The 506,973-nt window shown below is 41.9% G+C and overlaps 4 protein-coding genes across 5 annotated transcripts; 2 read left to right on the forward strand and 2 right to left on the reverse strand.

Annotated features, from left to right (window-relative positions):
- The first annotated feature begins 25,129 nt into the window (after positions 1-25,129).
- On the forward strand, positions 25,130-43,157 carry CKMT2 (creatine kinase, mitochondrial 2). Its single transcript, XM_065406189.1, has 9 exons — positions 25,130-25,281; positions 26,939-27,137; positions 28,982-29,077; positions 30,944-31,165; positions 35,364-35,449; positions 37,826-37,949; positions 40,115-40,249; positions 40,615-40,740; positions 43,038-43,157. The coding sequence occupies exons 1-9, from the start codon at positions 25,130-25,132 to the stop codon at positions 43,155-43,157; spliced, it is 1,260 nt and encodes a 419-aa protein (XP_065262261.1).
- A 15,450-nt stretch (positions 43,158-58,607) lies between these two features.
- Positions 58,608-71,427, forward strand: ZCCHC9 (zinc finger CCHC-type containing 9). Its single transcript, XM_065406392.1, has 6 exons — positions 58,608-58,663; positions 61,636-62,027; positions 62,880-63,030; positions 63,277-63,369; positions 65,622-65,690; positions 71,268-71,427. Exons 2-6 carry the CDS (start codon positions 61,662-61,664, stop codon positions 71,384-71,386), a joined length of 798 nt encoding a protein of 265 aa, XP_065262464.1. The 5' UTR covers positions 58,608-58,663; positions 61,636-61,661; the 3' UTR covers positions 71,387-71,427.
- Positions 71,428-76,710: 5,283 nt separating this feature from the next.
- On the reverse strand, positions 76,711-120,051 carry ACOT12 (acyl-CoA thioesterase 12). Its single transcript, XM_065406757.1, has 15 exons — positions 119,916-120,051; positions 115,137-115,206; positions 110,112-110,172; positions 108,939-109,040; positions 106,097-106,241; positions 98,484-98,640; positions 95,128-95,247; positions 92,879-93,029; positions 91,316-91,371; positions 89,831-89,894; positions 88,636-88,719; positions 83,758-83,891; positions 78,077-78,205; positions 77,460-77,586; positions 76,711-76,860 (listed from the first exon to the last, which is right to left on the reverse strand). The coding sequence occupies exons 1-15, from the start codon at positions 120,049-120,051 to the stop codon at positions 76,711-76,713; spliced, it is 1,686 nt and encodes a 561-aa protein (XP_065262829.1).
- A 24,647-nt stretch (positions 120,052-144,698) lies between these two features.
- SSBP2 (single stranded DNA binding protein 2) lies at positions 144,699-428,836 on the reverse strand. Of its 2 annotated transcripts, XM_065406923.1 has the most exons (17): positions 428,761-428,836; positions 355,389-355,461; positions 350,152-350,213; positions 341,144-341,228; positions 209,414-209,503; positions 196,165-196,224; positions 193,178-193,244; positions 192,886-192,956; positions 187,537-187,604; positions 181,429-181,477; positions 176,131-176,166; positions 167,661-167,715; positions 164,674-164,744; positions 163,250-163,328; positions 160,955-160,983; positions 148,052-148,150; positions 144,699-145,170 (listed from the first exon to the last, which is right to left on the reverse strand). In XM_065406923.1, exons 1-17 carry the CDS (start codon positions 428,817-428,819, stop codon positions 145,141-145,143), a joined length of 1,083 nt encoding a protein of 360 aa, XP_065262995.1. In that variant the 5' UTR covers positions 428,820-428,836; the 3' UTR covers positions 144,699-145,140. The 2 variants fall into 2 exon arrangements, with proteins under 2 accessions (XP_065262995.1, XP_065262996.1); XM_065406924.1 differs by lacking the exon at positions 209,414-209,503.
- Positions 428,837-506,973: the final 78,137 nt, after the last annotated feature.

Consider the following 506,973-nt stretch of genomic DNA (forward strand, 5'->3'; position numbering starts at 1 on the left):
CATTTAGCCATATTAAAACACCTATTAATTTGCTCACATCCAGCTTACCAAGAGCTCCAGCTGACACTGTATCAGTCACCTGTCCTCTTCATTATTTACCACTCCCCTCCATTTTGTGTTACCTACAGACTTTATCAGTGATTTGATGTTTTCTTGCAGCTCATTAATAAAAATGTTAAATAGTGTACAGCTAAGAACCGCTTCTTGCAGGACCCCACTAGAAACACATCTCCTTGATGATGTTTCCTCATTTACAGATACATTTTGAAACCTATCAGTGAGCCAGTTTTTAATCCATGTAATGTGTGCCATATTAATCTTACATTGTTCTAGTTTTTTTAATCCAAATGTCATGCAGTATCAAGTCAAATGACTTACAGAAGTCTATTACATCAACCCTATTACCTTTATCAACCAAACTTGTACTTTCATCATTTAAAAAAAAAGATATCTAGTTAGTTTGACAGGATCTATTTTCCATAAACTCATGTTGATTGTCATTAATTGTATTACCCTCCTTTAAATCTTTATTTATCAAGTCCTATATCACCCAACCCATTATGTTGCCCAGAACTGATGTCAGGCTGAAAGGCCTATAATTATCCAGGTCATCCCATTTACTATTTTAAAATATTGACATGACATTAGCTTTCTTCCAGTCTTCTGGAACTTGGCCAGTGTTCTAAGACTTACTGAAATTCATCATTAACGGTCCAGTGAGCTCCTCCTCCAGCTCTTTTAAAACTCTGAGGTAAATAGCTTTAAGAATAAACAGTGAGAGAACGTCAGACCTGTGTGGGATGGAGGTAAATTTGGCTCTTAAAATGAATGACACACCTCAAAATCAGGAGCTATTATATGTTGTGCTTTGCAATAATATTTTCCACAATCTTTCTCACTTTCCAGAATGTCACATAAAAACCAGAATCGGTTGAGAAAGCAACTAAGCCTTGATGTTTGTCAAATCTTTACCGTGTAGGGAAAAAATTGAAAGATGTGCCAGATTGTTTTGTTTAAAAGTACTTGGGTGTTAAAAAATGATTTGATTTTCAAGCTTTTTTCCCCTTTTAACCATTAATTGAATCCACTGCTGAGGAGCTGAATTGTTTTAAGTATCTTTCTCACTCTCTCTCTCTTTGTTTAACATGTCCATCACTTATTTAACACACATTTATCAAAGAGGGGTATCATTTTATATATTTTACTTTGTTGCAAGAAAATGACTACTAAATGCACTGTAAAATTATATAGACTTGCTAGTACCATGAAATATCCTTCTAAGATATCTGACAGCCCACATTTTCAATCCTACTTTGTGAGAAGGCAGAGACTTAGTTAACATGAACTGTGTGAAATACTCAACTTGAGACAAAAAAGTAGTTGAAATCAGTCTTTATTTGAGTCTGAGGTGCTTGTGCAAACATGATGAGCCTCGTTAGAACTCAGGATACATCCCGAAGAGGCTGGACCTGAAACTTTTGGCACTAGCAGGATATCTGGGGGCATGGTGGCGGGGGAATACTAAGGCAGGGAGTTGTACATAGGATTTCTAGTGTAGAACTAGACTAGCTGGGCATGGTCACATGGTATTTATTCTGGCTCCCTGACTGGCTGAGTCTACCCTCTGTGCACAGGAGGGCCAGCAGAAGCCATTTTTAATTTCTGTTCTCAGAGGACGAGGCTGCATTTTGTGTGCTTTCTCTAAGTCAGGCACTTAAAGTTCAGATCCACAAAGGTACTTAGGTACCTAACCCCCAGACGTTGGGGGGAGGGCAGCCCTATTGGCCTGACTGGAGCTGCTCTCCCAAATATAGAAGTCAAACTACGTCTATGCCCCCAGATTTAGATGCCTAAGTCCCACTTTTAGACTCCACTGAGATGCACAAAACTCCGATTCAGCTGCAGGCACCCAAACTCACGTGGCACCTAAGTTTTTGCAGTAAAAGTTCCCTTCGTGCCTAAGTTTCTGCTTCTGGGTGTGCACTCTGCTGCTTTATTCTAGGTGTCCAGACACCCATGTCCTGCCTAAGCCCCAGAGCAATCCACAGACTAGAGGAAGATAGATGTTCATCTGCCTAACTCACATATGGATCTCTGAGCCAGCCCAGGGCCCATTCAAAATCTGGCTGGAGGAATAGGTGTGAGGCTCACCTCATAATTTTTAACTCAGTGGTTAATGTTCTCACCTGCATTGTGGGAGACACAGGTTCAATTCCCCCTCTGCCTGATGGGGAGAAAGGATTTGAGCAGAAGTCTCCTCCATCTCAGGACAGTGTTCTAATCACTGAGCTATGGGATAGTCTGATGTGAATAGCTCCTTCAATCTCTACTGCCGAAGTTGTTCCAATTTGGTTCAATAACTAAAGCGTCACTGGAGCAGGGGAACTGGATCCTGGCCCACCCATTTGGGAACCAACAGGCTACAGTGTCCTTCTCCTTCTGGCCCAATGACTCTTTATTTATCCAAAATGGAACAGCTTCAACAGGGGAGATTGAGGGAGGCCCACAGCAGAACACCTTATAACGCTGTGGTTACAGCAATTTCCTGAGAGGTCGGGAAGACATATGTTCAAATCTTTTCTCTGCAGGCAGAGGGGGTAATTGACTCTGGATCTCCCATATCCCAGATGAATTCCCTAACCACTAGGCTAAAAGTTATCATGTGAGTGTGTGATGGGGTGTCCAGCCCACAGAGGACTAGAAGGGATTAAAGTGGTCATGTAGGCCTATCCACAGGCTGCAGCTGGAGGAAGAGCCAGGGAGCAGGGAATTGATTGCAAAAAGGTTCAGCTGTGCAGGAACAGGCAGGGCCTATAAAGCCATGAAGCTGGCACTATATGGCAGCTACTACTGGGAAAGGGCAGTCAATCCCTAGGAAGAGGGAGGAGTGTTTGGAGGCTGCAGGGATGTGGAGGCTGCACTCACTCCATGGGAGGAGGGTTTGGAGATGGTACACCCAGAGCAAGGAGGGGAACCAGGATTTGTAGGAAGCAGTCCAGGGAAGGAGCAGTGAGGATTGGGACAGGACAGCCTAGAACTGCTGGGTGGAGGGTCCCTGGACTAGAGCCCTGAGTAGTGAGCAGGCCCGGGTTCCCCTACCAGCCACCGAGAGCATGGCAGAGATCAGACACGGGGCAGTGAATTGGAAGACTGCCTGGGTCACTGTGGGAGCAACAGAGAATTTGGAGAACTGTACCTGAAAGAGGGGGAACATTGAGTGACCTAGCTGGAAGGCTGAATCAAAAAGAGGATACTGTGGTCCCTGGGGCAAGAGAAGAGCTGCAGACCAGAGAGAGACATTGTGATGTCGTGCAACCATGAGAAGGGGTGTTGACCTTGAGAGCTAATCCCCAGAGTAACCAGGAGGAGACACCAGACAAGTGGTGAGTGGAGCTCCCCGTGACAGGGTGATGGCAGCATTGGCACCACCACTTCCTTCTCCTCCTCAAGCAGTTTTGTGTGGAATGAGGCAGGCACCTAACTCATTCTCCCAAGAAATGACATAGCCACCTGACTCCAGAACAGGGGTTCCTGGTTGTGGATGGCTAAGCAGAGGTAGGTGTCTCCCTGAAACCTGAAGTTAGGTGCCCTCTCCATTAGAGGGGAGGGGCTTAAGACACTCCCCTCTATCATCCATTGTCTCTCCCCATGCATTGTATCGTGAGCTTAGGCATCTAACTCAAGTTTTCTGGATTGCAGTGTTGTTCCTCTGATTTCCTAGGCACCTAAAAGTTAGGAGTGTTGCAACAACTATGTCCCTTTGTGGATCTGGGCCTCAGACACCAAGGCAATGAGCATGGTCTAATGCCTATATAGTCAGAAGCAAACTGTTTTCTCTGCTTGCTCATGGAGGCTTGTATCCCCTGAGCTACTCTCCTTTGGAGTTCCTTCATTTATATAGCCTGGAAACTGGTTTGTTTTTCTATTCCACACCCCACATAAGCCTCACAATAATACTACTACTACTTATTCCATTCCCGCTCTTAAATAAGCTGCATATTTTTACTATTTTATATTTTATTATAATTCCATTTTCCAAGGGAGCAGCTCTCTGAGAAAGATCTTAGGTCTCTTCTGTTGTTGCCTCAGAGGCCTGCCCTGATCATACAAGCTGGTTCTCAGTGTTTTTGTAGAGCTCCTTTCGCTGCAGCAAAGAGCATGGGTGTAGAGTTCCACCTGCATGGATCAGCTTGCGGAATCTGGGCCTTGGATCCGTCACCTGCACTTGTGTAGGCCACTACCTTTTCATATACCCTCATGTTTGCAGCCTAAGAGCTGATTTTTTGCAGTGTTTATAATTCTAAATGAGCCTCACATTATCGTTGTGATTCTGTTCTACAAGGGAAACAGTCTCCCCTGAGAAATATCAAATATTGGAGAAATAAATCTGTTCCTGGGATGCATAGTTAAGAGAAGAACAGTGGCCTGGTAGAGTGCTGGCCTCCCACAGAAATGCTAGGCCTTTATGCATAAGGAACAGCACTGTAATCCTTCTCAGGCCGGGGATATTGCTTTTCTCTAGCAGAGCTATGGTCTTCATTTGGAAAGACCCAAAGTTTCAAGAGCAAAAAGGGGTATGAAGCAAAATGACAAAATTGTCACCCCTTTCAAGGACTTGAGTTGACACCAGCCTACTTCCACCTCTGTACCTTAATAAGGGAAGTAAAACAATGGTACTACAATACTCCAGTGCTAATGGTTTGTAACACAACTTACAGTAGCATGGCTGGTTTTTTAGATAATCACTATAATGTGTACAGTATTTTTTTAGTTAGAAGGGTTTGGATGCTCCTGATTCTCCACAGGGAGTACAGGTCAACTCCATTTTTAGGAAAGGCCATTCTCCGCCCATTTTTTGTTGTTTGTCCAATGTATAACTAATGGAATTGAGCTCTCCAGTCACTACTGCAATACATATAATAATGTGATAATAACTGGTCTCTCAATACTGTCCTAATTCCTTTGATTACTAATAAATTCTCTCTCGTGGAGGTTTGACTTTATAGAGGTTTTCTTTTAAGCAAACAAGTCAATTAGAAAGGCTTTCCCATGAAAAATGAATAACCTGATTCACTATCCATACTGGTACCTTTTCTGTTCACCAGGGCGCATGGCAATATTTTCGTGGTGCACACACTGTTGCTGAATTGTGATTGAACTCCCTGTGCAGGGACAGATGGCATTTATCTGAACAGCAGCTGAATTAGCACCACTCAGCTATCACTACCTCCTCAGCACAAGCTGCTGAAGCAGAGCATTTTAACTGGTAAATTGACACAAATATTTAGGCTAGGTAGAGATGAAAATGTAGCAGTGTTGACGGTTCCTTCTAAATATTCCAGTTGTTTCCTTAGAAATATAATCAAAGAATTGTTGTAAGGCCAATGTTGTTTGTGAAGCATCGATTTTAATATTCTTTGGAAATCTGTAGTGCAGGGGGGAACCTCTGAATATGTTTGCCAAATATTTCTGTTGTCCATGATCACAGGTTGTGGGCTTTTTGGTATATCTGTTCTCATAGTCTCCAATTTAACAAAGTACTTAAGCATGTGCTTAACTAAGGGCTAGTCTACACTGGCAACACTAAAGTGCTGTTGTGGCAGCACTTTAACATGGTTGTGTGGTAGCAGAATAGCGCTGGGAGAGAGCTTTCCCAACGCTCTTTTAAAAAACAAACCAAAACCTCCACAAGGGACATAGCTACCAGTGCTGGGAGTGTGGCTCCCAGCGCTGGTGCACTGTCTACACTGGCGCTTTACAGCGCTGAAATTTGCTGTGCTCAGGGGGGGAGGGGTGTTTTTTCACATCCCTGTGCGAGAAAGTTGCAGCACTGTAAATTGCCAGTGTAGACAAGCCCTAAGTGTGTGCTTAAGGCCATTCCTATTCAGTATTCAGCAAAGCTCTTAAGCACACGTTTAAGTCCTGTTGACTTAAACTTAAAGTTCATCATGTACTTAAGTGCTTTGCTGAATAGAGATGGACTTAGTCACGTTTAAGTCCTTTACTTAATCAGGGCCTTACTATGTGGTGCTTGTATTATGAGCCCAAACATGACCAAATGAGTACAGCCCAAGCAAAAGGGCCAAAACCACCTGAAACTCTAAAATTGAAGAATGGAGTTCTCAGGGCCAAAGATAAAGTAAAGGCTCAAGACTTTTGCACAATAGTAATCTCTTTCTGGATATGGAAGAGAGGAGTGTTGTAGTAATTATGGTGTATTTGCCATCTAAATTAATGCAACAGGAGCCTGCTGTTCCTCTCCTTTGCTGGTTTCTATCAAAGCAGATATGGGCTCGGTGGCCATCCTTTATAGGTCCAGTGACCCCACTTCATATGGCCAGATAGTTTATCTGGGGTGTGCACAAGGGAAAAGGGGATTTCTGCATCCAGCACACAAACATTTTTCAAAATTTCCTATGAAAAATTAAAGGTGTTTTTGACCACCTCCATAAGTAATACAATATGCTATAAAAATTAGTACAAACATTGAAACTTGCTAGCAAGTTTATGCTAATTCCAAGGGAAGTATCAGGAGTTCCTTACTTGCCTGACACTATGGCAGATGGTGCTAATTAACCTCTTGTTCATCTCCAATAGACATAGGTAAATCACAGGCTGGAGATGTGTCCTTCACCAGTGGTTACTAACAGTGCCCCATCTTTTATATGCCTTATATCACTGGACTCCTCTGCCTAAGGAAGAGACAATTCAAGGAAAGGGAGGTGACTGCAAACAAGAAACAGAGTGTTTCTGTAGATTCTTTCCTTTCTGCTTAAGGTTACCTGAGCCCATTTCTCTGTGCTGGCCAAGTTCCACTCAGATCAGGACTAAGGTTGGGTGGAGGTGGCTTATGCTATCCCTGTGCTCTCTATTCAATGCCAGGCTGCCTGCAGCCCTAAGGGACTGTTCTGGTAGATAGAAACATTCAGAGCCCAGCAGGGGTCCAGTTATGCCCCCCCTGTTCTTTGGCCATAGCCCCTACCTCTGGAGCTGTGAGGAAGGGGCAATAGAGTTGCTATACTGGTTCCATTTCACCAATGATCTCCACTGTAGCTGGGGATTCCCAGGTGGTTGGATATACACTAGTGGAGCAGCACAAAGGACCCTTATCACAATTAAGAATCAGGCCTCTTATTTTCTTACAATATTGTGGTCTCTGGTGGCTCAGCCAATTAAAGAAAATGTTGATTTCATAAATGTAAGAAGGGAGCTACATTGCCTCATCCTTGTTATGTCTTCAAGGGTACAGCTGGGTGAAAAAATGTTATCAGTATCACTAAATGAAATGGGATTGGCCAGTGGAGTAATTATTTTCCCCTTCCCCCACCATCCCTTCCTCCTCATATGACCTGGAATCCTGGCAGTACACAAACTGACCTTGAAGCTGAAGTTAGACACGTCTTGCTGCCCACAGTGAACCCAGAAGCGTAAAGTGAGTAAGTAGTTTAACTAACTCCTCTTGCATTTTGTTCTCCACAAACAGTGGCATTTAAAATGGGAAGCTTATTAAAAATGAATTCAAAGCACCATGCATGGTGGTGTAATTTGAATATAACTTACTGATTTGCATAACTACTAAGACAGCAATGACAGCAAACTGTGTCAGCCCACTATGCGGCTGCTTCAAATGGTGACACTTAAGTAGCACTTTAAATAAATAAAAATAAAATCTGGCAGAATCATAACAACATTTCTACAGTCACCCTGCAGAGAAACCACCTTAAATTGTCTGTGTTGTCTGTAAATGTCTGGAGTTAGCAGAAATGTTTTGTCTTTATTTACATATTAGATACATGTTTTCTTGCTATATGGTGCAGCAGATCAGCTTCTTAGAGGTGATCAATATCCACAACTCACTGGCTTGTTTGGGACTCAGCACCTCTCCAGAATAGACACCCCCCCCCCCCCCCGGGCCTGATCCTCTGCTGGTCACCCTCAATGGAACTATGCCAATTTGTACCCAATGAGCATCTGTCCCAGAATTTTTCTTTTCTTTGGACTGTTCAACATTCTTTACCATCTTTTCCCCCTTCTTTCTTTCAGTGTAAGCTGATTTTGAATTCATCTAAAAATTTAATTTTATACAGGTTCATGGATCAATGGATTTATCAAGAGAAATGCAATCCTGGCCTCTCTGTTCATGATAATGCATGTTAAAATTAAAAGTAAAATTAGAAATACACCTCTATCCCAATATAACGTGATCCGATATAACATGAATTCAGATATAACGCGGTAAAGCAGCGCTCCGGGGGGGCAGGGCTGCGCACTCCGGCGGATCAAAGCAAGTTCGATATAACGCGGTTTCACCTATAACGCGGTAAGATTTTTTGTTTTTTGTCTCCCGAGGACAGTGTTGTATCGGGGTAGAGGTGTATGGTTGTTTTCTGGAGATTTGTTTTAACCTTTCAGATGGAGTTGGTTTAACCGGCCCATTAATGTGAATAGGAAAAATTCCCAATAACTTCAGTTGGCTTTGGATCAGGCTTTGTCTGACACAAGTGAAGTGTTATCAGGTAACAGAATAATTTTGTTCTTTTTGAACCCCATTTTTATCACTTATGAGGGTCTATTTACTGCAATAGCATCACTATCAAGAACAGCTGATTAACAGTTTGAGTTCAATGTATGTAGCTACATCATGATTAAATGATCAAAACAAGCATAGCTTGAGTAATGTCACATTTTAGTTTTCTAAAGACTGAAAGGTCAAGCATGGCCACATACTGACATTTTATTCAAATCTGTTTTATTGTTTGCTATTTAAAATATAAATATATACATTATCTGTGTGAACTTTAGCTATGGCTCTGTGATGCCTTTCAAATGTCAGCCAGGATCACATGGTGTGGTAGTTAATACCAGCAGTGACTGGGCTCCAATATTTAATCTATTTCTATTTCTAGAAACATCACTTTTCCTGTCTGCAGCCCTTCTAGCTTTTCCTCCTTTGGAAAAAACACATGCTTCCTAATATAAACTATAAATATAAAAGAATCAGAAATTTGTCCTCAGCTACATTAATACCTGCCTAAGAAAATAGTGCTTATAATGACGACTTCTTCTTTAGCAATTAACTCTCTAGCTTCTTTAGTCCTCTAAAGAGAACTCCTTTTTTTTTTTTTTCTAAAATAAACTATTAGTAGTGACTGCAAGATACTTCAGCTTAAAGGATAAAGTGGTTTGTACTTTTAGAATCACAATTTGAATCTCCTCTGAAATTTTCAGAGGCATGAATATAATGGTTTCGCCTCCCTGCAGATCACAAACTCACGGTCCTTAATCTGACACCATTAGAATAGACTGAAAGAGCCTGCTGCCAAAAAGTCAACTGACCTGGAAAACCCTGCCAAAAAAGAAGGTGATCGCTATAGGTCAGATGTGAAGCTGCTGATGAAAGTAGCATGGGGAGTTTTTGCATGTGTGGATTCCCACAGACTTTATATAAATTTTTTTAAAGATCTGATTTACAGTTTTCAAACATTAATATTAGAGATGGACCCAAACTATAAAACCATAATCTTTGGAGAAGTTCAGATCTTTGAGCTTTAAAACAGTGTCTCCATATTTATGCCTGTGTAAATGAGAGCAGGGTTTGTTTTAAGGCCTTTAAGTAAACATTCTTCTTCTTCATAATAGTCCTAAATGCAGCTAATCATGTCAGGTCCTCCTTAGATGTAATGAAGAATCCTTTGAGCTGGTTCCTAGTGGGTACAGTAACTCCTCACTTAAAGTCGTCCCAGTTAATGTTGTTTCGTTGTTATGTTGCTGATCAATTAGAGAAACGTGCTCATTTAAAGTTGCGCGATGCTCCCTTATAACTTTGTTTGGCAGCCACCTGCTTTGGCCACTGCTTGCAGGAAGAGCAGCCCGTTGGAGCTAGCTGGTGGGGGCTTGGAACCAGGTTGGAACGGCAGCCCCCCGATCAGCTCCCCCCTCCCCTAAGTTCCCTGTGTGGCAGTAGCCCAGCAGGCTATCAATTACCGGCAGGTCAGCTGTCCCTCCCCCCACTGCCGTGTGCTGCTCCTGCCCTCTGCCTTGGAGCTGCTCCCCGGAGCCTCCTGCTTGCTGTGCAAGGGAGGGGAAGTGGGCGGCTAATGTCAGGGTGTCCCCCTGCTCCTGCCCCTGCCCCCTGCTTGCCCCATTTCCATAGAGCAGGGGAGGGGGAAACACCAGGTCTCAGGACAGAGGAAGCTTGCTGGCAGCAGCTGCTGTCAACTTGCTGATCTACTTAAAAAGGCAATGTACTTAGAGTGGCATCAGCGTACTTAAAGGGGCAATGAGCATCTCTCTCTCTCTCTCTCTCTCACACAGGTTGTATGTGTGTCCTCTGTCTGACATGCTGTCTCCCCTTCCCTCCATTTGTACTGCCTTGTAGAGTGTGAGGCTACATTAACAATAATGTGTTAACCCTTGAGGGCTCAGCCGAGTGCTAGTTCATCATTTAGCAGTAAGGCATTCCCTGGGAAATATTCCACCCTCTGACTTCACCACCTCAACCAAGCTTCACAATAATCATTGCTGTGTACAGTATTAAATTTTCTGTTTAAAACTTATACTATGCGTTTTTTATAGAATGTCTTTTGTCTGGCAAAAAAAATTTCCCTGGGACCTACCCCCCCCCTTACATTAATTCTTATGGGGGAAATGGATTCATTTAGCATCATTTTGCTTAAAGTCGCATTTTTCAGGAACATAACTACAACATTAAGCAAAGAGTTACTGTATTACCAGAATTGCTTCAATGGCTTCAGTAATTTGTCACAATGGGCTTTGATCACTTAACGTATGCAGTATAGCTGATTTTTCTAGTATTCAAATATCTTTTTAAAAAAATAGACTCCAGAAGATTGGATACAAGCAGTTGAGCAAATCTCTCTCTCTGGAGAGACTACAGAAAAGCTGTAACCTCAAAGCTCCTAGCCTTCTAGGTAGCTGCTGTCGATTTTTCCCTGGGGGTTTCAGGTTATCCACTGGTTAAGAACCATTGCTCTAGAAAAGGTAGTTCCAAATTGGCTCTGAGGTTTGATTACCCTTGTCTAGTGTGAAGTGATACTGCAATGGAAGAATAGTGACAACTACATTTAGTTCTGAAGAAAGCTGTAAAATTTATGTACAGACTTAAAACTGTATGCTATGTTGTTTAAGCAGTATTGCTCCATTGCACTGTTACACTTATTCCCACACAAAATTAACTGCTTTGTGGTGGAAATAGCTGTTCAATATATGCTTACTCTACAACTCATTGTATATTGTGGATTATTGATCAAAGTCTGAAGAACCCTCATGCAAGAAATGTTCTTAGCAACAGTTGCTCTGCTGGGTGCTCTTGTATCCTTCTCTGCTGGAGACTAGTACTTTTACCTCTTTCAAGTGTTACCACAAGTGAAAATGACCTTGGAGTTGTGTCCGGTCCTGAAGGTGTTTTTGTGCCAGTGGCAAATCCCACTCTCCAGACTTTTGAGTGTATTCCTGACTGTGCCAGTGGCCCAGGAGCTTGGGTAAGTATCAGCCTTTCTGAGTCAAGTCCTGTGGTGATATAAAAGGCTTGCTCAAAGGCATCAGCCAATGTAGGCATCTCTGCTACAGATTTTACAGATTTTATCCCACAGGCAATTTTTTACATTGATCCCATTGCTCAAGAACATTTCTTGAATATATGCACTGACAATCAATTGGTCATAATTTTCAACTCCTTTTTCTTTTACCCATATTCTTATTAGGTCACATCTTATAAACATAGTCACTTTATGACTCATACCATCACTCCTTTTAAGATTTCTAAATTTCACCCTCACGTTTCAGGAGTAATTTGGAACCTTTGAAAGGCAGCTTTCTTAAATTCAGAATATATCAAAGCTTCCCAAATTGGCTTTCATGAAATACATTCTGAGCTTTACCAGACAGTTTTGCAATCAGTGCAGGGACTCTTTCCTCAGGAATCTTATGAACTTCACCTAGCTTTTCAAAAGTGAAGTACTCTTTTCAATGCAGTCTGTCTCTTTGTATGCAGGACACAGCTTCTTTGAGTGGAGGGAGAGGTTGGTGACTCTGGATCTTTCCATGTTTTCCTAACAGTTCCAGATTGTAGTTCCTCATCTCTCCTCCTCCTCAGCCTCTCTGTTCCTCAGTTCCATGGCTCGCTTATGAGCTTCAGCTTCCTGTTCCTTCTGCTCCATGGCTCTCCTATGGGTGGCTTCTTCAGCTTCCCATGCAGCAGTTGCTTCTTTCATTTCATTTCTGCCTGCCACATCTGATATTGGTATTCATACTCTTTTCTGCTGCCTCCAATCTGGCCAGCTCTAACTTTGCAGTTGTGTCACAGTCGCTCATTTTTATGTTTTACTGTTTCTATTTCCCTCACCTGAAATAAGGTGACTGTCCCCAGCCACCACATGTGAAACTCACTTAAAATCACTGTAACCAGGACTCAACATATAAACTGCACTTAAAATAACAAACTGTGCATATACCCAGCTCACTGTGCCAATTTGACCTTACCCAGTGTACAATCTGGACTGTTGAACAGCTGTGTCCCTTCAATTCTCCACCATGGGGGAGGGGGTGCTTTTTATACTGCTGTGCTGTGAGAGCAACCACTCCTGGTCTGCTCTCTCACAGCCTCCAGCATGTAAATGACTCCCAGCTATACTGCATGAGTGCTATGGCCAGCCACTCTTGAGTTACACTGCAGACCAACACCAGCAAATTCCCATTCCCAGACTTTCTCCCAGAAATGTTTGTCTTGTACTGCCCAGCCCTCTCTTGGACAATACAAGCTGACATAAAGTCTGTCATTTTATTAACAGGATTTGTGCATATAATTTTTTATCTCAAATGGAGTTGGCCAAACACTTCAATTCCAGCACACACTGGTTAAGATAAAACAAATTTATTAACTACATAAAGATAGATTTTAAGTGATTACAAATAATGAGGCATAAAAGTTCAAATTGTTTCTTTGTTTCTGAGGTATTGTAGCTGCCGGGGGTAGAGAGAAAGGTAGGAATAACGGGGGTATATTCGCCATTCTTATATATTTTTTCCTTTTCTATGAGAATCATCTCCAGCTGGGATTCAGGAGATGGAAAGTCTGTGGGGATGGGAATCTCCAGCTGTTTCTTTGAGAAGATGTAATTTTTTTGCTCACCCCCTCTTTCCTGTCAAAGAGTGACCACTTAACCAGGCAATGGTCCATTTGATTTTGTTGACACCTGGCCAAGGCATCAGTTTGCCTTTTGTCTATGAGGCACTGGTTTGTGGCTGCTTTTCTAAAGTTGGAACATGTCTCAGTAATGTCATACAGTAGAATTTTATAACTTTACATACAATGTTGCCATACATTTTACCAAGACAATCAATAATGCTCAGGAGCTTTTGAGTTTTCAAATGATACTTCAGAAAGCATATTTTATACAAAATGTATCATAGTCTTGTAAAAGAGGTGAACCGAGGGGTATAGACTGTCACAGTAATCAGGGCCGGCTCCAGCATTTCTGAAGCCCCAAGCGCGCCAAAAAAAAAAAAAAAGCCGCGATTGGCGGCTGCAGTTCGGCGGCAGGTCCTTCGCTCCTAGAGGGAGTGAGGGACCTGCCGCCCCCGAATTGCTGCACGTGCCGCCCCTCTCCCTTGGCCGCCCCAAGCACCTGCTTGTTAAGCTGGTGCCTGGAGCCGCCCCTGACAGTAATATATATACTTAGTGCTTTAAAAAGGCTAATTTAACAAAGCTGAAACAGTTATAAGCCAAATCACCAAGAGAGAGAATTTAAACAGAAAAAAATTAATAACAAATGGGAACTGTTCAAGAACCTTTTACTAAATGCCCCAAAAGCAAAAATCCTACACTCAAGAAAGAAGACTTCACTTGTTTGTTTTTTGTTTTGTTTTTTTTAAAAACAGCCTGGATTGGAGGGGAAATGAGAGCATCTGTCTTTTTAATAATAAATGTAGAAAAGGGAAATTGATAGCACCAAATTAGGAGCTAGGAATTGTAGGAAATTGATAAGGAAAGCAAAAGACCACAAGGAGATATTTATGGCCAGCAGAGTTAAAGACAACAAAAAGTAATTTCTTAAGTATGTTAGAAACAAAAGGAATCCTAACAATTGTATTGGTCCATTATTAGGTGGAAATGGTAGAACTGTCAATAATAATGCAGAAAAGGCAGAGTTCAATAAATATTTGTCTGTATTTGGGCAAGATGTATTTAATAAGTTTTGGAACACTTTCCAGAAGAAATGACTCTTCATTTGGATTGCGTTACACTTTGTCTTCTGCATTGGATAGAAATTGAAGCTAGATAAATTCAAACTACAAATAAGGTGTAAATATCTAGCACTGAGGGTAATTAACCATTGGAACAACTCACCAAGGAGTTGTAGTGGATTCTCCATCACTGGAAATATTTATATTAAGATTCGATGTTTTTTCTAAAAGCTATGCTCTAGTTCAACCACAGCTATTGAACGTGAAGCAGGAATTAATTCAGGGAAGTCCTATTGACTGTGTTATGCAGAAGGTCAGACTAGATGATCACAATTGTCCCTTCTGGCCATAAAATCTATGAAAAACATGTGCTTCCTCTCCTCTTTAGTTACAATCCACCAAACTCAGAGACCGCTATGAAAAAATAGCTCCTTTACCACTGTGAGTATGGGGAAGGGCCATACTGTTGGAAAAAGCCCTATGCCTGCCCAGTTTCCTGATAGCCTAATGAGCACAGATGAACTGCATCAGTTTGACCATCTGATGGGATGCCCCGCCTGATTGGCTGAGGAAGCTAGCAGGCTCGCTCTTAAGCCCAGCAGCAGTTCACTGGTTTAGATGTAAAGTTATATCTATATGACCAACAGATAATCTAGTGAAAAATTACAAACTCTTAAATGTGATATTTGATAACAAGCTGAATTAACTTACTTAAAACTATCTCTGGAACATCCTGGGAAGTGGATAAGAAAACGGTGGTAACACTGTATAGAGTGCTTATTAGACCAATTATTGAGTATGAATGCCAGGTGTTTGGACTGGGACCAAACAAAGCTGAGAAAACCAGACTATATCCAAGCACAGGCATTGCGTATCACATATGGTACCTTCATTTCTATGCTTCTGTGTGTACTATTAATAGTAACTAGTGAAATGCCTATCAGAATGAGGCTCCTAGACTAACCTTTTGGGCCAAAGTATGAGGTAATGGTGAAGATGACAATCTGAAGCTAATATATAATGATTTTGGGGAATTAAGTGGAGGCCAGGTAGGACAAAAAAATCAAAATTCTCAATGAAAATAAAGGATTGAAAGAGACCAAAATCTATAGCTCTGGGAAAATACTCTTATCACTGGAAACCATCCACTCTGAGATAGACATGGAATTGCATAATGAAATAAATAAAAGGAGAAGACTGATAGATATTTATTTGCTATATCTTATATATTTTTGTGATAAGTGGGAATACTACTGCCAAATATGGCTCCAAAGAGAAAGGAATAGGAAGAGTAGGAACAGCTTTCTGCATGCCTTCACTTGGACTCAAGTAAGCCATAAGGCCATAACTAACTTTGTATCCATCTTTAGGCTGAGCTAACAGGGATTATGCTAGTACTAAACTGGGCTTTAGATGTGTGGACAGCTGCTGTGTCTATCCTGTCTGACTCCTTATCAGGGCTGCAGGCAAATTACAGTGGTAAGTCTGATAGCTGAAATAATATTCTTAATAAAATATTGCTAACAACTGAACTGGTGCCATTGGATATAACCATAGTGATAGTATGGATCCTGGCGCACGTAGGGATAACAGGAAATGAATTGGAGGAAAAACAGGTCAAAAGTGCCATTAATCATGGACAAACTAACCTAGGAATCCCCTGAAGCAAATTAGAATTTAAACACCCAATAAAAAATGAGCTAAGGAAGGAATGCCAAGAACTGTGGGCAAACGAAACACTGAGGAAAAAATTCCGAGATGCATTCCCACTAGCTGACAATGTTGATATAATCCAAGGCACTGAAAGGAAGAACGAAGTGGCTTTATTTAGAATTCTAACACAGAATTGTGGATTAAATAGTAACTTATTCCTAATTAACATGCCCAAAGGTGGATTATGTGTAACATGTAAAGTTCAGGAAACAATAGTTCATATCCTTTGGGATTATAAAAGTGTACCATGAAAGGAGGTGTTTATATAGAAAACTCAGAGGCCTTGAAGTAACAAAATTTTCCTTGCAACATCTGTCAGGAATACAAGGAAAATGGGGCCCAGTGAAAAATCTCTTCTGCTGTTCTTCAAGAATAGTGTGAAAGGTGCAAGACTCTAAGTCATGAACAAGACCAAGTACAGTGCATGGCAGTCAGAGACTCAGGAAGCAAGTCTGCTATGCCACAAAACTGAAGAAGTTCACTGATTATTCAAACCATTTGTCATGGCTGCAATAGCTCCTGTGTCTGCTTGTTCCTAGCCTTGCTCCTACCTTGTTTCCTTCCTGCTCCTGTCTCAGACTCCGCGCCGCCTCTGCCTTGCCTAGTTCCAGGTAACCTGGTTCTGACCTTGACTCCTATTCTTGATTTCTGACCTCCACTGTGACCTTTGGAATCTGGCTTCTGACCTGAGCTCAAGCTCTGACCCTCAGCTCTGGCATCTGACTCTGTCACTGATCTTAGACTCCGATTCCTCGTGCTTGATGCCTGGTCTAACCACTAGGCCTGATTATCCACATCCCAGCCCCTGACACAGACCAATCTTCCTTGAAAATTCTGCACTCTTTGGATTTCAATGAAACCAAAGATTTTGGTTCTATACAGTGAAATGTACAAAGATGTACTGTGAAATATACCCAAAGTGAAATCCCTGCAAAGAGGGATGAGTTAGGTTCTGCAGGAAAATCTGCCTTACAGAATGGTGTTTCTGATCAAGAGAATTCTCAAAGAATTAGGGACATTTCTAACTATCCTGCTGAATATAATGATTACCATTTCAACTAAATGGTGATCCTATGGCAATACAAATAATCTGATTTATAATTAATATATGAATTGGACAGATTATACACATGCACAATATTTGCAAATTCAGTGTGTACTGCAGTATCATATGCATTTATATTCTGAAACAACATCCTGCCTACACAGCAGAGAGTCATTTTGTTTTATTAAGTAAGGTGACATACATTATTAACAAAAATGTGAATAAGCCTCTTTTTCCAAGGCAATCCAACAGTGATTTTTATTCCTCTCTTTATCAAAAATGTCTGTCATGTTCTGTTTGACCCTTACAGTTGGGTGAGATTGCCACTCGGAGCTGAAGTCAGAGCTCACTTAAAGTGCAAAAACCACAGCCAATTGAATTCTTTAAATTACTGCTGGCAATGATTGCTTGCTGCTGTGATTGACACGTGTCAGATGACTTTCTCAGTTGAGTAATCTGGGCTAGCAACTACTATCAGCGGTTTACAAAGTACAGGCACGTTATACATTAATGAAGAAAGCCATACAATGGACTCCTGTTCACAGAAACATAAAGAGAGGGGAAGGAAAGGAAAGATTCAACAAGACCGTGTCAAGGGGCAGTACACAGGTAGAGTAAGAGCAAGACCCCTACGAAGACAACACCACCAAAAAGGAAGATACTCTGATAATAGAGCATACCTTTGTTTACATTCTAGCAGGAAAACAATCCCACTTAGCACAAAACTTGGCTTCCAAGAGGAGCATTTTGGTCTCTTGATCAATCTTATAGACCTGCCCAACCTATTAGATCCTGGCAACAGGGGAGAAGACTGCTCAGCTGCCTGAACATGGTAGGGAGGGACAAGATGATTATTACCAGACAGGCAGTATTGCCTAGTGGCTGAAGTTGTGGCTGTTCATGTGGCATATAGCTAGATGTATTGTATGTGAGGGAGGGGTCTCCCACATTTTTTACAGAAAGAGAGAGAGGGTTGGCCAGCAGTGCATCAATCTTCCCAACAGCAGGTTTATTGCATTTTCTAAACAGTATCCGTTTGTGCTATAGCCACGCTGATATTTCAAAAAACGTCTCTTCGCCTGTTCTGCTTGCTTCTCGGCTTTGCTCTTTTGAGATAGGTGCTTTGTCCGCCGGCCCTTCCTTTTCCATGTCCTTTCCTTGAGCATTTATTCTTCCTTCTATTGCCAGGTTGTCCACTTTACACAGAGCACAGCATCTGTCCACCTGAATCGGGGCTATCTGTTAGCTGAAGATCCAAATTATACACAGCAGCACAGTTTGCTGTTTATGGACCAAAACTTGTGAGGTGTTTAGTAATCCTGGGTGGAGGGTGCTCAGCTCCTCACAGGATCAAGTGCTACCATATCTGATAATGTCGTAAGGTTCATGAGACAAGAAGAAATGCATTGAAATAGGAGTTAAAGGACTATTTAATCAACTATTACCAACTTTAGGAAGTACAGTACATGCTAGTTTGAGCTTTTTGAAGATATTACGGAAGTGAATAACTTCAAACATATGTCACAATCACACAATTCCATCTAGTGCCTAAGTCCTCAACTGATTTTGTATGTCTAGCTAAGAACATAAGAACGGCCATAGTGGGTCAGACCAATATCTTATGTTCCAACAGTGGCCAATGCCAAATACTTCAGAGGGAATGAACAGAACAGGGCAATTATTGAGTGATCCATCCCCTGTCGTCCTGTCCCAGCATCTGGCAGTTAGAAGCTTATGTATACTCAGAGCATGAGATTGCAACCCTGATCATCTTGGCTAATAGCCAATGATGGACCTATCCTCCATAACCTTATCTAATTCCTTTTTGAACCCAGTTATAGTTTTGGCCTTCACAACATTTCCTGGCAATGAGTTTCACAAACTCACTGTATATTCTGTGAAGACATTCTTCCTTTGTTTGGTTTGTTTTAAACCTGTTGCCAATTAATTTCATTGGCAGACCCCCGTGTCTTGTGTTATATGAAGGCATAAATAACACTTCCTTATTCACTTTCTCCACACAATTCATAATGTCACAGTCTTCTATCCTATCCCCCACCCCTTAGTTGTCTCTTTTCCAGGCTGAACAGTCCCATTCTTTTTAATCTCTCCTCATATGGAAGCTGTTCCATACCATTAATCATTTTTGTTCCCCTTCACTGTACCTTTATATAGTGGCATTATGATATTTTCTGGCTTATTATCTATCCCTTTCCTAATGGTTTATAACATTCTGTTAGCTTTATTGATTGCCATTGCACATTGAGTGGATGTTTTCAGAGAACTATCTGCAATGACTTCAAGAGCTCTTACTTGAGTAATAACAGCTAATTCAGAACCCATCAATTTGTATGCATAGTTAGGATTATGTTTTCCAATATGCATTACTTTGCATTTAATTAATCAACATTTAATTTCATCTGCCATTTTGTTGCCCAGTCACCTAGTTTTGTGAGAATCCTTTACTCTTCGTAGTCTGCTTTGGACTTGATACCAAATTACTCAAGGTAGTTATCTGTAAACTTTGCCACCTCACTGTACACCCCTTTTTATAGATCATTTATAAATATGTTGAACAGCACTGGTCCCAGTATAAACCCCTAGGGGGACATCACTATTTACCCCTCTCCATTCTGAAAACTGACCATTTATTCCTACCCTTTGTTTCTGTCTTTAAACCAGTTACTGATTCATAACCATGATTGCTTATTTTGTTTAAGAGCCTTTCGTGAGAGACCTTGTCAAAGGCTTTCTGAAAGTCCAAGTACTCTATATCCACTGGATCACCCTACCTACATGTTTCTTGACCCCCTTAAAGAATTCTAATAGATTGGTGAGGCACAATTTCCCTTTACAACAGTCGTCTTCCCCAACAAATCATGTTCATCTATGTGTCTGATAATTCTCTTCTTTACTATAGTTTTCAATCAATCTGCCTCGTACTGAAGTTAGGCTTACCTAACTTATCCTGTAATTGCCAGGATCACCTCTGGAGCCTTTTTAAAAAAAGTGGTGTCACATTAGCTATCATCCAATCATGTGGTACAGAAGCTGATTTAAACAATAGGTTACATACCACAGTTAGTAGTTCTGCAATTTCATATCTGAGTTTCTTCAGAACTCTTGGGTGAATACCATCTGGTCCTAGTGACTTATTACTGTTTAATTTATCAGTTTGTTCCAAACTTCCTCTATTGACACCTCAGTCTGGGATAGTTCCTCAGATTTGTCACCCAAAAAGAATGGCGCAGTGTGGGAATCTCCCTTGCATTCTCTGTAGTAAAGCCCAATTCAAAGAATTCATTTAGCTTCTCTGCAATGGTCTTTCTGCCATGAGTGCTCCTTTAGCACCTTGATAATCCAGTGGCCCCAGTGATTGTTTGGCAGGCTTCCTGCTTCTGATGTACTTTAAAAAAATTGCTGTTAGTTTTTGTGTCTTTTGCTACTTAATCTTTAAATTCTTTTTTGGTCTGCCTAATATACTTTTACACTTGACATGCCAGAGTTTATGCTCCTTTCTATTTTTCTCACTAGGATTTGACTTCCAATTTTTACAGGATGCCTTTCTGTCTCTAACTGCCTTGTTTATTCTGTTGTTTAGCCATGGTAGTATTTTTTTTTTGATCCTCTTACTATTTTTTTTTAATTTGGGGGATACTTTTAGTTTGAGCCTCTATTATGGTGTTTTTAGACAGTTTCCATGCAGCTTGCAGGCATTTCACTCTTCTGACAGTTCCTTTTAATTTCCATTTAACTAGCTTCCTTATTTTTGTGTAGTTCCCTTTCTTGAAGTTAAATGTTACAGTGGCGGGTGTCTGGTATTTTTCCACTCTCACACACACATGTTAAATTTAATTACATATGGTCATTATTACTGAGCAGTTCAGCTATAGAACACATTGTGATTGGTTTGCAGATATAAACCACAACATGTTAGTAATGTCATAGTACTGCGAATAGTGACCTTCTTAATGGAGTGGTGTTATTATTTGTTGTGCATGCTACATCTGTGGAAAGGGCTTCAAGGTGAAAAAATATACAGTCAATCAATTGCTGCTGGAACAAAGCATAGGACTTATGTGTCACATCCTATTAATATAAGGAATTGATGGAATGTGAAAACAGCTATCAACATAGTGCATCCTTGCCAGCAGAAATCATATGAGATAGCTAAATATGATGGCCTGCCTAATGTCATTACCATTACCTGTTACTGGCGGAATATCCTGTAGCCAGCACAGACAATACCCTGGTTATTCCTGAAGGACTAAAATTATATTATTGTGTCTCCTTCTATGCTCTACACATACAAGGCACATCAATCCTCCAGTCTGATCAAATGCACCGAATGTATTTGTCCCTTGGCGAAGTGACAACTCTCAGTCCCCAGGTTAGGAGATGACTTCGGTGTGCTTTAAATGCCTGATTCAATACCACTTGGAATCAGCAGAAATACTCCCATTGAGTTCAGTGGGCTTTGGATCAGGCTTTTAGTTTCTAGGACAGGGCTCTGGGTGTGAGCCATCTGCCTGCTCACCAGTGAAGAGAAGAGACACTGACAATATCTGTAAAATGGGGATATTAATAGTGCCCTCGCTCACAAGGCTGTTATGAAAATAAATTCATTGCTTGTGAGTTATTTAGATACAACAATCATGAGTTCCACAGAAAAGCCCACGAGGAAATTAATATTTCCATATTCAATGCAGAGTCTGGATGGTGTGCTTGTAACTAAGGCATAGGGCCACATGCAGAATGATGAGGACAGAAAGGAGTAGGAAAAATCCCATTGTATCATAAACTGCATATTTAATTATAATTTATGATAAAACACTCCACCAATGACAAGATTTTTTCCCTTCCGACATGTATTAAGGACCGGTCCTGCAAAGCATACTCATGCAAATTAACTCTTTGACTTTAGTGGGACCATTGAAAAATTACTCATGTGAGTAACAGTTGAGGGATCAAGCCAACAGGGAAAGTTCTGACACATGGGCATTTTCTTAATCAATATATATTTTTAATAGTTTAAATAATGTGCATTCTGTAACATTTTCTATGGCACGGTTTCAGGGTAATCGAAGATCATCAGAATCAGTTCCTTATGGCTGATCATGTCAAAATGATGCTCTTTAAATGCGGTCTTTTCCCAGTACTCTGCTTTTGGACAAATTTTTACCATTGAGCAACGAAGAAAATATTGAATCTTCTTTCAATCAATATATCAGAGTTTCTCTCCTTCTAAGTGACAAAACCCTATTTTATATCATGTGTGTACTCAGGAAGTAGAGGAGACAGCTAAGACTTTTATTAGTTTTAAAATGCCCTTTGGTACTGCCTAATGTGCATCAGTATAGAATATTGGAAAGTTGATATCAAACTATTTGATCTAGACACAGGACATAAGACAAATCTGCCTTCAAACCTGTAAAGAAATATGCAAGAATCATGCAAACTCAAACACAACACAAAGGCATGGAAATCTACCAAAATAATTCAAACCCAATGAAATGGCAAACATACAAGGTCACAATCATCATTAGACATGAATGGAAAGGGAAGTGAGATGCTTGACCATGATCTGATTAACCCCAGGGCTTCAGGGTGGTGCTCAGAAATGAAAGCATTGTTTTCACTGAACAGATATGAAATGTTCTGAGGTGTCTTGCTAACCTCTTTAAATCCCTGAAATAAAAAAGGATTAAGGAATGATTAAACAGAAGAAATATATCCTAGAGAACACTGAAAAGGGCAACTGAAGGATTGCACACTGGGAAGATTTATGAGCAATTATTGTCCTTCCACTCCTAACTTCATGTTTTCTTACAACCTGCTCCATAGCTATGGAACACCCTTCCAAGCCAGATTTGTCAGACCCCCATCCACCTAAACTCTTGGGGTGAAATCCTGTCCTCATGTAAGTCGGTGGGAGTTTTGCTAGGCCTGAATTTCACTCTCCAACCTTCTCTGAGGCCCACAATCACAACAAAACAAATCAAATCCATTCAAAAATAATATCCAAGTTATTTCCCTTTTCTGAGTTCCCTAGCACATGCCATGTTCTCTATCTGCCTTGTAGATTGCCAGCACTCTGGTACTGTATCTGTACAGCTCTGAGCACTTTGAGACACAATTAGTAATAACAGACTCTGTGTGAGCTCCTAAAAATATTTTGAGATTAATTAAACCCTCTTGGGCCTGATTCTCATTTACACCGAGGCTATGCCAGACCACTCCTGCAGTGCACGGGGACCTGGAAGTGGGCGAAACTTACACTCGCACTCACTTTAAGGCTCCTTTACACTGTCAGATCAGTGAAAATGAAAATGAGAATCAGGCTCCTTTTCTTGAAGCTGTGTGTTTTAATGAGGATATCAGGTGGAGAAGAAGCACAATTTTTACTGGACTGTTTAAAAATATCCTTATGCAGAAGTGAGAATTTGTTGTGTAAATACAGAAACCTTCTGAGGTGTCTTAAGGAGGTTGGTATGAAGGATGTGATCTGTGAGCCATTTAAGTAATTGGGATTCATTTTATCCTAGTTTATCCACAGGACTATTTTTACAAAACTCAAGGTAACTCACAAAATCACAGGATAAGAGAAATTTAAGCATCACTTACAAGTCTGCTTTATTTCTTGCAATTCCCCATGTACCTCCATGAATAAATAATCTCTGTAAATAACTGTTTGGAGATCAAATGAGAGAGAGGTGAGAGTGAGAAAAATTCCCAGTTGTATCCTTTATAGGATAAAAGACTTATCAGATCACAGCTCACTGGTTACTTCAGATTTATATAATTATTTACTAGGCATTTATAGCCCGTGGTCTTTGCAGAGAATATGGCTATCATGTGGAGTTATTTTCTATATGTCTATACTTTCACTTCTCATGAACATATGGTGGATTGAAGTCTATCAAAAGTTTCCTGTGCAGCTATCACTAAAAGTAATGACAGAAGCCCCAGTCCTTGGATCTGGCTCAGCTGTGCTTGGCTTAGAACATGTGGGGATAGGGAGATTTAGGTGATCTATGATTTCCTTTGATCCCCGTTTCAGTTAGAACAGCCTCAAGGGACTCACCAGCTGGGCTGTTAAGTCAAGTTTAAGGTTGCTTTATACCACCAGTGCAGTGCAAAGCAGCCGTAATGGGGCCAAGGATCCAGCCAGGAGATTTGGGAGATTTATTTGGCAGTGTTTAAATAAAACCATGAAGGATGTTTGTGGATTTTATCAGATCAATGTCTGTCCTTGTCAAAAAAACTTTTCTGACTAGTTGTAAATGATTTTGGGAGAAGTGATTTTAACTCAATTGCTTCTGGCATCCTGTTGTGTTTTGAAATCAGCATTACTGACCCAGTGTGCAGGCCCTCACAGTACTTATTTGGGTAATTGTCATTTCCCTGAGTAGTCCCATTGATTTCTGTGGGAATATTTATCTGAGTAAGGGATTGCAGGGTCAGGCTTTAACATTTCCCCTCCCCCCCCAAATATAGGCACCTCTTTTTGGTGCGTCACTAAGGTACTGGTTACAGGCAATGCCTGTCTTATATTGTGTATCATTTATCCATCACAAGAGACTATAAAGCTCCATTCATGTAGTGTTACATAAATGATAATAATATTTAATAATATTTCAAACAGAATCTAAACCTCCTTGATATTTCAATCTCATTTTCAGTTACACATTATTTGCAGTGTTTTGTCTGCTATGTCTAACTTTAACATTATAACCTTCCCATGTGTCATGAACAGATATCTCCATGTAACTATATTACTGCTATGAAGCAAGCTAAAGAATTGAATTTTCACCCTAAAAGCCTCAAAACAGTTAATATGCATATGAGAGAGAGGGTTGGGTTTAGAATGTTGTGTTCAATATTGCACTGAACAGATCCAATGATTTTTCAAGTCTATCAAAGGTTTATGTACAGAAATAGAGTGAATGCTACCAATCCTTCCTCTAGGCACTACTGCAATACACATAAATAATAATAATAATAATTAATAATTGCCTTTTTTATTGAATTACTGTGTGTTCCAGTTGTGAGAGTGAGTGTTTATTTGACATGTTCAGCATATTTGAACTTTAAGTTCAAATAGCCATCAAGTATGGTTTCATATAGGGTTATTTTGCCTTCTAGAAGCCTTAACATAGAAGAAGAATGACTAGCACGTTTTCTCGTCTCCTGGCTGGCCGCAGAACAGCTGTGCTCTTTGCAACAGTTAGCACAGGGGCCTTAACCACCGGATACCTATTGAATCATCAGAATGTGAGAGCAGGATCTCATGAAAGACAAAAACTCTTTCCTCCAAGGTAAGTCATTTGGGTTAAACCTTCCACTGAGCACCCAGCCCAAGTAGCTGCTGAAGCTCACTGGGGGACTAAGAGAGAAGGAATTGTCCCCCAACAAACTGCAGAGCAGCTGCATAAGTCATCATGTCCCAAATGTGGCACCTATGCATGTGGGAAAGGAGGAGCTGAGGATGGGAAGATCCTTGTAAATTCAAAATCTGAGAACAGGATCTCTCACTAGTAACCCTGGTTTTAGATAGATTCAAAATAGCATGAACAATAGCCTTCAAAATCAGGAAGTGCAGACATGGATGAAAATGTAAAAAAACAAAACCACACACACAAAGATTGTCAAACCTCAAATAAAGTTCAGTTTTGGTTCACATTTCAGGCAAAGGTTCAGGATGGTTCTCATTAACTTATCAGTCATCTAATTCCTAGGAGCCAACTATCAGTGTAGACTCTACTGAAGGGAAGTTTTTTATATTTTTATGTACAAATGATAAGGTGTTGGCCATGGTAAATACATGGAAGAGACACAACTGCTCTGCCTGAAATATTCCCACAGCAGCTATAAACTGATTGACGGAGCATAGAAGCTAAATACAGCCCTGATAGGACTAAGTTGACTTCACTGGACTTGTACTAGCTTGACTTTGGCCCTATTTTTGAAAAATGACAATATGGGCCAGTTTCTGATCCCCTTATTCATAGTGAATAGTACCATATTCCACAAATAGGCCCACTGAGGTTGCTGAGATTCCTGTTAGAGCCAGGTGCTACTAAACCAGGGTAAAGATATCACAATCTGACCCCTTTAAAAGCATTACCAATGCTTTATCAAAGGACTTAGCAACATCTTCACAGAGCCGTAACTAGGGCATTTTTGCATCCAGGGTGAGTAAGCATATTTGCACCCGCTACCTTTTTTTCCACTTCATTTTTCCGCCCCATTTCCCCGCCCCTGTGGCTTTGTGCCCTGGGCAGCCGCCCAGCTCACCCTGCCCTGGTTACGGCCCTGTCACTTCACATGCTACGAGCTGAAGATTTCTTTACTGATGGATTATAATACTATACAGCTTTCTTTAAATAATAAGATAGTTCTGAGTTGTTTTAATTATTATAATAGGGTTAGATTTTCTGCAGGTATAAATCAGAATAGCTCCACAGATGTCCACAGAGTGACACTGATTTACACTAGATGGGGATCTGGTCCACTAACTTTACTTGTACCTCAAGTTTTATCAAAAGCACAACCAAATGAATTCCGAACATTGTTCATGTTCCTCCTATCTGTGCCAGTGCTTCCCACTTCCATTGTAAAAATCTTTATGTACTGCTAATGTAACTGGCAGCCAGTGCAGACTGTGGGGGGTGTTGATAAGAGCTTGTATGCTTTTGTTTCCTTTCTAAATTTTAATGCCATGCATATACCAAGCACCAGGCGTGCTTTTAAACTCTCTGCTATTTACCTCAAGCTTCCTGATCTACTGCAGAGAATAATATCCATCAATGCGAGGTAGGATGACACAACTTTAGTTTAAGAGAGGGAAACAAGCAGACCAAGTAAGAACTCTTTCTGTCCCCTCTCCTTCTGATGTGTTCGTAACCTGGCAAAAAGAACCAGGAATTACTGTTTGTTACCATATTAAATGCATTTGTCTTTTTCACCCCTCAGTGCAGACTATCCTGATCTCCGCAAACATAACAACTGCATGGCTGAATGTCTCTCGCCAGCAATATATGCTAAACTAAGGGATAAGATGACTCCAAATGGGTATACCCTGGACCAGTGTATCCAAACTGGCGTTGACAATCCTGGCCATCCTTTCATTAAAACTGTGGGCATGGTCGCTGGTGATGAAGAGTCTTATGAGGTGAAACATTTTTATTACACTGTAATGTTTAGTTTGTACATTATACTTCATGAGAGCTTGTTAGTACAGCACAGATCTTTCATGAGAAGTTCACTTTTAAGGTAAATCGCACACCAGAGTGTGTATAAACCACAAACCATATGGGTAATACTGGTGTTTTCTCAACAGGAGGTACAATGAACAGGAAACATCATTAAAAGAGCCATCTATAATGTTATCAAGGGTAATGAAGTGTGGGCTCACAGGAACAATATTTTATTTGCTTGCAATAGCTACACTCCCTCCTGCTGTTAAATTCAGTTTGTGGCAAGACTGTGGAAACATGTCACCAAACTGAAATGATGTAGAAATTATATTGTAAAAAAACCAAACATGGTAGAAGTGAGAAGAAATTTTCTTCTGAAATATGTGGGATGCTTGGCAGATAGACACTAGGGCTTTAGAGGCATGACACATACCAAAGATAGAAACATAGGATTAGGCTATTTTAATTCTGAAATAAGAAGCCTGAGACCTGGAAAAAAATGGCTGATTGTTATAACGCCTTTCCAGATAGTTAACACTACAGTCAATGGGTCCCTGCCTATATTATGCTGGAATTTGTATTATTCGTTCTCTTAATAGTATCAGCCAACATCCCAAATACTGGGCTGCTAAGGATGGGGTTATGATGCAGCTGACTCTGTTTCATTGGGCTTGGAGCTGTGACTGAGCCTCCTCTGTGGAAAGTGTACATATCGTCTTCAGTGCTCAGTCATCAGGATGCATACACATCAGACCAAACATTATCCAAAAATCACTTCATTCCATCCAGCCAAACTAAAAAATACAACAGAGCTCTAATTCTCTACTCAGAGGAGGTGGGGCAGGGGAGGAGAAAATAATTGCAGCTAAAGTTAACCACCTTAGAGCTCTATGCTCAGGTATTATCAGCCTTAGAATTCTCGGGGGAAGGTGGGAGCCAAGTCTATTGACCATTATTTCTCTCCTCTTTTCCCAACATTCCTATACTAGCCCCCCTCCCTAAGTCCTTCCCCTCTCCCTCCCCCGTTAAACTGCTGATTTCATTCACCTACTGTTTTGATATAAGGTGAATATTCTATCAAAGAACTACAAGTTAGAGAGGATATTGGAGTCTAATGGATAGGGCCCTGGATTGGACTGGGTCTCAGGACACCTGGGTTCTATTCCTGGCTCTGCCACAGACCTGCTGTGAAAATCACTCTGTGCCTCAGTTTCACCATGCACCCTTTGTCTGACTTTATTTAAATTGTAAACTCTTTGAAGCAGAGATTATCTCTTACACAGACATACTATGTTGTTTCAGACTCCAGTCTTCACTGGAACTACTAGGTGCTATTGAAATACAAACAAATAATAATAAGTGAGAGCCTGATTACACCAGTTTTAGACTAGCAGAATTCTGCTGACTTCAGGAGAGTTCTGATTTATTCTAGTTTAATAGAAAGGAGAATCAGGCCCCATGTATCCTCTGATGATCTCTGGAGAGCTCTTTTGCTCCAAAATCTCAAGCTGGCTATCAGAGCAGTTAGAATCAAGAAGAAACGTAAGTATACAATTATGAGATGTTATATGAGAGTGTAACACACATCCCTAGAAGGATCAGCATGACTGGGGACTCTGGATCACAAAGCATGAGCATCTCCTGGCTGAGCTAAAAGACGCTTTCTTGTCAGCACACCAGCTGTAGCAGACTCAACCTGTCTGTAGTCCAGCCACTGCAATGGGACAGAGATCCACGCTGTGTAACCATGATTACAAGAGGTAAGGAAAATGGTGTTAAAAATACTCAATGCTGGATTAATACATCTTTAACTCCATAGGTATTTGCTGAGATTTTTGACCCAGTTATTAAAGTGAGACACAATGGCTATGATCCATATGTAATGAAGCATCACACCGATCTGGATGCATCCAAGGTAGGATCAAATTTTGAATCCTTAATCCTTCAGCTTCCTATCATGACATTATATTGTATTTCATAGTTCAAAAAATGTTCCAATCTCCAAAGAAAATAAACTTAGGGATAACAGAACTGTGATGTCACAATGGCTGAACTTATCAATGCTTTATTCCCCCTTCCCAAGCAACTTTTTATATACAACGTGGCACATCTAGAAAAGAAAGAGACTAGGTTAAGTGATGTCTGATTCTGTCCCCTGTACTCTTATGCAAGGCCCTGTGTCCTAGGTGGTACATTAGATTTAAATTATGTGATCCTCCCCTTCCTTAATGTCCAGGCAGAACAGTATCCCTTCTATTATTTATTTAAATCTTAAATCCAATTTATTTTTAGGCTGATCCCAAATTTTAAAATTTCAATGTGCTAAAGATTTTTAGTACTGGCCAGAGTAAATGAATTTTAGAACTAGAGATATGGTGGCTGGGTAGGGGACAATTATGGCTTTTGGCACCCAAAGAGTCATGGGAAGTGGTTTTATGTGCTTTGGTAAATAGGAGTCAGTTTTGAGGATTTTGGTCAGGAGCTGATATGTATTCCTCTCCCCGCCACACACACTTTGGGCATGGGCAGAGGTGACTTTAAATGTCTTCCTGGAACTGTTTTCCTGATGCTGTTGTTATTGCTCCTTCATAATTTGCAAAGAGACCTGTTGAGCTGAACTCTGCTGTTTTTTCTGCTGTTCCACCAATCATTTTGGGACCTCTTCCATTTTTCTCTGTGCATACAGTGTTCAGTGCCACCCTGAGAACACATGTAAGCAGGTCACATTCCCCCCTGTCCCTAACAGAAGGCTGCATGGTGCTGAGCACCTCTATTTGGTTCTATATAGGTTTTTATACTACACTTACCACTGTAGTGTCTGACTGCCACTTTGACCCCAGGGGCGGCTCTATGTATTTTGCCGCCCCAAGCACGGCGTACCTGCTGCCGAATTGCCGCCGAAGCCGTGGGACTGGCGGACCTCCTGCAGGCATGCCGCCAAAGGCATCCTGACTGCTGCCCTCACGGCAAAAGGCAGGCCGCCCCCCGCGGCTTGCCGCCCCAGGCATGCGCTTGGTGCGTTGGTGCCTGGAGCCGCCCCTGTTTGACCCCAATCTAGCAAAGCACTATGGGACTATTCTTACTTAAGTTAAGCATGTACTTAAGTGTTTTGCTGGAACAGGATCAGAGGTACTTTGCAGGATGGAGCCCAGAGCGCACGCGCACACTATATATGATCTCAACTTACCCACTTCCTTGGGATTTCCTTTATTGTTGTCTTAATTAACAACAAATATAAGCATCATCTTGGGTGTGACTGTTTCTAAGCAACTTCTGCCCTTGTCCCTACTTCTCTGTCTTTCAGGGAGCTATTGAAACAATGTGATATGTCTGGGTTGGAGTTAAGAGGGCCCACCTGATCTATTTGCCACAGTGAATCAGCAAAATCACTCGGGATCTCCATGCATAGTGCTAGAACCTGACACCCTGATGCACCTGTCTGTTGCATTTCTGAGTACCCAAGATTAGTTGTAATCATTTGGCTGAAGAGAACATATAAAGGGACATTCTTTATGTAGAAAGGCAAATTTTAAAATTACTATATGTAAAATGGGATACAATGTGTAGATTTTCACAGAATCATAGCATATCAGGGTTGGAAGGGACCTCAGAAGGTCATCTAATCCAACCCCCTGGTCAAAGCAGGACCAATCCCCAACTATTTTTTTTTTTTTGCCTGAGATCCCTAAATGGCCCCCTCAAGGATTGAGCTCATAAGCCTGGGTTTAGCAGGCCAATGCTCGAACCACTGAGCTATCCCTCCCCCCATTTCTTTCATTAGATTACCCAAGGTCAGTTTGATGAGCGCTATGTCCTATCATCACGTGTACGTACTGGTCGCAGTATCCGGGGTCTCAGCCTTCCCCCTGCCTGCTCCAGGGCAGAGAGAAGAGAAGTAGAAAATGTTGTGGTCACTGCTTTGGCTGGGCTGAAAGGAGACCTTGCTGGAAAGTATTATAGCCTGACCAATATGTCTGAGAAGGATCAACAGCAGCTTATTGATGTAAGTACAGACTCCAGTCTGGAGACTTAGAAGATTTTCATTAATGTATATCATTTAATCACATTTATTTTTATTCCTGTCTTTTTCTCTCATGCATACTTTCCTGCTTATGTAATGAAGATACTTAATTATAACTGTATTCCTGTAGTTAATGGTCAGTGTGAATTTCTATTCTAAATCCCAATTGTTTTGGCTAAAATATTGGCTTGGGCTAAAACTTTACACACATGGGTTTTATTCCAAAAATGATTTTTTGAACCAAATTAAAATTATATAACTAGGGCTACAGTCACCACCTTGGTCAATCGGTAGCTGAAATCTGGGACCTTGTGAGTCAGTTTCCAGTTTGGGGCAGAAATCAGTCACACAGAATCAGTATTTTTTTAGTGTGATTTGTTTGTTTACAAAATGTCTACCAGTCCTATTTTCTTGAACTGTGATAGGAACAAACACCATGCAGGCAACATAAGCCCCACCTGCAATCACTAAAACATGTGATTTAAGGATTTGTATGGAGGAAGCATAAAGATTTTGGTCATGGATTTTTGTCATATCAACACATTGCTGTATTCAGATGATTTGAGATATAAAGGTTTGCAAGTGCATTACTGGCATAACAGACAATAAAAATGTATTGGGTAAACGATCTTAAAAATCCACAAGATAATCATTAATATTTTGAAGTCCCTAAATATGCATTTTTGCAAGCCCCAAACAATGATTATATCCTATCAGCTGTATTTAAAGAACATTAGTCCATAAAATAATAACCAAAATTATGTTAAAGTATTGTAATATCATTAATGCTGCTACTTGGTATCACATTCAGATTCAGTCCAAAGGAACTGTTAAATCAGCACAAAACCAAAAGACTGCGTTAAGAGTTTATTTCATAGAACCATAGAAATATAGGGCTGGAAGGGACCTCAAGAGGTTATCTAGTTTATCTCTCTGTGCTGTGGCAGGGTTAAGTATCCCTAGACCATCCCTGAGAGGTGTTTGTCTAACCATTCTTAAAAACTTCCAATAACAGGGATTCAACCTCCCTAGGTAACCTGTTCCACTGTTCAACTATATAGTTAGAAAGTTTTTGCTAATATCCACCTACATTTCCCCTGCTGCAAGCTAAACTGATTTCTTCTGTTCAGCAGCTCCATGGGGAAGGATCAGTTCTTCCGCTAACTTAAGCATAGAAGGGAATGGTGGTAGAGAAAAGCATTTCATCCATAACTGATTCATGCTCGTTCCATCTGTCTGCTGGTACCTACAGGCGAAACTGGTACTGGGTACAGGTTGCACTAGGAGAGAGAAGGGGAAACACAACAGGAGTAGAAGTGTAGAGTTCTTCTGGTCTAATGGAAATGCAGTTTCATCATTCATGTAATGTGTATGATCAAGAAATGACTGTACTAAGGCCATGAATATACTAAGGCCTTGCTCCTGCAATGTAAGATAAACAGATGGACCCTGCACCTTCCTGGGTTCACTTTTAGTTCACTTTTAGTTCAATGCTCCATGCTAGCACCAGCGGGGGTCCAACAGGTACAGGAGCCTAAAATCCAAAATGGAGAAAAGAGTAAAGCTTACTATCCTGTCTACATCATCTTATTTATACTGGACATCCTCCCTCCTCACCCTGCATCAGACCCTAGATAAGTCATTTAAAATGAAAAAAATTGACACGATGGTCATTGAGGCAATGAGAGCTAAATACACCCCCTTGTTCATAACCTTCCAGCACAAATGTGAAAAATCAAATACTTATTTGCGGGGGGTGGGGGGAAACAGGTCAGTGAGAAGAATCAGTTGAATGAGATTAGGTCTTTCGGCATGATACATCACAAACTGTGCTGCCTACTGCTACAGGTGTTCAAGCAGAAATAGAATCTCCCTTTGAGAAAAAGAATGAATTGGTGGTACCAAAAGGTACCAAGCCACACACTATTTTAATTTCTCGCATGATAGCCTACTCAAAAGAAATTGTGAAAACAATACGCTCGAGATATCTTATTTGCAGGGTTGGCACTAGACATTTTGCCATCCTTAGGCCCCCACTCTGAAAACTCTCTGTACATTATGGTTTGCAGTAATGTACATTAACACGGTGCTGATCAGGCCTCAGCTGGAGTACTGTATCCAATTTTGGTCACCAATGTATAGAAAGGCTCTGGAGAAACTGAGAAGGATCCAAAGGCGAGAGACAAAGATGATCAAAGGCTGAAGGAACTGGGTATGTTTAGAGGACATGACAGCGGTCTTCAGATACTTGAAAGGCTGCCATTAAAAAGATGGAGAAAATTGTTCTCTCTTGCCACCGAGGGCAGGACAAGAGGCAATGGGTTCAAACTCCATCATAGCAGATTGAGATTAAATCTCAGGAACAACTTCCTAACTGTAAAAACCATAGGACAATGGAACAGACTGCCTAGGGAGGTTATGGAAGCTCCTTCCAGGTTTTCAAAAGGAGGCTGGATAGTCATGTGTCTTGGATGGTTTAGACCTTCATTTCTCAAATGCGGCCATCAGCAGATTTTTTTATGGCCATGGGAGCCACCAAAGCATGGGTGGAGATTGGGGGGGGGGGCAAAGCATCTGTACCTCCTTGCAGCGCCCAGCCATTGCTCCTGAATAGCTGTTATCAAGGGCAGCAAGATGCACCACCTTGGTGTTTGCTCTGGCGGCACCAGCAGTGATCGGTGCCCTGAACCGCGTAGCCTCCTTGGGGGCTCTGGACAGTGCCTCTGGAGACACATGGGGCTGCTATGCACAGTGCCAGAACTGGCTCGACAGTGGAGGTGGCTGTGTTTGGTTGCCAGGGCACTCCCCTGCTCCCACCCAGCCGGGGCATGGGGAACTTGAGACTCCACAGGTAGCTGGTAAGTTCCTAACCCACCTTCCCCAAGGCGGGCTCTCGGTGAAGGGCTGTGGAGGGCAGAGACAGAGAGACGGCTTTGTCAGAGCGGCCATCAATGAGAGTTGGTAGCTGCACTCTGAGACCACCAAAAAAATCATTGTTTAGACACATCAAATCCTCCATCTTGGCAGGGGGTTACACTAGATGACCCTTGTGGTCCTATGATTTTAACTCCCTGTGGGATGTCTTCTCTATTTTTTGTGGTGATACCCACCCTGCATTCCCAGGAGACTGACCTCACATTAAGTAGTAAGAGCCATTGTCTGGCTTCTTGGAAAAGGTGTGTGCTCTTTTAAGGCCTAGACAGCCAAGGAGTGACTTTCTACTGCAGACTAGATCAGTGTGGAGATGCTGACCAACCCCCCCCCCCACCCCCACCCAGGGGACTGGAAGAGAGGGGGGGAAATATAGGTCCATTCCAGTGCAGGAAAAGCCCTCTTTTACCTGGACCAGGTGGAGCAGCACCCACCCTCCTACCCATGGAAGTGGTGAAATGTCGAGTTTTGTCAGGATCCGCTATGGGCATTGTACTAATTGCTCCTTTCTTGGGGGGCTGGGAAGGAAATTTCCCCTCCCTACCAGATTGGCCAAGGTGAAGTGTGGTTTGGGGGTGCTTAGTTGGGCAAACATGAAACAGGAGTTACACATCATGTAAACATGGGGCAGGTACTCTGTAAGGAAGGAATACAGTGATCAGATAAAATGGACTGATAAGGAGTTAACAGAGGTATTCTTTAAAGGAGCAAAAACGGGGGGGTTTCAGGACTCCCATGACTGGTACAGCCACGAGCCAACCCCTTTATAGCCCACCTTAACCCACATTTGGCGAGGTCCCAGCAGCAGGTTGGCTGGGGACCAGGATGGGTAAAGGGGAGGGCTGGCAGAAGCCCCCGGATATATGTTGAAATGATTATGAAAATACCCGCACTGTGCACATTTATCTGCCAGGTACTCCCAGACATTTAAGAATAATGTCGTGGCCTAATTAAACCACATCCAGTGTTTCCTGGCCTTCTGCTAGCACAGCCGGACAACTCTCCTTTATCACACCTAGCCAAAAATTAGCAGCACTGAGAACTGGTCGCCACCAAGCCTCCGTCTCCAGAAACACATCTGAGTAAAATGCTTTCTACCTGCAGTCAAGGAACTTCAGCTTTATGCAACTTATTTTTATACCAGTGACTTTCTTGGCAGTGTTAAATGTTCAAAACAGCATTACTTCCCTGAATTCAGTTGCTTCTCTCTCTCTCTCTCTCTCTCTCTCTCTCACATTTTGGCTTTCAGGACCATTTCCTCTTTGATAAGCCAGTGTCCCCTTTGCTAACATGTGCTGGGATGGCACGTGACTGGCCTGATGCCAGAGGAATCTGGTATGGCATTTGAAGTGTGGAAGTTTGTATCATGTGCAAGTGATTTTATTACGTCTCTCCTTGCTTGTCCTAACACTGCAGCTGCCATTCCCTGATACTGACTGCATACTTAGCTAACATTTTTCTTTATTAATTGTTCAAGGAAATATAGAAATAAATAAACAATACAATAAGCAAACCTTTCCATTAATGCAACAGTCATGATCATCAGCCACAACACAAGGGACTATAAATAAGACTATTGCTTTAGGCTTTTAGTTTCTGTTTTCTTTTTTATAAATAAAAATTTGGCACAAAAAAGGGCCAGCAAATGATCATAAAAGACGAGTTATAAATGTAAGCTAAAAAACATGAATGAGCTATCTTAAATCATAGGTATGTGACATCAACGTTGTGTCTTTCCCCTCACTTTGTTGCTGATGTAATATTTTTTCTATCAGAACTGTGCTTAAGAATTCCTTCACACATGCAGAATAAACTGAAGGAGTGTTACATTTCCATTTTTTATCATTATATATTTTGCTACTTAATGAACACACCAATACCCATCATTTCTTGGAATTTGTTGGAAGATGCAATTCATACGCTTTTAGTGAGGCAGAGCTTTGTGTGGAAAAACCTTTGCATATATTGCTCCACTCCAAACGTTTTTGTAAATTGTGTCAAGAAAAAATTGTGGGACAGAGTAGCTGATGCTTGACAGCATCTGCAGCATTTATTGTGAATATGGCCAAACCAACTTTATGTAAGGAAGAATACAGTGATCAGATAAAATGGACATCCAAAGTCCACCTGAATCCCACAGGAGTTTTCAATTTCAATGGGCTTTGGATTAGGCTCCTGGTGCCCAGAACAAAATCTTAAACAAGTTTTACTAGAAGAATTATAAGGATAACGTGCATAGATTTTATGAACTGAACAGAACATGTGCAAATAATGCATGTAGCCCCAATGCATCACCTGAATAAACCAGATCTGTGTTTGCACATTTTGCATGTGAAATATAATTTATATTGCATATGAAATATAACTTGCTGTAACTGGAAAGTGACACGATGAGCCGGAATTTTAAAACTTGGTCTCTCTTGTTGCATCACAATTTGTAGATACAAATAATTGTGGGTTATATGTTAGGACAATTTAGCCTCAGAATGAAATCCTGGCCCCACCGGAGTCAATGGCAAAACTCTCATTGACTTCAGTGGGGTCAGGATTTCACCTTATGGGTGGGATTTTCAAAAGCACTCAACATTGGCCTCACTACTCTCCTTATGGTCAATGATACAACTTCCATTTAATTCAGTGGGATTTAATTCAGTTAGGCCAACACTGATCCCTTTTGAAAATCCCATCCTAAATGCCAGATGGTGACTGCAAAGCAGGTACTTGGATATTTAAGTATGTCTAATTCCACCCACAAATAACTGTCAGGACACATTTGCACCTGCAATTATTTGCATCAGCAAATTTCAAGTACAAAAAAGGAGGCCCAGCTAAAGCCAGGCTGAAAGTCAGTCCCTCTATGGGCTTTAAATCCTAGACCTACTGTGCTTTTCTCCTGATGTATTATTCAGACTGTTTGTATGAACAAGTCTCAACCTATTCAGGAAGACTAATCCAAAGGCAGAGAAAGTAGAGAAAAGCAAACAGTGATCCCAGTTCCTACTTGTCACTTTAAAAGCATGACCATGACTTATCAATTTGAAGCAAAAGTGGATACCTTGTCTCCAGGCACTTTATCTTGAAAGACAAGTCAGCATCTTTGATTAATGTAGTGTCTTGAAGCAACACTTAGCTGCCGTCTCCCAGTGCATAATTTGATTTATGTGCCAGTCGTGTGTTACCAAGTGATATAAAAGCAACAAGGATTTGATTTAGAAGAGAATACAGTTAAATAGGGTCAGGTTGCCAGGCCCCAGGTAGCATGTAAACATCAGATTTTCTCACTTCAGAAAGCTCTAAAATCAGCGAATAACTTCCTCAATGATTAAAGATGCAGAACTCTGCTTCTCCAGTTCCTAGTTCCCCTAGCTGTGTTCCTATTGATATGTTCTTGTTAGAAGACAAAGTGTACTTTCTAGTGCAGCATCAATACAACACCAATGTAATCAATAAAGAGTGCTGCTGTCATTGTGACCTAAGGAACCTGAAGGATTATGTTACCGGTGGATAGGGGAATGAAATTGAAAAAGGCCTCAATAGCTCTTATTCTTAGCCCCGTCACTCTGATATTATCTTGCAGCACTTGTCCTGTGCACAATCATGAAAGATTACGAGCTAGGAAAGGAAGGAATTGAAATTAAACTGAGAATGATGAGAATTATTTCTGAAGGCTTATCCCATTCTTTAAAGACACCATTTTCTTCTCTCAAATAGGCATAACCATGACAAAACATTTCTTATCTGGATTAATGAAGAAGACCATACCAGAGTGATTTCCATGGAAAAAGGTGGCAATATGAAAAGGGTGTTTGAAAGATTTTGCCATGGTTTAAAAGAGGTAACAACTCAGCCAGTTTGAGTTTTCATTTTTATTATTCCTGTTTGTTAGCAATTAGAGTAGTGTCACCACTCCTTGATATGGTTAATACTGAATTCCCTTTCACTATTTTTAGCAACAAAATTTTAAAAAATCAATCCAAATTATACCCCCCTTGAAAAGCAACAGTACCAAGGAAGTAAAGACACAGTGTTGTCATATTGTTAGCCACAATGTAGGGACAATTAAACCCTAACAGTACCAGAAGTTTTACAAAATCTAAAACCAACTGAAATTTTTCTCTTTTTCTAATTTCAAAGGCAATATTTACTTATAAACAAATATGCAGCGCCTTGCAGTGTTTTTTCACCCAACCTGTAGCACTGAGAACCTGAAAATGAAATTTATTGGTAGAAAAATGAAACGGATTTCATTCATTTGATGAGAGAAATGCATAAAGGAAAACAAACAGCCAAAAATAGAAAATAGATTGGATTTTTTAAATTCTTTAAAATTCTGACATAAGGAAAGATGATATGTGTTGGTTTAAAATTACACACCAAAATCTGTGATTTTTAGGTCAGCAAAGTCTTTTTAAATACAAAAGTTGCAACCTTAGGCACTGGGCTTGGGATTAATCTATGTAGGCTTTTTATTTCAAGTTTATCAAAAACATATAAATATGAAGAAAAAAATCCATGTTAAAATGCTGTGAAGGTTATAACATAACCTACATCCAGTTGAGCTAGGCAATCCAGCTAGGACTGTAGGATGGATCTGGTCCCTGATGTAGCCCATTGCGCTGCTCTGACCGTGAGAAAGGGCCATCAAAGCTGCCTTAACTGAGCAGGTCAGGATTCCACCCTACCCCTTGCAGCAAGGGTATAAAGTGCATGCTAGGGGTGTGGCCAAGGGGACAGGATATTCCAGAACACTGCTGCATTCCAGCTGATCCGTAGATGGTGCAACTCCCACTTGGGGGCTATTACCAATTGATGTACTGGGGACTGGCTTGAAACATAGAGGATCAAGCCAACACAAAAGTGACTTACAGATGCCTTTATGCCCCTCCTCTTCTCTAGAACTGTGTGGTCCCCAGTATCTGGTCCATGTTCTTCTCAGAGGCATTTACGACACTGTACATGTTGTACAAGGAGATAGTGCAATGCAATGCTTAGAGCCAGGGACTAGGAGTCATGGCTCCTGGATTTTATTCCCAGCTCTACGTTTGACTCTGTAATTATAACTCCTAGAGTTAGCGGCTATGAACCCCTGTCATTTGACACAGGCATGAACTTTTTGTAACTCTGACACATGGCATATGACTGAAGCCAGGAAATAAAGACTAGTCTCTTACCAGCAGTCCTGGTGTTGTTATAGACTCCCTATGTGACCTTGGGGAAGTCCTTTAACCCCTCTGTATGTCAGTTAACTCATCTGCAAAACAAGGATACTTAGTTACCTTCCAGGGATTTGGTGAGCCTTGAATAATCAATGGGCCTGATTCTCCTCTCACATCAGAATTACACTGAAACTGCATTGTATTCAATGGAGTTACTCGTGATTTGCACTAGTGTTAGCAGTACTGTCAAACTCAAGGATTCAAAATTCAAGTGTCAGGGCTTGAAAATCATGAATAAATTTGGGGTCCTTTTATTTGCACTCAGGTGTTTGAGCCTTTAGGGTTCATGATTTACAGCTCTTCTCCACAATCACAAAAGCTAGAAACTTACTTTGATTTCAAATGAAAGCTGAGATTCTTGTGTAATTACCTGACTCCATAATTTAGGCTTTAAGAAAAATATCAAATATCACAAGATTTGCAATAAAATCATAAGATGACAACACCGTGTATGTGAGAGGAGAATGTTTATAAAGTTCACTGAGGACACTGGATGAAAGGTGCTGGATACATGCAAAGATTTATATCTTAATCATAGTTTCATTTGCACATAATTTTGTGTGTTTTATATACTTAATGGGCCAAATTCTACCTTCACTTACACCTATGCAATTCCATTGACATCAGTGGATTTTTGTGGGTATAACTGAGGGCAGAAATTGGCACTGTGGGTTTAATATTCAAATTCATGAAAGGCAGCAAGTATTTCAGATGTCAGCAACATTGTCATAAGATGAGACATTTGTATGCAGCAGTTTTTTCTGTTGTTGTTTTTTACCTGCAGGTTGAACGGTTAATTAAAGAACGGGGCTGGGAGTTCATGTGGAATGAACGCTTAGGATATGTTCTGACCTGTCCTTCCAACCTGGGAACAGGATTACGTGCAGGAGTCCATGTTAAACTTCCAAAACTCAGCAAGGTACGTAAGCTATTAAAAGGGCTGTGATGTAAATCAGCTCTTCACCTGACTCAAAGGGAACAAATGAAAAAAGGATAATTCACAGTGTTAATGCACTTAATATTATGTGTAACTATGAGGTCTCAGGGACAATCTGTGACAAATTGTGCATATTTTTATCCATCATATTACTGTATTTATGTGAATGAATCTGTTCAACCAACATCCACTCAGGCAGCCCATATACCTAAGGCATAGGAAAATATCCATCCCTGCAAGTCTTTCTGGAGAAACTATTGAAGTAACTGATAACAGTATTTCCAGGAGTCAATACAATATATAATACCAGTATATCCAAAAAGCCTGCAAAATGTCTCTTGTGCTAGGATCCCAGGTTTTCAAAGATTCTGGAGAATCTGAGGCTGCAGAAACGTGGCACTGGTGGTGTGGACACAGCAGCTGTGGCAGATGTGTACGATATCTCCAACCTGGATCGCATGGGCCGATCAGAGGTAATATGATTTTTCTAGTTTTAAACTCAATGAGGCAGATCCTCAGCTTGTGCAAATGGTCATAGTCTCACGGGAGTCAATTAACTTCAGTGGAACCATTTACTTCAATGGAGCTATGACCATTTACACCAGCTAGGATTCACACAAAGTCAAGTTACTCACATGTGTAAGTGTTTGCATCACTGACCCCTAAGTCAATCAAAATATACAAGACCATGAAAAAGGTCTAAGTATACAAGAATGAAAAGCATATTACAAGATGCTATACATATATGTGTAAGGAGGTAGAAAAACTGTATGATACATTGTGTTGTTTGAGAAACGGCATGTCATCATGAACTATATAACATTCTGAAATGTTTGTGTGTTTTTGCTAAGTTATTAATACAAATATTTATATTGCATTGTTCATTTACACAGAGTTTTAAAAACATATGATTTAAGCCTATAATCCCTTATTCATGTGAAGATTTCAACTGGTCAATGAGGCTATGTGTGAGTAAGGACTAATCATGTGAGTAAGGATTTGAAAGATGAAGCCTATAGCTCAGACCTATTTCTACCCTGAAGAGCTTTCAATGTAAATAAGACAAGGCAAACACACACAAGAGGACAGAAATGTTTTATTATAGAATATATATTTTTCAGTACATAATAAAATAGATTTCATTATGTAATAAACCAGTTTGCAGAACTAAATTATGTCCCCAATGGCGCAACATAAAGTTGTTTGGGTTTTGTTTGTTTCAGTTACTGGTCAATGCAAACTTAATACAAAATTCTTTTCATCCTCACAGCTGCAAAATCAGACCTCTGATTTCCCTACACAGCTGGTCTGTAAAGACAATAAAACAAACTGCTAAGCCACTGAAATGCTTTATAGTAAAAAACAAATCCCTTCAAAATCCATTATTGTCCCAATGAAGAGACATTGGGATTTAGCTTGGGTAATCAGTTTTAACAAACCAGTTATTAAAGGTTGCTAATGAACCAGTTCATGAAGATTTTTTTTAAAATCAGTTACATAGTTTACTACCTACTCTAAAGTTCGTAACACCAGGGGAGCTGGTGCTATCATGCCACAGGGTTTGGTAAAACTCTCCTCTCTCAGCTTCATCTTGTCTTTTTTTATTATTATTATTATTCTTTAATAGTTTTTAAAGAGATTATACAAACGCATCTGTTGCTTACTGTATGGAATTGGAGTTTCTGCTGCTGCTTTTGGGATAAGACACTGGGTCTGATTCTGATCCCACTTACACCAGTGTGACTCAGGAGTAACTCCACTGAATTCAATGGAGTTATTCCTGTTGTAAAACCAGTATGAGTTTAGAATCAGGCCTATTGCTAGAGAAATGTGGATGAAGGGCTTGATATTACAGTTGCTATAAAGGCAAAACTCCCTTTAGAGTCAATGGGAGTTGTTTTCTGCATAAGAGCAGTTAGTCACTTGTTGTGGTAGCATCAGAACAGCTCATTGGCAACTGCAAGGGCTTTCCATTCTGAAATCATGGAATAAAAGGATGACTGTAAAGTAGTCTGGTCCTATCCTGACAGCTGATAAGAGGAAGTGTGAAACACTCCTTTCCATTCTGAATTTGAAAGATGTTTCATTACTACACCCACAAGACAACAGCCCAGCAGCCATTTTGCTCACATTAATAGTTGATGATACTGAAAGAACAGTCTAATGATTTTGCAAATCCATGACATCTACATTCTATCCTTTATTTTTAAGTGTATCTTGGGCTTAATATTTTTCTCTTGTGAGGCTGAGTAGAGGTGAAGACTCTCACAAAAGAATCCTATAGAACTTGATAGGGATGAAACCAACAAGTCTGTAATAAGGGTCCAGTGAAAACCTGTAATATGTAATAGAGAATAACAGTCTTCCCATAGGTTTTCTGGTTCATCCTATAGCATTCTACAGAAGGGCTATTGTTCCTTATTACATTCTATCTATAGGCTGGTTCAAAAAGTCTATAGATGGGCTATCATTTTCGATTGAATTCTATAGAAATTTTCCATCAAGGGAGTGGGGGAAGGTGCAGCACCCTAGCAGAGGTGGATGGATGGAGGCATTAAAACTGTGAAAGATATGCCTTCTGGGTAATGGTCCGAGTATGCTGGGAAGTGTGTAGGCAGCATTCCTCCAGCACAGATATCCTGACATATGGGCAAATGGGAGCCATGGCTCTACTTAGATATGCATTATTTGGAGCTGCTAGCTCTGTTGGCAGGACTCTCCTCACATAACAATGTAACCTAAATAATTTGGGTATTTTTTCCTATCTAAGGTGGAGCTTGTCCAAATAGTTGTTGATGGGGTCAATTATCTGATTGACTGTGAGAAGAAGCTGGAAAAAGGTCAAGACATCAAGGTACCACCACCTTTGCCCCAGTTTGGAAGGAAGTGAGCTTGTTACAGATGATTAATAACTGATGTGAAATATGTCTGTTGTTCTGACAGAAAATTATCTCTGTATATCTCAGTGTATAAATAAGATCCTGACAACTTGTGAAATAAAACATTACCTGATGCCTTACAGATTGTCTGTCTGTTTTTTAGTAGCTGGTAGGGTTGGCAACAGTTAGCATTCAGAAACCAACACTGTAAGTAATATAGCAATGACCAATAAGTTGATTTTAATGATATGAAAATGCTCATGTTATTTTCTAACATTACCATCCAAGTCTCCTATGATTAGGTATCATTTAGTAGATGAAATACCTTTTCTACTAGTTCTACTTGGTATTATACACTAACAGGGAAAGTCAGGGAACTCCTGCAGAATGAAATAAACAGCCTAGAAAGTTTACCAGAGATTAAAGAGATTTTATATGGATTATGGATGATCTCATGCTGTTCTTCCATTACTGTGAACTTCCCATCCCCCTGCTGATTTGTATGTAAATGGAGCTTCCATTGTTTTGATTCCATAATGCTTCATTTATATTGAAGATAGGTAGATATCTTCTTTCCCTACTGTCTGGGATCAAAAACCTGGTTCTCCCTTTGTTTGGTTACAGACTTCAAAGCATACTATCTGTAAGTATTCCAATTTCCTCAGACAGTATTAATACATGCATTTCACAATATTAATAACCAGTGTGACATTATCTTTCATAAAAGACCTTACTTGATACACTTTTATAATACAGTAATATACATAATTGGTTGATTCAGTTATTTATTGTTTGAGGTAAAAACCCCTGCAAGAGGCTGCCTCCCGCACTTGCTAGGTTGATGGCTTTGTTTACCTTTTATGTAAATGTACCTTCATAGTATTTGCCTGGCAAACTACAATACATCCTTTGTCTAAGGCAGACTATGCTTCTGCATTGCTTGCCAAACACAATTCTAGCACATATCCATAACTCTTTGCTCGTACCTCATGTATACATTATGCAAGCATACTAATACCCAATGAGTTATTTGTTTTCCAATGTTATCGTACATGACTTTTAGATACAGATTATGAAAACAGTGTGTACACTAACCTGTTTTTGAAAACCTCCAATGTTGAGGCTTCTACAACCTCCGTTTGAAGCCTATTCCTGTCCTTAACTATCATTATCGTTAGAAAGCTTTTCCTAATATCTGACCCAAAGCTCCCTTGCTGCACATTAAGCCAATTACTTCTTGTCCAACCTTCAGTGGACATGGAGAACAATGAGGCACTTCCTCTTTATAACAGCTCTTAACATATTTGAAAACTATCAGATCCCCCTCAGTCTTCTTTTCTCAGAACTAGACATGCTCAGTTTTTTTAACCTTTCCTCATAGATCAGGTTTTCTACACCTTCTTAGTCATTTTTGTTGTTCTCTTTGGGACTCTTTCCAATTTGTGCACATCTTTCTTAAAGTGTGCTGCCCAGAACTGGACACAGTACCCTAGCTGAGGCCTCACCAGTGCCAAATAGAGTGGGAAAGTTACGTATCGTGTCTTACATATGATACTCCCGTTAATGGTGTAACCTGATGTTTTCATAACTAGTGTAAAGAGGAAGGGGAAGAGGGAGCAGCCTTATCAGGTGCCTCTTTAAGGAGAATCTCTTTGTATCAAACCTAGAGGGATAGCTCAGTGGTTTGAGCATTGGCCTGCTAAACCAAACCTTGAGGGGGCCACTTAGGGATCTGGGGCAAAATCAGTACTTGGTCCTGCTAGTGAAGGCAGGGGGCTGGACTCGATGACCTTTCAAGGTCCCTTCCAGTTCTATGAGATAGGTATATCTCCATATATTATAAACCAACACTTTGTCAGGTGGGGCCATGTGCATAGAGTTGATGTATCTTCTAAATGTTGATTCATAGTTAAACAGTCAAATCCATTATTACAGAAGTTGCAACTGATTCCACTTATCACACGTTACATCTAGAATCATCCATTGATCTAACCGAATCTGGCTTAACAGACAGCATAAAATGCTTATGTAACTGTCTACCTTGTTAACTAACATATGTCTGAATAAAAATGATCATTTTCTATGGAAATATTACCAAAAAAGTAGCAAATAACATTAGCAGTAATTCAGTTCCCATATTTATATATGGAACTAATTTACTAATATAATTTGTTGGAATTTAATTTAAGATATGGCAAAATACTTAATACAAATACTCTTCCTACTAATTCTTCCTATAGCTGCTTAAGACTTAATTGGGAATTTAAAGTCTTTAAGCAGCAATTTTTTTCTCCAAAGATGTTTGATGACATGACAGCTATTGAAGTGCATTAGGTACAGAACAAAAATCCTATTAAGTCCAATGGTCTAAAGGGCACAAATATCTATTGCACATGCATGTTGCAGCTGTTTGTCACTTCATTTTAATCTACTTACAAGAAAATAAGTTAGTCAGCATATAAAAAGATTGGATTCCTAATGGAGGAACATTAAGAACTGAACAATAAGTAGTTCTAATAATGCTATCAGACAAGTAGATTGTGTTTAAATGTTAATCATTTAACAATTTTCCAGTAATTTCCAAGAGACAAGAATTATGAATACTCACAGATAAACATGCTTTAAAGTCTGTGACCAAAGGGTAATGAACATTTTCTTACGAATGACAGTGCATAAATTGACACTGATTATTATTGTTTTGTTTTATGAAATGATACAACTGTTTATAGGATTTCTATCTTGCTGGCTTTTTAAAACTTTCCTCTTGAACCAAATTCTCTTCTTAATTTCATGGGTGCATCTCAGTTGACTTCAGTGGGGTTGCACCTGAGTAACCGAGGGGAAAATTCGATCCTTAATTTTTTTTGCAATCATTAATGGATTAATTTTTTAAAAATGCTTCTGAAAGGCTAAAGATGACCTGTGGGCTCCTGCTATATTGTTTAAAATATCTAGTCTTCCACCTTATTATTGGACTTCTATTGCAGGGACTTTCTTCCTCTAAGCCAAAGCCCATTTCATGCCCAAATACTAACGAAGCCAATGGAATGTACTGATCTCAGAGGCACTAAGAAAAGATGCATGTCCTGTCTACTACCTGGAATTTGGTAATGACATGCAGAAGTTATAGGCACTTTGACTCTATTTAAGGAGGATGGTTGAAGGTGTCTTTTCTTAATGAACAGGAGTCCCGGACAAGGGTCATGCTGACATGGTTTTGTTTTTATGAGTGAACTCTGTCTTTTCTATGGAGCTCTTCTTTACTGCTTAAAATGCTTAAGGACTCTGTAGCCATAGGGTTGCTATTGCTGCTTGACACTTTACGCATTTGTTTTCTCTTCATTCTCTGAGGCTACGTCCTCACTGGGGGGGGGGGTCAATTTAAGATACGCAAATTCAGCTACGCGAATAGCGTAGCTGAATTCGACGTATCGGAGCCGACTTACCCCGCTGTGAGGACGGCGGCAAATCGACCTCCGCGGCTCCCCCGTCGATGGCGCTTACTCCTACCTCCCCAGTGGAGTACAAGCGTCGATTCGGGGATCGAATGTCGCGTCCCAACGAGACGCGATAATTCGATTCCCGAGAGATCGATTTCTACCCACCGATTCAGGCAGGTAGTGTAGACGTAGCCTAAGACAGAGTAGCCTTATTCTAAACACTGCTGGTACCAGAATGGAAAGAACCCAGCCATCCAACTGATGTGCCAGTGAATGGTAATGCAATAATCCATTTTTGTGTGAGAGCTTTGTACATCATCATTGTAAAACTTAAAATTATTTTGCTGCAATCTGTGGTCTACATTAAGACTCTGAATGAAGTTTAGTGCATTCCATTTATTTTTTAGCCTTTCCTTGAATGTTTCTGAAAAAGGAAAAATAATGTCTCCCAGTAAGGAGATACCAAAATCACTGAATGGATAATTAGGCACATTTCTCTTGCTATTATGAGAATTTTTTGTCTAATATCCTATATCATCTCTTACATTGTATCTTCCAGTGTTCCGTTTGATTCACAGTTCTCAAAGAAAGGGGCATATTTACTGCACAATGAAGCTAGTCAAAGGATATGTCTATACTGCAGTAAAACATCCGCAGCTGGCACAGGTCTGCTAGTTTGGGCTGTAGGGCTATAAAATTGCAGGGTAGATATTTGGGTGGACTGAAGCCTGAGGTCTGAGGCCTTCCCCTGTCGCAGGGGCATAGAGTCCAGGCTACAGTCCCAGCCCAACTGTCTACACTGCAGTTTTATAGACCCCCTCTTCTCCCTCCCCCCCCCCAGTCCAAGCCACATGAGCCCAAGTCAGCTTATCCAGGCCAGCCATGGGTATTTTATTGCAGTGTAAACATATCCCCAATATCTAAAATGTCTAACCTTAGGCTAATCCTTACATGCCTCAATTCAGCAAAATACTTAAGCGCATGCCTAACTTTAAGCATGTGCGTAGTCCCAGTAAGATACTTAAGCATGTACATAGTCCCACTGAAATCAAAATTAAAATTAAGCACGGGCTTAACCAACTTGATGAATCAGAGCCATAGGCAGCGTAGCCCAATAGACTGAGGGCAAAACTGGAGCGAGGAACAGCTGATTTCTATTCTTAATGTTGTCATTCTTTTGCTTGTGTGGCCTTGGGCAAAATAACCTAAAAAAAATGTATACTTTGAAATGAATTACAGAGTATGTAACCATTTGCCACTGACAGATAACGCAGATAAATAGCAGCAAACCAACATACCTTTCAACTATGGAAATAAAGAACGTTGTAGAGAAGTCTTCAAAACACTGTAGGGGTATATATAAATGTAAGCAAAAATTGGCATTACTTATTCCTTTCTCTCCCCAGGCTTAAATAAAAATTATAACTACCAGATAAACATCATCCTGACACTGTGGCATGTAAGATTAACTACCCAAAGATCATAAACACAAAAATGAACAAAGATACCATCAATCATACTCAAGTACAAATGAACCCTCTAGCACTTCCTCCTCTTCAGCAGACAAACCTTTTTTATAGAGATTCCTGATCACAATCAAGGTCACTTGTCAACCTCTCTGCATCTCAGTTTCTCCAGCTGTAGTATGGGGATACTACTTCCCTGCCATTCACAGGTATTGTGAAGATTAATGTGTTTATATTTGTAGAGTGATTTGAAAAATTAAAAGGACTTAATCAATGCTGTATTTTATTATGAGTTTGGGTGTGTCTTAGACACAACCAAAGCAAGGTAAGCAACCATGTGTGGACACAATTCTGGGGAATGCTTCAGTCCAGCAATGCTTTGCAGCGAACAAGCTAGTCCTAGCCACCACTCTGGTTCTGCTGGTGAGGAAGAGAAATTTTCCTGCACAATAAATTGCTCTCTGTTGGCAAGACTGAAGGGGATAGCCTGAAAATTTAGGGGAGTCCTGTGGTAACTTGGTCCTTGCAAACAGCCTTGACATTGTATACAGTTTCCACATTGCAGAGTACAAAACAAAGCAAGGTGAGACCTAGCTGTGTCCATTTACTCGAAGTGGTGTGGCTGAGACCACATCAGATTTTTTCTGTTTTAAAATGAAAGCCTGAGTCTCCCAGTATTTTTTCCAGCTTATTAAAAATGGCTCTTAAATGCCATTCATTGATTTTTGTTGATATTTTTTACCTGCAATATATGCATTCTAATTAATTCTATATCTGTGTTAGTTCTTACTGGCAATAACGAATTATTTAATAGCAAAATCAATTTATGCTTTCTGCACAGCAGTAAAGTCCTATAAATGGGGGAAAATACAGCAAGACAATTGCATTGGAAAAAATATATTAAAGTTAGCCAGTAATAAAGATATATTTTTCTTCTTTTTTAACATTAGAAATTCAGGACCTGTCTACCCAGCAAGGTTTACGGTAACTCCAACTCTACATCTTAAAACCTCTAACGACAGGAATACCACAACATCCCTAGGTTACTTGTTCCATTGCTTAACTATCCTTCTCGTTAGAAATGTTTTGCGAATATCCAAACAATACAGCCTTGCTGCAAACTAAGCTGATTTCTTCTTGTCCTACCCTCAGTGGACATGGAGAACAACTGCTCGCCATCCTCTTTATAACAACCTTTTGCTTATTTAAAGATGTATCATGTCCCTCCTCAGCTTTCTCTTCTCTAGACAAATCATGCCCCGTTCTTTCAACATCTCCTCATAGGTCATGTTTTCCAAACCTCTTATCATTTTTGTTGCTCTTCTCTGGGCTCTTTCCAATTTGTCCACATCTTTATTAAAGTGTGGTGCCCAAATCTGGACATCATATTCGGCTAAGGCCTCACCAGTGCTGAGTAGAGTGGTACAATTACTTCTTACAACACTCTTGTTAATACATCCCAGAATGACATTTACCTTTTTTTTTTTTTTTGCAACCACCTCACACTATTGACTCATGTTCAATTTATGATTCACTATAATTCCCACATCCTTTTCTGTAGTATTACTGTCTAGTCAGTTATTCCCCATTTTCTAGTTGTGTGTTTGATTTTTCTTCCTAAGGCTACATCTACACTATAAGCTAGGGCTATGATTCCCCTGCTTATGTACACATACTTGTGCCAGCTCTCACTGAGTACAACATGAGTATAAATAGCAATGTAATCGCAGTAACACAAGTAGTGGCAGTGGAGACACAGCTGAGCCATGCTGAATACAACTGTACCTGCCTGAAACCAGTGGCTATGTACTCTGCACGGCTCAGCCATGCCTCCGCTGCTGCTACACGTGCTACTGTGGCTACGCTGTTATTTATACTGGCATTAACTCAATGAGAGCTGGCGCAAGTATGTGTACACGAACAGGGGAATCACACTCCTAGCTCATAGTGTAGACGAAGCCTAACTGTATACTTTTCACTTCTCTTTATTGAATCTTATTTTATTGATTTCTGACCAATTCTCCAATTTAACAAGAGTATTTTGAATTCTAAACCTGACCTCCAAAGTGCTTGCAGCCCCTCTGAGCTTGGTGTCATTTACAAATTTTCTAAAGTATACTCTCTACTCCATCATCCAAATGACTAATGAAAATATGGAATAGTACTGGACCCAGGACTGACCCCTGCAGGATATGTCCTCCCAGTTTGACAGCAAACCATTGACAACTATTCTTGGAGGGCAGTTTTTCAATCAGTCGTGCGCCCACCCTATAGTAATTTCATCTAGTAAGTGGTTCTCAAACTTCATTGCACCATGACCCCCTTCTGACAACAAAAATTACTACATGACCCCAGGAGGGTGGAGCAAAGCCCGAGTCCACCCAGCTCCCCCCCCACCCCCCGGCCAGGGGGGCCAAAGCTGTCCAAGGGCTTCTGCTCTGGGTGGGCACATGTAACCTTAGCCCCCTGCCTAGGGCTGAAGCCCTCAGTCTTCGACTTCAGCCCTGGGCGGTTGGGCTTGGTCCCCAAGCAGTGTGGGGTTCAGGCTTCAGCTTCGGCCCTGGGCCCCAGCAAGTCTAACATCAGCCTTAGCAACCCCATTAAAATGGGGTTGCAACCCACTTTGGGGTCCCTACCCACAATTTGAGAACCCCTGATCTAGATCATATTTCACTAATTTTCACATGAGACTGTCATGTGGGACTGTATCAAAAACCTTACTAAAGTCAAGATATATCATATCTACTGCTTCCCCCCATCCAATCGGCTAGTTACTCTGTCAAAGAGGGAAATTAGATTGCTTTGACATATTTGTTTTTGACAAATCCATGTGAGCTATTACTTATCCTATTATCCTCTACATACTTGCAAATGTATTGTTTAATAATCTGCTCCAGTATCTACCTGGATTATCAGGGTGCATTGATTTAAATCAAAGCGATTTAAATCACGAATTTTAATCAACCAGGAAACTTTGATTTAAATCATCAATTTTAATTGCATTTTGCATTTGCACTTTTTAGTTATTTTCCTAAACAAGGTTGATTCTCATTGGTTGCTAACAATTAACACATGTTGATTTGCAACCAAATATAGCTTTTAAATTAAATTTGGTGTTTCTTTTTGCTAATCAGGAAGATACACTATATCTATGCAAATTTGTTAAACCAGTTATATGGTTTAATTTATATTTATTCATATTCTTATTTTTTACAATTTTTTATGATATAAGAAAATGTGGAATGATGGATTTCTTATTAGATGATTATTAATTTTTACTTGTGATTTGTGTCAACCTCTATTTCAATGGAAATTCAAATTCAATCAAAAATGCATAAAAATCCATTTTTATTTTTTTTGTATTAAATAAAACTACTTTAAATGTGTTGGATACATAAGAAAAAAGTTTATCAAAATGTTTTTAACATTTAAAACCAAGTGATTTATAGTTAGTGAATTCAACTAATTGTTTCTGGTCACCGTGTCCTGAAAGATTTTAGAACGAGTAAATCTTATCCTCTACACCTACTTTTTATTCATAGATTGGAAGAGGAAAACAAGCTTTTCTGCTTTTTCTACTCCCAATTGGTTTAATAAGTTATTGAACTGAACTAGCTGAATAAACTGAAATGAAGGAAATATTCTCTCTGCACCTTTAGAAAAGGCTACTGCTGTCAAAAGCTTGTTTAGCATTTCAACAAACTATGGTCCCCGGTGCTCAGCCAGGTCAGTGTTTGATTTTGCTTAAAACTTGGACGCAAATATGTGCTGCTTAACATTTTTTTGTATTTAATTTAAATAATTTTAATAGATGATAAGTTTAGGTTGGCAACATGGGTTGGCAATTTCAAATTTAATTTTAAATAGGTGTATTTTAAAAAATAAACCTACATTTAATTTAAATGAAAAAAAATCTATATATGTATTTAAATCATCAATTTTTATCCACCCTGATTGAAGACCCCGGGGTCTTCCTTTCCCCCTTTTGAAAGATAGGTATTATATTTGGCCTTCTCCAGTCCTCTGGGGTGTCACCTGTCCTCCATGAGTTCTTGAATAATCACTTAAGTACTCTGGGGTGACTTTCAACAGGCCCTATCAATTTGAATACATTTAACTTATCTGAATATACTTTAACCTATTCTTTCCCTATTCTGGCATGAGTTCTTTCGCCCTGGTTGTTAATATTAATTGTTTTAAGTATCTTGTCATAATTAACCTTTGTAGTGAAGAGAGAAGCAAAAAAGGCATTCAACACTTCAGCCTCCTGTGTTATCTGTTATTTGCTTTCCTTCTCTCTTAAGTAATGGACCTACACTTTCCTTCATCATCCTCTTATAATATATATATACTTCTAATATGTTTATAGAACCACTTTTTATTGCCGTTTTTAACCCTTGCTTGTTGTAACTCATTTTATGCCTTAGCCTTTCTGATTTTGTCACTACATGTATAAACCTGTTGCCCTTGAAGCTCTAAATTGTTGCCTTTAAGGGTGACCACATAAAGGAGAAAATGTGTATTTGATTATGTCTTGAAAATTTGTTCTTAGAGCTGCACCCTGTAATTTTTCTGCTGCAGTATTTGAATCAGGCTGTTGCTATGGGGGAGGAACTAGGCACTCCTACCGCTTCCCCTGCAGTCCCGGAAACAGCTCTGGTATGATCTGGGAGCACTCTAAGAGCTTGTCTACATGGGAAAACCACCAGTATAAGCTGATATAGTTATACCAATATAACTTCCTGTGTGGACCCTTTTATTCTAGTATAAGAGTGCCTTTTTCAGTTTGGCTTGTGTTGCTTTTGAAGAAGCTTTAGCTAAACCAAAAAAAGGCACTTATTCTAAAACGGTCCCATGTAGATAGATAACCCTAAAAGCTGCTGACCCTTCCCCACTCCAGCTGCTCAGCAGCTCCCCTACTGACTGACTGCTGCATCACAGAGGAGGAAGATGAGAGTAGAATTGGTTACTCATTATTGTCTTACCTGTTGGTGTGTGGGAGCCACAGGAACAGCAAGATGGGAACTTGGCTGGCTCTGCCTCATTGCCTGCAGTTAGGGGAGCTGTTAGCAAAGGACAACACCCCTTCTCCAGACAGCCACCCAAGGCAGCCCAGAGTGGAAAAGGAGAAGTTGAGAACCAACAGACAGTTATGGCTCCATGATTCTCTGCCCCAGCCCAGGTCCAAGCAGCTGGTCTAGGGGCTGGTGTAACTTGCACAGTGGCTAGCAACAGTCTGCTAGGGACCATACAACACCTGAGGATAGCTCTCACCTCCAACATGCTCTCTGTGCCACAGGCTGCTTGGAGGGAAGTACAGGAGATGGCTATGCCAACTCTGTGCCAACTGAAAATTTTCTCACATCAGGAAATCTAAATTGGGGGATTTGCAAGTGACTTCTGCTCCCATTGCACTGCTTGAGCAGTGAAAAGGGAGCAAAACAATATTGATTGTGGTCCCTTGAGCTTTTGGAAATAGGGTTTGGCCATTAGACTGAAAAGGTTAGACACTATGCCACTAATGTTTAATTAGCACTTGGGAGAAAGAATGTCTTTGTTAAAGATTCAATGGCCCGCTCCCAGTAAAAATCTGAGAACTCACAGTCTTAATCTCCTGAGACTACCTCCACTGCCAAGAAATTCTCCAGCAAAACCAGGGAACATTAAACTAGACATCTGTGATAGTACTAAAGTAAAAAACAAGTAGAAAAAGAAAAACCTTTGGAAAAAAACAACCATGCAGGTCTTTTTAGAAGTCCTGAAAGAAGTAATAATAATATAGAGATATACCTGTCTCATAGAACTGGAAGGGACCCCAAAAGGTCATTGAGTCCAGCCCCCTGCCTTCACTAGCAGGACCAAGTACTGATTTTTGCCCCAGATCCCTAAGTGGCCCCCTCAAGGATTGAACTCACAACCCTGGGTTTAGCAGGCCAATACTCAACCACTGAGCTATGCACAAACCCCACTTAGAAAAATTATTTTCCGGTAACCTTCATGGGCCAAATTCTCAGTAAGGGTCATCCATATACAAATGCAGCCTAAGGCTCCCACCCTGCAGTTCTGTGGATTACTCATGTGTGTAAAGTTAAGCACTCTCCAGATTTGCACATGTAATTACTGTAACCATGCACACAAATGGATAATTATATATTTAATTACTAATTATTATGATTTCTTTATTATTTATTTGTATTACATAGTACCTAGAGCTCCCAGTCGTGGGTCACGCCCTCACTGTGCTAAGCATTGTACAAGCACAAAACAAAAACATGGTTCCTGCTATGTTTACAATCTAAATATGAGAGAAAACAAGTGGAATCAGCAAACAGACAGACAACAAGGAAACAATGAAAAGATACTGGTTAGAATGATAGGCAGCGATCATAGCACCCCAACCATTATGTAATCATTTAACCTCCTAACCATCTAACTGGCCACTTGTGCATGTAGTTGTGAATTTTATGCAAGCACTGAAGGTAACTGCATGCAGTTTTGAAAGGAGACCTTACACCCCAGTTACTAATACCTGGTCTACATTAGAAAGCTGTACTGGCAAAACGCCTTTTTTGGGGTCGGGGGGGGGGAATACAGCCTGGTTGACATTTAATTTTGTCTGCTCCTGACAACAACTTCTACTTTTGCCAGCATAATTATTCCCCCTTTTGAAGTAACATAAGCCCCCCACCCCCCACTGGTATAGTTGTGGTGCACAGTCCTCACAATGCAAAATTTCCTTCAAAAGGGGGCTATCTGATGGCTTTATTTGAACTCCGCTGTGCACCACAGTGACTGGAAGTTTGGCCCACAACGATATATAAAAACAACTTTAAAAAAAACTCATTGGCCACAGTACAGGACCAACTAGTGGCCAATTACATGGCACCTACTGTCTGGAAAACTCTATGGCCATCTCTATTGTGAAGAGATCTGCTTAAAAGATTCTCCCTAGCTGGTGAGTATCTGAACTATGACTTTCTCCATTGCTACAACCAATGGCCTTCAACCTGTGTTAGCAACTGTGGAAAATATTCTCCTGCTACTGCCGCTGCAGAAAATGAGCTGGCTATTTCCACCAGGGTCAGACTACACGATACCTAGATGACTGCCAGAAGCTGAGACTGAACGACAGGGGATGGATCACTTGAAAATTTCCCTGTTCTGTTCATTCCCTCTGAAGAATCTGGCACTAGCCATTGTGAGAAGGCAGGATACTGGGCTAGATGGACCATTGGTCTGACCCAGTATTGCCTCTCTGTATTATGCATAGGCCTGCGCACGGGGTGTGCCGGGTGTGCCCAGGCACACCCTAATGCAGGGATGGGCAAATGGCTCCACTCCCCGGCGCGGCAAGCCGCGGGGTTCGCGCTCCTGGGCTGGAGCACCCGGCCGAATGCAGCAAGCTGGTGGCCCCTCCCCCGCCTTCCCCTCTCCCCTGGAGCCATGCCGCCGTGCATGCAGCACTCTGGGGGCTGGGGCTGTGTGCTCCCGCAGGGCAGTGTTTGGCTCCGCGGGGAGGCTAGGAGCCTCATCTCATGGTAAGGGGTCCGGGGCCAGGGGGGTTGGATAAGGGGTGGGGGCAGTCAGGGGACAGGGTGGGTTGGATAGGGGGTGGTTAGGGGCGGGGGATCTCTGGAGGGGGCAGTCAGGGAGCAGGGGGAATTGGATGGGGCATGGGAGTCCCAGGGTCTCTCAGGGGGTGGATAGGGGTCAGGGCAGTCAGGAGACAGGGAGCAAGGAGGGTCCTGGGAGGGGGTGTCTCTGGAGGTGGTGGTCAGGGGACAAGGAGCTGGGGGGTTGGATGAGTCAGGAGTTCTGGGGGGGGGGCTGTAAGGAGGCAGGGGTGTGGAGAGGGGTTGGGGGAGGCAGGGAGCGGGGGGTTGTATGGGTCGGGAGTTCTGGGGGTCCTGACAGAAGAAAAAAGGCCATTTTCTAATGGTCAGAACCTGGTGGAAATGACCCCCAGCTTGTTCCCTGTAGTATTAATACCTAGAGAGTGGCTGGTGCTTCTAATCCTGCTTGTTCCACCAGGTTCTGACCATTAGAAAATGGCCTTTTTTCTTCTGTCATATATATTACTTTTATGCGGAGATATTCCTCTTGTTCCTTTTCTAGGACTAGATTCTCTGGGAATCTCCTGCAGTAAGCTCTATTATAAAGAAGCACTTCTAAGGAAGAGTCAATGGGAAAATATACCCAGTCAAACATAATCTTTCATTTAAAATTGTAAAAAGCCCAAATCTGTTCCAGCAGTTCACTCTACTTTCAAAGGAGAACTATAGGTCCATACTCCCTCTACTGGTACATTTGCTTCAATAGCATAATACAAACTGTTCAGTAACTAAAACAGAAAACTTACAGGGTGCAATACTCTCATCTGACAAGAAGTAAAGATGAAATTGAAATAAGCTGAGACACACAGAACAAACATAAGCTGTTTTGAGGAATTTTTAAGAAGCACAAGCTTTCTAAGTATCCATGAATATGTTGTGACAATTGGATCATTTTTGTAGTTTACCATAATACAAGGAAAGAAAATATTCTGAATATTTCATCAAGAACTACTTCACACTGTTGTGTTCGGAATATTTTAAATAAGAACATACATTGGCATAGTAATAAATAAACAAAACAAGCAAAGCAAAAAGCACAATTCTCTCTGAGCAAGTAATATTTTTCTAATAAGAAGTCTTAAGTGCTGAGAATCATGGAAATATGGGAAACTTTGGGAGAACTTTCCTGTGTGTTCCTTCCTCTTGAGATCATTGTTTGGTGGGGTTGAGCAACCCCAAATAGAAAAAAAACAGGAGAGAATATTTGTCAGCTAGTGACACAACTAGATTGTTTTTCATGGTCAAACGACTGTGGTAGGGACTTCACGTCTATGCTATTCTAGTTCTTATACCATACCCATCACAGTATTGATCTGCATGACATGGTATCTGAGGGTACGTCTACACTACCCGCTAGATCGGTGCGTAGTGATCGATCTATCGGGGATCGATTTATCGCGTCTCGTCTAGATGCGATAAATTGATCCCCAAACGCGCTACCCGTCGACTCCGGAACTCCACCGCTGCGAGAGGCGGAAGCAGAGTCGATGGGGGAGCAGCGGCCGTCAATCCTGTACCGCGAGGACGTGAAGTAAGTCAATCTAAGTCGATCTAAGATACGTCGACTTCAGCTACGCTATTCTCATAGCTGAAGTTGCGTATCTTAGATCGATTTCCCCCTCCCCCCCCCCCCAGTGTAGACTAGGCCTGAGTGCCTTCGCTTAGCATTTAGATACTTTGGTGGAGGCTTTTTACAAAGGGGTGTAGGTAGGAATTTAAAATTTTGATCCATATGATTTATTCATTGCCCTGTGCCCACAGTATACTTCATAGGCTCCCGGGGTAGACATGCCCGCATATGGTATGAGCAGTAACCCAGGCGGCACAGATGCATAGAGACAGTACAATCAGTAGCGTAGCTAGCGGGGTGCAGGGGAAGCAGCCGCTTCCCCATAGCACATGTTCCATAAGCGGCGCCTTTCCAAAAGCGGCGGGAGGAGCGAGGGGGGGGCGCAGGCTGGCGGCCGGCAGCTGCGGCCGGAGGAGCGAGGGGGGGGGCGCAGGCTGGCGGCCGGCAGCTGCGGCCGGAGGAGCGAGGGGGGGGAACAGGCTGGCGGCCGGAGGAGCGAGGGGGGGCACAGGCTGGCGGCCGGCAGCTGCGGCCGGAGGAGCGAGGGGGGCACAGGCTGGCAGCCCGCAGCCATGGGGGGGGGGGGGCAGTCGCGGCCGGAGAAGCGGGGGGGGCAGCATGGCGGCTGGAGGAGCGGGGGGGGGGGGCCACGGGGGTGGCACGGCAGGGCCGGAGGAGCCATGGGGGGGGGCGGTGCAGCCAGGGAGGAGGGGGGGGCGCCTTTTTTATGTTTGCTCCCCCTCCTTTTAGAAGCTGGCTACGCCACTGAGTACAATGTTTATAAAAGATCGTCTAAGGAAGCCAGAAATTCTGCTAGTCGCACAAGAAATGCACCCCTTCACTCCCCGCCATGCCGGAGCTGTGTTTGCTAAGGGATACGTGGCATGTACTAGACTCACACCTGTACACACCGCTGTCCGCGTAGCTTTGCTCTACCAACAGTCCCCGTTCAGTTACAGAGAAGGGAAAATGAAAACGCGAGGCGCGCCTTTGCATGCCGCGTGCGCCTTTACACTCGCGCCTTGCTTCCCGGCTGGAGCACCACAGGGGCTCAGAACGTGTCCGTGTAACTCGCCGGCTCGCACCGCAGCACGGGGCTGTGCCCAGGGCAGCGGGCTGTTTTGTCCCGCCGGCCGGAGCGCGTTCCGCGGTAGCTGCAGACGTAAGGCCGGTCTCGTGGCGGAAACTGCACCTAGTTGCAAAAGGGGAGGGTTGCTATTTGTGTCGTCACACCTGTCTACAGGCACCAGCTGCAGCGTGACCACAGCGGCCCGGCCAATCCAGGGGCCCCGCAGGAGCGCCGGAACCTTGGCCCCGCCCCCTGCTCCTCTGCTGCCCCCGCCCCCACCCCCTGTTCTGCCTCTTCCCCCTCAGGCCCCACCCCCTGATAGCCAGGCCGGAAGCTGGAATCCGGCTGTAGACAGTGAGGTGAGCATGTTCCCCCAGCCCTCCCCCCCACCCCGCGCGGAGCTGGGCCGAGCCCCTCTGCGCCTCCCCCCCCCCCCCCGCGCGGAGCTGGGCCGAGCCCCTCTGCGCCTCCCCCCTCCCGCGCGGAGCTGGGCCGAGCCCCTCTGCGCCTCCCTCCCTTTGGCAAGCCCCACACAGTGTTCCGTTGTCCCTTTGGGAAACATGGTCACCCAACCCTGGGGGCTCCATGCTGCCCGTGGTGGCTGTGGCTTGCCTTGCTCCCTCTGCTCCCCCGCAGGGGCAGCCAGGGCTGCACTGAGATCGGCTGCTGAAACCTGGACTGGGATCAGGCCCTAAACGTTGGGCCCTGTGACTACCTCAGGCCTGCTGGGCTCTGCATCCCTGCAGCGCAGCAGGTGGGACTGGCTAATGCCCAAATTGTGGGGTGGGGGCGCTGATAACCTCGCTGCTGAGGTTGCTTCCACACCCCCTCGCCCCGACCATGAGAGTGGCTCCAGCACCTCATGCTGCTCCCTGGGGAGGAGTCTGTGTGTGTGCGGGACTGGGTGGGCCAGATTAGCAGTGCCACACCCCTGCCCCCTGGTGAGCAGCCCTATATCTGGAGCTCTGTCCCCAGGCTGGGGAAGGCAGCACAGCCTGGTACCTGGGGAAGGGTCTGCTGGGAGCCCTACACTAGTGCCTTAGGCCAGAAGGACCAGATTAATCTTTTGTGGGCACTACCCCTGCTTGGTGTTTTCCCACCGCTTGCACCAGGTGGGAGGGGGGGAGAGGAGTGAGCAGCAAGTGGGGCCATGGGGAGGAGAGGCTGAGCAGGGGCAGGGCCATGAAGCGTGGGCAGAGTCGGGAGCAGGACCACGGTCCAGGTGCTGAGGCCCCTTCTGAGTGTGGGCCCAGCGCCCTTGTAAACCTGGTACTGTAGGCTAGGGTTACCATACGTCCATATTTTCCCGGACATGTCCGTCTTTTTGGTTCTCAAATCGCCGTCCGGGAAGAATTTCCAAAAAGCTGAACATGTCCGGGAAAATAAGGAGGCATGATAAGCCTAGAGTTACCTGCAGGAGCTGCGTGTCTGGGATGCTCGCCCAGCCCCGGCTAAATGTGTAACCCACTTCGCCCCGCTGTGCAAGGGGGCGCTGCGGCTTTGATGGGCTCCGGCCAGCCAGGAAGTGATGTCCTTCCTCTTCCAGCCCCACCCCAGCCGGGGGCGTGGCACTGTGGGAGCGGGAGCCATGCAGGCTGCTGCCTGGCCTTGGGCACGGGCTCTGTTGCTGTGCTGCTCCCCTGGCCCTGGGGCTGCTGCCCGGTGGGTCCCCGGCTGCTCTTCTAGCCTGGGCTGAGTCCTGTTGCTCAGCTCGGGCTGCTCCGTGCGCTGCTGCCCCGAGCCGCTCTCCCCGTGAGTACCCGCCACCCTGCCCGCAGCCAGCCCCTGTCTCCAGCCCCTGCCGCATCCACTGCTCGCAGCCAGCCAGCCCCACGCCCCTAGGCGCCAACTTTACCCGGCGCCGGTGGGTGCTTGGGGGCCCCCCGGTCTCCAGCCCCTTCCCCAAATCCCCGGCCCTGCCTCCTCTCCCGGGCGTGCCGCATTTCCCCTCCACCCCCCTCCCTCCCAGGCTTGCTGTGAATCAGCTGTTTCTGCAGCAAGCCTGGGAGGGAGGGGGGAGGAGCGGCGACGCGCTCGGGGGAGGAGGCGGAGTGGAATGAGCTGGGGGGGGGAGGGCCGCAGGAAAGGAAGTAATCCTGTGGGGGAGGGTGTGTGTAGAGGAACCGCTCCCAGCCCCAGCTCACCTCCACTCCGCCCCCTCCCGCGAGCATGCCACCGCTCCGCTTCTCACCACTCCCTCCCAGGCTTGCCACAGAAACAGCTGATTTGCAGTAAGCCTGGTAGGGAAGGGGGGAGGGGCGGGGGGGCACCCACCAATATTTCCCCGTGGATGCTCCAGCCCCGGAGCACCCACGGAGTCGGCGCCTATGCCCACACCCCCTGCCCTGTCTCCAGCCAGCCCCGCACCCCCTGCTCTGCCTGCAGCCAGCCCCTGCCTGCAGCCAGCCCCTGCCCGCAGCCAGCCCTGCACCCCCCTGCCCGCAGCCAGCCCTGTCCCATGCCCCTGTCTGCAGCCGGCCCCACGTCCACTGGTGCCCTGCAGTTCCCAGGGTAGTAACCCTGCTCACCTGCTTCAATGAGGGAGGCAGGAGCAGCTGGGACCCACACATCTGAAATGGAGCTCATTTCTAGTTCAGGCCCATCTTTTTAAAAAAGAATTTTAGGTAGGGTTACCATACACACACACCCCCTCCCCGCCCCCGTGGAGTGTCCTCTTTTTTGAATGTTCAAATATGGTAACCCTACTGTAGGCCAGGGCTATGCTGCAGTGGCACAGCCACAGCCCTGGGGCCATGCCGCAGTAGCTTAGCCATCTCCTGTGTCAACAGGAGGGGTTCTCCTGTTGCTGTAGTTAATCCACGTCTCCCACAGGTGGGAGCTAGGTGCACAGAAGAACTGTGCTGTTGGCCCAGCCATATTTACACTGGCGGTTAGGCAGACCTAATTGTGGCACTAAAGGTGCAACATTTTTCACAGCCCTGACAACATAGCTAGGTCGATCCAATTTTTAAGCATTCAATCTGGCCCAAAATTGGCTGAAACAAAAGTGTAGATTATACAAAAATGTGATGGTTTAGCTCCACCCACCCACCCACCCAGCAGGGCAGTAACCTAGTGGTCCCCAATGTTTGAGCAAAGAGACTTCTCAAGCTGTGGTACAAATGTAGAATTTTGTTTTTCTTTGGTTGGTGCCTTATGGGGTGATTTTACATGATTTTATTTATTAATAATGTTTTGCAGAGTAGTAGGTCTCAGAGTCCCCTAACTTAAATTTAAATTTAGTCCTATCATGCTAAATTTTGTGCAAACTGATGAAAAAGTCATACCCTGCCCAAAAGAACAAGTGTGACCTTCTGTATTTGCTTTAAAGGCTTGTAAAATATTCCAGAAGAAATCATGACAAGGTGGGCCCGTACAAGTACCACTCATAGCAAAAAGCCTCTAGACGCTACACCATGGGAAGATATGAAAAATGGATCCACCAGTGGAACAGTGAGGAATAAACAGCAAAATTATTCAAATACGCTTTCTTTAAAGAATGATCAAGTGAAGAAGAAGAATAAAAAGAAAAAGGACTATTTGAATGAAGATGTTAATGGATTCATGGAATACTTAAAACAGAGCTCACAGGTTATACATAGTGGAAAGGTGAGAGCAGCAGACAGCCATGAGATGAGGGAAGAAGTAGCAACAGCCTTGAAGAAAGATAAGCGTCGGGAGGGAAGAAGATTGAAGAGACAAGAGATGAAGAAAAACACCATGGTAAGATCTCTGTCCTGTTCTGCCCTTTCTCTTCAAGTTTTTGTTCATAAGTGTATTCTATGATTAAGCTAAAAGTAATATAGGTAAAGTGCACTCTTTTTTCAACAAATTGCAAACATTTATAGAAAAGTCTTAAAGCCTGCAGAATTTCAGTGTAACTAATGTTAAGTGGCTCACCTGTTTGGAATCCACAAAATGTACCAAACTTACTTTTTGAAGGAGGATGCACTCCTATAATGATCAGCTGTTGATCAATGAATGCCCAATATGAAATTCCTACATACACCTTTGTACAATCTTATAGATGGGTGAATAATGCCTATAATATTGGCGCTTGATCATCTCATCGGTTGTGGGTGCGGGTCTGTGACAACTATTCTGTGGTTTGCTAGGCAAATTGGATTTATCCCCATTATATTCTAGGAATTTTCCCCTTAAGACTGACTGTCTTAAGATTCAAAAAGTGCTTATTAGACTGGAATTTTGTGGTCTTGCTTTCAGTGCCAGTTATTGAATCTTAGACCTTGAGATCATATGTCTTATTGGGCATTGATGTGACCTTATTTTAAAGATGTAAGGACCAAAACTTATCTTGATTCCGAAGTGTAAAACTAAACCTTGCGAGTGTTCTCTTACCCTAAATATGTGTCTATGACACAGAGATTTCAGGTAACTTTAATTTTAATATCAAAATAGGTTAAAGAAAATAAAATTCTGGTGGAGGTAAATGCTGATTGTGTGGTATTAGCAGTAAGTGTATCCTTTTAAAATATTCCTGGCTGTAAAAATACACAGCAAAACATGTAATGAGTTTCCATAGTCAGTTTAGTAATCCACATTTTATTTTCGAAGGTATGTTTCCACTGTAGGAAGCCTGGCCATGGAATTGCTGACTGCCCAGCTGCCCTTGAAAGTCAGGATATGGGTACTGGAATCTGTTATCGATGTGGATCTACAGAGCATGAAATCACCAAGTGTAGAGCAAAAGTAGATCCAGCTCTTGGTATGTTTTTTTAACATCTACTTTTCTCTCCTAAAGGAAGTGCTTTGTAAGGGTTTTCTGATCACTGAGAGAGTTTCATTTTTAGTCAGAAAGTTTAACAGTTTTGAGGACATCCACTTTAACAGGTAATGCTTCCACATTACTGCAATATTGATTTATTTCTGTAAAAACACTGTGATATTATCTGTAACTTTGTTGTGAAGGTTTAACATACATCTTAATAGAAGAACAATTGGAATCTTACAGGGGAATTTCCATATGCAAAATGTTTTATTTGTGGCGAGATGGGGCATCTGTCAAGGTCATGTCCAGATAATCCTAAAGGACTATATGCTGAAGGTGAGTATAATTATTGCTGTAAACCAAACATTTGCCCTCTTATAATGGTGGTTAAATGTAGCAAAGAACAAGGCCTTGGCTACACTTGCAGCTGTACAGCGCTGTGAGGTAAACCTGTCTTCGTACAGCTGAGTAGGGAAAAGCGCTGCAGTCTGTCCACACTGACAGCTGCCAGCGCAGTGGTGTGGCCACACTTGTAACATTTGCAGCTGTGTTGGGAGCGGTGCATTATGGGCAGCTATCCCAGCATTCATGTGGCTGCAACGTGCTTTTCAAAACAGGGGGGTGGGGTGGATTGTGACAGGGAGTGTGGGGGGAGAGAGAGTGCTTTTTGGAGCATGTCAGCTCTCTATTTTGCAAGTTCCGAACTCCCGGACCCCTGCTCGCTCATTCACTCACTCAAAGCAAGCTGCAAACTGTTTGCTTTTCTCTGTGGTACGGGAGCTTTGAAACCGGCACTTCCGCATTCCTGCAGCCGGTCACAACAATGGAGAGGATTGGCCACTTGGCGCTGCAAGCGTTTACACTCACACCCGTCTTAGACACTCCGCTGCAGCTGTTATTCCTCTCGGAGATGTGGAGTACCTGCAGTGGTGTACCCAGGGAGATACAGCACTGTAAGTGCCCTGCCAGTGTGGACGGGGAGTGAGTTACAGCGCTGGGGGAGGCTTTACAGCGCTGTAACTTGCAAGTGTAGCCAAGGCCCAAGGTGGCAGCTGCCAGGTACGAGAGAGCGTAGTGAACAGAGCTCCTTGTAAGAGGTGTACTTTGTGTAGAAAAAGTATGTGACAACTGTAGAGTGTCTAGTGCATATCTTCATTAGCTAGTGATTGCCTCAAGTAACTGAGCATCAGCAGGATGAGTAGAAGAGCATGGGAGCTAAATTTAATTTGAAATTCAAAAAGGGGGTGTTCTCAATGATTCTACAAGGGAAAAAACCCTTTGTATTTATGCATGCAATGCATTGAAATATACACCTGGAGAAAGAGGGACACTCTAAACCTGTGAGGAGGAAGTGTATAGGCTCTTTTGACTAGAGAGACATTTTAAAAGCTAAATGCGCTGTTCTGTCCTCCCATTATATGTTGGATACATGGGTCTCTTCAGGTATTCCATGGCTGTTAGCCAAACAAAAGTTATTACTGCACTAAAATTCTATGTTTAAATATGTGATGATGCTGCAAAAGAATAAGGAAATCAAAGTAAAGGCAGACACTGCCTTTAACTTGTGCTTTTTGATTGTAATTAATTCAGCCTGTGACATCACATGTAGATCTGAAACATGCAGTGCCTCGGCATCCTGGTAATTGCAACATGCTCTTAGTGAAGCCTTTATTCTAGAAAAGGGACAACCTCAATTTAAATCACACTTCTGTCTGAAGTTGTTTAACGAAAGAGAGAGATTAAAATAGTCTTTTTAAAATTTGATAATCCCTTTTTGTGTATTTAACTTTCATTTCGCAGTATAATCAACTAGTTTGTGGATCTTTCACACAGTAACTTGGCAAAAATAGAAAAGTGACTGTAAAATCTCAGGTTAGTAAGAGGACTAAGTCAGATGTATTTAAAATTGCTTTTAACCTTTTTTGAATTGACTAGATCTCAAGTATATGTTGTCCCTTTAAAGGCCGGATTTTGTCCTCAGACATCCACATGCAACTCTCATTAACTTCAGAAGTAGTTGGTGCATGCTGGTATCTTGGAACAGAATTTGTTCCTAAGAAAACAATGTAAGAATTTCAAATAGCTACTCCTCAATATTTCTAGGCGAATATAATTCAAATGACTCTTTGCAGTAATGTTAATACTGGATTTGTATGTATCATTCGGCATCCATAGATATGAGTGCTTTACAAAGGAGAGTAAGTATAATTATTCCTATTTTATAGAGGGGAAACTGAGGCTCAGAGGTCAAATTACTAATCCATGCTCACAAAGCAGGTGGTCTATACACTGGACCACGTTGTCTCAAGTTAACTTGAATTTTAGTCTATGAAAGGCCACTGAGTTAGTCTCTAGAGGGAATTTTTATCTTTATTTATGCTATACCTTTGGAAAGATAGAGATAGAGATATATAATTCTATTTTTTATATATATATATATATATATATGTTTAACTTCTAAATTTTCTTGTTTCAAGCAAAGATCAGTTTTTATAACATGTTGACAAGTGATTAAAATATGCATAATGCTAAAGCAAATATTATTTCCAGTTGTTAAGAAATAGCTTTGGATGTTGCTTTCTTAATAGGAGGCTGCTGCAGGCTTTGTGGATCTGTGGAACACTTTAAAAAAGATTGTCCAGAAAACCAGAACTCAGGTGAGTTCCAAGGGAATATAGCTTGCATGTCAAAGTTTTAAAATATAAAGACAAATTATTCTGTTGTAATGATGAGACCTATAAAGAGGGCTTGAAAAATACTCACCTAGTAGCAAATATGAAACTGTTTGGGAGGAATGGGGAGTGTAGGTGGATAAAGTAAACAGCAGAAATTGACAGTTTTTATTACAAATGGTTCTAGCCCTTAACACATATGAAAATAGTGTTCCAATATAAAATGAATGTGAACCAATAGAATGCTGTCTTCCTGAGTGCACCAATGCCTCTACTTTCTCCAGGGGCTGCCGGGTGAAACTGACAAAATGATCATTTTCCTGTGGGTAGCAGTGAAACTGAAAAAGTCAGTTTCAGAGTGGGAAAGCTTTGAGTGGCGGTTGGGTACTGGAGCTATTTGAGGAAGAGGATAAACCCAAAAATGGAGACTAGGGATCCTCCCTGCCCTAGAGCAGTCAGGAAAGAGCGGGTCTGATGAAGGGAGAATAGTGGGTCCTATAGACTTCTCAGTAGGGAGAAAAGAGGAGATCTCTCTGGCTGCTCTAAGGATGTTTCAGACTAGTGAAGGCTGATATGAAAGATGGGGCCCCTGAGCAGGATCTAGGGACTCCAGCCTGGTATCAATCCAATAGCTGAGGTTGGAGGAATGGACAGCTTGCTGTGGTGGTGCTACTCGATTGCTGCTGGTAGTGGTTGGGGAAGATACTTTACCAGGCTCTGGCTAACTGTTTTAGTTCTGTGCTAAAGGTTGTTGGTTAGCCCTTCTAAGCCCTCCAAATTCTGCCAAAGTTAGTGTTCGTTCAAATATCTGGAAAAAATTAGTTGAAAAATATCCTTACATTGTCTACTGATAACTCTGAAAATTCATCATTAGGTTTTATTTTCATTTACTTTTCTTTTCCCCCGTACTGACCAGTGTTTGTTTATTATAAAATTGTCTGCATCTGGGAGATGTGACTTAATGATCATGCAGAGAATGGAGTCCAGGTATTCCTAACTTCTAGTAGCTGTTAGGCTGCTGCTTTGTTTTCTGACTATCTGTAGTAGAGACTACAGGAAGGTGAAATCACAGGAGAGGGATTGTATGCTGTTATAATAACAGGAGTACTTGTGGCACCTTAGAGACTAACAAATTTATTAGAGCATAAGCTTTCGTGGGCTACAACCCACTTCTATGCATCCGAAGAAGTGGGTTGTAGCCCACGAAAGCTTATGCTCTAATAAATTTGTTAGTCTCTAAGGTGCCACAAGTACTCCTGTTATTTTTGCGGATACAGACTAACACGGCTGCTACTCTGAAATCTATGCTGTTATAGTGACTCAGTAATTTTGAGTTGCACGCATCCATTATTTCCACTTCCCCCTCCAAAAGCCTCTAGTGCCATTGGCTCTAAGATGCTGTCAGATCTCAATCATCAAATCCAGTTTCCTTCACCAGGATCTCACACAATCTTCATCCATCACTACTAAATATATATCTCTTGATCATATAAATGTTATGTCAATTATTCTCAGTGTGCAGGTAGTACCTTTACGCTGGCATCAGGTGTACGTGAATGGCTGAAGTGTTCTAGTTGTTGAAGCAAATTTTTGCCAAATAGGATTTGTTGTGGTTTTTTAACTGGTGTATGATTGTCAAAGATTTGTAGTGTAGAAGGGGCACTAGTGATACTTGTGGTAATTTGTTCATTAAATTTTTCCAAAGGTTAGCAGGCAGTACAGATTTTTGTTAGATGTAGTTTAAACAAAAGCCACTTCTGGTAATGTAGAACAAAAGAGATGTTTCTTTAATGTTGGGGAGATCTGAAATGATTGATTCCAAGGCTCAAACCAAACTCATGTCACATAGCAGACTTCCGTGGAGTGGAATTAATTTTTCAAGAATCTGATTCCAACCCACTGAAAACTAAAACATTGAAACTGCCCAGTTCTAAATTTAAAGCATGGCCCAACCTGGAATGGGTTGAGGCAGTCCTAGAAAGAATTACACAGAAGTAAACAGGATATGGAGGCACAGGTAAGGCTTTGTCTACACTATAAAGTTTTGTCTGCAAAAGCTGCCTTTTGCCAATCAAATAGGGGAGGTGTACACAGTACAAAGCTACTTTTGGTGGCAAAACAAAACCACCTCAATGAGAGGCATAAAGCCTTTTGTGGCAAAGTTAAAGCGACAAAGCATTAGTGTAGACACTGCTGTTTGTTTTGACTACAGAACTGGCTTCCACCAGTATCCCACAATGCCTGCTAGGATGGCTCTGCTCACTGTTTTGATCTCTGCTGCCCTGCAGGCATGCGTCCCTCCCCTTTCAAAGCTCCGGGGAAGTATTGAACAGCTGAGCCTGCTGCTCCCTTTGGGGAACAAAGAGCAAATCATTACCTGGAATGCTCCTGTTCTGCCCTGCTCTAGGAACTCAGCAGCAGGCAGACTGCTGCTGCAGGGAGGGGTGTGTGTTCAGGGTGGGACTGCTGTGCTGCTTTGACATTCTTCAGCAGGCTCAGGATGCTGCTCCCAGCTGCTGAGGAGGCTGTGGGAGAACTCAGAGGGAATCACAGAACCATGGGCAGGCAGGCAAGCAGAGCGGACTGCTTCAGGAGAGACTGCTGTGCTGAGCAGAGCTGAGGGCTTATGTGAGGAGGGTGTTCCCCCCTCCCACTGCCTCAGATAGGTCAGTAGCCTACTTTCTCCCCTGCCCCAGGCACACCACTCTCCTCTCCTTCCCCCCACACCCTTCAGTTGAAAAAGCAGCTAACAATCTACTAGGATGCCCCTGGAATGGTGGGATTAAGAAATCTGCATCATGTGATGCTGTACCTGCCCCATGAGGCATTGCAAGCCCTTCCCAAAGCACCCTGCTGCCAGTTGCACAGTGGGATACTACCACAGTGCACTGCTCTCTGTGTCGATGCAAGAGCTGTTAGTGTGGATGCGCTCTGCCGACACAAGGAGCTAGTGTGGACATGCAACAGCGGTTTTAAGTAGAGCGCTTTAATTAAAGCAGCATAACTTTTACTGAGAAAACTTTGTAGTGTAAACAAGGCCTAAGTGTGAGATCTTCTAGGGCAAACAGAATCTAGCGAGTGCTACTGAAAGCTTGCCTGCCTGGAACCCCACTGTGAGAGATGCACATGACTTGGGAGTGCAGCTCGAAACTTCTGAATAGCTGTGTATATTGGTACTGTCTATACCCCATGTCCATGCCCTTGTGTGCTTCTCTACCCCACGTCCTGGTCTATTAGATTGCAGTTGTGATTGCTATGCTGTTCCTTTTGATCACCATAAGTAGTGAATAGAGGAACTCCTTAATATATTTCAGGTCATTGTTTTTTCTTTGATTTGTTTGTGGGATGGTCGGATAGTGTTAAGATTTTTAGTCCCATTGGATATTTCGTTTCAAGGCTGAGCAATTCCCACACTCTTGTGGACCTTATTTAAGGTGGCCAAAGCCAAGTCTACCCACTTCAAGTAGTGACCCCTCTTGTAGTGGCATTGGATCAGTCATCAACAGGCCTACTCAGTGATGACGCAGGCGGATCACATTCCTAGTTACTGTTCTAGCCCAGACCATTTTAGAGGGGGTTGTGAGTGTGTCCTATGGCCCAATGGAATACAGGACTCTCCTAGATACCATGCCTATCAGGGTGTCATGGTATTGGTGTCTGGACACTCTTTGACACTGCTGGTGTTGATGCCTTGACGGTGAGCACCACTACATTGCCCATACTGATATCAGATGCTTGTGGGTTGATTGGCTCTGGAGCCCTGATGTCAGACTCCTGCTGTCTAGTGTCTCAGCGGCAAGTTCTTCTTTTATGTAGTTGTTCTGCACTGTGACTCGTCAGGAGGGAGTCCTGAGAATGTAGGGAGGGTACATATGTGGCCCTAATGGCTGGGTACTGTTCAGACATTCTGACCAAAGTGGTCGTATCCCCTACAACATTCACTCATGCGGGCAATAGTCTTGGGTTACTTCATTTAAGTAACCATTTTTTATATACCATGAAAGAACACAAACTTTCTGTCAGGCTGGCACACACGTGGAAATTGGAGCAGTTTCAGTAGGAGAGAAGGAATTTTGTAGTGAATAAACAGTGGTGCTCTGTGAACCCTTGTGAATGACAGACTATCACTGTATCAGTGGCAACCTTTAGTTGATGAATTTGGTTTTCATTTAGCAGTATTGGTATTCATGTATGGCAGAAGGCAGGAGAGCAACACTAAACAGTGTGCTTACCCCATGCAATTCCTATGCTGCAGCAGATATGACAAATACGAGAGTCAAAGATTTAGTGATCAGATGCCTACTCCTTGAAATATATAGCTTCTATGAGATACATAATGGCAACTGACAAATGCCATTTTGAATGCAGAAGTACACTGCATATCCCAATCTAGAAAAATATGGATCTCTCTCAGGAGACTAAATTATATATATGAAGCTGAACTGGAATTCTCCATGGTTGGAAAACACATCCATAATGAAGACTGACAGTTAGATGCTGTGTAATTTCACAGGAGACCTGTTAGAACTAACACTGATATTTAAAAACAAGCACTGCTGCTTACAAAGCTGTTAGAATTCACTGAATCGATAATGATATGCTGTGGATAAGAATGAAAAGAGAAAATTTTGTAATCAGTTTGCTTCATGCAAAGTACTCTTTGTGAGTGGGATAAATTAAGATAACTGATACTCCCAAGACTCAGGGTTACAGGCAGTTACTAAAACACACACCATTTCCCCTGGTGACTCTTATTCAGATGCAGTTAGGGTATGCCAAAGCTGTTTGTTACTTGTTTTAGACTGGAACTGCCACATATGCACTGAAATTAGTATAGGTTACTGATAACTAACTGGTCCATGTAATATTTTCAGCATATTCTGACTAGCTGGCCTCCAAAAATTGAACTGCTGTACAGAAGAGAAATATAGCATGCCAGTGTGCTAAGTTTTTAGGAGGGGTATGTTAACTGGTATTGAATGGAGTCAAGTGTGGAAAGATGTTCTCATGATTAAAGAGAGTCAAGAGATCAGCTGTGCCACAAACTTCTTGCATGACCATTGGCAGATCATTTCTGCCTTAATCTCCCAATCTATACAATGGAGATGATATTTACCTACCCTCTAGGCGTGCTAAGGCTTAATTAATGTTGGCTAATTACAATGAGGCCTTTGTGGAAGGTGTTGGAGGGGAAAGAAAGTATTATAGTTAACCCACTTTGGTGATGATAGGAGAGGGCCTAATTTGAAAATCTTGGTGAGTCCCCTGCTGAGAAAATATACCTTTATATAGTGTGTTCTATGTTTTGGTTTTTTTTTTTTAAAGTTACAATATTTACTGAACCCTAATAATGCTTTGGGAGATAGCTGAGTTTGTAGAATAGAGGTTAAACAACTTGCCTAAGGTCATGGAGAGAGTTTGTCAGAGCTAGAATTAAAATGCAAGACATCCTGATTGAGAGAATGTGGCCCAGTAGTTTAGCCACAAGACCGGTCAAAGTGAAAATCTTGGATATAACAAATAGAGTTTTACATAATCTTTTTTGCCTCTCTTGCTCCACAGATCAAGCAGTAACAGTTGGTCGATGGTCCTATGGAATGAGTGCAGATTATGAAGAAATTCTAGAGAGCCCTAAACTACAAAAACCAAAAGTAAAAGTACCAAAAGTTGTTAATTTTTGATAACTGCTCTCAGACTACATTAAACATCATTTGTCTTCTGAGTGGTCACTGGGTTATACAACTGCAAGATAAAGCTGGGTTCCTTAGGCCAAATTCAGCCCTAGCATAGTGGGCATAACTCCACTGACACTTACTTGCATTGATTCTGGCTTCAGTAAACTAGCTGGATTGCAGTTGCCACATGACTTCTTGTGTATTCACAATTTTCTACAAACCAGCCCTCCCTTGCCAACCTTAAATGGTGATCACTTAAAAACCTAAACAATGCTTAAGTGAAGGTGTCCTGAGGAGAGAAGTAATACAGCAAACAAATGTTTTTTTAAAATGCTGTCATAGTTCAGGGCTAACTGCACCACTGGCCCCTCTCCAGTCTCTCTAAATGTGCTCATTAAATCGCAGACTTCATGCTTTCAACTCTCCAGGGTGGAATCGCACGATTGGGGATCTAGGCTGCAATACTCCGTGTACCAGACATTCTCATCCCTACAGGTCTGCTTGCGTTCAGCACAGGCTCCTTAAAACGAAGTATTGTTTATGAACACGTTCCTTCAGCGAAAAAAAATTGAAACAAAAAAAGGCCAACACATATGAAACCTCAATTATGCAGCTTCACTTACTGTCCCCAATAACACCTGGATAGTCAGTTATACTCTACTGCAAAACTTCTAGAAGCCACCCCAGATTTATTAATGCTTTACACACAATGGTGGGTCCAGAACCACAAAATGTATCTGAATGGGAAATTTGGCTTTTCAGTGGTGTACTATCGGTGCCAAGACCGATTTGATGCATTCAGTGTTAAATCTGAATTGCTAAAGCATTTACAGACAAAGTACTTCTGTGCACCTTAGAAAGTGCTTAAGGGTGCTCAAGGATCCCCGTCTCATCAAAATCTTAGTTTGATTCAGAACTCTAATTATGAGACACTGTACTAAACTTTTAAAGTAGCTTTGTCATAGTTAATCTTTAAAGGATAATTATGTAGTGATCAAGATGTTCACTTAACTTCCTATTTTAACTTGTCCTTTTATGAATGTGTTATGACCCTTCTTGAAAGATGGCATGGCTTAGCAAACTCTTTTGGGCCAAGTCATGGCTTGTTGCTGCCTTGGAATGTACGGTTTCTTGTGGTAAATCAGAATACACAAACTTATTGTTTAAATGCTTCCTTATTTATACATTTTCTTAAAATTGACTTATTTTTATAAAATATATTAAGTTTGAATTTTCTATCATGGTAGTTGCATTTTTCCTAATGATTTCCCTGGTTCTGGTCTTATTCTTCCACAGAATAGCTTTCCTTTTAATGCATCTTTGGACTATGCCTATCTGGACTTTAGGAAATAAATGCTTATGCATCTGGCTCATCAGCCTCCATAAAGTACATAAATACGGGTTGCAAAAACCAAACGAACCCAAAATGGAAGTAAATACTAGTAACCTCCTGATACCTTATAGCAGTTAACTACAGAAACAGCAGGGAGGGAAAGCACAGAATAAATACTAGGTTGAATCTTTTAAAGGTAAAAACAGCTTTGAGATTTCAGCAGGTATATTGGTATTTGATGTACAGTACTGATGCTGGAGTGGCAACTGTGAGAGAACATTACAAATGTAGTGGAAGTAGATGGTGTATAGCAGAACTCTATGCATCCCCTATGCAAGGAGCAGCTAAAACAGCCTGAGGATTGCCCAGATTTGTGCCCCCTGCTGCCATAGTCCCCAGGAGTGTTTCAGTAGTGGGGAAGGGACAGGGCACAGCACTGCTCTGGCTATATCTACTCATGTTCCCAACATGTCCCTCCAGGCCCATTCCTTCACCAGTGCTATCTAGATGGTGATGGGCATCACAGAGCTGAGTTGGCACCTTTATAGGGAACTGTGCTGGGTCATGAGTGGGGCCATGCAAACACTTTGCAGAAGCACCTCTGGTGTAAAGTGGCTGTAGCCCAAAACTGCATTCTCTCTCTCTCCCCCTCCTCACTAGTAATTGACCACTCCCACTATATTATACACTAGGCAAATGCAAAATTAGAAGAAGTAACCAATGTTAGTTTTAAATCAGTGCTTCAGTGTGCCAGGAGCACTCCTGTGTGGCTGTTTAAAGTAAGAAAGTGGATAGTGTAACGGTAACCTACAGGAAGCACTACTGGATGTTTACGGATCTATTTCACTTCTGATGTAAGTTGGAACAATTCCTCTGTGGTCTGTAGATTTACACCTGCTTAAGGCAGTAGTGACTGGTGTGTGAAGTCACCAAATGCTTAGGCTGTTGTGGAGCAACCTGACAGTATCAATGGGAAACATCTATGCAAGAACTAAAGAACCCCTAGAAACACTAGATTTTACAGGTTCTCTGCCTGAGCTTCAGGGTACCTGGACTGGACTGGGAGCCGTAAGTTGCTGGGCCTTTTTGGCTTTTGTATAGTCAGTGCAAAGGGTTCCTGGGACAACACTTAGAGCCAAATTTTGGCATTGAAGAAGCCCCTTGTTGTGGTTCACCTGGGATTTGGTGGGGGGTTGGTCCCTTCCTCTTCCCTGCAAGTTTCCTCCCAGTTCTGTGTGATTTCCCAACCATGTTTTTGCTACCCGCAGGTCATTTACAGACAACTACCCACAGCTAGGTGCTATAGTGGTGCCTTGCACTCAGGTAGACTCCTTACATCCTCTCACACTAATTTGCACCCCCTTGCACAGTGAAACAGCTGTGTGTGTATGGTGTGTGTGTGTGTGTGTGGGGGGGGGGTAGGGATAAAACCACCCAAATGACTGATGATGAGCCTAAGGGTACCATTTTTGAGGGCTTCTCAGACTGATTTTTCAAAAGTCACTGGGGCCCATATTCTCAAGGCTAGTGAGTTAGGTGCATAAATACTTTTGTGGAGCTGGGCCTAGGTGACTTTGGAAAATGTGACTCTCATATGTCGGTGGAGTGGCTATAAAGAGGCCTAAAGGAGTCTACTTGAGTGTAAAGTATTCTGAATTAGTGTTAGACGACCCGATCCTAGCTCCTGTTCCATAGTGCAAAATGGGGTGGAAACTGGTTGCATTTCTGAAGATGGGGATTTTCCCAGCAGGGAGAAGATCCCATCAGGCCCAGAGCTGATGTAGCTGACACCTATGCCAGATGCTCCTACAGCTGTCAACATAGGGGGTGTGGCTCAAGTACTGTGTGTTCTGGCTATTCCAAGCTGCTGGACAGCTCCTTAGGAGACTTGCCAGACAGCCCCATGGCTGCTCTAAACTGCTCAGGGCATAAAGCTGGGATGAAGATCATGGAGCAGTAACCAGCTCCCTTGTATTCCCCCCGCTCTCCCATCTCTGCTACCTGCAATAGAGGAGCTGGGGAGAGAGGTACCAGTAACAATCCCCTGTTTTCTGAGGGCTTGATCTAGCTCTAGTTGAAATCAATGGGAGTCTTTCCATTGACTTCAGTGGGCGCTGGATAGGGTATTAACCGCTCCGGTCTGAATGCACCAAAGCATAAGCCTCTAATGTAGGGGCGGGCAAACTTATTGGCCTGCGGGCTGCATCAGGTTTCTGAAATTGTATGGAGGGCCAGTTAGGGAAGGCTGTGCCTCCCCAAACAGCCAGGCGTGGCCCACCCCCCGCTTCTTGCCCCCTGACAGCCCACCGGGGACTCCTGCCCTATCCAACCACCCCTGTTCCCTGATGGCTCTCCCGGAACCCTTGCCCCATCCACACACACACACAACCCCATTCCCTGTCCCCTGACCATCCCCGTAATCCCCGCCTCTGACTGCCCCCCCGCCCCCACATCCAACCCCTCCTCTCATTCCTGACTGCCCCTGGAACCCCTGCCCCTGACTGCCCCCTGCTGACCTATCCAACCCCCCACTCCTTCCTGACTGCCCCCCCGGGATCCCTAACCCCATTCAACCACCCTGTTCCCTGCCCCTTATCCACACCCCCAGCCCCTGACCACCACCACTCCGAACTCCCCTGCCCTCTATCCAACCACCCCTGCTCCCTGCCTCCTTACCGCGCTGCCTGGAGCCCCGGTGGCTGGCGGCGCTACCTCCGCGCCACCCAGAGCACCAGGACAGGCAGCCATGCCACCCGGCTGGATCCAGCCACGCCACCGCGCAGCACAGAGCACCGGGTCAGGCCAGGCTCTGCAGCTGCGCTGCCCCAGGAGCTTGCAGCCCCACCACCCGGAGCATTGCGCTAGTGGCGGGGTGAACTGAGGCTGCGGGGGAGGGGGCCGGGGGCTAGGCTCCCGGGCCAGGCAGGAGGGTCCTGCGGTCCGGATGTGGCCCGTGGGCTGTCGTTTGCCCACCTCTGCTCTAATGCAATCCTGAGGTGCACCAACATGATTCCTGAACTTTTATTCTTTAAATCCATTCAAAGGTATTGATTCAGACTAACTGCCAACAGTATTCCATTTTTTTAATCTCAAAGCAGTTTAGAACAAAAAGCCTCTAAAACCATCATTCCTTTAAGTCTATAATTTAACATGGCCAAAATAGTTTATTCATCGTTATTATTTATTGGTCTGTATTTTTTCAAAGCTATCATAATATTAATACCCAGTGCTTCCCTGGCACTTGTCATCGGTAGCCCTCACAGCACTTTACAAAAGATGAAAGCTTCATTATTATTGCTATAGACCAGAGCAGATTTTTAGAACTGAGTTTAGAAGTGTTTGTAATAGAAACTATGTCCTCATTGATGCCTGGGCAACTCCACCAAATTCAAGTGAGTGGTATAAATAAGAACTTGTCTCCATTCTATTTAAAATTAAAAATATGAATCAATCAATTCCTAAATCAGTGGGAGTTGTGAGTGCTCAGATTCTCTCAGGATCAGGGCTGAAATGAGGTGTGTGGCTTAAAGTAAATATTTCAGTCTGGTAGATCGGGGTTCTCAACCTTTTTCTTTCTGAGCTCTCCCCCCCCCCCCGCAACATGCTATAAAAACTCCACCGCCCACCTGTGCCACAACTGGTTTTCTGCATATAAAAGCCAGGGCTGGTGTTAGGTGGTAGCAAGCAGGGCAGTTGCCTGGGGCCGTACACCACAGAGGGCCCTGCAAAGCTAAGTTGCTTGGCCTTTGGCTTCAGCCTTGGATGGCGGGGCCCCACGCTTCAGCCCTGTATGGCGGGGCTTTGGCTTTCTGCCCTGTGCCCCAGTGAGTTTAATGTTGGCCCTGCTTGGCGGCCCCCCACTAAAATTTGCTGGCAGCCCCAGACTCCTGGTTGAGAACTACTGTAGTAGATGATATAGATATTGAGAATCCTCATGTTTGCATGCAGCACTTAAAAATGTTTTATGATAATCTTTAGAGCTCCCCTGATACGTTGCTTAAAACAAAATACTGTAAATCTTGCTACTGTCCATCTCCAAGAACCTGATGCATGCAGAAGCGGTGTCCTCAATGGATTTTGATGAGCCAGTGAGATTTGCAGCAAGGTAAGGCAGAACACCAGAGGTAACTTGGTTAAAGTAAGACACCTGGGTAACAAATTAAAAATGAAAAACTCAAAACTTGAGGAACGTGAAGGTCATTTTCTCAGAATCTATATCAGCATCAGTCCCTGAGAGGATTTTAATACAAAAAATAAAAGCACTGTGAAGGCAATATTAACTAGAAAATAATCACCTTTTAAAAAGTATGTTAGTGATCTTAATGTCTCCACATCAGCTAACTGCTCAAGCATGTGCTAAATGTATACAGCAGCGTAGCAGAGAGCAGAATTTGTTCCATCATCTCTAACTTGTTAAATACCTTTGTTTTAGAAACACAAATGTTGGCTGAAGAAAGGCGCCTTAGACCAGTTAGAGTACCCAAACATTTTCATAAGTACATGTTCTTATATAGTAACCTTCCCTTCAAAGTGAACACACACGTTCCTTACTCTCAACGTCAGTGTAATGCTTATAATTTAACATCTTAATATCCACAGGAATTCAAGTGTTTAAGCAAATTTGGGAATAAAGTGATTCCTGCCATTGTGTCACTGGCCTGTTTTAGACAGTGCACTTCAATGAGATGATGCACGTGTAATACTGGAGGGACAGCAGATACCATTGTGACTTGTAAAGCTGCTTACCGTACAGGAGTTGTTGCCATCACTATGGATCAGGAATCCTGCACATAGGATTTCACTTCTGCAATAGGTTGGAGAAGGTGGCACAGATGTCAGGGTAACTGACCTCACAGCTATTATGTAAGGGTCACTGTAGGGAAAAAAAAACAAGTGTCTCTTCAACAAGCTGTAAAAAATATGTATGAGTAACTTGAATTATATTAAATGTAGTTTACTGTCTTTAAACCATATAAATAACTATGACATATTTTCTATGAAAACATTAAACAAATTAAAGTTTCAACACAGCTGGCACGTGTAAGAAATGAGAGCCCTAAGTGTGATTTGGAGTGGCAAGCTTATAAGAGGGAGTGCATGCCCCTATTGTGTCTAACCAACAGGTGTACGCAAAGGGGTTGCAGTGAATCCTCAAATTGCTCATTAAGACCACTGACAAACAGTGCCAGGTGAAGATCATAAAGCTGATGGTCCAAAAGAGTAGTCTATCCAATTCTTATGTGCGGCAATAATATCTTTACTACATTTATTATTCTCGGACCTGTCTTCTAGATATGCATGGTAATAAAGAGTTATAGCTCCAAAGGTTTTGCACCAGCTAAACTTGAAATTCACTTACTCACCCAGTCTTACAGGGCTGTCTTCGAGACACAAGAACTACAAAATCTTTGGATTTATCTCCATTCACTGATGGCGATGTAATGTGATATATCTTCTCATCTTCATTCACATTCTCTATGACCTCACAAGTTCTGCAAGTACATTTAACATGCCATAGTCAGGATAGTTCAGCACCTGAAGTGTGCAATAAGCTCTCTTAAAAAACACTGCATCAGAAAGAACACCTTACTATTTTAATGTAGGCTGTTCAGTTTTTCTTTGGATGTTTGCATGTTAAAACTAGGCTGGAAACTAATTTGCAGTTCAGTTGGGCTTGTGCCACAAATAACGTTACTTTTCTGCAAAAGGGGGCCCAACAGCAAGTTCTCAAAGAATGGGGGTGTGATGAAACCGAATGAACGAGCCGTCTTCTTTGCAATGCCTCACCTATGGCTCTGCCCCCCATGCTCTAAAAAAAAAAAATCTCCAGGACCAGCTGGTGCTGGAGCAAAGCAGTACAAGCAACTCTCTCACATACTGTCAGTTCCTCTTTGGAAAAGCATCAAACTGCATTCAGGGCTATTTTCTAGGTATCTAAATGTTACCCTGTATCACTGGATTTATGGCTGATTACAACAATCTATAACCCACTAACAACTTACTCCCCCTCCCCCCGCCAGTTGCCTTTCTCCCCCATCTTCCTTTTGCTCCTATGACTGGAGGGGTGTTCACAGGCCACTTTACCTTGACTGGTCCCTTGAAATATGTGTTAACTACTGATGCTAAACAATCTGTTCCACCTTGTATTTAGCTGTGACACTCTGAGGCCATTTCCCAGCCCTGAAAAAGAGCTCTGTGTAAGCTCAAAAGCTTGTCTCTCTCTCTCTCCTCACCAACAGAAGCTGGTCCAATAAAAAAGATATTTACATCACCCATCTTGCCACCTGCCCTATCTTAACATACCTGGGAAAGGCAAAGACCCAGGGGCGTGGTCCCCTTACAGATCTAGTTCCCTGATTAATGAGGATCTTAAAACACTGGCTGAAAGACTGCGTGCAAGACTAGAACATTTTCTCCTGAAACTTATGGGCCAAAATCAAACTGGCTTTCTATCGAACAGCTGCTGTGCCTGCAATGCCGCCTGCTATGTCCCTGGAGCTCTGTGGGCCTCCAGCCACGCAAAACTTGAATCTATTTCAGTCTTTTTAGAGGCAGAAACAGCATGTGACAGAGCATTTTGGAACATTCTCTCTGATGTTTTGCATGAATTTGGATGAGATGATGTAGTCCTCCAGTAGCTCAAAATTTTATACTCTCATCCTAAAGCATCTGTACTAGTTTTTATTTAAAGTTGCCGAGTGCACTGTTTAGGAATAGCCACCTGCCAGGGTATCCTTACTTGCTCTCTTCTTAGAGCCACTAGCCACTTACCTTAGTGATTGATCTTTATTTCAACATAAAAACATAATCCTCACTCCTGGGGGGAAATCCTGCGTGACTGCAGAAAATGCCCCCCCCTCCCCGCAGAATTCCTGTGCTTCCCTGCAGAACACGGCAGGGAAGCCACGGGGGGGGGGGGGGGGGGGTACGCCCATGGGTTCAGTTTTTTGGAGGCATGGGGGGGGGCACATAGGGTTATGTGCCACTGCCCCCCCCACCTCATTTCTGCAAGTGCAGAGCTGTCCAGCTGAAGGAGGTTGCATCTTGGCTCCACTGACTCTGCTGCTGAACGCTGCCTCCTGGGTCCTAGTTCCAGTCATGCTCCCCGTCTGTGGGCTGGGAGCCTTCCTGTTTTCTGTGCAACAGTGAGTGCCCGCGGTGGGGCTGGGTAAGGGGGTGGGTGGGAGAAATGGGGGGGGGGGGGGACGAGAGGGTGAGGGGGAAGAAGCCGTGGGGAAGGAATGGGGTGGAATAGGGCAGGGGGCGAGGAATGTGGGCGTGAGGGGAGGGGGATAGAGAAGAAAAGGGGATAGGGGAACTGCCGGGGAAGCGGGAGCCCAGCATGTGGTGTCTCCTCAGCAGCAGCTGCGGCTCCCCCCTTAAGCAGGCCCATCGACCCTCTCAACTTGACAAGCCCTACACTCCTACACCTGGACCCCTCTGATGAGCCTCCCCCACCCCACTGAGCCCCAACCAGCTGCACCTGGACCCCCATCCCATCAAGCACCATTCCCACAGCTCCTGGACCCCCCCCATCTCTCCATCCCCAGATCCCCTGTCCTGAGCCTCAACTACCTTCACCTGGATCCCCTGTAGAGGCCCATTGCCCCTGCACCCGGAACCTCCCAACGAGCCCGTGATTTAAATTTCCCACTGAGCCACCCATACCCAGATTGCCCCACACAGAAACCTTTCACCCCCACACCTGGATCCCTCCACACTAAACCCCTCCACACTTGGATCCTGCTGGGTTGAGCCTGCCCAGTCACACCAGGTGTGCCTGGGGCAGAAAGGCAGGGCTCTGGGGTGTTTCTGGGGCAGGCCTGGCCCTTGTACTATGTCAGGGTCAGGTGCAGCCTCACTGCTGAGTCCCTGTACCGGTGGACATGGGGGCTTCAGGGTGATCTCCCACCTCAATCCAGCCAGTGGCCTGTGCTCCCCCCTGATAAGTTGGAGCCACATTTATTTATTGACAAATAAATTTTGAAGAATTTTAAAATATTGTGTGCATAATGTTTAATTTTTTGGCACAGAATTCCCTCAGGAGTAAATCCCAGGGCTGCCCAGAGGGGGGGAGCAAGTGGGGCAATTTGCCCCAGGCCCCGCAGGGGCCCCCAAGCCCTGGCCGAGAATCCCTTCCCTGGCGCAGGGGGGCTAGAGGCTTCTCGGAGACGCTGGTGGCCGCCGCACGGAGCTGCAGGACATGCCTCCGCCTGCAGCGCAGCCCTTTTCCAGGGGCTCGATTGTCTGAGCTGCCTGCGGAGCAGGACCCAGGTGCTTCGGACCCGGGCGGAGGTACGCGGGAGGGAGGCACTGGTGTGGGGCAGGCTGGTCCTGTCCTGCGCAGCGCTTAGCCACGCCCCAGGCCCTACGGGGAGGTGAGGATGGGCGCGGGGACGCCCGGGCTCTGTGCCAGCCCTGCCACGGACTCCCCGCCGGCAAGCGGCACCACCCGGCTGCGCCCCATGCGAGTGCTCCTGCTGGGCCCGCCGGGCACGGCCCAGGGGCTGGGACAGGGCGGCTCTGTGCCCACAGGGGAGCTAGGGGGCTCCCCGCGCTCTTGCAGCACCGCTAACGGGCAGCTGCTGGGGACGGGGTGGGAGGGGGCAGGCGCTCTGGCTGTGCTCGCAGCGCATCTCCCAGGCAGCGGCAGCTTCGGCTAGAAGGAGCGCTGCAGGTGGCTGGAGAGAGCGCACAGAGCGTATCTGGTGGCTGTGGGGTGACTCTGGCTGCAGGGGGCACACAAAGCTGGGGTGGCTGGAGAGAGTGTGCAGAGCACGTCAGGTGGCTGTGGGTGACTCTGGCTGCAGGGGGCACACAGAGCTGGGGTGGCTGGAGAGAGCGTGCAGAGCGCGTCAGGTGGCTGTGGGTGACTCTGGCTGCAGGGGGTGCACAGAACTGGGGTGGCTGGAGAGAGCGCGCAGAGCGCGACCGGTGGGTATGGGTGAGTGACTGCAGGGAGTGCGCAGAGCTGGGAGTGGAAGTTGGAGCAGTGGTGGGGGCATTTAGGAGTATTCTCTGCAATGAGTTTGTCAGGCCTCAGCGAGGGAGTGCAAGCCAGTCATTTGGCAATAGTTCCCGCTGTGCCTGGACAATGCTGTGTCCTGATCAATACTTGTCTGGAAAACTTGGCTTGTAAGCACAGCGTTGACTTTTAGAAGCAGAAATTCTCCCCCTCAAGAGGAAACAACCCCTTTGCATTTCTACAGTCCAAAACTCAGTCCGTTTTTTTCTTCAAATAGCCCTTAAAAATGTACTGTGGGGGTGAGAGCTTCCCTACAACAACCTTCAGCTTGTGTATCCCAGTGATGTAATGACTGGCAAACCAGGCAGATTTTAATGGAATCCAGGACAGTCTGCAGCCTGACAGACAGGAGACTTCACTGGCCTCTGCACCATGCTAATGGTCACACAGCACATTGTGTGGTAACCTAGTGCCGTGTCTGTGTACGTAGCTCTACGGTGAAAACCCAGTTGTGCTGTTAACTTGCAGGGCAATAATTTTCTGCCATAAACCTTAACTCCAGTCAATAATATACCCTTTGGCGTGTCTTTGCACTTGGGTTATATGTACTCAACTGATTTACAGTAGTAAATACCGTGTTCCCCCCAATTGACACAGGATCAATAGTTCACATTGGGCAGTAACAGTCCACTTATCCTCATCATGCAAGTTCTGAGCTCAAATTAGGAGCCCTGGTCATGGACAAAGGCCCATTGCGTTAGGTGCTGTGCAAACACAGAACAAAAAGACGGTCCCTCACGTCCCCACACAGTGGTTCTCAAGTTCATAACCAGCTCTAATGCAAATGCAGAGCATGAATAAAATGAACTAGCTGGCTGGTTTCAAGAGCTGTGGGGCAAGATAACTGATTTGAGTTTGAGATTTTGTTTAGTTTTTCATTTGCTTTCTTCCTGGCAAACATTGCAGTAACTTGACTGCTGTGTCTAGACCAGGCGGGCCTGCTTTTAATGCTGTGGAGAAGTGCTCTAGCTGCTACAGCAAAGGGCCCTTTATAAATGCAGAACATAATAATCAGATCTATTACAATTACTACCAGGTGGCAGGGTCACCCGGGGGGGAGGGAGGGGCAAGTGGGGCAATTTGCAACCTTTTTTTATGGAAGGGGCCCCCAAAATTGCTTTGCCCCAGGCCCCCTGAATCCTCTGGGTGGCCCTGGTAAATCTTCAAATCTGCTTTTTCGCAGACAATATTTTTTGCTTTATTTCTACTCCTAATGGCTGAGTACTGTGGAGCCAATAGATCATTTTGGCCAGTTCTCGAGGCTATATATCAGTTATAAGAAATCTGAAGCTCTGGATATATCGCTACTTTCACTTTTCTTCAGACTTTCCTCTTTGTTGGGCCCAAAACTCAGCCAGGCAGGCCTGCAAGTCCCCTCGAAGCACCACTCGGAGCATAATCAGAACATTTATCCTCTGATAAAAACCTTTAAAGATACAATGAATCACTGGAAAAGCCTCTCGTTTTCCTTAAGTGCATCTATACACCTAATTAAAATGGTACCACATCCACCTGTTTTATATCATCTCCCACTATTTCCTATTCTATTCTCTGTGAGGGATATTAAGAAAATGAACAGTTCACAGAGTTTATTTGGATTAGAAAAGACAAGAATTACTCTAAAAAAACATGAAATTTCTTTGGCATTTAGGAGGCTATGACTATGAGCTTCCTGATCTCTGACATTACATTCAGCTGTGTCACACTGTGAATTGGTCACACAGCATAAACATGTTTAATTAGAGCAGACTATGACTGAGTGAACTGCTCTGCCTTGCTTCTTGCACTGTGAATATACACTATTAGCCTATACGATTAAAGTTGAACCCTTTACTATACACCATGTTTAGGGCATGGAAACTTGCTCACTCTCATACAGGATAACCTCTGGCCCACCCCCTTCTTTTGTCAATCCATGGCAATCCCAATTTTAATCCAGAAGAAAGTGATAGCATCTGAAAAGATTAGTTAACAGCAGAGTCAAATAGTGCTAGAAAAAAAATATTGAGTTGCTCTTACAAGTAATGTTTGTCCCATTGCCTGCGGAGTCTGAAGTCAGACAAAAGGAAGAAAGCTAGATTTGATGGTATCCTCACTTGCATTTCTACCTTGACAGACAAGGTATCACTCTCCTCATGTGTGAATATTTTTATCTGAAACGAATGAACAGCATTTTAAAAATACAGAATGAAGAACATAAATGGACAACTTCACCAGCTTTTCACTTGGCAAGAGAACATGCAACATTTGTCTGACAGGCAGTGAGATGCAGATGAGTATTTAAGATTAGTTTCTAAATCATTTTTACATTAAAAAGTATACATTTATGAAGAAAAGGATAATACATGATGGTGTGAAATAGTACTAAGGGGTTTAATTTCATAAATTGGGGGTAGTTGAATTGCTCATGAGTGATAAGCATCAATACAATCTCACATCCCACGTCACCATGTAGTCTGTATAAGCCAGTTATAGTATTGAAAAGCTGTTTCACAAACGTTTTAAATTTTTTTGGTATTTCTCTACTGCGGAAGCCAGGCCAACTGTACATAGGGTTACCAGATAGCAACTGTGAAAAAAATGGGACGGGGATGGGGGGTAATAGGCGCCTATATAAGAAAAAGTCCTAAAAAACGGGACTGTCCCTTTAAAAACGGGACATCTGGTCACCCTAAACAGATCTCAGGGTGTTTGACAGAGCCCACTTCCTGTGTGATTTCCACAAACACTAGGACACCCTATTCTGGTACAGAAAAAAAGCCTCTTCATTAAGGCCCCCAGATGCTCAGGCCACCTATTCAAAACAAAGGGCCAAATCCTGGGCCCTCTCAAAAATCCCTTGTGTTCCACTCAAGTGCAGGGACCTAGGATATTGGACTTAAAAGTCATGACATTTTTATATATCGAAAAGCTGTTATTGGCCCAGAATTCCATCTTGTCCCTGGGCATTGAGCAGGTAAAAATATTGGAAATATTGAGGGGGGGGGACGGGGGACAAATACCTGAGCACCTTTCAGTAGTGTATGAAGCCACATGGCTAATGCCTGACATGTATTGTTTGTTCTCGCTCTCATCCTCTCTCCAGGAGGAGAACTGTGTGCGCAGTGGAGTATTTTGTTCCAGTAAGGTTTTGCTTTTGTTTTTCTTTAAATGTACATGTTGCTCTGGGTTTGTATTAGAGCTCTCCACACAGAGACTTAGTGCGCATCAGGCAGTGTATTGCAGATTCACACCCCAACTCTAAGTGTCCATGTGGACAAGCCCTTAGAGAAGCCAGGTGGAAGAAGTACTCAGACTAAATGTTTACTGTTAGGAGTATGTACTGTGCCTTTAAGAGCAGAGCACATGTTAGAGGGAAATAGACTGGGGTTAGTGAGAAGGGGTTGGAGGCAGTCTAGTGGCAGCTCCACCAGACACACAGTTAGGAGCTCATGGCTCTCCTTTAGCTTAGGTAACTCAGTTTTAATAGGGTTACCATCCGTCCGTATTCCCCGGACATGTCCGGCTTTTGCGTCTCTAAATAGCCGTCCGGGAGGAATTGGTAACAAGGTTAAAATGTCCCGGGTTTTTTTCTCCCTCGCCTCCCTCCCTCCCTTCCATGCAGAGTGCGGCTGCTGATTGGGCGGCTGGGCCGATTGAGCTGCTCCCATTGGCCTCCAGCAGCCAGAGCCCTCCCCTGCTCCCCCCTCCCTCTGTCTGCAGCCCTGTGTAACACACAAACCGACCCACCGGGCAGCGTGTTTTGCAAACATGTGGAGCCAGAATGGTAAGGGGAGTCCGGGGGGGGGGGGCAGTCAGGGAGCGGGGGAGTGTTGGATGGGTCCCCGGCCTCCACCTGCCACCCCCCCCTTCGCGCGTCCCCCCCCCGTGGCCCCCTCCTTCCCTCCCTGTCCCTTGCCTGCTTGTACTGCCAGAGCCAGCAGCAACTGCTGTCTGCTGCCCCCGGGTCCTAGCGTCCCCCATCCACTAATGGGAAGACAGGCTGCCCTTACCCTGCCCTTCCACCCTAGCCCCGAGCCTCTCCAACGCCCCAAACCCCTCAGCCCCAGCCCTAGCCCTCATCCCCCTGCACCCTAATCCTCTGCCCCAGCCCTGAGCCCCCTCCTGCATCATGAACCCCTCATCCTCAGCCCCAAACCTCATCCCCCCGCACCCTAATCCTCTGCCCCAGCCCTGAGCCCCCTCCTGCATCATGAACCCCGCATCCTCAGACCCACAGCCCTCACCCCTGCATCCCCTCCTATCCCCAAACTCCCTCCCAAACCCCCTCCCCTTCCCACACACCCCCTTCTGTCCTCAAACTCCCTCCGAAAGCCTGCACCCCCTCCCTTTGCACCGCCTCCCACCCCAAACTCCATCCCAGAGCCTGCACCCCTCACCCCCTCCTGCACACCCACCCCCTGCCCCAGCCCAGAGCCTGCACCCAGCACCCAAACTCTATCCCAGAACCTGCACCCTGCACCCCTCCTGCACCCTAATCCCCAGCACAGGACCTGCACCCCAGACCTCCTCCCCCCACCCAACCCCCCTCCCAGAGCCTTAGGCAGGTCGGGGGGGTGGGTCTGGGCACCACCAAAATTTCTACAACCCTGCCACCCATGCGAGTGGATAAGGGTCGGGGCAGTCAGGGGACAGGTAGGGTCCTAGGGGGGGCAGTTAGGGTGGGGGGTTCTCAGCAGGGGGCAGTCAGGGGACAAGAAGCAGGGAGGGCTGAGGTTCTGAGGGGGGCAGTCAGGGGGTGGGAAGTGGGAGGGAGTGGATGGGGCGGGGGCGGGGCTTCCCCCCCCAGTGTCCTCTTTTTTGATTGTGGAAATATGGTAACCCTAGTTTTCAACCTATGGTCCGTGGACCCCTGGGGGTCCACCGACTATGTCTAAGATGGCCAAAGGTGTTCACACCTCCATTAGAAATTTGTTAGGGGTCCACAAATGAAAAAAAGGTTAAAAACTACTGATCTAGGAGCTGTATCTTGAGAGGAAAGAACAGATGAATGAACAGTTTCCTTATAGACTAACAGGACTCTTACATTTTGACACTGGTGCTCTGGTAAATGTTGTTTCAGATATTAGTTTTAAAAGGTTAAAGAAAAAAACATGGGGAAAAAATGGTGAGCAAACAAGTTAAATTGAAAGTTTATAATGGGGAACTCATTCCTACTAGAGGTATGTGTGTACCAAGTGAAGGTAAAAGATATAACTGGCGCAAAAGTATTTTACTACTTTAGATGCATTGTCTGGATTCTAGCAGATTCCCTTATATGAGAGGAGCACTATATGGAAGATATTGCTTACTCAGATTACCGTTTGGTCTAAAATCTGCTCTAGAATCTTTCATAGAAATGTGCAGCAAATATTTGAGGGAATTGAAGGCACAGAAAGAAGCACAATAGAGGATCAGAATTACAGGTTAAAGAGAGCATTGGACAGGACTAAAGCAGAAAGCCTGAAGCTAAATAAACAAAAATGTAAATTCAGGCTCAGAGAAGTTAACCTATTTAGGAAAAAGGTTAACTGAATAAGGGGGATGTATTGATCTTACCAGAACACAAGATACAACAAATATGTTACATCCAGAAAATTAGGAGGGAGTACAGCGGTTCATAGGGATGACTAATTTTGTTGGTAAATTTAAACCTAATTTGGCTGCAGAAACCAGCAACCTCTGTGCACTCATGCAAAAGAATAACCAGTTGACAAAGGATGCTAACTTGGACAAAGAGTTTGGTAATTTAAAACAACTGATTCAGAAAACCCCTGTTCTAAGGTATTTTGACAGCAGGAGGCAGACCTAACTGTCCACTGATGCCTCCAAAGAAGGCATAGGGGCTGTGTTGCTACAAAAATATGATGAGCATTGGAGACCAAGGCATATGCATTCAGGGCTCTTGCAAAAACAGAATGCCACTATGCCCAAATTGAAAAGGAAGCTTTACCTCTGGTGCATGGTTGTAAAATATTTCATGTGTTTATTTTAGAAGACTGTTGCAGAAATAACATGGTTTATGGCCCCGGGGTAGCCTGCCACACAGACTACTTTGGATTTGGGAAGCCCAGGGCTTTTAGGGTCCAGAGCTCTGGAGCAGCCTGCACTTGGACTGCCTCAGATTTGGGGAGCCCACAGCTTCCAGGATTCATGCCTCCAGGGCTGCCTGCCAGATGAGGCTTCATTCCCTTTTCTTGGAGAATGTGACAGGGTGTATCAACCCCTTTGGACAGGCGGGGGTTAAGAAGCAACTCTGGGCTCAGGGGCCCCATCCCTCTGCCTGTGCTGAGCATGCTCAGGTTGGAGGTGGGGTTTAAAAGGCTGCCAGACATCTCACTCAGATGCTGGCAAGCCAGGGAGAAGGATGTGCTCTGGGATCTCCAGGGAAGGATGTGACCTGATTCCTCCACCAAGCCAGGGAATGGGGGGAGCTGCCGCTCCCAGAGACTGGGACCAGGGCCAGAAGCCCGGAAGGCAGCACTCCCCATGGATGAACGGAAGCCAGCTGGGATGCAGTACGAGGGACAGCCTCTGAGAGCCCTGGGTAGGAACCCGGTGGAATGGGAGGTCCTGGGTTTCCCTACCCCTTCTGTGAGCTGCACCCATGAAGTGGAGCAACAGCACATGTGGCAGAGCCATCCACCCAGTAGGCAAGGATGTTACTGGAGACAAACCATTGGGCATAACTGCTGCCTTGGGCTCTAACCGCCAGGCAGGAGATGCTGCCTCCCACTCACAGAGAATTTCAAAAAAATTGTTTTCCTTTCCTAATCAGAACTAAACCAGATTTTGAAATATCATAATCATTCATGAAACAGAATACACTTTGTCTGCCCAGTTCTAATGGTGAGCATGATCTGGCCCTCCAAATGTTACTGAAGTTGGCATGCAACTGTTCCACAATTCTGTACTTACATTATCCAGAGTGCTGGTTATTTCCCATCCACATTTTGTTGCCAGGACTGTCAGGGTGGCTACACTGCTGTAACTCAAGCATGCCTGAAATGTAAGATATATTATTAAAAATGAAGGGCTGATATAAAAGAGAATCTCATTTCTGTACCATAGTTACCCCAGAATCACAAACCAGGCAAATGTATTTTTTCCCTTAAGTCGTCTTCTTCCAGAAAACACAGTCCAGTAGTTTCTGAATTAAATACTTTCAATAGCTGGATTGTGTTTTCACATGGCTGATGGCAAAAGAACCCTAATTAAAAACACTAATTTGGGTTTCTTTGATGGATAAAATAGAGCAAAAAAAACCCTCTACTGCCAGAGAGACAATACTCCTCACCTATGAGGCTACTAAATGAATGGTATGCTTCAGTTTTCTTCTAAGTAATCAAAATCTGCTAGCAAATTAACCTCTTCACTGCTGTCAGATTGTGCACATATTTTGGCAGCTGCTTGAAAACAGAAGGTGCTATCAGAGGAGTGGATATCTGGACTGGATGCCTATTACTTGTGTTTGACAACACTGGATAGGTACATGTCCAGGATGGAGCTGATATTTGGAAGTGGTAAAAAGAGAATAAACAGTGCAAGAATCTTTAAAGACATGTTTCAATTTCATCTTAAAAAAATTGGATCATTCAGTTTGTTCAGATCTACTGTCTGTTTATATTTACTTCCCTGCAGAAAAAAATTTCTACATCCACAGAATTCAAACTCTGATAGTGACACACTCCAGTGCTGCCTCAGTCAATGGCAAATCATTTCCCACATTATACATGTCCAATTATTATTTATTTACTTTTAGATTTAATTATAAGGACCTAATACAACATCAAGGAACCAGTGGGGATTAAAAAAAAAAACTTTTGTACAGAACATTCTGCAATAAAATAACACTAGGGATTTGTATAAATACACAAAATAATGGAAATTCAGGGTCGGTATTGCTAATCCATCCTTAGTTCACCCCACTGTGCGTAAATATTGCTACACATACACTATACACATTTACCCACTCTTCAGACATTAGGTACAGCAGGTCAAGTTAAGATGCTAACTGTTTGGATCAGATCTTTAGAATTGTTTTGACATATCCAAAATGTCCATATGCACCTCTCAGACTATGCATGTGGATGAATTCAGATGATGTAAGTACCTGGTTGCTTGTATCCCAGAGATCAGAGGAGGGAGTGTCTTCCTTATTGGAAAGGATGTATTTTCTGAAATACATATTATGTATACAAAGAGGTCAAAACAAAACAAACAGTGTTCACTGTCTTCCGTCAGTGTACGACAACCACTTACATAGTATTCAGCATCTTCTGAATGCTTTACAAATATTAATTAATTAATCCTCACAACAACATAGTGAGTTAAGTAAGCATTAGCACCTCTTTTTCCCCCCAAAAAGGATGGGGAACACACAAGAAAGCCCAAATATTTCTTGACTTACTCAAATGAATAAGCTTTCGTGGGCTACAACCCACTTCTTCGGATGCATATAGAGTGAAACATATATTGAGGAGATATATATACACACATACAGAGAGCATGAACAGGTGGGAGTTGTCTTACCAACTCTGAGAGGCCAATTAAGTAAGAGAAAAAAAACTTTTGAAGTGATAATCAAGATAGCTCAGTACAGACAGTTTGATAAGAAGCAAGTGTGAAAATACTTACAAGGGGAGATAGATTCAATGTTTGTAATGGCTCAGCCATTCCCAGTCTTTATTTAATCCTGAGTTGATTGTGTCTAGTTTGCATATCAATTCCAGCTCAGCAGTCTCTCGTTGGAGTCTGTTTTTGAAGTTTTTCTGTTTTAAGATAGCCACCCGCAGGTCTGTCAAAGAATGGCCAGACAGGTTAAAGTGTTCTCCCACTGGTTTTTGAGTATTATGATTCCTGATGTCAGATTTGTGTCCATTAATTCTTTTGCGTAGAGAATTAATGGACACAAATCTGACAGACCTGCAGGTGGCTATCTTAAAACAGAAAAACTTCAAAAACAGACTCCAACGAGAGACTGCTGAGCTGGAATTGATATGCAAACTAGACACAATCAACTCAGGATTAAATAAAGACTGGGAATGGCTGAGCCATTACAAACATTGAATCTATCTCCCCTTGTAAGTATTTTCACACTTGCTTCTTATCAAACTGTCTGTACTGAGCTATCTTGATTATCACTTCAAAAGTTTTTTTTCTCTTACTTAATTGGCCTCTCAGAGTTGGTAAGACAACTCCCACCTGTTCATGCTCTCTGTGTGTGTGTATATATATCTCCTCAATATATGTTTCACTCTATATGCATCCGAAGAAGTGGGTTGTAGCCCACGAAAGCTTATGCTCTAATAAATTTGTTAGTCTCTAAGGTGCCACAAGTACTCCTGTTCTTTTTGCGGATACAGACTAACACGGCTGCTACTCTGAAACCTGTCAAATGAATAGTAGCCATTGATTTCAACATGACTTAGGCAAATAGGATCAGGTCCAGAAATGCTAAGTGCCAATAGCTATTGCATCTGAGAAGACTTAAAATAATGAGCACAGTATATGTAAAAAAAAAAAAAAAAAAAAAAAAAGTTCACTTCTGCCACACTGTGAAAGATAGTGCCAAGTTACCTTTGAAATTTATTCATACCTGGTTAGTCTAATTCTTCTGCGTGCAATAGCTCCATGATATCTTCTCAAACCATCCTTCACAAGAAGCAAAACAAAACAGAAATAATCTGGTTGAATTATGATACATTCTACTTCGATCATGTTGTGCAAATAAAAGACAATTAAGGATTATTTACCAAATGTAAAGTATGTTATTTAAACCTCTCTCCCCCAAAATAACTGCACTTATTACAATGGAATTTCCCCAAGTATGAACTTGATCAATTTTTTTTAATGTGATGTATCCCTTTACATAGCAAAAATAATCTAAGTACCAGTCTGGAGTATCCTAGTAGCATAGTGTTATTATATGGACTTTTGTACAGGAGCGATAGAGAAGTACAATGCTAAACATTCTGCACTTGCCAAAAGTGCCACCTTTTAGATAAAATATTAATCCAAGGAACCTTCTACACAGTGCTCAACATGGAAAGCAATATTTGAGGGATTTCTATACCGCTTTAGCACATGTCTGAATTGGAGAGAAGAGGGCAGTGCATTATGAAAAATTAGAAGTGAGCACTGCACAATAGGTTTGATCACCACCTCAAACTGACTATTCAGTCACTACTTTCTTCCATTGCTATTCCATTTAGAATAGAAATTTCAAAAGCAACTGAGTAATTTAGGAGCACAAATCCCACTGAATGTCAATGGGACTTGTGCTGTGTGACTTAGGTGCTTTTGAAAATACCACACCTAATCCTCTATTTTAGTCTGCTAGTCTGCATATTTTTTCTTCTTCAACTGCAGCAGAAAGAAGCTTCTTTTTTTATTTCTGCTTCAGAGCTGGTACTCTGTTCCTGTTAGAAAAAGGGTACTGGAGTTAATGCCCTGTGAGCTGCTGCTTAGTTGAAGCATTGCTTCTCTGGTTGAAGTTAAGGTGCCATAGCATTTTTTGGAAGAGTGGAGATAATGCTGCCATAGGAGTCAGTTTTCCCTTTTGAAACAAGATAGAGTTTAATGTGCAAGGTAGTGCGTTGGCTAGTGCGGAGTGCATATGACTCCTCATTTCCTTACAAAGTCATTACCCTACTAGTCATTAATTCACTATTTTAGTAGCTCTTTTATTCCTGCCCTGGTACTTTATGGAATTCTGTGATAAGAGAAAGAAAAAAGCGCTAACGAAAGATTACATCATAGCAGACTATTCAAAACAACAGTTTTATAGTCATGAAGGTTTAAAAGCTCAATGAACCACTTTAAGGGATCCATGTACTTGGGCTGGAATTTTCAAAGGAGCCAAAGGGAATTAGGCACTAACTCCCATTGAAATTCAATGGGACTTGGGTGCCGGACTCCAGCAACTTCCTTTACAAATCCCCAGGCTAGTTAGGAGTTGTTCAATTACCCTTCAAGCTTTCTCAAGTTCAGAATATCCTCTTGAGGAGGAGGAAGAGAAAGTGATTCAGTTTATAACCTTGTTTAGCTCTTCACTTCCCTGGAATGTCTGACAGTGATTGGCTGTGTGATATGCATTATTCTGGGTTGGACTATATAAGCCATCTCTATATTCATTCTCTCTCTTGTGTAAAGAGCTGACCTTTGTAGTGGGTTTGATTCTGGGAAAGGTGAGGAGCTCTCCTTTGTCATTTACAGCATTAAAAATCAGAAAAGCGCTGTTAATATGCCGCGCATGGCCTATGGTCCACTCCTCACAGTTGTAGGCCTCAACACGAACGCCAACCTCAACACTGAAAGAAGAATTTAAATGAATTATTTAACCACAACAGAATGACACAGAAGCAGCAATGAGCAGGGCCGGCTCCAGGCACCAGCTGAGCAAGCTCGTGCTTGGGGCGGCAGATTCTAAGGGGCAGCATTCCGTCCAATCCTAGGGTGGCATGGCTGCCCTTTTTTTCGGTTCACCGCTCCGGCCGCCCTGTAGGGGGCGGTGGCGCGGAGGAGGGGAGCGCCCTGCTGGGAGCGGGCTGCGCGCTCCGTCTGCCCCAGCCGGTGCCAGGTCTGCAGCAAGCCCGGCAGCCCGCGTCCTTCCCTCCCCGCCGACCTTCAATTCACCTGCAGGCGGGAGTGGTGTGGAGCCCTCCCAGCAGGCGGTGCGGTGGGAGGGGCCGAGTGGCGAGCGCCCCGGCTGAAGGAAGCCCTGGCCGCCCCCCTTCTTTCTCCCCCCCGCTAGCTGGGGCGCGCACTCCATTGCCTGGGGCACATCTGCAGCTAGTCCTGCTAGCCAGCGCGGCCGGGGGTGGCAGCCGCGAGCCGCCAAGTAAGTGGCACCGAAAGTTTGCACCCTGGTTCCGGCCGCCCTGCACGTGTTTTTTTTTTGTGTGTGCTTGGGGCGGCAAAAATGCCAGAGCCGGCCCTGGGCAATGAGACAAACATAATAACTAAAGCTGTTACACACTTCTTGGGTACAGGGAACAACAGTGATAGAAATCTGAATATTTCGGATATATGAATAATTAATGATTAGTTTTCTATCTGGACACAGAGGCATATTTCAGCAGTGATGTAAAAGGTGGTGTAAGATAAATGTCAGAACTAAAATAGGCAGAAAATGAATTGAAGTAGCAAAGTAGTGTAGATGCTTAGATACCTAATGATGAGCAGAGTGTGGGAACTGGGGGCTGGGGGGGAAAGACTTGGGGGTGAGAGCAAACTTGCACTGATGGGCATTCAGATGCGCAAGACAAAGGTAACTCACAGCAAGCTGGTGTCCTGGGGGGACCATATTCAGCCCTTGATAGAAGGGAGTAGCAGTGGGAGTTACATCTATTGCCACCAGGACCCTATTTGCTCCAGAAATATCGACATGGCATAATATAAGCTGAAGTTCGAGGAGGGACTGCTGTAACTTATTCCCTCCTGCGGCTTTTCCTGTGGCACTTCCGCCTACCTTCTTAGGCCACAGCCTCTGGTCTGGCTGAGCAGTGCTTATCACAGGACCAGGGGTCGGGGTTGGGGCAAAGATGGGTTTAAGCGACTTTGACATTCCCCGTCCCAGGCTGGCTAAGGGACTGTCACTTCCCTGGTGTCATTTACTTATGCCTGACTGCAAGGAGTCATTCCAGTAGCTGGGGATCCCCCTGGCAAAGGGGTATTGCAACCATACACACCCTTCGCTAGGTTTCAGAAAGGGTGTCGTGGTGTAGGAGCCTCTATAGTAGCCTTAAGTCATTGGAGGTTTCCCCCACCATGGGGGGGATCCTCAGAAGGTAGGATCCACTGTGTTTAAGTCTGCTTTATCCCACAGGATGGGTACCAAACAGACTTACTGAATTCAAGCATCAGGCCCTTTCATTGTGCTAAATAAATGCCCATTAACACTCATATTCTGCCCAACTTAGAACCAGGTGCAATTTGTATAAAGACTTCTATGGCTGCTGCACCCATTTATTGCAGGCAGCATTTGGCTGGGCTTAACACCAGATGTCCTCACCCTCCCCTTCTTCCTCCCTCTTCCAAAACAAGAGTTTTGCAACCAGGAAGCAGCTGCTAGGGCCTGGACTCTGCAATAAGCTCCACACAGATAAAGCCCTGTACCCACATGGAGTACACTCCAGGATCAGGGTCCAAATGACTACAATGTCCCATTGGAGACTTGGAGTTCCATTGGATTGCTTAGCATTACACTTGTAATTAAGGTTTGCAGAACTGGGATATCAATCACTAGAGGGTACGGATGATCTTTTAGATTTGAATAAACAACAAACCAAGCTTCAAACTATTTTTTAAATGAGAAAAGCAGAGCTATTTTAAAAACATTTCTTCATTAAAAACCTGATAAGCAAAACCCCAATGAGGGTGGTGAGACAAGCACATAGATAGTTTTACCTTTTCTGAAATGTGTTGTTAACTATTGCTTTGAAGACAAGACGATCACCAACAGTGGAGGGTCCCCGGAATTTAAACATATCAACTGATTTCAAGGTGGGATATGAATGACAGAGACGGCTGAATGAGAAAGCAGGAGAGACACAAAACAGAATATATGGTCTTGTAATTCTTTTTTCTGTATTGGTACAGCCCAGAATTATTTGGCATACTTAAAGTAATGAGGTCGACACAAATTAGAAGTTCACAATGCAAGCCTAATTTAATCCCTAGACTTCTCATAAATGACAGCACGTTCAGCTATATAACAGCACAGAATCTGGGTCTCAAAATATAATACCACTTCTATTGTGCTGCTTCATTTGCAATGCACTTTACAAACATTTAACTAATTAAGCCTCTACTTGTAATAAATCTCATATTAGGCCAGATTATGAACCCCTTACTCTCATTCATTCAGTAGTACCTTACTTCTTAAAGAGCCCCACTCACTTCAACAGGGCTACTTTTGGAGTAAAATATTGTTCAGTGTGAGTAAAGAGTTCACAAACTGGTCCTATTCGAGTTAGTGAAACTTGCTCAGGGCCAAAGACAATGTATCTATGAAAGAACTTCAGTCCATACATCCTTTTTACCTCTGATAGTTTCTTCACATTTATCAGAAATTAATATAGTTTTGTGCAGTATATGATTATGTGAAACATAAATTAAAAATTCACTCAGCTGCAACCTGAATTAATTTGTAATGACACTAAGGAAATATGTCTTTTTTCTAAAAATTGCATGCAACTACTGAAGTTGAGTCTTGGAACTGAGTTTCTAAAAATGCAAAAAGACAGTTAGATGTACCACTGGCCATCTGCCCATGCAGAAATCCAAAGTTGAATGCCTAACTTTTAAAAATCAAGGCTTAAAGGTATATTCATTTAATATAAATTCTCTTATTATTTTTGTTTACCTCATCCTTCCATTCCCCATACCTTTCTGTTGTTTATTACACTCACTAGTCTCTCTTTTCTCAATTTAGGCCCTGATCCTGAAAACACTTAATCACATGCATTACTTTGCTCACCTGAGTTGTCCCATTGGAGCTTTGGAGCCCCACAGGATTACTCAGAATTGCACTTGTGATTAAGTAATTGCAGGATTGTGATTTTTAAGTTTGTAAATTCTTGTAGGGGGACTTTTCTATTGTTCTTCACAGCCCTAAGCCCCACTGGGGCTAATGCAGGATAAATAATAACAACAATGCAATTTATTTCCTGACTCTAAAGGGTCACATTCTGCCCTCATGAATGTGCAGGAAACGCCCATCAAATTCAGTGAGAAAAGCATACATATATGAATACAGAATTTCATCATACACATTTTTAGCCTAGAAATGACACAGTTTTGTAGTAGTCTCAGCTCTTAATTCAATTGCACTCTTTGTAAACTAATGTACCAGTATTGTTAAATGCACACAATTATCTGTTGCTAATTAATTGAATAGAGCATCTTTATAATAGACTAATACATTAAATGACTTTGTAATTTCATTAAACACAATTTGCTCTTCCTATTTAAAATGCTAAATGGGTATCTCATTTACAACACTCACAGTAAAGATACAACATTACCAAAAATACCAAGGGGACGAAAGGATGTGATTTTTTTAAAGGGGGATTTTTTCCTAAATATTAAGCTCTATTTTCCAAGAAAACAAAGCTCTGAATACTTCTATTGGTCATATAAAATATCAGAAAGGACAGCCCTGGTTCAAATGGATTTTCAATTACTGCAGTACTGTCTTTAAGCTGCTCAATTACTTTCACAATTTTTAGAAAGGAGACATAACCTTTTGAAAAACCTTTCTATGGGTGTTTTAAATTTATTCTTCAAGTATTGCTTTTTTCCCCTCCCCTCCGCATCCCCCGCTTTCCCCATCTCAGCCTGTGGCCATAGCAACTCTAACTGATACCTACAAAGGTCAGAGCTAATTGTTGCCTTACAAAAGGTTTGTAGCGAGGGCAGCTATTTCTCAAGCATAAAATACAAGCTCTGTTTCCATCCAATATTGTCTCTGCCATGAGCTATTATTCCTAAAAGTTTCAACCTGATAAATTATGTTCAATATTCATAGTTCCAAATAAACTATTTTAACTTTCAGGTTAGTTGTACATTGACATAGCCAAGGGAAGCAGAGCCTGATATTTTGGACCAGGTCTTGGGTACACTGGCGTAAATGAGGAGTAATTCCTTTGAAGTCAATGGAATTACACACTGATGTAAAATCAGTGTGTTTTCTAATTTTAATAAAATGAGCTGTTTATCTAAGAACTATAGAGAAACTAACTGGCTATGAATCAAAATTACATGAATAAGGAAAAGGAATGGCATTTACTTATTAAAGTAAAAAACAAACACATTGCTAGCATCCCTGCAATGAAGTAGGTCAGGTGGTGTGTGAGGGGAATTCTGATAGAAATTCAGGTCTCACATACAAAGAAGCTTTGTTTGTGTGGGAGACCAGTGTCAAGGCTGAGGTGATGGAACCCTCCAGCCTAAAGGCAGAAGGCAGAGCAGCTGCTCAGTTGGGCCATAGCCACTAATGAACCCACAGGGTGTAGCAATAATGCTTTGCACTTTTCATCTGTAGATCTCAAAGCACTTCACAAAGGATGCTGGGGAAGATTATTGCTCCCATTTTACAGATGTGGGAACTGAGAGACAGAGAAGTTACGTGACCTACCCAAGATAATATAGCGAGTCAATGGCTAGAATAGAACTCAGTTCTACTGACTCCCATGCCAGTGCCCATCCTCACTTCCTGGTAGTGGCTCTCACATTGTTCAGACCCACTGGCCACACTCAAGTTCATCTCTGCTATGCATAGGGGGCTGCAGACTGTCCTTGAGCAGCTGCTCCATTTTACGATTTCATTGATGCTGGGCCTGAAGATTTTACCATATACGGAAGGATATTCTTGTGGTCAAGGCACTGCACTAGCCATCAGGATCTGGGTTCTATTTCTAGCTCTGCTATTGACTTGCTTTGAAGCCTCAAGCAAATCACATAATCTCTCTGTCCCTCAGTTCGCCATCTGTAAAGAGGAGATAGCAATATTTCTCAGCAGTGTTGTGAAGCACTCAGATGTTCTGGAAATAAGTGCCATAGAAAAGCCTATATATAAATATGTAGACATCCCCTGCACCTCAATAGGAAGAAAGATCACAATAGAGTTTATTTTCACTTCTCATTTGTAACTAAACTCTGTGATGACCTTAACATTAAAATGGTGGATTTGGAGTACTTTTGATTTTCCACACAGCATGTCTTTTCCGAATCATATAGGAAGCCATCAGACAGAAAAGTACCTTGCTGAAATAGTAGCTACTGTCTCCATCCACGCCATAATCTGGCCACCAAATGTATTTCCATGATGGTTTGCATGAGGAGGCAGGACAAGTTCAATGCTCTGCACATGGGTTAGATCAGTTGAAATAGTATCTTCCTCTGTGTCACTTACATTATCTGAAACATGGTAACAATATATTAATGGGATAGTTAATTAAGTAGAGTTATTAGCTGTCCAAGAGGGGAATATACTCTTTCCCCATCACTGTAGGGATCTATCGGCTTTTGGTACAATTAAAAAAAAATGTCTGTTGCATTGCCATTTGGGAATGACCACCAAACCCACATCAGGGAGTGCCTGAAGCCAAAAAGCTTCTTCTTCTTTCAATAATAGCAACAGCCTGACGCTCTGCCAAGGTGCAAGGGCACCACAGCCTCTTGTCTGACAAGGGAGCAGAATGGAGAGAAACAGAACACCCTGGTGGCAGATCAAATTCTGTTGGGAGGGATGAGACGCTATCCTTCATACAAAACCTATGTTAAAAGCACACGTTCAGGGTATCAGACAGCTATGCAGCTCTCCTAATTGAAAATGTAGGCAATCTATGTATGCCAGTAAATTTTCATTATTACTCTTGCTTGCACTATTTAACCTGCAATGTGTTTTATAAGTAAGTAAAGTTTATTATATACTTTTGATATAAATGTCTTGCAGTACTAAAAATTGCTATACATGTGGATTTAAGGTTGTAGAAAATTATTGTATCGTGTTATACTGTATTACTTGCGAAATAGTGTGTGTTCATTAAATACTGTATTATAGTGAATAGCCATGCACTGGGGGCAGAGTTAGGGTTGTGTGCACATTAACTTTGCCAATTCATCTTTCAAGTGTTTAACCATACAACCTTAGCATTCTCTTATTGAAACTATTTCAATGGACTTACACATGTGTATTTTCACCATAAGTATGTAAACATACTCATAAATATGCATATTATACAAGGTCTTATTAAGAATCTAGGGATAAATTGAACTCTTGTGTAACTCAGTGAAGGTACATCAGGGATGAATTTGGCGCCCAGCAGCTTGTGCGTGATGACCAGGGCCGGCTCAAGCAAAAAAAGGGTGGCTGGACTGTTGAAGCAAAAAAAAAAAAACAGCAGCCGCAGGGAGCGCGTGGAGGGCGGTCAAGGCGGCTCGCAGGGGGATGAAGGGCGGCGCCTTGCAGCCGGGCCTCTCCCGGCCGAGCAGGCGGAGCCCCCAGGGGCTGCAGGAGGTGCTGGCTCAGCCGCTCCTTTAAAGCGGCTCGGCTGGGCCGGGCTGAGAGCAGCGCGGGAGGCGGAGGCCGGTGCAGGCGGCGGGGAATGGCGCGTCCCGGGGAGCCCAGCGGCATGGTGAGCGGCGGGGATCGCTAGTTCCTGCCCCCCCGGGCCGGGGTCCGTGGACCTGCAGGGCTGGGCTGGGACTGGCAGAGTGCAGGGAGCTGGCCAGGGGCTCCGGAGCTGCGGACCAGGCTGCCAAAGAAAAAAAAAAAAGAACCACGGCAGAGCGGCCAGAATGTGCCGCCCCAAGATTGGCCGGAATGCTGCCCCTTACAATGTGCTACCCCAGGCACATGCTTTCTCGTCTGGTGCCTGGAGCCGGCCCTGGTGATGACTTAAAGGTCACAGTCTTTTAGGTCTCAAGTCAGCAAGGTACTCAAGCATATGCATAACTTTAAGGATGTGAGTTGTCTTACTGAAGTCACTGCTTAAAGTTACATGTGGGCTAAGTACCTTGCTGAATCAGGGCCTTGACTGTGAGGTGCTCTGAATTTAAAAAAAAGTCTTTGTATTTTCAGTTACATCTTGATATAATAGTTTCAAGTATCAGATGTGTAAGTCATTCCAAGTATGCAACGACACCTGCACCACAGGATTTCATGAGACACGAATTATGTCTTTGGCTTCTGCCCTAGTAAACTGTGATTTACGATCATCAAATAGCCATTTGGATGTCTGATTACCTTGCACTTTGGACCTACTTAAGGAGTTGTATAACTTGCATTCACAAGACAAACTTCATTTTCTTGCTTGATGTATTTTGTATATATTTGGAAGCTAACAATCTTCACATATACTAATTTCATTTTTGATCCTATTTTACTTTCTATATGTCACTGTTGATGTTGAACTGGTGTGTTCAATTGTAGAAAATATCTAGACAATTTCCCTAATGCAGCTAGGGCCGTGGAGACTGAATGTTACCACACTCTGATTGCTCTTTGGTGGTCTTAGTTTTCTACCAGAAAGGGATCACCATGACAATGTAAAGTGTCCATCTTGAGTTCGCACAACCCAATTAAATTGTGACGGCAGGTATTATATTTATAATAGATGTTGTTTTTCTCTGTAGATAATTTATTTGTGACTGAAGTTCATAAACAGAGATGTGTACTTCATACTGTAAATACTAGAAAGTTTCTTAAACATTTGTGAATAATTTCATGTTTTTGGAAGGGAATACAGCGACTTCGATTCATGTCATTTCAGGACAGAGATAAGTTTGGGAAATAAAGGCAAATCTAGGTGAAGAAAGAAACCAGTTAGGCTTCAGTTTTTCCTTTTGGTCACGAGTGCTCTGCACTTTTCCTGCCAGGATTTAGATTACCATGCTGAAGAATTTTTCTTCTGTTTCTTGAGAGCAATCTCCTCACATGCACATAGTTCCTATTGATTTCTTGGAAAGTTATAGGCATCAAGCCAAATGGATTTCTCCTCCTATGTGTATCTTAACTGGTGCTATTGGACTTATTTCTCCAGTGCAAAATTCAGCTTGAAGTATGAATGAATTCTATAAAACCCTTAAAAAACAACAACCCTAAACCTGTAAAGTAAGGGTACATCTACACAAGGGGTTTAAGCCAATGTGCTTTTATGAGCCTCAGGTAACTCGCTGTATTCAAGTCATTCCAACAGTGTGCACACAGAATGCCTGTTCTGTTTTCAATCCGCATCATATGAACACATGGAGGCAGCTTTCTGCGAACTGAGGGCATGGCATTCTCTGGGGATAGCCCATGGTCCGTTGCTTTGCTGCGGAGCATTGTGCGTCCTGGGATTGTTTTCACTGTGAATTGTGGGAAGCCATGTTGGTTCACATTTTATAAAATCCCATATTTTCTCTATCTCTGCCCCATTGTCTCGCACTGTTTATAGTTGCTGTCAGCCAGCATAGACCACACCAATGCTGTGAGCCGCTGTGATGGCAGGCATGAATATGCACAGGCTGCTTGGGCTGTATTACAGCACTCAGAGCTAGATGAATTCTGCACTGGACTTAGAATCATAGAATATCAGGGTTGGAAGGGACCTCAGGAGGTCATCTAGTCCAACCCCCTGCTCAAAGCAGGACCAATTCCCAACTAAATCTTCCCAGCCAGGGCTTTGTCAAGCCTGACCTTAAAAACCTCTAAGGAAGGAGATTCCACCACCTCCCTAGGTAACCCCTTCCAGTGCTTCACCACCCTCCTAGTGAAAAAGTTTTTCCTAATATCCAACCTAAACCTCCCCCACTGCAACTTGAGACCATTACTCCTTGTTCTGTCATCTGGTATCACTGAGAACAGTCTAGATCCATCCTCTTTGGAACCCCCTTTCAGGTAGTTGAAAGCAGCTATCAAATCCCCCCCTCATTCTTCTCTTCTGCAGACTAAACAATCCCAGTTCCCTCAGCCTCTCCTCATAAGTCATGTGCTCCAGCCCCCTAATCCTTTTTGTTGCCCTCCGCTGGACTCTTTCCAATTTTTCCACATCCTTCTTGTAGTGTGGGGCCCAAAACTGGACACAGTACTCCAGATGAGGCCTCACCAATGTTGAATAGAGGGGAATGATCACATCCCTCGATCTGCTGGCAATGCCCCTACTTATACAGCCCAAAATGCCATTAGCCTTCTTGGCAACAAGGGCACACTGTTGACTCAGATCCAGCTTCTCGTCCACTGTAACCCCTAGGTCCTTTTCTGCAGAACTGCTGCCTAGCCATTCGGTCCCTAGTCTGTAGCAGTGTATGGGATTCTTCCGTCCTAAGTGCAGGACTCTGCACTTGTCCTTGTTGAACCTCATCAGGTTTCTTTTGGCCCAATCCTCTAATTTGTCAAAGTCCCTCTGTATCCTGTCCCTACCCTCCAGCGTATCTACCACTCCTACCAGTTTAGTGTCATCTGCAAACTTGCTGAGAGTGTAGTCCATGCCATCCGCCAGATCATTAATGAAGATATTGAACAAAACCGGCCCCAGGACCCCTTGGGACACTCCGCTTGATACCGGCTGCTAACTAGACATGGAGCCATTGATCACTACCCGTTGAGCCCGACGATCTAGCCAGTTTTCTATCCACCTGTCTCACCACCAAGCGGATGATGTGGGAGCAGGAGGATATTCTACGGCAGCAGCAGCAGCAGGATAATCTACTGTGGTGGCAGCAGGATGAGGCAGAAGAACAGGACGATGCAAAGCTGCTGAAACAAGAGGACCAGTTTCTGGATCGCCAACAAGCATTCAGTGCTATTTGGGACCCAGGAAACCAGTGTAGATTGATGGGAGAAGATCATTCGGCAGAGCTGAGATGACCAGCACTAGCAAGAGAACTTCAGGATGGGGAAGGCCCAGGACATTACTGATGGCTTTGCACACCTGGCATTCCCAAGCTATATGGGGCAACTTACAGAACACATGTACAGAATGGTGGTCAAGTGTGCCTTTGGCCTTTGAAAGGCAGAAGGTGCTGTTTATGGAATAGGTTGGAAGCAACAGGGAAAAAATGTTCCAACCATAATATCTGCTTGTTGTGTTCTGCACAATATTGCTGAGCGCAAGGGGTGGAGACTTGCTCAGAGGTTTGAACAGCCAGCAAGGTGTCCCACAGAAAACATAAATACTGAGAGGAATGTTGCCAGTGATGCCTACTGTTTGTATTCTGAGTCAGAGGCCTGCACATATGGTGGGGTGGAGTGGGTTGGGATGCAGCCACACTTTCCCTGGCCTCTGCAACACTGTCCTTGGCCACTGCCACAATCTTCTGGGAGAGATGCATTTCTTTCTCCTTCTGGGTCCTCATGTACAGCCTCTACCTCCTAGCCAGCCTGGTTTTCCCCTGTGATTCTGCCATTCTGACATCCTGTCCCACGTCTTCCTTTTTCTCTCCTTCAGGTTGGCCAGCCTGTCAGCAGTACACAGAGGCCCTGTCCTTGATGGTCTGGGAGTTGCAGGTGCTGTGATTGTGGGAGTAGGGGGGAAAAACAGTTGTTTGTTTGTGTCACAGACAAGTCATGACAGCTTTTTTTAGTAGGTATATGTGACCTTATCTCCCGCTGAGACTCTTACAATTTGGGGGGGAACCTCAGAGATGGTAAGTGGTGTGAATGTATGGAAGGTAAGATAGCTGCTTACATGCTGTTTGCCAGAAGCTGGGAATGAGCGACAGGGGATGGATCACTTGATGACTACCTGTTCTGTTCATTCCCTCTGGGGCACCTGGCACTGGCCACTGTCGGAAGACAGGATACTGGGCTAGACGGACCTTTCGTCTGACCTAGTAGGGCCATTCTTATGTTCTTATGAAGGTGCTGAATGCATCTGGATTTCAGTCTACTGTGTCTGCTTTCATGCTGTTAGGGATGGGATGAGTGGTTTGTTCCAGGTTTGTTTTTGCAGTTTTGTGTGCTGGATGCACTTCTACGGGAGTAGAGGTTTAAAGGGAGGCTCATGGGGGGCAGGATCTGGATAGTAATTCCTTCTGTATGACCATTAAGCTATCCTGACTCTTGATAATGTTACACTGAGGCAGGTGACTAGGAGGCAGAGATTGGTCTTATACAAAAAGGCAAAGGGCAGATCAGAGAAATACATTGTGAAGTTATTCACCAGGATGGTCCCCCCAGAAGTGCTGCAGGAATGAAGGGGGTGGAAAACTATATTGGGGGAGGGATGTGTGAAACAAAATTGAGCTATTTCTCAGTGTTAAGTTCAGCTATGTCTCCCCTGCGGACATGGAGAAAGTATAGAGAAAAACAGATAGAGTCCTGCAATGACTGTCAACTAGAATTCATGTTACAGAGCATTTTTACCTCAGTGAAGAATAGTATTTTTTTGTGCCTTCACCGAGCATGCAGTGTGCATTTATATCTCATGAAAACTACAAAAACTAACCAAAAGAAATTTCTTTTCCTGTAAGCCCTGTCTCAATAAACTGTTGAATTTTGCACAAATGAATGCTTTCGGTGTTTGAATCTGCTGCTGGAGGGGAGCAGAGAGGCACAGGGTACATTCTGTGATTGCACCATGCTGGTGGGTGCCATTTTGAAACAGAACAGAGAGACTGGGAGGAAGGCGGGGGCTCTTAGCTCACATCAGCCAACAATAATAATAAATAATACATTGTAAAGATAGCTGCTTACATGCTGTAGTTCCCTCCAGGGAACCTGACTCTTCAGTCCCGGCCCGGATTTCTGGATGGGACTTGGGCTCAGCCAATGGAAGGGTCCATTATAGCAAGGCAGGACTGAAGCTCACTTTCCAGCTGGTCATCATCAGGTTCCTGAGGCACAAAAAGATCCTGGCTCTCAGGGGGCATCCTCCTGCTCAGCCACCAGTGGGTCAAGCCAGTCATCCTTGGTGCGGGGAAAGAGTGTGGGCAGCATCTTGGACGGGTTGTACTATAATTGTATAGAATCGTGTCCAGTTCATCAAAAAACGGTCAGGTCACATGTCTTCTAACAGATTGTCTCCTCTTATCCCTCGTTCCAATGCACTTTTTTCTGAGCTGCTTGTTCTTTATCCAGTCGGCGTCCCAGTCATGACCCCTTTAGGACATCTGCTTTGCAATGTCCACACAAAGGTCCTAATACCTGTGGCACGCCACAAGAGCTTCCTGAGCTAACGCTTCTCCCCAGGTGGCTGTGAGATCCAGGATCTCAGCACAGCTCCAGGCAGCTGGGTGAGGCATGTTGTGGGGCTTCTGCAGTGCTATGTGGTTGTATTGCCAAAATAATGATATACTGGGATCGATGAGCAAAGTGGCAAAATTTGGTTCTGTGCCAGCTTTTAACGGGGGGGAAGGGTCATCCTGGAAACTTATGGACAATAGGGAAGTGAGGTCACACAAATAAAAGGACAGGTCAGTAACAGTTGACCTGCAAAGCACTGTGGGAGAGCCATTGAAAGCATAAAAGTGGTGCACAGTGATTGCATGCGCATGAACAAAAGATCTAACTGTAATTCAATTTGAAGTATATCTAGTCCACTTTGCAAGAGTTCCCAATAAACGCGGAGTTAATTCACAGTAATGGGTTGCATCGTCTGTATGCAAGGTTTTCAAACCAGATTAACTCAATTTGATGAAGGGCAAACCCTAAGTGAAAAGTAAATGTGAAACAATGATCAACTCACACTTTGGCCCTGATCCTGCAACCTTACACCTGGAATCCCTGCAGGACAGAAGGACAGAGAGAACCACCATGGAGATTTGCTGTCCCCCACACCCTCACAAACCTGGCCCTTGCTAGCCTCTGGAGTCTTATCCTCAAAGGTTTTTATTTGGTTTTGGTCCCCTCCATTTGCCCATAATTACTGGTTGTGTCTGCTTTACTGACCACAGTGACCATCTTCCATATTACTCTCTTGCATTAGGGTCTCAAAGACATGTTCATGGTCCAGTCGTATTCTTCTTCTCTCAATAGCCAGACTATGTTCCAGATGATCTTGTGGAGACTGAAGCTTGACTGGTTTTAAGTTAACCTACACAAATGAAAAGAAGCTCTCATGTGATTGTATAATCATATCTAAGTGTGCTCTGAATCGCACTTTGAGTCAATGCCATTTAAAAAGTACGCTGGCATCAGCATCCTCTAGAACTCTTTACTGTAATTTCTGCAGTACAGCAAGTCATATTACTACAGATAAGGAAAGAGTTAAAGTTCAAGTGATTATGCAATATCTAGGTTTTCACTTTTAGTCCTGAGCCATTTGCCAAAATTCAATGACAAGGTGTTTTTGTTTTGAGAAACTAAAAATCCAAGAAACTCACCAAACCCTATTTTGTTTAAAATGCTTCACAGAAAACAAAACTGGAAATGCATTTTCAAATTAGTCTGAGGAGTTAATATTGTGTGTTGTGTCCCAGGCGCACATTTGCACCCCTGCCACTACTTGCGCTTGGATATGCTCCTTTGCAAATGCCATAGCAGCACACTTTTACAGGCTGTTTTCCCAACACTCTTCTTCTGCATGTGAAGCCCTTCTGCCCCCAGTGTATTTCCCTTTTCACACACAAAGCATGTGCAAATTCCATTTATGCCTGGCCCTATCCGTAGAATTGGTCAGTTTAGTGGCACAAACGGTTTGAAAATCTAGCCCATTGGCTTTTGAACAATGTTATCTAAACAGGGGACAGACAAAAACAGCTGAGTTGCAAGGAACAGCTGCTTTCTGTATCCACACCTATTCTCTGGTCCCTTCCACCTAGGCCCAGAAGCTTCAACAAGAACAGAGCCAACACCCTGCTGCTCCATGTGAGTGACAGTGGTTCCACTGTACCTCCACCCCAAATCCTCTTGTCGACTTAGAGGCTTAAACTTAGAGACTTTGTCAGGAACCTGGTGTGTTTCTAGCCACCAGCCACTACATATGGCCAAAACCGCCTCTCCCCTGGACCTACGTCAGCAGGGCATGGGGCTACACCAGTTTTACCCCCTTTCATGTTCTCTCTCTCAGCCTTGCCCTCTCCCTTTCTAAACAACTCTGCCACCTTTTCCTGGAGGGATGTTAGTATCACCAATCCCTGCTAACACTTCTCTGCCTTTGATTCTTTTCTCAAACCACCTCCTTTCCTCCACTTCCATCCCTGCTCAGAATCTTGCCAATTTTTTCTTAAAACAAAATTGTCCTCCCTCCCAGCAGAGTTAGGTAGTCATAGGGTTACCATATGTCTGGGGTTTCCCAGACATTGCCTCTTTTTTGATCCTCCACCTTCTGTCTGGGCGGATTTTTCAAATAAGAGGCAATGTCCACATTTTTTGTGGGGCAGATGTTGCAACTCAGAAAGAGAGCCCCAATTGGTCCCTCCCCTGCATCGACATCTGACTAGTCCCTCGCAGCTGCCAGATCCCATGCTGCCAGCTCTGGGGAGAGGGAGAGCCCTGCAGGGAGGTGTTGACTGATGGCTGTCGCTGTGTCCTGGGTCTGAGCCAGACCCAGCAGTGACACTGCCCCCTACCTCAAGAATGAGAACACAGGTACCCCCTCCAGCACCCCATGTTCCCCCTCCAGCACCCCCCAAATACCACTCCCAGTACACATACACACACCTCTTCCAGCACCCCGCCCCAGGTTCCTGCTCCAGCACCCCACCCCAGATTTGACACTGCCCCCTACCTCAAGAATGAGAACAAAGCTACCCCCTCCAGCACCCCAGGTTCCCCCACCAACACCCCCCAAATACCACTCCCAATACACATACACCCACCTCTTCCAGCACCCCCCAGGTTCCTGCTCCAGCACCTCCCAAATACCACTCCCAGTATACATACACACACCTCTTCCAGCATCCCCCAGGTGCTCCCTCCAGCACCTCTCAAATACCCTTCAGTACACACACACACACACACCCTTCCAGCACTCCCCAACTGTAGCCCCTCCCAGCTCTTCCCCCCCCCCCCCCCCAGCAGTGTCCTCTTTTTGGGAACCTTAAACATGGTAACCCTAGGTAGTCATTCTTCCCTCTTCCCAAACTTGTCCACAAAGCAACAACAACAAAAGTCTAATAAATAAGTGGGCTTTTAAAAAGGTATAAAAAGTTATAGTTGTTTGCTCCAAATGCTGAAATTCTGATGGATTTTGAACTGAGGTGTCCTGCTTGAACGACTGCCCATTGAAGCTGATCTTAGTTAATCATCACCAGTTTCATCCTGAAATGACCCGTTTGGAATGCTGAGCTAAAGATGCATGAGCTAAGGGGTTGGGCACAGGATCAAGCCAATAATAAATAATAATACAGACCATTTATATAGTACTTTAATGTTCAAACATTAACCAATTAATTTAGCCTCTAACCTTTCTCAGGCATTTTATGTTTGGAAATATCTGTTTTACCAACTCTGTCAGTAAAGTTGGGATAAAGATGCCAATTCTAGTAAGGAAGAACTTGCAAAAATTAAAAAGTAAGGACCTATAAAGTGGCAGAAAAATAGCCTGTCATGAGGCCACAGAGAAGGTCTTTAAAATCTTCTTACAGTCTGGACTTCACATTATTTTTCTGCCCTCATGTGAAATGAGTGGATAATATCGTGTGTGTGTGTGTGTGTGTGTGTGTGTGTGTGTGTGTGTGTGTGTGTGTGTGTGTGTGTGTGTGTGTGTCAGTTTCACAATAATCAAACAAGAGACATTTCACAAAAAATCTCTTTCCATGCCAAGATTTCTCTGAATTAAATGAGATACCTTTTCATCACCAACTGGTCTTATTACATATGTAGAGAAAGCCACACTAATAAGTTTCTGAACACTAGTCAAGATATCCTGTACTGTAACCTTGACACCAACCTAAAAAGAAAAAGAAAGTTACCACATTGTTAATTTCTAGATAAGACATCAAGTCACAACACTTGCAGAATTAAATGTTGTCTTGAGCTTACATCTTAAAGGAGTAGAATGCACAGATTTTTCACTATGGCCCTAGTATCATCAATACACTTCATGAATATTTAAAACCATGGCAACATATCTGTAAACAGAGGCTTAGTAGCACCTCTAAAAATAGTACAGACATTTACATTTGGCTTTATGAACTATTACTTCCATTTACTTATGTGCCATTTCAGTACCCTGCTTGAATCTTTAGAAGCAGTAGGACTTGCATCAGCAAAAATCTGTACAAGTCTATAAAATACAATGTGAAGTGAATGACTAGTGAAATACTTTACTAGTTCATCTGAAACAGACATGACATGCATCACATCTTTGGTCTTTAGGATTTTTAGAACACTTTGGAATACATTCTCTCATTGATGCATTCACATCACTCCCATTAAAGCTAATGGAAATTGCATAGGGGCACAGAGAGGAGAAGAGACCGCTTGAGGTTCAGTTCTGATTTCAGGTAAGTGACTGAGCAATGCATTGCCATGTCTTTTACAGCACAAGCAATAAGTGGTATTGACACATCTGAGATAAGGATCTTTGTATCATGTATTTCAAAAACATTAAGAAATCCACCTATTCTGTGAGCCTTTCTAGCCATGGACCCTGATACAAAGCCTATTGAGGTCAATGGGCCTTGGAGTGGGCCAATATTGACTATCTACCCCACTTTGTATTTTGTTTTGTATTATAATGCCTTTAGACCTTAACCTCTTCAGGGGACCTTATGTTAGTCTGGCATAGTTCACTCATAGGACAGCAATGTGCTATAGAAATATAAAAATCATTTAGTTGCAGTTGTTTCATATAATGATGATGCACATTATTTAAGAGTCTTCATTAAGCCCCTTCTGAAATTAACAATAGTAAAGTTACAGTGGTAGAATCTTGTTCCATTATTTTTCTCCTCCTGCCTCTCTGTGCAGCAATTTGTTAAAGAAATAATTATAAAAATGAGAAATTAATATCACTTACTTCCATGCTAGTAGTGAATGCTCGGTTTACCTTTGCTTTGATGATGATAATTTGTCCAACTCTGTTAAGACAAGTGTCATCTCATTAAGTTGCACAATTATTACATGAACTGCACTATGATCCAAAACCCACTGAAGTCAACAGGGGCCCTTCCATTGACTCCAATGGGCTTTGGGTCGGGCTGTATAAACATTTGTCATTCCAGTGATCCATCTGTGTAACATAATGGAATACCACCAATGGTAATCAATATTACATGCCAATGCACTTTTTACTGATAATGCACAAGGCCAGTAAATTATGTGCAAAAACAACAAGTATTTAATTGTAGAAGTTCTTCTCAAATCAAACTTTACTGGGAACTTCAATAAAGAAGCTGTTGAACCAAACTGGAGTTATTCAGAAAACTGTATAGACTTAATAAGAGAGTACCTTTATATTAGAAATATACCTATATGCACCATTATGCTATTATACACCAATCTCAAGTCCAGTCAGAAACTTTAGACTGGATTCCATTTTTAAGTACACAGGCATATATGCTTGTGAGGTTTGTTAAATCAGTGAGTGTACATATATGCACAATTGCACAAGTGGGTACTGGTATCTCATTTCTCAAGCTATACATAGGCTGATAGGGCAGAATTCACTTTCTTTCCCACAGGCTCTGTTCTGTGATGCCCTGGGAATGCACTCTCCAAATTGTGGACAGGGACAGGGCTGCAGCATGCCTCCTCTGTGGCTGCTATTCCAACAGAGAACCTTAAATAGCAAATACTGTCTCTTCACTTAGTTAAATCCTCAGTGGATGTAAACTGGCATAGTTCCATTGACTTCAATGGAGCTATGCTGATTTACATCAGCTGAGGATCTAGCCCAAAGTATGCAATGGTGCATAAACAGGATACAGTGGGCCAGATCCTCAGCTTTAGTAAATCAACCTAATTCCATTGAAGTCAATGGAGCTAGATGCATTTACACTATAGAAGGATCTGGCCCAGTGTGTTTATTAATTAAACTTGGAAGAAATGGTAAATGGAGCAAATTTGTTTAGGTTAAACTAAGGCTCTTCTTAAATTAATCATCTCACTTCCAGTCTTTTGGAAAATCATTCTGATGGAAAAGTCTCAGCCAGCTCTAGAAACAATGAAGATGGTGGCCATCTTTGTTGGGGACAGCATCACTTTCATCTGCAAAGGCCTAAGGAAGGCAATAGCCATCTTGCTAAGAGCTGCCTGTTGCTTTATTGCTACTGACAGTGATGGGAGATGGCAGCCATTTTGGATAAGGGCAAAACTTCACATGATTGAAGGAAGAAATCAGAAATTCATGAGTACCCTTACAACAACTAAATATTGTGAGTGTTAAGAACATTGTTGAACAATTTGGTCTGTTACTAATAATACAGATAAGGAGACTTTTTAAAAATATGATTTTTATCTTGACAGTGTGCCTTTAAAGTCAGAAAATCTTTTGCTTAAGAGACCATAAAAGGATGCTTCATCCAGGAAATTGACAAGCAATTCTATTTCTAAATGATAACTCTATTTTTCCCTTCAGTGAAACTTGTCTCTATTATAAAAATAATTTCAAATTATTTTGCTGATTTTGTAACATTTATATTCTAATCTGAGGATCTTTTGGGACATCAGAAAGGGCCAAATTCTTCACTGGCAAAAAATGGAGGAAATTGTGTCTGTGTGGAAGGCAAATATAAGTCCTTGAGTAGGTGCTAGTCCTGCTCTCCATACTGCTCCTCAGCAGCTGACTGAAGTATGACTCTACAATCACTGTGAGTCCTGCAACTAGGCAGAACTAATTTATGTGGGTCAAAATAGCCACTGGGTCCCAGAATCTGGAAACCAGGATAGGCACAAAGCAGTTTTCCCCAGAGCCACCCCCAATCTCATTCATGTCACACCTTCCTCTCCTACTTATGCACCCTGGCACAACCCCGGAGAAACCAAAGGACTGGTCAGGTGTGTGTGTCCCAGGCAGAAATTTGCATAAACTGAATTTGGGTGTTGTGCACAAAACTCCTCTGCTCCTCCTACTGTACAGCACAGGCCAGTGCAGGCTTGCCTCCTGATTGGTTCTGATTTTCTGGTTCTCTCTCATTCTGCTAAAATGAAGAGGTTCAAGTTGGTCGCCCTTCCGTTTCCCAATATGGCAGACAGACTAGTGTTCAGTCATTTTAGAGGCCAATTTCTGAAATGATATCACAGGCTAATTCCATGACATTTTTAGAAGCAGTGAAATCATCCTCATTATGTTCATTTTTGTAATATGCTGTGCAGGTAGATTCCTTTAATTTCCTGCCCAGACATTGGAGGTCACAGCATTTCTAGCAATCTGATTTGTGGGGTGTCTATCAGGCAGACTTTGCAATATGAAACCTTATTGGAAAGGTGGGGAAAGAAGAAATTAATTGCCTTCTCCTTTGGTCCCACTCTCAGAATGGGATATATGATATATGATGGTCCCACTCTCAGAATGGGATATATGATATATGAGTTACAAAGCTTGCCTCAGACAGAGGGCCTCTGAAACAATGGGACTCCAAGAAACTGCCTCTTCTTCGGATGGCCCTGGGCATTTGAATGGATATTCAAGAACACTGGCCACAGAACATTGCATTTTCATTGATTGGAACATTTTGAAATGTACCCAGGGGTGGCTCCAGGCACCAGCGCACCAAGCGCGTGCCTGAGGCGGCAAGCCGTGGGGGGCGGCCTGCCGGTCGTGTTGGGGGCGGCAGTCAGGGAGCCTTCAGCGGCATGCCTGCGGGAGGTCCTTCGGTCCCGCGGCTTCGGCAGCGGGTACACCAAAGCCACAGGACCGGCAGACCTCCCGCAGGCATGCCACCGAATCCGCGTTACCAGTGGACCGCCCGCAGGCGCGCCGCCGAAAGCCGCCTGCCTGCCGTGCTTGGGGCGGCAAAAACCATAGAGCCACCCCTGAATGTACTAGACTGGGAGGTTTGGGTAGAGATACTTGGTCAATAAAAGAATTTAAATCAGATTATTTTAAATCAGACAGTGCTCATGCTATTACTATGAACTCACACAGTGTAAAAAGAAAAGGAGCAGGAATTCATTCTCTCTCTTGGCATAAAACTAACTTTCCCAGTATACAGTTTAAGTTGCAGAAGTAGTCACAGAATATATACCTCTTCCCAAAAGATTTGGTAGGCTAATGTAAGTGAATGAAACATTAAAGCAGGAAACACTATACACTATAATCAAGGTTAGAGGGGATAGTTATTAATTATACGAGAAGTTTAATTCAATCTTCTTAATTATACATGTTCAGCGCATCACATAGTAAGCACTACTCCACTCAGGATGTTAAAACTGATCTATAGCTGAAACACAGTTAAAATATTTAGGGGCTAATTCTGCTCTCAGTTACAAGAGTGAAAATTCCATTGAAGTCCATGAGGGTGGCATCTCTGTACCTGAGAGAAAAATGTGATGCTTAGTTCGTTAGTAGAACCTTTTGATCACAGCTTTCCAGAGAAGTGCTTTTCATTAGAAAGCAAAATGGAAAAGACTGTAGTTGGGAAGAGGACTCTTGAGACTGGCTTTGTCCGGGAAGTCAAGGACCTCTTAGGTCTCTTCCATGTGGCAATGTTTATGCACGTCTCTTATCAATCTTATTCTTGTCCTTGGGTGAATCTGGGTTTAGAAGGCCCCATATTCAGCACTATGAGTGCACAAATGTGTGCTTATTCTGAATGCACAATTGCCAATAGTTACTGCAATTACACCACTTCTGCAATCTTGCTGACAATTACCCAGCTGTATGTGCAACTGTGATAATTGCAAACTTCGCTACAAGGATTGCAGCAAGTGGCACATACAGTCTGCCAGGCTGGACTTAATGACATGGGAGGATATGGCCCATGACAGGCGAGCTTGGCACTCCACTACAAAGGAAGCAGAACAAGTAACAGAATATTATCGTGCCACCTTGGCCAACAGTAGGAGGGAATGTATACACCAACTTGGCCTGGCACATCTCCTGAACCCTGCATGTGGAAACTGATTTCTAGTTTTAGTCATACTCGAATACGAGCAACAGTCATTATTATTATTGTACGGTTCTGAAAACAGGGCCCATTCCATATATCCTGCCTTCTAAGAATTCAGTATCACAACTCAGCACTTAAAAGATGGCAGTGTTCCAAGGGTTAATCCTTTTTTTTTAACCTAGCTACATCCAAAAGTACATTTTTGTCCCGGCTCAGTGCACTAATGGTGCAGTGGGCCAGACTCTTATAATGCAGGAGCAAATTTGCTACCTATATTTTTTAAAATGGGAGTGAATCTGAACAAGAACAATGCCTTTTTAAAAAATAAACAATTAAAGAGTTAATGGATGTTCCCCATTGTTAATATCAACTGCAAACAGTTGGCACTTACAGCGCAAGGGTTTAGCCTTAAGAAATCTTAGTTCGCGGGCTGAGAAACAGTTAAAGCAGAAGTGAAAGATTTTTTAATCCTTGCACTATCCTGTGGATTCACTAAGCATACAGAGTTTGCAAATATAAAATTCCTCTTTTATGCCTTTCTGCTACATGGATAATTCTTGTAACCAGCTGAAGAACGAATGAAAAGAAAAGAAAGAAATTGAAAGAGAGCTTGCACCTATCAAAAATTCGCACAGCAACTATAATTGAATGTATTCCTCATTCAAAAAGGAATAACCAATGGTTCGTAGTATTCATTTTAACCAGGGGCAAAGGTCATTGGGCCTTAAGTTTCTGACCTGTTTTCTAGTTTATAGGGTCAAAAGTAACTACAGTTTATTTTAGACTTTGTGAAATTGATCTTTGCCTTCCAGCAAATGGGCGAGTTAAGCCCAAGCACCGTTGGCAAATTTCTAGAATGAACCCTGTGCCTGTAGGGAAATCATTGAACCACTATCTCAGATTTTATATGCCTTGGTTAATCTCTGTTAAATAGAAAAGAAAAAGAGGACTCTAAACTGATAAGGTTTGATAATTACTATACAGGGTTCTACCTGGCAGTCTCTTCAAATTGTATGTCATCCACTGACGCTGTCACACAGGATACACCAGCATGTTTTTCAGCTTCAAAGAGAGAGAGATAAGGTGCAGAATTACTACACTAGATATACGGCTGCAAATATCTCACATATACATACATTGTAAAACACAGTGGTCCTGATTCTCCTCTCAGTCATGTCAGTGTAAATCCAGAGTAACTCCCCTAAATTTACACGAGTGTAAAAACTGATGTAAATGGATCAGAATCAGTATTTACCAGGAAATATCAGGCCTGCATCAAGCAGAGACCAGAATAGATTATTTTAAGGATCCCTTCCGGCCTTAAAATCTATGAATCTATGAAAATTGTGTGTTCTTATTCTAAAAATGGTTAACTAGCAATCCAACATAAGAGTGAGGAGAAGTACTTTGCAGAAGAAAAACCTCATAAAAAAGTATAATTGGCACTGTCATTGTAAAAAAAAAAAAAAAAGTATTTGTATCATCATCAGACAAAGGGTTAGAGCCAAACAACTGAGCACAATGCTGATGAGAGTTAAAACATCATTTCAATTTACATATACTGACAAAAATGAGTTATTTGTTTATCTGTGCTTAGATATCTTCGGGGCTGGCCAGTCAGTGCTTGGTGCAAGACTTAGAGAAAGGAAAGTTGGCTTTATGCTCTCCTGATCCTGGAATTGACTGAGGTCCAGGACAGTTCCCAGTGTAAATTAGAACAGTCACAGGGCTGCTTTATTTACACCTAGCTTCTGACATTTTGGCAGCAAGGGATTACCAAGTCCTAGCAGCACCCAAGCCCATGCTCCCTATGCCAAGGGACTGTGAGAGGTGGTTGTGTAGGAGTCACTATGGAAGCTCTAGATCACTCAAGGATTCCCCTATGGACATTCTATATCACTCAAGAGGGAATTTTCAGGTGGCAGGATCTACTGGCTTTATAGCCACTTAGAGCTGCCAGAAGCAGCAAAAAGCAGCTGGAGGAAGGTGGCTCTGGGTATTGTAAAAAGGAAAATTTAAGGGATTTAAATCACATTTTTATTTATCTTAAGCTGTTTTTCCTTCTTGTTTGGCTTAACAACCTGGTGCCCCTGAGGCACTTTCTCCCCTTTAAAGCAATTCTTCAAGCAGCAATCAATTAAAATAAGCCCCACTTGTTTTTCTCCTGAAGATAAATAAAGCTCTGCCCATGCACTAGCTGCTATGACCGTGTGGGTGCAGACATGTCACACTCTTGAGTTTTCTTTTTGATTTTCTGCAGTCCTTACTCAGTGGCAAAACTTCCATTGAAATTCACTGCCACTCAGAGGGTCTGCACAGGGCCCTATGCATTACTTAAGCCAAGTGTTATTGGCTTAGTGAGTCCTCTGTGCAGGGATGAATTTAATCCTAAATGATTGTGATTTTTGTCTGGGTCAGGATTCAAGAACTGGGTTCATCGTATATTACTGCTTGAAGGACTCCATTCTCCTATCACCCCTGCTCCAACCTACCGATTCCCTCCCTCAAAAAAGTGTATGTTGGTATACAGATACAGCTCATGGTAATAACAAGACAAGTACATGACATACCTATGTAATCATGTGACCATATACTTTTACCATTTGTTCTTCTAGTTTGAGAAGGAAAACAACTCCTTTGCTCTTACAGCATTAGAACTTGAAATCTATTTCCATTATATAAATTAATAAATTGTGTGTGTGGTGGGATTACTTCTCTGATACTAATGAACAGTTTTCCAGTAAGAGTCACTAATAGGGACAACAAAAAGAGGAGAAAAGTTAAATATAGGGGCAAATCCTCATCTGATGTAAATTAACATATCATATGATAAATTATATCAGTTGAGGACCTAACAAATCTAACAAGCCTTCTTAGATTAGGCTTCTGCCTGCTAAAATAAGTAGTACTTGATACACCAGGTTTAAAGGTAGAATACATAGCTCTGAATGACTATTTTTTTAGAAGAAATAAAAAGCGTGTTTACGAATAGCAAACAGTTGCAGCCCTAGAGCTGCATGCCTTCAGAGTACTATGCAGGACAAATTCTCCAGCACCCTCACATCTTTCTATATATGAATAGTAGATTAAATAAAGCTGTTAAATCACTAAACATTGCAAATGCCTACACAGTGGTAATACTACAATATATGGAGATGCTATTCAGACACAAGATATCTGCTAATCTCCTCAATGCTTGTTATGGACTATTTGCTAATATATGCAGTACCATCTGTCAATGAAGTTCATGGACAGCAGAGATGGCAAAGAGTTGAATTTGCTTAAGATTTTAAATGTAGCATTATCAATTTAGCTAAGTTTTCAAACTACAAACATGCCTGGGTATATTGTATATACACACATATTCTGTATACTGTAGTTTGATTATGGGCAACTCTATTCCAAATGGAAATCAATGCATTTAAAATTGTAAAGACAGAAACAGAACCTTCTGATCTCAGTTTTCATTGTCTCATATCTTTCCACTTGTTATTCCCCTTTTTCTACTTAAATTGGACGACTTCATTTTTCTGTAATACCGTTGACAATTCTAACCTATCTATGGCATTTCTGAAGGCAGCACTTATCATATTATATGTAGGCAGAGTTCCTGGCAAATGGGTTTTCTCTGTCAATCAGTTTTGACTGTACTCCACTAGTGCTTTTATCTCCTTTCTTCCCATTTTTTTCTCTTGTCTATTTCCTTCATCCTTTTCCCTCTACTGTTGCTCTCTTCTCTTCACCTTTTCCAGAATCCTCTACCTACTCATCACATTGTAATCCTCCTCTCCTTCCCCTTTTCTCTCTCACCTAGATGTCCCATATAGTTGTTACTTTCCTTTCTTTTGATCCCAGGATTTTCCCTCTTTCGTTACTGCTCCATGACATCAAACACAGTTTAATTTTAAGGGGTAATGAAATCCGAAGGGGTTATTTTAGTTGAGTAATAATCCACTCCTAACTGCTGGCATGAGTGAATCTTCCTACAGGACCTCTTTCAGTAGTCTGTAATGGGTTGACATTTTTTGTAAGCCTTTCTGGCATTACATTGCCACCAGGGCCGGCTCTGGCTTTTTGGCCACCCCAAGCAAAAAAAAACAAAACAACTCCCTGCACCGCAGATGTGCCCAGGCTAGCCGGGGGAAGGAGAGAGAGAGAGAGAAGGGGGGCGGCCAGGGCTTCAGCGAGGCGCTGCCATGCGGCCCCGCCACCTGCCGGGAGGGTTCTGCGCCGCTCCAGTTGGTGGGGAGGGAAGGCCAAGGGCTGCCCTGCCGGGCTTGCTGCAGGGCGCTCCCGTTCTCTGCGCCGCCGCCCCCTACAGGGCAGCCGGAGTGGAACAACAAACAAACAAAAATGTGGCCGTGCCGCCCTAGGATTGGGCGGAATGCCGCCTCCTACAAGCTGCCGCCCCAAGCACCAGCTTGCTTGGCTGGTGCCTGGAGCCGGCCCTGATTGCCACTTCAGTCACAACGTGCACAAGATTGCCTAGTAAAGAGGGAGGACAAGAGAGGGTCTTCATATATTGGCTGGAGCTGCCCTTGAAAGAGAGAGAATTGGCAGATCTGGAATATATCCACCAGGATTTAGCAAATTATGTACAAGGGCAGTAAATAGGTATCACGCAATTAAAAGAAAACAAGAATACCTGTAAACATAGCATCTATAATGAGCTCTTTACTGTGTGAAATAGAGTTCCAAGGGAAGTGGTGGAAGGCCAGTGCTTGGGACTTTTAAATGTGAAGTGGACAAAACTCTACCAAATGGACTGACAGGAAAATCTTACATGATCTAAACCTCTACTCCACTTCTCATTCTAAGGTTTAATTGAGCAAATTTAATTCTGCTTCTTTCCCATAATACAAGAAACAGTGGGACATCGTGAAATTAAGAGGCTACAATTTTAAAAATGGGTCAGAAGAAATATTTTTTTCCATACAAATTACAACTCACTTGTGGAATATATGGCTCCAGGGAATTGCTTAGATGAAGAGTTCAGTAAGAATTTTAAAAGAATTAGATATTTATATGAACAACCAGAACTTTTGAAGCTGAAATAGCTAGTTCATATAGTTACAATGGCTCTCAGTGCTCATGATCCAAGTCCTAAAATGGTTACTTGATGGGTAAATTTAGGAATTGTCTCTGTGCCTTCCAATAATATAGCTGTGTGTAACTGGCCTAATGCAACATATCCCCACTGCCACACACACACACACCTTCTGAACCATCAAGTGTAGTCACGTTGATAGTTCCCAGCAGAGCAACTCCAAGGATAAGTGGTTACGAGTCCAAAGGATGGGCTCCTTCCTTCACAGCAACAACAACGCTCTCCAGCCCCATGGCTGGGCGCTCCAGTCTGAGCCATCACCTCTGGGGGGAAGGAGGAGGCTGCAGCCTGGCTGGACAACAGGGCCTAAGAAGCCAAGCTGGCTCCTATTGCTGGTTTAACAAGAGCCCCCGGCAGGCCACGTCCTTAACGGGGCTCTCAGCTCCCAGGCAGGGCCAATCCCAGCAGACACTGGAGTCCCCATCTCTGATGAGTCTCACGCTGGGCTGGAGGGACCGCGCGTGAGTGGTCAGAAGAGGGAGGAGCTAGAAGTCAGGACTCCTGGGTCCCTTGCCTGCTCCTCCGCCTGATTTGCCTTGGGAAGGTCCCGTCCCCCTCCGTGCCTCAGTTTCCCCCCTGCAGCCAACGTTCGGCCCTGGTGTCCGGCTCAGTGCCCCCCGGGAGCTGGCTGCTGCAGGGCCGCTGGGCGCGGGGTGCCCCTTACCTGCCAGGCAGGCGGTGGTGTCGATCCACTTGAGGAGCTGGCCGGCGCTGAGCTCCCCGCGGTGCGTGGCGTGCGCGGGGAAGATGGTCTGGCACATGCGCACCTGGCCGCTGCTCTGCCCCTCGGCAGGCTCCATGGCTCCGCCGGGGGCGGCTGCTCCCTCCGAGGCTTCCCGCTGAGGGCAGGCAGAGCCCGGGTTCCTCCTCCTCTTCCCGGCGCTGCTCGCACATGAACCGTCCCGTGCCGTGCCCCGGGCTAATGTGTTGTGAGCTGCTCCCGCGTTGCTGAGACTCAAAGGGCAGCCGGTGCCCTGCGCTTGGCTCTCAGCTCAGCCGCCTCCTCCCTAGCCCCGCCACTGCACGGGAAAGTACTTCAACCCCAGGCGCAGTCCCTGCAGGCTGCCCGCCCGCTCTGAGCCGCCTCCGAGCAGTGGGGGGCAGGGAGGCGGTAGGTGCATCTCAGCTACCCATGCAAGGATGGGGAGTGGGGGTGGGGCATGGCTTGAAAAGGATCATCCTTCAACAGATCCCCAGGTAAGCGCGCTGTGTGATTGTCAGTGGCATTGTGGAGTCATCCGGGATAGGTCTCTGAAAACATCACTCACAAAAAGTGAACAGTGTTAGGAACCGTTAGAAAAGGGGTAGATAATATGACAGCAAATATCCTAATGCCACTATATAAATCCATGGTACGCCCACATCTCCCATACAGTTCTGGTTGCCTCATCTCAGAAATATATATTAGAATTAGAAAAACTGCAGAGAATGCAACAAAAATGATTAGGGGTATGCAACAGCTTCCATCAGAGGAGAGATTAAAAAGACTGGGACTGTTCAACTTAGGCTTTGTCTTCACTACCCGCCGATCCGGCGGGTAGCAATCGGTTTTTCGGGGATCGACTTACCGCGTCTAGTGAAGCCGCGGTAAAATCGATCCCTGATCGCTCTGCCGTCGACTCCGGAAATCCACCTCGGCAAGAGGCGGCAGCGGAGTCGGCGGCAGCGGTCGACTTTCCCGCGTCCTCACCGCCAGGTAAGCCGACCTAAAATACGCAACTTCAGCTACGGTATTCACGTAGCTGAAGTTGCGTATCTTAGGTCGGACCCCCGCTGCAGTGTAGACCTAGCCTTAGAAAAGGGAAAACTAAGGGGGATATGAGAGAGGTTTTTAAAATTATAAATGATGTGGAGATAGTGCATAAGGAAGTGTTATTTATCCCTTCACATAACCAAAGAACCCAGGGTCACCTAATGAAATTAATAGGCAGCAGGTTTAAAACAAACACAATGCATAGTCAGCCTGTGAACTGGTTGCCAGGGGATGTTGTGAAGGCCAAAAGTATAACTGGGATCAAAAGATATAGATAAATTCATGGAGGACAGAGCCATCAATGGCTATTACCCAAGATGGTCAGGGACACAACCCCATGCTGCGGGTGCCCTAACCTCCAACTGCCAGAAGCACTTGGCATGGGCCACCAACAGAAACAGGCTACTGGGCTAGATGGACCATTGATCTGACCCAGTGTGACCGTTCTTACATTCTTATTCAATATGCAATGGTTGCCACTAAAAAGTCAACATCTGCTGACCCACCGCACCCTAGTCTAAGTACGGAGGAAAACATTGGCCTGATGGAGTATGTCTGCATGAGGATAAAAGACCCAAGACACGGAGTTAACTGACTCCAACCTTGCAGGTCCCAGAGCTCAGGCTCCAGCCCCAGACCAAACATCTACACAGCAATTTTTCAGCCCAAAAGCCTGACCCAGGCCAGCTGCAGTATTTTTATCCCTGTGTAGACATACCCATAGATACCAAGCTGTGGTTGAGGAGTCTTACTACAAAGCAGTTAAGACATTCTCTGTCTAGCTTTAAACTAAATAACAATGGATCAAATTTTGGATAGAGGGAGATGGAAATCATTAGATCAATGCAGACCGGAGAGACTTTGAATGGGATTAGTGATCATTTTCATGTTAGATTAATAGCACCTAGCGCTTTTCATTTGGGGAGCTCAAAGTGCTCCTTACAAAAGAGGACAAGTATTATCCTTATTGGACATCAGAGGAAAGTGAGGCACAGACAGGTTAAAGCTTGCCAAGGTGAACAGTGAGTCAATAGTAAATCTAGGCAAGGATTCCAGCTATCGTGACATCCAGACCAGTTCTCTATTCACTGAACTTCATTGCCACTCAGACTGTTTATACTTACAGCATTGCCTGGTGCTAAATACATTTTAGCAGGTGTGTTACTGCTGAAATATTTATAATCTGACAATTTTTTGAACTCTCACTCATTCATATTGTCACAGACTGACAGCACCACCAATGGGTGTTGTAAATGTAAGTGCCCCTTATCACTGTGAATGTTGATGTTTTTTCTTTTGACATCTGCCTCCGCAGTAATGACCTGTAGGTCAAGCATCTCTTGGCAGTTAATAACTGGCTGGAGGTTTTGCAGAGGTCCCATCCCAGGAAATGCCCACCTCAGATGTCATTCCTCCTATTCTAAACCATTAATACATAAACACAGTAAAGAAACAGTAAAGTAATTGCCTTTGCATGGGTCATAGAGTCCTAAGTTCAACTGCATGTTGCCATGGATACGGTGTTTGAGTTGTAGATATTATTTATTATGTATTACAATATCGCCTAAAGGCTTAAGCATATGAGGTGGCAAGGGGGGGGGGGAGTATGGAGGTGCTTGTTGAAGAGGCAGAACTAATTGATGGAGAAGATTGGCATTGCTGGCAGAGTGAAGGCAGCAGTCTATGACGTGCTGAGATAACAGAGTGGACAAGCAGGGAAGGGCTAAATTGTGGAGGGCCTGAAAGAGAAGCTTGTATCTGATGCAATGTTAATTTTTTGCCAGCAGTTAAAAACCAGCACAGGTACCAGTAAAAAAGAGGATTTCATTCGCAGTGTTTGATGAAGTTTGAGAATTGTTATAGCGATATCCTTTTCTTCATTATTCCTTACCACAAGCTTTGTACATTTATTAAAAACATACATGAATGAATTAACACACAAAAATGCATTTAAATGATGTTGAGGATCCAACTTTAACCCACAAAACAAGGAATTACTGAGTTTTAGGCTGATAAACCATCTTTGAATGGGCCTCACCAAGTCATAGTTTTGCAGTGCTGTAGAGATTCTCTTCCCTCATATTTGTTACCATTACTACATTATGGCACAATTCTTGTTTTTATTTTTTGGCAAACAAAGCTTATAGCAAGTTACAGCCAGTTTAGCATCACACTATATACACCTCAGAGGAAACGGATTCTCCCAATCAGTATGCTGAACTCCACTTCACTTACCTCTATTCTCTGTTGCTTCAGAATGAAGCTTGTTCTGAATTCTCCTACCCTTTTGGATCTGTGAAGCAAATAAAAGCCCAGAATAGGGTGGCATAGCTTTAGCCTTTGCTACCTGATGAACTGCATATAAACTATATGCAGTTGGTATTTCATTTCCTTTCTTGTCTGTTCAGTCTCAGTCCAGATGATACAAAGTCAAGCGTCTAGCCTTTCAAGGCATGGATATAAGATCTCAAAATGGAGTTTCATCAGAGTGAATAGAGCATTTGGATTTTTTTTAAAATGTTTTATTAAGGCAAAGTTACAAATAAAAGGTTAACATGCTACATTGTACATTGCTTATTCAGGATCAGGTGACTAGTCAAAGAACCTGGCTAAAGATTCTGGCTTGCTGGCTGGGGACCCCTTCTCCTTTACGTACACTAAAAAGGATGAAATATCTAAATACCTATCCTCTTTTTGTCACTTCTCTTCTGTATGTATTTGGGGCAAAAGCCTTTCCATTACAAGGACAGTCCATATTTTACTAAACTGCAATTCCATAGGAGGAGGAGTCACATTTTTCCAATAAAGTGCAGTAATAAAGAAACGAATTTGTCATTCTGTTGAAAATTTAGACCCTTTCCTGGAGCATTAAGTAAGCAGGACAGGGGATCTCTAGGATGCCAGCATTTTGTCATAAAATTAATCTCTTTAATTGTTTCCTCCCTAAACCATCTAATTCCTAGATACAATCTCCACTTGTACAAGTATGTTCCCCTTTCCCAGCAACCCTTCTAACAGCGTGCTTACATAGTAGCAAAAATATGATGGATCTTAACTATAATCTAAGAACATAAGAACGGCCATACTGTGTCAGATCAAAAGTCCATCTAGCCCAGTATCCTGTCTTCCAACAGTGGCCAATTCCAGGTACCCCAGAGGGAATGAACAGAACAGGTAATCATCAAGTGATCCATCCCCTGCCGCCCAGTCCCAGCTTCTGGCAAACAGAGGTTAGGGATACCATCCCTGCCCATCCTGGCTAATAGTCATTGATGGACCTATACTCCATGAATTTATCTAGTTCTTGTTTTTTCTAATGCCATCTATACAGTAATTTATCCAAAAAAAATTGTATGAGCTACACAAATTGAAGATGTATGTCCCCTTTTCCTTATGGAGACCCACTAGATTCATTTCTTTGTCTAACTCCCTCTCCCATCTTTTCATCTGGGTTGTTAACATTTTTTTCAATCCAATTGTATATATCTTAGAAATTATACCTTTTGTTCCAGCTTTCTAGACCTAGACCAAAAGTGGTTAAAGGCTAGATAGAGCTGCCTTGTACCCAGATCTCACGAGAAAATGTTTGACTTTGTAAATATTGAAAATACAGGATTTTTATATTACTTATATTATTACATATCTCTTGGTATGATCTCCAATCAGGACGTAGGAACAACTGCAGAATTGAGCACTTTCGGCTCTTACCCACAATGAATAGTCACGTTGATATTTCCTAGGGATAAATTCCTGATTATTAATGAAAGTAGCAAAGGGAGAGGGCCTTAGTGACAGGAATTTTAAAAAAAAGTGTTCAAAATTGGTCTGGATGAATGGGTGATTTTTTATTTTTGGTGGCCTAAATTGTCTATGGGTATGATACAGAGTTGTCTATTATTCCCCCATTGTTTGCTTTGGCAATGGAACCATTTGCAGTAATATGAGAAACAGGCCTTGGGTAAAAGGCACCGGTGATACTTTCCAGGCACCTCACTACCACCTGCCCTCAGAGTGAGGAAGCCTTGGCTATGGGGGTCAGGTCATAGGTAATACAAGCATGGCCTTCCAGGCCTATGAAGGCCACTCTCTCTCTCTCTCTTTAGGTTAATGATAGGCACATTCCAACTCCCGAGCAGGTGGTAGTGAAGTGCTTGATAACCCTGGGTACCCCAGGAAGCATCACAGCATCACAATGCCTTCTGGATTAGAACACAAAATCGCACACAAACATCTTTTTACGGCAAATTACCCTCCAATGTGGAATAGTAAAAGACTTGGGGGAATGGAACAACTATGAATTTTCTTGCCTTGGTAGAGTAGCCTTGGTAAAGATGAATATTCTCCCAAAGTTATTATTGTTTGAAGGGATAACTTGTCTTTTGCCTGACTCTGTCTAAAATCTGTAAAATAGTTTCCAAATTTACTGAGTCATCCTTATTATCCAAGCTTTCACCAAGATTATTATTTGTTCTGTCACTGGTATTGTTCACCAACATTTAATTTGGCCCTTCTGATCAAAGATTTGGTCCATAAGGTATCTGTTTTCTGCTGTGAGATTAGAAGCTGCAAAGCTGCTGGACTCACAAAGCAATGTAAAGTCTAAAACTGCTCATTTATAACCCTGTCAGAATTCCCTGGAGTAGTACATGCACTGGGTGAGCAATGGGAAGAGCTCTTTTATTCTGTGTAGAAGGGTCCTGAAAACCCCCCAGAACAGATAACTTCTCTAGTTACTGCTGAGGTAAGGGAAGGCTTTTAGTTTATGATCACATCTCAGAACTCTATGTATCTAGTTTTTAGGAAGGGGAGTCATTGGAAAGAGGCCATGATCTGTAAGAAGTATGGGTTGCACATCAGGAAGGGGCATAGCTCTACAGGATCCCTATCAACAGATCAGATAGCTGCCACCACTTTGGGCATAGCAATGAAATATGGTAAATAGTTGACTACCCAACTAGAATGAGAACTTATCTACATGGAAGAGTTAATCCACATCAACTCAAATTTCTCCAGTGCAAAAATGCCCGGGTACACATGACACAATTCATTATAGCACACTAACACCAAATTTATCATGAGCTCTGGATTCCTTTTCCAAAGTGTATTAAGATAGCTGTGAACTGAGTTAGTTCGGTCTACTGTTCATGGTCACACTATGCTGAAGTGCTCTACTTTGGCATTCCTCCATCTGCTATCCCACACTGCTTTGCAGGTGTCTGTTACTGACCTGTTTCCCTGTGTGCCCTCCACTGCTCGGGGTCAAGTTGACCTGATGTTCCCTTCCCTGTTTCAAAACTGGCATGTGGTCAGAATTTGCTCATTTGCTCCTGGATTTGAGTATATCAGCATTGCTATGATATAACTCCAGAAGTTTTATAATGTGTCTTGAGCAGCCACTTGGACCTGTGCTGAGCCCTGGATCTCATTGCCATCTGGGGAGAAGCATTGTTGTAGCAACCTTTACGGGCCAGCCACTGGAAGAAAGATGTCTTTGAGGACATTGCAAAGCAGATGTCCATGAGGAGTCCCAACCAAAGCAGTGACTAGTGCTGGATCGAGTAAACAGGTCAGGAGAATGTACATTAAAACAAGGGATGCCAGGAAACAGTCCAGCCATGGAAATATGACCTGTCCATTTTTTTGAGAAGCTGGACAGGAGTTTAAGCAGTTACATCACTACCGAACCCAAGGAGGTTATGGAACCCGCTGCTGCCCCACAAACAGCAAGAGTTATCAGAGGAGGAACACAAGGAGGGCAAATACACATTAAAAATGCTATAATTGCCTCTCTGGAATATGAGGGTTTATTTTTCTCTATTCCCCTAGCCACGACACCTACAGTGGTCAGATCCCCAAGAACAGTCTTTCCCAATGGCCAAGTGGCTGGCTAACTTGAGGAGGAAGAAGCAGAGAACTCGGGGGAAAATCTTTGCAGACTTTGCCCCCAAATTGAAAACAACTGAGAGTTGGGGGTTGTATTTGATGTCAGAGAGCAAAAAAGACAGGGAGCTATCCAAAGAGAGCACTGAAGTGGCCAGAGAAAGCACCACAGTGCCAGAGATAGCATTGCCATGGCAAAAACAAATGTGGATAGGGAGATGCAGAAGCAACTCCTGGAGCCAATAAGAAGCAGAGTGCTCTGCTGCAGCGCATGCTGCTACCAGGGACACAGACAATCCAGTGCCCTCAACACAGGGTACTGGGAACACCAGCATATGTTCCCCACTGTACCCTGGCAGCCTTGCTTCCAGAGGCCAATTCACTCCCTGGCTCAATTCACTCCCACTTAGCCCTTTTGGATACTTACATCTCTGAGTGGCAATTCAATACTGCTGTGCCAGTGTCAGTCACTCAGTGGGCCTCCACACTCTCCTATTCCCCTGGTCTGGATTACATGAAACCTGACTCTTTTACTTGCCCATATATTACCTCTGCTTTTTGTTCCTGGATTCTGGGCAATAGACCTTTTTCCCAGGCAGAAAGGTGCATGTTAGGTGATTGGACCTACTGATGACACCATTAATAACTCTCTACTGTCACTGTTAGTTACATAAGGAAGTACCTCTTCACACAATGCACATTTAACCCGTGGAACTTGTTGCTGGGGTTATTGTGAAGTCCAAAAGTAAACTGTGTTCAAAAAAGAATTAGCTAAGTTCATGGAGAATAGGTCCATCAATGGCTATTAGCCAAGATGGTCAGGGATGCAACTTCTGACTGCCAGAATCTGAGACTGGACAACAGGGGATGGATCACTTGATAATTGCCCTGTTCTATTCATTCCCTCTGAAGCATCTGGCATTGGCCACTGTTGGAAGACAGGATACTGGGCTAGATGGACCTTTAGTCTGACATAGGGTGGACATTCTTATGTTATTATGTCTGAGCCTATAGGACAAAGTTAGCAAGGAATCTCTTACAGAAGTACAGGAGGTGCTGAGTCGCGAGTTCTCATAGATTTTTTTAGTGGGGACAACTTCCAAGGAATGAGATAGTCCAGTAGGCCATTTTTCCTTCCAGGTCCCCTATCACAATTCCATTAGTCTTCCCAAACCTTCCTTGTGACTACAATAATACTTGGCTAACATGCACGTGTACAATAAATAACCTTAAAATAAGATTAGTTTCCTCTGCTCTCATAGATTTCCTTTCTCCTGCTTTTCCACTTTGCCACTGTCTGCTGAGGTAATTTATTGGGGTCTCTTTCTTCCTGATGGGTGTTCCTCTCCCTGCATCTTCTTATCTCATGGTAGCCCCTGCTGGAGGCTCCCAGGCTTGTTTCTCTTTCTTCGTAGCTACAAAAAGAAACTGAACACTTCTCTATTAGGCATTAGCACTATGGGGAAACTAGGCACAGCAACACTGTGTGATTTGCCCACGGTCATATAGAATATCTGAAGCAGAGTAGGACTTGAACTCAAGTCTCCTATGGCACAGGGTAGGGCCACTGTACCATCCTTCCTCTCAGTTGTGAAGAAAGGGGTGGAGCTAGCAGCACGTGACCAAGGAAGACTCCGTGAACTACAGTTTGAGAAGCCCATGTTTCTATTTACTGAACTCAAATATTGGAATCATTAAAAGAAAGCCTTAAACATGGCAAAGTCAAGACTACTGCAAGAGGTGGCCAGTATTAAACAAGTGGGAGAATTAGAGGAATTGGATATTTTGGACCATGAACTGGTAGTGAATTAAAGCGAATTAAACCTTAACACTGTGGTTTACAGATTTCGGAAGTCGTTGCCATTCAAAAGCAGTTTTATAAGTTTATACATGTCAAGACATGATTCTCACCTGATAAGCTTGCAGCTTTCTGCGCAGACCTGAAAACAAAAACAAAAACAAACCAGAGGTGCAATTTTACATGTAGCTAAAAAAAAAAAAAGTGTACTAGCTATTAGATTTTCATCCCCTGATAACATGCCTTTGTAATTGAAGCAACATGATTATAAGAGCTTTGTACTGCACAATAGCGTATCTCAGGAGTGCTGTGAAGTACAAGACACAGCAGAGTATTTTCAGAGAAAGTGTGGCAGGAGGAGTTAGGAACGTGTTATTAAAAGATGAGCTCTGTGTGCGATGTGAGCAAATCTTCTGTAAAATAAAGCCATTAGAGCTATAAAACAAGTCTGGCCAGAGCAACAGTACTTAGTCTTACAGTTACACAGTTAAACCAGTGATAGGTCCAAACAGCAACATTAGGCTCCAGATGAGAATTTCACCCAGTTAAAAGTTATTCCAAGGGATGCAGAGGAGGTTGGGTTAACTCTTTAGAGAACTAGGGGCTAGGTTTGAAGCTCTGGTTTGGACCTAAACGTCCTCAAAATTCAGGGATATTCTAATCTGGAGTTTTAGTTCAAGCCCATCTGTACGACCCTTTCAAAATGTGCTATAACTAAACAGATAAAGGTCGGATCAGAGTTCCAACCTTGGAAAATTTAAACCTTGGAAAATTACAGCCAAAAAGCATTGATAGTCATGATGCAATACATACAAAAGGCTCTTAAAAATCCTTTGTTACAGATGGCTTCAGCAACTGCAGGACACATTTTGGCAATGGCTCTTTTGGGTGATGGTTTAATTATTGGAATATCAATTATTGAAATAACTCAATGCAGCCACAACATATAGTAATGCAACTTTAGTAGTAAACGCTCATATATTATTGAAACAAATGTTTGAGTGCCTGAAATTAAAAACAATGAAGACATTCATATTTTACAACTATACTCATAGTTGTTCTTGAAAAAAATATTGTTTTGACACAGCTTTTGAAAATACAACTTATTCTTGTAAAATGAAACTTTATTCTAAAATGTATCCAAAATTGCAAGACACAAGCACCATTAAACAGATAAATAGACATATATTTATGTACAGAGAGCATTAAAACACAAAACAATTGTTAATATAATTCTTAATTCATTTTTAATGAGTTTCCATCAATAAAACTTTAAACTTTAAAGAAGACTTTTCGGTTGCAAAACAGTTGTAAAATCATATATATAAATTATGTCTATTACAATTCCAATAACAGAGGCAAAGTAAAATACAAAAATAATCAATACTGCAAATTCAAATACAAAACCCAAAATAATGTCGCACAGGTAAATATGTACACTTGATGAATTCATGCAGCTATGCAGTGCAACAAATTAACTGCTTAATTTAACTTATCACAAAATGGAACAACCATGTCTGCAAGCAGAAGAAAATATGTTTTGTAATAAATCATAGTGCATTTAGAAGTTCAACTTTATAAAATAATTGCTGAGTGATATATTTCTAAAATTCCCCATGTGGTCTGACAGTCCCCAAAGTCCTCTTCTGCAAAATAACATATAAAGGACAAAAGTTTAAAAACAAAACAAAACCTCAACCATTCTAGAATAGATTTTGATGCCAAATTTTTACATTTTTACTTGTATCATCTTGGTTTTTATCTTGTTATCTAACCTATTTGCAAGTATCCATGTCCCTAATGACATATGCTACACCTACTTACCAAAGTGAACCTTCCACATTCAAATGCTATACTCCATAAATGGAAGCTAACACAGCTCTTAGACTGCACTGGTTTAAAGAGATAACTTTGTGGCTTCAAAAAGGCAACTATGAACCCCCAGGAATCAGAGAGATTGAGAGTAAAATGGTGGATAGGGAGACTTCTTTACACCTGAAGTTTCTAATTTCTTTAATTACATAAACACATATAAAATAAAAGGCTTTATGGCTTGGCTGAAAATTCTGATAATGCATTAGGCAGGTACAAAGCCAATATTTGTGAAGTTCTGTTGCATTTCACAGTGTAGAAGACCATTCTGGTTGGTGAAGAAAGATAAGCCTCAGATAACCATGTAGAAAAATACTTTAATGTTGAAAATGTTCTAGAAATAGTGAACAAAATCAAAACAAGAAACCTTTTTTTAAAAAAAAATGTGATTTTTGTGTGTGTAAACCTGGCTGTTCACCGTTCAGTTTTGCTGTTGATTGGTATATCAGAATCAAAGCATGTAGATACTATTGAGATTCATACTTCATAAAATATTAGTGGTTAAGTGTCAAAATTAGATGAGATGCAATTATACAGTCTGACACTTGTGTCTCTGAAACTTGTTTAAGTGCTAAGCACGCTCAGTGTTTTCACTAGAAAGAAGTTGGCAAAACGCTACATTTCTCTGGTTGCTGAAAAGATACTGGCTTACAGCAGCATACACCTCTGTGAAAGTTCTCGTTCTGCATTCTCTGTACTCCCCAAACTCCTTCTCAAATAATTGTCAAGTGAATGGGAGTTGTGAGTGAACAAGAGATGCAGGATGGAGCCCGTATTGGGTAAACAGAATCACATTTGTGTAGCAATATTTCTTTCTAATTGCTTTACGTGCAGTCCCATGGATGGAGATGGCAGAAAGCAAACTGTATGAAGTCTTTGTGTTTTATGATCTTATGAAGAATATGGCATTCTTGAATGGATGAAAAGTACACATTAGCCCAAATAGTCTCAAATGTTCTTATGCCAGATGTTTCCATATTAAAGAAGGACATCAGAGTTACTAGACAGCAGTTAAAGATATCAAACCACTAAGAAAAGGGGAGGAAGTTTATCTACTCAAATATGTTTAAGGCACAGGAAATAAAAGGTATGGTAGTGGTCTACATTTAGTTTAATTATAAATTGTTTTTGCTATACATGAGATTTATTTTTCTCCTCTGAACTGCTCAAGTTCATAGAATGCTAAAAAAAATTGAAAGTATAAATATAATGGCACATTAAAAATGAATAATGCTACATATGATCACAGACTAATTGCTATATTTTTGCCTCTCTTGGCAGGTCAGCTTGGTCATCTTTTATATCCATAGAATGGCAAATCCCTTTAGAATGTAAAAATTATTCATTCACTATTGATTTACCAAGACAGCTGGAAGTGTATCAGCGGAGTCACTGAATGGATCCTGTTGTTTTGATGCACCTGAAAAGCAGTCAGTTAGCTGCCATCACAGTCACTTTTCCAATTACAACAATTGCGCCATTTGCCCTTTTCCCTAAAATTCAATGAAACCCAGAAACAGCAAGAGAAAAAGCCCCTTTTTCATGTGAGTATAACATTAAAATTAAGATGATTCTTGAACATAACTTTTGGTTGCAGTTCAGCCCCTGAAATATCTAACTGGTAAGCAGTGACTGTATTAGCACATAATAAACACCCTTTCCCGATACTTCATACAATGCCACACAATAAGCATAATCATTTTCAATATAAAATGACTTGCAATTCAGAAGACAAAGCAAACATATCAATACAGCTGCTGATAAACTCATGAAAGAAAATGAAATCTACTCTTGCCTGATGAAGTGATAAGCCAAGTTCAGAGGTAAATTCTGCTTCTCAACACCTTGGTTGTGAGAAGTTGGGCACACTATGAACGTGATAAAGTCATGAGTGACCACGTTTATATTTTTTTAATCTCCGCTGTTCCTTAACTTGTAGCAGAGGGAGCTCTTGCTGCAATCAGTATTATGATTTGGTGCCAATAATTAGAGGGGAGTGTTGACAAGTTGCACTAGCATAACAGGAAAACCTGGAGGCTTGGTGTTTGGTGCAGGCTATGGGGCTTAGGGTAGAATATGTTACACAAGGAGCTTGTCAGCCCATGCAATGACACCACCCGCAAGGAGCTAATAATCTAAAGCATGGGATTCCCACATCTCCAAATCAGGATGTGGCAAAAGGCAGACGTTTACAAGAGACAGTGTGAAAAACATGAACTGTCATTACGACTGATCGTCTCAAAATCCTGAATTATGAACTGCTAGATCACTGACTTTCCAAACAGCCCACTTTGTTCAGTAATACTCGTGACATAGGAAAATAAATGCTGACTGCCATGCATAGAAAATTCATCTGAAACAAAGGCTATGCACATTCACTTTTTGGTTACAACTATCTAATATTTTGAAATTAGACAGCAACAAACATGATTGGTTGATTTTAGTTCACTTATATAATGGTTTCCTTATTGGATAGTTTAAATGAATGAACCTCTTTTGTGCACCCATCAAAGATTATTAATAAAAAATGAACAATATCCACTGAACTACGGTTAACATTTTAAAAAGGGGGTAAAACCTCCCAGAACTATTCAAACAAAAATCAGCTCAAATTCTATTAAAAAAGGAAAATATAAGAGAGTCAAAATGCTGGAGGCAAGAATCTAATGTGAAAAGTTAGACTCCAAGATTGAAGAGTACAGAAAATCATGCAGTATTTCACACAAATTCCAGTTTTGTTTTGGGGTGAAATTCTCACCCACAATTGCGTTAAGTCCAAAAGATGAGTTTGGTATGGGGGACCTGACCCCAGGATGTGGAATACCCATGGAGCTGCACCATGGTTGCTGCTATTACATATGGGCTGTAGTAGCAGCTGCAGCGCTGCAAGGTACCTTCCCACATGTGCTCTGTGGTTGAGCCACACAATTCATGGACCCATTGGCTATGCCCCGGTCACTCCAGTGATGTGTCACAAATTTTCCTTGGGGTACAACTATGGAGCTTGGTTTCATGGCATTCAAGGGAGCTTTTCCTGTGGGATGGCTTCCTTTTCACACTAGAGAACCACAGTGATTGTATTACGTTTTGAGCCTTCTGAGACACTTCTGCTGGGGGGAGGGAGGGCTTTCTCAGTACATAACTACAAAATCATAGTCAAATTAAGTGTGCACATTTCTGCACAATAGTGCCATTAATACCAAAATTCCACCACATGGAATAGGTGGTGGAGATCAGGAGAATATTTCACAGAGTAGTTGTGGGATGCTCCATTCTTTGATAGATGATTTGTTTTCTAAAGGACTTAGACCAATGATTCAAATACAGAGGCATTGTGAGGGCAACTCTTTCAAGTGGTTGCAGGTACAGTAGTAAATATCTCCCAAAGCAAGATGCAGTCATTTGGGAAGTGAAGTGAAGTGATTGATGTCAGGCAGCTTGTTGGATCTCTGGGTACTTAGTGCTTCCCTTCTTAAATGATTAAAAAGGATGCTTTTAAAAATGACTCACAAACAAGGTCTAAAGAGATTTGCACCTGGAATGATTTTCCATTCTAAAGTAAGGCTCACTAGTTTATGTGTTTTTAAAGCAGAAATCTTCCCTCAGGGATATTTGTGAGACTTGTTTCTGAAACTTTTGAGCTATCATGTTCTTATATGGTGGTGGTGTGAAATGGAGTGGTTCTTGCAGCAGCTGTAGACTATGAAGATCAAGTCTGGGGGACTGGAACAGCTGTTACAGAAACCCCCACATACTAGCAGCTTTGATTTTATATTCACTTGAACTTATTAGTGTACCCGTGTATGGAAATAGGATAGTGTTTTCTGTACTATATTCTAGAATATTTATTTATTATTTGTTTTCTCAAATTAAATTTCTGCTTATTTTGAATGAAGATTTTCCTTTCTTTATAAAATTCGGGATTGACTAGTAGTCTAATTCACAATTTTGGAAACTGTTCTTCCTCTATGACACACCTGTCTGGTTGTTTAAAGGTGACCGGCAAAGGATTATTTTGTAAAATTGGGTTTGTGCTCTTTTAGCCTTTTTAATGATATATAAAGAGGCTCTCAAATGATTTTTTTAAAGTTTTTTCTTTTTTACCTTACCAATATCACAAATATGTCCTTGATTTTTTTGGGGAGAACCTCTAGGAGGTATAAGGGATGTTTACTGTGTGCTTTTAACATTTTAATTGAAAGGGTGAAGGTGTCAAGAATTTAATAAAGGCTTCCTTTATTCAAAATGTTAATTATGGTAGTTATTTCAGTTAAATAGCTGTTCAAGAAAACAAGCAAAAACCAGTTTTAAATGGTCTGAGTAAAAATTCCTTCTCTCTCAATAGCTCAAGTTTCTTGGCTGATGCTGTCAGCTGTTTCACTAGTTGTCCGGCTATCATAAAGTATTCATGCTCATACAGGGTCTGAATTCCTAATATATATAAAAAAAAACAAGAAAAAAAAATCAAAACCTACAACATTTCAGGTCTTCTTTATACAAAGTAATAAAAACAGAAACAAACAAAAAATGGGGAGGGAGGGAAGTTCAATTTTACTTTCCTTTGCAGGCCACCTGAATAATTCTTACTAAGAATGCAATTCATTTAGTAGAGGAGGGCATTAGTAGCCCTGTGTAGGGAATGTGAGCATAGTATGCAGGTAGTACTTCCTTATCTCCTGCATGCCCCAAGGGTGGGTTCTGCACTTGTGTTCAGTACCAGATGCAGAAGAAGTAGACCAGAGGTGGGGCCACTGGATCCATGCTTATATGGTTACAGAGGCAAGGAACCCTATAAGCGGGAACAGTGGCTGTGAAGTGCCATGCTGTAGTCCTGTAGCCTGCTGTGGGTTGGACATGGTGAAAGGAAGGATATCCATTCCCTGCTTAGTTCCCTGCACAAGGTCCAATTACTCAGGCTTTGGGTCAAGAGGGATAATCTCAACTGAACTGGAAAGCACACACTGATGCATACCCAACACTAAGAATGAAATGTGTTAAACTGCAGCCGGCAATTGCTTACTGAAATCTAACACCAAGCTCTCTAAAAGGACCTGAACTCGGGTGAAATTTCTTATGTTACATATGATTTAATGTCCCTGTTAATGGCTGATATACGTACTGTGTAAAATAAATTCTGAAACCCCTAAGCGTGCTTAACAAGGCTTTAACCACACGTGAAGAGCAAGTTTTGACAACAGAACAAGTACTACAGTACCATAAAATACACATGGCTGTTCAATCAAAAGCCACCTCTTGCTTTGAAACAAGAATTTACAGTATTAAGCAATGGTGACAAGATTTCTTACACAAAACCTACAATAATGTACAGAGTATGCATGATTGCCGAAGTTATAATGCCAGCATTAAAAAATATACATTTTCTACATAGAATGTCTTGTGCAAATGTGAACAAGTTGACAATAGTTTACCAATGCTTTAAATAACTGAAATAGATATAATCCACCAGATAGTAAATTCTTCCTTCCCCCCAACAGTAAGCAGATGTTGCCAGATGCACGAAAGGCCAACATATGTAATAAAGGGTTTTTAACATTAGGCATACGCATGCATGTGCACACGCACACACACACACACACACACACAAAAAGGAAAACAATAGTAGATGCACCACCAGATTTTTTGCAAGGGGATACTTGCCACAAAAAGCCCAAATCAAAGTTGGTCTTTGCACAATTAAATCAATTTGATTTACATTTCTTTAATTGCCTCTACAAATTTATAGACGTTTCTTGTAAAGATTATTTTTTTCCTGAAACTTAAATTTTATTAGAAATAAAAAAGCCCCCAAAGCTCCAGCTTCCACTTCATTTATACCATTGTTTAATGCTGATTTTTCTGTTTTTGCTTAGGAATTCTTTTTTTTTTCCATTTAAGAATCATCTGAAAGGTGGTAAGTCAAATAAAAACTGGGAGTTCTTTAGAAATTTTTAATAGCTCTGGGAAATATTTTATTGACATTTTTGAATGTCAAATTTCTGAATAATGTTTAAAAGTATAATTTAAAAAATATCAACTTTCAGTTTTCTGCAAACACTTTAATTTCTTATGCACTCTTAGTCTAGTTGTCAAAAGGCAAGGCACTCAGACTTTGCCCATCCCTTATTTATAATAGTCATGGGCTATGGTGATTATATGTCCCAGTCTGTAATGTTCTCTCTTGATTAAGAGGGGGACCTCACCTTCGTCTGAATGGTCTCCAACTGGGACCTATAGCCTCTGGGGGCTGCACTTATATGTTGAAGAACAGGGCAGTTACTGATTCTTGTCTATCTCTTTTGTTGATGTGTGTCACTAACCAGTTTCTCACTGATAAAGTACACTTCTCAAATCATGGACTTTCCAAGGACAGTTTTAGTAAAGCAGTGTTGCATCCTTCTATTTCAATTAAGTGTGTTTTATTCAGAATGGATTTTTCTCCCCATTTTCTATGGGAAACAGCAACTCTTGTTTTAGATCATTTTAAGAGCCACAGAGTGTCTGTGGCCTGATTTAGAGCACAATCCTGCGAGATGCTACATGCCCTAATCTCTAGTGCTGAGGATTCCTAGCAACGTGCAGGATCAGGCCTTAAGGAAACAGGCTATTTCTTACACAAAAAATATTTATTGCAACATCTCTAATGAAATAATATATGTACAGTTAGGACTCTATTCACAAATGTAAGCAACATTTTGCATGGATTTTGTGTAAATTATTCTTGCAGCAATTGCACACGATTTTTGTGCAAACAGCTGGCATGCAGCAGGATGGGTGGAAAACAACGTCCAAAGAGAGAGGAGAAAAAAGGAATATAGACATTAACTCTATAAATAAAACCTAGGAACAGCTAATTTACACGGCTGATAATTTGGCTCCTCAGTGATGTTAGCACCATTACATGGTAGTAATTTTCACATCAATTAATTATTAATAGTGGTTTCATTTTATTTGGTTTCTGTCAAAAGTGGGTACAGAAGTAATTGTTATCATTTCCTTCTGTGCAGGGGCAGGAGTAAATATAAATTATACAATCCTACTTTCCATGCGTTTCAGTTCTCCTATTCCCCATTTCAGTAAAGCAGGGTTCTGAGAAAATACAAAATCTTGTTTAGATCATCCATGTTTGCCCTGGATTCTCTATATAGACTCTAGTGCTGCCAAATTTTTGCTGTTAGTAAGATGAAACTGGGGATTCTCTTCTTGGCATATGAAGATCGGGAGGAAGCCCCCAAATGCATCATCATGTGAACACACACAGTAGCATTTACAGAAGTGAATAACTAGGCAGCAGAGATTGTCACACATAGGAGTATCTGGAATTTAGTGAATGGCTTTGTGTACTCTTGCAGATGAATCATCCACTACTTACCAAACTCTGTGCACATGCCAGTGTGTTCACTTTGTGTCGTTCAGTGTCTGCTTAATGCAAATACAAAGCCTTACACAGCTAACTGGCCGCAGATGGCCATCCATCACATATAGTTTAAAAAATTGGTGCAAACATAAAACTCAAATATTTGTGAATAGAGCCTTTATAATTTTCTCACATTTGATTTTAGGAATCACAGTTTTTGAATGTTATTTGTTATTCACAACAACGATTGAATAAAAATGTTTTGATCCAATTTCTCAAAGCTGTGTCATTCAGCAAATATTTAGTATGCTGAATCCAAATGAAAAACAAAAGCAATTTATTTTTCTACCTCTTTACACATAGAAATTAAATGGTGGCTAGAAACTGAAGGTTTCAAGTTATAAATGGAAACTGTGTTTTTATTAAATGTGAAAACATGTACCCAAGAAAAGGGCATACACCTTTATACATTTTTATGGCAAGTTTTCCCATTACATGAGAGGCTTCCTTATATATTTTAAACTTAAATGATGAACAGCAACCAAACATAAGTTTGGATAAAAACTGGACAGCTGTTAACTGTTTTAATGAAAAAATATGAATGCACAATTTAAAACAAGATGAAAGGACACGTTCACAGAAATATTTTAGGTAGCTGTGGAGAGAGGTCTGATAAATTAAGAAACAGAAGAAAGCCAAATCCCATTCCAGGTATCAATTATATTGATGCATAAATACACTCTTGCATTGCTAAAAAATTTAAAAATAAAGTGTCTATTTCAGGGAAGACTCAAGAATGAACAATTTAGGCTCCAATCCTACAAATTCTTATACATATGCTTAACTTTAAGCCTGTGAGGCATCCCATTGACTTCATGTGTTTGCAGGATGAGAGTTTTAGTATGTTTTTTGAGTGGAAGGTCCAATTATTAATTCTCATTTTATTACTGTAACAAGTTGCAAATATGATAATATTGGTAAATTGAACTACCATTAATGTGTGCAGTCAAAGCAATGATTTGTATCTATGAAGAGCTCATTGGACTCTTTCCCTTCATAACCAATATCATTTTGTTGATTTCAACCTGCCCTTTACATTTTGCTGTACCTATGTACAGGGCTAAATAAGATTACAAGCCAAATAAAACCATGTATTTCTTGCAATTGGGAGTGGAATCCTGCAAACCTGCTCCTCACATGAGCAGTTGCATCAAGACTTCAATGGGACAACTTGCATGAGTAAGGGCTTGCACCACCAGACCAATAATGTCTCGAGAAACAAAGTATCAGAGGGGTAGCCGTGTTAGTCTGGATCTGTAAAAAGCGACAAAGAGTCCTATGGCACCTTATAGACTAACAGACGTATTGGAGCATAAGCTTTCGTGGGTGAATACTTCGTCAGACGAAGTGGGTATTCACCCACTTTCACCCACAAAAGCTTATGCTCCAGTACGTCTGTTAGTCTATAAGGTACCATAGGACTCTTTGTTGCTTTTTGGAGAAACAAAGGAAGTTACACACACAACGTATTTAAGCATAACTCATTTACTGAAGGGCTGAACTGAATTTTTTATATCTGTTTTTTGCACCATGAAATATTGAGATAGATCCTTAATGTGATCATTTGCTAATATTAAATTGCCACAAACATCAGCTTGTTTGAAGAGAAATGAGTTGTCACTTGTAAGGAAGGGAGTTTAACAGTTTTTATTTGCAAGCTATGTGCTTCAACATGATTCCCACCCTCAAAGCCACCCAAACAAACCCAAATGGGATTGGAACAGGTGCTATCAGGTGTTATATCATCACTTGCAATTTACTTCTGCTGGCAATTTTATTTTTGCATCATTAATCTCTAAATTTGTTGTGCCCTCCAACTTTCAATGTATAGGACCAAATCTTGCAGAATTTAGCTCATATTTAACAACAACAAAAAATACTAGTGTTGGCTAGGAACAAAGCTAAAATACTTAACAAATAATTAAATGATCCAGGAAATAGACGTCAGTGCAATATTTATCAGCTGAAAAGTCATAACAAGGGGAAAAATTAAAATATACAACTCTGAATATTGTAACAGCTGGTCCCTCATTAAATTATCCATCTAATTCCAAACCCTCTCTACATACAGTATTTCATCTGCTAATCATGGGACAGGGGAAAATCCAAATGTGTTTTAGCCACTGTAGGAATTTGTTATCCTTCTGATGCAGAGATTCCAGCCTCATGGAGTATGGTGTCCAGTTTTGGGCACCACACTTCAAGAAAGATATGGACAAACTGGAGAGAGCTCACAGGAGAGCAACACAAATGCTCAAAGGTTTAGAAAACCTGACCTATGAGGAAAGGTTTAAAAAATTGGGCATGTTTAGTCTTGAGAAAAGAAGACTTGGGGGGGACCTGATAACAGTCTTCAAATTTGTTAAGGGCTGTTATAAAGAGGAGGGTGAATAATTGTTCTCTGTGTCCACTAAAGTTAGGGCAAGAAGTAATTGGATTAATCTGCAGCAAGGGAGATGAGGTTATATATTAGGAAAATCTTTCAAATTACAAGGATAGTTAATTACTGCAATAGGTTATTAAGCGTTGTTGTGGAATCCCTGTCATGGAAGGTTTTTAAGAACAGGTTTAACAAACACCTGCCACAGATGGTCTAGGAATACTTAGTCTTGCCTCTCGAGGTCCCTTACAACCCCATATTTCTATGATTCACACAGAAGAAAGTTTTTAATCACCTCTGCTAGTTTGATCTACTCAAAATAATTAATTAAACTAAAATATTTCCCTTTAAAATACAAAGCTCATAGGGGGATGGATGTCTCAGGCTCATGAATGGGTTACCTAGGGAGGTGGTGGAATCTCCTTCCTTAGAGGTTTTTAAGGTCAGGCTTGACAAAGCCCTGGCTGGGATGATTTAGTTGGGAATTGGTCCTGCTTTGAGCAGGGGTTGGACTAGGTGACCTCCTGAGGTCCCTTCCAACCCTGATATTCTATGAAAAATGGTGCTTTTCACCTATGGGTCACTACTTCAAAACTGGAGCAGGTTGGTGACTGAAAGTTATTACTATAGTTGATTGTCTAATAAGCTGGTGGTCCAATTCCTAATGAGCAGGCGTCCAAATAAAAATTGGCAACTGTGGCACTCAGCAGAGAGGCTAATGACTTCATGAACTGGAGACAGAACTACTCTCTCTCTTTTAAATGGTAGGCCCTCCAGATCAAGTTTGAGGCACATTACCGGGGCAGAATGGCGTGCACAAAAGACTAGTCTCAAGGGCTTTCAAACCCAGCACCTTTCATGAACTCTAAATTCATTTTAAAATAAATTGAGGAGCAACACAGAGCTCAACTTCAGTTTTTCACTCACAAATTTACTAGCAAAATAATATAAGTGCCCTATCTATATATAAAAATATTAAGGTACTTTTTAATGTACATTTCAGGCAGCCTATTGTTCTTGTAATTCACAACCTCTTTCACCCACTCCTTTTTTTAATGAATATGGAAGGGGAGTTATTGTCTCCACAAAACCTTTGTGTGGAAATAAAATACGGACATGAAGATTCCTTTGCACATGTTTACACAGACTGTGAAATCCTGCTTCCATTGAAATCAGAGGCAAAACTCCTACTCACTTCAATAGGACCAGGATTTAAACCGGCATCTCTACAGAGAGAAAGAAAACCCACTATTCCCTGCTTTCGATGTTCTAAGGCTCCATCTCGTTTCTTAAAATATTTTACTGGAAAAAAAAGTGTTTGGCAAATCAGGCCTTACTCTTCTCCATATTAAAAAAAAACATAAAAAGACCTCTATCTTAAAACCTATTGCGAAAGCTGACCTGTTGCCCTTAAATTAGCATTACTTCCAGATCTGGACCATTTCCATCTGACAATGCTGGTGCATAAGCATAAAAACAAACAGCAGTTACAGTACACATCAACAGCTAGTGCATGAGAAACACCAGTGGGAGGAAAAAAATCAGTGCTTGGAAATAAAATTTTCTTCCATCTCAATTTTGGTCTCTATACTGCAAACTTATAAAAGAGTTTTGTAAGCAAAAGAAAGTTAACAAACAAAAAACCTCATACAAATTTGAAAGCTAAAGGCATCCTTTGAATATGTTGCATATTTAGCAAATACAACTATTATTCCCTGTGGCTTAGCTGCAGAACGTGTGTATGTATGACATAAGTACCTGATCCTGCCAACATGTATGTAACTTTACTTAAGTATGTAAACTTTTGCAGGATCATTCTCTAAAAAAGGAAGGTAAGAGTAGCAGAGATCATTACTTATGTGTGATGAAGTTTGTCATAACAATTCAAGAGATGCATCGGATGATCAAATGGGTCTTTTTCCATCTTTAATTATGTACAGCCCTGATCTTTCAAAGACAAGCACATGTGCAACTTTACATAGCTGAGTGGTCTCACTGGAGTCTATGTGACTAATAAGGTGTGAAAAGATATGTACATGTTTAATTCTTTGCAGGATTAGGGTCTATAATTCCAACCTAAGTACTGTCGGGGCTGATCCTGATTCCTTTTAAGCCAATGACAAAATTCTAAGTGACTTCAGTGATGCAGGATTTATCCCATTACTCAGCAATTTAATTTAACACAAATGTTTTGGAAGGGATGGAAAAGGAGGCGAGGACACAAGAAGTTGAGAGGTTGTGCTATAAGTGGGATAAAATTGGGATAAAAATCACAGGAAAAAACTCTATGTTGCCAGAAGCATATCATATTATTGTAGGTAAACTAGGAGAAAATATTTTGACAGTGATTTTACCTTTAAAATTATAGTCCTGAAAATTTAGTAAATTTTTGACAGGTCTATTTTAAAGGATATGATTTCTATTTTATATTCTGGTTTGCATCATTTTTATTTAATGGTCATATTTATTCCCCCATGAAGGAATCCATAAACTAAACTAATGTACAACTAAAAGAGAAAAAGAAAATGTATAAACAAAAGGTATTATTTCATTTATCTGGTGAATACTAAGGTTGTGAGCACATTTAACTTTGCTACTGTGAGTAGTCCCACTGAAATCAATGAGACTACACACAGTAATCAAGTTAAATACAACTGTGTTGCAGGATTGGGGTCTAATTTTGAAATTTTTTGTAAGTGAAACTGATTAGTGCTCCAAGGATCTTTTTGAGAGACAGCAAAAAACTATTTGTTTTCAAAAGATGAATAAATGAACTCAAACTCAATAATAACCAGAGTAAAGTAAACAGAACCATATCAATACTTTTATCTAATTTAAGGTTACAAATTATCATTATTATTATTGTTTTTAAGTAAAGGTAAACTTTTCATAATTTTTTAAAAATTTGAATACAATTTCAAGTAACAGCCTGGTGCCTAAGAAGCAATTAATCTTTATGTAGTTCCAACAGTGGGGTAAAAGACATTCTAATTTTATTCATTTATATGCTCATAGGGAATTTGATCTACTCCTGACACATGCAGTGATGTGCGTCTACCTGCACACTGACCCCATAACATGCAACCCTTTATCACAATTTAAGGGCAAAATTCTCCTCACAAATCTGCAGGTGAGCACCATATTTTGGGGATGTCCCACTGAGGTGTGAATTTTGAGGGGTGAACATTGCTTGGTATCTGCAGAATGAATTTAATTCAGACACTTTGTGCCTGAGGTACTGAACATCACCCTTTTTCATACCACGCAGGTACAACCTTTCATTTTCTTGGGGAAGATGAGAGTCATTAGGAATTAAATGTAATATAATGTTAGATTTTAGAGCTTTACATTCGAGCTTTACCCCCCTTTTCTTTGATTGTACAGGAAGCTGTATAATCACTCTCCTTTTTTCCACCCCAATCTCCAAAGTTTGGAAATACAGTATACTGATTTCCTTATAAAAAGGCTCAGACCTCTGTTCCTGTTCTGTTTCTGGTATAAGGGCATGAGCCTTCCAACATTCCTTGCATGGGAAGTACCCACAAAATGCTCAGTCATTTTGGTTCACTAATGTGATTATGTACTGGAAAGTTTCTAAGGAGTTCAGCTCTAGTATTCCTGGTGAAAAATAACTAATCAAGTACAGTCCTGATTATCTGAATCACTCGGCAGACCCTAAATATGTTCTGATAATCAGGACTATGGATAATTGGGAGTCAGCCAAGAATCAATAGAAAAGGGAGACAAGCTGGTAGTTTGTTAGAAAAAGAGGTTTCAGTAATAGGGATTGTATTGTATTTCTACTTGCCACCACGCACATGGAAGATCAGGCTAAAGGGAAAAAACTTATTTCCAAGGACTGAAGAAGCCCTGCCACGTTATAGCTAGGTTCTATAGCAATTGGAGCTCACTTACAGCAACTTTAAAATACTCTGAATAAACTGAGAATCTTGTATCAAACTCAGACTTCCATTTAAAGTAGATTTTGCAGATATTAGGCCTCATTTGAGGAAGAAAAATAACCTTCAGTGCTCCTATTTTTAAAGGTACTAAGCACAAAAACAAAACAAAACCACAAAAAAACCCAACCACCACCAAAGCCAGGTGACAAATTATTAAATTTCCCCACAAAATTAAGATGAGCTTTCTTCTATTTCTTGAGAGAGTACAGTTTGAGATTCACAGGGTAACTGGTATGAAATACAAGTTTATGAAAGCCCTCTTATGAGCAATTTTATTCCTATCCATGATGGCAGACATTTACAAAATCAGAACAATTGACCATTTGGGTTCACCTTAAAAAATAACTTATAAAGCAGTGATATACGCAGCACAGAACAGTTCGGGGGGGAGAGGGAACGCAAATTTTAATAGTTAAAATGTAAACGTGAAAAAAAGATGGAATAAAAGTCTCTATTTCTTATTTCTACTTAAGATGTCATGTGATAATATTTTACAATGTCCTGCAGGTCTATATATGTATATGTGTGTGTATGTATGTCAATATAACATATCCACACACATATACATCTATCCGCACTTATACATACACAGATAATTGTTTGCAGTTCACTCTTGGGCAGTTCTGTTATGCCACTCTTTACAGTTGTTTGAATCATGTTTGGACCCACTTTCTTCACAAAACTGGGGAGATGGTAGGAAAAGATGGTGGGTCTGGTTGTGTCTGAGATCCTTTTGTTAAACTGTACACTGGGACTTGTAATTTTCTTCTGTAGTAGCTCTCTGAAGAGGGCCAACTCACTGCGGTCTTCATGAGGAGACTTAGTATGGATCACACACTCATTGTCATGCTGGGGGAGTACTGAAAAAGAGGAATCCACATTTTAACAACAATTATTTCATAGGTTACTAACATTCCGCCAGAAGCATAACAACAGTGAGCTTGAATTTCAGGTCAGTATTCTCTTTCTCACACAGGTGATTTTAATCTTATCCTATAGTTGTACTGTAGCTTGTGTCAGGACTGCAGTGTAATTTGTAATGCATTTTACATTCATTGTATATATAACTTTATTTATTATAAAATACAACATAACTTATGAAATGAATAAGTAAAACTAGATTGGAGGGCAGCATTCAGTTGCAGCTAAAGCTCCAGAGGACCCTATTGGCTAATGCTGTCTACACTTCCTTGAGTACTCTACCATTCCCTTCACTGGTCACTGTTAGACATCTTGGGGGCCTGGTAGAAGGTCCACTTGTGGATCAGCTACCCATCTGAATGGGCTCTCCACTATATGGGGTGGAAAGGCGGTGGAGAGATGACATACTGGAATGAAATCAGACCTTTGGATTAATCTTAAATTCTACTACAGTATAGATTTTAGGAGGCTAGTTGCATCAAATTTCAGTGGTCATTCTTTATGCAAACTGGAAATCCAATCATTACATTAGACTGCAATATAATTGTAATACAAATTGAACTGCAGCCCTGATACAGGCTACAATCCTCCTCAAGTTAACAATACCTCATCACAAGTTACTAATTAGATACCACAAAACCTCCAAGAGATGCACATTTTAATTCTTATTTTACTTGGAACTTGCAGGCTGAAGAAATATTTCATTAGCTTAAAGTCCTTTATGTAGGGGGAAATGTCTGGATATAAACATATTGGTATTGTTGAACCTGGTGTGAGATAGTGCTAAATATTAATTTTGCCTTTCTACAAATGATATATAATTAGAAATGTCCCAGAGCCCAGGAGTTTGTATCTGACCTTTTCCCAGTGTTGAAGGATGTTCAGAACCAGGGTTTTGATTAGATCTTCTCTCTAATACAAGATGCTTAGAACAGACTAATTGGGAAAATCTGTTTTGACCTTCATAATTTTCTTTGTTTGGTCTCGTCTGATTTAGGGCTTGTTCCTATCAGCTTCTGAGCCCTCTCACCCTGATCCTGGAAAGCAATTAAGCATGTGCTTAATTTTAAGTATGTGAGCAGTCACTGAATGGGCCCACTCAGATGTTCAAAGTTAAGCATCTACTTAACTGCTGTGCTGGACTGGGGCCAAAGTGCTCATCCCTCCGGAAGAAGTTGTGGCAGTGAATATATATTGTTCTGTGTTGTATACAGATAAAATGCTATATAAGTTATTAATTTGTATTATTGTTATTAACATGGTGCCCTTATTTTCAAGCAAATTCCTGGTGAATTTAATGGGAATTTGCCTGAGCAGGGACCCCAGGATTTGGCCTAATAATAATAATATCCATTCTAAGAAGCCAGGAAAGGAAGCGGTAGATAAGTGGCAGAGAAAGAATGACAGAGCCCTAGGAGACTAACTTTTGGCTTGTTACTGGTATCTAGAAATACGATTCTAGCAAAACATTAGGAAAGTCAAGTCATGGATTCATTCAAGTAGGAAAACAGCAGCCAGGAGCATTAAGCATACAGTAAGTGTCTGAGAAAACTAATTTTCTGTGGCGTATTACTGATAGTATATGTCATTCTTTTAATGAGTTTGGTTTGGTGAACTGGGCTCTGTCTGAGCTTTCAGATTGTCTGGACTGTCTGCATCGAGTAAAGCACTATCTTGACTATACAGGATCAAACTTGATGGGGGAATTTTGGTTATTGTTCTTTTGCAAATTTTGAAACATCACTCTTTTGTGAAGACATTTTGTACAAAGTCATTTTCCCTACCATTTCAAATAATTCAAAGATGCCCTCTTCATAAAGAAACACATACTGTAGCTAAAATGTAAAAAAATTGCTTGTTCTTCATACTCATGTTAATGTCTACCGAAGAAGCAAAACAAAAATTCAGTCTGATTTTCATGAAACTTGCCATGCCAATTGACCTTGGTATGAATAGGAGAAAGTATGTTTAATCTTCATAGATACCCGGCTAAATTAATAGAGTTGTACTCACTTCTGACAGCAGTGAATGCCACTAAGAACAGAAGTGTTAAAGCCACTCAGCACTTCTGAAAAATCAGGACACTTCTATTTAGGAGGTTAAATGGGGATTTAGAAATCTAACTTGAGGCACCTGGCCATGAACATTTTGGTCTTTACTTACTTTGGAAAGTATTTTAAGTAATTTTTGCTTAGCCTCAACCACTCAGCATTTTTAAGAGTTTTATTTGTCACAGAATGAACACTAGAGGGCATCTTTGTTTTTCTAGACCTAAAACCATGTCATGTTTTAGGAAATAATAAGTCTTTTAGATTTCTTAGTGGTCTAATTATGTGCTTTCAGTGTAGATACAGTTCTGAAAGACATTCCTACTCTGGAAAACATACTACCCAAGGGGTCAAAGATTGGGCAGTCAGAAACTGAGAGACCACTTTGAAAAGATTAACAGAATATGAGGATCAACTACGCTGTTCAGATTTTGACTGACAAATGCACATCTCATCATGCATTTCTGAATATGCATATAGTATGCCTGACTCTAGGATAATTATTACTCCTGTGCATCTTACTTTTGTTATGTACTGACCACTTAAGTTAGGGATGGAATTTCTGAAGTAACTCTCTGCCTCCTGGCTTTTAAAGTTTAAATTCAATCCTTGATATTATTTAGCACAATTTTTGTTCAGCAGATCAATATTATAATATTAGGGACTTGTAAAAATATAGACAAAAATTGTATTAAAGATACAACTGCTTTTCCTGAAAAGATCCTGGAATTGAGTACCTGTCATATAGCAAAACAGTCAAAGAAATACTTACACTCTCACTCTGAAAAGGGTTTAGGAAATTTCCACCCATTTCACCATCATCTCTGGGAGTGCCAGGCTGATTACTCATGCTCATATTACTGGGAGAGTTCTGGTAAATAAGATTTAAAAATAAAGGGTAAGTATGTTGTAGATTTGAATTCCTTTCCTTGCTTCATAATGTTTGTCAAAACAACACCTACACTACCCACTGGAATCTCTGAAAATGACACAGAATATATCTTGCCATCACAGCTCTGCCCTACATATATTTGAATGAATGTTTGTAATCTGGAAAAAGCTGTTTCCCGCCTATAAAATGAAGAAAATTACTTACCCGTAGTTCTTGTTCTCAGGTTAGGCCTGGAACATTTTCCCACTGAAGTCAGTGGAAAAACTACACTTGACTTCATTGGGAGCAAGATTATGCTCTGTAATTAAAATAAATCACTATTGCCCTGATTCAGCAATCAAGTTTATGCGTAACTTTAAGTGCATGAGTAGTGTTCACATGCTTATGTACCTTGCTGAATGAAGGCCTATATTTGGGGTCTCCACCACTAATGTGTGGCTGGTTGGGAATTACCCCAAGATCACAGTTATGAGCTGCTAAACCACTTCACCAGTGGATGTTATGCACATACTATACCTGCTGCTGAATATAACAGACAGACACCATCGTGACTGTAAACTCCTTGGGGCTTATTATCACAATCTATAATCCACGAACAACCCCCCACACCAGCTGCCTTTCTCCCCTCCCTTCCTTTTCCCCCTATGACTGGAGGGGTGTTAATGGGCCACTTCACCTTGAATGGTCCCTTGACATATGTATTAACTACTTATGGTAAACAATTTGTTCCACCTTGTATTCAGCTATGACAATCTGAGTACTTTTCCCAGACCTGAAGAAGAGCTCTGTGTAGCTCAAAAGCTTGTCTCTCTCACCAACAGAAGTTGGTCCAATAAAACATATTACCTTACCCACCTTGTCTCTCTTAGAACAAAGAAGATACTTTCACTCTAAGGGTATGTCTACACCCAGCCGCTAGTTCGGCGGCTGGGAATCGAAGTTCCGGGTTCGATTTATCGCGTCTGGTCTGGACGCGATATATCGAACCAGGAAGTGATCGCCGTCGACTGCGGTACTCCAGCTAGACGAGAGGAGTACCGCGGCGTCGACGGGGGAACCGCGGCGTCGACGGGGGAACCTGCCTGCCGCGTGTGGACCGAGGTAAGTTCGAACTAAGGTACTTCGAACTTCAGCTACGTTATTCACGTAGCTGAAGTTGCGTACCTTAGTTCGAATTGGGGGGTAAGTGTAGACCAAGCCTAAGGCTATGTCTACACTAGCACTTTTGTCGGTATAACGTATGTCGCTCAGGGGTGTGAAAAACCACCCTCCTGGGTGACATCAGTTACACTGACAGAAGCGCCGGTGTGGACAGCACTATGTTGGTGGGAGCACCAACATAGCTACTGTCACTCTTTGGGGGTGGTTTAACTATGTCGACGAGAGAGCTGTGATGCTGTAAGGTCTCTAGTGTAGACATGGCCTAAACCCCTACTGTCAGGTGCTTCTAACTTTTTCAAAAGCTAGTCATTGGGCTGAAATTTCTTCTGCTTCCCTTCAGCTAGAGCAAGGTAATGTATGGTTGAAAAAAGTGAACCTGCAGTTTGATTCAGCATGGTTTTGCCATGAAACAACCTTTTCATGTTAGTGTGGAGGTATGAAACTGATGAACTTAAACCTCCAAAGGAACAGTTTGCTATCTTCATTCTGGGAATCATCTACTTCCCTTCTCTCAATGTAGGCATTCTGCAATAAGCCTGGAGGTGGTCTTGCAAGAGCTCATGCTCTAGAGAACCGACAAGTTCTGGCACTTCACCTGCTATGGTATGTAGCTAGGGGGTCTCTGCTAATAGGTTAACTCCAATTGACTTCAGTGGGGATAAGACTGGGCCCTATAATTATAATAGCTCACTATATTTTTTAGTTTGTGCTACCAGTGTGCTTAATAATCTCAAAATTGCTCAAAGTTATGAGCTACTAAACCACTTTACTAGTGGACATTTGATACAGGTGTTTTGCATAGCTTTACTTTTAACCCAAAGTTGCATGTTTTCTTCAGAAAGCTTTAAAAATCTTGTTAGTTTTTTTTAAAAGTTATTTAAATGCGTTTTTCACTTGGGTAACAAAAAAGGTTTTGTTTTAACAGTTAAATGGAGCAAGTGTGTATTATTATTAAGGAACACTGATTTCTCATGTGTGAAAATAGCTGGTTGAGAAATAAAGAAGTAACAAAATGTAACAGTATGGTGCTTGAGTGCAGTATGTTACTTTCCTTTCTGAATTAACTATGCACTGATTGCCAGATAGCAGCTGGCATGAGTAAGCCTATATGTGGATAGTTCAGGGATCGGCAACCTTTGGCACGCTGCTCGCCAGGGTAAGTACCCTGGTGGGCCGGGCCAGTTTGTTTACCTGCCGCGTCCGCAGGTTCGTCCGATCGCGGCTCCCACTGGCCGCGGTTCACCGCTCCAGGCCAATGGGGGCTGCGGAAAGTGGCGGGGGCCGAGAGATGTGCTGGACGCCTCTTCCCGCCGCCCCCATTGGCCTGGAGCAGCGAACCGCGGCCAGTGGGAGCCGCGATCAGCCGAACCTGAGGACGCGGCAGGTAAACAAACCGGCCCGGCCCGCCAGGGTGCTTACCCTGGCGAGCCGTGTGCCAAAGGTTGCCGATCCCTGGGATAGCTACACATTCACAGAAAAATACATTCATGTCAGTGATTCAAAATACATGTAAGACCTTTCAAATAAATGCACTCTGTATTCAGTGGGTTTGACTCTTTGATTGAAACAAATGCAGACGGGGTAAAATTCCACTTGTTGGAGAAAGGTCACTGTCAGGTGCTACATCACAGAAGACCGGTAGTATCCCTCTTGGGTGAGGAGGGCAGCCTCCATATCTACTGTGCAGAAGGGCTTTGAGGTGGCTCAAAATATGTTGGTGGGCAGGCCAGGGGGAGGGGTTACTGGAGCTCTGCTTACATGGATCCCGATACCAGAAACACCCCCGTGTGGGACAGAAGTACAGCAACGGCTACTCCAGCTTGAAGGCTGCATCAATGACTATGGAGGGGTGCAGAGAAGTTGGGGGTATGGATTATATCCACCCCCAACCACTAGGCTCCAATTTACATATGCTTTGTGGGGGGGGGGAGAAGGAGTTGTGAGTTTCATGCATAAAACATTTATTATAGGAATCACGGTTCTTCCTTTTTCATTTTTAACCAAAAACTTAAATGCAAAAAACCTGCCAATGTAATATTACTGTTGAGATTGCCAGGAGGCTCAAAGTTTGGATAATCACATCAAACCTAATGTAGTCATCTATCACATAACATACATTCTATCAAGTCATGTAAATTAACACTATATAGCATAGCACAAAATACTACATTTGCGCAAGCGGACCAAGTTACCCTTGCTATGAGAATTATAACTCAATTTGTCATCTTTTGTGCATGTTAAATCTCAACTACATTAACATCTGTTTAATACAAAGATTTTTTTAAAGCTTGTTTATATCAGAACACATTCTTCTATTAAAATAAACGCACAGAAACATCATTCAGTGACAGTTAAGGTTGAATCAGGACACACTCCCACCAATTTAGAATCCAAAAAGCAAGTTAAGGGAAAAGTCTCCTGCATTCCTTGCCACTCTCATATAACCTACAGCGATATTGATAACATACTCCAACACTCTATAAGGCTTTCACTTCCACCTCCATGCAGATACTGAAAAACAATATGACTCCAACTTCATCAAACTCAAACTTTGGTGCAAAACCTTAACAATGGCTAAAATGCTTTTCTATCAACAAATCGGCACATCTAACTGTCACACACTTAATACACTTAGGCCTGGTCTACACTAGGAGGTTATGTCGAATTTAGCAGTGTTAAATCGAATTAACCCTGCACCCGTCCACACAACGAAGCTATTTAGTTCGACATAGAGGTCTCTTTAAATCGATTTCTGTACTCCTCCCCGACGAGGGGAGTAGCGCTAAATTCGACATGGCCAGGTCGAATTTGGGTAGGTGTGGATGGAATTCGACGCTAATAGCTCCGGGAGCTATCCCACAGTGCACCACTCTGTTGACGCTCTGGACAGCAGTCCGAGCTCGGATGCTCTGACCAGCCACACAGGAAATGCCCCGGGAAAATTTGAATTCCTTTTCCTGTCTGGCCAGTTTGAATCTCACTTCCTGTTTGGACATCGTGGCGAGCTCAGCAGCACTGGCAACGATGCAGAGCTCTCCAGCAGAGGTGACCATGCAATCGCAGAATAGAAAGAGGGCCCCAGCATGGACTGATCAGGAAGTCTTGGATCTGATCGCTGTGTGGGGCGATGAGTCCGTGCTTTCGGAGCTGCGATCGAAAAAACGGAATGCGAAGATCTACGAGAAGATCTCCAAAGCCATGACGGAGAGAGGATACAGCCGGGATGCAACGCAGTGCCGCGTGAAAATCAAGGACCTGAGACAAGGCTACCAGAAGACCAAAGCGGCAAACGGACGCTCTGGATCCCAGCCCCAGACATGCCGTTTCTACGAGGCACTGCATTGCATTCTAGGTGCGGCCGCCACCACTACCCCACCACTGACCGTGGACTCTGATGATGGGGTATTGTCGACGGCCGCTTCCTCGGAGATGTTCGCGGACGGGGAAGATGAGGAAGGAGATGAGGAGGACGAGGCAGTCGACAGCGCTTACAACGCTGATTCCCCCGACAGCCAGGATCTCTTCATCACCCTCACGGAGATCCCCTACCAATCCTCCCCAGGCGTTAACCGTGACCCTGAATCAGGGGAAGGATCAGTCGGTAAGTGTTTTAAATATGTAAACATTTATTCTGAACAGAACAGGAATGGAATATTAACAATGGGTTTTTCATGATTACTTTGCTCTAGGCGCTTAAGTTTTTAGTCCTTGCCAGTGCAACTACTGCAAAAGAATCTCAAAATGTCCGGTTTTTCATGATTAGTTTGCCCTAGGTGCTCTACTTTTTAGTCCTTGCCAGTGCAGCTACTGGAAAATTAGGTCAATATGTCCGGGGATAGAGCTGAAATCCTCCTGGGACATCTCCACGAAGCTCTCCTGGAGGTAATTTGAAAGCCTTTGCATCAGGTTCCTGGGGAGAGCGGCCTTATTGCGTCCTCCATGGTAGGAAACTTTTCCGCGCCAGGCTAGCAGCAAGTACTCTGGGATCAGTGCCTCGCACAGCATGGCCGCATACGACCCTGGTTTTTGCTGGCATTCACACAGCATGCGGTCTTTCTCAGTGTCCGAAATCCTCATCAGAGTGATATCACTCATGGTGACCTGCTTTAAATTAGGGGAATGTTAGTATTGGGACTGATTGCCTGTTCCTTTACATAACTGTAACTGGCGGTTTACAGGCATGCGGTGGAGGCGGGACAGGGGCAGCATACAGGGATCTTTCCCGGGGACAGCCGCGAGGGGGGTGGGACAGGGGCAGAGTTCATGCTGGCCGGATTGCCGGCAGCAGGAACTGGCCAATGCTAGGGGCATTGCTTTGAACGTGAAAGGAGGGCACTGCTATAAATGAAGCTTTCAGCAGCCAAAAGTCTACGGCTTACCATGTCTGCCTGCTACCCGAATTCCGCTGTCCTGCCCCGCTTGTGTGATCTGTACTCCAAGACCCCAGGCACTGAATGGGAACGCCGAAAATTCGACCTTGTCCTGAGTGCACGTGATAGGTGCTGTGCATGGTCTTGTTCACAGAGAAAGACTATGTTCATTGTTCACAAAAATGTATCTTTGTGAGGAATTCACTCCCTTTTTCCCATCCCACAGCTGCAAGTGTCTCCCGACCTACCCCGGCATCCCCCTCCCAGAGGCTGGCGCAGATTAGGCGCTGAAAGAGAAGGACACGGGACGAGATGTTCTCCGAACTTATGGGCTGCTCCCGAGCCGAGGCGGCACAGCAGACCCAGTGGAGGGAGAACATGTCGCAATACCAGCGATCACACAGTGAATGGGAGGACAGGTGGCGGCAGGAAGACCAGCAGGCAACTCAAACGCTGCTTGGACTAATGAGGGAGCAAATGGACACGCTCCGGCGCCTTGTAGATGTTCTGCAGGACCGGAGGCAGGAGGACAGAGCCCTGCTGCAGTCTATCTCTAACCGCCCTCCCCCGCCACAAAGTCCCATCCCCCCCTCACCCAAAGTCCCAAGAAGGAGGGGCGGCAGGGGCCGTGAAAACAGTCACTCCACCCCTGCAGACTGCTCAAGTACCAGACGGCTCTCATTCCCAAAGTTTTGATAAGTCCTTTCCTTCACTCCAAAAGCACCTCACCCAAGCCCCCATCCCAGTGTCATCCCCTACCTGTGCAGTTGTTAATAAAAAATACGTTTCTTTTAATTACTGTTTCCATCAGGTTCTTTTAGAGGAGAGTGTGTCTGAAGGGGGGAAAGGGGGTTGGGAATTGGAGAGGACAGTCACCTTTACCAGGGTACAGACACGGGGGCAGGTTCAGCAGCAGGTCACACACACATTGCAGTCACTAGGCACCCTGGTCAGTCTGGGAGGTGGTTTTCATGTTCTGTGTGGGGGGGCTATGTGAGTTTGTGGCAGGGGACGGCGGTTACAGATCTTATGCAGCGGTCCTTAGCCTGGATGACAGAGCCACGCAGCAGGGGATCTGTAACCGTCCTCCCCTGCCACAAAGTCACATAGCCCCCACACACACAGTCCCGAAAAGGAGGGGTGGCAGGCTCCGTTGAAACAACCAGTCCACCACTGCGGACCGCTCCAGGAGCAGGAGCCTGTCATTCCTCGAGTTTAGAAGCGTCCTTTCCATCACTACACCCGCTCCCCACCACAGTCAGCGTCCCAGTTTCAACCCTTTACCACGAAACTGTTAATAAAGAAAACGGTGTTAATGAACAAAGTTCCATTTATTTTATTTTTAAAGGTGTGTTGGAAGGGGGGCAACGGAGTGAAGGGGGTATGTAATTGGAGAGGATAGTCAACATTAACTGGGTAAAGAAACGGGGGCAGGTTCAGCTTCTCTTTAAACAAACTTAATAGTCACAGGTTACCCTGCTCACTGTGGAACCTAGCTTTCAAAGCCTCCCGGATGCACAGCGCGTCCCGCTGGGCTCTTCTAATCGCCCAGCTGTCTGGCTGGGCGTAATCAGCAGCCAGGCGATGTGCCTCAACCTCCCACCCCGCCATAAAGGTCTCCCCCTTGCTCTCACAGAGATTGTGGAGCACACAGCAAGCTGCAATAACAATGGGGATATTGGTTTCGCTGAGATCAGAGCGAGTCAGTAAGCTTCTCGATCTCCCCTTGAGACATCCAAAAGCACACTCCACCACCATTCTGCACTTGCTCAGCCGGTAGTTGAAGAGTTCTTTTTCACTGTCCAGGGCGCCTGTATAGGGCTTCATGAGCCAGGGCATTAGCGGGTAGGCTGGGTCCCCAAGGATCACTGTAGGCATCTCCACATCCCCAACAGTTATTTTGTGGTCCGGGAAGTAAATACCTTCCTGCAGCAGTCTAAACAGACCAGAGTTCCTGAAAACACGAGCGTCATGAACCTTGCCCGGCCATCCGACGTTGATGTTGGTAAAATGTCCCCTATGGTCCACCAGTGCTTGCAGCACCATTGAAAAGTAGCCCTTTCGGTTAATGTACTGGCTGGCCTGGTGGTCCGGTCCCAGGATAGGGATTTGAGTTCCATCTATAGCCCCACCGCAGTTTGGGAATCCCATCGCGGCGAAGCCATCTATGATGAGCTGCACGTTTCCCAGGGTCACTACCTTTGAGAGCAGTAGCTCAACGATTGCGTTGGCTACTTGCATCACAGCAACCCCCACGGTAGATTTGCCCACGCCAAAGTGGTTCGCGACTGACTGGTAGCTGTCTGGCGTTGCAAGCTTCCAGAGGGCTATGGCCACTCGCTTCTGGACAGTCAGGGCTGCTCGCATCCGGGTGTCCTTGCGCTTCAGGGCAGGGGACAGCAACTCACAAAGTTCAAGGAAAGTTCCCTTACGCATGCGAAAGTTTCACAGCCACTGTGATTCATCCCAGACCTGCAGCACTATGCGGTCCCACCAGTCCGTGCTTGTTTCCCGGGCCCAGAATCGCCGTTCCACAGCATCAACATGACCCATTGCCACCATGATATCCATGGCACGGGGTCCCGTGCTTTGCGAGAGGTCTGTGCCCCTCTCAGACTTAATGTCCTCACCGCGCTGCCGTAGCCTCTTCGCCCGATTTCTCAGCATCTGCCTCTGAAAAAGGTGGATGATAATGTGCAAGGTGTTGACAACGGCCATAACTGCAGTGATGGTCGCAGCGGGCTCCTTGCTCGCAGTGCTGTGGCGTCCGCGCTGTCACTCACCAGAAAAGTGCGCGAACTGATTGCCCGCTGGCGCTTTCAGGGAGGGAGGGCGGGAGTGATGGTTGAATGACGACAGTTACCCAAAACCACCCTCGACACATTTTTTCCCCAGCAGGCATTGGGGGCTCGACCCAGAATTCCAATGGGCAGCGGGGACTGCGGGAACTGTGGGATAGCTGCCCACAGTGCACCGCTTCCAATGTCGACGCTTGCCCCGTTAGTGTGGACTCATAAAGTCGAATTACTGTTCTTAGTGTGGATACACACGTTCGACTTTGTAGTATCGGTTCCACTAATTCGATTTAAGTAAAATCGAACTACTCTCGTAGTGTAGACATACCCTTAGGAAGTTATTCTGCCTTAACATTGCTGAGGTTGCTGTTAAATGTTTGTCCCCAACTTCCGCAGAGTCAGAATTTTACCCTAAGTAGCTGGGTAAGGCCAAATATGGTGGGATAAGAGTGGCATGTTTGTTTCCCATTATGAAGAAAAATTTTAGAATCATGATACAAACATCACCTAGGTATAACTGATACTGTATTTATCAGCACATGAGGAGCAGCATGTGGTGCAAGTCACAGATCTCAGAGTGTTTTAGTTTTTTTTGCAAAAGGTGACCAAAAGGTGGTGAAACAACCCCCCCAAAATTATAAAAATTGGTAATTTTGCTACTTACTATTCTTTCTGTATCAAACCAATTTTCATCAGACAACCAGGAAAAAATAAATTATTGTTTAAAGTTTACTTTCCATTTTATTTATTCAAATGAAGGTTTTAAATTTCTGAATCAACGTTAACTGTGGAGTCATGACCAGTGACTCCATAATATGTAAGCTGCTGTAGTGTTAGGTATAAAAAGTTAAAAAGCAGCTAAACCGTTGTAAAATTTATTTTATGTGATCTTTCAGCACTTTTGTTTGTTCCTTAGAGATCTACCCCTATTTTATCTTTCTGTTTTTCCCTGTGTAGCACTGAACTTTGAAATTTTGCATTCACTACAGTATCCCTGCCCCAAAGATTCAAATTCCTGACATAAATGCTTTCATACCAACTCTTGCTGGGCTGCTTTGGTGGCCAGTATGGGGCCTAGTGCTGCTGCATGAGCAAAGCCTCCAAAGCAAGTTTTTCTTTGATGACTGCACAAATTCCATTGGTAATTCAAGAAGTTTTGGTTATTAGTAGGGCTGTCAAGCAATTAAAAAAATTAATCGTGATTAATCGCACTGTTAAACAATAATAGAATACCATTTATTTAAATATTTTTGGATGTTTTCTACATTTTCAAATATATTGATTTCAATTATAATAGAATACAAACTGTACAGTGCTCACTTTATATTTATTTTTTATTACAAATATTTGCACTGTAAAAAACAAAAGAAATAGTATTTTTCAATTCACCTAACACAAGTACTGTAGTGCAATCTCTTTATCATGAAAGTTGAACTTGCAAATGTAGAATTACATATAAAAAAAACTGCATTCAAAAATAAAACAATGTAAAACTTTCGCGCCTAGAAGTCCTACTTCAGTCCTATGTCAGCCAGTCACTCAGATAAACAAGTTTGTTTATATTTGCAGGAGATAATGCTGCCCACTTCTTGTTTACAATGTCACCTGAAAGTGAGAACAGGTGGTCGCATGGCACTGTTGTAGCCGGCGTCGCAAGATATTTATGTGCCAGATGCGCTAAAGATTCATATGTCCCTTCATGCTTCAACCACCATTCCAGGGGACATGTGTCCATGCTGATGAAGGGTTCTGCTTGATAACAATCTCATCTGAATCAGATGCCACCAGCAGAAGGTTGATTTTCTTTTTTGGTGGTTCAGGTTCTGTAGTTTCCGCATCGCAGTGTTGCTCTTTTAAGACTTCTGAAAGCATGCTCCACACCTCGTCCCTCTCAGATTTTGGACGGTACTTCAGATTCTTAAGCCTTGGGTCGAGTGCTGTAGCTATTTTTAAAAATCTCACATTGGTACCTTCTTTGCGTTTTGTCAAATCTGCTGTGAAAGTGTTCTTAAAACGAACAACATGTGCTGGGTCATCATCTGAGACTGCTATAACATGAAATATATGGCAGAATGCAGGTAAAACAGAACAGGAGACATACAATTCTCACCCAAGGAGTTCAGTCACAAATTTAATTAATGCATTATTCTTTTAACAAGCGTCATCAGCATGGAGGCATGTCCTCTGGAATGGTGGCCGAAGCATGAAGGGGCATACGAATGTTTAGCATATCTGGCACGTAAATACCTTGCAATGTCGGCTACGAAAGTACCATGCGAAAGCCTGTTCTCATTTTCAGGTGACATTGTAAATAAGAAGCAGGCAGCAGTAACTCCCATAAATGTAAACAAACTTGTTTGTCTTAGCGATTGGCTGAACAAGAAGTAGGACTGAATGGACTTGTAGGCTCTAAAGTTTTAAATTGTTTTGTTTTTGAGTGCAGTTATGTAACAAAAAAAAACTACATTTGTAAGTTACAATTTCAAAATAAAGAGATTGCACTACAGTACTTGTATGATTTGAATTGAAAAATACTATTTCTTTTGTTTATCATTTTTACAGTGCAAATATTTGTAATAAAAATAATAATATAAAGTGAGCACTGTACACTTTTATTCTGTGTTTTAATAGAAATCAATATATTTGAAAATGTAGAAAAACATCCAAAAATATTTACTAAATTTCAATTGGTATTCTATTGTTTAACAGTGCGATTAATCACAATTAATTTTTTTAATCGTGATTAATTTTTTTGAGTTAATCGCGTGAGTTAACTGCGATTAATCGACAGCCCTAGTTATTAGTGCCTCTCTTATATGCACAATTTCAGTTTTCTTGTTTCCTCCACCTCACTCCACCTCATAAACACTTTATACTTTGCCACTCAGTCAGTCAATTATAACCTTTTCTACACACTGTAACAATGAACTGATCTGATGTAAAATGTATTCTAGCAAGTCTGGGCTAATTTTCTAAACCTCATGCACAAGATGATCAGCCTCACTAAGATGCTTTTTTATTCCATTCAGGTCTTGTGTCAAGCAGAACTCAACTGGGCTTGAGGAACTAGCAACAAATGCAAAAATGTGTGCAACTGCACACTTAATTTCCACAAACAATTTCTGTGATAACATCTGTAATATGGAAACTTGCTTGTCTCAGTGACATTTAAGTTAAAACCACCAGATGTCATCTAATTTTGCGTCATACTGTAAATTCCATGGGACTTAGTTAAAGTCATAAATTGGCCCAAACTCACTCAAAAGGTTCGTGAACAAGAGTGAACCTTTTGATGAAACAGCTCAGGGTTTTGAGTTTGTAATGAAACCAGGTGAGTTATGCATGCTTTCAGGTTTCACTGCAAACACATTTTACATAGCTCTGGGCCTCTTGGACAGATATCACAGATTGCTGCATCATCTTCTGATGCTCTGCTATAAGGAAAAGCTAGAATTTTCATGACAGAATAATGACACCATATCTTGAAATCATATCCTAAAACTATATTTAGTGAGCTCAAAATCTCAATCTAAAACATGTAGGTTTCTCAAAAGAAACTCATTTCATTCTTTTGGGAGATGGCTGAGAATTTCATTCTAGCATTTCAAATGAATAAAAACAGTCATAAAATTTGGAATGAAACAATTATTTAATTAATTTCTATCTTTATAGATCAAAAACACAAAAGTGCAGAATGATTAGTTTTTAACCAGTTATATCTGTACATGTCGAAGAAGCAGCACAGAATATTTTATATGGGTCTAATTCTAATACCTTCACTCATTGATTCCTCATTTAAATCAACCCTTAAATTAATAACCTCAGAGTTAGCAAATTTTTACAGAAAATATTGTGCATTCAAATACAGTATTATTTTTGTAGGTGCCAACCACTAATGGTTGAACATTCATATTTCATATACTGATAAACTGTTTCTATGCTCAAAATACAGTTTCTTCTCTCATTACATTTTAATTTAGTTTTTAGGGAATTGGAGTGCTGATTAAGGCTATTAGCATTGTCTTCTAAAGGTGAGAAAAGCTATGATACAATGCATAAAAATAATATCCTTATGACAAATCTCCAAATTTCTCTCTTCCCACATTTAACTAAGTTTGATTATTAAAACTGTATTCATTTGTTTTACCAATATGCAACAATGTAACATAATTAATTAGTTTATGACTTGGATGTACATTAATCACATGCAGTAATGACCATTATTATGTTCAGGAAAATATATAAATGAATCGGTTTAATAGTCCCTATTGACTATAAAGATTACTTTTAACCTTCCAACTAATGCTGATTCTGCCTGAAAGAGCTAAAAGGCCCATAATACACATTTAATTTGCAATCAGAAATGTAAAAAAAAAATTTTAACAACCAAAATTACGTGATATTTAAATACAGTAAAATATAATGCTACAATTAAATATATTTTATTACATACTCACTTTGGAAATACTGTCCATGTCTCCTGAGCCTTAAATTAAAATAAATAAATAAATAAATGAATAAATAATCGTTTAGATTCGTTTTGAACTGCATTCTCTAAGAGTTTATCATTTTCTGCACTTTGAAAAGATAGTATAACAGCAATGGGCTAACATATAGTTAGTTATGTTTGCGTTCTTCCCTTCCCACTCAGGAAAATTCTTCAGTCATTATAGTAGTCTGTTAGTGTTAGGGTCTTGTTGCATGGTTGGGCCTGCAGTTTGTGTGGGAAGATGCCTCCTCTCTGCCAAAGGCAATCACAGTCCCTGTGCTACGGGGCAAGGCAGGCACTGCTTTCTCTGTGTGGCCCCAGGTATACACCTCACTGCAAAGTGGTAGGGAGGAAGACAGGTCACAGCATCGGACTCTACAGTGTTCTGCATTGGCATTCTTTAGGATGGGGCAGCCTGTACACTACCCTTATACACTGGGAAGCTCAAGGAGCTCCCCTGGGAGGTGCAGCTCTGCAGTGCTCCTCTCCCATGGCAGTGCCTAAGTAGCAACCCAATATTAACACTGTTGTAACTAGAGGAAATTGTAAACGTATCTATAGACAGCTAATGCTCCTGATGGAAAAAATAACCACAATTTTTAGTGCACTGTAGCCTTCCAAGAGTCTCTAAAAGAACTATTGTTGTATATTAAAAAAACTATAGTAGAAAATCTGTCATACTTAATTTGCTAAACACTGAATATATGCAATCATGTTTACTGATGAAAATACTAATCATATGCTTAGTGTACATAAAGTTCTTCCACTATCACTTCAGTTGTAATTAATCTTATAACTAAGAAGTTATTGTCAGGCTACAATATATTACAGCAAAAGTTTGTGATGAAGTTCAAAAAAGAGTTTTTAATTGACTTGGAAATAATGTGCATTATTTTTAATTAAAAAATGAAGCCATTTTACAAAAAATATTCATAAAAGGTCTGCTGCAAAATCACAAAATAGCCTTATTCAAAGTAATCTAGGAAGTTCAGAGACATGCTCCATAGAGACTGTTGGGAATTTGTTATTGTTGAATTTTAATTCCTCAGGATCAGTCTGCTAAAAGGGGTTTTGGTGCATTCTTTCCTTAGCTTAAAATCCAATTTTATCATTTTACCATAGCTTTCTCCACTCTCCTCATTCTCATTCTTCCATGCATCTTGTCTAACAATCTTCAGTTTCTGGTTTAGATTCAGGACTGAACTATGCTAACTTCTTCTGGCATAACCCGAAGTGCAGGACAGAAAGTCTGTGAGGAAGGGTCAGGGTTGAACAACTGCAAATTTTGTATAATTCTACAAGGCTCCCCCAGATATCACTACTTTTCAGAAATTATAATCTACACAGAGTCCGTGGCTCCTCAGACCTCTTAATGACTGAACAGCTTTGGAGCTTTGTAGGATTTCCATGTCTGCAGCCTGCAATGCCCTGCAATCTACACTGTTTCCATTTCTTCTTCACTTCTTACCTGCATAGCTTTTATAATGTGTTCATTGGGCCAGACCGATATTATAAAAAGAAAAATATAGCTAATAAATATTAAATGACCTCTAAAAGTTACCTAATATGGCTTTTCTATACATAAAAATATCATATCTGTAATGTCAGGTGTAATTTTGCAGGGGAGTTCACATTTGGGGAGAAAGAAGAAAACATTTCAAACATTTCTCTGGCAGGCTGATGAAAAACAGAAGCTATTTGAAGCTGTTTCATGGGGATGAGCTATTAAAAGTAATGCTTGGGAGGATGGATGAATGGGTAGAGTGCAAGTGAGACAGTTAAAACTGCACGATCAATATAATTTATCATTTGGTTTCACAATTTAATACATAGATATCAATAGATGTGGTACTGTCTCTATATATTATTTATATGATATATAAATATACAAATATGTAAGCATCTGCATCAATTTGTGATAAAGACATCTTCTGATTACTTGTGTTTTTGTGGGGGACTGGGGAAATAGGGAGGAGGAGAAAGCTTTTGTCATCTTCCACATTAGTTTAACATAGTGTACTATAGAACAGGTTTAAAAATTATATTCTGTTAATATACAATATTTATAAGCGACACCTTATTAGACCAGACACATAAGATTACATAAAACATTTTTGAACTTCTGATTGATGTTGATACAGTATTTCTAATTTTCAAATGATTTTATATACAATTGCCCACACAATTTAGAGCTGTGGTTATTGTGGAGTTACTCATAAAAAACAGTTCTAAAATCAGTATTTACTAGATTTGTTATCCTTACCTAAAGATCCATTCATATGATGTGATTCCATTCCACCCAATCCACCCATAGGTCCATCTGACCCTGGGCCCATTGGAAACTGTAAAAGGATTATGATAATATATTAAAATTGATATTAATGCATGAATATATTGCAGATAATTTAATAAAAACACAGTAATAAGCACAAAAATAGAAACTGAGAAACTGAATTGTATAGTCTATCTCTGAGTGGATTATTTGTATGTGATTTTCATTTACATTGTTTTCACTTCTTTTTTTCCAGCCTTTACCTCAGTTACCATGTTCTGCACTGCTGGAGAATTCATGTCTGTGCAGAGAGTTAGCCCTTAGCCTATGTACCGCTTATGTCCTACTGAAGTACTACGGTTGGGACTTTCAAAAGTGCTCAGTGATTACTAAAATCTGCTCCTGTTGAAGTTAATGGGAGTTTCACTATTGACTTCAATGAGAGCAGAGTTAGGCCAGCATAGTCCACTTTTGGAAATCCCATCCTACCTGTGCTGAGCATCACAGCAGACTACAGCGCATTACCACTGCAACAATATAAAGTTCTGCCAGTTCAGCATTTGGATTTCACAGTTTATCATTAAACCTGGGTCTTCAAATTGAGAACACAGATATTTACAGCACTTCTAGATAAACATGCAATGAATTTCAATAAATGCACTACAATTAAACCATTACTTAAGTTCTTGTGGCCTTTTTTCAAATGGACCTCTAACTACGTGGTCTGCATGCATAAATGCCGTCTAAATTGAGGGCAACTATAAGGGTTAGAAAGAGAAGAAAGTTCTTTCTAAAAATCCAAGTTTTCATCACTTCCAGAATGGCTGGATGTTTTGCCTAAAATAATCAGTGGTATCATAGTTAATATTTAATGGTTGTCATTAAGCTTCATATTTAACACTACTCAAATGAACAAGGCAGATCTCACCCTTGAGAAAGCTATTGATTTTATCCATCTATAGAATTGGTAATAAATAATTGACTGGGTCACATTCAGAAGTTTTCCTTGCATTATTAAGTAGAAATATATTTTTGTAATTAAAGTTTAAGTTCTGCACATACTAATGGTAGCTGATAGGGTGTACTACTGTGACCAGAACAGCATACCCCAGGATGACAAATTTAGTTATCTACCTAACAGATTTATATGCTTAAAGTTTTTACATGCACAAATTTCAAGGTATTCAAGGTGCTAAAGGATTGTTGTGTATGTACCACAACACTGATTTGAAATATTTCAGAGACATTAAAGATGCAGAAAAATATGAGTTTTGATGATGGGAAGCAAGTGATGTGTACCCACTCAAAATGGCAAAGATAAGTATGATTCAGATAAAATGAAGGTCTGGTGAGTCAGTGCATGAATCAAACAGGGCTTCACAGTGCAGAAAAATACATGATAGGTTCATATTTACATTAGATCTGTTGGGTCCAGGTGGTACTGCATTCATTAAAGTGTACATGTTGTCTCCAGAGTTAGTTGAATCTGAAACAAATATTATTTTAATTACCAAGATGTGATTTGAGATAAAACTGCTCACCTACTACACTTTCTCATCATTTTATTAATATTTCTCCTATGTCTGATCCAATGTTACAGAGTGACAATATAGTGGAAGATTTCATTGTATCTCTATTCTTAGCCAAATGGCAGAGCTATGAAAAGAAATAATTGCAATGCTCCCTAAATGGCTTCTGTGACTACTTCTAGACTGAGTTTATGCATTATTGTTAACATGTCTATAAATCTTCAAAAATTTGTAACCACTTAGTTCCTAAAACACTTTTTCTAAAACCTCCAGATTACTTTACTAACTTTCTGCAGTCTCTGTGAAAGGAGAATTTCTCACTTACTAAATACTTTTATGCTCTGGTTTCCACCAGTGCTGATCAATGGGTAGCTCCTCCTTATGCAGATTTCAGGTTAGTAGCAGCCAATGAAAAGCTCTAATTTTCATGTCTGTCAGCCAGCTAAACGCTGTCTCGTTCTCTCTCTCTCCCTAAGGCTTGAAAACTTCCAAAGCTAAAATCTCGATTTTAACTAACAAGACAATGAAACCTATGGAACTATTTGACTGAACTAAGGTTTGAGTAGAAGCCAGAGCCCAGAAAATAATTAGTAGGTAAGAAATTCTTGGTTTTGAACCATGGCTTGCCACCAGTGGTAAGGATTCCTCATAGACATTTTGCAGAGAAGAGAAGACAAAAAAGGACTATAGCCAGGGAGACAACATAGGGAGACCATTTCCCCAAGAAAACAGCAGTTGAGAACACATGGTCAGGGGCATCCCATCCCATCCAACAAAAGCAATTAGTCTCTGTGAATCACCAAGTGCAAAAGGACACATCCAACAATGGAATTACATCACATCTATGATGTTTGTAGAAAGAGCGGAGAGACAGCCAAGTAGCTGTGTTCCACAATTCCTCCACAAAATCTCCCTTTTCTCTGCCCTATAGACAATGTAAAAAAGACTCAAGAGAGCTTTGAGCTTAACAGATCACAGATAGTTCACCACTTTCTGAGACAAAGTGGGGGCAATGGGAGACCCTGTGCATGTCCTTTGAAACAGAATTACCTCTATTTACATAGAAAGGTGAAAGGAGGAAAAGCACATGCCTTACTGAAATGCCTAGGAATTAGGAATGCATCCTTGGCTAAAGCTAGAAAGTGTGATACCTACTCCAAGGGGTTAAAATCAAGCCCAATGCATATTTCCTTCAAGAACCTCACTACTTTGGTAAAATTTTCTAAGCATTAACTAATACTGGTGAGATAATAAACCCATTATATGCATGGAATATCACTACGAAGATCCTAGTGTACTGTCTCCTCCATCCATCCCAAGAGAGGAGCTAGACCCAAGCATTCAGACTGGCATAAAATCTCTCTCTCTCTGTCTCAGAGATTGAAAAAAAATCCTATTTGGCTTCTTCTGCTGTCATTGAGAAACAAGTTCTTCAAACACCAGGTCCTTCTGAAAACAGATAACATGGCTCTCCTCAAGGAATCATGGCTCCATTTTCTGTTAGTTATTGTCTTAAACACATACCAGTAGTTTGGCCCACTGGGACACTAACAGTTGGAGGGTTTTGTTTTCAGAGATTAGTTCCCTTGGTAGCTTTCCTGGTGGCTGTTACTTGAATATTTTTATTCCACAGCTTCTCTTTCCTCCATCAAAACAAAAGGCTTGTTCATAGTCCACATTGCCACTTACATACGCCACTGGCAATTTACTGCTGCGTTGGATGTTTTCAGAAGCACATGCTATTGCAGAGCTTGTTTTTACATTACATTGAATATTTATCTGCCAGCACATCTTAGTCATCTTCTTACGTATTGAACAGGAGAGGAGTCCTCTTCTTTTTCTATCACAGGTTGTGTTTTTAAAATTCTAGCCACATATTTAATGAGGTTTTTCCATCAGTACAGGAAAACTTCCATGGAAGGGTTGGGAAGCTCTGCTTCTGGCTCTTAAAAAGGACTTCCCTATCCTTTGTGCAAGTAATGCTGGCAGGGAGGTAGGAATAGGTGGGTCTGAAGATGTAAGGTGTCACAGAGATGGAAAGGTCTCTAGAAGTGGTGATCAATGACCTCTTGGTTGATGAAAGGAGGATGAGAAGGAGATGTGCTTCTTAGGAGTGGAAGATTCCCAGAAGAAGTCTGATTGATCTAGTGAAGATCGGTTAAGTCGGGACACCAGATCAGAGGCAAACACTTCCTGCTTACCAGATCCCTGATGCTATCCCTGGGAGGAGAGGAAGTCTTGTGTATGTCCACCCTCCACAACCTCTTCTGATTCTTCGTTCACGTCAGGAACTTTGGAGAACCTTGATGTAGGGAAACACTTGCTACTCTTCTTAATGCAGAGCTAGCTGGCTGAGCTGAAGCTATGGGACACTCCTTTAAACTCCCACTTGAAGCGTCCCCCAGCTGGATACTCTGGGGACAGTCTCACAGGATACATAAAAGTTGCTGGCAAATGTGCACTGAACAACACTAGCAGAAACAATGCACATTCTGTTTTCTCTCTCTTTTTCCTTCAGGTTGCTAATGGAGACCAGAAAAAAAAATGGTCTTGAGAGCCCTGGATGGAGCCAGTAAAATCAAATTACCAACCATACTGCATCTCTCCAGCAAAGCAGGAGGAAGTCTGAGGAGGGAGGGAGGGAGGGATGGAGGAAGGGAGACAGAGAAGAAGAGTGCAAAAGTGAGAGCTTTTCACTGACTGTTGCTTGCTGAAATATATATAAGGTGGATCTGTCCATTTGTCTGCACTGGTAGCAAATGGGCACAGGAAGAACTGGAATACAGAATCTGTATATTACCTACTTCCCTCCCCCCCCCCCCCCCCGAATGTTATTTACATTGTCTTTAAATTTTCTGATTAGATTTGGATACCTGCAGGACTAGGCATGATGGGTGTTCCTGGTGGCCCTCCACCCCCTGGAGGACCCTAAAAAGGGTAGAAAATATTCAGTTAATATAAAAGGAAAAATATTACAGTAAAGACTGAAGATAATCCAAGTGACAAAAGCACATCATAAAGGTTGTGAGTTGTTCTGGTGAAAAGGAACACATTTCCATAGAACAAAAGAAAGATGTACTCCATCGTCTATTTTCCTGTAAACCAGTGAATTTACTCAATGGCAGACCAAAGCTAGTGCCATGGATCTGCAGGCTCAAGCCCTGAATCCCAATATGTGTAGATCCCTGGATCCAGAGAGATCCACTGCTCAAAAACCTTGGGGTCTGCTACTGTCTGCCAGTACTGGAGTACAGAAGGGATGCTTTGTTCAGGGTCCAGGGCTGTTAATATACAGCTGATTCTCTACTATAGCCAATTTTCCAGCTGGTATTGCTCTCTCCTCACTGACTGTGATGCAGCAGGTTGCTAACTGTAGTGTCAACACTGGCAGAATAAGCTACTGCTTGTTGTCACACTGTACAGGGATCACATGGGAGAAGAAGAGGTGTTCAGTGGAAGTCTCTCTCTGTGGAATGTGTGGCTCAAACTTTGGTGGATCCAGGCCCTGATAAACTAAATTCAGTTAATAAAACATCACACATTCTCTTTTTTTCATATTTGTACACATATAACTCAGGATAAATGACTTGAGATTAATGACTAAGTCTCAGCACAAGATCAGCTTGGTAAATCTGAGTACAGATCTGCAGGTATATTGCTATTACATTACAGATAAAAGAGAATGGGAGCTCATCTAGTATTTGCTAAATCCATTTAAAAATAAGAAATGTCTATTTTCTTTTTTTCTGTTAATTTTCTGTATTTCTGTGTTGCAATTTTTTCTGTGAAAACAAACCATTTAAACAGACTGCACTGGTTATTGAACAAGCTGTTCTTTTCATTTTCTTTAAAAAAATTACTCCTATTGTTTTGTTCTAAATAACTTAATTCTTTAGCATCATCAGCACCATAATTTCTTCTGTGCCACATTTGCAGCTACAGTAATATCTTGAAGTACAATGAAAAGTTGACTGGTTACAGTTTTGATTCAAATATTCTAATATGCAATAAAAAATTAACCCTGAAATTTTCCATAATAAAAATGCTATAAATTGCTATTACTAGAACGCAGTTTTCATTGTCATAGGTCTGTATTGATATTTAAAAATAGCACATTTTCTATCAAAAAGAATGATTTTGTTTCAATATCCATTCTGTTCACTTCATGTCATGGAGCATACTGAGATTTCAAAGTGTGATTGTTCCTGTTTGCTTGAAGGAGCATTGCTGAGATTTGCTATAATATGACCAACACATTTTTGGAAGGCGGGGGGAAGTTTTGGAATTAGAACAATTGAAAAATATCTTTGTGTATTTTGCCGCCCCAAGTACGGCAGTCAGGCAGCCTTCGGCGGCATGCCTGCGGGAGGTCCGCTGGTAATGCGGATTCAGCGGCATGCCTGCGGGAGGTCCGCCGGTCCCGCGCCTTCGGCGTACCCGGCACTGAATTGCAGCTGAAACCACGGGACCGGCGGACCTTCCGCAGGCATGTTGCTGAAGGCAGCCTGACTGCCGCCCTCATGGCGACCGGCAGGCCGCCTCCCGCAGCTTGCCGCTCCAGGCACGCGCTTGGTGCACTGGTGCCAGGAGCCTCCCCTGGCCCTACAAAACACACCATTTACTGGCTCTGAAGCAGCAGCAATGCATTCATGAACACTATTTCCAGGCTTATGCTATAATCGAAGTCAGTAATGCTGCATTAGTCATTGCTGCCCCTGCCTCTGAGCTGGTATAAATAAAATACTTGAGATATTTGTGGGTTAATACTGCTGGCTGCAAGTTAATGAATAAATTTAACAAATAACTTTAATCTAAACACAAATCTGTTATCCAATAATAATATGTCCCTGTATACCACCAATCTACATACATACATACATACACATACATCTCTGACCCCTTAAATGATTGACAATGTAACCTACCAACTACCAGTCACTATCCTGCACTTCTCCTTCAGTAGTGTATTGAGCAAGACCATGGAGTGCCTCCTGTATCTACTAATAAGATTTGTTCCACTACAGATGTCATAGATTCATTGAGTTTAGACCATAAGGGACCATTAGATCATCTAATCTGACCTCCTGTGTATCACAGGCCATTCAATTTCAGCCAGTTATCCCTGTGTAGATTAACTGGCCAGAAGTGACCACTGTGATCATCAAGTCTGATCTATGTGATGCAGGCCCTAGAACTTTCCCAAAATAATTCCTAGAGCATAACTTTTAGGAAAACATCCCATCTTGATTTAAAAATTGACACTGATGGAGAATCCACCACGACCCTTGGTAGTTTGTTCCAATGGCTAATCACCCTCACTATTAAAAATGTGTCCCGATTTTTTAAATATGAATGTATCTGTTGGGGATTTAGTTGGGGATTGGTCCTGCTTTGAGCAGGGGGTTGGACTAGATGACCTCCTGAGGTCCCTTCCAACCCTGATATTCTATGATTTGGTTTCAGCTTCCAGCCACTGCTGCTTGTTATGCCTTTGTCTGCTAAAAGAAAGAGCCTTTTAGTACCCAGTATTTTCTCCCATAAAGGTACGTTGTAATCAAGTCACCTCTCTTCTTTTTGATAAATTAAACAGACTGCACTCATTAAGTCTCTGACTGTAAGGAATTTTCTCAAACCTTCAAATAATTTTTGTGGCTTTTTGGTGCACTTGCTCCAGTTTTTCAACATCCTTTAAAAAAGTCAAAAAATATAAACTGTCAGGAAAAAATTGTGGGCACCAGAAGGAGCCAGGGCCGGTGCTACCATTTAGGCCAACTAGGCGGTTGCCTAGGGCGCCCCAAATTTTTTTTTTACATCGTTCCAGCGGCCGCTGCGCTGGGAGGGAGAGGGAGTCTGAGCCGTCGGCAGGCAGCCCAGGGGTTCCCCTGTGTCCGCGCGCCTGCCGGCGGCTCAGACTCCTTCTCCCTCCCAGTGCAGCGGCCGCTCCATCCCATGCGATTCTTCTCATTGCCGGCGGGGACGCCGGCAGCTGGGCAGAGCTCCACAGCTCTGCTTAGCGCACGTGGCACAAGGCCGGCGATGGGCGCGACAGCAGGGCTTCTGGCTCAGCCTCCACGGTCAGCCCCAGAAAAGAGCCTCAGGCGGCGGTCTGGTGGAGCGGAGGAAGAAAGAGGACCCCGACGCCCGTGCCTTGAGCAAGGTAAGCGCTTCCCCACAGCTCGGCCTCAGGCGCCTGTGCTCCTGCCCCCTTGGTCCTTGGCTGGTCCCTGCTCCTGCTCCCCTTGTGCATGGGCGGCTGGAGAGGACGGCAGCCTGCAGAGCTGAGCTGCCCCAGTGCCCCCCTCTCCCTGCTCCAGCCTCTGTCATGCCCGGTATCTGAGTTCAGGGCTGCCCGGGGGGGGGGAGTAGGGCAATTTGCCCCAGGCCCCGCAGGGGCCACCACGAGTATGTCGGAGGCTCCTGGGAGAGGGGGTAAGCGGCATGGTAAGGGGCCGGGCACCCCCCCGACCCCATCCCCCACAGCCCTGACCCCCAGCTCCAAGCCCAGCCCCTCTGAGCCAGAACCCCCCCGACCCCATCCTCCCCACAGCCCTGACCCCCAGCTCTGAGCCCAGCCCCTCTGAGCCAGAACCCCCCCCGACCCCATCCTCCCCACAGCCCTGACCCCCAGCTCCGAGCCCAGCCCCTCTGAGCCGGACACCCCCCTGACCCCATCTCCCCACATCCCTGAGCCCAGCCCCTGTGAGCCGGGCACCCCCGAACCCAGAGCCCAGCTCCCCCCCCAGCCCTGGGCAACAGCAGCACCACCCCCAGGCAGCGACAGCCCATTGGTACCAACCATCACCATCACCCAGCAACAGCCCATTATGTAATTGCAAATGTATACATATCATTACAGCTTTTAATGTTTTTAAATAATGTATTTAGTGTATTTTCAAATTATTACAAATTAATTTTTGAATGTATTTCACTAGTTATTTTTTATATTTCCAAATACATGTTACTATAGTATTGCAACTTTTTTTTATGGAAGGGGCCCCCGAAATTGCTTTGCCCCAGGCCCCCTGAATCCTCTGGGCGGCCCTGGAACATGACATTGCTAGCAGCATTGACTTGGAGGAACTTGTTTCTAAATTTGCTAAACTTAAAGCGCAGAAACATAAATTCTAAATTATAACATGTTACTCTGTGACCGTGTATAATGTATGTGATTTATTGGGGGGGAGGGGCGCGCAAGGTGGAAGTTTCGCCTAGGGCGCAAAATATCCTTGCACCGGCCCTGGAAGGAGCGGTTATTCATCTCGTACAGTAACTGGAGTTCTTCAAGATGTGTGTCCCTATGGGTGCTTCATGTCAGATGTGCTTGTGCCCCCCGCGCCTTTGATAAAAGATTATCAGTAGTAGTGCCCGTTCAGCCTGCATATGTGCCCTACACATCCTCGTGCCCCACAGTGACAATATATAGGGCTGCACAGGCAAACTGTCCTCAGTTCCTTCGCTACCACAAAGTCCCATCAGGGAAACTCCGAAACAGAGGGGAAGGAGGGCAGGTAGTGGAGCACCCACAGGGACACACGTCTCAAAGAACTCCAGTTAATACACAAGGTGAGTAACCTTTCTTCAAGTAATATCCGAATGGGTGCTCCATTTCAGGTGACTCACAAACAGTATCCCAACAGGATGGTGGGAGCTTCAGAGGAGACTCCAATACTGAAGACAGAACTGCACTGCCAACTGCCACATCTGACCTAGAGGTATGAACCAAAGCATTGTTCTTGGGGAAAGTATGTACTGAAGCCCTAGTTGCAGCTCTGAAAATGTCAGCAACTGGAACATCGTTGAGTAATGTCATAGACATAGACTGCGACATGGTAGATTTGGCTAACATACTAGAAGGAGGTTAGATGTTGGCGGAGTCATAAAATGAAATAATACATCCAGAGATTCACCTTGAGAGCCTTTGGGTGGAAATAAAGGAACTTTTAGATCTGTCCTAAATCAAAACAGTCTGGGAGACTTTCAAAATGGCTTGGTCCAGTCTAGATAAAAGATCTAACACCCTTCTGACATCTAAGGAATGGAAAGTAGCTTCCTGTTTGAAATGATGTGGTTTGGGGGGGAAACAGTAAATGAATGGTCTGGTTAAGATGAAATTCAGAGGACACTTTGGGTAGGAACTTGGGATGTGGCCATTTTAAAACCTTTTCCTTGAAAAATACTGTAAAAGGGGGATCTGCTATTAAAGCCCACTCTCCAGTGGAAGTGATGCCCTCCAAGAAAGCTGTTTTCATGGAGAAGTGGACTAGAAAACATGTAGCTAATGGTTCAAAGGGATGTGTCATAAGGCCATTTAGGACAAGGTTTAAATCCCATACTGGGGCAGGTTCTCTAACCTATGGATAAAGACTCATCACACCTTTAAGAAATCTTGAGGTTATGGGGTAAGCAAAAATCGAAAAACCTTCCACTGATGAGTGAAAAGCTGTTACAGTCACCAAGTGAACCTTGGAAGAACTCATACTGATCTTTTTAATTCTAACAGGTATTCCAGAATGGTGGAAGAGAAGAACAGATAGGAAGCACTTGTCGACGGATACACCATAGGTGAAATCTCTTCCATTTCTGAAGGTATTTCTAGTAGATGTTTTTCTGCTATTTAACAAAACCTGTTATACCGCTGTTGAGCAGGAAATCTCTAACCCCAAGAATCATCTAGCCATGCTTGAAGTCACAAAACGTCCGAATTGGGGTGAAGTGTCCAACCAGCATCCCAAGACAACAGGTGGTAATTGAGAGGAAGTCTCAGCAGCAGACAAGATGTGAATTGAATCAGATAAGGTACCAAACTTGTCTTGGTCAAGTTGGTACAGTCAAAATGATTTTGGCCTTGTCCTGCTTAATCTTTTCCCTGGTGCTGAAGTGAAACTGGTTCTATGGCCCCTAAACGTAGGAGAGAGGCAACCTTCTGATTCAGCAACTGATCGTCAGATGGGTCCCTGAAAAGGAACGGGGTGGGAGGGACAGATGGAGGTGAAATGGATGGAATAGTCAGATGTTACAAGCTTCAAAATCCATTTGTTGGATGTTATTCTCTCACAGGCGCCTTGAAAATGGGAGAGGCAGAATCCAATGGCAGGGAAGAGGGTTGGTTAGTGCAGCAGTAGATTTGTGTGAAATGGGTGGTTTAGACTCTTGACCAAGCCATCAAAACTGACACTTGGACAATGCTGGTGGCTGCGATGTAGTGGTTGTAGTAGATGTTTTCTTCTTTGAATACCTCGGTCTCAGCTTGTGGTTCAGGAGGTCTACGGAAACTAGAAAAATGAGCTGGGCATGACCTCTGCACTATTTGAGACCTGCTATATTTTTCTTATTTGCAGGAGTATAGATCTCTTCTGGTCTTTATTTTATGGGGTAGTTTTTGTGTTGTGTTGCCTCCTGCACTCATTAACTGCATCCACAACCAAGGAATTCAGTGGGGGAGGTGAAAATAAAAATTCTGAATTCTCCTCTGGGACATGCATTTCTTGTCAGCACATTTGCAAGTTGGGGGTGCCACAGCCCGAGTCTGCCAGATGGTCCTGTCTGGCTCCAAAGAGCCTCATTAACTGGGAGTGGCATGCATGACTAAGCTGAAAAGTGTAAAATGTTCAGGAGTTTATGATGGGGGCCCTGGACTTCTTCACAAGAATTCTGAAGCCTATCCACAATTCACTTCTTCAAGTCCTGGAATTGTATAATGTCATGTGCTATGGAAGGTGGTGGAGGCATTACAGCCTCATCTAATGATGACAATGAAATATTCACATGAGGTGTTACTTCCTTATCAGCCCGCCCTTACACCTCTTGTTCTTCAAGTGGAGGAGGAAGTGAAGGTAAGGAAGAGCAAGAGTTTCTATGCTCACTGCAGAGTGAACTTCTCCCTTCCCCTGTCAGAAGTTGTTGACAGTACAGGGTCCATGTAGCCCAATAAGGCCACTGAGATGGACCACAAGACATAGGAGGAAGAGGTAGCCACTGTTGGTCACCTCAGGTGGCTGGAGGTTGAGGTCGCCTCTCCTCCCTTCTCTCCACATGTGGAGAAGAATAATGTCCCATTGAATAAACAGGAGATTCCTGAACACAGAGTTATGAGTCAGAGTGAGAATATCCTTCAATATATTCCATGGACTGACTTCTCCCTGGATGGCAGAAGTCAGGGAATCGGGGAGGTCTTGATGAGAAAAGTGCCTTCAGTGACCCAGAGGATATAGGTACTGAAGGATGTGCAGAAGCAGACAGTAGGGAAGACTCTGGTTCATTAGGTACAAAGAGGTCTCTTGAGTACCAGAACTCCTGTGGTACCACAGGAATGATGGAGGTTGATATCAGTACCAAGGTGGGTATCTGGCTAGTATGTGCCATAAGGTGAGCCTACACAAACATTTATTCAGGAGATGCAGACCAGGATATCCAAGCAGGTACTGAGTGCACCAGAGAGCCAGATGGTGTTGATCTCTTCATCGTAGAATGTCTGCTAATATGGCTGTGACCTGTAACAGAGAAGGTCTTCAGTACTGGGTCTTGTTTGGAAGAGGCATGGCTCTTAGAAGCCTTAGACACCTTTATGGTACAGGACACACTTGGAGCCCCAGTAACACTCATTTTGGGGTCTAAGATCTACAGGGACTGAGACGTCTTTAAGGGAGATCTAATGGTCATGCTCCTCTTGATGGTACTTGTCAGCTTTGAGTGCAAGGCTATCAGTCCCACAAGTACAGTTGTAGACCTCTCATCCCCCAAAGCTTTCGGTGACTAGGACCTTGAGGAGTATGAGATAGTGGTTGTTTTATCCCTTGTAGCTCTCAGTGATCGGGACCCAGCAGCTGACAGGGTAGCACTCAGGTAGTTGTTGAAAAAAGGAGTTTTCAGGCCTTCAGGAGGTAATTATAAGCAACAGAGAGTAAAAATGTCCCATAAAATATTAGCTGTGAGTGTCTTTTTAAGTGATGTGCTATATATCTTTTGGGAGGTTTAAGCTTTTCTAGTTCTTCCAATGAATTTTTTTCTCCAGAGCTTCAAAAATTCAAGCACATTATTGTGTCACCAAAAAAGGCTGTTTTTTTCTCCTTTAGTACTGAAGCATTGAAGTATTGCATTGGTTACAGAAACATATGCTGAAGTAAACCACAGCACTCAAGGCAATTTTGACCAGACTGATAACTGTTCTAGTAATGAACACCAACATATGTGCTGTAGATGGCAGACAAAACAACTAAACACAGATCAGATGTTCACTTCTCAACCAATACACAAGGGTTCTTCTTAACATCTGGACAACTATTTCTGTGCCTAAATAACATGTAACATCAATTCTAATGAGCAAACACACACAAGGGTACTTACTACATAATTCCCAGGAGATGCTGAAGAGTACGGTATCTAGAATGTAAAGCAAAACAAAATAATATATTTATTTTCCATTAAGATGGAGAAATGCAGTCCATACCAAAATTTATTGAGGATCTTATTTTGAAGCACATTTTTAAAATTAATTTTTAGAGAAGAGGCAGAGGATAGGGAGCAAATACTGATGCTAAACATAATGCTGTCTAGGAAACATCTCACTGTAAGGTTACTCTGTAGTAAAAAGTGCAGTACAGAGTCACAGTCAAAGAGAATTACCGTAAATAAAAGCTACTTAATATTCAAGTTTAAGATTGCTGTGTCCCAACTCCTACATAGTAATATATTTGTTGTGTCTTGCACTGAAAATAATCAGGTTGCTTTCAAGACGTTGGTGGCTTCTTAGGCCCTAATCCTACAAAACACTTAAGCATGTGTGTAACTCTGCTCACCTGAATAACCCTATAGAAGTCAATAGGACTAACTGACATGCTTAAGTGTCTGCAAGATCAGGGTCTTAATCACTAGCTCCTTTAGATCCACACTCTATGATGTGTGAATGCTGAGAAGCCATTGTTACTTTTTAAAAAAAGCAGACTGCAAGCTCTGGTACAAGTTATGCTACTTGCACCTACCAATATCGTCTTCAGGCTTCATCTGCAGGAACCACAATAATCCAATATAAAGATCCATTAACTTGTGGCAAAAGGTTAGTAGTGAGGTTATATGAGTATTAGCCCAATTCAGGACAGCATTAAGCATGTGCTTAACTTTAAGTCAATGGGACATAAGCAAGGGAACAGTGATGGACTTAAACATGTGATTAAGTCTTTAGCTGAATCAAGGGCCACAAGATGACACTCTCTTTGATCTCAAGGGACACTGACTGTATACTTTCTGCATGCTTGAGGAAAGAACTTTCTTTTTAAAGAGTCAGTGTACCAATTGAACATTAAATTCAATTTGTGGAGATTCGTTACAGAGGTACCTGGAGAACTCCAGCTGCTGGTAAGTAATATAGTTTTCCTCTTCATGAAATAACTTCTATAGATCTTCTCTATAGGATATTGGAGAGTAACAGCTCAGGAAGTTGAGCTGAGAATTAAGAAACTGGAAAATCACTTTGCTAAAAGAAGTTTCTTATCTGACTGCAGATGACAGATAATATTTTATAAATGTATCTAAGGCGGGAGTTCTCAAACATTTTCATAGTCTTGGCCACATCTTTCCCACTCATGATTCAGCTGGCCACTGAAAAACACCCCACTATTAAATGGAAAAAATGTTATTTTAAACCCATTGCATTTATCCTCAGAAGCCACAAACACTGTGATGTTCTGAAACTCTCACACATTGAAGATGTGAACTGCCTCTTGGCATCTAATCTGTGAAGGATGGACTTGCTTCAGAATGTGTGAGAAATTGAAAAAAAAAGAAGAGACTTAATTTTATGGGAATCATTATAGAATATTAGAAGCGAGAGATGCAAAAATCTATTATGCACCTTCCTGTCCATCTCCCCATCAAAGCAGAATTAATCCTCATAGTACAATTTCTAGTGTTAGTCCAATCTAGCTTTTAAAATCCCAAGTAAAAGGTCTACCAGCACTTACTTTGGGAGATTTCCACATTCTAATATGTCTTACTGTCTGAAATCTATACATTATTATGCTGGCATAAAATAGCCGGAGTGCACTGTACTCCAGCAATCCCACCCCGTTCCCTTCCTTGCCTACACTGGCCATCTCCATACAAATCTTCTATGCAAGGGGCAGGAAGGAATAGCATAGACCCAGCTGAATTTTGGAGGTTTTTAGCTTGGCTGCTCCAAGGAAGGCGCTGGAAATTATTTCTACCCAGGCCGGCAAAACACCTAGGGCCAGACTTGAGGCTGACTATAGGGTCAGAGAAGAATAGATAATGGAGTAGCGGTTCTAAAACTGTGGGTCGGGACCCCAAAGTTGGTCGCAACCCCATTTTATTGGGGTCACCAGGGCCAGCACTAGACTTGCTGGGACCCAGGGCTGAAGCTGAAGCCTGAGCTCCACCCACACCTGGGGCGGTGGGGCTTGGGCTCTGGCCCCCTCTCCCAGCACCAGGGGTGGTGGGACTCGGGCTCTGCCCCCTCCACCACCTGGGCCAGCGAGGCTTGGGCTTTTACCCACCCCGCCCCCTCCTCCCTGGGGGTCATGTAGTAATTTTGTTGTCAGAAGGGGGTTGTGGTGCAATGAAGTTTGAGAACCCCTGATTGTAGTGCAAAAGGTATTGGCCTAAGCCTAAAGAGATCTGTGTTCAATTCCTAGCTCAGCCAAAGACTTCCTGTGTGACCTTGGGTAAATCAGTTAATCTACTCTGTGTGTCAGTTCCCCATCTGTAAAATGGGGATGATACTTCTCTACATCACAGGGATGTTGTGAGGATAAAAATTCTTTAATATAACTGAGGTATTCAGTTACCACAGTAACAAAGGCTATAAGTACATAGACAGCTCAGCCTCTCACTATGTCAGGTGTGTTCTGCCAGGGCCCCCTTCATGTCACTGGAATAGCACAGAGGGGCCACATCTTAAAAGAGAGTTTAGATCAAGATCTATGTTCTGGGGAGCTTACAATCTAAACAGACATTGAGTTGACAAACATGGGGAATCAGATGCAACAGTGGCAAACAACTGAGCAAGTGGCAATGTCCAACATGCATCTTGTTCTATATTTGTTTCTCCTCCTCCTCCTCTCTCAGACTCCCTTAACCTCTCCTTTAACATCAGTTCACTGGGAGGCGAAGAGGAGATATGCATTATGGCAGTTCTTTTAAAACAACTCTTCCCCTCCACCCCATCTCTAACAGTTAAAAATCTATTACAAAATCTGAATAAACACAATGGTTAAGAGAGAAGGTCCCTGACTTCACTACAAGCTCAGCTGTGGAATTGCCATAAGCCTCATGTATGGGGCAATGCCTTGTTTCTATTTAGTATATTTTTCAAAAATGTATAGCAAGCAAGTCTTTCCACTTCTCTTAATTCTTTTTTTTTGGGGGGGGAGGAGGGGAGGGAGGGGCACGTTTTTCTGGTAGGTATGTTTTAAATGGAAAGACCTATGGAGCTACATATATAAGGTTAACAGCTAAACTATTTGATGAAATATAGAGCAGGTGACAAACTCAGTTAAAACAATCACTGATATAACTTTTATAAAATCAGCATATACTGTAGGCTTAAGGCAAACCATAATCTGAACTACTTCAACTGTATTCTCTTATTTTGTATGCTCTGAAACCCCCTTTTTCCTGCTTATGAAAGAAAATGTCAACAAATCTTAATTAAAGATTAGTAACTAAAATATGCATAGGGCGTGTCCTAGATGTGTACTTTCATGTAAGATTACAATAGTTTCAAAGGACTAATTTCTATTTAGTGGGTTTTAAAATTCTGCCTAAATACTGTAACTATATCCCTGATTTCATTCTAATCAGGTAGATAATGTATATTTTAAGTCAATGCTAAAGATCACAATTCAGGAAAATATCCATATTCAAGAGAGCACTTGTGCATGTGCTTAAATTCCAATGACTTGCTTATGTACTTAAAGTGTTTTCATGAATCAGGGTCTATATCTGGTCTCTTGCATGTACTTGCATATTGAATTTAATAAACATAAAATTCCATGGCAGAATAATCTTCTCTACCTTATTTAAAAACAATCAAGACATTTAAAACAAAAAAGAATATTAAGGCTGTCACTAAAAGCTGGGAAAATGCAAGTTAAGGCCCACATTTACTTATTTGTAACTCAGTCATGCAACATTGAGCTCTTTTTCTTTTTGTACATTATTATTATTATGAAAAACTGCCAGCCTCAGTTCACACTGTCATAGATTTTGTGTACTTTTTATTTTGAGTGTATGTATAAGATTTAACATTAGCATATCATGATCCACATTCCACAAAGTTAATATTACTGTAAATTGAGCTGTACCTCTGAATTATATGAGAGGTAAGCATAACCCAGAGAGAGAGAAAATATGTAGGGGGAGATTTTCAAATAAAGAAGAGGGAGTTAAGCACTCAGCGCTCAATGAAAGTTGGGCACCTAACTCCCCTGTGACTTTGATAATCTAACCCTTTTAAAATTTATTTTAAACATTTATTGCATTACATATACAATAATCAGCAAACACCACTAAAGTCAAAATGAGGAAATAATTTACCCAAATATACAGCCAATCTGAACCCAAAGATCTGGCACAATGGCAAACCACACAGAAGCCATTCTATCAAACTACAAGGATCAATTCCTACATAGAAAAGGAATACACAAGAGGATAGCAAATACAAACCAAAACAAAAAATCACAAAAGAACATAGGAAACACTCCTCTTCCGATCCACCAATAAATAAATAAATATATCCCAGTCAAGGATAAACTTGATATACCGTGTTCTAGGGGCAGCCAGAAATAGAGTCTAGTAACAGCAGATCCACCCTAGCCTTCTGTAAATGCAAAGTAGGGATATATGATGATACATGTTCACTCAAGTACTTTGGGTACAGATTAGGAAGGGTTTCACTGTGCTTTCTAAAACTAACCCCTTGAACTGTGAATTACCTTCTGTAGGGCTACCAACCAGGGCAAGTCATGGAGGGTGGGCATTACCAAACTGTTCTTGTCCTAAGCAGCTATTGAACAACCTCATTTTGTAGCTGTTGCAGCCTACTAATTTGGAGAGTGTATTACTTTTCATGATGGCCAAATTTAAATTGTTCAACCTATCAAATGGATCATGTTTTGAGAAATTACACTATGATTTGAGTGGTACAGAAATTAATGTGTTTTTTTCCATATATAAGCCATGAGACGATACATTAGAGCGCACCTTATCAAACTGTGGTCTATGTAGAGCTGGTTGGTCAGATGGTACTGACTCCTATTCTATTCTGTTATATTGCATTAAAAAAGCTAAAAATATATTAAATACTATGCTAATGTTAATTTTTCCTTTGGGCAATTTGCTGTAGTTGCCTCAGGGCTGTTATGTGATTATGAACAGGAGAGCAGATGGTCTGCACAATCATGAGTGGGAGGAAAGGTGGTCTACTAGAAGTGCTCTATTAAGATGTGGTCCATACTGTAAAAAAAGCTGGAGAATCCATGCATCAGGGTTGGAAAAAAAAAAAAAACAGTACAGAGGGCAACAAAATATGGCATGCACTATTCTATTTGCAGAATATATTTTTTTCCCCATACATGGGCATATTAAGAAGGAATAACTCCTGTCCAACACACTTAAATATTTACTTACAGAATTGGCATTCGTTGGGTTTGGCCACGGTCTACCACCTCCTGGACCCCTGGAATATAAAATGACAAATGAGGATTTAATCAAACAAAGTTTGGTTTCTGATCAACTCTGCTACCAAGAAGCCAAACGTCAGATGCTCTATGGTGTAACTTGACCACAAACTGTTCCCAGTGTAGAATATGCTTTTTTAAAAACTGCTATCTTTTACTGGCCTCTTCTGGTAGCATCATCATTTTTCACTGCAGTAAAGTGTGATTATAAACTACAAGTATACCTTGTTATAGTGTTAAACTAATACAAGTTCATCATAGCTAAACTACCACCAGCATTTAAACAGTTTAGCAGATACTATACAAAATTATTCTTAAAAGATTATGTCCGTCACCACAAGCTCACCAGTTATATCTAGACATATCTCAGTGGCTAAATCATATATTGTGGACTTCTGTACTTTTCAGGACACCGTCTGCTAGGAACTACATGACAACTCCTCCTTCAGAGCTTTGATCCCAGAGGTATAGAAAGCAGTGTGGGAGATACTGGAGTTTTGCACAGATCATAGATACCTGCCAATTAGGGATCCAACACTCCTGAGTATTCTGCAAATCCCACGACCCCAACAGCATGACTTGAAAAAAAAATGTAAGTTTGTGCCCCTATATAGTTTTTTTTCCTGCATAGGGGAGAATTTGGCCCAATGTTATATAAACACAGCATTTTATGGTTTAATTGAATTATTATGGTATAGTAATATTAAAAAGACAGTAAAATGTGCTATTGATAAGATTCAAGACAATTGATTCCTTATAAGGAGTATTTTTAGTTGTATTCTGGTTACTGACACCATAATACAAATTTGGAGCCAGTACTACATATGCTGTGAATGTTTACCTACAGTATGGCCCAATTCAGAAAGATACTAAAACATGTATTTAACTTTAAGCATGCAAGTTGTATACAGGCTTAAATTTCTTCCTAAATTGAGACTGTAGTAAGCATTTATGTACTACGTATCTATAATACCATCTATAATTTGTTTAATAAAAATAATTATTGTTTCTCATAATTAAGCTTTAAATTTATTTGTCTCCAATACAAGAAAGTGTGTATGCGACAATATTGTAACTTTGTTTTCACCCCAAAAAATTGAATGTGATGTAAAGAAAAATACACACAATACATAGAATCATAGAATATTAGGGTTGGAAGAGACCTCAGGAGGTCATCTAGTCCAATTCCCTGCTCAAAGCAGGACCAACACCAACTAAATTATCCCAGCCAGGGCTTTGTCAAGCCAGGCCTTAAAAACCTCTAAGGATGGAGATTCCACCACCTCTCTAGCTAACCCATTCCAGTGTTTCACCACCCTCTTACATCTGGATCAATGTAAATACTTAAAAAGTATGAAGCAGACTAAGTGAAAGCTCATCTTGCATCTGACAAGGTACTGGATTTTGCAAATTTACTAGAAATCATAGGAGAAACTTCTATGTAGAAAGCTACAAAAAGCACCAAGGCAGATTCTGCCCAGGAGGTATATGATTATATGGAGTAGAATATTTGGTTGTTTTTTAAAATTAGCCAGCTGCAAAGTTCTTTAAAGCAATGTGAGCAGCTTCCCCATCCCCCCTTCTAATAAATGTTTATTATGGAACTCTCAACATATTCATAAAACATTACTATTAATGTACCAGTTTCACAATATAATCTTTTACATATAGAAGACTCATATGTCTAATTACAATAGCATTCTTTAGAAACACAGTCATCATTTCCATACTTTCATTTTTTACAGAACTATTGGATGTTACCTCTTTGAGGACCCCTTTAATGCTAACCCAGATGTTTCCTTCAGTGAATCAGGAGACATCAATTTTCATTGCCATCTTGAAAATAAGTCTCAATTTTTTTATTTGTACTAGTATTTGAAAAAATGTTCAATATTTCAGTTTCCTTATGTGTGACTGTATTCTATCAAAATATTGAATAATTTAAACCAAATGCCTGATTACCTATTTTTGTGTGTGTTTTAGCTTTTCTATAAAGGAAGCTTATGAGCTAAAAAGTGAGTGGAAATTCTTTTTCTCTTCAGGTATATACCGAAACATTCTTAGAACCTTATAAAAAAGTCTGGTTCATACTGGCCATTAAAATAAGCTTATGAACTGTAACATTATCCCCTGAAATTTGCTATTTTGCTCCCATTTTGTATGAAAAAATACTGTCTTACAAAGACTTATCATGCCAAGTTTGGGCTTAAAGTTCTACAGATGAGATTTAGATCCCTTAGAAGTGAGTTTACAATGAAAACTCTGACATGGACACTTGCAGATTTCACTGTAATTATTTTTTCTTTAAAAAGATGCATGAAACAAATATATATCACATTTTAAATACTGAAGTTTAGGCTATGTACGCAATTATTTTTCAATGCTACATCTACTAAGAAAAATGTCCTTTTGGGTTGAAACACTGTCTATAAATTCTCAGGCTAGTTTTGTTGTCATAACAGATTACATAATATGCACTATTTTTAGCCAAAGCAACACCAGGAAAAATCTCAAAAATGATATTTGGTAGATATTTAGCATCCTACCAAGATAGTTTCCTTTTGAGTTGTACCCCCTCTAATTGCTTACAGAGGAGACATTACACTTTAAAATGGCTGTTGGCTTTGCAGAATAGCTACTTCTTCATATTTTAATGCTGCCAGAGAGACAAACCCATTGAACTCAAAAAAGTTTATGCCTGCATAAAAGGAAATGCAAATTAAACTATGCACCCTGCATAAGGCAATAAGGAAGCTGCCATCTTTTATGGAAATACAAGTACAGAAGATAAGGTACACAGATGTTGCTTAGCATCGTGCATTGCATAAGTTGTAAGGGATAATCGAAAGGAGGAATCGCTAAAACATCTGGGTCCATTTACTGCTACTGGATGTGGATTATCCTTAGATGCTCTCTATAACTAAAACTGAATATTAGTGTTAATATGTACAATACATCTATGCTATGATATCACAGTACAAGGACTTATATGATAAAGAAATTCATGCACAAGTGACATCAATAACTTTAAGGTTGGGCCTCACACTTCATGTCCTGCAAAAGCAAAAAATACAGAGTTAAGCCTCTATTCTCCTTTTGATATGTGTACGTAACTCCATTTGATATAAGAGAAAAATTACTCACTTTGACAATATGAGAAAAATTTCTTACTGATAAATCATGTTCTCTGAAGGCAAGAGATATAATAGAACTCCTTTCCAAGGTCCAGGATCCAGCATATGACAGGGATCAGAATACCCTAAAGCATAGCTTTCTAATACCAGCACTCTGGGCTAGCTTGTGCCTTTAAGGCACAGTCTGTGGTAAGGGCCGTGTGAAACCACGCCACCCAGAAGAACAATGACAGGTATTTTGCTCCCATTTTCAGGTGCACTAGAGCAGGGGTTGGCAACCTTTCAGAAGTGGTGTGCCGAGTCTTCATTTATTCACTCTAATCTAAGGTTTCGCGTGCCAGTAATACATTTTAACATTTTTAGATATCTCTTTCTATAAGTCTATAATATAACCAAACTATTGTTGTATGTGAAGTAAATAAGGTTTTTAAAATGTTTAAGAAGCTTCATTTAAAATTAAATTAAAATGCAGAACCCCCCAGATCGGTGGCCAGGACCCAGGCAGTGTGAGTGCCACTGAAAAACAGCTTGCGTGCCGCCTTTGGCACGCGTGCCATAGGTTGCCTACCCCTGCACTAGAGGGAGGTTAATTACCAACAGCCTTTAAGGAGCATAGCATATGCTTGGCTGAAGCATGGGGAGAAGGAGCTATGACTGGCTACATCATGCCTTCTTTATGTCATACAGAAGCTCCTGAGTACTTCAAGTACAGGAGCTACAATTCTGGGTAACTCTTATGTGCAAGGTGGGAAGAAAGCCACTTCTTCCCTCCCTCTTCACTGTGTGGCTGTATAACCCACACACCTCCTGGATGTGGTGTTCTGTCCCATCTAGTGGCACTGAGACCACTGAGAGAGAGAGAGAGATTAATGAGTCTGCTCTACTGCCTTATTTAAGAGCCAGTTGGCTTTTAGCTTATGCAGTAGAGGCTCATGCACTAAGCTCCAGAGGTTCCAGGTTCAATCCCAATGATCGGGGTCTGACGGTGTTACAGCTAGCCATGTGTAACTGTCTCAACACAAGAAAAAGTGTGCTTGCCTACTGCTGAGCTATAGAAGTTGTACTTCAACCATGATTGTTTCATTTTCCGCTAACTGGCGGGTGAGGAGCTCCTTTCTGAGACAGCAACCTGTTTGTCTGTTTTTCCTGTTTTCTGTTTAAGGTCTCTCATGTGTACAAGTATCCTCAAAATACTTTTTTTGCTTCTATTTCTAATTTTTTGTTATTAAATAGCAACAAATTTTGTAATGAATAGTTTAGTTTTGTTTTCCTTTGTTGGAATCTCTTTCTTGAGACCCTTTCTACAATTTGTGTTGTACCTACACTTGATTTCAAATATCTAGTTATTTTATCTACATTAATTTCCAATAATTGTCCTGAGTGCAACAGAAGACATCTGTGGTAAAGTAACACAAACCTTAAATTTACTTTATTTGCTTCAAAAATGCAAGATCTGCCTGAAGATTAGAACAATATATCTAAGATGTGGTGGATCTTTCATTACTTGAAATCTTTAAATCAAGATCAGATGTCTCTCTGCAAGATGTGTTCTAACTCAGTGTTTTGCAATCTTTTCAGGTAGGCGACACCTTATTTGCAGTAAAAAACTTTCATGATTTCCTTCCAATTTACTATAAAAGTAAGAGTAAAAATATATTAATGATAAGCCTTGGTGTGTGTCTTTCTGTCAGTCTGTTGATCTGTTGAAGGGTAAGAGTGTGTGGAGAAGGGAGTGAGATTTCCCTTGCTTTACATTGTAATAACATTTTTGATTCCTTGCAAACCTGATTACCTTTCATGACCCTCCTGGAGGTCATGACCAACTTGTTAAGAAACACTCTTCTAACTCAACCAGAAGTATGGTGCTGAAGCAAGGGCACTAGAACCTTTGTAGAAGCGAGGAGGGGCAGTGGTGCTGGAACCGGGGGCACCAGGGGGCCATGCCCCCTACTTTTAAACATGGCGTAGTTTGGGGGGTAGGAGGCAGCGTCCCCCCCCAAACTTCAAGCCTGGGGCAGGCGTGGAGCAATGCCGGCAGGGGCTGTACTTTGCAGTGGGGGAGCTAATAACGGAGAGTTGCACTGAAGGCCTTAGCTTTGGTGCAACTTCAACTTATTCTACCCAGTAACAGTGGTTTGACATCTGAAGTTGCTCTGGAGGCTTGGAAAATAGGAGTTATCTACATATATCAAGAGAGGACTATACTCCATGGACCCAGTCCATAGCTGATGTAAATCAGTGTACATCAGTTTACACCAACTGAGTATCTAGCCCCAGAAGTCCTTGAATGCCACATAGTACACTAAAATGTCTCATGCCTGATTCTCCACTCCATAACACTGGTTTTATGTTGTGTAACTTCATTGATTATATTAGCATAAAACCAATATAAAAGAATAGAGAATCCGGTCCTTCCTTTTTTAATGTGTATCCTTTGTGACGATGTATTTAAAGACAATGGTGTGTTTCTGCCCATACTATGCACTTCCTTGCTTTTGCAGATGTGAATCATAACCTTACTATTCTTTAAAATGTTCTCTCTGTGTATGAATTGATGGCAAACTCTTTTACTATTAAATCAGTGAAATAAACATTCAAACCTAACTAATGTCAAGGCTCTTTACAAATCTACAGATGAATACGGTGGGCCACACTAACAAGATATTCCAAATATATGAACCCTGCCCTGTAGAACAAACCCAACATTTAGAGAGACTTGGAAGGAAAAAACAAATAATTCTGTAAAAGATGCTTTGCACAAGAGTGAAACTGCTGTGATGTTTCCTTACTTTGTCACAACTGTTAATATTAGTTAATTAATCAAAATACATTCTCCTTTGTCCTATGTATGTCATAATTATTTTTTATTTTAACAGGAAAAGATTACTTTTATAAATGTGATAGTAGTTTATTATTTTGCTTACATGTTCATTCCAGGCATTCCAGGGCCACCTAAAGCATTCAGTGGCGGTCTCATTGCACCTCCATAGTTCTGCAATGATAACCAAGGGTCAGACTACCACAAAACAAAAAAACAAAACCAAAGAGGAGGGGGGAAAGAAAGGACAGCAGGTTAATGACTTCCCTACACACCTGTTGATTGGATAGGCCAGTGTGATTCATTCTTTCAGGAGTTTCCATTCTTGACTTAAAAAAAGAATTCTTATCCCTAATGAAAAAGTAGTATGCTTAGTACACTACACATATTAACAGTTCTTAAAAATGTATGTGTACTAAGCATACTTAAAATGCTAATTGTTCCATGAAGCTTTATGATACACGGTAGCAAACTCAATGGTCAACAAAGGTCAGAATCAATAACCGTTCAACTTTCATACCACGAAAACTCATTCAAAGACAGAAAAATAGATTTTTTTCGGGGGGTTTCACAGTTTGGAATTCAGATAGAATTATTTTTAATTGAACCTGGTTAATGAACAGGGTATTAATAACTTCCATGGGAAAATATTACAATATATTTCATTTCTATAACACATAAAATGATTGCTATACTCCTCTTGTAACCAATCTAAGGCAACTAACATGAAAATTATTCAGATAGTATAAAGGATGCCATAGAAATGTCTATAAATGAGCTATCCAAAGCCCTATTATAGATAAAACCAATGTGTGTGCTCAAATAAGATTTAGATCATGACATAAACTGACAAAAGCCTAGACATTGTGCTATTTTCCTGAAAGACTGAACTATTTAGTCAATTTTTTCAGTTAAATGTAAATAGAACAACCTGCCTTACCCCACATATATCATTCATTGCAGAAACTGTACCAGTCCTACTGAGTTTTTCTGATATCTTAGGCAAATGTATGTATAATAAAGCAATTTCTAAAAAGTAAAATAGTGTGTTTTGAGGAAGTCGGGCAGACAATCATTTACTTAAGAGAACCGAATGTCCTCAAAGTCATTATTGTTATCTGTTTTGCAATAATGTAACTACAATTCACTCTAGTTATATTATAACTGGATTACTGAACTTTAACTGGAGTTCTCCAAAGCAGTCTATTACACAAATCCATGCTCTAGGGTATTTGAGCATTAAATTATGCAGACCAGGGAGCAATCTGACAATAAGATTTAAAATGTAGACCCGATACTATATTTCATGTGTCATAGTGAAAAGAGATATTTCAATTACAAAAAACTTATTTCAAGTGAACCAAGAAAGGACTTCTGGGAGTAGGTTCTCTTGTTGCAAACTAGAAACCAAACCTGCAAGCGTTCCTTGTTTAGAATTCCTATTGAAGCCCATGGGAGTTCTAGACATAGATGGCTTGCATGAATGGGTTTGTGTATCAAGCTAATAAGCTAATTCTGAAACAATTGGAATGCTACCTTGCGTTCCCTTTAAATATTCATGTTTTTGGTGTCTCCCTGTACCAAAACAGTACCAAAATGACATCCATTTCTGGAGGAACTGTGAAGCTATTTAATTCTATTTTTCCATCTTCATTTCAGAGATCTGAGCCACCTTTCTTCTTTGGAGCGTCTTCCTGTTTTTTCTTTTCTTTATTTTGACAAAGGAACCAAGTCTGTGGGCCTAAGATCTTTATAGAACTCACTAGGAGTTCTCGACTGGAAGCATTTTAGTCAGGTGTCCTTACTGAACTTGAACTGAGAGAAATCAGATTAAAATCATTTGGCACATTTAGTAAACATAAACCTTTACAATTATATACAACTGCTTGCCTGTTGCTGAAGATGAAAGAAAATAATTAGGGTAAATCTGGGACAGCTGCTGCTAAGAAGGAAATCCAAGAGGAGAAGATGGATGGAGAGAGGAATCTGGAGAACAGTGAAGAATGAAGGAGTCTGACTAACAATTAGCAGCAGAGTTTAACAAAGTTGTTTTTGTTTAGTTATTTTTCCTTGTTTTATTTTCCTTTTCCCTTTCACTGTATTTTGTTTTTTTGTTTGTCAGTCATTATCCAAAAATTAACTACTGTACCTATGGCCAACTCTTAAATGAGGGAGAAGTCACTTAAAATAAAATGTAAAAAAGTTACATACTTGTGTTTTCAGTCTCCCTGTCCCAAGCACAATGTTAGGATATAAATATTCAGGCCTGTGTGCAAAGGCCTATACTTTAAGAATTTAGGTGTATTCTTATTACTTAGCTAGTTACAGAGGTATAAAAGAAAGAATCAAAATAACTGTCTGCCGGTGTAAGGGCCTTTTCTCACTGTGACAGTCTAAGGCCCTGTTCTTAGGCTAAGTAAGGTCTTTGGCTAAGCAGCAAAGGCAGCCATAAGCTGGGAATTGTACGGTCACATCCTCACATTCCAAACTAGTCACATTGAAATAAGGCACTCTGGGGCTGTTAGAAAGGTGATCCGATCTATCGCCTCCAGAGAAAGGGAAGAGCCTAAAAGATTTAAAGAAAACGTAGTTTGATAGCATCCTGTCTGGCAAGAACTCACTTATCAATAGCTGGGGTGTAAAATCCTCATTTCTGTATTGTTCTATCACTGTAGTCTCCACTTCCCTATTGTTTGTCTGTATAATCTCTGTCTGGTTCTGTGATTGTTTCTGTCTGCTGTATAATTAATTTTGTTGGGTGTAAACCAATTAAGGTGGTGGGATATAATTGGTTAAATAATCATGTTACAATATGTTAGGATTGGTTAGTTAAATTTCAGTAAAATGATTGGTTAAGATATAGCTAAGCAGAACTCAAGTTTTACTATATAGTCTGCAGTCAATGAAGAAGTAAGGGGGGAATGGGAACAGGGAATGGGGGTGGGGGAATTGGAATCATGTTTCGCTAAGGGGGGGGGAATGGGAATAGGGACGCAGGCAAGGCTCTGTGGTGTCAGAGCTGGGAAGGGGGACACTGAGGAAGGAAACTGGAATCATGCTTGCTGGAAGTTCACCCCAATAAACATCGAATTGTTTGCACCTTCGGACTTCGGGTACTGTTGCTCTCTGTTCATGCGAGAAGGACCAGGGAAGTGAGAAGGTGAAGGAATAAGCCCCCTAACACACAAGAATATAGGTCTTAACACCAAACAAACTGGACAGCAAAATCAAAACTAGTGTACAGTCCAAACTTGCTATCTAGCTCAAATATGGCCTGTCACCATGACATATGGTATTTAGATAACTTTTTTATATTTTGTGTCCCTTAATCTCATTTACATGAAGGACAGGTCTACACTAAAAAGTCTACACTAAAAAGTTTTACTGGCATAGCTATTTTGGTAAGGGGTATGATCTTTTGCCAACATAGTTATACTGGTAAAAGTCCTAGTATAAGTCTGACATAAACTGACATAAGCTATACTGGTATAAGCACTTTTATACCAATATAACTGTGTGTACACCACAAGAGGTTTTGCAGTTTAACTATACCACTATAGTACAACCAGCAAAACCCTCCTAGGCCTGGTCTACACTAACCCCCAAATTTGAACTAAGGTACGCAACTTCAGCTACGTGAATAACGTAGCTGAAGTCGACATACCTTAGTTTGAACTTACCGCGGTTCAGACGCGGTCCACACGCGGCAGGCAGGCTCCCCGTCGACTCCGCGGTACTCCTCTCGCCGAGCTGGAGTACCGCAGTCGACGGCGAGCGCTTCCGGGATCGATTTATCGCGTCCAGACCAGACGCGATAAATCGAACCCGGAAGTTCGATTGCCAGCTGTCGAACTACCGCGGTAGTGTAGACCTGGCCTTAGTGTAGATTAAGCCTAAAGCAGCTTTACACTCTCTGGCAGTGTAAAAGGCCCTTAAAGTGGGCATGAAAGGCCCTGTAAGTTAACTCGCCTTTCAAGTTATTAAAACTGTTTGCTCAGAAGACCCCCACAGGCAAGTGAGAAGGATAATAGATAAGCATGTATCTATAGAAAAGACTACTTTGGAAAACTCAGGTCTGAGAGAATTACATAGTCCCCTCCAGTTTTAAAGAGAATAAAACTGAAAATCATCCTTGCTAAAATTGATATCAGACTTGCCTACTGTGTGTAGCTAATAATGCTAGCATAAAGTGTGAGCTTAAATTCATGACCACAAAGCTTAACTTTCTACCACAAAAAAGCAAGTGGCAGAAATACTGAAGTGCTGTAGAAAAACCAACATATGTTTATACACATTTTTGTTGGTTACACATGCAGAATTGGTTGCTACCAAAAAGAGTCATGGGTTAGAAAGAAAGAGCTACCTAATTATTCAAAACTAAAGGTAGATCCCATTGAACAGAGAAGTCACTAGGGAAAATATCTGAATGAAGAAATCAAAGTGTAGAGGGATGAACATAACCCAAATATTCTTCAGAATAAGATGTAAGGCCAAAATGGCTATAACAAGCAAAAAAACAAAAAACAAAGTTAGAGACCTGACTTACAGAGGAAAAGTGATAATAAGCAATGGACAATCCACTGGGCTAACCTTTTTGGAGATATTTCAGAATGGATTTAATTTCCACTTGACTTCATTCTTGCAAGTGGAAAATGTATAAACTTTTACTAAAAAACTTTCACACCCTTGGTGAAGGAGGATCTATATAAGTAACTATAACCAGGTCAGCAGTGGGAGGACGGCTGAACCCAGATGTTCAAGCTTGCTGCTCTTCTTGAAAAGCAGATCTAGAAAGACAAGGCTAACAATTGCTATTTGCAGGTGATATGCAGGCACCATCCACATGCAGTATGAGTAATTGTGTACATTTAAAATCTTATGCCAAAAAATCTAGAGTGCGGAATTTGTGATCAGAAGTTTAGTGGCTAGAGAAAGATCTTTATAAAAATTAATTAATTTTGTTTTTGCCACACAGACTATGAATACTTTAGCTGTATTGTGGGGCTAATTTTCCCTCCGAAATAATATAAACAATAAGGTTAGGATTTTCAAAAGAGCCTGAGCCAACTGCTTAGGCACCTTTGAAAATCCTAGACTTAGACCATAATATGCATTAATTGTGGAATAAACTTAAGTTTTCTGAATGTTTTAGAGTTATATGGACAAATACGTAAGCCTTTTTATTTGAATTACAACTGTATCATTCAAAATAAATTAAATCAGTCTTTATAAAATTTTGTAAATAAAATAAATTTTCTTTATAGTTCGCGACTTTGTCAAGTTTTAACCGAGAATATATTTTTATGATAGAGAGAAAATCCCTTAAAAATGTTATTAGAAAGAAAAGTGCTGACATATTTCAACTTTAATTCTAGTACAGCTGTGACAAAAAGGACTCTAAAATATCATATGTATGTGTACTGTAAATATAGACACACATATTTATGCAAGGTACCTGTGGTCCTAATGGAACCATTCCTCTTGGAGGAGTCATTCTCTGCATTGGCCCACCCATGTTTGGATGCCCTGAAAAAAATTACACAACTTTAACAACTGTGATGCATAAAAACACTTCTAAATTATTGACAAATTATTGCTTCATGGTTTGAAAAGCATTTAAGCAGCTGCAGTGGACTTTAAAAGAAGAGGTGCTGGATGCAAGTTTGGGATGCAGAACCTTTCTAAAAGAAAAAAAAAAGGTTGATATTCTGAACATACATTTCACATCTAGTAAACAGGCACTTTACCTTGTTGTCGTGTTGGGTCCATCCCACTGGGCAATAATGGCTGACTTCCCGGGACACCTCCAAGTGCCTACACATATATAAAACATGTTAAGAGGAGATATAAATTGTATTTTAAACAGAAAATTCAGGTAATTTTGTTTTTAATTTTGAAACTGTTTCTGAGCCAAGTGTAAAGCAAAAAGTTTAACTCTGCTAAAGACATAGGACAAGATCTTACAATTGGATCCACGCACCCGTGTGGCCTCGTGGAGTTCCATTGACTTAAACAGCTAAATGTGAATATTCTTCAGTATTTATTTTTACCTAATTTTCTTTTGTTTGTCCCTAATTTTCTTGTATTGTGTATCCCACCTGGCTATGGAGCATGGGGCAATGTCATTTCTTGATTCTGGGGTCAGTTTTCTCTATGTTTAAATTTTGACATCCTCTCTTTCTATTATTTTAACAGCTACCTTCCAGGGCTAGAAAGGTGGCTTTGTGGTCTTCTCAGATGCTCAGCCACAAATAGGCCACCTGGATGGTACTCAAAATGCAGGGTAAGGTAGGGCTGGGAGGTGGGGAATGTTGTAGTTTCCATCCTCCCTTACCATCCAAGGACATTAGTTCCAAGATATACCCTCTATACTCCTACAATGGAAACAGGAGACTCAGCTTAGTCCCAAATCCTGCCTTCAAGCATGAAAATATAATGTGTTGTTATGTCCCGCTTGGCCCAAATGCAGCATAATCCCCAAGTTATTATCTGTCCTTTGAGTTTGTTATAAAATAGTTATATTTACAATTAATTTCTCTAGCCTTTTGCACGAATATCTGTCTGTAATATAGTCATCTTACAAAAATCTTCATCAAGAATGGATCTTAGTCTGGAATGGTGTTTCAAAAGCCAACTAAAATTAATTTATTCATAATAAAAATATTTATCTGGAGTAAGTAAATCTGGTGTTATTAAATGCATCTGATCAGGTAACACTGGTATTGCTTAATGAAGGAACTGATCAGTTTACCTTGACTGCAAAGAAATATAAGATTGTGGTGAATTTTTATTATTTTACATACATATGTATATACATACATATATATATATAAATATATTTATTATTTTATACTTTTACACATACACATACAACACGTTCACTCTAAGGTTGAGGTTTTAATTGCAGAAGTGTCAGGAAATTAAAGGTAACGTTCACAATGTTCCTTTTTGATTATACATTACAATAGTGTATTTCATTATATGATTTATGGAACATATAGAGCAGGGATCGGCAACCTTTGGCACGCGGCTCGCCAGGGCAAGCACCAGGGGCGGCTCCAGGCACCAGCGCAGCCTGGGGCGGTGTGCCAGTCGCTGTGAAGGTGGCAGTCAGGCAGCCTTTGGCGGCATGCCTGCGGGACGTCCGCCGGTCCCGCGGCTTCGGCAGCAATTCGGCGGCGGGTACGCCGAAGGCGCGGGACCGGCAGATCACCCGCAGAAACGCCGCCGAAGCCGCGTGACCAGCGGACATCCCGCAGGCATGCCACCGAAGGCCGCCTGACTGCCGTGCTTGGGGCGGCAAAAAACATAGAGCCGACCCTGGCAAGCACCCTGGCGGGCCGGGCCGGTTTGTTTACCTGCCGTGTCTGCAGGTTTGGCCGATAGCGGCTCCCACTGGCTGGAGCAGGTAAACAAACTGGCCCAGCCCACCAGCGGCTTTCCCTGGCGAGCTGCGTGCCAAAGGTTGCCGATCTGTGATATAGAGTTTCATCCTGTGTCATTTTAGTCAATGGGAGCATTATCGTTTACTTCAATAGGTGCAGGTTCAAGATAATATGTAGGAGCAAAAAGTAAAACATGCAGAAGTGTCAAATTCCACGAAGTGGGATCTTGTCACCTCTGCCAGAGATGACAGGTGGCATGTAGGGAAACACTAAGGACTTTACTCTTGCAAGACACCCAGGCTGGAGATTTGACTCATGCAATATTTGGAACATGTATGGCTATATAAAGAAGTGCAGCTTCCTTCCACTGTATCATATTGTATTATTGCTGAGCAGTATGTCACATTTTCCTATGTGATCAAGTAAGACAGTACCCTACTATAATGCATGTGCTCGAGGAAGAGTTATGGTTACCATGGGAATTTTAACTATGATTTTACTGACTTTTGTGTAATCAAAATTTCAACTTTAAAATTGCATTACAATAGTTTATCACTTTCATGTACTGCTTATATTATCTGAAACGTAATGATAGGCAATGTTGCCAAAACTGGTAATTCATGAATGTGGCATAATGTAAATGAATTGCAAGGGCTGTAATTCACTGAGATTATGCTATAGCTCTAAACTGAAAACAGTGTAATGTGCAGACAAAAATAGCTTCTGAAATTAAAACAGCAGGTTGGCAGTAGACTTTATAGTATTCACCACATCCAGCTTTTACCTGCCAGTATTTAAACAATTTAGAAATATATACATATAAAAAAGTGGAAGTCAAATGCTAGAATGTCTTTGAGTAACATATTATTGTAAGGTACAGCAATCAGGAATTTATTTTATACTGAATTACAGTATACTTATAACAAATGTTTAAAGCAATGATAACTTTTCACTTACAGTATATAGCCCCTTCCATGTACAGATCAGAAAGCAGTTAATAAACTTTAATTAAGCTACCCACCTCTCCTATGCAGTACATATCAATATACCCTTTTACACCTGGGCAAAAAGGGGCAGACAAAGATTAAGTGAATTAGAAGTTACAGAGGTTAGTAGTCGATGGAACTATCAGAAATGGAACTCAGGAGTCCCCTGTATTAACCACTATACCATATTCCCTAAGACAGTGGTTTTCAACCGGTGGTCTGCAAACCCTGTAGGTCCACAGACTATGTCTAAAATTTTCAAAGAGATCCATACCTCCATTTGAAATTTTTTATGGGTCCACAAATGAAAAAAGATTGAAAACCACGGCCCATAAATGTGTGTCCTTGATATAAGACTCTTACCTGATTGGGTATTCTTAAAGGTGGCCTTGGACCTCCAGGGTATCGAGGGGACATAAAAGGCTATGAAAAAAGGAACATAACCAAAGAATTCAATTTAGTTCAGAAATGTTTTATGTAGTAACTACATGTATAGTTCCTGTGATCCTCAAATCTCAGGAGCTCATCTTATATACTTTGACAACAGTATTTAGTACATTAGTCTGCAGCACTTAGCAAAACTATATATATATTTTAAAACTCTTTTCTGAAGATTAGTACCAAGCTGCATTTCTTAAAAATTTTAATACAGCTATTGTGTAAGCAGAATATGAACAACTCCATGCATAGCATATGTAAAATGATAAACTATTAAGATTACATAATCAAAAATGGAAGGTTTTGACTGGATAAAAGGGAAGTTAAAAAGCCTGGAATATAAAATAAAATACCCTTGGAAGAGTTGAGAAGTACATAATAACAGAATAATACAAAATGTCAAGTACTTTATCTTTTTACATTTTCATTTTAAAGAATACAAGGTTTATAATAGTGATAGAGGATTTGTATTTCAGGTTTGGTTCACATATGTATCTAGAGGTCTGGAGACTTATCTGAACTAGATTATCTAAATTACTGAGCTCTGCTCACATACCTCATGTAATGCAACCCTTTCTCCCCACACACCAGTCTACCTACCCCATCCAACAGACCTTGGTTCATCATCACTTGGTGTTAGCTGAGTGTCCAGTGAACCTCAGCTGCCATTGTAGTACATAGGAGAGAGCTAGTCTTTAAGATAGATGGGGAGCAAACCAGTTAGGAATTAATATATGAAAGTCAACTCCTTAAATTGCACCCAGAAGTAAACAGGAAGCCAGTGCAAACATCAGAAAACAGATCTAACATTCCTGTGAGGGGGCTTAACCCCCACCACCTGGGCAAGGGAAAGAACCCTAATTAGTCAAGCTATGCATCTGGGGGGTGATTAATTAACTGCCTTCTGGCCAGAGGAGGAGGAGTTATGACTTATAAGTAGACTGAAAGAGCTCAGTTGGGGAGAGACTGCAGAGGAGACAGATTTCTCTGGCCGAGAGAAGCCCTGGGATAGGGTTTAGCAGACAGGAAACAACAGAGGAAGAATATTACGGGAGCAGGTTAGGTTCCTGCAGGGGAAGCCTGAGGTAGGGCCAACAAAGGAACTAAAGCGGAGTCTGAAAGGGGGGAAGGGGTATAAGTTTTAAGATTCGTTTGTTCATGTTCCAGTGGAAGTGGTTTAGACTTTCATGCGAGTTGGTTAGAGGGCCAAGCCACAGAACACCCGGAGGAAGTCAGGAGAAGACAAAGGCTGGGAAAGGCCATCACAGAGATGAGGGAGAGCCCAGTAGGGGGTGCCAGAGACAATGATCCTGTCCAACACTGTGACCAGAGATGAGGGGGAGTGCTATTACAATTCCTCATGATTACATTTTCAAGCACGACAGCCCATGAAATCGTCACCAGCTGTAACTTTCAAGCTGTCTTCAAATTCAACCATAGGTAAAACATATTGAATTATTCCCATCTAGAAGTCAGAAAGCAGAGATCATGGTAGCAAAGTCTAGATCTGAAAGGAAAGGAGCAAATGTCTAACTAGAAAGATGATAAAAAGAGTGATTTTGGCACCTAATAACACCTGTAATTCCAGAAGCAGCTGAAGAGCCTAAAGCATACTTCAAATTGTGAATATTTGGACACAGAGAAGACTATCCCTGCAATTATCAGGGCAAAACCTTCCCTTCCACAAGCCTTTCCCTCAGGGTCTCTCAGACCAACAGAGTGGAAATTCTGTAGAACAAAAGCTGAGCTGGAAGTGTTGGACTTACTGAGCTCACTGAAATGGCTGGAGCAAATGACTGTACAGTGGTTTTAATGTTATGCAGCTGGACAAATTAGAAGATCCCATTATAATGACTGTAGGTTTAAAAAAAAGTCTGTACTGAAAAACCCTAAACAGGGTGCAGAAAAAAACATTATTTTTCTGTTACAGACATTCATGACAAAGAAAGAATTCCAACAGCTGGTAGAGGAGCAAAAGATACATTCTATTTTTAAAAAAAAATCAGTCTTCAAAATTTCATTTTTCTCATTCTAAAGCCCAGGAAAAACCATCAGAAAAGGAGAGAATGTGTTCCTATTAGGAAAGTCTTTGAATAGGCATATGTTGAAACATCAGCACTTTTTCTGGTTACATTCTGGTTCAGACAGTCAGGAAAAGTGATAATGATTCAGCATGACTTCTGGACAAGTTACAAAAGTCGGATTCCACAAACAATATCCAACAGGATGCAGATGACATAGAGACTCTGGCATCTTTAACTGCCTATTGTTACTACTAGCTATTTTTGTTCGGTTTGCTGTTAAGCTTTAGCCTGCTTGATTTTGAAATATAAAATGTTCAAGATTTCTTGTACCTAGCAACCAGGGTTTGGGTTAATTCCTATAGATAATAATCCAGCAAGTGGTCTGGCTCTCAAGAAACCTCTTTTATTTAAATCAACATCCTTTCTGAATACTGGGATTAGAGTTTGTTTACTCCCAAGTGAGGTTAAATTAATATTTGGATACCGTTGTTACTTCTTTTTACTCGTTTTCATATTTAATGACAAAAATGTGCAAATAAATTGCAAAATTTGCAATATTTAGGCACCTAAATATAAGTAGCCTGATTTTCAGTAATGATGGGTATCCACAATCCTACTGAAACCAGTGGGAACTGCAAGCTCAGTATCTTTGAAAATCAGGCCATTCTTGTTTAGGGGCCTACATTTGGATTAAGGGGCCTAACATTAGGTATCCAGGTTTGAAAATTGTGGTCACAGACCCATTAGAAAACTACCATGATTCCACTTGGTTTTTAAAAGGCACCTCTATATGTAATATCTGGATTCCTTCTCTCTGCTCCGTAACATTGGATGAAGCCTCTGAAAGAAGGAGTTAAACACAGGACTTCTTTTATTTCTATCTATTTTAATAAGTTGTTCAAATTTCAATTCCTGGAAATGTGACTCTTGTTTAACCAGACAGATTTTAAAGTAAATTTAATCTTTATGAGTGAGTTTCTAGGCATGTGATAGCCCAATTGTGGGCAACCTGCAGCCCATCAGGGTAATTCGCTGGCGGGCCGCCAGTTTGTTTACATTTTCACAGCCGCCTGCAGCTGGGCGAACCGTGGCCACTGGGAGCTGTGGGCGGCCGTGCAAATGTAAACAAGCTGTCAGGCGGCTCATCAACGGATTACCCTGACGGGCCGCACGCGGCAAGCATGCTGCAGGTTGCCCACCACTGCGATCAGGGCCAGCTTCAGTGTTTTTGCCGCCCCTAGCGGCGGGAAATTTTTTTTAAAAAAAGCCGTGATCGGCGGCAGCTTTACCGCCGCCGCTTCATTCTTCAGCGGCAGGTCCTTCCCTCCGAAAGGGACTGAGGGACCCGCCGCTGAAGAGCCGTACATGCCGCCCCCTTTCCGTTGGCCGCCCCAAGCACCTGCTTGCTGCGCTGGTGCCTGGAGCCGGCCCTGACTGCGATAGCCTATGTGCAGGCTGCGCTGTGTGGTTCAATTTAATGTAAAAAATAACCTGAAAAAAGTTAAAGAAAAGAAAACTTATCTCAAAAAGAAAAGGTTAATACATAGGGCCAGATTCACCCTAGGTTCTACGTTCGCTTATGGCAGCACACACCTGGTGGCAGTAAGTACAAGACCATTTCAGCAAAATGAAATGAATTCTTTGTATTGGTCTTCATTGCAGAGGACATGGGGGAGATACCCAAATCACAGCTATTCTTTTTAGGAACAAATCTGTACTGTCGCACACCGATGGGTTGATAGTAGAGGTTTTAGAACAAATTGAAAAATTAAACAGTAATGAGTCACCAGGACCAGATGGTATTCACCCAAGAGTTCGATTGAACTCAAATATGAAATTACAGGACTATTAACTGTAGTATGTAACCTATCATTGAAACAAGCCTCTGTACTAGATGACTGGAAGGTAGCTAATGTAACACCAATTTTTAAAAAGGATGTGAGAGGCGATCCTGGCAATTATAGGCCAGTGAGCCTAATTTCAGTACCAGGCAAATTGACTGAAACTATACGAAAGAACAGAATTATCAGACACATAGATGAACACAATTTGTAAAGGGAAATCATGTCTCACCAATCCATAAGAATTCTTTGAGGATGTCAACAAGCATATGGATAAGGGAAATCCAGACAATATAGTTGTATCCGTATTTTCAGAAAGCCTCTAACAAGATCCCTCACCAAAGGCTCTTAAGCAAACTGAGGGTATGTCTACACTATGAAATTAGGTCGATTTTATAGAAGTTGATTTTTAGAAATCGATTTTATACAGTCGATTGCGTATGTCCCCACTAAGCGCATTAAGTTGCCGGAGTGCATCCTCACTACTGTGGCTAGCATCGACTTACGGAGCGGTGCACTGTGGGTAGCTAGCCCACAGTTCCCCCAGTCTCCACCGCCCATTGGAATACTGGGTTAAGCTCCCAATGCCTGATGGGGCAAAAACATTGTCGCGGGTGGTTTTGGGTACATGTCATCATTCCTCCTCCCATCCGTGAAAGCAATGGCAGACAATCATTTTGCACCCTTTTTCCAGGGTTACCCATGCAGATGCCATACCACAGCAAGCACGGAGCCCGCTCAGCTCACTGTCACCGCTGCTGTTGTGGGCAAGTCTACTGTGGGGGCTGCTGTGATCCAAGTAGCCAATGCAGTCATTGACGTTCTGTTATCAAGGGTAGTGACTCAGGGAAATGTGTGGGCCTTTTTAGATTTTAGGTGCATCATATTCCTGTCCTTTGTCACTGGTGAAGAAGTCTTGCAGCCGTACATTCCAGTCCGGTCGGCTCTGTAACACCCCATAGCACTTCTGTGGTTGACACATGTAACAGTTCCAGGGCTCTTGCTCTTTTGCCTTGGCCAAGGTACCTTGCCCTACCAGCACCTCCAAGCATTCGACACAGAAGCACCTGCAGCAGCTGGCATTGCTACACAGCAGCAGCTCCTTGCCTTTGCAGCAGACGGTGCAGTAGGACTGGTACCCATCCTCGTCAGACATGTAGCTTGGCTAGGGGTTCTGGGAACGTCTTCCCTGCCCGGCTCCTAGCAACCTCCAGGGCATGGTGTATGGCTCCACCACTTCCCCTGCAACTTTACTCTCCTGCTCCCCAGCGATGAGCGATGAGCTCGGGGGATCCGTTCTGGTCCTCCTGGGTGCCTTCGCAGCAGACTGTGCAGTAGGACTGGTACCCGTCCTCGTCGGACAGTGCAGTAGGACTGGTACCCATCCTCGTCGGACAGTGACGAGCTCAGGGGATCCGTTCTGGTCCTCCTGGGTGCTGCTGGTAGACCTGGTACTGCTGCTCTAGGAGGACTCCTTGGAATCCTCCTGAATGAGGTCGATTGGGGTGCCTGGACAGACATGGCCATCCTCCTCTTAGAGCACTGAATGGGAGACAGAGACTCCAGGTCATTCTCTTCTTTAAGTTTCATCTCATGGAGATTCAGTCCTGCCTGGAATATCATGCGAGCTGGAGGCTTCTGCCTCAGGCTGCTCTCCCAGCTGGCAGCACCGCGCAGTAGCACCTACCCCAGCCTACCCCTTGCTCCCATGGCTCATGAAGCCTGGACAGTAGTAAGGAGCAGTTCAACTACAGGCTGGGCAAGTGCAGAATGGTGGTAGAATGTGCCTTTGGACGTTTAAAAGCTCGCTGGTGCTATTGGTCAGACCTCAGCGCAACCAACATTCCCATTATTATTGCTGCTTGCTGTGTGCTCCATAATATCTGTGAGAGTAAGGGGGAGACGTTTATGGCGGGGTGGGAGGTTGAGGCAAATCACCTGACGTCCGATTTTGAGCAGCCAGACACCAGGGCAATTAGAAGAGCACAGCAAGGCGCACTGCACATCAGAGAGGCTTTGAAAACCAGTTTCATGACTGGCCAGGCTTTGGTGTGACAGTTGTGTGTGTTTCTCCTTGATGCAAACCTGCTCCCTTTGTTGATTTTAATTGCCTGTAAGCCAACCACCCTCCCCCCTTCGAAATAAAGTAACTATTGTTTTGAAACCATACATTCTTTCTTTATTAATTAAAAAAAATGAGATAACGGACAAGGTAGCCCGGGTGGGGTGGGGGAGGAGGGAAGGACAAGGCCACATTGCTTATTGTAGCCACACTAAAAATTAAACTGTTTGAATGACAGCCTTCTGTTGCTTGGGCCATCCTCTGGAGTGGAGTGGCTAGGTGCCCGGAGCCTCTCCCCGCCTCACCCTCCCGCGTTCTTGGGCGTCTGAGTGAGGAGGCTATGGAACATGGGGAGGAGGGTAGGCGGTTATACAGTGGATGCAGCAGGGGTCTGTGCTCTTGCTGGCTTTCCTGCAGCCCCAACAGCCGCTTCATCATGTCCGTTTGCTCCCCCAACAGACGCTTCATCATGTCCGTTTGCTCCCCCATTAGCCTCAGCATCGTGTCCTGCCTCCGCTCTTCACGCTCACTTAATTCTTTCCTGGCCTCTGCCACTGAATGCCTCCATGCATTAAGCTGTGCCCTATCAGTGCGGGAGGACTGCATGAACTCGGAAAACATATCATCGCGAGTGCGTTTTTTTCGCTTTCTAATCTGCAATAACCTCAGGGATGGAGATGATAGGGGGAGCGTAGAAACATTCTACGCTCTACGATTCTGGAGGGACTGCATGGTCACCTGTGCTGCTGAGTGCTGCTGAGTTCGCCACGCTGACCAAACAGGAAATGAAATTAAAAAGTTGCCGGGGCTTTTCCTGTGTATCTTTCTAGTGCATTGGAGTTCAAAGTGCTGTCCAGAGTGGTCACAATGGAGCACTCTGGGATAGCTCCCGGAGGCCAATACCGTCAATTTGCGTCCGCACTACCCCAAATTCGACATAGCAAGGTCGCCCCACACAGCGATCAGATCCAAGACTTCCCGATCAGTCCATGCTGGGGCCCTCTTTCTATTCTGAGATTGCATGGCCATCTCTGCTGGAGAGCTCTGCATCGTTGCCAGTGCTGATGAGCTCAACACGATGTCCAAACAGGAAATGAGATTCAAACTGGCCAGACAGGAAAAGGAATTCAAATTTTCCCGGGACTTTTCCTGTGTGGCTGGTCAGAGCATCCGAGCTCGGACTGCTGTCCAGAGCGTCAACAGAGTGGTGCACTGTGGGATAGCTCCCGGAGCTATTACCGTCGATTTCCATCCACACCTAGCCTAATTCGACATGGCCATGTTGAATTTAGCGCTACCCCCCTCGTTGGGGAGGAGTACAGAAGTCGAATTTAAGAGACCTCTATGTCGAACTAAATAGCTTCGTTGTGTGGACGGATGCAGAGTTAATTCGATGTAACGGCGCTAAATTCGACATAAACTCCTAGTGTAGACCAGGCCTTAGAATCTTTAATTGCTTTGTAGGAGTCAACTATCTTTGCTATCTTCACAAACAAAGCTTGAGTACTGTATATTACCAGAAGCCCTAAAATGGAATTACAGCCTTAATTTACATAGGCATTGTGATACATTATTCTATACTAATTAGCTGCTATTCTAGTTGCAGGTATACTAAGAATGTCCAAATTACTAGCATCTAGAGCATAAGTCAAGTGTGGATTCTCATAAGGACAGAATCTCACCATTCATACATTCCAAGTCCTGAAATTGTAGGATGATACATGATCTAGGTAAAAAAATAATCCTAGGTTCTTCTCTCCTCCTACATTTTAAATTCACCAGTCATGTCCCATGTTCTCTCTCTTTTGTTTTCCTTCTCAGTTCTTTCCTTCATATGCACATTTTTGGTCTTTTACTCATATCTCATCCCTTGTTAAAAAGTTTGAAATTGTTAGCTGTTACATTCCAAAAGTATGAAATAAGATTTTATTATACAGTTTTCTGATATCACTTTCTTCTTATCCTATCAGTACTGAAAAGTGATAAGGAAGTAATTTTTTTTAATATACTTCTTTCAGGCTCCTTGTATTATAATATGATTGCCAAGTGCTTTTAACTGTTACTGTTATGAGATAAGTGCTTTCATTTAGAAAATTCCATAGGAATGGAATGAGACATAAAATGCATGTCAAATGAATTGACTAGAGTTAGTTTACAATTCACATATTTTAATTTGTTTGGTTTCCTCTCTGTTCTCCATTAACAATCAATGACATTGCAGTGTATAAGACACTCTTGATTAACACATTTTAGTGCTAACCAAGACTAAATACTCCAAATGCCACACTTGTGCCAGCACATTCTGCTGAGGAGCATAAATATGTAGCTTATCTTATAAAACTCAGATAGTCTATGATCAATACTTAATAAAAAGTACTTTCCCATTCAATCATATTTGAACAACAATTAAACTCTACACATGTCTATGCTTTATTTTTGGCGAAAGTATTTGAGAGCTGTACTTTGGGTAAGGCAAATCAAGTAAATCACACACTAACTAGCTTTTACATAAAATGGCTTGTACCAAACTCTCAGCATATATAAGTGAGAGAACTTCTCTTGATGGCCTTCTCTGGTAACTAAGTCTCTGTTTCATAAACAGGAATATGTCTGTGTGCTTCAAATGAGGTCCCCCTCTAAAATTATTTGAGTTTGTTTATATTTGTTTAGAACTGTCTGACAAGGCCTCCCACCCTAGAAGTTTAAATATGGCAACAGTCAGAAGTTTGATCAAGTTAAGAATGTAGAGTGCAACATTTAAAATAATTAAAAATAAAAATCTAATGACTATAGCTCCCTTCTCCAGACTTCAGTGTTTCTACATCTAAGATTCAAAGACTAATCATCAGAACAAATAATAGTTTTTCAATTAAGGTCAATGCTTTATCCTCATCAAAGAATTACTGGACCTATTCCACAGTAAGAAAGAATAACTGCAGTGCTCTGAATACACACCTGGTAATCTGCATACAAAACCCCCTTTACACTTACGTACAATACTTCTCTAGGATCTTACAAACAGGATCTATTGCTGCTACCGAGGCTATTTCACCAGGAATTTGAGAAGTAAGTAACACTAATTTCAATAACAGATGATTTTATGGAATGGTCCTATTGTCGAATATGTCTCCCTTTGCAGCAAATATAATGATTATTTCTCACTCAAGAAGATCCAGCAAGTGGGAGAGGAAAAGGCCGAACTATGTACATGATAATTAATGGAGATTTCTGAAGCGGTACAATTTAAAAAGTACTATGAAGTATATATATTTTAAATCAGTTGAAGAGTTGTCACTTTAATTTTGAGTGAAAACATTACACAAAATATAACTAATCATTCCAAATATGATTTGAGCTGGAGCTAGTAAGGTCAGGAAGGATCACATGAACTTTTTTTTACCCATGCCTCTAAAATTCAGACATTTTGAACATAAACATTGAGAATAAGAACACATTTCTGAAAAATTAGCAATGTCCCATCCAACACATGAACAATTCATTTCTAGGAGCAATGCCGGCAAGTGACAACTAAGAGCCTCAGCGATCTCTCAGTTAAGAATCACTATTGCTGCTACAGCTATTAAATATATTATTAATTATTATTATTATTATTATTATTATGAAGAAGCTAAAAGCATTAACTTCATCAATAGAATTTTGGTATATGAAACTGATCTCTTAAGTCCAATGGAAAGTACAACTGTCAATTTATGCGAAGGACAGGATTCACCCCTGAAGAAAATGGCATAATTTATAAACTACAAAACATCAGCAAAAAACAACCCACAACCAACCAAACAAAAAACAAACCAAGCACCCCTTAGCAGCCTTCAGAAGACACTGTAATGCCACTGTTGACATACAGTCAATATCAGGCTTGTTCACCCCAAAGAGTACATATATTTCCCTCTACATAAGAGTCAAAAGCTCAGAATAGGTAAAGATTTAATCCAAGCCTTACTTTGCCTCCTCTCCCTCAATAGATATTTATAAGGTATTTGTCATTTAAGTGCCTTCCCTTCCCCTAATACTGTTCCAAAACTAGCAGTGGGTTTGTGGCTGCTTGAGATTGTATTTGCGGTGGGGGGAGCATGGGCACAAAGCTTATTTAGTTACTCAAGCTGAGCAGTTTTAATTTGTTTTAATAGTTGTGCGCAATAAAACCATTACTATAACTGCAGGATGGCATTATCAAAGCCAGCAGACATCTTTATCTTTTTTAAAATTGACTTTATTTCTGGTATTTAGAGAGAGAGAGGAACACACACACAAACATACACCTACACTATTTTCAGACCTTTTGAGGTGCTCATATCCTCTACTTACAGACTGAAGATGGGTTTCATTTATATTTTCATACTTAAAATATTTTAAAAATAAAATATGAGGTTACAGGAGCAACGACACAAAGGCCCTGTTTCTGCGAAAAATTAAGCATGTGCATAACTTTACACATGTGAGTAATCATAATGGGCTTAAGTCTTTGTAGAATTGGGGCAATTACATCTACAAATAACTACAAACATTCCAAAGTTGCTCTAAAAGGACAGATGAGGATTCTTCCTATCCTATTGTGAAGCCAATCCCTCCTGACTCATTCCTAGTGGAAAGTGCGTGTCAGAATCAGCTATGTGTGTGAGAGGATATTCTAGAGGTGGAAGGGGGCAGACCTGGAGCATGATCTGCTCAGCTGATCCCTGGTTGGCAGAATGGCCCCCATCATGAGACAGTTCTAGCTGGTGTAGGTTAGAGTGACCGACTGCTCTGGCTGTTCCAACTTCCGGGTAGGTTGGTTTGGCCCCCTGCTATCCCCAGAATCAGGGGGATGTAAAGGTGCTCAGTGTAGTTACCTGAGAGTCTTTATTAACCTATCTCTTCACAAAACAATATACATTTTATATCCTTCCACAGAAGCTTGTAAGCTATTTGCTTATTAAATGTATATTGTCTGGCTTTTTGTTTTGAAACGCAAAGAGGATGTGAGTTATCATTAGCTTTGAATTTCCTAGCTTGTTTTAGTTAGTTTAATTACCTGAGTGCTATTTAAACTTAGCTTTTTGTAGTCAATAATAATACCATGGAGGAAAAAAATATGAAACTTCTTTTCACTCATTCTTCTTCCTGTAATAATGCTCTATCAGAGCATTAGGTCAGCTCTGCTGCAGCACAACAGAGCTAAAAATAGTGCATCCATATAATACGGCTAATACAGAGAATGGGCAGCTGCCACTAGATGGCATGACATCCTTATATTATTTTGCTTTCTTTTTTGCTGCTTTTTCTATAATATAAAAGCAGTATGTAAAATTTGTCATTCAAACTTGCTGTCAACGCATTCTGACACTTCAGAGATGACCAAGGTCAGCCAATCATCCAGATATTGACAAACATGGATCTTTTTCCTTCTCAGGTGTGACGCTAATACTGTGAAGCTCTTTGTGAAGACAACAGGAGTTGTTGTTTTGTTTTATTTCTGCTTGTAACTTTTGATCTATGGGCTAAGTGCTTTTTTAAAATTAACATAATTTCTGCCAACTCCTGGGCATTTTGTAATGATACCTGCAAACAGATATCTGCAAAATCTCTTCCATCACTACACTGAACAATTTGGCTCAGATTCTGGGTTAGCAGGTGAAACACAAGGCTTATGACCAGGTTCAAGACTTCTGTAGCTCTTCTTGTGGCTGTGAATCCTGCAATCAGAACTCCACCTCCCTCTATGACTCTGTGAAGAGGAACTCCATGTAGATGACCTGCTATCACTCGGAGAGACAAGGTGGGTGAGGTAATATCTTTTATTGGACCAACTTCTGTTGGTGAGAGAGAGAAGCTTCTTACACAGAGCTCTTCTTCAGATCTGGGAAACTAACTCAAAGTGTCACTGCTGATTACAAGGTTTGAACAGATAGTTTAGTATAAGTAGTTAACACATATTTCAAGGGACCATTCAATGTGAAGTGTAAGCTCGAAAGCTTGTCTCTAGCCAACAGAAATTGGTCCAATAAAACATATTACCTCAACCACCTTCTCTCACTAATATCCTGGGACCCACATGGCTACCACAACACTGCATACTGCTATCACTCATGCATACAGAACAAAAGTACTTAGTAAAGATTTCTGATTGCCTACGAGAAAAGTATCCACCAACCCCCTATTTGGGGAGGAGAGTGAAGATATACCTTTCAGACACACCTAGTACTCCCGTCTCATGCCTTCAGTGGGAAAGGAGAATGAAGATCCTCCTCCACATTCTCCTGGTTTTTGCCCCTGTCTTTCACAGGAGAGAACCTCCCCATCCTCACCTGCTCCCCACACTCCAGTCCTGGACACCCGGTTTACTCATTTTTCAGCAGGAGACCACATATGTGAACCAAAAATTCCTCTCAACACTTGGATAAGTGTAGAAAGTCTGTCTCTCCACTGTGGCCCAAATTAGGGAGTTACTCCAGCTCTATAGCTGCATTTACTTCTATGGGCTGCATGGCAATAGCAGGCACAGTGGGAAGAAAAATAACTGGATCCTGGTAGAAAGGAGGCAGACAGATCATTTATATGAGCTCTCCATTCCTGGACTGAAATTGTTAGTTTGGCCTTGCATACCAGCTTGTTATTTACCACAGGTAAGCATACTGCACTGCTAGTGTCCAAAGCACCAAAGGTATAATTTCACCGAGATCAAACCTTAAGGGAAGGCAGAGTATGCATTGATTCCTTTGCTTGTTGTTATGCACTAGGGGCAAGAATTTCAAAGGTATTTAAATGTATAAACATGCAGATTGGTACTTGGTGAGATTTTCAAATGCACCTAGGTGCCTAACTCCCATTGACATCAGGCCCCTGAATAGTTTTGAAAATCTGACCCTCTGGCTCCACTTTGCATATAGCTAGACATGAACAACAACTCAATTCTTACAACAAAATATCAATATAATTCTAACATTTCCTCATAAGAGGTTATTATAAAATATATTAAATAATTTTTAAGCTTTAACCATAAAATAGCACAAATTCTTATCTTTGAAATTGTGAAGGAGTGATACTATATTCAATGGATTTCTTATTATTAGTCAAAGAGGTCACTTGCTTGCCTCCTATATATTTTTCTTAAAAATAACTATCTTTTAAATATTGTACACATGATGCGTAATATAATTTAGAATAGGCCCTTTTTTACACAGCTTCAAATAATGCACTGAAGCTTTTCTACATCCTAAAATGTCTGTAATCATAATTTTTCTGAATACCTGAAAAAAACCCGGTGGTACAGGACCTACTGGCATGCCATCTCCTGGGGGAATGTTTCCTAGCACTGGACTGGGAGCTGCTGCAGCACTCTGAAAAGAACAAAGGAAAAATAAACCTTTGTCATTGCATGGTAGGCATAAAACCAAAAACTACTGTGACCAAAATGCAGTACGGCAGAAAGTAAACTCTCTGGATATGATATAATTTTCATTGTTTACTCTAAAGGTAAACTGTAATTCAATAACAGTCTCATTTTATACACATGAAATGGTTAATTTTAGTTCACAAATATACGTTATTTGAGGAGAGGACTGACAGACACATTCATCCATTAAATGTATCATGACTATGTATATATTTAATGTTTGTATTATATATATTTATAAATGTATGTGTGTGTCTCTCTCACACACGTATAAATATATGTGGTATTAAAAAGTTAACGTATACAATCTATTTGAAATTTTCAACCACTTTTAACTTCAGCAGACTTAATATTCTTTTAAAATCATACCAAGCTTCAAAACAATGGATGCTCATGATTCTACCAGTCCAACAAATAACCACCATGATTAATGAGAATAATTCTGGTTAAATTTTTTGAAAGGAAAAACAAAAAGAGGAAGGGGGAAAAAAGTATTTCTAAGAAACGAATCAGAGGATGAAATTAACTACCTTTGCAAATCCTACAAATGGAATAAGCAAGTAAGGAATGTAGCTCCCAGCAATTTACAAGCAGGAGATCATCACAAAAATGGAAGCCAAACTGTTATTGTTGTCATGTATTAGAACTTCAATTGCTTTTAATTTCTAGCAGCTTTCTTTCCTGCAGTACATTCTGTTAGGGTATGGGGCTGAATCACCTTCAAAGACTTTCAGTCTTTTGTGAAAACACTCTTAGGAGCACAGAAAGTGTGAAGAGCCATTTTCAGGTCCTAATGATTTGCCAATATCTGCCCGGTGGAATACAAATTGTATTGATGGTTATTAATTTAACTGGCCAAGGAGGTCATTTTTACATTTAATAACCAAATTAAGTATATATGTACATTATATTTTCAGGTCTATTTAAGGAAATGTATAGTGTAATGCTGGGAACATTAGAAAACTGAATTTGATTGGTATGGCATGTAGATATGCTGACGTTTTTAGACTGAACAAAAAATAAATATTCAGTTAGTTACGTCAGATTTTGCAATGGTTCAAACCACTCTTTAGAAAAAGTTCCTCAAGTATGATAACCAGTACTATATTTAGTAACTAAACTGTATGTTACTTTCCAACAAGGGACCAAAGAGGCTAGTAAAGTCTGCACACACAGAAGCAAGTCCAAGCTATAAGAAGTACAGTACAGTCAGAACGGCTACAAGACTTTGATCTTGATTGCACTGTTGACATTAGTTGCCCAGTGAATTATTTTAGTAAGTTCACAGATCCTGATTCTGGACTCTGTAATAGGTTCAGCAAGGTTGGTGTTATAATACTTTACTCTTGCGATTGACTACAAAAGTCAGTTATATGTACCTGAGCTAGCAAAGGGATTTGGGTCACAAAACATTTTCATGCAGGACTGCCAAAAAGTAATGGAGCTGTGATCGGGTGATATTGTATCAGACTGCAGTGGATAAACAGGGGTTACTTACTAGTAATGTCTTTGGGGATTGCTCTGTGCATTAATGGGATTTGGTACCTCTAGCCTTAAGCTGTAGAATTGTATAGAAAACCTACATCCATTGGGAGGAGGGGGGTGATTCGATGACCTCATCAACCCTGTCTATGTAATACAGCATACCCCCCCAGCCCACCTCTGTTCCTTTTCCCAAGCCCACAAAGTCCTGAAATACAAAGAACTCCCAAAGCAGAGGGAAAGGTGGCTGTACAGTGTGAATACACAGAGACAACCCTTGAAGAACAACAGTTATTAGTAAATAACACTTTTTTCTTTTTTGAGGGCCTCTGTGCATTCCCACTCGCAGGAGATTAGGAAGCTGGGTCCCCCATTAGAGGAGTAGTTCTAGGCAAAATGATTTGTATCATATGATGCTTAGTGTGCCTTGCCACAGTAAGCATATTGCAATTCTACGTCCAATAAATAGTATTCAGTGAAAATATGAACAGAACTCCATCTTGCTGCTTTGAAAATCTCTACAATTGGGATCAGTCTCAAACAAACTACAGAAGCAGCAGTAGCCCTAGTGGTGTATGTGTATCCTTAACCCTAGAAGTACTGGTTTTCTGACTAAAGAATAACAATATGCTTCCTAATCCAGTGTGAAAGAGTGTTCACTAATAGGTAGTCCATTACACCTTTTCCAGTAGGCAACAAATAATCTGTTAGTTTTCTAAAGGATTTAGTCTTGTTCAGGTAATAATACAGGGGCCTTTTCACATCTGAAGAGCATATATGGGACTCTCCTGGATGGACATTAGGTCTGAGGAAGAAAACAGGAAGGGTAGCAGATGAAAATCTCAGACCATTTTAGGCATTATGCTGGGGTGAAGTCTCATAATGATTTTTTCGTTGTGCATTATTATATGGGCTGGAGAGACACTGAAAGCACTGACTTTGCTGACCCTCTTAACAGAAGTAATGCCATTTTGATAGCCAGGTGTTCTAAGGAAGTTTGATACATTGGCTGATAGGATAGGTCCATCAACATTGTTAAAACCAGGCTGGGAAGGGGCTTCTAGTAGTAGAAAAGTCATTAGTCATTCCCTTAAGAAACTTGGAGACTCAATATATATATATATGATACACAGATAAACTTGGTAGAGTCACCTTTAGGAAGTTACCACTAAACCCTGTGATTTCAAATGCTAAAGATGCTCTAAAATCGCAGGGACTTTTGTCCATGATGGGTTTATTCTTTATCCTTTCCCCAACACAAAAACCTTGTCCATTTAAAATCTGTACCACTTCAAGGTAGAGTTCTGTCTAAACTGTAACAGTCCTGCTTGAACTCTGTGAAAACAAAGAAAGCCCATGGCAGTCAACAGACTATATTCCTCCATGCAGCTAGGTGAAGCATCTCTGGGTTTGGATGAAGAATTCTCCCTTATTGTTGAAAAAGGAGGTCCAGGCACAGAGGAAGATGAATTGGTTGTTCTCTGATCAGCTGGAGAAGCCGTCTATCAATATTACAAAGGCCACATTGGTGTTATAAGTATGATGTTTGCTTTGTCCTCTCTGATTTTTCTTATACTCTGGGCATCAAGGGAATGGGAGGGATGACATGTTGATTGCTGTAGAAGTGAGGGATCCATAGAGTTAGAGAGGTTTAAGAGAAGTGAATTTTTCATTGCTTTGCTGGATGTGGGCACATGGAGAGAGGGGGTAGATAAGTCTGTTAGTGTGCATATTGGTTCAGGTAGCTTGTGTAGCTTCTTGTCTGAGTATCCTACTGCAGCTGCAATCCTATCATATGCTGAGAATGGGGTGGTGGGAAAAAGGGAATTCCTTTGGTGGTGGTGATAAGGGGAGGAAAGGAAAAGATATATAATCTTGTGTGACATTCTGTACTAAGAGTAAGGCAAGGTTAAGATATTGGTCTCAGTTCTGTGGCTGCAGGAGTGCATGTTGTTGGCTGGGGAAACCAGCTCTTTATTTCATGCTGTTTAAAGCACATTTAATTAATTTAATTAACTCATTTAATTAAGTTAATTAACTTTATTAAAGTCATCCATGATTTGATTATGGACCATAACGTTTCTGGGTGCAGTTCAGTGTGTTGGTTTTAACCTACAAAGCCCGAAATGATTTGGGATCTGGTTACCCAAGGGACTGCGTCTCTCCCTATGTGACACTACCTCAGTTTAAAAGAAGGGGTCTTGACTTTGGAACTCACCCACCAGGTCTGCCAGAGCTCCATTTGTTATGCTTACAGGCATACACTACAAAGCTCATCTTTTCTCTTATGTTTCTGGGGTGAGAAGGGGTTAATAGGCCAGGAGATAAAGCAACGGTAAAGTCTGGGATATCATGGTGGCTACTTTGGCCATTATTTGCTTATGGTGTTCATTAAGTGTTCATCCAGTGTATGACTTGAAATTGTAAGAATATTGTTTAAATTATTGTGAGGGACCTAAAGCCACTGTTAGGCCCTGAAAAAATCTAAATAAATACAATGAAAACTGCATAATGTACATGACAGAAGATGTAATTTAAAGAAGATAGCAATGAAGTCACAACAATGGAATAAAACAGATTTTCATTGTCTTTGGCATAATGTTTTTCACTCTAAGAATGTATGAAGAAATATATCCTTAAAACTTACAACAAGCAAATCAATAAACAACCACAAAATGGGTTGCATGAAAATATTCTGATTTAACCTATTTCTGATGAATTATTCAGAAATCCTTTTCACAGTTCCACTGCAAACCATAGCTTCTTTTTATATGCAATACAAGTGGTACATCATTCATATTTCCATTTGTTTGACATTTTAAATATTTGCAATTTGCTTTCCCTGCTTTTCATAAGAAGATGAAATGGGAGAATTTAAATTATTTAATCTCTTCATACAAGAGTATTTCTCTTTAAAAACAGAAAACTTAGGTTTGGTTTTATTTCAAGTTACTGAGTTTACAGTGTCTCTTTACACTTAATAATTAAAACAGATTAAAAAATGCCAGTTGAATAAAAAGTAGCCAGAACATTTATTTTTATCTGCTTGGTATACCCAGGCATCTCCAGACAACATAAAAATAGATGAAAATATGCAAAGATTAAAACTAGTCTCTATGATCAGTATCTGTTGATGGTCATTGTTTACACCAGGGGTCGGCAACCTACGGCACACGTGCCAAACACGGCACGGGAGCCGATTTTGAGTGGCACGCTGCCTGCCCGGTGAGAGGAGGAGGGGCCGGAAAGCGCCACGCTGGGGGAAGAAGAGGGGGAGGAGGGAAGCTTGGCTGCCGCAGGACCAAGCTTCTGCCTCCTGCCTCCGCAGGGGACAGCGGTGGGGGGGGGGGGGGTCCCGGTCCCCAGCCCCACTCAGTCCCCCCCGCCCACCGCTCTCCCCTGCGGGGGCAGGAGGTAGAAGCTTGGTCCTGCAGCAGCCAAGCTTCCCCCCTCCCCCGCTTCTTTCCACAGCATGGTGCATTCCGGCCCCTCCTCCTCCCTCCCCTCCCTCTCCCTGCCGGCGATGGCCCTTGCGAGGGGGAGGGAGGTGGAGCAGAGCCGCGCGGCAACGTGCTCGCTGCTCTGTAGAGCAGGCAGAGAGAGGTAGGGACGGGCCTTGGGGAAGGGGGTGGAACAGAGCATATCCCTCCCAGCCCCCTGCCTTGAGCTGCTCAGGGCAGGGGGCTGGGAGCACCCCCACGAGCCGAGCACCCCAACCTTCTGCCCTGCACCCCCAACCCCTCTGCCCTGCACCCCCCCACCGCAACACACACCCAGCCTTCTGCCCTGCACCCCCCCAGCCTTCTGCCCTGACCTCGTCACCCCCAACACCCAGCCTTCTGCCCTGCACCCCCACACGCCCCTCCAGCTCTCTGCCCTGACCTCCCCCCAACACCCAGCCTTCTGCCCTGCACCTCCACACCCCTCCCAGCCCTCTGCCCTGACCTCCCCCCAACACCCAGCCTTCTGCCCTGCACCCCCACACACACCCCAGCCCTCTGCCCTGAACCCCCCCACACACACCCAGCCTTCTGCCCTGCACCTCCACACCCCTCCCAGCCCTCTGCCCTGACCTCCCCCCAACACCCAGCCTTCTGCCCTGCACCCCCACACACACCCCAGCCCTCTGCCCTGAACCCCCCCCCAGCCTTCTGCCCTGCACCTCCACACCCGTCCCAGCCCTCTGCCCTGACCTCCCCCCAACACCCAGCCTTCTGCCCTGCACCCCCACACACACCCCAGCCCTCTGCCCTGAACCCCCCCACACACACCCAGCCTTCTGCCCTGCATCTCCACACCCCTCCCAGCCCTCTGCCCTGACCTCCCCCCAACACCCAGCCTTCTGCCCTGCACCCCCACACCCCTCCAGCCCTCTGCCCTGACCTCGAGTCGCCCCCAACACCCAGCCTTCTGCCCTGCACCCCCACACACCCAGCCTTCTGCCCTGCACCCCCACACCCCTCCAGCCCTCTGCCCTGACCTCGAGTCGCCCCCAACACCCAGCCTTCTGCCCTGCACCCCCACACACCCAGCCTTCTGCCCTGCACCCCCACACCCCTCCAGCCCTCTGCCCTGACCTCGAGTCGCCCCCAACACCCAGCCCTCTGCCCTGAACCCCCCCACACACCCCCAGCCCTCTGCCCTGAACCCCCACACACCCAGCCTTCTGCCCTGCACCCCCACATGCCCCTCCAGCTCTCTGCCCTGACCTCCCCCCAACACCCAGCCTTCTGCCCTGCACCTCCACACCCCTCCCAGCCCTCTGCCCTGACCTCCCCCCAACACCCAGCCTTCTGCCCTGCACCCCCCCACACACCCCAGCCCTCTGCCCTGAACCCCCCCACACACACCCAGCCTTCTGCCCTGCACCTCCACCCTCCCCCCCCCCCCCGACTTATAGAGAGAGACCTTCTAAAAACGTTAACATGTATTACCGGCATGCGAAACCTTAAATTAAAGTGAATAAATGAAGACTCGGCACACCACTTCTGAAAGGTTGCCTACTCCTGGTTTACACTAATTTTCAACAATAATAATTTAACTTATAAAGTACATAAAGCAATAAAGTCCTAATGAACTACTTCACTAATTTACTATGTGCAAATATTTGAATCATGCTTACCTAATTATCCATAGAGAACCATATATTGCATGCTTTTCATTTTCTGTTGCTATTACAATAAGTGGTGCACTATGGCTGCAAGAGAATACTGTGAGTGTGATTCAAAATACTTATGTAAAGAAAATAACTGGACTTGAGTTAATCCATAACAATCCTAACCAGATTTATTCACTAATTTGGCCATTCAATTTTAGCTTTTCTTGTTTACAACATAACATTTATGATTTCATTCTATCGAAAGTAAGTCAATGAAACTTGATTTAAATAATAGGCTGCTATTGTATCAAGAAGGAAATTTTTTCAGAGAAGTATCTTACTCGGTTTACTTTTGTCTAAGTTGAATTCTATGGTAGAAGAAGATATAGCAATTATAGCACCACAAATTCACATTATGTAATTTAACAGAAAATATGTTTAAAACCTTATTTAAAATATCTGTACAGCGAGCAGGCCTGATGGCCTAGAAGTAATGATCTGTATTGCCATGTGGGAGTTCTAGATTTAATTCTGTGCTCTGGTCTCTCACTCCCTAAACTTACCAAGACTAGAAATATCACTGAGGCATTGGTAAGGCTAAGATTTTGTCACGCATATATTTAGTAAAAGTCACGGACAGGTCACAGGCAATAAAGAAAAATTCATGGAAACCCGTGACCTAACCATGACTTTTACTAAAAATATGCTTGACAAAATGGGGAGCTGTGGGGTCCCCACACCACCCTGGGGGGCCCCAGCTCAGAGTTCTGGGGTCCCCCCACTGCCCTTGGCTCCGAGCTTGGGGCACCCCCGCCACCCGTGGTGGCTGGGAGCTCTGGGGCACCCCGGCCACCCATGGTGGCTCCAGGAGCGCCACCAGCTTTTCTGCCGTCCTAGGCGGCAGAAGGTCCCGCCCCGAAATGCCGCCCCCCACAGAGGTGGCGGAAGGTCCCGCCACCGAAATACCGCAGCGGTCGCCACCCCCCAAATTGTAGTGCCCTAGGCAACCGCCTAGGTCACCTAATGGGTTGCGCCGGCCCTGGGTGGCTCCCAGCTCTGGGGCACCCCCGCTGCCCGTGGCACCTAGGAGCTCCTGGGGCATGCCCCCCGCTTGCTGCGGCTAGGAGCTCGGGGTCCCCGCAGTTCCCAGCCACCACCGGTGGCGGGGGGACCCTGCAGCTCCCAGATACCATGGGCTCAAGTCACAGAAGTCTCTGGAAGTCACGGATTCCATGACCTCCCTGACAAAATTGTAGCTCTAGGAATTGGGCACATTTTCAAAAGTGCCTAAGTGACTCAGAAGCCTTAATCCAATGGGAGTATGCTTAACCCAAGCAAAGAGACTGACAACGACAGGCTCCTAATTGTAAAGAACAACTGGCTGAAGCTGAACTCAAGCAGCATAGAGGTGATGCTGGTGGCCAGAGGAAAGCATTTTGAAGAGTTCACAGTCATGGTCTATTCTCCTCTGATTAAAGATACACACCACAACTGACAACTGAATCTGTAGCTTTGGAGCATTCTTGGAAGCCTTACTGACGCTAAACCCTCACATAGCAGCATCTGCAAGTAACTCTTTCTATCCTCTCCGGTTGGTCAGCAGATTTCATCCCATCCTCCTGGACAATGACATGACCTCTGTTATTTACAGCACTGTCGCATCTTGGTTGGACTTCAGTAATGAGATAAACCTGGGCAGGAAGGCTTCAGCACTTAAACTCTAACTACAAAATGTACAGAATGCTATAGTGCATCTCCTCAGCAACACAGGCTACTATAAGCACATTACCCTGCACTCTCGACACAGGCTTATCATAGAATTTCAAATCATGATTAAGTTCTTGGTGCTTATGTTCAACGTGCACCATGGGCTGGGCCCAAGATATCTAAAAAGACCCCAAAGCTCTGGGATAAGGACCGTGGCTGATAACTCTGCTCCTCTGTTACAATGGAACTCTCTCTACAATAAGGGTAAAGCTCTTCTGTGTGGGAGATAGAACTTTCTTGGAGACCAGTTCAAGACACTGGAATGAACTCTACCAGGAACTAAGGGCCATCACAAACCTCACCACCTTCTGCTCCAAGTGCAAGGTATACTTCTTTGACCTTGCCTTTTCAAACAAAGGGTTACTTATAGCAAAAGGTATATTTAAAAAAAAAAAACTGAACAAAACATGAAAACCTACCAAAACAAGACATTCGACTGCGCATGCTTCTCCCCCTGGGGAGAGGATGACAGAACAAACACCTTATAATAGATTTTATTCACATTGCTTAGTGCACCACTGGAAGGTGTTCAGATACTATGGTGATGAGTGTGGTATAAGAACCCATACAGAATAGAAGTATCCCAACCTGTCTTCAGCAGGAAGGATGTTGGTTGAAATGCAAGGCTCAAATAAGTGGGAAAGTAAAGTGGAACAAAATTAGAAATCCACAGAGTTCAACAAGATGCAAGTATTTTCAAAATTATACTGGCTTTCTTTTTATCACAAAGGGGAAAAAAATCAACCCCCTACTTTTTATCACAGTAATCGGAGCTCTATTAGACAATCAAAACAATATGATGTTATGAATGGTTGAAAATTACCTACTTCTTTATGTATTGTACTTATATTAATTGAAATAGTTCTTGTTTCAGTCATTAGGTATTGTTTTCACACTTGGGCTCCTGAAGACTACATACTAGCTGCCTTGAATAGAACGTATTGAAAATCTGTTTACATTGGCTGAAGAGGAATACAGGAGTTATGTCTCTGCAACAGCTTTCTCTAATTTTTTTTTGTCATTGCAGAACACAGACCCATTTAACTTAGTCTTACAAATTATATTCACACTTTTGCCCAGAGTGAATAAATTATCTTGACAAGCGAGTACAATATCATTAATTGTTTCCTGAGGATGACCATGGCAAGGGTGGTCATATTGATTATATATATACACAAGAATTTAAGATCAAGAAAAGTTGTCACAAAAAGTGACAGTTCCACAAAGCCTAAATCTGGAAGTGCCTAAATCCCTTTTGAAAATGAGATTTATGCACAGCAACACCTAAATACCTTTGAAAATTTGGGACGGAGAGATTAAGGTCAAAAGTGTCCACTGATTTTGATTGCCCAGTCTGAGATGCCTAGGGCATGATTTTTCAAAGTACTCTGCGTTCAAAGCACAGCTCCCGTTGACTTAAGTTGCAGCTGTGAGTGCATAGCACTTCTGCAAATCAGATCAGAGTCTCAAGCTGGGAATCCTAAAAATGAGGAATAGACAATTCCTGTTACCACCTGTGAAAAGTTTCATTTTCAGTGACATGCCCAGCTTCACATAGGAACTCTGTGAGGACACAGAACAAATCTCCTTGGCAGCATTCAACTGGCCTTAACCATGAGACTATCCTTTCTCTTTCTCTTAAGTAATTAATTGGCCTCTCAGAGTTGGTAAGACAACTCCCACCTGTTCATGCTCTCTGTATGTGTGTATAAATATCTCCTCAATATATGTTTCACTCTATATGCATCCGAAGAAGTGGGTTGTAGCCTACGAAAGCTTATGCTCTAATAAATTTGTTAGTCTCTAAGGTGCCACAAGTACTCCTGTTCTTTTTGCGGATACAGACTAACACGGCTGCTACTCTGAAACCTTTCTCTTTCTGCAATCCTCTGCTGTCTCTCTCACTACACATCTTCCAACTTCTGCAGCAAATGAGGAAGGGTCCTACTGACAACAGACTCCTTCAGTACAGAATCCTGATTCATCCCCAGAGCAAGTTCATCGTGTACACTGAATGAGGTAGGGCTGTGGAAAAAATATTATGTAATCATGTAATTAAAGACTGTATCATAATGTGTACACACAAGGGTGCCCAATTAATGTTATACAGGCAAAAAAAAACCCAGAAATTCCATCATGTGACATCATATTGACACCCACATGGGTGCTCAGCATTTTTGGAATCTTTAGATGCATGACACAGACCTCTGCCACTTGAGCTAATGGAGTAACTGAGCCATAGTAAGCTGTCACCATCTATGTGGACCAGGACTAGAGGGGGATGAGAGACACACTTTGCCAATGGGTTTCACAGACATTTGCTGACAGCAGAAGAATTGCAGAAATTAAGAATCATGTGTTCCATTCCAGACTCTGGAAAGGAGTGTGCTCTGCTGGTCACAGACCCTTCTGCTCTATTCCCTCCAACCTGTCTTTGTCCCAGTCCTGTCTCTTCCTCACCCCTTCCTCTTTCACTCAGGGCTTGTCTTCACTACCCGCCGATCCGGCGGGTAGCAATCGGTCTATCGGGGATCGACTTACCGCGTCTAGTGAAGACGCGATAAAATCGATCCCTGATGGCTCTACCGTCGACTCCGGAAATCCACCGCGGCAAGAGGCGGTAGCGGAGTCGACGGCGGCGCGGCAGCGGTCGACTTGCCGCCGTCCTCACAGCCAGGTAAGTCGACCTAAAATACGCCACTTCAGCTACGCTATTCACGTAGCTGAAGTTGCGTATCTTAGGTCGACCCCCCGCTGTAGTGTAGACCTAGCCTCAGTCCCATTCTCGTGGTCTACCCAATCCCAGTCTCCACTCCTCAGATTTTCTCATCCCAGTCCAAGTCTCCTTGGCTAGCCAATCCTAGTTCTCTCTTCCTCCTTGTCCCCCATCTCCTTGCCTAGTTAGTACCAGTTCTCCCTTCTTGGCTCCTCATCCACTCTGATCTCTCTCTCCTCACTCCCACTGGTTCCCAGTCCCAGCTCCCTCCTCATGCTTCTTATCCTAACTCAGTCTCCACCCCCACCTCCTTCTTGGCTCCTTGCCTGTCTCAGTGCTCCCCCTGCAAACTGGCTTCTTGTCAGGTCTGTCCCCTTCCTCCCTGCCTCCATTTACCTTCAGCTGTTTCCCAGTCCAAGTCTCACCTCTTCCCCCAGGTCCTCATCCAGTCTCACAGTATTCCACCCACCAGTGGCTCTCAGTCCCTCTCCCATTTCCCTCCTTGGTTACCAAACCCAATTTATTGGGCCAATCACTCCTAGCCTCCCCATCCCTCATCTCCCCTGACCAAATAATTCAAAGCATTCCCTTTCCTTAGTTCCAGTCTCTTTGCATAGCCAGTCCCAGCCTCCCCTCTCACCGTGGCTCCCAGTCCCAGTTTCTCTCCCCAAACACAGTTCTAGTCACAGCAGGCTCCTCCTCATCCCCAACTTCTGCTTTCCCTCTCCCTGGTCCAGCTCTTGTCCCCTCTGCATTCGAATTAGACACCCTCCTCATCCATGCTGCCTGGGCACCAGCAAGGGTGGGGGGCACTGAAAGTACAGGAGAGACAGGGTTCCTGCTCTCAGTTCTGATGCCTGGTTCTGTCCCAGTCTGTAAGAGTCAGCACCAGCAATTACAGGGAACTTCTTTCTGGACCCCATAACTCTGCATTGAAGCATGCTCAATTCTTCCTCTATTGGGGATGGCACATTCTCATCCTGTTCACATGTAGGAGCTGTAAGGGGATGGAGCATGCTCAGTGTGGACAGACTCTTCAGAAATTTTAGTTGCTAAACTTTAAGAAGTCTCTATTATTCATGTGAGAACTGTAATGTTTCAAAGACATAACTTGAACATATTTGGATAGATTTTCACAGGAACAGCTAACAGCATATCCCTGATGCAAAGGGCACCCTGCCAAATTTCAAGTCCTTGTTCCAAAGCATAGTGGCACTAGAGTGTCTCAAAGGAAAGGTCACCAGATTTTTTTTAACATTGCCAAACAATATATATTTTTTCCTAACCTCACTCTCAGAAATAGTTGAACCATTTTGGCTAAAATTTTCACACACATCCCCCAAAAGTCAGCCTGTGCCAGACAGCTGGCATTGAAAACAGGATCTTAAAATGGGCAGTGTCGGGAAACCATAAAATGACACCAACTCTGCCTGTAACACAAACACTTATGTGCGCGCGTGCACACACACACACACACAGTTATACCCATGGGTCTGATACAAAGCCCACTGAATTCAAAAGAAAGGATCTCATTTAATTATTAGGGCGCTACATCTGGCCCTTATATGCATTCTATTATACATTATAAATAGCAAAATTATTGAAAAATTTAATGTTAGGAATGAGTGAGAAAGTGCATAAAAGACACAATAACAATGAATAAATAATAACAATGTAATAAATATATTAAACACAGAAAAAAGGAACCTTTTCAAAAAAATGTTTTGTTTTTTTTCTTCCAACAAGCAGTCACAGAAACATTCTATGGCAGGGGTGGCCAACCTGAGCCTGAGAAGGAGCCAAAATTTACCAATGTACATTGCCGAAGAGCCACAGTAATAAGTCAGCACCCCCACTACAGCTCCCCTCCCAGCACCTCCTGCCCACCAGCAGCCCCGCCGATCAGCGTCTCCCCCTCCTTCCCCCTCCCGATCAGCTGTTTCATGGCGTGCAGGAGGCTTTGGGGACAAGGGAGAGGAGCGAGGGCATCCAAGGCTCAGGGGAGGGGGCGGGAAGGTGTGGAGTGAAGGCAGGGCCTGTGGCAGAGCCAGGGGTTGAGCAGTGAGCAGCCCCTGCACACTGGAAAGTTGGTGCCTGTAGCTCCAGCCCCGGAATCGCATATTAACTTCTGAAGAGCCACATGTGGCTCCGGAGCCACAGGCTGGCCACCCCTGGTCTATGGAAAGAGAGTGTTCCTCCTCAAATAGTTTAATGAAGTATTGGGGCAAGCTGCAGGTGGTCCTCTATACACCTTTTTATTTATATCTCTTCAGTGACAACTAGTAAAAACTGGGAAATATCTTTATCCAGGTATAGGAAACGAAAATTCTTTCTACTTTTCTTTTAACAGCTCTATAGCTGAATAACTGGGTGTTAAAAGATTATAACTGGCATTGAAATAGCCCTCAGTGAAAGAAGTACCAATTCAGAGAAACTGATTTTGATTTGATTGAGTTTTGTTAATATTAATATTTCTGAAAATCTTGGCTAAAATCTCATGACCGAATCTCTTTCCAAATCCTGCTGCAGAGAGAGAGGAGAAAGAAAAAGTATGCTGAGCATATTACTTATGCTAGTTCAAAGTAGATCAACAGCTTCTTCTGATTCTTATTCTGTTTCTAAATGAGATGTGAAGTGTTTGGGAAACCAAAGAACAATTTTCAGGTTTTTCATTAAAGTGATTAGAGACACAGTAAAGGAAACATGAATAGCAGGAGTTCTTATTCCACTGAGTAGATTCAGCAGAAGCTGCTTAGGCCTCAAAGTTCAGTGAACTATAATAAACATACAGCTTCTTGGTAGTTTTCTTTCTTAACCTTGGTTTCAGGAGATTGGTGTGTAGAATTTAGTAAGCTGGATTGGCGACAGTTTTTTATCTGCAAATTATTTTCATTCTCAGTTCAGCCAATTCATAGACACAGTCATATGAAAATAGGCTAGAAGTCTTGTTCTTCATGTTTCTTCTTCTACAGGCTAAAGAAAAATTAATATGCATCTTTGAAGAGGCATTCTCAACCAGAAAAGCTGCCAATGTGAATTTCTGCAGTTTCCATTAAAAACGTACTAGTCCATAGGATAGTAAAACATTCTTAGTCCCCTACCAACTCTATTTGCACATACTATCCAACTGGAACCTACCCTGCAGGAGAGCATAACTGTACCTGGTGTCCAAATAGCTGGAGAAATCCCAACACCAGGGAGCCCTCATTATTGTTGCAAGGCATCACTTAAATATAAAAATACGTTTTCATAGGGATTTCAGGACCCTCTGAAGGACTAAGCCCCTCTCAATTCTCCATTCTTTCCTGTCTCTCTGTAGGCCACTTCAGAGAACCTACTCATCTGGATCAGTGGAAGAGAAACACAAAAAACAATAGGCCCAACCTTCAGCTGTGCTGAGCTCACATTTGACACAGCTGTGCAGTAAGAAAAGGTTATTCTAAACCACCTTTCTGTCTCCTGTGATCCTGGGACTGGGTGGTGGCCAGACCAACCCCTGGCACAAATGAGGGCAACTAAAGGCTCTAACCTGCACCAGCTTGAATCTATCAACTATTTTCCAATCATAGGGTAAATAGGATTAGCCAGGTCATAAGTATCTACTATGAGCAAAATTGCAAGGGAGAATAGGGGCATAAGCACATTCCCAATGCCCTGTCTGGATCATGACTTTGGGTAGGGGAAACACAGCTCCACGGGGCAACTACTCCCCTCAAGAGCAAGTGGGTAAGGTGGGGGCAGAGAGGGCAGAGCCTTAGATGAGCCCCACCCAAAGCATTTGTTGGTGAAGCTGAGTGTGCGAGGGGAACTCTGCTATTCCCAGAGGAGTGCTATAGCAAATACTCGCTTTCCAGGAAGAAGGGGGAGCTCTGTGAATAATAAATCCTTCCCAGGCCTCATCCTGCTGTGGTGCAGCTGTGCACCACCCTCTTGCAAAAGGGTATTAGCGATGTCTCAACACAACCTTATGGAAATAGCTCTGCAGCATCAAGGTCTGTGGTTGTGACATGTCTACTGTTCCCCCCAAATGACTTTAGTTACTTCCTTAATCAAATTGCTCAGGATCCTTGCTGTTGGTTGCTTTGTAATTGACATAACATCTGGTGTATAGGAATTTCTTTTTTTTTCTTCTTGTTAAACAATCATCACAGTATTCCCGCACACTCCCAAAACAGTGCATTTACTACAGAGGTGCAGGAGCAGCAGGCAGTTTGGATTGCATAAGTAGCTAGAAGTAGGGTTGATTTCATAGCAGAGACTTACAAAAACAGAAAATTGTCCAGAACTTCTATCCATACTCTGTTAGGTCACCTCTCCTGGGATATAAGAGGCTGTAGGGGTGTATTTTGTTGACCTATGTAGTGTACTAGTCAAAATGGTTACTGGAATTTGAAGATTTCAGAAACCCTTGATATTAAGTGAATTATACTGAAGCAATCATTTCCCTGAAATTTAAAGTTTACTTATTAATTATTAGTTTGGGAAACAAAGTTCTATTTATATATTGTACATCATTTTCTGTTGGCAGTCTCACAGCTGACTCTTTAGAATAATATAGAGGCTTTATGAACATGGAGTCTCATGCCCTTGCTTTAAATTGTTTTTTGGATGAATGATAAATAGTCCCCAATGGAAGGTACTTGAGACATCTTGCACTATTATGTCAGTTCACCAAGTTATAGAAGACAAACTGACATTAGCTGATAATTCAGCTAATGTTTAGGTTAGTATTAGCTAGAACTATTTACTCTGATTACAGATGACAAAGGCTAATGAAAATATATCGGTTTTATGTCAACATTCAATATATTGTAGTAAATCCAGAGAACCAATTGTACTATTATATATGCAATATCATTTAACAATTCATCTAAGCAGTAATTTGATTAAAATATAATTCATTCCTAAGGCTCAAATACTAAAATGTTGATACCATTGGCACAAATCCTGGTGTTAAGCATCATTTTGAAACTGTAATAAAAAAAACAATCATTCTTTTATTACAAAATTACTTACTGGGATTGCTAAACTAAATGAACCTAGATGCCTTAATTCTGGCATAAAAAGCATTATATAACATTTACCATGTACACAATGTATAATAGCCAAAAAATATGGTAGCCAGAGCCAAATTAGAGAATTTCTCACAATGAATATATCAGTACAATGAACTGAAACAACGTATTAGAAACAATGATAAAACTACCATGAAATGTTCATTTTCATGTAACATTACTTTTACATTTTAAGCATAAATAGTAACAGGAAATACTAAACTTACTTGTGATGTCTGCAGTTGTGTTGCGAAACATCACCATAACCATTTTTGCAGTAGCACCTAGGTGCCCCAGTCAATGACCAGGAACTCATCATGCTAGGGGCTGTACAAACACAGAACAAAGGCCCCAAAAGAGCTTACAATCTAAGTATAAGACAAGAGATAACAGATAGATGCAGACAGAGATGGCGGAGTAGAAGGAAACAATGAGACCAGTATCGATCAGCATCATAGTCATCTCAGCACACCAGGTGCCTGATCATTGTCAAGTTTTTGCAGGCATCACACCGACTGAGTGGGTTTTAAGGAGGGATCTGAAGACCACTGCTGTAGGTCACAAGTTTGGAATGTTGATGGACAATGGCAACATAATACTGCAAGTGAGGTAGAGACCTAATGTCTATTCATATCTTGTTTATCTCCATACTCAGAGACACTACACTGCTCTAACTATAAATAAGACCTTCTGTTAGACCATAAATACCTCTAAGATGACTGCACGATTAAAGTATGTATGAAAACCAAATGTACTTTCAAAATCAGGGATGTTTAGGTTATCACCATGGTGCTGCTCAGATTAATGGAACTACACATAAACTAGTTGCTTCCCGTTACTGCATCCTGATCTTCGTTTTTTCCAATGTGAACATACTCCTTATTTTTTTGTGAATGTACATACATTCCGCACAGTTTTGGATGCTTGGTGACAAAATGCAAGGGTGTACGTGGTGAACCATGTAACCTACCTACCAAATTCGTTATCAATCTCTTGAGTGTTTTTGCAATTCAGGAAAATGACTTCTAATTCACAAGTTATTGCACAGAGACAAAGAAAGTTGAACAGATACACACAGGTAGAAAGTGAATTTTCATAATCATGTCCCTACATTCCATAGCTTATTTTTGATTAAAGGACATGTTAGACTCAATTTCTCGTCTTTGTAAAAACAACGGAAAGGAACTATTTTCCCGTTTTTTTTTTTGAAAAATGTAGGAGGAGGGTCCAATACTATTTTGTTTCAGATCAAAAACCAATGTATGATGCGTCAAGCCTAGAGAATTTAAGTCTAATCTTTTGATAAGTCAAATGATCAATGGTTCCAATCTCATTTACTATGTACTCAATTTCTGTAAAATAGCTTTAAACTGCAAGATTATTCCACAAAATTAATCAGTGCCATTATGGGATCAGCCATTTTTCCCTTTGTAAACACTCCAAACACTTGTAAACACTTGTACAGTTTTGATAGAATAATAGCAACTGTTTCATTCTACTTTCATCCCAGATAGCAGAATGGACTATCACATTACAGGAACAACAAGGAGTCCGGTGGCACCTTAAAGACTAACAGATTTATTTGGGCATAAGCTTTCTGGGTAAAAAACCCACTTCTTCAGATGCCTGGCCCACGAAAACTTATGCCCAAATAAATCTGTTAGTCTTTAAGGTGCCACCGGACTCCTTGTTGTTTTTGTGGATACAGACTAACACGGCTACCTCCTGATATTTGACACATTACAGGAGTAACTCCTGTAATTAACCACTGAAAATCTCATTTTCTGCAGGACAAAACTTACAACTACTCATGGACCTATTGTTTACTCATGTAACTAACAGACTAAAAACTCTACCCTATAAATTATTTTTGCTTTTCTAGGCATTAAATCATTGAATTATCCTCCCTTCCTTGGTACTTTTATATACTTTCTGGGCTGTATTTTCAAAAGGACCTATCATTTGTGCAAGTGCAGATCAGGTAATGGTATAGCTTTCAGACTGATGAATGCAAATGCCCATTTGCACACTCAAGAACCACATCCTCATTTAATGTGAGTACAGCTCCATTTACACCAGTTGAAGATCTTTCCATGAAGGTGAGTTCAGCACATTCATAGAAGACAGACCTCTTTGAAAATTCGGCTCATATGACCCAATTAATGACAGGTATAGTTCCACTAATGTAATTTGGCCTGTGATGTTTAGTTTCTCTTTCTTGGTGGACATATGTTAAAATTGTGGTTACATTCTGAAAAGTGACACTAAAATAGCATTATGAAATTGCATGTTTATCAACTCAATTATTCCTAATCATATTTACTCAGTTTACATGTAAACACACCATTTTCTAATTTCCAGCTCTACTCATTCAACCAGAGATCTGAAAGTCAAGTTCTGATCTCTCTCATACATCATCACCAGTAATAAAGACTCTATAACTGAAATACAGTAATAATTCCATTAATATCAAACCACAGCTTTGCCAGAAGGAGTAAAAACTTATTTTTGTCAGAAAAGCAAGCAGTTATGACTCAGGATGCACTCAAGGAGCAGCTCTGTTGAATATGAAAGCACATTCTGGGACTATTTCTCTCCCCATGTAGTAATCCCTCCCAATAAACAACCTCACTATAAATGGAGGCTCACTGTATCTGAAATGGGATTGCAATTTGTTTCAGTGCATTGTAATCTAGATGGGGGGGCTCATTCTATTTAGCTGTTTTAGTGAAATTCTACTATAGAATGCTATTATAAAACTGTTAACTTTAAATTAGTTTGGGCATATACTGTTATGTGTAACTCCTCAATTGCAAGTATAATAGCAAGGGTTTATAAGGAACTCCTTGTTGTTTGTGAGTAAACTCTGGTCCCACAATAGTATTGCTATACAGGGTCCTAGCTGTTCTTCTTATGGATTATTTACAAAGTGATTTCTGACGAATGAGTTCTCTAAAGCATGGACATAGAGAAAACAGATGTTTCCATGAAGGGTTATTTGTTTATTCATTGAAGGTTGCATACAAATGATTTTGTGAGAGATGTAAACAGAAGGTTCATATTCTGTTTGGTAAGAATATAAAAATGGGAAGTGGAATAATAAATCATATCTTAAATGTGGAGAAAATAATACCAAATAGTCTGTCAAATTATTGGCAAGTCTCTATTCATTTTAAAAAGTTTACTACTGTACATGACTATATTTATAAACTGACTGTATTATAAATGAATGTTTGACTTTTTCTATTTCAATATGAAAATACAAATGACTACAAAAAATCATGCTTCAAAGAATGTTTCCAGAACGTAGTTTTCAACTAAAATAACAGGATTTGTTTCAATTTAATTGAAAGTATCCTATCAGTCAACAGTGTGTCCATCTATATCCAGAATCAAAATACTAAATGCTAATTATAATCTGTAAAGGGAACTACATACCTTTCAGTTTGTCAAAATGCAACTGCATTATCAGATTCATCTGTCATGACTATGTTACTGACAAGTTAAAGGTACTTGAGGACACACACACATTGCTGCTGCAGCTTGGAGCTGAGCTGCAATAATACTTCAATGAAATATCGTCTTTCCAGAAGTGACACTTACACCCCTCCTCCATAGTCCCTGGAGACCAAGAATGCTTCGGTCTACTGGCTTAACAACCACAAAATACGCACTGCAATGATATTTTTCCAAGCTGCACCTCCAGATCACATCTCTTCTGAATAACTGACATCAGACCATGATTTTAACCCATTACGTTCTAAATCATTAGGAATTTATTTGAATAAAAATTGGAAAATGTTGCTTACTAAGATGTTTTAGTAAGGAATTTGTAGAAGAATATAATTACTTGAACTAACATAGGTAATACTATAGATGAAAAAAATCTTAAAGTGATGGTTTATTGCTTATGCATTTACATGCAGGGTTTGTTATAACCAAACAATTTACAGTTTTAAACCCTTCTGAGCTTACACAACAGCACACATGCTAAGATGGCCTGTAAGATGATTCTAAACCCTGAGCAAGTGGTCAACTATCGGGGTGATACTCAATGCAGAACTGTCAGAATCTGACTGCCTCTTGGTGGAGCATCCTGGAGTGTGCTCCCCCCTGCCTGTTCGCATAATACATTGCAATGCTATTGTCAGTATGTGAAGCACTGAGCCCCTGATATGGTCCAGAAAAGTGTGACATGCATTGTAGATGGCAACCGAAGCTCCAGCATGTTGATATGCAGTGAGGACTCCTGCTCCAATCACAGACCTTGAACTTTCAATGACCCCAGCTGTGCTCCCACAACGGACCCGGTTGGGAAGGGATGGACAAAGGGAACGCCCTGACAAACGTTCTCCAGAAGCATCCACCACTGCGAGGAGTCCAGGACCAGTGGAGGGAGGGAGACTAATCTGTCCAAGGAGTGAAGAGTCGATGTTAAACTGTCCCAAGCCACATTTGAAGGGGCGAAGGTGCAACCTTGAAAACTGGACTACCTGTGTGCAAGCAGACATGTGGCCCAAGAGTCGCAGGCACATTCAAACTGTCGTGGAAGGCTGTGACTGCAGATTGAGGCAAAGGTGGCGAATTGCCTGAAAATGGTCAGCTGACAAAAATGCTCTGGAACTCATAGACTATTAGGGCCCCAATGAACTCGATTTTCTCAGTGGGAACCAAACCAGACTTTCCAGTGTTTAGGATGAGACCCAGACAATCAAGCAAGTGCAGTGTAGTGCTGACACAAGAAAGGACTTCTTCTCTGTACCTGCTCTCAGTAACCAGTCATCCAGAAACAGGAAGATGTGGATTCCTTTCTTCCTGAGGTATGATGTCACCACAACTGTGCATCTGGTAAAAACCCAAGGGGCAGAAGAAAGGCCGAAGGGAAGCACCATATACTGAAAATGACACTCTGCTATGACAAACTGAAGGAATTTACTGTAGCTCAGCAAAATCACCACATGCAAGTAGGCATCCTGAAGATCCAGAACAGCAAGCCATTCATCCTGAAACAACACGGGGAGGATACACAATAGAGTGACCATTCGGAACCTCATGTATCTGATTTATTTGTTGAGGCCATGAAGGTCAAGAATGAGTCTTACCCCTTCCTTGGATTTGGGCACCGGAAAGTACTTGGAACAGAAACCCTGACTCTGGTGTTCCACTAGAACCTCCTCCATTGATCCCAAACCCAGTAATGAGCGAATTTGCTCAAGGAGTAATATCATGTGAGAGGGGTCCCTGAAAAGAGACAGGGAGGGATGGAAAGAAACTGGATAGCATAGCTGAATCTGATGGTGCTTAGGACCCAGCTGTTGGTGGTGATCGAGCCCCAAGCATCGTGAAAACAAGCCAGCCTGCTCCCAAACAGGGGTAATGGGGAGAAGGGAATGACAATTAGAACACTACTCTGGACCACAGAGTCAACATGGGTGCTTGGGGGGGGGGTGCCGGGGGAAGGCATGTGACTGGCCAAACCCTGGATCCAAATGCCAAAGTATCCGTGATATCCACACGGACTGCAACAAAGTCTTAGCCACCAAGCAGCCTTCTGTGATAAATGCTCAAAATTCTTTGCTCAACGCTTCAGGCTGCTGGTCTGCAAACTTAGACATAGCTGTCTAGTTCACGAAGTCGTATTTGGACAGCAATGCCTACTCGATAGCAATGTGCATGTGCATGGAAGAGGAGGTGTAAATATTCCTACCCATCAGGTCCATCTAAGTGCCCATGCGACCTAGAGCGGCCTCGATCGGTCTTATGAAACCTTTTCCTGGGCACACTTGATGGGGAGCAACTCCTCCATCTCTTCGGAGAGGCACCAACTCCAGAGTGTGAAACGGCAGTGCTCTCAGAATTCAAGGGCAATGCAGACCCCCTGGCCTGTTCAAGCAGGTGCTGCTTTAGGCGAAGATCCCTCACCACCTGAGTCCATTTTGTGAACAATTTGCAAATCGAACACTGCTCCTTGACATGGGCTTTGCCTAAGCACAGCAAGCACTGTGTGTGGGGATTGTTGTTGGGGATCACTCCCCCACACAACGGACAATGTTTAATCCCTGGTCAGGGCAGCACCAGGGAAATACTTAAACTAAAGCTAACACTCAATCTAACAAACACTATATTTAAGGGTACTAATTAACTATATACAAGTAGAAAAAGTCACTAAGAACTAGAGAGGTGGTGAGGTTAGAAAACACACAGAGCTCTGACTCTGGTAAACAGCTCTGAGACAGTAAGAAGGAACTGGGGGGGGGGGGGATTTGAGGCAGCTTCACCTCATATAGCCAGGGAGGGGCTATGAGCACGAGACGTCATATGGGTATTGCTAGGCAAAATTCTCCAGCTCCAGTATGTTGGGTGCACCTAAGTGGAATACACAGATTCATCTACTCGAACAAGACACCTTCACTGCACAAGTGTGGCACTGATGGCCAGTAGTTAACTAAAATATTGTTTTTATGAAGTTTTTATGTTTATCTTTATGTCTAACATAGCAGTTAAACATCACTAAAATGTTTTCATTATAGTTATTTAACACAAAGTAATTATCTTAACTGGCCTGACACTAGCAGGAGAACAATGTGATACCACGTGGGATATCAGCATTCAACACAGATCTCAATCCTTCACTTATGGAACAACAGAAACTAGGTAAGTTGCGGAAAAGGTGGGCTCACCCCTTAGAAGATGTGGATGCATTGTAGCTCTTGAGCTGTCCGTAATCTAGTGGACTGATTGTCTGAAATAAGCCACCTCTATCTCCAACATGTTCCAGCTGGAATATTGGTCACATATAGCATAGGTATTTGGAAGATACAGGGAATACAATTAGGAAATAAAATAAATGTGGTCATTAAATTGAAAGTATCATGAACTATATTTCAGACACAAGTTATTAAAGAACAATACGATTACAAGAGACCAGAATGGATTTATAATATTTTGACGTTCCCAATCCCACCAAGTGCTGAGAGCATACAGCAACTAATGAAGTCAGTGGATTTGAGGTTTCTCTGGCAGGAGAATCTTAATTCCCCAGAGGTTCTGGCCCCAACTCCCTAAATCAGGGAACTACCAGGATACAGTATATGATTAAAACAAAACACAATGACCATAAAATTAAATACTGAGGGGATGACAAGATAAATAAGACTTGTAATTCTAAACACTTCTCTTACTCTGGCAATTAGTACAGGGTTGGTGCCTCTGATAATCATTTGAGAGAAAAGAAACTCTCTGTTAGTGGCTATAATATGCTATTTATTATAAATCCCCCAAAATATGTGCATGGACTGACGTATCAGAGTTCTCAACTTTACCTACCAGCAAAATAGTTAGTTCCCAAAGTGACATGTATAAAGGGTATAAAACCCGAGAGTGGCAATCTGTAGAGGATACCTCTCCTTGGAGAGCTAATTATTGTATATCCCCATTGTTATGTTAAATATATCCCAATTATAATTAGGTCTTAAGTATTTTACGGTGAATATGCTTTTAAATCTCTTAAACTTGAACGTAGATTTTAAGGCCCAAAACTTTAAAACTGCATGCGTACTTTTTGCATACGCAACTTAATTATTATTAATTATTATTATTATCCATTACTATTCACAATGAGCTAGGTACAGTACAACATAAAAAAGGTGCAGTCCTCGCTCTGGAGAGCTTACATTGTTTAGAAGATATTTTAAGTATCTGGGAGAAACTTCTCATATTTACACATTAACTTTAATGCTGTACTGCTTTTACAGTTCTTTCTACGGTACACCAAGACAATGCATAGTGGCACCTGTGGAAAGAGCAATCTGGGGTAGGAGCCATTCCTCTGAGGCTATGTCTACCGGTGATTCTCCTGCTCGTGTACACATACTCACGCTAGCTCTCATTGAGCTAGTATGACTATAAATAGCTGTGTAGTCACGGTAGCATGAGGAGTGGCTGCAGAGGCACAGCTGAGTACACACCCACCAGTTTCTGCTATTTATACTCGCACTAGCTTAATGACAGCTAGCATAAGTATCTGTATATAAGCAAGGGAATCACACCCCTAGCTCGTAGTGTAGACCACAGCCTAAAAGTTGGCTCCTTCTTGCTCCAAGGCCCATGCCAGTGGCAGATAACTTCCCCCACCACGCAAATGCTACTCTGCAGGTCTACACAGTTGGGGAGATGGAATCAAGGCTCCACTCACTCCCTACCCACTTATGTGGAGGGAAGTAGCAGACCCACAGAGCCTGCTTTCCACCTGGCCCTGCTCTGGACTCAAACCAAAAATGTGGGTAGCTTATGCAGGGAAAAGGGGGGCATTAAAAGTAAAACCAAAAAAATCTGATAATTATGCACATTCCCAGTATTACCTACATTATACATCTGTAGAGATGCATATATACACTCGCACACGCACATGTGCACATATATGGTTGGCTCTGGCCTTGATGATGCTCTTAGCTGCTTCTGGACAGTTTGAAAATACATTACTGGCTTAGATTCGTTAACACCCCCTACATCAGTGGAGAACAGGCATAGTACTGCAGAGCTCCACCACAGACTCTTCCTGCTCGTGACACACTGAGTAGTACAAATGAGTTGGATCTCATAAAACAGTCCAACCCTATACGCATATCTGTACATAATGTTTGTTGTATATTACACGAAAAGCTGCATTAAAACAACATTATTAAGGTTGCAAAGTCAAGCACTAGAAAGTTAGGAATGTCAGAAGGTTACTTGTGCAACCTCAAGCTGCCCCCCTTTTGCGTATGCATTATGATATAGTCTTTAATTCCATGATCACATGCTATTTCTTCCACACGACCCTGCCTCATTCAGTGCACAGGATGGATGATGCTTACTTAATAGGCAGCTATTCAATGTTTTCTTTTATTCCCATTGTTCAAAGTGTGGCCCCATGCCTTATTTACTGCACACTATTCAAACTTTACTCTGAAGACAGAATTATTATTTTCCCCATGGGCTTTTCTATAGTGCTTATCACTACTGTATCTGATACTTTGCAAACATGTATTCATTTATCTTCTCAACACTCCTGTGAGGTGAGAGAGGTATTATCTCCATTTTACAGTGGGAGAAGTGAGGCACAGAGAGATCAACGTCGAAAGTATCCACTGATTTTTCAGATAATTTAGAATTAGATGGCACTTTAAATGTTCAAATCACAGCTCCCATTGACTTCAATTGCACTTGTGAGTGCCCAGCACTTCTGCAAATCAGATTGCAGGTTTTCAAATTGGGCACCCAGAATATGAGGAACACACAATTAGTGAGCACCTGTGAAAAGTCTGGTTCAAGTGACTTGACTAGCATCAGATACAAACTCTGGCTGAGGCAGGGATAGAATCCAATACTCCCGGGCAGCAGTCAACTGCCTTAACTATGAGACCCTCCTTTATTGTTGTACAATTCCCTGTCTCATTCACTACATACCTTCTAACTTCAGCAACAAATGAGTCATGCGTCCTACAGACAACAGCCTTCTTTACTACACGACCCTGATTCATCCCCAGAACAGCTCCATTCTGTGCATTGAATAAGACAGGGATCAAGAGCACAAAAGCAAACTATCTCACAGTGTAGGACAGATAGGAAGTATGGCAAGAGACCACTGTGGCTTAACCAGGAGATCTTCAATTATCTGAAACTCAAAAAAGAGTCCTACAAAAAGTGGAAACTAAGTCAAAGTACGTAGGATGAATATAAACAAACAACATAAGCATGTAGGGAAAAAATTAGAAAGGCCAAGGCACAAAATAGGATTAAACTAACTAGGGACATAAAAGATAAAAAGAAAACATTCTACAAATACATTAGAACCAAGAGGAAGATTAAGGACAGGGTAGGTCCATTACTCAATGAGGGGGAAAAGACAATAACAGAAAATGTGGAAATCGCAGAAGTGCTAAATGACTTTTTTGTTTCGGTTTTCATCAAAAAGGTTAGTAGTGATTGGACGTCTAACAAGCTTCCTCCTCCATGGTGCCTAGGTTGAGTAGGGGTAGGGAGGCAATTGAAAGCACAAGAAAGACAGGCTCCCTGCGCTCATCTACGGTGCCTGACCCCAATCTGGGCCAATGCAGCGGGAAGCAGCCATTACAGGGAAACTATGGCTTCATCCCTGTAGCTCTGGACTAGAGGAAGCACGGATCAGTCACATGTGCAAAAAGGTCAACAACACTAGGACTTGAGGGGACTCAGGCATGATTGGTGAGGGCAAAACCTTCTGACATTTTAGCTGCTGGAATCTAAGTCTCTACTGAGCATGTGTGATTTATGATTTTTCAAAGACTTATAACTTGGTCAGATTTGGTCAGATTTTCACAGGGATGGCAAAAGGAACATCCTTGACACAAAAGACACCTCATGACAAATTTAAAGTCATTTCTACAAAGTATGGTGTAGATCTTCTCAAAGAAAAGGCTACCAGAATTTTTTTAACATTGGCAAAACAACATAGTTTCCCACAGCCTTTTTCTTGGAAACTGCTGAACCATTTTGTCTGTCATTTTCCAAAAACATTCAGCTTGAGGCAGACACCCAGCATGGATAATTAAATGGTTAAACTTTGGCAAAGTTATAAGCAATTGAAAACAGGGTCTTATATAGGAAGTGTTAGGCAACCTTAATAAGGTGGCATTTCCAGCACCAACTTTAATATAAAACAAAATTTACATACTATATAAATATACAATATGTACACACATTTTCATTAAAGATTTATTTGTCAGGAGGAGCTCATTATGTGTATAATATACCACATGGACTAGCAACAATATTCCCTATACATACATTTATATAATCAAGCAAAGGTCAAATAGTGCTGATACCAAGTGTGAGCACACCTGTTTATTTTCTGAAGTAAGTATACTAGATCAAACTTGACTGTCACAGTCAATTTCACCACAGGACAGAATCCAAGTTGGTCCAAAAGGTTGTCAATAAATATGATTGGCACCTAGTTGGAACAAACCACATTTCCAAGTACATTTTGAAAGCTTGCTCCCTTCTTCCATCTTTGATTCACTAAAACTGAGAAATGTATAGGGGTTAATATCTGAAGCCTGGCCCAGCTTTGCGCAATATGTTATCCAGGGGCAAGTAGGGCAAAGGTCATCAATGTGTCATCTTTTTGCTCCCCAATCCTCAGAGTTCCTGAAAAGCAGTTTGGGCCCAAGTTAAACTAAAGGAGCCTCAGAGTTGTTTCAATTTACATTGGCTGGTAATAGTCTCCAATGGGGCATTATATCAGCTAGACATTGCCAAAGCAAACCAGTAATCTGTCTATGCCGTCAGGCATATCTATGTTGTGTTGGAGAGGCTTACAGGGAGTGATGCAGAGGTACAAAAAAGGCTGTAAATAAGTAAAACTGAAAAACTAAAGATTACATTTGTAGAAATGACATTTATATATGATCTCAATATTTTTAATGTCTCAGTAACTTTAGAATTATGTGCTGAATAGCACAGAGATAATCTGGTTAAGAGGGTTATTCAACACACCAAATTTAGAAATTACCTCTTCTCTCCTTCTCCTCCTCTTTTATAGGGCTCCTGAAGTCCAGTCTCATCACTCTCACTGCATGCAGCGCCCACGATGAGACATCATACTCACTATGGAATTAATGACGCGAGACTTTTGATGGGAAACAATACAGCTTTATCTATCTGCTTGTAAGAACCACATCCACACAGTGTCTGAGTGCTGACATGCTTCTGCTTTGAATCTCAAACTGGGAAAGTTGGACAAATTAAGACTCACTTGTACATGAAGATGGCTGAGTGCCAGACATCAAGTTTTCATCCAAGCTGTGTTTTATTAAAGCAGTGAAGGAAAGGCAATATTTGTTAGGATTTTCTTTGAGCAACAGTCAAGAAACAATACTTTTAAAGTCCACCTATCCCATCACTCCTCCTGCTTTGCTTCCATTGCTAGGTTTCCAAATATCTGAAAACTACTCTGAATGTCTGGCTTCTTTGTTCTTCAGGGAGTTCAGTTGTTTTCTCAAAAATTACTGAATTCTGGGGGCAATGCATCTCCAAAAATAATACTAAGTCCCCAAGGGTGGGATATCATGTTTTGTACCAGGGAAAAGATAGCAACACTGGAAGTGTCAGGTAACATTGGTAATTAAGTTCCATAAAAGCAATACTTTATTTAACAGTTTAAATTGCTCCTTCTAACCTATTCTTTTTCCTTCATCAAGGATTATAAAAAGAAAGTACATTTTTGCAATTACCATTTCAGTTTACTTTGTGTATACATACACAGTTACAGCCAAAATTATTAACCCTCCTGCCTAAGCCCCATCATTCTTTTTGGTGGTGTGGGGTGAAGAATTGCTGTTTTTAATTTTCCTGATGAATAATGTCCCCCACTGATCCAATGTAACAGTGTAAGAACTACCATGAAACTAATCAGGAACTCAAACTGTAAACAGCTGTGTATATAGTAAAAATGTAATGACTGTTCTAAAAGAGTTATCTAAAACAGAGTCATATTCCCCAATGTCTAATAGCTATATTGAAAATTTCTGTGAATACTGTACCCATTAACATTTGGACAATCAACGTTGTATTGTACTGAACAAGGGTAATTTTCCTTCCTGTCTGACCATTCAATTTATTTATTTTAAAATAATTATTTTTAACAAGGATGTCTGCATTCTCTGAGTTTAACTCCTCAATTCAAGCTTTGACTAAAGCTTAGAAGCATAATTCAAGTTGTTCTAAACTGTACAGACCGGCAGGAAAGTGCATTCCCACAGTTGGTTCTCATTTCCATCATTCTATTAACTCTTTCACATTCCGCACTGGGTTTTCTGGTATAGTGTTACTGCTAATAATAGACACATCAAAAAGTACCAAAACAAAGGAGGTGAACAAGAAAACCACAAGCTTCAGGGAATTTATAATAACTTTTCAATAAGCAGTTTTAGGAAAGATTAGCTTGTGAAGTTCATAACAGCAGGGGTGCCTAGTGAAATGGCTAGAAATGCAGCAAGAATAGCCTTAGTGATTTAAGACAAGTGGTACTATTATTTACACAAAACAAGGCAGACACGAGTTTATGATTTGTTTAGTAGCAGTAAGCTTAATAGTGTTAGTATGAGCTACACAGCACTTCAACTGGAAGAGCATTTGTATTTTATATTTGGATAGCTTGATACATAAACAAATGAGGGCCCTTTTCAATGTCTGTGGCATTACACACTAGTGCCAAATTCACAGAACACAGCTGGATTCGCACATTATTGATTTAGCACAAGTATTTGTATTCAGTGAACAGAGAAGTTAAATATTTATAATCAGTTATAAGCTGAGTGAACAAATCTGAAACGTACACAGTAAAAAGCAGTTCAGGATGTACAGTACCAATTGTATGAAAGAAAGAAACAGGATGGAAATTCACATCATATACAATTTGGGCAAACTGTTTAACTTTTCAAACAGCTTGGGTCAACATTATCAGCCATAACAGTGAACCTATACAGCCTTCCGATTATATTTTAAAATATCTCTTCATGCACAGAACAGTGTGCAATTTAGCATGACAATGATCCATGTGCACTTGATAAGACACCATACAAACCATACCACATTTTACTCACTATAACAGTTTTTAACTTTTATCTTCCTTTCGTCAACAATACTGTTGATCATTTCCTGTAAAATTTGTTAAGGGATCTAAATTCCAAGTACATGGGTTACTCTCAGTAAAGATTTTTTAAAGCAAAAAATACAATGTGCACTCTTTTCTTTCTGGTAGAGCAGAGCTTCAATACAAAAGCTGCTAGTTAAGACACATGGCCAGGGTATTTCACACTTTAATCTACCTAAAAGAAAAGAAAAAGTGCCCACAACGATGACAGAGGAACTACAATGAACACATTCAGTGCCCTAAGCTTGGGGTTTTCTTCTCTAGTTGTGGCAAAATTTCTATTTATTTTAGTGGATGTAACACAGGTCCCTGTGTAAGGAACTGACAGAAATGTTCCTTTTATCTGCCAAGAAAACATAAGAGTGCGGCCTAAAGACTGGGAAGGAGTTTTTTCTGGCTGACTGGTTGATTTCTAAGGTCAACCAGGGAGAGAGAGATATGCCAGCCATTTCTTCATAACTTTTCTAGTGTTGATGGTAAGGAAGGTATAATACATATTTATAATTTACTTCAGTCCTTACAATTAACAGAATTAGTACAAACTGGCTATGCAGGACATAAAAAATCAAAAATTCTCCAATGTGTGGAGTATAATGTTACAAAGTAGCTTGTGCCACAACATTTTCTTATAACCAGTATTTCAGTTCAAATAAGCAAACGTTTTGCACAGGCAAGCTTTTTTCCTTTTACATTGTTGGTTTTGGCTAAGGCCACAGTTACAACAGGAAATAAAAATTACATTACTCAGGAAGGAAGCTAATGAGTTTCCCCTCCCCCAAATGCCATTAGACACTTCCTGAATAAAGGAGAAGCACAGTAATATAAAGAAAGATGGTACATAAGAAACCAAAAAAACAGACCCTGCTGTATGATTAAAACTATGTAATCATAGCTGTTCGAAAAAAGCACGTTAGGTCAGTTAGTCTAATGCAACACTGCTCCTTACAATATTCATGAGTGCTTTGTCCATTCCAGTTTTAAACGACTCAAGCACTGAAGCTTTCCTCACTTCCTCTGTGACATTATTCCAAAGTATAATACATTTACTTGTTATGAGTTTTTCATAATATTTAGCTTTAAGTTTCCTCTGTTCATTTTCTTCATTGCTTCTCATTTGAGCTAAATAGCATTTAATGGAGGCCAATTCTCTTTGGGAAAACCCCAAAGCTGCAAAAAAAACCCAGAGGTTTCAAGATAGGGTAATAAAATAATCTTGCCATGTCCTTACCATTCAGCATTGTACAACTTTAAAAAAATGCATTTACACTTTTATTGCTATTCATTCAAATATTTTAATATCTATATCATTTACTTATATAATAAAACTAGTATTAACTCAAAATCAGCTAGAGTTTTGCACATAGCTAATTTGTGTAACCTCATATTTCCTATGACTTACTCTCATCCTCCGCATCCTCCTCTCCTTCATATGTTTTTTACACCTAGTCATTCCATCCAATCTAAATTTAGGGTCTGATCCTCAAAGACTTGGAAATAAGTTTTGAAGTCAAAGGGATTACTAACATTAAAGTCACTCACCTGCTTACATCTTTACAGGATCGGTCTCATACATTTTGAGCTCTCTAGAGCAGGGGCTGTTTGTCTTTCATTTGTGCTCTGATCAGACAAAAATATGCACATTTGTAAATTTACTCACATGAGTAATTTTACTGACTACTTGAATGAGACTACCCATGTGAGTAAAGTAATGCCCATCAGCAAGTGTTTGCAGAAACAGGGCCTACTTATTGTACAGCACCTAGTACCATGTGGATCTACTCATAACTGGGGCAAATCATATAACAATATTTTCTTCTTTTATTCTTCCAGATTTTTCTGGAAGACCATGGGGGTAAAATTCACTTCTTCTTCTTCTGCCTGTTATTTGGCTTTTCTTATTGCCCCCTGCTTTCCTCTCTCTGACATAATGTCCATTTCCCTACCTTCCACATCGCAGCTCCTTCCGTTCCATTCTTCCCTCCTTCCGCTTCTCATCTCCTCCCTATCCAATCTAGCTAGCTTCCTAGATTTAGTTTGAAACTAAAAAGCTGAATCAGACATTAAAAAGTCTTCCGAGTCATCTTCTTACTGAAAAAGGGGGAGAAATGCTATTAATGCCGTCTGCAGGCATTGTACCAAGCAGCTGATAGTTCTCAGAAGAAAAAAAGAAGTTAAAAAAAGAGGTGACAGCTGCTCAGCACAGCTTCTAGTAGTATTCTGGAGTTCTTTTGTCACTCCTTTTGTAGTTAAAGAGCTGACTCAGAAATACTTTATAATGTTTGATTCAGTTAGTTTTACTTTCAAATGATAGCTAAGAACCTAGAAAAAAATTATTAAGGAAAGTAAGATTTTTGTTTAATGTACATAATTTTAAATGCAGAACTTTTTATTAGTGTTACAATACATACATTATTTTAGTGTGGATACCAAATATGGCCATTCCATAATCACAGAAAGAGATTTCAGAGTAGTGTTTCATTCTGGCATCTCATCATTTCAAGAGTAGGTGAGACACTTGGCTTTTAGTGTTCCAAGGAAACTAAGACATGGTGATATGCTCTATTGTGTCTTATTGCTTAAGTATAGTGTCTTGTTTTTTAAAGAGAAATCACAATTAGGGTTGCCAGCTGCCTAATCACACAAACCCAAACACCCTTGTTCCTCCCCCTGCCCCACCCTTCTGAGGCCCCGGCCCGCTCACTCCATTACCCCCTCCCTCCGTCACTCGCTCTCACTTTCACTGGGCTGGGGCAGGGAATTGGGGTAAGGGAGGGGGTGTTCAGAGTGTGGGAGGGGGCTCCGGGCTGAGCTTGGGGCAGGGGGTCAGGGTGCAAGAGGGGGTGCAGGGTGCAAGTTCTGGAGTTTGGATGCAGGAGGGGGCTCCGGGCTGGGGCACGGGGTTGGGGTGCAACCGGGGGTGCGGGGTGCAGGCTCTGGGAGGGAGTTTGGGTGTGGGAGGGGACTCAGGGCTGGGGCAGGGGTCTGGGGTGTGGGCTCCGGCCAGGCGGCGCTTACCTTGGGCAGCTCCGAGGCGGCAGCGCAGCAGGGTTAAGTCAGGCTCCCTGCCCGCCCTGGCCTCGCGCCGCTCCCGGAAGTGGCTGGCACATCCCTGTGGCCCCTGGAGGGGTCAGGGGGCTCCATGCACTGCCCCTGTCTGCAGGCACTGCCCCTGCAGCTCCCATTGGCTGCAGTTCCCGGCCAATGGGAGCTGCGGAGTCAGCACTCAGGGTGGGGGCCGTTTGTTTACATTGACCGTTCGCAGGCACGGCCGCCCGCAGCTCCCAGTGGCAGCAGTTCACCGTTCCTGGCCGAAGGGAGCTGTGGGAAGTGCCAGCCAGCATGTTCTTGCGGCCGCCGCTTCCTGCAGCTCCCATTGGGTTGAACCACGGCCACTGGGAGCTGTGGGGGGCCATGCCTGCGGATGGTCAACATCAGCAAAATATCTCGCAGCCTGCAATCAGATTATCCTGATTGTCCGCATGCGGCCTGCGGGCCGTAGGTTGCCCACCACTGGTGTAGACCCTGCTAGTATGCACTAAAGGTTGCCTAGTGCACTTTACCATAGTACTGTTTCAAACAGCACTACGTTAAAGCACACCAGCCGGTTTACGCAGACCAATTAATGCGCAACATGTAGTACACTTTGGAAATCACACGCTCATAGTGTGCATTACCCCTCTGTGTAGACAAGCCCCAAAATACAGCTGTTCTTCCTAGCCAAAACCAAAAGCCTTTAGCTATAAATGATTGTGAACATACCTAAATGGTGTTTTGAACAATAAAACGAGCTTAAATTATTGAAGAGAATTCTTCCACTAAATGGAAAGACAAGTTTGGACTGAGGCTAAACCTACTAGTCAGTTTAGACCAGATTTTGTTTACAATGACTGTACCTAAGTGGGAACATTTCAAACTAAAATGCTTTCAGATATAATAGTGTAGATGGAAAGACTCAATAAACCACCCTTCACAAAAATAAAAAGTACATACAAGAAGCATACACTCTTTCACTTATCTTACTCTGTCCAAATTCTTAAGTTATAAGAATCAATTCTTAAATTACAATAGTTGGTTAATTCTAGAAAAAATTTGCATCTCTGCTATAGTTTCTCTACAGTACTGGTACTTAGAAATTAATGTACTTTACTCTAAAAGTATTAACAGCAAATTTTTCAAAAGTGGCCGATTGAATTATGCTTGTAACACTCATATTTCATGCAGAATTGCACAATTTGCCTGTCTGGTGTGTGGAAATATCTGTTTACACTTACTAATTTCACTTTTACATTCTGGGCATATTGCTTATTATTAATCATCTGCAATATTAACTAACCGCTATAGTTATACAACTTCTCACATATACAATTAATACATCTGTAACTTTAGATGCCTGCATATTGCCATAATACACATGAAAACTGTCATTATCCAGAACTAATACCTCTCTTTGTTATTTCAATTTAGCAACCATGTAATAAAATAATCTATGATAATCACAATAGACCTGGATATTTTTTTCTTAGTTAGGAAAAGAAATGTGAATTTACCAAAAAGTACATGATTATGTTAAAATTCCATCCTTTTAAACAGCAAAATAAATAAATCAATAATGAAAATCTTTATGGTTTTTGTGCTACTGAAATGCATAAAACCCAGCAAAAATGGACCAAATGTTATACCAGGATTACAAAGTCAACTAAATAACCTCTGCATTTCTAGACTAACTTTTGTTTTCAATAGGGCCCCTGTAATAGGGCGCTGGTGCTAAGGCACATGCATGTGTTCCAGCACCGTTTCAAATCTCTGGACTGTAACTGAATTGGGTGACCCAGGTCCACGTGATGATAATGTAAAGTCTCTTTGTGGATACAGGCCAGTAGGTACTTGAACTTGCAGAAAGATACTTTTTGGATCTCAGGGCATTTCTGAGAGCTCTGTTTTACTCCAGGTGACAGAAAAGTCTAGATAGTCATTTCAAACTAAGCTAGGAGAACAGAGTCTTTAACTCTTATTGAAAATGGTTTTCAGGTTAGCCTCATCATTCTTGGTCCATCTCAAGGGCAGATTCATCTCCTCTGCTGCATTTCAACTGCTTTATAAAGCATAAACAGGACATTTATGTAGCACTAAATCACTGCCTCAGATTCAAATGAATCAACAAAATCCTTTCAACTAAGTTCCTAAAACTTAAAAACAGATGTAACACTTCTAACTGAATAATTATAAAATCTCAACATTGAGACTATTGTAATCAAAACTTCAAGATAGCATTCCCAAAATAGGAATTCCTAACTTTAAAAATAGTATTTAACTACTTCCCATGGGGTGTTGCGAAGTTAAATATATTATAGATGCTGAGGCACAGAGATGCTACATTAACGGAGGCCATATAAGTATCCAAGATAGAAAAATAAAAATCAATTTTAACATCAATTGAGGAATGCAAAATTAAAGCCTTTTTTGAAATATCAGGAGAGCTTCTAAATAAAATGATCCAGTCTATACTGAGGAAGCATCTTGTAACAGAGCATAATTTTAACACATACAACTCTATTATTCTAAACACAGCACTTTTATTTAAATGTTATTTTAGCTAAGAGACAATTATAAATATCGTACTATAATCCAGAGAAGTAAATTCCTTTTTGATTGCAAAAAGCTATATCACACAGAATTCAAGTTCTTGAGAGACCAAGAGGACTTATTTATAATCTGTCAAGTCCTTTTCCCTTAGCACTAAAGGAAACATTAAGGGTGGAACTTTATTTAGATGTCTTACAAACAAATAACATCCGTGATCACAGAAAGAGGCAAATTCAAATCTACAAACAAAACATTTTTTATCCAGGATAGAAGAAAAACTATAATTGTCTTTGCAATACTTATAGTTAGAGATAGAAGTGAAATATGTACATAATATAAATATATAGATGACTGTGTTCTGTGTGGCTCTACGCTTAAAATGCTTCAGCAGCACAGGTGTGCCACTGCAGCGGTGCTGCAGTAGTGCTTCAGTGTAGACACTACCTACGCTGACAGGAAGGATTCTCCCATCAGCACAGGTAATCCACCTCTCCGAGAGACAGTAGCTAGGTCAACAGAAGAATTCTTCCATCAATCTAGCGCTGTCTACATGGGGACATAGGTTGGCTTAACTATGCCACTCATGGGTGTGGATTTTTCACACCCCGGACTGGCATAGTTAAACTGGCCTATAAGAGAAGAAAAGAACAGTTATGGCACAGTTTCTCTTATGGACCCAAGGTATTTGAAAAACAAAACCTTAATAACCATTTTAGGGACGACGAGGGCACCAATCACTGCTACCCACAATCCATAAATCTGTATAAGTTAAAAATTGCTCAAATGCAATTTAAGTGAACTTTTTACTGACGTAACTTATTTAAGAATAAGAGTGCCATATTTCAGTATAAGAGTGCCCACACAGAGACTTGCACTGAAATAACTAAAGGTGGTGTTAATTATTTTGGTTCTAGTTTCCATGTAGACAAGCCCCAAAACAGACACGGCAGATCCTCAGCAGCTGTAAATTATCATCGTTTCATTGAAATCAATGGAGATATGACAATTTAAACAAGCTGAGGATATGCCCCAGAGTGTTTCCCATGTAACAAATAATTCTGAAAAGGTCCATAGATGGTCGTTTTATGTTCAAAAAGTTTGTTTCTTGGTTTATCTTTTCTACTAGTTTGACAAATGATGATCTGTCCATAAAAGACTTTTACAGGCCTCTTAATAGTAGTTCCTGCCTGTGGTTGTTTCACAAGTTAAGAGAGACCTTCTTTCTCAACAGATGTTTGAATTTCAAGAGGGCTCTAAAGACTGCATTTGTTTGAAAGACATTTATTTGAAGCCTTTGTTTTTGGGAAGAATAAAATCCCTGTACCACATAACATAAAAGCCTATCCTCAGTTGGATAGATTGACATCTGTGGTCAAGAGCTATAAGAGCCTTCCACCTGTCAGTGTTCTCACTTTAGAATCAATCATGCATCAAGCATGAAGGCCCTCACTGTGTAAGTATTAACAGATACTGTAAATCCTGCAGAGGCATCACAGATTCTTGTTAAAGAGCACTTCTAGTAGCCTAATATGAAAAACCTAAGGGATGAGCTTTAAGGACTATGATGAAGATGTAATAAAGATGAGACAAAATTTTACCAAATTCTGATTCTGGTTGACTGCCATGAGAGCACAACTTGATATTCTCTCTCATCTTTTGGCAGAAGCATTCAGTTAACCTCAAACTCAACTGGGACTCACAGACGAATTAATTATTAGGTTGTCACTGAACCCAAAGTATTAAAAACATATAGCGCTCAAATCACCCTTAGGTTCTACTTGTTTCCACAGGTGTAAATCAAAATGCAGAGCCCCTGATGGTAGAAAGTCCACGCAGAGGAAGACACCTATAACCCTCTGTGCCAGTGGGCCCCCAAATAGTCAGTGCTGCCATCAAAATCGGGTGGGTGGATGTGACAAAGAAGAGGGCATGGCCATTGCAGCTAGGATGTGCTGATTCAATGCATACTTAAGGCAGCCTGAAGTGGTGAAGTTCATATGAAGTTCTGACCACACTTTAAAGTTGCTCTCCTATGGCAGAATCCTCAAACAAAACAAACAGTGTCTGCCCTCTGTCACTGATGCCCTCCAGAGGTTGAGGTGCACCTTTTGATACAGGGGTAGAGGGTGCAATTTTGTGTTTCCTTTCACTAGCTGAGGTGAGTAGAGCCCATATATTATATAAAGCCAGAAGTATTCACCTCAGGTAGTAAAACGTCACTCTGGTGCAGACAGGTGCAAGAAGGAAGCAGGACCTCACTTTTAATATTACTACACACAAATAAATCTGCACTGGAAAAGCTTTCCTAATTTGATGAAAGCTAATTAAGTTAACCAGAGATAAACATTTTCCTTGAATGAATAATATCCTGGAAAGATAACAACCAACAGTTTCAAAAGTGACTAATGGTTTCTAAGCCTCCCTTTTCCTGAGCCCTACTTGAGACACCTCAAAAGGGTCCGATTTTCAGCAAGTGCTGAGAACTCACTCTCTGAAAATCAAGCATCTTTAAAAGATGTCTCCAGCTGGGCAACTAAAATTTGAAGCATCAAAAAATCACTAGTCACATTTTAACATCTTGGTCATCAGCTTTGGTCATCAGCTTTAACCACGTTATCATTAAGGTTACAAAATGCAATTTATTTCTGCTTCTATGTATTTCATATAACAGCTCAAAGAAAGAGATAGTTTGTATACATAATGCTGTGCTAGTGAAGACAACCCTAATATGCAAATTGTAAAATATTATAATGCTAAAAAAGTAATGTTGCAAAAAAGTACTATTTTACATTCATACACATACATTTTATATATTTATATAACGTTCTTTGCAGCTATACATACACACATAAAACAACATTTTGTAATAAATGATACCTCTCCTATTTTACTGTGCACCATCTTGATAAGTCTTTCACTTGTGCAGGGAAGATTAATGTCTGATGTCTCTAGTTTTAAACATATTGATAAAATCCACAGTAAGTCTAACTCCAAATTTGAAAACGTGTTAAATGTATTGTACAGAGTTGCAGTGTTCCTCTTCAAGGTATACATCTGTCTAATAAGGCAAGTAGCCAAAAATCATTTACCTTATATTAGTAGGAAAGTGGAAAAACAGTTTATATCAGTTTCTGAAATAAGTGCTTCTGAAGGGCCAGAAACCACAAAAACTCTTCTAACATGGGCCTCAACCCACCTGTCCAAGACTACAAGGTAACTGGTATAGGTTCTGGAACAATAGTTGGAGATGGCGCCAGCTAAACTGTCTCTGTTTTAAGAAGCTGTGCCCCAGAGTGCCTTGAAGACAATTATTGTACTTTTTCAAGATTTCTCAGACCGTAAGAAGGAACTAAACCATGCCTGAAAATTAAAAAGGAACTATTTACTTGAAGAAAATGGTTACCTGGACTTGCTTACTTTTGACTGATTTTCTAAAAAAGGTAGAGCCTCCTCAACCAACTGTCCAGTGGTTGAATCTTGGGAGAGTCACTTGTGCTGCATAGGTGCTTCAAATATGAGGTATAAAAAGAACTATTATTGGTAAAGGAAAAAAATGTGGGACTTCAAAGCCTTACAAAATGATCTAAAAAATAAAACTGAGATCTGGAATAGCGCTAGAAGACAAAATTATTTTACAGTCAATAAGCTGCTTACAGATTCTACTTGACTTCTTACCAAAACAGATTGTCACCAGAAAGTGAAAGACAAATTAAATACACTTTAGAACTAACCAATTTTTTAAGTAGTAACCCAAAGGCCAAAAACCTGGCTATCAGGAAAATCACGTCTGTTAAAATTTGAGCTGCTAGGACTCTGAACAAACTTTATGTGAATTCACCTCAGGAAAGAAGATCTTGTACCAATTTGTGTGCAACATATCAGTAGAATAGACGTGCATGAGAATGAAGTGAGCTCTGTACAATTATGCCAACTGGTCTCAAAAGACCTCTTAAATACAGCATCCTTCATGTGATACCACTTTTTCTGAGTCAAACTACCTTTTTTGCTTGAGTAGCTGTCATCTTAAGCAAGAGTGAAAGAGAAGGGTCAATGTTGGTAGAAAAAATGCAGTGTTTCAGAGCTTCCCTGTATATCCCAACTAAAGTTCTGAAAATGGAAGAGTGCTCATTTGAGTAGAAATACACTGAATAGACAAGTATATAAAAAGAACTCTTGTTGGCCTCATAAAATAATTCTGGCCAAGGTTATCCAAGTCTGATGGCCTGAATCTAAGCTAAAAGCCTGAGTTAAGACTCTCTGTTTGATACAGGTATTTTAATGTTACTTCCTAAAGAGTCCATTCTTTATTTTGTCAAAGAAATCCTCTAAAAACTTCACTTACTTCAAAGCCTGAAGACTACCAAGTATGAGAATGTGAAAAGGTCCAGGGAAGTAAACAGTTTGGTGTCTGACTTTACCAACAAGGACCTGGCCATTTCATCAAGGAGCACTTCCTCTTCTTTGTTGTCCATTCTTGCTTTCAATGAACTGGTCAAAGAAGGTGGTGTGAAATTCCAGTAGTCTGTAATTTTTAAAACCTTAAAGATATCAAACCTTAGCATTTGAACACAGCATATCTATGGCTCTAAAACCATCATGCAAAGGGTTGCCAGGTGTCTGGAACCTCCGGTTGAAAAGAGAAACTGGCAGCAAGTCCAGTTACCTGCAGTAACCGCCCTCCAACACCAGGGGGGAAGAGCAGCAGCTGCAGCTGGAGCCTGGAGAAGCGGCGCTGCTTAGCAGCTGCTACTCTTCCTGCCCCCTAACCTGACGGAGAGAACTGGCTGGCTCCTGGACTGAGCTCCCAAATAGGTACTGGTGCTGTCCAGCGGCTGTAACCTCTCGTTCCCCACCCCACTGTGCCCCAATTTCCCCAGCCCCTCGCACCAACCCCCCTCCCTGCCCCGCTGCCCCCTGATTTCCCTGACCCCGGGTCCCAAATGGGCAGGTGGTCAGGCTACACATCAGCTCCTCCCAGCCTGACTCTGCAGGCAGCAGGTGAGTCCTGGCGGATGTGGGGGCAGGTAGGGCAGGGGGTGGGGCCTCAGAGGAAGAGGCGGGGCAGGAGTGGGGCCTTCGGGAAGGGGTGGGGAAGGGGTGTTCGGTTTTCAGGTATTAGAAAGTTCGCAATATTGTATGATAAAAGACAAGAGGACTGGAAGGAGGAATAGAGAATATTTGTCTTCCATAACTTGATACATTGATTTATCAAGATTTAAAGATATTCTGCTTTCAACTGTTTGAGTTGCTTAGAATCACATAATAATAAAGTGGCTTGGTATGGGTAGGTAAGGGTTCTATAAGGCTTGCCCATTTGAAGTAGCTCATCTGCTATCTCTGTTAACAACCCAGGTTGAAATATTCTGGATGGGGGGAAAGCAATTTATGGATGTAATCTGAGCCACTCCCAACATGCTTGACAAAGCCTCCTTAGTTATTTTATATAAAACTTCAGCCCTTGTTCCAATATTTCTGACAAAAGGAGAGGTACAAGAATGTCCACTGAAAAAAGTGTCATGACCTCAGCCAAAAAGCTAAATATTACAATTCCCATTCAAATTCACCAATTGAATGAACAGTCCTGCTTCCTAGAGTTCAACTTCAAATCACTTTGTAACATCACCTTCAATCAATCTACTATGTTCTAAAAAGAAAAAAAACTTGCTGAAAGTGTAGTAGATATATCAGATTCAGAGTGCTATGAGAACAAAGTGGAATAGACAAAAGAGGTCAATTTCCAATCTCCAGTGAATAAGAGGAATGGGAGCTAGTAGAATTTGCTTGCAGAAGTTGAGTGTGACCACAAGTATTACAAAACAAACAAAAACCCCTCTGTAAATAACATAAGGTTACTATTTACTTTTCATTTACTGTAAATTTTAACCACATGCATGAAATAATGTCTGTTACAAAATGTAACACCGTTCATGGCTGTACCTTTCCCAGGATGACACAAAAAAATCAAATAACTTTTTAACACAATTTTAAGCTTGTTTGGAACCCTGAAATAAAAAAATATTTTAAGGTATAAACAAAACAATGATACAACCGATATTTTAACCTATTGATTAATCTATAATATACTTATTTACACTTGTGCAAAGTGATTGTATTGTAGCAAAACAGAATGGCACTATTTATAACCACTTTTCTTAGGTATAAATGACCTACAACGCACAAGGCAGAAGAGAATTGAGATTTTTAGATCTCCACCAATATCATTTTCCTCTTTACCTAGGCCCAAAATTGGCAAAGCCCTTTAATGCAAGCTTAATTTTAAGCGTGTGCTTTAGTGCTTTGCTGAATAAGGATGAACTTGAACACTTGCAAAGCAATGGAATTAAGAGATGTTATGGGTTTTTTTAAAGACAATTTACTTTCAACTGTCATCAGATCTCTGGTTCCTCATAGTACGTACAAGAGCTTACATCTCCCAGATAAAGGTGCCACAAGGACTCCTCGTTGTTTTACCTAAAATGAAGGCTCTTTATTAGTTGGGCTAGATTGTAAAACACTAACTACAGCAACCTTCACATCTTAAGTGACCCGCTAGTAGTTGAACAGGAGCAATTCCAAAATCTATGTTAAGTTTATCATTAGGGGCCTATCAATTTCCTGGCGGTGAAAAACATCTCACAAACTGTGAAGTAAGCCCTTCCCAATGAAATCCGATGCCCCCTCATTCCTAGGAGTGCCCCAGCAAAGGGGGCTCCTCGCTCCGGCTGGGCTGTGGAGGGACAGGACTTGTCCATCCCCTGCACAGCCGCTCTGTCGGGGGGAAGATTAGACTCACCTCCGGGTGCCTCCCCCTGCTGCAGGACACTCTCTGGGACTGGGCAGCAGCCCCAGAGGTTCCTGCAGCTGGAGGAGACTTGTGGAGTTGGGTCCGATTTTCCCTGTGCTGCTGGGAGCGCCACAGGAAAAGGGGCTCATAGCTCCGGCTGGGCTGACGAGGGACAGGACTTGTCCATCCCTTGCATAGCTGCTCTGGGGGAAGGTGGGGGGAGATCAGATCCACCTCCACCTCTAGGAATGTCCTGCGGCTGCAGGAAGCTCTGCAGGAAGCTCCAGCTCTAAAGGCAGCACAGAAGTAATCCCATCACCCCCCTACAAGAGGTTTGCAACACACACACACCCCCCAACCCCTTTTGGCTCGGGACCCCCATGGTTACAACACTATGAAATTTCAGATTTAAACATCTGAAAATGTGAAATTTACCAATTTTCAAATCCTATGGCTGTGAAATTGACCATAATGGACCGTGAATTTGGTAGGGGCCTATTTATCATTCTTCAACATAGGGTACTTTTTATTTAAATGTATTTTTGTTTAATTGGAGTATCTGAAGCTGTTTAATCTTAGCTGTTGCAGGAAAAAAAAAAAAGATTAGAAGAGCTAGGTGCCAGTAACAAAAGGTTATTGATTTGTTTCCAAGCCAGTAAATAATCAATGCAAATGAAAAGTATATAATTGGGATGGCACTCTTCCAAACTACCTGTATGGGACCACATTCTTCCAAACTACCTGTCCACTGCCATAGCGAAGATCAAACTGAGAACATTAAGCAAGAAGTTGTAGGCTTGGACTTCACTTTAAAAACTCCTGGTGGTCTATCTTTGTCATCTTTGCTCAATGGTGAAACTTGCGAATTGCTTTCCCACCATTTCAGAAATTATTTACATTTTTTAACCTCTAAATGAGGTGAAGGAGACTCAGCCACTCTAACTGGTCATTTGCACACAATGTCACTGCAGTAGGAGGCAACTGAGTGAACAATGTACAAGAAATCATTTAACCTCCTGGGCCTCAGTTTCCCACATATACAATGGGGATAATAATCGTTATTTAGCTCTTGAGTATTGTTACATTTGTAAAATGCTTTGAGCTCCTTGGATAATGAAAATATTGTTATTATTTTTTATTATTGTGACAGCTAATCTGAGGATGGGATTTCCCCAGCCCAGCAGAGCCTCTTAGACTGGCAGTTTTTGTTTTTCAGTTTCCAGCTTCTAAGATGATCTAATGCTTTGGATTTCTTGATGCCAGATAACAGTTTCAACCATACTGGTAGTAGAGATGGTTGTGAACAAAGACTATTAGGGATGTTATCCTGATTAACAGATTTTCTCATGCAAGTCATTACTTGATTAGCGATCAAAGGTTTCTTTCTGGAGAATCTATCAGGCTAACAAACTGTGATGCTTCAGTGAAGCGAGCATTCTTAATGGGGTTTACAAATCCAAACAGTGTAGTACACAAAGAGAATGGTGTTTAGTTATTCTGTGAAACCATAGCACAGTTCAGAAATGGATTACATTCAGAACTACACCCAAAGAACTAATGTAAGCTTTCATAGCTGTAAAGCCACATGATGAATTATGAAAAAGAAAACTTGATGAACCAATCATTTGAAAATGAAGAGTGAAAGGCCATTTAAAGGGTGTGGCTATGATAACCAAGTTTTATGTACCATTTTACAGACTGGTATTCACAAAGTTTTCAGTCTGCAACCATGTTGAAGATATTCTTATTGAATTGCTAGCAGAACGTGGACCAGTACAAGCCGTTTTTCTGCTCACAATAAAAGTCTACACTACGACATTAGATCGAATTAATAGAAGCCGGTTTTATAGAAATCGGTTGTATACAGCCGATTGTGTGTGTCCCCACATAAAATGCTCTAAGTGCATTACGTCGGCGGACCGCGTCCACAGTACCGAGGCTAGCGTCGACTTCCGGTGCATTGCACTATGGGTAGCTATCCCACAGTTCCCGCAGTCTCCGGCGCCCATTGGAATTATGGGTTGAGATCCCAATGCCCGAATGATGCAAAACAGTGCCGCGGGGGGTTCTGGGTACATGTCATCAGGCCCCTCCCCCTCCGTCACAGCAACGGCAGACAATAGATTTGCGCCTTTTTACCTGGGTTACCTGTGCAGACAACATACCACGGCAAGCATGGAGCCCGCTCAGCTCAGCTCACCGTCACCATATGTCATCCGGGTGCCGGCAGACGTGGGACTGCATTGCTACACAGCAGCAGCAGCTAACTGCCTTTTGGCGGTAGACGGTGCAGCATGACTGTTAGCCTTCATCGGCGATCTGGGTGCTGGTAGCTGTGGGGCTGGCAGCCGTAGGGCTGCATTGCACCAGCCCCTTACCTTTTGCCTTTTGGCAGTAGATGGTTTATTACGACTGGTAACCGTCCTCGTCGTACAGCAGTGGCTGTCAATCATGGGCACCTGGGCAGACATGCTCTGTCCTATCGAACTGTCTTGACAATGATGGCTATCAGTCGTAGCATGCTATTTTCTGCCAAGCGCCCAGTATTTTCTGCTAAGCACCCAGAAGAGGCCGAGGGCGATCTGGGTGCTGGCAGACATGGGGCTGGCAGACGTGGGGCTACATTGCTACACAGCAGCAACCCCTTGCCTTTTGGCAGTAGATAGTATATTATGACTGGTATCCGTCATCATCATACTGCAGTGGGTATCAGATCGTGCAATAGGCCTGAAGGCTAACTGCCAAGCGCCCAGTATTTGCTGCCAAGCACCCAGAAAATGCCGAGGGCTATCAGTCATGCTGCACCGTCGTCTTAAGATGTAAAAAATAGATTTGTTCTGTATTCATTTCCTTCCCCCCTCCCTCCGTCAAATCAACGGCCTGCTAAACCCAGGCTTAGGAGTTCAATCTCGGGGGGGGCATTCTGTGTGACAGTTGTTTGTGTTTCTCCCTGATGCACAGCCACCTTTCTTGATTTTAATTCCCTGTACCTGTACGCCATGTCGTCACTCGCCCCTCCCTCCCTCCTTCCCCTGGTCCTTCAGATACTAGTTTCACGCCTTTTTTCAGACCAGACGCCATAGCTAGCACTGGGATCATGGAGTACACAGGGTACTCAGATCACCGCGGCAATTATGAGCACTATGAACACCACGCGCATTGTCCTGGAGTATATGCAGAGCCAGGACATGCCAAAGCAAAACCAGGACCAGCCGAGGAGGAGGCGATTGCAGCGCGGCGACGAGAGTGATGAGGAAATGGACATGGACCTAGACCAAGTCACAGGCCCCAGCAATGTGGAAATCATGGTGTTCCTGGGGCAGGTTGATGCCATGGAACGCCGATTCGGGGCCCGGGAAACAAGCACAGACTGGTGGGACCGCTTCGTGCTGCAGGTGTGGGACGATTCCCAGTGGCTGCGAAACTTTCGCATGCGTAAGGGCACTTTCATGGAACTTTGTGACTTGCTTTCCCCTGCCCTGAAGCGCCAGAATACCAGGATGAGAGCAGCCCTCACAGTTGAGAAGCAAGTGGTGATAGCCCTGTGGAAGCTTGCAACGCCAGACAGCTACCAGTCAGTCGGGAATCAATTTGGAGTGGGCAAATCTACTGTGGGGGCTGCTGTGATCCAAGTTGCCAGGACAATGAGAGACCTGGTGATATCAAGGGTAGTGACTCTGGGAAACGTGCAGGCCATAGTGGATGGCTTTGCTGCAATGGGATTCCCAAACTGTGGTGGGGCGATAGATGGAACCCATATCCCTATCTTGGCACCGGAGCACCAAGCCACCGAGTACATAAACCGCAAGGGGTACTTTTCAATGCTGCTGCAAGCCCTGGTGGATCACAAGGGATGTTTCACCGACATCAACGTGGGATGGCCGGGAAGGGTACATGATGCTCGCGTCTTCAGGCACTCTGGTCTGTTTCGAAAGCTGGAGGAAGGGACTTTCTTCCCGGACCAGAAAATAACCGTTGGGGATGTTGAAATGCCTATCGTGATCCTTGGGGACCCAGCCTATCCCTTAATGCCATGGCTCATGAAGCCGTACACAGGCAGCCTGGACAGGAGTCAGGACCTGTTCAACTACAGGCTGAGCAAGTGCCGAATGGTGGTGGAATGTGCATTTGGGCATTTAAAAGCGCGCTGGCGCAGCTTACTGACTCGCTCAGACCTTAGCGAAAAGAATATCCCCATTGTTATTGCTGCTTGCTGTGCGCTCCACAATATCTGTGAGAGTAAGGGGGAGACATTTATGGCGGGGTGGGAGGTAGAGGCAAATCGCCTGTCCGCTGATTACGCGCAGCCAGACACCAGGGCAGTTAGAGGAGCACAGCAGGGCGCGGTGCGCATCAGAGAAGCTTTGAAAACTAGTGTTGTGACTGGCCAGGCTACGGTGTGAAACTTCTGTTTGTTTCTCCTTGATGAAATCTCCGCCCCCCCCCACCCGGTTAACTCTATTTCCCTGTAAACCAACCACCCCACCCTCCCCTACCCTCCCCCCTTCGAGCACCACTTGCAGAGGCAATAAAGTCATTGTTACTTCACATTCATGCATTCTTTATTAATTCATCACACAACTAGGGGGATAATTGCAAAGGTAGCCCGGGATGGGTGGGGGAGGAGGGAAGGAAAAGGACACACTGCAGTTTAAAACTTTAACACTAACACTTATTGCTTGGGAAATCATCTAGGGTGGAGTGACTGGGTGGCCGGAGGCCCCCCCACCATGTTCTTGGGCGTCTGGGTGAGGAGGCAATGGGACTTGGGGAGGAGGGCTGTTGGTTACACAGGGGCTGTAGCGGCGGTCTGTGCTCCTGCTGCCTTTCCTGCAGCTCAACCATACGCTGGAGCATATCAGTTTGATGCTCCAGCAGCCGGAGCATCGACTCTTGCCTTCTGTGTGCAAGCTGACGCCACCTCTCCTCTTCAGCCCGCGATTCAGCACGCCACCTCTCCTCTTCAGCCCGCGATTCAGCATGCCACCTCTCCTCTTCAGCCCGCGATTCAGCATGCCACCTCTCCTCTCGCTCATATTGGGCTTTTCTATAATCAGTCATTGACTGCCTCCACGCATTCTGCTGTGCTCTGTCAGCGTGGGAGGCAGTCTGTAGTTCTGTAAACATTTCATCACGCGTCCTTCGCTTCCGCTTTCGAATATTCACTAGCCTCTGTGAAGGAGAAAGATTTGCAGCTGGTGGAGGAGAAGGGAGAGGTGGTTAAAAAAGATACATTTTAGAGAACAATGGGTACACTCTTTCACGTTAAATTTTGCTGTTCACATCACACAGCACATGTGCTTTCATTACAAGGTCGCATTTTTCCTCTTATATTGAGGGCCTGCCGGTTTGGTGTGAGAGATCACTCACGCAGTGCCAGGCCACAGATTTCAGCTTGCAGGCAGCCATGGTAAGACACAGTCTTTTGGCTTTTTTAACCTTCTTAACATGTGGGGATGGTTTAAAACAGTACTGCTCTCATTAACCATACCAAGCACCCGTTGGGTTGGCCATTTAAAATGGGTTTGCAATGTAAAAGGAGGGGCTGCGGTTTCAGGGTTAACGTGCAGCACAAACCCAACTAATTCCCCTCCCCCACACACCCAATTCTCTGGGATGATCACTTCACCCCTCCTCCCCACCGCGTGGCTAACAGCGGGGAATATTTCTGTTCAGCAGAGCAGGAAGGGGCACCTCTGAATGTCCCCTTAATAAAATTGCCCCATTTCAACCAGGTGACCGTGAATGATATCACTCTCCTGAGGATAACAAAGAGCGATAAGGAATGGATGTTGTCTGCATGCCAGCAAACACCGGGACCATACGCTGCCATGCTTTGTTATGCAATGATTCCAGACTACGTGCTACTGGCCTGGCGTGGTAAAGTGTCCTACCATGGCGGACGGGATAAGGCAGCCCTCCCCAGAAACCTTTTGCAAAGGCTTTGGGAGTACATGAAGGAGAGCTTTCTGGAGATGTCCCTGGAGGATTTCCGCTCCATCCCCATACACGTTAACAGACTTTTCCATTAGCTGTACTGGCCGCGATTGCCAGGGCAAATTAATCATTAATCATTAAACATGCTTGCTTTTAAACCATGTGTAATATTTACAAAGGTACACTCACCAGAGGTCCCCTGTGTGCCCTCAGGGTCTTGGGTGAGTTCGGGGGTTACTGGTTCCAGGTCCAGGGTGATAAACATATCCTGGCTGTTGGGGAAACTGGTTTCTCCGCTTCCTTGCTGCTGTGAGCTATTTACATTATCTTCATCCTCATCTTCCTCGTACCCCGAACCCGCTTCCCTGTGTGTTTCTCCAGTGAGGGACTCATAGCACACGGTTGGGGTAGTGGTGGCTGCACCCCCTAGAATGGCATGCAGCTCCGCGTAGAAGCGGCATGTTTGCGGCTCTGCCCCGGACCTTCCGTTTGCTTCTCTGGCTTTGTGGTAGGCTTGCCTTAGCTCCTTAATTTTCACGCGGCACTGCTGTGCGTCCCTGTTATGGCCTCTGTCCTTCATGGCCTTGGAGACCTTTTCTAATATTTTGCCATTTCATTTACTGCTTCGGAGTTCAGCTAGCACTGATTCGTCTCCCCATATGGCGAGCAGATCCCGTACCTCCCGTTCTGTCCATGCTGGAGCTCTTTTGCGATCCTGGGACTCCATCACGGTTACCTGTGCTGATGAGCTCTGCGTGGTCACCTGTGCTCTCCATGCTGAGCAAACAGGAAATGAAATTCAAACGTTCGCGGGGCTTTTCCTGTCTACCTGGCCAGTGCATCTGAGTTGAGAGTGCTGTCCAGAGCGGTCACAATGAAGCACTGTGGGATAGCTCCCGGAGGCCAATAACGTCGAATTCCGTCCACACTAACCCAACTCCGACCCCCTAAGGCCGATTTTATCGCTAATCCCCTCGTCGGAGGTGGAGTAAAGAAAACGGTTTAAAGGGCCCTTTAAGTCGAAAGAAAGGGCTTCGTCATGTGAATGTGTCCAGGCTAAATTCGATTTAACGCGGCTAAAGTCGACCTAAACTCGTAGTGTAGACCAGGCCAAAGATTCTGTCCCTGAAAATTCTAATATAGCAGGGACAAGCTTTCGAGCTACACAGAGCTCTTCTTCAGGTCAGGGAAAGACCCAAAGAAGCACTCTGAGTAACTCGAAAGCTTGTCTCTCTCACCAACAGAAATTAGTCCAATAAAAGATATTACCTCTCCCCCTCATCTCCCTAATATCCTGAGACCGACACAGCTACAACACCACTGCATAATACAGCAATGTCTATTTTGAATAAGCATGAAGCATGATAAAGCTCAAGTGATGCGACACATATAAATGGTTCTTAACCAAACATCTAATAAAATGAAAGGTATTTACTCCTACATCAGTTTCTATAAGCTGATATGCAGTACCACTGTACTATTCAAAACGGAGATAACATTTTTGTTGTTGTACACATATGCCTGCATTCTTTTATTCACCAGACCAAAGACTGACCTAATGACTGCTGAATAAAACAGCTCCTGCCCATCATTTCTAGCCTCAAAATAACAAAAGAAAGTGTTGTCATGGAAACTAGTCTATCCCCAAGGTACACTGCATTTTGCTAGCTCCAAATTATACTTGTATCCATATTTCCCTCAATAACGGAAACAACTTAAAGTCTTTGCCACATGTCGCATTGAATGTAGTCATTCTTCCAAATAACTTGGTTTTATTTTTTGCCAAAATACTGTCCCAGAATGTGGTATGCAATGTTCAGAAAGATTATATTTGAGCTACACATTTTGCTAAAATTTAAAGTTTTAAAATCTGCAAGAAAATATTAAAATGTATCACAGCTTATGGTATGAGACATAAAACCAAACTCCTGATCACTTGTAGTCATCAAACAACTCACAGTGCTTTTTGCATGAGTGTGGCTGTTAGTGCTGACCTCATGGCTAACCTTCCTCTTCACTTCAAATGAGTACACTATTCTCCTTGATTTCCAGTTCTAAACTTTTGCGTATTTACTGTACGTTAATAAGCATTTGCTGCATTGATTCCAAGATCTTTCTTTAGACATGTAGAAACAAAAAACTGATTGTTTTAATAGTAGCAATATTTTCATAAAACAAGTTCACTGTAAGAGATGTTCACTATAACTAAAATTGCATTTTATTAACTAATCATAATTATGATTATGATCATTTCACTTCACTGGAGCCCTACTGCACTGGGTGCTACACAGGCACACACAAAGACATGGTCACTTACAGTTTAATTTAAAACAGAATATAAATAAGTAATGAACAGTAGCAGGGAAGGGAGAATAAGGGTAACAGCAATAAAATCAACTGGTTCCATAACTTAGCTATGTGCAAAACCTTATGGTCCTGTTTCATTTTGGAAAAGAGACACCCTCTTTCAACTTTTTCTTACTTCACACATCTGATGCGGTATACAGCATTATGGCATACAAGAAAGAAATCAAATTGACAAATTTCAAGGAACATTTCAGATTCTAATAAATGGGCTTCAAAATGGTGGCAAGTGAGAAAATAGAGTCATGACAAGCAAAAAGCACACAGCTTATAGTGTAAACAATCATTTTACCAAAAATTTCAGTCATACTATTTTATCCTGAAACTGTGTGTGCATACTCTCTCTCTCTTTGATAGATAGATAGATATAATTTCTTAAATTGATAATTTTATGCTTGTGAAAAATGCTAGTTTATTTGACTTCCAATTTGAGTCAGAAGACACTTTGTTAAAAGGGCTATACCACGCTAACAACGTTGGCTGCCTCCTCAGAAGAGGGCAAGAGCTAATATGAACTGCTGTTAACAAAACAAAATGGACAAAACAAAACAACAAGGACAAGGATGGTCTCAAAGGTGTAATACAAGCACGTCAGCATGGAACACCAAGTAAACAACCCTGGATAACACTAACTGGTTCTTAGAAAGTTCTAGGGACTCAGGATGACCAGATAGCAAGGGTGAAAAATCGGGATGGGGGTGGAGTGGGGTAGGATAATAGGGTCTTATATAAGACAAAGCCCCTAATATCGGGATGGTTCTGATAACAGTGGGGCATCTGGACACCCCAAAGTCATATTTCCAAGAAGAATACTGCCTGGATGCGTGAAAGAATGAGGGCAAGGAACATGACCTCACAGTTGCAGACAGCCTCCCTGTAATTAAGACTCCTCCTCTTGGACTTACCTGTGATCAATTTGGCCAAAGCTGGAGGAAGTTCACAAGGAGGTATCTGGATTTAATGGGGCTTTGGATGGGATGATCATAAATAAAAAGGATCATAAAATCAAAAGTACTGCCAAAATCTATGGCCAGGTTTATACTACAAACTTTTGCTGTCATAGCAATGTCAGTTAGGAAGGTGATTTTTTGCAACATTTCTATACTGGCAATAGCACTACTGTAGTCACAGTTATACCAACATAAAAGTACTTTTCCGGAATAAATAGCTTATTTCATTTGCCCAATCAATATCAACTATACCAGCAAAAGTACTTTTTTGCTGCATAAGTTGCTTCTACACTAGGAGAGTGTTATACCAGCAAACCTTTTGTAGTGTTATAACTGGCCTGACGCAGACACTCTAAACGTGGTGGAAGAAGGGTTACAACAAGCCACACTGGAAATATGTCATTCCAAGTCACCCTCTTGCTGCAGAAGGGGGGCAGATGTTAGGGGAGTCCATGAATCATGCCAAGTACATATCTGCGTTCATGGCTCCATGAAGGAGCCACCAATTTATGCTCCTGGTGGGCCAAGGAACCACTGTGAAAGGTGCTGAACTGACAGCCCTGAAGAGTGAAGTTTTCGATTTATCCACAAGATATATTTATTTGTTTTAATTATTTGTAGACTACCTGGAAGCTTCTCCATTCATATGCATCAATGATGACCTAAAAGGGAGGGATTAACTTGAAGGGTGAGAAGACAGTTCACTTTTCATGACCATTCACTCTTTGGCCTCTTTTCTGAAATTGATAAAAATGTCAACTAGCACCAACCGTGAGAGCGGCTTTTTTATGTAGATTTCTCTTCATTGGTAACTGTATTGACTTATTAACTCACTTCATATAGGCCACTGAACAGCCAACTCTTGGGAACAGTTTTTGGTTATTAACAACATGAGCTGGATTTGAACTAGTGACCAGATTAAAAGCTCCATATCTGGTTAACAAGTCAACTCTAGTACCTTAGAAAGCATATTTCTTTTTATTTTAAATGATCTGTGTGTGGCTGACCTAATGGCATTTAGTGCTCTACATCTCTGTCTGAAACCTAAGCTGAATTTCCAGTCCTGGAGTATCAGTCTGGACCAGCAGAGGCTGGGAGTAATGTGGAGATAGTGTCTTGCACCACTAGCAATCATCTCCAGCCAAAACAAATGAGCTGTGTGACGGGCTATAATGGTATACCATTGAGTCCTCATGGGCTATGGCTCCTTTTTAGAGTCTCTAGCGTACAAGTGGTGCTTAGAATTTGAGTGGGAATCTCAAGAACACCCTCCTTCTCTCCAAGCTAAAAAGAAAATTAGTCATTTAAAGGAAGACATTTCTGTTTATGTTAGAGGATTTATGGAAGGTGCTTCATCTACAGAGAGATTTTTCTATAAAATCTTTTTCAAATAACTATAATTATCATAATAAAAAACAATAATGAAAGTTTTCTGTTCCACAATCTCCTCCCTTTTTACAGATACTATCTAGGGAAACCCAAAGTGATTTTTAAAATGTTGTGGCATATATTCACAGGCAAGTTCTTATTTTTTCTCTAGATATAGTTTTGATATATTTTGGTGTCCGCCTAAGAAGTGAACAGAAAAGCAATTAACTACAGTAAAAGATGAAAGTCTTAAACACTTAGACCCGTGTGAATAATTGATTTTTCAGTTCGCTGGCAGGTCAAAAAAAAAAAATCATTTCAGGTCAACCTAAAACCATTTTTAAAAAATTGTTGATAAATTGAGAAGTCAGAAGAAATTAATTTTAATCCAAATGAAAACAAAACATTTCATTTTGATTTGGGGCATCTTTAACTATTTTTTTGAAAAAGCAAAGGAAATCTGGAAACAATGGACTAGATTCACAAAATTGAGAAGAAAGAGGAGGAGCTACTGCTCCCCTTACAACCAATAGCAAAAGCACTCACCTAGGATGAGGAGACCCAGGTTTAAATCCCTGCTCAGTGCCCAAGTGAAAAATTCTGAAAATTTTATCCATATTGACTATTTTGAATTTTCTAAAACTCCTGGAAATACACATCAGAGAGTTCAAATTCTACTATTTGAGTTGTATTTACTGAAAAAATGTGGTGCTGCTTTTTAAAACAATTACAGTGGATTACACTTATTAGCAACCTCTTGATTCCCAGCTAAAAGTTGCCATTATCCAGATGTTGCCAGTAAGCAGAAGGCAGGTTTGCAGGGCTGCTGCCAGGAAAGGAAGTGCTGGGACATGCCAAGCTCCTGGTGCCATGGCAGGACGCAGCCGAGAGAGCAGGGGGAGCGGTACCGTGCAGTCCCAGTGCTTTCATCCCTGTCTGCAGCCCTGCAACCAGGGCTTTTCTCCCAGAAAGGGTTGTTAGTGAGTGGCATGCTTGTTGCCAATATCAAAATCCCATTAATATTAAAGTCAATGGAACAGGATCCGTTCTCAGCAAAATTTGTCTATTAGGTGAAAGTTGTTAATATTGGAATTGCTATTAAATGGAATCCAACGTAATGCCAATAGCATACGTTAAATATTTTTAATGGAATTACAATATTTCAACAACAACAGCCATTTCATTTCTCATACAGAATTCATTGATGAAATAATTTTAAAACCAAACCAATAGACACATATTATGCGATTGTATCCTATGCCATTGCTACTCCACAGAATCAATGAACAATTAATTTAACACCCCTTAATGTAGACACTTCTATGACATCTATGGCAATACAGAAATCCAAGAATGAACTGCTAATCTTAATGATATTATGCACTACAATGTGCTGAATGATTCCTGTGTAGTGCTCAACTCCCTCTGAAAGTGAATTGGAGTTCAGGGTGCTCAGCACCTTGAAAATTGTGCTCAGCGCCTTGCAGGATCAAGCTCTGTGCCAACAAGGTGAAAAAGAATTGGAAGTGTCACATGGCTCAGATACTCTTGCTAAGCAGAACTTGAACGTTGTTTACTAGGGAAATGGGAGCTGTTAAGAGATTGAAAGTAGCTAAAAATCAATGGTCTCTGGCTTGTTTAGACCAACAGAGATTATTCAGTCTTGTAATACATCATGGTTTTAAGAGAAATGTCACAGATCATATTTCCCAAGTGGTATATATGTCATGTATATTAAGTATAATAGCTCCAATTATTTCAAGCTTTATAAAATTTCATGCACTACCACACTACAATTTTGAAAAAAACAGCCAATGACCTGCAAATCATTTTCACAAAATGTCATCATTTTAGCAATATATGTAGTATGCTTTAGAGGCTAAGAGAAAGATTCACCACATCATTACTTTAAAAATCATTTTACCGCCACCCATTGTGATGTGCCGGCTCTGCCTAGATGGTTGGTTCCTGCCTTCAAGTAACACCACCACCATGCACTATCCTGGTGATGTCAACTCAGCTGTAATATGGAGATTGCCTGGGTGTACAATAGGAGACTCATTTTTCATTATAATGTGTGAAAAGAGTAGGCTCTGACTTAATAAAGATAAATAAATATTAATAAAACTTACTTCTTATATAGTGCTTCTCATTCCTAGGTCTCAAAGTGCTTTACAAAGGAGGTCAGTATCACTATCCCCATTATACAGATGGGGAAACTGAGGCACAGAGAGGTGATATGACTTGGCTAAGGCCACCCAGCAAACTGATGGCAGAGCTCAAAAGAAAATCCAGGCCTCCTGAGTCCCAGTCTAGTGCTTTATCCATTAGGCTACACTGCCTCCCTTATTAGTCACTTATTTAAAGAATTCTGGTAGGAAATGTATGATTGACAAATAACTATAAAACTAAAATTAAATCCAAGTTTAAGCTAGTCACCAAAAGCCCGAACCCAAAAATGCATGCCCACATATGTAACTTCACACATTTGAGTACTTCCAGAAGGATTAGTCATTTGTGTAAAGTTATGCACATGGGCAAGTGTTTGCAGGGTAGAGTTCCAAACTTATTTTCTGCTTGGGCAAGATTTACAATGCCTATAGAGAAAAAGGAACAGTGTCCAAGTTCCATTCACTCTTTCTGAAGGTGGTGGGGCTTTATAAACCCACACATGAAATACCAGCTCTTTAAAATATCAATCCTAAAAAAACTATGAAATATACACTAAAACTGCAACCAAAAAACCCCCAAACCAAACACATTCAATACCATATCTATGATGAACCAGATTCCATGTACAGGCTAAAGCTCCTACCTTGCAAGGAGAGCCATGTGACAATCTTTTCTTATCAGCTACCAATACAGGGTTTGCAAACAGCAAATACACACCAATATATTATACTATTACCTCTGAAGCGACTATCTTGTTCTTCAAAAACAACAAGGAGTCTGGTGGCACCTTAAAGACTAACAGATTTATTTGGGCATAAGCTTTCGTGGGTAAAAACCTCACTTCTTCAGATGTTCTTCTGAATCTAATCGTTCATTAAAGAATAAAGTAAGTTCTTGCAGAAAGCCTAGAACAATAACTCTAAGAGGTGTGGACTAGCCCCATAGATGTTAAATAGATGTTAACTTAGATGCCTACGGGTGATCATTTAAATGCCAAAGTTGTTTACTGTTTCATTCCTCATGTAAAAAAAGAGGGAAATCAAAGATCTGCACAATTTACTGTGAGTGATGTCTTAATTTTGTAGTGTAGACTGGCCCTTATTCTGGTAAATGATGGCACTAAGGAGATAACAACTACTCCCCCACAATCAAGAAAGAGCTCAGCTCAAGGTGCCCAGTAGAGCTCAGAGAACATGCAAGACCATGTTTTGAATATCTGCCCAATCTACCATGAGTGGCAAGTCATTTTGGTGACTCACAGGGGCAGAGTTTATCTTGTGGGTGGAGCTTGGAAGACTGCCATCACCTCTTTTATTTTTTCCCCCATTCTGACCCTTGTATTAAATCTCTCGGAGAATCTTAAATTTTCTATGGCTTTGTATAGGGCGAGAGTGCAAACTGAATATTTTCTTTTTTAGGTCTTTTTGTAGTTTGTACAACAATTTCAAATTACTTCTATGTTTTATATTATTGTAATTAAGAATAGAATAGAATAAATAATGCTGAGACCAACACGCATTAGTGTGCTGAGGCATTGCTGAACCAGAAGGCAGAATCATTCTGGTCAGTGTAGTACTGCCAATTTAAATCACTATTTTAACATGATAATAAAAATAAATAATAATATAATAATAAAATAAAATAATAATAGAATCTTTTAAAAGTATTTATATGGGAGATTCTCTGTCCCTCAGTATGTGCATTAATAAAAGAAAAAGAAGAAGGGAGTAATTGCCTGTGCTACTTCAGAATAAGTATAATTTGAAAAGGCCAGATAGAAAGCCCATATCTAATACATAAGGCAGCAGGGCTATGAAACAGTATTGGTTCACAGTTTGGTCAGCTCCCTTATTTAACTTGGGTGAGTAGGTGCTTAAAATTCTTAGTGTTGTGTTGCAAGGAGCCCCTTTCCAGAGGAGTCAACTTCCCCTGCTCCCAGGGGGTCCCTGACCCCTGCTCCACCCCAGGCTCCACCCCCACTCCACCCCTTCCTCAAGTCCCCATCCTGCCTCTTCCCCACCCATAATCCTCCCCCACCCACCCCCAGTGCCTCCTACATGCCGCTGAACAGCTGATCGCAAGGGGGGGAGGTGCTGGGAGGGAGGGGGAGTAGCTGATTGATGGGGCCGCCAGCTGGCAGGAGGGCTGGTGGGGAGAGGGAGTAGCTGATGGGGGGGCTGCCACTGGGTGCTGAGCACCCACTAATTTTTTTCCATCGGTGCTGCAGTCCCAGAGCACCCAGAGTTGGCGCCTATGCCTCTTCCCCGACAAGGGTTTCCCAGCAACCATGCACTATTTTATTCTTTTGAAAGTAAAAGGGAACAAACTACAGAAATTGTAACATTTCTAGTTCTGGGAAGTATTTGAATAGTTTTATCTAAAATCACATCAAATATGAATTATACAGCCAAGATTTTCAATAGTAATTAGTGATTTGGGTGCTTCTATTTTTGGGTACTGAACATGAGACACCTTAAAGGGACCTGATTTTCAGATAGTGCTATGAACCCACCATTGGAAAATCAGATCCCTTTAAGGTTTCTCAAGTTGGGCACCCAAAAGTTGAGGTGCTACAAATCACTAATCATTTGTGAAGATCTTGGCTTCTCTTCCTTTATTTTAAAAACAACACTTTAAAAATCAGCAGATAATATGAGCTAAATAGATTTACATCTTGGGAGAAGCTGTAAATAAACTCATACATACATGTACAGATGTGAGTCTACAACTTCTGTTAAGATTTAAAGAAATCTTATATTTCTTTAAAGAAATATATATATAATGGGTCTGTCTGGCCAAACTATGCTCTTGTGAAATACACTGCTATATATCAGCACTTAAAGGAGAATTACAGTTTTTTTGATGCTCACATTTATCCAACATGCTTGTATTTTACCAGTCTATGACAGGTGCAGCAAAATGACAGACAAAAGTAGAGTTAATGTTGAAAAAATGACTTTTCCAAAGATTGCACTTCCATCCCATACGTTCAGTGAAAGCACGTGAGTAAAGGAGGAATTAAAATGAGAAGAGCAGAGAAGTATCTACAGAAAAAGGAACACCAACTGAAATTAGATGATACAATTGGTATGTTTGGGGAAGTGGAGGATTTAAATTCTCCTCTTCTCCCGCCACTCCTGCTCCCCCTTCAAAAAAATGGGTTACATTTCTACTGCTTCCCACTTCTTTTTCTGTCTTCCACTTCTACTTTTGTCTCTTTCTTTATTTTGGGACTGCTCCTCAGTCGGTTATAATTTTTGGTCCCTGGCCAAAAAGTGTGGCCAACCCTGTGCCTAGTAAATCAGCAGGTCTTAAAAATCCGTTCCCTTTATTGCCAAGGGTAAGTAAGAAGTTTTATCTGGCAACTGAGGGAAATCTGAGTGAAATTATTAATGCTATCAACTTTTGCAGAATGTATTATTTCATTTTAAAAAAAGACTGAAGTTTCTAGCCTTTTATGGTTGCCAATATAAAACTCCAACTGTGAATGATGCAGTGTTGTTTACACAAATCTACAAACAGACCTCATCAGTGCATTCTATACTGAAGCAGAATGAAAACTGACCAGAATCTGATCCCTTTTCAATTCAGAACCCTGTGGGCAGCATTGAAACTGACTGACAACAATCAATTCAATTTCACTCTTCTTCTGCTTGGGCAAAACTGAGCAGCAACAGAGTAAAGCACTGGAGCTATTCACTGTGAATAAGTAAACTAGTGGACACACAACAGACTGGCCAAGGTTACAGTTGCAAACATCTTGTTGTTTTGCAGTAGCCAGTAGGTGCTGTGGCATGTGGGGAGAACAGAGAGACAGAATACCCTTTACAACAATCAAAGGGCCATCAATGTGGTTTGTTTTATTCTTCTGCTTCAAAGTAATTGGAAGACAACATGACTAAGTCACCAGTTTCTGAAGCTCTCACACTATCTGATCACCTGGCAGATGTGTCACTTATTGATATGGTAATTTCCATCTTGCCTATTTAAAAAGCTTGGTGCATGAAGAATATAAGTGACATCTCTAGCTCTCTCATGCCTTTGGTGTGCAAAGGACAGCATACTGTATTAATATTAAACATTTATATCACTGTATCAACTATAGCAGTGGTCTCCAAAGTGGGGAGTAAGAGGATCCTTGGGAATGCGCGGCAGGAGGAGCACTTTTTTGTTTGTTTGCTTTGTCAGGCAGGAGTCCGAGTGGCTTTTTTTTTTTTTTTTTTTTTTGCGCTTCGGTGTGGCAGGGGGTGTGTGCTCAAAAAAGTTTGGAGACCACTGAACTATAGACTTCAGCTAGGTTGGGCCACATTGTGCTAGGCACTGTACAAACATATAAAAGGATCTTATAATCTAAAAACCAAGACAAGTAAGTGGATGAAATAAATCAGTGGGCTGAGGTGCGGGGCTGGAGACATGGGATAACAATAATAATAGGATGTCCGTAATTCCTAGTCAGGAACAGTAATCACAACTCACCATCTGCAGAGGGGACGTCAGACTATAGTTTACAGCAGGGGCTCAAGCTCAAATGACCACGAGGGCCGCATGAGGACTAGTGCATTGGCCCGAGGGCCGCATCACTGACACCCACCCCTTGCTGCCCCCGGCCCCGCCCCCACTCCACCCCTTCCATGAGGCCCCTTCCCTGCCCCGCCTCTTCCCGCCCCTTCCCTGCCCCCATTCCAACCCCTTCCCCGAAGTCCTCACCACAACTCTGCCCCCTCCCTGCCCCCAGGGGGTACAGGAGGGGTGCGGGGTGTGATGGGGGCTCAGGGCAGGGAATTGAGGTGCAGGAGGTGTGCAGGGTACAGCAGGGGGCTCAGGGCAGGGAATTGGGGTGTGGGGTGCAGGAGGGGTGAGGGGTATGGCAGGGGGTTGGGGTGCAGGGTGCAGCAGGGGGCTCAGGGCAGGGAGTTGGGGTGTGGGATGTGGCAGGGGACTCCGGACAGGGGGTTGGGGTGCGGGCTCCGGCCCGGCGCCGCTTACCTAGAGCGGCTCTGGGGTGGCAGCACCGTGCACCGTGGCTCTGCTCCAGGAAGCAGACGGAGGCCGGGGGGGGGGGGGGTCGGGGGAGAAACAGCGCCATGTGCTGCTCTTGCTCCTCCAAGTACCTCCCCCAAAGCTCCCATTGGCCACGGTTCCCCGTTCCTGGCCAATGGGAGCTGCGGGGGGCAGTGCATGGAAGCGAGAGCAAGGAGCCCTCTACTACCCCCCCCCCCCCCCCCGCGGGCTGCAGGGACATAGTTCCAGCCGCTTCAGGGAGCGAGGGTAGGCAGAGGGGCGGGGGGGGCGGGGGGAACTTGGCGGCCTGCGTGTTTGAGATCCCTGGTTTACAATATTCATTAAAGAATGGGTGAGTTTTGAGGAAGAATTTGAGCTTTGATGGAGTGGTTTTATGGGGTGGTATAGACTGGGAGCTTTTCCCACTTGTTAGGGGCGCCAAAAAACTTGCTAGAGAAACAAAATATTGAGTGATATAGGATAGCATCACTAGCAGACAAAAAGTGAGAGCTGATCATAGGGTAGTGTGACAAAGTTCCTCCTCTATCTTGGTGGGTCCTGCGCTTATTGGCGGATTTTCTTGCCTCAGAGTTTCACCATGTGGGTTGGGGAACACCCCAGAGACCTTCCCCTCTGGAAGAACCCACAGTCCAGGTCAATTGGGAGGTTTGGGGGGAACCCGGGCCCGCCCTCTACTCCGGGTTCCAGCCCAGGGCCCTGTGGACTGCAGCTGTCTATAGTGCCTCCTGTAACAGCTGCATGACAGCTACAACTCCCTGGGCTACTTCCCCATGGCCTCCTCCAAACACCTTCCTTATTCTCACCACAGGACCTTCCTCCTGGTGTCTGATAACGCTTGTGCTCCTCAGTCCTCCAGCAGCACACCCTCTCACTCTCAGCTCTTTGCACCTCTTGCTCCCAGCTCCTCACACTCGCACCACAAACTGAAGTGAGCTCCTTTTAAAACCCAGGTGCCCTGATTAGCCTGCCTTAATTGATTCTAGCAGCTTCTTCTTAATTGGCTCCAGGTGTCCTAATTAGCCTGCCTGCCTTAACTGGTTCTAGCAGGTTCCTGATTACTCTAGTGCAGCCCCTTCTCTGGTCACTCAGGGAACAGAAAACTACTCATCCAGTGACCAGTATATTTGCCCTCTAGCAGACTCCTGTACCCCACTGGTCTGGGTCTGTCACATATCCCTCCCCCCTGCTCAACGCCAAGGGGTTGGGCAGCTTGGGACGCCAGACAGTGCACATGTGACAAGCCATCGGCGTTGCCATGACGGCTCCCTGCTCTTTGTTGCACACGGAACTGGAAAGGTTGGAGGGATAAGAACCATCTGGTCACCCTTGTGTTCTTCTCGTTGTTCCGCTGCATCCATTGAAGAGGGGCATGGTCGGTCACGAGGACAAATCTGCGCCCGAGCAGGTAGTAGCGCAATGTTTCCATGGCCCATTTTACAGCGAGGCATTCTCTCTCCACCACTGCATATTTTTGTTCCGTTGGAAGGAGTTTCCGACTGAGGTATAGAATTGGGTGTTCCTCCTCCCCGACCATCTGTGGTAGAACGGCCCCCAACCCTACTTCCGATGCATCCGTCTGCAGGATAAACTCCTTGGTGAAATCAGGGGTTATCAGTACGGGGTTACTGCAGAGGGCAGTCCGTAGGTCTGTGAATGCTTCCTCTGCTGCGTCAGACCATCTCACCAGATCAGGTCCACGGGCTTTCACTAGGTCTGTCGGGGGCTTGCCCTTGTGGCAAAGTGGGGGATAAATCGTTGGTAATACCCCACCACACCTAGGAACGTCCGGACTTGTTTCTTGCGACTTGGTCGGGGCCAAGTTTGGATGGCCTCTAACTTGTTCACTTGGGGTTTTACCAGACCTTTTCCCACAATGCAGCCAAGATATTTGGCCTCTGTAAACCCTACAGCGCACTTGGCAGGGTTTGCTGTAAGGCCAGCTCGCCTGAAGGTATCGAGGACTGCCTCCACCTTCTCCAGGTGGGTTTCCCAGTCTGGGGTATGAATGACCACATCGTCCAAGTAGGCAGCAGCATAACTGTTATGCGGGCGTAATAGCTTGTCCATGAAGCGCTGGAAGGTAGCTGGGGCCCCATGTAGTCCAAAAGGGAGAACAGTATATTGAAAAAGACCCTCTGGTGTAGAGAACGCAGTCTTTTGCTTTGCGTCTTCTGCAAGGGGAATCTGCCAGTACCCCTTTGTCAAGTCTAGGGTAGTCAAGTACTGGGCATTACCCAGATGGTCCACTAGCTCATCTCTGCGAGGTATGGGGTACGTGTCGAACTGGGATACTTCGTTTAGTCGCCAGAAGTCGTTGCAAAATCTTGTGGTGCCATCAGGTTTGGGCACCAGCACGATTGGGCTGGACCACTGACTGTGGGATTCTTCGATGATCCCCAACTCCAGCATTTTTTTTACTTCTGCTTTTATTTCCTCCCTTTTTGCCGCTGGCACCCGATAAGGCCTCATTGTTACTCTGGCCCCAGGGTTCGTGACGATGTGGTGATATGTCTCGGTTGTTCGACCCGGTTTTGTCGAGAACACATCTTGGTTCCGGAAGATCATCTCAGACACCTCATTCTTCTGGTCTGGTGTTAAATCGGGAGACACTCTCAGCTGTTTGGAAGGCTTGTTTTCCTGGGTTAGGTCTTTTTGGACCGTTGTGCATGCCTCTTGTGCATGCCAGGGTTTCAGAAGATTAACGTGATAATTCTGTTCTTGTTTTCTGCGTCCTGGCTGCCGCACCTTGTAGGTTACTTCCCCCACGGGTTCAACCACCTCATAGGGCCCCTGCCATTGGGCCAGAAGCTTGCTTTCTGCCGTGGGTCCCAACACCATAACCCGATCCCCTGGTTGGAACTGTCGCACTTTTGCCTGGTGATTGTAACGGGTTCACTGGGCTTCCTGTGCCTTCTCCAAATGTTCCCGTACAATAGGGGTAACCCGGGCTATCCGGTCTCGCATCTGCATTACATGCTCTATTATATTTCTCCCCTCATTGGGTTCCTCTTCCCAGATCTCTTTGGCGATATCTAGTATGCCACGGGGGTGACGTTATTTAGAAAAACTGGACGTGCACAAGTCCATGGGGCCGGATGCGCTGCATCCGAGGGTGCTAAAGGAGTTGGCGGATGAGATTGCAGAGCCATTAGCCTTTATTTTTGAAAACTCATGGCGATCGGGGGAGGTCCTGGATGACTGGAAAAAGGCTAATGTAGTGCCCATCTTTAAAAAAGGGAAGAAGGAGGATCCGGGGAACTACAGGCCAGTCAGCCTCACCTCAGTCCCTGGAAAAATCATGGAGCAGGTCCTCAAGGAATCAATTATGAAACACTTAGAGGAGAGGAAAGTGATCAGGAACAGTCAGCATGGATTCACCAAGGGGAAGTCGTGCCTGACTAACCTAATTGCCTTCTATGATGAGATAACTGGCTCTGTGGATGAGGGGAAAGCAGTGGATGTGTTATTCCTTGACTTTAGCAAAGCTTTTGATACGGTCTCCCACAGTATTCTTGCCGCCAAGTTAAAGAAGTATGGGCTGGATGAATGGACTGTAAGGTGGATAGAAAGCTGGCTAGATCGTCGGGCTCAACGGGTAGTGATCAACGGCTCGATGTCTAGTTGGCAGTCGGTTTCAAGCGGAGTGCCCCAAGGGTCGGTCCTGGGGCCGGTTTTGCTTAATATTTTTATTAATGATCTGGAGTATGGTGTGGACTGCACTCTCAGCAAGTTTGCAGATGACACTAAACTGGGAGGCGTGGTAGATACACTAGAGGGTAGGGATCGGATACAGAGGGACCTATACAAATTAGAGGATTGGGCCAAAAAAAACCTGATGAGGTTCAACAAGGACAAGTGCAGAGTCCTGCACTTAGGACGGAAGAATCCCATGCACTGCTACAGACTAGGGACCGAATGGCTAGGTAGCAGTTCTGCAGAAAAGGACCTAGGGGTCACAATGGACGAGAAGCTGGATATGAGTCAACAGTGTGCTCTTGTTGCCAAGAAGGCTAACGGCATTTTGGGCTGTATAAGTAGGGGCATTGCCAGCAGATCGAGGAACGTGATCGTTCCCCTTTATTCGACATTGGTGAGGACTCATCTGGAGTACTGTGTCCAGTTTTGGGCCCCACACGAGGGATGTGGAAAAATTGGAAAGAGTCCAGTGGAGGGCAACAAAAATGATTAGGGGTCTGGAGCACATGACTTATGAGGAGAGGCTGAGGGAACTGTGATTGTTTAGTCTCCAGAAGAGAAGAATGAGGGGGGATTTGATAGCTGCTTTCAACTACCTGAAGGGGGGTTCCAAAGAGGATGGAGCTCGGCTGTTCTCAGTGGTGACAGATGACAGAACAAGGAGCAATGGTCTCAAGTTGCAGTGGGGGAGGTCTAGGTTGGATATTAGGAATTTCACTAATTTCACTAGGAGGGTGGTGAAGCACTGGAATGCGTTACCTAGGGAGGTGGTGGAGTCTCCTTCCTTGGAGGTTTTTAAGGCCTGGCTTGACAAAGCCCTGGCTGGGATGATTTAGTTGGGAATTGGTCCTGCTTTGAGCAGGGGGTTGGACTAGATGACCTCCTGAGGTCCCTTCCAACCCTGATATTCTATGATTCTATGACACCCGTATAATAACTCAAAGGGGGAAAACCCAGTTGAGGCCTGAGGTACCTCCCGGATAGCGAACATAAGGTAGGGTAGTAGGGTGTCCCAATCCTTCCCGTCCCGACTTACCACCTTCCTTATCATAGCCTTAAGGGTTCGGTTAAACCTTTCTACCAACCCATCAGTCTGCGGATGGTAGACCGAAGTTCTCAGGGTATGTATATGGAGCAGCGTACAGAGGTCCTTCATTAGCTTCGACATAAATGGGGTTCCTTGGTCGGTTAATATCTCCTTCGGTAGCCCCATTCGGGCAAAGATCCCCACCAGCTCTTTGGCTATAGTTTTAGAGGCCGTGTTCCGCAGGGGGACGGCTTCTGGGTAGCAAGTAGCATAGTCCAAAACAACAAGTATATATTGGTGGCCCCGAGCCGTCTTCTCCAGGGGTCCCACTAGGTCCATGGCTATTCGCTCGAAGGGAACCTCTATGATGGGAAGGGGTACTAAAAGGTGCCCTCAAGTGGGGACGGGGACTGTGCAGCTGACACTCCGGGCAGGAGGCACAGTACCTCCGCACTTCTTCATGTACTCCGGGCCAGAAGAACCGTCGTAGGACTCGTGCCAGGGTCTTCTCTACCCCCAAATGCCCCCCAAAAAGATGACTATGAGCAAGACTTAATACAGTGTTCTGGTGTTTTTGAGGTACTAGGATCTGCTGTACCTTCTGCTCCTGTACTGGTGCAACCCGGTATAAGAGATCCTTCTTCATTATGAAGTAGGGTCCTGGTCCCTGGGTTTTCCCTTCCCTTTTCTATTTCAGTCACCTCCTTCCTAATGTTGTCATACCTTGGGTCTTCTGCCTGGTCCCGTCCAAAATTTCCTCTCCTGGGGCTAATCTGCCCAAGATCTAGGGGCCCAGTCTCTGTTGCCTCTACTGGTTCAGAAGCATTAGGGTGGGGGTCAGACTCAGGTGCTTCTCCCTCCTGCGTGGCCTCCTTTTCAGCTGCGCGGGTCCACCTACCTACAAGAGCGACCCTCTGGCTTTGGGTCACTATTCGGGTTCCCAAGGCGTTAGCTGCCCTTCTTTCCCTTTTTGTCTTTCTACCCTGTCTGGGAGCGGAGAACAAATCTGGGGATATTTCAGAGAAGATTGGGGGTTGACAGTCTGCTATGGATGCCTCACCAATTTTAGGGTCCCCATCTTTCTCCAATCCCCCTACTGGGAGTAAGTTTCCAAACCCTGGGAAGTCCCTCCCTATGAGCACCGGGTATGGGAGTTTAGGGACTACACCTGCTGCTACCTCAGTAGTGTTCCCTTGGATCTCGATTTTTACTGGGATGGTGGGGTAGTAACTAACTGTCCCATGGACACATGTTATCCCCGTACGTTTAGCCTGCAGCAGTTGACTACGCTTCACGAGCTTCCCTGAGATAAGCGTGATAGCACTCCCCGAATCAACCAGTGCTGTGTTCCCTACCCCATTTAGTTTCACTGGTCTGGTATACATATGTGGGGTTAGTGAGACCCCCACAAGGTGGATTAGGGAGCATGGATCTGTCCAGTTCCCCAGGTTACACTGCATAGGCTCCTCAGCATTGGGACACTGTGCAGCTATGTGTCCCCACTCCCCGCAGGCATAACATCTGTATGGAGCCCTAGGCGTTCCCCCGTCTCTTGGTTTGGGCAGTCTAACATCACGATCCTCTTCTCCCTCAGTGCTCCGACTCTTTGTGGCCTCTGATGGGCCTTCAGCCTCTCTCTTTTTCCACCTGGGCCCTCCTGGTGGCCCAGTCACCCGAACTTTAGGGCTTGGTGCTGCTAGTTTAACCCGGTGTGCCTTTTCCTTAACTGGTCGGGTCAGCTCCCTCGCTGTCCTTCGCTTCTTTACCAGGGTGACAACCTCGTCATAGGCGGAGGGTTCGTTCTGGCTTACCCAGGCACGAAGGTCTGGTGGTAGTCCCCTCATGTATCGGTCGATGACCAGAACCGCTAGTATCTCTTCCGGACTCCGGGACTCTGTTTGCAACCACTTTCGTGGTGGATGAGGTCGTACAATTGGGACCGCGGAGTTTTGTCTTCCTGGTACCTCCAACCGTGATACTGCTGTGCCCGCACTGCTGTCGTTACCCCAGATCTGGCCAGGATCTCTGCTTTCAGCTGGGGGTAGTCTGCCGCAGCCTCTTCAGGCAGATCATGGTAGGCCTTCTGGGCCTCCCCACACAGGAATGGGGCAAGGATGCCAGACCACTGATCTCGAGGCCAGGCCTCCCGTAGGGCTGTCCTCTCAAAGGCCAGAAGGTATGCCTCTACATCATCCTCCCGTGTCATTTTCTGCAGCCAATGGCTGGCCCGTATGAGCCGCGTCCCATCATGGCCGCAATTCAGCTCTGTAAGGGATTTTACCTGGTTTACCAGTTCCCGCAACATAGCTCGGTCTTGAGCAGCCTGGTCCATCAGCAGGTGATTAGTCTCTTGCTGCAGCCGTACTGCCTCCTGTTGGGCGGCTGCCTGGACACGAGTAGCCTCCTGCTGGGCCGCCACAGCTTGTATCAGTGCCCGCACTACGTCATCCATTGTGGTGAAAAAAATAAACCCTCTCCTTTTTTTTTTTTTTTTTTTTTTAAAATCACCCTCCTTCTTCCGCCGCGCTGTGCACCCCAAGATCCCACTCCTGACACCAGTGTGACAAAGTTCCTCCTCTATCTTGGTGGGTCCTGCGCTTACTGGCGGATTTTCTTGCCTCAGAGTTTCACCATGTGGGTTGGGGAACAGCCCAGAGACCTTCCCCTCTGGAAGAACCCACAGTCCAGGTCAATTGGGAGGCTTGGGGGGAACCCGGGCCCGCCCTCTACTCCGGGTTCCAGCCCAGGGCCCTGTGGACTGCAGCTGTCTATAGTGCCTCCTGTAACAGCTGCATGACAGCTACAACTCCCTGAGCTACTTCCCCATGGCCTCCTCCAAACACCTTCCTTATTCTCACCACAGGACCTTCCTCCTGGTGTCTGATAACGCTTGTGCTCCTCAGTCCTCCAGCAGCACACCCTCTCACTCTCAGCTCTTTGCGCCTCTTACTCCCAGCTCCTCAAACTCGCACCACAAACTGAAGTGAGCTCCTTTTAAAACCCAGGTGCCCTGATTAGCCTGCCTTAATTGATTCTAGCAGCTTCTTCTTAATTGGCTCCAGGTGTCCTAATTAGCCTGCCTGCCTTAACTGGTTCTAGCAGGTTCCTGATTACTCTAGTGCAGCCCCTGCTCTGGTCACTCAGGAAACAGAAAACTACTCATCCAGTGACCAGTATATTTGCCCTCTAGCAGACTCCTGTACCCCACTGGTCTTGGTCTGTCACAGTAAATAGGGTGGGGCTAAAATGTAAAGTGCTTTGGACGCAAGGACAAGAAGTTTGTGTCTGATACAGAGCAATAAGCCATGAAAGTGATTTCTCTCTTTTGAAAGGACTAAAACTGAATAAAAACTAAACATAAAAATACGATAATTTTGAGTGATATTGACTTCCAGGCAGGAAAAATAAATATGGATACCAAGAAACTAAATTTAAAATGACATTTTCGTCAGATCATTCTTTTGCAGGAAGGATTTTGATCCAATTGGGTAGGGGCAAGAACTAACAAAACCTGCATATCTAAGGGCAGAGGCATTTGCATAGAAGCCCAATGTGTCCACACTGTCCCCAGGATGTGTCTTTCCATTGCATCTAATGATGACAATGGATGTTCCAAAACACTTTGTGCCATAAAGTTGAACTTCCCATACACTAGCTAAATTCTGAAATTGAATTAAGCCTTTATGTGCCCTGATCCAACAAATAAATGAACAAACCAAAACCAAAACATTTATTCCAATAGCCAACCTCTTCTTGCTGGCAGCTTCATTTTTTCCACACAGGTAGTTCAACAGCTGTTCCTGAATAATTTTAATCACTGGAGGATTTCTTTTAACACCGTTGGACAACATGGCCTAAATTTAAAGTGACACCAAATTAAAGTTTGTTATTGTAATAATCATGGCAGTGTAAAGTGGCTCAGTGCTATCTAAAGTTTATGTCTTCTGGAATTAAATTTAATTACATCAGCCTTCTCGATGGGCGATTTATTCCAAATTTTGAAACTTTGATGATGTTAAGATAAAAATCATAAAGGGGTTCAACACTGCATGTAAACTATATACCTTAAAAATAAGGAACATGTATTCAGACAAAATACCAGAAAGGAAAAAAGGGATTGGAAAAAAAAATTACCAAAAAAAATTATAGCAAAAATGTGTGTCAGTGATGTATCGGCTAGCATAAAATATTATAGCAGTTCCCAGTAACACTTCTATTTTTAAGGGACTATCAACATTTCCATAATCAATCACTACTTTCAGGGATTAATAATTCTGTTGTAAAAATTTGTTCGAGCTAAAGGTGGTTAGAACTTGTTTTCTTCAAGAATGAATACAACATGGCTCCTGTGTGTGCCTTTAACCATCTAGGGCCAGAATCTGATGTTCGCACTGCTGTAAATCAGTTATATTCAGTGGTGCTGAAAATGTTATAGCCTTGTCCATGCTAGATTGAGAGTAGAAAGAGACAGTTTTTTTTTTAGTGTAGCCTTAAGTAAATAGATCTGTGGGCCTGTTTAGTCCTTGTTTATCTGATAAGACTGCAAAAGGAGGGGGGGGGGGAGCTAACTGGAATGTAAACACTTACCAGTTAGGCTACAAACTGAGATAATCTCATTTCATGTAGGCTATCAAGCAGTATTCAGATGGTAATGACTTTTATTCACTATCAACTTTCCTCAATTTAAACTGGAAGAGAAATTGTCCACTGGGACATCAATTAAAAATGTATTTGAGCTTTGCGTATAGTTAACAGTATGTCTGGCTGTTAAAATTATATTTAAGGATTTAAAACAACTGCTACTACTAAGAACTAAACCCAAAATAGTGGCTACGGTTTTCTGTGGTGTAGGTGAGAATAATGCAGATCTACCATGTTTCCACATTTGCTAAGGTTTCCACATAAACAGGTGAAAGTCTGGCAGTACTGATTTTCAAATGATCTTCTTTGCTTAAATAGTCCAAGTCACTTCAGCTTGAGTCTCCTTGCCTGATCAGACCTAGTCCCAATCTTCGTCACCCTGCCAGCCTCCAATCCCATTCTCCGCCTCCAGGCTCCTTATCCCAATCTACTCCCTGAGTCCTCCCCCTCAATAACCTAAATCCAGCTCTTGTCTCCTCTGCTTTTGAATCAGATGGCTTCCTCCTCCACTATGCCCAGCAGGGCATCAGTGAGAAAACAGAAGAGACAAGCTTCCTGCTCTCATTTCCAGTACCTAGCAAAACAGCAGTCCACAGCTGTGAGCAACTACAGTTAAAGTTCAGCCTTGCTCCTGTAGTTCTTCAGCGCTTTTAGAGGTTAATTTCTAGTAAGTCTCCACTGAGCATGGGTAAACTGATTTTTTCAAAGTCTTGTAGCTTGGCCAAATGTGGTCAGATTTTCACAGAGATGGGAAAAGGCACATCCCTGACACGAAGGCCAGCCCCTGCCAAATTTCAAGTCCTTGCTCCAAAGCATGGGGATATACTATAACTTTCTGAAGAAAAGACAAAATTATTTTAACATTGAAAAACAATGTATTATTCCCCATCCTCCTTCTCAGAAATGGATGAAGCATTTTGGCTGATTTTTTTTTTAAATCAGCCTGAGGCACACATCCAGCATGGAAAATCTCAGCCAAAACAAAATTATAAGCAACTGAAAACAAGGAAGTATTGGGCTACCTTAATAACGGGCTGTACTACCAGCCCCACCTATAATGTATACATATCGATACAAATATATATACATATATATATACACACACACATACCCAATTCATAATATAGTCTATACATACATATGCCAAAAATTATACTCTCTCTCACCATATAGTATATAGTATTTTACACACACATTAAAATTAAATATGTGTATTAAAATGATATAATATATTATAAATATATATACACATGCATACACATATTGAAAAATTAGTAATACTTGGCTATCACAAAAGTTATTACAGTTAGATTGTTTCCTATCCTATGTGTGCTCTTATGTTACAGGCTTGACTGTTAAGACTAAAAAACATTACAAAATAAATAAATGAAATAAAAGGGCAAAGGAAAGCAGTTGTGAGATTTCAATTCCTAAATGTAATGTTAAAACAATTTGAGAAAGCTCTGGGAAAGTAAAAACAAACCATCAACTTGCAAAAGAAAAAGGGAGGACTCCCAACATTAAATAACAATTTTTCTGTAGTTGGTGGCACTGGAAGATTATTTGTATGATCTTTTACTACATCGCACTAGACATACTATCTAATGGAGAAGGACAGCTCAAAAAAGATCAAATTTTTATGCTGACCTATTTCTGCTGGCTTGACCCAGCAGGCCAGATGAAATGTTCCTTAACCTAAGGGTGGGAATCAGTGTCTCCGTCATCCAATAGGACCCCTGAAAACTAGGATCTGATCTAGTATAGATAAAGAAGCTGTGATGATTTGGGGAATCTATGTACAAATTATGAATTCTATGTGAGATTACAAAATCTCTGTATGTATATTAATCTGTATGTATATTTTGAATGGGCAGCTTGTTTGTCTTCTGTTATCCTTTTGCCTCTTAAATTAGTCTGAAATTCGAAGGGGTGTGGTATAGGGCTAACAATAGAGAGTTGTTAGAGCTGAATGGTCCTCTATTCAAATAGAAGCACTCTACACAAAAGGTTGGCTCCTACCTAGAAGAACTGGTAGGGGTTTTTGATCACCTGAGGAGTCTGATAAGCGAGTCAGCTGACAACAGGAGCTAGAGCAGGGGTTCTCAACCTTTTTCTTTCTCAGCCCCTACCCCCTCCCCAAACATGTTATAAAAACTCCATGGCCCATCACTGCCACAACAACAGTTTTTCTGCATATAAAAGCCAGGGCCAGCGTTAGAGGGTAGCAAGCAGGGAAACTGCCCAGGCCCCATGCCACAGGGGTCCCGCAAAGCTAAGTTGGTCGGACTTCGTCTTCAGCCCCAGCTGGCAGGGCTCGGGGCCCCAGGCTTCACCCCACATACCAGGGCTTTGGCTTTCTGTCCTGGGCCCCAGCAAGTCTAACACTGGCCCTGCTTGGCAGACCTCCCAAAATCTGCTCGTGGCCCCCTAGTACCTCCCCCACTTCCAAAGAATGATCAATTGCTGTAATCATATTAATAAGTATTCAAATAACTATTTACCGATTGTTATAGACTGCTGCTAATTGCAACTTCAAAAGTGAGTACACTGACTTGGTTGGCCTATTATTTCAGGGAGTTTACAGTTATCTTCTCTGCACTTTCTTTCACAACATACAATGATGATCATATGATTTCTATCTACACAGTGGGTTCCCCCCCCCCCCTTAAATGTACAACATTCCTTGCTCCCTTCATAGATTAGGTCTAGATGTAGCAAAGGCCACTGCCTGAATGGGACTCAATGATAATGCTACCATAGTTTCCACAAGATCTAAGCAATAAGGATGTGTTGGGCAATTTGGAGCAATCAGAATTATTGAACTCATCATTTATTATCCTCTTATCTCTGTGTTACCCTCTCATTTTCTTTATTATCTTTTGAAGTGGAGAAAGCTAACTGCAAGGATCTCAACCAACTTACATGCAGTGAATCCACTGCTAATGTAAGTTTCTAAATAAACTGTATAAATAAATAATGCCTGGCCTTCCCTGCACATCACGAAAGAATTAGGGAAGCTTTATACTGTATTCATTCTCATGGCAAAAATGAGATGAATCTAAAGAAACAAAACCCTTTTGTTTATTTAGTATCTTTTAGTATAGGGTTGAAGTAGAGGCTGTACAAAATTGTGTCTGCTTGCTATCATTTGCCCTTTGTTATTTTAGAAATAGCCATTGGAGGTTTTCTACATTATAGCTAAAAATAGGTTAAACCTGACAGGAAGAGGGGGGGGGGGAAGAAAGATAATAGAAAAGAGTTTAACAATGCCACTATATTCTAAATCCAAATGAATCAGTAAATCTCCTGAGAGGAGGAAGTATTGGAAATGCCTAGATGCTCTCAGTGGAGGCAGAATACTCTGGATTAATATGTGGGAAGGTGTTAAGCTAGTGACCCAGTAACCGCCTGCTTTATAACTGCCTCAAGTCCAAGCAGAGGATAGCACCAGCCAGATGCAGTAGACTGGTGAACGTGCTTTTGAGCAAAAATGTAATCATTTGCCAAATGGTCCAGTATGTCACCTAAGTGCTGTGTGATCTTATAAGACCCCAAAATACATCACGCACACAAAGTGAGCAGAATTAAGGTTGTTGTTGGAAAGTTAATTCTGATTTTCCTGACTTCCATGTGATTAAAATCTCAAATTTAACATGCTCTGAAGAGTGTTGTAGGGAGTGGAGTATTTCCAGACAATATAATATACACTAACACATTTAAAAATACAGATTTGAATATCTTCATTTTTATTTAAATCATAGATCACTCTATTGTAATAATGTCCACTGGGTGCAGCAGATTACCTTTACAATCTATCTTGCTTCATAGGAAAGAAAAGATGTGGGTAAAAAAATCTAAGATTTACAGCTCCATATCAAATTGATTAACAAATATAAATTTTTAAAGCAATCCACTGTAATACCAAAGTAGCTTAATGTTATTTTATAAACCTAAAGAAATAAAATGACTTTTGTTCCAATAGGAAGTTCAGATTTGAAGCTCTATTCAAAATTTGTACAGGGTTAAAAGCTCTATCTATATGCTCCTGAGAAACCTGAATACTTTCTAACAATTCCTTTCTCCTACCATATGTCATTTTGGCAGCCACTCCAAGACAACTATTGTTAGTACAGCTGATCTGACCTGGGGATCTCACTAGCTGTTACGCTTTCTACAGTCTGCAGGCACTAAGTGGAATTATCTTTTTATCATCTTCAAATACACCTTCACAGTTTTGACTTTTTACATATTTAAGTGAAAGGAATGGATTGTAATCTTTGAGTCATTTAATGTACCATAAAGGAATTGTTCTGACACCCCTACATCTCTCTAGATTTAAAAAAATAAAAATTACACAGAGAATCTGGGTGAAATCATGGCCTCACTGAAGTCAATGGAAGTTTTGCGGTTGATTTAGATTCATAGATTCCAAGGCCACATGGGTCCACTGTGATCATCTAGTCTGACCTCGTTATAGCCCAGGACACAGAACTTCCTCAAAATAATTCCTTCAGCATATCTATTTAAAAAAAAAATCTTGATATAAAATTTGTCAGTGATGGAGAATCCACCACGACACTTGGTAAAATGGTTAATTACTCTTACTGTCAAAAATGTACACCTTATTTCCGTTCTGAATTTGTCTAGCTTCAATTTCCAATCATGTTATACCTTTATCTGCTAGACTGAAGCACCCATTATTGAATATTAGTTCCCCATGTAGATACTTATAGACTGTAATCAAGTCACTCCATAACCTTTTCTCTGATAAGCTATATAGATTGAGCAATTTGAGTCCATCACTATACTGCATGTTTTCTAATCCTTTACTCGTTTTCCCAGCTCTTATCTGAACTCTCTCTAAATTATCAACATTCTTCTTGAATTGTGGACACCAGATCAGATCACGGTATTCCAGCAGTGGTCACACCAGTGCCATATACCGAGATAAAATAACCTCTCTACTCCTAATTCCAGATTCTCTTGTTCATGCATCGAAGGGTTGCATTAGCTCTTTTGGCCAGAGCATTACATTGGGAGCTCATGTTCAGCTGATTATCCACCACAACTCCCATATCTTTTTTAGAGTCACTGCTCTCCAGGATAGACTCCCACATTCTTCAAGTATGGCCTACATTCATTGTTCCTAAATGAATAAATTTAGCCATATTAAAACATATTTTTTGCGTGTGCAGTTTACCAAGCAATACAGATCACTCTGAATCGGTGACCTGCCCTCTTTACATTATTTACCACTCTCCCAATTTTTGTGTCATCTGCAAACTTTATCAGGGATGATTATGTTTTTTTTCCAGGTCACTGATAAAAATGTTAAATAGCATGGGGCCAAGAACCAATTATAGTGGGACCCGGAAACCAGTGGAAACAACATAGCCAGTTTTGACTTCAGTGGGGTCAATCATTTACCCCAGTGGTGGGCAACCTGCAGCTGCGGGTGGCCGTGTCTGCGGATGGTCAATGGAAACAAATTATCTCACGGCCTGCCAGCGGATTACCCTGATGGGCCACAGGTTGCCCACCACTGCTTTACCCTCTGTTTCTGTACTGAGATGTGCCTAGACTGAAAGTTTGCTACACCAAAATTATATGCACAATGCAGATACCTTAGTGAGGACTATGGTATAAATGTCTAGAGAGACAGATAAAATATCATATATTAGTAAACACTATGACTATACTATACTAAAACTGAGGTTTTAAAACATTCATAACTGTTATTTTTTAGTTTATTATTCTGATATTATTCCTATGATAGGAATGTTTTAGACCAAACTGAAGTAAAATCAACATAGGTAACAAACTTACCTCTGACAACTAAATTAAATACATTTTGAAAGCACTATTACTGTTTAGATTTATCTAAAATACACAGTGAATTATTTTATGTATAAAATAGTTGACTCATACAATACAGAATAAGATTTGCTGAGGTGTTTTACAGAAAACAGACTGTATTATGATTAACATTTTAAAAGTAGCAGAATACTAGAGACTAAACAAAGGAAGCAAATTTATATTATACCAGAAGGGTCACTGCAATCATCCATAAAGGATCTTTCATCCATTTTTGTCTTTAATACAGAAGAATGACTTCCCCACCCAACCCCACCCTTCCCAAATTAAAGAAGATAAGTAGAGATGCTACAAGAAGATGCAATGTACCAGCAGGACAAAGAAAAAACACTGTCTTGTTTTAGTAACAGAATTATTTCTTTCAAGAGTGGAAATTACTGATTATTTTATTTGTCCATGTAATTTTAGGTTATCAGATTCAAAGGATACTGTTCAAGTATTTTTCAGGACTGCGTCAGGCAAAGCATGGACTTGAACCTATGTTTCCCACATCTCAGATGTGTTCCCTAATCACTGGGCTTTAGAGTTGCTCTCTCTGGCTCTGGGCCAATGAATATTTAACTATTAATATAAAGTAGAATAGTTCCAACAGGCGAGACTGAGAGACACAAACAGACTCTATAATCTGGTGGTTAGGATACCTGTGATGTGGGGCTCCAGGTTAAATCCCTGCTGTGCCTGATTCAGAGCAGACTTGAACCTTGGTCTCCTACAGTTTATGTGAATGCTCTGAGCAATTGTTTATTCTAGTGGTTTTCTTGCTCTTTCTCTGCTTTTCATAAAAAACTTAAAAGGTCTGTTTCATTCCAATGCAAAATGGGAAGATTTTTGAAATCTCAAAATGGATGGAAAAATTGTTTCCTGCCCAGCTTCAGTCAAAACAAACCTTGAAGGGTCGGCCCAGAACCGATCCCAGGCCTCATCCTATGCCTGCTCAAGGCAATGTGGATCTTTCCATTGAATTCAGTGGACTGGGACTCAGGCCTGTTGTGCAAGATTTGCCCAGCACTACTATGTACATCAAATTTATGGAACAAAAAATCTTGAAGAAAATTATAGGTAAAAATGTTAGTTTAACAGTCATCCACATGTAATATCCTCTCCACAGTCCAACTAATTTTTTACCCAGTCTTATTATATCAGACTATTCAATTAGTGAGTTCAAGTGAAAATGAAAACTCTATTAAGGATCAGGAGGTATCTAAAAACAACTGAGTCTAATTAATATGAACAACACAGAAACTGATATAGTTTTCTCTTGTTAGAGAGAACCAACCATAACTGATGTAGGATTTCACTACTCAAGTTACATGATTATTCCTGATCCATGAAATCCACGAATAATACATTCTTTTAATATTCCTATGGTTGTGTATTTTAGTTTGCAAGTAGCAAACAGAGAAAACTGTATTTTAGAAGGACATATCAATAGCATCTTTCATAATAATTCTTGCATCAAAATGTGCAACTTAGCACTCCTTCCTATATTCCTTGGCACTCCTTCCCACATTCCATACTTCTGAAATGCTAGAAAGTACTTGGTTAATAAATGTGTCACTGTGGTCACATACTATGATGCTCCACAAGAAAGTCTGTTCTACACAGTCATGTAATTACATGTCCAGAACAACTAACAATAATTCTTAACTATACACAGTAAGATTCTTAGATTGTGTAAATGAGTGTAGCTCCATTGACTGACGGATGGCAATTTATATTAGCTGAAATATCTGTCTCAAAAATATATATATGTAAAAAACTGGCTCAGATATCACATAAAAGAGAGAAGAGATACACTGAAACAATTAAGTACTGCATCTGGTGCTTTTGGTTTTAGTTTTACAAACCAGACTCAAATGAACATTTTTTTCCCATTTACCTGGATACAATCTCAACTGTAAAGAGCTCTCTTTATTGCAAGCTTATACTCAAACTGGAACTCTTTTCACCAATATTTCTACTTAATGTTAATATTTAGCTTCTGTCTAGTGCTTTTACATCTGTAGATTTCCAAGTGCTTTACAATGGAGACAGGTACTAGATCCAGCATTTTACAGATGGGGAAACTGAGGCACAGAAAGATGCTATAACCAGACCCAAAGTCATTCAGCAGGTCAATGGCAGAGTCAGGAATAGAATGCAGAATTCTTGGCTCCTATTTCAATGTCCCATCCATTGAATTATACTGCCCCCCCTTAGACAACTTTTGTTAAATAGAAATATAACGACTGCTGCTGCTAATATATTTAATTAAAAGTTGTTCATCAGAAATGCAGTCTAATCCAATTGCAATGTTAACATATCTGTTAATCTGATTCATATTCCTTTTTTCCTTTCCTCCCACTTATTATTTATTATTGAAACCATGAACTGTATATGTTACCCAAGAGCCTGGCTGTAGCATCTTAAAATAGTTTGGTCCTGGCTTTGCTAATGTATAAAAAGTTAAATTCTGTATAAGTCAAATCCTATTTAATTATAACCACCCTCTGCAATCTCATAAAAATAGTATTTTCCAAACGTGTATCACACAGTTCAGTTGATAAAGTAAGACAACATAATAACTGTGTTATACCTGTTAAAGTATTTTGTATTGACACTTTGTGTCATGTGATCTGGCTATTGCTTTAGGCTCGAGCCCACTGTAAACACTGGGAGATCTACCAGAACTATGTCTTAATTTAAAGAAAAAATACCATCTAAAACTATACTACCATATTGTATGGTAAAAATATACCTGAAATCTAATTATACTGAAACTACACTAGCTTATCTACTGTGATAATATTTAAATAGGGGAGCTTGTTTCTGCTTTTTTTTGACTGTTTAAAAAATAATTCTGTTAAGTTGCAAGTATCCACAGGAGCAAATTGTACCTTTTTATGGAACAAAACAGATGGCATGTATGCTAGACAATAGATTTGCAAATCCTGATGCTGTATTACATCTACCATCTTAAGGAGTGAAATCTGACTGCCACATCAGTGGGATGATGACTGCTATGCAGGGTAAGGGAGAGGGAATTTTAGGACAACTATTTTCTTGACATAAAAATTGTCTATATAGAAGGGCGAAGCTTTCCATTTTAACTAAAGGTTTGCAATTGACAGGTAAAAGGTAAAAAAAATATTCAGGTTCCATTATTCACAATACATTCTTATGACAGATCCATGGAGGAATAAAACTTTAACACTTTTGAGAAAGACTAATGGTCAGTGGGTTGAAATCCCAGCAATAAAGAGGTTAATGTTGCTTAAAGGATATGTAGGAAAGCTCATCTCTTTTACCTGTCAATTGCAAACCTAAATGTATTAAAATAACAGATCAATAATATGTAAAATATTACTTATATCTTAAAAAGTACTCAAAATCCTTTATTAATAATCACAGAAAGTACATAAAATTATACCTGTCCTTGTTTTTTATAAAAACTATCCTAAAATTCATGTGAAATAAAAGTAGTCGAGGTCTATGAACAATAACAAAAATCTGTTCAGTAAAATCCCTGTGAATCAATATTTCATACTGGGAGGAAATGTCCCATAAAAGATAAAATAAACATAATTGAATACATTTCCAGAGAGAAAAATTCGCTCTCTTATTTTAACTGTTCTCCACTCAGTCAAAGATTATGTCTACAACTACACTAAAAATTACTCTGTAGTTAAATGAAGAGTCTGTGCATGTAAATTGTCTTAAAGAGACATGAAAACATTCCATCTATTGACCAAAATTTTAAGTCTCGTTCTATATTATATTTTATAAAATACAAAGGGATGTTTTAAAATACAAACATTTTTAAACCACACATTGTCATTTGAAAACTAATGATCAAGTGATGCAGTAATCTGTTCTTATGACAATGTAGCCATGATTTGGTGCACTAATGCTTAGGGATGAATGTGTCATGGAAGTCTTTTTTTTTAATTAATATATTTCAGCTGTATGATATAATTTAAGAGAGCCCCAGGGCTAGTGGAACAAACACTATCATAGATCACTGAAGGGGTTAAATGAAATATTGTGGCTCAACAAAACTTGAAATTTTATTTTTTTCAAGCGGGCATTAAAAATTAATCCCACACTAAAATTAAATGACCAGGCTCCTGTAGCAGAGCCCCTCAACAGTTTCTCTCAGTTTAGGTTCTGAACACAAGAAAATCTTGTATGTGCAGAAGCCTGCCTCAGCTCTGAGCATACAAAACCCCTCCACCATAAATAATTCAATAGGTTGGGCTACCACCATGAAACATTGTATGTAAAATCACTGGAAAATTAACCTCCTCCAATAAACTACTATCTAAGCATCTAAACATGTAAAAATGAGAATTATTTAAAACTGCTTTGTTACTTTTATCCTTAGAAAATATAGTTCACTGCATAATATCTTCTGCACTTGTAAACTATTTGGCACAATAGATTAGTATCCTCACTAAAACAAGAAAAAACAATACTGTTTCTACATTAAATATGCATGATGCAAGAAACATTTGATGTTATCAACAAGGATATGTATGAACAAGTATAATCCCCCTTTTGGAGGGAGACAAATGTTCAGCAGCAGGCTCAGAAATCGTACTCTCAGAACGCACGTAAATATGCATGCTGTGTTAGTGTTAACAATAGTTTTAATGTTAGATCCTAATCTAAAATTTGCATTCCCACTTATCTTGAAAACTCCACTACTAAGTAGTGCTTTTTTATTCTCTTGAAGATACACTGTATTGCACACTTTGCATCTAAAATTAGAATCTCACCCACTGTCTGGGTGCAAAAAGAAGGAAGCAGAAGGAAGCACTCCAGAAAGCACCTGCTGCTGCTTCTGCTGCTGCTAACTAACTCTCATAGACTTCAGAAGAATCCTTTTATCCCTACCCTCTTCATCACAAGTTACTATAAACACTGTACACTGACTGGTGACCACCATATTTTTCAATATTAGTTACGCAGAGTGTTTCAAAATTAAAGGTCTTGAGAAACATATTTTGAAAATGTTTATTAACAAAATAAATAAGTCTCACATAAAATTCACATATTATGGATGAATGTTAGAATAAAAACTAATTCACCATAAGCTACTGTTATACTTTCACTGTCAAAGTTTTCTATTTGAAACCCATATTTTGTATTTAATTCAAGAGCAGTTGTGCCCCTGGTGTGTGTTATATAAATAATATACCTCGCTGGATTTTTGGTGCTATTTATTAGGGATGGACAAAAGTCAGAATTTCTCTTTTTTGGGAGGAAATTTCAACTTTTTGACATCTATTTCCATTCCAAATTTCAGCAAACAAATATTTTTATGAAATTTTCATTTTGAATTTTTTTTAAAGATCTATTTTCATTTTACATTATATCATGATATCTCAGTATAATGGCATAAAGTAATGTCAGATTACGACAATGTTTTATTATGTAAAAATAAAACAAAAAAAACCTAAGGACAGCTGCTACTTAGTACACATTGAAACTTCTTATCTTATTTTATAGATCAAAGAGTCTCCTGTTTGTGTTATAATGAAACAATTTGATACTTCTGCAAAATGGAATTTAAGCAATCAATTTTTAATGAAATTAAATTACATAAATATATTTTTACTATTACATGATATCACTATGACATGACTTGCAATGGCATTATTTCTCAGATTATGCACTAATACTATTTACATACCCTGAAATAATGTAGAAATAATAAAAATATAAAAATTAAAAACAAAAATAAAATAAATTTTGAAACTTAAATTTAATTTTGAAACAAAATTTCAAAACTTTCCTAAACATAATTTTCCAAAATGAAAAGGTTTTATTTTGGAACAAGTTGTTTTCACTGAAAATTGTGTCAAAATGATACTTTTTGTGAAAAATGCAGTTTCATTGAAATTGCATTTTCTGATGCAAAACTGTTTCAATGAAAAAAACAATGAGGAGTCCTTGTGGCACCTTAGAGACAAACAAATTTATTTGGGCATAAGCTTTCGTGGGCTAGAACCCACTTTATCAGATGCATGAAGTGAAAAATACAGGAGCAGGTATAAATTCATGAAAGGATGGGGATTGCTTTACCAAGTGTGAGGTCAGTCTAATGAGATAAATCAATTAACAGCAGGATACCAAGGGAGGAAAAATAACCTTTGAAGTGGTAAAAGAGTGGTCCATTACAGACAGTTGACAAGAAGGTGTGAGTAACAATAGTGAGAAATTAGTATTGGGGAAATTAAGTTGAGGTTTTGTAATGACCCAACCACTCCCAATCTTTATTCAGGCCTAATCTGATGGTATCCAGTTTGCAAATTAATTCCAGTTCTGCAGCTTCACATTGGAGTCTGTTTTTGAAGTTTTTTTGTTGAAGAATTGCCACTTTTAGGTCTGTTATTGAGTGACCAGAGAGATTGAAGTGTTCTCCTACTGGTTTTTGAATGTTATGATTCCTGATGTCAGATTTGTGTCCATTTATTCTTTTGCGTAGAGACTGTCCGGTCTGGCCAATGTACATGGCAGAGGGGCATTGCTGGCATATATCACATTGGTAGATATACAGGTGAACGAGACCTGGATGGTGTGGCTGATGTGGTTAGGTCCTATGATGGTGTCCCTTGAATAGATATGTGGACAGAGTTGGCACCAGGGTTTGTAGCAGGGTTTGGTTCCTGGGTTGGTGTTTTTGTTGTGTAGTGTGTAGTTGCTGGTGAGTATTTGCTCCAGGTTGGGGGGCTGTCTGTAGGCAAGGACTGGCCTGTCTCCCAAGGTTTGTGAGAGTGAGGGATCGTCCTTCAGGATAGGTTGTAGATCCTTGACGATGTGCTGGAGAGGTTTAGTTGGGGGCTGTAGGTGACGGCTAGTGGCGTTCTGTTACTTTCTTTGTTGGGCCTGTCTTGTAGTAGGCGACTTCTCGGTACCCTTCTGGCTCTGTCAATCTGTTTCTTCACTTCACCAGGTGGGTATTGCAGTTTTAAGACTGCCTGGTAGAGTTTCTGTAGGTGTTTGTCTCTGTCTGAGGGATCGGAGCGAATGCGGTTGTATCTTAGAGCTTGGCTGTAGACAATGGATCGTGTGATGTGGTCTGGATGAAAGCTGGAGGCATGTAGGTAAGTATAACGGTCAGTAGGTTTCCAGTATAGGGTGGTGTTTATGTGACCATCGCTTATTAGCACTGTAGTGTCTAGGAAGTGGACCTTTTGTGTGGACTGATCCAGGCTGAGGTAGATGGTAGGGTGGAAATCGTTGAAGTCTTGGTGGAATTCCTCAAGGGCCTCCTTCCCATGAGTCCAGATGATGAAGATGTCATCAATGTAGCGCAAGTAGAGTAGGGGCGTAAGGGGACGAGAGCTGAGGAAGCACTGTTCTAAGTCAGCCATAAAAATGTTGGCATACTGAGGGGCCATGCGGGTACCCATAGCAGTCCCACTGACCTGAAGGTATAAATTGTCCCCAAATCTGAAATAGTTGTGGGTGAGGACAAAGTCACAAAGTTCAGCCATCAGGTTTGCTGTGATGGTATTGGGGATGCTATTCCTGATGGCTTGTAGTCCTTCTTTGTGTGGAATGTTGGTGTAGAGGGCTTCTACATCCATAGTGGCTAGGATGGTGTTTTCTGGAAGATCACCAAAGGATTGTAGTTTCCTCAGGAAGTCAGTGGTGTCTCGAAGATAGCTGGGAGTGCTGGTAGTGTAGGGCCTGAGGAGAGAGTCTACATAGCCAGATAATCCTGCTGTCAGGGTGCCAATGCCTGAGATGATGGGGCATCCAGGATTCCCAGGTTTATAGATTTTGGGTAGCAGGTAGAATACCCCTGGTCAGGGCTCTAGGGGTGTGTCAGTGTAGATTTGTTCCTGTGCTTCTTTAGGGAGTTTCTTGAGCAGATGATGTAGTTTCTTTTGGTAATCCTCAGTGGGGTCAGAGGGTAATGGCCTGTAGAATGTGGTGTCAGAGAGTTGTCTAGCAGCCTCTTGTTCATATTCTGACCTATTCATGATGACTACAGCACCTCCTTTGTCAGACAATGAACATTTTCCAACTCTCTCTACTATTTATAACAAATTATTTTGTTTTAGACTATACTAAATATTTACATATTTAAAAATTGAAGTACATCAGTGAAGGTATTCTGATAGAAAGAAAAATCTTTATTTCAACTCAATTTTGATATCTGCATTTATAATAAAGAATTGTCACTTACTCTGTTGGGGTTAAAAGTTATTTCTCTATCATGAAATAGAAAAAGAAGTTTCTACTGTGTATCACAGATACAAAGTACTGTGAAAAATTTTACTCTGGTTATTCAAACTTCCGGCTTCTGTAATGGAAGTATGAAAGTGATTGTAATGCTCTTTTTCTACAGCTACAAATAAACTGCTATGTTCTTGACCCAATGAACTTAATTTCCATTACAAAACAGGAGTCATAAGTACACAGCGGGGGTAAAATAGACTCTTCAAAGTTTTGCTCAACTGCTTCTATAATACATATGAGGATAATGAGCAATAATGTTTAAATATTGACACAAGCCATGTTGATTCAGCTCTCCTAAATATATAAAGAACATTCAAACATATGGGACAACAAACAAAACAAATGCGCCTCCAATGCACCCCAACATAGTAGCTACATTACCTTTTAAATGATGGCATTCCAAAACACTTCCAAGAAAGTGTTCTAATACTGTAAAATGGACCAAGCAGCAAAGCAGTTAAAATATTGTCTTACACATATGTAAATTAGATTGTTCAAATGGGTTGTATGGGCTAGGGGGTGAGTGGTATGCATGTAAGGAATGGAGAGATGACAGACTATGGGTGATATACTGAGGGGCAAGATTGAGGGAACTACCTGGAAGGATATAGCTCAGTGGTTCTCAAACTGTAGGTTGGGACCCAAAGTGGGTCACGACCCCAAAGTGGGTCACAACTCCATTTTAATGGGGTCACCAGGGCTGGTATTAGACTTGCTGGGGCCCAGGCCGCGGTCAAAGTGCAAGCCCCACCACCTGGGGCCAGGGTGAAGCCTGTACCCCACTGCCCTAGTTGGTGGGGCTCAGGTTACAGGCCCTCCCGGCCTGGGGCTGAAGCCCTTGGGCTTTGACTTTGGCCCCTCTGACCAAGGTGGTGGGACTCGGGCTTTGTCTTCCCCCCCACACACCCTGGGCGGTGGGGCTTGGGCAGGCTCAGGCTTCTGTCACCCCTCCTGGGGTCGTGTAGTAATTTTTGTTGTCAGAAAGGAGTCTGTAGCGGGGTGGTTACCCCGCTCCTGCCTGGAAGGGCTTAAAACAGCCCTGGCAGAGGGTTGCAGCTCTAAAAGCTGGGCTGATTGGGGAAGCAGCCACAGCTGGGCCACGCCCCAATCAGGCCACAGCTGGTCTGTATAAGAAGGCTGGGAGCCAGGAGCCCAAACAATCTCTCTCTCTATGTTCAGAGAGAGAAGGGCCTGGCTGCAGCAAGCTAGAGACGGGGTACCTGAGTGGAGCAGGGCTGTGGACAGGCTGGGGAGCTCCAGCCTGGAAAGCCCGAGGCTGCGGCCTAGCGGAAGGCCAAGGGGTACTGGGGGTTGCAGAGGGCAGCCCAGAGCTAGGCCAAGGCAGCAGGTCCAAACCCAACCTTGCCAATGATGAGTGGCCTATACTGCAGTCTGCCCCCGGGAACGGGGGCTAGATGGTGACTGGCAGTGGCCTTATTCTGAGGTGAGGTAGGGATAGTGGGTGGGGGTTCCCCGGGAAGCGGAGACCCTAGTACTGAGGGGTGTACTGCCAGGGGGCAGCACCCCAGATAAAAGGGCACCGGGGTCTGGGAGGGACACGGGGGCCAGAGGACAGGCGGATCACCAGCCTGCAGAGGGTGCTCTGACGGTTGGATCGAGCTAATTCCCAGAGTCACCAGCAGGAGGCGCCGCAGGGGTGAGTCCGCACCTCTACAGGGTCACAGTGCAATGAAGTTTGAGAACCCCTGATATAGCTGACTGAGGGGTGGGAATGGGGGAAGACATATACAAAAAGTGGGAGGGGAGAGAGAAGCAAGAGGACAAACAGAAGATTCAGAACAGGAGCTAAAGCAGAAGACAAGGAGAAAGCAGCAAGGGAGAGACAGATATAAAAAAAGCCAATTTGCCCAAATAATATCTTTCATCAGTCACAGACGAGAGCTGCTAACTCAAGAAAAGCCAGCTGAAACACTGAGAAGTGCAGGAGTGAAAAAAAGAGCAAATTATCTGACAAAGTAGAAAGTATAAAAAATTAAAGATAATTAGAGACAAATAGAAAGAAGAGATAAAGATGTCTTATTTCTTGGGGGGCACTTAAATGCTATTAGGTGTTGTGTCCATATTTCTAGGCGAATAATCTGATTTTAGATTCAAATCTAAAAACTTAGATTTTTCCCTTGGCATTTAATCCTTCCCCATTTCTCTCTTTGCCGCCTTCCTCACAGTTATTCCTAAATCAATTCCAAAGGCGCTGCCTACATCACTCCATGGCATGACTCTCCAATTGACTCCCTAGTGGACTCTCCTTTAATTATTTCAACAGGTGGGCCCAGAGATCCGACATTTTAAACATTATCACTGACTTATAAAACAAAGACTACAAAGATCACAATCCAGCCCCAAAATGGAAGAGACTGGCCAGATCTCTGGGCCTGCTCCATTCTCTTTGCACTATTATGGTACATGGGAATTGCCATACTGGATTAAATGTGAGATCCATCTAGTTCAGTATCCTGATACAGGGGCCAGTATCTTCAGAGGAAGGTGTAAGAAGCACACAAAGGCAGATGTGGTATAATATGCTCCCCACATTAGCTTTCATCCTACTCTCTAATAATTAAGAGATTGGTTTAAACCAGGGGTTGGGAAACTTTTTAGCCTTCGGTCCACATCTGGGTATGGAAATTGTATGGCAGGCCATGAATGCACACAAAATTGGGGGTAGGGTATGCGGGTAGGGGTGAGGGCTCCAGCTGGGGGTGAGGGCTCTGGGGTGGGGCCAGAAATGAGGAGTTCAGGGTGCAGGAGGGGGCTGCAGGCTGGGGCAGGGGGTTAGGGTGGGGGGGTGAGGGGTTTGGGGTGCAGGAGGGGGATCAGAGCTGGGGCAGGAGGTTGGGGCATGGGGAGGGCTCAAGGGTGCAGGCTCCGGTTGGCGCTTACCTCAAGCAGCTCCTGGAAGCAGTGGCATGTCCCCCCTCCAGCTCCTATGCAGCCAGGTGGCTCTGCACGCTGCCCCGTCCCCAGGTGCCAGCCCCGCTGCTCCCATTGGCCGCAGTTCCTGGCAGTGCGCTGAGCTCCCTAGCTGCTCCTATGCATAGGAGCTGGAGGTGGGACATGCTGGTTGCTTCCCGGGAGCCGCAGCATGCACAGAGCAGGGCAAGCCCCTGACTCCACTCCCCGGCTGGAGTGCCGGAGCGGGGCAAGCCCCTGACCCTGCTCCCTGGCGGGAGCTCGATGGCTAGATTAAAAGGTCTGATGGGCCGGATGCAGCCCGTGGGCCACAGTTTGCCCACCCCAGTTCAAAACCTGAAAAATTAGGTTTAATATCCCTTCCAAAACTTTTGATAGCTTTAATTATAACTCTGGATATTCTTGGCCAATCATTTTTTCTTGATAAATTCTTAGTCTCAACAAAACTTCCTATAGCAATGAATTCCACAATCTATAATATGTTGTGTGAAAAAATATTTCCTTTTATCAGTTTTGAATTTGCCACCTTTTAATCTCATTGACTGTCCTCTTGTTTAACTGTTAGACAGTAGGGAGAATACCATTCATTATCTTATATACTTTTATTATATTTGCTCTTATTCATCTCCTTTCTAAAGTAAACAATCCCAATCTTTTCAATCTCTCTTCAAATGAGAGTTTTTCCATGCCCATAATAGATCTTGTCACCTTCTCTAAATCTGCAATCTCCTTTTTTGAGATGGGTGATTAGGACTGCACACAGTGTTCCAGATGAGGCCACACTATTGATTGTATATAATGCTTTATAATATTTTCCATATTGCTCTCCATCCCATTACTTATGCATCCTAACTTCATCTGCTTTTTGGACCAAAGCTGCACACTGAGCTTAGGTCCTCATTGAGCTGTCTACAAAGATGTGCAGTTCCTTTTCCTAAACCGATATAGTTCATTATCACAGGAAAAGAAGTACCATTATCCCCAATTTACAGATGGGGAACTGAAGCACAGAGAAATTAAGTGACTTGCACATCGTGACACAGGAAATCTGTAGCAGAGCTGGAAGTAGAGCCCAGATTTCCCCAGTACCTTAACCACATGGCTATCCTTCCTCTCCTGGCTTTCCCCAGGTTTGGAGGGAGGCAGGGGAAGAGGAAATAGTATTATCATGACTATCTTGATCCATGAGACCAATGTGTCTTTCATCAGCAATTTTAGAGTGATGGGAGAGGAGTTTAAAACTCATTAACATATATGAGAATTTTATATCACGGGTAGCAGCCACTTTAGTGCTCTCCTTTATGGCTTATAACATTTATAATTTTGCCACTGAAGGAACTTAATTAAACTGATTCTCAGACTGCTTATAAAGAACTGTGGTAACTTTCACTTCCTTTATGTACTGTTTGAATTTATTTTCTCTACTCTTCTGTTAAAGAAATGCTAGATATGCTGTGCTAGTTCATAGTTTTTATTCTGTATGTTATATGACAAATACACATTTTTTTGATTACATGAAATTATATCATGTTGACTTAAAAGGCACAAAGACCAGTTTAGAAAAGCAAGAACAATTTAGTTTTTCCCCTATTTCCTATTTGTAGAGTACTATTTTATCTTTATAAAACTGGTCCTATGAAATCATATATTTTATATTGCGTATATCTATGCCTATTAGTTATAATGTTGAAAGTGACTTCTTGGCAATAAAAATACATGTTGATAAAACTTCTTAAATAATTAATAAAAATATACAAAAAATCCTCTCTGGTGAGAGGAAATCTCTTCCTATGCCTGCATCTAAATTTACATCAATGTCCTTGAACCAGATTATCTGCTTCTATATTTAGCAAGTACAAGTACCTGTAGGACTGAAGGAAGTAAGTGCATGATTGTCTTGATGTCTTCAACTTCCTTCTCTGTTATAAAGCGACTATAATGTGATGACTGAGGAATGGATAGGTGTGTACTCTCCTCTCTAATATGGCAGCAATTAGAACTAGTGGGAACTTTGTGAAAATTCATGGAGGTGTGGCCACGGCAAATGGGAGAGCTGTGTAATGGAAATGACACTGGCACAGTAAGCAAATCTGAGCAATCTCCTGTGGCAGATCTTGATGGGAATATAAAAATATTCCTCTTTGAGATCCATCAATTCAGTTCAATCAAGGATCTTTGAAGGGCCATTTCCTTTTTCTACCTGTCAAGTTCATTCATTCTTAGTCAAAATGCCTTTCACCTAACTACTCTGAGTTCTTAGACATGGTGAGCCTTGTACATTGGGCTTGGTTTCATAAGGAATACATTGGAATTTTCTCTGAGTTTACCTCCCCTTTTATATCTATTCAATCCTCCACTCCTAACTGAAGTCCTCCTTGATTATGTGAATGCATAGAACGCCCAAAAAACTGTATTTAGGTCTATTTCCTTTTTGTTTTGTTTCATTATTTAGAAAACAAGGCTTGTTTCTCCACTTCTTCCTCACCATGTCTAAGAGTTCACAATTCTCCACTAAAGTATTTAGAAGCTATCAGTTATTGTTTAGACTGGGAGTCAGGACCTCCAATCTCCCAGGTTTAGGGGCCTCCTAAAAATGGCACTGGCTATAATAGAACGACCTCTGAAACTAAATACATAGGGAGAAATCAAATAAAGGAGTAAACTAATGAAGTGTTTTGTAATAAAAATGCCATCCCTTATCTTTTAAAGAGCTATTTTCCATGAGTTCATTTATCTAGAGTAAGATTGACTTTGAGTAACATGCTGGAAATGAGGACTGATCTTAAGTAATTCTTTGTAGGGAGCAGTAATTCTTGTGCTATCTTTGTGTTAGCTGATTTTTAGAATAGGAATTCACCTTCAGATTGTATTACAGTTAACTAAAGAGGTCACTGCTAAAGATGGTACACAATCGTGAAGAATTTTGGTCTGTTAAACCTTCTGAATGTGTTGAAGCATTTCTATTCTGCTTGGATAAGGTCTTCCAAATCTGCCTGGAGAGGGACATAAGCTTGTTTATTAGTGCTGAATGGAAAATACTTTCTCGTTTGTTTATTCTCTTTTTTTCCTGTAGTGCATATGAGGATGAACATCCAGGGTATTAAAATAACTCAACCATTGTTTCAAAAAACAAACATACACCCTGGGGGGAATAATATTTCCTGAATTTCTTCCTTAGAGCTATCTAGATCTGATTCTGAGAGTTCTCTTTCTGCTGATGATGACAGAGGATGAGATGCACTCTCTTCCTTTTTTATATCTTGGATTTTTTCTTTGATCTTTGGGCTTGCTTGAGGACATGCTCTATCTATAAGATTTTTTTTATGCTTTTACTTTCTGAGTATCAGGGCTTGTGTCTTGCTTGTTAGCATCATCCTTGCTGGAAGATAAGAGCAAGCTTGCCTGGGATTGTGAATTGTACATGTATGTTGTTTCTCAGTATGGCACAATGGAGTTTTGGACACAGTGAAATTTAGTTAGGAGGTAGGCAGTTTACTTTGTTTGGGGGTTTGTTTGTATTCTCAGGAAACAACAGAGTCAGTTTGTTTCCTGTATTTGGAGTTGGAGTGAAAGTAGCAGTCAAAGGCTCTGCAGACAAACAATTTTTCTCTCTAGAATAAGATTGACTGAAGTGCTATCTAATCAGAACATTTGAAGCTGCAATGAAGGAATTAGACAGGAAGTTAGTAGAATTTATATAGGTGAAGATCTATGGTATTAGAACTGTAATAATTTAAAAATAGATAAATAAATGGTCAGTGGTTTTATCTTTTATAAATCTTTGCATTTTAGAGTAATATCCATAGAAGGCAGCATCAAGATTTTTTCTGAAGTGTTTCAAGGTATCTAACATCTTTGTCAACTGATTAAACCTAAACAGAAATTTATTCTAACCTTTCAGGAAACCATTACAATTGCTGCCATAATATAAGCATATGCTGACAACAACAAACTGGTAAATATAACTTCCTAACAGAAATACATCACACTGTGTAACAGTTAAGGTTGCTCAAGGTGCGTAAACCCATACATTAAAAAACTCAATTAAGTTATATTAAATATAATACACTGCAAGTAATCAACAGCTTATAGAAAGCATCATCTTCATATGGCCTCATTAAACACAGCTGTGTCAGCCATCACACTCAAACATACATACCACCAAAACACCCTTAACTCTACATCTGTAGTGATGCCAGTCTACAATCTACAATTCTTATTCATGGAATTAAAGATTTTTATGTCTCTACTTTTAAATTTGTTATTTTTGGATCTAGTATTTTTTATAAAGAGTATAAGAATTTCACAGACTATGCTATGCCTCAGGCCATTTTAATTTATTTATATTAAAACAATATATTAATATAGGGAACCATACTTTCATCATCTTTAGACATAAGGTCTCAATTATTCTGTAGTCTAAGGCAACTGCAATATTAAAATATAAATAGACACTGTCTCATCACAATCTTTGCTCTCTTCATCTACTTTATAAAATATTCTGTGTTTATATGATTTGAATATATGCTAGCAAATATACATAGTTGGAAAGCAGTATTAAAGCGTTTTTCCAGACTTCTGACTAGTGTTACTTACAATTCCCAATTCTAAATATCAAAATGTAATCCAAGCAACGTCCACTTGGTTGGCTGTGTAGTGCCTGGTTAAATAGATGGCCACTCCCTCCCTATAGATTATTACTGTGTTCCTATTTAAGTGCTCAATAGTTTTGGAACTCTGCATATTATTATTTAGGCATAATAGTTCTTAACATACAGGTCTGTCACATCTTACGCTGGGGTTACATTCCGCAGTCAGCGCGTAAAGTGAAAATCGCGTATAGTCAAAATTACATTGAGTGAATTGGCGGGCGGAATCGCCCGCACTACAGGTACAGTATTAAAATTGTTATTTTTCTCTTTTTTTGTTTTTGCCGACCGAGTAAAGCTGAAATCGCGCATGTTAAATGCGCGTAAGATGCGACAGACCTGTATTGTTAAATGTTGCCTGCTGAAATTTATGCAAGTATAATTGTTTGTCCAATTAGACATGCAACTATCAGTTAGGGAGTGTGCAGCTGCCCCTTAATTTTGAAAATTTTTGCCTTTAATACTTTTCCATCATGTGTGTGTATATATATATGAATGAAACTGGTAAAATGTTTGCAGCAAGTGTGTTATATATCACACACACACACACCAAACATTTTACCAGTTTCACTACAATACAACTAAGTAGTGCAGTATTTGGTAAAAGGGAACTAAGAGACCTCAAATATTACAAATTTTATTAAGGAACTACAAATAACAACCACTTACTATTTAAAGAATTGTCTACTATACCTTGAAATTTTAGTTTATAATAAGAAGTGCAGCTATGTTAATCTTTTCAGGAAGGCTATCCATATATTACTGATATTCATCCTCTGATGAGGAGAGAGTTAAAGAAACCCCTATGACAACTAAAACCTCTCCAGCGCATCATCAAAGATCTACAACCTATCCTGAAAGATGATCCCTCACTCTCACAGATCTTGGGAGACAGACCTGTCCTCGCTTACAGACAACCCCCCAACCTGAAGCAAATACTCACCAGCAACCACACATCACTGCACAAAAACACTAATCCAGGAACCTATCCTTGCAACAAAGCCCGATGCCAACTCTGTCCACATATCTATTCAAGTGACATCATCATAGGACCTAATCACATCAGCCATAACTTCAGGGGCTCGTTCACCTGCACATCTACCAATGTGATATATGCCATCATGTGCTCTGCCATGTACACTGGCCAAACCGGACAGTCTCTACGCAAAAGAATTAATGGACACAAATCTGACATCAGGAATCATAATACTCAAAAACCAGTGGGAGAACACTTTAACCTGTCTGGTCATTCAATGACAGACCTGCGGGTGGCTATTTTACAACAGAAAAGCTTCAAAAAACAGACTCCAACGAGAAACTGCTGAACTCGAATTGATATGCAAATTAGACACAATCAGTTTAGGTTTGAATAAAGACTGGGAATGGCTGAGCCATTACAAACATTGAATCTATCTCCCCATGTAAGTATTCTCACACTTCTTATCAACCTGTCTGTACTGGGCTATCTTGATTATCACTTCAAAAGTTTTTTTTCTCTTACTTAATTGGCCTCTCAGAGTTGGTAAGACAACTCCCACCTGTTCATGCTCTCTGTATGTGTGTGTATATATATATATCTCCTCAATATATGTTCCATTCTATGCATCCGAAGAAGTGAGATGTAACCCACAAAAGCTTATGCTCAAATAAATTTGTTAGTCTCTAAGGTGCCACAAGTACTCCTGTTCTTTTTGCGGATACAGACTAACACGGCTGCTACTCTGAAATATGATAACCCAGTTCATGTTTCCCTGCCCCCTTCCCACCTCCAGAGCCCAGCCAGTGGGCCAATACACCCAAACTCCCTCCTCCCCAGAGCCCAACCCCAGGCCCCGCCCCCAGCCCAGATGCCTGCCCCCCATCCTGCCCCCAAGAGCCCAGCCACAGGGCCCCCCGGCCCAGATACCCGCATCCCCTCCCGCCCTAGAGCCCAGTTGCAGGGCCCTCCCTTGTCCAGACACCCGTCCCCCTCAGAGCCCAGGGATCCAGAGGGAGAGACAGCCTGATACTCAGTCCCAGGCTTGCGCAGTTTCCTGTGCACCGCCCTCTCCTTCCCTCAGGGCATGCTGGGAACTGCAGCTGCCAGGAACCCTCTAGCTCCCTCTCCCTCCCCCCAGCAGTGTCCTCTATGTGCAAGCTGGGCTCTGCTGAGTCCAGTGGCCCCTAGTGGCGGCTAGAAGCACTGCAGCCCATTTCTGGGGGGGAGGGAAGGAAATTCTGCATGCATAAAGTTAATTCTGCATTGCACAGTGGTGCAGAATTCCCCCAGGAGTAATTTTCAAAGAAAGATTAACATAATAGTCACACCTTTCTGGATGTTATAGAGAGAGAGTTTATTTTGATTAGTGTTATTTAATTAAACCATACTAAAAGGTAATAGAAAAAAGTTTGTTTTAATTAAACATTCAGTCCATATTTGCAAATACTTGAAGTAGGAGGAAAACATTTTTCATTGCTTGGCTCTGAATATGGGAACTATTTCTAAGTTTCTTCCATTCCTTCCCAAAGGTTTAACTAAGGCAGCTTCTGTATTACAAAAAACCCTTGACAATATTAAACTGTAAACTGCTGAGCAACTAGAACAAAGAATATTGACAACATTTTTTAGGTCCCAAAAGAGTACATTTAGAAACCAAGTAACTGGAAATGAGAGTTGAACCAATTCTATGGTTCATCAAACATATGCAATAATATGTTGATTCTAATGCAGTTACAGGCAATGAATCTGAATGCCTGTCAGGTCAAAATTAAAAATTAAAGCAGAGGTCTTGGCATGTCAGGAAGGGAAGTTGTTTTCTGAAGCAGTCAGTACTGCTAGAAGGGGTTCAGAGGGAAGGCATAACAGCATCACAAGGTCTGTCATGTGAAGAAATACGCAGGGTTGCATCTTTGCCTATAGCAGTTGAGAATCAAAAGAGAATGTTAAAGAAGTTCCAATTAAAAAAGAAAAAAAAGTACAGTATCACTTAGCTGTGAGGGAGCTCCAGAATAATGGCAACAATGGGTTGAGAAAAAGAGGAAGAGAAGAATCTGGCAAGAAAAAAATTGCATATTTCATCTAGACTAATCTCTGTTTTGGCAGGGACATTTTGGATCGTTAAAGAGAGCAATATTTCAGTCTTGCTTCTATCATTTCTGTGTACTATATATTAAATGGTACAGCTAGCGTGAAAATAAAAGAAAAAAGGGAGAACGGGATGGCTCATGGGATTGCTAGCGGCATACAGAGCCTCAAGATCACAGATTCAATCTGACCTGGGTCGGTAGTGATTCAAAGTTGATGCTATCTGATGGATACTTGGTGGCTTATGGGAAATGAGTTTGCTGAATTAGTCCAGGGGCTGAGGGGACATTTGTTCACTGTACAGAAAAACTGACACATAGGGTTCTAATTGGCATCCTTGTTAACAGTCTCAGAGAGGTCAAAAATTGAATGGGCATTAAGATACAGGCAAAGTATAAAAGAAAACAGACATCTGACACTGCTAAATATGAAATAAAAATACAATAGAAGATTGTACACTGTTTTTTGGTTTTGGGGTTTGTTTGTTTTTGCCTCACATGGACAAAGAAACTCAGACACTAGAACTTTAAATTCCAAAACTTCAATAAGAAGTTAACTTTGTTGAATTAATGCAAACAAGGAACTGGGATGGATTTTGGTATTCCAGTGTGCCTCTGCTTTTGTATTTTAAAAAAATTGATACATACAAATTTAACAACTCAAATATTCATAAACTCTAATAGGATGCTATGCTACTTGTTTAATTCCTCAGCTTTGCAAGACAGGAATTCTTGTATAGGTACCAACAATTAGTGTTAATTATTTTTTCCCATAAGCAAAAGTGATTTTTTAATCATATGAGAACCATCACTTCCCATTTAAATTCATATCAAGCTTATCCCAGATGTAAAAATCAGTCTTAATTATTTAGGGTGGCTGCGGAATCTGTTTTTAACACTCCTGCCTTATAAAAAATATTACAATTAGGTACAAGCTTTCGAGAGAAATGGACCCGAGGAGCAATTGCCAAATCTAAATTGGAGCAAGAACTACTACTTTTGACAATTTATTCCCCAATAAATCATTATATCTGAAAACTATTGTTCAATGTAGGTCACCCTCCCCAACATTCTTTAACATAAAAATATTTCACACAGACAGACACCCAATTTATCATACACTGTTAGTCTTCAGGAGGAAAAGAGAACTATTGAATGACTGAAATGTATTGATTCAGGGGTCAGCAACCTATGGCACGCGTGCCAAAGGCGGCACGCGAGCTGATTTTCAGTGGCACTCTGCTGCCGGCCTCGGGTTCCGGCCGCCGCCCCCAGGGGCTCTGCTGCTGACCTGGGGTACTGGCCGCCAGCCCCACTCAGCCTGCTGCCTGTCTGGGGTTCTGTCCACCGGCCCCTTGCCAGCCGGGGTCCCGGCCGCCGGCCCCACTCAGCCCGCTGCTGGCCTGGATGGAAGGAACCCCAGGCCGGCAGCGGGCTGAGTGGGACCGGCAGCTGGGACCCCAGCTGGCAGGGGCCGGCAGCCAGAACCCCGGGCCGGCAGCGGGCTGAGCGGCTCAGCCCACTGCCAGTCTGGGGTTCCGTCCGCTGGCCCCTGTAAATGTAAAATGTATTACTGGCACGTAAAACCTTAAATTACAGTGAATAAATGAAGACTTGGCACACCACTTCTGAAAGGCTGCCGACCCCTGTATTGATTCATTGCTGGAATGAAGTAACTTCTTAGTGTTGGTTGGTTTGGTTAACAGGAAGCTCTCCTAATGGACTAGCACATCTTTACATTACACACCTAGGCAGAGAACCAAGGTCAGGAATTTACAGATTCTAGGTTACTGGAAATTCTGTATTTTATGAAGCTGAGGGTGAAAGCTGTTTATGATTTCCACTCCCTTCTGTTACTTGATCCATCAAGCAACATGAAAATGACTGCTCCAAATACAGACATTTGATTGACTTCCCAAAGAGAAGCAAGATGTCAAAGTGACAGTAGTTGTCAAGGGAAGACTAGAAATCACTCTCCGTTACAGTATGCAAGACTAGCAGCTAAAGACTCCCCCATGTACGGAAAGGTACCGGGGTTAAATAACTAGGCCATATGCTCACTAATCACACCAGGAAAGGAAATACTAGATAATGAAACACCTCTAGATCTACATTTATAGATAACACCAAAAGAAAAAATTTAAAATAAAAACGAAACTTTTAACAGTGTATTTCAAACGTTTTCTGTTTGGGTTTTTAATTTTTTTTAAACCCTACATAAAGTGTATAGTGTCAAATGCCCCAACAGAAAGAGTAAGAGATGGCTGGCACATAGCAAACAATCATAAACCCACCTTTTCCATTCCTTGGCTTAGGTCTCACAATGTCACAGTTGACTCTCACTTCCTAATGTCTCCCTAGAAGGCACCATGCTGTCCCATCACAGGAGCCTCAGAGATTGGTGGATCACAAATCTGATCCATAGAGAATCAGATAACAGGTGGAATTTGAAAACTGTATATGGTGAGATTTTGACAAAGCTTTTTAAAATATATTTTATACCATTTAGGCCATTAAAACATTATTTTTCACAACAGCCAATTATGCACGTCAGTCCAATTACAGTGCTATCAATAGCATCAAATTCACCTATGTGACAAATGAAGGCAAAGTTCTTTATTTTTTCTGCCATTAAAAGAAAACACTTTCAAAACATACAAAACACTTACAAATTTTAAAACATTAAATCGTGGATAAAATTATAGTAAAACAACTATCAGAACTTTTAAAATAATTCTGCTGTAACCAAAAATACCCCCATCTTTTAAGATATATTATTGACACTTTCTTCCTCTGCAGAAAAACAGTTGTCAGCTTTTCAAATCAATCACAATTCTTTAACAGATTTTTTTTTTGGTGATTGAAAAAACAAGTAAAACCTCAAATGGAATTTAAAAAATATTATTTTTGAAGTTATCCTTAAACACTACATTATTCAGCTGCACTCTGATTCCACCATATATTAATAGTCAGTCCTATGGTTTATATAAAATTGAAAACAGCAAACTACTAAACAAACAAACAAGCAAAATACCTTAACAGCGTTATTTCTGGTATTTCCACTCTGGGGGATTTTTGACTTTACTACTTGACATTCTTTTAACATCATTTTTGTATGTAATTTATTATGCGGGTACCTGGTAGAAACTCTATAGTAAGAGTTGCATTCTAAAATGGACTTAAAATGGGATGTAAAAATCCTATTTTTTCTCTAAAAGTAGATGAGGAGTGATTTGAAATTTCACAAAGGGTCAGTTTTTATGTCCTTTGAATTTTCTATGTCGTTTTTGTTTTGTTTCTTTTCACAAATTTTGAAACAGGAATTCTGAATTCGGGCTCTGATCTGAAATTTTTCTTTCTCTGACAGTCCTATTGTCCATTTTGTACTTTTACCTCTTAAAAATATTGTTTATCTTACACAAAACTTGATAGAGAGGTGTATACTGGGCAGATCCAGTCCATAAGGTAATTTTTTAAAAGTTGAACTTAGGGTTTTTTTAGCTGTTATTTGTGTTATAACTGAAAATGTATGGGTTGTGCACACAAACCTGATCAATAGATGCCAGGTGCACATAAATGTGATTAGTTGATTATTAAGAAGGTATCCAAGTCTGACCAATTTTGGCCAACGTTGCCTAATGCACATAAAACCTCCATCAGGAGCTATGCTGTTCTATCTAATTCTCCCCAACATCAGAGAATTCATGCACAGCTGTTGCCATGTGAGAAAATATTCTTGGTCACCAGATGCACATCTACCAAACACAGATTTGTCCTCTCATCTAGCCCCAACCTTAACTTCCAATTAAGCATAAAAAAAACCCCTAGGAGATCAATGCACACAAAAATTTATTGTGAAACAATAAGGGTTGCTATACATATACCTGTCGCACATCTACACATAGGCAAGGAAATTAAAAGTGAAGCCACCTAACAAGACATATTCTCTACTTCAGTGGCTCTAAACCTTTCCAGACTATTGTACCCCTTTCAGGAGTCTGATTTGTCTTGTGTACCCCCAAGTTTCACCTCACTTAAAAACTACTTGCTTTCAAAAATCAGACATAAAAATACAAAAGTGTCACAGTACACTATTACTGAAAAATTGCTTACTTTCTCATGTTTGCATACAATTATAAAATAAATCAATTGGAATATAAATATTGCACATTCATTTCAGTGGATAGTATGTAGAGCAGCATAAACAAGTCATTGTCTATATGCGATTTTAGTTTGTACTGACTTTGCTAGTGCTTTTTATGTAGCCTGTTGTAAAACTAGGCAAATATCTAGATGAGTTGATGTATCCCCTGGAAGACCTCTGCTTACCCCCAGCAGTATGCGTAACCCTGGTTAAGAATCACTGCTCTACTTCACCCACAAGCACACAGCTTATCTTTACCACATATTACCGACCATGCATAGCAACCTTAATTCTTTTCTCCTAGGGATACAGTAACTCCTCACTTAATGTTGTAATTATGTTCCTGAAAAATGCGACTTTAAGTGAAACGATGTTAAGTGAAACCAATTTCCCCATAAGAATTAATGTAAATGGGGGGGGTTAGATTCCAGGGAAATTGTTTTCACCAGACAAAAAACTATATATTATATATACACACAGTATATGTTTTAAACAAACAATTTAATACTGTTCACAGCAATGATGATTGTGAAGCTTGGTTGAGGTGCTGTAGTCAGAGAGTGGAAGAGGGTGGGGTATTTCCCAGGGAATGCCTTGCTGCTAAATGATGAACTAGCACTCGGCTGAGCCCTCAAGGGTTAACACATTGTTGTTAATGTAGCCTCTCACACTCAACAAGGCAGCACAAATGGAGAGGGAGGGGAGACAGCATAGCAGACAGAGACAGACACACACGTTGTGTGTGGGAGAGAAAGAGAGAGAGCGAGAGAGAGAGATGCACACTGCCCCTTTAAGTAAGCTGACCCACTCCTAAGTGCATTGTCTTTTTAAGTGGATCAGGAAGTTGAGACAGCAGCTGCTGCCCCAAGCTCTCTCGGCCTCTCTCCGTCCGTCCGTGTTCCCACCTTGCTCTATATGGAGAAGGTGTAAGCGGGATGCAAGAGCAGGGGGGAGGTGAACACCCTGACATTAGACCCCCGCCCCTTCTCTCCCTAAACAGCAAGCAGGAGTCTCTGGGAGCAGCTCAAGGCAGAGGGCAGGAGCAGCACATGGCAGTGGGGGGAGGGACAGCTGACCTGCCCGGCAATTGATAGCCTGCTGGGCGACTGCTGCACAGGGAACTTAGGGGAGCGGGGAGCTGATAAGGGGGCTGCCGGGACACCCTGGTTCCAAGCCCGCACCAGCTAGCTGCAGGAAGAGCAGCCCGTTGCAAACGGTGGACAAAGCAGGCAGCTGCCAAACGACATTGGAAGGGAGCATTGCACAACTTTAAACAAGCATGTTCTCTAATTGATCAGCAACGTAACAACGAAACATTAACCGGGACAACTTTAAGTGAGGAGTTACTGTATTGTGTTTGTTTACAAGCTAAAGGCTCCCTATATGTCACTTAATGTTTAAGCTAGTTTGTGCCAGCTTTGTCACTGGTACCTCCCTACACTTTCCCATAGCTCATTTTGAATACTACAGGGGTAGGCAACCTATGGCACGCGTGCCAAAGGCGGGACATGAGCTGATTTTCAGTGGCACTCACACTGCCCGGGTCCTGGCCACCGGTCCGGGGGGCTCTGCATTTTAATTTAATTTTAAATGAAGTTTCTTAAATATTTTAAAAACCTTATTTACTTTACATACAATAGTTTAGTTATATATTATAGACTTATAGAAAGAGACCTTCTAAAAACATTTAAATGTATTACTGGCATGCGAAACATTAAATTAGAGTGAATAAATGAAGACTTGGCACACCACTTCTGAAAGGTTGCCAACCCCTGGAATACTACATTCCAAGTGTCGATGATCTACTTGTACTTGGTACAAAATATTCATGCTCCTTTGCTTTGACAAGTTTCCTATTTTCCAATTCCAGAGCTGACTTCAGCTTTGCAAAGTATTGTGGGATGCTTGACAGAGGTAAACCACTTTGTGCTGAGTATCCCAGAAGCTCCTGGAGGTGTAGCTTTGACTTCAGTGGCAGCTGCTGGCTGTGCAATACTTTTGAAAATCAGGTCACTTATTTAGGTGCTTAAATATGGACTTGGGAGCCTAACTTCACGCATCCGTTTTTGGAAGTCTGGGCCATAGTGCCACGGTCAACAGGGCCCAAATGCCTACATAATTTCCATCCTCCAATTATGTCCAACTCCTCTCCATCCCTGACATACTTACATAAACTTTAAAAGCCTTTTAAAATGTTACTGATATTAAACCAAACGTCTTAAGAGTCATTTCAATCCAAGTTTCAGAGTGGTAGCCGTGTTAGTCTGTATCAGCAAAAAGAACGAGGAGTACTTGTGGCACATGCATCCAACGAAGTGGGTTTTAGCCCACGGAAGTTTATGCCCAAATACATTTGTTAGTCTCTAAGGTGCCACAAGTACTCCTCGTTCTTTTTATTTACATCTAGGTCTATTGTAATCTTAATACCCCAGCTGCTAATTAAGACACTACTAAGAAAACCATCCTCTGCTTTTGTTGCCAATCCTGTTTTGTGAATCATCAGGGGACTGAGTCATACAAGAATCTTGTTCTCCAAGAACTGGCACCAGGAATCTCGTTAATTTAAATCCCCTGCTGGTTCAGAAGACCAGAACGGCAGGGATAGTTGAGATACATTGCAATGTGCATACTGTCTGTCTTTCAGCTAAGGGGCTGGGTTTTTCCATACTGATTTATTCTGCATTTTGGGTAACGGACAGTAAAAAACAAAAACAAAACATAACAAAAAACCCTCACAACAACAACAACAAAACCATAACAAAATAAACTTACCAATAAGACATTTTTTTTTAAAAGACTGACATTTATAAAGAAGGAGGAAATGTTATGTCTCTCAACCTTAACAGTACCCCTTTAGCCTACAGCCTGTGGACCAGATCATACTTCCACTGACAGGGAATGGAAAGACTCCCATTGATTTGAAGTTGAATGGGGCCCTGAATTAGCAACTAATATATCAAGCAATCTTAAATCTGAACTGAGAAAACTCAGTTTAAAAAGGCCCTATAATATTGTATTTTTATAGCTAGAAAAAGGTTTAAAACAAAATAAAGCAAAATGTATCTGTTACTAAAGCAGACACTTCTCAAAGCAGCTTTTTTAATTAACTGTTTACTTTTTGACTAGAGATAAAATGGGTTAGGACAAGCACCAAATACACACATTGTAGGGGAAGTTGGTTAGCCACCAATATATTTAGTTTGTCTATCACCCTCCATTATAAAATATTCCTGCAACTTTTTTTTTTTTTTTAAAGCTTTAACAACTCCATTGCTTTCAGGAGTCCTTTGAAATTCAGCAGGTACACAGCCCTGTGGGTGGAGACATGCCTTTTGCTTGTCCCATGAAATTCAGTTCAGCTTTGGCCAATTACTTGCAATAATCCTCAGGAACATTCTAGAGCCAGGACATGAACATGACATTCTAAAGACCCATCTTGGCTCATGCCATCACCAAAACGGCAGCTGCTGCAAAAGGGGTGGGTTTGGGTGAAGGGGAATCCCTTCCCTGACCATTCCCCCTTGACAGAATATACCCTTGTATTCACACCCTACACACTATTGTAATAATCTCTGTACAAGGTATGCCTTGTAAGATATCATTTGAAATCTCATAATTTGCTGGTCAATACTGTCTTGATAAAATAGGTGTGATAATATTGTATGTGAAGTTATAAAGTTTGCCAGTATGATGTTAAGAGTGCATATTCAAAACTCACATAGCACCAAACTGGTTAAAAAGGCCTGTCTTGAACAAAAGGAGTGTATGTTTGCCTTAATTTGCATTTAAACAGTGAACAGAGTTATCAAGCAGAAAGGGAAAACAAATGAAGCCCAAATAGGTGGGGGGAAAAGCCCGCAGCAGGGTACAACCTTCCACACAGACTCTTTGGCCCGGTCTACACTTGGGATGGAGGGAGCAGGGGGAAGGGATCGATCTAAGTTACGCAACTTCAGCTATGTGAATAATGTAGCTGAAGTCGATGTATTTAGACCTACTCTCCGCGGTGTCTTCATTGCAGTGAGTCGACTGCTGCCGCTCCCCTGTGGACTCTGCCTGCGCCTCTCGCGGCGGTGGAGTACAGGAGTCGACAAGAGAGCGCTCGGAGGTCGATTTATCGTGTCTAGCCTAGATACAGTAAATCGCTCCCCGCTGGATCGATTGCTGCCCGCCAATCTGGCGGGTAGTGTAGACATACCCTTTGTCTCCTAGTTCCCAGCTGGAAATATTTTTTCAGGGGGTGGGGGGGACTGGAACTGTAAAAAGAAGGTGCAAATGTAACCCATGCCTGCTTGGTGTGGTACCCTGCCCCCCTCTAGTTGCACCTACACCATCTAGAGATTGATGAGTCTGCAACAGCTTTAGCTAAGAGCCATGCAGCTTTTAGCTCATGCAGTAGAGGCTGATACACCAAGCTTCAGAATTCCAGGTTCAATCCCACCCACTGATGACTGGAGTCTATCAACGTTACGCAAACACTCCAGACTCCCTATCTGTCTCTAGGTGCATCGCACCGAAGAAGAATAAGGAAAACAGCCATTGGACTTTGGGGGATGGGTCCTGACCTGAAAAGTTTGGTCAGAAAACCTGCTGGAAACACATGGGGAGAAATTTTGCTTGAATCTAATATAGTTTGTTAAATTAGGCACTAGTGAGCATCTTACCTTTAGTTTTCTTGTAACCATTCTGACATTTATGCCTCATTACATGTACTCATTTAAAATCTCTCTCTTTGTAGTTAATTAACTTGTTTTATTGTTTTATCTAATCCAGTGTGTTTAAGTTAAAGTGTCTGGGTAACTTCATTTATCATGATAAGTTGGAGTATATTATTTCCTTAAAGGAATAACAAATTTAGTATTTCTGGACTATCTCGGAGAGGACTCAAAAGTACAGGACATACATTTCTTGGGAAATGTCCATGACCGGGAGTGTGCTGGCATCACGCTGCAGTATAATCAAGGCTGGTGAGAGCACGGTATGACTGGTAGGCTGCAGTTACACAAACACATCTGAGTGAGGCCTGCATGCTGGTGGCTGGCTGTGAGTAGTCCACGTTGGAGGCTACAGCAGCAAGACATTGCAAGGCACCACCGATTACAGAACAGAGGTAACTCAGCCCTCCACCAGTCTGGATTGTACCCTGGTATGTCACACCAACAAACCCAGCACATGGCCCAACTGGCTCATCATGTCCCCCAGGGGCACCATATGGAACAGGCAGCTCCCTTCACCTGCTGAGGGGGAGAAGGGACAGTGCCGAGCCAAGACATGCCCCCCAACCAACTATCAAACCCAGCACTTAGTGCTAGGGGCCCATCCTTCCTTCTGGGATAACAGCCTTCTCTGCTGGCAACTAATATAGTTAGTCCTCTAGCCCAAGTGGTATAAGACAGTGCTGAAGATTCAGGGTTCAAACCCTGACGATAATGCACTTCGGGGGGGGGGGCAGGAGAAGTTAGGAAATGCCAGATTTATAGTTAACTGTACAACCTTAAGTCTAGCTCCTTGTGCTTATGCATTATGATGTGATCTTTAATTACATGATCACATACTATTTTTTCCACAGGATCCTTCCTTCATTCAGTGCACAGGAAGGATGGATGGATGGGCAATCCAGTCTATGTGCAGGAGCAGGGCTGGCACAACCCATTAGGCGACCTAGGCGGTCGCCTAGGGCACTGTGATTTGGGGGGCGGCGACCACGGCGGTATTTCGGCGGCGGGACCTTCCGCTGCCTCTGTGGGGGGGCGGCATTTTGGGGCGGGACCTTCCGCCGCCTAGGGCAGTGGAAAAGCTGGCGGTGCTCCTGTGCAGGAGCTATATAGGGATGGAATGTGCTCAGTGCAGGCCAAATCTTTAGAAAGTAATGCTGCCATCCTCCAACAAGCCTCTAATGAGCATGTGCAAACTGCAGTTTTTCAGAGGCTTCTAACTAAAGTTGGATGGATTTTCACTGGGACAGCAAAAGGCATATCCTTGACACCAGGCTGACCCTCCCACCTGCAGACATCAAGTCTCTGTTCCAAAACACGGAAGCACTAGAGCTTCTCAAAGAAACAGCTATAGGTATTTTTTTTAACACTGGAAAAAAATATTTTCCCTAACCCAGTCCTGGGAAATCACTGAACCCTTTTTTCTGAAACTTATCAAAAATCTTCAGACTGAAGCAGACACCCGGCATGGAAAATATCAGCTCGAACTGTTGAAGTCTGGCAACACTGCAAGCAACTGAAAACAGGGGCTTATAATGGAAAGTGTTAATCTTAACTATAGGTGTCACTACCAGTGTTGCTTATAATAATCATATATACAATAAGAAAACTGAAAAATTACATATTTCTTGGTATACTTCTTTTAGTGGTACTAAAAACATTAATTGATATATATTGATTTAAAAGATGTGCCTATGTGCTGAGGCATTTTCTAACAGTTTGGTAAAACATTAAAATACACACTGCGTATGCCAAAGCAGTCTCTTGAAACCCCCTTGCAGGACAATTCTTTGCACCACTTTCTTATGATAATTCAGATTTCAAGAAACTGAATGTAAGCAGTGTTAATTTTATATGTAATTTTTAAAAAATTAACCATTTAAATTCCTTTCACAGCAACTCAAGACCCAATTTTCTTATCATGTATGTTTCAATCCATATTTACATTAGGTTATTTCCAGTCCTAGAGATTGAATACACCACCCTTCTCTGAAGGGATATAATGTTTATACAAAATACACACAATGTAATTAAATCTGTTACTTATGCTTATGATATACATATTGATTAAAATTGATTAAAAACTGGATCTATGAAAAAAATATGGGAAACATCAGAGGAATTCCATGTAACTGAAGTAATGGGATATTTGTAGTGCATTATCACAAAACAGATATGTGTAGCATGGTGTGGCTATATTATCAATACACCCTGTTCCCAGTTTCTTCCCCAGAACAAGGATATTCTGGGAAACTTCCAGTATTGCTAAACCCAAGCATTCCAAAAATCACACATCAGCCCCTCAAAATCCATGAGATTGGCTTAATCATAATAGAAAAAAATACATTTGGGGTTATTTTTTCTGGTTTTTAAACCTTTGGGGTTTAAAGCTGGGTATAATTGGGTTCAAAAAAGAATTAGACAAGTTCATAGATGATGGGTCCATCAATAGATATTAGCCAAGATAGTCAGGAATGCAACCCCATGCTCTTGAGTCCCTTAACCTCTAACTACCAGAAGCTGTGATTGGAGAGAAGGGATGGATCACTCAAAATTGCCTTGTTCTGTTCATTCCCTCTGAAGAATCTGGCACTGGACACAGTCAGAAGAGAGGATACTGACCTAGATGGACCATTGATCTGACCCAGTATGGCCATTTTTATGGTACACTTGGATCATATATTCAAGCTCTTCTCTGAAACCATGAGGATTAGAAACTTACTTTAAAAAAAGAAAGCTTGCATATTCTCACATAATTACACAATTCAAGGAGCTGAAGCTTCAAGAAAATATTGTGGCATTCACAATAAAAAAAAAAAAATCACAAGAGTTTACAATACCTTTTTTCCAGACAGACCCTGGGAATTGTAGGCTGGACAGCAATGTATGCTGCAAAAGAGCATGGATATAAAAGGGCTCAGCTCCCTTTTCCTCCATAAATGAGAGATCAGGGAAGTGGTCAGACTTGCAGGGATTGTCCCTGTTGAAAAGGCCTGGGAGGAAGCCCAAGATTAGGTGGGACAGAAGGGAAGGAACTCTATGGATTAGGACGTTTTATGAACCTTGTTTCGTAGCCCTAGGGTGGATATAGCTGGGAGTCAAGGTAACTACTAATGAATGTCTTTGAAGTACTCAAGGCTGGGTTGGATGAATGGACTATAGAAATATAGGCTGGATGAATGGACTATAAGGTGGATAGAAAGCTGGCTAGATCATCGGGCTCAACTGGTAGTGACCAATGGCTCCATGTCTATTTGGCAGCTGGTATCAAGTGGAGTGCCCCAAGGGTCGGTCCTGGGGCCGGTTTTGTTCAATATATGATTCTATGGGTGGTGTTAGGCTAAGAGCCAGAAATAGCCAAATCCTAAATGGGAGATAAAGGTTTGGTCAAAGGGAATATTGAGGGCTTGAGATAGGATTTTATTGGTGGCAGCTTCCTGCTTTGAGGCCCAAGGTCAAGGCTTCCCAAAGACGGTGGAGGGAAACTCCTAACCTCTCCCTAGCATAAAGGCAGGGGAAAAAATTCCTCAGATCCTCAAGGAAAGGCTCTAGCCCAGAGGAGGTAAAAAATGGTTGGTTGGATACATTGCTTATTTTTGTTTACCCTGAAGAGGGGAGAGAGGGAAGTTTGCTGGATTTGTTAAATTAAAAAGTATCCAGCTACCAAAAAGTAAACTATCCCCGTACCCCAACCCTGCTCCCTGGCATAAGTGCCTGGCGGGCAGACAGGGCAGGAGAAGCCCCTGCTCCCTGGCTGAAACGGCAGGGGAAGCCCCAGCAGCCTGACTGGGGCTACCCCCCATCAGAAGCACCAGGCGGAGGGGGGTAGCCCCAGCACCCCGACCCTGCTCCCCAGCAGAAGCACCAGGCGGTGAGCAAAGCCCCAGGACTGGAGGAGCTCTGGGTCTGTGCCGCATCCTCAGGGCTGGGGGAGCTCTCATTCCCTGTTGCAACCCGGGAGCCACGGTGCGGGGACAGAACTTCTCTGGTCTTGGGACCACAGTAGGGGGGCAGAAAGGAGAAAACGGGTTGCAACCTACAGTTGGGGGGGAGAGAATGGGGCAGGACTGTGGGTGGAATACAGGTGGGGCCACAGGGGGAAGGGGCACAACGGCGTGCAGCCGTGGGAGGAGTCACATGCAGAAGGGGCAGAATGGGGGCGGGACCACAGGTGGAAGGGGTGGGGAGGTGCCCCCCCACTTACTCTGGCCCGGGGCCCCACAAAACCTTAACCCACCTCTGTTCTAGAGGAGGAGAAGCCAAGACAGCAGCTGCATCTAATATCGGAAAGGTAAAATCAACCCTTTTGTGATTCATGATTCCCACATCTCCCGCACACCCCAATAAAAAAACCACAACCTAAAACCCAATAACAAAATCCCATTGAAATAAAGAGATATAAAAAAATTGAAGATGCAATTCAGTAAATGCTGATGATGCGTATATTATGGGATTGTGTAAAACTACAAAACACTGGGATAATATACAAAACATAGTGAATGCACTGTTGGAACAGAATGAAAATTCTACCCTGGATCCATGAATGTTCTCTTGAGTATCCCTTCTGAAAATAATTTTACTTCTTCTTACAAATAGAAATTTCTATGTATTTTTTTCTTTTGCAATTTGTTGTATCACATGGCAAAGGAAATCAGAAATGGGTCCATTGGAACATGAACTGTTCAGAAAATGCACAGAACACAACCAATGAAGAACTGGTTTCTAGGCTGAGAAATAATTTAAAAACCAGGTAAGGTGGGTGAGCTAATACCTTTTATCGGACCAACTTATGTTGATGAGTTCTCTCTCTAATATCCTTGGATCGACACTGTTACAACAACACTGCATACAACAATGGTACTTTAAAAACAATAAACAATAAAAAAAATAGCCTGTTTCTTTTATAGTACCCTCTATGGTCCTGATACTGCAGACTCATAAGTGAGTTGAATGGGATAATTTACATACATAAAATTACTAAAGTGCTAAGTGTTCACAGGATTGGGGCCAAAGACCCTGATCCTGCAATCAGATCTGTGCAGGCAGATCACTCCAACTGGGCAGAACTGCACTGAAGTCAGTGTGGTGGGGCTTCACTGGGTTCAAGTGTCTGCCTCTACAAATCTGATTGCAGTGCTTGAGACTGTGTGCGCCAAACTGGCTTGCAAGATATAGCAAGATTCTCCAATACATTCTGTGTACTTTTGTCAATACAGAAAAAGTTTTAAAAGATAAAATTCATCTCATGAATTACATTCTTTCTTACATATTTCTCACCTATTTAGTTTTTCAATAGTGTTTGAAATCGATACAGAAGACATCCTCCTTTTATAACAATAACACGTAAGTCGGCATCACAATGATTTAGAGAACCTTCTCAGTGATCTCTTTCTGGTATTCACATCTGTGTTCTTTTTAGGCACCATTCTTAAAAATACTCTGTTCAGTTTCATAAAATGATCAAATTGAAAGTGAGAATCTTATTACTGCACAATATGCCAAACACAGATCTTGTGATAAGCTTTACTGCTCTGCTAATATTCGAAGTGACTCATTTTAGATTTGCTTAACACGTGCCTGGAAAAAACAAAGGCTTAGAACATCCATCTACTATGTAGTACGATGAAAGATGAATGTTGAAGATCACAAACTGGAGAAGATATGCAACATCTAATAAGAACAGCTGAACAAATAATGCCTTTATGAGATGTGATGAAAAATGAACCTATGAGGAGGAAATGCAGGTAAGCCTCTTGAGGGAACACAGATGTCTGTGGTTGAATGGAACTGTCACATTCAAACATTACACTAAATGTGAAATGCACATTCTACAACACAAGACACGGGGAAGAAAAAAAATCTGTTTAATTTTTAACCAAATTATTGCCTTAATACTGAAGTGAGGGGTCTTTAATTCACATTATTGTGAAGAAATTCAGCGTGAGTAAAAAACTGACATTTAAGAATTAATAGCTAGCCTTTCAGACCTCATTGTGTTCATTTGGGTTAATAACTGAAAAATGTGTTAAGATACATTTTGTTTTTGTCACTTATTAGGGAAAGTCAGATTTCCTTGATTTTCCACACTTTAACGCTACAAGTTAGGCTACTGAAATATGTCTGCAGCTGATGATCCCTGACATTCCCACTGACATCATGTGAGGAATCCAAGCGGGGAAAAAAATTGAGGGAAGAATCAGGTGCATCTGAGAAGTAAGGTTGCCAATTTTGGTTGTACATATTCCTGGAGGTTTCATCACATTACATAATCTTTAATTAAAGATTAATCTTTAATTCCTGGAGACTTCAGAACAATCCTGGAGGGTTGGCAATCCCAGAGAGAAGGGAGCATGCAAAGGGTGCAGATAAAAGTCCAGCACATGATGGGTATGTTGTATGATCAGTATTAAGGAATCATGCACCGCTACAAAAATACACTGGCTACAGTAGTTTTTCAAAATGAAATAATATTCATTAGAAGGCATCCTGCATCTCTCTTCTCAGTAACTACTGTAGGCAACAAAGGAAATGATCATATGACAAATAAAATGCCAAAGTAAGAACACTGGGGGGAAAAGTAGATTATTCTAAAATTTTAATCCAATGTTTGTTCTCTATTGATAAATTAATGTTTATACAGTACTTTAGTGATGTAAAGTCAGTGCTAAGTATTACCATCAGGAGATCTTTAACTCTAAATGCAAAGCATTTGTTAACTAGTTTAATGGTCCTAATATTGTTAAACCATTTAATCTGCTCTTTTATTTAAGATATAACTTCATTCAAAGCTATAAAATGCATGTTATTAATGCCTATGAATGAATAAGAATGGATCAATCTATGAGAACAATAAATATATGTATCTTACAAGCACTAAAAAATTAGAAATGGTAAAATCAGGTAAGTGGAATTTACTTGTAGATGTTGACATCATTCACTTCAAAAATGATTAGATACTTTCCTTTACAATAGATCTCTTAGGTACTTCAGATTATGTTTCTATCAAGTGTGTTCTGATCCGTCATTTAAATTGGTACAGTATTTAGCAAACTATCCAAATCTCTATGAAACATGAATATCATGCATAATCTCATTCATTAAAAAAATAACAAAAAGGAAGCAAAGTTTCTAGAACAATTGAAACTGCATCTAAAATGTATCTACATACCAGAGAAGTTCACACTTTTAGACTCTTCTTTTTCAAGTATTAAAATGCACAATATGGAATATGTACACACATGAAAGGTTTTACTCTAAAGATTTTTAAAAAAATCTTTCTTGATTGAAACTTGGTACACCAAGAATATTGCTTCAATCCAAGTGGCTATAGTCAAATTTTAAGCACCTGAGAAGTTTTAACTAGCACAACCTTAATTATAGCAGCAGATATACAACACTACAATGTGTATATCAAACAAGACTGCAAATTTAAATATGGGTAAGCAGATTGCTTCTACAAATGTGTTATGAGTCAATTGTTGGACACTTAGGGATAAATGTGTACTCAACAACATAGCATTGACAGGAGATTCATAGAATCTCAGAAATATAGGACTGGAAGGGACCTCAAGAAGTTATTAAGTGCAGCCCCTGGAGCTGAGACACAAGTAAGTATACTTAGACCATCCCTGACAGGTGTTTGTCTAACCTGTTCTTAAAACGACCAGTGACAGGGATTCCAATATCTCCCCTAGAAGCCTATTCTAGTACTTAACTATCCTTATAGTTAAAAAGTTTTTCCTAATATCTAACCTAAATCTCCCATGCAGCAGATTAAGCCCATAACTTCTTGTCTTACAGTGGAGATGGAGAACAATTGATCACTGTCCTCTTTATAACAGCCTTTAACATCTTTGAAGACTGTCATAAGGTCCCCACTCCATCTTCTTTTCTGAAGTCTAAACACGCTCAGTTTTTTTCTTTTTAACCTTTCCTTAGGGGTCAGGTTTTCTAAACCTTTTATCATTTTTGTTGCTCTCTTCTGGACTCTCACCAATTTGTGCACTTCTTTCCTAAAGTGTGGCGCCCAGAATTGGACACAGTATTCTAGCTAAGGCCTCACCAATGCCAAGTAGAACAAGACAATTACCTTCCTTGTCTTATATTCAATTTGGAATCCACTATAATCCTGACATCTTTTTCAGCAGTACTATCACTTAACTAGTTATTCCCCAATTAGTAAAAAAAAATCAAATGGACAGTTACAATGTGTAGGACTCTGCACTTGTCTTTATTGAATTTCATCTTGTTGATTTCAAATCAATTCTCCAATTTGTTAAAGTCATTTTCAATTCTAATACTGGCCTCCAAAGTGCTGCAACCCTTCCCACTTTGATGTTATTACAAAAAAATTATAAACAATACTCTCCACTCCCTATCCAAGTCATTAATGAAAATATTGAATAGAACCGGATCTGGGACTGACCCCTGTGGAACCCCACAAGATACGTTCTCCGAGTTTGACAGTCGACCACTGATAACTACTCTGAGTATGGTCTTTCAACCAGTTGTGCACCCACCTTATAGTAATTTCATCTAGACCATAATTCTCTAGTTTGCTTATGAGAATGTCATCTAACTTCAATAATTCACCAGTAGAGCCACGCAGAAGAAAATACCTTGGGATTTATGTCAGTTGCAGTTAGAGCTTGTTGAAAATTGTTAGACAGAACATTTTACCATTGGAAAATGCTGATTCATCAAAATATTCCACAAGAACATGTACATTTTCATGAAATTTTGGTTTGAAAAAAAAAAAAAAAAAAATCAAAGCCACGTTTTTCAATAAAGTTCTTTTCAACCTTATTGGAACAAAAAAAATCAATATTTTTGTTTTGAAACAACTTCGTTTCAAAATTTATTATATTTTTATTTTTATATTATACCCATTATCTAACCAATTAGAATACCAGTTAAGTGACCAGTTAGCATACCAATGAGCAAACCAAGTACTAACTACCAAATCAATTACTATACCTACTGCCTGTTAGAATACCAGTAACAATACCAATTACCAACATAACCAGCTTACTTGTAGTCCATGCTATGACTCATTTCCCCAATGACATAGTAAGACTTAAAACTAAATGATCTTTAGTCTTAATGAAGAAACATGAAAATAAAACATTTTCATAGTATGTATGTTTATGTACTTACAGATGTACAATGCTCTGACACACACTTCTTGTATAAAAACTACATTAACCTGGAGTTAACGTTGAGTACATATCAGTATTTTTAAAATATTACAGGGATATGTATCCTAAAATAAGTATTACAAATCTCAGAAAATTCTAAGTTAAGGTTAACTTAAGAGAAATTCAAACATGCTAAATTATGGAAATGCACAGCTGTGGCACCCAAACAAACTACACTCTGTCCTGTAGTGACACCAGGAGGAGAAGACAAAAATCTAATATGTCTATAAAAGTTAGTTTAATGTAATCTGGGACTACAAATTCTACTACACCATAACTACAAATGTATAATTATTGCACAGCGTCACTATAGGGTAAAAGTTTCCTTGAGGTTTTTAACATTTTAAAATATCTTACATGAACACTGAACAAGAAACCCAAAGAGAAGGCTACCATGGGATATTATTTCTAATGATTTAAAGGTATGCAGAATCAGCTTTTAGCCAGATTCACCAGGACACTCAGGATACTTTACACCACTCTGGAGCTGTATGATGCAGTCAGTATACTGGTCAGTTCCCCAAACTCCTGACCTCCACACTGCCCTACATCTCCCAGTTTTCTTCTTTCACCTATTCACCCATTTTCCCCCTACATACATACAACTTCACTCCTGTACCTCACATTTCCCTGCTCACATGCACGCAGTTTAAATCTACTCAACAGGTAGGACAGGAGAAGGAGAGTAATAAGTAGGGTGTTGTTGTTTTTTAAAGAAATCATTAGAATTAACAGTATTTTGCAAGTATTCTTAACAAGACATTTCTTATTTCAACAGGGAGGAAGAAAAACATTCTTCTACAGAGGAATTCCATGAAGAACTCCCCTCTTTCAAAATGTCTGCAATCTCCTTTTATTCTCAGTGAGAATGCTGAAAGTGCCCTTTAACAAAGTTGCCCTCTTTCAAAAAGACCACTGCCTCCCGCTGGTAACAATGGCAGTGTAGCAAGCTGCTCTCTGGAAAGATGGTGGCTCCAAATGCAGTCAAAAATCACCATTTAACTCAAGCTAATCAACCAATTTACTTGTAAATTCTCAGAAAATTCAATCTGTACTCAGTAAATGGAGTAATTTTAGAAAGAATATGCCATATCTTTTATATGTAACAGAATGGTTGAATCCCTGCTATAAGTGCAAAATTCAGCACAACTTTAACTGTAGGACTGTGCATCCATAAAGAGAGGAAAATGTATTTGGATTTGTACAATACCAAAACCTCCTTGCATCAAATGTTAATATTAAAATTTCTGACTTTTATGCATATAGCATCTCAATGACAATGCTACTAAACATTATGTGAGTAAGGTGAGAAAGACAAAAATCACCCCTTCTGCAGGGAAACTCTTGGGAGAATTACTGGGAGGAGGATCCCCTTGTAAAATTTTCCCACAAATAATTCTGTTGCTGAGTGGGATTTGCCTGGACAACAGGTTCAGGCCCCCAACTTGGCAGATCTCAGCTTTTCTCCTAGCACAGGGATGGGCAAACTACGTCCCGGATCCGGCCCCTCGGGGCTTTGGATCCAGCCTGCGGGATTGCCCCCCGGGGTGCCATGGGCTCCACGCCACTCTCCGCAGCGGCCGGCCCAATGTCCCTGCGGACCCCGGGCCCTTGCCTCCAGGCACTGCCCCCTGCAGCTCCCATTGGCCGGAAACGGGGAACCGCAGCCAATGGGAGCTTCGGGGGAGGTATCTGGAGGCACGGAAAGGGCAGCGCATGTGGAGCCCTCCCCCCACCCCCGCCCCCAGGACCCACAGCGCTTCCTGGCGCGGCGCGGCGCCGGGGACAGGGCAGGCATGCAGGGAGCCTGCTGGGGCCCTGGTGCGTGCCGCTGCCACCCCGGAGCCCAAACCCCTCCTACACCCTGGCCCCCAACTTCCTGCCCTAAGCCCCCTGCCTGCACTGCACACCCCTCCTGCACCCCAACCCCCTGCTGAGCACCCTGCTGCACCCCTACCCTGAGCCCCCTCCCGCAGTCCACACCCCTGCCCTGAGCCCCCTCCTGCACTCCGCACCCCTCCTCTGCCCCAATCCCTTGCCCTGAGCCCCTTCCTGCACACCGCACCCCAATCCCCTGCCCCGGCCCTGCATACAATTTCCCCACCCAGATGTGGCCCTCAGCCCAAAAAGTTTGCCCACCCCTGTCCTGGCAGCACACGGCTATTTACACTAGCTTTGCAGACCTCTGCCCAAACCGGCTCCTTGGCAATGAAGTTTCAGGTAGGGTTACCATACTTCCGGATTTTCCCGGACATGTTGAGCTTATCCCTACTAAAGGAATACATGAATTAGATGTATGGGTAAATAACAAATGGAACAGATACAATTTGTAATACCACCTGGGGAAAAGAGCACCCACTTTTGGATTAAAAATATGTCCAGTCCTTGATCATATCCAAAGGGTGCACTCACTGACGGGATGGGAGATCAAAACAACTGAGGAACAATCTGAGGACATCTTCCAGAGATTAGAGAAACTCTCAATAGAATACAGCTGAAAGAGCCCAACTGCCACACAACACATGCCCCTAGAAAAGTTCCCCTCCCCCTAAGACAGAAGCTAAAAGGAGGAGCTGGATAGGGTCATTGCTCTGAAAATCAGAGTGAGTAGAACCACCAACAGAGTGGGTAGGATACACTCGATCATTGCAAGAAAAAAAAAAAACAGCACCTTTCACTTAGGTATTGTCCCAAAAGAATTAAGTAAATATGTAAATGAGGAACACTTTCCACTACCTACAAGGGGAGAAATTTGGGGGATATAGCAGATGCCAAATATTTTTCTATGCTGGATCCATCAGTAGGGCTCTGGCAGATGCCCTAAGAAAAACAGTGCACACCTTTGTTCACATTCAACACCCTGTTTGGGAGACACTGTTTCCGCAGACTGTGTTTGGGTTGTATTTAGCAACCAAGATGTTTCACTGGAAAATACAACACATTTTTGATGGTATAGACTCTATAGAGGGTTCTGCAGTTTACACAGATGACGTTTTGATCTGGGGGAAAAAAATAGAAGAGCATGAGCCAACACTCCAGGCAGCTCTGGAAAGAACAAGAGATCTGCGCTAAAAGCTAAAACAAACAAAAATATAAATTCTGAGTAGTGGAAATAACATATCTGGGAGAGAAGTGAAAACAGCAAGATGCACAGGCAGATCACAGGAAGGTTGAGTCCACCAGCAGCATGACTGACTCAACACACAAGGGGAGGGTACAAAGTTTTGTTGGAATGGTGAACTATGTAGGGAAATTTGTACCTACTCTAGCGATTCAAACCAGCAACCCTACAAAGATGTCCAATGGACATGGGACACAAATCTTAAAAAAAGAGTTTGAGAAACTGAAGGAATTAATTGATACGGCCTCAGTCCTGAGGTTGTATGACAGTAAGTGTTAACCTAAGTTGTCCACACACCATCTGCAAATATTGGCACAGTCCTCTTATGGCAATATGGTCAAAACAGGAGACCAGTAGCTTGTGTGTCATGGGCACTAACAAAAACTGAATGTCAATATGCTCCAAAAGGAGGCTTCAGTCTTAGTGCATGGCTGTAAAAACTTTTGTGTCTTTATTTATGGAAGGCTAATGTTAGCTGAAACTGACCACAAGCCATTGATTGCTATTGTGACAAAGGGCCTGGCAACTATTGCACCAAGAAATACAGAGATTATTTTTTCAGTTAGAAATGTGTGATTTTCAAATTGAATACAAACATGGAAGATATTTGGAAGTTGCAGATACACACTACAGAGCATTTGAGAAAAGCGCAGTGGAGCAAAGTCCAGAGCTAGACATCATACATGTTAATTTGATTAAAAAACACCTGTCTGGCCTTCTATGAAACGTGGTCTGTGATTGTCAGAACAACAGCTCAGGATGAGAACCTGCAGAAACTGATTAAGGCTATCAGCACAGGGTGACAAGGACAGCATGTTCCCAGCTGCTATCACCAGTTTGCCAGGGGTGGGGGTTTTCAGTCACAGTTGGAATTTTGGTTAGACACCAGCATGGAGATCCCTACGGTGTTACTGAAAAGTGTTTAAAAGATACATGAAGGTCATTTAGGAATTAAAATATCTAAGAAAGGCTAGAGAGATTATATACTGGCCTCAATGAATAGTGACATTGAGGAAGCTCTCAAGGTTTATAGCATGTGCCAAAAATACAGGTCAAATGAAGGAAATGAGCCCCCATCTCGGTAACAGAGGAAAAATTGGCCCCTGGAGCCACGTAGTCATAGATGTGTTTACACTAACTGGAAAAAACTATGTACAGTACTTGTTCTACACTATTATTCTCATTTCCCTGATACACCTTTATTAGAAGATACTACAGCCAAATAGGTGATTGTGAAATTAAATGTATTTTTGCTAGATATGATATTCTGGCCCTCTCAAACAGAGGGTATTCTATAAAATCACTCAAGCATTGACATTTGTATTTCTTCTTACAGCGGCCATCATGAATAGTTAGTTGCACATGTAAGTATCCCACAGACATGTCACCTAGTAAGAAAATTAACTTAAAGGGGGAATTCTATACCTGTTAATGTTATTTTTCCAATGGATGAGGGCAGTCACATGTGAGTAGACAAGAGCACCCAATGAAATTAAAGAATGTCCAAGGACCTGTCCAGGTTTTCTTAAGGCTTTTTTTTAGCGTCCCAAACATCTGCTGGAAGTGAAATTAGTCAGAAAAAGAAAGGAGTCTCACTCTAGCTTAAACTGAACAATATTTATACAAAAATAGCAAATTGCAGTATTTTAACAGTGACTGTATGCAAACAGTTAAAAGGACAGCATAAAAGTCATATTGATGATGCAAAGAGCATTATAACAGTGAAGAAATACCATTTACAGTTTTAAAAAAATTGTCTGTTCTCCAAATGGACACCGTCAATCTCTAACTAGATGGGATCTATGTAGCATTCTTTCCATTCAACTGTGTGGAAGCATTTCTCAAGAACAGAATCTAGATTCTAGAAGGACCCTGTCAAAAGCTGAGGCCATAGAAACACTGGTGGCCAGTAAAATGTGTGTGTGTGAAGGAACAATCTGTTCCATCTTGTATTTAGCTGTGACGCTCTGAGTAAGTTTCCCAGAGCTGAAGAAGAACTCTGTGTAAGCTCAAAAGCTTGACCCTCTCACCAACAGAAGTTGGTCCAATAAAACATATTACCTCACCCACCTTGAAGGAATTTATGTCAGTCTCTTTCAGAATAGGAGAGAGCACTGCTTATAGTGACGTGGCCCTTAGCCATCATTGGACAAAGCAGACATTGTGCAAAATAAGCAGGCCCCCCACATATTCCACAGCCATAGAAATCACACCTTGCCACAGAATTGTGCTTCAGAATCTCAACTTTCAATTAAAAGAAATTTAGTTTGTAACCCTTATGGTTGTGGAGATAATCTTGAAAACATGAATCAAACATAAAGTGATGCAGGGTTGTCTTTAAAGTGTACAGAGATAGCTCTGAGGAGCATGACCTGTCTCATTCATTTCAGCCAAGGCTCCATGTACTCCATGGCCAAGGAGTTTGGCATTTCTTTCACAATGACACTGAGTTCAGTAGTTTCTCTGTGGAATTCACCATTTTGCTGCAGCCAGAGGCCTGATATTTTGTTTTCTGTCTCTCTACCTGTACTTTCCTCTTGTTCTCCAGATTCCTCACTAAGGGATATTAATATGTGCATTCTACATGCACTGTTCCATTGAGATTGGCAGCAGAGAGCCAAATCTGGAGTCCAATTTTCAGCCAGGAAGCAGGGAGGACCCAGAAGTGTTGGCTGGCCAGCTAGGCTGCCTGGAGAACAACACAGTAGCAGAAGCTGGGGAAGCCAAGAAAATGAGCTGCTGAAGCTGGCTACAAGCTTCCTCCTCTGCTGGTACACATAGGAGGCAGAGAAGGAGGTTCTGAAATGGGCTGCCTGGAAAACATTGTGACTGCTGAGAATCATGGAGTCAGGCCACCCGAAGAACATAGCAAAAAAAACAACCTCAAAAAAATAATTTATGAAAATAAGCTTTAGTTTGTTTTATGTCAATGAAAAGTTTCAACTATTTTCAATCAACTGAGTGTGCATTTGGGTCGGAAGGAAGGATATTTTATGAAAATAGAACATAGAGGTTCTTGCTGCAAAATCCAGTCCCATTGTGCTGTGGAGCAATGGAGTTTGAGGATTAGGATTATCACTAGTATACATTCTCTGATTCATTTGGAGAGCACTTCCTCATGGATCTTTCCTGATCATCTTTGGTCCTTTCAAACAGATGTACAAACTCATAAACCCCAAAATTCTTTGTAATAATAGTAATTTTTGAATGAATATTTGTATTTATGGTCCTTTGGGAATCTAATGAAGAGATGTGCCTCTTAGTCTCATTGAAGGAAGGAGGACACAAAGAAAGCAAGAAAATCTCCTGATTCTAATAGAAAAGAGTTGTGTATTTTAAACAAAGGAACAATGTGGAGGCCAACTTGTCCTTATGAAATACTAAGCAAGGAGATTGGTAAGCCATCTCAGTCAAGAAGACATCTACAATAGCAACTAGAAAATATGTTTTTCTAGCATTAAGAACTTAAAAAGCAATAGCCTACATCCTACTTGGGATGGAAGAGAGAATGGCAACAGTCTATAACACTCCATTCAGCCTCCATGTAAGGTAATCTGCATAATATGGGGCTTAACATTAACTAAGACTCAAACGAGTAAGTTGGAAAGGGCGTATTGGTTTATGCGACTGTAAATTATTTGAGACAATGACTTTGTCTTTTCTTGTTCTGTACAGGATTTAGCAAATTTTGAGGCAATGTAAAAATAATAAATACTCAAAGCAGAAGCCTCATTTGTCAAACAGCTGTTGAGGAGACATTCATCAAACCCAAGAAGGAAAAAGAAACCTACAATTTTACTGTGGCCATTTGGTAGTATTACTAGATCTCTCTTTACATCAATAGAGTCTGGAAGAAATCCCATTATAATAACGAACAGAGATGCAAGAACTTTTGGACTGCAAAAAGAGCAACACTTATGTTAGAAGACCATCTTGAAATGAAGGGAGCCTTTAATGTGTCGGCCTATCAGGTCCAGGATCATGGAATCAAGGTGGCACCTGCTTAGCTCACCAGGAGGCTGTGGTACCATGTGCACAACCTAACGAAGTAGGACTTTATCAAAGGGATGAAAAGATCTACATAGGAAGCCATGAGAGAAGGAAAGCTCACTCCTCAAAGAAGACTAATTTTTGGCTCAGAGCATTCCTGCAAAGGATTTTGTGTGTGTGTGCGCAAGATTTCTAGAGCAAAGAAGTTTTCCTCTACCCAACAGTTAGCTGGACTGGCAAAGAAACTTGGGGCTTTTAGTTTCCTTTTTCTGGTTCAGATAAGCTACTATTGCTGAATTGCCTGGACAGTTTAGCACTAGTTTTCTTGTCTGAGTTACTTGGATCGCAAACAAGACTCTTATGTTTCTTTTCTCAAATATATTTAAATGAAGCTTCAATTAAGGGCAGAACCATTTTCCTTGATCCAACATGTACAGTTCCTGTGACGGGTTCGGTCACAGAGACCCTTTTGGGACTGTCACCTGATGTGCTGAGACTACCTCTGAGCCCGTTTTGTCTGACAGTATGGGCCTTCAGAACCATGCCTTGTTGAGCCAGACACACTAATCTGCTGCAACACAGACCCAGGGTCTGACCCACGCCCCCAAAGGTGCAGACTTAACTGAAAACAGCTTAGCAAGTGCTCCTGTCTCTAGCACCCAGACACCCAGCTCCCAATGGGATCCAAACCCCCAAATAAATCCATTTTACTCTGTATAAAGCTTATACAGGGTAAACTCATACATTGTCCACCCTCTATAACACTGATAGAGAGATGGGTTAATTAATAAGTAAAAGTGATTTTATTAAATATAAAAAGTAGGATTTAAGTGGTTCCAAGTAATAACAGACAGAACAAAGTAAGTTACCAGGCAAAATAAAACAAAAAATGCAAGTCTAAGCCCAATACATTAAGAAACTGATTACAGATTAAAATCTCACCCTCAGAGATGTTCCAGTAAACTTCTTTCACAGACTGGACTCCTTCCTAGTCTGGGTCCAATCCTTTCCCTGGGTACAGTTCTTGTTAGCTCCAGCTCAGGTGGTAACTAGGGGATTTCTCATTATTGGAATCTGCTTTGTTCTGTTCCACCCCTTTATATAGCTTTGGCACAAGGCGGGAATCTTTTGTCTCTCTGGGTCCCCAACCCCTCCTTCTTAATGTAAAAGCCCCAGGTTTAAGATGGATTCCAGTACCAGGTGACATGGTCACATGTCCTGTGAGACCCCAAGCCTTCATTCTTTCTGGCCTGACTCACAGGAAGGCTTGCAAGTAAACAGAGCCATTTACAATCAATTGTCCTTGTTGAGGGGAGCCATCAAGATTCCAAACCACCATTAATGGCCCACAAGTTGAATAATTACAATAGGACCTCAGAGTTATATTTCATATTTTTAGTTTCAGATACAAGAATGATCCTATTTGTATAAATGTATGACCACACTCAATAGATTATACGCTTTGTAATGATACCTTACAAGAGACCATTTGCATGAAGCATATTCCAGTTACATTATATTCACACTCATTAGCATATTTTATAAAATCATATGGAGTGCACCGTCACAGTTCCACTGGACTTTTGTCTCTTCAAATGAGTTATAAATGAAAATACACCTAGTTAGACCTTGACTTTGTCAACTCAGAAACAAAAGTCTCCAATTACAAATCATGGAGAAAATAGAACTATAATATTCCTTTTAGATAAGAATATGAAGGTGCTGTAAATATCAAGTATGGCCACACAAATCTTATAGTTAAGGTCAATTTTATTTTTTCTATTTATTTTATCTCTGCTAAATAAGATACATATCATCCTTAGTTGTGAAAGCAATTCTACTTTGAGGATCACCTCAACCTCCATAGATGGCCATGAAAGATTCTGTAAACAGCACTTACTCCACTTACCAGTCAGACAAAGTCAATTTTCATTATTAATATCATCAAAATAGAAATGATTAAATCATAAGTACTTCTGGAGGTATAGGCCTTTCTTTATGGAATATGGGTGCTGCAGTATAACAAATATATACATATACAGTGAAACCCCATTATAACGCGATGATTGGGGTCCAAAAAATTCAATCGCGATAAATGCGGGGTCGCGGTATAGCGGGGTTACCAAAATTTTACCATTTCAAGCTGGTCAGTTTCAAGCCGGTCAATTTCTCTTGGGCAGAGAGCAGGGGAGACGTGCAAGGGGCAGAGGAGGAGCAAGGAGCAGCTGGGGAGGAGAATGGCTCTTCCCACCAAAAGGAGAAGCGGGGGTAAAGGGGAAGAGGCAGTGGGGAAGGAACGTTTCTTTTTTTGTTTTTCTTCGGCGGCGCTCCGGCTGCTTTTTCTTTTTTTTTTTTTTGGTGTGCTTCGGTGGCGCTCCGGCCGTTGTGTGTGTGTGTGTGTGTGTGTGTGCGCGCGCTTTGGCAGCACTCCGGCTGCTTTTTCTTTTCTTTTTTCTGTGCTTCGGTGGCACTCCGGCTGCTTTTTTTGTGTGTGTGTGCTTGGGGTGGCAGGAGCCACCTTATGATCACGTTATAGCCGAATTCGTGTTATCGCGAGGCACGTTATAGCGGGGTTTCCCTGTACTATACTGGAATACAGTAACTCCACACTTAACGTCCTCTCGCTTAACGTTGTTTCGATCTTACATCCCTGCTCAATTACAGAACATGCTCCATTTAAAGTTGTGCAATGCTCCGCTATAACATTGTTTGGCTGCCTGCTTTGTCCACAGCTGGCAGCCCCCCTATCAGCTCCCCTACGCCCCCCCCAGCGCCTCGCGCCAGATCCAGCAGATCAGCGCCTTCCCCCTGTTCCCCCGCCTCCTGCCTGCAGCAATCAGCTGGTTTGCGGCGTTCTGGAGGCAGGGGAGGGAGGGGGAGCCTGCGCACCGTGTCCTTGCTCCTCCCCCCTCCCTCCTGAACGCGGCAAGCCAGCTGATTGCTGCGGGGCAGGAGGCAGGGGAAGGAGGGGGAAGGAGCGAGGACGTGGCGTGCAGAGTTAAGGGGGAGGATGTGGGGGGGAGAAGAGGCGGGTTAAGGGTGGGGGCTAGGAGGAAGGGATGGAGTGGGCGGGCCGAGGGTTGAACCCCCCCAGCCCTGGTGCTTGCAGAGTAGGGGAAGCTGCCGCTGCTGCTGCGTAACGTGCTTCTCCTAGCCTACAGCATCTTCAGCCTCCTTGCCCCCCTTATTGCCTCCAGTGCCAGTGGGCTGTACCTGTGTGGGGTAAGGCGGGGGGCACCTCCCAACTATAGTACTGTACTGTATGTACAGTATGTTTGTAAACACACAGCACATGCACACTACCCCCCCACCCCCAGCAATTCACTGTTGCTGTATGGCCCAATGGCACTGCTTGGGAATAGAACTCTACCATAAAGCGCTTGCGAGGCCACCAGCTGCCTGCAAAGCAGCTGCGGGTGGTGCACAGCAGAGGCCCTGCCTTGCTGTCTTGCTACAGAATAAACAATGTTTTATCTGCTCCCCCCTTTGCTGGAGGGAGGTAAGAACACAGGGGGCGGCAGCCCGCCCAAAGCAAGTTATAGGAATAGCATTCCAGAGCCCACTTGGCTGTAGCAAGGGGGAGAAGCGGCGTAAAGATGCACAGAACCTGGCCCTGCTCCCATGAAAGTCTGTGAAATCCACAGGAGCTTTGCCATTCACTTTAATGCCAACTGCATCTCTCTGCCCCTGCATGCACACAGCAGAGAGGGGCACAGCCCTGCAGCAAACATTATTTTCCTCCTCTTACTACACTGGCTGCAATGCTGCCCGGGTGCTGAGTGCATGGTTACTAGGGGAGATACAGCAGGGCCATTTTTCCAGGGCACCCTGTAAGAGAGACCTTTGGTCCTCCAGCAGAGCTTCTGTGAAAGTAAGAATCTGCAAGAAAGTAAGAACCTCCATAACTAGTCCTAGCCTAAACCCACAGGGCTTCCAGTGGGGGAGCAGATTACCATGGAGAATGACATGGGTTTTCCGAATTCTTTCCCTTGCAATGGTTGATTGATGTTGCATGACCCCGGCCACTCCAGGCTGAAGGGAGTGAAGAATAGAACATGCATGCGCGTCCGGAGGAGCATCACCCAGCATCATGAGTCAAAAACATCCAGCAAGTGATAGTGGAGTGCCTAGCAGTAGCAGTACCACTAGCAGCAAGAAAACCAGGAAAACCATTAGTTTGGGTACTAAATTAGACATTTTAAAGCGTTTTGATGCAGGCGAGTGTGCGGTAGACATTGGCATCGCTCTAGGTCTTACTCCGACCACTGTGACAACAATTCGGAATAATGCCAACAAGATCAGGGCTAGTGCTCGGTGTGTAACACCGCTTAGTGCTACTACAATAAGTCGATCAAAAAGTAGTTTGCTAGAAAACATGGAGCATCTTCTCTCACTGTGGATAGAGGACCAAAACCAGCGGAACATACCTCTAAGTTTGCTAGCTAACGCAAAAAGTTTGTATCACAATTTGAAGAGAGACCAACGTGAAGGATCACAGCAAGTCGGGGATGGTTTGATCAGTTCAAAAGGCACTTCCACCTGCATAACATCAAGATGTCCGGTGAGGCGGCTAGTGCCGATACTGCAGCAGCTAAAAAATTCCCTGACTATCTCAAGAAAATAATTGAGGAAGGTGGCTATTCCCCTAAACAAGTCTTCAATGTCAATGAAATAGGCCTGTACTGGAAGAGGATGCCTGAGCAGACTTACATTTCCCGAAAGGAGAAGACAGCACCCGATTTAAAGCAGCTAAGGACCATCTAACCTTGCTTCTAGGTGGTAATGCTGCCGGAGACAAATCCTGAGTGATGACGATCCTGACAGGGAATGCAGCTCCAAAGTGATTAGGGGAGTTGGTCATCTAATGACTTGCTATAAAGAAATTTACCAAGAAAAAAAAAAAGGAAAACAAAACAACAATATCTAGGTATGTTTTTTCGAGTTTAGAAAGTTCAGCAAGAACAGCAAGAGGAGCAGCCGGACAAGCCACCCTCTTCCACTCTCTGATTCCACCACCTCAACCAAGCTTCATACTCAGCAATGATGATTGTAGTATTAAATTGTTTCTTTAAAATTGTTTAAAACTTATACCTGTATTAAAGTGCTTGTTTAAAATTGTTTAAAATGTATATAATGCCTTTTGTCTGGCAAAAAAAAATTTCCCTGGAACCTAATCCCCCACCTATTTACATTAATTCTTATGGGGAAATTGGATTCGCTTAACATCGTTTCACTTAAAGTCGCATTTTTCAGGAACATAACTACAACGTTAAGTGAGGAGTTACTGTACATATCAAGTACATTGAAAAATATTATATATTGGAGATGTATAGATATAATCTCCAAATACAGTCACATGACTCAGACAACAGAGAGACAAGACTCAATCTGCCTGAAAAAGCTTAATGTGTACCATTTTCAACTATTACAATGTAGATGACTACCAAGGCCAGTCATGCTAATTTATGTCCAGATATGTATTCAACAGTAACAAAACGCATGCAGTAATTTTATGACAAATTAAATAATGAAACAAACCTCATTAATTTGCTTCATTAAATCTTGTCCAAGAATACAAAAAGATATATCTATCTATCTATATATATATATATATATATATATAGTTTCTTTGCAACTGTGATTAACCTTTAACACAGAAAACAGTCATCAGGTCTTTTTCTATCTAACCAGTACACTTCTTATAAATTTACAAAAAGCTGCCTTGTTTGAGACAGTGGTGCAGCACAGATGATTAAATACACCTCTACCCCAATATAACGCTGTCCTCGGGAGCCAAAAAAATCTTACCGCGTTATAGGTGAAACCATGTTATATCGAACTTGCTTTGATCCGCCGGAGTGCGCAGCCCCCCCCGGAGCGGTGCTTTACCGCGTTATATCCGAATTCGTGTTATATTGGGTCGCGTTATATTGGGGTAGAGGTGTATTATTAAGTTACCCTCCTCCTGCATCAAATGTTCTTAAACCTTTTTCCTGTTTCTTAAAAGCCAGAGTCAGAAAAAACATATTAGATTACCTAGTTCATCCTACTAAAGGACATGTTGTTAAAGAGGGATTCTCTGGGATAAGAACCAAGGACCACTCACACCCTAAACAAGAATCTTTCTCTTAGACCAACAAGGTACATACCTAAGAAAGTATGACAAAACAAACAAACCTTCTGTGGCTTTGTTGTGCCTAACAACTAAAGTTTTTAGATATTACACATATTCTATTACTGAATACCTGTATTACAATCCACCATAATGGCTTTGATGTTATCAAAGCCTTTAAACTGAACCACAGCCTCGAATTCTAATACTGGCAATATAATGTACTTCACTGAGTGTAAAATCCTAGCCCCCTTGAAGTCAATGGTAAAACTCTCATTGGGGCAGGATATTTTAAAACCTTTGTGTTTTACATCTATTACACCTAACCTATTAGGCTATACTTTTCCACGATATCATTGCCATATGCTTCAATATGTATATACAATATATTTGTAAGAATTTAGAATCTAAAAGTAGATGCTAGACTTCAAATTCATGTGTTGTTATAGTGCATATAATTAAAAGCAGATGAAACATACAAACAGTATTGGTCCTGTTATATATCATATTCATAAGTACAGACAGTCAACTTCAATTGTGGCAAAAATCAGTGAAATATCAGATTCACATTTTTGTCACATGAAAGGCTGCACACATCCCAATGATATAGCTTGAAAAAAATCTTAACAACTAGTTATCCCTGTTATACTTCATGAGAGAGCACAAGTTATAATAGGTAATAGCAATAATAGGAACATGCATCTATAACACAGGCACTGTCCCATAACACTGCTCTACAGCCAAAATGCTTCTGAAATAAATGTAGTCAAACTTTACTAATTCTGGGTCACTGAGAACGAAAATGATGCTTAAAATTGTTGATTGGCTCTAGTTTTCAAGATATGCTATTGGGTCAGTATATACGACCCTTGACTTGGGAATGGCGGAGGATAAGTGAGTTATAAAGGGAAGGGATCTCAATTTAAACCAGAAATGACTAAAATACATCTTTGACTGGATCTATGAATAAATCTATGACTGGGTTTGGACAGTACTTGCTTTTTAGGCAAAACAATGAATGATGCAATCTGAAGCTGGTATTGCGTCATACATGATATGAATTGCATCATGTAATTCCTAGAAGTCATGGATGATGCAATCATAACGAAGCTTACATCACTCTGCTGAACAAATTGCCCTATATCAGCTCTAGAAATCATACAGTGTCGTGCTCTCTTATTTGTCAATGTTTGATTTTGCAAAGGGACACATTTCTGTTTAGCCAAAGTGAGCAGAGATGCCTCGTACTTGTGTGAACAGTGCAGATAACTTCTGCTATGTTTGTGGTGAAGTGACTTTTGCATCACAAAAGTGCAGTATAACCACTATGGTTAAGAAAACCTATCACCTTTATTTTGGCTGCAAAATTGGAGATCAGGACAAGAGGTGGGCCCCATACATATGCTGCAATACTTGTGCAACAAATCTTCACCAGTGGTTGAACAGGAAAAGGAAATCTATGCCTTTTGCAGTGCCAATGATTTGGAGAGAGCCAACAGATCATACCAGCAATTGTTACTTCTGCATGGTGCCTCCAGTTGGGAAAGGTGTGTCAAAGAAGAAAAAGTGGACTGTGCATTATCCAAACATTCCATCAGCTATACGCCCAGTACCCCACGGAGAAGGACTGCCGGTTCCTGATGCACCAGAATCATTCTCACTTGAGTCAGACGAGGAAGAGGAAGAGGATGAAACTTCTGGTCCTGAACCATCAATGTCACAGGACCCACATTTTCTCCCATCCTCCTCCTCTGAACCACACCTCATAACACAAGGTGAACTGAATGACCTTGTCAAGGATTTGGAACTACCCAAGAGTAAGGCAGAGCTGTTGGGCTCCAGACTACAGCAGTGGAATCTCCTGACAGGTGATGTTAGGGTTTCCATGTTCCGTGACCGTCAAAAGGATCTTGTCCCATTCTTCTTCATGGAAGGTGATCTTGTAGCCTGCAACAACATGGATGGTGTGATGGCAGCCCTCCACATCGTTCACGATCCAGATGAGTGGAGACTGTTCATTGATTCATCGAAGACGAGTCTTAAAGCTGTTTTACTGCATAATGGCAATGTTTTGCCATCAATTCCAGTTGGTCATGCAGTCCATATGAAGGAAACCTATGACAACATGAAACAACTTTTGAGGTGCATAAACTATGACCAACATCAGTGGCAGCTCTGTGGCGATTTGAAGGTTGTTGCTCTCTTGCTTGGTCTGCAGACTGGATACACAAAGTACTGCTGTTTTCTCTGCAAATGGAATAGTCGTGCAAGAGATTCCCACTACATCAAGAAAGATTGGCCACTCCGACAGTCATTGGAGCCTGGGAGGAAAAGTGTTCAGCATCCACCACTTGTTGAATCAAGGAAGATTTTGTTACCACCCTTACACATCAAGCTGGGTCTGATGAAGAACTTTGTCAAGGCCATTGACAAAACACAAGCAGCTTTCAAGTACCTCCGTGGAAAATTTCCAAGGTTAAGTGAAGCTAAGATAAAGGAAGGTGTCTTTGTTGGTCCTCAGATTCGTGAACTTCTTTGAGATGATGCATTTGACCATGCACTGTGTGGCAAGGAAAAGACGGCATGGAAAGCCTTCCAGTTAGTGGCAATACATTTTCTCGGAAACAACAAGGCAGACAACTACAGGTTGTTGGTGGAAAACCTCCTCAAGGCATACAAAAGCCTTGGTTGCAACATGTCACTAAAGATACATTTTTTGCACTCTCATCTAGATTTTTTTCCACCGAACTGCGGAGCAGTGAGCGACGAGCACGGCGAGCGATTTCACCAGGACATTGCAACAATGGAGAAACGCTATCAGGGCAAATGGAGCCCATCAATGCTTGCAGACTATTGCTGGACAGTGACAAGAGATGCTCCATTTAATGAATACAAGAGACAAGCCAAGAAGCGCCGAGTAGACACTGAATAGGACTAAACTATGTACATAATAGTTTTTTGCCTTTTGTTTCATAATAAATTTTATTTATATAACCCTTTGCTGATTTTGAAAGTGTTACATAAACAGGACAGGTGAAATATTATCATGTAAAGCAACCATAAACACATGAAAAGACCTAGGTTTACAATTTATGATTAAAACTCTACTACCTACACAATATACATAGACATAAAATGTAAAAACTTAAATATCTTAGAAACAGTAGCCAATCAGTTGTTTTAATTGTCATATTTGAATTCAGCACATCAAAATACATAATAAATAGCACATTTTATCTCTGAAGCAGACGACTTCTCAAAAATTGTAGACCAGTGTAATAAATGTGCCTTACCTGCAATTATTCTATTACCTAGTTATTAATCGTGCCATTTTAGATCTAACAACTGTAAAACAAAGCTCTGTTTTTTGCTTTGTGTTTTTTAAGGTAGGGGACTTCAAAAAGCAATCCATCAATCTCAAATTAAAAACTGACTGTAAAGCAGGTTGACATCGAAAGGATGTGTGTAGGTCCTGCCCTATGCTGGTTGGCATACATACAGGAGCCTACCATGCGTCTCCCTTCTCCCTTCCCTGACCTACTTCCAACCAGACCACGACCACAGTGACCTGACTAGCCATACAAATATACATCTGTTTTATACAAAAAACTTAGTTGATTACTTTTTTGATATTTTTGAATGATGACAATGAACAACAGACAAAGCAAAATGAGCAATAGGACTGAGTAGCAAACACAGAATAATAGAGATTATAACATTACAGAGGTCATGTTAAGACAACAAAACACATTAGGTATTATTTTGATTCAACTACTGAAATCATCCCTCAGTGCATTTCCAAGTTTAGCATCAACAGTGAACTCTTTAATAGGAGATCTTGAAGAAACTTTCATGAGCTTAAGGGGCTCTGGGCTCCAACTCATTTTCCATTTCTCAACATGAAAGTATCCTTCACTGAAGGTCTCCTCTCATTACTAACTTACATCTAAGATTATTTCACAATTTTTAGAGTTTCAAAAACTTTTTACTTCTGGCACATCCCCGTTATGATAGTATAATGTTTTACTATAGTAGGTTTGTCACTCTAGAGGCTCTGATCTCCCCAAATTTACTTCACTGAACTCTGTTCCCTTCATTCCATCTGTTATGGGCTGTCCACCCCACACAAGGCCTGAAGGGGTAAATTAAGACTATTAATCTATAGGCGGCACCTGGTGGAAAGCCAGGGAGAGCTAAGGCCTAATTGCTGTGGGAGGAGCTGGGCAGGGTTTATAAAGAGAGGAAGTTGGCAGTAGATGGGGAGGGGGTAGAGAAGTGAGTCTGCAGTCACAAGCCATAATACAAGGGGGAGAGTAGAAGCCTGAGAAAAGCAGGGTAGGAAGCAGTCAAGGGAAAGAGCGGTAAGGTCTGAAAGGCATAAACCTGAACTTCTGGTTTGAGGATCCCTGGATTGGAACCCAGTGTAGAAGGTGGGCCTGGGTTCCCCTACAAGCCACTGTGAGAGTGGAGCAGTCAGCACAGAAGTGGAGATTGAGACTGCCTGAGACCCTGGAAGGGGAAGACGACTGACTTGGCTGGCTGACTAAGCCACGAAGAGAGGCTCTACAGTTCCTGACCAGTGAGAGAGGGGTTGCAGGCCCAGTGACTGAGAATGGGCTGACCGACTGACTGCAGGATGGGGCGCAAACAATGACGAGCTAATTCCCCAGATGAGCCATGAGAAGGCACTGCCAAGTTATGAGTAGAGCACACACCTGTAACACCATCAGAAAAACTCTGCCTCCAGAAGAGGGGGATTAAGTACTGTTCTATTAGCAGGAGCTATAAACAGCAAACATGTCAAAATATTGTGCCCTTAAATAAACAAGTACTAAAAAAGAAAAAGGAACTTAGATTACAGAAATTTGATCTACTCACAGTAGTACATTTTTTAACAATTCCATTTCTCAGAAACACAATTTCCCAACTCAGCAAACTACAATGAATACATGGCTGGGTGTTTTCCCCCAATTTTATTTTGGCTTTTTCCTCCATTTTTTTATTGCTCATGAAAGGTGTGGGATTGGTAGCTCTGAAGACTGTTGCCTTATTATTTGTCCACAAAACAAGTACAGCATAGACAGCTGATGTGCAAAATTATTCATGCTATCCTGCTAACTGGCCTCAACCCTAACCAGAAAGGACAATTTAAAGGGGTGATACAAGCATGATGCCCACTTATTCCCTGGTCTTTTTGCAGAATCTGCCAGTTAGTGCTAATTGCTACACAATTTTCTGTCAACTAGGAATGGAACCAAGATCACCTCTAGTTCACATACTGTAAGATACTATGTAGTCATCAGATGATAACAATTTGGGACAACATGCAGGATTCAAATGGTAACCTAGAAGTTAAAGGCTCTTAATCTCATGATCAATCTTCTGATCCATCCAGACTTTGTCTAATACGCATGAATTTGGCAATCTGTAATAACAGTCTACTTCACAATTATTTCAGAAAATATAATTCCACACAAAAAGGTAACTGAAAGTAATGGTCTGACAAACTGAAAAAAGTCTAAAGAAACTCACACTTAAGACTAATACCCTGGCCAGATTTTTGGCTCCACTACAGCCTCTTTGTGTCACTCTGGAGGCACATAGGGGCTATAAAGCCTTCTTAGCGAGCCTTCTGAGGATTCCATCAACACTGATGACGTAGAATTGTCACAGTGGCTCTACTCCTTATCCTCACCCCAGCATAAGGGATGCGGTTGGAGAAAAAGGAACACGGGTGCTGCATTCTGGCTACCCTAGTTGCTGGCACAGCTCTTTTGGGCCATAGGCAGGCAAGGTAACTGACCAACTCTGAGGCTGCTTTAAGTTGTGCCAGGAGCTGAACCAAAGGGCCTCAAAAGTCACACACAGCCTCTTTTCCCCCTTATTCCTCCTGTTGTCTTGCTCTGCTGGATCAGATGATTCAGCCCCTTATATTTAACTCACTTCATAATACCTAGTCTAAATATTGTAACATGATATGCTTCTTAAAAAGGTAAAAGGACATTCTGAGGATTTTACTTCCTTTCAGGATGCAAATGTACAAAGAACAATCTCATTCTAAGGCATCTATGGAAAGTAAATCAGAGTACTTGAGATCAGGAAGCTGTATAGCAGATATTCCTTCTTTTTTTGAATCACTACTGCCCAGACATTTTTCTTTGACTATAATAATCAGACATACAATAAACCAAATACAGTAAGATATATATATAAAACTTACATAATCATGAAAGGCTTTAGCTTCACTTGAATGTTCACATGTTTCTCGTCTTTCTGGAGCTGCACAGTAGAGATCCCAAAATACACTACAAGTTAAAAATAATGAGTTATAAAAATAGCAAGGAAATAATCATAATATATTGACCTTATATCTATAGATCACCTTCCGTCCAAGGATCTCAAAACTCTTTATGAGTATTGTGACAAGATGGCCAATGTTAGTATGGTGGGTCCTGAGCTTTTCTTGGGCGGGGGCTAAGATGCCACCCCTTGCCCCCGCTCTTGGGGCGCCGAGGGCCCCACTAGTGGCCCGGGAAGGTGGTAAAGAAGGGAAGCAGGGGAAGGGTCTGGGTTTGCTCCTCACTCTGAGCCCCAGCCCCTCTCAACCCCTGCGGGTTCTTACCCTCTTCCCCCTTGGGCGGGGTACCTTCGGTCCTTAGATGCTGGGGAAGGGAATCTCCTTCCCCTGCTGGGGCAGGGTCTCCCTTACTTCGGTTCTCTGATCTTTCAAGTCTCACAGCACACCTCCAAGCTCCAGTCCTCTCTCCTTCCTCCTTCTCTCTGACTGTCTGAAGCAGGGGGTTTTATTAGGTTCCTGACAGGGCCTTAATTGACTGCAGGTGCTCCAATTAACCTCCCTAGTCTCCAGGGAACCACGCCTTAATTAGCCTTGGGCTTATATATTTCCCCTCTAGCACTCTGCCACTGCTCCCTGGCCCTCCTGTATCACATGCCTCCCCCGCTCAACACCACGGGGTTGGGCTACTTGGGACAAGAGACAGTGTTGTCGTGACAGGCTGTCCATGTTGCCGTGTTGGCTTCCGGCTTTATGCTGTATCCGGAAATGGAAAGGTTGTAGGGATAGAAACCATCTAGTCACTCGTGCATTCCTCTCCTTGTTTGTGTGCATCCACTGGAGTGGGGCATGGTCTGTCACAAGGGTGAACCGCCACCCAAGCAGATAGTACCGTAGAATCTCCATGGCCCATTTAACTGGTAAGCATTCCTTTTCTACTACGGTGTACCGTTGCTCCCCGGGCAGGAGCTTTCAGCTTAGGTAAAGGATTGGATGCTCCTCATCCCCCATCATCTGTGAAAGGACGGCCCCAAGTCCTACCTCCGAGGCATCTGTTTGTAGGATGAATTCCTTTTTGAAATCTGGGGCTATGAGCACTGGATGGTTGCAAAGGGCCGTCCTTAGATCTGTGAAAGCTTCTTCTGCCACCTCGGTCCACTTAACTATCTCCGGGTCCCGAGCTCTCATCAGGTCCGTCAGAGGCGCTGCCCTTGTGGCGAAGTGAGGGATGAACCGGCGATAGTACCCCACTATCCCTAAGAATGCTCTGACTTGCTTCTTGCGGATCGGGCGAGGCCATTCCTTTATTGCCTCCACTTTGTTCCATTGGGACTTCACCAGGCCCCTTCCGACTACATACCCAAGGTATCTGGCCTCGGCTAACCCTATTGCACATTTGGAGGGTTAGTGGTGAGGCCAGCCTGTCTAAGAGTATCTGGTACCGCTTCCACTTTCCCCAGGTGCGTCTCCCAGTCAGGGCTATGGATCACCACATCATCTAAATAGGCGGCAGCATACTTGGCATGGGTCAAAGTAATTTGTCCATCAATCGTTGGAAAGTCACGGGGGCCCCATGGAGCCCAAAAGGGAGGACGGTATATTGGAAAAGGCCATCAGGTGTAGAGAAAGCGTTTTTTTCCTTGGCATCCTCAGCCAGAAGGATCTGCCAGTAGCCTTTTGTCAAGTCCAAGGTGGTCAAGTATCGGGCATTGCCTAACTGATCCACCAGCTCATCAATACGTGGTATTGGGTAGGCATCGAATTGGGATACCTCATTTAACTTCCGGAAGTCATTACAAAACCTCAGGCTGCCATCAGGCTTGGAGACCAAGATGATAGAGCTGGACCACTGGCTGTGTGATTCCTCAATCACCCCAGGTTCCAATATCTTCCTTACTTCTGCCCTAATTTCTTCTCTTTTTGCCTCTGGTATGCGAATATGGTTTTATCGTCACCCTTGCTCCGGGACAGGTGACGATGTGGTGTTGAATCAGCGTCGTACAGCCTAGTTGTGTGGAGAACACGTCTTGGTTCCGCTGGATCATTTCGACGACCTCTGTTCATTGTTCTGGGGCTAATTCGGGGGATATCTTTACTTGCCCTTGTGGGCCATCTGCCTGGGATGGAGCCGGCAGGACGGCCAGGCACGTCTCATGATCGAGCCAGGGTTTCAGTAAGTTGACGTAGTATATCTGCTCTGGACTTTGATGGTCTGGCTGCTTCACCTTATAATTCACCTCCCCAACGGCTTCCACGATCTCATAGGATCCACGCCAACTGGCCAGGAGCTTACTTTCTGTCGCTGGTACCAGCACCAGCACCCGTTGCCTGGTTGAAATTTCCATGTTTTTGCCTGACGATTGTAGTAGGTTCGTTGGGCCTCTTGTGCTTTCTCCAAATGCTCTCGTACTATGGGGGTCACTTGGGCTATTCGTTCTCTCATCTGGGCTATGTGTGCAATGACATTCTTCCCCGGATTGGGTTGTTCCTCCCATTCCTCCTTCACAATGTCAAATATACCACGTGGGTGGCGTCCATACAGTAGCTCAAAGGGGGAGAAACCAGTAGATGCTTGGGGAACTTCTCGTATTTCAAACATCAGGTATGGTAGGAGAGTATCCCAGTCTTTTTCCACCTTGGGCCACCACCTTTCGGATCATGCTCTTAAGAGTGTGGTTAAATCGCTCAACCAGACCATCTGTTTGGGGATGATAGACCGAGGTCCACAAGGCTTGGATGCAGAGAGGGGTACATAAGTCTTGCATTACTCTTGACATGAAGGGAGTCCCTTGGTCTGTCAGGATCTCCTTCAGGATGCCTTCCCTAGCAAAAACCTGCACCAGTTCTTTTGCGATCGCCTTGGACATGGGGTTTCTTAAAGGAATGGCTTCGGGGTACCATGTAGCGTAGTCCAGGATGACGAGTATGCTTCAGTAGCCGCAGGCCATTCTTTCTAATGGGCCCACTAGATCCATTGCTATCCTTTCAAAAGGAACTTCAATTATAGGAAAGGGTACCAACGGAGCCCTTGACTGAGATCGGGGGCTATGCAGCTGGCACTCTGGACAGGAGGCACAATAGCGCTGGACTTCTGCCTGTACCCCCAGCCAGTAGAACCTCCTTAGGACTCTATCCAGGGTCCTGTCTGCTCCTAAATGTTCCCTGAACAGATGACTGTGAGCTAACTCTAATACGGCCCTTGTGTGCCTCCATGGCACCAAGAGCTGCTCTACTACTTCGCCCCGTATTGGCACTACACAATACAACATATCCTGCTTGATTATATAGTATGGCCCTGGGCCTTTGGTTTTCCCTTCTACTGGCACGCCATTTACCTCTACTACCTCCTCCCTCAGGTTCGCATACAGTGGGTCATTGGCTTGGTCGCGCCCAAAACATTCGCGTGTGGGACCTATCTGGCCTGATTCTATTGGATTGGGCTCCCCTCCTTCTCTTGGGGTGCTTGTGCTGGGGGCCGTCTCTGGGTCTCCACGGGGCCTCCTCCCAACCACGGCAGCTCTCCGGTTTGCCGCCAAAATCCTGCTTCCTAATCTTTTGTCTGCCCTCCTTTCTCGTCTGGATTTCTGGGACTTCCCAGGGGGTGAAAATAACTCTGGGGAAAACCCAGCAAAAATTGTGGTAGGGTCATCCATGGGCACCTCAAACTCTGCTTGGGGTTTATATCCCTCCCCTAACTCAATGGGGGGGGGGCGGGGAGTAGGCTCTCAAACCCACGGAAGTCCCTGCCAATTAAGACTAGGTAGGGGAGCTTGGGGACCATCCCTGCAGTCATCTTGGTAATGTTTCCCTGGATCTCAATCCATATTGGAATTGTGGGGTAGAAATTTACTGTGCCGTGGACACATGTCACTCCAGTGCTCTTGCCCCACTAACTTCCCTGAGACCAATGTGACAGCACTCCCAGAGTCCACCAAAGCTATGGTCTGGATGCTGTTCATCTTTACCGTCCTGGTGTACTCATGTGGGGCCATCACGACCCCCACCAGGCTGATTAGGCCACATTGGTCCCCGGGATTCCCCAGATTACATTGCATGGGTTCCTCCCTGTTGGGGCACTGAGCTGCTATATGCCCCAACTCCCCACACTCGTAACAGTGATCTCTCATTCCGGAGGTTGCCCTCTGTCCTGGGCCCTCTGACTCGCTCCCCCAACCCTCTCCCCCCGGACCCTCAGGTCCTTTTGGGGCCTCAGGCCGCTCCTTGGTGCCTGTTCTTCCAGCAATGGCCTTCCTGGAGTTCCCGATGATCCGGGACCTCGGGGTCGGGACTGGTTTCCTGAAACGCTGTGTTTCACCTCCCGGGCTTTCGAACAATTCACGGGCTGCCAGTTGTCTCTCTACAAGGGTGACCAGTTCATCATAGTTGGAGGGGTCATTCTGGCCTACCCAGGCTCGGAGGCCCGAAGGTAGTCCCCTCGTATAGTGGTCCAGCACCAGGAGCTCCATCATTTTCTCCGAGCTGAGAGCCTCTGGGCATAACCACTTCTGGGCTAGGTGGATTAGGTGAAATAGTTGTGATTGCGGTGTCTTATCTTCACAGTACTGCCATTCATGGAACCTCCGGGCTCGCAAGGCTGTCGTTACCTCTGCCCTGGCCAGGATCTCTGCCTTCAGTCGGGTGTAATCTGCCGCCTCCTCTGCGGTCATATCATAGTAGGCCTTCTGGGCCTCCCCGCAAAAAAATGGGGCGACGATGCCCGACCATTGGTCTCAAGGCCAGGCCTCCCGCAGGGCTGTCCTCTCAAAGGCCAGGAGGTACGCCTCCACATCATCCTCCCGGGTCATTTTCTGCAGACAGTAGCTGGCCCGTATAGTCCGTGTCCCACCATAGCCGCGGCTCAGCTCCGTAAGGGCCTTCACCTGGTTCACTAGTTCCTGCAGCATGGCCCAATTTTGGGTGGTCTGGGTCATCAGCAGGTGATTGGCCTCTTGCTGCAGCCGCATGGCCTCCTGTTGGGCAACTGCCTGGACCCAGGTAGCCTCCTGCTGGGCAGCAGTGGCTTGCACCAGTGCTTCGACCACATCCTCCATCTTCGGGCAGGGTGGTCGTGACCCACCCTGGATTATGTTCGCAGCGCAGTAATCCCACTCCTGACACCATGTGTGACAAGATGGCCAATGTTAGTATGGTGGGTCCTGAGCTTTTCTTGGCAGGGGCTAAGATGCCACCCCTTGCCCCTGCTCTTGGGGCGCCGAGGGCCCCACTAGTGGCCCAGGAAGGTGGTAAAGAAGGGAAGCAGGGGAAGGGTCTGGGTTTGCTCTGAGCCCCAGACCCTCTCAACCCCTGCGGGTTCTTACCCTCTTCCCCCTTGGGCGGGGTACCTTCAGTCCTTAGATGCTGGGGAAGGGAATCTCCTTCCTCTGCTGGGGCAGGGTCTCCCTTACTTCGGTTCTCTGATCTTTCAAGTCTCACAGCACACCTCCAAGCTCCAGTCCTCTCTCCTTCCTCCTTCTCTCTGATTGCCTGAAGCAGGGGGTTTTATTAGGTTCCTGACAGGGCCTTAATTGACTGCAGGTGCTCCAATTAACCTGTAGCCACCCTCCCTAGTCTCCAGGGAACCACGCCTTAATTAGCCTTGGGCTTATATATTTCCCCTCTAGCACTCTGCCACTGCTCCCTGGCCCTCCTGTATCACAATATTAATGAATTAAGCCTGATGATGGCCCTGTAAGGTAAGAAAAAACTATCTTCTGATTCTCAGAGGATGTAATGATGTCCCCCATTAAGACCACTATAGTTTAGTCCAAGAATATCAGCACTGCTGCAAGTTAGTTTAGTGCACAAACTGTTAGAATATGGAGCAATGGTTGGAACTCTATATTAACCTCATATCTTGTGTGTGCCTACATTTACTTCCACAAAACACTACACAGGGCACAAAGAGGCTGAGACTTGTCCAAAGTCACACAGTAAGACAGTGGGGGAAAAAACAGGGATAGTACTTAGATCTTCTAAGTCGCTGTACTGTGCCTTAACCAAAAGACAATAAAGCAGTATATATATGGGTAAATGTAAGAAGTGGGAAAGAATACCATGATATACGTCTTGGTTTAAAAATAGTGGGGGGAAATTGTGATGCCTTTATCAGGCCCTTTTTACACTTTGGAATGGAGCAGTGTTTAAAAACAGTGTTAAAACAGAGTTTATATACTTCTCCCTCTGAACTGTTTTTAAACAGGATTTAGCCAGCTGTATTAACCGAATAAAATAAACAATGTTTACATATAATGTTTGAGGTATTTTATCATTGCAGTCCCAAAGTCCCTGGAATCAAAAGATCTGCTATTTACTAAATCACTTTAAAGAATAAAATCAAAATTGAGTTTTATTTGGCTGATCTCAGACCTCTTTCAATTGGTTCCCCAAGAACTCAGTTCAACTCCAGTCTCATTACTTGGGTTCCTTTATTTGGCATACAACAATGTTACGCTGCGTTGATCCAACTCAAGCATAGGAGGTGGGTATAGGGCGTACCACACATCCAAAGTTACACTGTTTTATGTTTCAGCTTATTTTGTCTGTTGTAAATGGTTCCCTGGGTAACCCTTACCTTAGCTGTCTTTTAGCTTATTGACCCATTTACCTCCCTAATTCTGTCTCCCAAGAAATGAGCCCTTACCCATAGCCAACTACTCGTGTCAAGCCAGCCTTATAATAGGAGAGACCCAGTTTAATTCCTTAGATTTATCTTTTGGTCATCATGCCATAGTTCATAATTTAGGAAAACTTTAATTGGTGTACTGACAATTCCACTGCAGGCAATCACTATTAAAGGTGAACACAGAGGTCAGGAAGACATAAGGAGCAAAGTTTCCTTATAGAATTTCAGATACAGAACTCTTAAAAAAAAAAAAAAAAAAAAAAACATTTGGTAGTGATTATGCCACTTTGCACAGTTGTGTACTTATTTCATACTTTCCTGGGGCCAGGTGGAACTACTATGTCACCTGTAACTGCAGCCTTTGTTGTCAGTAATCATCTTGATTATCCATTCATAGAGTATATATGTACATATCAGATGTGTCTGGAATCTCCATATAGATACAATTCAGCTTGGCTAAACAGCAGTTCCTATGAATTACGTTTTCATCCACTGTTCCAATAGTAAACTTTGGGATACTATATATACACGCAGACACATAGATACATGTCAGTAAGTGTGATCATATGTGAAAAAGTATAAGGCACTCATGTAGCATACTTGTCAGAGATAATGGGCTACCTGAGGAAGAGATGGGATTTGCAGAGCTTTTTATGCTGCCCATATAAATAATTCTTTAGCTTACCCTGTTGATGTTAGTAAACTACTTTGTAAGCCAACACCATAGAATTCTTCCAAATGAGCATGAGTGCACTCATTGATTTGACCATGTGGATATCAGCTGTAGATGTTAAAAGCCCCAATTCAAGTTGTGGAAAACTTTAAGTGTGGGTTTAACAAGCGAGGCCCTCCTTGAGTGCCTCCTGGTGGCATGAAGGTACCCTACAGATGCCCAGCATCAGTTTCACCCCATTCAGAGTCCCTTCAAACACTCCAACACTCTCTTGGGTTGATAGCCTTGTCCCAAGGTAATTTATTATTATACAAGTCTCAAAGACAAACTAAAGTCCCATATCATAATTCAAAACAACTCTGCCTCTGCTGTCTTTTGTCACTCTAAAATCTTCTTCAGTCCCTAATCTTCCTTCAAATGGAGGGTTCTTGGTTTATTCCCATCATCCCCAGTAAAGTTCAAAGGCTAAAATGAAGCAATAACAAACAACATCCGCCCACTTTGGGCTTAATGAAAGTCTCATATCCTTCCTGGGTTCTTTCCCAGTCCCTGCTCCTTGTACGGGACAGTGGCCACAAAGCCTCTCTCCATGGCCTTCCTTCACCCCTGCACTCAAACATTGGCAGGAAATGCCCCCTCTCCCACTCTGGAGGCCACTGCCTTCCTTCAACCTCGTTTTCTTCCAGATCCCTGCCCCTTATATAGGATGATAGCCACAGGGGGACTCCCTAGCTCTTCCTATGGCTCTGGAGTCTCCACCATCCATGTCTCCCATATTTCTGACCTGTCTCTCCTCTCTCCTGGCTCCCCAGACTCCTTATATAGCTCCTGACCCCTAATCAGGCCTAGTCATAGCAAACCAGTTCAGTAACCCTCTGACACTGGCTTAAGTCCAGTCCTATTTAGCAAAGCACTTAAGAACACGTTTAAGTCATATTTCAACTTCAATGAGACTTAAGCACATGCTTCAAGTTAAGTATGTACTTAAGTGCTATAGTGAATTTGGGCCACAGGCAGTAATGTGGATAGTGTATTTTATGTCATTTTCCAATGACAATATACAGTTTATCATCTCTGCTTGTATTCTTAACTCAATTTTTTCCCATATGAAAACTTATTTTTAAATGCATTATTTACTGCAAGACTCACTGCAAACAAAGTATTGAAACCTGTTCCAGTTCTAATATGATGTGCTAACACTGTCAACTTCGTAATATACACTTTTGCCCTAGCAAAAGAAAGTTTTGGAGAAACAACTGGAGTGACGAATACCACAGGCTAAGGACTTCAACATGGAACTGCATCTTTTCTTAGAAAAAAAATAGGGGAAATAAATGAAATCTAAAACGATATGGCTATGCCTCTTGGGTATGTTTTTTAGGAGACTCCATTGTTATTATTAGCTTCTTTCATTGTTTTCTACACCAATTATTCTTGATGAACTCAGTATAATTTGTACAAAATTCACCTGAATTTCTTTCATGCCTCAAAAAGTTTAATAAAAAAGAATTTTTCAGCTTAAAACAAGGATGAATATTTGGTATTTTACTGTTCTTTTTGCTCCAATTTTAAGCCTAGCCATTTGACTCCATTCTCAACCTACTTTAATTGGAAGGAAAGAAAATTATTAACACTTACCACCACCAAGAGTGCAAGAATCCTGGGGGCTCCCCCAATGTGATGTTTTTTTCCCATCTTATCTAAAAGGAATAAAAATCAAGTATTTTATGCTTTTCCACTCAGTCTGAACAAGATACATTAACTAATCAACCAGATAGGAAAGAGATAATAGATGATTGTGCAGTTAGAAAAATATTTATCATCATGAATTTGGGATGACCACATAACTTAACACATCGTACCACCATGTACTCAGCACTTGTCACATATTTTGCAGAAAACCTATTTTAGAAATGTTTTACAGTGTTTTTAAAAATTTTATTGGTACTACATTTTGTATCCCTCTGCCCTTAATCTAGATGTTTTAGTTAAGCCCAAATGTACAGGTATGAGAGAGAAATTAAAAGTAATACATTTAAAAATATCTCTAAAAATTGTATACAGTGCACATGAGTCAGAGAATTTTAAGAAAAACTCAAGATGCTCCAAGGGTAATCCTAATGGCTCAGCAGGTGGCTGTCTTCCCTCCAGGTCCAAATTGCACCAGTATTTCAGCGTGGTAAGGAGCATTGTAGTAGTGCTAGAGGTAACTAATATTCAACAGTAATTTTCACAAAGGTACAGCTGTTAGGTAGAAGAGAATATCTAAAAATAGGAATTTAGCTACGACATAGGGGATATCACAAATCCCTCCACTAGTTACAGTTGGATATAGTATTATTTACTTGCTGTCCTAAACTATGGAGGAGTATTGGTGTTTAAACATGCAACATTATGACAGAGAGGTAGCAGCGATTCTATGTCAGTGGTGAATGAAATGAGTTCTACTTTTGTGACGTGCTTGGGGGTCCTTTGGTATGAAAGGTGGTGATGTATAAAAATAATATTCTTAATAAAATGGACAATGGTTAAAGCTTGGATTTTTCAGAAGAAAAGTTTGAGACAGTTTGGTACCTAACTCCCATTGAATTTCAAGGCCCAATTCTCAAGGAATTTCAAGAACAGCTGATCAGACACCTAGAAGGTCTGCATATAGCTGGCAAGAAGAGGATACACACAGCCCAAAGGTCATCCCAAACAAGCACCAATAAATCTGTTCTACCATGTTATGATGTATTGTGTAAATGCTGCTTACTTAACAGCAAAACTATTTTATAGGGTTTTTTTTTAATTTATTGGGACTATTTTTTATATCCTTCTGCTGGTAAAGTCAGTTACTATGAACTAACTACACAGGGCTCAGGAGGAAACATAAATAATGATAGCTAGGGATATAAAAAACATCCTTTCAATGTTACGCAGAAATCCTGCGTAAACTATACCAGATAAAGTGTAAATTGGAATAAAAGGCAAAGCAAGAAGTATAAAAACAATTTTTTAAAAACTCTTCAAATGCACTGGAATCTAGAAGACTACATGCATCCATTGGGAATAACTTGAAAAATTAAGTAAATCACCTGGAATAGATGCGATTCTTCAACGGGTTCTAAAATAAACATAAAGTAATGTACTAAGAAAGATGTGCAGTATGTACTTAACACCAAAATTGTTCATGAAGACTGGAAAGTCATTGATCTGGAGTAAAATTCATACCTGTGCAGAGGGCCAACATAAAGCCTATGTACTACTTAAATCCTTCAAAACATGGCTTGAGGGGGATTTAATTGGTGCTTAGGCATTGTGCTGGCCCTCTTCACAGGGGTACATTTCACCCCAGTCAGCATCTTCAAAACAAGAGCCTGTGGAAAATAAGAGAGCTCTCTCTTATTTTTTATGAATATTATATGTTCTTCTGTTTACCTGCTGGATATTAATCTGTCTGACTGCATAGATTTAAATCTAAAGAGTCTGTTAGGAAGAGCAGGCAGGAAATGAAACAATTCCAGAGATATCTTCAGGGAAAATATCAAGGGTCCTTAAGAGAACAATGAGCAGGCTATTAATAGGGAAATACCTATCTTACTGTCACCAGCCAGATAATTTTTCCAGAACTAGGAGAAAAGACACTGAACTGTTAAAAAAGCCCTGCATAGAGAGGAAGGGGCATGGAGAGTGAGTGAAAAGCAGCTGGGGGAAAACACTGGGACAGATACAAGGGAAAGAGAACCTGCTGCAGGGGAGCCTGTCCCTACCAGCCCAGATGTCGGGTTACCCGGGCTAGGTGGAAGTTACCAAAACTAGCAAGGAAAGGATAAGGTATAGGTAAGACCCAGGTGTGTAGGCCGTTTGCTGTTTTACCCGTTTTCTTCACTTGTTACCATCCTTTGGTGAATAAACAATACGTTGGTTTTGGAAAAGCTGTTTTGAGTCACTTTATCAATTGTTGGTCACATCTCCTGAAGGAAATTCTCTTGCAGGAATCAAGCCCTGCTAGAGGAGCCACAGTTGATTAATAGGGGGGCTGCAACTCAGAGATCCAATCTAAAAGTGATTGGCCTCCAAAGTTCCACCCTTTAAAGAGGTTAAGGAAGCAAAGCCTGTCTCCTGAAGGGTGCACTTGAGAGGGGACTATGAAAGGGTCCAAAGTGCAGCTCACCCTGTAACTATGACAGAACCCAAGGGGATTCTAGGACTACTCTGAATCTCAGTTCTAAGAAAATTCATTTAAAAAACAGAGTATCACAAAATCTGGGAAAGCTTAAAAAAAAATCCTTAGGACATTATTTTACAGACTAATTGATCGCAATGTCAGATTTCCTGATATCCATCTGAAATTTTCCCTTTCTTAATTTTGTCCCATTACTCATAGTTACACTCTTGTACAACTTTAAATAATGATCTTTGTTGCTTACACTTTTCAAATAGGTATAAACTGTTAGTCATCGCTTAGCTAAGCTATACATATTTAGTTCTTTTAGGGCCAAATTCTCAGCCTCAGAACTGTTCTAAATTATTTTGGCCTTAAATAGCCCCACAGACTGTTATGCTCAGTTGAGAACTGCTAGAACACATAGGTGCTCTAGCCATGCCTCTTTCTTCTGGCCCTGCCTCCTAAACTGGAACCAGAAGAGAATGTGGCTTAAGAGTGCCTCCTATGTAGGGTGACCAGACAGCAAGTGTGAAAAATCGGGACGGGGTGGGGGGTAATAGGAGCCTATAAAAGAAAAAGCCCCAACTATCGGGACTGTCCCTATAAAATCGGGACATCTGATTACCCTACTACTATGTAACCTGCAAATCCCCCACACCATAAGAATCTTAATTTGGCCTGGTCTGGTGGGTTTGTAGTCCCATTGCACCTATGGATCAAAACAAAGAGGACAAAGCATGCTGGAGAATCTAAGTCTTCATCTTCCCTTACAAATTAATCATCCAGCTGACTTCATTTTTGTTGCTCTTCTCTCATTGCCCTCTCATTCGCCAATATAATTCTCATAACAAGATATTCAGAACTGAATGTAGCAATTCAGATGCACCAAACTTGTATAGGAAAAAAAAGACTATCTTGTTATCTGTGATACAGAGATGCATCATGTGCACCCCAAAACTGAGCTGTTTCTTTTGGCACCCATATTGCATTGTAAACACATATCTAATCTGCTATCCACTATCACTCTCTTATCTCTTTCATCATTTCTGCTTGCCAGGATTCTCTGCCCCACTGATTTAACTGTTTTGGATTATCTCCCCTCCAAATGTATTAGTGTACAGTTTTCGAGATGAATCATATTTTATTATTTTCAGCCCAGATTTCTAATCTTTCTATGTCACTTTGTATTATTTTAAAATTTACGATAATTGTAATTTATCCCAACATAGTATCTTCTATAAATGCCATCAATGTTCTGTTTACTCCTTCTTCTACACCATTAATGAAGAAGTTAAATGAAGCCCACAGATCTTTGCAGTATTTAGTAGATACCGCACACCAATTCAATGTTGCTATTTATCACGGCCTCTTGTTCATGATAATTCAGCCACTATTAGTCCATATTACAGTGCTTCTGTCTTCTCAGATTTAAATTAATTTTGACAGCAATATTTTGGGAGACACCATAGTGAAGACTTTTCCAAAATTCAAATGTCATACCTAAAATGTTCCCCTCATCTACTCACTTTGCAAACCTACCCTAAAAACAAAATAAGCAAAGCTTTATCCTGCAAAATTTATTCCTTATAAATGAATGCTGTTTTTGCTGAGACAAATTATCCTATTAATTTTTTTATATTTTTCTCTTAATTATTTTGCCCCTACTTTAATAGAGAGAAAAACTGGATATATCAGATGGTAACTGCTGGAAACACTCTTTACTTTAAAAAAACAAAAAGTTCTACCACAAATTTGCTTTTCTCCAGTCTTCCAGTGGCATGCCAGTTGTCCAGGACTGTTCAAAAAGTCATCAGTAGCAAAATAAATTTATTACTATTTGAATCTGTGCCACCTGGGACAACTGATTTTGAGATGTGGAAATTTTCCAAGTTATTACCTTGCCTGCTCTTTATTCAATGCTGTTTTCCCAAGCTCTTCTTTACTTCCCACTTGTCAACTTATTTTCTTAAATATTCTTGTTAAAGAGAGATTTTAAAAAGGAGTTCAGTATCTCTGACACACTTGTCATTTTTTCCTATCATAAACAAAGGTTTCTGAGAACTAATTTACTTGGATTTTCAAAAGACTTACAGAGTCCTTTAACAACGACTATGAAGACAAAATTAACATAGGGTAAAAGGCAAAAGTACCATCAGGTGTTAAAACTGGTTAATCAACAGGACACAAGTAGTTATAATACATAATTGCTTCTTGAAATTAAGAGAAGTTGTTAATTGGTATCATAGGGATACGTACTGAGACTATTGCTGGTCAACATTATCTATGGAGTATATACAACAGGGACAGTCTGGAAATATAATATAGTATAAAACATTTCATTGCCATGTGTTTAGAATGGCTGCATTATCCACAGGTGGTGAAACCATGAGTAAGTTATACAGGTCATCCCAAGCAAATACTAATAAAATTATGTATTCCCTAAATGCCACATTTGTTACAGAAAACAAGTGGGATCTTTATGTGGTGAAAGACATGGAGGGACGGGGTACAAATCACACCAGTGAATTGTTTTGCGAAGTTGGGGATGCCTTGTGCCAGAGATGGGTGAACACCTGGTTAGCACAGACTTAAAAATCCAAGTTTATCAGTATAAACTGATATCCACTGTGTTGTTTTATTCCTTTTTTAAAAAACCCATATACAGTTATTCTATTTGCACACACTATCAAAATTGTGAAAGAGAAGAAAACAATGGGAAACGTACCTCTGATAAAAATGTCTGGGCAGATTTCTGTGCTCCTACATGGAGCAGATATTCATATACATACAGTGCTAACCTGGAAAATGAATGAACAAAAGGTATTCAGTATAGAAAATCTGTTTGTTGTTTGCTCTGGTTTGGTTTGTTGCTTTTTTTTTTTCTTTACGAATAGTCTCAGAAATTAACATATTGAACTATGTACTGCTTGATTGCAGAAAACATCATGTACTAAAAGTGTCAGATCTACTATTATCTCAATTCTCAACTTTTAAACTAGAGTATGTGGGTCAATCGTAGCAGAGCTGTTTAAATAGCACTTAACAAAATATTAGTAAAAAAAACCCAAATTAGTCTATGTCAATATTTTAATGATATTTTGGACAGATGCCCAGTTAGCTCATAGCAGTTCAGTTACTGCTGCTCTATATTTATCCACACCAAGCCAAGCCTGCAATAAAAAATACAACATATCCATAAATTATAGCAATACTGAATTTTTTTTTCAAAGCAATTTTTACTTGTGGAAGGTACCAAGCAGTTAGCACCTTTGACCAATATCCTTTGTTTATTTACAGAACATGTAAACCACAGACTGCAGCAGTAAAAGCTTCCTTTGCTTAATCAATAATCAATGCACCCCCAACTCTGTTGTGGAGGGAGGGACCATCTCCCTAGGGGAAAATGTGAGTTAATCATAAAATTCACTGAATCCCTTGTATTTCTACTGAGATTGACGGTAAGGGTGTCAGTTATGGTCACAGCTCTGGAATGAGCTCCACAAAAGTAGACCCCCAGCCAGGCAAATCACCACTAAAATCAATGAGGCTCCATGAAGAGCTCATTGCATGGTTGGGGCAGATTTTGTGAATACCTGTGCACTAAAACCAGGGCTGAGAACACCATCTCATATAGCCCACAGAAATGGCAAAGCTCAGGCCCTAATAACACAAACTGGATTTGAATAAGTGACCTATAGGTGAAAGGCTTTCTATCCCACTACCTTTTCCCAAAAGAAACCTCTCCCTGGCATATCACTTTTTCTCACAATGCAGCAGTTTAAGATCTTTCCAGTATACATTTCTTTTTGGGGGGATTTACATCTCTTCTGAAAAAAACTGCTCTGCACAGAAATTGTATGTAAAATGTCTCTGCCCAAGAATGGAAAGGGAGTCTGGCTATTGCACTGTTTTAAGGGTGTATTTCTAAAACAGAAAATGGCTTTGTTTTTCATTATACAAGCAATCTGAGAAGAATTTGAACTAAATGCTGTCACTGTTTTTAAAAGATTTATATTTAAAAAATGTGGTGTTACTAAAAAAAGAGGTACAAAAGAGAGGTAGAGAAAGTCTAGTACTGCTCAGGACAGTTCATTTTACCACTTGGTCAGATAATGTTCAGAATCAGCAAAGGCACTGATTGATTGCTACAGTAATTAATAGTCTATAAAATGTGAAAATAAAAATGTGACAATATAAAATACAAGGGAGAAGTTCCAAAATACAGATTTTTCTTGATTCATATTTTGCTTAGAATATTCAGTCTCCTCTACTATATCTCCAGTATCATAAATAAAACTATAGATTTGATTTCTCCTGTATGTCTTAAAGTAACAAAACCCTTGATTCCTTCTAGTCTTAGCCCTGAAAGTGGTGGTAATACGCACATTTTTAAATTCAGGAATATCATGTATTTACAAAATAATACTGATATTAATTTGCATTAAACACCATTCTCATAACACTATAGCGGGGAAAGTATTTTAAGCATTTTAATAGGCTACTTATTGTTAGGTGCTCAATTACTAACGAGGCTCTCAGAGATTGGGATGGGTGCCAATAAAAGAACCTGGAGAGATAGAAGATCATTCATACTGTAGTTTCTCACTCCTAACATACGTTTCCATTATTTAATCCAGAGTTGATGGGTTACCTGGCTCCAACTTGTCAAACTACAAGTGTGAACAAGAAAGCTGAAACTTGGTGACTTAATTCTTTCTACTTGTATCCTCATTCAAATTTTAAGAAATTTGTGGATGTAGCCAAAATCTAAAACCAGAATGATCCAAAAGGGAAAGAAATGAAATTTTTATAAAAATAATCAGGATAACTTGACACTTAAAAACTTCTGAGACACAGAAGCTGTTTTTTTTCTTCTTCTTTGTTTTTTGTTAAAAACAGCATAATCTCTGTTAAATCCACAGTCTAGATGTAAAAGGATCGATAGGGCCATATTCTTTCTCTCATTGCAAAGGAAAACAGGAAAGCACAAGAACCAAAAGTTTATTGAAGAAACACCAAAGTCATAAGACTACCATCTACACCAGGGGTAGGCAACCTGTGGCACGCATGCCAAAGGCGGCACGCGAGCTGATTTTCAGTGGCACTCACACTGCCCGGGTCCTGGCCACCAGTCCGGGGACTCTGCATTTTAATTTAATTTGAAATGAAGCTTCTTAAACATTTTAAAAACCTTATTTACTTTACATACAATAATAGCTTAGTTATATATTATAGACTTAAAGAAAGAGACCTTATAAAAACGTTAAAATGTATTACTGGCATGCGAAACCTTAAATCAGAGTGAATAAATGAAGACGCGGCACACTACTTCTGAAAGGCTGCCGACCCCTGATCTACACAAAGCTTCAGCAAATATTGTACAAAGATATCTAACCTACACTATAGTACTTTAATATTTTTTTAAAAATTGTAAATCTCATCCAAAGACTCCTGGATCCACCCTGTGAAGCAGACAACACCCTATTGGAGCTCCAGTATTAAGCACACCTCTTTTCTGCCCTATATGCTCCTCTAGCCAGTGTGTATTTTGAAAACCACCTAGCATTCCCACAGACCAAAAAACAAAACAAAAAACAATCCCAGTTCTAAAAGCTCTACCTTTTACAGTGTACAGTGAGTATACTCGGCAAATTAAAATAAGGGATTTATAATAATGCCACAGACTTTCTGAGATGAATTATTACATCCTGGTTTAAATTATCAAAGTAGTAACTGTGGGAAGAAAAGGTGGAACAATATGCAAAAATACCTTGTCTACATGAAAAACCGGTTCAGATTTCAAGGGAATAAGACATAAGATATCCCTGATTTTAGGTCTTGAAGAAGACTCTCCTGTGGGAAACTAAGATTAGGATCACATTTATTGAGTGATTGCACAGTCCCACTGGTAGAAACGTCTAGGACCAATTCGGAGGAACGGCTTCCTTGTACAAAAGTGAAGCAGGAGGAAAAGCACAGGCTAATCCAATTGGTTCTTATCTCTAATTTTTTTACATCCCTTGTTGTTATTCTTTCAGGAAATCTTTAGAGAAATTAGCATTATAAATTCATCCAAAAATAAATGTATTTGCCTCAGAAATAAAAAGAAAGATAATACTGTTTTCTGCATTAGCCACAGCAGAGGGATCAACGAAAACTGAAGCTCTGTGGAAAGACAGTTGAAGAAATCAAAAAAGTTGTAATACAGAGCTACAGTGCAACAAGGGGGATTAAGGGAGGTACTGACTACAACTACACAATGAAGAAAGACTAGAATAAGGAGGTTAAAATGGACATAATCTAGGCATATAAAATTAACAGACAGATAAAATTGCTGATTAATTTTCTGGGCTGGTATCTAAGAAAAGAACAGTGAGACAAACTTTGCCTCAGAAGGGCTCAGGCCCGAAGTGATTTTTACAAGGAATGTCTTTACTTGACAGACTAGTGTAAGAAATGGACTACCAAACAGCAAGTATTAATGTCAAGCTGTCACACTCCCTTACTAGATGATAGTAAGTACCTAGGCTGAGGTAAAGCACGGTGACTAGTACAGCTTCTCCCATCCTAAAATTTTCTGCAGCAAAATTTTTATATAGGTCAGGTTTTTCTCAGGTTTAGTCTCAGTTATGACAGGCAGTCTCTCAAAGCCTTTTGGTGTCATCCAGCTTGAGAACATAGCAACTACCAACATGTTGATCAGCGGTGTCAGAGGTTTGCTGATGTACCTCTTCTATGAATTCAAGACTATTTTTTCTGGATACCCTCAATGCTGGAATTTTGCTATGCTGGTTTGTTTTTCTGTTTGCTTCTGCTCTTCCTTTGAGACAGTGTACACAGAAAAATAGAATCACAGCTGGAAGGGACCTTGAGAGGTCATCTAGTCTCACTCCTATGCTGAGGCAGTCCCAAGTATACTTAGACCATCCCTGACAGTTGTTTGCCTAACCTGTTCTTAAAAACCTCCAATGACAGGGATTCCAAAACCTCCCTGGGAAGCCTATTCCAGTACTTAACTATCCTTATAGTTTAAAAAAAAAAATTCTAATATCTAACCTACATTTTCCTGACTGGAGATTAAACCATTACTTATTGCCCCATCTTAACAGGACATAGAGAACACTTGATCACTGTCCTCTTTATAACAGCCCTTAACATATTTGAAGACAATTAACAGGTCCTCACACAGCCTTCTTTTATCAAGAATGTCCAATTTTTCTAACCTTTCCTCCTAGGTCAGGTTTTCTATCCCTTTCATCATTTCTTCTTGCTCTCCTCTGGATTCTCTCCAATTTGTCCACATTTTTCTCAAAGTGCGGTGCCCAGAATTAGACACAGCATGCCATCTGAGGCCTCACCAGGGCTGAGTACAGCTGGATAATAACCTCCCGTGGTCTTACATGTGACACTCCTGTTAATATATTCCAGAGTTATGTTAGCCTTTTCAGTAACTGCATCGCATTACTAGCTCATATTCAACTTGTGATCCACTATAACCCCCAAATCCTTTTTAACAGTACTACCACATAGCTAGTTATTCCCCATTTTGTAGTTGAGCATTAGATTTTTCCTTCCTAAATGTAGTACTTTGTACTTGTCTTTACAGAATTTCATCTTGTTGATTTCAGATCAATTCTCCAATCTATCACAGTCATTTTGAATTCTAATCCTGTCCTCCAACGTGCTTGCAACCCCTTCCAGCGTGGTGTCATCCACAAATTTTATAAGCATACTGTTCATTCCATTATCCAAGTCATTAATGAAAATGTTGAATATTACTGGCCCCAGCAGAGACACCTGCTGAACCTCACCAGATACATCTTTCCAGTTTGATAGTGAACAATTGATAACTACTCTTTGAGTACACTCTTTCAATCAGTTATGCACCCGCCTTGTTGTAATTTAATCAAGACCACATTTCCCTAGTTTGCTTATAAGAATGTCATGTGGAACGGTGTTAAATATCTTACTAAAATCAAGATATATCACATTTACTGTTTCCCCTCATCTGCTAGGCCAATAACCCTGTCAAAGAAGGAAACGTGATAAGAAACATCCACGCAGATTCCAAAACTGAAACACCCTTTAAGTCATTCTGGTCAATTAGTCACCACCTGAAGGTACTACCAGGAAATCAACAGTAATAATTCTAAGTATGTTGCAGGACTAACTTGTTAGATAATAGGGACAAGATGCTGAAAAGGATATAAGTAAGTTTAATGAGAACCTATTAACTTAAAGTAAAGCACTTCAGCAAATAGGTCCATTGATTAAAATTATATAACAAACTCCTTCACCTTCAAATCAAGGGATTAGGAAGAAAACTAACTTTCTATAAAGCAATGCATGAAAGTCTGAAAGCCCCAGTCTCTTTCTGGCTTTGTAGAATCCTGAAAGCCATACCCTGTTTGAAAAATCAGTACCCTTAAGCCATACTTTTTGGCAGCAAGGAGGTTATTGTCAAACAGCTTTTTTGAAAAGGATTCACTGAGAAAATACAAGACTACAGTGTCTTCATTTACTTATCTTAAAATTATATTTTATCTCTTGTAACCACAAGTTGACATTTGAGAAACAGAAACTTGGCCTAGCTGTAAAGACAGACTTAAGATATCCCAAATTCTAACTCTCGGGGTACATCTCAAAGGGAGTGAGTAGGCAAACTACCTTGAATCTATATTGCTAAAGCAGGCAACAAGAATAGAAATGCAAAGCAGCTTCAACTCTGGTTGTTTCCTGAAGTTCAAGGGCTGGGGTCAGAACAGTAAGATGATTGTAAGAATTCAGATTCCATTTTCTTAATCCAGTTGGAGACAGGCAATCATTACATACGGCCAGGGAGATTTAAGGCAACAGAAAGTAAGTAGGGCTGTCGATTAATCACAATTAACTCATGCGATTAACTCAACAAAATTAATCGTGATTAGAAAAATGAATCGTGTTTAATCACACTGTTAAATAATAGAATACCAATTGAAATTTATTACATATTTTGGATGTTTTTCTACATTTTCAAATATATTGATTTCTATTATAACACAGAATACGAAGTTTACAGTGCTCACTTTATATTATTTTTATTACAAATATTTGCACTGTAAAAATGATAAACAAAAGAAATAGTATTTTTCAATTCACCTCATACAAGTACTGTAGTGCAATCTCTGTCATGAAAGTGCAACTTACAAATACAGATTTTTTTTGTTATATAACTGCACTCAAAATCAACACAATGTAAAACGTTAGAGCCTACAAGTCCACTCAGTCCTACTTGTTGTTCAGCCAATCACTAAGACAAACAACTTTGTTTACATTTATGGGAGATACTGCTGCCCGCTTCTTAATTACAATGTCATCTGAAAGTGAGAACAGGCGTTCACATAGCACTGTTGATATTTACGTGCCAGATATGCTTAACATTTGTATGGCTCTTCATGCTTTGGCCATCGTTACAGAGGACATGCTTCCATGCTGATGACCCTTCTTAAAAAAATAATGTGTTAATTAAACTTGTGACTGAACTCCTTGGGGGAGAACTGTATGTCTCCTGCTCTGTTTTACCCACATTCTGTCATATATTTCATGTTATAGCTGTCTCGGATGATGACCTAGCACATGTTGTTTGTTTTAAGAACACTTTCACTGCAGATTTGACAAAATGCAAAGAAGATACCAATGTGAAATTTCTAAAGATAGCTACAGCATTCGACCCAAGGTTTAAGAATCTGAAGTGCCTTCCAAAATCTGAGAGGGATGAGGTGTGGAGCATGTTTTCAGAAGTCTTAAAAGAGCAACACTCTGATGCAGAAAGTACAGAACCCAAACCACCAAAAAAGAAAATCAACCTTCTGCTGGTGGCATCTGAGTCAGATGATGAAAATGAACATACATCGGTCCGCACTACTTTGGATCGTTATTGAGCAGAACTCATCATCAGTATGGACGCATGTCCTATGGAATGGTGGTTGAAGCATCAAGGGATGTACGAATCTTTAGTGCATCTGGCACGTAAATATCTTGCGACGCTGGCTACAACAGTGCCATGCAAATGCCTGTTCTCACTTTCAGGTGATATTGTAAACAAGAAGCAGGCAGCATTATCTTCTGCAAATGTAAACAAACTAGTTTGTCTGAGCGATTGGCTGAACAAGAAGTAGGACTGTGTGGACTTGTAGGCTCTAAAGTTTTGCATTGTTTTATTTTTGAATGTAGATTATTTGGTACATTTAAGTTCAACGTTCATGATAAAGAGATTGCACTACAATACTTGTATTAGGTGAATTGAAAAATATTATTTCTTTCGTTTTTTATAGTGCAAATATTTGTAATAACAAATAAATATAAAGTGAGCACTGTACACTTTGTATTCTGTTTTGTAACTGAAATCAATATATTTGAAAATGTAGAAAACATTCAAAAATATTTAAATAAATGGTATTCTATTATTGTTTAATAGCGCAATTAATCTTTTTAATCGCTTGACAACCCTAAAACTAAGGTTATTTTCCTTGCTCTGTATAGCTATGTGTCCCAATTAAACAATATGGTTTAATTGAAGTTCTGGTTATACATAATCACAAGCTAGAATGTTATAAAGTTAATGTGGTAGAGCCAAAACCTCCTGTTCCTATTACTTGGCACAGTGGCAAAGTGGTATTCCAAGTATACTTTATGTAACTCTTGATATCCTCATCAGCTAGAGTTATCTTATTGTTGTGCTAGGAAGTTGTTGTCCCTTTTATATAAAATCTACCACAAGGGAATTAGTGAGATCACAAGAAACTGTCAATATATTTCTTGTGCGAGTAGATTGTGTACGTTCATCGTGGCAATAGCCATTACGCCGTGAAAGTCTGACACCTGGCATAAAAGGATGATAGTCAGAATATTTCAACTGTGAATATCACAGAAATTAATCTGTCACTTTTGCTATGTTTCTTTTTTTTTTTTTAACATGTTAGATACTCAGGGAAAATTTTGTATGAGAAAATATCCTATCTGAGCTTAATATTAACAATAAACAGGAAAGGGAAAATTGATAAGTGATTAATCCATAATATAGTAAATAGCCATATGTAATATTTTTGGGAGGGGAGGGGCAATAGCAGAAGAACAGCACACATTTTAAAAAGGATGAGGCAAACAATTACTCCATAATCCCTCCTCCTGTCTGAGATCTCGTTGATTTACTAACTTAAAAATAAGGTTTATCTTTAAAGTAAGAGATTGCAGGATTGGGCCTGTATTTAAAAATATTATAACAACTGAAAAATGGTTTTAACTTTGAAGCTTCCTAAATAAGTTTTTTTAGTATGCTTTCTCAAACTTATTTCTTTGTTAGTTTTCAAAATTCTTCTATACCTCAATTTCATTATTTTTTTTTTTAATGTGGAACTTTTTAAAATCAGAAGTTGAGTTATACACGTGGGGAAAAAAAGTACAGCAAGTTTTGAGGCCCCAATACAATTATTTCATAAATTCATCCTGCTCTGAATTGTAAATTTAACTTTAAAAAAAAAAATCTTTTTCTTCATGGTAGTTCCATTCTAGCAGCTATGCTTGTTGTTCACATGGTGTTCCAGGCCTGCTCAGGGTCTGATTATGAACTCTTTACTCCAACGAGAAAGCTGTTATTTGTGCGATTAGACCCACTGAAATTAATTGGACTACTTGTGCAAGTAGCTGCTTGCCATTGTCAGTGAGCTGCTCTAACAGTTTATAGCTGCTCAAGAGTTTATGTTCTTAAACCCTAATCCCAAATACATATGCTCTCTGACTCAATACTGCCTGATACCCAAATTTTATTATTATTTAATTATTTAAAAATAAAAGACTTCATTTAACAGGATTACGATCCACAGTACTTGCCAACTAATGAATGGGCCTTTATTACCCAGAACCATGGTGCTGTCTTGAAGATTGGCCCCCACAGTGGCAAGGTTGTCAGGCAGGAAGCATAAGCCTGCAGAGCTCCGGCCTAAACTAGGGATTTGTCTACACGATAGGAGTTACAACAGCATCGGTATAGTGCAATAGCTATCCCGCTGTAACCTTCTAGTGTAGATGCACACTATGGAGAGACAGAACGGATTCTTCCGTTGTCACTGTGGTAACCCCACCACCCAGAGTGACCGTAGCTCAGTCGATGGAAAAATGCTTCTATTGACCTAGCCACATCTACACCAGAGGGGTTAGGTCAGCATGGCTGCAGTACTCAGGGTTGTGGATTTTTCACACCCCTGAGCACTGTAGCTACATCGACTTAAGTTTTAAGTGTAGACCTGGCCTAGGTAAATAGATTGTATTCAAAAACCTGTTAACAAACAAACACATTTTAAGTGATATAGTAGACAGTGTTAAAACTTTTAGAAACATGTAAACTAGTTAACTCCATTCTAGGGTTCATCACAACCAGCTAATATACTGGTAAAGATGCTAACCCAGGTCTACTCTACTGAAGAGAGAACATAAGAATGTCCATACTTGCTCAGACCAATGATCCATCTAGACCAGTATCCTGTCTTCCAATAGCAGCCTGTGTCAGATGCTTCAGAGGGAATGAACAGAACATGGTAATTATTGAGGGATCCATCCTCTGTTGTCCAGTCCCAGCTTCTAGCCATCAAAGGCTTAGGGACACCCAGAGCATGGGATTGTGCCTCTGACATCTTGGCTAATAGCCATTGATGGACCTATCCTCCATGAACTTCTCAAATTCCTTTTTGGACCTAGTGATACTTTTGGCCTTCACAACATCCCTTGACAACGAGTTCTACAGGTTGACTGTGTGGTATTAAGAATTACTTCCTTATGTTTGTTTTAAACCTGCTGTCTATTAATTTCATTGGGGTATCCCTGGTTCTTGTGTTATGTGAAGGGATAAATAACACTGCTTTAAAAATATGTTAGTAACAAAATGTGTATGACCTATTTACCTAGTCTAAACAGGGGGTCTGTTAATAGTTTCAACGCAGCTCTCCTGGCCACCCCTCAGGGCTTGCAAGGAGTTCTGTGCTACCAGTAAACAGCATGTACATATTATAAGGTTACTTAAAAGAAAGTAAAACACAAAAAAAACTAAAACTAAAACCCCACAGCCTCCCAAGCTTTAAAGCTTTACATTTGTTATATGGCTGCCAGTAGGTGGCATCTAATTTAGCAGTTAGCATAGGATTTCTTTTTTGTAAACTTGAAAAATGACTTGCTACATGTGACAAAAGGTTGTGTTAGAACACTGTGCCTACAATAAACAAGACAGATATTGATTTATGTCACTACAACTGAAAAATAATCAGGACACTGGATTTTGATGCTTACCAGCCCTCCACCCCACAATACTTGAAAAAAGGCAACAACAGTTAGCAAAGCTTGAATAAGCCTTCAACCAAAATATGTATTTTTAAACTGTGTATGTGAAGCAATTTTTTACTCTCCAATATTTAAAAAAATGAATGGCTAAATCCTTCCCTAGCCTGCACAAAATGCTGGGAACAGAGACACTGCCTGCCTACTCCATCTACTCCTTTCTGCTAGGTCAGAACTACATGGGAAGGGCTGGGACCGAGGGAACATACGGTGGAGTGCATTTGAAATAAGCTTAATTCACCCCAAATCAGTGCTTAGTTGGAACTGCAGCGTACAAGCTAGTCCTTTCTCTTTAAATCAGGCAGTTGGGGCTAATTCTGATTAAATTCACAAGGTGGTCTCTCTTTCTAGGGCCCCACCACAAAGAACTTCCATAGTTGAGGAGACTGACAGGATTTCTGGAGTATGGTGTACGTGGTTCCCAGAAGAAGCCATATTTGCAGGCAAGAATTTGTCTTTATTGTGTTAGAAGAGAAACAACTGAAAGTTGCACATACTGAGAAGAGCAATTGTTTGAAACTTCAGGTATTTATTTTGACACTACCTTAGGAGCATGAGTCCGCAAAGAAAGGCAAGGTTACTCAATGACTAGTAGACTTCCAGGATATACAGCAACTCACTTAGCAACTGTTTATATATTTGGGTGGGTTTTAAATTAACAAACAAAATGTTTGCAGTGTTATAGAAGTGTTTGTCCAGGATATTAGACAGACAAGGTGGGTAAGCTAATATCTTTTATTGGACCAACTTCTTTTGGCGGAAGGAACAAGCTTTTGCGCTTCAGGTCTGGTGAAGGTAATCAGAATATCACAGCTAAATACCAGGTGGAACAGATTGCAACATGTGTTACCATTCCTTATGCTTAACAATCTGTTCCACCTGGTATTTAGCTGTGACACTAGGAGTACCTTTCCCAGATCTGAAGAAGAGCTCTGTGTAAGCTCTAAAGCTTGTCTCTTTCATCACGAAAAGTTGGTTCAATAAAAGATCTTACCTCACCCACGTTGTCTCTCAAACAAAATGAAATTTAGCACTTACATAGCACTTTACATATTCAAAGCCACAATACCCCTGAAAGGTAGATTAGTAAGCATTATCCCCATTTTATACAGAGCAAAACAGAAAGATTAAGGGTCTCATTTTCAAAAGTCATTGGTCCCCACCAGTGGGAGTTGTGGGTGTTCAGCACCATTTAAAAATCAGATCTAAGTGACTTATCCAAGGCCATGCAGTGAGACAGTGGCAGACCAGAATTAGAATCCAGGTGTTTCACCTCCCAATCCCATGTTTAATTCATTAGACCAAGTTGCCTTTCAAGCATTAACTGAGTTAGTGACTCAAAAGTCTTAAAATGAATTGTCAGGACAATATGTAATTGTTGTTCAAATATTCACATACTAGGAATTCTCACTAATTCTGAGTCAATCAGGATCGGGGGGGGGGGGAATAAATACCAAGGACAGAAGCTGAATTAACTCAAGATTTGCAGAATACAAAATAATAAAGCACAACACAAATTGGAAAAACTACAGCAGTAAAACTACTACAGGGGAAAAGAAAATATACTGTATATAGTTTGGGCACAGACATTTTGAAAGCACAGGATCTGAAGAACTCCATGTGCAGCATTCCCACTGAAGTCACTAGGAGTTCCATTTGCAGGTTCACTGCACATAACATCAAAACTATCAAGTCTGCCAAGTGCCATGCATTTGCCAACCCTATCATACCTATCCAGAGCTCAGCTGCATTCTAAACACATATGGCTGAGCTGATGGAAGGCTGCAGGCATTTGCCTGCAGTTCCTCCTTCTGGCTGCCACATGCCTGCTGAGTAGGCAGCAAGGTGCATCCTCTCTTGCTGCTCCCCATGCTGGAACATAGGAACATAAGAATGGCTATACTGGGTCAGACCAATGGTCCATCTAGCCCTGTAGCTTCCAGCAGTGGCCTGTGCTAGATGCTCCAGAGCAGGGGTAGTCAATTATTTTTTGTCAAGGTCCAAATTCCTTGGTCAAGGTATAGTCAAGGTCCAGAATCCAAATAAAATAATAAAATAAAAATAGTAATAATAATAATAATAAGTAAATAAAAAGATTTCAGGATCTGTTCAAAAGCATCTGGCAGTCCAGATTCGGCCCATGGTCTGCCTATTGACTACCCCTGCTTCAGAGGGAATGAACAGAACAGGCAATCATTGACTGATCCATCCCGTCACTCACTCTCGGCTTCTAGCCTTCAGAGGCTTAGGGACACCCAGAGCATGGGGTTGCATCCATGACCATCTTTACTAATATCTGATGGACCTATCCTCCATGAACATCTCTAATTCTTTTTTAAACTCAGTTATACTTTTGGCCTTCACAACAGTCCTTTCAACGAGTTCCACAGGCTGACTGTGCATTATGTGAAGAACTTCCTGCTGTTTGATTTAAACCAGCTGCCTATTTATTTCATTGGGAGACCCCAGATCTTGTGTTATGTGAAGAGGCACTTTCTGCACACCATTCACCATTTTATAGACTTCTATCACATACCCTCCTCAATTGTCTCTTTTCCAGGCTGAACAGTGCCAGGCTTTTTAATCTCTCCCCATATGGAAAATGTTCCATACCCCTGCTCATTTTTGTTGCCCTTCTCTGTACTTTTTTCAATTCTAATACTTTTTTTTTAAATGGGGAAGCCAGAACTGCACACAGTATTCAAGATGTGGATAGTGACATTATGATATTTACTGTCTTGTTATCTGTCCCTTTCGTGATGGATCCTAACATTCTGTTAGCTTTTTTGACTGCCACTGCACATCGAGCAGATGTTGTCAGATTATCTAAAATGACTCCAAAATCTCTTTCTTGAGTGGTAACAGCTAATTTAGACCCCATCGTTTTGTGTGTACAGTTGGGAATTATGTTTTTAAATGTGCATTATTTTGCCATTTTCTTACCCAATCACCCAGTTTTATGAGATCCCTTTGTAACTCTTCGTAATCTGCTTTAGACTCAACTATCCTGAGTAATGTTGTGTCATCTGCAAACTTTGCCACCTCACTGTTTAACCTTTTTCTAGATCATTTATGAACATGTTGAACAGTACTGGTCCCAGTACAGATCCTTGAGGGACCCTACTATTTATCTCTCTCCACTGAGAAAACTGACCATTTATTCCTACCCTTTGTCTGCTGTCTTTTAACCAGTTACTGATCCATGAAAGGACCTTCCCTCTTATCCCATCATTGCTTGCTTTGCTTAATAGCCTTTGGTGATGGACCTTATCAAAGGCTTTCTGAAAGTCCAAGTAAATTATATACAGTGAATCATCCTTGTCCACATATTTGTTGACACCCTCAAAGAATTCTAATAGACTGGTGAGGCATGATTTCCCTTTAGAAAAGCCATGTTGATTTCCCCCCAAAATACTGTGTTCACCTATGGGTTGGATAATTCTCTTCTTTATTATAGTTTCAACCAATTTGCCTGGTACATAATTTAAGCTTACCAGCCTGTAATTGCCAGGATAGCCTCAGGAGGCTTTTTTTTTAAATTGGCATCACATTAGCTATCCTCCAATCATCTGGTACAGAGCCTGATTTAAGTGACAGGTTACATATCACAATTAGTAGTTATGCAATTTCACATTTGAGTTCCTTCTGAACTCTTGGGTGAATGCCATCTGGTCCTGTTGATTTATTACTGTTTAATTACCAATTAGTTCCAAGACTCCCTCTACTAACACCTCAATCTGGGACACTTCCTCACATTTGTCACCTAAAAAGAATGGATCAGGTATGGGAATCTCCCTCACAACCTCTCCAGTGAAAACCAATGCAAAAAAAAATCACTTAGTTTCTCTGCAATGGCCTTACCTTTCTTGAGTGCTCCTTTAGCACCTTGATCATCCAGTGGCCCCGTTGATTGTTTGGCAGGCTTCCTGCTTCTGATATACTTAAAATAATTTTTGCTGTTAATTTTTGTGTCTTTTGCTAGTTGCTCTTCAGATTCTTTTTGGCCTAATTATACTTTTATTCTTGATTTACCAGAGTTTATGCTTCTTTCTGTTTTCCTCAGTAGGATTTGACTTCCAATTTTTAAAGGATGTCTTTTTGTCTCTAACTGATTCTTTTATTATGTTGTTTAGCCATGGTTGCATTTTTTTGGTGCTCTTATGTATTTTTTAGTTACATTTAGTTGAGATTAGTTGAGCCTCTATTATGGCAATATGCTTGCAGGCATTTCACTTTAGTGACTGTTCCTTTTGATTTCCATTTAACTAGCCTCCTCATTTATGTATAGTTCCCCTTTCTGAAGTTAAATGCTACAATGTTGCATTTTGTTTGGCACCTCCCCCCTACACAGATGTTAAATTTAATTACATTGTGGTTGGTATTACCAAGCGGTTCAGCTATAGACACCTCTTGGACTAGATCCTATGCGGCAGTTAAGACTAAATCAAGAATTGCCTCTCCCCTTGTGGGTTCCAGGACCAGCTGCTCCAAGAAGCAGTCATTAATAGTGTCTAGAAATTTTATCTCTGCACCCCATCCTAGGGTGACATGAACCCAGTCAATATGGGGATAGTTGAAATCCCCCATTATTATTGGGTTTTCTGTTTGTCGCCTCTCTAATCTCCCTGAGCATTTCACAAGCACTGTTACCATCTTGGTCAGGGGGTCAATACTGTATATCTACTGCTATACTCTTATTATTCAAGCATGGAATTTCTATCCATAGAGATTCCATGGTACAGTTTGATTCATTTAAGATTTTTACTATATTTGACTCTATGCTTTCTGTCACATATAATGCCACTCCCCCACTAGCGCAACATACTCTGTCATACCTATATATTTTGTACCCTCGTATTCCATGTCCTATTGATTATCATTGTTCTACTAAGTTTCTGTGGTGGTTATTATATCAATATTCTCATTTAATATCAAGCACTGAAGTTAATCAAGCTTAATATTTAGACTTCTAGCATTTGTATGCAAACACTCATAAAATTTGTCAATATTTCATTTTCTGCCTTCATGTGATGTAATAGAATGGGATTCTTTTTTGTTTGACTGTTTCTCTTCAGTTCCTACCTGTGCTTTATCAAGATATAGCCTCTTCTCAATACTAGGATATAGAGTATCCCCTTTAATAAATCCTCCTATCTGGGATGTCTCTGTCGAAACTGTGCACTCCTCTGCAACTGTTGGCTTTCTCACAGCCCTTAGTTTAAAAACTCCTTTACGACCTTTTTAATTTTACATGCCAGCAGTCTGGTTCTGTTTTGGTTTAGTTGGAGGCCATCCTTCCTGTATAGGCTCCTACTTTCCCAAAATATTTATTACGAAATGGGGAATACAAATCCCTCCTCTAAACACTATCGGCTCATCCACACATTCTGTCTAACTGGCACCGTGCGTGAAACTGGAAGCATTTCAGGAAATGCTATCATGGAGGTGAAGGACTTTAATCTCTTTCCTAAAAGCCTAAATTTGGCCTCCAGGACCTCTCTCCTACTTTCCCTATGTCAGTGGTACCTACATGTGCCATGATCACTGAGTACTCCCCAGCACTTCACATAAGTCTATCTAGATGTCTCGAAAGGTCTGCAACCTTCTCACCTAGCAGTCAATTCACCATGCGGTTTTCCAGGTCATCACACACCCCTATATTTCTTATTACCAAATCCCCCATTACTATTATCTGTCTCTTCCTAATCAGGTTTCCTTCCCCAGAGAGGTATCCTCAATGCAAGAGGATACTATGACGTCATCTGGAAAGAGGGTCCCAGCTATGGGTCAGGATTCCCAAGAAGGATCAGCTGGACCCCCAGCTTCCCACTCATCACTCCTCCACACAGCTACAACCCTAGTAACCTTAAACATCCACCCACCTATCCCAGCCACAGATGCCAAGTTTCATGCAGCTTCATGTCCTATCCCCTGCCACTGCTCAGGGCAGGGGTTGACCATAAATATATGGTTATATTTGCAAAAAAGTAAAATATCTCAAACAGTTTGCATAAAAAGTCACAACAGTAGCAACGCAAAACTTGGTAGCTATACATTATAAGAACTATTTTCTTCCAAATGTAAAGCCTAAAAATACAGCTTTAGTTTTCTTCTGCTCCCAGAAATATTTGTAATAAGAACATTTTCAAGCAGCTTCCTCCTACTGATGAAGATCTTCCCGTTTGGAAAGCTAGCAGAGAGACATTCCCTACAAACCAACATAGCAAGCATAAACAAAATAGTTATTGGGAAGTTAAAATGTTACCACTGTGAGCAGCAATCTGGAGAATCTGAATGCAAACAGGACATTGTCTTAAATAGTCCACAATTGCTGACTTCCAGGGCAGGCTGCAGGCCCTATTTGTTTCACCTGCTAGCTGATGGGGGTGTTAGTATTGGTCTGCATGCTGATGTTTGATTGGCGGGATGAACTGATTTCATTTTGTTTTTGTAATTTTAATAATAAGCAGGGGAGTCTGTACTTGGGCACTTCTTACTTCTAAATAAAAAAGAAATAATTAAATTAAAATAAATAAAAGTATTGGGAACCCAAGTTGCTACAGGATCCAAATATCTCCACTTGTACGACACTGCTCCTTCTCAAACTAATTTTATTATTTTACCTAGCATTTATGTATGCATTTCTGTTCAGCCCATACTGATGAATTATATGGGTAACTTAGATTTTGCTGGTTTATGTATGTATATTTTCAAAAGCAGTTAAAACAAAGTAATCTATGCCTGATATATTTTTTTACTTGTAATGAGAGTTAATGTACCAGAAATTCAGTTGCCTTTGATGGCATGACCATATTTTAACATACAAGAATACCTTCATTGGCACTTAATAAGCACACAAGTCATAGGCCACAGGCCTATGTCAAAGTGCCAAGGTTCAATTTTGCAACTTGTATTAAAAGCGGAAGAAAAATAAAAACCACAGTCAAACAGAAGGCTTCAGCAAGCCATGGTAAAGTTTTAAGATGCCAGGACTTGGCATCAGTTCCAGAAAGAAAGAAAAAACAGATGGGGTTTTGGCAGCAATACAGTTTAAGCTTCCAGAACTTAGCATTAAGGCTTCCGCTCCACTAGGTTGATGCACCTCAACATTGCATGCCTATTAATATAGCTGATTGAACCCACACCTGACCCTGCTAAATAGACTTTATAGAAGAACATGAGGAAGCATAAATGCCTGTGGGAATTGCAACAGTGACATAGTAAGCTCAGAAAAGTGAAGTAGTTAGCTTGTGACCAAGAGAAAACAGAAAGTGAAGAAGGAAAGATCTCTTCATGTCTGAAAAAGGGGGGGGGGGGGACGTATGTTGCGGGAACTCTTTGTAACTGCTTTGGGTTTGGAAGGTAATTTCAGCAGAAAGAGCTACACAAGACAAATTTCCAGAAAATTACCAATGATGATAGGGCATGTTCCCTAATGATATGGTTTGATGATGTGTGCATAATAAAAAACAAATTTAGCCCATTTTATCCAGATGGAGCCAAAAGCATCGAATCAACTGAATGTTAGAATTACTCTGCTCACTAGTGAAGTTCAGATACCTCTTATTTGATAAAACAATGATTTACTCTCATCTCAATGACATTTTGAAATATAGTGATTAAAACACCTTTTTAGTTTCCTATACAACCTACAGTGGAACAAGTAGACTAATACATACACACAGACCCCTGTACAAAGGGAACATGCATTTTAAGGGGAAAAAAAGACTATTTCAAGTCCATTATATATTTTATTTCTAAAATAAAAATGAATCTTAACATTTAGTAAATACTTATTTTTAAAAAGCATAGGGGTGAAAGTAACTTCAAGGACTTACCGGTACGCCGGAGTCCTGAGCGGGGGCGTTGCCTCAACTGGAAGAGGTGGGGCCTTAACCATAAGAGGCAGGGCCTTTCAAGATTAAAAGGCCCTGGGGCTCCGGCTGTGGCTGGGAGCCCCAGGGCCTTTAAATCACCCTGGAGCTACCAGCTGCAGAGGCGGCTGGGAGCCCCAGGGCTCAGGGGCGCTTTAAAGGGCCCGGGGCTCCCCGCAGCGGCAGGAGCACCGGGCCATTTAAATCCCCGCCCAAGCCCAGCTGCCGAAGCTCCGGCAGTAATTTAAAGGGCCCAGGGCTCCCCGCAGCGGCTGGAGCCCTGAGCCCTTTAAATCACCGCCATGGAAGCCGGTCCAGTCCGGCACAGCGTACTGGCTCTTGCCGGTATGCCGTACCAGACCGGACTGGCTTACTTTCGCCTCTGAAAAAGCACTAACTAGTGCTTTTTAAAAATAAGTATTTACACTACGAAATTAGGTCTATTTAATAGAAAGTCGAATTTTTAAAAATTGATTTGATACAGTTGATTGTGTGTGTCCCCACTAAGCGCATTAAGTCGGCGGAGTGCGTCCACAGTACCAAGGCTAGCGTCGACTTTCGGAGCGTTGCACTGTGGTAGCTATCCCACAGTTCCCGCAGTCTCCGCTGCCCATTGGAATTCTGGGTTGAGCTCCCAATGCCTGATGGGGCAAAAACATTGTCGCGGGTGGTTCTGGGTACATGTCGTCAGGCCCCCCTCCCTTCCTCCCTCCGTGAAAGCAACGGCAAAAAATCGTTTCTTGCCTTTTTTCCTGGGTTACCCATGCAGACGACATACCATGGCAAGCATGGCGCCCGCTCAGCTCACTGTCACCGTACATCTCCTGGGTGCTGCTGACAGACACGGTACTGCATTGCTACACAGCAGCAGCTCCTTGCCTTTGGGAGTTAGCAAAGACGGTTAGCAGCCGTATTGCACCATCTGCTGCTGTCTCCTGGTTGCTCCTGGCCGACCTCGGTGAGGTCGGTCGGGGTCGCCTGGACATAATGGGAGAGACTCCAGGTCATTCTCCTCTTTAAGTTTCGTCTAATGGAGATGATTCCCAGTGGCTGTGAAACTTTCGTATGCGTAAGGGCACTTTCGTGGAACTTTGTGACTTGTTTTCCCCGGCCCTGAAGCACAAGAATACCAAGATGAGAGCAGCAACGCCAGACAGCTACCGGTCAGTCGGGAATCAATTTGGAGTGGGCAAATCTACTGTGGGGGCTGCTGTGATCCAAGTAGCCAACGCTATCACTGAGCTGCTGCTATCAAGGGTAGTGACTCTGGGAAATGTGCAGGCCATAGTGGATGGCTTTGCCGCAATGGGATTCCCTAACTGTGGTGGGGCAATGGACGGAACGCATATCCCTATCTTGGGACCGGAGCACCAAGGCAGCCAGTACATAAACCGAAAGGGGTACTTTTCAATGGTGCTGCATGGACTGGTGGATCACAAGGGATGTTTCACCAACATCAACGTGGGATGGCCGGGAAAGGTACATGACGCTCGCATCTTTAGGAACTCTGGTCTGTGTGAACGGCTGCAGCAAGGGATTTACTTTCCAGACCAGAAAATAACCGTTGGGGATGTTGAAATGCCTATAGTTATCGTGAAGCCATACACAGGCACCCTGGACAGTAGTCAGGAGCTGTTCAACTACAGGCTGAGCAAGTGCAGAATGGTGGTAGAATGTGCCTTTGGATGTTTAAAAGCGCGCTGGCGCAGTTTACTGACTTGGTCAGACCTCAGCGAAACCAATATTCCCATTGTTATTACTGCTTGCTGTGTGCTCCACAATATCTGAGAGAGTAAGGGGGAGACGTTTATGGTGGGGTGGGAGGTCGAGGCAAATCGCCTGGCCGCTGATTACGCGCAGCCAGACACCAGGGCAGTTAGAAGAGCACAGCCGGGCACGCTGCGCATCAGAGAAGCTTTGAAAACCAGTTTCATGACTGGCCAGGCTACGGTGTGAAAGTTCTGTTTGTTTATCCTTGATGAAAACCCGCCCCCTTGGTTCACTCTACTTCTCTGTAAGCCAACCGCCTTCCCCTCCCCCCTTTGATCACCGCTTGCGGAGGCAATAAAGTCATTGTTGTTTCAAATTCATGCATTCTTTATTACTTCATCACACAAATGGGGGGATAACTGCCAAGGTAGCCCAGGAGGGGTGGGGGAGGAGGGAAGCACCGGGTGGTAGAGGAGGGGAGGAGGGAAGGACAAGGCCACACTGCACTTCAAAACTTATTGAATGCCAGCCTTTCGTTGCTTGGGCAGTCGTCTGGGGTGGAGTGGTTGGGTGCCCGGAGGCCCCCCGACCGCGTTCTTGGGCGTCTGGGTGAGGAGACTATGGAACTTGGGGAGGAAGGTGATTCGTTACACGGGGCTGCAGCGGCGGTCTGTGCTCCTGCTGCCTTTCCTGCACCTCAATAATACACCGGAGAATATCAGTTTGATCTTCTAGTGGCCTCAGCGTTGCATCCTGCCTCCTCTCATCACGCTGATGCCACCTATCATCTTGATCCCGCCACATGTTCTCGTATTCATTTAGTGCTTTCCTGCACTCTGACAGTGTCTGCCTCCACGCATTCTGCTGGGCTCTTTCAGTGTGGGAGGACTGCATGAGCTCAGAGAACATTTCATCGCGAGTGCGTTTTTTTCACCTTCTAATCTTCGCTAGCCTCTGGGACGCAGATGATACGGAGAGCGCTGAAACATTTCCAGCTGCGGGAGGAAACAAAGGGAGAGTAGTGCTTAAAAAGACACATTTTAGAGAACAATGGGTAGACTCTTTCACGGTGAACCAAGCTGTTAACATAACATGGTTTCAAACAGCAGTGCCCTCATTTCCCATACCAAGCACCCGTTGGGTTGGCCATTTAAAATGGGTTGGCCATTTAAAAGGAGGGGCTGCAGTTTTCAGGTTAACGCGCAGCACAACTCCCCCCCCCCACACACACACACCCTATTCTCTGGGATGATCGCTTCACCCTTCCCCCCACCACATGGCTAACAGCGGGGATGATTTCTGTTCAGCCACAGGCAAACAGCCCAGCAGGAACGGCCACCTCTGAATGTCCCCTTAATAAAATTCCCCTATTTCAACCAGGTGACCATGAATGATATCACTCTCCTGAGGATAACACAGAGAGATAAAGAACGGATGTTGCTTGAATGCCAGCAAACACTGGGACCATACGCTGCCATGCTTTGTTATGCAATGATTCCAGACTACGTGCTACTGGCCTGGCATGGTAAAGTGTCCTACCATGGAGGATGGAATAAGGCTGCCCTCCCCAGAAACCTTTTGCAAAGGCTTTGGGAGTACATCCAGGAGACCTTCACTGAGATGTCCCTGGAGGATTTACACTCCATCCCCATACACGTTAACAGACTTTTCCAGTAGCTGTACTGGCCGCGAATGCATCCCAAGTCTTCAGGGCAAATCAATCATTAAACACACTTGCTTTTAAACCATGTACAATATTTACAAAGGTACACTCACCAGAGGTCCCTTCTCTGCCTTCAAGGTCTGTGAGCCTGTCTTGGGTGGGTTGGGAGGGTACTGGGTCCAGGGTGATAAACAGTTCCTGGCTGTCGGGGAAAACGCTGTCCTCATCATCATCATCATCTTCCTCGTCCCCAAAATCCGCATCCCTGTTGCGTGAGAATCCACTGAAGGAGTCCACGCACAGGGGTGGGGTAGTTGTAGGGGCACCCCCTAGAATGGCATGCAGCTCATCATAGAAGCGGCATGTCTGGGGCTCTGACCCGGAGCTGCCGTTTGCCTCTCTGGTTCTTTGGTAGGCTTGCCTGACCTCCTTAAGTTTCACGCGGTGCTGCTGCGGGCCCCTGTTATAGCCTCTGTCCTTCATGCCCTTGGAGATTTTTTCAAATATTTGGGCATTTCATCTTTTGGAACGGAGTTCTGATAGCACGGATTCGTCTCCCCATACAGCGATCGGATCCAGTACCTCCCGTTCGGTCCATGCTGGAGCTCTTTTGCGATTCTGGGACTGCATGGTCACCTGTGCTGATGAGCTCTGCATGGTCACCTGTGCTGATCAGCTCGCCACGCTGGCCAAACAGGAAAAGAAATTCAAAAGTTCGCGGGGCTTTTCCTGTCTACCTGGCCAGTGCATCTGAGTTGAGAGTGCTGTCCAGAGCGGTCACAATGGAGAACTCTGGGATAGCTCCCGGCGGCCAATACCATCGAATTGTGTCCACACTACCCCAAATTCGACCCAGCAAGGTCAATCTCAGCGCTAATCCCCTCGTCGGGGAGGAGTACCAAAATCAATTTTAAGAGCCCTTTAAGTCGACAAAAATGGCTTCGTCGTGTAGACGGGTGCAAGGTAAAATCGATCTAACACTGCTAAATTCATCCTTACACTTGGAGGCAGAGGAAGAAAAGGAATATTGTTGATTTTTGCCTCTTGCCCAACCCACCAGCTCTTATCCACATTAAGTTGTAATGAAATCTTAACTCCATAAGGTAGAGCAGGATTTGTGTTCTCCTCCAGGATTGTGTTATTCTGTTTTAGGCATAGGGATTGTGACGATTTGGGGAATCTGTCTGGACAATATATTAATTCTGATTGTTATTAGGGAGGTTTTATGAAATTGCTGTGCCATGGAACGTGTCTATGCGGATGTGGAATCCACCACTTGCTGACGTGAGCTGCAGCACCTACCTACCAGACAATGGAGAGTCATTGCTTGGTGTTGAACAATGGCTGTGCTAAGGAGGTTGACTGAAGAGTGGAGAAGTTACTTCCTCCAAAATGTCATCAGGGGGGCGGAGGTGGAGAGAGTGGAAAATCCCCAAAGAAGACAAAGATACAGAAATAAATAATCAGAGGCTTAAAAAGGACTCAAAAGAGGAAGAAAGAGGGAAGGTTTTTGGAGGGGAAAGAAGCTTGGGAAAGGAGAGAGGAAGAGATGGGCATGTTTTCACAGCAGGCAGGGGTTCCATTTTACTGCGGGACCAAACAATGTCTGAGAAAGTATGAGCTGCGGGAGAAGGATCCTGGACACCCCAGAGAGCTCTGCCCAAGCCCAAAGAACTCTCCAGAATGGTGAGAAACTTGAGGCAGAAAAAAGAAAATTGGTGTTTTTATCATTTTATCTAGGTCTGTATATCTCTCCTGGTAATTAAAGAGTAATGGTGGTTTAGACCCCTGTACAAAATCTGTGTGTCTGTTTGCTTTCATTATTGTGTACCCTGAAGAAGTAAACGGTATTCCAGAAGGCTCATACCTTCAGTGGGATTCTGGGGAACGTGCAAGAGCTGCTGGGAGGCTTAAGGGAAACAGCACTAGTTTCAGGCCTAGGCAGTTGGACCACAGAGTCTCATTGTCAAGAGAGATGTCAGACAGCAGGTCTACAACTGGAGTCCCAAAATCAGTAACAGTAGTTAAATTTTGCACAGTCCCAACAAGCTAAGGGCACATGTGATTCAGCATTTGGATCCCCTCATAGCAGTCTGGTGAGTGTCCCACTCAATGTTGATAGAGATGTTACCAACAACTGCAGAAGAAACAGAAATCTGAAGCTTGAATCCAATTCTCGAAAGGCCAAGAACCTTCAAGTTTGTTTATATCACATTTGCAAACAAACACTGGCTCAGATTTGACATCATTTTTCTTGTATCCATGTGCATATTTTGTGTATTACTTTATTTTATTTCTCAAGTAGCACTCTGCACCTGCTGCCCCCAAATATTGAAAAAGGTACTCAAACCTGAACAGAAAAAGCAGTTTAAGAGCAATGGGCCAAGAAATCTCTAAACTTCCCTAGAAGAATGGAAAGCTGATTCAGAATTGCCACAAAAAGCTAATTTGTGAGAATCACTAAGCTGACTGGATGAGATACGGCTGTTAGTCACAATGGCGAAAGTAGTCAACAAGTACAGAAAAGCTGCCTGTCCTTCTGGAACTCTCCCCTCCCACCTTTACAATTCCACTGAGATTTTTCAACATGGGAAAAATTATATCGGTTATATCGGTTAACCAGTTAATCGAGGTTGCTCCGGCCTGGGGCTGTGGTCCCTCTGGCTGGCCCAGCACAGCTGGGGCTGTGGTTTCGCCAGCCAGCGTGGGGCCATCGGGGCTAGGGCTGCTCCACCCGGCACACAAGGGATTAATGGTTAAGGTTAGTGGTAAGCCTAATGCTTACCGGTTAACGGGTTAACTTTTTACATCCCTAGTACATTTATAAGTAGTTTATATAGGGTTAAATTTGTTTAATAGATATTTTAATACATGCTTGTTTGTTACAGATTATAATAATACCTATCACTTATGTAGGTATTATAATAATAATAATTAGGGCCGTCAAGCGATTAAAAAAATTAATCGCGATTAATCATTCTGTTAAACAATAATAGAATACCATTTATTTAAATATTTTTGGATGTTTTCTACATTTTCAAATATATTGATTTCAGTTACAACATAGAATACAAAGTGTACAGTGCTCCCTTTATATTTATTTTTTATTACAAATATTTGCACCGTTAAAACCAAAAAAATAGTATTTTTCAATTCCCCTCATACAAGTACTGTAGTGTAGTCTCTTTATCATGAAAGTGTAACTTACAAATACAGATTTTTTTTTGGTTACATAACTGCACTCAAAAACAACAACGTAAAACTTTAGAGGCTACAGGTCCACTCAGTCCTACTTCTTGTTCAGCCAATAGCTAAAAGAAACAAGTTGTCTACATTTATGGGAGATACTGATGCCTGCTTCTTATTTACAATGTCACCTGAAAGTGAGAACAGGCGTTTGCATGGCACTTTTGTATATCTTATAGTACTTGTATGAGGTGAATTGAAAAATACTATTTCTTTTATCATTTTTACAGTGCAAATATTTGTAATAAAAATAATAATATAAATTGAGCACTGTACACTTTGTATTCTGTGTTGTAATCGAAATCAATGTATTTGAAAATGTAGGAAAACATCCAAAAATATTTAATAAATTTCAATTGTATTTGATCGTTTAACAGTGCAATTAACCGCGATTAATTTTTTTTAATTAATCACATGAGTTAATAATAATACATAGCACTTTTCATCAGCAGATCTCAGAGCTCTTCACAGTGTTTAAGGTAGTTATCCTGACAAATCCCTGTAATACAGGGAAGTATTATCATCCCCACTTTACAGATATGGAACCAAGGTACAAAGATATTAAGTAAATTACCCACAGACCACATGGGAAGCCTGTGTGGAGCAGGAAACACTGTAGCTAATCAACAGGTTGCTTTATGACCATTCATAACACATATTACTCATGTCTGTGGCTTACTTATAACATCTATTAACTATTCATTAACACTTTATAAACAATTTATAAATGTACCCTTAATATAATGTATGACTGGTCTGACATTACTGAGACTTCATTTTTTCCCCAAAATATTCTGCAATATATTTACTAATAGATTAAAAATTAAACTGTAGTTGTCAAAATACACAAACAGAATACACTTTGTGATGCATTAGCCTTGCTATTTTTATTGTACTTGCTCATTTACTCATTAATTCACAAAATTCAGTAATTTGCAATGGGTCTCCCAATCCTTAATGAGCAGTAGTGAGGTTCTTCTGTCAGTTGATCTACAATGATGTAAATAATATTCAAACCATAAAAACAGAAACACGTTACCAAAGTGTGATCCCATTAACATAAACTTATTTATATAACAAATAGTCTAAGGCCTAGTCTAAGGCCTAGTCTACACTAGGAGGTTATGTCGAATTTAGCAGCATTAAATCGAATTAACCCTGCACCCGTCCACACAACGAAGCTATTTAGTTCGACATAGAGGTCTTTTAAATTCGATTTCTGTACTCCTCCCCGACGAGGGGAGTAGCGCTAAATTCGACATGGCCATGTCGAATTAGGGTAGGTGTGGATGGAATTCGACGCTAATAGCTCCGGGAGCTATCCCACAGTGCACCACTCTGTTGACGCTCTGGACAGCAGTCCGAGCTCGGATGCTCTGACCAGCCACACAGGAAAAGCCCCGGGAAAATTTGAATTCCTTTTCCTGTCTGGCCAGTTTGAATCTCATTTCCTGTTTGGACATCGTGGCGAGCTCATCAGCACTGGCAACGATGCAGAGCTCTCCAGCAGAGGTGACCATGCAATCTCAGAATAGAAAGAGGGCCCCAGCATGGACTGATCGGGAAGTCTTGGATCTGATCGCTGTGTGGGGCGATGAGTCCGTGCTTTCGGAGCTGCGATCGAAAAGACGGAATGCAAAGATCTACGAGAAGATCTCAAAAGCCATGACAGAGAGAGGATACAGCCGGGATGCAACGCAGTGCCGCGTGAAAATCAAGGAGCTGAGACAAGGGTACCAGAAGACCAAAGAGTCAAACGGACGCTCCGGATCCCAGCCCCAGACATGCGGTTTCTACGAGGCACTGCATTCCATTCTAGGTGCGGCCGCCACCACTACCCCACCACTGACCGTGGACTCTGAGGATGGGATATTGTCGACGGCCGGTTCCTCGGAGATGTTAGCGGACGGGGAAGATGAGGAAGGAGATGAGGAGGACGAGGCAGTCGACAGCGCTTACAACGCTGATTTCCCCGACAGCCAGGATCTCTTCATCACCCTCACAGAGATCCCCTACCAACCCTCCCCAGGCGTTAACCCGGACCCTGAATCAGGGGAAGGGTCAGTTGGTAAGTGTTTTAAACATGTAAACATTTATTTTGAACAGAACAAGAATATTAACAATGGGTTTTTCATGATTAGTTTGCCCTAGGCGCTCTACTTTTTAGTCCTTGCCAGTGCAGCTACTGGAAAATAAGGTCTATATGTCCGGGGATAGAGCTGAAATCCTCATGGGACATCTCCACGAAGCTCTCCTGGAGGTAATTGGAAAGCCTTTGCATGAGGTTCCTGGGGAGAGCGGCCTTATTGTGTCCTCCGTGGTAGGAAACTTTTCCGCGCCAGGCTATCATCAAGTACTCTGGGATCATTGCCTTGCAGAGCATGGCGGCATACGGCCCTGGTTTTTGCTGGCTTTCACGCAGCATGCGGTCTTTCTCTGTTTCAGAAATCCTCATCAGAGTGATGTCGCTCATGGTGACCTGCTTTGAATTGGGGGAATGTTTAGTATTGGGACTGCTTGCCTGTTCCTTTACATAACTATAACCGGCGGTTTACAGCCACGCGGTGGAGACGGGCAGCATACAGGGATCCTTCCCGGGGACAGCAGCGAGGGGGTGCGACAGGGGCAGAGTTCATGCTTGCCGGATTGCCGGCAGCAGGAACTGGCCAACGCTAGGAGCATTGCTTTGAACGTGAAAGGAGGACACTGCTATAATTTAAGTTTTAAGCAGCCAAAAGTCTACGGCTTACCATGTCAGCCTGCTACCCGAATTCCGCTGTCCTGCCCCGCTTGTCTGATCTCCACTGCAAGACCCCAGGCACTGAATGCGAAGGCCGAAAATTCAACCTTGTCCTGAGTACGCATGTGATAGGTGCTGTGCATGGTCTTGTTCACAGAGAAAGACTATGTTCATTGTTCACAAAAATTTATCTTTGTGAGGAATTCACTCCCCTTTTCCCATCCCACAGCTGCGACTGTCTCCCGACCTACCCCGGCATCCCCCTCCCAGAGGCTGGCGCAGATTAGGCGGAGAAAGAAAAGGACATGGGACGACATGTTCTCAGAACTTATGGGCTGCTCCCGAGCCGAGGCGGCACAGCAGACCCAGTGGGGGGAGAACATGTCGCAATACCAGCGATCACACAGCCAACGGGAGGAGAGGTGGCAACAGGAAGACCAGCAGGCAACTCAAACGCTGCTTGGACTAATGAGGGAGCAAACGGACACGCTCCGGCGCCTTGTGGATGTTCTGCAGGACCGGAGGCAGGAGGACAGAGCCCCGCTGCAGTCTATCTCTAACCGCCCTCCCCCGCCACAAAGTCCCATACGCCACTCACCCAAAGTCCCAAGAAGGAGGGGCGGCAGGGGCCGTGAAAACTGTCACTCCACCCCTGCAGACTGCTCAAGTACCAGACGGCTCTCATTCCCAACGTTTTGATAAGTCCTTCCCTTCACTCCAAAAGCACCTCACCCAAGCCCCCGTCCCAGTGTCATCCCCTAACTGTGTAGTTGCTAATAAAAAATACGTTTCTGTTAAGTACTGTTTCCGTCGTGTTCTTTTAGAGGAGAGTGTGTTTGAAGGGGGGGGAGGGGGGAAGGGGGTTGGTAATTGGAGAGGACAGTCACCTTTACCAGGGTACAGACACGGGGGCAGGTTCAGCAGAAGGTCACACACACATTGCAGTCACTAGGCACCCTGGTCAGTCTGGGAGGTGGTTTTCATGTTCTGTGTGTGGGGGGGGGCTATGTGACTTTGTGGCGGGGGAGGTCGGTTAGAGATCTTATGCAGCGGTCCTTAGCCTGGATCACAGAGCCACGCAGCAGGGGATCTGTAACCATCCTCCCCCGCCACAAAGTCACATAGCCCACACACACAGAGTCCCGAAAAGTAATAAAGAAAACTGTGTTCATTAACAAAGTTCCATTTATTTTATTTTTAAACGTGTGTTGGAAGGGGGTGAATGGGGTATGTAACTGGAGAGGATAGTCAACATTAACTGGGTAAAGAAACGGGGGCAGGTTCAGCTTCTCTTTAAACAAACTTAAATAGTCACAAGTTACCCTGCTCACTGAGGAACCTAGCTTTCAAAGCCTCCCGGATGCACAGCGCGTCCCGCTGTGCTCTTCTAATCGCACGACTGTCTGGCTGGGCGTAATCAGCAGCCAGGCTATTTGCCTCAACCTCCCACCCCGCCATAAAGGTCTCCCCCTTGCTCTCACAGAGATTGTGGAGCACACAGCAAGCTGCAATAACAATGGGGATATTGGTTTCGCTGAGATCAGAGCGAGTCAGTAAGCTTCTCCATCTCCCCTTGAGACGTCCAAAAGCACACTCCACCACCATTCTGCACTTGCTCAGCCGGTAGTTGAAGAGTTCTTTTTCAGTGTCCAGGGTGCCTGTATAGGGCTTCATGAGCCAGGGCATTAGCGGGTAGGCTGGGTCCCCGAGGATCACTATAGGCATCTCCACATCCCCAACAGTTATTTTGTGGTCCGGGAAGTAAATACCTTCCTGCAGCCCTCTAAACAGACCAGAGTTCCTGAAAACACGAGCGTCATGAACCTTGCCCGGCCATCCGACGTTGATGTTTGTAAAACGTCCCCTATGGTCCACCAGTGCTTGCAGCACCATTGAAAAGTAGCCCTTTCGGTTAATGTACTGGCTGGCCTGGTGGTCCGGTCCCAGGATAGGATTTGAGTTCCATCTATAGCCCCACCGCAGTTTGGGAATCCCATCGCGGCGAAGCCATCTATGATGACCTGCACGTTTCCAAGGGTCACTAACTTTGACAGCAGTAGCTCAACGATTGAGTTGGCTACTTGCATCACAGCAACCCCCACGGTAGATTTGCCCACGCCAAAGTGGTTCGCGACTGACCGGTAGCTGTCTGGCGTTGCAAGCTTCCAGAGGGCTATGCCCACTCGCTTCTGGACAGTCAGGGCTGCTCGCATCCGGTTGTCCTTGCGCTTCAGGGCAGGGGACAGCAACTCACAAAGTTCCAGGAAAGTTCCCTTCCGCATCCGAAAGTTTCGCAGCCACTGTGATTCATCCCAGACCTGCAGCACTATGCGGTCCCACCAGTCCGTGCTTGTTTCCCGGGCCCAGAATCGCCGTTCCACAGCATCAACATGACCCATTGCCACCATGATGTTCACGGCGCGGGGTCCCGTGCTTTGTGAGAGGAATGTGCCCCTCTCAGACTTAATGTCCTCACCGCGCTGCCATAGCCTCCTCGCCCGATTTCTCAGCATCTGCCTCTGGAAAAGGTGGATGATAAGGTGCGAGGTGTTGACAACGGCCATAACTGCAGCGATGGTCGCAGCGGGCTCCATGCTCGCAGTACTGTGGCGTCCACGCTGTCACTCACCAGAAAAGTGCGCGAACTGATTGCCCGCCGGCGCTTTCAGGGAGGGAGGGCGGGAGCAACGGTTGGATGACGACAGTCACCCAAAACCACCCTCGACACATTTTTTGCCCCAGCAGGCATTGGGAGCTCGACCCAGAATTCCAATGGGCAGCGGGGACTGCGGGAACTGTGGGATAGCTGCCCACAGTGCACCGCTTCCAATGTCGACGCTTGCCCCGTTAGTGTGGACTCACAAAGTCGAATTACTGTCCTTAGTGTGGATACACACGTTCGACTTTGTAATATCGGTTCCACAAATTCGATTTAAGTAAAATCGAACTACTCTCGTAATGTAGACATACCCTAAGAGTCAGAGCCAAAAATTCGATTGCTCTCTCATTCCAAGTATAAATGAAAGTGCTGCCAAATCTGCTGATATAAACTCCTCCAATCGTTTGTTTTCATTATATGTATTGTAAAAAACTTAGAAGTGTTTTTATCCTGCAGAAAGATATTAACTTTTGATCTTTGAATGAACATGTATTTCCAGAGTCTGACAAACTACAACTAATATTTGCAAGGAATTAAAGGACATTTTAGAGGGGGGGAAATGTAAACACCAGCATGATTTCAGAATAATTCAAATTAAGATTTCACCTAATACATTTTCTTCTTGGTTACCAAGGCCATTGCTGAGTTGAATGATGAGAATTAAAGGTGCTAGACACTGTTAACATAGTGCTAATGAGAGTCCAAATTGGCAGAAAAGTATGTGTCAATGATTGAGTGATTGGGGTGAAGTTTAAGCACCAGAATTATTTTTAAAAATCTGATGAGTGATTAGGGATGATCTTTTAGGTATTCAAAACATAAGCCAGCAAAGGTTACAAATGAACCACATTTTTGAAAACACATCTAATTTGCTGGCACAAATGATGGAGATTAGATGTTTAACGATCTGACTGTGCCAGCAAGTTAAATGCTTGGACATCTAGGGTAGGTCTACACAGTACACGAAGCCCAAGTCTGTGTGACCTATGCCTCTAGACTCAGTGTTTCCAAGCCTGCATTTGAGCATCCACACAACGTTGGAAACCCAAGCTTCTCAACTGTGCTGGCTCATCCATACTGCACTACGCAGACCCGAGTCAGAACTTCAGCTTCTGTTGGCATATACCATTGTATCCCAGGGTTCCTAGCACCCTCACCAGCAGGGTCATGGCGGAACTTCTCCTGTGGGATGGACAGGCTTAACCAGAAGCATTGTGGGTGGTTTTCGCCCACCAACACATCCAGCCAAGCCAATTTGTGTCCGCATGCTCCCAGCAGCCAAAGCCATTAACATGCACCCCAACCTGGTAAAAACTTCTCCATCTCATGTTGTCAGTCCTATTTCAGGAATCAGACGAAGCAACTGCAAGACTTTGGTGGATATTATGGTGGAAGTTTTTGAACTACCAAAGGCATCTCTCAGAGGGGGATACTGACATGCCAGCTGCAACCCAGCTAATGTTGCTCGTGCCTGTTGCCTTAGCTGCAGATTCCCCCTATGTAGATTGGCACAGGGCCACAAGCACAGACTGGTGGGATCACATTGTCATGCAGACTTGGGATGACTAACAGTGTGTCCAGAACATTTGCATGAAGAAGCAGACATTCCTGGAAATTTGTGCGTCAATTCACTGGATTATTCCTCCTGGTCATTCAATAGACAGACAATTGTAATCCAGATGGGAATTTTTAAACTTCTGAAACTTCCTGACTTTCACTTCTTCAAATTCTATTACAAAAGTGTTTCTTCAGTGAATTAAGACTCCACTGATATAATGCAAGAGACCTAAACTCTACCTTGAAAGAAAACTTACATGGGAGGATCTTTGGACAGGATCTGACGCATTAGTCAAATTTACAAGTAAAAATGTCCCTTGCTGTTACCTAAATGTCACCAAACCACACTGATCAGATCTGCCCAGTATTCCTTTGAATCAGTGACAATGTGGATAGTCATCAAAACCTATAAGAAGGCCACTATTGATTATCAACATACCTCAGGCCCCAATCCTGCAAATATATATGCATGTGAATAATCCCACTGACATCAATGGAGCTACTCACATGTATAAAATTAATCATGTGCATAAGTCTTTGGAGAATTTGAGCCATAATAACTTACATCCAGAGCATATATACAGTAAAACCAGAATTCGTTAGTTTGATCCATTATAAAAGTAGAGAGAATATATACATACAGAATGTTCCAACATATATGTGTATCTTTAGAGGACTGCAAAAAGCTAGAAACAAACATTCCTCTCCTCTGCAACCATGTAATGTCCATAGAACAGCAACAGATAAGACAGAATATACAGATCCAACATCTGGGTGGAACAAACCTTAACAAATTGTTGTCAGCACAATGGGCAATCTTGATTCATCCAGGCAAAAGATGCTGCACCAGGGGAAAATAAAACAAACAACAAAAACCCACTGTATAAAAATAATTTGTTCAACTCAAGATCACCCATCTACTCTGAGTAAATTAGAAACTACAAATTGCATCCAAAGCTCTTCTTATACAATGTGAAAAAAATCTGACATATCAGTTCACATAACATAGAACAGAAAACTGGGGAGGCATGTTCCTTGTCCTTGCTCAAGAAAAATGTTACAAAATAACCCAAAATACCTTTTCCCGCCCCATAAAAGTAACAACCATGCTATGTACATGAAAACTAACAGGAAGTCCAAATCCCATAGATGAAGAGCTGGCTACCAGCAAAAACACCTTTCAATACAGAAATAGCTTTTGAAGAATTAATAAGATTAGTGGAACAGCTATTAAGATAAAAGGGAACACACACCTGTCTCAATACTAAATAATGTAATGTCTGTATAAAGTATGCTTTATTATACCTTTATTTGTATTCTTAATCTCTGTAATGAGCAAGAGACCTGGCTACTATTTTGAATTGATTCTTCCCTGAGTGACCAAGAAACAAGGACAGCATCTTACATAATTCCAGATTCTTACTCCACAATGCCCCAAAAAGAGTAAAAAGCGTATGGATTCACAGTATATAGTTATGATGCTCCCCAGGGGTACCCAGGGTTGTGAGGCACCTCATCACTACCTGCCCTTAGAGTGAAGCAGTCTTGTCTATGCCTGCTATCGCTCAGCACCATGAAACCAACAGCCTCTGGGCACACTAGCACTGTCTTCCAGGATTCCACAGACCTCGCTCTCTGTGTATAGGCTAGTGATAGCCACACATCAGCCCCAGAGTCCTCAGAGCACTCCCCTGCAACCTCTGGACACTCACAGAAATTACCAGTAAGCTGTTCCCAAAGAAACAGTGCACACACCAGCTTGTTTAGTTCAACTGAGGCTCAGCTCCAATATAGCATCACAGAACTGAGATCTATTTATAGTGAAAACAATCATAAATTTATGATCAAAGGTTAAGATTTAAGAGATAGTGAATAAAGATAATGATGGAAACAGAAATGGTTACTTATGAAACAAAGTATAACACACTTCTTAGCATCTAAACTTTAACAAGCTAAAAACCTTTGTCTAAAGCAGTTTCTCTCACCTAAAGCTATCTCCCAGCATTTCCAGCCAACATGGCTGGGACTTTCATTAATACAAAAAGCGCTGTCCTTTTTGCTTCCTAAGTGAAGGACAGAATGGTGCCATTTGCTGTATCTGAATACCCCCAAAGCTCATGGCTTTGTCCCCAGAATCAGGATAACCCCCCAGGGTTTAGTCTCTGGGTCTTGTCTTTCCATCCCCCATTGACTCATATGTAAATGGGGCTTCCATTGTGTTGACTTACAAGCCTTAATCTACATGGCTGACAGAGAGACAGGTGAATCAACATCCTTTGTTTGACTCAAAACCTTTGTTAGCTCTGCCTTGGATACAGATTTTAAAACATATTTTCAATATATATACACATAACTCCTTAAATATCATCTGTACACACAACTCACAACAACTATGAGAATTGGTATGACATACGTTTTTATTAGATGCCTACTTGTCCCTTTTTGATAAATACTATGAAAGCAATGTGTTGGGTGTAGTGAACTTGTCAGGCCTGTCAGGAGTTACTACTACACAACAATGAACCCTTTATCAGTTGGCATTGAGGAGTTCTCAGAGCCACAATAGTAATCCCTTTTATTTTTAACTGGGGGGGGGGAATGTCTAATTTAAGTTTTAAAAGGTCCTTATACACATCTTATATGTTATATTAGCTACCATGGTGAGCAGTTCCTTCAAAAAATGTAGGTCTTTGCTAACCAATATGAAACTTCTGGCCTATCTCTTCTAAAACATCACCTAAAATGCAGCCAACATGCAGAAGGTTTCTATACTCAAGAAGCACAAAATAATCATCAGTTACGAAATTACCTGTTCTGTTTAGAAGAGAATTTAGGAGATGCAACCCTGAGCTAGATATGCAGCATGTGATTGGGTAAAAATAGCAGAACCTTGTTCTTTTTAATATTATTGTCATTTAACAAATAACACCATAGATGTGAACGATGTTTTACATAGAGAATAAGGGAGGAATAAAATAATGATGAGAGGTTGCTTACTTTTGCCCATTATACATTGTGCACATTCCTTATGATTGAGAAGCTCTTTTAAATTAGATCCTGGAATAGGAAAGTATATTGGAGAGATTGTGAAAAGAAATCGGTTTTAAGGAGGGATTTGATGGAGTTTGCACGATGAGCCAGGTAAGGAAGGACATCCAGGCTTTAGGAGCTGGTACAGGAGAAGGTGTGTAGGCACTTGTTAGAAAAGGGAAAAAAGGGATTTGCAAGAGGTGGAACACAGGGCCTGAGAAGAAGCTCTGGGATGATACAAAGCATCATGATGTATTTAAAGTGACGGTGAAGAAGAGGAGTCTCAGTTTGTTGTGGAAAGAGATGCAGAAAGGATTCAAAGAATGAGTGCTATGGTTACAGCAGTAGGAAATGAAGAGGATAAACTGGAGGGATTCAATGTTGGAGATAAGCAGGCCAGAATGAAAGAGTCGAGGAGGTAGATTTGGCAATAGGGCTATAGAGGAATGGATGGGTTTTAGAAACAATGTAAGAAAGTATCAGGGGGTAGCCGTGTTAGTCTGTATCCACAAAAACAACAAGGAGTCCAGTTGCATCTGATCTTTCAGATATTGCATCTGAAGAAGTGGGTTTTTTACCCAGGAAAGCTTATGCCCAAATAAATCTGTTAGTCTTTAAGGTGCCACCGGACTCCTTGTCGTTTTTACTGTAAGAAAGAAATGACCAGAATTTAGCAACAGACAATGAGATGAGAGGGAACACGTCCACTTAAAACAAACTGTAGTGTACTGCAAATAAATGTATTATTCCCTATCAGTTCCTGCTGCAGAAAATGTTATTTATGTTCATACTAGAGAACTTTACACAGCCAAAAAAGTACTACATCTCTACCTCGATATAATGCGACCCAATATAACACGAATTCGGATATAACGCGGTGAAGCAGTGCTCCGGGGGGGCGGGGCTGCGCACTCCGGTGGATCAAAGCAAGTTCGATATAACGTGGTTTCACCTATACGCGGTAAGATTTTTTGGCTCCTGAGGACAGCGTTATATCGAGGTAGAGGTGTATATCAATAGGAATATAATTTTAGTGCTACAGTTATTTGGACTTAAGTCTTGCAATAAATGATAAAAGTTATATCACTGTTAGTCACTTCCTATTAGCCCTTCTAAAATTGTATTGCTTGTTATTTCATAGGCTAAGTTTAGAAAATGAAGCAGACATTAAATTCTTAAGCTGGATATGAAAAGATTTATCAGACAATATTTAATAACTTGGTCTAGATTTTGCTTGGAAAAAAATCTGAACTCCTGAAAAGAATCTTGAATTGAATTAATTTGTCTTAGACAAATCAGCTCAACTCAGCTGTCTTAGACACATCAGCTCTAAATGGGCAACCCCAGAAAGCTAAGACTTCCTCTTCTTTCCATTTTCCTGTATTCCTTATCATCTGAAGGATTTTGAAAATTTAATGAATTAGTCATATCTCGGAGGGCGAGGGGGGAGTTAGTTTATTCAGAAAATTTTACAGATGAAGATAAAGGAATTGAATTGGTATCCAGTTATTGGTACTGTATTGTCCTTCAATAATTTTACATTGCAGTACAATATAGATCTCTAGCAGCAATTACAGAACTTCATGTCTCTGACTGCCAATGCCAACCTGACTCCTGGCTAAATTACATTGAAAATGCATGGTCAAGTAAGAGAGAGATGTCCTGGCTGTGTAAGTAAGCCAAAATGCTTATCTGTTTTGAGTTCTGGTGTAGACCTAAAAAAATAGGAGTTAAACAAGCAGTTATTGCTAGGTGATTACATGCCAGTTAATACTATTACTTAAAAATCCAATTTTTTTTCAAAATAATTTCTACAGGATCTCTAATACTATGGGTTAGGGGAGAAATTATCTGATAATCAAAAGCCACCTATCAATCTGTGAGGAGAGAAGGAGACCACAATTACTGTTTTTCCTAGCTGAGTCTGTATATTTATTTTTATGCATTTATTTTTTGTTAGTGATGTGCTGTGTGTCCTTGATTCTGCTGTGCTTTTTTCCCTGGTCCAAATAAAAATGATTCTATCATCCTTCTCTCTGACTCAGAGTTCTCACAGGGATTACCAAAGCAATGTTGCAGTTCCATTTCAAAAGCTGTAGAATACAGACTCCAACTAGTTTAACCCTCAACAATGTTACTCCATTCCATGAAAATGTACAGGGAGATATTATTCTGAGCTATGCAACATCATTGCTTTTGGAACAGTTGAATGTTTCCTTCAAGTATTTGAGAATGCACTAACTGTGAGTATGTAGGTTGCAAGGCTCCTTCCTGAAGCCCAAGCTTAGACTGGGAATCAAACATATGAAAAATGACACTTAAAAATCAGTTATGCAAACTCACCATTATTAGCTGCTTCTACTTCAACAATAGTCAGGTTCAACTGTTTTTTTCCCCAAGTAACATCGTTATAAGGAAACATGATTATGATTTCAAAATGAGAGAGTTATTAATGTTTTAATTCCTTATCCAGTTTAGGTGTATTTGCATTGGTTGTTTATTATAGTGACATTCATCAGATGTCTGCACAACCTATAAAATTTGTCTAGGTTCAGATATCTGATAACATGTAGAAATAGCTGAAGGAGGGTTTGATTTTAAAGGGATACCTTCCATTTGAAATCTAGTCAAAATTAAATTACATTTTAAAAAATCAGGATCTACACCTGTCTTGCATCCATCTAGTAGTTTTTGTAGTTTTATTATCAAATTTTCCTTTGATGCACAAAGTAAACTGAAGAAGAGATTATTTTTCTCTCATTTGTTTTATTTATGGTATTCATGTATAAATTACCTATAAAAAAGGTAAATAAAAACATTTCTGACAGGGAGAAGTGTAAACTGATGGTGTCCCCTTACCCAAGTATTATTTGAGACCAGCAGATTATACACCAAATTTATATACCTCCCAAGGATTTCGATATTTAATTCAAGGTGAGTGCTGCTTAAAATCCTTTCTATACGTACTGCCAATGTTAACTGCATCACAGGATGATTAAGTTAAAAGTTAAAGTAAGTTACAACCGAAGAATAGCAACCAAGTGCTTGAAGATAATTAGTTTGAATAGTTTGATTTTTTTCAAAGCTCACTAGATTTTGGTATGGTTAGTACTTGAATGGGTGACCATCTCTAGTTTGTTTTAAACTTGCTGATAGATGATTTAATATGTGTGTGTGCGTGCGTTGCATAGGTATATATCTGCTGTTTTTCTTAGTGGCCCAGTGAGAGAACTCTGTTGTGTTGTGCAGGAAAGCTGAATTTCATTCCTGCTCCAGTTATTTCACTCCCCAGGGCTTCAATGAATATAACAAATGAAATCACATGGGTTGTGATCTTGTCAGATCTCATAAGCAATGCAAGATTTGGCCTGGTCAGTACTTGGATGGAAGACCTCTAATAGAAAATTGAAACAAAGGAGTCCATGGAAAACATGTATTCTTCATACACTAGATTAAAGCCACTAATATACCTTCTGTGAAACTTCTTCCTTCCCTCACTGTAGCAGGGTAGTCACCTGCTCCTTCCCTGAAGGGCTTAAAACAGCCCTGGGAGAGGGCTGTGGCAGGGAAAGCAGCTACTAGGTTGATTGGGGAAGCAGCCGCAGCTCGGCCATGCCCCAATCAGGCCACAGCTGGCCCAATAAAAGGCCAGTGAGCCAGGAGCTGGAAGAGTCTCTCTCTCTAGCTGTAGAGGGAGATGGACCTGGCTGCAGGGACCTGAGCAGAGTACCTGTGGCATACAGGCATCGCTTCAGTCCTAGAGCAGCAGTTCTCAAACTAAGGGGCGGGCATCCAAGGGAGGCGTGAGCTGTGTACCTTTTTTTTTTGAGAGAGAGAGAGAGAGAGAGAGAGAGAGAGAACAAGCTCTGGCTGTCAGCCCCAGGTGGCTGGGGCTCATGCACAGGGGCCATACATACCCTGGAGGTGGGGATAAAGTAGACAGCTAGAGCCCGGCTGCCTCGGGACTGACAGCTGGAGCCCCATCACCCGGGCTCGGACTCGCCTTTCCCCCCCACTCCCAACCCTCACCTGGAGGCAATCCAGCTTCAGGCTCTCCTTCCTCCCCCCTTGCTAAATTCCTCGTCTGAAGGCGGTGGGGCTCCGTCTGTCAGCATCGGGTAGGAAGGGCTATCAGCCCTGGGATGGCAGCAGCAGCACAGAAGGGTGGCAAGGGGCCCTAAGTCTGCTGTGAAAAGTGATGATGAAAAGAGAAGACTGAGAGGGGACATGATAGCAGTTTTCAGGTATCTAAAAGGGTGTCATAAGGAGGAGGGAGAAAACTTGTTCACCTTAGCCTCTGAGGATAGAACAAGAAGCAATGGGCTTAAACTGCAGCAAGGGAGGTCTAGGTTGGACATTAGGAAAAAGTTCCTAACTGTCAGGGTGGTTAAACACTGGAATAAATTGCCTAGGGAGGTTGTGGAATCTCCATCTCTGGAGAATTTAAGAGTAGGTTAGATAAATGTCTATCAGGGATGGTCTAGACAGTATTTGGTCCTGCCATGCGGGCAGGGGACTGGACTCTATGACCTCTCGAGGTCCCTTCCAGTCCTAGAATCTATGAATCTATGAATCTATGAATCACTTTTCATATTGCCACCCTTACTTCTGTGCTGCTGCTGGCACCTGGAGGCGGCTGGGCACCCAGCTAGCAGCTGCTGCTCTCCGCTCTGCCTTCAGAGCTGGATGGCAGGGTGTAAACGACTACAGACACAAAGACGGGGGACTCGATCAAATAAGTTTGAGAACCACTGTCCTAAAGGTAATTTATCTCCCATGTGATTTGCAGCATCTCAGACATATGTGACTGGTCAGACTGTGACAATATGATTGCATCTGCTCACCGCTAAGCCTTTCCTTTCTTCATCTTTTTCCCCTCTATCATTGCAAGGCTACTTGTTCTCCAAATACACTGCTCTCCTTCAAAACCAATATTAGCACACTAAAAAGCTACAAGTATGTTCTGTTAGTTCAGATCCAAAATGAATCTTTTAGTCAGCAAAATCCAAAAGTTTGAGCTATGGTCACTTTACATTTCTTTCCTGCTCTTTAATACTTAAAGTGATGCAGTCAAAGCTAGTAGACCTAAAATTAGATCAACCAGCTTTGTTTTGGTTTGTAGGCACACATGCACATCACTCCTTCCCGGTGTTTGCTCCATTCTTCTGAGCAGGCAGGATATTGAAATACAAACCAGTTCCTTGCATGTTTAAATGCTTTATGTATTCAAAAGAATGAAGAAAGCAAGCAGAGTGGCAGGATAGGGATGGCTGCAACTATAAAACAAACACTGTACAGAGTAGCCAGGATATCTTTCTAAAGCTCACCCAGCAAAATAGCTGGAATTTAACCATATTATATTCCTTCATTTTGGAGGGAAAATAATTTTTAAAATCCAGAGAAACTGTATAAGGAAAAGTTACATAGTTAAAGTATAGAGGCCTTCAGAGGTCAATCAACTTTGACTGTATCCTTAAAACTGGTACATCAGTGGTTCTCAAACTTTTGTACTGGTGACCCCTTTCACATAGCATGCCTCTGAGTGCAAACCCCACCCCCTTATAAATTAAAAACACTTTTTAAATATATTTAACACCATTATAAATGCTGGAGGCAAAGCGGGATTTAGGGTCGAGGCAGAAAGCTCGCGACTCCCCATGTAATAATCTCGCCACCCCCTGAGGGGTCCTGACCCCCAGTTTGAGAACCCCTGTGGTACATCAATGGGTAGTCAGACAGGATCATATTAAGAGAAGCAAAGAGTGAGACTTACATAGGTTTGCAATCAGTAAAAGTTCTTGAAAAGGTACTGCCTTGCAGGTGGCAGCCATCAAAAATGCAGAATGTTCCCATATACTGATCTCTTAATTCAAATGGAGCCTAATTCTTAACAGTAAAAAAAAAAAAAATTAAAAAAAAAACAACAACTCTGCTCAATATTATAAAGAGTATAGTAGAATGTTACTTATTCATACTAATGCCTGAGAGACACTTAATGATGGCATGAAAAGGACTGATAAAAGAGAAAACACTTTTGCATTCTATTGATAATCTTGGAGGTTGAATGACAAATATATGGTATTTGAGGTAGAGGCTCCTCAAGACAATCTGCCTCCTTCGGCAAAATTCAGGCTTCCGCCCCTCTTACTGCCTTAGAAGCTCACAGTACACCCCCAGCACCTCCCCCATGTTGGCACCTCCATCCCTGAATCTCATACAGTTGGGTCAGACCACTGATGGTGTAAACCCTGGCCTGAGGCTGCAAAGGCTGCTGGGCCTCAGCTACAGACCCTGCACTGCACAACGCCACCCTGGGTGGGGGAGGCGGATTTCCCCCATCTCCCCCTTGCACAGGTGGCAGTGGGCTACGCTGACCATCTTTTCAAAAGACAAAAGTGGATACATGCAGGAGCCCCACCCCCTCCATGACCTCGTCCCCTGCTCCTCCTCTTCCCTGAGGCCCTGACCAGGCCAAAAGCCGGACCCAGGCCATGGTAAGAGTCATCCAGGGAGCTCCTGGGCTGCTGTGGGGAGCACCGCCAGCCTCGGCCCCCGTCCCGACCCCGGCCCCCGGCCGAGCACCGCAGGCCCCGGCCCCCAGCCCGGCCCCGCACCGCCGGGCCCTCCCTCCCTATTTTCCCGGACATGTCCGGCTTTTTGGGATTTCCTCCCGGACAGGGATTTGAGGCCCAAAAAGCCTGACATGTCCGGGAATATCCGGACGTATGGTAACCCTACTTTAACTTATGCCAGAGGCTGCACTGGTCCCTAGAGCAACCCAGAATCTGTGAGGCACATTGGTGACAAAGCCACTTTTGAGCCTAGTCTGGGCTGTGGCTTCTGCATTACTCCTGAGAAGCACAGCAAAGAATATGGACTGTCCTCTTTTCCTAACTTCTCTACAAGGAAATGTTGGGGTTAAAAAATAAATAAAATCATAACATTCATGTAATTATTTTTAAAATTTTTACAACAGAAAAATTCCTAGCTTAAAAGCATTGGTTCTAGCTTATCCACTTGACCCACTTCACAGTGTGTATGTTAAACACAGCTTCATTTCCACAAAGCATGAGCTAGGGATTTAGCACTGACTTGAGGAAAGACACGGGTGTAAGCTCATATGCCCTTTTACCTTTTAGTAAACTAGTACCACGCAAGTATGCAACATGTATGTCAGGATGGGTAAAATATCCATTTTTGTAATCCCACATGCCAACAAGCTATTTAGGAGAATTATTCCAAATCAAAGAATATGATTCCAAAATGAATTCTTGAACAATGCTTTTCTATGTGATAAACACTTTGCTATCCTCTGAGCCGTCAGACCAGCCACATATCATTTTTGGAAAGATTGCGATCAGGTTTAAAACAAAAAGCAAATAGAAAACCACCCAGGTAAAAATATTAAGAGTTTTCTGTGATAGAGAACTGCTATGTAATAATTTAAGAATACTGAAGTGTAACCTAGTTATTGAGATAGACTTAACTTATATTGTGGTAATAGAATATTTATTATGCACTTATATTGTTTTAATTCAAGAGGAACTATTGGAAGATCAAGCAGGACAGCAATGGCACCCCAGATAAGAACTTTCTTGCACTCACTTGAAAGACAATGGGGGAGCTATTAGCTTCGAGGAGCCTATATTCTATCTCCAGCAAAGATGGAGGCCTTTTTTTTCCCCAGGGTGGAAGCCTAGAGATCAAAAGACACTAAACAGTTAAAAAGCTCCTCTTGGGAGAAGGGGGTTGTCAATTTGAGGGTGGGAGGGTGCCCAGGGGGACAGGCTGACAGAGAGAGGCTCTGCAGAGAAGTCTGAAGAAGTCGGACTTACCAGATTAACATCAGGGTAATGGTAAATTCTAGATAGCCAGGCCTGCATATAGACTGGTTTTATTGTTTTAAGGTCTGGTTTTACCAAAATGCTTTTGTTCTAAATAAATAATACTTTGCTTTAAGAAGGCTGTGTAGTTATAGGGTGGCACTGTCCTTGCTCTCGGAGGGAAGAGACTGCATGTACTGAACAAAAGTCAAAACTGCTAAAGTAATCACAGTTGATACACAGAGGACTGCAGCCCAGAGCTTGGTCTGAGAGTGGGAGAATCATGTGATTCTCCTACAAGAGAGATAACAGCATGAGGCCTGAGACTTGAGCAAGGATGCATTTGAAGAGACTAACGCTGTAAGTCAATCTAAATTACGCTAGTTCAGTTATGTAAGTTACTGAAGCCAACATAACTTAGGTCGACTTACAGCAGTATCTACACTGCACTCTGTTGATGGGAGAGTGTCTCCTGTCGACATAGCTTCCGCCTCTTGGGGAGGTGGAGTACAGATGTCGATGAGAGATGTCAACGGGTGTTTTAATTATTATAAAGCTTTAACTTTTTGAATCCAAACATCTATGATCATTAAATAAATTGTCTGACCGTCTCTATTGTCTGACACCCATAATTTCCCACAATGGTGAAAATTTAAATTGCTAAAAAATATTTAAAATGCTTAAAAACAAACACTATGTTAACCATCAAAATTAATAAAATTTCAGATCAAATTTTCAAAGCTTACTTATAAATAAAAATTACTATTTAAAATATAACTGTACCTCCATAACTCTTTGATGACCGTACACCTATATTACATATATATGGAATTGGATTTCCTCACTTTGCATGACAGAGCAAGAGTCTGATGACCTTTAAGGCATGCTGCAAAGCTTACATATATTACCAGGACAGGTTTCTGAGGATGAAGTAGTAATGTAAGGAGGGGGAAATTATTAGTTCACTTGGCCCGGGTAGGTAAGAATCTTCTTATTATGATCATTGGAACAGACTGTAACTTTTGGCAAATGTTTCTTGTTAAAATTCCTTGAACAAGAGCCTAACATATAGAATAGGTCCATTTTATACATTTAAAAGTACAGTGTACTTGTATATGTCCTCCAAGCATTTGTGTGACTTGCCGTCTGAAAAATGCCAGCATTTAAAGTTTAATGTGTATTTACATATTTAAGAAGTTTTACATTTTTCATAAGTTTTACTAGATATTAATAACGGTGGAACCTTACTCAATCTAGACTTATTTTTTCACAAACCTGTTTTAACACTATAAAAATCATAACCATAGCTATATGACAACAAAACCTATTTTCCATTTATTATGTCTTCTTTTCCTTTCTTATGAGCTGTTCCACATAGAACTGAAGATTGAAAGCTCCAACTGTATTTTTTAAATTTTTGAATAATTATCTACTTATGGGCCTGTTTGGGGAATATTAAGTAAAACTTTAAAACTAAGCTCCTGTATGACTAGCAATATGCATCCAGTGTTCCATTCTGATATTTAGTCCAATGTAATCATCCATATAAGAAGACATATGACATCAGTATTTTGGTCTGCATTCTCTAACTATGAATTTCTTCTTCTATAGATGAACAATTTCCTTAAATAAATCACGCTTATTTTCAAAGCAGGAGAGACAGCTCCCTTTACTGTTTTCATTGTACTATATTCTCACTTTATTTCTAAAAGAACTTATAATATGTATAATTAGGTTCACAGTAATGTTCTGAAGCTATTAGTCTTGTAGAAAAGGAATGTTTAAAGTTATATAAAGGACAATTAGACATACAATAACTAAGTTTAAAACTGACACTGAATCTGGGTAGTTGCAATTGAAGGCACAAAATACCAATATTCTGTACCTTTTTAGATCTGCAGTTTAAGTGTATTACCATTACTGTAAGTGTACTTTCACATGTCCTACACTATTCCCATCTTATGGCTTAACTGATTCCTATGTCTCATGACTTCATATTTTTAATATACTATCCCATACGCTGGAACTAGTCTCCCTCTTTTTGTCCACCAAGTACTCCTTCCCACTCCATTTCTTCAAACCCACTTGCATTTATTTTATTTTTCCTGTACATCACATTTGTGTATCTGAATTAAACTTAGCTCCTCAGGGCAGGAAATGTGTCTTTTTCAGGTTTTTTAAGTGCCATGTGCTCCATAAATATTTTATTATTAATATTGGCATTATCACAGAAAGTAATAGTACCTTGACTGATGGGAAAATGGGCAGGGGTAGGGGAGGGAAATTCCCCCTAGTGTACCACTGCTGTAAGAGGCAGAAAGATGTCTGGTGTGAGTCAATGAAGAATGTGCTATAAAAGTCATTGAACATCAATTAAACAAAAGTTTGAAAATACTTACAGAAGATACAGTAAAATCAGACAACTTTTCAAAGGCCTTGGTTTGCAATACCCACTTCAAGACAGATTAAATAATATACACTATATATATATATATATATATAAAAGACTTTAACAAATAAAAAGGTAGAGGGGCTGGCCAGGTCAGAAGATTGGCAATGGAAGACAGCATCTTTCCCTTCTGAGTGACAGTTTCAGATTCAGTCCAGGAGCCATATTCTTCCCTGATATACATCTGATGTAACTTCATTGTCTTCCCTGTACTTCCTGTTGCAGAGGACACCAGCCAGGGAAGAAGTTAATTGCAAGCTGACAGATGAGCAGTGGCCTATGACATGACTATGAGGTCTAGAGTCCACATAGCAGAATCTACTAAAATGACATTCTTATTGGCAGTCTCAGAACAACTGATCAAGGAGTGAATGCATATAGTTTAATTTCTATCTTCCCATCCCTAAATATGGCCCTTTCAGACAAAAGCTAAGGTACACTGGCAGAACAATGTAAGGAAGCTCACACTATAAGTAAAGGGAAAATGTACCTGTTATGTGTGCATAAATAAAAAACAAACAGTCTCCTGAGCTATCAGTCTGGAACTTTTCATGAGCACTAAACTGACTGTAAAATATATGTTCTCACTTTTATTATTTGTATGATCATAATGCCTAGGAGCGCCAATCATGGTCTAAGGCCCCATTGTGCTATTTTGTACAAACAGAACAACAATATCAACAAAACAGTCTCTACCCCGCAGACCTTATACTCTACATCAGAGACAAGAGACAACAGATGGATAGAGATACAAAGAAGTACAAGGAAACAATAAGACAATATTTGTCACCAAGATAGGCTAGCCACTATCCAGTTTTTTGTAGGCATCACAGCAAAGGAGAATTTGAAGGGAGGGAGATTTGAGGGAGGATTATGTGTTCATTTTTTGGATGCTTATAGGGAGCTTCTCCAAGCATCAGGGGCACCATGGGAGAAAACACAAAGGTGTTTGTTTGAAAATGTAACAAATGGGCAATAGAGGTGGACATCAAGGGCTGATCGGAGGTGGAAGTTGATGTTTCCACATTCAGTGCGAGATGATACATGCGGGGGATAAGCCATGAAGGGCCTTTAAAGTGAAGACAAATAGCTTATGTTTTATATGATAAAGAAGATAAAGCCAGTGGAAGGACGCAAAGAGAGGGGTGACATGGTCAAAGTGAAGGGCTAGGAAAATTTTCTTTACAGCTGTATTCTGAATGGATATGAGTGGGGCAAGACAGCATTTGTTATGGCCAGAAAGAAGGATGTTGCAATAATCAAGACCCAAGATGATGAGAGCCCGGACGAGAGTTTTACCTGTGTGGATGGATAGGAAAAGCTGTATCTTACAGATGTTATGCAGATAGACTGGATGTGAGGACCTAGACAAAGGACCCAGGTTACAGGCCTGAGTGACAGGCAGGATAGTGGCATTGTCCACAGTGATCAAAAAGAGCAGTGGCAGGGAGGACTTGAAGGTGGGTGGGATTAAGTGCTCTGTTTTAGCCATGTCGAGCATGAGCTGATGGCTAGACATCCACAAGGAGATGTCAGAGAGATAAATAGATTTTAGTTTGGACAGAGGGAGACAGGTCTGGAGCACAGAGGTAGATATGTGAGTTGTCAGCCTAGAGATGAAAGTTGAATTTGCATTTGTGTATGTGATTACCCAAGGAGCTAATAGAGGAGTTATCTGAGCCTCTAGCTATTATCTTTGGAAAATCATGGGAGACGGGAGAGATTCCAGAAGACTGGAAAAGGGCAAATATAGTGCCCATCTACAAAAAGGGAAATAAAAACAACCCAGGAAACTACAGACCAGTTAGTTTAACTTCTGTGCCAGGGAAGATAATGGAGCAAGTAATTAAGGAAATCATCTGCAAACACTTGGAAGGTGGTAAGGTGATAGGGAATAGCCAGCATGGATTTGTAAAGAACAAATCGTGTCAAACCAATCTGATAGCTTTCTTTGATAGGATAACGAGTCTTGTGGATAAGGGAGAAGCTGTGGATGTGGTATACCTAGACTTTAGTAAGGCATTTGATACGGTCTCGCACGATATTCTTATCGATAAACTAGGCAAATACAATTTAGATGGGGCTACTATAAGGTGGGTGCATAACTGGCTGGATAACCGTACTCAGAGAGTTGTTATTAATGGTTCCCAATCCTGCTGGAAAGGCATAACGAGTGGGGTTCCGCAGGGGTCTGTTTTGGGACCGGCTCTGTTCAATATCTTCATTAACGACTTGGATATTGGCATAGAAAGTACGCTTATTAAGTTTGCGGATGATACCAAACTGGGAGGGATTGCAACTGCTTTGGAGGACAGGGTCATAATTCAAAATGATCTGGACAAATTGGAGAAATGGTCTGAGGTAAACAGGATGAAGTTTAACAAAGACAAATGCAAAGTGCTCCACTTAGGAAGGAAAAATCCGTTTCACACATACAGAATGGGAAGAGAGAGTCTTGGAAGGAGTACGGCAGAAAGGGATCTAGGGGTTATAGTGGACCACAAGCTAAATATGAGTCAACAGTGTGATGCTGTTGCAAAAAAAGCAAACATGATTCTGGGATGTATTAACAGGAGTGTTGTGAGCAAGACACGAGAAGTCATTCTTCCGCTCTACTCTGCTCTGGTTAGGCCTCAGCTGGAGTATTGTGTCCAGTTCTGGGCACCGCATTTCAAGAAAGATGTGGACAAATTGGAGAGGGTCCAGAGAAGAGCAACAAGAATGATTAAAGGTCTTGAGAACATGACCTATGAAGGAAGGCTGAAAGAATTGGGTTTGTTTAGTTTGGAAAAGAGAAGACAGAGGGGACATGATAGCAGTTTTCAGGTATCTAAAAGGGTGTCATAAGGAGGTGGGAGAAAACTTGTTCACCTTAGCCTCTAAGGATAGAACAAGAAGCAATGGGCTTAAACTGCAGCAAGGGAGGTTTAGGTTGGACATTAGGAAAAAGTTCCTAACTGTCAGGGTGGTTAAATACTGGAATAAATTGCCTAGGGAGGTTGTGGAATCTCCATCTCTGGAGATATTTAAGAGTAGGTTAGATAAATGTCTATCAGGGATGGTCTAGACAGTATTTGGTCCTGCCATGCAGGCAGGGGACTGGACTCGATGACCTCTCGAGGTCCCTTCCAGTCCTAGAATCTATGAATCTATGAAAGACAAGGTTAGAGGAAGAAGAGAAGGGGACCAAGGATAGAATCCTATGGAACACACACAGAGAAAGCTGGAGGGGGACGGGAAGGATCCTCTGAAAGAAGCAATTAGAGAGGTAGGAGGCGAACCAAGAGAGGACTATATTTCAAGAATGCAGTCAACTGTGTTGAAGGCAGCTCCATGTCAAGGAACATGAGAACAGACCTCTCTGTTTTGGCCGAGAAGGTGTCATTAGAGACTTGGGTGAGAGTGGTTTCAAGTGGAGTGCAAGGGGCAGAAGCCAGATTGGATGGAACTGAAGGCCAGGAACTTCAGAAGCTAGGATGGAACTGGAGGCCAGGAACTCCAGATGGCGATAGTAAACAGCACATTAGCCACTGAATTAACATAGAGATGAAAGGGTGAAGATTTGTTAGCTGGAAAGGCAAGTCGAGTCAAGGGTGTGTTTTTGGTTTGTTTTATTTTTTTTAAAATGGGAAAGACAAAAGCATGCCTGTACTGTGAGGGGAAAGAGCCAGAGGAAAATGAGAAGTTAAGAAGAAGAGTAAGGGATGGGATGAGAGTTGGCGCAAGGGAGATCAGGAGATGGGATAGGGACATTGGTAAATGGAAGATTTAGAGAAGGAGAGCAGACAAGAAACTTCTGCATCTGTAACAAGGAGAAGGAGGAGAACTGTAGAAGAAAATGGGGAAGGGGCAGGGAAGGCAAACCAAGACGACAGCGAAGATCCTTTCTTATTCTGTCAATTTTCCCTTGAAAAAAAATCAGTAAGATCCTGTGCAGAAAGACTAGTGGAGGCAGCAGTTGGGAAGGGTTTGAGGAGTGAGTCAAAGGTGGTGAAAAGGCTTCTGGGATTGCGGGTGTGAGATTTAATTACATTGGAGAAGTAGGACCGTTTAGCTAGGAAGACAGCAGATACTGCTGACCCTTATCTTTCTCTCTACAGGACCACCAGTACTTAACTTCATTACCAGAACACTACTAGACTTCCAAATTAATTAATGAAATTGTGAGGTACTCCTGCTATCAAGAGGATGCTTTGAATATCAATAGGAAAAATGGAACTTCAGATGAGCTACCATGGACTTTATATGTTCCTGCTAATAGGATAGACACTATGGTTTAAAACAGGGGTTGGCAACCTCTGGCACGCGGCTCGCCAGGGTAAGCACCCTGGCGGGCCGGGCCGGTTTGTTTGCCTGCCGCGTCCACAGGTTCGGCCGATTGCGGCTCCCACTTGTCGCAGTTCGCCGCTCCAGGCCAATGGGGGCGGCGGGAAGCCGTGGCCAGCACATCCTTCGGCCCGCGCCGCTTCCCGCAGCCCCCATTGGCCTGGAGCAGCGAACCGCGGCCAGTGGGAGCTGCGATCAGCCAAACCTGCAGACGCGGCAGGTAAACAAACTGGCCCAGCCTGCCAGGGTGCTTACCCTGGCAAGCCGCGTGCCAGAAGTTGCCGACCCTGGTTTAAAATATTGATTCCTTACAAGAAAATTTATGGAGACTTAAATAAATGGCACAGATTTTCCCCCAAAAGGGACAGGGAGAGTGAAACATTAAAAGTGAATGTAAGTCCTTGAGTACTGTATATTCAAAATTCTCTTTCTGTTCCCATTAATTTATTCTATTTCATTTAAATCTGTTCTTTAGGGTGGGAAAATGGGAAAGAAATCCTGTGGCAGAGCCAGAGTCAGAGTACCAAGAGTGTGTTCACTGAAGGCTCAGGTTTGAACACAGACAATCTTCACTAGAGTTTTAGGTTTACGTCCAGGGCTCTACTTTAACCAACATGATGCAAACTTGGCAAAAAGTGTTTGGCTGCAGTCTCAATTAATCCCCAGATGAAAGTGCCTCCCTGAGTTGATTAAGAATTAACCCTTAAGCTCCATGCCTGAACTGGGAAATAAAACATAGTCCCTGACCCAAAGAGCTTACAAATTACATCAGAAAAATATTGAAAATGAAGATAGTAAACACAGGGACAAGTGAAACAAACAACGAAAGATTGTATTACAAATGAATCTAGAATGAGGGCTAGTGAATGTCAATGGAGAAAAGTAAGTTGAAAATAATGAGTTTGGAGAACAGTAAAGACTCTTGGTCTCCTGGAAGAGGGATGTAATTCCAGCTATAGGGAGTACCATGAAAAAGTGGGAGGAGGAGTGGGAGGAGGAGCCAAGAGAACAACCAAGTTTGAAGAAGAGTAGACTAGAGAGCATGTATTAGGGAGGACCAGTAAATGAGACTTCATCAATCTACCCATATCTTATGTTGCAAAACACACTTAAGTCCACTACAGTGTGGGGGGGGGGGGGGGGGAATCAATATTTAATGGTTTTGTTTGTTTATTTTATTTTCAAGGCTGAATTGATTTTATGGAGCAAAGTAGCTTTGAAATCAGTGAAAAAACTTTAATGTAAAGAGACTGGGTAGATTAGGGCATCTGTTTTCATTCATAGCTATTCCAGAACAAGATATTGCTACATTTTGAGGAAACACAAATTGCTTCCATCCAGATAGCACCAAAACTCTGATATATACAATTAAAATGAATAAACTTTAATTTTTGAGGTGATGGATGAGTGTTCTAAGTTTAAAGGATTTCCAGATGTACCCTCAATCTTAACTCTTCTCAAAGACTGATAGGAAGTGATAGAACAGCAGCAAAGTTGTTCTCAGCCAACATGAATATCATTTACAGACTACATGCTGGCATCTCTGGCTGATATTTGGGGGAAGAGATTTTGAGAGACAAAGGAATCTAGCTATTTTAGGTCAGATAGGCTAAACATTAAGTCTTTTTACAGCAGATTGACTTAATCAAAATTGTTTATTTATATTGGACACTGAGCTTGCTCTCAGAGTGATTGAGGCTTGACTCCTCTCAGTATTCTTCTCTAAATTCTCTAGGAATAGCACGACCCATTTGTGGGTTTCTGAGAAGATACGTCTACTGATTAATCCTAACAGTTAATCCTTTTTAATCTACTAATTAATCCTTTTCTTAAATCTTATCTTGTTAAACTAGAGTTGATATCCTTTGGAAATCATATAATGTATTGGACTTCTACTACATAAGACAAAAAAGTCCATCATGCTCCCTTAATAGAAAAAGAGACTGCTATCATTAACACTAGAAGTCATCACAGTCTCAAGGGATTAGGAATTGGTTAATGGCTTTGGGGAACCAAACACTATAGAGATGAGCATTTAAAAAATTGCTAGAATGCAGAATTTGAAGATACTGTTGTTTATTAAGGTGAATAAAGAATAGTTACTTAACTTACTGTAACTGTAGCTCTTCAAGATGTGTTGTCCAAATAGACAGTACTCTTGGTGTAAGAACCTGCAAGGCTAGAACCTGAGGCCATGGGGTGTTCTGGGGGTGTTGATGCCTCTTCTGCATCACCACTGGAGGTTTAGGCTGGCTCCCACGAGAGGACCCTGTAAGGCTAGGCTCAGCAGGAAGTATCATCCAGTAGGACATGAGCGGTGGCGCTTCACAGCCCACTGACTGGCCAGTACCAGTACTTAAATCAGGAAGTCATGACAGGGAACTGTCTGAGCAACACCACAGATTGCCTGTCTGTATTTGCTACAGACCCTGCTTGTGACAGACCTGAGACTCCGGCTTCCAATCCTGGTTTGTCCTCAATTTTACTCTTCAATTGCTGTCTGTAACCTGGCACCCAACCCCAATCTCCTGATAATCTGACACTGTTTGCCTTCTAACGGCTGAACCTCAGTCTGTCCTCTGGTCTATCTGAGACTCTGACCTCCCAATACCTGACTTGGCCTCCTCCTGCTTCAACCACTAGGTCTGATCGCCCATGTCCCAGTCATGACCGTTTGCTCAGACCACCTTTGCCCCCTCCCAAAGCCATCCAACCCCTCCACAGAAAATGGAAGGGACAGGCTGCCCTCCAACCAATGGCTCCCCAAGGACCAAGTCACCCATCTGCAGGCAGAGAATCTTGCACTACAGACCCACATTACTCAGTGTGCACTCAAAGCACAGATCCTGCACGAGCAACTAGCCCAGTTGTAGGCTCAGGTGGCACAGCTCACCGCCAAAGCACGGACCCTACACAAGCAGCTCATCCATTCATATGGAGAAGTTGTGACACTATGTGCCTGCACAGACCACACATCACCCCCATGGTGTCATTGCTCGAACAGTTCGATGGGCATCACTGAAAATTACAGGGTTTTCTGAACCAATGAAGGCTGCTCTTCCTGTTCCTCCCCCAAGCATACCCCACAGACCAGACTAAGGGGGCGCTAGTAGTCAGTTTGCTCTCCAGTGAAGTGCTCAACTGGGCCTCCCCCATGCTGGAGCAGAACAGTGTAGTGCTCTCTAACTGGGATGCCTTCCTGCAAGCCTTTGCAACCATGGTTGATGACATGTAATGTGTCTGCTCTGCAGAGGCTGCCCTCCAGAAGCTTCACCAGAGGCATGGGGCAGCCAGCTCCTACGCCACCCATTTCCAACGGCTCGTGGCTGATGCTGAATGGACTGAGCAGCCAGCTTTACCAGTTCTGGTGGGGGCTCAATGACGAGGTGAAACCATGGTATCTCCTCACATTTCCTGTTGCTACTGGGTTTGGGGCAGGCACAGCAAATCCCCCATCAACTAGCAATGACAGACTCTGGGGCTGCTGCCAACTTTATAGATGTTGAGTCAACCAAAACACTCCAGATCCCCATTCAGCCGAAACCCACACTGGACCTGGTGAAGATGATTGATGGGTCACCCCTATCGTCAGGTCCAGTGACTCAAGAGACTATCCCCTTAAAGGCAGTAGTGGAAAAGCACCGAGAAACAATATGCTTGGATCTGTTCCACTTTCCATTCTTCCCGATTATTCCTGGGATTCCAAGCAGAGCGGCATGACCCATTTATCTCCTGGTGTTGGATGAGCACTAGCTTCCCTCCAAATACTGTCAGAAAGCATGCCTCCAATGAAGCAACCAATCCTCAAGTGACCTGCACCCAGGATGGGAGGAGGCCCTCAGAAGCAGAATCCTGGATGGTGGTGGCTAGCCAGATGGAAGTGACTTTAGGCCAGAACCTTAGCTTCCCTGACAAGTACCGCAACTACCTGGATGTGTGAGAGAAGGAGAATGCAGACTTACTACCCCCACGCAGAAACTATGACTGCCCAATAGATCTCCAACCTGGGACAAAGGTGCCTTATGAATGGATATACTCTGTGTCTGAACCAGAGCTAGAGGCGCTACATGGCTATATGCGGAAAAACCTTGCCAAGGGCTTCATTCAGCAATCCACCTCTCCAGCGGGGGCACCATTCCTCTTTGTGAAGGAGGAGGATGGGTCACTACGCCTCTATGTAGACCAGAGGTGGCCAACCTGAGCCTGAGAAGGAGCCAGAATTTACCAATGTACATTGCCAAAGAGCCACAGTAATATGTCAGCAGCCCACCGCATCAGCTCCCCCACCCCGCTCCCATCGCCTCCCACCCACTGGCAGCCCCGCTGATCAGCACCTCCCCGCACCTCCTAATCAGCTGTTTCGAGGTGTGCAGGAGGCTCTGGGGGGGAAGGGGGAGGAGCGAGGGCACTGCAGGCTGAGGAGAGGAGGCGGGAAGGGGTGGAGTGGAGGCAGGGCCTGTGGCAGAGCCAGGGGTTTGAGCAGTGAGCATCCCCCAGCACATTGGAAAGCTGGCGCCTGTACCTCCAGGCCCGGAGTCAGTGCCTATATAAGGAGCCTCATATTAACTTCTGAAGAGGCGCATGTGGCTCCGGAGCCACAGGTTGGCCACCCCTGGTGTAGACTATCGTGCATTGAACCAAGTGACTATTTGAAACCGGTACCCCTTCCCCTCATTCCAGAATTGCTGGACCACCTGAGGACTGCCAGGATCGTCACAAAACTTGATCTTCAGAAGGTACACAATCTAGCTCACATAAGGCCTGGGGATGAATGGAAGACTAATTTTCATACCTGATATGGGCACTTTGAATACTTGGTGATGCCGTTTGGCTTAACCAATGCCCCTGCAACATTTCAACATTTTGTAAATTATGTACAAAATGGACTATATAGAGGGTTGCCACCCGTCCGGGTTTTACGCGGACTTTCTGGTTTTTGGCTTCTGTGTTTGGGTGCCATAGGGGATTGTCTACCTCAATGAATAACTGTTTTTTTCTGAGAGCTTGGAGCAGCACTACCACCATGTTCAGTCTGTCCTGGGGAGACTACAGAAGCATGGTTTGTATGCCAAGCTGGAAAAGTCTACCTTCGACCAGGCCACCATGGAATTTTTGGGGTACATCATCTCCCCGGAGGGAATTCAGATGGATACCCAAAAGTTGGAACCCCTCTGCAAGTAGACAGCACCCATCACCTTCCGGGAATTTCGGTGCTTCCTGGGCTTTGCAAATTTTTATAGGAGATTCATCACCAACTTCTCCCAACTAATAACTCCCCTGACTTCCCTCTGCAAAGCAGTGCGATTCACTTGGTCACCAAAGCCCAAACTTTTGACCAGTTAAAGGCTGCCTTACCCAAAGTCCTGATCCTGGCACACCTTGACCAGACTCTTCCTTTCAGAGTGGAAGCAGATGCATCCAATATGGCCCTAGGGAGCAGTACTCTTGCAGCGACTTAGACCTCAGTCAGTCTTATGCTCTTGTGCATTCTATGTGTTTTTGAAAAGGTTTTGAAAAGTTACCCCTGCAGAGATGAACTACAAAATACTGGACAAACAGCTGTTTATTATAAAAACAGCATTTGAAGAATGGCATCACCACCTTAAGGGAGCTTGGCACTCAATACAGGTCTTCATTGACCATAAGAACCTCAAGTACCTTTACAAGGGCCAAGTGACAGAGACAGTTAAGATGGGCCCTGTTCTTTTCTCAGTTCGAGTTCATGATTACCTGCCACTTGGGAAAACGAAATGGGAAAGCCAATGCTTTATCTCAGAAGGAGGAATACTACAGGAGAAGCGAAGAACTGACTTCTGAGTCCCCCTACCACCTCAAGCCTGGTAACTTTGCCAATGCCAGAGTTTATCAAGACCTGCTCTCCCTCATCTGATCCACCTTGAAAGAAGCCCCACTTGCCCAAGGGATACAGTCCATGCCATTCTGTGCTGGATGGAATAACATATTTTGAGCACATATATGAACCCCCAATGCATCCCCAACTAGAGGTGCTATGGCTGTGTCAGGATGCTCCACTGGTAGGTTACTTTGGTTGGTGAAAGACCTCCGGCATGGTTGGCCATTTTCTCTGGTCACCCTGCACGCGGGCTAAGGTCCAAGGATACATGGACTCCTGTGAGTGCTGTGCACATACCAAGACACCCCAAAACAGACCCCTTGGCACATTAGTATCCCTGGAGACTCCGAACAGGCACTCGTCTGCCAACAGCCTAGACTTTACTGTGGAACTCCCAGCATTTGATGGCTACACCGTAATCTTAACAGTTGTGGACCACCTGACCAAAAAGGCGCACTTCAGCCCCTGCAACCAGCTACCCTCTGCCGAGACTACTGCCCAAATCCTGCTGCACAATGTGGCCTGGCTCCATGGAATCCCAGACCACACAGTTTCTGAACAAGGCCCGTGGTTCACCTCTCGTTTCTGGTGCAAAGCTTTCAGACTACCAGATAGCTGCAGATCTACCTCCACCACATACCACCCCCAGACAGATGGACAAACTGAATGGTTGAACCAAGTACTAGAGAACTATTTGAGGTGCTTCGTAAATTATCATCAAGACAACTGTTCCATGCACTTGCCATATGCAGTTTTCTTACAACAATGCTGCTCATGCCTTCATGGCTCGGAGTCCCTTCTTCGCTAATTACAGGTTCCACACCTGTTTCACCTGGTGTTACCAGCAGCCTCCCCAAAGCCTGACACCACCGACTGGGTCCAACAGATTCATCATATTTAGGAAAAGCTCAAGAACCGCCTAGAATAGGCGAAGAAGGCTACAAAAGGCATGCAGACAACCAAGTCAAGAAACTCCAGTATTTATGGTAGGCCAGAAGGTATGGCTTGCTGCCAAGCACCTCCAGACCCGGCAACCATCCTGCAAATTGGACCACCAGTTCCTAGAACCCTTCCCGATATGCCAGCAGATTAACCCACTTACCTTCGAACTCCAGCTTCCCCAGTCTCTCAAAATACACCCAGTTTTACATGTTTCCCTTCTGAAGCCATACATGGAGAACCCCTTCCCTGATTGAACCACACTGCCCGCCTCCACCAGTTGAAATACCCGGTCATGAGAAATATGAAATACAGCCCATCCTCGATTCCAGATGTACATGTGGCCACCTGTATTATCTGGTGGACTGGGAAGGCATCAGCCCCGAAGAACACACTTGGGAGCCTTCCACATCCACATACCCCAAACTGGTGGAAGCATTTGTGACGGGCTGGATCACAGAAACCCCCTTGGGAGCTGCCACCCAATGTACCAAGACTACCCCTGCTCCTGTTTTCCCTGCCAGCTTAGGACTCCAGCACCCTGTCTTGCTGAATTAGACACTCCTGTCCGCTCCAACACAGACCCAGGGTCTGAATCACTTGTCCCAAAGCTGCAAGTTTACCTGAAAACAGCTCACAGAAGTGTGCTTGTCTTTAGCACTCAGATGCCCAACTCCCAATGGGGTCTAAACCCAGATAAATCCGTTTTACCCTGCATAAAGCTTATGCAGAGTAAACTCATAAATTGTTCGCCCTCTATAACACTGATAGAGAGATATGCACAGTTGTTTGCTCCCCCAGGTATTAATACATACTCTGAGTAAGTTACTAAATAAAAAGTGATTTTATTAAATACAGACAGTAGGATTTAAGTAGTTCCAAGTAGTAACAGACAGAACAAAGTAAGTCACAAGCAAAATAAAATAAAATGCGCAAATCTATGCCTAATCAAACTAAATACAGATAATCTCACCCTCAGAGATGCTTCAGTAAGTTTTTCTCAGACTGGACACCTTCCAGGCCTGGGCACAATTCTTTCCCCTGGTACAGCTCTTGTTCCAGCTTAGGTGTTAGCTAGGGGATTCTCCATGATGGCTCCTCCCGCTCTCTGTTCTCTTCCACCCCTTTATATATCTTTTGCATAAGGCGGGAACCCTTTGTCCCTCTGGGTTTCCACCCCCCCTCACTGGAAAAGCACCAGGTTAAAGATGGATTCCAGTTCAGGTGACATGATCACATGTCACTGCAAGACTTCAATACTCACTTGCCAGCACACACATATACAGGAAGACTCACAGGTAAACACAGTCATCTGCAGACAATGGTCCTTGTTAATGGGAGTCATCAAGATTCCAAACCATCATTAATGGCCCACACTTTACATAATTACAATAGGCCCTCAGAGTTATGTTTTATATTTCTAGTTTTAGATACAAGAGTGGTACATTTATACAAATCGGATGATCACACTCAGTAGATTATAAGCTTTGTAATGATACCTTACAAGAGACCTTTTGCATGAAGCATATCCCAGTACGTTATATTCACTTTTTACCATATTTTTCTAAAACTATCCCAGTTACATTATATTCACTTATTATCATGTTTTTATAAAACCATATAGACTGCACAACGTCACAGCATTCCACAATGCTCACCTGGACCAGTACCATCCCGAAGGGAGGTCTGAAGGAGGGGATGATGTAAGAACCTGCAGGGCTGGAACCTGGGACCCTGGGGTGTTCTGGGCTGCATCGCCACTACAGGCTTAAGCTGGTCTCCCAGAGGATGGCCCTGTGAGGCTGGGCTTGAAAACACCACCCAGCCGGACCTGAGTGGTGGCCCCTCACAGCCCACTGATTGGCCAGTACCAGAACTTAAACCAGGCAGCCACAAAGGGGAGCTGTCTGAGCAACAAAACAGACTGCATGCCTGTCTCTGCTCCAGTTCCTGATTGCAATAGACCCGAGACTCCGGCTTCTGACCCTGATTTGTCCTTGACTTTGATCTTCAATTGCTCTCTGTAACCTGCTGCCTGCCCCCAATCTCCTGGTAACCTGACCCCACCCACCTCCTGACTCTCAGTTTGCCCTCTGTCCTGTCTCAGACTCTTACCTCCCGATAGCCTGACTCTGCCAGCCTCCTGACACCTGAACCTCTGTCTGCCCTCTGGCCCATCTCAGTACCTGACTCAGCCTGACTCCCTACTCCTGTTCTGACCACTAGATCTAATCACCTTCGTCCCATTCATGACACTTGGTATGCAAGTGCCCCATGCACACGAGATCAGATTCTTTAGACCAACAGGGTCCAACAGGGCTGCACCTGTGTCCTAAATATCTCCGGGCCCCTCCCCATCACCCTCACATACACACCCAAAAGCATAAAGAGTGGAGCGTGCCAGACCATCTCTTAGTTCTTTTGCCAGTATAGAATCCCAAAAAAGTAGGGCTCAGTAGAAGTGGAAAAGGAGGGCAGGTCATAGAATACATGTGGACAAAACATATCAAAGAACCACAGTTCTTGTAAGATAAGTAGTTGTTTTTTCTTCTTCAAGTGATCATCCACATGGATTCCACTCTTGGCAACTAACAAGCAGTTATCTGTTTGCTTGGAGGTGGATAGCAGGAGTCTTAAACAATAACTGCAGGATAGCCCTATCAAAGCAGGTATCTAGTCTGGAAGCCTCTACCAAAGAACAGTATTCTTGGAAATAATGTGTGGATAGAACTCCAAGTAGCTGCCCTACAGATTTCAGAAATAGAGATATTTTTCAAACAGGCATCAGAGGTTGCCTGGACACTAGTGGAATAAGCGCCAATGTGTTTAGGTAGTTCTAACCTAGCTAACTCCTAACAAATCCCTATACAGTTGCAAACCCACTTAAATAATTTAAGAGAATATTGCTTGACCCGTAACCCTCTCTGCACGTCCAGCAACAGTCTTGGTGTCCCTGAATGGTTTTGTCTTGACAATATAAAAAGACAGTGAGGCTGGGAGAAGAAAATGGTAGATAAATAAATTGATTTACATGGAGTTCTGAAACTCCCTTAGGCAGGAATTTGGGGTGAGGCCTGAGAGTGACTCTGTCCTTATGAAACACCGTAACACCATAAGGGCCTGAGTCTTCCTAACCTTTTTGCTGATGTAATAGTTACTATAAAGCCTATCTTCACAGATAAGTAGTAAAGGGAACAGGTTTCTAACATTTCAAAGGCGGCATGCATCAATCCTGTCAATACTACACTGGGGTCCCAAGAGGGAAGGGACTTCTGAACTGAGGGGAAAAAAACATGAATAGGCCCTTTAAGGTTCCTTAGCATTGAAGTGAAGAAATACAGAGTGGCCATGGATAGGAAGGTGATGTGCAGATAACTGCTGCTACATGGAATCTTATGGAGCTGATAGAAACTTCAGATTGTTTCAGGGCTAATAGGTAGTCCTATATTGCTGAAAGGGTGATGGGAGACAGCTGAGATGACCAAATAGAAAACCTCTCCCATTTAGCTTTATAAGTCAGTCTGGTTGAGGGCTTCCTGCTTTGAAACAGAACATTCTGAACTTCAGCTGTACTGCTTCTTTCAGTGGACGTTATCCAGTCAGCATCTAGGCTTTCAGATGTAACAAAGCTGGCTCCAGGTGTAGGATCTGCCTGTTGTTCTGTGAGACTATGTTGGGTAAGGCAGATAAGGTGATGGGACGGGATGTGAGTTTCATCAGATCTGAATACCAGAACTGCCTAAATCAGGGGTCGGCAACCTTTCAGAAGTGGTGTGCCAAGTCTTCATTTATTCACTCTAATTTAAGGTTTCGCATGCCAGAAATACATTTTAATGTTTTTACAAGGTCTCTTTCTAGAAGTCTATAATATATAACTAAATTATTGTATGTAAAGTAAATAAGATTTTTAAAAATGTTTAAGAAGCTTCATTTAAAATTAAATTAAAATGCAGATCCCTCCAGACCGCTGGTCAGGACCCAGGCAGTGTGAGTGCCACTGAAAATCAGCTCACGTGCCGTCTTTGGCACACGTGCCATAGGTTGCCTACCCCTGGCCTAAATCATGCAAAGGCTTTTGTAATCATTGGTCCTGCAACTTGTTTCAGTTTCCTCATAACCCTTGGTATCATGGGGATTAGTGCAAGGCATACTTTAGTCTTAGGGTATGTCTACACTACAGGATTAATCCGAATTTATATAATTCGAATTTAGGAAACCGATTTTATAAATTCGAATGTATTCGGCCACACTAGGCACCATTAATTCGGTGGTGTGCGTCCAAGCTACCGTAGTAGCATCGATTTCCAGAGCGTTGCATTGTGGGTAGCCAATAACATCTAATTGCCAATAACATCGAATTGCGGCCACACTAACCTTAATTCGGATTAACAATACCGATTTTGACGCTACTCCTCTCGTCGAGGAGGAGTACAGAAATCGAATTAAAGGGCTCTTTAATTCGAATTAAATGGCTTCGTTGTGTGGACGGGTCAAGCGTTAATTCGAATTAAAGCAGCTAAATCCGAATTAAAGTCGTAGTGTAGACCAGGCCCTAGTGACCAAAATGACTGAAACTTCTTGTTCTGGTCTACAGCAAACAGGTCCATTTCTGGGAATCCCCACTTGCGACAGATGTTTTTCAGGACTGAGGTTTTTGACAGACCATTTGTGGATGTCTGAGGACTGCCTGCTGGGTTGATCTGCCATAGTGCTCTGAAGACCAGGAAGGAGCAGAGCCACTGGTAGTGATGGTTTGATTTGGAATGCACCAACTCCAAAGCCAAAAAGCCTCCTCGCAGAGCAGAGATGATCTTGCTGCTCCTTCCTTATCTGTTGACATAATGCAAAGCTGTGGTGTTGTCTATGAGCACTTGGATTGTGGATCCCTGGAGTAGCAGAAAAATGCCTTGCATCCCAGATTAAGCAAGGAGAGGACTTCTTATCAGACCATGACCAGCATGTCCATGCAGTGTCTGCCTGCCAGATACACTGATTTCGAACTACCCTTGTATAGAGCGTAAGTGAAGTCTGGCAAACTGTGTCATGTAGATGCGTGAAATCATGTGTCCAACAGGAATAGCGGGGGCTAACAACCTAACTAGTTTTTAAAATGGAACTTGATAAATTAACAGGATTATATAACATGGTTTTTTTTGTGATCCAGTCCCCTGCCACCAATTACCCAGCAGGTCCCTTCCACTTCCAATTCTTGGGACAGAAGCCTGAGGCATGCTCCTACTGATATTTTTTGGTGAGTCTCAAGTTGGTTGATGAGGTTTACTATCAACTGGAATCTTTCCTGTGACAGGTAAGCTCTCGCTGACATGGAATCTAATCCTGCTCCTATGAACTCTATGCTTTGAGTCGAAGTACGGATTTTTCTCTGTTGACTTTTGAGGCCCAGTGAGGCAAAGAGCTTTAAGATTACTTGGATCAAGTTGGTCACATGTTGGGGTGATCCTCCTTGAATCAGCCAGAATTCCTGAATTCCTTGTCTCCTTAGATGAGTTGCAATGACTCCCAAGTAATTAGTGAATACCCTTGGTGCTGTGGAAAGACCAAAGGATAGGATCTTCTACTGGTAGGGAATGTTCTTACTGGAATTTGAGGTATTTCTTGTGGGCAGGATGAACACGTACAAAAATGGGCATCTTGCAGGTCATGAGCTGTAAACCTGTTTTGAGGATCTAATGAGGAAATTATGAAGCCTAGAGTCACCATTCTGAGTTTAAAACAATGGAGGAATTTGTTGAGATTTTAGAAGTCCAGAATGGGACACAAAACCCCTTTATTCTTTGGGATGATAAAATAATGAAAATAAAACCCCCTTTCCCTGAACTCTAAGGGCACCTCCTCCACTGCTCCAAGTTGTAGAAAGGAGTCAACTTCTTGTTTTAACCCCCCTGAAAAGGGTCCCTTCAAAGGAGTGGGGAAAAGGGGAAAGAGGTAGAAAGGGACTGGAATTGGATAGAATACCTCTTGTTTACAATTTCCTCGACCCACTGGTTCAAGGTGATATGAGTCCAAACTTCCCAAAAATAAAAAAGAAGTTTCCCAAACAGGGGGACCGAAAGGAAGAAACTCTCTGGATGTTTTGCCAGACTCTTGACACTGGCATCAAACCTGCAGTTCATTTAGATTGTAAGCTCTTTAGGGCAGAAAACTTTTTGTTCCATGTTTGTATATTGACTAGCACAATGGAGTCCTGTTTCTTGATTAGGGCTCCTAGACACTTTGGTATTACACAGATAAATAATAAATAATCATAAAGGCAGAGATTTGTTGCTGCTGGAATCTCTACTTCTTTCTCAGAGGCTCTGAAATCTTTAGAGGCTGGTAGCAGCACTGGGCAGAACAAAGCTGCCTAAAAGAACGTTGTCTTTTTTGCTTTCTTCTTGGGGTTGCAACATTGAGGTCTAGGGAACAGAGCCACCTTAGAATCCTTTAAGGAATAGGGGGCCTCATCCATCTTTGAATTTAAAAAGTTAATTGCCCTCAAAGGGAAGGTCCTTAATGTTTGTTGTTTGAGCCTCCCTGGAAATCCCCCAGAAAGATCTTCTCATGGCCATTAATGTAGCCACATGCTGCTATGTTGGACATGTCCAGTGCAACCTGTACGGATCTGAGGGCTATCAGCTATCCTTCAAACATGATGGTCTTTTAGCTCCTTTCTGTGATCTTGAGATAGCCTATCCACAAATTGAGACAGTTTGTCCAGCTGAAATAATTGTATTGGACAGAAGCACTTGATAATTAGCCATGCGCATCTGGAAGATGGCAGATTAATAGACTTTGCCTTCAAACAGGTTCAGGCTCTTTGAGACTTTCTTCCTAGGTGTAGATTTGGGAGCTCTTACCACAAGTGATCCTGGTATTGGCTGGGAATAAGTCCACAAGTTTCTTGGAAGGGACTTGGTATCTCTTCTCAGCTCACTTGGATGTGGCCAGAATTAATGCTGGTGTGCCTCAGGTCTTTCACAATGTCCAACCGTCCCTCATTTATAGGCATGGCAAGCTTGCCAGGCATAGAAGGATGCAAGATGTCCAGGAGTTTGTGAGGCTTCTCCTGCACCACTTCCAGAGGCTCTGCCATATGCGTGATGAGTTCCTGGAATGCCTTTAACTCATTGACTGAAGAAGGCGTCAAGGGACCACAATGGGAGAGGACGAGGAGACTGAAGTGGGGACAAGTTGTTCTTCCCCTTGTAGATGTTGTCCTTGTTATTTTCTTCAGGTTGCCTCTCCAGAATCGGAGGCTGCACTAACTGACATGGCTATGTTGGTTTATATTGCCTCTTTGAGGAGGAGGATCTATCTCTAGAGAGGTCCAATGATATAGGCTTGTGGGAATACAGCTGCACCGCACCCCCACCTTCAGGCATCTAGTAGGGCTAAGGCAAGTATGGGTACTGAAAGGGGAAACACATAGGGATGTACCAGGACAGATGTTCCCTATGAGCCCTAGGTAGCTTCCTGCTGCTCCTTATAGATTCCTTCACAGGAATTCATAGATTCTCTTCCTGCCTCCCACTGTGCTAGCCAAGGAGAAGAGTCCCTACAATGCCCCAGCGGGGATGAAGAAAAGGAGTACACCTCTTCAAAAAAAAAAAAAAAAAGATCATCCCATCAGCCCCCTGGTTCTGTTGTGCTCTCTCTAATTGGGCAGGGAGTGAAATTGGAACTGCAGATAACCTCCTTTACCTGCCATACCAATGACATGATAGCTGATGGTTTAGTTATCACCATACTCAACCTCTCATAAGAATAAAAGAATAACACTTAGCTCTTAGCACTTTTCAGCACTATATCTCAAAATGCTTTACAAAGGCGGTAAACATCATTACCCCCATTAACCGCAGTTTCACAAATGAGGAGACTGTGGCACAAAAGGTCAAGTGACTTGCCCAGAATCACCCAACAGGCCAATGGTCAAGTAGGAACAGAACTCAGGTGTTCTGAGTCCCAGTCTATCCATACAGCTTCACATCCAGGAGGGAAGCCTCTGGTACCAGGCCCACAGATATATCACTTGATCCTATATATGCCCTGGGTAACAATGCACTGGGCACTGAGAACCACAGTGTGGGGGTTGTGCCAGGTACCCAGGCTCCAGGTGCTGAAAGTTCAGTACCAAAAGAGGTGCCGTTCCCAGGTTTAATTGATACCATCAGCACTCTCAACAGTCACCAGCATGCCAGAGGGACCTTTTTCTCAGGATGTGGGATGCCTTTTGATAGTTGAGTCTGAGATGAGTCAGACTTCTGAGTCTTGTGCCTAGACTCAGCTGACATTCGAGAGAGTCACTTATGCCTCAGCTCAACAAAGCGGGTACAGAAGCAGACAACTGGGGTCTCTTAGTCAGTGTAACCCAGAAGCTCAGGGGGAATCTCAGCTCACCAGGGTTCTCATGGAGATCCACGACCACAGGACTGGTGTCCAGCTGTGTCCTTCCTTTTGGTGTCCGAGGAGGCTTACCTAGAGAGCTCCAGGAGGAACAATTTTAAGTTGCTTTCTATAGCTTCTGGGGTCCATTTAGAGAAGAAGCAACATATAGTATTGTTACCTTTTTTTTACCTAATCGGGTAGTCGAAGTTTGGGCCTTGGGGATATTCCAGCTGGGAGCAGAAATTGGTTACAGTCAGGTATTTCTTTGATGCTGTTTTGTTTATTTGCAAATAATGTACAAAGGAATCAAACAGCAGGAAACAGCTTCTTTTGTTTATAGCACCAAGAACATTTTTTTCAGCCTGCACCCTCCCCAGGTTTCTTCCAGGGTCAGACACCATGCTTTCAGCTGCTCCTTCCACCTGTCTCTGTCTCCTAGTCTCTCTCAGGCTTGGTCTACACTTACCCCCCAAGTCGAAGTAAGGTACGCAAATTCAGCTACGTGAATAACGTAGCTGAATTCGACATACCTTACTTCGAACTTACCGCGGTTCAGACGCGGTCCACACGCGGCAGGCAGGCTCCCCCGTCGACTTCGCGGTACTCCTCTCGTCTAGCTGGAGTACCGCAGTCGACGGGGATCACTTCCTGGTTCGATTTATCGCGTCCACACCAGACGCGATAAATCGAACTCGGAACTTCGATCCGCAGCCGTCGAACTACCCAGTAAGTGTAGACTAGCCCTCAGTTTCTGAGTGTTCTACCTTTTTCCTCACACACAAAACATTAACAATACTTAACAAAAGCCCACTTCCCATTCAGTACAAACTCCTGGGTGGGTTCACAGCCTTCTTTTGACTTAGGTGGGGGGGGTTCTGATTAACTCATCCTGACAATTATGTTAATTGAAGGGTGTATTCACATTTAATCTCAAAGAGGTTTGTGATCAAAGCAATCTCCAGTACCTCTCAACACAACAGTACATTGCTCGGGAATGGGTCCTTCTCCTAAACAAAATAGGCACCTAGAGTGCCCATTATTAAGTGGCATTGAAGCCATGAGGGACAAGTTTTAAATCCCAAAGATTTTGCCACTGCTAGAGCCCCAGTTTGGGGTGCATGTTCTAACCTAAAATCTAGAAACTGACTAAAATTAGAATTTGTATTTGTGTGCCTGTATGTTGCCAATAGGCAACAAGACTAACAACACTAAACCAGCACAATGCACAGAGAAGCAGGCACCTCACTGTTAAGGATGTTAAGAATGAACTGAGGAATGGCTGAGCCCATTCCATCTTTTATGCTCTCAGGTGGGGGGAATGAGGGTACACAGGTGTGGCCCCAACAGACACTGTTAGCCAAAGGAATCCAATCTCATGTGCATGGGACACCTGAGCATCAAGAGTGGAATCCATGTGCACAATCACTCAAAGAAGAACCAAAATTTATCAGCTTTACAATTAGGTGTATTATTTTTGTGTCTTCTTGGAACATATAATATGCTTTATTACAGCTGTTGTTCCAATTTTATAAGTTAGCTACCCTCATGTATTTTTGTGTGAGCGCATGTGCATACACCTGCCCGTCTTCTGTTTCTTTCTTTTTGCGGCTATACTTCTTAACATCAGGTTAAAACGGATTAAGCTAAAAGAAATGTTAATACATATCCACTGATTTCCATTAGCTATTGACTGCTTCCTCCAACAAGGTTTAGATTTTTAAACTGGAGCCTCAGCATGCTCTTAACTAAAATGAATGGGAGATTTGCAATTGGCCTCAATGGGACCAGAAGTAAGCCATTACCCTTTTTCAGCAAAGGTTTGCTTAACATTAAAGACAGTATGCAAAAACTTAAAATTGGAATGCACAATCTCAAATCTCTCATGGTGATGAATAACCCAGAAAGAGCATATTTTTAGGGTGGGTTGGGGGAGGAGGGGGAATGAAAAGCGTGAAGAGGGAAAGATGATCTTTTATACTTTAGCTTTTGCCTCCCTCCTCCAGCACAAGATCTCTAGTCCTGCAAAACACTTAAGCACATACTTAAGTTTAGCCCTGTTGAAATCAATAAGACTACTCATGTGCTTAAAGTTATACAATTATTTTAGTGCTATGCTGGAATGAATCTATGTATTTACAACCTCATACAGCTAGTGTCTGCTATTACCACTTGTGTTATATATCTAGAGTGTAATCAGGTTTATAATTGTAATTCAGCCCCTTCAGGGTAATTTAGTCAGAGTTTGAAATACCTATATACTTGAAACCTTTTCTAAGCGCACCTGCTCAGTAATGCACCGATCCTGCATCAGAGTGGTCAATGGCAAACAAATGAAAAACTTTTGTCATTTCCAAAGCATTCTGTATGTGGCCCCCTTTAGATTTGCTACAGTACACAAGAAATTTTGATATAGATAGGGTCCCATAATAGTATTCCTGCAACCAATACATTTATTTTTACAGGCAGCATCCACATACTGTACAAGTCAACCTGATGAATCAAATCAACATGTAAACTCAATTCTAGTAGATTTTTCAGAACAATCTGGATTAACCTGACAATTGTGTTTTCATATTTAGAAATTAAAACTGCCCTTTACAGCCTTAAAAACATTTTAAGATGGCAGGAATCATCGCTATGTCAGCTCTCCAGTATTTATTCCAAATAGTTTTGAAATAAAAAGTTCTACAATGAAGATCTGCTAAGAGGTTTGGCGGGGGAGGAGGGAACCAAACTCAAGAACTTGTTAGTGAGTCAGTGGTCAATTTCAGGCAGAGGAAATTGGCTTTTGCCTTCAGCTCTCAAAAACAAAAATCAGAAAAGTAAAAGAATTGGAGGTGAATTAGATATCACCAAATCCTATAACTCAGGACTTGAGAAACTGACTTACTGACTTCCTAATGATGAGTAGGAAATTTGCCCTGATGAGAGGGATAGGCCTAAAGTATTAGTTTCTTTTAAATCTAACCATTGATTTTTTTAAAATAATAAAATTTACAACCCTTATAGTTGCAAATTTTCATAATGTGAAATGATGTAATGCTGCCTTCCTGAATTTTCAGACAAAATACTCCAGAACTTCTGCTGCTGTTCACAGATTTGTTAGTAACAGCAGAGTCAGAAACAGAAATCACTGGTCAGTTTCACGATTTCTGTGCAGAACCCTGTGGGCACCACTGAAAATTACAGGAATTGTGTTAATCTCACTCTATTGTTGCTTGGGAAATTATTCTGAACCAAGCTAGACACAGTAGCTATTAATCTAAAAGACCCCAAAAAACAGAAGAACAGAGCAGAGAAAACCTCCTTCCTCACAGCAGCAAGCAGGTTCAGAGAAGAAAAAAAGAAAAATCCCCATTTCTCTTCAAGCAACTGGCTGGCAAAGGTCAAATTTGCAAGACACCTACCAGCCAGACTAATACTAAAGATGAGGAGGGTCAAGGACAGCACCTGAATAGAAATGCAAGCACTCTTGCCTTCCCTACAGTTTGGGGGTGGAAGAAAACCTAGGGCCCTCATTAGACCTTTGATCCTAAACCATTAAAGTCAAATGGGAGATTTGCCTTTGACTTAAATGAGCATAGGATCAATCCGTAAGGTAATTTATTTTGGCTCTTCCGTCTTTTGTATTAGCTCTGTCCAGTAGGTTTACCCCTCTGATTAGCAGGCATATGGTAAATTTTTCAACCTCTGCCAACACACCCATATGTCCCACTGGGGGGGAAAAGCACCCTGAAGTCCCTGGTTTAGAGGTTTGCTGATTAACTGCTGAAAGATCCAGAATACTGAAGATATGAACAACTATTTGTGTGCGTTGGGGAACCAAATAGTTTCTCTTCTAAGTCTAATTTTGCCCATGAGTTCTTTTATACTATTTTTGTTCCTTATTAAATGTTTGTAAATACTAATGTAAATAACTCTCTAATGTTCCACTTTATTCAGAAAGAGTGTGGCTTGTAAGTAAAGGTATATAAAGAATCACACAGAATGTAAAAATCTGATCCCGCTCCCACTGAAATCAATTCATGGAGTTTTGTCACTGAGTGAAGTGGGGCAAGGTTCAGGCGTCAACTCTGAATTAATCCACCTCTGATGCAGAGGAGGGAGTCAAGGAAATACATTCTGCCCAAAGGAGACAACAAAAAATGGGTGCTGAGAAAAATTTGAGATCCTTTTCACAATATAGATGAGTCTTATTAGGTCTCGGCACAGCATAAGTAGTCCAGGGGCTACTGTTGAATACAACTTTCCTGTCCATTATGCAAGTGGGGTGGCCTGACCCCAGAATCAAATTGCCATTCTTTCACTAGGATGGCGGGGAGGGGGAGTCTCTCTGGGTTTTTTTTTTCCTTCCATCCATCTTCCCTTTTTAATCTTTGTTCTTCAGAGCTACTCTGTCCTTTTTAGTGTTTTACTTAACTGTGCTATGCCTGTTTGGTGTAGAGTTAAATTCAGATGAAAATATTTAATATCTATTCACTTTAGATTTGTTGATAAGATACTTTAAATGAATGACTTGACCCTGAGGTGAGGTGGGAGAGACAAAGAGAGAGTATAGGAGGAAATTCTCATAATTTTGACACTGAAAACTTGTCAAGGGCTATTATAAGTAATATATTAGACTGAAAATTGTAAAACGTACCTAACATTTTTTCTTTATTTTACTTAAGAAAAATTTAAGAAACATAAAAAAATGGTGTTGATAGCAGCATATAATATAGATTTACCTCCAGGAAAACACCTGACCCTGGGATCAGTCTATATGTCCATTACACTTGATTTAAAAAAAAAAAAAAAAAGGTATGCACAGTTTTCCACAGTTCAAAAATTCTCCATCACTAATAGACTTCTTGTGCAGAATTTCTGTCACCAGGACTCATTTTCTAAGACAAGACCCAACTGTGTAAACTCATGCTACCGTATTTTAAGAAATACTTAATATTAATCCAATTTTAACATGGAAAAAAATGCTTAAAAAGCACAGCTAGTAACAAATCTTCTAGATACTTAAGCATAGATAACTAGATGTGACAGTATATAGTTAAACTAAACAATTTTGCATTCTACAAACTTTCCCAGATATTGGTCTCTATCACAGTGTGTGATCATATGTGTGTGTGAGAGAGACAGACACCCCATTGCAGCAATCGCCAATTTTTTTAAAGCATTCAGTATAAAAAAAGCTATGTTGCAACCATCGCAAATTCCTCTTAGGAAACATTATAGCAAATTCACATATTTCTTGTTTCAAAACTATACTCTTTTATAACAGCAATTAACTTTAATATAATTATTTGTCACAGTCTACTGTGATTAAATAAATACTTTACATCAGTTGAGTCAAACATCCTTCTTATTCCTATGGTTTTCAAATCAACACAACTTCATTCATATGTTGGAAAGAGGTTTCCCTCTGTAGGGATACTCTTCTTGATCTGATGACAAATGTTCTCAGTAGAACCAGAGTCAGACATCTATTCCGGGGAAAATACCATAACAAAGACAAAACCAAAATTTTACAGACCTAGGGAAGGAAAAATATCTAGTAATGCATCTTGCTCTACTGATAAGGAACTTGAAAACATCTAGTGCAAAAATTCTGAAAGGTGTGTGTGTGTGTATATATATATATATATATAAATAAATGACACTCCACAGCAGTAGCTAAGTTTACTTCTGAATTCTAAATTATTTTCATCCATAAATGTAGCCAACAAAAATACTGTGTAGTAATCACTCAGTCAATGGTTTAAAAGCGATCCACCTGAAATGTTGTACATTCATAAGGTAATCCTTACATGAGTAGTACAGATTTCCAGCTGCTAGCTGTAATGAATGGGAGATGGAATGTATTTAAATCAAATAGCACCATCTAGCAGGCCCCCCATAACTTCACGTAGGAGGGTAGTTATTACTTGGTGATAGCTCAGTTTGGCAGGCCTCACTTGTAGAAGAATATTAAGGATTTTTATAATGCAAATTAAAGTAGTATTGCCTTATTGGTACAAAAGTTTGGAGGAAAAGTAAAATAGAAAAAAATATAAATTTTAAAGTTTCAGCCCAAAGATTAAAAAAAAACAATACTGCAAAATCTTCATAATGCAAGCCATACAGGAAGTAAAACTAAACTATATCTACAAGGTCATCATTCTGAAAGTCAGATTCATCTGAGGATCCCCTTACAGATTCAACAGCAAGATAATATTAGTTGGTTGGATTTTAGCAATTTGCAAAGTAGATGACACACAGTGGTAAGTACCAGGCACAAAACAGCTGAAATTCTTCTACAATTTCTCTACACAAGTCAAACAAAATGATGTTTGTCCTAATGTATGAGTATTTAACTCTTTTTGCAAAACATTTTTGCAAGAAGCACCAACAGTTGATTAGCCTGTCCAAGTTCTGTCTCAAACCCCATACCAGCAATTCTCATTTCTTGTCAACAATTCCCTATTACAAAGTTATACATATAGTTCCCAAACATCACGCAATAACAGTGCTTTAAATCTCTTCAAGCATCTCCCTCTCCTTTGTCTTTCAGCAAAGATGCCTGGCCTGCTACTGCTCTAGGAAGTGTGTGTGTGCCAGCCTCTGGAATTAGGAAGTGCTGCTCCTCTAAAATACTGCAACAAGAAAAACTTTTAGGTGAAGGTTCAAGACAAACCGCCTGAAGGAAACTCATCAGTCATGCCCGGACTATTCAGTTTCATGTTAAACGCAATTCTAGGGTGGTGTGCAATGTGATGTGCAATGTGATTTCTGCACAAGACATATACAAATAGTTTTTCTGGCTGGAGGTCCCCTTGCCCCCTCAACGGCTTTATCCTGAGCTTTCACAGGCTGCAGCAGACGGACTGAATGGTCCTGGCCATAAGAATTGAAGCCACATACTATATACTCTTCCTTCTCCCCCTCTGCTGTACTAAGCCCATCACACATGGGCTCTTCCTCCTCCTTCACAGTAAGCACCTCCTGTCTGTGCTTCACCAATCTTAATAATGCAAACCAAGGCTGCAAGTACAGCAAACTTAAAGGAACACCATCAACTTGAAAGTCACATTTCTGTCTAAGCATGTTGTACCTACTATAATTACCAGTAATATCTAACAGTACTATAACTGAAGGAAGCTAGCCAAGTCACTTTATTTCTCCATATTTTTCCAGTTTATTTATTTTGTGCATTTGGTTGTGCTGTGTATAGTCAGTTTCACTGTTTCCCCTGTACATTCAGTCAGTTTCTCCCTCTCTGAAAAGATATTTGTAAACATAACCAGGTGAACAGAAATACACCTATACAATTTATTTTAAAGGATGTTTTTAAAAAGATCAAGCTATGATATTCAAAGGGGGCTCCTCAAAAACATTTTTTTAAGATTAGTCAGTTTTTATAAATTCAAGTTCTTGGTGTCCCTTTAACCTGTGTGTTGGGGATACAGGGGAAAGGGATGCCTCATTGACATAGGACAGAGAGCCATCTAAATTGTCACTGGCTGCACTGTTGGCACCATCCCACCACACACATACAACTACACAAAAGCCCCCCACAAAAAAGTCAGTACCATCTCCCCTTCTTCCCCAAACCAACAGGCGCTCATAATATCTCTGTATTCCTGCTACACAACCCCCTTTTCCCTTTCTCCTCAAACCACAACATCCCCACTAATCCCTTTTCCCCACCCACAACCCCAGTTTCACTCCCAAAGAACAATACACACACACACCCAGCCCTTCCTCCCCTACACACAGTAACCCGCTCTCCTGCCCCCACCCTGGGGAGGGATGTGGCTGGGAGAACACATCAGGGCTCTGGCGGGGAAGGGCAGGGGGAGATACTAGGTCCTGATAAAAAGTTGAGAGCTGCAGAGTTACAGGCAGCACAGGGAGCTTCTGCCTCTCCCACCACAGCGGCGCCCCCCAGCAGCACAGGCTAGGCTCTTTGTTACCAAAGTTAGTCCAACACTTCCCACCGGCACAGACCCCCTTTGAGGACGGGGGCAGGGGAGGGGGGACCTCCCCCAACCTTCCGCTCCCTGCCCTAGACCCTGACCCTCCAAAGCGAGGGGCTCAGCCGCGCTGCACCCCCACCCTACAATGCGCGGGGCTCAACCATCACCTGCCTTTCACCCCGCGACGGGCGAGGGGTTCGGGCGCCTCCTGTCCCACCTCCCTGCCAAGCGCGGGGAACGCAGACGCTCCTGCCTCCGCCACCCCCCAGAAGCGAGAGCAGCTCACAACCCTCCTGGCCCCTTCCCCCAGCTTGCCAGCGAGGGGCTCGTACACCCAACTCCTAACCCTCGGGTCCTCCGCACCCCAAGCCCTGGCTGCCCCACTCCGGCTCCCCGCTGGCTCCCCTCCGCTCCGCGAGCGTGCGCGCGACCCTCTCTCCGGCGAGCAGGAAAGTTACTTTGTGCAGGGTCTGTGCGGGTGTGTGCGCCCCCCGCCCAGTCCGACTGTGCGGTCCGGCGGGCTGTACTCACTTCTCCCTGGCCTGGCTGTCGGACGGGACGCTGCTGTTGCTCTTGCCTTTGCCGTACATGCCTGCAGAGAGCTCCGACTGTCACGCACCTGTCAACCCATCACAGCCTCCCCGGGAACAGCCCCGTCACCATGGAGACACTGCCACACACACACCCCATTGGCCCGCTGCACGTTCGGGCACGCCCCCAACACAGTGATTGACAGGCGGAGACCAGGACAGGCTGCTCCCTCCTCCTCCCCGCTTCCCCCACCCCTCGGCTCCTCCTCCCCCTCCCCTCTCGCGCTCTCCCTTCCTCGGCGCAAGGGGGAATTTGAAACGGTTCTAGAAGGATTTTAAACAACTGGCTGTTCTGTGCGCTCGGCAACCCCCCTCCGCCGCTGCCGGAGAGGGAGCGCGCTGGGGAGAGAGGGAAAGTGCGGACTGGACTCCGCAGCCAGCGGCACCCGGCAGCTTCAGGCCCTCCCCCACCGCCCAGCCAGCGGCACGGGCAGCTTCAGCCCCCTCTCCCCACGGCCATCTAATCAACCGTCCTCTCCCCCTCCCCCTCCCGCTCTGCTCTACCACCCACAGGCCGCCGCGCCGGGCAACGAGACCTGCCCCACGGCTCAGCCAGCGGCATGCGCGTTACCCCGGCCCTGGTGTTCAGCGGGGGAAGTGAGGCCCCCCACACAGCCGCCTCAGCCCCCCCCAACAGCCGCCTCAGCCCCCCACTGCTCAGCACCCACCACAGCCAGCCTCAGCCCCCCCCCCCCACTCAGCCCCCTGCCCCCAACTGCTCAGCCCCCACCACAGCCAGGCTCAGCCCCCAGCCCCCCACTGCTCAGTCCCTAGCACAGCCAGCCTTAGCCCTCCCTCCACTGCTCAGCCCCTGCCCCCCCCACAGCTCAGCCCCCTGCACAGCCAGCCTCAGCCCCGTGCCCCCCATTACTCAGCCCCCAGCACAGCCAGTGTCAGTTCCCCCCCATTCAACCCCATGCCCACCCCATGGCTCAGCCCCCAGCACAGGCTGCCTCTGTCCATCCCCTGTCCCCCCCCCCCCCCCCCCCCCGCACTTCACAGTGACTAACACAACCAGTCTCAGCCCCCTCACTCTCCACTCCCCTGCTCAGCATGGCCTGCCTCAGACCCCTGTCCTCTTCCAAAACTTTTTTTTTTTTAAACAATTTCCTGTTACAACTGTGGATAGTCTTTTTCTGGGGCCTAATCCATGATTTTGAATGTTTGGGGTTGGCAATACTACTTACATTTGGAAGGTGTTCGATGGAGAGCAACAACAGTCTAGCCCTGCCCTGCCTGTGGAGAGCAGCAGCAACAGACTAGCCCTGCCCTTCCTATTAATCAAATTAAAAGAAAGGGTCTCAACACACAATGTCCTGTGAACCAAAACTGTAGGATTTAGAACAGATTTAGTAACTCCCATATAAAGTATATTAAGAGAAATGATGTACTTTTTTTAAAGCTACACCAGGGACATCATTTTCATATGAAGACTCTCACCATTATTATTGTTTACTATTTGTCTTATGGTAGCACCCAGAAGTTTCAGTCAGAATGGGGGCCCTATTGTGCTTAAAGAGCACAAGAGCAGCCATACTGAGTCTGACAATGGCCGTTGCCAGATGCTTCACAGGAAGTGAACAGAACTGGGCAATGTATCAAGTGATCCATCCTCTTTCATCCAGTCCCAGCTGCTAGCAGCCAGAGGTTTAGGATCACCCAGAAAGGGGGTTGTGTCTCTGACTATCTTGGTTAATAGCAATTGATGGACCTATCCTCCATGAACTTCTCTAATTCTTTTTTGAACTCAGTTATATTTTTGGTCTTCACCACATCCCCTGGTAACCATAGGCTGGAACTAGGGATGCTGCTGCATCTCCTAGCTTGAAGTGGTTTCAATGATATACAGAGTTTACAGTTTGGTTCAATGACTCTTAGCACCTCCACTGTACAAATTGTTCCAGTACCTCTGCTGGCAATGAGTTCCACAGACTGACTGTGTGTTATGTGAAGAAGTACTTCCTGCTGTTTGATTTAAACCTGCTGCCTATTAATTTCATTGAGTGACCCCTGGTTCTTGTGTTATGTAAAGGGGTAAATAACACTCATTCACTTTCTCCACACCACTCATGATTTTATAACCTCTATCATATCCCCCCTCAGTTGTGTCTTTTCCAACCTGAACAGTCACAGTCTTTTTAATCTCTCCTCATATGAAAGCTATTCAATACCCCTCATGATTTTTGTTGTTTTTCTCTGTACTTTTTCCAACTCTAATACATCTTTTTTGAGATGGGACAACCAGATGGGCCCAAGGAATGGGCATACTATAGATTTATATAGTGACATGATATTTTCTGTCTTATTATGAAGCTCTTTCCTAATGGTTCCTAACATTCTGCTATCTTTTTTGATTGCCGCTGCATATTGAGCAGATGTGTTCAGGGAACTATCTAAGAGCTATTTCTTGAGTGTAATGGCTAATTTAGACCCCATCATTTTGTATGTATAGTTGGGATTATGTTTTCCAATATGCACTATTTTGCATTTGTCACCATTGAATTTGATCTGGCATTTTCTTGCCCAGTCACCCAGTTTGAGATCCCTTTAACTAGTTACTGATCCTTGAGAGGACCTTCTTTCTTTTCCCATTACTGCTTACTTTGCACTTTGGTGACTGGACTTGCCAGAGTTTATGCTCCTTTCTATTGTCCTCAAAAAGATTTGACTTCCAATTTTTAAAGGGTGTCTTTTGTCCCTAACTGCCTCTTTTATGTTGTTGTTTAGCCATGGTGGCATTTTTTTGCCCCTCTTATTGATTTTTTTTATTTGGAGTATACATATAGTTTGAGCCTCTATTATGGTGGGTTTTTTTTAAAGTTTCCATGCAGCTTACAGGCATTTCACTCTTGTGACTGTTTCTTTTAATTTCCATTTAACAAACCTTGTTTTTGTGTAGTTCCCCCTTTTGAAGCTAAATGTTACTGTGGTGAGTTTCTTTGGGTATTTTCCCCCCTACATGGATGTTAAATTTAATTTCATTATGGTTGCTATTACCGAACGGTAATGCTTGGTGCTTTACAAGCATAGGTCCTGATCTTACAGACCCCTGTCCCTGGGCTTCAGACCCCAAGCTCTAGCCCAAGCCTAAAGGTCTACACAGCTCTTTTTAGTGGCATAATGCGAGCCCGAGTCTGTATACCCAGTCTGGAAACATCTAATCTCCTTTGGAAGTTTGTTCCATAACCAGATTTCCTCAATTGAGAAAGCTGTGTCCCCAGCTTTCACATATTGCATTCAGGGTAATGTGCAAATGTCTCAGCAGCTCATAGATCGAAATTTGGCCTTTAATGTAGTTGAGGTTTGATCCATTAGGGGTGAGATGAACTATGAAAGGGTGGGAATGAACAACTAAGAATGAGCAAAATGAGTAGGGTACCAATAACACTTTTATAAATTGTAAAACTCATTCTTCTGGATCCCCCATGTCTAGTAATGAAATTCAGAAGATAGTGTCAGAACAGTGCTTTGAGATCCTCCAGTGAAAGGCATATAGAAGTATTATTACTTAATTAGGGTGTATGAAAAGAACCAAAATACTCATAGGACTTTGTCTGAGATTTGCCAAGTTAACATCACAACTGCCCTCACAAGACTGCTATCATCTTGTATTATGTGTTATCAATACAATGCAAACAAAACATTATCACATGGATACAAACGTTTGTTTAGTAAACAGATAGATTAACATGAAAACATCCACACAGTCTTATGAAGTTTTGTGTCATTAGTCCTCTTTAAAAAGTATTTACACATGTACATAAAACATATTTGTGCCCTTGCTCAAATCATTTTGAGTACAAACACTGTTCTTTGCAGCAGCATTGCATCTCATGGGACCAATATTGTAATTAATGAGATTTGAAACACATATACTGAGACAAATTAAGATCCTAATATAAAAAAAATGAAGATCCATTGTTTTTGTTTAAAAGGGGATGGGGGTTACTTTAAAGCTTCTTAGTCCAAAACTGGAAAGGAATTCACAATGTATTTTTAGAGTGTTATAAAAAATCTCTTACATAATGCTGATTAATTCTTAGGTTTGAAGGAAGAGCACCAGGCTTTGTGTGTCAGAGTGTTGACCAGCTGAGCCACTGAGGGAATGGTTTAAGATTTTTTTTAACTTCTAGATATAGAATGCTGCAATTATTCAACTATTACAGGATTTAGCTTTTGTTTGGGCATCTATGAAGATTGCTCTGTTCCTGGAATCTGCATCTTATTCTTGGAAGTCTTTATCATTTTAAAACATATGTTATATTATATCACCCTGCCTGAGATATAGGATAGCTGCAAACCATTTTTTCTTTTGCTTTTCTTTTACTGCAGCTAGTTATGTTGTGGAGTAGTGTTAAGAATGTCTGCAGTGGCACATTATCAGTGCAGCTCTGTCATAATGGCTGTTACTTCTGTAGAGCCACTAGTGCTCCACTTTCTTTATATGTTTATTATAATGATGTGAATAATCAATTTAAAGTTCTTTTCGTTTTGTGGATTTTTCAAAATCCCAACTATTGTAAATGGCTGAGTTCAGACAACAGTCTCTTCCAAGACATTATATTTCAATAGATCCAGTCATTAAATGACATTTCCTTATTTTTAATACTAGTTATACCTGTGTAGTTTTGAAGTGCAGCTGAAATGAATTTTTGGCTAGCTGTCACATTTTAGAAATAAGCGTCATGGGGAAGAATAGACTAGGCTGGGTCTTTTTAAAAAGACGTTTTTAGTGTTACGTTAGCCTTGGGGATCCCAAGAGTTTCTCCTCCTTTTTAAATAGGTTTCATCTCTCCATGAAATTTCGAACTAGGGACCTGATTCTGCAATAGTTAATCACCGGACCACTCATATGAATGAAGATTGCTCACCTGAATAAGGGTGGGCCTAGCTCATCATTAGAGGCAGTACAAGGAGCAGAAAAGCAAAAGAAAAGCTCTGGTTGTTGCTGTCTTCCAATAGGAAAGAAATCAAAGGCTGGTGGGAATGGCTCAACTGCAGTGAAAGTGGGAGGAGTAAGAGAAGGCTCAGAGACAAGTCTGGTTTCATTGCCTGCCAGCTTGGTGGCCTGAGCTCATGGCATCAGAACTCCCTGCCCCAGTACAGTTCCTCCTTATCCTCCAGCAGAGCTCATGCTGTCACCCCCAATTTCTTTTGTAAGTGCTTCTTCAGTCCCCTGGGAGAAGTTCCCATCACTGGAGGCTTATTCCCTACAGGCGGTTAGTATTGCACAAGGTTGCTTGATTGGCCCCATGCCCTGATGATAGAGGGCCCAGTCTTGTGAGGTGCTGAACATTCCTACTGAAAGGAGTTGAGGGACATTCAGCATCTTTCAGGATTGGACCCAATGGGCTAGACTGTGCTTTTATAACACTCCACATCCCATCCCAGGATGCCTGCAGGGAAGCATGCAAACCACTAAACCCCTTCACCACACGCAGCCTGCTCTACTCTTCTTGCTGGTCCTAATTTGCAGGCTTCTGTATGAAAGTTGGTTTTAGCCCTGCTTCCTCCTTACCACTTTCGGCTTCTCCAAAGAGCACAGGGACAGCAATTCTGCCTGGCCTTTACATGGGACATTCAAGGGGAAGTAAAGGCTCTCTTTGCACACTCCTCTTACAGTGTTCAGCAATGTGAGGGCCATGCAGAATCTTACCCACAGTTAGCATTTCCTAGCAGAGGTCAAGACACTTAACATTAAAAATAACTAAAAAAAATCAGACCAAGATTAGTCTATTACTCCCTCTAGTACAGTGTGGGCCAGTGTGAGTGTGTAACACCTGTGGTCAAATCACTACTCTGGCTTCCTGTTTGCTTCCAGGTGCAAATCAAACTGTTGATGATGATCTTTAAAGCCTTGTGTGACATTCTTTGTCCATAATTTATAGTTCATGACAAAAAGAAACAAACTAAACTGCTCATATGTTTTAACAAGAGGCCTGACTGAAACTAGATAGAGCCAGACAACCTAGTTTGTGAAAGGTGGTATCTGTGCTAGGTTGTTAAGCATTTGAAAGACACCTATTAATTATCATTACTGCCTCAATGGTCCATCTTCTAAAGAATGCAAGACTCTAATGTGTGAGTAGGTAACTGGAGAAAATGGCTTGGAAAGTGGGGATAACTGCCTTAGATCATGGGGGGGGGGGGGGGGGGGGGGGAGAGCGCATTTCCAGGGGAATAAGAGACTTAGTTGGGACCCAATACTGCAAGGAGTTCCATGTGGGCAGAACTATAAATGGCACTCCTCGCAGGGGCAGGCAGGGAACGGAGTCCACCCACATGGACATTGCAGGACTGGAGGCTTGGTCTAGTTCAACTAACACCCTGTATAGAAACAAATACTTGTGTCAGAACCGCCTATATTACCTTATTACTTGCTGTCCCACAAAATTCAGCACTGTTTTATGAAAAAAGGATGATCTCATTATGGAGCAGCTGATAATTTCTGACTTGGTCTGACACAGGCAGACTGCTAACTTCAACAGGTTTAGCTATCACAATAGCCACTTGTGTGTTTTGTCTTTAGAATTAGTCAAAATGTGCCTCCATTAAGATTTATTGATAAGGTTACATATGATGGGATGCAGGTTTGGGTGTGTCCAAGAGCAGAATTTGACCATTAGCCAGTAATGTATCATTACTAGATCAACAAATCTGTTCAGTACCCTCAACATTTTTAAATGTATTAATCTCTATTTAAAAAAAAAAGATTCCAACACAAGCAAAAGCACTCAAACTTAGGATCTGGAAAAATAAATGGCCACAGCTATCATACTGTGACAGCTTTGGCAAACCTTTACACAGTTTTATAAAACAAATACAGGGTGATGTTCTATTCCCTAGGTAGCTTTTTACCATTAGATGTTCATACTTAATATAAGAGAGGAACAAAATGGTTCTATCTATCCACATATTTACTTAGCACATATCAGTGAATTAAATATCATCCCAGTGGTATGCCACATCAGCCATGCTATGTCAACATGTTCAAACATACATTAGCTCTGTGGGACTTTTCTGTCCTCCTGGATGTGACAAAAGCTATAATAACCTGTGTAAGACAGATCATTTCAGTCTGCATTATGGGCTTAATCTTCCGAGGAGCTGAGTTCCCTCGACCCCCAATAAACTCAGGGGGATGAGGAAATTCAACACCTCCCAGGACCGAGGCCTACCTTCTGGAAAGTATGGTGTATACAAAGTAACCCTGACATCTGAGTGTTTGCTTCTCATGGTTTTAAAAATGAATTTGACTTTTTCATGCACAGTTAAAAAGGGAAATAATGACAATTGACTAGGATTTCACCAATATAATATTTTGAGTTTCAGGGCTCAGGAAAAGGATGGTGATGACTAAAACCATGTGGCTTATACCAAACGGAAGCTGTGCCAGGTCTGATTGATGGCTCAATGGTTTACTTTTAACAGCAGTGTTAAAAGTAAAAACAAAGCAAAACTTTATTCAGTCAGGAATTGGCTTATTTATAAAAATACTTTTAAAAACTTATATTTATGCATATGTTGTCTCCTCTAACTGACTGAAGCATACAATAGATCTTCAGAGCCAACCAGAATGCAACAAACAATAAATAAGCAATAGCATGTGAGGCATAGAGGAAGGATTGAGTTAAATCAACCAATTTAAAGCACTGATTTTAATCATGATTTAAATCAGTAAGCAGGGAATTTTGATTCAAATCATCAATTTTAATCTTGTTTTGCATTTGTACTTTTCAGTTATTTTTCTAAGGAAAGGTTGATTCTGATTGGTTGGTAACCATTAAAACATGTTGATTTATAACTAAATATAGCCTTTACATTAAATGTGGTGCTTCTTTTTGTTAACCAGGAGGATACACTATATCAATACACATTTATTTAAGGAATCACATAGCCTAATTTACGTTTATTCAGATCCTTAATGTTTACATTTTTATTATGTTTGAAAATGGTGAATGAAGCATATTTTTTACTAGATAATGAGTCATTTTTTACTTGTGATTTGTATGAAGTTCTATTTGGAAATTCAAATGTAGTTAAAAATACACATACACAGCACTTTAAAATTGCTTTCTTATTAGTTAAATAAAATTACTTTACGTGTGCTAGACACATAAGGAAAAAAGTTTATCAAAACATGTTTGCATTTAAAACTAACTGATTTATTAAACAAAGTATTATCTGTAGCTAGTGAATTGAACTAATTGTTTATGGTCACTATTGTCCTTCAAGATTTTAGAACTAGTAGAGATCATCCTCTCACACCCAGTTTTCATTTATAGACTAGAAGAAGAAAACAAACTCTCCTGCATTTTCAGCTCCTAATTGGTTTCTTAACTTTGCATGGTCTAGTCATTGAACTGAACTAGTGGATTAAACTGAAATGAAGAAAATATTCTCTCTCCATCTGCAGGAGGCTCATGCTGTCAAAAGCTGGTTTAGCAGTTCAACAAACTCTGGTTACAAGTGTTCAGCCAGTGACATCCACCAGTTCAGTGTTTGACTTTCTTTTAAACTTCAGCAGAAAACATACTGATTAATATTTTTGTTTTATTTTAATTTAATTTTAAATCATTTTAACAGATTATAGTAAATTTAGGCCTTAGCATAGGTTGTCATAATTTCAAATTTAATTTAAAAAAATAAACCTGTATTTAATTACAATAAAACAATCCCGTTTTTTAAAAAATCATTTTTTTTAAATCATCAATTTGTATCCACCCTGCAGGCTTATTATTCATAGAGCATACCACCAGGTACAACAACCCACCTCAAATCAACCAAAGGAATCAGTTCAGAAATACTTTGCAAGTAAAATAATATCCCATGATTCTTCATATAGTTTACAGTGACCCGCATTGAACCATGAATACATGGAATCTTTGTCTCTCTCATTTAAAGGTAATCACTCCGCAGCCCTTACCTCGTTGGTGTTGGTTTATGGGATCAACTGGGAGACTGATAAACATTATACAGCAAACCTTTGAAAGCCCTGTCCACACTGCAATTCTGTACAACAAAAACAAGCATGTCAGAGGATCCAGTTACAACATAGTGATCATATGATCCATATAACTAGTTAATATATGGCCATGGTGCCTAATGGGATCCAGAGGGCATCATGGCACTGAGGAGATCCAAGGCCCCTGGTTCTTTAGCATGTTGTAATCAGTGTGGATCCCATCATAGGTGTGCATGCACCTTAGGGGCATAATACCAGATTTTTCTTGTCCAGAAATGTTCATCACACATGCCCTGGGCCTCCTCATGCTCCCATAAAGGTAATAAAGGGTGGAGCAGCCCCAACCCTATGCCAGTTCCCTTACAATTCAAAGCCTGTATTGCTGATGACTCCAAAAGCACAGATGGAGGGTAGGTTGTGGGGTCCACACTGACTACAACATCTCAAAGAACTACAGTTACTGTTAAGAGTGTAACCCTTCTTTCTTCTTTAACTATGTGTAGGTGACTGGCAAGAAGTAGCTTCCATGGATTGTAACAGTGAAGAGTTTCAGCTGTATCAATCACCCAGTGATTGAAATACTGTATTCCCAAACTTGGCATCTGACCTCACTGCTATGTCATATGCAGGATGTTTAACAAAAGTTAGCGGGTTGCTACACATAGCTGCCTTGCAGATCAGTGACTGGCACATTTCTGAAGTAAGCAGAAGATGATGCCTTTACCCTGGTGGTGTATGCCTTGATGTTTGGAGGGAGAGGCTTGCCAGACAATTGATAGCTGGTGGAAATACACTGTGTGATTGTGACACTCCGTATCTTGGGGGAACACCCTGCACCCCCATGTTCATCCTTATAATATGATTATGGGGTATCCAATGCAAAGTTTGTCATGTTGGGTGTCTTTGGAAGGCTCATGATGCACTGAGCATTGTTGATATAGCAGGGCCAGGCATACTTTTTTGCCTGAGGGCCACATCAGGTTTTGGAAATTGTATGGAGGGCCCATTAGGGGAGGGGGGCGTGGCCCAGCCCCCACCCCCTATCCGCCCTCCCCCCGCTTCTCGCCCCCTGATGGCCCACCCCCGGGAGTGCTGTCCCATCCAACCCCCCCTGTTCCCTGACCGCCCCCGGAACTCCCGCCCCTGACTGCCCCCAGGACCTGTGCCCCCATTCAAACCCCCTGTTCCCCGCCCTCTGACCGCCCTGACTCCTATCCAACCCCCCCGCTCCCTGCCCCCTTACCGCACTGCCTGGAGCACCGGTGGTTGGCGGTGCTTCAGCCACGCACCGCGCAGCACAGAGCACCGGGTCGGGCCAGGTTCTGCAGCGGCACTGCCCCAGGAGCTCGCAGCCCAGAGCATTGCACCAGTGGTGGGGTGAACTGAGGCTGCGGGGGAGGGGGAACAGGAGGGGAGGGGCTGGGGGCTAGCCTCCTGGGCCAGGAGCTCAGGGGCCGGGCAGGAGGGTCCCGTGGGCTGGATGTGGCCCACGGGCCATAGTTTGCCCAGCTCTGTGTTATAGTAATGTTATAGGTTGTAATTTCATGTATATAGTTATGAGGCTGAAAATGTGTCTTCATGGCTTAAAACAAGCCCAGGCAAAACTCTTCAGGAGCAGAGGGGAAGTCCACACCTCATCAGGGGATGTATGGAACAATCCCAGCCCAGCCTCACAGGAACAAAGGACACTGGCCTACGCAACAACAAAGGATCTGTTGGACTCTTGAGTGAGTCACCCCACTTCCCTTGGTCAGTTTGGGACTAAGATGAGCTAATGCTCACCTGACTCTGAAGGGGGTGAGCAAAGCCAAGAGGGAAGAAAGAACATGATAAAAGGGAGAAACATTTGCCATGCTCTTTCTCTTCCACCTACATCTACAGACACCACCACCAAGCAACTGAAGCGCTGATCAGAGGAGAGAGCCTGGCTGAAGGGCAACCAGCCAGCCTGTGGTAAGAAGCATCTAAGTTTGTAAGGGCACTGAAAGTGTTAAGATCCGCTTAGAATGCGTTTTGCTTTTATTTCATTTGACCAAATCTGACTTGTTGTGCTTTGACTTATAATCAGGGTCCTCAAACCCTGAAGGGAGTACCTGGTACCTCTTGTCAACTCATTTCACCATTGGTGGTATAGTAGGTGGCATTTGCCACAGAGAAGATGACAGGTCTAGAAGTCCCTTGTTAATGGGAGAAGCTGACATGATGTTGAGCAGCTTGTGGAACTTTTCTGAGATGACCAAAGTCTCACTCTCTAGAATATCAACAATCTGCACAAAGAGCTCCTGGAATACTTTCAAGTCATCTGGCATCAGTGACGGTCCTGAGGATACCACTTCATCTGGTGATGATGAGGAGATGAGACAGAATGCTGATGTTTTTGTGCCCCTGGATCCTGTACCTCTTGGTATTCTGGTATCAGTAGTCTAGCCACAGAAGCTCCTGGGGAGAGGGACCTCTTCTTCGATGGTGGACACTAGCTTCTTGATGCTTGTAAAGGATGGCCCCAGTATCCCCAATAAGGCCATGGTGGCATCCTGCATGCATGTGTGTGACTTGCAGGCTGTTGACCAATGCTAGTCTTGATGGGCTGGTAGTGATTAGGTCCATAGAAGTCTGCAAGTCTCTCAACTACACTGCTCACAGACCTCAGAGGGGATGGGTCCCCTGCTAGAAGTCTGCAGGCAAAGAGGTGTGCCCTGGAGATGATGAGGAGTAAACCTCCTTTAGGGGCAGCACTTACAAATAAGACCCTTTTAGTCCCAGAGTCTGTATTGGCACTAGTGGATACCAGTACCAGGGATAGACCTGATTCAGCCCAACCCTCCTTGCTAAAGGCCAGGGTTAATGCCTGTGGGAGCACCTTTGGAACCAGGGTCAGTGCCAGGTGAGTCTGCTGCATCACAGTGTATTGCTTCTCTCCATCCCTCAATGCCATACAGGCCTTATCTCCCAATGTTTTGTGTGCCTGTCCTTGCAGAAGGACACTAAGCTCCTTCTTGAGCTGCTGCTTTGGTGCTCGGAAAGGTCCTTTTCAGTGCTCAGCTTCAATGCCTTAGGTGTTGGTGTTGGTGTTGGCTTCGACATCAAAGCTGAAGTCAGCTTTGGTCCCAGTGCTAGTACTCATGCTGATATCAATGCCAGTGTTGGCACCAGATCTTTCTTCGGTAACAACTTCTTCATGGTAGTCTTAGGAGTCATACCTCTCCTTGATGGAGCTCTAGATGTTGCAAGCTTGTCTATTAGAAGGATTTCAGAGCTCATTTCCTCAGAGTCTGATGAGTCCTTCATGGATTGTTCCAGAACCTGGAGCTTCAGCCTCACATCTTGAGACTTGTGAGACCTCACAGAGAATGGTAAGCATACCGAGCATTTGTCTGGAACATGGGATTCCCCTAGACAGAAGAGGCACCTACTGTGCCCATCCTGTAACGTACCAAGCTTGAGGCCTGCAGGTTTTGAATCTGCCAATACAGAAACCCTGTATGAGGGGAGAGGTGTCAGACCAGAGAATTTTGATCAATCATTTGATCAGTTCCTGGTGGTCAAAACAAAAAATCAAAAGTGGTTCTGAATATTCACAGAAGATTTTAGAAGATTTTGAAGGAGTTTAGGCTAGCTAAAAACTAGCAGGTCAGACACCGGCCAGGTTCTGTCTCGCTGTCTCAGATGGTAAGAAGGAACTGAGGGAGAATCATGACAGCTTTATGCCCTTTCAACATGGGAGCATGACTAGGCACAGGGCACATGGATGACTGATAGACTTCTCTAGTGAAGGAAAATCCAGTCTTGCAAGCCCGAGGTGCAGTGGGATACATCACTGACACACACTCAAAGCAGTAGTAATGTTAATACAGAACTATGATCTCTGGGATTTATGTTTTGGTTTGTTTTTGCAGCAGTATATTTGTTTTGTAAGACAGAGCCTCTTGTAGGAACCAGACTACTGATTGTATTCTTTGACATTTCTATTTATAAAAATCTAACCAGGTTCATTTTCAGTAATGTTTTTGTTCATCTGGTAAGGAAAAAATAAAAAAGGAGATTAATACCAGCCTACATATTATGTGTTCAAAACCTTAGTGAATTCTTCAAGGTCTGCTGTGGGTCAGATTTCATGAAATAGCAATAAAAATTCCTTTTTTTTTTTTTCTTCTCTCCATGTGTTCTGAGGAGGGTTTGTAAGTTTTGAATTACTAAGTAATCACGAAGAACTCCTCTTTTCATGAGCATGCATCCAGGAAATGGACCATTTAATATTGGCATAAACAACAAACTCCATCTCCTTTTTCTCATCTACCACTCTTCTCTGGCATTTTCTTCTGTAGGACCCCAATCATTCAATTGCTTTCACGCAGGCCCAGGGCAGATCACAATGCAAGACTGGAGCCTAATTTTTAAAAATCTTGTTTACTGACTTTTGTAAAAATAAGAACATTACTGTATGTACCTTCAAAGCATAAAAATATAGTTCATTAGTGTATTTGCAATTATTTTTTAAACAACAAAACATGCATTTAATGCATCCGCAAGTTTGCCTTATAAAATGTGTTCTCATTACCATGGCAGGGTAAGGTGCGGAAATGATCACTTCTAGTTCCTAAAAGAGGAAAATATATCAAGAGCATTTATTAAAAATAATTAGATACAAATTATAGTAATCTAGTAGAAATAAACTGTAGCCTCAAAGATAAAATTAGCCTAGTAGCAATAATATGGAGCACTTCCAAACTCATTCTGCATATACAGAATAAATGTATCTAATGATTCCATTGACTTCTATCATTTAATGTGGTACCCATAAAGATTACTCAGAAATAGTCTCTCCATTTGTATTCACCTTTACTTCTGTTATAAGTTTCACTCTCAAATAATACCAGCAGAAATTAAAGTTAATCGCCACTCAAAGTTTAATACATCACAATTGTATAGATTACAGGATCTCTATTCATATTCATTCTCAGATAACCCATCTGCTGAAAATCGAATATGATGAGTCTGAGGGGACATTCCTGAAACAAGGTGCTGGGGCACAACCTGCTCCCAAATGAACAAAGGGTTAATTGTTGCTAAGCTCTGCCCCTCTCCCTTCTTGCACAGATGCTAGGAAAGACTATAAACTGTGTGCTTAGTGACTGCCTATGAGAAAGATCATGGAACTGAGCTGAACCCGAGGCTAGGGGAGTTTCTCAATTTCTGTTTATGTTAACTTGTTTTCATTTCTGGGTATAAATTTTATCTTTCAATAAAACCTCTGATGACTTTCTGTGGGGTATTTTCTGATAAGCCAGTCTACCAGCTTACAGTTGCTATGTGTGAGTCTGGTAGTATCATTTAGAGACCTGAATTGAATTACCTATCCTGTCCTCTTGCTTTCTAAGCAGAAGAGACCTGGAATACTCTCTGTGAAGTGTTCTCAGGCCCTGGAAGAGATGGAGCACCTCGCTTCACCCCAATTTGATCCTGTTGGCCAATTAAGGATAGGTATTGATAGACTCTGAAGAGAGTCAAGTCCTGGCCTTGAAGGCTGGGGAAATGATGACTGAAATAGAACCTTGAGCATGAGAGATTAACTCAAGGAAATAGTTGGCTCCCAACTATTAGAAACACCGTGATTCTTGCAAATTGTTCCTGCTCATCTGAGGTTTTCACATATATACTGTCAACCTATCTGTCTTATGATTTTATACTGCCATCCATCACCATGGTATCAGAGGCCCAGATCCTCAAAGGTACTTAGGCTCCTAACTTCAATTGAAATCAATTGGACTTAGGACCTAAATATCTTTGAGGATCTCGGCCTGAGTGCCTAGTATATCCTAGTAAGAAACCTACAATTTCAGTATATTTAAAAACATATAACTTTTGTAGCTTTTGGTTTCTTAAGTCAAAAACTGTGGCCTAATGTCATGATGGTCATTTGACAATATATTTTAGCTTTTTTTTCATTATTGATCCAAAATGGGGCAGGAAGGATAGAGATCCTTCAGTCTTTTCTGTTTTCTTTTCTCCCTTACTTCCCTCTGAACTCCACATTCAGAATAACCATCCCTCCAACTGAGGAAAGCTGGACATGGCGCTTTTAGAAACTTTTCAAGATTGTCCTGTACATCAGGCAGACTCAGACACAACAGGCTGGAATAGCTCAGGTCCTATACTTCAGTAAGATAGCAGCAGGAGCCTTTTGTGTCCCATTGTTGCTAATGTGCAGCATGGTCAGTGTGAGTGGCTACTCCGTAGAGGATCCTTCTTCAACTGGGAAGGCTTCAGATTTACGTAGCAGCCCCCTACATCATGGATGAACACAGCAACTGACCCCCTACTCCAAGAAGTACCTGAGTGGAGGTGTGAATAGGCTTTTTTTTCTTTGAGCTGGGGGAGGGATGAGAGTTAATTTCATAAGCCAGCCCCAGGAGTTTTGGTTCAAAAACAGACAAAGTATAAAGAATCCCAGAAATACAGATGGAGTTTGGTCTGGCACTTCAGATGCACCCATAACTGTTATGAACTTCAATACAATTTTTAACATACTAGCAATGAAATATCAGGCCCTCATTATCCTTCTTTGTCCAGTTGTAAGGCATTTATCGATGAGTTTTAGAAACCCAGAGGTGATTCCTTTGTACCCTAAAGTTTAAATACCAAAAGTTTCTTATTACTCAGTTTTCCTGTACAAAACTCCTGTAAAATAATCCTAAAGTTGGCATGCATGTGCTGTTCTGAATCACTTCTGAAATAGGCCATTTTTATTTTCCTGTGCAGAAATGCATAGCTTGTTCTTCTAAGACCATATTTTGCCCCAGTTCTGAATCATTTCTACTGTGCCTAGTGGAGCCTCAAGAAGCCTGACAACAGAATAGTTGGACACTTATTGATGGGTCTAATACCTGAGATTACTTTATACATTCCTGATCAGACTTCTGGGCAAGCCTCAGATGTTAACCATTTTCTGTTCAATATATTGAAATCTTTTATAAGCCTGCAGCATAACCATCTCAGACTGGCAATTGTGATATAAGAATGTGGAAGGTGTGAGGTTTTGTTTAAAACAATTTTATTTTGGCCCCCTGCTGTAATCCTAGTAAAAATACATGTATGTCCTGAATATTAATTAATGGACTCAGGGAGCCATTTCTCAATTACATCTACCAGCTCTGTCTCTGTTTTCTCTTAGAAAGACACAATTCTCCTAAGAGATAAAGCCTGATTTCTTATTGCTTTAATTGGAAGCAGGACTAGTACTTGGTCTGATTCCCCAAATATTCAATTTTCCATTATGCGTGGGTGGGTTACTCTTTAGAATTGTTCAGGATTTGATTCTGGTGTTTCAATATTTTAGCCAATTACAACACAGATATTCCTTTTAAAAAACTGTTTAATATTAAAGGTAACATTAAGTTTAATCAACATGCTAGATGCATTCAAGGAAAGAAATACACAATCATAAAAATAATCCATTTTAGGAGATTTCTTCCCCCCCCCCCCCCCCCCGATCCTTTAAAGTTACAGTATTTTTAAGAAATAATTTTTTTCACTGAGATTTTTACCCTCTTTCCCTGTATTTTCTGGATCTCCTTTCTCTGCTGCAGGTGCTTGTAATGTCAGGGGAAACAATGAATTTTGAATTGAGACTTAGCGGATCTGATCACGTAGTCTATTCTTGGGCAAACCTCCCGTTGAAACCAAGAAAGATCAGAGTGCAGAACTAGGCCTTGCTGGTGAGTGCTAAGGAAATAACAGACTTCAAGATTTGTAGAAAGTTATGAAAGAAACCCTGTGAGGAAAACCTCACTGAGTTTTCCTTTATTTTGGCCCCTTTCAGTGAATTTTGTCCTGGGTGATATAACCCAGTAATCTCCATCCCACTCATCTAAGTAGTACATGGACAGTTGGAAGCCAAAACGTCAAAAGGGTACTTTTAAACTAGTTCAAAGCTCAAAGTTTATGTCTGTTAAAAATAAAGAAAGAATTGTATAAATGCTAGCATCCAATAGAGGTCTAGCCACTGAATTCAGTGGTAGCAGGATCTGACCTCCTATTATGAATAAAAATGTGGTCACTTATTTCCCATCCCCTCAAATGTCAATGAAAACAATCTTTTGGAAAAATGTGGACTTTTCTCTGCAGTAGTGTGAATCTAACTCAACCATATTGTGTTAGTTCACAAGAAACAGAAGGGGAAACTGACCAGTTTAGTGACACTGTCCAAGCTATGTGAAATAAATTAAAAAAAAAAAAAAAAAAGAGCTTAAAAATGAAAAGTACATTAGATTTTTAAAATTATCTGCATTGATAATTTAAGTGTATATTTAAAGGCCAAACGTGAAGAGACAAGAGCTAAAAAAGAATACGATAAAACAATAAGCACAAGAATAGGCAATGTACTGTATTTCATAAAATACACTTGGTCTGAAGCCTCAGAAGCAATTCAAATATTTCTTGATAAGGCAGCCTCATATCCTAAGACTTGTGGGGGGAAAAGTATAATATTCAAAGAAGGCTAGATCCTTTCCAGTCTTTTCATCTTTTAAGAACTATCTGCTGGGTCTTTCCATGAAAACATCATTACCGCTGCCTTGCAATTTAAATCTGAACTTAAATAAGCACACTTCAAGTACAAGTTTTGCATTCAGCTGCACTCGATAAGCATTTGTTTACAATATGTCTTTTTCAATCTATTCGTCGATTTTGACAGGGGTCTTTAAACAGTCTTTTTAAAGAAATTTTAATTTGGGAAACCTGCAGATCACTGTTCATGATCATGTATTTCAATGGACTAAGCTGATACATCCAATATAGGTTGCTTGTTTTGAGTATTGAGGTGCTGTACCTGGTGTTTGAGAATTCAATGTTGTGTTCACCTCATAACAAAAGAAGCTCTAGCATTCTAGTGGGCAGTGCAGTATTTCTGTACTTGCCTGTAGGCCTAACTGCTAATTTTGAAGTCCAGTCACTCTGTGCTCAGCTAACAACATTGTTTACTACAAAATGTTCCGCAAAAACTACTGCTAAAATTGCTCAGTGGTCAGTCATGTTTCTTGAAATTAATTTTCAGACTGAGTAGCTGCTTTCTGTGAGGAGCTTTCCAATAGAATATCTCTCCCGACTGCCACAAGTTGCCCACGACCTTTTGATAAACAAGCAATAAATTTTAAAATATGCACTTGTTTAGATGCATTATTATTTTGAATAACTTGAACTGATGTTCTCACCCTTTGTCATCATAGAAATGACTATAAAATGTCTTACAAATTTCTCATAGGAGAACTGCCTATGCAACTGGAAATGGATAATGGCATACAATGGACCTTCAAGGCAATGAAAAACTACTTAACTGCAAATAAGAAACCCTCTCTATCTTACCCAGAATCCAGTGGGTATGTGTGAAGCAATATGTGTGAAAAGACTTACCAAAGAGGTTAAAATTAGCACGCAAGTTAGTGAATAGCTTGCAAATGTACCATTTTTCAGATTTAAGTGTGTTTTGTGCCTTACAAATACACTTTGAAATACACTTTTCCCTGCACTAAGGAATCAAGCCTTGTGAGGGAAAATAAGCAGGGGCTGGAGGGTGTAGAATTCATCCCACAATCCTAACACAGACTGTAGGGCTACAGCAGAACCCCAATGCAGCTGCTATATCAGCTATGGGAGAGACCTCCAATGAAACTGCTCCAGAGGTGCTATGGAGCTTACCTGGTGCAGAAATCTTGTGTGGGTCCATCACTCTTGCTGAGAAAGTGTTTAACTGAGGGTTTGGGGGGGAGGAAGGTTTTCACTCATACAACTAAATCCTGGTCTCATGGAAATCAATGGCAAAGTTCCCACACTCTCTTCTAGGACGAGGATTTTTCCAATATTCAGTGAATACCTATTGCACATTGTCATCAACCATAATAGTTTATTTTTTTTTCCACTCAGCCGATTGAATTCAGTGCAGAAGCTCACCATGTTTCCCTTAAGATGACTTGTTTCATCCTTTAATATCTAATAGGTTCACTCTCTTTACATCTCTTTCAGGTTCACATTTGACTTCTGTTCCACTTTCCTATTACTGGTCATTTCTGAGAGCCACACGGATGTATCTGGGGCTTTAGGCCCAAGTTCCCCTCAAATTTTAAACTTGTTGTTGTATGTATTAGTTCCCTCACTATATCTTGGGCAATAAAGAAATTGAAAGCCAATAAAGACAAGCCTATCAAAATTCAAAGAGATGAAAGCAAACAAGAAGATCTAATACAACAAGTGGGAGGACATAAATGAGAGGGAAGGGTAGTAAATCGAGGACCAATACTGGCCTCTTTTAAAAAGACCTTTGAAAAGAAAGATTGTAAGTATTGTTTCAAAATAGAGAGGGACGGGCTGGCAGATTTCAGGGCCAACAACTTCCATGTTCTAGAGTTTATCACATGAGGTATGATGAGGAGACCTCTAAATGACAAGTGGTGTATGAGGGCAGATTTCTGTCAGGTCAAGGCTGAAGGAGGTCTGAGATGAAGCCAAGGAATCTTATTATCTCTATACCTAGTCATATTTTGCCTATTAATTTTTTTATTTTTCTTACTAAAAGAAGAATTTGATCTGAATCTTTCCCTAAAACTTGTATCAAACTTTTTTGGAAGTCTGAAATAGCTCCATTAACTTTTAAAATAGGATTTTTACGGTCCTCTGCGTTCCGAGTTCAGTAGGCCCAGTGCAGAAGTACTGAAATACTGTGCCAAAACCTTTTCTTCCAGTATTTTCATCCCATTAGAAACCAGGACGTGATGTGAATGCGGCAAGCAAGCCTATTCTCACAAGACTTTCAGTCCAATCTATTGAGTAAAGGGGTTTGGATAAGTTTGATTAAGCTTGTAAATGGTTGACTCGGTCCTTCATCCTTCAGAGGCAGATACATTGAATCATGGGTTCCATAAAGAATAAACCTTGCCAGACAAACTTGATTGCTTTTTTGATAGAATTACAAAATTAGCAGATGATGGGAAAGCAGCAGACGTAATTATTTGGATTTCAGTAAAGCACTTGATACTGTGTCTCATACAACCTTACTTGACAAATTAATTCAAATTGGCTGGGAAAAGAGCACTGTCATGTGGAATGAAAACAAGCTCAAAAGATTATAAACAAAGGATAAGGACAAATGGCAACACATAGACATGTGCACATACCTTGCCACTGCTTCCTTCCCTCAGTGTGGAGATGTCCTCCGTTGCCTTGTCCTGGAAGAGGAGGCGGAAGGTTGCCAGGGTGCTACTTTTGATGGGGCTGCTGCAGTGCTTCTGGACAGACATAGTCTAGATGGGGGACTAGTAACCACTCTGGCATGATGATGTGCTTTGGGCCACAGATATTCACTAGACATAGGTGAGAGTGGCTCCTATGCAATCTGAGATGGGGGCCTGGAGAGATGATATGCTCTACAAGGCTTCAGCTTCCTTAGTGTTGTATCCACATGCAGCATTCCTTAGAGTGATAGCACAGCACTGCACTTTATAGGACTTTCCAGCAGGCTGACACTCGAAAAAGAAGGTAGCTGCTTGCTTGTTCAAAGACTCTTTGGTGGTGCAGGGAATAGATATCTGGGAGGAGAAGCAGAACCCCTTTAAAGATGTCTACCAGCAAGACAGAAAAGAGGCAGGAATCTTTAAAGCGCATAGGCCATTTTGAGGACAGGTTGGAATTGGTATCCCAGACATCCTGGACTACTTTGCCGCAGCACTTTAGGGAAGAGAGGGATAACACTCCTGATCCAAAATGTTCTGGTGTGAACTTGCATTATTGTGTTTAGTTCTGAGTGCCACATTATCACAAAAAAATTGACAAATTGGAGTAAATTTAGAGAAGAGCAACCAAAATAACCAGGTGCTGATGTGAAATGTGTTAGCCATGGGAAAATATTTAAAAGAGCTAAATATGAATAGTTTGGTTAAGAGTCAACTTTGGGGTGTTGACAAGATAGCAGTCTACAAATATTGGAAGGGTATAACACAAAGGGACCAATCTTGCCATCCAAATTCAGGCAAATTCCATTGACTCCAATAGTTTTGTTTGAGTAAGGAGGGGCAGGATTGGGCAGGAGCAGAGCGAATTATTTAATTTGAAGCAAGGTGGTATAACTAGGGGGGAAAGGATTAAATCAATAGAAGGAAAATTTAGTCTGAAACACAGAAAAAAATTCCTGACAGTGAAATCTAGAGGACGATTAGGCTGTAGAATAGTTTTTCAAAGGAAATGGCAAAGTCTCATCTATTGGGACATTTACATCTAGTCTGGATAAAACAGGCTTTTTCAACAGGGATTGCCCTGGCCTTCACTGAATTCTTGAAAGTCACACCGTGCACAGAGGGATCAGTGAAGTTTGGGGCCTTGCCTACTCCTCAAGGAAGGCAAATCCCTCATCCCCGCAGTGGAAACATCTTTATTCTGGCCACCTATGTTTTTCCATGGGAAAGGGGAAACTAGACCTCTGTTTCAGTTCTCTTCTTCCTTTAAGTCTGCCTCTCTCTGTACCTCCATTTTCCTTTCTTTCTCTGTGCCTTTGATTTCATTGAAAAGGGCCAGATCAGCAGCTGCAGAAGAACTTGATTAGTGCTTTCCTCCTGTGCAGAAGCCTTTTCTCAGTAGCATTGATCCTAGTCAGTTTCACTTTTGAGGCAGCACCATTGATAAAGTGTTTCTGGACAAGAGCATCCTACAGACCTCAGCTACTGTAAAGGAGGTTGCATCTATCACCTAATCAGGATGGGTTCTGGGCAGGCAGTTCTACTAATTTGTTTATCTCAGTTCAGCTGTTAATCTTTTTAAATACCAAAAGCCTGAATCTAAAAATCCACTGTTTTGCTGAGACCTTTTAAGACAAATGTCAAAGGCAATTTTTTATTGATTGTTATAAATGTCCTTATAGAAGTAAAGCTTTAAGTTTTAATATTTAAATAAAGCAACAGAGGGTCCTGTGGCACCTTTAAGACTAACAGAAGTATTGGGAGCATAAGCTTTCGTGGGTAAGAACCTCACTTCTTCAGATGCAAGTAATGGAAATCTCCAGAGGCAGGTATAAATCAGTGTGGAGATAACGAGGTTAGTTCAATCAGGGAGGGTGAGGTGCTCTGCTAGCAGTAGAGGTGTGAACACCAAGGGAGGAGAAACTGCTTCTGTAGTTGGATAGCCATTCACAGTCTTTGTTTAATCCTGATCTGATGGTGTCAAATTTGCAAATGAACTGGAGCTCAGCAGTTTCTCTTTGGAGTCTGGTCCTGAAGTTTTTTTGCTGTAAGATGGCTACCTTAACATCTGCTATTGTGTGGCCAGGGAGGTTAAAGTGTTCTCCTACAGGTTTTTGTATATTGCCATTCCTGATATCTGACTTGTGTCCATTTATCCTCTTGCGTAGTGACTGTCCAGTTTGGCCAATGTACATAGCAGAGGGGCATTGCTGGCACATGATGGCATATATAACATTGGTGGACGTGCAGGTGAATGAGCCGGTGATGTTGTAGCTGATCTGGTTAGGTCCTGTGATAGTGCTGCTGGTGTAGATATGTGGGCAGAGTTGGCATCGAGGTTTGTTGCATGGGTTGGTTCCTGAGTTAGAGTTGTTATGGTGCGGTGCGTGGTTGCTGGTGAGAATATGCTTAAGGTTGGCAGGTTGTCTGTGGGCGAGGACAGGCCTGCCTCCCAAGGTCTGTGAAAGTGAGGGGTCATTGTCCAGGATGGGTTGTAGATCACTGATGATGCGTTGGAGAGGTTTAAGCTGAGGGCTGTAGGTGATAGCCAGTGGAGTTCTGTTGGTTTCTTTTTTGGGCCTGTCCTGTAGCAGGAGGCTTCTGGGTACACGTCTGGCTCTGTTGATTTGTTCCTTTATTTCCTTGTGTGGGTATCGTAGTTTTGAGAATGCTTGGTGAAGATCTTGTAGGTGTTGGTCTCTGTCTGAGGGGTTGGAGCAGATGCGGTTGTACCTCAGTGCTTGGCTGTAAACGATGGATCGTGTGGTGTGTCCGGGGTGGAAGCTGGAGGCATGAAGGTAGGCATAGCGGTCGGTGGGTTTTCGGTATAGGGTGGTGTTAACGTGGCCATTGCTTATTTGTACTGTGGTGTCCAGGAAGTGGACCTCCCGTGTAGATTGGTCCAGGCTGAGGTTGATGGTGGGGTGGAAGCTGTTGAAATCATGGTGGAATTCTTCCAGGGTCTCCTTCCCATGGGTCCAGATGATGAAGATGTCATCAATGTAGCGTAGGTAGAGAAGGGGCGTGAGTGGACGAGAGCTGAGGAAGCGTTGTTCCAGGTCAGCCATAAAGATGTTGGCATATTGTGGGGCCATGCGGGTGCCCATAGCGGTGCCACTGGTCTGGAGGTATATATTGTCACCAAATTTGAAATAATTGTGCGTGAGGATAAAGTCACAGAGCTCGGCAATAAGTTGTGCTGTGTCATCATCAGGGATACTGTTCCTGACAGCTTGTATTCCATCTGTGTGTGGGATGTTTGTGTAGAGAGCCTCTACATCCATGGTGGCTAGGATGGTGTTTTCTGGGAGGTCACCAATGCATTGTAGTTTTCTCAGGAAATCTGTGGTGTCACGGAGATAGCTGGGAGTGCTGGTGGCGTAGGGTCTGAGTAGGGAGTCCACATATCCAGACAGTCCTTCAGTGAGAGTGCCAATGCCCGAGATGATGGGGCGTCCAGGATTTCCAGGTTTGTGGATCTTGGGTAGTAGATAGAATAACCCCGGTCGGGGCTCTAAGGGTATGTTGATTTGTTCCTGTGTTAGTGTAGGGAGTGTCCTGAGTAGATGGTGCAGTTTCTTAGTGTATTCCTCAGTGGGATCTGAGGAAAGTGGCCTGTAGAATTTGGTATTGGAGAGTTGTCTGGCGGCCTCCTTCTGGTAGTCAGACCTGTTCATGATGACAACAGCACCTCCTTTATCAGCCTCTTTGATGATAATGTCAGGGTGGTTTCTGAGGCTGTGGATGGCATTGCGTTCTGCACGACTTAGGTTATGAGGCAAGCGATGTTGTTTTTCCACAATTTCTGCCTGTGCACGTCGGCGGAAGCATTCTATGTATAGGTCCAGACTGTCATTTCGACCCTCAGGAGGAGTCCATGTGGAGTTCTTCTTCCTGTGTTGTTGGTGGGAGGGTATCTGTGTATCAGTGCGCTGTTCAGTGTTATCTTGAAAGTATTCTCTGAGTCGGAGGCGGCGAAAGTAGGCTTCCAGATCACCGCAGAACTGTATCATGTTCGTGGGGGTGCTGGGGCAAAAAGAGAGTCCCCGAGATAGGACAGACTCCTCTGCTGGGTTGAGTGTGTAGCTGGATAAATTGACGATATTGCTGGGTGAGTTAGGGGTACCCCTGTTGTGGCCCCATGTGCCAGGTAGGATTTTAGACAGCTTACGGTCCTTTTTCCTTTGTAGAGAGGTGAAGTGTGTAATGTAGATCTCCTGTCTTATTTTAGTAAAGTCCATTTGTGTGGACGCAATGCCATCCACAGCCTCAGAAACCACCCTGACATTATCATCAAAGAGGCTGATAAAGGAGGTGCTGTTGTCATCATGAACAGGTCTGACTACCAGAAGGAGGCCGCCAGACAACTCTCCAATACCAAATTCTACAGGCCACTTTCCTCAGATCCCACTGAGGAATACACTAAGAAACTGCACCATCTACTCAGGACACTCCCTACACTAACACAGGAACAAATCAACATACCCTTAGAGCCCCGACCGGGGTTATTCTATCTACTACCCAAGATCCACAAACCTGGAAATCCTGGACGCCCCATCATCTCGGGCATTGGCACTCTCACTGAAGGACTGTCTGGATATGTGGACTCCCTACTCAGACCCTACGCCACCAGCACTCCCAGCTATCTCCGTGACACCACAGATTTCCTGAGAAAACTACAATGCATTGGTGACCTCCCAGAAAACACCATCCTAGCCACCATGGATGTAGAGGCTCTCTACACAAACATCCCACACACAGATGGAATACAAGCTGTCAGGAACAGTATCCCTGATGATGACACAGCACAACTTATTGCCGAGCTCTGTGACTTTATCCTCACGCACAATTATTTCAAATTTGGTGACAATATATACCTCCAGACCAGTGGCACCGCTATGGGCACCCGCATGGCCCCACAATATGCCAACATCTTTATGGCTGACCTGGAACAACGCTTCCTCAGCTCTCGTCCACTCACGCCCCTTCTCTACCTACGCTACATTGATGACATCTTCATCATCTGGACCCATGGGAAGGAGACCCTGGAAGAATTCCACCATGATTTCAACAGCTTCCACCCCACCATCAACCTCAGCCTGGACCAATCTACACGGGAGGTCCACTTCCTGGACACCACAGTACAAATAAGCAATGGCCACGTTAACACCACCCTATACCGAAAACCCACCGACCGCTATGCCTACCTTCATGCCTCCAGCTTCCACCCCGGACACACCACACGATCCATCGTTTACAGCCAAGCACTGAGGTACAACCGCATCTGCTCCAACCCCTCAGACAGAGACCAACACCTACAAGATCTTCACCAAGCATTCTCAAAACTACGATACCCACACAAGGAAATAAAGGAACAAATCAACAGAGCCAGACGTGTACCCAGAAGCCTCCTGCTACAGGACAGGCCCAAAAAAGAAACCAACAGAACTCCACTGGCTATCACCTACAGCCCTCAGCTTAAACCTCTCCAACGCATCATCAGTGATCTACAACCCATCCTGGACAATGACCCCTCACTTTCACAGACCTTGGGAGGCAGGCCTGTCCTCGCCCACAGACAACCTGCCAACCTTAAGCATATTCTCACCAGCAACCACGCACCGCACCATAACAACTCTAACTCAGGAACCAACCCATGCAACAAACCTCGATGCCAACTCTGCCCACATATCTACACCAGCAGCACTATCACAGGACCTAACCAGATCAGCTACAACATCACCGGCTCATTCACCTGCACGTCCACCAATGTTATATATGCCATCATGTGCCAGCAATGCCCCTCTGCTATGTACATTGGCCAAACTGGACAGTCACTACGCAAGAGGATAAATGGACACAAGTCAGATATCAGGAATGGCAATATACAAAAACCTGTAGGAGAACACTTTAACCTCCCTGGCCACACAATAGCAGATGTTAAGGTAGCCATCTTACAGCAAAAAAACTTCAGGACCAGACTCCAAAGAGAAACTGCTGAGCTCCAGTTCATTTGCAAATTTGACACCATCAGATCAGGATTAAACAAAGACTGTGAATGGCTATCCAACTACAGAAGCAGTTTCTCCTCCCTTGGTGTTCACACCTCTACTGCTAGCAGAGCACCTCACCCTCCCTGATTGAACTAACCTCGTTATCTCCACACTGATTTATACCTGCCTCTGGAGATTTCCATTACTTGCATCTGAAGAAGTGAGGTTCTTACCCACGAAAGCTTATGCTCCCAATACTTCTGTTAGTCTTAAAGGTGCCACAGGACCCTCTGTTGCTTTCTACAGATTCAGACTAACACGGCTACCCCTCTGATACATAATATTTAAATAAGTGTTTAAAGTGCCTTTTTGGATTGTGAATCTATTTTAAAGCAGGATGGAAACAGGTTTTCAATCAGCCTCTTGTATACTTCACCTATACTGCCAGAGGCCAAAATAATATCACTTTTTTGGATTAGACACAGCCCACAATATGGTCACAAATGCCAACTGTACTTAAAAACATTGGGCCTGACTCTTCAGTCTTTATTCAGACTCAGAGTTCACTGAAAGCAAATAAGATTAGCCATAATAAACAAGTTTAGCATTTGTTTACAATCTTAGCAATTATAAACAGTTAAATGTATTGGAAAATAAAGGGCCTGAACCTGCTGTTTTTCTTCAAACTATCGCAAACAAATGCTTATAGAGTGCGACTGAATGCAAGACTTGTACCTGAAGTGTGCTCATTTGAGTTTGAGTTTAGTTTAAAGAACAGCAGGTTCAGGCCTTTATTTTCCAATATATTTAATTGTTTATTATTGCTAAGTTTGGCTTCTTACATTTTGTCCACTTCAACAAGTAAAATGGATGCAGTTCTCTCTTAACTTTTACAGTAATTCTAATAATACTTAGTACTTTGTGAGACCATGTGGAGCTAACTATTCCACCACCTTTTCCCCCCACCCAGGAAGGACTGACTACATTCTCAGCCACTTTTAATCAAATCTAGACAAATGTTGAGAATTTTTCTGATTAGGCTAGAGGGCTTTTTTTTTTTTTTTTTAAACAAACCTCAACCTTATATAGGGCTAGAGGTTTTGGGGAAGTAGGAATTAACTCGGGTTAGCAATAGGGAATGGGTGTCAGGGACAGATGGCTAGCGAGAACAATAAGTAGGTCTGTTTCTGAGGGGTGACTGGAGGGCAATATGGGTCAGCCTGCTGTTGCTGGCTTGCTGGGGTAGCTGGACAATGGAGAAGAGGTAGGATGATTTGGGGAATTTTTTTAAAGTAATTCCGGTGACATATACAGTAAATGTAATTTATAGATGTCTGATTTATTATGCTTACACGATGTATGTCTATTATTGTCTTGTCTATTTAGATTGCAAATTCTTTAGGGCTGGGACTGTCTCCCTCTCGGTGTCTGTACAGAGCCTAGCACAATGGAACCCCCTAAGAGCTATCATAATACAAATAATAATAATTATATAGCATTTTTAATCTTCAGAGGACCATACAAACACTAATTAACCTCTTATCCGTGTATTCTTTACTATAAGTATGACATATAAAATGTACCAAGCAGGAACAAAACAGCTAAGATAGCCTGCACAAGGCCATAGAGTGAGTGAAATTATAAAAATGTATATCCTGAAATAGTTCTTGTAACTAAGTTGTATTGATAGATGCCAACCAGTGTAGATGGAGTGTTTTTTTAAAAAGCTCATTGAAACGAGCTGAACAAATAATTTTCAATCAGCAATTTAGTCATCCGATTTCACTTTTTTGCCCCTGTTTGTGGATTGCTTATAAACAGATTGTAAAATTCTCAAATGTATTCATTATTCAGAATTATTTACAAATTTCTTCAGCCGATAATTCTTGGTCTGCAGATTATTAGTGAACCTTTAATTGTAAATATTCAAAACCTGAGCTCTGTTGTTCGGTTATATAAGTAACATGATTCTGTTCCTTGATTGAATTACTTTAAGATATTAACAAGTAATGTGAATTGTGAATATTACAATAAAACATATAATTCAAAATTTGCACCATGATAGTACATTAGATAAGTCACACGGTGTAATTTTTGTTCTCGCATTGGATGACTTATGTAACTAACCAATACTATAAATTTTATAATTGAATGAACAATTCAAATTCATTTTTGATCAATACTCCAGCAATCAAATTTAGGATTCACTTTTCACAGGTATTTCAAACCAGTGAAAGTCAAATGCTCTGTTTTCACAGAAAGGGTCCCGAACACCAATGAATTGAAATTTGCTTTCTAAATCAAGACATTTTTTACATGAATTGCTAATCTCCATTGAAAACTATTCTCAACCATTTAACAAAGTTGAAAACAATCCACACAGGTCAATACAACTATGCTACCTGAAACAACTCTCAAGAAGCATTTCAGGATCAGAGACATTTTTGTGGGGCTTATCACTAGGTGGGCTGTGGTATATTTTAGTGTGATTCTTGGGTGCACAAGAAATCCCCATATCTGTAGCCAACTCCCATAATGTGGGAATGTTTTGTCAATTCTGTACTTGAGCACTGTTTTCAGCCAGGAGCAGTTGTAATTATCTCTTCTTATTTTAGGAGTTTTTAAATGTTGAGGTTTGATATTCTTGTAGGCCAGTCTTAGCACAAAGAGACTCCTGCATGCAACATTGCCAGTGCACTCCAAACCTGGCATACCGGGGGCGCAATTAAAAAGTTCGGTTTGTTTGAAAGATTCTGCTGGTTTTTTATGCTTAATACAGTAATTCTGTTAGAATGAGTCAAGTCTTTCAACCAGGAGAAATTTTAAGGGTGTCAATTTATAGCACTCTTTTTATCCCCAAGCTTGGGCTCCTTCTGAGGGAAGACTCCCAAATGTGTTCAATTGTGTGTGAGGTTATTTTGTGCTGGGGCAAATGTCATTTTAAGCCTTTTAGAGAGACAAGGAGGGTGAGCTAGTATCTTTTATTGGACGAACTTCTGTTGGTGAGAGAGACAAGCTTTCGGGCTCCACAGAGCTCTTCTTCAGGTCACCTTGTCTCTCTCACCAACAGAATTTGGTCCAATAAAAGATATTACCTCACCCACCCTGTCTCTGTAATATCCTGGGACCTACACAGCTACAACAACACTGCATACTTGAAGCACTTAGCAGAATACAAACCAGAAGACAAAGGCTAGTTGTGCATTAACTCTTGTGTAACCTAACCACCTCTAAACTTTGCAGAAAACATCCCCTCTTTGTGACCATATTCAGTACATCATTTACCAATGCAGTAGAAATAGTGAATCGGGCTATCGTGAAGGACTCCCACATTCAAGTGCAATCCATGGGCTTCCACTCCCTAAACTGCTGGAGCAAACAGCAACAGAGAGATCACCCATTAGGATCCAGTTGTGCATCCATCAGTCCATGCCATGATGTTCCCCAGCCTAACTGCAATCCCTAATTTTTCTCTTCTGTTTCTATTCTGCTCTACTTCACCTGGCACTGATACCACACCCATCATTATGGTATGTAAGCGTCTAATTTTATAACAGTCTTACAAAACACCACCCAAATACACAAAAGGACACTGGTGGGGGGGGGGGAGGGAATTTGGTCTTGGTCAGAAGGTTTCTTAGATGATTTTCAGTTTTCTGCCACAAATGGAAATGTCTTTTAAAATCATTATAGTCTTTGCAACAGGATGCTAGGGCTACAAATGGCAGTAAAATTGTATGATTTAATTCCCATTTCTGTCAATGAATCAGCAGTATTAAGGATACGGTAAATCCTTGTAATTGTTGTACTCTGCCTGCTGACAATGAAGGATGGCATGCTGAGTGTCAATGCCTCTTTCTAAGGGCTAGTTTTGTGCACACTGTTGAGCCAGTGCTTTGTCATAAGACCTCTGGATCTTTGCCATCAGAATCAGGGTCAGACTCAAGAAAGTTTCCCTGGTGAAGTAAAATTGGAACATAATGCTACATGTCCAAGCTAGCGTGTTTGTCTACAGCATGTGCATGTGTTATGTTGGGTAACAAGACATGACAGATAGGAATGCTTGATTTCTCAGCAGGTACAGCAGATCGGCTATTTATTTATTTTAGATCTGTTTGCATGAAGATACCATATGTGCCTCATTCAAAAATAAAGGGTTTTTTTATTAGTGAAATTTAATGCAAAAGTTTCTCCATTTCATTTGGGGTGATGGAAATAAAGGAAGGCAGGAAAGCAACTGAAAGAAGAGTATAGCTGGGGCCTTTTGTCTTTATGTCTAGATAGCTAAGATAAAACACCAAAGGACATCTATATGTAAATAACTAGACCAGCTAATATTTGAATATATTTCACATTTTTAAAGGTTTAAATATGTTTTACAGTTTTTAGCTGCAGAATTTTCAAGACCATGGCCATTTCTGCATTTAGCCATGCAACAATGTGAAAAGCCACATTTGCATAGTATTTTGTGCATGTAAACTTTCAAGATGAGGCAGAATAGGTAGAGAGGCCATACTTAAAACTGACTTTTTGATGGGAGAGGCAGAGTGAAAAAAACTAATTATTTATACAGTCACTTATTCCTTACACTCACACGTACTATGTACAGTTATCTTGTGCTGAGAGAGAAGAGGCTGGAGGAAGCAATCAGGAGGGGAGTGGAGAGAAGACTAGGTCTAGCAGATGGTGGATGTCAGGGTGACAGAACATCAAGGTTTAGGACATTTTACTTCAGATGAGGCACCGAGTTGAGATATTATAATAAAAGCACACAAGTGAAAGAGGATATACGTGGACTCAAGCCATGCACAGAGTTCATGACAAAGTGGATGCACCTCAAGAGCAGCTAAAAATCCCTGTAGCAAACCTCGTTGCCTACTCTGTCCCCATATCTACTCTGGCGACACCATCAGAGGACCCAACCACATCAGCCACACCATCAAGGGCTCATTCACCTGCACATCTACTAATGTTATATATGCCATCATGTGCCAATGCCCCTCTGCCATGTACATTGGCCAAACCGGACAGTCCCTCCGCAAAAGAATAAATGGACACAAATCGGACATCAGGAATGGTAACATACAAAAGCCAGTAAGTGAACACTTCAATCTCCCTGGTCATTCTATTACAGATTTAAAAGTCACTATTCTTGAACAAAAAAACTTCAGAAACAGACTTCAAAGAGAAACAGCAGAACTAAAATTAATTTGCAAATTTAACACCATTAATCTGGGCTTGAATAGGGACTGGGAGTGGCTGGCTCATTACGGAAGCAGCTTTTCCTCTCCTGGAATTGACACCTGCTCATCTATTATTGGGAGTGGACTACATCCACCCTGATTGAATTGGCCCTGTCAACACCGGTTCTCTACTTGCGAAGTAACTCCCTGCTCTCCATGTGTCAGTATATAATGCCTGCATCTGTAACTTTCACTCTATGCATCTGAAGAAGTGAGGTTTTTACCCACGAAAGCTTATGCCCAAATAAATCTGTTAGTCTTTAAGGTGCCACCAGACTCCTTGTTGGTTTTGTAGATACAGACTAACACGGCTACCCCCTGATAGCTAAAAAGGTGTGTGCTCAACCTTGCAGGTAGGTGCCAAATCCTATGCTCCCCCAAAGTGCAGGGCCATCACAGTTGGCATCAATAAGTGCATGCACCTATGGCACAGGGGAAGAACCTGGGGCTTGGTCCCTATCAGGATCTCTTCCCATTGTTATTAGTATGTAGTGAAAGCATTACTGATGTGATGGGAGCCAGCTGTGCAATTGCACACAATCACAGGGCTAAAGGTTATCAAACAGATGTTTAGCAGTATCAATCAGGAGCAACAAAAGCAGCACAAATCTAGACTCTCTCTATAAGACACTACCATAGATGGATCAGAGAATAATGGGAGTTTGGTTGACAGATTATGATCCTGATCCCGCATCCAGCCCAACCTAAGCATTTGAAAATGCACCACAAAAAAGTCATACCCAAAGTTGACAACATTTTCACGTAAGCAAAAAATTATCCTTAAAACACAGAATTCTCATGAAAGACCTGTTCCCACAAAGGGGTGGATTTGGAGTGCTCTCAGTTTCAGTATGAATATTTTGTATAAATACATGAAGGAGCATAGTAAAAATAAAGTACACTAAACATCAATAATGACTAGTTAGCTAAAAAACATTTCTCAGCCAAAATCTGGTCTAATTTTAATGGGTGGTAACTCCCAATTCACCCCATTCCTGAGAGTAGACTCTCATGAGAAACACATTGCATGACATAACAGGAAATTATTTCTGGACAACAGTGGGGGATATAACTAAGCCATTTCAGACATTTTTAACACAATGAATATATATGAAATTATATAAGAAATATGTGTGCATTAACATTTCCTTTTCTATTTTGTGGGGATTGAAACTCTTCTTCCATAGGCTGGCTTATAAATTTGCCAGGCTTTTGAGTTCTGACCAGTTTGCAGCATGTTATATTCAGGCTGTATGATCTCAACAGGAGAGCACAGAAAGGGAACAGACACAGAGGATCAGAAGCAGTCAGGGAACATTAACTGCATACATGCATAATTATTACTACAGTGACCTGATGGAAATTCTGCAAGGAATTCAGAACGTGTCTGTGTACAAGGAACATTAAGAATCAAGACTTTCTTGATCTGTTTTGTGTTTGCAGACATATTTTATCAAGTAGATATGACAAATAATATAAATAAATACTAATTAATAACAATACCTTGCATTTTGATCAGACCTTTTAGCAGAGGATGTCTGGGGGTTTTGATAATGAAAAAGCACTATAATAATATATAAAATCAAGCTAAATATGTCCACATTGTGGCCCAGAGAAAACAATATAAAAATCACAAAATGGAAGATGAGGGTACTCCCACTGCCATGGTCCACACTGTGGACTGTTTTGTGTATTGATTTTGAACTATTGTGACAAATTAAGGAGGAAGAACACCAATGCACTTTAATTGATATGAATCCTTTCCACACTACGCATAATGTATACAAATTAAATGTTGTGTGACAATTTAATATGACTGGCAGGTCAGATTAGTGGACTGTAGATTATGGAGTTTCACGATATGCTGAAATTAATAAAACACAATCCACTGATCCATGGTTTTATAGCAGCCTGTCTCAGTCTAAGGTCAAACTAGAAAAGTTTTCTGACAAGTGCTGTAGGTCTGATTCCCTGCTTTTGCTGTCAATTAGATGTTTAACTAAATAAGTATGATATAAGCAAGAAGATACTCCAAAAGAAAAATGTAAAAACTACTAATTAAAAACAAAAGTTATGGTAACATAAGTGTCTTTAAGTTTTGCAATAATCCTTCCAGTACTTTTGCATCCCAAAAGACTCCAGATGTGACCAGCCACTGCAAAATGGTAAGTTGTTTATCAGCATTCTACACTGCAAACTGGCACCTGTAATTTCACTCTCACTTTGCATCAGCAGAATTAAGATACCTAGAAAAACCCTACCAAGACAAGTTTCTGTGTATTCATGTATAAACATTGATAGTAAAATGTCCAGTCTGTCACCCTCAAGGTGAGGTACACAGCATCAGATATTCTTCCTTTTCTACTGGTCGTGTGTAGTGTGATAGAACTGCTCTTTCTGTAAGATCTTATAGGTAGCTGTCTCAAGCAAAAAGAGAAAATGAAAAGATATCAGCTACTTGATAGCACTGTTATTAAACAACTGATTTTTTTCTGCTCTTTCAAAGAATATCACCCCAATTTTTATTTTTTTTTCTGTAATGGCCACAGGCATATAAGCATGGGCTCTCCCTTGCTCACCAACTGTCTTTTTGAAAGTCTAGGTAACAACCATAATCCTGACCTAATCCTGCAATTTTTACTTGTGTGAGTAATCCTTACTCATGGAGTAGTCTCATTGAAATTATGGGATTGGGTCCTACATAAGTACAATTACTACTAGATGTTATTTTAAAAAACCAAAAACCCTGCCTACTCATACTGAACACTTGTTACTCCTTGCTATTCTGACCTATTTACATCTTCACTTTATCCTGGAACAGGGAGACTTTCGCTGGGTTGCTTGTTTTTAAAAACTGACACCAGCTTCTTCACTTTGTTTCACTGTTTTGAATATCACCAGTGATGAACTCTACAAAATAAGTCACGCTGTACTCAAATGGCAGATATCTTTGTAGAAAGTCACCTCCTCATTTGCGAGAAGTTTGTGCCAATTAATATGATAAAAATACAGCTGGGTTATGTAAGATATTGTAAAATTCTTTTGCTCTTTGACTCTGCACTCTCACCTACAATTAATAATAATTAAATATGAACATACATTAAAATAAACTCAAAGGCCAAACAGCTATAATTTAAGGTGGGCACAGAATTCTTAACTCCATCCTTTTGTGCATTAGTATTATAATATTGTACATATGGCCTGATCCTGAACTATTAAAATCAGTGGGAGTTTTGCTATTGTGTTCAGTTGAAGCAGAATCTGTATCCCTGATCCAATCATCACACAAATTTGGTGATACTACCCTGGGTTCCACTGTGCTCCATTAAGGATTTGTAATTTATTTGCTACAGTTTGCAATTTATTGGTATTGGGATGGGAATGGTTGAGTGAGTTCTAGGCTCAGCATGTAAAATAAGCTGCCCAAGGTCAGTCAAATCTTAAAAGCCTCTGTTTTTCTAATTTTTGTGAGAGGAGAATATATGGAAATTGCTCTTTTGGGCAAGTTCTGCCAACTATCTCTCCCCCTGATGGGTGCAATTTTGTAGGTAAGAGCAGAATGATTTCAGGTAATGTGGGTCTCTCATATGAATTACGCACACATCCTAGCTACAAATAGCATGAGGGCAGAATAAATATGTCCCTTATTGTACTTCACAGCTTAGATGGTATATACTGCAAATGGGCATTTAAACATAATAGGATTTGTATATTATGAATCTTTATTAAAACCCTCAGGCTACTGTTAATATATGGCCAGGGTTTGGGTTGGGGTTTTTTTTGGTCTAAATTTATTGAGGATAGTGAGAGTGATACATTGCAATTCCACACTAAGGACCTGATTCGAAAAACACTGAAGTTAATGGGAGTTTTTCCAGTGACTTCAATGGGCTTTGGATCAGACTCTAAGTCCAGGATTTACACTTGCCAAATAAGAGCCCTCTTCTTGCAAACCCCTTCTCATACACAACACACATGTATGCAGGACTGGGCCGTTAGTTTAAAAAAAGGAACCTGGTTTTGGATGATAGGAGCTCAAAGAAATTACCCAGAGCCAGTAAACACCTATTCTTCCCCATCCCCTCATTCCTATAACTTAAATAAAACCAAACAGATTTAAACCGATGGCTTGATTCTGTCATCAGAAAGATATGCGAGTGAGAATTGCTGTGTATCTTGTAAAAACAGCACCACACTTGCACATGCATGTGTAGAACTATTACTGATTTTACAAGATACATGGGAATGTGTGCCTGCTTATCTAAGCAGAGAAGTGAGCTCAACATTTACCAAAAAATAAATAAAAAAAATCCACCCTCTGGCTGAGACCTTGCCTGCCAAATTTTAGTTGTGTATTCTTTTTTTTCTTTTTTTGAGGCATATACTCTCAGCTTTTGCACTCAGAGGTGAATATACCCTTTTGTTTACAGTGAAGATTTAGGACCAAATTCCACTCTCATTTACATCACTGAAACGCTAATGAGGCGATAAATCATGGTAAGAATATAGTCAAGGTCAACTGGATTGGATGGGTCAAAATGAAAGCAGAATTTGGCCCGATAGCTGAAAGTATAAACTAAAGACTGACCAAAGTGGAACACAAGATCAGAACATAAACCATGAATTTGATGAAGTTCAGATCCTGATGTGAATTTGAACTTCATGATTGTGGCCTGTATCCACAATGGGCAGAAAAGAAACACCAAATCCAAACAGTCCTGAGCTTTGATTCCAAACTCCTCAGTTCTGGCCTATCTATAAAGCCCTGAAAACAGAAAATGAAAATGTTGACTGACTTTTAAACCAAAAGGGCCAACTAAAACAATTTTAACTTGTCTGAAAATCTTTGATGAGTGGCGTGAAATTCAAAGTTCAGTTAAAATGAACTTTGATATGATGGCAATAAACATTTTTTACACTCTGAAGTGTGACATTTTCATGTAAACTATTAATAAAACAAATTGGTTTTTCTGAAATGCACAAATAAAAATATGTGATTTTGTAAGGCTATGGATGTGAAAATATTTCAAATTTTACACAGCTGGAACCAATCAAGCAGTACTTGTGCATTGACTTCAATCTGAGTTTGGGTGTTTAAAGGCTGCAGATCTGGGTCTAGCATTTGAAATAGCACATTTTTTTAAACTTAGCTAAAATGTAATGTGAATTCGCTTTTTGTTCCTTAGAATTATTCCTTGAGAAAGAAAGATTGCAGTTGGTATCATGTTGTATGTAACGAGGTAATGCTTAGCATGTTGTTTTCTAGGTATTGCATCTTTCAGTTTCTAGGAGTGTGCTTTCTGCAGAGGCAGCTGCCATTTTGAGAGCTGAGGATGATGCAGCATATGTTACAAAAGAGATACACTGCTCTCCATTTCTCTTTCACAGACACTTTACTTTTGTCTTTCTTGATTAGTTGTTTTCCTTTACTAAAAATAAAGGCAATTCAGACTGGAAGAACGTAGTTTCTCAGTAAAAGAGAACAGACAGCTAAAAAGCTGATAAAAGCCTCTAGGACCCTAGCCTCTTATTTGCTTGCTTGGGTCATTGGCCGAAATGGGAATCTTAAGTGAGCAGAGACTGCAGAATCAGGTCCTCACCTGTTTAGCTGTAAGCAACTTACCTTTTTATTGCTATTCTATGGAATACTTGCCTAAATATTAAAGGAAATAAAATATCAGTCACTGAAACAGTAGTTGTTTTTATTGGAAAATATTAAAACAAATAGTAATGTTATCATATATAAACTTTAATATCAACCTCCAAGAGGAAAATGATTTCTGATAATGAGTGGAAACATAACATGAGGAACATTTTGTCTTATAAATAATATTAATACTGAGATGATGCAAGTAGTGAGATTGCCTAATTTAATTTTGCTGACAGAACACATAATGAGAATCTATGGAATATACAGTATAAACCCATTGTCTTGTAAGCAAAGCTAATGTCTCCAAACTGCACAGCAGCAAGTCCATGATTTAATTGTGAAGCTCTTCCCTCATAGGCAGCATTAATTCCATAAACCACGGATGTTAATTATGTTTATATTATAGAGACACAAACTTAATTGTTATCTTTTTTTTAAAAAAGGTGAACACAGACACTTTAAAAAAACAAAATATCTATTTAAATTTTCAAAGCCGTAAGAGGGAATATACCTGTAGATTAAAGAATTACAAATAAATAGATTTTAAAACCAAAATGTTTGGGAATAATCTCCTTCAGATATGTGACAAGACACAAGTTCAAAGTTCTCTGTTTTCTTTGAATTTGAACATTTTACAGTTTCTAATGTCCTTGTAACCCTCTATTGACCCAACAAAATCGCAACATACAGCAACATTTGAAACAGGTGGATTTTAACACTAGCTTATGTGAGAGGCAGAATCCAAGGGGAACAATAATAAATTTAAGAAAGTAAAGTTTGCTGCAAATACTTAATATTCAGAATTCTCAAGCTTGTTTGTTAGTTTCTGACTGGACAAAAATGCCATTTATATATTTGTGCTCCCCAGTGCTTAAAGTGAACTGAAAAAAGTGTGTGTGGGGGGGGGGGGGGAAAGAGGGGTCGACCTGGGAGCAGCAGCTTTGGTAAAATAGTGTTTAAAGTATTCCTCTTAGCAAACCAGCTTAATTTTTCTCTCCGCCCCACCCCTTTCTTTCTTGGGTTGTTTGGGGTTTTTTGTTTGTATGTTTGAGGGGGGAGGGGGAGGACTGGGGGTGATGGTGGTTGTTTTGGCCTGCTCTGCACTTTAAGCACTGGTGCTCCCTCATTGAATGATAATATAGTAAAACGTAGAATTAGACATCCAGTGCAAATACTCATATTTATGAGTTCAAAATGGACTTTCCACAAATATTCGCCAATATTTGCTTAAAACGTACTGTTTCTATAAACATTCCTGTCAGTAAACTTATTAGTTAAAATATTTACAGAAAGCAAAAAAAAGGGGGGCACACACATAGCCAAATCAAATTCAACTTTCTGTCCTAGTAAATACTTGTGGAAACATTTTAAGTATGTTCCCAGCTCTGCTAAGTAATGTGAGTTTCACTGTATGAGACTCAGTGATATACCAACAAATATATATTAGAAACTTGCAAAAGTTTCCCAGAATAGCTTTTCTGTATAATTACACACACAAAAACTACCTTAAAAGAACATTATAAAGGTTGCAAAGTCAAGCACTCAAAAGCTAGGAAATGCCAGAATTGAAGTTACCTGTGTATCTTAATTTGGCTCCTTTGTGCATATACATTATGATACTGTCTAATTACACAATCAGATACAACTTTTTCCACAGAACCCCCTGCTTCATTCAGTGCACAGAATGGCTTATGGTCACTTCATGAGTAGCTATTCAATAGTTTGTTTCATCCCCATTGTTTAATGTATGGCCCTAGGCCTTATTTACTGCACACTATTCAAACCCTGCTTTGAAGACAGAATTATTCATTTCTGTAGGTGCTTTTCTATGCTCTCATCCCTGTAGTATGAATGCTTCAAACATAAATTAATTAATTTTCACAACTCCCCTGTGAAGTGAGGGAGTGGTATTACCCTCATAGTGCAGATAGTGAACTGAGGCACAGAGAGATTAAGGTCAAAACTATCCACAAAATGTGGGTGCCCTTGAGGTGCCAACTTTATATGTTCAAATCACAGCTCCCATTGACTTCAATCATAATCAAGTTGGGCAACTTGCAAAAGATGAACACACAATTAGTGCCCACCTGTGAAAAATTCAGTTTAAGCAACTTGACTATAATCACTATAATCACATAGGAACTCTGGGGCAGAGCATGGGACTATCCACGTTATGTCCCCCCCATCATGTGCTTCAGGACGCAAGGGCAGCCTTTCCTCCTGTTTCTCTTGCTTTCCTTAAGCAGGTCCTTCAAGAGGGTGCTCCCCACCTGCCTTTCACCTCACGCCCTTCTGAACTTGTCATCAGACCCCTGACTCATGAGCCTCCCTGGCCACCCCAACATGCAACCTATACAATCTGAACACCATGCAGCTGGTCCACCTCCAAACCATGCCCAGAAAACATCTGTATGAACTCGTGCTTCACACCATCCACCTCCTCCCAAGTGGTGGGACCTGTTGCCACCTGAAGAGGGCAAGGAATGTGATAACTCAAGGTGAAATTTGACTAAGATAACAGGACTAATACTCCTCTTGTGAAAAGTGCCATGGAACATTTACATAATTGCAAGTGGTCAGGAGCTTGGTTATAAACCTCATCTGATAGAGGACGCCTGTAGCAGCACAGTGCCTTCTAGTGCCATGCTAAGGTACTGACTGAGAAGGCAAACTACCATTTATCAAATCAACAGTACCATCTCCTGCAATTCATATATTTTCATTGGAAGTCTGACCAGGCCCAACTGCTTACTATGAAATCTGCTATCTAGTTTTTTTTTTTTTTTTTTTTTTTGTGCAGCAGTGTTTTCAAGCAAATAGCAAAAGTGAAGCTTTATTTTTGGGTCTATTTCAGAAAAATCACTGTTGGCTTCCATCCTACAGAAGTCTGGGAGCAGCCATGGAAATATCTGATTTTGAGACGTTTATGGCCTGGAAGCCAAACCTATTTTTTTACTAGCTCAAACCTTAATTAGCTCTTTGTTTATTTTGATTAACTTGTTCTGTGTTAATGGATATTTACTGAATAAATGCTGGAGAAAAACAAATATTTGTCCTGAGTCCTTTTCTTTTCCCTTGAATTTGGTGATGCATTTTTGAAGCACATGTTTCCTCCATCCTCCCTCCAACAGTGACATGCATAATCTGTACTTCTCCGTGCTCACTTGGCAGAAGTAAAACAATTTCCATCTCCCACCCCTCCTATCTTTCACTAAGAGCAGTCAAATGAATTTTCACACTTCACTCAATTGCAAAAGAATTACAGGCACATTGAGAACATTAGACTCAATTTGCTTGCAGGATAATATATTTTTGGTACGAAATAAAATTTACAGTATATAAAACTTATCTTTGTAAATGAAAAATAGCAGAATAAGGGAACATTACATATATTCAACTTTAAACATACATTTGAAAAGATAGAGAATGTCCAATGCAATAGCATTTGAAAGACAAAGGGGAAAGAACTCCTTAGTACATGGCTAAATGTGCTGTGCCAGGATCAAATAGGAAAATATGCATAGATCAAAGGTGGTACAATGCAAGGCATAATTTAACACTCACCTCAGTTTACACAAAGATCCCCATGATGTGCTGCAGACTTATCTGTACCACTGCACTTGCCAGCTGTTAGGAGAAATGCACCATAAGTTAAAAACATGAAAGTATGCTTTGTGGTGCCCCAGATTACATAGCCTTTTTAATTTACTATGGAAACCCTACAAGCCCCATAATGGAACCTGTTCTGCTGAAGGTGAATATGAGCGTAACTGTCCTGCATATGGAGAAGAGAATGGAACCTAAAGGAACAAGTGGAATAATTTTACACATAAAAAATTGACTCAACTCACCAGCATAAATTACCTTATATGCTCATTACATTATTTTCAGTCTGTATACCAAGCAGTCTTAAAATATTTGGACACTCTAGTCAAAGTTAATATTTGTACATTCAGCTGTGGAAATTAAATCTCAGGGCAGCATATCGCAAATGAAATGAGATATTCAACATTAGTGCACTCACAATGTGTGCAGATCCCTACCAAAAGTCTTCCTCTTGTCTCTGTAATCTGTTCAGATGCACATGGAGCAATAGGGATATTGACTCTCTATGGAGAATTAATATTTCTTCTCGAAAGGTGAAAGCTCACTGTGACAGATAAGACAATATCCTGGACAGACCTTATTGAATTAAGTTTAAGTATTTTAGGAGTTCACTGTATTAAAAATGCAAATGTTGAGGGATTGCTTGTAATTCCACAGGAGAGGGGAACCACAGACCTCCAGGAACTAAGAACAGTGGGGTGTGGTCAGGGCCGGCACTTCCACTAGGCAACCCTAGGCGGTCACCTAGGACGGCAGGATTTGGGGGGCAGCATTTTGCCGCCCTCGGCGGAAATTCGGTGGCGGGGGGTCCTTCTGCTCCAGATCTTCGGCGGAAATTCGGCGGCGGGTCCTTCACTCGCTCCAGGACCTGCCGCCGAAGTGCCCCGAAGACGCGGAGCGGAAGGACCCCCGCCGCCGAATGCTCAGAGGAGGAGCGCTGCCACCTAGGGCGGCAAAAACCCTGGCGCCGCTCCTGGGTGTGGTTAGGCAAATTCACTCCGGTTTTAACATTGTAGAGAGCTACTGCTCCCTGGAGAGAAGCTCACATATAGTGGTTCAAACTGGATTCTCCAGGGACCAACAGACAAACAAAGGACTTTTGGATAAATAGCTTAAGTTAAAACTGACTCTGGATCTTCTTTGTGATCCAGCAACCAGACAGGCCTTCTTAGGGAAGGGTTGGAAGGACTTTGGCCTGTTGAGGACCTATAAGACTGAGTTCTCATTCTGAGCAAAAGGAATGATAAACTGGTAACCACTGGAAAACCCCTGGGTGGAGCTTGAAAAGTTTTCACTGGCCAGAGCACTTGTTGGAGTGATTTCTGGTAAGCTTATTAGCACACATGGAGGTTCTTCTACTGCAGGGGTCGGCAACCTTTCAGAAGTGGTGTGCTGAGTCTTCAGTTATTCACTCTGATTTAAGGTTTCGTGTGCCAGTAATACATTTTAACGTTTTTAGAAGGTCTCTTTCTATAAGTCTATAATATATAACTAAACTATTGTTGTATGTAAAGTAAATAAGGTTATTAAAATGTTTAAGAAGCTTCATTTAAAATTAAATTAAAATGCAGAGCCCCCTGGACCAGTGGCCAGGACCCGGGCAGTGTGATTCCCACTGAAAGTCAGCTCGCGTGCCGCCTTCGGCACGCATGCCATAGGTTGCCTACCCCGTTCTACTGTTTTTAATGTTTTCTCTGGAATCTTTCACCTTAAGAGTAAATGTGTTTGCTTATAAAGGGCTGTGTGGTAACCTACCTGTGGCAATTACAGTGTGTACCATCTCTGAGGAGAGAAGCGAAGCAGGCCTGTTTAAGCAGTCTGTCTTTTGCTGGGGGTATAACAGTATAGTCAGAAGATTGTGCAGCCTGGAAATACCCCAGTCAGGAGGGAGGGAGGGATAGAGATGCATATCTCCACCCAAGAGAGGTAAAAGCAGAGCAGCTTGGAGCTGAGAGTGCGTGCTGTCACTGGATCACAGAGAGGCAATAAAGGTTCAGTTGCCCTGAACTGTTGCACTCCGCACAGCTTTAGTTTTCCATGGAACACTTAGATGAGGTTGCTAAAGTGCAGCTTTCTAAAGAAGTATACAAGACACATGTCTATAAAAAATTGTATTTCACAAACAAATGCAACCTGTCACTTCAATATATGTTATATAACAAAAACTAATGATGTTATATCTGAAACTTAATAGTATTTCATACTTTCATACTAGAGTTATCTTGAAAAAAAACAAACAAACCCACACACCAAACCAACAAAACCAGTGCATATGCCTGGTGAGGGCCCTCTGCACAGTTACAGCATTTAGATACTCTACAGCTGAATGAGAGCAACTATTAAAGTTTATGATTAACTAGCAATAGAAAAATCACATTTGACTATTGTTATCAAAATTAAATGTTGAACAATTTTAATACCAAATTATCTCTTTCACTGCAAAAATCTAGTGTTGTCAATGAAAACATTAACATTCCTAAGCACTACATTCATATTAAACATCTCTTGTGCATTGTTTTTCCATTGTACCTTCATGTTACACAGTCTGTTTTCACAGCTGAGATACATGAAATTGTATGAAAAATACTATGATTTAGAAAGGCAATCCAAGAGCTAATGAATACTGGGATATATATATTTGTAGACTAGGTATCATAGTATACTTGCCTTTTTATATACCTTTTGCTATTTTTCCAGGATCAGAAACCCAAGAAGTTTTTTTTTTTAATTTAAGGGTATGTGGAACAGGTTATTAGATTTGGACTGGAGTGATTAAATAGGTGAAAGTGGAAAGATGCAGTAAAGCCATCGTCTGTGGGGTTATAAACAGTTTCTCTGGAGACTTATATTGCTGCCTAGTGTATTACCGTATGGCCCTATGCAGTAAACTCGATTTGGCCTAGAAGAGTGGATTGACTTATTTGCCTGAATTCACTAGTGGCTCCTGTTGTTCTAGGTCAGTTATTAATGAGTGTGGTAGCCCTCCCCCCCGGACACAAGACCACGGTTTGAGCTGCTTGCGGAGCCCTTCTCCTTTTTGTGGTACACAAGGGATTCTCTTAACAAACAAACAAACAAACAAATAGACAAAAGGGTCCTTTTCCCACTCCTTCCCCTGAGAGAGGAAAAATCAGAGTAAAAGGAAAAAAGCATACGTGATCAGTCTTCTAGGAAGCCTTTTGGTCACCCTTTGGGGGTTGGCTTAACTACAGGTATAGTGTCTTTAATCAGGGTTAGGATCTGTCTCCAGCCCCTAATTTGGGTCAACCCCTGCTTTATATCTAGTCCATGCAATTGCAGAGGTGGCAAGTTCTGCAACTGTCTTCCTCTTTGCTGATCTGCCTCTGAGGTACAGCAGTCTTCTCCCTCGTCACTACCCCTTCCTGTGGGGGGCTTTCCCTTTTTAAGCTTCCTCCCTCCGGGCAGTCCAAGCCTTACAGGTGTGTCTGATTAATGCTGGCGGAGCCTAGAAGAGCTTATTAGCCACCTCTCTACTAGAGTGGGGGTGTGCCCCCACACAATGAGGAAGAGAGGATTAATGGAAACAAGAGATGTTGCTATACTAGTTTTTATCTTTCAATGAAACCTGCATAATGCTAGCTCAAAAAATGGTATTCCTACACAATGATTTACAAAAATGGGACATTTTCCTAACAGCTTTTCCAATCATAATTGGATGGGACTAAACTTATTTTTGATTACAGCACATTAATCTCTGTAGTGACACTAACTAATAAGATACATGTGCAATGGATTATCATGACTAACTCCACAGGTTCCTATTAATGCTATGAGCAGGTACCAGGCTCAGCAATTAAGCCAAAGATGTTTCAGGTCAAGCCAACACAGTCCTTTACATATAGGAGATCCAAGTCTGAAGAGTGAATTTAACCCTGGATTTCTTGGTAAGGAGAAATTGTACTCTTGCATTACACTGGATTGACCTTGGAGACATGAGTGTTTAGCACCCCTCTCTAGTTCATGAATGGAAGAAGCTGCATCCAGCACTTCTTGGTCAAGTGGAAGATCACTACCATATGGGGCAATTGAAGGGAAGAGAATAAAAGATTAAAAAAAGAAATGGACCCTTCAAGTTCCTCCTTCCTGAAAACAAGCAATTTAGGATCACCTTTAACTCATACGCCTCTACAGCTCAAGTGTTTGTACCTCCTAAAATCTGAAAATTAGTGATGGACAAGAATCACAACCATGGATCAAACTCTGTAATGGGTTGAGCAACATCTCCCTCCCCTGACTGAATTTGAAAAAACTGAAGTTGGGGGTTGAATTCATGATCAAAATCTATTTTCACAAATGTACGGTGTTTGAATTCAGACAGATACAGAAATGGGTCTGAGCTGTGAACAGATGGCCGGATCCCCAAGTAGTATAAGTCAGCATAGCAAGGAAGTGACTCAGGGCAGAATATTCAGATAAAGAATGGATGGAGCAAAGAAAGGACAATCACAATGAATCACAGAATAAAATGTTGTTTTAAAACTTTAATCGGAATATATATGACATCTGAATAGTTACAGAAAAAAATGAAGAGAAACAGCAAAAAGGATACAAATGTAACACTATGATGGATACTTGCAGGCATGTGTGGGGAACACAGGGAAATCTTGCACACATAGTAAAGGTGATGGGTCATTTGAAATAGGTGTTAAAAGCTGAGATAGCTACTTTTTGCATTGATATCTCCAATGGTAAAAACCTATCCCTACTAAAGAAGAGTGGCACAACACCATCCCTGCAGTAGGATTCAAATTATTTTGCTGGAACAGTGTACAGAGGCTTGGAGTAATGGGAAGGAAAAAAATCTATCCTGAAGTGCACGTTACTGCTGTTCCCAAACCACTAATTAAGTTTATCCTTCTGAATTAATATAGTTCTAGCCAATTGCAAAAATTATGTTTGTTTATCTGTATGGAGATCATCAATACCATGTGACATCTTGTTCATAAGTAAATTCTGAGCTCTCAAGGAAGAAAAAGTACCTTGTTAAAAAGAAAGAACTTTCAACTTCTGGTAAGCTAGAAGTTCCAGACCAACTATCAGTAAGGCGAAACTATACACAACGTGATTGTTTGCCAAAAAACAGGTAACTATTTGTCTTGCCCACTGCAAATTATAAAGTTATTTAAAACTTGTTGGGTTCTTAATGAAAGAAACTACATCTAATAATTTTACTAGGGATTTATATATAGCTGTGAGGATGGAAAGAAGATAACTTTTGATCTTATAAAAGCTATTTTATTTAAAAATTCCTGTTGCTGTATGCCTTGGCATTATAATGACTAATCTTTTCATTTTCTCTCTTCTTCAGTGTTGCCATAAGGCTCAGTTCTGAAGTCTTTACCTAGTCCCCACTCCGTCAAAAATTCCATAGATAGAAGTCATCCAGCAATTGCTTGGCTAAGTGATGCAAAAGGAGGGAAATGAGAACAGTTGTAGTGTGTAAATACTCTGGCCTGATCTTGCCTCCATAATCAAAGACAATGGGAGTTTTGCATCATTTAGGATTGGGCCCCCAAAAGGGAGAAAATAGTCATATAATGAGGTATAACTAGGAGTAATGGGATGAGATTAAGACAGGGAAAATGTAGGCTGAATATCATTAAAATCTTCCTGACAGTGTGCTCTATTATATTAGGGAATAATTTCATTGACTTCAGTGGGAGAATTGACTGAATAAAATCTGAGTAAAGACTGAAGAACCATGAGGCTTTATCGAAAACCCACTTATGTCAGTGGGAGTCTTCCCATTAACTTTGGATCAGGCCTATAGTGAGCAGTCTAGGTATGTCACTGAAAATGATTTAGAAACTGAAATCCTGATAGGAAATTAATCAGAGCATAACTATTCCCCATCATTTCTGCACACTATGTAGGCAGGGGTGTTAGACAGACAGATATTGATAACACATATCAACAGTTGTTGGTGCTTTGTGCATGTTGTTGAACCCACAGGTTGTTTGTAGACCGCAGCTATTAAATGTACATTAATATTGACTCCATTGTGAACATAAGTTAAAGTGCTGTGAAAAAAATACTCAGTTAAAAATGAAATTCCTTAACAGCTGACATGCTTTTGTATTCCACTAGGTAGTCTTTAGAATTTATTTCAGTACTTTACACTGCTGTTCAGCTTATTGCCATATGTTTCTATTATCAGCAATAAGCTGGCAGTTACTCCTGTGAAGGTTGCTGTTTCCCAGTGAAACTTCCATCGGCTTATTGCCCGAGTCATTGACAAGGTTGCCTGTAGTTCATCAATTTTTTGCTCACTACTAGATGAGGCTGTAGTCAAAGAGGAGTAGTTGTAGAGACCTATAGCATTCACATGAGAATAATTTAGCTACACTAAATAAAAGTAAGCTGCATTTGTTTAACTGAATTTATTAATACCTCAAATGTGTGTGGGATCAAACCGGCTCCAGAGTGAACTTTTTTTATTCATCCAACATCACAAACTCAGGCAGCTCCATCACTGGATGGATTGTGATGGATATGGAGCTGCTCTGTAATTTATGAATACTGAATGTTGACCAGGTTATTGAGATGTTTTCTGTATGACTATGTTAGTTTAATGCAACAAGAGACTGCCTGGAAAAAAAAAAGGCACAAAGGAAATAATGGCTCAAGATAAGCCACCTCTACACAAATACTGGAGAGTTGTTAAAGACAATGCCAAGATACTAGGTTTGACAATTTTACCTCCTCTCCAACTAACCAACAAAACTAGCTCGAACCAGGATAGGAAAGGGTCAGAAACACAGGAGATCAAAAGAATGCTGGCAGCTTTAAAAAGGAACATTCTCTCAAGAAAGGATGGGAGTAGTTGTGCAGAGAGAGGAACCAACCAGACACCGGACCTCACCGGGGTGTCTGAAGAAGTTAGGCCTCCCTCGTTTACCACCAGGGGATGGTAAAACAGACATATGTGTAGACTGTTGTTTTAAAATGCTTTTTCTCTAAATGCTTTGTTTCTACTATTAAAAAAACAATACTTTGGTTTTAACAAGACTATTTGATTACTGGATACCACAGGTTACAGATTCCCAAAGGGAAGAACCACAAGTGCCAGGACTTAGTCAGACCTGCTTGGATAAGAACAATTGATACAGAGGATACTGAAACCCAAGAGTGGGAGAACTGCAGAATTCCACCCTGAAATAAATATAGGGTTACACTTGAAAGGGTGCATTCAAGGAGGCCAGGAAGTGGACAACTAGCCCTGAGCTGTGAGGACCCAGCGATAATTAATTTGTGACAATGCAGCCAGCTTGTCAAATATCTGCGCCACTGGAATAATGGCCAGGAATGGCAGAGCTGATGGCATTTTCTGGACACACCAATACCATCACATGAACTAAAGGTAACAGTAGTAAGTGGAAATCATAATTACTGAGAGAGACCTTTGTGTAATTCAGTTAAAAAGATGGGGAAAGTTCCTTACTTACCATTTTTCTTATTTGCAAAGACAGATGATCTTCAAGGCTCCTTTAACATAATGAAGTTTCACCACAATACCATGGAGAACCCTACACAGGAAATTAAAAAAATTGGAGGCTGCTCCTGAGACTAACTTGAAAGGCGGTGCTTGAAATGCTTGTTAAACATAATGTCCAGTTAGGAACAAACCATGAAAAATGTGAAAATGTTTTAAAATATTATAATTTATTAGCTTAAAACTCCCTGGAGTTATTGAAGCCCTACAGATATTTAGTTACGATACTGGCAAGAAGTGTGGGGACTTACTAGAGTTTTTCCACTTCTAGTGAAAGCGTATTTTCTACCAGATGTTTGTGAAAACCAAGTGTATTTTGATTCTATTAAAACATCAGCTGTATGAGAATCTTTGTCTTCTTATAAGCCCCGCTCTTAAGCCCTTCCTCTTGATCAAATATTAAAAGGAGTTTTATTAACTAATTTAATTTTTCCTTTAGATAGAATCTAGGTTTGGATGCATCTCGGGGAAATTTCTAACACATTTTTTCAGGGAAAGGTTTTTATGTTCCTGGAAGTTTCTAGAGCAGCAAAAGCCTGGGTCTGAAGGTTTCTTTAAAATTATCAAAAGAGCCTTGATTTTAAAGTAGAACCCAGTGAATTTCATGTAAAATATCAAAATAATGTTTTTAATGACACTGATAATTGCCATCTCTTATAAAAATAAAAGCAAACCAAATTCATTTGGAAGGATATTCATTTTGTACTTAGGGATAATTGAAACAATATTTTGAAATTTCCAGTGATGATCACATGCATAATTGCTGCTGTCATTGTTTTTCTGAGCTTTCAGTTTATGTCACCATGAATAAGTCAACATTTACCAACAATTACCATACAGGGGCCTCTGAGATACCAGTTATTTAATATATTATGTGCAAGAGAATAGTGCTGTGACCCTGATACCACTAACTGATTATTCTGAACAAATGCTCATATTTCAATGGTGGAGGGTAGAATTTTCAAAAGAATCTATGTAACTGAAGAGTCAAAGTGTAGTAAAACTCAGTGGGCATCCCAAGAGAGATAGGTGCTACTAAAAATGGGCCTTAAGCTCCTAAGTGACTTGGGTATTTTTTGAAAATTTCACCAAAATACTTTCTTTGGTAGCTCACAGTTGTTTGACCTTTCATGGGTTTTTGATTAACAATGACATGCCTAGGGGTGAAATTCACCTCTGTTCACAGGGACAGCGCAAGTAATCTGTACTGCTTACAACTCACGTAAGCTTTATTTTTGCTTGGAGTCAGCCAAAGGATCAGGGTAAAAGCCATACTGGATCAGACCCCAGGTCCTTCTCAACAGTGGCCAGCACCTTGTGTTGCAAAGGAAAGTGCAAGAAACACAATAAGCAGCTATGGGGTGATCTGCCCACCATGAAGATCTCATCCTAATCCAGGGGTCTCAAACATGCGGCCCGGGGGCCGCATGCGGCCTGCGGGGTTATTTTCTGCGGCCCGCGAGCTCCTCGCAGCCCCCCCACCCTCCCCCAGCGTTTACCTAGAGCGGCTCCGGCCTGACGCGCACCAGGGGCAGGGCAGGCTCCCTGCCTGCCTGCCTGCCCTGCCCCCGCGCCGTTCCGGGAAGCCGACGGAACCTGGGGAAGGAGGGGCGCAGGGGTGTGTGTGGCTGTTGCTTCAGGCACCACCCCCAGCAGCTCCCATTGGCCGTGGTTCCCCATTCGCGGCCAATGGGAGCTGCTGGGGGCGGTGCCTGAAGCAACAGCCACACACACCCCTGAGCCCCTCCTTCCCCAGGTTCCGTCAACTTCCCGGAGCGGCGCAGGGGCAGGGCAGGCAGGGAACCTGCCCTGCCCCTGGTGCGCTTCGGGCCACAGCCCACCCCCCCGAACCCCTTCTGCAGCCGAACCCCCTGCCCTGAGCCCCCTGCTGCACCCCGACCCCCTGCCGCACCCCGTGCCCCTCCTGCACCCCAACGCACTGCCCTGAGCCCCCTGCTGCACCCCTCCTGCACCCTGACCCCCTGCTCCACCCCGCACCCCTCCTGCAACCCAACCCACTGCCCTGAGCCCCCTGCTGCACCCCTCCTGCACCCTGACCCCCTGCCCTGATCCCCCTGCTGCACCCTGCACCCCAACCCCCTGCTGCACCCCGAATCCCTCCTGCACCCGAACCCACTGCCCTGAGCCCCCTGCTGCACCCTGCACCGACCCCCTGCCCTGAACCCCCCGCTGCACCCCAACCCCCTGCCCTGAGCCCCCTGCTGCACCCCTCACCCCTCCTGCACCCCACCTCCCTGCCCTGAGCCCCCGCCACACCCCTGGGGGCAGGGAGGGGGCAGAGTTGGGGTGGGGATTTCAGGGAAGGGGTTGGAATGGGAGCAGGGAAGGGGTAGGAAGAGGCGGGGCAGGGCCTCATGGAAGGGGTGGAGTAGGGGCGGGGCCGAGGGCGGCGGGGGGGAAGATGTCAGTAAATGCGGCCCTCGGGCCAATGTACTAGTCCTCATGTGGCCCTCGGGGTCATTTGAGTTTGAGACCCCTGTCCTAATCCCTGCTAGATACAGAATGATTTAAACCCTGAGGCATGAGGTTTTAAAACTCTTGAACACTCTTTGCTAGCTTTAACTACTATAGTTTTGGGTATTCTTGTTATCCATGTAACGTCCAGTCTCTCGTTGAATCGTGTTAAATTCTTGACCTTAATAACCTCAGGTGGCAATGAGTTCCATTATGGCAATGAGTATGTATTGTATGAAAAAGGTATTTCCTTTTATCTGAATGGACTTTTTCAACTTTTAGTTTAATCGACTGTCCCCTTGTTCTTGTATATGAGACAATGAGAACATAAGTTCCCCATCTACTCCCAACAACAGCACCTAAGCATGAAATTATCTTGCATAGTGCAAATGAAGACTACAGAACACTGTAATGGGAGGCACTCACCTCTTGAGCACCTCCGGCTGGTACATGTAATACTGTACTCCTTTTCCCGTTCCTGGCACTCCTTTTAGGTTGTTAACCTAGCTTGGTGGGTCTTCAGTGGCTTGGCCCTCTGGCCAAGTCACAAAATCCAAATGAACCCCTTCCAGGATAGTAAAGAGTCAAACTGTCTATCTATCCTCACCAAGGTCTTCAGCTCCAGCTCTGGGCCCTTTAAATAGAGCCCTTTGCTCAGACTTCTAAACAAGCTTTGTCCAGTTCTCAGGGCTTAAGGCACTTCACCAGTGGGAACCCAGATTTGCTTACTACTCTGGTTCCAACTCAGGGACCCAATAAACAGCAGCCACATACCGCTCAGTTTAATGTGTTTCTAGTTCCCTGGGCCTCTTCCCATGGGTCACCTTATCTTCACCCCTTACCTCAGATTCAAGTTCTCAGGTCCTCTTTCTCCCAGCTTAAGCAAGTGGAGCCAGAACCAAACTCTGGCTATCCTTTAAGCTCCTGTGGCCAGAGAGGAAAACCCTTCCTTGCCCTTCTGGACCCAGCCAGGAACTGACCTGTTGTGGCCCTGCAGCTCCTATCATCTGAGCCTGCTGGGCTCTGATTGGCTGCTTCCATGAGGCCCCTCAAGGCTGGCCTGAAGGACCCACCTTTGCTGCTCCTTTCCTGGGGTGGTGTGAAAAGCAAATTCCCAAAATCAAACTTCTGAGGTGCCAGATAATTTTGCTGTAAGACTAAGCCTTAGGATTGGGCCATTTCTTTTCATGTCCTTCAGGAGTTTTTAACTGTGATGTACCCAATTTTTCCTTGACTTACAATCCATGCAACCCTATGAAGTCAATGGAGTTCTATGTTGTTTAAGCAATGGCAAAATTTGATCTTCTAGAGATTAATGCTTGAAAGCTGCTAGCATAAAAAAAGAAGATTGCAGTAAGACTCAAAAAGCCAATACATATGAATTACAACTAGAGTATTTGAAATAAGAAGTCTCCAGATAGCTGGAATAATGGTGTTAGTCATTCTGAGATTGCAGAACATATAAAAGCAAAGACTGGCTGAGAGGCCATCTACAGAGGTAGTGCAAATATTAAAAGCCATAGGTACTTCAGAGTCATGAAACTTAATAGGAAGGTAGTTAGGCTAATTGGAGATGAATGTTCAGGAACAGAAGTTAAATGCAGTTCTGGGGTACCATAGGTGAAAGAAATCCTGACCAACTGAAGTCAATGGGAGTTTTGCCATAGACTTCAAAGGGGTCAGGATTTCACCTCCTATAGCCTCCAAAAGCACAAGAGTTAGTTCTGATTTGTGTGGGTGGGTGTAGCTAATCAAAGTGATATATTTTTAGCTAGCAAAAATCAGGTATTAATTAGCAGTGAATGGTGGAGATGTGACATGTGCAGAAAATACATGAAAGAGTGGAGTAGACCAGTTTGGAAAGCACAGCAGAGCAGAGTACACAGAATGTAAGAACGTACTTGTTGGGTGGGGTGCTGTCCTTGAGAGGGAACTAGGGAAGAAGTTTCAGAGTAGCAGCTGTGTTAGTCTGTATCAGCAAAAAGAACGAGGAGTACTTGTGGCACCTTAGAGACTAACAGTTTTATTTGGGCATAAGCTTTTGTGGGCTAAAACCCACTTCATCGGATGCATGCAGTGGAAAATACAGTAGGAAGATATATATACACAGAGAACATGAAAAAATGGGTGTTGCCATACCTACTCTAACAACTAATCAATTAAGGTGGGCTATTATCAGCAGGAGAAAAAACTTTTGTAGTGATAATCAGGATGGCCCATTTCAAACTGTTGACAAGAAGGTGTCAGTAACAGTAGGGGGAAAATTAGCATGGGGAAATAGTTTTTACTTTGTATAATGACCCATCCCCTCCCAGTCTTTAGTCAGGCCTAATTTAATGGTGTCCAGTTTGCAAATTAATTCCAATTCTGCAGTTTCTCGTTGGAGTCTGTTTTTGAAGTTTTTTTGTTGGAGAATTGCGACTTTTAGGTCTGTAATTGAGTGACCACGGAGGTTGAAGTGTTCTCCAACTGGTTTTTGATTTTTTGAATGTTATAATTCTTGATGTCTGATTTGGGTCCATTTATTCTTTTGCATAGAGACTGTCCAGTTTGGCCAATGTACATGGCAGAGGGGCATTGCTGGCACATGATGGCATATATCACAATGTTCTCTGTGTTTTCATGTTCTCTGTGTATATATATCTTCCTACTGTATTTTCCACTGCATGCATCTGATGAAGTGGGTTTTAGCCCACAAAAGCTTATGCCCAAATAAATGTGTTAGTCTCTAAGGTGCCACAAGTACTCCTCGTTCTTTTTTCTAGGGAAGAAGTGAAATAGTTCAGCTTGCAGGGAGGCAGTAGGGTTTACTGGAGAGCTCTGATTTTACTGAGGCTGTTGCAAAGCTATGCTTGCAGGACATCATCCATGATGTATTTATTTTATTTAACACAGGCATTTCTATGCCATTCTTCACAGTGATGAGTGAGTAAATATTCTAGATACATAAATGCAAGGATCAATGCAAAATCACAACATGATAAAGTTGTGTCGCAACATAGTGACATGTCAGGACAGTATCTCACCACTGATGTGATGATGAAGTGAGAGACAAGGTGGCTGAGGTGATTTCTTTTGTTGGTGAGAGACAAACTTTCCAACAGAGGCTTTGTCTAGTGACACAGCTGTGCCGCTACAGCCATGCCACTAAAAGGCATACAGTGTAGCTGCTGTTTGTCAGGAAAGAGATCTCCTGCCAACAAAAAACTTCCACCCCCAATGAATGGCACTGGTGCTTTTCGTTGGTAAAACTTTTCTCGTGTTTTTTTAACACCCCCCTTAATGACAGAAGTTTTGCCGATGAAGTTCCAGTGTAGACAAAGCCATACACAGAGCTCTTCTTCAGGTCTGAGAAAAGTACTAAGGGCTAGTCTACACTGGCAAGGTTAAAGCGCTGCTGTGGCAGCACTTTAACGTGGCTTGTGTAGTCGCAGCAGAGAGCTGGGAGAGAGCTCTCCCAGCACTCTAAAACCACCTCCACGAGGGGCGTAGCTACCAGCGCTGGGAGTGCTGCTCACAGCGCTGGTGCACTGTCTACACTGGAGCTTTACAGCGCTGAAACTTGCTGCGCTCAGGGGGGGTGTTTTTCACCCCGAGTGAGAAAGTTGCAGCGCTGTAAAGTGCCAGTGTAGACAAGCCCTCAGAGTGTCATAGCTAAATACAAAATGGAACAGATTGTTAAGCATCAATAGTTAACACATATTTTAAGGAACCATTCAAGGTGAAGTGGCTGATTAACACCCCTCCAGTCATAGAGCGGAAAGGGGGAGAAGCAGCTGGGAGTGGGGTGGGTTGTTAGTGGGTTATAGATTGTTGTAATAAGCCATAAATCCAGTGTCTCTATTCAGTCTATGATTTTTAGTGTCTAGTAAAGTTATGAATTTAAGCTCCCAGGCTCATCTTTTGAAAGTGGTGTGCAGGTTTCCTTTCAGGATGAGGACTGATACGTCAAGACACTGCAGTTAATGATACCTGTCCAATGCAACGAGAGGCCTGGCCTTGAGAGCGATGGGAAGAGTTAGATTAAGATAGAGATGGAATGGATGGCCTGAGCCACAGAGAGCAGCATGAGGAGTGGGTTTGCCCTGCCTGGAAAGAGCAGCCTGCAGAGAGCATGGCTGGGAATGGCAAGAAGTGGCCTGAGCTGTAGAGAGTAGCATGGAATGTCAGTAGCTCAGGCTGGGGTCAGAGAATGACAATTGGAGAAGAGCCAATCCAAAAGCCTGGATCTGAGCATCCCCAAACTTTGGTGTAGTTTGGATCAGGATTTGGATGTGAACTTTGCAGCTTGGGCAGGCCAGTCCCCAAAAAACAAGCTGACTTTTTGGCAGCCTTCTTTGGATAATGATCTGCAGTGTGAATCAGCCCTTGCAAACAAATGCAATTTCTCCTGTGCCTGTCAGATTGTTGGAGGTGGAAAAAAAAGATACAAAATAATTTGAACAATTTCCTGCATGTGTCCCTGCCCCATTCCCTCCCACCCCATGCACAAATCCTGTAAACTCATATCAGCAAACGAAAGGCACGATCCAGGCTGCTGTTGCCTTTTGGATCAGATTGTGTGTGCTGAAGCAAAGCAATCTCTTGTTGCTAGCAGCCAGGCTGTCTGAGGAAGGTAGCAGTGCGCTCTCTCACTTTGTCTTGGCAGGGCACAGCCATCAGACGAAGTGGGAGGAAGAAACATTAACTCCAACAGCTGTTTCTTGACCCCGGCTGTCAGTCTGCCCGAGACTACATTTTTGGAGAGTCCCATTCGGAAACAAAGAGGGAGTTTTAGGGCGCGGAGAAGTTGGGTGACCCAAGGGGCCGCAGCCCAACGCAGCAGGGGAGGCGCTGCTCGCACTTCACACGCAGCCTGCCTGCCTCTGCTGTGCGCAGGCAGGATGGAGCAAAGTAACTTGAAAGCTCCCCACTCGGCTCCCTTGCCTGCAGCCTCCCCCCGCCCCCCAACGCGCACACACACATCCAGCGCCAGTGCTAAGAGCCGTAGCTAGACTACAGTAATTCCCCAGCATGGGCGGCTTGAAACTGCTCGGGCTGAATAGCATTTGCTGTTCCGTCCCCGGGGCCGCCTCCCTCCGTCCCTGCAAGAGCCGCTCTCTCGTTCTCCTGGAAGTTGTGCTGACACAGTCTCGCTGCCACAAGAAGTTTGTCAACATCAAACTTACCCTGTGCGCGGTACGTTCACCTTCCGCCAGCATTTTCTCTATTAAAACAGCAGCAACCACTCGCCATGCCCTGTCTCTTTCATGCACAGAGAAGTGTGTGTGTGTGGGGGGGGGGGCTGCATCAACTTGTTAGCAATGGCGCATTAGATTGTCCTCAGCAGCTCGGTCGGAGCAAGCCGAGGGGGACAAGAAGAACCCATAGATTTACTTGCAGTTTTTGTCCAACAGTTTGATGTGGGTTGTTTTTTTTTATATATGCATGGGAAGTGGCAAGCAGCCTTTGCTTTTTAGAGTGGAACAGAGGTTACATGGAAACAGTGGCATGGCAAAGTCAGGGATGTTAGTCATACACAGACATCTGCTTGCAAAGCATTTGCTCTCTCTGGCCACCTTTGAACAAAGAGAGAGGGGTCGAAAACAGCCTTTCCTGCTTCTTGAAAATGAACACAAATATTTGTGAGTGGAGATTATTATTATTTTTACTATGAACGAGCAGTTACTCTGCCACCTTGATTAGCTATGCAGTATAAAAACTTCCACTGAGTCACTGTCCTAATCTGATATAGGAACAGGTTTGCTGCAAGTTGCTGCTACATAATTTTTAGGTTTTTTACTGGCTTGATGCTCTTGGAGTTCCCCCAAGGCTTTTCAAAAGGAAGATTTAACACTTTGCATTCCTAAGAATGATTGCTGTGCATGCCCAGTCCTGAGCTGTATAGTGCAGTCTACTTGAAAATAATGGGCCTGCTTTGCAAAGCCATGACCCTGGGCATGCATGAAGTCATGACATTAAGGGGTTAAGGAGGGAACAAAATGAAACATCCAATTGGTCCAAAACTATGACATTGTAAAACTATTAGCAACTGTTTTTTCCCCTCCCCCATTTAACTTTTTATTTAGTTATTTTTAATAGTAGTCATTTGTAACTACATAGAAAGCATATAGCTATAGCTATATATATATAGAGAGAGAATCTGTTCTGAAGATAAGTGTTTGATCCTGTGAGGTGCTGAGGATTCTGGTCCAATCTAAGAAAGCACTTAAAGCATATGTTTACCTTTGGAGAACTAAGTAGTCTCATTGACTGAGTGCTGAACACCTTCAGGAATGAGACCCTTAAAGAAGATTACAGAATTCTCTGCACAACACCCATATCACCCTTGATAGATTGGTGCCCCAAACATGCCATACTAAATTCTACTAACATTTAACAGAAATCTATCAGTGCCAAATTACGATGGTGCAACCCGCCCATCAGCCCTAAAAAAGGAGAAAGGAACTAGGAAAGGAAAAGCTGAATATTAAAATGAACATGTTTGTGTGTGTTGGGGAAGGAAGGCTGAGGAGGAGTATTTTGAGTAGGCTCAAAAGATGAGATTTCTATCAGTAACTGTCAGTAAATGTCAATTTTGGCATACATATAAAGGGATGACAAATATTTCCATTGATAAATTTACAGATAGATAAAATAAGAAAAATGCTGCTTGAGGACTTATTTGAGTTTGATTTAAGGATATTTATTTTGAATATTTTGACACATGCTGACAATTTGTGTTTTAACAGTTATGAAACTTTGAATCTCAACGTTGACTGTCTTTAAATAATTATTCTGACCCCCCCCCCCATAATTTCCCACAACTGAACATTTAAATTGATAAAAATTGATATTACCCATCAAAATTATAAAAAATGAATTCTGGTAGGTCTACTTATGAGGGATGTCTGAGGGCAACCAGTTTATGAGACAAATATCTGTCAGGTATGGTTAATCCTGCCTCAGCATGGAGTGATGGACTAGATGACTTCTCAAGGTCCCTTCCAGCCCTGCATTTCTATCGTTCTATAAGGACTGAGAGAGACAATCAGCTTTACTTATTGTGCAGTAGACAGCAAGCCACTGTCCCTGACCAACTTTTAAAATGAAACTTTTTCATATACTGTATGTACTAAACCAAACATAAACAAAAAATACCCAAACATACTAGATAAAGTTGATCAAGCAGTATTTGTCTTTCAGTAACAAAGGACAATTTCCCATTCTGTAGACTAAATGGGAATACTTTCCCCCCTCCCACTTTATATAAAGAATGTTGTTGTTGTTGTGATTTGGAAGACACTATGTAATCTGTATACATAAGTTTTTCGCAGGCTGTTGAGGAGGTTGCTTGAGGGTTAGGAGCATTTATATTTCTGGGTAGTATTTTTGTATTATATTATGTGTGTTTTACATTTATGGGATAGGTGCCCAGAGCATAGGATGGGTTTGTATAGATATTTTTATAAATTTAAAGACATAAATTTTAATTGATTGTAAATTTAATTGCTGTTAAGGTGCCTAGAACTCATGCATAAATATTTCAAAGTGACTGGTGTTGCCTAAAGAGGAATCAAAGAAATATACCTGCCTTTACTGTGGAAGGAACATCTTATTGTCAAATACATTCCACCCTGGAAGTTTCTGGAAAATACCATTTTGGTGTTCAAGATGAACACACTAACCTATTTCCTTGAATCTGTTTCTTATTTAATACTGTTGAATTTTGTGGGTAAGATTTTTTGTATTAAAACTTTACCTGACATGCTGTCTGAACAAGCCAAGTAACAGTTGTGGGGCACGTCTGGAATGGAGAAAGAGACATGACAAAGTAAATTTTCAAAAGTGTATGGTCTAGTCATTTTGAGCAGTTTTTGTGTGATCCCAGCGCACATTATACGAGGGTGAAAAAGTGCTTAATATTCAAGGCTGTAAAAATTGTTGAATGAATCAGAAGAATAATCAATGTCTGTGCATATTTGGGTTGCATCTTTTCTCCAGTTTTAATTGCCCACTCCTTAAATGGAATTTATTAAAATATGTGAACTCTCTGAACTCTGTGTTCATTTGGATTCAGTTATTTTGTGAGTTAAGTAACAAAACATTATTTTAAAATGCCAACATTATATGTCTTTGTAAGCATAGAGCCAAACCAGCACGTCTTCCACACATGGAAACCCATTTGAGATTGACCCGACTTCCATGTGCATAGGTTTATGGGAATAGGTCTGTAACTTGGATGTTTAGAATACAGTGTAAAGTACATTTTATTTTTTAAAAAATCTTAGTTTGTTTCTTGGGATTTTGCCATCTCATCCAAAATAAGATATTTTTAAATCACATGTTAATTGCATATTTAAGAAGACTTTTCAAATAGTGATTTTTATTTTATACCTTAAGCAAAATATCTGCATCAGATGGGTAATATCCACAGTTCCCAGAACTGACAGGAAATTCATATACTTTAATGGTATAGCACAGGCTAGTTTTATGACTGTTAAAACTGGGGGCTGTGATCTATTCCATATCTCTCACAGTATTTTTTTTATTTTGTTTATCCAAATTGTAGCTGTAATATTTTCTCTTGTTTTGTACATATATGGGGTTTTATCAAAGTGTAATAATTTACATTTGTAAAAAGGGGTAGTATTAAGTTTGTGTGGAATAGCAGTAAATTTCAGTCTAAAATAGGCAGTACTCCTCCTGGAGTCCAGTCCTGCTCCCATTGATATCAATGGCAAAACTCACATTGACTTCAGTGGTGCAGCATTGGTCCTATAAAGAGGGAGAAGAACAAAACTGAAGGATCGTAGAAATCAGGATCTTCCATGGTACAAAGAGACTAATAATGTAGATGTTTTTCTAAAATCTTCTCTCCCACTTTATTTTTCCTTCTTTGCTGCTGCTAATAATCATCTGAGTGCTGCTTTGTAGAAGAGTCAGTTGTGTAGTGTTGATGCCAGTTTTAATCTGAGATTACTTTGCCTGCGGTTGAAATCTATTGCTGTTTTGTAACCTGTAACATGTTTTTACATGTTTAGCAGTACAACTAATGAAAATATGCTATACTGAAAGTGTGATAAGCTTCTGTATTTATGTTTAGTTAAATGTGTATAACGCTAAAAATAGACAAGAAAGATTGCAAACATATATAGATTTGCAAACTCTTGTTAAGAATTATAATTTAAATGAATTAGAAATATATCTAATATTCAAAATGTATTTTCTCTTTTAAAAACTGCATATTAGCATAGTATTTTTTAATTCCTACAGACATTCCGTCACCTATAAGGAAAAAATACTAAAGAAAGCTTTGGTAACTCACAGTTACTGTATTTGGGAGTACTTGGGCTAATTCAGTTCTTTATTCCTACATTCTACTGTTCATTAATCATGCAGAGCATTTTAAATATTACCTCAGTGATCTAAAGGAAGTTTAAAATGTTTCTTTTTTATAGCAGAACTTATAAATGTTTTGGCTCATAGTAAATTATGGAATTTTGTAGATAATGCTCCAAATGACCACTTAGTATGTGGCTTGCTTAATGAATATACACAAGAAGAGAAAATAAGCAGCTGAGTGGTGGATTTAATGTTTCAGTGGCTCTTTAAAGTGTGAATGTGGTCAGAAAATTGACACTGTAGAAATTATTAGAGTTCTATATTTATAGTCCATTAATGATACAGCTCTAAACAAGATTGTGCTAACTGCCAGTAGTACAAGCTCAACCCTATGTGTGAAAATCCTGCTACAGAATGGGCTTTTTAGCCAGGTACATCGTCACCATTAGAAAGTCTGGAATCAGAAACAAGTTGAGCATTTTGTTCATGATGATACAAGACCAATAAAGTCCCAGCTTGTCCTAACTTCAATACCTGCCCCTGCCTAACTCCTCCCATTAGCATTAGGTCTTCAACACTCACAGTAGTATTAAACTTGATTTTGTCAATCAACTAAATAAATAACAAGACACACCAGAAGTAAATATGGGCAGTACCAAGGTGCACTGTGTACAAAATAACTTTTCTGACCATTTAAAATACTTCAATATTGAACAACAATCAATATGTAGCAAATCAGAAAAATACTTAGTAGCATTTTCCATGAGATTCTCTGTCAACCATTATTGAGTGCAGGCAACTGTTTCTGAAAGTTCTTGGTTACTCAAGACTGTAGATCGCTAAGGATGACTATGAAATATTATATTTGGGTCCATGACTACACTGTAAGGATGTATGGCCAAATCTTAACTCTGCTGCTCTATAAGTGCAGAACCTGGCTCTGTGGCCTGGACATGCTCTGTGCCTGAGAAGTGCTAATCATATCCTAAAAGAAGGGTTTCCCCCTGTAGCAGGAGGGCCAGGATCTGGACAGAGCTCATCAAAGGAAAAGGAATTCATTAAAATGAGTTCACCACACTCTTCTGGACTGCTGTGAAACCAGATCATTCCAGGTGCTACAGAGCTGTCCATAGGAGTAACAGACCTGCATGTTCTTTAATACTAGGCCCATGGACTGTACAACTGAGACACTTACAGTCGATCTATAGCAGTGCTGCATCATTGGAAACATTCTCTGTCAGAGGAGGAGTGAACATGGCTCCCCCTGGACTAAGTTGGAGAAGACTGCTCTAAAGCAACACAAAATGCTTCTCTTTAGGGACTTGGGTAAGACTTTAATTGTTGTTACACAGAAATACTCCAGGGATGAGGAGTGCTCCCAGATCCTAGGATATTGGGAGTATTATGATGTATTCAGACAATTGGTCATATACTGCTCTCACATTGTATAATAAATGTATCTACAAATTAGAAGTGTTTCAGTTAACAATGAGAGAGGATAAATCAAACAAAAAGCATTGTTTAAAGAAGGGTTGAAGTTGAAGGTATGTTTCATTGGAGTTCAGCTGACACCCAAAACCAATATTATGCTTTCTTTACCAAAATTCTAGACATTTTACAATACCCAAATATTAGAATGTCTGGAAATGAATAGTTAAATGATCTAACCAGTTCCCCACAGCCATATAAGCATTCATCACTGTCTCTCCACCCAACTTACACCACCCACCCAACCTTAATTTCAGCCCATTGTTTTGTTCTGTAAAGGTAGTAAGATGCATCCTGTTTTTATGTATTGTGAAATTTGTAATAAAGATTTCAAAAGAAGAATAGCTCCAGGGTTCATTAATTTATGTCAGAGTTCTGTATGTTCTCTCATAAAGTGATGTGTTGGTGGAGTAAAAAAACATTTTATATGAACTGAATTAGAATGCTTGATCTGTTTGGTGTTATGAAATGTGTTGATTATATGGTGTTGTAGGTTTAGGTAAGTGTATTTAGACTAGCAAGTTTGTATTTTTAACTATATCGTGTCACAACTGCCATATGTGGTTTTTTTGTGATGAGTAATGTTGTGGTCTGTGTTAGAATTATATTGAAAAAGTATCCCTTGAATAAGAAATGGGATTTTTAGCTGAAGAGAGCTATCGCATATTAGTATGTAGATAGGTAAATGGTTATATTAACATATGTTTCCGCAAATTTTAAGGATGTATGAGGGTAGTGTAAATCAGGTGGAATAATATGAAGATGAAAGCTTATATAGTCAGGGCTTGAAAAAACAGCTCACCCACTTGTTCAGGATAAGCATAATATTTGGCTGGGAAAACAATCTGAATGGGGTTAGGAAGCCGTTGGCTCCTTCCATAGAATTGAGCGGGAAGAACAGAACAACCTAAGTGCTGCTGTTGGCTTTTTTTAAACAAGAGCGCATGAGGAATTTGGAGAAACAGAAAGTTTGAACCACTTGTTCATTTTAATAAGGAAAGGAAAAGGTAGAAGAACAGCTTCTTTAAAAATATGCGACAAAAAAAGAAGGAGGAGCAACTGGAGCTACTGCAGCTTTCCTCAGATGGGAGGGCCCTATTGATAAGACATTAGGAGGCCTCCTCCTGCCTGTCCAAGATGGCAGCAATACTAGAGAAGCCCAGAAAGGAGGTAATGGGCCCAGAATTCACTTCATATTCACATAGTAGATGGGGCTACTATAAGGTGGGTGCATAACTGGCTGGATAACCGTACTCAGAGAGTTGTTATTAATGGTTCCCAATCCTGCTGGAAAGGCATAACGAGTGGGGTTCCGCAGGGGTCTGTTTTGGGACCGGCTCTGTTCAATATCTTCATTAACGACTTAGATATTGGCATAGAAAGTACGCTTATTAAGTTTGCGGATGATACCAAACTGGGAGGGATTGCAACTGCTTTGGAGGACCGGGTCATAATTCAAAATGATCTGGACAAATTGGAGAAATGGTCTGAGTTAAACAGGATGAAGTTTAACAAAGACAAATGCAAAGTGCTCCACTTAGGAAGAAAAAATCTGTTTCACACATACAGAATGGGAAGAGACTGTCTAGGAAGGAGTACAGCAGAAAGGGATCTAGGGGTTATAGTGGACCACAAGCTAAATATGAGTCAACAGTGTGATGCTGTTGCAAAAAAAGCAAACATGATTCTGGGATGTATTAACAGGTGTGTTGTGAGCAAGACACGAGAAGTCATTCTTCCGCTCTACTCTGCTCTGGTTAGGCCTGAGCTGGAGTATTGTGTCCAGTTCTGGGCACCGCATTTCAAGAAAGATGTGGAGAAATTGGAAAGGGTCCAGAGAAGAGCAACAAGAATGATTAAAGGTCTTGAGAACATGACCTATGAAGGAAGGCTGAAAGAATTGGGTTTGTTTAGTTTGGAAAAGAGAAGACTGAGAGGGGACATGATAGCAGTTTTCAGGTATCTAAAAGGGTGTCATAAGGAGGAGGGAGAAAACTTGTTCACCTTAGCCTCTAAGGATAGAACAAGAAGCAATGGGCTTAAACTGCAGCAAGGGAGGTCTAGGTTGGACATTAGGAAAAAGTTCCTAACTGTCAGGGTGGTTAAACACTGGAATAAATTGCCTAGGGAGGTTGTGGAATCTCCATCTCTGGAGATATTTAACAGTAGGTTAGATAAATGTCTATCAGGGATGGTCTAGACAGTATTTGGTCCTGCCATGCGGGCAGGGGACTGGACTCGATGACCTCTCGAGGTCCCTTCCAGTCCTAGAATCTATGAATCTATGGATCTATGATTCATAATATGGTGTGTGGAGGAATGAAGAACAAAAGAGACACGAGGCAAACTCTCCAACTTTGCTTCTTTCTGAAGACTCCTTCCAAACTGATTCTCCCACGACAGCAAATTCTTTAGTCTGTCAGAAACGATCCTAATATGTGTCCTCAGCTTTCTACCCCAACCCATGCCCCTACATCCCACTCGGTATCTCCCCATCTCTGTTCTTCATCCCTATTCCTTCCCTTGTATCCTTCCCCCTAGTCCATGCCCATCACCTTAAATTTGGTTCATACCTGCAGATAACTCTGAAGATGGGAAAAGATCCATTTATTTTAGAAATAATTACATTTATAAATATATATTATGGGGGGGGGGGGTTGGTAGGGATGCCTATTATTAAGTTTGCAGGATATCTCCCATTATAAGACCTGTTTCAGTTGCTTTTAACTTTGCCAAACTTTAATTATTTGGGCTGAACTTTTTCATGCTGCATGTCTGAATTTTTTGGAAGACTTCAGCCGAAATGGTTCAGCTGTTTCTGAAAAAGATGCTAGGGAAAAATACGTTGTTTTGCTCATGTTAAAAATTTGTCAGCCTTTTCTTGGAAAATCTCTAGCACCTCTCTGCTTTGGAGGAGGAGAGACTTGAAACTTGGCAGGGGCTAGCCTTTGTGTCAGTGGTGTACCTTTTTCCATCCCTGTAAAAATCTGACTAAATTTGATCAAGGTATAAGCTTTTTAAAAAACTTCAGTTTGCACACGCTCAGTACAGAGCCTATCTTTAGATATCTTAGATTTTAGCAATAAAATTCCATGAAGATTCCATCTGCATTTGGCATGCTCTATTCCAGAACTGAGCAGGACTGTATCTACAGTTGCAGCTCTGGGCTGCACTGGGTCTAGGTCCAGGCACTTGAACTGAGAACAAGGATTTATCCCTAGAGTTCTCAGTGAGCCCCACTACTGGGCCCAAGAAGCCTGGAGGAGGAAGCTACCCAATTTGAATGAAGAGGGGACATGGGCTGGATCTGCAGTAGAGAGAGAAGGGGGGGTAGAGGGGATAGATTGAGACAAGGAGCCTAGGGAGGAGGCAGAGACTTGGTCTGGAGATAGGGTGACCAGATGTCCCGATTTTATAGGGACAGTCCCGATATTTGAGGCTTTTTCTTATATAGGTGCCAATTACCACCCACCCCCGTCCCGATTTTTCACACTTGCTATCTGGTCACCCTATCTGGAGGTGGGAGTGATGGTGAGAGGGAAACAGACAGGGACTTGGAGTGTGGGGGAAAACTGGAACTGGGATCTAGGAGTGGTGACTGAGACTGGGAGGTAGGCAGGGAAAGAGCCAATAGGTGGGGGACAGATTAGATTGGATGAGCACACAGGATTGGCTGCGGAAGGAGACTGGGACTGAGAATCAGTTGGGCCAGAGGGTGAGAGAAGACAGATCTGATGAGGAGCCAAGATGTGGGGGGACAACCAGGACTATCTGAGCAAAGAGAATGGAACAAAGAGCTGGGGGAGAGGCAATGATATGGAAAAAGAAGCATGGGGAGGGAGATTTGGACTGGGACCCAGTGGGGACAGGCAATGTGAATGGGGGTATGTCTATACCACCCGCTGAATCAGCGGGCAGTGATCGATGCAGCGGGGGTCGATTTATCACATCTAGTCTAGACGCGATAAATTGACCCCCGAGCGCTCTCCTGTCGACTCCTGTACTCCACCGCCGCAAGAGGCGCAGGCAGAGTCAATGGGGGAGCGGCAGCAGTCGACTCACCGCAGTGAAGATACTGCGGTGAATAGATCTAAGTACACCTCTACCTCGATATAACGCTGTCCTCGGGAGCCAAAAAATCTTACCGCGTTATAGGTGAAACCGCGTTATATTGAACTTGCTTTGATCCACCGGAGTGCGCAGCCCCGCCCCTCCCCCGGAGCACTGCTTTACCGCATTATATCCGAATTCGTGTTATATCGGGTCGCGTTATATCGAGGTAGTGGTGTATGTCGACTTCAGCTACATTATTCACATAGCTGAAGTTGCGTAACTTAGATCGATTTCCCCCCCCTTGCCCCTGTAGATCAGGCCTGGGTGACTGGAGGATGGGGTGGGGGGGAACAGGTTGGAGGGGACAGAGCAGAAGGGGTTATGCTTGTGGGGAATGGGCAAAAGAGTCTGTGCCCACTAGAGCAACACTCTCATCCAGAGCCTGGAATGGTACCCAGGATTCCTGAGACGTACCATTTCCTTTGCTATCAGCAAATATCTGTGAAAGTGTCCCCATTCCCTTGTAGTGCTGGTCCACAGAGAGGATGACAGCCTACTACTGCTATCAGTTACTCTGTTAGATCAAGTGGCAGAGGCCTGTGTGGTGTATCTAAAGGTTCCCAGACAATTGAAGAAGCATGTAGGTATCAGTATGATGCCACATGATGGAATTTCTGTTTTTTTCAGTATGCTTTTTGAAAACTCAGGAAATTACACACTAAAAAGCTCAATTTAATTGAACGTTATTAAGATTGCAATGCCAAGCTCTCAAAAGTTAGGAGATGCCAGAGTTAAGTTTGCCAGTGCAACTTTCTTATACCCCCTTTGTGTATATGCACTATAATACAGTCTATAAATAGTACAGTAATTATTTTACAAGCACCCTGCCTCATTCAGTGTGTAGGATGAACCTACTCTGGGATGAATGAGGGCTGCGTAGTAAAGCAGGCTCTTGTTTGTTGGACCCTTGATTTCTTTGTTGCAGAAGTTGGAAGGTATATGGTGTATGAGACAGGAGATTACAGGAAGAGTGGCGAGGCAGTTGAATGCTGTCCTGGGGAATTATATTCTATCCCTGCCTCTGCCCCAGAATTCCTATGTGATGCTAGTCAAGCCACTTAATCAGCCTTTTCACAACTGGTCACTATGTATTTCTCATTTTCTGGGTGCCCTACCTGATACTTTGAAGTTTGATTTACAGAAATGCTGAGTACTCACAGCTGCAGCTGAAGTCAATAGGGGCTGCTTTAAACATACAAAGTGCTATATAATGCTTCATACTCTAAAAAATCAGCATCATTAATTGGTTACTCAAAATTAGTGGACACTTTTTACCTTAATCTCTCTGTGCCTCAGTTTTAGTATCTATAAAATGAGGATACTAGCACCTCCTCACCCCACAGAAGTGCTGTGAAGATAAATTATTTAATGTTTGTAAAAAAACTAATACTACAGAGATGAGTGCCGTAGAATAGCCCCTGCGGAAATTAAAAATTCAGTCTTCAGGGCAGGGTTTGAATAGTGTGCAGTAAATAAGGCACAGGGCCACACCGAACAATGAAATTAAACCAAAATACTGAATAGCTGCTCATTAAATGAGCACTGTCCATCCAGTGCACTGAATGATGCAAGGGTGCTGTGGAAAAAATATGGCATTAGAACTGTATCATAATGTATACGCACAAAGGAGCTGAATTAAGGTTTCACAGGCAACTTCAATTCTATCATTTCCTAGCTTTTGAGTGTTTGACTTTGCAACCTTAATAATGTTCTTAAAATGTATTTTTTGTGTGCACAATATGTATAAATGATGATAATACTGATCATTTAAATATTGCTTTATAGACAACCATTTAATTTGTGGCTGTGTCACCCAGAGTCTTGGATAAATCCCTCTTTTATAAATCCAAAGAAATAATAAAAATAAAAGGTACACATAGTAAGAACTATTATACCTTATTAACCCATCAGTTGCCCCTCCTAAAATACTTTCTCCTTATTGAGGCCAACACTACAAACACATCTCGTATATCTAAGCAAAGCCATTCTGGAGATATGTTGAGCCAAAGAAATATTTCAAAAAAAGATAAGCACATTTTCAAAATGCCATAACTTTAGAACTACTTTTATGACTTTTAACAAATTTCCCATAAAAACTCTACCATTGGAGGAGATGTTGGATGCAAAATTTTAAGATTGATTTCTTATTAGAGAAACAATTAAGGGCAGGTGAAAGTGCAGGTTTAAAAATCAAGCCTATAGTGGGACGCTAATTGTAACTTTAATTGTGGAATGGCTACTACAGCTCTATACCGAGAATGTTTTAATACAAGATTAGCACTAATGTATAGGTAATAATGCAAAGTTTATGAGGTTAATTTTGCAGTGGGCTATTTTTGGTCAGGTAGTTACAGTGTTTTCATATTCAATGTAAAATGGCTTTTAAAATATATATCTATATAACTTCTAGTTACATAACTCAGCAATTGTGCAAAAAAACTATGTTCAATTTGTGACGAAAGCTTTAAGATGTCCCACCATTCTACTAATTGTTCAGAATAATAATATGTACTTATTGTACTGAGTTACTGACACATCATACACCTTTGACAACCATTTTACATACTAAAAATAACTGGCAACTCTATTAGATACTAATTAGAAGTTCTGAATTTCTTTCCTGTCACTTTCCTAGTATGATACTGAATATCTTGTATGAGAAACATATGAAAAAGATCAGTAAATTTAAGGGAAAGTAAATCTCTGCTGTTTAACCTGTGTATTTAAACTTCCAGTGCCAACCTTAGCATCAGTAATGTGCCTAGAAATATCACATTCTGCTGTGTGCAAGATACAGTGTATTTACACTGATAAATTGAATATGACTGCTATAGTGTAGCTAAATACAGCAATATGACCCTACTAGTTTGGTCAATACAGAGCCAGCTTTGACCCTGTTTTTCAAGTTTGTAAGAGTAAATGTAAGGCATTTCAAAACAACACATATTTATTGTAAATTATGGCTGAATATTTTTTATTCAAAAGGAATTTCTTTGGAGAATCTTAACTCAGGGCAGTCACAGTTGAAACCAGCTGAGATTACGAAGGATTTTGCTAAGCAGTAGAGACTGTTTAAGAACACAAGACTCCAACTTCTTTGAGTGTCTCTCTTTAGTAAAATCAGCTTTCTAAATAAAGGCACTATAAATACTAGAGCAGATGAAAAATCATTGTAAAATAGACTATATTTTCTTACAATAATAAATGTAATTGGTGAACACTGTTACTCACCAATGAGAAGTAAACTCAATTGAGGAAAATGAGAACAAATTAAAAAACCAAACAAGCTCACATTTGTGTGAACTTGTCCTGCACACACTTACAGGAAAGATTATGCATTACTGTGATCAAATGTATTATGTTAGAACACAAACACTGGTATAGCATGGGAAGGTGGCAAATGTCTAGAAGACATAGACTTTGTTGCTGATGCTGTGCTACTGAGTGACACCCCTGAAAAACCATGACAAAAATATCAGGCCAGGTGGGGCTCAAAATTAGTTATGCTAAAACAAACATCCTTGAAATCCATGTCAATCAGCTACATCACATTAGAAGGCAAAAATATCAAGACAACAGAACAATTCATCTATGTGGGCAGCACCATATTAGTGAACAGTGACCTCAAGAAGGAAGTAACATCAAGAAGAGGAAAGGTATTCATAGCATTTACTAAACTTAAAAATGCATGGAAAGCAAAGAAAGATATACAGTACTAAAATTTATACAGTACTGAGAATTTTCAATTCAAATGTAATCTCAGTGCTAACATACAGCTGCAAAAGCTGGAGAGCTACTAAAACATTAGACAGAAAACTAGATACCTTTGAAAAGATGAAAGATTCTGGGCATTGGTTGGAAAGGCTTCATCATCAATAAAGAGATCTGAGAAGTAAACCAACCAGCAGCTTGTTTCCACCAGAATCAGAAGGAAGTGCCGGATGTATATGGGACATGTACTCCGGATTCCAACACACAGACTACCACATGAGGTTGTCAAATGGAAGCCAACTAGTGTGAGGAAATGTGGGTGCACAAGAACCCTTAGCAGGGAGGGCAAAACAGTTGATCTCAACACCCCAGAGCAAATGACAGAGAGGAACAGAAGAGACTGGTTTCTGTCCTGTGTGCCAACACTGGCACAGGACGGATGTAAAATAAAACAAACAAACAAACAAAAACCTGTGATCTACAGGACTGTCTGCAGTCTCTGTCTGACACCATCTGTTAAAGGATGGCATTTATTGTTGTAAGTCAAGGACACAAACTTTAAAGAAATGTTTTTCATTCACAACATCCTATCTAATGACCAAGTACACCTCTACCCCGATATAACGCGACCCGATATAACACGAATTCTGATATAACGTGGTAAAGCAGTGCTCCGGAGGGGCGGGGCTACGCACTCTGGTGGATCAAAGCAAGTTCGATATAACGTGGTTTCACCTATAACGCGGTAAGATTTTTTGGCTCCCAAGGACAGCGTTATATTGAGGTAGAAGTGTACTCATATATATTTACTTTCCCATTATGACTGCTTAACAAGAAGCTTTCTTCTTTCTAATCATCTTCCTCCCAATACCTTTAATAATGTGTGTGAAACTCTGCCATGGGAGTGACTGTGATACCAAACATTGGGAATCAGTCTGGAAAGGAGGGCAGAAGTGCTAGGAAGGAAACATTTCCCAGTGGAGAGGTGTCATTTTCACAAAAACTACCTTCCCAGCCATCTGGATAGCTAGCAGAACTGGATGGGCAGAGAGGGAGGGTATGCTGCATGTTTCAAAGGGCAGTGGAGCTCCCACTCTGACATGCGCTTTCTCCATCATACTTTCCCCTGGGGACTATCTGGCTGAGTAAGAACACTACAGCAAACAACAGAGTTACTACAGCATCTTAGGCTATTTCTGTATAAAGTTTTAGGAGTTGTTGTGTGTATGTGTGTGTATAAGGGAGGGAGGCTGGGATTTTTTAATTTTTTTTTAAAGATTAGGGAGGACTGATGTCTGAAATGAGGACTAGTATTTGGCTGTGTAGAACAAGCTGACATTCCTAGATGTTATAAACCTGTCTTATCACTTTCTTAAAAAGACAGCATGTAAATAATAAAGCACAAAGGGATTTACAGTTATAATATGGATACACATACATTAAAGATTGAGTGCCAACACACTCATGAAGTTTATGTGCTGCAATGTAACCACACAACCCATAATGAATTATTGAGCTTCTTAAATGGGTATTTTAATGTTTTAGCTAATGCATTCTTACCTGTATAGGTATGGCCTTATAATTACCTGTAATTACAACGCTTACAAGCCTCATTACCCAGTCACTGTGCTCCCACAAGCTATTTTCTAAATTGCTATCAGTATTATTCCCATACACAAAAAAATATTAATTTTGAGTTAAGGTTCCATTCTGCATAACTAACACAAATTGTAAAAGCAAAGAAATAAGCACCCATCTATGCTCTAGTCATCAGTTCCCTTTCTCAACCTCTATCATCTCCTTCCCACTACGCACCACTCACATGTGTATCACCACACTTATCTTGAACAACCAACATGAACCCTTCACCCCAGCAATGTGTACTGGTTATATGATTACATTTGGATGATTAATATAAGGTTGGTATGGATTTCAAAAACTGCACTGTTAGTAATATGATATATAGTTTTTTGGTTTTTTTTACTGGTATTTGGAAGTAAATGAGATCATGTTGGACTGCAAATGGTGGCTGAGAGAGAAAATTATCTGTAATGATTAAGAAAAAATATGTGAATGAGTGTTCTGTGTTTTCTTGATAGTTTTAGTCCTGGTAGTGTAAGTCACAGAAACTGAAATCTGCACACGCCTTCATTGGTGTAATATGCTTATTGCTTTTGAAAATTGCTATTTTTCACCAAAATTTTGATGGCTGGCAGCATTGGAAAACAGAAGTGGCGGACAGAACTGAGCAGTTGCATCAGCTAATCTTGACAGAATTCAATTAGGATATGACAATAAAAGGGAAATAAGTCTTTTGTGTTTAATTTTAAAAGTTCAAAAGTGGCCTATGTCTAAATGCATGTACATGAGAAGTCAGATTTGTGAGGACTCTGGTTGTTCAGCCAGAGAAACCCAAAGAAACATAAAGGAAAACAGGGCAAAATATAAAAAAAGAGCATTTTTAAATGTTTCCTCTTTCAAAGTCGTAATTCAAAATATTACACAGAAAATGCAATTGTTCTTTGAAGAGTTATTGGGTCAAATCCGGAGATTAAATTCAATCATTAAAGTGTGAAACAAAGGGATTTTAGTTCACTTTAAGGGGCTGAATCTTTGTTACTGAAATGGGGGTTTTATCCTTTGACTGCAGTTGACACTGGACTGGGTCATAAATGCAAATCCCAATAATAGATTATATTATATTTCTACTGAAACCTCCATGATACTATGGTAATCCCAACAAGCAGATAAATTTAAGAAAGTTCAATAAATGAAATGTAGGATAGTATAACTTCCACTCTCTTAGTGTTATATCTCATTTATGTCTGACTTTACATCATTCCCAGTACAGTTATAGTTAAATCAGATTTGTGGCAACTTGAGCTTTATAAATGTCATCCCTTTAGCCTTTTCTGGATTGAGTTGTAGATACTCCATCTCATGAAGTACTAAATATTCTCTGAAAAAGAACATTAGTTTCAGAAGGAACATTAGCTGAGGAGCAGCCAAGGGACTTGATGGCAACATGGATTAGTTCTGACCTTGGCTGTCTAATACATAAAAAAATGATCAATCTTAGGGCACAGTTTTTCTTGAGCCTAAAAAACCTGACAATTATAATAAAACCATGTGATATCTACAATACACCATTATCCAATGTTACAAGTATCATTTATATATATAGGGCCAGATCCTGAAAGTCTTATTCTTAACTTACAGGAGTAGTCTCAGTGAGTTCAGCAGGATTGCTTGCAGGAGTAATGGTTACAAGATTTGGCCCTTAAATTGTATTATTACAATTTCCTTTTCCCAATCATTTTATACCAGCTTGTATCTTGTCTCATATATCAATATGCAAAGAAATAATAAAGGAAATGAACGTTCCCTACTAGAAAAGAGCTCTGTGAACTGAGTGAGATGGTATTAATTGTTCTTCTTTAATGTCATGTCTCAGAGTCTTTCACTTTCAGTGATCTGATTATCTCATCATCCTCTCTTGGATTCTCTTTTACATGAAACAATAAGGTGTATTTTCATAATAATTATATTTTGATTTTCTATACATGAACATTTTCATCTGAGAATCTGAAATTACCTTATAAGTACTATAGAATTAATCCTCACAACACCTCTTAAAATATCATCATCCTCATTTTGCAGATGGGAAAATAAAAGGGCAAATAACTTGCCAAAGGTTACATGAGTTAGTGGCAGAGCCAGGAATAGATCTCAGATTTTCTGACACCGAACCTCATGCTCTTATCTCTAGACATACTCTCTCTTCAGATTGATCAAATGGAATAGGGCAGCTGTTCCCAAACTAAGCTTGGAGAGGTGCAAAGATGTCTCATATCTGAGGATGTTGATAGCTTCTTCTTGCTTTCAGCTGTTTCTGTAAGTATCCAGGCTCTCTCAGTCAAAAAGGACCAAACATTTATCAAATCAAAGACAGATAAAATATATAAATATTATCCTAATATTACTTTTCTATGTAAGGAACTGCAGTAGTCAGTACAAAGATGTTATTTGATTATGAATGGGAGGGGAGATTGTTCACACGTTTGTGAATGGAAGAGAAGGTGGTTTAAAATATAACCTTTCTATTAAGACCCACACCATGAAAAAATTGAGAACTCTTGAAATGGAGGGTGTGTAATTGAAATGGAGAGATTTTTAAACTGCAACCAACACATAATTGTTAAAAAATATTATGGAGGCATGGAAACATAGGAATTGCCATACTGGATCAGACTTAAGAATCCTGTCTCAGACAGTAGCCAGTACCAGATATTTCAGAGGAAGTTGTAGAATCCCACAATAGGCAGATGTGGGATAATCTGCCCCCAACATTAGGTCTCATCTTTGTCTCTAATAGTGAGAGATTGCTTTAAGCCATGAAGTATGAGGTTTAACCCTCCAAATTTTTTATCATAAATTATGACTCTGGATATTATTGATACCATATAAATGTCCAATCCTTTTTTGAACCTTGGTAAATTCTTGGCCTCAACAACTTCTTGTGGCAGGGAGCTTCACAGTCTCTTCCATGTTGTGTGAAGAAGTATTTGCTTTTATTGGTTTTGAATTTGTCACCTTTTAATTTAATTCAGTGTCCCCTTTTTCTTGTGCTATGAGAGAGAGAGAACAGATGCCAATCTGCCTTTTCCGTACCATTCATTATTTTATATATTTTTTATCATGTCCCTTCCGATTTGTCTTCTTTCTAAAATAATCCCAATCTTTTCAACATCTCTTCACAGAGAGATTTTCCAGTCTTGAACCTTCTCACTGCCCTTCTCAGAACCCTCTCTAGTTCTACAATATTGTTTTTCAATGGGGTGATCAGTACTGTGCACAATATTCCAAAGGAGACTGCACAATTGAATTATATAAAAGACAGTATAATACGGAAATTCCAAGTCCAAAACTATGTTAAAATGGGGTTAGTTTGAGAGTATATTTAGAGTAAAATACATTCATGGGATGAAGCAATTGTTCCACAAACAAGGATTATAAACACAAGAAATTCAGAGTTAAAGCTAATCTTAAAAGAAATCCAAGTATGATAAAATATAAACATTCATAGTTAGGGCACCCAACTACCTTAATTTTGTCCTAAAGTGACAGCATGAAGGGGGGGGGGGGAATCTAATTTGTCTTTAAAAATTAATTTAAATCTAATCTGGGATTACAAACACCAAACTGCCTTCATCATAAACATATGGGTATTGTATGGTGCCAAGATTAAATAGAGGAGCAGAGCTTGCAGGGATTTAGGAATTGGAGGGTGGAGATAAAAAGGGGGGCAGAGCTAGTAGAGAGAAGGGGTGATCTGGGAAGGAAAGGTTGGCATAGAGCCACAAGAAGAAAAGCCAATAAGGACTTTTTGGGAGGTGTGGGTGTGAAAGGGTTTAAGGAGAAATCAGACCCACTAGAGACTTTGGTGGAGGATTGAGAAAAGATTGGAGAAGTCAGAAGGCACTGGGGTGGAACAGAGAGTGGCTTGAATTAGGATGGACATTCTGGATAACAGACAAAAGGAACAGGGCTGGGAAAACCGAATACATCATCATTCACTAGTATTGGGTGAGTCCCTTTGAATTTGTCATTGGAGCCACATCCAAATATTGTAACACCCAGATTACTATACCTCCTGTCTTTAAAATACAAATCACATACAGCATAGGGGTCTAAGATTGATATTAGCTATATTTTATTTTGGCTTTGTGTTTTGCTTTTACATAACATACAGGGTACTGACCTGTATTTTTGAACTGGTTGCCTTCAGGACAATTCCCAGAAAAGTTCCCTTTGTTAGGGAAGCTATACACTACTGCTTATGTCAATATAATTTATATTGCTTAGGGTGTGAAAAAGCTCCCGACCCCAAATGACACAAGTTACAGCAACCTAAGTACTGTCCACATTGGTGCTGTTGGCGGGAGAGTGTCTCACAGAGGTGGAGTAGTTATACTGATAGGAGAGCTGTCTCCTGTCAGCATAAAGTGTCTTCACCAGACATGCTACAGATGCATCTGTGCTGATGTAGCACTTTTAGTGTAGACTAGCCCTTAGATGTGGTTTAGTTTTAATCACATAGGACCACATTTATTCAGGGTGTAACCCCATCGACTTCAGTAGAGTTAGACTAGTGATGAATCTGGCCCCATTAGTTTCCTTGTTATGTTAAGGAGCTGTCAGAGGCATGCACTGATTAGTAGAGCTGACACTGATGAGTTGATGAAGCTAAAATGTGCTACTTCACAGTGTTATTAAATAAATCATTCCAATTTCAATGACAGTCTGCTCTTCATCCCCTTGTCTTCCCGACAGTCTGTGACTTTATTGTATTATTTACCATGTAAAAATGCTGCAGGTGACTAAAGTAATGACGACTGAACCTCAAAAGTTGGGGAGGCTTAGATAACCTTTGCACCTCCCAAATCTGAAATCTTTTGACCATATTCATCTTTAGTGGAAGTGCGTGCAACTCTGATGAAATAATTAGAGGTTCACCTACTTATGCCAGGGGTGAATTTGGTAATTTGAGTCTATGGGTATGTCTACACTACGAAATTAGGTCGAATTTATAGAAGCCGGTTTTATAGAAATCGGTTGTATACAGCCGATTGTGTGTGTCCCCACATAAAATGCTCTAAGTGCTCTAGTCGGCGGACCGCGTCCACAGTACCGAGGCTAGCGTCGACTTCCGGAGCATTGCACTATGGGTAGCTATCCCACAGTTCCCGCAGTCTCCGCCGCCCATTGGAATTCTGGGTTGAGATCCCAATGCCCGAATGATGCAAAACAGTGTCGCGGGGGGTTCTGGGTACATGTCGTCAGGCCCCTCCCCCTCCGTCAGAGCAACGGCAGACAATAGATTCGCGCCTTTTTACCTGGGTTACCTGTGCAGACAACATACCACGGCAAGCATGGAGCCCGCTCAGCTCACCGTCACCATATGTCATCTGGGTGCCGGCAGACGTGGGACTGCATTGCTACACAGCAGCAGCAGCTAACTGCCTTTTGGCGGTAGACGGTGCAGCATGACTGGTAGCCTTCATCAGCGATCTGGGTGCTGGCAGCCGTAGGGCTGCATTGCACCAGCCCCTTGCCTTTTGGTAGAAGATGGTATATTATGACTGGTATCCGTCGTCATCGTACTGCAGTGGCTGTCAATCATGGGCACCTGGGCAGACATGCTCAGTCCTATCGAACTGTCTTGATGATGATGGCTATCAGTCATAGTATGCTATTTTCTGCCAAGCGCCCAGTATTTTCTGCTAAGCACCCAGAAGAGGCCGAGGGCGATCTGGGTGCTGGCAGACGTGGGGCTGGCAGACGTGGGGCTGCATTGCTACACAGCAGCAGCCCCTTGCCTTTTGGTAGAAGATGGTATATTACGATTGGTATCCGTTGTCATCGTACTGCAGTGGCTGTCAATCATGGGCACCTGGGCAGACATGCTCAGTCCTATCGAACTGTCTTGATGATGATGGCTATCAGTCGTAGTATGCTATTTTCTGCCAAGCGCCCAGTATTTTCTGCCAAGCACCCAGAAGATGCCAAGGGCTATCAGTCATGCTGCACCGTCATCTTAAGATGTAAAAAATAGATTTGTTCTGTATTCATTAGCTTCCCCCTCCCGCCGTGAAATCAACGGCCTGCTAATCCCAGGGTTTTGAGTTCAATCTTTGGGGGGGGCCATTCTGTGTGACAGTTGTTTGTGTTTCTCCCTGATGCACAGCCACCTTTGTTGATTTTAATTCCCTGTACCTGTACGCCATGTCGTCACTCGCCCCTCCCTCCCTCCTTCCCCATGTCCGTCAGATACTAGTTTCGCGCCTTTTTTCAGACCAGGCGCCATAGCTAGCACTGGGATCATGGAGCCCGCTCAGATCACCGCGGCAATTATGAGCACTATGAACACCACGCGCATTGTCCTGGAGTATATGCAGAGCCAGGACATGCCAAAGCAAAACCAGGACCAGCCGAGGAGGCGATTGCAGCGCGGCGACGAGAGTGATGAGGAAATTGACATGGACATAGACCTCTCACAAGGCACAGGCCCCAGCAATGTGGAAATCATGGTGTTCCTGGGGCAGGTTCATGCCATGGAACGCCGATTCTGGGCCCGGGAAACAAGCACAGACTGGTGGGACCGCATCGTGCTGCAGGTGTGGGACGATTCCCAGTGGCTGCGAAACTTTCGCATGCGTAAGGGCACTTTCATGGAACTTTGTGACTTGCTTTCCCCTGCCGTAAAGCGCCAGAATACCAGGATGAGAGCAGCCCTCACAATTGAGAAGCGAGTGGCGATAGCCCTGTGGAAGCTTGCAACGCCAGACAGCTACCGGTCAGTCGGGAATCAATTTGGAGTGGGCAAATCTACTGTGGGGGCTGCTGTGATCCAAGTTGCCAGGGCAATGAAAGACCTGGTGATATCAAGGGTAGTGACTCTGGGAAACGTGCAGGCCATAGTGGATGGCTTTGCTGCAATGGGATTCCCAAACTGTGGTGGGGCCATAGACGGAACCCATATCCCTATCTTGGCACCGGAGCACCAAGCCACCGAGTACATATACCGCAAGGGGTACTTTTCAATGCTGCTGCAAGCCCTGGTGGATCACAAGGGACGTTTCACCAACATCAACGTGGGATGGCCGGGAAAGGTACATGATGCTCGCGTCTTCAGGCATTCTGGTCAGTTTCGAAAGCTGGAGGAAGGGACTTTCTTCCCGGACCAGAAAATAACCATTGGGGATGTTGAAATGCCTATCGTGATCCTTGGGGACCCAGCCTACCCCTTAATGCCATGGCTCATGAAGCCGTACACAGGCAGCCTGGACAGGAG

This window comes from Emys orbicularis, chromosome 6 (assembly GCF_028017835.1).
Source record: "Emys orbicularis isolate rEmyOrb1 chromosome 6, rEmyOrb1.hap1, whole genome shotgun sequence".
Taxonomy (NCBI): Eukaryota; Metazoa; Chordata; order Testudines; family Emydidae; genus Emys; species Emys orbicularis.

Coding starts and splice junctions, on each gene's coding strand:
- CKMT2 (XM_065406189.1), top strand. CDS start 25,130: ATGACTAGCACGTTTTCTCGTCTCCTGGCTGGCCGCAGAACAGCTGTG. Junction 37,950..40,114: donor TTTGCCATGGTTTAAAAGAG/GTAACAACTCAG, acceptor TTTTACCTGCAG/GTTGAACGGTTAATTAAAGA. Junction 40,250..40,614: donor AACTTCCAAAACTCAGCAAG/GTACGTAAGCTA, acceptor CTCTTGTGCTAG/GATCCCAGGTTTTCAAAGAT.
- ZCCHC9 (XM_065406392.1), top strand. CDS start 61,662: ATGACAAGGTGGGCCCGTACAAGTACCACTCATAGCAAAAAGCCTCTA. Junction 62,028..62,879: donor AGATGAAGAAAAACACCATG/GTAAGATCTCTG, acceptor TTATTTTCGAAG/GTATGTTTCCACTGTAGGAA. Junction 63,031..63,276: donor AAAAGTAGATCCAGCTCTTG/GTATGTTTTTTT, acceptor GGAATCTTACAG/GGGAATTTCCATATGCAAAA.
- ACOT12 (XM_065406757.1), bottom strand. CDS start 120,051: ATGGAGCCTGCCGAGGGGCAGAGCAGCGGCCAGGTGCGCATGTGCCAG. Junction 95,248..98,483: donor GTAGCTACTATTTCAGCAAG/GTACTTTTCTGT, acceptor TTTCTCATTCAG/CCGTCTCTGTCATTCATATC. Junction 89,895..91,315: donor AGAAGAATTAGACTAACCAG/GTATGAATAAAT, acceptor TATGTATTTCAG/AAAATACATCCTTTCCAATA.
- SSBP2 (XM_065406923.1), bottom strand. CDS start 428,819: ATGTACGGCAAAGGCAAGAGCAACAGCAGCGTCCCGTCCGACAGCCAG. Junction 196,225..209,413: donor TACCACCGGGTTTTTTTCAG/GTATTCAGAAAA, acceptor CTTTTTTCATAG/CCTTTTATGTCCCCTCGATA. Junction 167,716..176,130: donor CATCTCCTGGGAATTATGTA/GTAAGTACCCTT, acceptor TACCCTTTTTAG/GGTCCTCCAGGGGGTGGAGG.